This window comes from Homo sapiens, chromosome 17, assembly GCF_000001405.40.
Source record: "Homo sapiens chromosome 17, GRCh38.p14 Primary Assembly".
NCBI lineage: Eukaryota > Metazoa > Chordata > Mammalia > Primates > Hominidae > Homo > Homo sapiens.
The window spans coordinates 54,842,832-55,390,983 of record NC_000017.11 but is presented as its reverse complement, the minus strand read 5'-3'; the positions used below and the strand labels follow the sequence as shown (position 1 = coordinate 55,390,983).

At 39.6% G+C, this 548,152-nt stretch overlaps 4 protein-coding genes and 3 long non-coding RNA genes across 46 annotated transcripts, besides 24 other annotated features; 3 read left to right on the top strand and 4 right to left on the bottom strand.

Annotated features, from left to right (window-relative positions):
* Positions 49,265-49,484: a silencer, noted in NCBI's record as "silent region_8732". NCBI's record gives its function as "represses an Ori minimal core promoter by ATAC-STARR-seq in GM12878 lymphoblastoid cells {active_cell/tissue: GM12878}" and the evidence as "EXISTENCE:reporter gene assay evidence [ECO:0000049][PMID:35858748]".
* Positions 62,962-63,256: an enhancer, noted in NCBI's record as "tiled region #10605; HepG2 Activating DNase matched - State 5:Enh". NCBI's record gives its function as "activates a minimal TATA promoter and a strong SV40 promoter by Sharpr-MPRA in HepG2 cells {active_cell/tissue: HepG2}" and the evidence as "EXISTENCE:reporter gene assay evidence [ECO:0000049][PMID:27701403]".
* On the bottom strand, positions 65,797-126,024 carry HLF (HLF transcription factor, PAR bZIP family member). Of its 5 annotated transcripts, XM_047435895.1 has the most exons (5): positions 125,098-125,140; positions 124,129-124,208; positions 122,898-123,233; positions 75,537-75,757; positions 65,919-70,323 (listed from the first exon to the last, which is right to left on the bottom strand). In XM_047435895.1, exons 3-5 carry the CDS (start codon positions 123,091-123,093, stop codon positions 70,105-70,107), a joined length of 636 nt encoding a protein of 211 aa, XP_047291851.1. In that variant the 5' UTR covers positions 123,094-123,233; positions 124,129-124,208; positions 125,098-125,140; the 3' UTR covers positions 65,919-70,104. The 5 variants fall into 5 exon arrangements, 4 of the variants coding, with proteins under 4 accessions (NP_002117.1, NP_001317304.1, XP_047291851.1 ...); NM_002126.5 differs by lacking the exons at positions 124,129-124,208; positions 125,098-125,140 and adding an exon at positions 125,385-126,024 and having other exon boundaries at positions 65,797-70,320; NM_001330375.2 differs by lacking the exons at positions 124,129-124,208; positions 125,098-125,140 and adding an exon at positions 124,669-124,762 and having other exon boundaries at positions 65,797-70,320.
* Positions 69,806-70,306: an enhancer, noted in NCBI's record as "H3K4me1 hESC enhancer chr17:53398039-53398539 (GRCh37/hg19 assembly coordinates)". NCBI's record gives its function as "activates a minimal SCP1, AML or CMV promoter by ChIP-STARR-seq in naive H9 embryonic stem cells {active_cell/tissue: H9 hESC(naive)}" and the evidence as "EXISTENCE:reporter gene assay evidence [ECO:0000049][PMID:30033119]".
* Positions 94,702-94,996: a silencer, noted in NCBI's record as "tiled region #1497; HepG2 Repressive DNase unmatched - State 5:Enh". NCBI's record gives its function as "represses a minimal TATA promoter and a strong SV40 promoter by Sharpr-MPRA in HepG2 cells {active_cell/tissue: HepG2}" and the evidence as "EXISTENCE:reporter gene assay evidence [ECO:0000049][PMID:27701403]".
* Positions 94,702-95,016: a biological region, named in NCBI's record as "Sharpr-MPRA regulatory regions 2486 and 1497".
* Positions 94,722-95,016: a silencer, noted in NCBI's record as "tiled region #2486; HepG2 Repressive DNase matched - State 5:Enh". NCBI's record gives its function as "represses a minimal TATA promoter and a strong SV40 promoter by Sharpr-MPRA in HepG2 cells {active_cell/tissue: HepG2}" and the evidence as "EXISTENCE:reporter gene assay evidence [ECO:0000049][PMID:27701403]".
* Positions 104,446-106,882: an enhancer, noted in NCBI's record as "VISTA enhancer hs2291". NCBI's record gives its function as "enhancer in: other[10/12]" and the evidence as "EXISTENCE:transgenic organism evidence [ECO:0001131][PMID:17130149]".
* Positions 125,901-126,220: a silencer, noted in NCBI's record as "silent region_8731". NCBI's record gives its function as "represses an Ori minimal core promoter by ATAC-STARR-seq in GM12878 lymphoblastoid cells {active_cell/tissue: GM12878}" and the evidence as "EXISTENCE:reporter gene assay evidence [ECO:0000049][PMID:35858748]".
* Positions 152,312-152,781: a silencer, noted in NCBI's record as "silent region_8730". NCBI's record gives its function as "represses an Ori minimal core promoter by ATAC-STARR-seq in GM12878 lymphoblastoid cells {active_cell/tissue: GM12878}" and the evidence as "EXISTENCE:reporter gene assay evidence [ECO:0000049][PMID:35858748]".
* STXBP4 (syntaxin binding protein 4) lies at positions 177,711-422,219 on the bottom strand. Of its 15 annotated transcripts, XR_007065289.1 has the most exons (23): positions 422,169-422,219; positions 405,293-405,370; positions 404,718-404,842; positions 400,027-400,159; positions 391,533-391,639; positions 391,142-391,352; positions 390,101-390,176; positions 383,387-383,478; positions 359,720-359,816; positions 356,725-356,816; positions 347,659-347,748; positions 343,830-343,895; positions 317,908-318,084; positions 312,790-312,906; positions 312,249-312,298; positions 309,801-309,934; positions 249,617-249,674; positions 214,915-215,125; positions 191,359-191,593; positions 190,367-190,462; positions 189,272-189,396; positions 179,565-179,723; positions 177,711-178,364 (listed from the first exon to the last, which is right to left on the bottom strand). XR_007065289.1 is itself a non-coding variant. In XM_017024410.2 (19 exons), the coding sequence occupies exons 3-19, from the start codon at positions 404,762-404,764 to the stop codon at positions 231,073-231,075; spliced, it is 1,716 nt and encodes a 571-aa protein (XP_016879899.1). In that variant the 5' UTR covers positions 404,765-404,842; positions 405,293-405,370; positions 422,169-422,219; the 3' UTR covers positions 217,352-231,072. The 15 variants fall into 15 exon arrangements, 14 of the variants coding, with proteins under 14 accessions (XP_047291670.1, XP_016879899.1, XP_016879900.1 ...); XM_017024410.2 differs by lacking the exons at positions 177,711-178,364; positions 179,565-179,723; positions 189,272-189,396; ... (1 more) ...; positions 191,359-191,593; positions 214,915-215,125 and adding exons at positions 217,352-231,187; positions 390,721-390,768 and having other exon boundaries at positions 391,142-391,358; XM_017024411.3 differs by lacking the exons at positions 177,711-178,364; positions 179,565-179,723; positions 189,272-189,396; ... (1 more) ...; positions 191,359-191,593; positions 214,915-215,125 and adding exons at positions 217,352-231,187; positions 390,721-390,768.
* Positions 218,465-218,514: an enhancer, noted in NCBI's record as "active region_12414". NCBI's record gives its function as "activates an Ori minimal core promoter by ATAC-STARR-seq in GM12878 lymphoblastoid cells {active_cell/tissue: GM12878}" and the evidence as "EXISTENCE:reporter gene assay evidence [ECO:0000049][PMID:35858748]".
* LOC107985002 (uncharacterized) lies at positions 296,791-309,794 on the bottom strand. The gene is made up of 2 exons (XR_001752943.2): positions 298,310-309,794; positions 296,791-297,178 (listed from the first exon to the last, which is right to left on the bottom strand). It is a non-coding gene; the product is annotated as an uncharacterized LOC107985002 (long non-coding RNA).
* Positions 300,741-300,840: an enhancer, noted in NCBI's record as "active region_12413". NCBI's record gives its function as "activates an Ori minimal core promoter by ATAC-STARR-seq in GM12878 lymphoblastoid cells {active_cell/tissue: GM12878}" and the evidence as "EXISTENCE:reporter gene assay evidence [ECO:0000049][PMID:35858748]".
* Positions 318,429-318,629: a silencer, noted in NCBI's record as "peak2901 fragment used in MPRA reporter construct". NCBI's record gives its function as "represses an SCP1 promoter by STARR-seq MPRAs in K562 erythroleukemia cells {active_cell/tissue: K562}" and the evidence as "EXISTENCE:reporter gene assay evidence [ECO:0000049][PMID:32103011]".
* Positions 352,843-352,922: an enhancer, noted in NCBI's record as "active region_12412". NCBI's record gives its function as "activates an Ori minimal core promoter by ATAC-STARR-seq in GM12878 lymphoblastoid cells {active_cell/tissue: GM12878}" and the evidence as "EXISTENCE:reporter gene assay evidence [ECO:0000049][PMID:35858748]".
* Positions 421,362-422,310: an enhancer, noted in NCBI's record as "H3K27ac hESC enhancer chr17:53046035-53046983 (GRCh37/hg19 assembly coordinates)". NCBI's record gives its function as "activates a minimal SCP1, AML or CMV promoter by ChIP-STARR-seq in primed H9 embryonic stem cells {active_cell/tissue: H9 hESC(primed)}" and the evidence as "EXISTENCE:reporter gene assay evidence [ECO:0000049][PMID:30033119]".
* Positions 421,902-421,951: an enhancer, noted in NCBI's record as "active region_12411". NCBI's record gives its function as "activates an Ori minimal core promoter by ATAC-STARR-seq in GM12878 lymphoblastoid cells {active_cell/tissue: GM12878}" and the evidence as "EXISTENCE:reporter gene assay evidence [ECO:0000049][PMID:35858748]".
* Positions 422,032-422,131: an enhancer, noted in NCBI's record as "active region_12410". NCBI's record gives its function as "activates an Ori minimal core promoter by ATAC-STARR-seq in GM12878 lymphoblastoid cells {active_cell/tissue: GM12878}" and the evidence as "EXISTENCE:reporter gene assay evidence [ECO:0000049][PMID:35858748]".
* COX11 (cytochrome c oxidase copper chaperone COX11) lies at positions 422,199-439,082 on the top strand. 14 transcript variants are annotated; one of them, XM_017024196.3, is made up of 6 exons: positions 422,199-422,703; positions 426,132-426,287; positions 427,553-427,678; positions 429,672-429,865; positions 437,225-437,323; positions 438,872-439,082. In XM_017024196.3, exons 1-4 carry the CDS (start codon positions 422,338-422,340, stop codon positions 429,717-429,719), a joined length of 696 nt encoding a protein of 231 aa, XP_016879685.1. In that variant the 5' UTR covers positions 422,199-422,337; the 3' UTR covers positions 429,720-429,865; positions 437,225-437,323; positions 438,872-439,082. The 14 variants fall into 14 exon arrangements, 11 of the variants coding, with proteins under 11 accessions (XP_016879685.1, XP_047291326.1, XP_024306351.1 ...); XM_047435370.1 differs by having other exon boundaries at positions 428,069-429,865; XM_024450583.2 differs by having other exon boundaries at positions 431,518-439,082.
* Positions 422,311-423,260: an enhancer, noted in NCBI's record as "H3K27ac hESC enhancer chr17:53045085-53046034 (GRCh37/hg19 assembly coordinates)". NCBI's record gives its function as "activates a minimal SCP1, AML or CMV promoter by ChIP-STARR-seq in naive and primed H9 embryonic stem cells {active_cell/tissue: H9 hESC(naive and primed)}" and the evidence as "EXISTENCE:reporter gene assay evidence [ECO:0000049][PMID:30033119]".
* Positions 422,312-422,391: an enhancer, noted in NCBI's record as "active region_12409". NCBI's record gives its function as "activates an Ori minimal core promoter by ATAC-STARR-seq in GM12878 lymphoblastoid cells {active_cell/tissue: GM12878}" and the evidence as "EXISTENCE:reporter gene assay evidence [ECO:0000049][PMID:35858748]".
* Positions 422,402-422,461: an enhancer, noted in NCBI's record as "active region_12408". NCBI's record gives its function as "activates an Ori minimal core promoter by ATAC-STARR-seq in GM12878 lymphoblastoid cells {active_cell/tissue: GM12878}" and the evidence as "EXISTENCE:reporter gene assay evidence [ECO:0000049][PMID:35858748]".
* Positions 429,028-490,132, bottom strand: TOM1L1 (target of myb1 like 1 membrane trafficking protein). Of its 9 annotated transcripts, none has more exons than NM_001321175.2 (17): positions 490,061-490,132; positions 487,192-487,276; positions 485,417-485,495; positions 484,198-484,205; positions 478,169-478,318; positions 477,111-477,236; positions 476,241-476,345; positions 475,122-475,238; positions 460,778-460,911; positions 454,275-454,335; positions 453,758-453,875; positions 451,964-452,060; positions 443,672-443,723; positions 441,361-441,466; positions 440,858-440,939; positions 430,357-430,418; positions 429,028-429,749 (listed from the first exon to the last, which is right to left on the bottom strand). In NM_001321175.2, the coding sequence occupies exons 5-16, from the start codon at positions 478,307-478,309 to the stop codon at positions 430,358-430,360; spliced, it is 1,200 nt and encodes a 399-aa protein (NP_001308104.1). In that variant the 5' UTR covers positions 478,310-478,318; positions 484,198-484,205; positions 485,417-485,495; positions 487,192-487,276; positions 490,061-490,132; the 3' UTR covers positions 429,028-429,749; position 430,357. The 9 variants fall into 9 exon arrangements, 8 of the variants coding, with proteins under 8 accessions (NP_001308104.1, NP_001308105.1, NP_005477.2 ...); NM_001321176.2 differs by having other exon boundaries at positions 487,192-487,271; NM_005486.3 differs by lacking the exon at positions 484,198-484,205.
* LOC124904032 (uncharacterized) lies at positions 469,828-471,032 on the top strand. The gene is made up of 2 exons (XR_007065853.1): positions 469,828-470,322; positions 470,704-471,032. It is a non-coding gene; the product is annotated as an uncharacterized LOC124904032 (long non-coding RNA).
* Positions 469,910-469,969: an enhancer, noted in NCBI's record as "active region_12407". NCBI's record gives its function as "activates an Ori minimal core promoter by ATAC-STARR-seq in GM12878 lymphoblastoid cells {active_cell/tissue: GM12878}" and the evidence as "EXISTENCE:reporter gene assay evidence [ECO:0000049][PMID:35858748]".
* Positions 489,818-489,907: an enhancer, noted in NCBI's record as "active region_12406". NCBI's record gives its function as "activates an Ori minimal core promoter by ATAC-STARR-seq in GM12878 lymphoblastoid cells {active_cell/tissue: GM12878}" and the evidence as "EXISTENCE:reporter gene assay evidence [ECO:0000049][PMID:35858748]".
* Positions 489,928-490,037: an enhancer, noted in NCBI's record as "active region_12405". NCBI's record gives its function as "activates an Ori minimal core promoter by ATAC-STARR-seq in GM12878 lymphoblastoid cells {active_cell/tissue: GM12878}" and the evidence as "EXISTENCE:reporter gene assay evidence [ECO:0000049][PMID:35858748]".
* Positions 490,118-490,457: a silencer, noted in NCBI's record as "silent region_8729". NCBI's record gives its function as "represses an Ori minimal core promoter by ATAC-STARR-seq in GM12878 lymphoblastoid cells {active_cell/tissue: GM12878}" and the evidence as "EXISTENCE:reporter gene assay evidence [ECO:0000049][PMID:35858748]".
* Positions 490,247-496,482, top strand: LOC124904033 (uncharacterized). The gene is made up of 2 exons (XR_007065854.1): positions 490,247-492,376; positions 495,651-496,482. It is a non-coding gene; the product is annotated as an uncharacterized LOC124904033 (long non-coding RNA).
* Positions 539,969-540,169: a silencer, noted in NCBI's record as "peak2899 fragment used in MPRA reporter construct". NCBI's record gives its function as "represses an SCP1 promoter by STARR-seq MPRAs in K562 erythroleukemia cells {active_cell/tissue: K562}" and the evidence as "EXISTENCE:reporter gene assay evidence [ECO:0000049][PMID:32103011]".

Sequence of the window (548,152 nt, the reverse complement as noted above, 5' to 3'; positions counted from 1 at the left end):
CTGGCTTATGACAAGAGTGAAGAAGTTTTGTTGAATGAAAGGGGCAGGGTCGGGGGAAGGTTGGAGAATGTTGCTGTGGAAGGGAAAGACTGAGAATAAAGCATTTTTTAGGACAGACTTTGGTTTTAGCAGGTTTATCCTGTCCATCACAAGCACTCTTACTAGCTGGAAACTGACTTTTAGCTTCTTAGGCCTTAGAGGCTTTTTTGACCACAAGGGTCAGCTAGAACATTCGTGGCAACCACAGGAAAGTTGATGAGAAAATAGAGTGTAAATATTAGAAAATATGTCCTAAAGAAGAAAATGTCCAGCATTTTTATTGGTGCTTTCCTAGAAATAACAATTTACAAAATTATTTTGAGAGAAAAAAGTATTTGGCCTAACGTATTTCCCTCTGGTCCTCTTTTCTGAATATAGTAATAAAATAAAACAATTGTGCAATCATTGGGTCTTAGTGCAGATTATACTCCAGAAGCAACAACTTAAATTTTTAAAAATATTTTGAATATTTTTACTTTAAAAATCATACAGCTATATAAAATCCTTTGGAAAATAGAGAAAGCTAAAAATTATCCAGCATTCATTTATCATAATATATTTTAATATACTTGCAATTTTTTATTTCCCTATTTTTATTATACAGCTGTAAATATGCCACATATGTAATTTTATATACTTTTTCCTACTTATTATAAGCATTTAAAAATACTATTATATTGGCCGGGCGCAGTGGCTCACGCCTGTAATCCCAACACTTTGGGAGGCCAAGGCGGGCGGATCACGAGGTCAGGAGTTCAAGACAAGCCTGACCAACATGGTGAAACCCCGTCTCTACTAAAAATACAAAAAAAAATTAGCTGGACTTGGCGGTGCATGCCTGTAATCCCAGCTACTCAGGAGGCTGAAGCAGGAGAATTGCTTGAACCTGGGAGGTGGAGGTTGCTGTGAGCCAAGATCACACCACTGCACTCCAGCCTGGGCAATGGAGCAAGACTCCATCTCAAAAAAAAAAAAAACAAAAAACTATTATTACTATTATATCATTTCATAGCAAGAATTTTCAATGATTTCATCATCTTTCAGAACTGGATATGCAGCCTATTTTGCTTAATCATTTGCCTAATTTTGGATATTTAGATTGCTTTAGATTTTTTAATATAAACAATGCTGCAGTGAACATACAGCTTCGTCCATATTTATGACTGGGTTTTAAAGGTAATAATAATAAACAACTGACTGCTTCTTATGTATCAGGTACTCTGCTAGTTTACATGGATTATCTCATTTTATGTTTACAAAAAACTTATAGATAAATCATTTTCTTATTCCCATTTTACAGATGAGGAAACAAATACAGATGAATAAGTTTCCTTGCCCAAGGTAAGTGGCAGAACCCGAGTGAACCCAGGAACCCTAGAGGCTTTTTTCATTTTCAAGAGAGCCATTCCTGGGGCAAAGGTTTATTGATGGGTTTACCCAAAGGAAGACCTTTTAAAAATAGAGCTCATTTCCAAATCTCTACATTTATACTTGGTGTCTTCAGTTTATGTCTACTCTTCTCACGTGCCAGTGAGATGGAGAGTGGAATAGGAAAATCTCCAAAGGAAACTGACCTCGAAGAAGCTGGTTCACCTCCCTCCTTGTGCAGCAAAATAAAAGTTTCTCAAGGGGCCCCGAGGAATGTTTTTAGTTTAACAAGGTTAGAATTACTGCATTTATGTCTTTCTACTGCTTTTGCTATTTTAAATAGACAGTGCCAATATGTTCTTACATTCTGTGCCATTCCCACCTACATCCCTGCAATGGATTGGTGGTGTTATTTTTCCAAGAAACAGTGCCACTGTGCACTCTCGCCACTCTGCAAGGGGAGTTAAGCTATTCTCATCAGGGGCCTGTTCAACACAACAGAACGCTTTCTCATTCTGCCACACAGCTCATTATCACTCAGACTTTCACTGCAGTCAGACTTGTGAAGTCAAAATAGACTAGCAAGGCTTAAGGGGGGCTTGGGAAAGTAGGCTTTGGAGGCTTGCCCTATCTCCTGGGAGAGGTCACAGGTCCTTTGCTGTTCTGTGCCAGGCCACACTTAACACACCCGATCTACTGTGTCAGTCACTGAAAAGGTCAGGAAAACTTTTTGATCATTAGGATTTGGTTCTCTTGAAGTCTCTTAAAGTGTTTTTTGAATCCCATCTATGAGCTGCGTGTTGAGTCAGGGTGGAAGCAGACAGCCTGTGACAAATTGGCTGGGTGAGCTTCGGTAAGTTTGGTATTACTTTTTGAGCTTCAGTTCCTGTCTGCAAAAGGGGTATATCACTTCTCTTGCAGTGCGGTCATAAGGATTAAATAATATGTTGAAAGTGTCAAGTTTATACAGTCTGACATATGATTGACACTGGGTAAATAATCCTAGTGCTTCTTTCCCATATGGCTGAGCTTTTAAAATTATGATTACAGCCCACCTGGGGATATTTTTCATGCACAAACAACCTGAAGAACAGTTCAGTACCACTCTTAAAATTGTTCTGTGCATTTTCTAGCTCTTATAAATGGTTCTGGATCAAATGATGGCCGAGGCTAAACTGAGGCATGTGGTTACCCCAGCCTTTCTAATAATTTTGTGTCATTTTAAACAATGTTCTTTAAACATTCAAGTTTTTTTTGTTTGTTTGTGTTTTGTTTTTGTTTTTGTTTTTGTTTTGCGGAGTCTTGCCCTGTCACCCAGGCTGGAGTGCAGTGGTGCAATCTCGGCTCACTGCCACCTCTGCCTCCCAGGTTCAAGCGATTCTCTTGCCTCAGTCTCCTGAGTAGCTGGGACTACAGGTGTGTGCTACCATGCCTGGCTAATTTTTGTATTTTTAGTAGAAACTGGGTTTCACTATGTTGTCCAGGCTGGTCTTGAGCTCCTGACCTCAGGTGATCTGCCAGTCTCTGGCTCCCAAAGTGCTGAGATTACAGGCGTGAGCCACCATGCCTGGCCAAATATTCAACATTTCTTTAGACAAGAACATGAGTATTCATAGAGAAAGGGTAGAAAAGGAGGAGGCTGGGGCAGTTCTTTATGTCCAGATAGGAGCTGCATGCTTTGCTTAGCAAAACAAAAGGCCTTCAATACATTGAGCCCACACTCTGTCAATTTGGACAGCAATTTGGTCACCATCTGTGCACTCTCGCCAACCTGAGCATGCCTCCTGGGGGACTCACACCAACGGGCTCCTAGTGGCTTATTAAAGAATTCCTTCCAACTACAGTCGTTTAATGCCTTCTCCACCTTGTTTCTTTCCCAGTGATGTTGTAGGGTCCTTTATTCACACATTCATTCAACAGATGTTTATTGGGTGTTGCCTATGTGCCAGGGACCAGTCTAGGGACTGAGGATGTTATAACAGAAAAAAAAAATAGGAACAAAAAGGCCAAATTCCTGCTTGTTGCTCAGTCTAGATGATTCTCTGCCCCCCAACTTCCTTAATCTGGATTTGACGTTTTGGGGAGCTTTTGTCAATCTGTTTGTTGGCATCACACAGATAGATGACTGTGGCCAGTGAATGTGACAGTGTGCATGACCAAGTAGAAAGTGATGCTGATTTACCTGTCTTTTCAACAAGGGTCCCGTACTTTGTGTTATTCATTTGTGCATCTGCTAGGGTGAGGTCGAATTGCCTGTTTGAAAGATGGCTCTTACTTATGAGAGCACCAAAGCAGCTCATTATTTAAAGAAACTTGTGAACTCTGCCCTCAAATGAATAACCCTCATGTGTGAATGAATCACCCTTTGCTTTAGCTGAACATTTAAGCATGCCGGGTTCATTCGAAGCAGGGCTTACCTATCCTCCCAGGCAAAGGATGATGAATGGGCAACACCTGTGTGGGCTGAGATATTTTTTTCCTTCCTTGTTTACTGTGTTTGGGATGCCTGAGGTCCATCCATCATTCCCCCAGTCCTGCCATGTGTCATACTTGTATTAGAGGCTGGGGACACAGTGTCCAATAAGGTAAGTCTCTGCCCTCAGGGGAGAAGGATGTGGAGACAAATGAACAATTATAACACAACATAATCTCCACCTGTGTATTGGATGCTATTATTGGAGGAGGGAGTGATTAGCCCTGTCCAGGGCAGTCAGAAACCCTCTGTACAGAAGCAGTAGTATGGCTGACACTCAAAGGGTGAATGAGGAATTGCCAGGGAGTCAAGTGAGGGGGCAGTGGGTAGAGACAGGGTCAAAGAAAGACATATTCCAGGGAGAGGAAAGAGCAGGCTTCAGGAAAGGGTGAGGTGTGTGGAAGGGGACATAATAATAATAGCTAATATTGACTGATTCCCTACTAAGGGCCCAGTTCATTCTTTATGTTTTACATACCTATTGACTCATCTATTATTTTGAGGAGTGAGAAAGACAATCTTGTATACATATGAATTCTTCTGCAGCAGACTAAATCTTAGATGGCGTATTGTTCAGTTCTTGCACTGCTATAAAGAAATACCTGAGACTGGGTAATTTATAAGGAAAAGAGGTTTAATTGGCTCACCATTCTGCAGGCTGTACAGGAAGCCTAAGAGCTTCTGCTTCTGGGGAGCCCTCAGGAAACTTACAATCATGGGGGAAGGTGAAGGGTGAGCCAGCACTTCACATGGCTGGAGAGGGAGGAAGAGGCGGGGGAAGGTACTACACACTTTTAAACAACCAGGTCTCACAATAACTCACTCACTATCACAAGAACAGCACTGAGGGGATGGTGCTAACCCATTCATGAGAAATCTGTCCCCATGATCCAATCACCTTCCACCAGGCCCCACCTCCAACACTGAGGACTACAATTCCACATGAGATTTGGTGGGCACACAGATCCAAACCATATCAGATGGATTTCTTTGTCTTAATATTTGGAACTTCTTTTCCTTTTTTGCCCCCTTGCAAACATGTACCAACATAGACTTCTTACGGAAGGCGAATATTTTGTCATTCACCTGAGCTAATTTCTGTGATACTGTATTAAATGGAAAGAAAGCATGACGAAGTATATTATGAATTGGTTGGACTACTGGGGATTTCTTTACTACAGGGGATTTCTTTGCTTGTTTTTTTTTTTGAGACGGAGTCTTGCTCTGTCACCCAGGCTAGAGTACAGTGGCACAATCTCAGCTCACTGCAACCTCTGCCTCCGGGGTTCAAGTGATTCTCCCGCCTCAGCCTCCTGAGTAACTGGGAATACAGGTGCCTGCCACTGTGCCCAGCTAATTTTTGTATTTTTAGTAGAGACGGGGTTTCACCATCTTGGCCAGGCTAGTCTCAAACTCCTGACCTCGTGATCCACCCACCTCGGCCTCCTAGAGTGCTGGGATTAGAGGCGTGAGCCACTGCGCTCGGCCTACTATTGGGGATTCTTATCCTTTGGTACTGACATAGATCATCTGGATCCGAGGGTATTTATAGAGACCCTCATCCAGGTGTCCAATTCATTTAAAGAGTGAGCCCCTTGTAGGTGCCAGATGCTGCTCCTGGTGTTGAGGATAAAGCTGTGAACAGAACAGACACAAGTTCCTCCTTCATAGAACAGACATTCTAGTTGTGGGGAAAATAGCCAATAAACAAATATATAAAGAAAATATGTAGTGTATGAGATGGTGATATGTGCTAGGGTGAAAAATCAATCAGGGAAGAGGTGTGGAAAATGCTGAGGGTGTGCGGACGTGTGCTCATAAACATGGAAGCTAGGGACAGTCTCATTGAGAAGGGGATATTTGGGTAAGACCTGAAAGGCCAAGGGCCCTGGCCGCCAGACACCCGCTAAGAAAGGCATCCAGGCCTAGCAGGTGCAAAGGCCTGAGGTGGGCATAGCCTGGTGCAGAAAAAGGCCCGTGATGTAGGGTTTTGAGCGAGGGGAGAGCAGGATCGGCAATGAGGTCAGGGTTGTGACAAAGACTGTCTTTTTTGACCAGACTTGACTCAGGCTTCTCTGAGTCCTCTTTCTGACTAATACCTGACCTTGGGCGTTGTCATCCTATTTGGTCCAGTTTTAGCAAGAATCCTACTGGGTCATTTCAGCGAAAATTCTCCACTCTTGATATCTGATCAACCTCCTTATTATTCCGCTGGACTTCCTTCAGCAAGAATCCTTCAAGTTGTGACATTTCTTCTTAGTAATTTTCCATCCACTGACCCCTACCCTGCTCCTTGTCTATACATCTCCACTTGTCCTTGTTGTTTTTGGAATTGATCCTGATCTCTCTCTCCTACTACAAAATCCCATTCTAGTAGTCCCGCTGAATAAAATCTGCCTTAGCATCTTGAACAAGTGTCATGAATTATTTTTTTCTTTAGGAGGGGTACTGAATGCCGGGGTACACAGCGTCCTGTAAGCCATGGTAAGGCCCACAGGCACAAGTGCAAGGTGATTATTAGTGGAAGAATCATTCATGCTTGGGTATTAGAACATCCCAGCCTCTGGATTCATAGCACTGAGTTAAGTCCTAGCTCCTAAAGCCAAAGGAACATGGGCAAGCACCCAAGCCTCTGCTTATCTTTCAAATACAGATTATACTAATAAGACCATCAGCCTCACAGGGTAGAAAAACACTGTGAACATTTGAGTTTAAACATGACACTGTCAACCCAAATGAGAGAATGAGGCAGGAGTCTCAATCACCCAAGGTTTATTGAGCCAGAGCCTGAGGGAACACCCGGGAAAAATACAAGTCACAGAAGCCCCTGTGGCCTGTGCTGTCCAAAGAGGTTTTCAGGAGGCTCAGCATTTATATGTTTCTTTAAAGGTGAAAAGCATGCAGGAAGTGGGGACTAGGCGGTGAGGCAAACGATTACATTCTTGTGAGGCTCTACTTAGTGCCCAGTAAATCTACATTTTACACAAGATTCAGTGAACATTTAAAGAAGAGGGAGTAAAAACGAAGAGTCAATTATGTAGACATGGCAGGGTGGAGGAAGGAATGATTGATCTCGTCTAGTCCTTGTTCTGTACCTGGGGAGATAAGCTCGATATTTGTCCATGTGAGACTTAACAGACCTTAGTTTTAGGAGCTAAATTCAGCTTACAGACCTAAAGTTACAACTGACATGTACTTGTTTTATAGGAGGATATACATCTTGAAAGGTTAAGGGGTCATCCCTTGTGAGGGCAGTCATCCAGAGGGGTGCAGGAGGCCTTTTGCCTTTGTGGGGGTCTGGTTAATGTATAATGCTTTGACACAAGGTTGGGAAGTAATCGCTGTCTGTTTGGGAAAAGGATGGTAACGTTACCTGACTCAGGCTTAACTCTTCCTTTGGCATAATGAGTTTGGGAATCCTGAGACTTTTATTTTGCTTTACATCACCAACTTTCAAGATAAAATGAACCAGGTATTCCCAAGCAGCCCTGAAGTCATCCTGGCTGACCTCCCTCCCCAACATCACCCACTCCCCTCGTGCCCCCCTCCCCCCAGCTGTCCTCTGCCCCTTTGAAAGAAAGCATTTTTGTGGCCGAGCACGGTGGCTCACGCCTGTAATCCTAGCACTTTGGGAGGCCGAGGAGGGCGGATCACGAGGTCAGGAGATCGAGACCATCCTGGCTAACACGATGAAACCCCATCTCTACTAAAAATACACAAAAATTAGCCAGGCGTGGTGGTAGGTGCCTGTAGTCCCAGCTACCCGGGAGGCTGAGGCAGGAGAATGGTGTGAACCTGGGAGGTGGAGCTTGCAGTGAGCCGAGATCGCGCCACTGCACTCCAGCCTGGGCGACAGAGCGAGACTCAGTCTCAAAAAAAAAAAAAAAAGAAAAAGAAAGAAAGCATCTTTGTGCAGTGTCTTATCTCTCTTCTACCCATTGATTTAAGTATGTTCCTGTGAATGTGTTCGTGGTAGAAATAGCAGCCTACATCTGGCCCAAGTCTATCTTTATTTTCACTTATCGGCATTAGGAGCTCGAGCCAGTGAGAAATAAAAGGCTCTTCACAGATCCGTTTTGGGGAATGTGACCTGGCAATCAGTGGAGAGGAAAGAGACAAGCAGTTGACTTGGCCATGCTGAGCCTTGATTTCCTCATCTTGAAAGGGAGGATTATGCTGTCAGCCTCAAAGGGCTGCAGTGAGATGATTTACATAAAGTATCTAGCACAGGACCTGACCATCAATATGTGCTGAATTCCATTCCCAGCTATGCACCTTCATCAGAGGTGCTCTGATGAATGTTGAATAGCCCTTGGTTATGAAGGGAAAGAGGTACAGGTAGATTGCTCTCATATTTATCTCCTTTCATTTCATATTAGGGAAAAATGGCCCTCCTTCTATCAAAGGCTCTTCTTCAAGCCCATCAGCTATTTGGACCTTATTCTACCAATCCTCTCTTCCTTTCCCTATTTCTGGCCTTCATCATACTTATCGTCCCTAAGGAACTTGATAGAATTGTGCACTTTCCCTTCTTAAATCTCCCCCAGGCCTGGCTTCCTTCACATTACTGCCTGGTTTCTCCCATGCATTTCTGGCCTTTCTCTTAGTCTTCTTACCTTGTTCCTCCTGCTCTGTTTACCTTTAAACCTTGGTGTATCCATGGTCCCTTGGCTCTCCACCCACTTTCCCATGGCGATCTCACTTGCATCTATGGTAAGAGTCTCTAGCACTAAACTCTCTCCCGATTTCCAAATCGTTTTTTAAATATTTATGTATTTATTTTTCAGAGATGGGGTCTCACTCTACTGCCCAGGCTGGAGTGTAGTGGCATGATCATAACTCACTGCAGCCTCAAATTCCTGGGCTCAAGTGATGCTCCCATCTCAGTCTCCCAAGTAGCTGGGATTACAGGGTTGAACCACTGCACCCAGCTATGACTTGTAAAGCCTGAAACCCATTTGTCCACTGGCAATCTCCCCATAGATGCCCAACCATACCCACCTTAAAGTCAGTAGTTTCAGAGCTAAACAAATCATCTTTTCTCCCAATCCTGAATCTCCTCTTATATTTTCTATATAAGCCAACAGTATAACTATCTCCACAATCAGCTAAGCCCCAAACCTGGGAGTAATTCTAGACTCCCTTTTTCATATCTATCCTCCACACTCCATGGTCGCCAAGTCCTTTACACTTCTGCTCAGATCTCTCTAGCCCTCTCACCTTCTCCACAGGCACTGCCTTAGTAAAGGTCCTTATCCATTCTCAGGTGCTTTACTGTGATGGCTCCCAGCAGGTCCCTCTGCCACCCACCCTGCACCTTCAATCTCACATGCCTCTAATCTATTCACATTTCTACCAGTGCACTTTTTAAAATGAGAATCTGATTCAATTAAGTCTGGGGAAAATCTCTGAACTAGTTCCCCTTCTCCTTCACAATAGACCCAGCACTGGATCTGGCACCAATTTACCTGTCTAGCCTCATCTCTTGCTCCTCCACAGCTGATCAAACTGCTTGCTCAACTCCTTGAATATGCCACTGCTTTATCACGCCTCCACACCTGCGCATGTGCCGCACCCTCTTCCTAGAACACCTTCCCTTAATCTATCCACATTGAAAATTTCTCCCTATTAGCTGGACATGGTGGTGCACACCTGTAATCCCAGCTACTCGGGAGACTGAGGTGACAATCGGTTGAACTTCCGGGAGGCAGAAGTTGCAGTGATCCGAGATTGCACCACTGCACTCCAGCCTTGGGGACAGAGCGAGACTCTGTCACAAAAAAAAAAGAAGGAAAGAAAGGAAGAAAGAAAGAAAGAAAGAGAGAGAGAGAGAGAGAAAAAGAAAGAAAGAAAGAAAGAAAGGAAGGAAGGAAGGAAGGAAGAAAGGAAAGAAAGAGAGAGAGAAAGAAAGAAAGAAGGAAAGAAAGAAAGAGAAAGAAAGAAAGAAAGAAAGAGAAAGAAAGAAAAGCAAGAAAAGCAAAGAAAAATTTTCCCTATCCTTCCAGTCCAAGTGTCACCTTCTCCTAAAAGTCTTTTCTGACTCACCTGGGCTTAGAGAGGTCTCCTTCTTCACATTCCCCTAGGGCATTCCATTATGATAGTCATTAATGACACTGTAGTTTCTTCATCTGTTTCTCACAATGGAGCTCAAGGTCGAGGAAATTTTCTAATTTTTATACTCCGAATCCTTAAGAAGTTCTTGACATGTAGGAGTCACTTGGAACTTGCCTATTGAATGAATGAATGAATGATTTTGAATGAAGACTTGATAGTCAGTGTCATCAAAAGGATCATTTGTTGAGAGAATATCAGTGGTGTTAAGACAAGAAGACCTGGGAGACCAAGCTGTCAGATGCACTGCCGGCATGTGTACTGAAGTCTTCAAAAGTGATGGCAAAGAGAAGAAAACCTTGAGCCAGGATTAACCCCAATCTTCCTCCCAGCACCCAACATCTATCTGGGCTGCCGCTCCCTTGCCTCTTGCAAAGCTCAGCCTGAACAAAACAAAATAAAATTATGAAGATAAAACTTTTAAAATTATTACTGCAATGCTGAATTTAAATGACCATGCTCTTTGAGATTATCTGCTCTTTGAGCTTATGCTCTGCCTTTAGCAAGGATAATCAAGGACTATTTCTCTTTCTCAGATTCTCTTTCCTGATGCACCAGAGCAACTTGTTAACACTTCATGAGATGAAAACTGTCAAACCAACCAAATCAACCAGGAGACAACCTGGAGGACCAGAAAGAGCAAAGGATTCAGACCTGAGGTCCCTTCCCAGCCCACATAGATTATGAAGGCCCTGTCAACTTTAATGCCAGGGCAGCAGAGGGCCCTGTCTGTAGTAACTCACAGACTAGGTGGTTCTGAGAAATGCTCTAATGGTAATGTCTCCAAACCTAAGACATCTCTCTATGGAAAACGTCCAAGTGCCTTTGTGGCTATCACCTACCTTCTTTTCCTTTTTCTTGAGGCCATTTAGTGGCACATATTCTCAATCCGATGTTACAGTTGGAGAGACTGAACCTTCCAGGAGGTAAATAACAACCCAGGATCACACAGCGAATTGGAGATCAAGCCAGGACCTGCACCCAAGCAGAAATAACTTATGAAAGGCTATTTTACCAAGTCTTCTATGAAGCATCATCTGTTCTTTATTTAAGTCTGGGGGAAAATTAAATTTGAGAAAAAAGAATAGAAGCATAATTAAAGGATCTGGCAAGAGAATATAAAACCCGGAGGGAACAAATCATTCCTTTGTGTCTTTTTTTTTTTTTTTTTTAGCTGCTTGAGCACGCATATGATTTTCCTTGTTCCTTATTCCCAAATGTTCCTCCTTCTTTTTTAAAGTTAAATCTTAAAGGCTGAAGCCTAAACCCTTCAGCACCTGACTTCCTTGGGGCCTGACCTCCCCTGGATTTACTCTTCCAGGGGCTGACCGAGCAACTCAACTCTATTCTTTAAAATTTCTTAAAAGTTTTATTATGGAAAATTTTATATGTGTACGAAAGTACAAAGCAACTCAACCCTAAACAGAAAAAATAAATACAAAACAAAAAACCTAGCCCTAAGCAGTTTTCAATGTATTTTCATCTCAGGACATCATTACCCTGTTTTCCAATGGTGTAAGATGAACTCAGGACTCGAAGGAGAATGAATATCTGGATCCAGCTTTCCTTTGTCTTAACTGTGTGGTGTTTGGAAAATTGCTCTGAGGCTTGTTTTTTTCACTTTCAGAATCAGAATAATCAAACTAGCCCCACAGAATGGCTGTGACGATGAAATGACATAATGTCTGGGAACATGTCCTGTAAGTTATAAAATGCTCTTAAAATGTGAAGAACTATTATTCATATTCCACAGGGCCCTTGGAGCATTGCCATGAAAAAGTGTGGGTAACGTGCTCAGGAATGTGGGCAGAAGGTGTGTGTGCCAGGAGCCCATGTGCCCACCCTGCTGAGACTCCGTCCTGGGCCCTTCACCTCACGCCATCGTATTTTTCACCCGCTTGACTACTGACCTCGCTGTCACTACCCCCTTTCCTCCTTCCTTCAAGGGTGATACTTTTTATCAATTCTTTCTCCCCAAATTTACTCCAGCTCCTCTGATCACCTGTCCTGTTTTTCCACCCAGGCTATGCCAACTTAGGCTGTCTTCATTTAGAAAGATCCCCTTCCAGGGGCACCTGTGATCTTCTTCTTTTTTTTAGGCAGGGTCTCACTCTGTTGCCCAGGCCGGAGGGCAGTGCAGTGATCACAGCTCACTGCAGCCATGACTTCCAGGGCTCAAGAAATCCTCCTGCCTTAGCCTCCCGAGTAGCTGAGACTACAGGCATTCACCACCACACCTGGCTCATTTTTTTTCTATTTTTTTTTTTTTTAGAGACAGAGTCTCACTATGTTGCCCAGGCTGGTTTGAAACTCCTGGGCTCAAGCGATCCTCCCATCTCAGCCTCCCAAAGTGCTGGGATTACAGACATGAGCCACCTGTGATCTTTCATTCCAGCAAAATCCTGATTGGTAGCACCCTAATCAGTGTCAGGACCCAGGCAGGAAGCACCATGGGCATAGGAAGGAGGGCAGAGAGGGAAGACTCCTCGTAGCAGGCTCAGCCTCTATCTCATGGACTAAAGAGGGAACCACTCTCCTTAGAAGGTGGTTTCAGGAACAGTGGTGAACAAAATGAAATCCACGCCCTCATGGAACTTATATTTCAGAGGGAGAGTTGAGTATAAATGAGTAGATATGCAAATAAATAATAAGTAATATTTAAAAAACATAATATTTCAAATTGTGTAAAGAAATGATACAGAGTTAGGGACTAGCAAGAGACTGGAGGTGGGGTGGCTAATTCAGATAGTGTGGTTAAGTTCATGGACTGTGGCTTTATTTTATAAGTGCTACCCCCCACCACATCCCATTGTGAATAAGGAAGCTAAGAGCCCTACATGCTGCTGGCAGCCATCCTAATAACCATGGGGGAGGCCATTTTAGGATGAAGCCATTGCTGTAGATAACAGAACAGAAAAAGATAAAACTGAGTCTTTGATGCTGTGGTTAAGCCACCATATGTCATTGATTCCTGAAGCCCACGCAGGTCTGGGCCTTTCAGTTAGGTGAGCCAGTGACTTTTTCAGGCCATTTTGATTTGGGTTTTCAATTCTAATAACCAAATACATCATAATTGATGCATGCTTCTAGTGGGCTATCATTCCCCGCCCAGGCAGCTTATCCATCTAGCCACACACAGCTCTTCTCATGCGAATTCTGAGAAGCCCGTGTTTCTCCATCTTCCAACGTTTCCATGCTGAGGCACTTCTTAATGTACCTGACATGTTAATGATACTTGACAAATATCTGTTGAACTGGATTGAGAGAATAATCCAGAGAACTGCTTAAGGAGAAAAGATGCACGAAGTCCTAGCCTCCCCAAAGACAAGGACATTCCAAAATAAAATTTTGCAGCCCTTTCTAGGTCACAGAAAGCTTTCACATACGTTACACCATTTAATCTTTTGCTACCCCAGGGACCATCATTATCTTTACTTTATGGTTGAAGAAATAGAGAATGAGAAAGGTTAAGTCAGGGGCATCACAATTAGGTGATGCTCACAGGTTTTCCGACTCCCAATTTCCCACTCATTTCCCACTCTTGTCTGGGCTCTGAAAATAAACCCGATGATGCAGTAGATGATCCAAATTCCAGGTAAGCCAGAAGAATGACCACAGTGATGTGCATAGGCTTATTGATTCAGGAGAACAAAGCTTTTAGAGATGACAGCAGGGAAAACGTTTATCCAGGATCAGCCAGTCACTGGAAGGGCTGAAGATTTGTGTCAGGAACACAGGAGTCCTTTTCCTGTGCTGCTGCAACCAAAGCTGACTGTCAATCCCAAAGAATGAAGAGAAAGCAGAATAAAGGCTTGTATAGCACTTTCCTCCCACCAACCCTCCCGCCACTTTATTACACCGGCAATACATTGGTTGTACATTTTCCATTGCACAATTCATCTTTTTAAATTTTATTTTATTATTCTTATTTTTTTTAGGGATGGGGTCTTACTATGTTGCCCAGGCTGGAGTGCAGTGGCTATTTACAGAGGCAATCATAACACACTGCAGCCTCAAACTCCTGGACCCACGTGATCCTCCTGCCTCAGCCTCTCAAGTAGTTGGGGCTACAAGTGCACACTACCATGCCTGGCTCTTTTTATTTATTTATTTATTTTTCCAAACAGGGTCTTACTCTGTCACCCAGGCTGGGGTGCAGTGGCATGATCACAGCTCACTGCAGCCTTGAACTCCCAGCTCAAGTGATCCTCCCACCTCAGTGCCCTGAATAGCTGGGACCACAGGTGCATACCACCACTCGGCTAATTTTAAAAATTTTGTAGAGATAGGGTCTCCCTATGTTGTCCAGACTGGTCTCAAACTCCAGGGCTCAAGTCATCCTCCTGCCTCAGCCTCCTGAGTGCTGAGATTACAGGTGTGAGCCACTGTACCCAGCCTTTCATAAACTATTTTTATTTTTACTTTACAGCAAAGTTATGACATTAGTGCAGAGTTTCCCATATACCCTCATGCCCAGTTTCTCCTGTTATTAACATCTTACATTAGGATGGTATATGAGTCACAATGAGTGAAACAAAATCAATCAATTATTATGCACTAAAGTTCATACTTTGTTCAGATTTCTTTGTTTTTTACCTAATGTTCTTTGTTTCAAGATCTCATCCAGGAGACCACATTGTATTTAGCCATCCTGTCTCCTTAGGCTCCTCTTGGCTAGGATAGTTTCTCAGACTCTCCTTGTTTTTTCTAATGACCTTGACAGTTTCCAGGAGTACTGGTTACGTATTTTGTAGAATGTCCCTGATATGGTTTGGCTGTGTTCCCACCCAAATTTCATCTTGAACGGTAGCTCCCATAATTCCCACGTGTTGTGGGAGGGACCTAGTGGGAGATAATTGAATCATGGGGGTGGTTTCCCCCATACTGTTCTCATGGTAGTGAATAAGTCTCATGAGATCTGATGCTTTTATAAGGGGAAACCCCTTTCACATGGCTCTCATGTCCTCTCTTGCCTGTCGCCATGTAAGACATGGCTTTTGCCTTCCGCCATAATTGTGAGGCCTCCCAGCCACGTGGAACTGTGAGTCCATTAAACCTCTTTTTCTTTATAAATTACCCAATCTCAGATATGTTTTTATCAGCAGCGTGAAAATGGACTAATTCAGTCCCTTAATTGGGATTCACCTGATTTTTTTTTTATATGATTAGACTGGTAGCATGAGTTTTTGAGAGCGAGACCACAAAGACGCAATGTTATTCTCATCACATGTTACTAAGGGACATGACTTATCACGGTTGATGTTGACCTTGATCAGCTGGCTGAGGTGGTGTTTGTCAGGTTGCTCCACTATAAATGTACCTTTTTCTCCCTCTCTCCCCACTGGACTCTTAGGAAGGAAATCACTATGTGCGGCCTGCACTTGAGTAGTGGGGAATTATGCTCTACCTCCTGGAGCATGGAATGTCTACATAAATTATATGGAATTCTGCTGCAGGGATATTTGGCTATTCTCCCCCATTACTTATTTATTTTGTCATTTATTTGTATCAGCATAGACTCTTGGATATGTATTTTATACTTCGGGGTATAATCCAATACTACTTTATTTATGTTGCTCAAATTGCTCTAACTTTGGCCATGAGAAGCTCTTTCCATTGGCTGATTGCACTTTTAACCCAAACAAATGTTCTGATGTCTTTTTACCTAACTGCATGAACTAGAGTCAGGAAAACTGCGAGTTGTTTGTCACGCCATCTCTACCACAAATTTTTGTGTCACTTTGGTAAAAGCTCAACTTGTCTTTCCTTTTCTTCACCTGTACAGTGAACTTAACACCATCTGCTTCCCTTTGCCTCTGCTGTGGCTGTGAAACTATAGTGAGATGACAAGTAGGACAGGACTCTGGAAAATTAAAAACAAAAACCAAAAAACATGCCAACCCAAAGCCTCACTTAAAATCTCCACTTCTTTTTCTCACTTGCATCTATAGAGCTTCACAATTCAAGCACACAATAAATATTTTCATATTTTCTGAGTAAATGAATAAGTGAATGAGCGAAAATGCATACAGGCTTCTGAGCTGCAACAACAGATAAGCAAGGGGGAAGAAAGGCCACAGGCCAGGTATGCTGGAGCATACTGGCTCGAACTCAGCTCATTTCAGAGTGATTTTGCAAACTTTGCAGGTAGGCCTAGGATGGGTGTGTTAGTCCATTTTCTTTTCTTTTCTTTCTTTTTTTTTTTGTTTTTTTGAGACAGAGTCTCACTCTGTCTCCCAGGCTGGGGTGCAGTGGTGCAATCTCTGCTCACTGCAACCTCTGTCTCCCAAGTTCAAGCAATTCTCCACCCCAGCCTCCCAAGTAACTGGGATTACAGGCGCTCGCTGCCTGGCTAATTTTTTTGTATTTTAAGTAGAGATGGGGGTTTCACCATCTTGGCCAGGCTGGTCTTGAACTCCTGACCTCGTTATCCACCCACCTCAGCCTCCCAAAGTGCTGGGATTACAGGTGTGAGCCACCGCACCCAGCTGTATTAGTCCATTTTCATACTGCTATAAAGAAATGCCTGAGACTGGGTCATTTATACAGAAAAAGAGGTTTAATGGAGTCACGATTCCACATGTCTGTGGAGGCCTCACAATCATGGTGCAAGGCGAAGGAGAATGTATTAGTTCGTTTTCACACTGCTGATAAAGACATACCTGAGACTAGGCAATTTATAAGAGAGAGGTTTAATGGACTTACAGTTCCACGTGGCTGGGGAGGCTTCACGATCATGGCAGAAGGCAAGGAGGAGCAAATCACTTCTTACATAGATGACAGCAGGCCAAAAGAGCTTGTGCAGGGAAACTCTCATTTTTAAAACCATCAGATCTCCTGAGACTTATTCACTACCATGAGAACAGCATGGGAAAGCCCCACCCCCTTGATTCAATTATCTTCTACTGGGTCTCTCCCACAACACACGGGAATTATGGGAGCTACAAGATGAGATTTAGGTGGGGACACAGCCAAACCATATCATTCCACCCCTGGCCCCTCCCAAATCTAATGTCTCACATTTCAAAATCAATTATGCCTTCCCAACAGTCCCCCAAAGTATTAACTCATTTCAGCATTAACTCAAAAGTCCACAGTCCAAAGTCCCATCTGAGACAAAGCAAGTCCCTTCTGCCTATGAGCCTGTAAAATCAAAAGCAAATTAGTTACTTCCTAGATACAATGGGGGTACAGGCATTGGGTAAATACAGCCATTCCAAATGGGAGAAATTGGCCAAAACGAAGGGGATACAGGCCTCATGCAAGTCTGAAATCCAGCATGGCAGTCAAATCTCAAAGCTCTGAAATGATCTCCTTTGACTCCATGTCTCAGATCTAGGTCATGCTGATGCAAGAGGTGGGCTCCCACAGTCTTGGGCAGCTCCGCCCCTGTTGCTTTACAGGGTACGGCCTCCCTCCTGGCTGCTTTCACAGACTGGCATTGAGTGTCTGCGGCTTTTCCAGGTGCAAGGTGTAAGCTGTCAGTGGATCTACCATTCCGGGATCTGAAGGACATGGCTCTCTTCTCACAGCTCCACTAGGGGGTGCCCCAGTAGGTACTCTGTGTGGGGGCTCTGACCCCACATTTTCATTTTGCACTGTCCTAGCAGAGGTTCTCCATGACAGCCTGCCACTGCAGCAAACTACTACTTGGACATCCAGGCATTTCCATACATCCTCTGAAATCTAGGTTGAGGATCCCAAGCCCCAATTCTTGACTTCTGTGCACTCACAGGCTCAACACCATGTGGAAGCTGCCAATGCTTGACGCTTGCACCCTCTGAAGCCATGGCCTGAGCTCTATGTTGGCCTTTTTCAGCCATGGCTGGAGCAGCTGGGATGCAGGGCACCAAGTCCCTAGACTGCGCACAGCACTGGGACCCTGGGCCTGGCCCAAGAAACCTGTGTTTCCCCCTGGGCCTCCAGATCTATAATGAAAGGGGCTGCTGTGAAGACCTCTGACATGCCCTGGAGACATTTTCCCCAATGTCTTGGGGACTAATATTTGGCTTCTCATTCATTAGCCAATTTTCTGCAGCTGGCTTGAATTTCTCCTCAAAAAATGGGATTTTCTTTTCTGCTGCATTGTCAGGCTGTGAATTTTCCCAATTTTTATGCTCTGTTTCTTTTTTAAAACTGAATGCCTTTAACAGCACCCAAGTCACATCTTGAATGCTTCGCTACTTAGTACTTTCTTCAACCAGATACCCTAAATCATCTTTCTCAAGTTCAAAGTTCCACAAGTCTCTGGGGCAGGGGCAAAATGCTGCCAGTCTCTTTACTAAAACCTAACAAGAGTCACCTTTGCTCCAGTTTCAATCAAGTTCCTCATCTCCATCTGAGACCACCTCAGCCTGGATTTCATTGTCCATATTCATTATCAGTATTTTGGTCAAAGCCGTTCAACAAGTCTCTAGGAAGTTCCAAACTTTCCCACATTTTCCTCTCTTCTTATGAGCCCACCAAACCATTCCAACCTCTGCCTGTGACCCAGTTCCAAAGTTGCTTCCACAATTTTGGGTATCTTTTCAGCAGCGCCCCACTGGTACCAATTTACTGTATTAGTATGTTTTCACACTGCTGATAAAGACATATCTGAGACTGGGCAATTTACAAAAGAAAGAGGCTTATTAGACTTACAGTTCCACATGGCTGGGGAGGCCTCACAATCATGGAGGAAGGCAAGGAGGAGCAAGTCACATCTTACACAGATGGCAGCAGGCAAAAAGAGCATGTGCAGGGAAACTCTCATTTTTTTTTTTTTTTGAGACGGAGTCTCGCTCTGTCGCCCAGGCTGGAGTGCAGTGGTGCGATCTCGGCTCACTGCAAGTTCCACCTCCCAGGTTCACACCATTCTCCTGCCTCAGCCTCCCGAGTAGCTGGGACTACAGGCACACACCACCACGCCTGGCTAATTTTTTGTGTTTTTAGTAGAGACGGGGTTTCACTGTGTTAGCCAGAATGGTCTTGATCTCCTGACCTCGTGATCTGCCCACCTCGGCCTCCCAAAGTGCTGGGATTACAGGCGTGAGCCACTGCGCCTGGCCAACTCTCATTTTTAAAACCTTTGGATCTCGTGAGACTTATTCGCTATCATGAGAACAGCATGGGAAAGATCTGCCCCCATGATTCAATTATCTCCCACTGGGCCCCTCCCATAACATGTGGGAATTATGGGAACTACAAGATGAGATTTGGGTGGAGACACAGAGCCAAACCATATCAGAGGCGCAAAGGCACATCTTACATGGCAACAAGTGAGAGAGCGTGTGCAGAAGAACTGCCCTTTATAAAACCATCAGATCTTGTGACACTTATTAACTATCATGAGAACAGGAGTGCGGAAGCTGCCTCCATGATTCAATTATCTCCACCTGGTTCCTCCCATGACACGTGGGGATTATGGGAACTACAATTCAAGATGAGATTTGGGTGGAGACATAGACAGACCATACCGATGGGCAAACCCTGGGCTTGTGGACAGCAGTGATGCATAAGCTACACAATTTACAATCTAGCAGGGATCCAGACACACAAACAACTGTTCATAGAGAGTGATATTTCTTATGGGTACCAGAAATGCATGTCTACTTTGTTATTTTCCATAACTTAAATCTCTATAAATGTCTCCATCCCCACTCCTGACCAATCACTTAGTCAAGCCAATTCCAGGCTGCCTCAGTCAAGCCTTCCCCTTTGATTCAGGTCTTTCTCCCTCCCAAAACACTCCTCCTTAGGACTGCATCTGAATTCTAAATGTCATGCACTGAATAGGCATTAGAGGTGGGGAAGCATCTGATACCTGGGTGTCACCTGGTACCATTGTGCTGGCCTCTACCTGATGCTCAGGTATGGTTACCTGGGGTGCAGCTTACCTGTCTCTCTCCTTTGCCATGGTGCTGATGCCATCAATATCTGCCTGCTGGCTGTCTTTGTCTTTAATGGAGATACAGGGAAAATTGGAATTCTTTCACACTGCTTTGGAGCCTCAGGAAAGTGAGGGTGGCCACTTCAGATCCTTTCTGCTGTCAGCTTGTCACATAACAGTCTTTGCCTTCTGCTCTTAGGCCACAGGGTTATAAGGAACACCTGCAAGATGCCTGCATCCCAGTCAAGAATTAGGGCACAGTTCCCGAACTCTTCAATACCCACACTTATCAGGGGACACTATCATCCGGCCCACTTTGAAGCTGACTCTGGGGAAGAGGGCCCCTTCTCAGGTGCATTCACCATCTGCTTTCCTGCTTTCATTCTAACCCTCTCATGTTCTTCCTCTTGGGAGATGGACATGGGTGGAGGGGAGCCTAGCTCAGCAAATTTTCTGTTAAATCAATACTGCTTAGACCTCAGCTAGGATGTTTATCTTAAGATGCAATAATTTGACAAAGCTCTTCCTGCTTTTTAGTCTCATCTTGGACTCCAGAGACTTTTTATTGAGCCGCCTGTATGCAGAAAGATCTCAAGAGGATGAAAGAGCCAGATGCAGTAATTGGGTGACACATCATAACCAATGAGCATAAAAACAGCATCTTTTCCTTTCAGGAACAAAATGCAATGTGGAAAATAGGACAGAGGGGCAGTCGATGTCTTCATCAGGGACCACATTCATGCAATGGAGTTAAGTGCATGATTCTTCAAAAAGAGCTGATCCTTCTCTTCTAGTCTGTGCTGGTTACCTTCTGAGATTAAATAATAATAGGAGCTTAGCTTTGCCTAACTCTTCACAATTTACCAAGCAGGACTCTATAAGGCAAGCACTTTATCTCCCTTACAGCATTTGATTACTAAGCAGGGAGTTCTAATGATCCTCATTTCACAGATGAGGAGACCATGGTTTAGAGAAGTTAAGGGACTTGGCCCAGGCAAACCAGAGAATGACAACAGTTGCTAGAACTGAACATCTCCTGTTTCTGTATTCTTTGTGGTGGGTGTACTCAAAAGTGTGGCTCATGACCTTTGGAGAAGGAAGAAAATGGCAAGGCAGAAAGCCCATCTCACTTCTAGGGCTTCAGGGAAATAGCAATGATGTGACAATCAAGACAAGAGCATTAATTCTTCAGCGCTGGTAAATTGCTGCCCTTCAGGTCCATGGAGGGGAGTGTGTATGTCATAGTAAAAACGGTTTATGTTTAGGTATTATTTATTCATTCAACAAACATTAATTAAATGTCTACTAGTGCTGGGTGCTGTTCTGGGTGCTAGGGGTACAAAGGATGAGTACCACAAGATTTGAGCAGCTTATCTCTAGTAAGTGGAGATACGTGAACAAGTAAGTGAAATACGATCTGGTGAGAATCTTAGAGGTTGATACAGAGCTTGGTTTGGCTCAAAGGAGGGATTTTTTTTCTTTCTTTCTTTCTTTCTTTTTTTTTTTTTTTTTGAGATGGAGTCTGGCTCTGTCGTCCAGGCTGGAATGCAGTGGTGAAATCTCGGCTCACTGCAAGCTCCGCCTCCCGGGTTCACACCATTCTCCTCCCTCAGCCTCCTGAGTAGCTGGGACTACAGGCGCCCGCCACCACGCCTGGCGAAATTTTTTTTGTATTTTTTGTAGAGACGGAGTTTCACCATGTTAGCCAGGATGGTCTCAATATCCTGACCTCGTGATCCGCCCGCCTCGGCCTCCCAAGGTGCTGGGATTACAGGCGTGGGCCACCATGCCTGGCGGCTCAAAGGAGGGATTGAACAGTCCTGGGTATCTGCACCACGACAGAGGTGGGAGGTATCATAGAGGAGGTGCCTCTTGAGCCAAGACTAAAAATGAGTGTTTTTTTTTAGGAGTGCAAAAGGCTAAAAAATATACAAATAAATAAATAAAAATGAGTGGGTTTTCGCTAAGTGAATAGGGAGATGAGGGGAAGGGCAATTGAGGGACAGGCTATGCTATGGGGAAAGTCCTGAGGCATGAAGTGACATGAAATATCTTGAGAAATGCACTTCCATGAAACTGACTCCTTATGTGCAGCAGGGAATTAAATAGAGACAAGACTGAAGAACTTGGAAAGAAGCTAGGTCCTTGATAGCCTTGTAAGCCATGCTGAGGGGTTAGAATTTTCTCTTGAAGTCCATGCTGACCAAAACAGCAGCCACAAGCCACATGGGTCGGTAGAGCATTTGAAATGTGGTTAGTGTCAATTGAACACAGGAAGGGGAACATCACACACCAGGGCCTGCCGTGGGGTTGGGGGAGGGGGGAGGGATAGCATTAGGAGATATGCCTAATGTAAATGACGAGCTAATGGGTGCAGCACACCAACATGGCACATGGATACATATGTAACAAACCTGCACGATGTGCACATGTACCCTAGAACTTAAAGTATAATAAAAAGAAAGAAATGTGGTTAGTGTGAGTGAGGAATTTAATTTTTAACTTTAATTAATTTAAATGTAAAAACTGATACTCAATTCAGTTCTTGGAAAGCTTTTTGTTTTATTTTATTTTTGAGATAGGGTCTCACTCTGTCACCAAGGCTGGAGTGCAGTGGTGTGTCACCACGCTTGGGATAGGGTCCCGCTATGTTGCCCAGACTGGTCTCAAACTCCTGGGCTCAAGTGATCCACCCACCTTGGCCTCCCAAAATGCTGGGAGTATAGGCGTAAGCCACCGTGGCTGGCCAGAAAACTTTTAAGTATGTTTGGAGCAACCTGGATAAGTACATCAACTCTGTCAGTTATGAAATCTAAAGACAAATCATTTCAGTGAAAGTATAACATCTGAATTGAGGTGGGCTGTAAGTGAAGAAATATACCCCAGATTTCAAACATCTGGCATGAAATATTAATGATTTTTGTATTCGTTACAGGTTGAAATAATATTTTTGATACATTGGGTTCAATAATATACATTTTAATGTTAATTTGACATTTCTTTTTACTTTTTAAGTTTTCTAGTAGCCACATAATATTACATATTTGGTCCACATTATATTTCTATTAAATATTACATATGTGGTCCACATTATATTTCTCCCTTATTTGGGAGAACAGTGAAGGAGTTTATGTAGGACAGAGACATGATCCAATTTTCATTTCAGAGAGAACGTTCTGGTAGGAAAGAGGATAGATTGGTGCGATCTAAGGCTAGAGAAAGGAACGCTAGTTGGGAAATGATTGTAATAGTTTAGGCATAAGATAATGAGGGCCTGCCTTAAAACAGGAGCTTTAGGAATGGGATAATTAGAGAAAGATAAGGACAATTAGAGCATGCATCAGATTCCCTGGAGGGCTTAAGATGCAGATTCCCTGGCCTCACCCCCAGAGAGTCTGATTTAGGAGAAATCGGGTGGGGTCCTAAACATTTTCATTACTAACTAGTTTCCAGACACTGCCGCTGCTGGTGGTAGTTTGGATACCTCACCCTGAAAACCTTTCCTTATAATACTTGGTGACAAATCGGATATATCAAGAGAGGGAGAAGTCTATGAAGACTTCCAGGTTCCTGCTCTGACTATCTGAGTAGACAGGGACTAAAAAGAGGAGAAGCTTATTTGGGAAAGAGTAGGATAGGTTTAGTTTGGGATATATTGAGTTTGAGGTCCCTTTGGAACTCCTAGGAGGCGATCTCTCAAGAGTAATTGTATATCTATGGATCTGGAACTCAGGAAACAGATCACACTATAATTAAAGATTTGAAAGTCATCAGAATTTAGTTGGCCCTAAGCATGAGAGAGATTGCCCAGAGAATCAGTGCAGTATGAGAAGGAAACAAACCCCAGGACAGATTCCTGTAGTGAAGCTCTGTTTTGATCAAAATCATTAGTGTTCAAGAAAAAGAAGATAGGCATGAATTTCCACTTGTCGTTTTTACCCATCTGCCTCTTGTGTTTGATCACAGTGACCAAGGTTTAGGTAACAGTTTCATAGGGCTTCAAGATCCTTCAGAAGATTTGAATCAATGGTTAGCTGTTTCATCAATGATACAGAAGAAGTTCAACAAAGCCTTTATTTCTAAATTTGATTATGAATAAAATAGGCTTGACCAAATAGCAGAAACCCCAGAGCTTCAATTTCTTCATCTATAAAATTGGAACACTGATACCTTTCTCACAGACTTGCTGGAAAATGGTGATAATGTATGTGGAGCATGGTGCCTGATCTACCCAGAATAGCATCTCAATAAAGGTAATTATCATTATTGCTATGAGACCAGCTTCCAGGTGAGTCTACTTCCCTAATTAAACCTTATGGGATAGGGGCCAAAGAAAGACTCCATTCACATGAAATTCCACCCCATGCAAAAGAGTGATTTAAAGCACTGAAAATAGCAATAATAATTTCAGTACTATTGTAATAGTAATTTTATAATTCAGAGGGGGAGAAACCCAATTACTGAGGACAATGTGTATTGTCCATTGTTTCACTGTGTTTTTGTAGCAATGGAAGGAGAAGGAAAATAGCCTTCCTATATGCTAGACAGGCTGGATATATTATTTCATTAAATTTACAATATAATATCTTTAAAATAAGGTCACAGTGAATGGCTCCAAGTGTTTCCTGGGATGAGCTGGGTCTCTTTGATCTCAAGAAATGCCATTGCTAAAGCAGTCAAAAGCTGGGTCATTGCAAGTGGCTTGTTGTCATGTATTCAGAGCAGCAGATGGCCAGCCACAGTTCTGATTCAATTGATGAGCACAGCCAGACCTGGGTAGACAAGCACAATCTTTCTTTTGTTCATTTAAGCCATTTTCTCTCTCACCCTCTTCTGTTCTCATTTTCTTTGGGAGCCTCAGTACTTTCTTTGATTTGCCTGCTGTTTTTTCCCGAACAAAACCCTTCTCCACCTGAGACAGAAAGTCTTCCTCACATTACCTTTAATCTGAATATCACTTTCAGCATCTTAACCAGAGAGGCTTATCAAGTACAGCTGCTTTGATTTAGATGTGGTCTGGAAAGAAGAATAAATTGAATTTGTGGGACATGCCTGACATCTCTCCTAGTCCTCCTGTACTTTTCTTTCCAGAGAATTCACCCTTCCCCAGATCCTGGTGTGCTAATGAAATAGACATTTTGTTTGTTTGTTTCTGCGAGGCACAAAAGGAGGCCCAAATGTATTTATTAATGGTTTGTTTTCAAGGTGGGCTGAACAGAATCGAAGCCACAAATTCCACCAACGAGGGCCCAAGACGTATAAAAGAACAAAGGAAACCATTAAAAATGCCAAAAATAAAATCAGAGGCCCATGAGAGTCTCTGTAGCTATTTTATTAAGGAGTTGAAGGAGATTATTTTATATACATATAAATGTATCTCGTTAACAAATGTTATATTATTTACCAAATGACCAGGTATGCTGTGCTGTTTTTGAAAAAAGCTTATCTAACTAAGCCTGTTCCATACCTCCTTCCTAACCTCTACCACTCGGCCACGGAGAACCTACCAAGTGATCAGCAAACTCACCTTTATCTGTAAACACTTCTCTAAATATTACCTATACCTCCAGGCCTTAGTTGAAATCCAAGCTAATTGTGTGCCCTCTGTTATGGTCTGAATGTTTGTTTTCCCCCCGAATTCATATGTTGATATCCTAACCCCCAAGGAAAGATAGTTGTTTTTGTTTTTGCTTTTGTTCTTTTGAGATGTAGTCTCGCTCTATCACCCAGGCTGGAGTGCACTGATGCAGTCTTGCTCACTGCAACCTCCCCTTCCCAGGTTCAAGTGATTCTCCTGCCTCAGCCTCCCGAGTAGGTGGGAATACAGGTGCACACCACTGTGTCCAGCCAATTTTTGTATTTTTAGTAGAGACCAGGTTTCACCATATTGGCCAGGCTGGTCTCAAACTCCTGACTTCATGATCTACCCTCGTAGGCCTCCCAAAGTGTTGGGATTACAGGAGTGAGCCGCCACACCTGGCTGGAAAGATAGTATTAAGAGCTGGAGCCTTTGGAAGGTGATTAGATCATGAGAGCAGAGCCTTCATGCATGGGATGAGGATACTTACAACAGAGGCCTGAGGAGCTTGTCTGTCCTTTCTACCACCTGAGGACCCAGCAAGACAGTGCCATCTATGAGGAATGGGCCTCTACAGACACTGAATCTGTTGGCATCTTGATCTTGGATTTCCCAGCCTCTAGAATTATGAGAAATAAATGTCTGCTGTTTATAAGCCACTCAGTTCATGGTGTTGTGTTACAGCAGCCTGAATGGACTAAGGCATCCTCTTACTCTCCTACAGCTTAGGGTCAGATGGTAGGACAGGGGTTCTCCTTGTTTGTCATTGTTACATCCAGACAATTATTTCTCCATCCTCTTATTAAAGCAAAACGAAAACGAAAACACACAACAACAGTAAACGTAGCTCCTTTGAAGCTCGTGATGTTATACCTTATCTTCCTCTCCCCTTCCTCATCTGATTTCTTTTCCTCATTCGCTGAAGTATTAAGGACCTGGTTCAGGGTCTTTATCTCTTGCAACCCATGCCATTAATCTTCAAAACTTTTGCAAGCAGGCATGCAGCTTGTTCCAAACCTTCTGCATCCACTCATCGGCCATCTCAATTCCACATCAGCCCACAAACTCATGACCCCGCCCTGAATATTGTTGTATCAACATATCTTCACCCCTTCCAAAATCATGATTTTACAGATCCATATTTTAGAGCACATTTTCCTACATTGCCAGTACTTCTTCAGCCTCATGGAGGCCTCCAATCAATTAATCTACTTATTTTTTTCCTTTGTCCTTCTGCCCTCTCTTGACATCACTTATGTCTTTATGACTTGTATGTCATGATTTGTCTGTATCATCACCCTTTGCCACCACCTTTATTTTTATTTATTTATTTATTTTGAGATGGAGTCTTGCTCTGTCACCCAGGCTGGAGTGCAGTGGTGTGATCTCGGCTCACTGCAACCTCCGCCTCCCAGGTTCAAGCGATTTTCCTTCCTCAGCCTCCCAAGTAGCTGGAACTAGAGGCATGTGCCACAACCTCTGGCTAATTTTTGTATTTTTAGTAGGGACGAGATTTCACCGTGTTGGCCAGGCTGGTCTCAAACTCCTGACCTTAAGTGATCTGCTTGCCTTGGCCTCCCAAAGTACTGGAATTTCAGGTGTGAGCCACTGCACCCTGCCACCACCTTTAACTATTTTGCCTTTCTCTCCTTTCATCACATTTACCTTACACACAGAACAGTTTCTGTACCAGTACCTCTGGGAATGGCTATAGAAAAACCACACAATGGAGCAAATTACCATCACTTTAAATGAAAGATAACTCACTTCAAACGTATATAGCACGATGCCTAGGATTTCTACTGTAACTCTCTAGTAAACTTGATCTCTATGATGGTTAATTTTATGTATCAACTTGACTGGGTTAAGAGCCACCCAGATACCTGGTAAAACATTACTTCTGGGTATATCTGTGAGGGTGTTTCTGGAAGAGAATAGCATTGGATCAGTAGTCTGAGTAAAGAAGATCTGCCCTCACTAATGTGGTCAGGGACCATTCAATCCCTTGATGGCCCAAACAGAACAAAAAGGCACAGGAAGGCCAAATTCTCTCTCCTTGAGCTGGGACATTCATCTTCTCCTGCTCTTGGACATCAGAACTCCTGGTTCCTGGGCCATTGCACTCTGGGACTTACACTAGCACTATCTTTCTCTCCAGGTTTTACCCCTGGCTCTCTGGAGTCTTATTCTTAGAGCCTGTGTTGATAGTCGTGTGTGTGTGTGTGTGTGTGTGTGTGTATGCATATGTGCATGTACACAAATCTACTCTCTGGCCTTCTCCACCCTGCTCTGTGCCTCTGTGCCCTGGCAGGGCTGACCCATATGCATCTGTGAGCTCATTTGCCTTTTGTGTTCCTGTTGGGCCCAGCCAATGGGATGCTCCTGCAGGAAATCAAAGGGCAAGAGGAGAATGAGGATGTCATATGTATGTCCCAGCTTTAGCCCAGCTGGATTGCTGTGGGTTGACTATGTCCCTCTATCAAAAGGCTGCCACTCCCACTGGGAGCCTTCTATGTTCAGCTCTCCTCTCAGGGTTCTGGAACTGCTCCTTCCTCTGTCTTCTTCAGCTCTGGGGAAAGTAAAGCTCCAACTGTTGTTAACCCTGGCAGAACTGCACTGTCTTTTTCTGTTTCCCTAAGCCTTGCCCACACCTTTGTAAATAGTCTCTTTATAAAATTCTGTTCAAACAACTTAGTTTGAATGTGCCATCAGATTCCTGCTGGGATCCTATAGCTTCTCCTGTACCTGAACTATAAATATTTAAATTCCTTGGGCTTTGGTCTTAGACCCTTTTCTTTCTATATTCTTCCTAGTTTGCTTCATTCACTTCTATTGTTGTATTCTGACACTCTAATAAACTATATCCCTGGCTGAGAACTCTCCTTTGATTTTGAGACTTGTATAGCCAGCTGCCTATTTGGAAGTCCTGTGGACAGCAGCCATACTAAAAGAGCATGCTCCATTACCTAGTGTAAGTATTACTGTCTGCCTAGCATCTGCCTATTACTATTGCCATTTCTGAGAGTCCATTGTTACAGCAGGACTCCAGCTATTCCACTCCAGGTCCTTCCCCTTACCCCCAATCTTTTGTATTGTCTCTTCTAAATTGGCCTCTACCCAAACGCAGTAGGGATAGTTTATTCAAAGTACAAGGTATTTTCAATTAAAAGAGGACTTTGTTCTGAAAGCTTATCAGGAGTTTAGAATTCTTCATGCTTTCCCCCACAGAACTTATGCTATAGCTTATGCCTTGATTTTTTGTTTACCTCACAAAGATTGCTGAAGGCGTATTGTACTTGTAAGCTTCTCAAGGGTGATGATTGTATCTAATTTATCTTTAAAAATAGCTTTATTGAGATAAGATTCAAATATCATGCAATTTGTCCACTAAAAGTAAATAACTCAATGTTTTTTAGTATATTCACAGTATACCATCATCACAATCTAATTTTAGAATATTTTCATTCCCTCCTGCAAAACAAATCCCATACCCATTAGCAGTCATTTTCTCATCCTACCACACCCCATTTCTAGGCAACCACGAATCTACTCTCTGTCTCTATAGGTTTGCCTATTTTGGACATTTCATATAAGTAGATTCATACAATATATGGTCTTTTGTGACTGGTGTCTCCCACTTAGCATAATATTTTTAAGGTTTATCATGTTGTAGTATATATTAGTACTTTATTGCTTTTTATTGCCAAATACTATTCTGTTGTATGGATATATGACTTTTGTTTATTCATTCACTCATTGATGGATGTTTAGCTTGTTTCCACTTTTTGGCTATAAGGAATAATGCTGCTATGAACATTATGTATTTTGTATAGAAATAAGTTTTCATTTCTCTTGGGTATATAGTTAGGAGTGGAATTTTCAGGTCATGTAGTAACACTATGCTTAACTTTTTGAATAACTGTCAAATAATTTTCCAAAACAGTTGTACCATTTTACATCCTTGATTAATAGATTTTTATTTCAGCACACTATATCTTCTTCCTGCTTTCTGGGCTCCACTGTTTCTGATGAGAAGCTCGTTTACATCTTACTGGATTTCTTTTGTATGTGATGAGGTGTTCTTCTTACTGTTTTCAAGATTATTTGTCTCTCAGCATTTAACTAGGAAGTGTTTGAGTGTGGGTCTTTTTGTGTTTATCTTATTTGGCATTTGTTGAGCTTCTTGAATGGATAGATCAATATTTTTCATCAATGTTGGGAAATTTTTAGCCATAATTTCTGTAATATTTTTGTCCCTTTCTCTCTCTCCTCTCCTTTTGGTGCTCTCATTACATGTATGTTGGTGTATTTCATGGCATTCCACATGTCTCTGAGGCTCTGTTTGTTTTTCTTAATTCTTTTTCCTCTCTCTTTATCAGATTGCATAATCTCTATCACTCTATCTTCAAGTTTGCCAATTCTTTCTTCTGACAGTTCAAGTCTGCTATTGAACCCTCTAGTGAATTATTCATTTTCACTACTGTACTTTTTAACTCCAGAATTTCCTTTCAGCTGTGTGTATGTGTGTGTGTGTGTGTGTGTGTGTAATTTCTCTTTACTGATCTTCTGTATTTGATGAGATATTTTTACCACATGAGAGCTCTTCAAAAAATTCATAGAAAATGCATACTATAAAAAACTATGCATGAATTTCAAACTTTTTTGCACCAAAATAAACTCACACTAACTTGTTATAACATGTCTGAACACGATCTAGTTTGAGACAATAGGAAGGATAAGACATCAGTTGGAAAAGAGTCCCATCAGAGAAATACAAATTCTGCTAAACTGAAGCTAGAACAAACATCAAATTTATGGTGAATCTTGGGTGGAAGAATGGTGAAATCACTGATGCTTTACAAAAAGTTTATGGAGACAATGCCCCAAAGAAATCAGTGGTTTACAAATAAATAAATACAGAAATCAGCAGTTTACAAATGGATAATTCTTTTTAAGAAGGGATAAGACTATGTTGAAGATGAAGCCTGCAGCAGCAGCCCATGAACATCAATTTGTAAAGAAAAAAATTAATATTGTTCATGCCCTAATTAAAGAGGACTGATAATTAACAGCAGGAACAATAGCCAACACCAACACCATAAATACCTCAATTAGTTTATCTTAAAAACTTCTGACTGCAAATTTTAAATTAAGCAAATTTTCTACTTTATGGGTGCCAGAACCATTTCACCCAGGTTAGCTGCAGACAAGAGCAGAGCTTTCAATGGAAATTTTAAATAAGTGGGATCAAGATCCTAAAGCATTTCTTCGAAGAACTGTAAAAGGAGATAAAACATGGCTTTACCAGTATGATCTTGAAGTCAAAGCAGAATTAAAGCAATGGCTACCAAGAGGTGGAAGTGGCAGTCAAAGAAAACATGGGGGTTGGGCGCAGAGCCTCAATCCTGCAATCCCAGCACTTTGGGAGCCCGAGGTGGGCAGATCACCTGAGGTCAGGAGTTCGAGGCCAGCCTGGCCAATGTGGCAAAATCCTGTTTCTACTAAAAATGTAAAAATTAGCCAGGTATGGTGTTGAGCACCTGTAACCCCAGCTACTTGGGAGGTTGAGGCAGGAGAACTGCTTGAATCCGGGAGGCGGAGGTTGCAGTGAGCCAAGATTGCACCACTGCACTCCAGCCTGAGCATCAGAGCAAGACTCCAGCTCAAAAAAAAAAAAAAAAAAGAAAAAAAAGAGAAGAGAAAAGAAAAAGAAAATGTGGGCTAGTTAAGAGCAAAGATAATGGCAAAAGTGTTTTGGGATGCTCAAAGCATTTTGCTTCTTGGCTTTCTGTAAGATCAAAGAACAATAACATCTACCTATTATGAGAGTGTTTTGAGAAAGTTAGCCAAAGCTTTGGCAGAAAAATGCCTAGGAAAGCTTCATCATAGAGTCCTCCTCTGCCACAAAGCTCCTGCTTATTCCTCTCAACAAACAAGTGAAATTTTGTAAGTTTAAATGGGAAATCTTTAAGCATACGCCCTCCAGTTCTGATTTGGCTACTTCTGACTTCTTTTCCCCACCTAATTTTAAACAATCTTTAAAGGACACCCATTTTTATTCAGTTAATAATATAAAAAAGACTGCACTGACATGGTTAAATTCCCAGGACCCTCAGTTCTTTAGGGATGGACTAAACTGCTGGTATCATCACTTACAAAATTGTTTTGACCTTGATGGAATTTATGTTGGGAAATAAAATTTATATTTCTTATTTTTACTGTTTGTTGCTTCCACTTTCCATGAACTTTTTGAAGTCTTCTCATACCTTTATTTTTATGCATGTTTTCTTAGAACTTATTTATAATAACTACTTTGAAGTCTTTGTCTGCTAAGTTCAACATCTGGGCCTTCTCTAAGGCTGTTTCTGTTGCCTGCTTTTATGGGTCATATTTCCCTGTTTCTTTTAATGTCTCACAACTTTTTACTGAAAACTGGACATTTTAGATCACATATCATAGCAATTCTGAATGCTGATTCTCTGGGGCTTGTTGTTTCCTTCGTCATTTGTTTAATAGCTAAGCTTAAGTAGTTCTTCAAAGTCTATTGCAGTGTGCAGCTTCTAATGTCCCTGCTTAGATTTTTTTCCCTTATTCTTATCTTTTTTTTTTTTTTTTTCCTGACAGAGTCTCACTCTTTCTCGCCCAGGCTGGAGTGCAATGGCACGATCTTGGCTCATTGCAACTTCTGCTTCCCATGTTCAAGTGATTCTTCCAGCTCAGCCTCCCGAGTAGCTGGGATTACAGCCACTCGCCATCATGCCCAGCTAATTTTTGTGCTTTTGTAGAGATGGTGTTTCACCATGTTGGCCAGGCTGGTCTCGAACTCCTGACTTCAGGGGATCTGCCGCCCCCGCCCTGCCACTTCGCCTCCCAAAGTGCTGGGATTACAGGCATGAGCCACCAAACCTGGCCCCCTTATTTTTATCTTTTAGCCTGGCTAGATAGGGGTTTTCTCTAGGTCAGCATAAGCCATTTACTAGTCAAAGGTTATGCCTCAGTGTCCTTAGTCTGTTAGGTTTTTTTACCCTTTACTGTCGGAAATGATATGTGTGATGTGGAGGCTCTTATCACAGTTCAGGGAGCTTACTACTTTTCTCCCGTGTTCACCTAGGAACTAGCAGCCTGGTGGTTCTCTCTCTGATTGCTTCTTGGAGGATGCAGCCTTGGGTATGCACATAGTCTTCCAGACTTTCAGGGATGACTATGATTTTATTTTTAAGCTTGGCTGTCTTGGAGTCACTCCTGCGCCAGAATAACATATTGTTCAGTCAGTTGTTAATCAGAAGTTGTGCTTATGCCCTTTTTACCAATAAAATTTCCACCCTATGTTGATGGGCCTGTGGGTGACTTGAGAAATGCTATGAAATCTGCCCCACATCCTGCTCTGATTTTTCCCAAGTGAGTGCAGCCTAGCACAGCCTTTCTGATTGGACTTGACTGTATGCATAGAAGGGCTCTTCTTGGCTGTCTCTTTCCGTGGTCTCCCTATTAAACTTCTGAATACTCTGCTATTTTGTTTGTATACGCACATACCAGCTGCCTCTTCATTGCTCTCCCAACAAGATTACCATTATTTTTAAGAATGCTCTTACGTATGGAGTTCACCCTTTGTTCCAAATAAAGTCAGTCTCCTCAGGCAGAGCTATGGTGTTTTGCTCTTTGTGGCCTGCCTTTCCCACTAGGTAGAGCACCTGTGCCACTGCACTGAAGCTGGAACAGAGATCCTCTTTCCCCAGAGTGACATCCCTGCTCCATGACTAGGTACTGGGGTTGGGGAGTGTGGAGACCCCTTATCTTCTCATCTTACCTCTCCCAGCATGTAACCTCTCACTTGCAAGTGAACTGAGGTGTAGGAAATCAGTCCTCCAGTATTCTTGACTTGCTGTGCCTACAGCAGAGCTTCCACCTTATAACTGGGGGTTGGATGACACTTCTTGGCATACTCATGTGGAACAGAACTTCTGCAGACTGGGGCTTAGTGGAGTGAGAAATACTAGCATCCTGTCTTTTTTAGGGTGAAACCATAGCCTCAAACTAGGATGTAGAGAGAGATGGAGCCCTGTCTTGGCTGCTCATATACTGGGTAGAGTTTCCATAATAAGGAAGAAGATTAATGGGCAAATCGCAGCTCAAATGCCACAGACTCTTGCTATTATGATTGAAATTTTAAAGATTTTCTTGAATTAATGTTTCTTATTTGCTGTATGGCCCTTACAACACTTTCCAGACACTTTAAATGATGGATATTTTAAATAATTTTCTCTAATTCGATTGTTGTTTTGCTGGGGAAAGAGTCCACCAAACTTGTTATTCCATTCTCCCAGAAGTCCCACCTCTTAATTCCTCTTTATATATTCACCATAATATCTCTTTGCACCTAATATAGAAGTGAAAAGCACAAGCTCCAGTGTAACCAGCCTGAATTCAAGTCTCTAGTCTGCCACTTGTTAGCTGTGTTACTTAGCACATGTTATTAAACTAATAGTAGCTACCTCAGGGGATTGTGGTGAGAGTAAATGAGCTAATCCATTGAAAATGCCTAGCATGGTATTTGTCTCAGAGTTAGGCATCCCCTAAAGGATGGCTGTCATGTTCATCTTGGTAACCCTGCATGATGACAGATTGCCACAAGGGGGCACCAAGAACCATGTATAATGATGAAGGACTAGAGGGATTCAGTTAGGTCGCTCTAGCAGTTACATTTGTAGGCTCACGTTTACATTTGTAAGCCAGCCAGAGGTAGGTATTTTCCCAGAAAACAAAAGAAAGAGGTTGAAGGCATGTTATAAACATTGCCATACCATTTCCTACAGAAGATGGAAATTCAGGATCCTTCCTAAACATCACCAAGCCATTTCCCCAACTTGGAAGCTTAGCTAAGCAAAAGGAACTATGCTGTGAAAGGGGGAGTGTCTCTTGATTTGCAAGGTACTTTCCTGTGTACAAGGCACTGTTCCATGAGTTGAGGGGATTCAAAGGCTCCCTTAAGGAGCAATCAACTGTAGTAAGTTGGCATTTACTTATTGAGTGTCTGCCATGTGCTAAGGATTCTCAATAGCTTAAGGCATCATTATGCCATTCCTTTTGTTTTTATTGAAGAGTTCCCCAGAGGCTTGGCTGAGGATTTAGCCCATGTCCAGAGGATGATAAAAAGTCAACAGACAATCTGGAGCAGGGAGAGGACAACTTAATGAAGAATGAATTTAGCATGATTGATTGATTGATTTTTATTTTATTTTATTTTTTTTTGAGACAAGGTCTCACTCTGTCACCCAGGCTGGAGTGCAGTCCTGCGATCTCAGCTCACAGCAACCTGTCTCCCAGGTTCGATAAATTCTTCTGCCTCAGCCACCTGAATAGCTGGCATTACAGGAACACACCACCACACCTGGCTAATTTTTACATTTTTAGTAGAGACGGGGTTTTGCCACGTTGACTAAGCTGGTCTCGAACTCCTGACCTCAAGTGATCCACCTGCCTCGGCCTCCCAAAGTGCTAGGATTACAGGTATGAGCCACTGCGGCCAGCCAGAATGAATTTAGCTCGATTTATTTAGAGTGGAGTGCAGGAAAGAAGAGCGTCAAAGGCCAGGGATGCCCATGGCAATGTTGAAACAGATTGATGTGAAGTCAAACACTATTAAAGCAGAAATTCCTAATATAATTAAATTTTAAGAGAAATCACAATAGTTAACAGAAATAAAAATGAAGCTGTTGTTCTGGCTGAAACAAGAGTAGCAAGCCTGGGTCTCCATCTACTAAGCTGCTTTCTCACCTTCTAACAGTCCAGAAAATGGTAGTTTTTGAAAACGGAATAGAATGTTGGAAGAATCTTGGGTGCATCTCTGTGTAATACAGTTTGAAACCCACTCTAATGGTTCAAACAGTAAGGTGAATGGATGAAGACCCAGGATAAAGGATGGTTGTGAGGATGGAGAAAATGAGGCAGAAGGATGATCCAACGCCTTCACCCCAGCTGCCTCAGGGCACGCTCGGCTCAGTCACAGCTGCATCCTTTTCACTTTGCATCCTTCTTTGCAGTATTTCTCCTGTTTTTCTTCTCATTCTGTCCATTGCTTCATGCTAGTCTAGGATCAGGGTCTGAGCCCAATTTGTGGCATTAATCGTGTTTCTTGTCTTTAGTTATAATTCATATTTGCCTCTCCCCTCCTGGAAATAACCCAGTCTTCTCATGGACCTGGGAAGCCACTGTGTTGTTAGGATTTTTTAGCTTTTGTGAAAATGAGAAAAAGAAAGAATGAAGAGCATCTAGCAACTGATTATATATATCAGTTTGAAATACATATATGTATGTTTATACACACCTGCACGCGTGTGCACACACACACACACACACACACACACATTACTTGCCTGGGATTAAATAGCTAACTAGGAAGTGGCAGAGCCAGGGCTTAAACTGACATCTGTCTGACTCCAAAGCTCTTATGCTTGGTATTTATGGATTCTAAGCTTCTTTGCCTGTTTTCCAGACCATCCATATTTGAGGCCCCTCTAACAATCCTATCCTATTTCACATTTCTAGTCAATAGACATCTACCAACTTGAATGCAGTTAGGAAGCCTTTTGTACACAGCATTATTGTACATTCTCAGGTCAATATCTTAGTTTGAGGATTACACTTTATTCCATTAAATTCAGCAAATATTTATTGGGTGATTACTGTCTATCAGGTACTGAATAATAGAAAAAAATACAGAGAGAGATTAACTGATTTCAAAGCACTTTCATACTTTATCTCATTGAATCTGCATAGAAACTTCATAAAGTAGTTATGGCAGGTAAAATTATCCCAATATTCCAGATAAGCAAACTAAGGTTCAGACAGTTTGACTGTCTAATGTCACACAAATCTTACCAATTCACCAAGGTCCAGCTAAGAATCTCCTGCACTAAGTCTTCTTTCAAGAAGTTATGGCAGTGATGTGGCTCTATAGTTAGCAGCTTCCTGATTTGGTTTCTGGCAGTAACATCAGCAGCTCTCCTAAGCAGAGTGATCTTAGGGGCTGGGAGCTGTTCTTAGAAACTTAACTAGGAACCTGATCCTTGGACCTTCCCAACCATTAGTAATTCATTTAATACCTGGGAATAATTTCTTAGTTTTTAAAACCGTCTGCAGTGGTTTCTAAGGTCTATAATTGGACCCTAAATGGTAAAATTACTAGCTAAAAATAATGAAGAAAAAAAGAAATAAAAATAACCATTATCAAGGTCATTCTTCCCTCATTCAGAAAAAAAAGAACTGCAGGAGAGGAAAGATAGCTGTGTAGTTAAATACCATTTCTGCTCAGTGACTTGCAGAAAAGTGTTGACTTTGTATCCTGTAATCTACCCTCCTCATCCAGTTTCTATCTAGGGTATCTCTGATAGAGAACCTTTTGCACAATCCCAAGAGCAGGCACCTCTTTCATTTATAGGCAATCACATATTAAGCCAAAATGTGTCTCCCTGTCACTTGTACCCACGGGTACTACCTATCTCCATCTTTGAGAGCTAGATAAAATTGCACTTCTTTTTATAGAAGCCCTTTCAAAAATATTTTTGACCCCTATCAGACCAGCTAAAGTTTTTCTTTCCAACCGGGTATGGTGGCTCACATCTGTAACCTGAGCACTTTGGGTGTGCATGATATATCTTTTTCTATCTTTTTACTTTCAATTTGTTTATGTCTTTGAATCTGCAGTTTGCCTCTTGCAGACAGCATGTAGTTGGATCCTGTGATTTTTAGTTTTTTTAAATTCATTCTGCCAATCTCTGCCTTTTGATTGGAGTGTTTAATCTACTTATATTTAATATAATTACTGATAAGGTAGAATTTACTTAGGCCATTTTGCTATTTGTTTTCTATACAGCCTATCTTTTTTATTTTTCTGTTCTTCAATTGTTGCCTTGTTTTGTGTTACACAGATATTTTCTAGTGTACCATTTATATTTCCCATGTCATGTCTTATACTATATATATTTTTAGTTATTTTCTTAGTGGCTGCTCTGGAGATTACATTCAACACTTTAATTTTTAACAATCTAATTTGGATTAATCCCAATTTAATTTCAATAGTATACAAAAAACTGTGTCTACAGATCTCCATTTTCTCCCCCCTCCTTTGTGCTATTACTGTTATAATTATACATTATAAATCCATCAACACAGTTTTATAGTCATTGTTTTATAGAGATGTCTTATAAATCACATAGAAAAAGAAAAGAATTACAAACAAAAGTACATTCATACTACATTTTATATTTATCTATGTAGTTACTTTTACTCATGTTCCTTATTTTTTCTTCATGAGTATTTGAGCAAGTCTTCTTTCCTGTCAGCCTGAAGGACTCTTGGTAGTATTTCTTACAGGGCAGGTCTGCTGGTAATACATTCTTTTTTTTTTTTTTTTTTTGAAAAACCTGTCAATGTGTGGTTTTCTCGTTTATTTTTGAAGGATAGTGTTTTTGGTGAATACAGAATTCATTTTTTTTTTTTTTTTTTAAGAGACAGGATTTCACGTCATTGCCAAGGCTGGAGTGCAGCATCATGATCATAGCTCCTTGTAAACTTGAATCACTTCCTGGGCTGAAGTGATTCTCCTGCCCCAGTTTCCCAAGTAGCTTAGGACTATGGGCATGCATCACCACCCCTGGCTAATTAAAAAAAGAAGAATAGACATAGGGCCTCACTATGTTTTCCAGGCTAGTCTTGAGCTCCTGGCCTCAAACAATCCTCTTGAGGCCTCTTTTTCTTTCTGTACTCTGAATAAGGCCTCCATGGTTCCTGATGAGAAATCAGTTGTTAATATTATTGAAGATCACTTGTACATAATGAGTTGCTTCTCTTTTGCTGCTTTCAAGATTCTCCGTCTTTGGCATTTGACAGTTTGATTTTAATGTGTCTAGGTGTAGCTCTCTTACATTTATCCTACTTAGAGTTTATTGAGCTTCCTAGATGTGCAGATAAATGTTTTTCATCAAATCTGGGAAGTTTTTGGCCATTATTTCCTCAGATATTCTTTCTTCCCCCTTTTTCTCTTGTTTCTTCTGGAACTATCATTATGTGTATGTTGGTGAGCTTGATGGTGTCTCACAGGTCTCTGAAGCTTTGTTTTTCTCAATTCTTTTACTTTCTGTTCTCAGACTGGATAATTGCAAGCAGCCCATCTTCAAATTCATTGATTCGTTCTTTCCGCTCACTCAAGTCTGCCATTGAATTTCTCATTTCAGCTATTGTACTTTTCAACTCTAGAGCCTCTATTTTATTACCTTCTTATAAATTCTATAGCTTTATTAATATTCTACATTTGGTGAAGCATGTTCTCATTTAAAATAATACTTTGATTTTATTTATATTTATTTATTTATTTGAGACAGGATCTCACTCTGTTACCCAGGCTGGTGTGCAGTGGTGAGATCATAACTCATTGCAGTGTTGACCTCCTAGGCTCAAATGACCCTTCCATCTCAGCCTCAACCAGTAGCTGGGACCACAGGTGTGCACCATCACGCCTGGCTAATTTTTGTTTTTGTTTTTTTAGAGACACGGTCTTGCTATGTTGCCCAGGCTGGTCTCAAACTGCTGAGCTCAAGTGATCCTCCTGCCTTGGCCTCCCAAAGTGCTGGGATTACAGGCACTAGCCACCATGACTGGCCTTTATTTTATTCTTTACACCTGGTTTTCTTTAGGTCTGTAAGCATATTGATAGTAGTTGATTTAAATCCTTTGTCTAGTAAATCTAACATCTGGGTTTCCTCAGAGAAAGTTTCCATTAAGTACCTTTTTCTCTGTATATGGGCCATGCTGTCCTTTCCTTCCATGTCTCATAATTTTTTATTGAAGACTGGATATTTTAAATGATATAATGTGGCAACCCTGGAAATCAGATTCCTTTCTTCTCCAGAGCTTGTTATTGTTGCTGTTTGTTTTTGTTGTTGTATTGTTTGCTTATATCGTGACTTTTATAAATTAACTCTGTGAAGTCTCCACTTAGTTAGTTTAGTGGCTAGTAATGATTGGACACAAATTTCCCTAAGTGCCTGGCATTAATAAGTTTCTTAGCTTTTGCCAAAGGGCTCTCTCTATGTGTTGCAATGTGTATTCAGTGCTCTGGCAGGCAGTCTATAATGCTGTCTTAGCCTTCACTTCCTATTTCTGCAAAGCCTCAAGGTCCACCAAAGGCAAGAGATTAGGGCCTTCTCAGATCTTTCCTGGGCATAAACCTGAACATGTGTATGGCCTTCTAGATTCCCAGAAATACCCTGGAACTTTTAAAAGTCCTTTGTGGGCAGTTTATGTGTCAGGTTTTCCTTTAAAGACTTCTGTCAGCCTCTTGTTTTTCCCAAATGTTTTCTCTGCTTCAGGCAGATGTAATGTTTAACAATTACCGGTGATTGTTGATTTCAACAAACGTTCCAGGCCATTTACATTGAGCCAGCTCTGAGTCTGGTTACATAAAGACAAGCTCTGAGAGTAGAGGTTTCCAGGGAGTTACCAGACAGGTCAAATAGTGACAATTCTCTAAAGATGAGGCTTTTAGGGTGCTCCAAACATGTTCTGCTTTCTCTAGTGGCTGCTAGGATGCTGATTTTCACCACTACCATGGTTGTGAGGCTGCTGGTTTTCAAGGCTCTTGTGATGCTGAGGAGAGGGGGATGGGAGTAGGACAAGTTAAAATGCCACAGGGCTCTTTGTTCTTATTGAGATTCAATCATTTTCCCTGAATAATTACTCCTTGTATTGTTGCAAATCTTTGGTTAATTTCCAGAGTTCTGAGAAGTTGATTATAACAATTTTTGGCCAATGTCTCATTGCTTTTATGGAGAAACAGATTTTGCAGAGGTTCTTACTCTGCCACTGTGAATGTCAGAACCCTCAGTTGCAGTATTTTCTAAGTAACCACATCACCTTGCTCACTCATACTTCACTTGTAGTCACCAGAATCCCTGAGTTTTTTGTTATCAACCACTGGTTACTCCTTCTTGTGGTTGATTGTTTTAAGTAGGTTTAAGACATTTCATTTTTGCTAACTAAATTTCATTTTCTTAATTTTTGTTATAGTTCCAGGATAAATTATTTTGAATCCTGACATCAATAAGATTTTTTTTTAAGTTTCTTTTAAGTCATAGATAACATTACTGGTCAAATCAGTGCATAGATCAGCTTTTTGGGTTTATTTATTTATTTATTTATTTATTTATTTATTTTAAGTCAGAATCTTGCTCTTTCACTCAGGTGGGATTGCAGTGGTGTGATCTTGGCTCACTGCAGTCTCTGCCTCCCAGGCTCAAGTGATTCTTGTGCCTCAGCCTCCGAAGTAGCTAAGACTACGGGCTCACACTACCGTTCCCAGCTAATTTTTGTATTTTTAGTAGAGACAGGGTTTTACCATGTTGGCCAGGCTGATCTCGAATTCCTCCTCTACTGGATATCCCCTCCAGGGGCACATTTGTTCCATTAACTTGTTTTGAAATATGTGTCTATTTTCAAATTGTATCTCTAACATGACAAAATCTTACCAGTAAGACAACTTTTTCTAAAAAGGAAAGTTGGTTTCTAATGATTTATTCATAGTGAATTTTCCCAACTCTTACTGTTTACTATTTCTTTACTCTTCACACATCATTTGCTTCTACAAAATATTATACTAACTGAAGTATCAGGGATCCATCATTGTTTTTGAAAAGTGGGGCAGACATCTTTCTATCCTCAATTTTCTAGGCTCTCTTTCATTTCCCCACACATTTCTCAAAGGGCAATAGTAATTGTGTGAGAATTCAATTTGCAACCTTAGCAATCTTGTCCCTGGTGAAGGAACGGCCAGGAAGAACATAGTCTGGGAGAAAACCAGCTACACTGGTGGGTTCCAATATGGGCACCCTGGGCAGCTAACAGATAGCTGTTGGTGAGATGTGGAAAATCAACCACATTGGAGTTCCAAACCACACTCACAGGGATATGGGGTGGTTCAGGGCTGGCTATTTTTGTAATCATGACAGCACCCAGTCAGTAACTAGTGGATGGAGTAGGGAGGATCTAGCGCTCCCCACCCCCCAGGAGAGGGAATTGGGTGAGCATGCTGTAGGATAATAAAGCCCAGCCAAGGTGACTGAAATTCAGAGCTGGAGCTTCAGATCCAGTGCCTAAGACAGGAGTCCTGCCCAGTGAACTAGGCCAACTATGCTGGAACAGAGGGCACTAACCCTATTGAGACCCACTGCTGACATGTTTCCTGTCTGTCTCAGGACGGTTCCAATGAAGCGTGGAGCATCTGTGATTCCAATCCTGAGGGGTAAAAGAAGGCAGGAGCTACCCAGAAATACGACTTTTGAGAGTTTGCACAGTATAATGGAAATAAAGATTTGGGGAGGCTAAGTAGACTGTAGTCAAATCCCTTGGCAAGTTACTTGATATCTTTGAGTTTTAAGTTCCTCATTGATAAAATAAGGATAATAATATCTCTCTTGCAGGATTTGTATGAAGGAAAAAGTTATACCTCAAGGACTCAACATGCAAGAGGCCCAGGAGGGGAATTTCATTTCGCACGTCCATTTTTTTCTCAGAGCAATTTCCCATCTTTACTACCAGATGGCGCCCGTGAGCAGTGCCGCCCTTCCCTATGGCTTTTATTTCCACTCTTCGGGCGCTAGGTAATCTTCCTCTCTCTTAGTACTCAGGCTGGCATTTAAAATCCAGTGTTGCACACAGACTTTGTGTTTCTAATCCATCTGCTCCATGAAGAACTGTGAAACCCAGAAATACCTATTTCTAGCCAGACACCCATTTCTCCAATAGGATTTTTCAGATGATAAGGCTTTGTGATATAACTATGCAGCTGGGCATTCAAAAGAAGTCAAACAACCCTTAATTAAGAATCTGGTTTTTTGTACATTTACCCCCACTATAAGAGTGTAGAGACTTAAAGGTCAGGCCCTGTAGGTTTGAATCTCAATGTTAGCATTAGGTGGGTGACCTTGGACAAATTATTTGGCCTCTCTAAATCTCACTTTCTTCATCTATGAAATGGTTGTAATAACAGTAGCTGCTTCATAGGATTGCTGTGAGGTTAAATGAGATAACATACATAGGATACTCAACACAAAACCTGGCACACAGTAAGTGCTTACTAAGTGTAAGCAATTATACTAACAAGAGCCTGAGCTTTGAAGTCAGATGAAAACAGATTTGACTCCTAGCTCTTCGACTTAAAAATTGCATGATCTTAAATAAGTTATGTAACCTTTCTGAGCCCCACTTGCCTCAACAGTGCAAGATTAGTATGAATATGCAGAGACACATATGCGATACCTTTTACTTTTTATTTGTATTATGACCCATTTCAAACAGGATTTGTGCTTACCTACCACAAACAAACAAACAGAAACAGCCCAATGGCTTTCATTAAAGCAAATAATAGAATTAGCGTGTAGAAAAAGCAAAGGCAGGAAAAATAAGAAAAAGTCAGAGATAACACTAGGCTCTTAGATAACATCATAAGATTAGGTCACAAATTTGGCTTTGAGCTTCTTAGCATCCAAGGCAATAAAGAAGGGAAATATGGTTCGTTAGATGATTCATAGTGCCAAGATAAATGCAGAGGAGTTCTGAAGAAGAAACCCAGCTATTCCTAGTTCTGAGACTTAAGAGACTATAGCACATGGTGGATACACAATAGATATATAAATGTTAGCTGTTCTCATCTACAGCACAGAGGAAAGAGTGAGTCTAAGAATAAGAGCAACATGGGAGAGGTAACTTTCTAGCTGAACAAGACTGAAGAAAGATTTTCCAAGTGCCTGGGGGGCTGGAGAGGAGTGGGAGCCTGTACATAAGGGAAGCAGGTGACAGTATCTGGACTGTCCCCACACATTGACAGCAAGGCAGCTTTAAATGGGGTTTCACACTGGGGTGAAGATGTTTCCCTCTGGCTGAAAGGCACAGGAACTTTGTCGTATGAGGAGGCTGGAGGGAAAGGATGCCTCGCAAGCATTGTCCAAGCAGCTGTTTTGGTTTAAAGGCTCTCCCTACTGGACATCTGGTGTTTAATGGCAATCCTTTTTTTTTAGTGTGTTTTCTTTTGTTCTGTTTTCCTGAGGACCCAGACTTAGGGTTCTCAAGGAAAGAAAATGGTCAAGACAGTTGTGGGGAATGCTGCCCTTTTCCTTCAATGTAATGGCCTTCTCAGCCATTAGAACCAGTGGAGAAATTGTCACATGGTGAAAGGGATGGAGCTTGGAGGTACAAGTGAAGAAGGAAAGGTTCTGGTATCATTTAAACAGTAGGGAAAACAAAAACATAGGAATATTGCTTTAACAGGACACCCACATTCCTTTTCTCTGTGGCGTCCCAGAGAGGAGACTCTCAGAGCTAGAATTTTAGCTTCTAGCTCCTCAGTTTGCGGATGAAGACTCTGAGGCCCAGAGGGCTCAAATAAACATGTTTACATCATTTAGATCACACAGATAGTTCACATCAGAGCCAGGTCTAGGACCTATGCCTATGGATTCCTAGGCCATAGGGCATGTAGAAGAAAGTAGTCTTCTATAACATATGTTATGATCTAGAGAAGAGACCTGAGGAAGAAGTTTGGGTGTCAGTCTGCAAGGCAGTAAAGCACATGTGAAATAGCTGTGAAGATATGGTCAGGGGCCTTTCTGCATTGTAATGACTATGCGTTTGCCTCCTGGTGCTGCAGTGGCCACAACCCAACAGCTGCAATCTCCATGGAGCTCTCCCTGCTGGCCTGCCATGGGAGAGCTCATTGCCCTCAACCCACCTGGTACCTATGATGCTTCTTTGCTCAGTAAATAAGCATCTGTTCAATCATACATTGTGCTTCACAGTGGAGGTTAAATAGACAAGGGTAAATGTGATAATCATTATATTAAAGGGTTCTGTGGGAACACAGAAGAGAGAGCATTTAGCCCTGCCTGGGAGTGGGAAGTGGTCAGGGAAGGTCTCTGAAAGAAAGGCTACCTGAACTTAGACTGAAGTGGGAGTAGGAATGGACAGGAGGGGAGGGAAGAGGGCATTGTAAGCAGAGAGTGTCACCAGGGAAGGACACCATAGCATAAGAAGGCATAAAATGTTCGGAAAATGGAAAGTGGTTTGATTTCCCAGAGTTGGGTATGGAGAGGAGATATTTATTATGGCAAAAACTGCAATTACTTTTGCACCAACCTAATAGTACCATACACATCTCTTTTCTTTCTTTTCTTCTTTTTTTTTTTTTTTTTTGAGATGGAGTCTCTCTCTGTTGCCCAGGCTGGAGTGCAGCGGTGCCATCTTGGCTCACTGCAACCTCTGCCTCCCAGGTTCAAGTGATCCTCCTGCCTCAGCCTCCCGAGTAGCTGGGACTACAGGCGTCTGCCACCACACCCAGCTAATTTTTGTATTTTTAGTAGAGACAGGGTTTCACCATGTTGGTCAGGCTGGTCTCGATCTCCGGACCTTAGGCGATCCGCCAGTCTCGGCCTCCCAAAGTGCAGGAATTACAGGTGTGAGCCACCACTCCCGGCCTACACTTGTTTCTTAGAGCCGCTGTAACAATACACCGTAAACTCGGTGGCTTAAAACAACAAAAAATGTAGTCTCTCATAATTCTGGAGGCCAGAAGTCTGAAATCAATATGTCAACAGGGCCACCATCCCTCTGAAGGTTTAGGAGGGAATCTTTCCTTGGCTCTTCCTAGATTCTGGTGACTTCCAGCACTCCTTGGCATTCTTGGGTTGTAGCTGCCTTACTCCAATCTGTCTCTATCTTCACACGGCTTTCTTCTCTCTCTGTGTATCTATCTCTTCTGTGTCTGTATGTCTTCTCCTCTTCTTATAGGGACATCAGTCATTGGATTCAGGGCCCATCCTAATCCAGTATGACCTCATCTTAACACATTACATCTCCAAAGAGTTTATTTTCAAGTAAGGTCACATTCTGAGGTTCTGGATGGACATGGATTGTGGGAGGACATGATTCAACCCACTGTAAGTACTTTACTGAAGAGAGAGTAGCCATCACTGTTTAGATTCTCAAAAAAAGACCCCTAATCCAAATAGCTTGAATCACTATCTAGGTGAATTTTGAATTGGGAAAGTAGAAGAGAGACAAGAAGCAGGTTACTCAGACTTATCATGACCCTGTCACCCAGTTCCTAACCCCACAACCCAATCACCTGAATGAGCTGTTGACAGCCCTTCATAATGACTTCTTTGTGTACCTCCTAGTACTCTTCACCTACAGGATGCCCAACCAACCAACGGGAATGAGAAACAGGATGTTACTGGGAACAAGTGTCTCTTTGCTCATCTCAAGTTCCTTCAGCCATAAAATGGGGGTAGAAATCATTGCCCAGCCCACCTTAGAGGGTTGCTGGAGGATTCTAAAAGATAACTGATTGAAGAAGTATATTGCAAGCTGTAAAGCCCACAGACTTGTTAGAGAATGGTGTTCTGATACCCTCTCTTCTCATATCACATTCCCCTCGACACCCCTCTCCCCAACCCTCTGTCAGAAAATAAGCAGGGGTAGTGGGATAAACCTAGCAGAAATCTGTGTTTTCTTCTGCTTTAGACATGTGAGGATGGCAGGCTCTGTGAAGAGCATCCAAGTCCTCCTCTTCTTGGGACTTTGCCCTAAATAACCTTTGCATGGACAGAGTGTTGTTGCTTCAAGGTGTTCATGCCCAGGGCGTTAAAAATGAGCTAATTAGGGATTACGATTAGGTTTGAATTCCTGAACGCAACACTTGGTATTATTGCTGCCCTCTCAGAGACAATTGAGTAGTCACTAATTTCTAAGACTTCAATACCTTTAGGGCTTCCTGGACTGCCTAGGATAGGCATAGCATGATCTCATAAGCCCAGGCTAGTAGCTTATTATCTCAGCAATCATCTGTTTTCTAAGAATTCTCCCCAGGGCCAGTTCCTGGTATAGTTCTGATTGTTATCTTTGTACCCTCTATGTGACATTCTAGCTCACTCTGCCCAGGCATAGTAGAAGGGGACAGGATTGGAGATCAGAACATCTGGGTTCCAGGAATGACTGTCACAGACAAAGTTGGTGGCTTTGGTTAAGTCACTCCTATCTTCTGGTCTTCAATTTTCTTTTCTATAAAAAAAAGTATTAAAATATTTTCATATGTGAATTTTTCCCGTGGAAAGTGTCTCTGACTGTCATCATTTTCTCAAAAGCGTCTATGACTAATAAAGATTAAGAATCCTTGGACTGGTTGATTTATAATCTAATTTATCTTTTTTTGTTTCTTTTTGAGACAGAGTCTCACTCTGTTGCTCAGTCTGGAGTGCAGTGGGGTGATCTTGGCTCACCTCCACCTCCCAGACTCAAGCAATTCTCCTGCCTCAGCCTCCCAAGTAGCTGAGATTACAGGTGTGTGCCACTACACCCGGCTAATTTTTGTATTTTTAGTAGAGACCAGTTTTGGCCTTGTTGGCCAGGCTGGTGTCAAACTCCTGGCCTCAAGTGATTCACCAGCCTTGGCCTCCCAAAATGCTGGGATTACAGGCGAGAGCCACTGCACTCAGCCTTATAATCTAATTTAGGATGATTCTTTGGTTCTGTACATTTAGGGATATCATACATCTAACTGTTGAGCAAGTTTTTGACTGCCAACTGTATGCTAGGTCCTTTGATGTGGCCCAAGGATGCAAAAGTAATGAAGACACCTTCCAAGGAAGCCACTCTCCCATGGAGGAGACAGATCCACAAAAACAAAACAAAAAAAGCCTTAAAATAAGATGTCCAAAATACAATGATGGAGAAACACAGGGCATTTGAGGAACAGAATACCTGGAAATGTTTGTAACTTCTCCTCCTCACATGAAAGTCACAAACTGCTGAAAAGAGAGGAGTTTTTAAGAGTTTCCTTGCAAGTTTAAAAAGTAGAGGGCGCTTTCCCTCTCAGTCAATCTGAAGGCCCAGGCTCCCACCGAACTCCTTTCTCCACGACCCTCCAGCCATGGCCTCTCTCCTTGTGCTGCTAGCAAGCTTGTTGAACTTAAGTGGGAATGGGCCTCTTCCTTTCTGGATATAACCCCGAGTATGTATTCCTCAGACCTCCTCCTTCTGGGATGAGAAGCCCCACACCTTCTATTAGCCCTGGAGTCCTACCAACATTCCTTTTCCTGCCCTTGTTGGGGGGACTCTCTTGGGCCCCTTTCGCATCCAGCACTCCTGGAGTGGACTCAGGAATGCTGATGAATGCATTATTATCACACAGGCATGCTATTCTTGCTTGAGTGTCAATTTGAGCAGTTTCCAGTGAACTTATGGCTCTGCAGAAAGCATTGTTAAATGGGAAATTTATTTAAAAAAAGAAAAGCAAGAATATTTATATGGCACATGGCAGGCCAGAGAGGCAGATGCTATAGAGGTCTGGGTTCTAGTCCTGGTTTCCTTACATGTGCCCTGGGTCCAAGCCTTTCCATGTGTTGCTACCCCGTAGTCCTGGCTACCATCACCTCTGCCTTCACTTAACTTCCATGTATACCTCATCATAATTTATTCTCCATATGGCAGCCAGAGGGATCTTTTTAAAATGTAAATCAGAGCATGCCACTCCCCTGCTAAAAATTTTCAAATAGTTTTGCTGCACTTAGGATGAAATCCAAACTCCTCGACTAATCCTGTAATACCTTCCATATTCCGACGTCTGCCTACCTCTCTAGCCCTATCCTGAACCCCTCTCCTCACTGTCTAAGCTCTCTGACCTTCTGTCTGTCCCTTCATCACAGGAATGTCATTTCTGCCTCAGGACTTTTGCATCTGCAGTTTTTGTTGACTGAACTATATTCCCCCAAGACCTAGGCATGGCTCCTTCCTCTTACAAGTCAGGGCTTAGTTTCAAAGATAACTGTTTTTTCTTCTTTTTAAAGAGGTCTTTTCTGATCATTTCATCTAGAGCTTCCCCACTTACTCCATCACAGCTTTTTTATTCTGCTTTCTTTTACTCTTTTCATGGTATTTATTTATTGTAATTTGAAATTATTTTGTTAGTTTGTTACATGCCTTCCCTGTTCCCCTCATCGACTGTCCCAATCACTAGAGCATCTAGAATAGGGTGTAAGCATAACAGATCATCAATAAGTTGTTGAATGATCAAGTGAGTAAGTATGCTAAAGGTCATTTAATATACCTGAGCCCCAAATTCTTTAGCAATAAAATGGGGAAGAAGGTCTGCTTAGCTACATATTGGATCTTTTTTTTTTGGAGACGGAGTCTCGCTCTGTCGCCTAGGCTGGAGTGCAGTGGTGCAATCTCGGCTCACTGCAAGCTCTGCCTCCCGGTTTCACGCCATTCTCCTGCCTCAGCCTCCCGAGTAGCTGGGACTACAGGCGCCCACCATCACGCCCAGCTAATTTTTTGTATTTTTAGTAGAGATGGGGTTTCACCATGTTAGCCAGGATGGTCTTGATCTCCTGACCTCGTGATCCACCCACCTCGGCCTCCCAAAATGCTGGGATTACAGGCGTGAGCCACCACGCCCGGCCTACATATTGGATCTTTAATCATTGTTAGAAAACTCTCTGTGGTAGATATTGGTGTTATAGCCGCAGAAGAAATGGAAAGCCAGATGGGCTAAATAATTGCCTAAAATCATAGTTGTGGCCTGAAAGTTTATCCTCATTAAGATGCCTATAAAGATTTGGGAGAGAGAAGCAGGGGAGAGAAATTTTCTATGTTCTTCCAAGTTTTAAATCTCCCCAAAAAGCCACTCATTGGAGAATGGAGTCATATACTATCTATCTAGTACTCCCGGCAGCAAGGTCTGTGGCTAGAACTCTATTCCCACACAGAATTCTTCTGCATCTGATTCATTCTGAGCACACCCACCACATTCAGTCATTCATTTGCTTGTATAGGTTGGTGCAAAAGTAATCGCGGTTTTTGCTATTACTTTCAAAGGCAAAAACCACAATTACTTTCGCACCAACCTAATACATCAATTCATTGCATACATGCTGTTAGCAGCCAGTCACTATTGTAGCTTCAGGGAGGAACCCCCTGATTCATAATAAGGGTATGTCCCTGGAATCCCCTAGAAAGGGATAGTCCCCAATGGGGTCTATTGGTCAAACTCGAATTCTTGAGGCTAATTAAGGTAAGGCATTTAAAAAGCTTGTTAGGCCAGGTGAGGTGGCTCACGCTTGTAATCTCAGCACTTTGGGAGGCCACGGTGGGCAGATTACTTGAGGCCAGGAGTTCGAGACCAGTCTGGCCGACATTGCAAAACCCTGTCTCTACTAAAAATACAAAAATTAGCCAGAGGAGGTGGCACAGGCTTGTAATCCCAGCTACTCAGGAGGCTGAGGCAGGAGAATTACCTGAACTCGGGAGGTGGGGCTTGCAGTGAGCTGAGATCGTGCCACTGCACTCCAGCCTGGGTGACAGAGCGAGACTCTGTCTCAAAAAAAAAAAAAAAAATGAACAAATAAATAAAATGCTTGTTACCCAGGGTTCTGGCATGGAGTAGGCACTCAGAGATGTTAGTGATAATGATGTTAGAACATGGACCTTTTTCCTCAGCCAGGCTGTCTAGAAGAGGAGAAAGATTTAAAATGCCCTTGGCAATTTTTCCCTCTCAGAGTCATCCTGTTAGAGAAATCCAGCTCACATGATTCCCATTGCCTTTTCCGAAATCCACAGCCTGTACAAGCAACTGAAAGTAATAAGCATAATTTAAATGCTGTGTCTTTCCTAATTAAAATCCATCCAGAAAGGGATGCCAGGGTTATTTTTGTCTATGTGGCAGAGGAAGTTTTATTATATAAACCCAGCCTTTTCAACAGTCCAAGAGGAGGTGTGTCCGTGTGTGCATGTGTGTGTCCCTGTGTGTGCACGCATGCACCCATATGCATGTAGCAAGAGTTTGGGGGTGCAACCAGGAATGCATAGTTGGCACTGAACAGGTTGAAGGGTCTGAATTTTCAAAGGAAGCTGTTGATGGAACCACTGGCAATTGCTTCCCAAGGCATCTTAGGCTGGTGAAGAACCCTGGAGTCTGCCTTGGCCCTCCTTGCTAGTTCTAAAGAAACATGCTGGGATGGCTTTTCCATGAGGGGATGTTGACCTAGCTCTCTCAGCAGAGGCTCCGCATGCTTGGTGGCTCTTCTTGGAAACACTGGTTGCCAGAGCAGCTGTGTCAGCCTGGTTCTCCAGAAAAGACGGGAAAGCAGGCAAGGAGCCCTCTGCTAACCCAAGGGCCTCTTTCCAGGGCACAACTCCCAAGAGCAATCCACACAGGAAACTCAGTCCAGATAGAAAAGAGATGACAATGGAAAAACAAGGAGGAAAAGAAGAGAAGGAAGGAAAACGAAGAAGGGCAAGGAGATTTAAAAGGCTTAATTAAGAGACATTCTGAGGATGGGTTTTGCTTTTCAAGGGCAGGAGTTCATTTCTGTGTGGGAGGCCAGTTGGCTGAAGTTTGAAGATAGTTTGGGGCACACGTTTCATTTTCAAGGGACTCTTCCTTCCCTTCACCTGGCCCTGAACCGTTGCTGTAACTCTGCTAATACTTGTGAGATGCATCTCAATGTATTTTCTCATGCTGGTAAATTTGTTTCTTCTCTGGCAGCCCCTCTGCCACATTGCTACTGGGGAGGAGAATGTCCTAGAGTAGGCAAGAAGGAACATATGATGCTAAGGGGACTTCCTACTCAACAGGAAAGAGGTGGGGAAACGCACCTGCAGGTCTGACGAAGGGGGCTCAGAAGAGAGAGATGACAGGGCAAGAGATAAGAGATGGGGTGTTTCCACCCCCTAACTCAAACACAGGGTCATTGTGGGTAGGAGGAGAGGAAAGAAATTGGGCAGGAGTCTCAAAACTTCCAGATAAGGAAATAGGATCACTTACACCTGGGAAATAGAAAGGTCTTGGAAACAGCCCATGGTTAGCCAGCACAGCATCTGGCACAGCACAATGGCAGCAGGCTACCAGGGCTGAGGAAGGTCCACGTGAGTGGGCTGGAGGTCCAACTGGCCGAGATTTGCTGATTTCAGCTTGGTGCAGGGAACACATCTGAGGCCCCCAGGGAGATGCAGAGGCTGAAAGAAATGAAGAACCAAAACAGCCCCCAGGCTGTAGATAAGGGGGCTGCAGGGGGCAGGGACCTCACCTCTGGAGTCCAGGTCAGGGATCACACACAAGGCTCTGAAGGACAAGGTGGGATTTGCCTTCCCAGGCAAATATGCGGGAACCAGACCAGAACAGCCCACAGATCAGCACAGACCAGCACAGACCTGAGGCCAGCATGGGAATCTGAGACTCCCCACCTCATTGCCATAGAATCTGTGAGTTCTACCTGTACCCAGCCACAATCTTGAGAAAGAGAAGGTGAAAAGATCTTGAGAGAAACTGTCCTGGATATTTGTACTTTGAGTGAATTGAATTCTTAACCCAAAGATATCAAATTGAGTGAAAGATCCTGCTTTAAGCTGGAAAAGAAGAAATTATATGTAACTGGCTGATTAAGTTTTTAATGAACTCAAATAAGGATGAAATCAAGATTAGATCATTTTAAGAGCTGCATTTTTTTCACAACTCAGTTGTAGTATAAAGTTTTTGACCACTTGGTAATGACCTTGCATATTTGCAAATAAATTTAGAGTGTACAAGTCATTTTCACATGTTATTTTTCTGAATTTCACATTGAATCAAGATAGATGTTAGTCTAACTTTACAGATGCAGAAAATGGGGGCTCAGCAATAGTAGGAGACTTGCCCAAGCTCAATATAGACGAAGGTCTGCTCTAGGGCCATTTCAACTACAAACTGCAGTCTCAGTCTAATACAGTGATGCTCAGCTGGGGCAATTTTTTGTGGCAATTTCAGTTGTCACAACAGAGGAGAAGGGGTGCTACTGGCATTTAGTTGCTATTTAGTAATCATATTTAGGGGTGTTGCTAAATATCCCACAATGCACAGGACAGCCCCAACAATGAAGACTTATCTGGCCCAAAATATCAACATTGCTGAGGTGGAGAAACCCACTATGATATTACAGAGGATTCCCAGGGTGGAAAATATCTGCCTCCTTTCACACTTGCAGAAATGGACAAGAACTCAGAGCTGAGACAATTGCAACTTAACAAGAAAGCCCCCACTAACAAACTTACTTGCCAGAAACATAGACTTATTGGAGCTTCATTTCCAAAATGCTGTTGGCGATGGGTGAGTGAGAGATCTTGCCAGAGGATTAAGAAGAAATTGTGTTCACGATGGGCGGGGGAGTACCCAGGGGTATACTGAAAGCAGATAGTCTTTAATCTCCCCTTCTTTGACAACACAATTATCTTCAGTAACAATCATAAAATGAAACAAATAATAGTGACTGCCAGAAAACCATGATTTTTAAAAACTTTATTGAATGTCATATTAATAATCATGTCATAAAGATGGCAACAATAGACACTGGGGACTACTAGAGGTGGGGAGGGAGGGAGCGGGGAGCAAGGGTTGAAAAACTATTGGGTGCTTGCTCATTATCTGGGTGACAAGATCATTTGTATCTCAAACCTTAGCATCACACAATATATCTAGTATGGTTTGTCTGTGTCCCCACCCAAATCTCATCTTGAATTGTAGCTCCCATAATTCCCACATGTTGTGGGAGAGACGCGATGGGAGATAATTGAATCACTGGGGGCGGTTTACCCCATACTGTTCTTGTGGTAGTGAATAAGTCTCAGGAGATCTGATGGTTTTATAAGGGGAAACCCCTTTTAGGTTGGCCCTCATTCTCTCTTGTCTGCCACCATGTAAGACGTGCCTTCTGCCATGATTGTGAGGCCTCCCCAGCCACGTGAAACTGTGAGTCCATCAAACCTCTTTTTCTTTATAAATTACCTAGTCTTGGTATGTCTTTATCAGCAGTGTGAAAGCAGACTAATACAATATCCATGCATATATGTCCCCTGAATCTAAAAAAAATTGAAATTATTAAATAGCAATGATATCAGTAAAATAAATAAGTAAATATAGCAAAACAGGAAAAGAGCAGTAGACAACTCATACTTTTTAATTACATTAGTGTATCTTCTTTTAAAAGAAAAAACTTATACCAACATATCAGGCTGTGGCAATAATGTATAATCATATTACAGATTTTGTGTTTGTGCCCGAACTTCTGTAAATTTGTTAATAATTTTGTCAAAATTGGTCTTCTAGGCATATTTGACTGGGCAACCAGATTTATCAAGCTATTTTCACTCACAGTTGATCAGAGAACTTTTAATTAATTTTAATTTTGAAATGTTCTTTCACACTGAGGAACAGATTTGCATATAGTAATTTTAATACTGACTTGAGGGCAAGTTTAGAAGAGATTCATAAAAATCCTATTCCCAATAGGTTTCAGAAATTGCAATACTGCCCATGTCTTTGTTTCATTTCAGGATTTCTCCTAGCAGCTTTCCAGAGTCTTTGCAGTTGAAAATTCCACTAAAATACCTTCAGCAGAAATTTCATAATTTCTATTGTAGTTGATAAAAACTTGAAAAACTTTTCTTCTGCAAAAGAGAAAAATGCTGAATAATATAGAACATTGATATCATCCCTTTTAAAATCGCTCCAGACGAGGTACCCTGAACTGCCTACACTATGGGCTAACCCACCCTGCTGCTCAGCCCTTGGATGCTTCCTGGAGGAGGAATGCTTCATGGTTTAGGGGAAGGATCTATGTGGTAAGGCAGGCTTTATTGTATCACGATATTCCAAGATTAGATTTTTTTCTTTTTTATGTTTTTTCAACTTTGCAAAAAGAATATGAAAATACAGAAACACATTAAGGAATAAATATCACACATTGAATTAGTTAGGATTAGGTTTGTTTGCAATCCATAACATCATCTCTGTCCTCAAAAATGCTGGCATCTTTGCAGAAGTGACTCAGCTGTGGACAAATGTATTGAAATTGCGCTGCAGAAAGTTAGCCATGGCAAGAGAGGGACATGTGGAGCGCTTGGGTTGGAAGTGGGGTGGGTTCAGAGGAAGGAGTGACTGCTTCCAACTGGGAAACTAAGGAGCATTTCATAGGAAAAGTGATGAAATTCAACATGAAAATGGGTAGGATTTAGATACTTAAAGACTGCTTAGGCCTAGAAGACAGCAGACTGAAGCAATGAGGCTTTTTGTGCCTCCATATTTCCACCTGCAAAACAAGAATCAGATCATCTTTGCCCTTAGGATCCTCCACAGAAAATAGCCAAAGAGGAGACAGGGTGCTATATTGAACAGCCTGGCCTGGGGAGCAGGGGGTGGCTGGGATTGTATTTAGCTGTGTGTAACACTTGGCAGGTCACTTTCCTTCTCTAGACCCCAAGGCTCTCATCTAGAAAATGAAGAGATTCACCAGATGGAATATATCAAAAGCATCCTCTGACCCAAACATTATCCTGTGATCCTTACAGTGCCTTGGGGAAGGTTTCTGAGAATGGGTAATGGGCTTCCTGCTCGCATAGACACTTTAATGAACGGGTGTCAAAACTGTGGCGTGGTTACAGGGTCATGGTCAGGGGGCCAGGATGTCTGGGGTCCTGTCTGGGCTTTTTCTATTTTCATCTATCTGCCTGGGCCCTCAAATCTTCATCCTCACTTCACCTATAGTCATTTCCACCTCCCATCCAAATGCACCCACTCCTACCCCCTCCTCCACCACTGCTGCACACAGGGGAGAAAAGTAAGAAGGGAGGGAGCAGAGGGAAGAGGGAGAAACAGAGAAGGAGGGAGATAGAGAGGGGTGAGGGGAGAGGGAGGGGGAGAGAGAAAAAAAGAGGGAGGGAGTGGAGGAGTAAGGTAGAGAGAGAGTGAGAGAAACAATGACAGAGATGGAGACAGAATGAGAGATGAGAGGAAGGGAGAGAGAGTGGGAGAATGAGAGAGAGTGGGGAGGGAGAGAAGGAGAGGGGGAGGGGAAAAAGAGGGAGAGAGCGAGCGAGAGAGAAAAAGAATGAAAGATTGAGAGAGAGAGAATGACCAGCTTGGTACACAAATAGCTCAAATCCAAGGTTCCCACTGAGAACCCTGAGGCTGGGGGACGTCTCCCCTGTGTCTCCTCTTTTAAATGACGTTTCCTCTATTTCTGAGATTCATCTTCATTCAAAAGAAAGAAAGGCACTTTGGTCTTTTAAGGGCTCCTTTTCATGAAGCCTTTCTTGTGTCAGCTTCCCTCTGTAGTTCTGGGGAGGCTGCAGGGGGGATGGGGCCTGAGAGAAGGGTGAAGGAGTTTCTGCAATGCTGCCCAGGGAAGAGGCGGATGGGCTGGAGACAGGGAGGGGCATCGCAGGACAGGCACAGAAAGCTCGTCAAAGCACACTCATTTTTTGGCTTCAAAGCTATGAACAGAAAAGTTAGCAAGAGGAGAATAAGGTTACAGGTGGGGGAGGCTCATTTTAGGAAAGGCAGCCCTATCTCAGATGGAATCAACTGAGCCCTGGCTTCTCCCTCCCAAATCACAGGGAGTGGGTGGAGGAGCACCAGGAGGCAGGCTGGGGAGTCAGCGAACTGTCAGAGGCATTTACTTCTTTCAATGTATTCAAAATTAATTAATTATAGCTGAGGACATTGGGGTATATTTGCAGGGGGTTGAGATGGCACACATGAGGTCTTCCCAGCCCATACTCCCTTGGGGATTTGGGATGTCAAAACACTCAGCAGCACAGACCTCCCAGCTCCCCTCTGACCCTGGGTAAGGTTTGCCATCACCAAATCTGTCTCCTTGTTTATTGTACCCTGAGTCCCTCACAGGGTTGCTGAAAGGGCCAAAATGAAAAACAGATGAGGGACTGTTAAGCTGTACAACGGTGTTCAGACGTGGCGGGATCCTGATCCCATGGGCAGGAATCATGTTTCCTTCCCTGAGTGCATCGTCTTCACAGGCAAAGTTCATGAGGGACCCTCCTTTTTCTTTCCTTCCTCTCACCCCCTTCCCAGGCCACAGGATGCTGCACAGAGGAGGGACAGAAATGACGACTGGGGAAGAAACCTGGATTAGAGCTGGGCCTTGTGACTCATGCTGGAGTCCATTGTATCTACTTCCAAGGAAAATCACACAGTGCTCAATTGGCTGTGGATGTGGGGTCAACTAACGGGCACTGCCTTCCAGTCTTTTATACCCTGGGACTCATTTTCAGTAGTGGCTTCAGAATTTCTACATAGAAGTGACTCAAGAGCTGCAGTCTATTTAAGGGATAGAAGGTGCCGCCACAGGAATTGGAAGCCATGTTAGCAAAGCAAGGATCCTGGTTTTACTTGAGTATGTGCAAATTTGGGATGGCTTTTGGAAACGAGTGGTGATCATGCAGTACAAAAGTTCATGATGCTTGCACTATCAATTTACCTTGGGGACGGAAGATAAAGATGTGATGAGGATTGTTTGGGGGCAAGATTGATGTCACGGCACGAGATCAGATGGGAAGTTTGCAAACCTAGGATAGAATCCAGTCTCCAACAGCAACTATTTGACTTCTCATCTTGAAATAAGGATAGTAGATGAGAGATTATCTAAGACTCCTTTCTTAATCCATCTTCTGCCTCTAGTAGGTCAGGATAGAAACCTTACAAGTAAATCTAGCCTAAGGGACAAAAGCCCCAAATGGTGTCATTGTGTTTTGTCATGTCCCTTGTGTTATTCATTTAATTTTCAAAGGTCAGAGAGAGAACACTAATCCTGAGCCACTTCCTTCAAGAGGCTCCTTATCCATCTCCTGCAAGGTCCAGGGAGAAGAGAGGGGATTGGGCAGTACAAAGGAAGAAACTCATCCTTGCTGAATGTCTACTATTCCAGGCCTCCAGATGCTTCATATTTCTTATCTTGCCAAGTACAAACAATATTAAGATGGCACTAATGACTCTGAGTTCAGAAAGATTAAGTATAATGTTACCAGCTAAAAAGGCCTTCTCCATAGTGGACGCTCCATAAATATCTGTTTCTGAAATAAATGGATGCCAGAGACAGGGTTCGAACCCAGTTTTAATTCAACTCCAAAGCCTGTGCTATTCACACTGCATCCTCAAGCCCAACTTGGAAAGGAAGATGGTGATTGAACTTCTTCAAAGGCTGCCCGTCTTTGGCAAGCTTTGTCCAAAATGTCATTCAGGAGAAACGCTTTTGAGACCTTGCACCAAATAATCAGTGATGACTTCAGTTCCCCACTCCACTGACGAAGCATTCTGCAAGGCACATTGGTTGATTCAAACAAAAGGAAATTTAAAAAGCAAGTATGTTGTGGCACCTGTGGTTGTGTTACAGTAGGTAATTAGTGAGACATGAGCAGGGCAGAAGAGGACCCGCCTCCCCCACCCCCACCACCGGGACTGTCAGGCAACCATCAGGTGTTGGTCAGGCAGTTGTTAAACTGTCTCTCTAAAATAATAATTGGCCTCAGCCAGCACAAGGAAAAGGCCAGCCTCCCAACAGATAAAAACACCTGAAACTGGTGATCAGCAGCTTCCCTATGCGGTCTCAGGAGTTGGGCGAGTGGGCTCAAGCATGTGCGCTAAGAGGCAAAATGGTGGCATTTAACTGGCATATGACCTTCTTCTAGGAACACTTGACTGATAAGGGAAGAAGGCCTCGAGTGAGCATGCATACAACTTCAGAAAACACTGATCGTGCGGCTCCTCCCAAGTGCTGGCAGGCCACTGTGCATGTGGACAGCCCACCCCAAGGGAAGAATCAGGGGAGAAAGGTGCACTCCACCCGCCTGGGAAGCATGCTGATGTATAAAACCCCAAGGTAAAGGTCAAACCACACACTTGAATCTCTCAAGTGGCCTGCTTGGCCCTCTTCCAAGTGTATCTTACTTCCTTTTGTCCCTACTCTAAACCCCCCCCTTTTTTTTTTTTTTTTGAGACAAAGTCTTGCTCTTGTCCCCCAGGGCTGGAGTGCAATGGTGCAATCTCGGCTCACCGCAACCTCTGCCTCCTGGGTTCAAGCGATTCTCCTGCCTCAGCCTCCCGTCTGATCTAAACTTTTTAATAACCTTTCACTCCTGCTGTAAAACTTGCTTCCGTCTCTCCCTCTGCCTTATGACCCTTGGTCGAATTCTTTCTTTTGAGGAGGCAAGAATTGAGGTTGCTGCAGACCCATAAGGATTCGCTGCTGCTAACATACTTTGGTGCTGCGTGACTCGGATATGTTTCCTAGTGCTAACAGTTGCAAGAGATAGAAGCCTACTCAAAGTAGCCTAAAAAAAGGTGGGGCGGGAAAGGGTAATTATAATGCTAGATATTGTTCAGAATTCAAGGGAAGCGCAACAGTTAGACATCAGGAAGGGCAAGAATCAAGGAAATCCAAGGACTTTGAAGGATTGCAAGGACATGTACTAATCTGCCATTCATTCCTCCACTGACTCATTTTGCTCCTCTGCGGTTTGTTGTTGTTGTTGTTGTTTTATGTTTTTTGTTTTTTGAGACAAAATTTTGCTCTTGTTGCCCAGGCTGGAGTGCAATGGAGCAGTCTCAGCTCACTGCAACCTCCGCCTCCCAAGTTCAAGGGATTCTCCTGCCTCAGCCTCCCAAATAGCTGGGATTACAGGTGCCCACCACCACGCCCAGCTAATTTTTTGTATTATTATTATTATTTTTTGAGATGAGGTTTCACTCTTGTTTCCCAGGCTGGAGTGCAATGATGCAATCTCGGCTCACTGCAACCTCTGCCTCCTACATTCAAGCGATTCTCCTGCCTCAGCCTCCCAAGTAACTCGGATTACAGGTACCCAACATCACGCCCAGTTAATTTTTGTATATTTAGTAGAGACGGGCTTTCACCGTGTTGACCAGGCTGGTCTTGAACTTCTGACCTCAGGTGGTCCGCCTGCCTTGGCCTCCCGAAGTGCTGGGATTACAGGAGTGAGCCACTGCACTCTGTGTTGTTTAGGGGAGAACTTTGCAATCTGCAATGTGCATAGGAATCATCTGGAGATCTTGTTAAAATAGAGATTGTGATTCAGGAGTCTAAGATAGGACCAAAGAGTCTACGCTCCTGCAAAGCTTCCAGCTGATATTGATGCTGCTAATTTGTGGACAACATTTGGAGAACTTTGATCATAGTTCATAAGCTCCAATTGTAATCACCTGGAGAAAAAATTGTAAACTATGCCTGGGTTCCACCCCCTTCCCCATTTCCACCCCTCCCATTTTGATTCAGTTGAATGGAAATATGACCTGGTATCAGGATTTTTTTAAAGTTTACCAGGTGATTCTAATGAGCAGCAAAGTTTGAGAGCCACTATCTTAGATATCAGCTGATTCAATGGAGTGGCTCCTCTGGGGCCAGGTGTCCCTCCTAGTCAGGCAGCTGTGGATGGAGGCAGGGCTGAAATTATGAACACATCAGCCACACTCAGGAATATATAGGACAGGTGGTCAAACAGGAAGCAGAAGTGGGCAGGTAGGCAAGGATCAGCACGTCTGGAACAGGAAGGGGCTTGAAGTCCAAGTAACTTGGGTTCAAATCCTGGCATTACCATTTCCCTAGTTATATGCTTTGCTCCAGGAATTCTGATTTCAGAACTCTTTGAGCTTTGATTTCTTTAACGGAAAGATGAAGCCTACAATTCCTGGCCCATATTCCTCTCACCCAGAGAGTGCAGAGTAGAATAAACCAAGAGAGCTTTCTAAGGAAAATGGGCTGGCGTTCCACACCAGAGGCTGCAAATTCAACGAGTCACAGGGTGGTGCCAGGCATGGGTGTTTTTGCAGACTCCTGAGAGGATTCTTATGTGCATCCCTGACCGTGAACCATAGATCGACCGAGATCATGGAACTTAGAGCTGTCCTTGACCCCTTCTACTAAACCCTGCAGGCTAAACCTTCCTAGATAGCTCTGAATCTATGCACCCACCTCATCCCTAGAGACTTACTCAGAGACTAAAGTAGAAATCTCCCTCACTCTTCCTAATTCTTTGCAATCCATCTTCCTCTTAACTGCCAGTATAATATTTTTAACATAGAAACCTGCTCATGTCATTCTCCTGGTCAGGCTAAAGTCCAAAGGCCTTAGAGCAGCATGCAAGGAATTTCATGGTCTGGTCATACCTCATTTTTTACCGCTCACCGTATACCCTTTGCACCTACCATGCTGTCGCCTGTGGGAGTGTTCTGTTCTCTTCTCTTACCTCTGTGTTGCCACCTGGGATATCCCTCTCCATCTCTTCCTGACAAGCTCCTGCTTATCTTCACTCACTTCAACCATCACCTTCTTTCTGGGGACTCCCCAGACCCATCCTGTGCCCCATCAGAGCTTATGGGAGGCATGAGGCCAATTCTATTTTAGGGGCTATAAGGGACATTTCAAAAGATATAGAAATGCCAGAAGAAAGTTACAAAAAAAGTTGTCATTCTATCTTTAGGAATATGTATATTCACTTGGAAACAAATCAAACATTCTAATTTGAGCCCCTTCAAAAATGTTAGAACTGGCCAAATAACCCTTCTGCTCTTTTACCTCCATCAGCCCCACTCTAATGCCCTGCTTTTTAAGTCAGCAGGACACACATCTAGTGCTGCATAAAGTATATCCAAGGGATATATTTGCATAGGTAAGTCTTAAGGGAATTTCTAGGCCCTCAAATTCTATACGTATTTTTTCTTAAAATTGACCTGCCTGAGAAAGTGGTTGTTGATGAGGCCTCACGCTGGTTGGTTTTTTTTTTTTTTTTTCCTTTCCTCTCCTTTTACAATCACATTTCTCTCGTTTTACAAAACATAGGTATACTTCCTACCCAGGCTAAATCTTACTCTAGCTCTGGGCTCCAGTTCCAGGCATAAAAATGTTTGTGGCACCAGACAAAGGGACAACAAGGAAGTTTGTTGTCTGTGAAGTCTTTTTCTTTATCAGTTATCCACAACCACTCCTATCCATCTTCCTAGATTTGTAGTCCTGTTAAAATTTTATTTTTCATGGATAATAATTATTTAAAATTTTACTATAGACATGGTTTTGATCATGCATGTGCTAGTAATGAAGGTAACCATAACTCATACCTAAAGATAAAAAATTTATGAGCCTTGTTTTATTTTTTTTGAAAATAAAAATAAGAATCTCAGTCTATAGCTGTTGTTTTATGACTGAGAAATACGATGGAGGGACAATATAAGACTTTGAGGCATAAAAATATATTACATAAGAGACAAACTCAGTGAGGAAACACAATGTAAATAATTATTTTGATTAAAAAAAAGTGGTGTACAAATTCCAACTCTATTTTTCAAATGGATGTTGGTTGGTAGTAAATCACTAGGGTTTTAATAGTTCATCAGATATATTAAAAAGAGTCATGTAGTAGCTTATTTTTAAATGCCAGTACTTAGAGCAGCTATTACATCCTTTGCAACTATTTAAACTTGTGATTAAAAAAATTTTAGTTGTCAACTTTATAATGTGCAATGTGGATTCATGGTTTAAAAAGAATTTTTGGGAGCATGTGAGCAAAAAAACTGAAAGACCAGTGCTCTAAGAAATGGTAGGCCTCATCTTGAAGTGAGTACCTGAATAACTGGGGCTGGGGATGAAGGGGGCACTGAGTGGCCAGGGAGAGAATTTGGATTCGGGAGAGGATAATGAGTAGAAAAGCTGATCTGGAAGTAGAGGCTGCTTCCCCTGTGATATGGTTTGGCTGTGTCCCCACCCAAATCTTGTCTTGAATTGTAGCTCCCACAATCCTGTGTCATGGGAGGGACCTGGTGGGAGGTAATTGAATTATGGGGGCAGGTTTTTCCCGTGCTGTTCTTGTGATAGTGAATAAGTATCACAAGATCTGATGGTTTTATAAGGGGCAGTTCCCCTGCACATACTCTCTCACCTGCTGCCATGTAAGATGTGCCTTTGCTCCTCCTTCACCTTCTGCTAGGATTGTGAGGCCTCCTCAGCCATGTGGAACTGTAAGTCCATCAAACCTCTTTTTCTTTATGCATTACCCAGTCTCAGGTATTTCTTCACAGCAGCACAAAAATGGACTAATACACCCTGAGAGCAATTGAACAATTCTGGACAGTGTTCAAACGCAGGATAAATGGAGGGAAGAGGTAGGCAGTGATGTTCTGAAGGTCCAACCCAGTAGGCTTAGCCTAACCAGGGTGGGAGGTCTGTCCAGAAGGTGGACAAACCTCAAAGTCAGGTATGTGAGGGGTGATGAGCCTAGATTACAGTTGGGAACCTGGCAAAGATGTCAAGACCTCAAATTAAGGACACTGGGCTTCAGAAGAAGGTCCTCATATTAGGGTTAGGCTAATCAGCAGTTAGGCCATGCAACAAGAAACCCCAGTATCTCAATGGTTTAATACAGCGAGGCTTTTTCCTTCCTCGTGTAACAGTTTGATGACTTAGTGTCATGCCAGACCCCTATTAATCTCAACAGGGAAGGAACCATGTTTGAGAGGCTGAAGAAGAAACCCAGAGCTAGCAAATGAGATATAAATTATTATTAGAGGAAATTTACATGTAGGGATGGTCCAGTGGCAGTGGGCCAGACAGAACTACAACCACTTGCAAATAGTATGTAGTTTATAAAATAGCATTTCCACTTCGCACCCTCCCCTTAACAACCTCCACCTGACAACCTTCATTTAACCCAAAACAGAGGACTATGATCCCCTGTATGGCTCGTGGTCCTTGGGACAGGCTGAGGGTTCAGATGTTCGTCACAGATAAAGAATGAACCTCCAGGCTGGCCACTCCCAGATTCCTGAGCTTGGAACTCTGAACACACATTCAGCTGTGTCTGCCATACAGGGTCATTCTCAGAGTATGCTGAAGTTATTGCTGTCAGGTGCGTTTGCCATATACTCAGGGACCTGGGTCCCTTCCTTCTTAGTCTCCATCTTCTCCAGGAGCCAGAAAAAAAGGAGAGAGAGAGCATCAGGTGGCACTGTTTATGGGCCTTTCATGGAAGTGACACCTGGGGTTACTTCTGCTTATGTTCCTTTGGACAGAATTCAGTTGAATGGTCATACTAGAGGTAAGGGAGTCTGGAAAAAGTGGTCTACTTGAATGTCCAGAAGGTAAATAAATAGGTTTGGTAAACTCCTGATGTTTCCCACCCCTGTCAAACTCTGGGGTCAGGCTTTGGTCTGGGTTAAAAATGCTGATTACCTAATTTCCATAAGCCTGTTTCTTTATCTGCAAAACAGGGATAATAATAGTACCTGTTTTGTAGTGTGAGGATTAAATGAGATGTGGAAGGCACAGGTTTAGGACTCAGTAACTGTTATCTCTCTATACCATTTCCAGGCATTGTGCCAGGCTTTGCAGGATAAAAAGAAGTTAGAGACAGGGACTTTGGATCCAAGTCCTCCCTGACTCAAAACCCAGAGAGGCAGAGGATGCTTGCCACCTTTGACTAGTCCTATCTCCTCCAAAGGGTCCTTTTGATTTATTAGCAAGAAGCCATCTTCTGACCACAAAGACAAGATTTCAAAGTTCTCACCCAGTTCCTAGCTAAAGATGTCCAAAGAGACTTCTAAGCCAATGATTTTCAACAAGGAAATTGAAGTTGTATGCTTTGAAGAGAGGGGCTTGATTGGGTGGCATCTTATGCTTAAGTGTGCATGGAAGAGCCATCCTACATGCAGCATGTGATGGGCCCCCAGGGACTGAGGACTTGTGTATGACTGGGAGTCTACGCAGCTTGGCTTCATATCAGTTCTTGCCATCTCGGATCCAAATGCTCTCCAGGCATGAAGTCATTTCCTCCAAGAGATTTGAAGATGCCCCAGAAGAATCTTAGGCTAAGGTCACTATTCTTAAGCTAAGGTCACTATTCTTATTCCTCTGAGAAAGGTGAAAGGTGGGTTGGGTGCAGTGGCTCACGCCTGTAATCCCAGCACTTTAGGAGGTCGAGGTGGGTGGATCACGAGGTCAAGAGATCGAGACCATCCTGGCCAACACGGTGAAACCCTGCCTCTACTAAAAATACAAAACTTAGCTGGGCATGGTGGCACGTGCCTGTAGTCCCAGCTACTTGGGAGGCTGAGGCAGGAGTCGCTTGAACCCAGGAGGCTGAGGTTGCAGTGAGCTGAGATCGCACCACTGCGCTCCAGCCTGGTAACAGAGTGAGACTCCACCTCAACAACAACAACAACAAAAAGGTGAAAGGTGTTTGATGGATGAAAATAGAGCTGAACCCTAACTTGTAACCACTCAATTTTAACTAGAGGTTGTCACCAAGTAAGAGATGCCCATCGACCTTGTGCACAAAGCTGGCGCTAGTCTATGAACTGTTGGTGAAGTCACACTATGAAACAACGTCTCTACCACCCATTCCCATACCATCAGCCATCCTGCTCTGGCATATGAGCAGGGGAATTCTTTTCCGTCCTCTCTGAAGGAACGAATAGTCTGAAATATTGAATTGGAAAAATGCTCAAGGCATCCATTCTACTCTCGTGGGCCCCATGTAGTTATCTGTTGAAGGCCTCGGATGTGCCAGAGACAATTCATTTGTTGTCATTAGTTCCCCCCACAACCCTCAGAAGTGAGTATACCTTCATGTCACAGATGAGATTATGTTCAAAACGGTTTAGAAGCTGCTCAAGGTCACATACCCACTAGGTGACAGATTTGAATCCAGAATTGTACTCCTCAACACAGAGCCCCCTTCTCACTATGCCGGAGATGCTGAGTTTCTTGGCCTGGGCTGCAGCCCCACACAGCCGGTTTTGAGCTCCCCAGGTGAATCTACTGGGCTCCCTGGGCTGAGAACCACTGCTCTACATCAGCCTTCTTACATGAATCAGGGGTTTTATTCCGCCTTGCATCACAGGTTCCTTTAGGGAAGTAAAAAAAAAAAAAAAAAAAAAAAAAGCTACAAGTCTTCTCTACAGCAAAATAAATGTTTATACATAAAAAGTTGCATACAATTTCAGATAATTATGGCATCTCTGAAGCCTCTGCGTGGATCCCCCAAGGGTCATGAACTTGAATTAAGAGCCAAGTCTATAAATCCTTGACACCAATTACTTGGCTGCAGATGGAAGTTGGCTGGGATCAGTTTAAAAATTCAGATTTCTGGGCCCCATCCAAGAACTACTGATTCAGAATCTCTGGATTTATACTCCTAGATGTTGCTGAATTATTCTTTATATATTAGAGAACAAGACAGTCTGTGGACTGGCTTTTGGGAACCACCCCTCTAAATAATGCCCACTCCAGGGATCAGAATTCATCTCAGCCACTTTTACCTCTGTAACATTAGGTAAGCTACGTGACTCTCCTAACTTTCCATTTTGTCTTCTGTAAATGGGGATAATAATTGTCCCTACCTCATAGAGCTAATATGGAATAAAATATTCCATCTAAGTGTTTAGCACAGTGTCTGGCACATAACTACCCAATAAATGTTAATTTATTACTAATTATATAGTATTATCATTTTATTATCTAGGTAATAATCTCTACAAATGGTCTCTTTGCTACCGAGGTGGGAACAGAATACCATTGCTAGCCAACTGTTAATAAAAATACATGAAAGAAAGGAAAAAATTCAAAGTTTATTCAACATTAAGAATAACAGACAGATAAAGGTTTGGACTTAACAGCATAAATACCACCAATATCATGGTGTACAATTAAACTAACCTCATGTCAACTTGTACCTGTTTAACAGATGCGATCTTTGTGGTGTTGCCAAAAGGATAATGGATTATTGTTATGTTTGGTAAGGTGCTCAAAATTAAAGACTTTATGTCGACTTATTCACACACATACACACACACACACATGCACGCACACACACACACACACACTCTTACACTTAGCCTCCTGCAAAATGTATTGACTTTAGTTGCTATATCCGATTCGGATAAGGCTTTGCTCATTTTTTAAATGACATTATTAATTGCAGAAAAAACGTGGAGGAGACCTTGGCCTTGCCAGTGGGGGTACCTAGGAGCAGAAGGTGATCGCCACCTGGAGGGCAGATCACTTAGTCTCAGACACCTGCAGGGTGCTGAGACCCCAGTGCTAAATCCAGATCTCCAATTGCCATCACACATAGGCAAGCAGGCCTGGTCCCATGCCTTGGGATCGCTCTAATTGACTGTGATAAAGATTGAGTTTTCCTTAAAGGAAGAATAGGGTAAAATGAGATAAACTACTAGAAAAACCAAAGAATAGCTTTGCATTTCACAGAATGTCTATTGTTTTACACTGGGGGCAGTGGGGAGGGTGCCACTGATAATTCTTGCTTCTTCCGAAAACAGACCCTAGACATCTGATTGTACATTTGGAATTACTGTGAGTTCCCCACCAAACCAGTGGGTTAGAAGGAACCTCTGGGTGGTCTAGTACAGGTTTCCATTCCACCCACCCCACTGTGGAATCCCATCTGTACTCTCCTCAAAGGGTCCTTCTGCTTTGAGGGATGGGTCAGTGGAGGCCTGTTGTATTTGAAGACAAAAGGCCTATCACAGTCTTGCCTAATGTGGTATTTGAATGGTTCAAAGTGGCCACTTCCTGAAGAGAAAGAAGTAATGATCTACAGCCCTCCCCTCAACAAACTACCTCCTTAAGGCAGCACCAGCAGAAAGATAGGCTGGTCAATTTTTGCCTTTCTTTGCCAAGTCTAGTTAAAAGAAACAACAATGTGACCTCATCAGGAGGTCCTAAGCTGTTCCTTCCAAATCATGTCTAGATGATGTCAGTATGATATGATTTGGATTCATTGTTAATGGCCAAATAATTAATCTCTGAAAGATGCTTAGGATGAAAAGGTGAAAAATGACAAAGGGACTCTCATAATAGCTGCAGCGTGCAGACATGCGTCTGACTCCGGTTGACCCAAATCACTCAGAGTCAAGCCATGGCCTCCCGCTCCATGAAGCAGATCTGCCTTGTTTGCTAGTTAACTGCCCTGGATGGAGAGGCAGCCAGTCCAGAGGGAGTGTTCGTGTGTGTGTATCGTGACAATGACCTACATATAAGGCACCTGTACAGACTCCAAAGTGTTTAAATTTGTAAGACGAGGTAGGTTTCTGAAACCTCTCCTGGCACACAAGAGAATACATTTTATTAGAATCTTTTTATTTTTTTCTGCAGAAAACATTTGAGATGCTCATTTGATATAAACATCTAATTCCAAGAGAGACCAGTGCTCAAATATAGTTTTTTCAGCTACCATTTGATACGGCCATAAATTTGGATGGTCCATGTTACAATCCTTCCACAATTCTCCACTTAAAGACATCATTTTTCTATGTTTTTAATGACTATTGCCATCTAACAATTCTACAATTCGCCTCTTTGCCTGTAAAAAGGCCAACTCTACGTCCACCTGTGTCTCATATTGCTATCTTTTATTTATCTCTGCTTAAGATTGCAAAAGTTTTTGATTTTATTATTCACCTGAACAATGTATTGCAATTCCAATACACCCCCATCTCTTGCTGTTATCTACAGCTTGTGACAAAATGAACACCTTGTAGAAATATCCTACTGGTTGGGTTTCCCAAGTCTATGACACTATGAGAGAAGCATTGCTGATGGATTGACGAGGAGACCACCAGATCATTAAAGGATTAGATACTCTGAAGGCAGGAAACTAGAAAATCCCATTGATGAAAGGATATTTTAATCTAGCGTAAAATGTTTCTTTGTCGTAACAGCAGAATTTCTTGACATTTTACAACTTAATGAAACAAAAGAACAATCATCTTTAAAGTCAAACATCTATCAAATTATAAACCAAACACATAGCACCGATATCAACCTCATAAAACGTGCGGGCCCGCAGGGTAGAAAAGAACTGTCTGGGGCACTGGCAGCAACGTGCCATTCCAGGAACTCAGAATTTCGAAGTGAACATTTTTGTGGCAGATGCTTTTCCTAAAAAACACTGTATCATCCAATAAATATTTGACTAAAATCCATTTTGTGCTTTTGGGTGACGTTAACTGACTTCTTTCTGAGGCCTAATAAGAAACAAGAAAGCTCCTTGTGTATTTTAGAGCAGGATTCGTCATCACAAGCCTCGATACTGTCATAAAATTTTAATTTAAAGCAGAAAACATGCTGATGTGTCAGTGATAGGGCTTAAAATATTAAAGACTTCAAAAACCCCCAAGCACTTCTTCTCTGTACAACATTGGTGAATATATATCTTTGCTATATAATTTTAAAACATGGAATAGTTTTCCTCTCCTCTTTTCTATATATAATATATGTCTTCCAAAATACATTGTCAGTATTTATATCTGAAAAATACTGTACAAAAAAGAACTTCCTATAATTACTCTGTATAAACATTAAACGATTTAATAATCTCTCCTTTTGGTCTATAGTAAACATTTAAATTGATTGGATTAACCACAGTTTGTGACAACACCATCCCCTTCTGAGATACACCAGTGTCTTTTACATTCATTTTTCAGAAGTCCACTTTATAAGAGCACATACGTTCAAAAGCAAACAGAGAATAAGAAACATAAGCTTCAGAATCATTAATTTATGAGGCATTCAAAAATGACACCACTAGGAAAAAGGGCCTTAGAAAACATCAACTTATTAACTTAATCAACTGATTTTCTTTTTAAAAACAACAAAGTATAATTCACAAAAATATATATATTACCAAAAAGTGGGAAAACTGAATCTTAAGTAACTGTTTTGAATGTCAAGAGGGATATGGAAAAAGTTAACTAGAAAAGTGGGGGCGAGGCAGGGTGTGAGGGAAGGGGAACAACAAAACCGAACACATCAATGTCAAAGGCTAATCCAAGACGCAGTTTTTGGCTCATGTACTGATAAATTAACCCCTCATCCTTAGACCTCCCATTTCCCTCTGCTTCCTTGTCCTAGGGAATAGTCTGGCCATGCTCAAATGCATTACTTTACTTTTTGTTTTTTAAAAGACAGTGAAATTCTTAGGTAGGGAAAATATCCTACGTCCACTAGTAATACTCAGGCAGCATGCTCTAGCGTACAATAGGATTATTGCTTTAGGTACAGACAGTGCAAAAACACACTCTGTGTTCTATTAATAGTACTCTTACTTATCTGGGGTTGGTAGAATTAAAAGGAAACTTAGTAGATAGCAGTAAGTAAATATGGGATCTAATAAATCTAAACAGCACTTTAATTTGAAGACGATTATCACCAAAACTGAAAGTAAGAGGAAAGCAACTTATAAAGGACTAGAGCTGCGGAGTAGTGCTAAGTTATTGTGTGCACCTCATTAGCATGGTAACTTACGGACTAAACAGAAACAAGAGCTTGTACTCTTAAAAACTGAGATCCACTATTTTACCAGGGCCCTTTTTAGTGAATCCAAGCAGAGAGTCCTGGAAGAGTAGGTAAGCTCGAACATGAAGCAAAGCTGAGGAGGCAGGAGTGAAGGAGGGAGGGGATGGGAGACCCGCGAGAGGGCTCCTCAGTCTAGTAAAGACATGGCACCTTTCTTTGTTGGAACTAAAAGACGATGAGAGGGCTACCTTAAAATGGCAAGAGCAAAGGAACACGCACACGCACATACCGCTGACCACACACATGAGCACAAGCACATATACACGCACACACACACAGATGCACACCAAAATGGGAGTCAGTTGTGTTTATGCCTCTGGTAAAGTGCTGATGTCAGAAAGGTTGGTTTGCGTGTGGTGCTATCAGACAGGAAACAAACTGTCCATCTATTCCAAAGCCAGCCTGCAAAAATGCCATCCTACAGGGGCCCGTGCCTGGCCTCATACTTGGCAAGTATGTTCTTGCATTTGCCCAGCTCCTTCCTCAAGTCAGCCACCTCCTGGCGGAGGGCCGAGTTCTCCTTCTCCAGGAACGAGGCCCGGATGGCGATCTGGTTCTCTTTCAGCCTCCGGGCGTCGCGGGAGCGCTTGGCTGCCATGTTGTTCTTTCTGCGCCTTGCCCAGTACTTGTCATCCTGCTCATTAGTTACAGAAGGGAAAAAGAAACAAGATATTAGATTTCAGCAAAGCCCAGTGCCAGCCAGGGCACGGGCAGGCTCCAGGATTGTGCAGAGGTGCCAGCCCGGGTTTCTTAGCTTGTGTCTCCTTCCTTTACAGTTTCTGCATGTCTGAGAGTGTGGCCCATGAGCCACACTTCCTTCTTGGAGCAAGGACCCACCGATCTGTCCCAACAGGCTCCTACTCTTTGCCCAGCAGAGGCGTGCTCAGTGAAGCAGAGATCAGAGGCTGGATGAAAGCAGGTGGCTCACCTCACCCTTAAATTACATTTCAACTTTCTTTACTCTCCCTGCTCAACATTTTAAGAACCCTTTTCCTTCAAGGGCACTCATATGCTTTTTTGGGTATGAGTTGGTACAAAAATTTTAGAAGGCAATTTGGCAATATCTATCAACTATTTAAATGGATATACTATTCATCTAGCACTCCACTTCCAGGATTTTGTCCTGTAGCAATCTCCATACATGTGCATGTACACACAAGCATAAACTGTTCACTGCAGCATTATGTGCAGTAGAAAAAATGAGGAAAAACTATGCATAGGAGATTTAACAACCACGTTATGATACAGTCATACAAAGGGATACTTGGCAGCTGTTAAAAATAATGACCCACCTGCACCAGAAAGATGTTCATATGATATGCCACTATGTGGGTGGAAACAATGACAGTTTACACACAAATATGTATGGTCTCATCCCAGTTTGATTAAAAATCATATATTCATAGAAAGAGGCGCAAAAAGATTTATACTAATCTATAAAGGTGGAGCCTCTAGAAGGGGGATTGGCAGAGGCAAAGATGTAAGACTTTCTACCTTTTATATTATTCTGAACTATTACAATATCATATAATAGATACATACACTTTGGTAATTAAAAATAGAAATTAAAAAAAAAAATCTTCAACCTGCCGCTAATCAATGTACTCATATTGGTGGCCAGAATTTACATAATTTACTCTAATTTCTTGTTTAACCATTCTCTAGGCCTTAATTAGCCTGAGTAATATTTTACTGTGGTCAGTGTAAAAACAATCCCTCCTTCCCTGCCCTCCACCCCCACTGCTGCCTCCCTGACAGAAAGGAAAAACTTCTTAAGAAGACTAAGAAACAGGGATCTTCTTTTAGATCTTCCCAATTCACTGATGGTGGCACCTGGTGAATTTTGCAACTCCCCTTTTTCAACAATTTGCAACAGCAAATCCCTCAGTCCTAGCAATGCTACTACCTGCAGTTACATGCCACCCAGAATAAATGGGTCAGGCCAGTGCTTGCACCCCTCAGAATTCCAAGGGGCAGTTGGCATTGAAGGAGGTCACATGGGTTGGGGCCAAAGCTGCAAGGAAAGTCTAAGGTCAGCGGTCCACCCCCAAAACTGCCCATTACCCTCAACAGGCATTTGCCCTGCACAAATACAGAAAGTGTGGGATAGAAACTGTGTAGATACCTCCTATCTGCCATCCACAAACTAGTACTATCATCTTAAATAAAGCACCCCCAGCTTTTTATACATTTCATAACAATATGCAACAGGGTAAAAAAACGATTTTCAAAATAGATGTTACCAGAATTCTTCTGGGTAGGAGGGAGGAGGCTGCTCTTTGAAGAATACCTGGGTGAGCAAGCTAGGGCAGGTGTGCAATGGTTGTTGGCCGAATTTGTTGTCTGTGCTTCTGAAAGCGAGCAGGGGAGCTGGAGGCAGGGGAGAGGCTGGGAGGAGTCAGGCGAGTCAATGACGTCATGGTGGTGAGGGGGCCCAAAGTGGTGAAGCCTCCAGTTAACAACAGTGGTGAAGCCTCCAGTTCTGATGGAAGTTATTTGTGTTTTGATAGAAGCCTGGGTTCCAATCCCTTCACAGTATCAGTAAATCTATACCCAACAATGTGCCTGGGAGTGCGGTTTCCAAGAGCACTCAAAAGAGGACTTGATTTAGGATGTATCAGAGTCTGCACACGGGGGAACAGGAGCCCAGGAGGCGAAGGGGTACATAAGAACAAGCCCCTGGAACACTGTAGAAACTGCATGTATGTGATGGGGGAGGAATGGGGGGTCCCACCATAGGCCACAGGCTTGATGTGGTGTAAGACAATTCTGACCAGGTCTTAATGACCAGGGAGTCACCAGCTGACTTCAGGGTAACAACCAACTTCTCTCTAACTTATTAGAGCTCTTCTCACTTCTAAAGTGCTCTCATTTCCCAGCCTCACCTGTCCACACATGCAGATGAGCCAGCCAAGGTGTGGAATGCAAAACAAACCTTTCAGGTGGGAGGGAGGGGAGCTGGGAACCGGGTCCAGAAGAGGATACAGAAGGCAGGAATGACGAAAGGAGTGTCCTGGACTAGAAAAGCCTGCTCGCCTCCCTTTGTTATCGCAGAAGGGTTGCGGGCAGGGGGGAAGCGGGATTTTGAGCGGGGCTGATAAACTTGGCACTCCATCCTCTGCCCCCTTTCCCTCTCCCAGTTGCTGATGCCATCTGGCTACCCAGTTACCTCCATGCAACAAGGGACCCACTTAGCCCCGCCCCACCCAACAGATCAACACTCCCTGTTTCTCACCAGACTACAAGTTCCATGAAGGCAGGAACAGTATCAGTATTGGCTCACCTCGGTATTCCCAGCCCCTGATACAGGGTTAGAGGGTTGGCACACACTAGCATTTGAAAAAATTCATCAAGTGAATGAATGGACCATTAAAAGCATTTAAAAAATCAAGGTAATTAAATGGATTTTCAGCTAGGTACCCCAGCATGTCAACCTCAATTCTCCCTTCTTTCTCCAGCGCATGCATGCTAACCCTAATGATTGGCTCAAGAGAGGAAGTTCAGGCAGCTACAGGGAAGATCATTTTTAGTGGGGCCATTTCATTGAACTGGTTTACTTGTCCAATGCTGGGGGCCAGAAACACCTTCTCCTCCATCTACCCTTAGCTCAGACCTTTCTGCCAGAAGGAGAAACATGTTACAGCTCTGCTTCCTGCTTTATATTAGCTCATGGTCTTTAGTTTGAGACTTCGTCCACAACTAAAAAATATCCAAGGACACCTGGCAGGACAATGTTCCTGCCCATTCCCCACCTGCTATGTGGAAAGGTCAGGCCTGACCATGACAGCAGCAATATGTGTAATTCCAGCACAGACGGTTTTTGTCTGGCCTCTTTGTTGCCAAGGTTACCTGGGTTATTAACTAATCTTGCTCTTTGATAAATCTGGAGACTTTGTGAAAGTCTGGCTGGAAGTTCTGTCTATCACTCATAGCAGCATCCTTTCAAACTACCCTCCATTCAAGAGAAAATCCAGGTTGAACAGGATCCCTGGCTTTAGTTTAAGATACGAGGCTTTAAAATACACAAAAAAGGCCGGGCGCGGTGGCTTACACCTGTAATCCCAGCACTTTGGAAGACCGAGGTGGGCAGATCACAAGGTCAGGAGATCGAGACCATCCTGGCGAACACGGTGAAATCCCGTCTCTACTAAAAATACAAAAAATTAGCCGGGCGTGGTGGCGTGCGCCTGTAGTCTCAGTTACTCAGGAGGCTAAGGCATGAGGATGGCTTGAACCGGGGAGGCGGAGCTTGCAGTGAGCTGAGATCGTGCCACTGCACTCCAGCCTGGGCAACAGAGTGCGACTCCATCTCAAAAAAAAAAAAAAAAAAAACACCATAAAAAATTGGATCACTAAGAAGACAAGACTAGGAAAGGCATCTCATTGAAATAAGGTACCTAATTGCCCAAGACCTGAGCCCATGGTGCCCCTTTTTTACCCCATCTCAGTCTAACCATCAATGTCCTGACTAGTTTAGATTTTCTGGTGTTTTTACCATGTGATTTCCTTTTTTGATTCTCAGGGTGACAGCCATTGATTTGTCACCCATGGGCCCCCGTTATAGCCCTTGTCAGGGCCAACATGCTGCTGTGACCTTTTGGGAAGCAAGACAACCTGGGAGCCAGGCTAAGCCTTTCTCTAACAGGTAGTGATCCGCTGACTTCAGCTTTCCATTTTCTGCATTTCCTCAACTGCAAGTGGTAATTTTGGACAAATGAATCTCTAAGGTCCCCTTCAGCCCTGATGTTTTCCTATTCTGCATCAATTAAGGTAATCTCAGGAATGTGGATGACAGCAGTGATTTAAATTTGCCAGGTACTTCTGCTTCCAGCATTTTTTCTAGCTATGTAAAGCAGGAACAACTGGTCTAAGCCAGTTCAGACGTTGTCTCAAATTCCTATTTCCCAGCCTAGGAGTGTCTCTACATAGGAACAATAGTTAGGTTTGAGAGATGGGGGGCAGACAGTAGAAAAGGGCTAATTATGCCTGGTTCCAAGGCCTTGACTACATAATAATCATATCTCTAGTACCCACATGATTGGAAAGAAGCATGAAAGTTCTAAGCAATGGTTAATAAGAAATGGTTCTATTTTGGCATTAGCAGACATGGCATAATTTTGGAAAGAATTTTCATCCTAAGATGTCATTATTGTGTCTGGTTAATTTTGTTTTAAGCTGTATTTGACTTCCAAGGTAAATCTATTTCCCTTTATAAATAAGGTGTCCCTTCAACACTGCAGAGAAAACCTACTTAGAATTAATCTAGCGGTGAGATATTCAAGTGATCGTTACTTAAGATACATATAAATGGTGTCAGGGAACTACCAGTTTCCTTCACAAAATCCCACCCTGGTCATCCAAGGTTGGCAATATGGAGGAAGGTCCTATCTCTGGCTGTTATTCCTCGCAGCCTACAGGGAAATGGCAGCAGCAAATTATCAAAAATTTTCTAAAAGGAAGGTAACCCTTCGAGGGCAATGAGGTTCAGATGCCCTTCTCAAATGATTTTCTTTCTCTTCTCAACCTTGAAAGATGTGGGGTTTAATTTTATTAGACTTTTGTGGGTTTCCATGCAGATAGGAGCAGGTTTGTTTCCTTCATGGGTTTAAAATCACTCCAACATTTTACTGCTTCTCCTTGTTTCTGTTCAGCATCAAGACATAAAAGTGCATTTCAAAAAATACCCAGAGAGGAAACAACTGGCCTAGAAGTCACATGCCAAGAAACAGGATCAGAAATCAGAAATCCTTCATGCACTAGCTTCTGGGATCATCCTGGGGTCACCCTTTTAATCTGTCTGTGGATCCCACTCTCCATTTGCCCAAAGACTGATTACCAGTTCCAATTTACCTTCAGGTCATCAGGGATGAAGACTTTGCGAGCTTTCTTGATCATGGGCTGTGGCTTCAGTTCTTCCTCAGAGAACTTGCGTTTGCGAGGGTCAAACATTTCCTGGCCAGGGATGCTGGAAAGGGCAAGATCTGCTGGGTCTGGCTCATAACCCACTGGGACCTGGATGGTGTCAGGATCAATGGGACTTGGTGTATTGCGGTTTGCTGGCAACAGCTGACCTGGAACAACACAGGAGTTTTAATTCATGAACACCCTAGAGAGACCCAGTAGGCAGCTACTTAATGGTGCTCTGAGATGAGTGGTAAGAGTCTTCAGCTCACTTATATATGATGCTAACATGATTTATCTTACTCATCCGCACTGCATTTCTGAGAACACAGCAGGTTGAGTATGACTTGACTCACGTCACATCAGGCAAAACAGAAACCCACATACACATGTTCAAAAACTAGAGAAGGAGAAGCCCAATTTAAAAATACACATTCATTCTTTCCTATCACACAGCGATGTGCCAGGCACTCTGCAAGATGCAATGAACAGAACTACGTAATTTTCACCTTGAGGGTGGTTTCCAGGTGAGTCAGGGAGACAGACCAATAACTAGCCAGTTAGGGGAGAGTACAGATGTTGGGATGGAAGTAATTCTCATGTGCTTCCACAGTGTGAGGAAATGGTACGTAACACAAAGGAGGTTAGGGAGCATTTCCTAGAGATGACTCTTGGTACAGCCGCATCTTGAGACAAAGAGTAATTAGCAAAAAAAGGGTATTCTAGGTGCCAAGACAAGACAGAGGTTTGCATTTTTGCAGAACCACGTATAGTCTTGGGTAGCTGTCACATTGAATCAGAAGAAAACAGAGTGGGGAGAGGTGCAAGCACAAGAGATGTGGCCAAGAAGGTGGGCAGTGGGGATATGATTTTGAACAATCCAAATGTCAGTGAGAGATGCTGAGCAGTGAAGTGACAAAGAGCTGATGTTTGGAAAGAAGAATCAGGCAGCATGATGAACGGATTGCATGAGCCACGGCTGCAGACTGATGAGATGCAAGGCTGTTGTGATAAACAGTGTACACATTAACGGTAGCAATGGAGATAGTGAGAAGGAGATTAGTTCAAGAAATATTTAACAAATTAGAAAGAACATAATAGAGACAATCTAACTTCCACTTGAGGGTCCTACAGGCAAAACCACTGAAATGCACAAACATCCAGAGAACAATGGGTTTCTTGTGTTTCTCAATGTGTCTTACTGGTGAAAGTGAACTTCATACCAGACCCAAATGTTTATACTGGGAGCTCTGAATTTTAACTTCTAGTTTTCATCTGAATTTTACAATCACTCCTCTCACGCCCCATGAATAAATGAGAGGATGTCGTTCAGCTGTGTTTGGCCCATCTCCCCCTCTTCCTCACTGCCAATGGTAGGTCAATGTGTGAAGTATTCTTTAGGTTTCATTAAAACCTACCCCAGGTCGAAGCATGAAGCCACTGGCTCGGATTCTAGCAAAACTGTGAAACCGTGATCATCTGTCTTCTGGAAAGGCCTGGTGGGGAGTTTGCAAAATGAATGCTCTGGGTGACCTTCTAGGTCCCACTCTGCTTTGCGCTCTCTTTGTATCCTGCTTGCCAAAGAGGAAGAGATGGGCCCTGAGGTGCTGGCAGAGGATGGAGAGTTCTCATTAGCCAAGCTGTAGCTCAGCTCCAGCTTCTAGAGACTGCTGAGTTCTGTACTGGATGGTGTCAAGCTAGATTTGATCTTGTGCCTCTTGAGATTGCCTCAGAAAATGAACCACCTGTGATTCAAATGGGGATTTTATTTTCCCTTTAGAAACTCTTTGAACTTAATAACAAAGCTACCCAATGCCAATGCCCCATCACTACAATGTCCCCACCTCCCCATTCTTACACAGGCATGTGCACCCATCTCCTATCATCATGTAACACCTCTTAATACTTCCCAAATCGAATTGCTCCAAGCTCCTCCTTAGTACTCCAATATTGTTTATTATGCTGTATCAAAATGTTCTCCTTTATTGCTTTATGTTCTTAAGCTGTACACACACACACACACACACACACACACACGCACACACCTCCTCCTCTACCATACCACATGGTCTTTTATGTTTTATTCATTTATCCCCACCTGACTCCTCACCATGATGCATACTTCAGAGTTCAGCTTCTACAAAGACTGCTCCTCATTTAATGATGGCCTCTGAGATGCTGGACTCTGACATTCATTCATGGACATTCTAACAATAACACTTCCCATTCAGGTGGAACCTTTCTTGACATTCTTTCTCTCTAGGTTTTTCCTCCAATGGAAGTAGGTCAGCCCTACCTGCAGAGTGGAGAAACCTAACTGGACCACAGACAAGGTACGTGGCTTCCCCAGTATCAAACAGCAAATGGCAAAGGACCTGCGAAACAAAACCAGGTCCCGTTTCTCCCCAAAGATACCTTAGTGCCATCTTATATATTTATATTTTCTGCTGAATTAACTCTACTAAACTCATTTTTTCCTTTCATTTCAAAATGTCAATAGTATCAAAAGTAAGGGGTATTTTTTCCTATCTCCTGTGGATTTTCAAAATTTTAGTATAAGAATTGTCAATATAAGAATGCATCATTAATTTTTTAAATGATCAAAGATGTTCGCTGCGAAATGTTAACAAATACAGGAATGTGTAAAGAGAGTGAAAGTCCTGGTTCTTGCTATTCTCCTCTTCCCCCAGTCTCACTCACTGTCTTTCCAGAGGTGATCACCCTTAACATCTTGACGTGAACCTCTTATATCTTGGTTTTTACACATAAGTGATTTAACCCAAATGGTATTATACTACCCACATATCTCAAGTTACTTTTTTAATCTATCAATATACCATATGCAATTTCCAATGTTAGTACAAATAAAACTACTTTTTCTTTTTAAAGGGTCAAGAGGATCCCATAGTTTGGATATATAACGATGTATAATTCCTCAACTGATGGATTTTTAGGTATATGTTTTTATAGAAGTGATTTCTAGAAGTGAGACTGCTCACGCAAGAGGCATGTACATTTTATATTTTTAAACATACTGCCAGAATGGCTATTAAAAAGTCAAGAAATAACAGATGTTGGTGAGGTTGCAGAGAAAAGGGAACATTCATATACTGTTGGTGGGAATATAAATTAGTTCAGCCCCTGTGGAAAGCAGTTTGGAGAGTTCTCAAAGAACTAAAAATAGAATTACCACTTGGCCTAGCAACGCATTACTGGATTTATACCCAAAGGAACATAAATCCTTCAATCAAAAAGACACCTGCACTCGCATGTTCATCGCAGCGCTATTCACAATAGCAAAGACACGGAATCAACCTAGGTGCCATCTCTAGTGGGTTGGATAAAGAAAATGTGATACATCTACACCACGGAATACTATGTATCCATTAAAAAGAATCAAATAATGCCCCTTGCAGCAACACAGATGCAGCTGGCGGCCATCATCCTAAATGAATTAACACAGAAAACCAAATACTGCATGTTTTCACTTCTAAGTAGGAACTAAACATTGGGTACACACAGACATAATGCTGGGAACAGTAGACACTGAGGGCTCTAAAAAGGTGGAGGAAGTGAGTGGGGCAAGGTGTGAAAAGGATCTATTAGGTACTATGTTCACTCTCTGCATGAAGGGTTCAATCAAAGGCCAAATCTCAGCATCACGTAGTATATTCATGTAACAAACCTGCACATGTACCCACTGAATCTAAAATTAAAAATAATAATAAATTTTAAAAACCTACTGCCAAACTGTGCTCCAAAAAATGTCATAGCTATTTACACTTGCACCACCATTTGTAAGAGTGCACGTGTCACACAATATGATTTTTTAAATGTTGGCAATCTGATATGCACAACTATTACTATTGTTTTGTTTTTGTTTTTTTTTCTTTGAGACAGACTCTCGCTCTGTCACCCAGGCTGGAGTGCAGTGGCGTGATCTTGGCTCACTGCAACCTCCACCCCCTGGATTCAAGCCATTCTCCTGCCTCAGCCTCCCGAGTAGCTGGGTCTACAGGCGCCCGCCACCACGCCCGGCTAATTTTTTTTTGTATTTTAAGTAGAGACTAAAATTGTTTTGTATTTTTTAGTAGAGACTACTCTTAGTAGAGGGTTTCACCATGTTGGCCAGGCTGGTCTTACTATTGTTATAATTTCCATTTCCCTTGTTACTGGTGACACTGAACATCTTGCATGTTTATTGGTTATTTGTTCTTTTTAGAAAATTTTCTAAGGTACTTTTATACATATACTCTTCTAGGTAAACTTCAGAATACATTAGTTAAGTTATATTTAAAGTTACCGTTTTAAATATAATAATATTTGGCATTTTTGAATTACAATTTCACAGGTAAATTTGAGGACAACTATCTTTAAAATATTGAATACACCCACAGTATGCTCTCCATTTTTATTTTTTGTGGGCTTTTTTAAAAACATGTATCAGTTTAGTTTTATAGTTTTCTTTATTTTAGCCTTTCACATTTCAGTTTATTCCTTAAATGTATTATAAGAGTTGTTACTAGGGTATATTACCCTATTATATTTCCTAAGCGGTTACTGCTGCTATATAGGAAGCTACTGGTTTTAAAAGTTACTGGTTTATATCCAGCCACTTTACTTTCTTATTAGTTCTAATAGTTCTAACAGTTCTAACATCTCTTAGTTTTTAGGTGAACAATCTCATCTTCTGCCTCTATAGACAGAGGTGGCATCCTTTCTATGTTTATAATTCCTACTTTCTTTTTAATAATTTTCAGTCTCACTGCATTAGCCGGTTTCTGCAAGACAATGAGAAGAAAGAGAGACTGAGACTAATGATCACTGCTTGTCCCAGACTTTAAAGGAATATGCTTTTAATTCTTCAGATCCTTCAATATAAAGGCTTGTTCTAGTATCTTAGTAGATACAACTTGACAAAGTAAGGCAGTTCCAATTCTTCCAACCTTGTTTTACTAATAATTTTTAAAACCAGAAATAATGTATTAAGTTCTCTTAAATGCCTTTTGATATTTATTTATTGAGATAATCATGCCATTTTTTCTCCTGTATTTGTTAAGTCTGAGCTTGGTATTTCCAAAGCTTTATTTAAAAGATCCATAGTGGACAAGATCAACCCCATCATGTAGCCTCTGCAGTTACTGGAACATTGTTTTTCGTTTTTTTTGTTTTTCTTTCTAAAAGCTTCTTGCTGAAAGTCACTTCCAGAAGAACCAAGGAGGGTTTCTGGAGGAAAGGGTGGAACAAAGGGCTTAAAGAAATCTGGAAAAAGAATAGAAGTTACCTTCAAACCCAAAGTTGGCCTCTACTTTTGTCACAGATTAGGCAAGGCTAAACCTCCAAATAGTATAACTGGAAACAGGATATTTCATATTCTTTCGTATTTTAGCAAGAATTTAGCAGCTTGTGTTCAATTAGCTCATTAGCAAGCAGCCATCAATGAAGGGGAACAGCAGCACTCTGTCTTTATCTCTTCTCTAGTCAGTGGTTTATGTTTTAAATTGATGTCTGCATCAAAGTCACAAATTATAGTGTTACTTATTATTTCATCCTAAAGGCTAATTGCAACACCTCCAATCTTTCTGATGTGCTCCTCATTCAGGCAGTTAATAAAGCAGGAGATTTGCAGCAGTAACGTCAAAACACAGTAGTCTAATGTTGATCACTGATGAGCATTAGCCAGCTGATAACATTATCCTCTATCAATTAAGGCTGAGGAAAGAGAAGACAATTTTTATTTTGGCCAAAGGGTTTCCTTTAGAGCTGATGAGTGAAACTCCTAGTGATTCAAAGTTTGGTGCCGAATCTTTCCCTCCTGCTCACCTCTGCCCTCCTCCTCATCACCAGTTTAGGGTCTGTTCACTTGTCATGACTTCCTGGATCCCACGTAGCCATAATCTGAAATAGTGCTTTTACCCTCTTGGCATCCCTCGATGATGATACCATCATCAGGGATTACAGCTGACTTTGCTACAAACCATGCCTGCCTCTGAAAATCCTTTTACATTCAGGGAGCCAATCAACTTAGGAGATGATAGCAACACTATAAGGTCAACGAAGAGTGCTCACGATATATACAAAGATTAAATTAAAACCTCACAAATACAGCCTAAGGATATGGGCTTTCGGGACTCAGGCCATATTAGCTGGTCTCCATTCCCGCAGCAGGAATCTGTTATTTGTCCAACAAGTCCTTTCTGCAAAAGCTTAACACTAACGTCCTGATGGCCAAAGGCTCATTCCTAACCCATTCATGTCCTATTCCATGGGACCTGCACTTCCAGGCAGAGCCTATTTCCCTACCTCTTGCATCTGGGCTGGTCTCTGACTTGCACTGGCCAACAGAATGTGGCAGAAATGATAGTGTTAGTTCTGAGGCTGGGCCTAAAGAGGCTTTGCATGTTTCTGCCCCTTTTCTGTAGCACTTCTGTCATTACCATAAACATGCCCAGTCTAGCCTGCTGGAAAATGAAAGAAGAGGCCAGCCTAGGTCAGCTTAAATCACCTGAACTCTAGATATGTGAGTCCGGCCAAGATCAGCAGAGCCACCTGAGCAACCCATAGCAATTACAGATGAGTGAACAATAAGCCTTTATTTGTGTACGGTGAGTTTCTGTGATTGTCTGGTAAACATTCTCATTGCAATGGAGACTGACCTATAAGCTGAGTTATTGCATAGGGGGAGAGTGTTTACACCCACAATAACATTATAGCAGGATTTAAATTTGTACAGGACAGTCGTTTTACGCTGTGAAGTGAGTCAGACCTGGGTCTGAATGCTGATTCTGTCACCTGTATGTTATAAACTTGGGCCTTTGTAAATAAATGACCCCCAAAAAATGCCCCTCTAAATCCTAATAAGGTCTGTATTGGGGAAAGGGACTATCGTTGACTTTTTCCCCCTTCTTTTCTTAACCTACCTGAGTTTCAATTCCCTTATGTGTAAAAGGAGATTACTATGCCTGATTCTATGTGAAAAATGAACTAGATAATACATACAAAGTGCTTAGCACAATCTGTAGTACCCGGAAAGTGTGCAATAAATGGTCTCTATATAAACACATATACAAAATACAGATAATAGTTCAGAGATACTTGAAAGTAAATCAAATAAACAGACTATTCCCCTTGTCTAAGCCAGCACTGTCTGTCCTCTGAACTACTGCAACTTTTAACCATTATCCCTTTTCTATCTCCCACGTCTCCACAGCGGTACACTGTGATAATTCTAAACATGCAGACCCGTGTGGGTCACATCTCCATATCAAACCCTCCCAAGGCTTCCCATTGCCACATATGATCAGATCCACGGCTCTACCTCACTCACACACTTGGCCACACTGGCCTTCCTTCTGCTCCTTGCGTCCCCTGAATGTGATCCCACCCAGGCCTTTGTATTTAGTTTCCTCTCTACCTAAAGCATTCTTCCTCTGCTCTCTGCCTACCTAGTCCTCCTACGTTATGTAGACATTAGCATAAATGCCAATTCCTCGAACCCTCTGACTTTCCTCTACCCCTGCTCAATACCCATCAAACAACTCTGTTTGATGTTTTTTTTTTTTTTTTACAATATTTATCTCCATCCCAAACGATCTTTTTTATTTGTTTGATATTGCTGATCTCTTCCCTCCACTCCCATGTAAGCCCCACAGAACAGTGACCTGGCCTTACCTGCTGCTGCCCCAGATTCTAGATGGAACCTGCATGGAGGGGACAGCACGAGCTACTGAGCAGCTGGACATAACACCCCCCAGATCCTAACAGGGACTTTTGGGAGGAACAGGGGCAAATTTTAATTCTTATTTTCAATATTTTGCAAATTGTCTATAATGAGGATCTTCACTTTCAAAATCAGAAATTAAAAATGTTATTTTTTTCACTTTGTGCATGTATGTTCCAGGAGTCTGTGTTAAATGCTACTGAGAGAAGGCTGGGCATGGTGGCTCATGCTTGTAATGCCAGCACTTTGGGAGGCCAAGGCAGGCAGATCACTTGAGGCCAGGAGTTCGAGACCACCCTGGGTAACACGGTGAATCCCTGTCTCTATTAAAAAATAATAATAATAATAATAAATAATTAGCTGGGCATGGTGGCGCACGCTTGTAATTCCAGCTACTTGGGAGGCTGAGGCAGGAGAATCACCTGAACCTGTGAGGTGGAGGCTACAGTGAGCCAAGATTGCGCCACTGCACTCCAGCCTGGGTGACAGAACCAGACTCCGTCTCAAAAAAAAAAAAAAAAAAAAAAAAGGCCGCTGAGAGGAGACCATTCAACCCCCTTGAAAGGAAGAAGAAACCAAAGAGAGGGAGGAAATGGGATGAGGAAAAAAAAAAAGAGGAGGTAAAAGCATGTTGCTCTGCTGCTGGCTGTTTTACCAAATCAAGGAATACATTATAGCTGATAAACCAACCTAGCTGAGATCTACAGGGTTCCCATCCAAAAGGCCACAGCAGCAGATGCCCTTCAATGCATCTATGCCCTGAGGTCAGAAGTGTATTGGGCAGCAGGGAGGAAAGGAAGAGAAAGAAAGAGGAATTAAGAAACCAAGAAGAAATACAAGAATGAATCAAAGAAGAAATAAAGAAAGAATAAAGAAAGGTATTATGGAAGGAAAGAAAGGCATCAAAAGGGAGGGGGAGAAAGAAAGAAGAAGAAAAAAGAGATAGAAAGTCTTAGCCAAAGATGAAATTGGAAGGTGTCCTGGATCCCAGTAGCTGGGAACCTGTCATAGCTCTGACATATTTTAAATGTCCTGCACATTACACGGTTGATGTACTAATTTTAAGGCAAAAACAAATCATGCATACACATACACATGCATACACACACACACACACACACACACACACACACACACACTTCCTTTTTGCCTCATTCAGATGGCAAGTGCTCAGTAAGTTTTCAGTCCATGATTACAGAACAAATATACTGAAAGGCCCATTGTAAAGATCCCTTTGATCTCAGTGGCTCTTATCCAGCAATTCTCTCCACACAGTAACAGGCTGTCAACAGAAATATGGGTAAAGCATGATGCTAAGCCAGTTCAATCCATTACGTGTAAACATTAGGAAAAGAGTCTGTTGCCATTTACTGAGAAGGTGAATGCAATGACGTCCTGTAGGCTGGTAGACGGGCTTCCCTGGCCTACTGAATAATCAATATCAGCAATTTTTTTTTTAAACAGGATCTTGCTCTGTCTCCAGGCTGCAGTGTAGTGGCGTGATCATAGTTCACTGAAACCTTGAACTCCTGGGCTCAAACAATGCTCCCACCTTGGCCTCCCAAAATGCTGGGATTACAAACATGAGCCACCTCTCTGGTAATATCAGTAATACTGATAGTAAGGTTCTTCAGAGATTACTTCATTTAATTGTCACAATAGCTATATGAAGGCAGAATAGTTCATATACCCATTTTCCATATGTGGAAATAAAGGAATAGAAAACAGAAAGCTTAAGACAAGCTCAGATATGCTAAATAATTTGCCCACGCAGATGGAAAAACAGAGACTCATCTCCCCATCCTTCTCACTCTAAAGCCCATGTTCTTTTTCATGCGAATGCCCCAGGAATGCAGCCAGGAAGCCTAATTGTGCCCCAAGGAGAGCCAGGCACCCAGCCTTCCAGAATGAGAGTCCTGCATCAGGACCTGGGCTGGAGCCTTGTGCACAACACTCCACAGAACCATCAGCCTCTGCGAGGCGGGCACTGTATCCCACATTTTAAAGAGGAAAAAGTGGAGAGGGAGAGGGGGTGAAACCACCTGCTTAAAGTCATACAGCTAGAAAGCCAGGGGGAGGCTGGGTGGAGTGCAGACTCCAGTGGGCTCAACCATAGCCCACGCTCTTTCTGCTCCACTTCACTTCCTCCTCATGGGGGCAGAAGAGAAAGGAAGGGGAGACTCTGCAGTTCCCCTCCACTCTAGCCCAATAGGTTCCTGGACAAGAGTTGGCAAACCCCAGAGAGGTAGGTATGGCTTCCTCTCATGGACAAGAGCCCAAGGAAGCTCCAGGCAGCCAGGCATCCTGCTTCCTTTCCCTCCCTTCTTTTACCTCCCTCTCTCTCGTCCACTTCCTCCATCCTCCTGAATGGCGAGCTGTGCCAAGGGCAAGATTGCATTTGACAAAGCAACTGTTGACCCACAGGCCAGGGCTCCTGTCAATGCTACATCTCATGCACTAGTATTTTTAAGGAGCTTCTGGATAGGCCAGAGACCACGGCTCACTAGGAGAAGGGTAAGGATTCCCGGCAGACAGGGTGTCTGATGTATTCCGTCACATGAAGAAGAAGTTGGCTTCAAAGGTCACTTCTTGGGGGAGGTCTGTATTATATCTATGCCCTTAAACTATTAGTATGCAAATTAACGTTTGGTTTGGGCAGACAGACATTTTGAACCCTGTTTCAATGCTCCCACTCTGGCCTGAGCCCCTTTCCTTGGGCCTGTCCTGCACGAGGTAGCTCAGTTCATCAGAAGGTGTAGACAAACAGGATTCATCATGACTCTGACACTACGTAGTTGTGTGTGGCCTGGGGCCAGTTACTCTGCCTCATGGTCTGATTCCCTTATCTGTCAAGTGGGAGAAATGACGCCCACCTCAGGGCGCTGAATGGGATGGACAGTATGTGGGAAGGCCCCTTGGTAGGTGGAGAGTCCACACTTCCCTCCTGTCACACTCCCCAGCTCCCATTTCCCTCTAGCTACAGCCCAAGCAAAGCCTGTTAGATGTCACCCAGTGTGACCCTGTGCCCAGAACAGCACATCGCCCTGGGATCATGCATCAGTACTCAAAGTGGCCCAGACTAGACTCCTCAGCTTCTAACTTGGCAGGAGCTTGGGCTGGATTAACAAGGCCTCTCATTCCAGTGGTGTTTACCATCATGCTTCCTTGCCTATGGTGTCAGCAAAATCTGCCCCCTTGAACCCACTGAAAGGTGAGACCAGCGGAACTCATAACCACAGCCGGTTAGAAGTCAGTTAAGTTGGGGTACAACAGACATGACAACTAATGGCCGAGGCACGTGGCCCATGAGCCTTCTCGCCATTGCCCCCTGTGATGGTTATGACAGTGCACCTTCCACCTCCTCCTCCCTGGGCCGGGAGCCTCTCCCCAGACATGTGGGGTCACCGTGTGGCAGAAGGTGAGGCAAGAATGGCTCTGTGCCTTCTACCTTGGCCTCCTCCTACCCGATAGCTGTGCCAGTACCTTAGGGCAAGGAAATATCATAGGGTGACCAGAAATGAACCCAGAGTACCAGAGACAAACACCCACATGAGGTATATTTCAGGTCTGGCAACACTGGGCCCACTGAAGTGGGTAGGGATGGTCACGAATGGGAAACAAGAGGCAATGGCTTCCCCTTTCCCACACTCATATTGAAACCATGCCCCAAAGACTTAAACCAGTGACTAACAGAAATTCTTGAGCTTACAGGATGGCAGATAAGAAAAAAAAAATTAAATAAAAGCTTGTGGAAACACTAAAACTCCCTCTACTGGAAAGATAAGGCTGGCTAAAATTGTTTGGGACCAATATGGCCAACTGGAGTCTGTGCAGAACGAGCTTACTGACGTCACAGCCAGAACTTCCGCCACACGTTTCACATTCACCCCCCTCGCTGAATTTGCACAAACCATCCATGAGGATGCAGAGAGAGATAACCGTGCATGCCCAAGGACTTTCCAGACCTCACCCTTCCTGCCACCAATCACCTGCTAATCCCAAAATCCACCCCTTAAACCTTTTCTAATACAAATGCTGCCTGAAAGCCAGCAAGCACAGGGAGACAGATTTGAGCTGGATCCTGTCTCCTTGTTGGCTGACATGAAATAAAAGCTTTTCTTTTCTTAAAGACCCAGTGCCATAATACTGGCTTCTAGTGCACTGGACAATGAGCCCTATCACCTGGTAACAATGCCATGCTTCTCACTCCATCCCAAAGTTACAGAACTATGGTGGGAGAAGGGTAGCTTTCTAGTTTCCTCTGTACTTGCAGGGAATGGATGGTAGGTTAAGACCTGGAAAACGGGAGGTTAGGTCAGCTGGTCAACTGCTGGCCAGCTCAAAGTCTGCAGTGTTTTGTGCAACAGTTATCCCTTCTTGAGAGAGTAGCAGCCAGTCCCTCCTCCCAGGGCTGCCATGGTGATGGTGGGTGTGATGACCATTTCAAGCCACACTGCAACTCTACACACTAGAGGACAGGCAACAAGAGACAGCTGGAGGAGCCTCCAGTCCAATGCTCACCTCAGCCCCTTCTCATATCCCTGCTATGGTGTGCAGAGCGGTGATGGTGGTCAAGGCTGCCAGCTTTCCCCAGAGGAGTCTGAGGGGAGGGGACTTCTGCTTTTGTCAACATTCTGCATCTGGCGGACCTAGTCCAATGACATGCTGCCTATCTATAGCCTCATTCTGCCCTCCTAACAACTCTGCGAAGTAGGTAGGGCCAAATGGGCCCATTTTAACTATGTAGATGTTGAGCCACTAAGCAATTTACCTCGGTCCCCCTAGGATGGGCTACCTTCTCCAGCAGAGAAACAAGTTCTCCCATACCTGGAGTCTATTTTCAGAAATAGACTTTCCATTTTAAATGACAATATGCGCCACTTGAATCAGCACCACCTAGGTCCCTGGAGTCTTTTTAATTGTCTGAGTTGGTGAAAATGTGCAGGCCTAGTTATTTGAAACCTGCAGTTTTCAAAGAGCTGCCATGGCTAGTTATTAAACTGACTATTCTCCTTTGGGCTACATTAAATATTTTGTTTTTAGAAAAGAGAGTGAAGCAGGAGACGAAATCAGCGACAATATTCGCTGATGTTCACTAAGAACCCCTGTGAACTGCAAACAAATGACCCATATGCTCCCCCGGTGACACCCTTCCCTCCCCTCCAACCCCCTAAAACCAAACGAAACAAAACAAAGGAAGAATAACAAGGTTGTTTTAAAGTCTGCGTTTCTGGATGAACATGAATAGGATTCAGGTGTATCTGCTGTTCTGCAGCTTCTCAAAGAGATCCACAGATTCTTTCCCGCATGAGTCTCTAAGTTAAGCACTCAAAGGCAAACATGCCTTTCCAAAGCCTTCTTGCCTTGGCTCCTAGCCAGTGTTCTCTGTAATCTCTTCCACTAACGTTCACAGAGTCCTAAACTGATCTGTGGACTGCTGGTCATTGCCTCCAATCCCTCTGTCATTTCTAAATCAACATGTTTAAGCCAAACTCATCCTCCAATCTCCTATAGACCATCAGCCTCTCCTGCAGGTCACCTCATGCCTGTGAACTATTTCCCCCATTCTTCCAGGCTTTAAACTTTAACCACCCACTTCCCAGGCAGGTTGGGAAAATGAGACAAGGATTGGAATCCAAAGACCCCATCAGTTATGGGAACCTTGAGATTAGTCCTCAGTTTGCCCACCACTGTTAAATAATAGGATGAGATGTTTGGGATGATAGCAAAGGCTCCTTCCAGATCTAGCAATAAATTATTCTTGGAGTGCAGTGGAGGCTTTCCTTTGTGTTTCAGATCCCTGTCACAAGACAGGTGCAGTCATGAGGAACTTGGACAACTGCAAGATCTTCCTAACTGGTCTCTGCCACCTGCAATCCCATCTGCCAACACAGCCACCAGATTACTCTTCCTAGAGTATCGCCACCATGATCAAAGGAAGCCAATGGCTTCCCATTGCCTCCTGGTCTGAAATCTTTGTCTACTGGGGAGAGACCTCCACAGGGAGGCATATTGTTCCTATCTCATGCTCTCTGCTTAAGCCAATGGTCTGCTTTGTTTCTAGACAATCTTGCTTTGCGTCTTCGCCACTTCTATTTGTCCTAACATCCATATCAAGGTCTAATTCAAGCCCTCCGACTCCTGACTATACCAATGTTGGCGACAATTCCTCCTAACTTCTCTCACAATGTCTATACTGATAATTTTTTTATCAGATTAAGTAACTCTATAATTTTTAATCAACGAGATTGCAAATCTTTCCAGGCAAAGGCCATGCCACTGCCTTACACAGAAAATGATAAACTATGTCTTTGTTGATTAAGACATTCATTTGCTTAAACACTTTTATTGAGCCCCTACTATGAGCCAGGCTCTGAGAATATATAAATAAAACCCAAACTTTAAAAGCATGCAGTCTGGAGGTGCAGACAGGTAAGTAAAAAGGTTATTAGATTGCAGAATAATATGTGCTATAAAAGGGCTTTGCCCAGGGAGTCACAGGTTGGAGTTGAAAGGTTGATCACAAATCCCTATCTTTGGAGGGAGTGCAGGGACAACAGGAAATGTCCCTCAGAGGGAGTTGCCATCCTGGCCAAGTCTTGAAATTGGCCAGAAAAGTAAATGGGATAAAGGGTAACCAAGGCAGAGGGAACAAAATATGTGAAGGCATGAAGATATGAGAGAATTCATGGGCCAGTCGGGGAACTGAGAGTAGCTGGTGTAACTGGAGCTCACGGCGGGTAAGAAGAGTGGTAAGCATTGAGACAGACACAGAAGGGTCTTAGATGTTCAGGTTCTATCCTCAAGAGAACGGGGAACTATCGATGCAATTAGAGCAAAGGACTCACTTGATCAGATGACTCGTTTCAGAAAGATTGTTGTGGCAACCAGGCAGAGCTTGGCTTACAGGGGAACCAGGAATGGTAAGAGCTCACCTACATCAACAGCAGAGGACTAGGTGGATTCAAGAGTTATTAATGAGATGGGGGCAACATGAATTGTTGCCAACTGAACATGGGGAAAGAGGAGGAGAGAGCAAGATTCACTTTTAGGTTTCTGGCCTGGACACCTGCAAAGGAGGTGTTGACATTCACTGAAATAGGGAATATTGTGGAGTGAGCACATTTAAGGGAAAATAAAATGTCTCATTGTGGATCCATTGAGTTTCAGATGCCCAGATGAAGAAGCCTAGAGCATGTGGATCTCAGCTTCATATACCAATGTAGGCTATAGAAGGGCAATGTAAACTGGAGATGCAGATGTTATAATCTGATTATCTCCCCAGGAGAGCACACAGAACAAGAAAACCAAAGAAAAAGTCCTGGGGAACACTGACAGTTTAGGCACAGCTGAAGAGGAGGACTCTGTAAAAGGTACTTAGGAAAAGCCAGAAAGGTAGGAGGTAAACCAGTTCTTGAACAGGCTAGTGAAACGGGACTGACCAAAGAGATGTTTCCCTGGTTACACTGTTGATCCCTCAAGAGCGGTCACTGTGCCTCCTAATCAAGTGGCTGCATTACTATATCTGTTAAACAAATGAGGAAGGCCAAGCACTCACACCTGTAGTTCCAGCACTTTGGGAGGCTGAGGAGGGAGGATAACCTGAGGCTTGGACTTCAAGACCAGTCTGGGCAATGTAGCAAGATCTTATCTCTAAAACATATTTTTCAAAAATTAGCTGGGCCTGGTGGTGGCATGTGTCCGTAGTCCTAGCTACTTGGGAGACTGAGGTGGGAGGATCGCTTGAGCCCAGGAGTTCAAGGCTGCAGTCAGCTAGATGGTGGCACTGCACTCCAGCCTAGGCAACAGGACAAGACCCTGTCTCTTAACAAAGAAGAAGGAAAAAAAGCAAATGAGGAACAATATGACTGGGAGTTCAAAACCAGCCTGGGCAACGTAGCAAGAACTCATCTCTAAAAAATATTTTTCAAAAAATTAGCGAGGCATGGTGGCACGTGCTTGTAGTCCTAGCTACTTGGGAGGCTAAGGTGGGAAGATCGCTTGAGACCAGGAGTTGAAGGCTGCAGTGCGCTAGACGTGTGGCAGGCATGCTGAGGTGATGACATGCTTCTTGGATGTTAGGTGCCTGCTTTGTGTTCTCCTTGGGAACATTTTGTTAGAAGTGTTCATAAGAGCATCTTGGTATGTTGAGAACCAAGGCTAACATAGGTGCTTCCTTTTGCTGTCTATTGCATCTAGTGTCTGAAGTTCCTGCATCATCTTTCATTATTTTTAAATTTCATGTCTGGAGAGTGTATGTTTTGTGGGGCATAGGTTACGGAAGTAGGCAGGATAGGTGAAAATGCCCGTAGAGATAGCCTCAACAGCCTACGATCGGCACCACAGGCTGTCTCCCTATTAGTTAATGATCATTCTGAAAGGTTACTAAGTAAGTGTTGCTAAGCAATAAGTGTTGCCTGGAAGTGTATGCTAAAGAATATGGATTACTGGGGACAAATCAAGTTAATTCCACAGAGTCATCTGGTACCTAAACAAAATGGACTTTATGCCTCTGGCATCTCATTTGGGGTACGGTGAGCAATCTCCTAATACTGCCAGCCTTTGCAGTTCTTGCTGGGCACTTCAGTGTCTGCTTCATGTAAGTATTCACTGCACAAGTCCTGTTATTGACCAACTGATATATACCTTTGTGATGAGGTATCATGGGAAGAACTAGATTATAAGGAAGTGACAGTTTGGTCTTCAGTCATGCAGGCAGAGGGAAAGGAAAGACCACAGAGCAGCCTATATAGTTTATAGCTATCTATAATCTGAATTAACATTCATTGAGCATGCATCTGATTTTTACATTCAGATGCAAGCCAAGACTTGGGAAAAGGCATACACTCAAGTTTTCTCATATAAATTCAAGTCCTACATAGGAGAAAAATGGCCAAACAGCCACTGATTTACACACGTAATAAAAATGGGGTTTATTAAACCTACTTCTTTCCACCTCCATGTTGGTAGGGAGAAGTAGGTAAATTTTCACACATATTTATAGGCCTGCAGTAATTCAGCCTTGCTTTACAGTCATACAGATCCCTAACATACACTAGAATAACATTCTAGACCAGACAATTTCTTAGAAATATGTTGTTTCAGAAAAACTGAAATTTTCCAGCTTGCACTAAGATTAGCCAAGCTAAACCCATCTGTCTCCTGCTTAATGTAGTCTATGGAGAAACCTTCATGGGACAAAAATCTGCCTTTATATTTCACAGGCATAAGGTAAGGTTTGTGTGCCTCGTGGGTAAACAGACCATATATATGAAGTCATCATCAAAAGATCAGATTCTGAGTTCCATGCGTCTTCTTTCAGCTTCTCAAGCCCATGCCCACCAGGACCTATATAAGAAGGAAATGCCACCGTGGTCTGCAACCTTTGGGTAGACCAAGAATATTCCAACATCTCTGAAGTCCTTTGTCATTTGAGTACATTGACAAAATCCTGTCCCAATCAGTGTGTAGTTCCCCACATAAATCCCCTGAACAGGGGATCTAATCTGACCTAATCATGGGAGTCAGTTGGTTGATAAGGAGACCAACTGTGAAGATATGCCAGGCAAATGCTGGGTGGGAGTAGACAGGACTCAGTTTCTTCAAACAGGAAAAGAAAGAAATGCTGGCTGGGCGCGGTGGCTCATACCTGTAATCCCAGCACTCTGGGAGGCCGAGGCAGGCACATAACCTGAGGTCAGGAGTTCGAGACCAGCCCAACCAACATGGCGAAACTCCGTCTCTACTAAAAATACAAAGATTAGCTGGGCATGGTGGTGGGCACCTGTAATCTTAACTACTTGGGAGGTTGAGACAGGAGAACTGCTTGAACCCGGGAGGCAGAGGTTGCAGTGAGCTGAGGTCGCGCCATTGCACTCCAGCTTGGTTGGGTGACAGAGCGAGACTCCATCTCAAAAAAAAAAAAAAAAAAAAAAAAAGAAATGCTGTTAGATGAAGACACGTGGTCCTCAGGTTGGTGGGAGTGTAAGGGGTGAGGGTAGGTGACTCTCACCCCTTACAGCTGCTCAGGGGACAGAGGAACACAGCAGAGGGTGACAAGTCATGGCCTCAAAGGAAAGGATGAAAGAAATGAGGGCTGGGAAATTTTTTTCAGGCAGGCAGTAAAGAAGAGCAATAACCACCCTAATTTCCTAAGATGGATAATTCTTAGAACAGGTTTTCTGAAGAAGAGATGTCCATTTTCTTTCAATCTATTGAGGCTACCTAAGCAAGGGAAAAGAGACACTTCCAGTTCCCAAAGCTATGTGCCAACCTGGGAACATTTCAAACTGAAATAAGAGAAAGACTTTCAATAACTACAAACTCTACCTACTGCTAATGAAATCTGAGGCCACACCAAAAGGAATTAGATAATTCTTCCTTGAAAGCCTATAAGAAGAAAAAATGGTTTATGAACAAATAACTACAGAATAACAAGAAAAGTATCAAACAGAACCTAGATGGTACCTTGTTGCTTTAATCATACATTATCTTAATAAAGATGGATTAATGTTTACATTTGTCTAAATAAAGACCTCCAGTTTAACAGAAATTTCAGAAGAAATGGGTCATTCAATTTCTCCCAATTAACCACATTAAAGGAGATCTTGCAATTTGGATCTGAAAGGACATGACCCAGGCATCATCAGTGGGAGCTGCGTCTCCTAATTTTACACCCTCTATCTAAGGCCATAGATAAGAACATATGTAAGTTCTCAACCCTGGTTACAGATCAGCCTCACCTGTGGAGCTCTGTAAAAGTACAGATACTTAGCTCCCCTCCAACCTCACCCAGAAGATCTGAAAATGGGGCCTGGGCTCTGTAAAAAAAAAAAAAAATTTTTTTGAATGGAAGAGGAAACAGCTTTCTCACACACTTTTAGTGGGAGTGTGAACTAGTTCAATTCTTTTGGAGCCTACACACTTTGATCCAGCAATTCCACATCTAGGAATGAAAACTTTAGATATACCACACAAGTGTACAAAGAATGGAATCCAACGATGAAAACAATCTAAATCCCTAGAGGCATTGTTAAGTAAATTATAGCATATCCAGATCATAGGTTCTATGCAGCCGGCAGATCTATATGTATTAATATGGAAAAATCTCCAAAAAATATTGAATGAAAAAGGCAAGATGCATAACACTATGTATTGTATGCATATACATATATTTCCATATTTCCATACACACAATATATACACACCCACCCCCATATATATGTATATAAATGCTTATAAACACAAAGGGAACGTCTGGAAGAGTACGCAGAAACTGTGGACAGTTAAATCTGGAAATGGAATATGGGAACTCAAGTTACTCTTTATACAGTCCTATTTTACAACAATCGTATATTAATTTTGTAATAAAATGTTTAAATTTCTTTTAAAAAAATCACTGGTAATTCTCATGTGAGGCCAAGATTGAGAACGACTGGTCCAGAGGAAACAGCCCCTGTGGATGTAAGGAGCTTGCAAACCCTACCTTGTAAGGAAACCAACCACCCACACCTCAGGAATATTCACACCATGTCATACCCATGACTCCCCAGAAGGTGGTGCTCCGGAGGCAATCACTCAGGCCTCCAACCAAAACCTGTCCAACCAATTTTGCATTAACCTGTCTTTTTGCTACTCTAAGGACTATTTATGCCCCAAAGCATTCTACACTACTGCTTCTATCAAGGGCATTTTAGACACACAGATGCCATATGCATTTTTTCCCCATAAAAATCTACCAGTTAGTCAATACATTCTAATATAACCCTGGGAAATGTTGACCTGAAAGGAGTTAACACTGCTTGCTCTGGCCTCCCCCTCCTCCTCCACGCTATTTCCCTGTTGTCTTTTCTCTGATTTACTCATCTTCTTATCTTATTCCAGGGTCAGTTCTACAAAGGCAGGCAGCCATCAGCCATGTGAGGCATTTGTCCTTTTGAATTTGTTCATACCTTTGGCATAGAACAGGTGGTACGGGACATAGGGCAGCCCAGGGCAAGTACCACGAGTTTGCCTGCCCTCCCACTAACACTAATGTTCTGGAAGTGGGTGTGTTGCCACAGCAACTGTCAAATCCCATCCATTACACCGCCTCTAACCTTCCAACATCTTCTTTAAACACCACGTTTGAGACGTGTGGTTCTGTTGCCCTGGCAGTGCAGAGCCGCAGGTCCCTTGCCAGGCGGCAAAGTTCTCCTTATCTGGGCAGGAGGGAGTTAGCCCCTCTGAATATTAGCCATCATAAATAAACGTTTTAAATTTTCTGTTTTTTTCCCCTCTCATTATATTTCAGACCAATGTCCCATAACATTCTGACCTGATCATTTCCTGTGAATTACTGGTGCATATTTAATGAAAATTCATTCTTAGTATCAGCCAAGAAAAACTCAACAAGTCACTTATATTGTATCCTTTCTTTCCATGAATATAATTTTTGCTCATTCTTCAAGACACAACTCAAGGATCATCTCCCATCTTCCCTCCTCACTCTATTCAGAGCTGGCCATTCTTGCTTTCCTGATTCTACCTCATATACAACCTGATGCTATCTACCACACTCCATTCACAATTAATTATATCTCTTCGCCATTCATAAGCTTCTCAAGTTTAAAGGATGACATCTTCCTTATCTCTGAATTACCAGCACCTTGCTAGGCCCTCAGTAAATGATTAAAAATACCCATACTAATGATGAATAAATGCACTCCAAAACAAACATCCATGAGCTTGTGGTTCTCTATAAATTTTTATTATGTTATTAAATCACCGATATAACAGATGACAGCTGTGTATCCGACTTGACAGCAAGACCTAAAAAACCTACATACAAATGCTTTTTAAAAGGGAGGATATAGAAAGGTCCATTTCCTGAGACTTTAGAGCCATCCTCTTTCTTGTTCTTGTTTTTCAGATCCAGGAAGTGCATGGAAAGGGAGCCTTCTCCATATGGAGAGAAGCAGTGAAGTCCTGAAGAAGGAAGCCGTAACATTCCTTGAGTACTCACAAGGCGGCCTGACATCTGGTCCACACTTGGGGAAAAGAGGCCACATCCCCACATGGAGATCTATTTTTGCATTCTGAGCTGCGGATGCTTTGCTCGTACAACTTGCCTTACACACAGAAAGGGGAAGGAAACTAATATTTACCAAGTGCTAGCTACATGCCCTGTGCTGCTTTCACGTGCGTATCTCTCCCACTACGCTGTGTATCTGCAGACAGCTCACCAGGTATGTCTCTGAAAAGCACATGGAGGTGAACACTGAATGCCTCCAACTTCCTCCACTCACCTGGCTGAGGGCCACACGCACAGCTGATGCCCAACACATCCATATATTCATGTATGCTTCTTTACAAGGACTTCTCACCATGGTCGAAGGAGAAAATCTATTCGTGAAAGACACATTCTCTTGACCATATGCGTCTCCCTGTTGCACTGGGGCAGATCAGCATAGTGTGGGCACAAGGAGAATGAAGCTTTGACTGATATGGACTGTGCCGTGGGTTTAGCACCAGCACCCTCAGGGACACAGCCACACTGTTTCCAATCCTCCTCTACTAGGCTGTCTCTAAATCTTCCTGGACTGATGTGTTTATCACTTCATGGTGCTTCTCTTTTAAGACCGTTATCAGAAGGAACTGTGGCTTAGAAAGTCATCCCTCATGACTTAAAAGTAAAACCTGTGTTAAAAACTACCCTCTCTGTGTCCTTTAAAATTAAATTCCCTAGGAATTGGCTGAGGAGACCTTAGGGCCTCCCCAGAGGTGCATATGTTGCTCCTTTCCTCCTCACTCCCTCCACATCTAGGTCCCTGGTACATATCTGTCACCGTGTTGTACCATCCACACAGGTGTTCTGATGATTTTAGACATTCTACTACCTTCCACAAGGCAAAGCCTTCTACTGAGAAGCAGCCCATTGAGTTGGGGCTCCATGAATGGGCTTTGGTGCCAGACTGTGGCTTCATGTTCCAGCCCTGCCACCTATTAATCGCCCCCAGCACCATTTTGCTCACTTTCTCTGGGCCTCAGTTTTCTCATCTGTAAAACGACAATAATAATAGTATACCTACCAAGTACTAACAGTCGTTCCCAGAGATTGAGTTTTAATGATATAACACATATAAACCTCAGTCCAGTGCCCAGACTATAAGAAGCACTAAAGAAGGGTTAGCTATTATGACAACATTCCTTTTCTACCCATCCGTTTGATAGGAGCTCTGTAGTCAGAGAAAACTTGGTGCTTAGCTGACTGCCCGGTTCTCAGGACTTCACCAGCCAGCAGATAAAGGGGGAAGCTCTGCCTTCTCTCCTCAGAGCACAGTGGCGATCGGCCGTTGCCCAGTCCAGCTGCCACATGTAATGGTCGTTCCACCGGCATCCCCTATAACTCCTCAGGCACATATAGCACCTCAAATCTTAATTAAAAAAATGTATATATTAATATAGTACATGGGATATTTTGATACATGCATATAATGTGTAATGATCAAATCAGAGTAACTGGGATCATTGATCATTTCTTTGTGAAGGGACCATTTCAAATCTTCTATGTATTCTGAAATATACAATAAATCCTTGTTAACTATAGTCACCCTACTGTAGCTATTGAACACTTGAACTTATTTCGTCTGTGTTTTTGTACCTCTTAACTAACCTCTCTAAATCCCACATCCCAGCCCCCGCTAACCTTCCCAGCCTCTGGTAACCATCATTCTACTGTCTACCTCCATGAGATCAACCTTTTTAGCTCCCAATTTGAATAAGAACATACAATATTTGTCTTCCTGTGAATGGCTTATTTCACTTAACATAAATGACCTCCAATTCCATCTATGTTGCTGCAAGTGATAGAATTTCATTCTTTTTTATGGTGGAATAGTATTCCATTGTGTATGTATGCCATATTTTCTTTGTCCATTCACCCACTGATGGACACTTAGGTTGATTCCATTCCTTGGCTACTGTGAATAGTGCTGCAATAAACATGGAATGCCGGTATCTCTTTGAAAGACTGATTTCTATTCCTTTGGATATAAAGGCATACCTCACAGATATTGCAGGACCGGTTCTAGACCACTGCAATAAAGCTAAGAATCCAATAAAGCAAGTCACATCATTTTTTTTTTGGTTTCCCAGTGCATATAAAATTTATGTTTATGCTATACTGTAATCTATTAAGTGTGTAATACCATTATGACTAAAAACAATGTACATGCCTTAAGAATACTATATTGCTAAACAATGGTAAAGATCACCTGAGCCTTTAGTGGGCCATTTTTACTTATGATGGGTCTTGCCTTAATGTTGGTGGCTACTAATCGATCAGGGTGGTGTTTGCTGAAGGTTGGGGTGGTTGTGGCAGTTTCTTAAAATAACACGACAATGAAGTTTGCTGCATCAATTGACTCTTCCTTTCAGGAAACATTTTTCTGTAGCACGCGGTGTTATTTGATAGCATTTTACTCACAGTAGAACCTCTTTCAAAATTGGAGTCGATCCTCTCAAACCCTGCCACTGCTATACCAACTAAGTTTATGTAATATTCTAAATCCTTTGCTGGCATTTCAACAATGTTCACAGCATCATCACTAGGAGTAGATTCCATCTCAGGAAAGCACTTCCTTTGTTCATCTGCAAGAAACAATTCCTCATCCATTCAAGTTTTATCATGAGATTGCAGCAATTCAGTCACATCTTCAAGTTCTACTTCTAATTCTAGATCTCTTGCTATTTCCGCCACATCTAAAGTTATTTCCTCCACTGAAACCTTGAAGTCCTCAAAGTCATCCACTATAAGGGTTGCAATCAACTCCTACTAACTTCAGTTTATGTTGGAGTTAATTAATGTCCCTTCCCATGAATCATGAATGTTTTTAACGGCTTCTAGAGTGGTGAATCCTTTCAGAAGGCTTTTGATTTACTTTGCCTAGATCTATCAAAGGAATCACTATCAATGGCAGCTATTGTCTTAAAAAGTAAATTTCTTAAGTAATGAGATTTGACAGTCAAAATTATTCCTTGATCCATAGGCTGAAGAATAAATGTGTTAGCAGGCATGAAAATAACATTAATCTTCTTGTACATCTCCATCAGAGTTTTTGGATAACAGGTACACTGCCAATAAGCAGTAATATTTTGAAAGGATTTTTTTTCCTGAGCAGTAGGTCTTAACAGTGGGCTCAAAATATTCAGCAAACCATGCTGTAAACAGATGTGCTGTTATCCAGGCTTTGCTGTTCCATTTACAGAGCACAGGAAGAGTAGATTTAGTATAATTCTCAAAGACCCTAGGATTTTTGGAACAGTGAATGAGCACTGGCTTCAACTTAAAGTCACCCACTACATTGCCCACTAACAAAAGTCAGCCTGTCCTTCGATGCCAGGCATGGATTTATCTCCAGCTATAACTTTTACATGGTGTCTTCTTCCAATATAAGGCTGTGTAGTCTATATTGAAACTCTGTTGTTTAGTATAGCCACCTTCATCAATGATCTTAGCTAGATCTTTTGGAAAATTTGCTGCAGTGTCTACATCATTTCTTGGTGCTTCACCTTGCACCTTTTTGTTATAGAGATGGCTTCTTTCCTTAAACCTCATGAACCAACCTCTGCTAGCTCAAACCTTTCTTCTGTAGCTTCCTTACCTCTCTCAGCCTTCACAGAATTGAAGAGAGTTAGGCCCTGGCTCTGGATTAGGCTTTGGCTTAAGGGAATGTTGTGGATGGTTTAATCTTCTATCCAGGACACTCAAACTTTCTTCATATCAGCAATACGGCTGTTTCACTTTCTAATCATTTGTGTGTTCACTGGAGTAGTGCTTTGAATTTCCTTCAAGAACTTTTCCTTTGCATTCACAATGCAGCTAACTGTTTGGCTCAAGAAGCCTAGCTTTTGGCCTGTCTTGGCTTTCGACCTACCTTCAAAATTAAGCTTACTCATTTCTAGCTTTTGACTTAAAGTGAGAGACCTGCGACTCTTCTGTTCACTTGAGTGCTTAGAGGCCATTATAGGGTTATTAATTGGCCTACTTTCAATATTGTTGTGTCTCAGGGAACAGGAATCCCAAGGAGAGGGAGAGAAATGGGAGAACGGCCAGTTGGTGAAGCAGTCAGAAGAACATACGTAACATTTATGAAGTTCACCATCTTATATGGGTGTGGCTCATGGTGCCCCCAAACAATAACAATAGTAACATCAAAGATCACTGATCATAGATCAACATAGCACATATAATAATAATGAAAAACTTGAAATATTGCTAGAACCACCACAATATGACAGAGACACCAAGTGAACACATACTGTTGGAAAAATAGTGCCAAAAGGCTTGTGCAATGCAGGGTTACCACAAACCTTCAATTTTTAATAAACACACTATCGGCAAAGTGTAATATGGTGAAGTCCGATAAAACGAAGTACAGCTGTACACCCAGCAGTGGCACTGCTGGGTCATATGGTAGATCTATTTCTAGTTTTCTGAGGAACCTCCACACTGTTTTCCATAGAGTACAGCACTTTAATTCTTGAGGCTGTACCAAGGCCTTCTGTTAATGTTGGTTGTGCTTATTTGTCTGGTTTTCATTTTCCAGCACTGAGGAAGAAAGATCATTCTGAGGCAGGTTCTCCTTGGGTTGTCAAGAGAGACTCCTTTCACATTCCAAAGCGAAATATCTTGGAATTCTGTACCAGTGAGCCCCCTTCTCTCCAACAAAGAATAACCAAAGGGAACGCAGAATTCTAATGAATGAGGCTGGCCTTTTTTTTTCTAACTAGGCTGAAAACAGGCTTATTTATTAATACAATGAATGCAAAGTGCTAGGAAGGATTAAGAGCTGAGAAAACAGACTTGGAATTATCTCAATCAGGCCTTACGAACTAAATGCATTTCTTTTTATAAAAAGTTCCCTGAGACCCCCAAGTGAATCTGCAATGTCTAGATTCACATATGAATATATAGGTAAATTTATATATGAATATATGGCAACTGTACTGAATTGTTAATTCTGGGTGATAAGAATAAGGATGTTTGCCACATTTAAAAAAATTGTTCTGTATTTTAAGTCATTCTCAAAGTAATTTTTCAAATGCCTTGTCATAGGAATAATTTTATGCACTATTTTATGCAGAGAACTCTGCTATCTCACCTTGGCAAGAGGGGTGTTATTTTCCCCAGCATATTAGTAAACTGAGGCACACTAAACTGAATAGGAGAAGCAAATGTGAGGAGGCTCAAGCAACTCTGGATATTGCCAGAGGCTCACACTATATTTCCTGCTGTGGGCACATAGGGCCTGGGGTACATAGAATGAATTCTGTGCAGCGATATTGAGGGCACTGCAAATCCAGGGATCAATCTGCTCCAACTCTTGAGTCAGTGAACCAGAAGGGCAGCTTCCTGCCAGCTGTACATACCTCTGTGGTGGGGTCAACTGCTCATGGCCTGGTGCTTGGAAGCCTTTAGCAAGGCCAAGTCTGTTTTAGTGCCCCTTATCACTGGCTGGCATGGGGAGACATGCCATTCTGTAAACCAAATCCTGTGCTCAAAGAAGCTATACCCTGACATGCCACATGGAGAGAAGAGGCATTCTCCTGCATCTATTAACCAAAGAAACATAAGTTGATGTTTTTTTAAAAAAATTTATATCCATCTGCATCCTCCCTTCCCCACACCCAACATGGAGCTTCTCTACTTACCCAGTTAAAAATCCCAATTAAGAACCTGTGGGATGAGTTTTAAGAACTCTTACAGGTGATCTGGGAACATGCAGGCTGGAGCTGCTGACTTCCAATCATGTCTCTGTGATTAAAGGGTGGAAAATTGGGGGGTCAATATCCACTTTTATTTGTAAGCATCTAAATCCTCTTCTCTGAAAACACTCTTCATTCTTGAATATTTTTTTTAATTTAACTTTTTTTTTTTTTGAGACAGGGTGTGGTTCTGTTGCCCAGGCTGGAGTACAGTGGCGCAATCTCAGCTCACTGCAACCTCTGCCTCCTGGGCTCAAGCGATCCTCCCACTTCAGCCTCCCTAGTAGTTGGGACACCACACCACACCTGGCTAATTTTTTTCTGTTTTTGGTAGAGATGGGGTTTCATTACATTGCCCAGGCTGGTCTCAAACTCCTGAGCTCAAGTGATCCACCTGCCTTGGCCTCCCAAAGTGCCGGGATTATAGGCGTGAGCCATGGCATCCAGCCTTGAATGTTTACCAATCAGAAAACAGTGAAACTGGCCGGGCGTGGTGGCTCACACCTGCAATCCCAGCACTTTGGGAAGCCAAGGAGGGCGGATCACTTGAGGTCAGGAGTTAGAGACCACCCTGGCCACCATGGTGAAACTCCCTCTCTACTAAAAATACAAAAATTAGCTGGGCATGGTGGTGCATGCCTGTAATCCCAGCTACTCGGGAGGCTGAGGCAGGAGAATCACTTGGGCCCAGGAGGCAGAGGTTACCATGAGCTGAGATTGCGCCACTGCACTCCAGCCTGGGTGAAAGAGTAAGACTCCATCTCAAAAGAAAAAGAAAAAAGAAAAAAAGAAAATAGTGAAACAGTCACGAGAAAAACAGCTCACTGAAGTATTATGAGGAGCCTATCAGCAGGGGTATATCTGCACTTCGCCTCCTCCAAGACCATCCTGACTCACATCTGGCCCAAAGGCGTGCATCATACTATCATAACCCTTTGCAAAGACCAACCATGTTGGACAAAATTCTGCCAACACAAGCACTCATTTCAAACCATTTCTAATGAAATTAGTATCTTTGTTACTTCATTCACTCAACAAATGTTTCCTGTATATCAACTCTGGTACAAAGCAGCTGCCTAGGTGCTGGAGATAAAAGCCAGTCCCCACCTCTGGGAAACTTGCAAGTCAACAACAGGGAGTCCACAAGGACCTACCAAGGTATCCAGAGTACTTTGGGAGTTTGGAAGATGGACTTCAACAAACCTTCACCTGTTTTATGCAAAATGAGAAAATCTTGCAGGATTGAAGTATTTACACTGGTATGAGGATAGGCCAAACACAGGTGCAACAACTTAAACTACTGATTCTCAAAGTAGTCCAGACACAGTCCTTTCTGAATAATAACTGTCCTGCTGTTAGAATCCACCAAGGAAATGCACTGTGCATTGTTTCACTTAATTATAAAATGAAATTACATTCCCTGAACACTTCCCAAGTGCAGGCAGGGGGTAGATGCCTTATGGTGTTGTTATGCTGGGTGGCAACTGGCCAGGGCTTACACAGTGACCATGGCTAGTATACCAAAGAGATAATCTACACATGAGTAATGCAGAACTGACCCTTGATACTGGCTGTAGATGACTCTCAATCATCAACTATGAGAGTGTTCATCGATCAAACAAAGAAAATGTGGCTTTTAAAAAATACTGGTCTTATTTACAAGGGGAAGGGGGAGCAAAGCTCCAAATAAAACTTCTGAACTTCAACTATTTCTCAACACTTTCAGAAGACCTCTTTCAATGTACAGGGTGACTTCACCTTTTCAATAACCTTATCTAACCTCCCCTGGAATGACTAATGTGATTGCAACAGTATTACTCTTTGAAGCAGCATGCTTCTCCCCTGCCTCCCCCCTGATTGAGCTAATGCATCTACCAGCCACGTGAGAACTTGGCATTATTTTTAAAGTTAATTACCAGCAGGTTTCTGAGACAGGTGGAATGGGTTTCTGTCACCTCCCTTCTGCAGAGTAAGCAAAGACTGTACCCACAGACTGGCAGGAGGCTGTATCCCAGTCCCTGAGATTTTGGGCATCCTCTATGACAAGGGAGGCCTTCCATCATGGAAGGAAGAAGCAGCCTGGCACATGCATCTAGCTGGAAAAGTTTCTGTAAGTCTTGATTGGTTGTTGCTTGGCTGGATGATACTGATGGCAAAAGTAACATTCCAAAGCAGTAAATATAAGACTCTGAATAAGGCTTGGCGCTGGGAAATCCTTATGGAATTTATGGCTTGGTGTGATGGGGAAAAAGAGTTTATTTTCAACCGTTTGTTATGAGAGGGGTCTATTTCATTGAGAAAAGAAACGTCATTATTATTCCAATAAATCTTTGTTTTCTAACCATTCAAGTCTTTCCTAAGGAAGGTTTAAAATTCCAAAACCAACTTTATTTTCAAAAGCAAGTCAAGCTTCAGGTGGCCACCTACAAGAACAGACAATAGAGGAGCTGAGGGAAGCGAGATTACCCCAAGAAATGAATTATACCACCTCTTTCTCCTAATTCCTCTTTTTGAAATTAGATATTTGTTTTACTGAAGGCAAAACAGCCAGCTTGGCCCCTGAGAAAAGTGAGATGAGAATGGGAGTAGGGGTGGAGAAAGGGGGGTACTATCGAGAGGTAAAGTACAAGGGTGGGGGGAGAAAAGAAATAAAAATAGACAAGTCAGGGAAAACCAAATGGCAAAGGTCCATTTGTTTATTTTAACAGTGTTTGCCATTCCAGGCGGCTTGCTGAAGTTCCTTCCTTCCATGGCTGGCCTTGGACCAACATTAGAAAGGTCTTAGATCTTTGGAAAGAAGATTTGGACAACAAAGTTGTTTTATCTGGGAGGGTAACTAGCTTACTCAAGAGTTCCAGGACTTTGGTTTTGATGTTATTACCTTGGCCTAAGTTTCCCTGTCCCAGGCAGTCCTGGCTCTGTTTACTGATTTTGCAAGAGAAAAGGGTGGCCCGAGGAAGGAAGGGGCTTCTCTCAGGCATCACTGCCACATTTAGCTGGATCACCTCAGTACCTGGGCACCGCGAAGAAGATGAAGACAGGCGCAAAAGTAAAACATTTTCTAAAGGTCCTATCTCTCGACACTCATAAGAGGCAAACAACACTTCTCTAACTTACTCCCCAAATAGACACCACCGTGGATGTTCTGCCAAGGAGTGATGCGAAAGTGTGTTCCGAAGTGAAATGTAAGCTTGGCCCAGTGCCCAGCTCTCTGCTGTATTTTGCACAGAGTGCTGCAGGCTGAAGGACCAAAGGAACACATTTCTCTCCACGTGACTGCAAGAGCCAGGCAGCCCAAGCAGATTTCTTTGTGTTAATAAAATGTGATCTCTAGACTGTACACACCAACAGCCCTGGAAAACGTGAGCCAGAGAGAAGGACCCAAGGAAACCCATGGCCCTGGCTGAAAAGGGACTGCAGCTGCTGGCACACTGTGTTGTATCAAGGCAGAGGCATTGCAGGCCTGGCAAATGCAAGTGAGAACACAGCCAGAGATGGAAAGACATGTCAAAGGCTCAGGGGAATGCTGCTTAAGAAATGAAAACAATCCATGGAATCCCATCAAACATGATCCTGCACAAATGTTTACTCTTTCTTGGTGGCTACAGACCAAAGTCCTCAATGGACACTCTCAAGACTTTGGATATACCTGGGATCCAAGGTACCACGTCTCAAAACTGAGACCATTCCAAATATAGCAGGAGCTTGACTCCTAGGTTAAACTGTATATCTTCTGGTCTGGTGTAAGGTGTGACTAATACACATACTTCCATACTCTCACCCCACAGGGACCCAGGCAAATGCAGTCAACTCTCTATGAACGAGGGCAGCCATGGGAGGCAATCACAGGGAACCCAAACAATCACCATGGGGTGGCCTGGACTCTGGGGAGCTTTGCTGTTGTGGGCAGTCCCTGACTCCTTGCTTCAGTGGTCTTGGTCTCCACTGGCCTCAAAAGAGATCCATTGCTCAGGGTCTCAATCTATATATATCTATATCTTGGGAAGGGAGGAGGTTCCTAGGTTGAGGAAGAAAGGGGATTAGTGGCCCCTGCTCACTGGGCCCTCTTTCAACATATGACTTAATCTCCGGACTTTCAAATTCACTGTGCCCTGTGGTCAACTTGTTCCCAATTTGAACAGGGTGTTGGGGGCAGGAGCTGAAAGGTAGCAGGAGCAGAGCACCAGGACCCAGGTAACTTCTGAACCTCTCAGGAACTGTGCTGGAGAATGCAGAAGTTTACAGGGCTAGAGGGCACCTCTGGTTGGAGAGAGTAGAAGGTCCTGGAAGAAGTCATCCCTTGGTCCCCCTCCCCTGCAGTCGCCCAGTGCCCAGGCTTCCCAACCATGGGGCAGGCAATCAGCCATCACCAGCTAATTATGGAGCAGCTGAGTTGATGAGCGACTCCCAGGCCCAGGTGAGCCTTCACCTTGGTTAATCTGCAAACCAGTTAATCAGCCTCAGGATAATTGAAAGTTAACCGTATGCAGAGCTCAAGTGCAGTTACTGGAAACAACAGGAAACAGCAGTAGCAGAGGAAGTCAGGCCCACTCTCAGTGAACTCTTTTGTAAATCCCTATAGCCAATGTTTAACCTGGAGCCCACTTCACCCTATTGCCCAACACACTCTTGGATCAAGTCCTTGTCACACAGTTACCTGGATCCCAGGGAGCACACAGTAAGTGCTCAACAAATTGCAACTGGTTGATTATTTCCCTGGTGCAGTTCATGGATTTAAAGTTAGGAGGCTGGAAGGGCTCAGAGACATTTGGCTGGCTATGTTAGAAACATACTGGGGGAGCTGCAAAAAGCACTACACTCCCCCTCAACCGTTCTTTATAGAAAGAAAAATCTGAAGAGTTCAAACCTTACCAGGAAAGCAGATCAACAGCACAAAAACGCAAAGCACGTTCCACAGCTGAGGAGAAATAAACTTCAGATTATCTGTTCCTTTAGCATGGATAACTGAGAATCACCTTCAATCCTAAACAGACTGGCAAGTTCTCCAAAGCTTCCTTAAAGAAAGTGGCTGCACTTTGATTTTGATTTCAAATATCAAGAATCGCAAGTATGGAGTGTACGGCTGACTGCCTACCGAGGACGCAGTTTCCCTGGAATCTGCAGCCATGACCTCTGGCCACAGGCAGCTTACCAGGGCCTGTGGTTTGTGGCTGCCTCTGCTGGATCAGTGGCACCTATGCCTGTGCTTTACTGGAGTATCCATGGACTTACGTGTTGGAATTACAGCTTCCCTCCACCTTGCAATTCCTGTCTCGTGACCAAGGAGCTGAATCAATAGACTTCCTTTCTTCCATACCCTCTGTTAAGCTAATCAGAATAAGCCTCCTTCAGAGAGTAAAACATTATGTGCTGGAGGCTCAGAAAACACTTTTCCAGGACATCGGAAGCAACACCGGCCTGAGTCCTTGATCTGCTGCCCAGTAGAAGGACAACTACTAAAGGATCTTCCAAACCTGCTCTGGCAGGACAGCAAACACCAGGCACCAGTACTGCCCCACCCAAGCCAAGGGCAGACATCACTAATTAATCACAGAACTCTTCACTGAGCCCAGACCGAGCCTCAGACCCTTTCAAAATGACTTCTCAGGCACCTACTAATCCATCAGAGCCAGTTGCAAGATGAAACCTACTATCACAGGCAGGTCCTACAAACCTGACTCCAGCCACCTAGAGGAGCAGCCAAAGGCCCCCTCTGGCCACTGTCCTCCTAGAAAAGTTGCCATCAAAAGAGCCAGCAGTGGGCCCTGGGGTGTTTCCTTCTGTGGGCTTTCCTTTTTTTTTTCTTTTCTTTATAAAAAAATTATTTTGTCTGGCTAGTAAACGACCACTAAGAAATCCAACCGTTGGAGCAATGATTCCAGCCAGATAATTTATTTTCAGGGTTGTTCTGGAATGCTGAACACCAGAGAGAATCTGGTGGTTTCCATTCGGCATGAAGACCATTTTTTAAGGAAGTAACTAGCTTGATTATTGTTGATTTTTTTATTCCAAAAGGTGTCAAATGTTTTTTGCTTTTCAGCGTTAGTTTTTAAACTCTGTCATCCTTTATGAGTGGAAGAATGTCAGATTCTTAATCCATCTACTACTTGGCTTGGGAGCAGCTCCATTACCCCCAAGAGGCTTTAAATTTTTTTAGACATTCACCAAAATGTGAATGTTAGTCGTCTTCCAGCACATAGTAGTCTTTGAACACAGAGTCGTAGAGCTAGAAACAGCACCTACATTTTATAGACAAGAAAAATTAGGCTTTGAGAGATTTGGTGACCTGTCCTGTCCAGAGACATCTAATGCTGACAAACTGGCTTTAGAACCTAGATTGGCTGACTCCAAGTTCAGTGCTCTTTGGAACTGGCCTACCTTTGAAATTGTTGCTACGTGTTTTCCATCTCTTGCCGCCTAAAAGCCAATGGAAATAATAATGGACATTGATGTAAACTGTTTGGTCAGTTTTCTATTATGACATACTTGTAAGTTAGAAGGACGTAGATTATTCCCATTTTACAGATGAAGAAGTAAAAGCCAGAGAAGCTGAACACCTAAGGTTATACTTGCAATTAATAGCATAGCCAGGACTACAGATTAGATCTCTTGTGTTCCCAAAGCAGCATCACGGAGCTTACAAAGACCCAGTCCAGCAACTCAAAAACCTGGAAGCAAGACTCCAAAGATATTAACTACAAGTGCATTTTAGAACGTGGCCTTTAAATACCAGATTCGGACTCCGAATTAAAACTCACTGGGTGACAATCCGAGTAGGCACAGTCCCACATCCTTTTTACTGATAGCTTGTTTAATGTAATTTAACTTGCATGACAATCCTGCAAAATAGGCCATCATGTTCTGGATGAGGAAATGGGGGCTCAGAATTCAAGTGACTTGCTCAAAAGTTTCCTGGCTTTTCAGTAGACCCCTGATTCCAAATTCAATTTAGCTTGGTGACTAAAGGGCCCCACAATCACGTGCCGATGCTATTAGGACTGTGTTTCTCTGAATATCTTTATCAACGCCTGTTATTTCTGCCTTGAAAATGATTTCATCCTGATCTCCATGGTTTTTGGCCACTGAGATATGCCCAAATTTATTTTTAAGCTGCCTGTAGTCAGAATGGAAGGGCTGATGGAGAAAAAAAGAAAACATACTTTGGCAATGTATTCACAACATTCAGTCCTCTTGGGAACAGACTAAATTCCAGGGACCAATATCATTTCTAATATGAGTTGATTTGCTACAACTACTTACAGTCAGTGTTTAGGACAATGCTGGTTTTAACACATAATGGCTATTGCTATGATTTCATACTGAATTTATCTGATTTAAACTTAGGAGCATTGTGTTCACTCTTTTATAAAAGGGGAGACAGACTCAGAGATATTTTTTGTTTTGTTTGTTTTGTTTGAGATGGAGTTTTGCTCTTGTTGCCCAGGCTGGAGCGCAATGGCACGATCTTGGCTCACTGCAATCTCCGCCTCCCGGGTTTAAGCGATTCTCCTGCCTCAGCCTCCTGAGTATCTGGGATTACAGGGACCTGCTACCACGCCTGGCTAATTTTGTATTTTTCGTAGAGACGGGGTTTCACCATGTTGGTCAGGCTGGTCTCGAGCTCCTGACCTCAAGTGATCCACCCTCCTCAGCCTCCCAAAATGCTGGGATTACAGGCATGAGCCACTGCGCCTGGCCGCGACTCAGAGATATTTGATGGGATACAAAAATATGCTGAGGGAGCTTTAGCTGAAATTCAACATCCCTCACAAGAGGCTAAAATCTTGCCTAGTTTCATGCTGATGTACTTTGTAATCCCTCAAGACTGCTGTACCTTTAAAAGCCTTACCCTGCCACATCCACATGTACAGTGCACAACATACTGTATCAAGCGTGACCCATGCCAAGGGCCAAGAACCCCACAGCTGTAATCTAGCTGGAAACCAAAGTCATACCAGGTTAATCTCAATTCTTAAATCGATCAACTTCTAGTTGTCCCCTTTGTGTAAAAACCGTTTTTAGACATTTCTTCCAAATAATCTATTTTTGTTTTTACAATTTCCTTGTATTTCCATTTCACTTCAGCAGAAGAGTCCATTCTTTCCTATCTGGACCCCTCTCTGCCACGTTTCCCTCTGGTACAGAGAAAGGAGAGTTAAGAATTATGTATTTGAGAGACTCACACTAAGGAGAGCAGAAGGCCAGGGAGTTTTGTGACCATTGAAAACCCATTATCCTGCCTCCACATCACTCAAGAGCCCATCAACAACAACTAGAGGACAGCCAGTTCACTACTTTATGGCCCAGAAGTGTCACCAAGGGTAAAAAGAAGAAACCTAAAACACAAATCTGGCAGTATGTTGGAAAGGCTCTAGAGCACCAAAGGAAATGTATTCTAAATTCCCTTTCACCCTTACCCACTCAAGATCTTCCAGGCATAGCACCAGAAGACATATGCAGGCACAGCAGGGCATATGGAGATGGAAGACACAGCCAGGGCTCACAGAGCATACATCTATTCAAAGAGCTATCCAAGAAAGCAGGCAATTACACTGTGACATGCTAGGGTGATAGGACCACAAATGGTGTTTGAGGTGGGATGTATCTTCTCACAGGTGTAAAAACACAGGGTGCTCACCTGCTGTATCTCTTCCTGATCCTTTCTTCCCTGCAATAACTCAAAAGCAGTTTCCAGGCCATCACTGCTATAGCATTGCTGTAACACAAGATGTGTTCCTACTTAAGTGTCCATAAAATAGCCATGGAGGTGGAAGAAGAGAAGGAATAGTAATTGTAGAATAAAAATAAAACTGCTGAAAGCTGCCATTTATATACTGAGCACTGTTCTAAGTGCTGTACATGTATCATCTCATTTACTTCTCCAGGAATCCTCTGAAGCAGGTATCAGCACCCTCACTTACAATGGAGGGAACAAATGCAGAAGAGTTATATGGCTGGTAGATCCCACCACCTTTGCGGGTTGGCCGATGACATCCTCTCTGGTGGCAGGTAAATGAATGAAAATAATATTTTGGTTCCATATACTTATATGAAAATTTAATTTTAAAGATATGAAAATTGAGTGGTGGGGGGGAATGGAGAAGGGGACAGATGGAGATAACTGGCAACAATTTGGTGGGAATGCTAATCTGAATTACTGAAATGTCAGAATGAAAAAAATTCTTTTGCTATTCACTAATACGCACTTGTGGTTCAGGATATTAATTTATATATACACAGTTAAAATCTTTAAAAACTATTTTGTCCTCAAGTTAACTCTGTGTCCCAAAATTATGTTTGCATAATTAATCTGTTTGGTAATATTTTTTCTTTTTAAATTAAAAATATATATATATAATGTAGAGATGGGGTCTCACTCGGTTACCCAGGTTGGTCTTGAACTCTTGGCCTCAAGTGATCTTCCCACCTTGGCCACCCAAAGCACTGGGATTACAGGTGTGAGCCACTGTGCCCAGCTAGTAATATCTTTCTTTATAAAGAAGACAAAGATATAAATTTTAGTTTAACCAATTCAAGATAAAATGATCATAAAATCTCAATCAATGCAATGCTACTGTCAGGCAAGTGAGAGGTTCAAAGGAGAAATAAAATAAGTAGACCTAAATTGCTTCTTTATACCTAGTTTGTGTAATACTGAATCTTCCTGTCATCAGTCTTCCAGGAAGCCAATAACTAAATATCATTATCTGGCCTACTATGTTTGGGTAAATTTCACTTATAATGTTAAAAATAACTTTTTTGACATGAATATAAATATTATTTTTAAATCATTTAGTTGTCACTGCCCATTTGAAATAAACATGCTTTAGATTTTATGAGGAAAAAAGATACTCACTTCCCCAGGAAGGTGTACTAATACAAAGAAATCAATCATAATGAAATGAATTTTATGAAATTCTTACAAGGTCAGTTCTGCAAATTTCTCTCTTCTTGTCTTCAGGAACTCTTTCAAGGCTTTATTTCCATCTTTACATTTTATATTACTTACTCTTTCCTCTATAAATCTTTCAATGGCCTTTGGCCTTTTAAAAACAATACTATTTTGATCCAGTACTAATTGGATCTGAGATCTCTGTCCTGTTTTCATAGTTCTCTAGTAAAAGCCTGCATGGTCTCCTTCAGTGTTACTAACTCAGCCCACATCATAATGACTAAGGTGAATTCAGTCTTCTGCTCAATCCTCAGGGCAGGCTGAGTTTAACTGTTTGCCACTATCCTTAAAATAACCCCTCATATCTTGGGGTATTGAGATTTCTGTTCTGGGTAATCTGATTACTGCATATCTAGATGATCTTGTTCATCTGGTTTGCTGCATTGATTCCCATTGGTCAGGGCCTGGTGGCATCCTTCCCCCAAACAAACCTTCGCCACTCAAATCAATTCAAGAGGCATTTATTGGGTACAAATGGACAGGCGTGCTTAACTCTTTCCATTAAGTGCAGAAGCACTTAGAGAGCAGTGATGAGACTTTCCTGCTCTACTGTCCATGCCTGGGTTCCACAGCAAAGACACCACAGCAGACTGTTACCCAGAGCTAATTAGAAAAGAAAGCATTGCTCTTCCCCACTCAAGGAATTTCTGCCAAAGCATTTATTTCTGCTGATCCATTTATGCAATTCCACTTTCTAAGAGAACATTTTGTCACAGATGATTTAGTGTTGTAGCTCCCTGAAGCATCTTTCTGTAGCATGCACTCATTGTTTTTAGGAATCTAGGGTCTCCCAGGCAAAATTTGAGAGGCAACAGGGTTTAATAGCCACAAGCCATGTCTCATTATAAGACCTCAAATTCCAAAGCATTCTTCCAAAGATCATTAAGGAAACAAATCCCAGATTAAACTTCTAAAAACGAAACTTTTACGAACCCTGTGTGACAGGGGAGCTGTGTAGTTTTTCAGGAAAGAAAATGAGATTGGATGGGTAGTGAGTTAAGAGAGTAACATTAGTTTGTAAAAGTCAGAAAAGAAGGAAAACCAACATTTTAGGAATTTCCACATTCGGTCATGGAGTCTGTACCCACCACAAGCCAATTTAACAGAAACAAATACTATAGTTTCTCCCCCAGCAGACACTCGATTCTGCCAACACTCCTGTAATTGTCTACTCTATGTAGCTGGAGGTGAAATTGCCCACCTTGACAGCTATTTTCTATTTAAGTGAACTAGATTGGGTTATGGCAACTCTTTCAGCCTTCTGAAATCTTGGCTTGATATCAGAGCACACTTCAGGGGGTGCTTGAGCAAGTCATTTCATGCACTTGACATTCAGCAGTCCAACCCCCCCCAATCCGATCCCCTCCCACAATGTCCCTTTCCTTTACTAGTACTCCCAATATGAAACACACACACACACATCCCATATCTAAGCATGATGTACAGTTCTGTTTTCAGGGAAGAAGGGAGCCACAAATACAAGGTCAGGACTCAAGAATGCAAAACTGTAATAATGACTCCTTTGTTTCCCAGGAGTAAAACTGATTTAAGCTAGCCAGAAACTTGGCTAAGTATTTTTAGCTTGATATTACTGCCCCAGGTAATCCTTACAATCAGGTACTATTTGTATCACTGAGACATTAACCTTCCCACCCCCACCCACAAACCCAAATGCACGCATGCCCACGTACACATGCGCGCGCACACACACACACACACACACACACACACACACATACACATAACATCTGGTTCAATATACTTATTTGCAAACCTAGTAAGCTGTATAAAATAGAGGCATTTAAAAGTGATGAACGTTAATGAGTTGGGTTTATTAAAATCTATTTTTCTACTCCTATGAGACCAGGCCTGCTTTTGGACTTTTAAATTCTGAACCAGTCAAATCCCTCAAACTATTTCCTTGCCAAAGAGTGTTTCCCCCAATCACCAAAATTATGGGTTTTATAAATGAAACCTAAACCCTGTGTTTTTGAATTACTTTCTCTAGATCATTAGAACATCGTGTTTTGAAAAGCTGTTTGATGTTCAAGGGAGAGTATTTATTTTCAAAATAATAAAAATAAGGAAATCCTGGCTTGCCAGAGGAAACTATTGTCAAGTTTCTAAAAATGTTTCAAATCCAACCTTGAACTCAAGTGGAAATGTTCACATGCACTTTCCTGCTGAAAAACCTTCAATGGCTCCCTATTGCCTACTGGATAAAGTTCAAGCTCTGCAGCCTGGTACTCATGAAGTTGTCAGCCTGACTGGCACCAACCTCTCTGACTCATCTCCCTGACTCCTTCATATGAATTTTCTGCACCAGCCAAATTGGATCTACACCCTGTTGCCTAAAACACCCTGTGGGCATTCCTGCCTCTATAACTTTGTGGGGCATTAACCTCTCCAATCTGGCTCTCTCACCCCTCCTTCCGGGCCCATCACAGGCTACAACTCTTCCAAGAAGCCTCGCCCCAGGCACCTTTGCCTTGAGCAAAGGCTTCTTCCTGTGAGGTCTGGCAGCTCTTATTGGCTATACTGCTCCCTTATTTATATTCATTTTCTTGATTAATCTTTCAACCTCCTCTTTTCAGCAGATATTGGAGGCCTCTATATACCCGTCATTTGACACTGAGAACATGCTAGTTTGTCCTGTCACTCATCACTTTGCCTAAAAGTCTTATCTTCCCTACTAAATCACTGTCTCTTGAAACTAGCAGCCAAATTGTACTCTTGTCTCTCTTCCTCAGGGTGCACAAATCAAAACACCAAAGCACAGAGCAAAAACAGATGCTATTTCTGGGACCATACACCTTGCTCTTCGCCTCCTAAAACCTCCTCTGTTGCTTTCTCTTTAATTTTTAATTTTAGATACAGGGTTGCACTCTGTTACCCAGGCTGGAGTGTAATGATGCAATCAAGGCTCACTGCAGCCTCGAACTCCTGGGCTCAGGCGATCCTCTTGCCTCAGCCTCCCAAGTAGCCAAGACTACAGGCACGTGCCACCATATCCAGCTAATATTTTTAAAAAAATATTTTGTAGAGATGGGTCTTGCTATGTTGCCCAGGCTGCTCTCAAACTCCTGGTTTCAAGTAATCCTCCCACATCAGCCTCCCAAAGTCCTCTGTTGTTTTCTAATCATGGTATCATTTCTTAGAGAAAAGTAACTGAACTGACTTATGGTAAAGGCTTGGCTACTATGTACAGGGCACCAAGCTGGATCTTTCTTGCACAGTAGCTTTAGAAAGCTCACAAAAACCCAACAAGGATGTTGCTTTGCAGAAGAGACAATCAAGGTTCAGAAAGATTAAGGATTTACTCATTAAAGAACCCCTTGGGGAGAGGAGGAATTATTATTCTGGAATGCTTATGTAAAGTCTTGCTTGCAAGCCGGAGGATAAACTGAACCTTCTCCTTCTGAAACACCATAACATACCTTTATGGTTTCCTTACCCCCAAGGTCACTATATTGCCTTTAAATATAATTATTAATGTCTATTGTTAAAAATTCAATGGTAGCAGTAACTGACTGATCTATTAGCAAATATGACATGGAAGAAATCTAATCAAGAACTTCTTTGGGCAGGGCACAGTGGTTTCCACCTGTAATCCCAGCACTTTGGGAGGCCAAGGTCGGTGGATTGCTTGAGCTCAGGAGCTCAAGACCAGCCTGGGAAACATAACAAAACCCTGTATCTATAGAAAATACAAAAATTAGCCAGGTGTGGTGGTGCATGCCTGTAGTCCCAGCTACTTGGGAGGCTGAGGTGGGAGGATCTATTGAGCCTGGGAGGTTGAGGTTGTGGTGAACCATGATCGCGCCACTGCTCTCTAGCCTGGGCCACAGAGCATGACCCTGTCTCAAAAAACAAACAAACAAAAAAACTTCTTCAAAATGCATTTTGTTTATTTAATCCCATGAGCCAGGAAGAATGAGTAAAGGGTACAGTTAGCTACTCAAGGTCACCTAAAATTCAAAGGCTAAGAGAAGGGCAAGCAAGACTTGGCAGAGAAGCAGGAGAGAAATCCAAATTTCTTGACCAGTGTTCTTAATTAGCTAGGAAGGGAAAAGTATCAAGACTCTTTCTGAGCCCCACGCTTGGTCCTCCCATGGGAAATGAGATTAGATGGTGGTGAAGGTGCTGCTTGCAGCAGCTGTTATTAAGCACTTGCTGTGTGCGAGGCACTGTGACAATTACTCTGCATGCATTGGCTCATATGACCTTCAACAGTCCTATGAGGCAGGTCCAATGATTATTCCAAAGTTCCGGATGAGAAACTGAAAGCTCAGAGCATTTAAATGACTTGCCTGAGATCGTGAGCAGCTAATGAGTGGCAAAGTCAGGATTCACACTCAGGCTGTTTTGTTTATTCAATTCTGTGCTCTAAAAAACATTACTGCTATATTGCCCGTATAGACTGGTGTCTCAAACACAGGACATTCTGACAGACATTGTGCATGGTGAGACAGAGGCACCTAAGTCTGAGGGAAATTTAAATTTATAGAAAAACAGTGGTTTAGTAGCTTTAGGACAAGACATTTGCTGGGGGAGGGCCAAATACTATAATCAATATTAGCTGTGACCAATATTCTCACCCACACCCATTACAGAATCAAACACAGGCCCTGTACCTCTCTAATATGTTATTTTCTACTTTTTTTCATCTTATTACTTTCTCTACTACCTTCCCTCTTACCTCCATTTTCATTGCTGAGACATAAAAAATGATTCCTGGGTAAAAGTGATTAGTGCTAATTGGAAGAGAGGTTTCTGAGAAACCTAATAAATCACGGCTGTCTTCCCCTCCTCTGGCTTTCTACATTAGGATGTTATCAAGGGTTTTTTTCTTCCCACCTCCCCCACCCCCTTTCCTTCTCCTCCACCTAATTCTGTCTTTATATTGCTATTTTTCTAGTCTGGTAGGCACAGTGCTGAACTGGAAAGACTCTGCCAAGACCCTTGGCAGGAGCTGGCCTCCAGGAATCCTGCCCACCGCAGCAGTGCAGAGAAGACAGGGCCTCTGGGCAGACAGGCAGGAGAGAGGGCCAGGTTTGGGGTCTGGCTAGAATGTTGGACAGAACAGGTTTCCCTGGCATCTGAACTGCCCTCCAGAGCTCAGCTTTCTCATGCCAGGGTCAGGATTACAATTGCTTGCTGGCACTTGCTGTCATTCTCCTGGGAAGGGAAGCGAGGGGGAGGAGGGAAAAAAAAAAAAAAAAGCAAGCCAGCACACCACACAGCGTTGGGCAAGCTCCACAGGGCACAGCCACGTGCCTGGAGCACACGGTCATGCAGGCAGGCAGCCAGGGTTGCCAGGGCTCACACGAGAGCTGGGGGACTGGGCACCCAGACAGTGGCTGTTTCCACATTGGCAAAACAGGAGTTGGTAACCCAGAAGCCATGCTGCGGGGTTAACATCAGGGAACCGATTCGTCCCAACCCAGAAGGAAGAGAAAGGTCAGGCTGTAAGTGTTGGACATGATGGGAAAGAAAAAAAATGCATGAAAGCATGTCCTATTTTTGCAGAGGGAAGGGGACTGGATAAATAAATCCCTAAATAGAAAACAGGGATTGGGAATCCAGTCATTCCTTTCTGTACCTCATGCCACTGACACCATAACAGCTGAATGCACCCAGTACTCGTGCAATACACACTGGCCAGACTTGTCACATGCGATCTTATTTAACCCTGCCAAAACCCCAAGGGAGAGGGACCATTTATAATTTCCATTGTATTGACGAGTAAACTGAGGCTTAAAGGGTTAAGAAATTGACACAAAGTTACACGGCAAGCCAGGGGTGGGTCCAGGATGTAAACCCAAGCCCCTGAGCCCAGAGCCTACAATCCTAACCACCAAGTTGCCTTGCTTTCCAGACATACCCAAAAATACCTTTTGCCACAGGCTTGGGACTACTATCCTGTGAATGTCAGCAAGCCTGTCCTCTACAGGGATCCGTGGAGAAGATAAACTCTACAAGAAACAGAAAAATGTCTACCTGTCTCCAGAACCATGCAGACTCCCTCCCCTTCAGGATCTCCTAGCCCCTGATGAATGAACAGCACTTCCAAGATGCTTGAGACACCGGGCACAGCTACTATCAGTCATGGCGCTCCCAACCTGCAGACATTATCAGTCTGCTGGACTGGAAAGATACACGAACTGCACGCCCTTAAGCGGAGCTTCACCTCATAATATTGGGAAAAGTAAGAGAATCCTCTGACCTTCCATAAACCCAGAATCACCTGCACAGAACTTCCCTCCATCATTACTCAGATTCCCAGGCCAGCGTTTTCCTTCCATACCCAAACCTTCTCACAAGGAAGGTCGGCAGAAACAGAATACAAACTCCATATTGCAAAGGTACAATGGGTTCTCCCCCACCCCCGCTCCTTTTGTGCCACCCACTTATGCCATCCTTTTCCCACACACAACCACATGGAAGGGTTTTCACTTTACTCTGTAACCAGCCTTCATCATAACCCAGTCTCCGTGCTCAGAACTAGAAAGACAGCCTTCTTAATTCTCAGCGGAATATGGGCCTAACAGTGGTAGGACACCCCCCAGCTATTCAAAGAAAAACCACCAGAGGAAATAATTTCAAATCTGGCTTTACAAGCATGTAATATAAAAATAACTCTGCCTTTGTCTGCTATAGATGACTTTCCCTAAAGGGATGGCTGTCCTTAAAGCAATCGCTCAATTCTCATGGCAAACAGATTCTTCTTTTTCCAGTACCCAGCACATATTCGTCCCTCCAGGAGAGCACCCCCACATCCCACCTCTGACAGTATCTAAAATGCAAACATTGAAGTCATCAGAATGACTCCTGTCATCTCTGCTGGCCTAGGAACATTCAGGACACTGCACCTTGGATGACCGAGGAGCCCCTGCAGTTAGCTCTGGCCTCCAAGAACCACTACTCTTCCCTTCATTAAGATGTCAGCCCAGAAAGCTTGGTGATCCCACAATAGCCACAACAGGTTTTAATGAATCCCTGGATTGTTTCTTGAAAGAAAACTGGATTTCTTCAGATATTTGATTCATTCTTTGATCAGACAGTTAGAGGAATAGGGATGGGGTGCTCAAGATAAGAAAGGGGTTGGGGCAGTCATGGTAAATAGTATGAGAATTCACAAAAATGGGCCAGGTTGTGGTGGCTCACGCCTGTAATCCCAGCACTTTGGGAGGCCGAGGGGGTGCGGATCACTTGAGGTCAAGAGTTTGAGACCAGCCTGGCCAACATGGTGAAACCCCGTCTCTACTAAAAATACAAAAATTAGCCGGGCATGGTGGTGAATGCCTGTAATCCCAGCTACTAGAGAGGCTGAAGCAGGAAAATAGCTTGGACCCCGGAGGTGGAGGTTGCAGCGAGCCAAGATTGTGTCACTGCACTCCAGCCTGGGTGATGGAGCTAGACTCCATCTCAAAAATAAATAAACAAATAAGTAAATAAATAAATAAATATTCACAAGAATGCTCACCTTGTCATTCCAAGACATCCTTGGGGTAGACCTAGAAATGCATACTTTATCAGCTCATGGTTTCATTGCCCTTCAACCAAACAAGAAGCACTAACACCACAACGGAGCATAGCTCAAAAGATGCATGCTGAGTGAATAGCCAAAAACAATTGTTTGGTAAACTACTCTGCAATTATCTCCTGATTAGCCTGATGGCTTAGTTTTATTAACTAAAGTGTATAATTATGCTCTTATTAATATTCTATTTCTTCTTGGCAACCCAATGTCCCCTGACCTTCTTAAAAGTTTTGCCATAAAGCATTGCAGGTAGTTTATCCATGCGTGTGACAGGGTCCTAAAGTAAGTCCAGATTTTGCTGTCCAAATTGAAGTTCTAGACCAGTGGTTCTCCACCGGGAGTGACTGTATTATGCCCAGGGGACATTTGGTAGTGACTGAAGACATTTTTACTTGTCACATCTGGGGCACTGGGGGTCCTACTTGCAACTAGGAGGTAGGGGCCGCGATGCTGCTAAGCATCCTATAAAGCGTAAGACACAAGATTTACCCAAGGCCGGGCGCGGTGGCTCACGCCTGTAATTCCAGCACTTTGGGAGGCCGAGGCGGGCGGATCACGAGGTCAGGCGATCGAGACCATCCCGGCTAAAACGGTGAAACCCCGTCTCTACTAAAAATACAAAAATTAGCCGGGCGTGGTGGCGCTACACGGGAGGCTGAGACAGGAGAATGGCGTGAACCCGGGAGGCGGAGCTTGCAGTGAGCTGAGATCGCGCCACTGCACTCCAGCCTGGGCGACAGAGCGAGACTCCGTCTCAAAAAAAAAAAAAAAAAAAAAAGATTTACCCAAAACATTAACAGTGCCAAGGTTGAGAAACACCAATCAAGACTGAAATTATACAGCTCCCAGAATGACCAAGGCTACATCTGTGCTCTTCCCTTCTGAGGACTTATTTTCCTCAAGATTAACTTGGTACTTCTATTCTGGTCACTCCTGTGAGCCACACAGAATAATCAAGAACTTTCTCCTTTTTCAGGTTTGCTTGCAATATCCATCCATCAGGCCAACATCTCTTAGAATTTTATTTTGCATCTTTATAATGATCAACAATCTATGAACAGCAGAGTGTTATTTTACCTGAGTTTGGTATTTGAAGACGAGGTTTAACTTTTTTCCTTTTCTATGAGGACTATCGAGTTTTCAACTCCAAGAAGGAAACTATGTTGAAGTGTGTTTCCATTATTTAAAATAAGACATTTAAATGGAGAACTTATTTCTAGACCCTCAGTGTTCCCTTTGATCCCAGTGTCTTTCCACCAGAACCTTACAAAATGACATCCCCTGAAACTCAGGAGTTCTTTGCTATGCATTGCAACTCTGATTGGGCATTCCAAGCCTTCTGAGAGTCACTGATCAATACTGACTCTAATGAGCTCTGACAAATGAGTTTTCAAGCTGCTTCAAATCCCAAAACCCCAATTTTTGACTCTCAGTAGGAACCAAGGTGTGAACACCCAATATGTGCAGGTCTCCTGGGAAAAAATATAGTATTCCTAACATGGTACACATCCTAAATTTGGTAGGGGACTAAGAAATACTTGTCAGTTGATTACAAGTGTTGGTCAAAATACCCCAATCCAGTAACTACTGGGCAAAATCTCCTGACATTTCTCTCCAGAGGAAGGGTTATATACAGTACCTAGTTACCTTACGAAGATATTTCAGAAGACAGGGATTGAAATAAGTAATAAAAGTTGACACATACAACAATGATCACAATTGCTTCCACAAATAGAAGACTCATTGCTAATCAGTTGACCCTTTATACGTATTATCTCTAATTTTCACAATAACTCAATCAAATAGAAATTGTATCCTTCTACAAAAAAGGAAACTGAGGCTCCAAGAAATGATGTTGCTTTCTAAGGTCACACAGCTACAAAGTGGTGATTCTCAGTCTACAGAGCACAATGACCGAGGCATAACTGTGTCTCTCACTGGGGCTCTGTTCCCTTCTCTCCTGGCTGTTTTCCCACTTTGAAGGGTTATTCATTTTGTTGCTTGTTCCTACAAAAAAATTGAAGATAGTGGTACCGCACATTCTAAGTAGCAGGGGATCAGGATCACATAAAGGCATGTTTTCCCAAGCTCCCACAGCCTCCAGGGGTGGCTGGAGGCTAAGAATTAATTCCATTCCAGCCAGTGGCCTTGAGTTATAATTCAAAGTGAATTTTGGAGAAGGGGCCAGCACACAGAGGTCTGAAAGGAGGAACTTCAATATGAATATATCGAGGCAGGGGTATTCTCTTCCTCCTTTACATCATTTCCTTCCATTTAAATCTTGCTCCATGTGCCACAGAAATTTCTACAAGAGTCGAGGACACGGAGTTCAGTAACAATCTCTAGCACAAGTTTCGCATTGTCCTGCTTTCTGTCTTCCCCCACAGCTAAGGCCCTCAGCTCTGTGACCTTCCGGATGATTTATCTGGCTGAATCTTTGTTCCTGGTTACCTGTGCACATGAAATCGTCTTTCTTCCTGTTCATTTGGTACTACAGGGTGCTAAAGGCATGAATTCAAAGCTCCTTCAATCTGTGTTTATATCTGAGCATTAGCAGTGGGTTTTGAAGTACTGGTCATTTCAGGTGATATTTTTGTGTACTATTTCAAGATCATTTACAGCTGACCTTGCAGCCTTGTGGGCTTTGATACAGGTGGACTGAGTGTGATAGACAGATGAAAATGAAAAAAAAAAAAAGATAAGAACAGTTGGGTTTATGGGAATAGCAACGAGAGAGATGGAGTCTGGTCCTGAAGAAGGCTCAGAAACACAATATGAGAGCCTGCTTTTAGATTCTACTTCTCAGCTAATGACAAAACAAGATGAAAAGGATGGAAAAAAAAATACCTGCCCCATATCCCTACTCACATTTTTTTTCCTTCAGGACAGACAAGAGTGAATATAGGTAAACCAAACCCTATTGAGAGTCTACCTGTTATCTACGTGTTTAGGGAATGAGGAAAAGAGATACAAGATGCGATGGAGGCTTAAATTATCCAAATCATTAACTGTAAGTTATTTCTTAAACTGCAGCCCTTGGATCAGCTGCATTAGAATCCCATGGGGGAGCTGGTTAAAATGCATATTCCTGGGCCCTCATTCCAGACTTGCAAAATCAGAATTTCTAGGGGTAGATACAAAGAGTCTGTATTTACCGGACTCTCCAGATGAGTGATATGGATGCTCATTAAAGTGGGAGAGCCTCTGCCAGGAGTGGAGCAGAAGAAGGTACCTCTCTTAGGATCTTTGCTAAAACCTGAGTGTTAAGATGTTTATGCTAACTCTACCTTGCCTGTCCCATTCACCCTCCTCCTCCCTTTCTGAAGGGAGAATCTTCAGGGCACTTACCTGGTCTGATGGGGCTCTGCATACAGTTCGGAGATGGGATGCCAGGGTGAAGGGGTGCAGAGGCCCGGCTGCTGAGGTCCATGACCGAGGGGGCAGCCGAGGAAGCTGGCTGCAGCCCAGGAGGGTGAGGGCTGTGGTCATGCTGAGATGGGCTGGGGGGAATGCCATTTTCTGACAAAAACTCCTCCAGGTCCATGTATTCCAACTGGAAAGTATCTCCGTCATAGGGAAGGGTTTTGTCCCATAAGGTAGGCCCCAGGAATGCCGACTGGGGGACCGTCGGGCTGTTACTCTCATCATCCAGCTTCTTTTCCTTGTCTTTATCTTTACTAAATGCTGCAGAAGAAGGGAAAGCTGGACTTAAAAAAAAAGAAAGAAAAGAAAAACAATACCGCTCTTTTATCACTTTTCCTGGCCTGTTATAAGACTATTTCTCACGAATGGCAGGGTCCTTCTCTGGCTGCTGTCTTTTGTAGATCTAGAGTTAAAAGTTCAGGCAGGACGTGGATCTCTGCCTGTTTTTCAACATCTTCCTATTTACTTTGGAAAGAAGGCACTAGTCCTTGGGGCAGGGCTACAGGCTGATCTAGGATAAAAACCAGAGAACAGTCTCAGCACATTATTTGAGAAGAGTAATAACTTAAACCTAAAATAGGAATATAACATCTGTGATTATATACAACTGCTGTCATTTTTAAGAAAACAACAGCCAATAACCAGGCTTGAATTATCTTCCAGGAATTCATCACAGCAGCAATAGGAGGTCATTCAGACTTACAAAGCCAGTGAGTTAGTGGTCTTAATTTTGGTAAAGCAGGGACCTTCCACCCTTCTTTAACATCATGTTTAGAGTACCTACTGGATACCTGGTTCTTTCCATATATTATCTCAAAAATCTCACAATAAACTTGCAAAATAACAATTACCTCCATTTACAACAAAGACTCGGAGGCTCTGAGACTTGAGGGAACTTGACCAATGCCTCATGTTGGCAGAGAATGAGAACTTTCTGAGCTCACATGTGTTTGCTTCTAAAGCCACTGGGGCACACTGATTTTTACAAAAGGAGTTTAAAAAAATACAAAGTGTTTTCTTCCTTCTCTTCTCCAAACATTTGAGTATGATCCAATTTACAAAGAGTATGCATTTACAAAACCTTTCAAAAGCAGAGCTATTGGAAAAGGTGAGTTATTCTATACATTTATGTTGGAAGTATGCAGCTATTTGCTACCTGGAAGTACTGCTCGCCCATTAGGTCTTTAACAAGCATTCCGGATCTTGCCAATTCTAGTATTCAGTCGTGGGTGGAATCTGGGATTAAGGAATTTGCTTCTGAGTTTCATCTTCAGAGAAACACAGCCTCCACTGCCATCCATTCTAACCCTCTACCATCTCATCTGAAAATCTGACTTAAAACACCCACAGATGCAAAAGCCTGCAGGCAGCCCCTTCCTCCCAAATGCTCTTCCTTAAAGGATAGTTAGGGAGGGGTCCCTGGCTATCATCTGCAGATTGCAAACTCTTGCAATGCAACAGGTTGTCCTCTCCTAGAAAAGAAGGTGCAAGTACTCCCAAGCTATTTGTAGCCAAATAACCTTTCAGAACTTTACACTGTGAGCCGCACGGTTCGCATTTGCTACTGTGATACCGAAGGCATGAAATCGCATCAACCCAAATCCGTGGCATCACTTAGCCGGGTTTGGGGCCTCATCACACGTACCCCTCCTCTACTGCTAAGGCCAAGGTTGTCTTGGGAAGGTTTGGGACTTACCAAGAAAGGGCTCAAGCCAGAGGAGGCTCCTGCGCGGTTACACGTGAGCCTGCTCCGCTCTCCCCTCCCACCAGAAAAAGTGCACCGGGAAAGTGTCAACGCTGGAGGCGTGCACGGCTTCCCGCCGAGAGACCACTCCCCCCACCGGCCCCAGCCCCCACCCCGCTTTCTCAGCTACCCTTCACCAGAAGAAAACGAGTCTTCTCTCACACCTCGTGAGTTCCAAATACTAACCAGTAACAGAAGCTGTAACACAACCCCAAAACCCAGGCTACGCAGTGAAACCCCCTCCCTCAAGCCGACCCCCGCCCCCTGCCCCGCACAGAACCAGGCCCCAGGGTTTCTCCTCCCCAGCCCGGGAGGCTCTGCCCTCCGCAGGCGGGCTCGCTCTGCGTGCGGGTGTGCCTCGTTCTAGGGAACGATCCTGACCTGTCAAGTTACACCTCCCACCCGCGCCGCAGGAGCGGGACCCAGGGAGGCCGGGTGCCCGAAGCTCTTTTAAATGTAGCTCAGGAGGGGTCCCTCCCCTTTCATGGAGGAGGAGGAAGGGGAGGAAGGGTGCTGGGTGAGCTCCTCAATTTCATCAGCGCGGGGCCGGGGCGCCGCGGGACAGGGCGGGAGCGGGGTTGGGGGATGCTCCAGCGGGCGTGCCCGGCCGCGGAGGGGGACCCCCGGAGCGTCGTCCCTTCCCGGAGCGGGGCCGCGGCAGCGCTCACCGTCTTCGTGGTGAAGGGGGAGCTTCAGCGGGTTCTCCAGCAGGGACCTGAGCACGCCGTAGGGAGGCGGGATAAAGGTGGGATTCAGGGGGAGCGGTCGGGACATTTTCTCCATCGCGATGCACTCAAATTTTTTCCCCTTAAAAAAAGAAATAAGAAAGAAACAACCGCCCCCTAAAATGTTGCTGAGCTTTTCCTCCGTCCTTTGCCAAAAGTACTCGCTCTCAAGGCGGTGGAGAAAAGGGAAGAAAAAAATTACTTATATCTTTATAAATACATCTGCATAAAAATATATATTAAAAAAAAACTTTCGGGTTTCCAGTGCAGACGGTCCCAGGAGAGCGCGCCAAGTGCCCGCGGGCTCCCCGGCGACGTGCAGGATGCTCTCACCTGCCTCGAACCCCTCGTTTTGCAAAATGTTCAAAATTGAAAAAAAGAAAGAAAAAAAAATGTCGACGGCTGCAGAAGGGCAGAAGACACCGCGCCGACCCCAGCCCCTAGTGCCAGCACCGGAGGCGGTGCGCCGTCCCACCCCACCCCCCTCCCCGCGCCGGCGGCCGCTGCTCCCCAGCGCTCCGCGGCCCCGCAGCGCCGGGCTCAGCGCATCCGGCCGCCCATGTGCCGCGGCCCTGACAAGAGTGACGTCAGGGCCCGCACCTCGCGCCCATAGGCGTGCGGGGGCGGGGCCACGCGCGGCACCGCCCGCCTGGCCCGCTCGCCCCGCCGCCGCGTGTTTAGCGTCGCCGCTCGCGCCGATTTTCGGGGACCTTGCAGCACTGGCTGGTTGCAGGGGAGCAGGTGCCAGATTCCCTGGGCCATCAACTTAGGCTTAGATTTTTTTTTTTTTTTTTGGTCTGGGTGGGAAGAGGAATGAGAAATTTATATCCATAGTTTTCAAGCTGGGAATAACCTGAGGAGTTTTAAAAAAATCGCGATACCCAGGCCGCATCCCAGATCAATTAGATCAGAACCTCTGCGGTGCTATCAGGGCGTCCATAATTTTTAAAGCTCCCCAGGTGGTTCCAAAGAGTAGCCAAGTTTGAGATGATTGGTTTAGATCGGATGGAAGGTAACGACCCTTCTCAATATTTCTCCTGGCCCCGGCCAAGCTTAGCGTCTTCTTTCTTGCCCAGTTTCCACCACCACCAAAAAATAACTACTTCCTATAAGTCCGAATGGGATGCAAAAAGCAGAGCGGGAAGCGGAGGACTGAGCTGCTGGGCACTGTTTCCCACGCTGCAGAGAGGTGTTAACGGTGGGGGGAGAGGGGGGGTAGACATTTGCCTGAAACGGAAAGAGGCGGGAGAGACACAGACACACTGAACGGGATTTTAGGAATATTTACTCTGGGTGAATACAGGTGATTGCGCTTGGGTCAAGTTATTAGGTTTGCACGGTGATTAAAATAATTTTGTAAAGTATCCCCTAAGGGGGCTTCGGCTTTCCTTGCTGTTACAGCAGCTGCAGCGTCTCCCTCTGCCAGTTTGACCTCGTGGCACCCACGGTCCCCGAGATCTGCGTGCGACCCCCTGTGTGATAACTCCCTTCCCGCCTGGGGTGGTGCGGGCGCTGGCGTGCAGCCGCGACGCCCCCTGCAGAGCTCCGCGGGGGGCCAGGCAGGTTCTTCCCCTCCCTCCTTACCTCTCCTTACTAAGACCCTAGTCTTCGATCTGGGGAAGGGGCTGCAAGAACGAATGGGCACAAATGAAAGAAAACCGTTTTTCAGTGGGACGTAAAGGCCTTTGTGACCCCAGGCTGAGTCGCTGGGGAAGGATGTGGTGGTGTCTTGATGGGGTTTACTTCCCCAGGAGAGGGTTGTAAGAGAGGAGGCGCCTGAAACCCCAGAGATCAGGAGCGGCGGCGCAGCGGGGTTCAGAGTTCCCTGGCAGGGTGATTCCGGCAAGTGCCTTTCTGCCCTGAGCTGTAGGTTCTTCATAAAAGGACACGTAATCTAGTGACCTCTACTTCCTCACTCTAAAATTATGGCAAAAGGGTAAGGCAACATTCTAAGTGAGATGTTGTTGCAGTGTTTCAGGTTTCAGACGAATTCCAGAAACAGCAAACTTTTAGTTAATGCCACATGCATTTATTGAGCACCACGGTATGTATGCCAGCGACTATGCGGGGGCTAGTGAAAAAAGATGAATAAAACATAATTTTAACCTTCAAGAACTCATCGTTTAGGGTTTGGCATATAAGCAAATAATATAAAATAGGCTTAAAAGAACAAAAATGGATAGATGGAGGTGACAGGGGCACTTACATTATTAGGAAAGGGATTCTAGAGAAGGTGCCTGAGCTGGGCGTGGAGGTAATAGTCTCTCGTGAACGGTCTGAATCCATCAATTATATTATATTGTTTTTTTAAAAAATAAAAAAGGGACCTCATCTCCGCTATCCTTTTGGAGACAGAGGCTATTTCCCTGTCTTGAGTTCCTTACATCCCTGTAAGTCCATAAACTGGCAGGACTGAGAGCATCCTCTCAGCCTGGTTAGAAATCTGTTAGATTGCAGATTCCAGGTGCATGAAAGATGCGTTACCTAAGCTTTGTGTAACAGTCCACTGACATTACTCAGCACGCCCAAAGTGCTCCACCTGCTCATGATTCTCCGCATGTCCTCACTTCCCCATGTTTCCAGACATGAAACTCTTACCAGGTCAAGTAATCTGGTTTCCCAGGGTAATCTTCTCCTTACCACCTGACAGAACCAAATACTGTGGCTTGGAAATTGCATTTCTCATTGCAAGTGGATAAACTGGCGTTCTGGTTGATCAAGCAGTTTCTTGGGAATTTGGTTCATTTAATTTAATTTCCCTGAGCCTGATCAACATGTCACGGACCAGATTGAGGACCAGCCCCTTAGACCATGGTGACTCCCTCTCACTTCTCTCCATCCTTCTCTAACTTCAAAGGTATTTCTTAGAGCCTCAAAAATTATAAGCATTGGCTAATCTTCAATCTAGCCCCATTCCTTAACAAGATAAATGAAATTGGTACATCTTTTCTACTCTGGCCATTTGTAAATGTTATTTTCTTTTATTTTTTTAACAAACCATGAACATCTTTCTTTCTCTTTCTCTCTCTCTCTTCCCCAGAAGCAGTTGTGGATGGCTGCTCAAGAGGAAGGAGAGGGATAGAAGAAACCAAAGGTTATATTGGTTGGGTAGTAAGACCCTCTGAATTCCACAGGTTAATTCTCAAATGGACATATCCCTAATGAGCACTAACCCCAATCTGCACATATGCCCAGAGATAACTGCCGCTCACAAGTGCTTAGCACTTGTCCACTTACAGAGCCCTTCCATATGTGTCATATCACATACTTCTGACAATTCCATGAGGAAAGCAATGATGCTGATTATTGATTGCTGTGTAACAGATCACTCCAAAACCTAGTGGCTTAAAACAACAATCATTTTATTATTTCTCATTATTCTGCAATCTAGGTTAGGCTCAGCTGGGATACTGGGCTGGCTGGCCTTCTCTTTCTCTTTACATGGCCTCCTTACACCATAGATTCATTTTGCTTGTTTTATAATTTCATACAAGTGAAATCATACTGTATATACTCTCTTGTGTGTAGCTTCTTTCACTCTGCACAGTATTTTAGACATTCACCAATGTTGCATATAGTTCATTTCTTTATATTAGTGAGTAGTATTCCGCTCTATGAATATACAAAAGTTTATCTGTTGTATTGGTGGACATTTGGGTTGTTTCCAGTTTTTAGGCATGAATAAAATGTTTATGAGAATTCTTGTCTGAGTTCTTTTGTGAACACATGCTTTCCTTTCTCTTGGATAAACAAATAGGAGTAGGATTACTGGATCATAGAAAAGATGTGTGTTTTACTTTAGAAGAAGCTCTTCTATAGTCTTCTGAAGCAGGTAAATTGTCCTGCATTTCCAGCAGCAGTATATGAGAGTTCTGGTTGTTCTAGCGCCTCACCAATATTTAGTGGTGTCAGTTTCTCTTAAAACTTGTAGCCATTCTAGTGGGTGGATAGTCAGTTCTCAATGGACCTTTCATCTGAATTTTCCTGATGAAAAATGATGGCATGTGCTACTTCATGTGCTTCTTAGTAGCTTGTACATCTTCCTGTTCAAGTCTCTTGCCCATTTTTGAATTTGGTTATCTTTTGATTACTGAATTTTAGGAGTTCTTTTATATACTTTGGATAGTCTCTTTGTCAGATGTTTGTGTGTTGTGAATATTTTCTTCCAATCTGTGGCTTGCTGATTAGTTTTTATAATAACGTCTTTCCATGAGCAGTTTTTAATTTTGACAAAGTTCAATTTATCAATTTGTTTTTCATGATTATTGCTTGCTATGAACTAGGAAACTTTTGACTACTCCTGAGTTCTGGAGATATTCTCCTATACTTTCCTTTATAACTTTCATAGTTTAAGCTTTTTCATTTAGCCTTATGACCCATTTCAAATTAATTTTTGTGTATACTATGAGGTAAGGATTAAGGTTGGTTTTACTCATGGGGATATCCAATTGTTTTAGACTTTCATTTCCCCCTTGAATTGTTTGTTGTTGTTGTTTGTTTTGTTTTGTTTTGAGATGGAGTCTCGCTCTTGTTGCCCAGACTGGAGTGCAATGGCGTGATCTCAGCTCACCGCAACCTCCGCCTCCTAGGTTCAAGCAATTCTCCTGCCTCAGCCTCCTGAGTAGCTGGGATTACAGGCACCAGCCGCCACATCCGGCAATTTTTATTAGTATTTTTAGTAGCGATGGGGTATTAGTATTTAGTATTAATATTTTTAGTAGCGACGGGGTTCTCCATGTTGGCCAGGCTGGTCTCGAACTCCCGACCTCAGGTGATCCGTGGACCTTGGCTTCCCAGAGTGCTGGGATTACAGGCGTGAGCCACCGCGCCCGGCCCCCCCTTGAATTCTTTTGATGTTATTGCTGACAATTATTTGACTGTGTATTTGTGGGTGACCCAAACTTTTGATCCCGAGGAAAAATGGGTATTTTATCACTAAGGACAGAATAATGCTATTTCTATGTTCTTTCTAAGTTTCCTGGGATCTGATTCATATCCAGCAACAGAAAAAAGTTCACCAAAGTTTACGGCTAAAATGAATGCCTCACTTTCAGTGGCTCATTCAGTTTGTTGACAAGACCTCTACAAAGTTGTCCACATTAAGTTAGATAAGAGCCAAAAGCAGAGGCATTATCCAATTTGCTTTTTTGTGTATGAGCAAATAATTAAGCCTATTGGATGTCTTTGGTTACAACTAGTAATGCCTCAGTGCTCCTGTCTTAACCTGCATGTGCTTAAACAGTAAGTCAAAACTAAACCTCTTTGTTAGAGAAATTCGAACAAACAAATACTAGATAAAGAACATTTGACAAGCCACTGAAAAACCCTTCAGTTGGCCCTTCAAGGAGAAAGGAATAGCAGAAGCTCTGGAGGTTTAAAACTGTCCTAAAAATAGGAATGACCATAGAAGAAACGTTCCCCAGAATCAACTTCTTAAAGGATGCCAGCACAGCTCTCCTCTGAAGTTCTGGAAATCAGCCTTTTGCCCAGCCAGTGGTTGCCACCTGTCCTGTCATTTCAGAGGTTTTGATAGTGAGATTGGGTGGGGAGTCCTTTGTGCAGCCCGGTGGGGGCAGACGTGAGGCAGCCATTTTGGCACCAGCCTTGCAGGTCTGCAGAGAGAACTTTGCAGTGTAAGCAGTGTTTATGTTTCAGATTCCCAGTGGGTGTGAAGCCTTGTTGAGCACACAATGCCTGCCACTGTAGCCTACTTGGGGCTAGGAGCCTGGGGTGGATGGAGACGAGCACTGTGGTTATGAAGGGCTTTATAGTCTAGTGAGCCAAACCTCTGGATGAACCTGTTTATCTCGTTGTCAGAAAGGGTACTTTATCCAGGGAATTAATTCAGAAGTGAAAGGCATCACGTGGGAGTTAGGCTAGATATGCCTAACCCAGGCTTCTTCCTTCTCTCCTTCCTGAAACCTCTAACTCAGCTAAAGCACCAAAAAGGAAAATTATATCTAATTAGCTTAACTACTGGAGACCCTCAAATCTCTTCACTTGGTGTAGGATCATGGAAACCAAAACAATAAAACATTTGTTGGGAATGCCAAGCCCTCCTCTGAGACTGACTTATGTAAAGGAGCATGAGTCCTTCCCTGTGCTTTCCTTGAGGCTTCCCCGTCCTTTCCCTGAGCCCTGTATTGTTTGGGTAAATGAGTGGGAAAGACTAAGACAGGTAGATCGGTAGAAGAGGTACTAAATCAGGCATGTGTCTGTATGTGTGTTTCAAATCAGAGGATGGTAGGATTTCTATACATGTGATAGGAAGGAGGATGAAAGAAAACTGTATAAAAGAGAAAGAAAAAATACGCGTGGCAAAAGGAGAAGAAAAAAAAATCAGTGCAGTGTGTTGCATAGAATGAACGCAGGATTTGGGGCCAGATATACATTGACACCTGCCACTATTACTACTTCTACTACTACAACAAATGCCAACAACAGCATGAAGAAGGCATAAATTATTGTGTGTTTAACTGTGTTCTGGAGCAACATTAGACCTGTTAAATATATTATCTTATGTATTACTTGGGACAATGATATAGGGTATATTTCATTATTCCCATTTTTCAGATGAGGACAGTGAGGCCCAGAGAAATTAGTGACTTGTCATGATCCTATGGCTAGCTAATACATGGAGAAGCTATGAGTTGAAAACAGGTCTGCTTGACTCCAGTGCTTGCACTCTTAACCTTGCTCCAGTAAATGAAGGACAAACATTCATTCAATAAGCTTACACCGTTTGTAACTGGTTCAAATCCTGCTTCTGTCCCGTGACCTTGGATAACCTCTCTGATCTCAAGTTTCTTTGTGTGAAATATAAACTAATGCCTGTGCTTCCCAGCTTGCAGAGTTGCTAGGAGGATTAAATGAGATAACTCATGTGGAGGTGCTTGGTACATTGTGAAGCGCTAAACAAATGTGAGGGCTTGCTATTTGGGGCTTTTTTGCATTTTCTGGTTTCTCTGCTCCTTTGCAGAGATGCTCCCACTTATGAATCTGCAAAACTGTTGATGTAGTCCATGATATTAGAAGCTACTTTTCATCCAAACACACATCCTTTTTTCTTCTCACCATTTTCTCTCACCAGGGGCAGCTACATTCTATTGCTCCCAGTCTCCAAAAGGGGAATTGAACAATGAGAACACATGGACACAGGAAGGGGAACATCACACACCGGGGCCTGTTGCGGGGTGGGGGGAGGGGGGAGGGATAGCATTTGGAGATATACCTAATGTTAAATGACGAGTTACTGGGTGCAGCACACCAACATGGCACATGTATACATATGTAACTAACCTGCACGTTGTGCACATGTACCCTAAAACTTAAAGTATAATTTAAAAAAAACCAAAAAACACAAGTTTGAAGTTCAATAAAAAAAATCAAATATAGCAGATTCCAAATAGCCACTCAGCCAGAGTCAGGAAAGAATAGATATTTCCTATATCTTCATAAAGGGTGAAGGAATAGAAGTTTGTGGATTAACTAACACTTTAAAATTATTTCAAGTCTAGTAAATGCAACTGAAGGTAGAGACAGTTGAGCTGTAGAGGCAGAAAATCACCATGACTCAGAATCTAGTCTTTAATTTGCTTAGGATCCAATGTCAATTAGGCTGAGTGAAACTGACTGACATCAACCACATTCTAAAATATAACTTGAAAATCAAAATTAAAAATTATATATAATTTCTAAGCTGCACTTCAGGCTCTTTTATGTGCATGGGAAATATAAGACCAGGTATCCTCAGGTGATCAGAGTTTATTTTTAAGCTAAGCAAGTGGAGAGCAAGACCACAAAACCATGCTGAGGGTATATGCATGCTCTGGTGGACCAAGTATTTTCATGACCAATGCATCCTGAAAACCTGGGGAGAACTTGAACAATGGCCTGTCATCATGTAGGGCATCAGGACCAACTTCCCTCCCTTTATTGTGTCTTAATCCCAAAACAAAGGTTCTGATTCATAGACATTGTCACCATTTTCTTTGAAGTTTCTGCATTGGGTGGAGTCTCACAGGAGCCATCTCATAAGTGATTGGCTAACCTTATACCTGTAAATGAGTATCTTTGTTGGAACATTGGTAATTGATCCAATTATAGAGCCCAAGGCAACTGGTTTGACTCAGACACTGGCATGTACCATGTGCAACCAGATTAGCCCGGCATAGCTTTCCTTTAAAAAGGAGGTCTTTCTAAGGAGCATGCCAGGCGTGTTGAACTTCAAGCAATACTTAAAAATTTGTGTCAGCTGGACAATGTGTTCCCTGCCCTGTAGGGATACTCTCCATGGGAGCTTTCTTGCTGAGCGTGGAATCAGAGCAAGGGGAGTGAATCGCATGACTTTAATGACATCAGGCAGTGCCAGCCGGGTGCGCATAGCCTTGCCGAGTACTTCTTTCCAATTGAGCATGTGGATGTGAATGTTTCCATCCCAGGGACTTGCAGCCAGGGTGAGAGAAGCAGGAGGAAGCATCCTGAAGGGTCTTGCTTGGCCCGCTGTGGTTTTAGATCTTACACATCAATAGACACATTCTAGGGTTACTTTCTTCCTACTTATTATTGCCTCAAAGGCATTGCATCTGCTGGTCTTTGTACAGCACTGGAGGCAGCATTCCTGACTCTTTCGACTTCACTTTTACTAGGTTCCAAGCACACCATTCCCCATCTGTTAATGCATTTTTGGTGTCAGGCAGGGAACATTAAGATTGATGAGCTTTCAGCAGGTCTGCTTTCCTGAGACGACAACTTAGTCCTCTGCTCCTCAATGCACACAACACTGATGGGAGGGCTTTCTTAGGCCAGGCACTGTGCTGGGCACTGAGGACTAAAGCAAGGAGGAGAAATATGGTCACAAAGGCCTTACAGTCAGGTGGGGATATAGCAACTTAACCAAATACCTATCTCAGTGTGATAGGTATCATTGATAAATAAGGAAAAAGGGAGTATGAGTGGGAAAGTGATTAACTCTGTCCGAAGGGCTCAAAGAAGTCTTTATAGATGAGCTTCAAGTAAGGTTCTGTAGACAGAATAAGAGTACATCAGGGAGGCAGGGAGTGGGCGAGGAATGCCAGTACGGTCTACACAGGCAGGAATACCACAGTCTGAATACAAGCTGTCCAGTTTTCTGGAATGCAAAGCTTACTAGAGGAAGAATGCCACTGATTATTGTAACAGTAAGAACTATTATTTGCTGACTACTGACTGGGCTAGGCACTGTGCTAAATTCTTTGCATGCATCATGGTAACCCATCTTTAAAACAACCCTAGGAAACAGGTACTACTATTTCTTACTGATGAAAATTCTTTCCTATGTCATAAACCCAAGTCGAACTGGCTTAGGCAAATGCAGGAGTTTTGAAAGCCTTTTCAGTCTCTTCCTTCTCTTTTTGTGTTGTTTTTATTCTCTGCAAACTTAACCTCTACCACACACTGGAGCATGTGACTTCCAGTAGCTCAGGAGTTTTACATATTTGCCTTTCCTCCACCAGAGAGGGACTAATTTTCTTTCTCAGTTTTAGTTTAAAAAATCCCAGAGAGGCCAGGCACGGTGACTGACACCTGTAATCCCAGCACTTTGGGAGGCCGAAGTGGGCAGATCACTTGAGGCCCAGTTTGAGACCAGTCTGGCCAACATGGCAAACTCCTGTCTCTACTGAAAATACCAAAATTATCCAACTGTAATGGTTCGCACCTGTAATCCCAGCTACTCAGGAGGCTAAGGCACGAGAATCGCTTGAACCTGGGAGGCGGAGGTTGCAGTGAGCCAAGATTGCACCACTGCACTTCAGCCTAGGAGAAAAAAAATTCTCAGAGAAGAGTTTAGATAGGCCCAGCTTAGATCAGCTGTCTATTCTTGGATTAATTAGTAATGGGGCTGTTAAGAACATGACCATTCCAACTGGCACTGATGGTTAGAGGGAAAGGAGGAGCAATTTCCAAGAGGAACGAACCCCAGGCAGACAGAAGTACATATGCCCACTGAATTCTTCATTTTGTAGATGAGGATATTGAAGCTTTGAGAGGTTGAGTAACATGTTGAGGTCACACAGCTAGTAAGGAGCAGAAACTAAAATTCAGTCTAAGTCTATCTCAGTGGTTCTCAAAAAGGAGCTCTGGAACAAGACCACTGGAGCTCAATGCTGGTTCCACCATGAATTAGCTGGGTGGGTGACTTTGGGTAAGTCACTGAGCTTCTGGGTGCTTCAGTTTTCCCAACTGTGAAGTGAGCAGAATAATTGTACCAAGCTCACAGATGAGGATTAGATGCATTAATACCTAGGGAAAACTTAGACTAGTGCCTGGCACAAAGGACAAGCTCAATAAATATGAGTTGGCGTGCTCTCATGCTTCATGCTAGCTTTCCTGTCCTGGTCAGATGAATGGCTGTTTCAATCTTCAGGGCTCCGCTCAGCTGCCTTCCTTGGTGAAATCTTCCTGATGCCCCCAGAAAAAGTTAGTCCTCCTTTGTGCTCTCAGGAGCACAAAGCAAAACACTTTTGCTTTCATGTCCATCTCCCTGACTGCTCCTCAAGGGTGTGGTTCTTTCTTCTTGACATGTGTCCTTCCACCAAACAGTATACCCACTACATAGAAGACATTCAGTAACTGTTTGAAGGCTTAAATATACAGATTTCACTGGGGCAACACCAACATGGTGGGTCATTGAAAGGTGGGTCATCTAAACTGATCAGTTTGCCAAGCATTGTTTTTTCCAACTCTCACATTTCAACTCTTCTTATTTGCCTGCCCCTGAAGGAGTGAAAAATATCGTTTACAGAGTTCAGTAATGTGGTCCTTCCTCCTTTGCTGTCAGCTTTTATCCAAATCTGAATGTTGGTCGTGTTTGTTATCAGCGCTTCCCATAGTCTCCATTACCTCCCCAGCTTGGGTTTCTGTTTACCTACTGTGACTTAACCCTGACCATTCAGCTCTCCTTCCTTATTAGTTTCTGCACACCCTGAGTCAGAATAACTTCCTGTCCAAGTGGGACCTACTGTCGTGTTTGTAGGCTTGTGGGTCCAGTTGCTACTCAGTCAGTGCTTAAGTAGTTACAAGCCGCCGAAAACTAGTAATCTGGGTATCTCATACCATTGCCTAACCATTCTGGTTCTTTGTTAAGAAGATGGCAGGCAGCCCATGGGATTTTCTTTCTTTCTTTTGCTTTTTTTTTTTTTTTTGGAGATGGAGTTTCATTCTTATTGCCCAGCCTGGAGTCCAGTGGCGCGATCTTGGCTCACGGCAACCTCCGCCTCCTGGGTTCAATTGATTATCCTGCCTCAGTCTCCCGAGTAGCTGGGATTACAGGCATGTGCCATCACGCCCAGCCAATTTTGGTATTTTTAGTAGAGACGGGGTTTCTTCATGTTGGTGAGGCTGGTCTCGAACTCCCAACCTCAGGTGATCCTCCTGCCTTGGCCTCCCAAAGTGCTGGGATTACAGGCATGAGCCACCGTGCCTGGCCTGGATTTTCTTTTTTTTATTAAAAAAAACATAAACCTTACAATTCAGGATCATTTCAGCACTGAAAGACAAAAGCCACACTCAGTTGTTCTTCATCAGTAGCTGTCAAACTTTATAATACCACAGTTTAGAGGAGCTGGTTAGAATGCAGATTCTTGGTCCTGCGGCTAAAGATTCCTGTTGAATAGTCTGGAATGGAGTTGAAGTATCTGCCTTTTTAACAAGGTGGGTAGTTTTCTATGGCTGCCCTAACAAATTACCATAAACTCAGTGTCTGAAAACAACAGAAACTTTTCTGTCACAGTTCTGGAGGCCAGAAGTCTGAAGTTGAAGTGTAAGCAAGGCCACGCTCCCTCCAAAGGCACCAGGGCAGAATCCTCCCTTGCCTCTTCCAGCTTCTGTTGGCCCCAGGCATTCTTTGGCTTGTGGCTGCATCACTGCAGTCTCTGCACATGGCCCTTTTCTCTGTGTCTGTGTGTCTGAAATATCCCTCTCCTTTCTCTTATGGAAGAACACCAGTCACTGGATTTATGGTACACCCTAAATACAAGATGATTTCATCTTGACATCCTTAACTTAATTACAGCTACAAAGATCCTATTTCCAAATAAGGTCACATTCATAGGTACTAGGGGTTAGGATTTGGACATATCTTTTTGAAGGGACAGAACCCACTACAAAAGGTTATTCCGACATATTATGCGGTTCTGTTATCATACTGCAAAAACACTGTCCTAGTTTCTAGATGAGTATTAGAGCTTATCCTGACTAGTTATCATGCAATCTAGACAGTTCTACAGTTGAGTACTAGTCAGTTGAAAAAATTAGAAATGGACCAGGCCTGGTGCCTCATGCCTGTAATCCTAGCACTTCGGGAGGCCGAGGCGGATGGATCACTGGAGCTCAAGAGTTTGAGACCAGCCTGGGCAATATGGTGAAACCCCGTCTCTACAAAAAAAAATTAGCCAAGCGTGGTGGCTTGCACCTGTACACCCAGTTAGTTGGGGGGCTGAGGCAAGAGGATTGCTTGAGCCCAGGAGGTGGAGGTTGCAGTGAGCCGAGATCACACCACTGCACTCCAGCCTGAGTGACAGAGTGAAACCCTGTCTCAAAAAAAAAAAAAGAAAGAAAGAAAAGAGAGAATGCTTTCCCCTGGCGCATCTTCCTGCCACTGCTTGCTGAGTTGGTTGGTAGGGAGGGCAGGGGAGGAAAACCAGAGGGGCTAGCTTCTTTCCTCTGCTCCATGTTTCTCCCTCTCTCCCTGGCTCTCTCTCTCTCTGTCTCTCAACTCCCCCACCTGCCTCTGCTCTGAAGTGCATGGTCTTTTCCTCTCCAGCTACCACTTTTAGAGACTTTGGCTGTAAAAGCAAAATTCTAGACTCAGACATTGCCTCTTAGTCAATTGCACTGAGTTTGAATGAGTCTGAAACATAAATATCAAATATATGAATGGATAAACACACACACAAGAATGGAAATATTTTCTCTTCTTTTAATTCATTCAGGATTTTGTATATTGCACCTTGAAAAAAATCAACCCCTTTATCTCCTATAATCCTCATCCTGGTTTTCCCCACCCAATATTTTATCAGTATAATTTTACCATCGAGATAAGCTTCCTCCTCTTTCTCTTCCTGTGTGTTTAGTCACCTTTCCCATCCTCTTTCAAACCAAAGAAGGCTTTGAAACCAAGGACCTACAATAATACTGTTCTTTCTGCAAAAGGCATCTTAATATCATGGCTGCAATCTGCCTTGTCTACAAGAGCCTCATCTCCTTTACCATATGTTCATTTCCTGAACACCTAATCCTCCAACGATCAGTTACAAATCCTGTAGCCAGTGCCCCCTCCTAAGACCAGATATAGTTCACCTTTCATGCAGTCCTCAGTCTTTTCTCCTCCAAAGTGATACCAGGTCCTATAACCCTTCCCAGAAGCTATGACTCCTCTTTGACATCAGAAATCTGGTCCATTTGCCTTGGGTTCCAGCCCAAATCTGTCCCTCCCCCTGCTAACTGCATTATCAGGTATTTTCCTGTAGCGGAATCTAGCTAAATGTACCTCTTGACTGGGGTCCACCTCTTTCATTTTTGTAGCCCTGCTATTCGTTTTACCCTCAGTGAATCCACTTCACACAACACGGCTGATGAATCCCACAAATGTAATGTGGAGAGGGTCAAAGAAATCAGATGTAAAAGGGTATGTGCTTGCATATAAATATCCTATGATTATGAGTATGATTAGCAGCCATCATACTCTTGAGGGTGGGTGGGGGCCTGATAAATGTTTAACGACTGGCTCTCCTCTGAGCAAGAAAGCCATGCTGGCTAATGTCCATGGTGTAAATACTCCTAACCATTGCCAATTTCAACCTACTAACATGACATCACTTAACATGGAGTAGGAGAAGTGTGTGCTATAGCATAGCATTATGTGATATTTCTACTAGACAGATACAATAGATAAATAACCTCAAGAGCATAAATAAGTGTATAACATAGTGAAATAAATAGGAAGTAATGAATTTTGAATATTTATTACCTATTACTGTGTGCCAAATGATCTTTCTAGCATCTCACTCTCCTACAAATGTAAAGCCCCAACAGGTAATGTCACCTGAGAACACAGGACTAAAATGACTGCAAATATCCAATGATACTCTCGATTTCCACCATCTTTGAAGACTCCTAATCTAGTCCATATTTATTTATCTTTTCAACAAATGCTTACTGAGCATGTTTCAGGCACTTTTTTCTCTTTGGTAGTTTTATTGAGGTATAATTGACATACAATAAACTATACATGATAAAGTATACAATTTGATAAATTTTGACATCTGTGTACACCCATGAAGCCATTACTATAACCAAGATAATGACCATATCTATGATAACTGGCACTCAAAAGCCATAGGAGCTAGCTTCAGCACAGGACTGGGTTGGGTAAGTGAACGGAATGGAATATGATCAGAGATGCTGGAGTTGGGATAATGTTCTATTTCTTGATCTCCGTGATGGTTAAATAGGGATTTCTGCATGGTTAAAATGTATTGAGCTGAACACTTACAATGTGTGGACTCTTCCCAGTGTGTGTTAAACATCAATAAAATTCACCCCAAAAAGGGAGTAGGATTAAAGAGGGAAAGGGGTCAATTACTTCTTCTGAACTTAAAATTCTCTGGCTTTCTGTTGCATTTCAGTTAAAATGTCAGCTACTTCCCACAGCTTTCAAGCCTTGCTTTGCAGCTTCTAACCCCTGACTGTATTTCCGGCTTCACTAGCTCAGGCCTCAGTTTCTCAAAGCTGTCAAGTTCCTTCCAGTCTCAGGGCCTTTACATATGCTGTTCCCTCTGCCTCAAGCTCTTTCTGCCACTGTGTTAGTCCACTTTTGTACTGCTATAAAGGAATACCTGAGACTGTGTAATTTATAAAGAAAAGAGGTTTGTTTTAGCTTGCAGCTCTGCAGGCTGTGCAGGAAGTGTGGTGCCAGGATCTATTTCTAGTGAAGGCCTCAGGGAGCTTACAATTATGGTGAAAGGCAAAGGGGGAGCCAGTATATCTCATGGAAAGAAAGGAAGCAAGAGAGAGGCGGGTAGGGGGGTGGGGTTGCCAGGCTCTTTTAAACAACCAGATCTCCTGTGAACTCATAGAGTAAGAACTTACTGATTATAGCAAAAACAGTTCCAAGCCATTCATGAGGGATCCGCCCCCATGATTCTAACACCTCCCACCAGGCCCCACCTCCAGCACTGGGGATCACATTTCAACATGAGATTTGGAGGGGACAAATAAATATCCAACCATATCGGCCACTTTTCCCAAAGCAGCTACTTCCTTCTCATCCTTTAGAGCTCAGCCTAATCATCACCTTCTGAAGTAGCTGCCTTCTCTAAAGTAGTGTTACTCTTTTTCTCAAAGCCTTATTCGTTTATTTCTGCATGCTTTTTAAAGTAACTGTTTCTTCATCTGTTTGCTTTTGACCTTTGGCCTCCTACTTAACTGTAAACTCCATGAGGTCAGGGATCACAGGTTTTGTCTTATCAGTGTAACCCAGACACAATATAAGGAACCTAGGAGGTCTTTAATAAAAATGTAATGAATGGGCCCAGGCGCGGTGGCTTACGCCTGTAATCCCAGCACTTTGGGAGGCCAAGGTGGGCGGATCATGAAATCAGGAGATCGAGACCATCCTGGCTAACATGATGAAATCCCGTCTCTACTAAAAATACAAAAAAATTAGCCAGGCGTGGTGGCAGGCGCCTTTAGTCCCAGCTACTTGGGAAGCTGAGGCAAGAGAATCGCTTGAACCCAGGAGGCAGAGGTTGCAGTGAGCCGAGATCGTGCCACTGCACTCCAGCCTGGGTGACAGAGTGAGACTCTGTCTCAAAAAAAAAAAAAAAAGTAATGAACGAAGCAGTTAATTCTTGGTTTTCTTGGGGAATGCAAGGAAGCTGTGCCCCAGAGGATGTGTGTAGATTTAAGGAGTGGGAGCAGAGGAGTCAGTCTAATATGCTGATTACGAAGCCGTTTAGGTGACGCCTTACCAGCTGCAGATTCCACGTCCTGCTTCCTGCAAGAGTCTGAAGGTTCACATCAGATGAGGAGACTGAAGCCCTGAGTGCCTAACGCCATGAGCAGAGGTGGAATTGGAATTGCCATCTCCTGATTCCCAAACTAGAGCTCACCTCTCTTTGTTATATTTTCAGAGGCTGGAATTGGGGAGTGGGGAAGGAATGAGGAAGGGGGAGAGAAGGAGCATGAGCTTTAACACATGCAGACATGGAAAAGAATCTGGCTTTATAACTGCCTGGTTCAGCATTCTTAGGCAAATAGCCAAGTCTCCCAAGCCTCAATTGTCTCATCACTAAAATGGGGAACGTAATGACCATTTTATAGGAACCTTGCAGGAAATGGAGGAAACAATATATATAAAGTGCATATCTCATCCTTGGTGTTTAATGAAAGCCCAGTTGGTTCCTTTTGTTCCCTGTTGTGGCAGCAGCCGCTGGGGGCTGGGCGAGATGAGGCGTCCCCTCGCTATTCCACGAATGTCCTAATCATGACTCTGATCGTTGCCCAATTTAATTAATGCCCTAGCAGTGGGTTGACATTCTCAGGCTTTAACTGTCTAAGAAAAGCGCTGGTATCACGATGCTGTGCTAACACATCAAGCTTCTCCTCTTGAATGTCTAATGAATTCATTCCTGTAGGCACTCTGAGAAGAGTGAGAAGATTAAGGCATAGATTGGATGTAAAACGATGACAGTTGTAAGGCATAAAATCAATAATGCCCCACTTTCCCAAAAACCTGGAACCTTTGTCATGTCAAAAATATAGTGAGGTATCTTCTGACATACTTATGTAGTGATGCTATTCTCCTAAGAACAATTTTTTCTAATTACAGGTATTTAGCTTCTCATTAAAACTTGGTTACACTGATTTTAGGGTTCCAGGCATTAAAATGATGTACGGAGTGAAGTGCAGGGAGATGAAGGAAAGTGATATACTTTTAGTATTTACTTTCTTGCAGATACTGTGATAGCTGTTCACCTCCCATGAGATAGGCATACCCTTCTTCATGTTAAGAACTTCAGATTTCACTTAATTTTAAGTAAAAGACGCCAGTTGGGTAGAATCTAAGATGCTGTAACAGAGACTTGGAAAGTAGAGGGGTTCCAACAGGTTAGAAGTTTGTTTCTTTCTCATATAACTGTCCAGAGATAGGCAGCCTGGGATTGCAGGGTTGCTCTGCTCTCCTCAAGATGGTGCTTCCATTTCTGAAACTAAGATGGCTGCCCCCTGCTGCCATTGTGTTTGCATCCCACACAGCAGAGACAGGGAAAGGCAAGGCAATCTTTTCTTTTAAGGGCATGATTCAGAAGTGGCAGACATCATCTTTGTTCATGTCCCTAAAGAGCTTAGATGATTTAAATAATACAGAAGTTCATTCCTCTGACATGTAACAATCTAAGGGTAAGCAGCCCGAGGGTTTCCACAGTATCAGGAGCCACATTTCTTGTTTTTCCACCATCCCCCAGGGTTTGTCATCTACACAGCAGAGGGCAGCTTGCCACCACGTGGGTCCATATTCCAGCCAAAAGAACTGAGAGAAAGGAAGAGAGGACAATCCTTTTCCTCTTGAGGGCACAACCTGGAAATTGTTCACCTCATTTCTACTCATATTCCATTGGCCAGAATATGGTCACATGGTCAAAATTAGCTGCAAGGGAAGCTGGGAAATGTGCCTAGCTAAAACGGGGTAATTTGGTTACTAAAGGAAGAAGGAATAAATGGTTTCTGCTAGAAAATAACTCCTCTGCCATAGGAAACCATTATAAGGATTTGTGCACGTGATACAATTTATTTGTCAGAAATTTTGTGACTGTTGGATATAAAGTGCACTGTGGAGGGTAGGCACAAGCATGGAAGCAGGAAGAGAAGCTGATGAATAAAGCGGCCTGGTCTAGGGTGTAGCAGCTGAGATGATAAGTGGTCTGATTCAAGATATATTTTGAAATGTACTTTCAGATGCCCTCAGCACACACACAACAATAATAGTATTAACACAAATTTAAAACGCAAACACCTAAGCAGGATTTTCTGTGGGGTGGATATGGAGTGTGACAGAGAAAGAGGGGTTGAGGATCTTTGGATGAAAGGCTTTTTCAAGTCACTCAGGGTTCAGCTCAGTGAAGTTTCCTTGATCCACTGGTTCATGGCAGTCATGCTATCATATCAACCTGGTTTTTCTTCCTAAAACATATCTCTATCTGAAATTATCTTGCTTAGTTTTCTGTTTGCTTATTTTCTCTTCCCACTAAAAGATATGCTCCACGGAGTAGAAATGCTTTCTATCCTATTCATTATTCTAGTGTTGGCACCTAGAACAATGCCTGGCACACAGTAATATTAAGAGCCAACATTTGTAAGCCGACATTTACTTAACACTTGTTGAAGGGATGAATCAGTTAGATAACAGTTGGTGTTTCTGAAGATGATAAATGAATAGAAAGAAAAATTAAATGATATAATAAGGAAATAGAATGACAGGAGCCAGAAATCTACATATTGAAGAGGCTACAATGTTTTTTAAAAATGATTAAATATTGACCAATGCTGTCACATTTGTGATGTTATTTATCTAGAGTTTACAGTCCACAGGTACCCTAGTAGAAAAATCAAGTTACTTTAAAAGAAGAAATGATCAGTCTGCTCTCAAATATCTCAACTCTCTCTTTAGCCCAGTAGATTTTTTTTAAAGGAGTCCCTAGAGATTTAGAGGGAAAAGAGTACGACTCAAGAATTCTAAAAGCAATCAAATTGTCATTCAAGCATGTAAGAACTGTGGAAACATATCACTTGTACATTTTTCCTGGAATGGAAAGATATCATTAGGGGCCCTGGGCATGATTGTGATGTTGAGGCATATAAGCATTATTGGTGAGCATTAAAATATATTCAACATAAAATAAAGTCTGAATATTTTTAATAATTATGGTTGTAAAACATAAGGGAAATGTTACATTTCTTGTAAGAAAAGCTACACAATGTAAAATAATAATAGAAGATTAATTTGGCTGCTTTAACAGATACCAAATTAACACAGTTTAAACAAGATGAAGTTTATTTCTCCCTCCACAACAGTCTGATTATACACAGTCCACAGCTGCTCTGGGGCTCCATGGTACTAGGCACACAGGTTTCCTCTCTCTTGTTAGTCTGCATCCCCTAAAGGGTGGCTGTCTTCAGCTTTGTTGAATAGGGTTCTCGACCACGTTCACTGGGTTCATGTTCTAGCAGCAAGAAAGGTTAGAAGGTGGAGAGGGAGCAGAAATTGAACACATCTGTTTTACTCACATCCAATTAATCATCCTATGACCACACTTAGCAGCAAGGAAGGCTGGGAAATGTGGTCTTCAGCTGGGTGGCACATGTCGACCTAAATCCTCTATGATTATAGAAGTAGTAGAGAAAAGACATGTGTGGGGAGGGAAACTATCAATCTTTGACATTCTACTTCAGGTGTTGTTGTGAGAATGAAATGAAATATATCAGGACACATGCTTAGTATTTGCCCCTAAATATGGTTAGTGTTCAGGAATAGTAGGTATTCTTTTTAAATGAAAATAACCTTATTTTTCATTATAGAAATGATACATGTTGGTTATAAAATATTCAAACAATATAAAGGAACATAAAAAAGTTAAGATCACTCTGAACCTCATCTTCAGAGTCAACCACTGCTAACACTATGCCCACATCTGATAATTTATCAAATGTGTATTTGAGTCCCAATATGTGATATTAGGGACATAATAAGACAAAGAGGCAAATATGAGCCTTCCAAAATTAGTCGATTTCCTTTTGAATTTATCTCATTGATATAAAACTATGAAAAAAAGAGTAACTCTTATAAACGTTTCAGCACTTAAACAAAATGTATTCTCTATAGAGTAAATAGCTGGTATATATACCTGTTATTTCAACTATATTAATTGTGTTATGTTTTTATGTTATGTTATTTGGTGCAAAAAATTTATGATAGTTTTATCTTCTTTGGGGACTGGACCATTAATAAGTATAAAGTCTCCCCTTGAGTTTGAATGTCTGATCTCAATATCACAACCCTTCCTTCCTTTCTTCTTCCACTTGTCTGGATTCTTAGGTTGATATATGAGTTTGTCCCCAAGCAGGTTCAGAACCTGAATAGGTTAATCTTTTTAAGGGCTCAATTTTCTTCTCTCATTCCCTTACAACAACCAGGGTACAGTTTACAGCCACCTGCTTTGTACTTACTAATCTTAGGTTCTATAAGAACCTGAGATATTTTAAACACTACATATCCTATTTGGATACATTTCCCCCACATTGAAAAAGATCGTGCCAAGTTGTAGCAGCAACTCAAATCTAGAGAGTTTGAGTTTTCATTAGATTTCAAGTGAAGCCATCAATTCACAGCTAATGTGTAGTTCAGAGGCATTGTACAGGGTTCCTTTGATGCCTTTGAAAATGTCACGTATACCTTAACATTTTGTGCTTCATCTATAGAGAAGCAGCCACTACAGAGTTGGCATCTCTATTTACAAAGAGGCAAATATGAACCTTCCAAATTTTGTCAAATTCCTTTTGAATTTATCTCATTAATATAAAACTCTGAAAGAAAAAAACCAGTAAATCCTGGCTTGTTCACCTATTTTTTTTCCTAAGAAAATAATAAAAATGATGCCTGTGACTATTTGAGGGTGCCCATTACGTGCCAAGCATTTCACATGTATCATCTCTACTCTGATCCTCATAGCCACCTGCCATATGAGTGTGATGACCACCTTTGGGCAGGTAAGAGTACTGAAGGGAATGTCACAAGTACAGCTGCACATGTAGACTACCAGTGGCAAGAAGGAGCTGGGGGTCAAGACTGTTCTGTTTCACTGCGCAACGTCTGTTTGTTCCACTGCTCTAAGAGCTGGACTTCTGAAAGAAATGGGCAATTCTTTGTTTTACTATGTTTTGTGTTTTGAGTAATGTTTCCTCTTTTTCTATCCCTGGACGCTCTTTACTGGAGTCTAATAAGAACAAATTCCATATGCAGCTACAGAAATGCAAGTCTGAAGGAATGGAAGGCTAGAACCTGTTTTATTTACAGTTCGGCAAACAAATACAATTTGCTTAAATAAGCCCACCAGGAGGGTTGGTGGAATCAAGTCTTTTGTTATTTTAGTGCTGTAATTCCAGAATGTACCTCGGTGATTAAAAAAGAACACTGATATCAAATATTACTCTCTATTTATCGCAAATACCATACTAAGTTTTTGTTGCTGTTTACAATATGTAAGCTCCATAGCAAAACATTATATCTAGTTTCAGAAATGCTAACTGCATTTGGATCACAAAACAGGTAAAATTTTCTGGGGCACTTAATTGTGTTTCTCACAACCAACTAAAACACTTAATATGTAACTTTGGGAAAGAAAGAGTTGTTTTTGTTTGTTTATTTCGTTTTGTTTTCTTTTTTGAGACGGTGTCTCACTCTGTCGCCCAGGCTGGAATGCAGTGGCATGATCTTGGCTCACTGCAACCTCTGCCTCCTGGGTTCAAGCAATTCTGGTGCCTCAGCCTCCCAGGTAGCTGGGATTACAGGCGCCTGCCACCACGCCCGACTAATTTTTGTATTTTTAGTAGAGATTAGGTTTCACCATGTTGGCCAGGCTGGTCTTGAACTCCTGACCTCAGGTGATCCACCCGCCTCGGCCTCCCAAAGTGCTGGGATTACAGGCGTGAGCCACCACGCCCAGCCGAATTGTTCCTTTCAAATGCAGGTATATTTCCAATAATGTGCAATACAAGGTGATTTGGTATAACTGACTAAAAGGACCTGGGAGTGATTTAATGGAAATGAAGAAATGGTTAGACCAAACCCATAGCATTATATCTGTAGGACTTTTCCACAGATTCAGGCCCTCCTTCAGACTTACTGATTCAAAATTTTGAGAAGTAGAGTTACAGACATGTGCTTTTAGAAATTTCAGGGGTAATTTTGATGCGCATCCCTGGTTACAAACCTCTGAGCTGGAGCCAGGTGTGTATCTTTAGTACACTGACTAGCAACAAAAAGATATTTTCTTTCCAATGCTGGCTGCTACTACAAACAGTTGTTCTTCCCTGTCTCTTTCCTCACTCCAAGAAAAAGGAATTTAGGCAATGAAATAAAGATGGGCAGATGTTCTCAACAATGGGCGATATGGATCATCTGATTCTCAAAGAAATGTACCTTTCTTGTCTGCCATGAATACCTGACGCAGATGGAGCTTAATAGACACTTGCATGCTAGGAAAGGGTTTCGGGAATGATAAATGAAGTTTTTTTGGGGGGATGGGGTCTGGGTCGCTTCGTCACCCAGTCTGGAGTGCAGTGGTGTGGTCTCGGCTCAATGCAACCTCTGCCTCCCAGATTCAATCAGTTCTCGTGCCTCAGCCTCCCAGGTAGCTGGGATTACAGGCATGTGCCACCACGCCCAGCTAAGTTTTGTATTTTTAGTAGAGACAGGGTTTCACTACGTTGACCAGGCTGGTCTCGAACTCCTGACCTCAGGTGATCCGCCCACCTTTGCCTGCCAAATTGCTGAGATTACAGGCGTGAGCCACCATGCCTGGCCTCAGTTTTTACTAGCAAAGAAATCAAAATACTTTTTTTTCCAATCAATCATATGGTGAATAGATGGACACAACATTGGAAATCATGGAGTCCAACTGTCTTATTTTACATTAAGAGAAACTGAGCCCAAAGTGGGGAAGTGACTTCTATGTCACACAGCTTTTTCCTGCAGTACAAACCATTCAATTCAATGGCCAACCTCAGAATGCAAACCAAGCTTTCTATTTGTTTTTGGAGCCTTGCCTCACTGAAATTAGAAAGAACACAGAAACAGCTGTTCAACCATGTCCAGAAATGAGATTCCATTCTTCAGTAAAGCACCAAAACTTTAGCTAAGAATTGTTAACGGAGAAAAAAAAGATCAGCCTGAAACAGATTCTTCAGCAAAGTTGCCCATCCTCACGGAGGCTCACAAAGAGTTAAATAACCAAAGTTATCTTTATATTAGCTTTCCTGTCATCAATGTGAATTGTCCTTCCAGGACAGATATTTGAGAGTGGGCTTAGCCAAATCTTTATTACATGCTGTTTTTCTGGATCTGTTCTCAGAGAGGAGCTTTCGTATTCTCAATCTCTCTTCCTTTCCTAGCCCCTAAACAAAAACTTGGAGAACAGCATTTGTATCAAGGTAAAGATCTGGTATCAAATAATCCATATGATATTATTAATGCCTTTTTGGATGTTATCGACCAAATTGTGTCCCCTCCCCTGCCCCATTCATATGTTGAAGTCCTAGCTCCCAGTACTCAGAATGTGGCTATATTTGGAAATAAGGTCATTGAAGAGATACTTTAGTTAAAATGAGGTCATTGGGGTAGGCCCTAATCCAACATGACTGGTATCCTCACAAGAAAAGGAAATTAGGACAAAGACACATGAAGAGGGAAGACCATGTGAAGAAACAGGAAGAAGATGGCTGTCTACAAGGCCAGGAGAGACTAAGAAGAAACCTACCCTGCTGACACATTGATCTTGGACTTCTAGCCTCCAGAACTGTAAGACTATAAATTTCTGTTTAAACCACCCAGTCAGTGGTATTTTGTTATGTCAGCTCTAGCAAACTAATACATTGGATGTTTTATTCATTTGTTACGGATGTGAAATTTAATTCCATTCTTTAACAAGTGCATGCTCAAAATGGAGTGTCTGTGTCATCATTTTGACCCTTTAGTTAAAATGAAAACCTGGGCTAGGTGTGCTGGCACATGCCTGTAATCCCAGCATTTTGGGAGGCCAAGGTGGGTGAACTGTTTGAGCCCAGGAGTTCAAGACCCACTTGGGCAACATGGCAAAACTCCATCTCTACAAAAAAACTTAGCTGTGTGTGGTGGTACATGCCTGTAGTCCCAGCTACTTGGGAGGCTGGGGTGGGAGGATTGCTTTAGCCTGGGAGGTCAAGGCTGCAGTGAGCCGAGATCATGCCATTTCACTCTATCCTGGGTGACAGAGTGACACCCTGTCTAAAAATAAATAAATAAAATAAAATGAAGACCTAGACATTGGTATCAGGATGTCTGCATTGACAAACACCTGAAAACCCAATTCTAATAATTAAGGTAACAAATGGGATGCATTTAGCTCAAACAGCTCAAAGGTCAAGAGGGAGTACAGGCTTCAAGTGTAGTTTGATCAGGGTGTAGCTTCCTCTGCTTCTCCCTGTTTATCAGGTGTGTGGTTGGGTTGGATCCTCTCGAGGTGGAAAGAGGGCATCAGTAGTTATACCTGCTCTTCCATTCCTGTCCAAGGAGAAAGGATGGCATCGAGTAACTATAACAAGTCCAGGCTTTCCTCTGATTGAACCAGTCATTGTTACACTAATAATAACAACAGTAACAACAACTAATACTTCATGTACTCTTAATATATGTCAGGCACTCTTCTAAGTGCATCTGCTGCAGGAACTCTTTCAATCCTCATAAAAAGAGGAATGGTGGAAACAAACTAAATGTCTATCAACAGATGAATGCATAAAGCAAATATGGTATAGACATACAATGGAATTCTATTCAACCATAATAAGAAGGCAATTCTGCAATATAAAATGAGATAGATGAACCTTGCATACGTTATGCTAAGTGAAATAAGCCAGTCACAGAAAGACAAACACTGCATGATTCCACTTATCTGAGGAACTCAAAATAGTCAAATTCAAAGACTCAAAAAGTGGAAAGGTGGTTTCCAGGGGCTGGGGAGGGGACAAAATGGGGAGTTACCAATTAGTGGGCATAAAGTTTCAGTCAAGCAAGATGAATAAGTTCTAGAGATCTGCCGTACAACATTGCACCTATAATCAACAATAATGTTTCACACTTAAAAAATTTTAGAAGGGTAGATCTCATGTTAAATGTTATTATAATAAAATTTTAAAGGCAAATAAATAAACAGAAAACCCAAACGAAACGAAACAAAAAACAATGGGACCACCCTGATTTGTTAATTTGGTCAAGCCCAACCCCTGAACTGAGAGAGGAGGTAAGGCCCCCCACCAGCTGAAATTATAAGACTGATACACAAGGTGAAGGATAGATATTAGGAAAATAACCGCAGTATGAACTACAACCATGTGTTTGAAAAGTTATAACTCTGTTCCATGCTTCAGATTTCCTTAGTGATCTAGCTTAATACAGGCAAAACCAAGATACGTTCTCCTTTCATTGTCCACATTACTTACATTACCTTTCGTCACAAATGTTCTAATGTCACAGTATTGTTTTCTTCTTGCAGATACAGATGCCAACAGAAATTGAGTTAGGAAGCTTGCAGGCTTCCAGAAATTCATCAACACCTGATCAGCTTTTCTGCTGCAAGTTAAAGTGACCTCTGAAGAGGTCAAACCCTAGGTCCCTTTGATTCTGCTACTGTTCTGACATTTGCAGAGGGGTGTGAAAACCTCTTTGCTTGTTCTGGCTTGTGTGAGCTGCTTTATCTCTTACCCTAGACGTACAGTAAGAAAAGAGCAATCAGAGACAGGCATTTGGTGAGGCTTTAGTTTGTCCCACTTTCACTCCTGCCCCCACCTCCCACCTTGTCCATGTTAGGTGTTCCCTGTAAGAATGAAATGTACTGATCCGATATTTTCCCATTTTTAAACTTGAATTCAATTAGACTTTTGTCATGGGTCATATAAAGCAGAAATGCATGTGTATTATGATTTCTGGCATATTCTAATGAATCAAGTGTTAATGTCATAAGGCTTCATTGATTTGAAATAACGGGCAATTTACTGACTGAAGGCTAAATATTGGTACAAATGAGTACAACATATTTTTGAAAATAATTTGGCAATACTTTATCAAAAGTTACAAAATATTTGTGTCTTTTATATAGCAATCCCACTCCTAGGGGTTATTAAAAGTGGAGGGGGGAAGCCTCATGCACAACAATGTTCATTCAAGACTGTCTTAGAATAATATAAATGTAAACAATACATATTCTAACCATATGCATGACTAAGACAATTATAGTAAAAACTTCTTAGAGGAAAATATTATGTAACTATTAGTTATTCCCTTTGTTTGGAACACTTTCCACCCCCTCTGCCTTATTTCTCTGCCAGCTAACTCCCACTTAGTCTTCAAGACTCAGGGTACCCACCACTGTGCTTATATAACACCTGGGCACACCTCTATTAAAACATGTATAGCCCACTGCATTGTAACCCATGATTTTGCCTGTTAGTGCCCTCCACTGGATTGCAACTCACTGAGGCAGAGTCTGTCATTTGTGCAACAAGTTAAAAATCAGAAAGCAATGGGGCAATAAATAAAATTATTTCTGATATATAGAATTTAGCTTCAGCTAATTCAGACCTGCCTTCGTTCCCTGCTCCCAACCCCCTCCAGCCTCCAGCAGCAGCAGCAGCAGCAGCAGCAGCAGCAGCGCCCCTGAAGTCTCTTGTGGAAGGTGAGAAATCTACCGATAAGCTTTCTAGTAGGAGTGTCTTTGGGGAGGGAGTGAGTGGGAGATTAGAAATGGGGCCGGTGGAATATTCCTGCAAAACTCCAGGAACCATTAGCATTCCACTTCTTCTTACAAAGATTGTTTTCATGTCTGAGTTGCCCTATATAGTGCAGAAATTGAGAATGCAAACGTGCAAACGATCGGTGTGATCTACTGAAAGGCGATGCGCGTTCCCTTCTTGCAGGCAGAACTGCCTTAGGAAGCATGAAAGTGGACGCAGCCCGGTGCCAGGTGTCAGCGATTTGAGCTCGCTTCCGGGCCCCATTCATTTCCAGCCCGGCTCCCAGATACTTCCCGAGGCGCTCCCTTTTGCCCGCCCGACTTCTGAGCGGAGCGCTCGGGTGTGAGGAGAACCGGCAAATCCTCGCGGGCGCTGGGCGCTCGCGGAGCCGCCCGCGCCCAGCCCCGTCACGTTGGCTGCCGAGCGCATCCCGGCTGCGCCCCGGCGGGGAGGCGCCGAGGGTAGCTAAGGGGAGCAGGTCACGTGAGAGGAGGAGTCTGACCTACTTTCCAGGCGGTAGGCGCATGCGCACTTCCCATCTGCGCTCCGGCCGGGAGGCTCACGTGGAATCGCACGTGCCTGGTCCTGCAGCTAGGGGCTCCTGGCCCGGGGCGCGCAGGGGCGGGTCCGCGGTGGGACCCGCGGAGAGGGGCGCGGCGGGGCGGAGCGCTTGGAGACTCAGTCTGCGGGTCCCGCAATCATCATCCGTGACAACCACAGCCTCTGGAGAGCTGCTTAGGCTCCCTGCGGGGCTTCCCACGAATTCATCACATTCAACATTCGTGAATTCAGAAATTAAGACAAAGACTGCACCTCTGCCCTGTAAATCACTAGTTCCGCAACTCAGAATTTATCCTGCAAATGGGCTTCTGCTCCTGCGAAGTGAAGTCCCTGCAAGGATAATCATTACATCATTGTTGGACATCACAAACGGCCAGAAACAGTCAAAATGTCCAACGATAACACCGGTTAAATTCATAGAAACGTAAATTATGGTTGGGCCACACTTGAAGTTGTCTGCAGCTCTTAAAAACAAATAGACTCTGCTCTCTAGACACTGATATGGAAAGACCTTCAAGATACATTATGTGATTTGTAAAAAAAAATGATGCAGAACAGTGTCTGGGATGCTGACATTTGTGAGGAAAAAAATTATATATGTATATATGTTATGATCAGACTAGTTCTGGAAAAATATATTGGATGACTGGGGGTGGGGGTCAGGGAAGACGCGAGACTCCATACTTATGTAACTTTTAAATTTTGTACCATGGATGATTAATCTTTTTTTTTTTTTTTCCAAATAACATTTAAAAACAGTTATTTAGCACTTACCCTGTGCTGGGCACCAGCTTTTATGTAAATCATTTCCTCCTAGAAAGTTTGTCATGTACAGTATCTGCCGCATTTCCTGTTCTGTTCAGCTTGAATCTTAATGTCTTAAGCTTTCTGATACACAGTTGAGACGTTTTTTAAAATCCCGATATGAACAACCGAAGCCCTCCACATCTTTAAGATTCTTTTCAAGTTCTGTCTCTTGAGGGAAAGTATCTTAACCAAGAGGCTCTCAGCAACAAATACTTGCATAATAAAGCTGACACAGCAGTTTCACATATGTGATTAGCTTTTACTCTCCCGATTGTGAGTTTGTAGTGCAGATATTATTATCACTGTGGTTAGTACATATGTGCCGGTTATATTCGGTTGCAAGTTAACTAAAAGTCCAACTCTAAGTGGCTTGAACGGTAAAGCTCATTTAACTTCAGATTGGATGTTGGATTTCAGGGATACATCGATTTGCCTGCTAAACAATGCCATCAGGAACTTGTTTCTTTCTAATCTTCTGCCAAGGTTTCCATAGTGTCAGCTTCATCTAAAGCTTTGGGAGGCCGGGAGCGGTTGCTCACGCCTGTAATCCTAGCACTTAGGGAGCCTGAGGCGGGCAGACTGCCTGAGCTCAGGAGTTCGAGACCAGCCTGGGCAACATGGTGTAACTCCGTCTCTACTAAAAAATACAAAAATTAGCCAGGCGTGGTGGCTCACGCCTGCAGTCCCGGCTACTCAGGAGGCTGAGGCACGAAAATCACTTGAGCCTGGGAGGCGGAGGTTGCAGTGAGCTGAGATCCCAACTGCACTCCAGCCTTGGGGATAGTGTGAGAACCTGCCTCAAAAAGAAAAAAAAAAAAAAAAAAAAAGTAAAGCTTTGGGAAAGTCTCATTTAGTAAAAGTGCTTCTTCCCAGAAGCAGCAAGTAAACATCCTCCCTATACTCTTGGCCTCAAGTTGGGGCAAGTGCCCACACTTGAACTAGTAACAATAGCAGGAGAAGGAATTATGCCAATTCGTTTGTGTTACTCTATTAGTCCATGTGCTTTGAGGGGAGCTAAAGAAAAAAAAAAAAAAGACAGCCTATGGATGGTGTGAAGTGACCACAATGCCTCTTAATCATTACTGTCACTCCCACCGCTATTATTTCCCTCTTTCTGGTGTGGCAAACTGGATGAAGTGATAGCTCTTGACTTCCTGAAGATTATGTAGGCAGTATACTTGCATTTTCCCTCTACTGTATACCTTCCCAGTGATGGAGTAAGAGCATGAACACATCAGAAAAGTCTATCTCCAATCTAGCAAAACTACTTGAGTTATAATGAGAAATCAGTGATACCATTATGGCAGAATTATATACAAGGAAGTGTGCAAACACCACATTTACGTTCTATCTCTTCATCTACCCATCGAATAAGTATCAAAAACTTCTACTGTCTGTGGAAGCATAAAGGCTCATACAGAAAAAACAGCAGATATTCATGACCAAGCCCCTGAACTCAGAGGGAAGACAATCAAGTTAGGCAGGCAAGATAAATACTTGGGAAACGCTGAAATAATGATATGAGACAGCATGCAATTAAATGTCTACGTGGATGATAATACAGTGTGGCAGATGTTGAGAGCAGAGGCAGGGATTGGTTGAAAAAAAATATAGCAAATAGGAGTGGGCCTTGAAGGATTGCTAAGGTAAGATACAATAAGCACCGGAGAAGGGAAAGGCTGTATAGATAGTTGGACAGTATGAGCCAAATAGTACAGGTGGAGGCTAGGCGTGGTGGCTCATGCCTGTAATCCCAGCACTTTGGGAGGCCAAGGTGGGTGGAATCAGGAGGTCAGGAGTTGGAGACCAGCCTGGCCAACATGGTGAAACCCCATCTCTACTAAAAATACAAAAATTAGCTGGGCATGGTGGCGTGCACCTGTAATCTCAGCTCCTCGAGGAGGCTGAGGCAGGAGAATTGCTTGAACCAGGGAGGCGGAGGTTGCAGTGAGCCAAGACCGCACCACTTCACTCCAGCCTGGGTGACAGAGCAAGACTCCATCTCGGGGGGTGGGGAGTGGGGGAAGAGTACAGGTGGAAATGAATTGGGTGTTCTCAAGATTAGAGAAAAGACCTATTGGCATGGTGGTGGGGGGGGACGGGTGTTTGTGTTGGAGGAGCGAGAAGTGATGCTGAAAATGTAAGAAACCAGGTGCCCCAGGCCCCACCACCCTGTGGATATAGATGCGTTGTAAGTATTTAAATTGCTCTGACTCTATTTCCACCTGCTCGTTGTTTCCAAGTCTCAACCAGTTAGAGAATACCCGAGGGTCTTTCACATGTGTTCACAGATCAGTCAGCCAGTTACTGTCACCCCACAGCATCTGCCGTGCTCTCCCTCTCCTGTTCTGCTCCCCCTAACTTCACCCTTTCCTAGAAAAGCAGGATGGAGGATGTCTCACCACCACTCGGCTAGTTATATGAGAGGAGGGGGGAAGAGTCAAGAATGATTCCAAGCATATCCACATTGCTGCCTGGTATGTCAAAATGAGACACATTATACACAGAACATGCCTGTAATTGGCATGGTCATACCGGAAGGAGAAGGGACCTCATCGAACACATTAGGTTTTAAAATATTTAAGTATTTAACAACCATCAATTCAAGGTTGAGGCATTCTCTCAAGGGCAGCCTAAGGCCAGTGCAGCTGCCAGGGTGGAAAATTTAAGGAGGCGCTCACTCTTGGGGTGATGCAAGGGTGAACTCACAGGAATAATGTGCCATCGTATTTGTCTTGTGGTCTGGACAGGCCAAAACTAGAAACTTTAAAGTGTCCATCTGAAACTGTAAGGCCCACAGCTTAACAGTCTTAACAGTAGACAGAGATGGATTCATACCCCTGTATTTATTTGTCTGTGCTTCCTTTTTTTCCTTGTAAAAGTCTTTCTTACTTATCCTTCTTACTACAGCTCAAATCATACTTTAAACTTTGAGTTTTTAACTAGATGTGTGAATTTTTGTGAACATATATGCTGTATATTCATTTGACAGTTGAACAAACATACATTAAGGATCTGAAAGGATAGATCAGGAGATTCATTAGTTGTTGGGTCTATGAAGAAAATAAACAAAAATCAACAAAAGTCCTATTTTCCAGGAGAACCCAACCTAGTAGGGGAGGTAGTCTATAAGGAGAAGACAGCCAGTTGTGAATGTTTGTCAGGATGGGTGGGGGTCGAGGACCTGAAAGAGTGAATGGCTGTCTCTACCATAGTTGGTGGTAGATGGGAGGTAGCATCTTACTTTCATTAGCATGTGATACCTGAGCTGGGTCTTCAGAGGTGAGACCCCATAAGTCAGACATTGTACAGGCATTTGGGGTAGAGAAAGGAGGAGTATTTAAATCCCAGATATTAAAAAACCTCTCACAGTTGGAGACAGGCCTGAAGACAGAAAATGGTGAAGGTCCTGAGAAATGGTCAACAAAAGATTCTACTCACTGTTATGAAGGGACAGGAGAATGGTCAAGGTGCCTGATGTGTGGAAATTGGGAGGAAGTTTTGGGCATGACGAAGCCATCCATTCCATAATTCTTGCTATAGAAAATGTAAACATTACGGGGCAGGGTGGAGCATATTTGCATAAGGAGACAAGTTTTTACAGGCCTGGAAACTCCCTTTCTCTTTCCCTTTTGATGCTAAACATTATTTGAAAATCTCTGATGGAGATAGTATGCCCTGAGACCAGTAGGTAGAAAAAGATACCGAAATGTCATGGTGATAGAGAAAGGGTGTGATTGGTATCAGGCTCTCAATTGTCACTTGAGGATGAAGCATGTGTCTGATGGTGGGGCCATCTTATCATCAAGGGAGTATTGGCCAGAAATGACCATAACATTGGGAGCTCATAGGTGAGCATAAGGGACCCTTCCTTGTTTTCCCTTCCCCCACATTTTCTGGAAAACAAAACTTTGTGAAATGCTGTGGCAGGAACATCCACTGGTGAAGAATCTTTTGGAATATCAGGCCGGGCCTCCTGCTTTGGCAGTGCACTTGTAATGCAGTAGCTTGTTCTTAGATAACCAAGTTACTGGTATGTGTCAGTCAGCATAGGCTGGAGTGGGTCAGTTACAAAAAATCCAAATACCAGTGACTTGAAAGGGTAAAGATTTATTTCTTTTTAAAATTAAATTATTTATTTTGAAACAGAGTCTTGCTCTGTGGCCCAGGCTGGAATGCAGTGGCATAATCATGGCTCACTGCAGCCTCAAAGTCCTGGGCTCAAGTGATCCTCCTATCTCAACCTCCCAAGTAGCTGGGACTACAGGCATGCACCACCACACCTGGCTACTTTTTAAGATTTTTTGTAGAGATGGAGGTTGTATTAGTCTGTTTTCATACTGCTATGAAGAATACCTGAGACTGGGTAATTTATAAAGGAAAGAGGTTTAATTGACTCACAGTTCCACATGGCTTGGGAGGCCTCAGGAAACTTACAATCATGGTGGAAGGCAAAGGGGAAACAAGGCACATCTTACATGGCAGCAGGCAAGAGAGAGAGCATGTGTAGGAGGAACTGTCAAGCATAAAACCATCAGATCTTGTGAGAACTCACTATCACAAGAACTGCACAGGGGAAACTGCCCCCATGATGATCCAATTACCTCCCACCAGGTCCCTCCCTCGACACCTGGAGATTATGGGGATTACAATTCGAGATGAGATTTGGGTGGGGACACAGAGCCAAACCATATCAGGGGTCTTGCCTTGTTGCCCAGGTTGGTCTTGAACTCCTGACCTCAAGCAGTCCTCCTGCCTCAGCCTCCCAAGGTGCTAGGGTTACAGGCATGAGCCACCTTACCTGGCCAAAGATTTGTTTCTTGTTCATACTACATACCCATTGCAGGTTGGTGCTCCATCTCATCATTGTTCTCACTTGAGGACTGAGATACAAGCTACAACCATTATTTGAGACATTGCGTGGCAGAGTGAAAATAGAGCACTGGAGGGTCCTGCATTAGTGCCTGGAGGTAACACTCATTGCTTCCACTCACAACCCATTGGCTAGAACTTGTCATGTAGTTCTTCCACACAACCACGGTGGTTGCATAAGTCAGTTCTACTGATGCCAGGAAGGAAAAGGAGCTGGAATATTTGTGAGCAGCTTCAACAGCTACTATGCACGTGACATCCTTGGCCTCAGGTTGGCTCACCAAATTCTGAGTCCAACAGGCAAGGAATGATATTGATGGTAGGAATAATAATAATAAATACTTTTTATTGAGGGCTTTCTATTCTATTAGAATAAAGCTAGACATTAGTCTAAGCATTTTCCCTACAGAAGCTTATTTAATTTTCCCAACCATTTTGGATACAGAGGTGATCACAGAAAAGATCATTCTAGCATAGGGAGGAATGTAGTCTCTCAATAGGGAGTGTAGCCTTAGAGTCAGATTTCATTAACAGAAAAATAAACTTATTTTATAAACCAGGAGTAGGAAGTGGGAGCTATGAGTTTCATATGTATTTCCACTTTCACTGCATAAAGAATTGATTCAGTGTGTAACAAAATCAGGAAAATATAAATTCAAGGTCACGAATAAATTAACTAGGACATTGTTTCTTGTACTTCACTTCCACAGTAATAATAGTTACTTTATTAATTTTTGCACATTTTATTACAGGCTTTCTTCATTCCAAGCAACCACAGGCTTTTCAAGGAAAATACTGAGTACAATATCTTCCTCCATATTGGCTCAGAGATCATCCCTGGAGGAACTACGTTAGGAGTGTGCTTACCATGACATATTGTTTGCAAAGCTCTAGCTGAGGGATATCTGGAAAAGGGGTGTGTGTGTGTGTGTGTGTGTGTGTGTGTGTGTGTCAGAGAGAGAGAGACATGAAAGGGAGTCCGGGGATGGAGGAGAGAACACGCATGTCTGTGTATCCCTAAGTGTGTTTTTCTTTTTACATCTGTATACCTTGCCCGACTATTCATTAGCAGCTTATTGAGTCCTTCTTTCATAGCTATTTCACAGCCTAGGGGGAATCACCTACCAAATATTTCTGAGCAATTGGTGCTGATTTGGAAAAATGTTTTCTGAATTGCACACAAAAATAGTGAGTAATATTAGCTAACATTTGAGACTTCATAACCAAGCACCTTGTTAATACGTGCGTTATGTTATTCATCCTCGAAATAACCAGTGATGAGGTGAATACTATCATCTGCTCAAGTTGACACAAGACAAAACTGAGGCACTGAGGAGTGACACTGCTGTTCAACAGAGCAAAGAGCTTACTGACTCTGGAACCCACACTTGGGACCTCTGCAGTATCTTGCCCTCTGGAGCTTTCCTATGGCCCAACTGAGTCTGGCATTCTGTGTTCTAACTCCAACCCACCTTTACAAGCTTATTGTCCTCCACTCACTTAAACTTTCTGTTGCTGGCTGTTTGGCTGTTCCCTGAACTCCTCTAAGCTTATTAACTCAACTTTTCACCCACAGCTCATTCTGCCCTCTTCTGGAATGTCCTTTTTGTCTGCCTGCCAGAGTCCCACCATACCTTCAGGCTCATATCAAGAAATGCCTTCTTCATAAGTGCCATCTCATCTTAACCATGTCTAACTACTGCCCTCTTTTTTCATCTTTCCTGTGGGTTTCGCCTCTGTCCACCCTATGCTGGAGGAGCATGGTATGTCATATGCCTAAGTTTATTCTTCAAGAACCTAGCTGACCAAGTGGTACACATGATAAGTGCTTGATGAATGAACAAAGGGGATATTTCTATAGGCCTGAGAAAATGTTAAATGGTTACACTGTAAAATGAGAGCATTATCTTCCCTCCTCTAGTATTTAAGGAAAGACACATTGTAAAACAGAAACTAATGAAAATAAAGCTTGTTATAGTTGACTTGAATATTCTTTGATCAAACCATGTTCTTCAGAACTTACTGATGTTCTAAAGGAAGTTTGATATAATCTGGTCATTCATCCATGTATTATTTATTAAGTGACTACTATGAAAACAAGTGCTGTTCTAGAGACTAGGGATCCAGCAATAACCCAACAGATAATAAACAAATAAGTAAGGAAATATATAGTATGTCAGATGGTAATAAGTGCTCTTGGGGTAGAAGAAAATAAAACAGTATGAACAGGAAAACCTGTGGCTGGAGGGAGCGATGTAATTGTGTTTACAGTCGTCAGATAAGCTCTAAGCAAGGAGATGACATTTGAGAAAAGAGCTGAAGTAAGTGAGGGAGTGAACTATGTAGAAATCTGGGAAGAGGGCATTCTAGGAAAGGGAACAGCAAGGGCAAAGGTCCCGAGGCAGGAGTGTGCTTTGTATTCAGGAACAACAAGAAGACCTGGGTGGGGGTGGGGGAGGTTGCAGTTCAAGGCACAAGGAGGAGAGAGAGAGAAAAGGGGGTCATCGAGGTCATATGTAGTGGGGCTGGTGCAGATTAAATAGGGCTTTTTAAGCTATTGAAGGACTTTGGCTTCTAGTGAGTGAGATAGAAGTCATGGAGAATGGTGAGCAGAAGAGTGGCATGATCCAACCTCCATATCAGAAGAGCCCCTCTGGCTGCTACACTGAGAACAGACTGTAATGGGGCAAGGAGATGGGAAGACCAAGTAGTTGGCTATTGCAATAAACCAAAGGAAAGCTGGACAATGACTTAGTCTAGAGCAGTGGTTCTCAACAAAGGGCAGTGTTGCACCCCAGGGGACATTTGCCAATGTCTGGAGAGGTTTGGTTTGCCACAACTCGGGCTGGTAGGAAGCGGGTGCTGCTGGCGTCTAGTGGGTAGAGGCCAGGGGTGCTGCGAAACATCCTCCAGTGCACAGAGTCACCTCCTCCAACGAAGACTTATCCAGCTCTAATGTCAGTAGAGCTGAGGGAGAGAAACTGGATTAGAGTGGTAGCAAATGGTGATGGTGAGAAACGATCAGCTTCTGGATGTATTCTGAAGGCAGTGCCAGTGCGATTTGCTGATGAACTGCAGATGGAGTGTAAGAGGAAGAAAGGAGCCAAGGGTGACTTAAAGTTTGTTGCTGGAGCAATGGAGAAAGTGGAGTTTCCATTAACCCAGAAGGGGAAGAGGCTGGGAGGAGCAGATCTTGGAAGCACAGCCAGGAATTTGGTTTTGGACATGTCAAATTCCATCAGGGCGTTGCTCCCATCCCCAGTGTTAAACAGGGGTCTCATTATATATTGCCAGTGAAAAATGCACAGATAATCCAAAGCAGATAGCTCCTCAATTATTTATATTTTGCTGGACTGCATTATATGATATTCTCCCAGCAAGTACATTATCCTATTTATATTTTGCTTATGTGAGTATTCACCTGGGTTTACAATTTTGGAATGTGGTCTGCCTGAGAAGAGCAGATGAGAGATCTTAGGAAGCAGGAAACTAGGAGAGAGCTAATAATAGCTTAGCATTAGGGTCTAGGCTGATGCCAAAGACTATCTTGTCTTTACCAGTGGCTGGTGATCAGTCTCTCTGCTCATGGTCATGGGTGGAAAGACTGGGATGTGATCACTTATCCTTTTTTCAGTGTGACACCTGGTACAGATGCCACAATATCTACAGTGAAGTATCACGTTAAGAGTGTCCATGTCCTGAAGTGGGTAGGTGCTCACTGGAGCCGGGCGGGGCCACATTCCAGCTTTGCCACTGACTGCATCCTTGTTATGTGTGAGTTTTATGAATTCTTTGAGCTTCAGTCTTATCATCTGTCGAACTGGCACTACAGTAGTTCACTCAAAAGGTGATGCAAGGATTAAACGAGTGAATCATGTAAAGTGCTCAGACTACTGTTAGACACGTAGTAAGTGCTCAGTAAACATTTGCTTACTGTTGTTGTGAAGATGCAGTTTAGGGGTGGGAAAGATCCAAATTCAAGTTCCAATTTTGTGGTCATAAACTTTCTGTGACCCTCAGTTGCCTCATCTTCAAAATGGCTATGATAAAAAATATCTATATCCAAGAGATATGAGCACTGCATGAAACAGTCTACATAAAGCAGGCAGCAGATGGCCTGACTTGCAGCAAGCACTCAGAGAACAGATCTAGATCATGAGCAAATGAAACCAAAATCTCGTAGGGTGACTTGAACAGACCCAGATCTTGAAACACCATGGAGACCCTTTATATACTTCCAGAGGCTGCTGAGGAGCCAGAGCCCCAGAGAACCTGATGCCACCAGCTAGAATTCTTATTTCTAGACAAGCAGTCCTAGGATGGAAGGGACAAGCCCAGGACTGGATGCAACATGTCTATGCTATGCTATGCTATGCTATGCTATGCTATGCTATGCTATGCTATGCTATGTTATGCTATGCTATGCTATGTTATTGTTTCAAAGGAAGAAGACAAAGGAAGAAATGATAGTAGTTTGAAACACATGAAGAAAAAATAAACCCCAAATTAAACCCTCAGGACTCCATTGTGCCTGAGAAAGGACAGCAGGCTCCACAGAGAGTAGATACTCGGATGGGCTTGCGTTGGGAATGGAACTCTTGACACCCTTCCAACTAAGTCCAGAATGTGGTATGGGGCAAAGCAGGGGATTTATATGTAAGTCATGGGAGAAGGTGCATGTTTTATATTTTTCAGGCCAGGACAGCAGCATTCTGAATCTGTATGTTCCCATCATTCAGTTCACCCACATTTACTGACTGCTCGCCATTAGGCCAGGAGCTGTGGCAGCCATTGGTATACAGAGGTGGATAAGATACCATCTTTACCTTCAACTGTCTTACAGGACGGTAACAAGATAGGCATATACACAGCTAGCTCAGATGCAACGCTGGGTAGAATTTAATGCTTTATCAGAGGAGGTGTGGGAAGCAGCTCAAACTTAGCAAGAGTCATCAAAGATGATAGAGAAAGGACAGCTTTGATCCAGCCACAGTGCAGAGGTGAGAATGCAGGAATTAATAGAATGCAGTCCCTGTCCTAAAGCAGCCCCACAGCCAGTAAGGCCCAGGATTGGCAGTGTGTGGCTCATCTGCCATGTGTAGGCAGCTGATCTTATCCCGCCGTAGAGCTCAGCTTCTCCGCAGTAACCACCTTTTGCCTCCTTCGACCTCCTTCCACATCGAGCTATCACCAGCTTTGACATTATGGGATCAGAAACTCACACTAGAAGGACTCCTCAGTGATTATTCAATGTTTTTCTTTATTTTATTTTATTATTATTACACTTTAAGTATTAGGGTACATGTGCACAACGTGCAGGTTTGTTACGTATGTATAAAGAGCTTCTGCACAGCAAAAGAAACTACCATCAGAGTGAACAGGCAACCTACAAAATGGGAGAAAATTTTCGCAACCTACTCATCTGACAAAGGGCTAATATCCAGAATCTACAATGAACTCCAACAAATTTACAAGAAAAAAACAAACAACCCCATCAAAAAGTGGGCGAAGGATATGAACAGACGCTTCTCAAAAGAAGACATTTATGCAGCCAGAAAACACATGAAAAAATGCTCACCATTACTGGCCATCAGAGAAATGCAAAGCAAAACCACAATGAGATACCATCTCACACCAGTTAGAATGGCAATCATTAAAAAGTCAGGAAACAACAGGTGCTGGAGAGGATGTGGAGAAATAGGAACACTTTTACACTGTTGGTGGGACTGTAAACTAGTTCAACCATTGTGGAAGTCAGTGTGGCGATTCCTCAGGGATCTAGAACTAGAAATACCATTTGACCCAGCCATCCCATTACTGGGTATATACCCAAAGGTTTATAAATCATGCTGCTATAAAGACACATGCACACGTATGTTTATAGCAGCACTATTCACAATAGCAAAGACTTGGAACCAACCTAAATGTCCAACAATGATAGACTGGATTAAGAAAATGTGGCACATATACACCATGGAATACTATGCAGCCATAAAAAATGATGAGTTCATGTCCTTTGTAGGGACGTGGATGAATCTGGAAACCATCATTCTCAGCAAACTATCACAAGGACAAAAAACCAAACACCGCATGTTCTCACTCATAGATGGGAATTGAAAAATGAGAACACATGGACACAGGAAGGGGAACATCACACACCAGGGACTGTTTTGGGGTGGGGGGAGGGGGGAGGGATAGCATTGGGAGATATACCTAATGCTAGATGATGAGTTAATGGGTGCAGCACATCAATGTTTTTCAAATGTCCTGTAGGGATGAAGTTTTTTGGACTTTATCCCAAAAGTTCCAAGGGGCTCTCATCAGGGCAGCTGGAGGTAAGGAAATAAAGGAAAGAGAAATGAAGCCACATCCTCTTTAATTTCAACCAGAGCAGTTCTGTTTTTATTTATTTTAATGGTCTTCGTTTTCATGTAAGATTTCACTTAAACAAAGGGTTATGCAGCTGGAAAAGGTTTGGGAGGCACTAATTTTATTTTTATAGAGACAAGATCTGGAAGAGAAATGGCTTTTCAAGATATCAGAGTCAGAGAAAGCTGAGAGCCTGGGTTTCCAACTTGTGGGCCACTGAGCTTTCCACTGTGCCCACTGCCTCCCTGTGAAGTGGGAGCACATCTGCAGGGGAGCCTCAAACTTCTCCCTAAAGTGAGTGGAGCAAGGTCGTGTGATGGGTTTACACTGGGGAGGGAACGGAGGAGCGTGGAAGAGCTGTTGTTTGTGGGCACTGCTTGGCACCTCCCCCTGCCTGCAGGTTAATGTGGTATTGGGTGGGGATGTAGAACACAGGCGTGTGCTGGGAAAGAACCCAGGCGCCTCTCCCTGATTCTGGAAAATAGAGCTCTGTCGGGAGCTTCCTGGGAGTGAGAATTGGAAGATGGCAGGAAGTAAGTGTGTTTTGAAAGAGGGACAGCTTAGGAAGTGCCCCAGAAGAAACAGAAATAAGCAGCTTTTCCCTGGGCACCAGAAACTTGGGCAGCTTTTAGGTTAAGGGTTCATTTGCTGAATGCCTATAGGGGAAACAAAAGTGAATGGTAGGTTTGTGTTCTGTAACATAAAGAAACCTATAGCCCAGTGGGGGAAGTTAGAACAAGTACATTTATAACACAGGGGTGAAAGAAAGAAGGTCAGAAGAAATAAGGAGACACAGACCATAGGAGCTAGACCATTGTGAAGGGGAGATCGCTGGCAATGCCTGGTGCAGGACGCTTTGAGGTGGAGCTTGAAGCCATGTAAGCCAGCAGGAGATGGGAAAGGACACCGCACACAGAGGGCACAGGAGGAGCAGGGACAGAGACAGGTCCTCACTGGCTCTGAATGGGAAGAGGGATACTTTGGTCTGGCTTGAGTATACAGTCTCTGAAAGGCTACTGTGGACTGAATCACATTCTTCCAAGAATCTGAGGTGAAGTCCTCAGGGGTCCCTCTTCTCTGAAATATCAAGCAGGCCATCGCTGACGTAGGTAGGTTTGGGAATTTGGTTTTGCTGCCTAGGGAGAGGGAGCCAGGTTCAGATAGAGATGGTAGGAGGCTTCCAAATGAAGTAACATTTCACCTCTTCTTCCATTCCTTTCCAGAGGGAGAAAGTAAGAGCTGATGACCTATGGGGGCCTGTGAGCTATGGGGTCTGGGAAGGTGGTATGTGGATGGCATTCACTTGGAACTCTGTCTTCCTCTCCTAACTTGGAAACTCTGTCTTCCTCTCCTAAAACAGCTTGGAAACCAGCTGGAGGTCAAGGGAAATTAGCAGCCTCCCCAAACCAGGATGAAAACGTAGTTATTGTTTCTTTGGCACTCCCCCAGGTTAGCCACCTGACACAAGTCAGGGAGAGGAAAAGGCATGGATCACAATGAACCAAGAGCAGCTCCTCTCTCCAGGTGAAAGCGTAGAAAGATGCCAGAGGTGGGGAGTGGGAAGGAGACATTAGAGCCAGCCTTGAATGACATGGCTGGATCTGATGAATTTCAGTGCTTACAAAACGAAGTCATTATCAAAGAAAACTTGGGGATAATGAAATGCTTTCCAAGCTATCTGGTTGCCCTTGATAAAATAATTACATGTCCCACTATGGATGTGTGACCAGGTGAACCAGGGTTACCGCTCAGAGTCTCAGGCTAGGGAGCCAACAGGTGAACATCCTTTTGAACTAATTTTGAATATTTATGTTTTCCTTTTTTTAAAAAAAAAAAAACATCAGAATTAGAATAGAAGTATGCCTGCTGTGTTCTCAAGGTTAAAAGACAAAAATCCATCTCTAAACTTTTGTAAATTTTTAACGTGCATTCTCTAATAAACCTGCAGTAGAAAAATATGAAAGAAAAATCATGAAGATACGTTTTTTTCTTTTTTTTTTTTTTTGAGACAGAGGCTGGCTCTGTTGCCCAGGCTGGAGTGCAGTGGTGCGATCTCGGCTTACCGCAATCTCCACCTCCCAGGTTCAAGCAATTCTCCTGCCTCAGCGTCCCCAGCTGGGACTACAGGCATGTGCCATCACGTCCGGCTAATTTTTGTATTTTTAGTAGAGACAGGGTTTTGCCATGTTGGCCAGGCTGGTCTCAAACTCCTGACCTCAGGTGGTCGGCCCGCCTGAGCCTGTCAAAGTGCTGGGATTACAGGGGTGAACCACCGCACCCGGTCTTACATACATATACTTCTGTGCTTATTTGTCCTCTCCAAATTTCTTCATTGAGCCTACCTTTGTAATTTGCTAATTTTTTTTTTAAAGAAGCAAGGGGATTCCTTGTTTCCTTCTTCTCTGGGAATAAAGGGGAGACATTCGATTGTAGAATCTGGTTTCAAATCCCCTCACCTTTAATTCTTGGCATACACAGCATATGTGGTATGCAGAAGTGGTCCTAGCTCAAGATGTGGTCTGACTCTGCTGGAGTGGACAGGGAGAGGCAACAGCCTCTCTGTCCTTAGTGACCCAAATACAGCAACGTGGCTCAAGCCTACACTGGTGTTTTTATTAGGCTGTCTCATGGTTAGACCATTTGCATTGCACTTCTAGCAGGCTAAGGACTTGCATTTTCTTCTTGTGTGCCAAGATTGGTCAATGCTTCAAGCGTTCTGTCCTTGAGCTATCTGTGGCCAGAGAAGGTGCCAGTATGGGTCCCAATGAATGGGCTCACAGGGCAGGGAGTGTAAGCCAGAAGTCAAGGCAAGAACAAGAGGATCGCAGTGGCAGAGGAGACCCCATGGTCAGAGCCAAAGGGTAAGTGTTTAGTCAGAGTCAAAGAATGGAACAAAAAATCAGGAACTGAGGTACCCAATGGGTCAAGAAATGAGTTAGGCTGGGCACGGTGGCTCATGCCTGTAATCCCAGTGTTTTGGGAGGCCAATGCAGGAGGATCACATGAGGCCAGGAGTTTGAAACCAGCCTGGGCAACATAGTGAGGCCCCATTGAAAAAAATTAGCTGGTGCATGCGCCTGTAGTCCTAGCTACTCAGGAGGCTGAAGTGGAAGGGTAGCTTGAGCCCAGGAAGTTGAGGCTGCATTGAGCTATGACTGTACCACTGCACTCCAGCCTGAGCAACAGAGTGAAATCCTGTCTCTAAAATAAAAAGAAAGAAATTAGCTGATTACCCCGGTGACCTTGGGCAGTAGGGCTCTAGTGCTCTAGACCTGGGCTGTGTAAGGTGTCTGAGACTGAGTTTTTCAGGGTATTGGCCGTGTACTTGGGAATGGCATGGTCGATTTTCAAGAATTTAATTTAGCTAGCCAGATACGTGATTGATTTGTTGAACCCAAGTGCATGCTTTGATATGTATCTCTATTAAATTCAGTCTTGCTAAATTCAGCCCATTGTTACAGCTCAATAAGATATTTCTGGGACATGATTCTGCCACCCATGTGTTTGCTCTCATTCCTAGCTCTATGATCTGGATTTGATCAGAATGTATTCCAGGTATTTATACCAATCTGTTGACGTTCATAACCAAAGACCCCGGCTGCATCCTCCAGAGATGGTTATTCAATCATACATCAATTCACTCACCTTTTACCTTCTTGTTTATGAAAATAACCTGAGAGACTCCACAAAATCCTTTGTTGTAGAGCGTTCCTCACATACATCAGTTTAATGACCTTAACCAAAAAGACTTAAGGTGAATTTAACAAGACTTGTACTTGGCAGATTATATCTCTTCTCAGCTTCTCAGCGTTTTCTCCTCTAAGCTAAGTATCTCAAGGGCTGTAATTTTTTTGACACCAGAAATGGGAATAATGAATTGCAATGTAATAGAGTGACAATAAGCTAGATGCATTTACATAGAGAGAATGTCCAAATTTGCATTCATTCCTAAAACATTTTTATGGCTGTGCAGTCACATTGACTGAAGATTCCAGCTGTCTGGATACCCAGATACTCACAAGGTAACCTGATCTCGGTACTAGATATGGCCTGGGTCCAAGCAATTAGCTCTGTTTGTCTAGAAATGTTTTGATCAGTTCCCCAGAACTGAACAAATTCAGGAAAATCCACCCATGACAAACATCTGCACATTCAATAAATTCATTTGGAAAAAATGTTTCTTGAGTGTCTACTTTGTGACTGGCACTGTTCTGGATACTGGGATACAGTAGCAAATAAGATAAAGTTTCTTCCCTCATAGAGCTTACATCAGAGCAAAAAGGCACATAATAAAAAAGTAAGCAAATAAATAAATAAATAATAGGATTTTAGATAGTTGTAAGTGTCATGAAAAAAATAATGCAAGGTAGGGGCTAGAGAGTGACTGGTGCATGGCTGCATGGTAACTGATTATGTCTATACAATCAAAATATATATACTGATTATGTTTGTATAATCAAAATAGAATTTGTAATATGAATTCCTCTCCTATGGCAGATGTTTGTGTCCTTACTGCAGGACATAATTTTTTCAGATACAGAGGGCAGGAAAGCTAAATTGAAATACATATCAGTTTGGAAAGTGAACAATTTGTATGAAGGGAGAAAGATGGTAGGATGTGGTAGGTTGTGGACTGTGCTGTTGCACTGAAACCTACAGTGGACACAGTGAAATGGTAAGAAATGAAATATGAAAGTAAGAACATTACACAACTGTGGTTCAACAAGAAAATATATACCCAAACCTAGGTGACGTCTTATAGACTAGATACGATATAGCCCCTTTCTCCCCTCACCTCCCAAGCCAAGGTTAAAAGGCATAAAGACAATGAGTGTGCAGTTCTGGGCTCTTCTGACTTGACAACCTGCTCACCCTGTTTGAGCTGCTAGGCCAACTCCATCTCAGGTTCATCACTCGAGAGAGGCATTGGACATTACTCGAGAGAGGCTTACTCATGCCAGTATGTATTTTACTGGTTTATATTCTGTGTGGTGCCTAGTAGCCAAAAGGGCCATTTTAAAAAGTCAACAAAACCACAGCTGAGTCTGACTTATCAATTTTGCCATCCTCAGACCTGCATCAGCCTCAAAGAAGGGTGGTCTAGTTCAGAATAAGAATAATCACTTCACATTTTAAGCACTTTCTGTGTGCCAGGCACTATCTCATATGTTTTACATGGACTCATCTCTTTCACCTCTTACAACAAAACAGGCAGTGTATCGCATGTTTATAGCAGCACAATTTGCAGTTGCAAAAAATATGGAACCATCCCAAATGCCCATAATCAATGGATAAAGAAAATGTGTGTGTGTATATATATATGCACCATAGAATACTACTCAGTCATAAAAAGGAATGAAATAATGGCATTTGCAGCAACCTGGATGGAATTGGAAACCATTATTCTAAGTGAAGTAACTCAGGAATGGAAAACCAAACATTGTATGTTCTCACTCATAAGTGGGAACTAAGCTACGAGGATGCAGAAGCATAAGAATGATACAATGGACTTTGGGGACTCAGGGGAAAGGGTGGGAGAGGGGTGAGGGATAAAAGACTACACATTGGGTACAGTGTACACTGCTTTAGTGATGGGTGCACCAAAATTTCAGAAATTACCACTAAAGAACTTATTCATGTGACCAAACACCACCACCTGTTTCCCAAAAACCTATAGAAATAAATAAATAACTTAATTAAAATAATTAGGTAGTGTATGAATTAAGATGGCTAACTGCTAATATCAAATAAGTCCCCAAATGAAAGGTGATTCCAGGTTGACAAAGGGGCTCTGCTCCACACAGTCATTCAGCTACCAGGGATGTTGGAGGTTCTGCAACATCTAGCCAGTGGAAAAGTAAAGAGGAAGGAAGATTGCATATGGGAAGTTTTTATGGGTCGGGCCTGGAAAGGTTGAACAACACTTCTGCTCGTATTCCACTGGCTAGAAATAAGTCACATAGCCACCCTTAAAACTGCAGGAGAAGCTGGGAAACGTGCTCTCACTGTGTGCCCAGGAAGAAGAAGCAACAAGGAACTGTTATAATTATCTTGAATTTTTAGATGAAGAAACTAAGGCTCAGATAATTTAAATATCTTGTCTAAGATAGTAATTAATTAATTAATTCAGTCAGGACGCTGGTGTTGAAACCAGGTTAGTCTGACTATCCTAGAGACATTCTTAACCAATACGTTATATGGCCTCTTGAAGGGAAATGCACACAGGCTTTGGCGACTCTCCCAGATTTCCCCTGGAAAGAACTGAGCACACAATGCCAAATTTTGCCTCTGCAATCCCCATTTTTCTACACATTTTTGGCTAAACAACCCTCTTCTATTGCCATAGACTTTCTTTGGTTAGGTTAATTTTTATTAAGCTGGTACAAAATTGCCTTTTCCTTCATCCAGGAAAATTTTTCATATCATATTTATGCATTAATTTTGCTGTCAAACTCTCAGAAATCTTGGGTGCATTTCATCGTTTCTCCCACTTAGATGATTCTGCTATTAGTCAATAAAATCACTATACTTTCTAGGCATCACTTTTACACCTGTGCATTCAAAACAGTTAAGCCAACACTCTCTTTTGTTGTTGTTACCAGGATGTCCTCTTCTCAGCTGTTACCACTCTGAACTCCCTGGATAACACAGTTCTGCTATCTTTAGTCAATTTTACTGACCTCATGAACACACTGTCATCATGGGAGTAGGCAAATAATGACAGCACAGAGGTTTAAACTTTCATGAAGGCTTATAATTATTCAGGTCCTGCCCTGTCCATCTTGCAACAGCAACGTCTTTCTCAATTCCTTCTCAGTTCTGCAAACATGCTTCCCTCACCATAAAATCTACACCTCATAATATGCAAAAGGAAGGAATATTTTCAAGATCAACAGGAGAAATGAGCTTGTCTTTTGACCCCAGTTCAGTAGTGTTTGTCATCAGGGGCTTCATTTGGTGATGGAGTGGTCCATGATATGCACTGATAGATCAGCAATCAAAAACCTGCCCCTCTTCCCAATTCGACATTCCAGCCTCCTTATCCCAGAGAATGATGTTCAGAACCACAAATGTCCTTTTAAGTATGAACAGAATAGGCAACTATGGGCAAGGTGAAATTATGATTTTGACTATCTAACTAGATTTTGACCAGGAAAACCATATCTTTCCCTAAGAAGAAAGGGAATGCTGGTTGTCCCTGCAGTGTAGGATTTGGGGGAAGAATAAAAGAACTATCCTGAATTAAAAGGATAAAGAAATTAATTGTTTATCATAATGTTTTATTAATTGTTTTCATAATGACCCTATGGGCCCCTTGGGAAAAATAATGAGAAATGTAATGGAGAGCTGGTGATATTGGATGTTTGCCTTATCCAGATATCATGTTGAAATGTAAACCCCAATGTTGGAGGTGGGACCTGTTGGGGGGTGCTTGGATCATGAGGGTGGATCTCTCATGAATGGCTTGGTGCCTTCCCTATTGTGGTAAGTGAGATCTCACTGTCTTAGTTCACATGACAACTGGTTGTTTAAAGGAGCCTGCCTTCTCCTTCTCTTCTCTTGCTACCCCTCTCTTGGTCCCACCCTTGCATGTGACCCAAGGGCTTTCCCTTCACCTTCCGCCATGATTGTAAGCTTCCTGAAACCCTCACCAGAAGCAGATACCAGCACTCTGCTTTGTGTATCGCCTGCAGAACCATGAGCCAATTAAACCTCTTTTCTTTATAAATTACCCAGCCTCAGGTACTCCTTTATAGTAATGCAAAAATAGACTAAAAGCTGGTTTCTGTGACATGGTGATAAAAATCTTTGAGAAAGGTAGTAGAAAAAGGCATGTGAGGGAAAGTGCCTGAGTGAGCAGGAAATTCATTCTAAGGGGGAGAGATGAGAAAGTCATAAGATGCTGGATGGGAATGAATACTTTCGGCCCAGGAGGTGCTACCACTTGTTTCTCTGCACCTGAGGAACTTATCTGAGGTGTAGTGGGAAAGGGCGGCAATAACAATACTAGACTGTGTGCTCCACGAGGTCAGTGACCATCATTGCCTTCTTCTCCACTGTGCCCCCAGTTCCAAGCCCAGTGCTTGGCATGTCATAGCTGCTAATTTAGTATTTGTTGAACACATGCTTCATGAGTGAATGAAAATGACAAGAGCCAGTCTGCTTTTTGGGATTGCTTGTAAAGAAGTTATCATATTAGCAGGGGTAAAAACTTCCCCCCATCAGGCTAGAGTAATATAGCCCGAAGGCCGGGGATGCAGCAGAGGGGTACAAAAGAAGCCCTGATGGTAGAAGCCACCAAGTGGCAACTGAGGTCACAACATGACAGAATGGCAAGAAATGAATGCATGAACTCCCACCCGACAGGGTCTGCCAAGGGAAGGGCATGGACAGGAGAATGTTGGAGTCAACATGTTTACTGAAGATATGATGTCAAGCCACTGCCATTGTTCTCTGTGCCTTAGCAGTGCCTTGATCTCTCTCCTTTTATTTTTTCTTGCTTCTCATCCTGCTTGAAACATGCTAATTGTGATTTGGAGCAATGAGGCTATATATTTTTTTTAATGTTCCTCCCTGAAACTTAAACCTAATTCTGCCTTGTGGAGGAAGACACCCAAATGAGTCTAATTTCTTTTCTGCAGGTTAGTCCTTCAAATAGAGAAAGATAGGCTAGAAAAGATTGCCATTTTCCTTTCATCTGAGAAAGAACGAGAGATTGTTTCCTTCTGCTTACATTCCAATTGTGGTTGTTGGAGAATTTTGCTCAAGCCTACCTTCTAGGCCCTCCTCACCTTCTTGAGGCTCAAGGGAGAATTTAATTAATATATCTCCTCAGTTCACTTTTTGGACAATTCCAAAGTCATTTCATGTTGGAGGTATATTAATCTCCCTTTGTTACAAAGTTAAAAATATGTTCACTGTCCAATATGTAGGACCCATTGGGATAGAATTTCTTTATCATTTATCTCACATTGTCAAATTTATAAAATTAAAATTGCATGTAAGCAGATAATTTTCTGAGTACTCAGAGCTGGTACTGATCAATAATTCCCTTCAGGTAAGAATGTCTTTATTTCTGCCTTTTGTTTCCAGGGATACTTCTGGTGTAGGAGAGCAAAGATTTGGAAGAAATCTGTCATGGCTGATCTCCATCACTTCAGTTTGCTTTGAAGTGTACTTTTTGGCAATTAATGAACATGTACATGTCTCTCTCCCTACCCTTAGGCTCAGGAAACTAGAATAGAAAGGAAGTGGATGTGCATGTGGTGAGTATTGTTAGATGGTTGGAGATTTGCAACGTAAGTATTACAGAAATATTAAATAAAGTTTGGTTCCTTCTTTCACACCGTGACCTGTTTCCTTTGACTCAGCGGCATTAATTGCCTCAGAGAGCATTCATGAAAGGGAGGCATAAGGAAATAAGAAAAGAGGTGAATTCTTTTTCCTTCTTGTATTTGAATTCCAAATGGACTCTTGAAACTCAGAGCAGAGGCATTAGTTTTTAAATCTAAAGCATTTATTTTTTTGGAAAAGGCAAAAGATGAGTTGGTTCCTTTTTTCTTTTTTTTTTTTTTAAGTTTCAAAGGCTAAAACTCTGCAGAAAGCCAGGTATACAGTTAATTCCCTCTATATATTGGGAATGGAAAGTGACAGCCTGGGTAAAGAGAAGCTTCAGAGAAGGATAAGGGAGCTTAGCTGCCAGTCAGACCCAGAGGCAGGCCTGGCCCTGTCTGCCTGCCTGGGAATAAGCCTGGAAGGGATAGATGATAGCAGACCGGAGCCCAGACAGGGAGGGCAACCCAAGAATAGAGGAGCTGTGTAGCTTCCTCCCCAGATAAAGCCTGAGGGGGTGGCAATGCTTTAGAGAAGTCCCCTAGCCCTGCTTTGGAGAGTAGCTGTACAGCATAAGTGGGAATAAGGCAGGTCTAGGCAGGGAGGGCTTGAGATAGCATCCCCCCACCCAATAGGCTCTTATGACATCTGAGAGGCAAGGGGCAACGTCCAAAAGTTCTACATGCCCCTTAGAGGGACCTAGAGTGGCTGACAGTATGCTAGCAGTGGCGGATCTGGGGGGGTCTGCAGCAAACTTGATTCTTGCCTCCTCGGAGGAAGGAATTTGGCTGAGGGGCATATGCCAGAGTGAGAGACCGAGGAAAGTTTAAGAGCGGGAGTGGGAGTTTATTTAAAAGTTTTAGAGCAGGAATGAAAGGAAGTAAAGTACTCATGGAAGAGGGCCAAGTGGTTGACTTGAGAGATCCAAGTGTGCTATTTGGCCCTTAACTTTGGGTTTTATACATTGGCATGGTTCTGGGGTTTCTGTTTCTCCTCTCTTCATTTTTCCCCTGGATCAGACTGTCCGCATGCACAGTGGCCTGCCAGCACTTATGAGAGGCTGCAGTGTGTTTACTGACATTGTATGCATAATCACTTGAGGTGTTTTTCCCTTACCAGTCGAGTGTTCCTAGCGGAAAGGTCATATACTGGTTAAAATCTGCTATTTTGCCTCTTAGTGCACATGCTTGAACCCACTTGCCAAACTCCTGGGATCTTACAGGAAGCTGCTGATCACCAGCTTCAGGTGTTTTCTATCTACTGGGAGAATGCCTTTCCCTGGTGCCAGCTGTAGCCAATCATTATTTCAGCTAGACAGGATTTTTTTTTTTTTTTTTTTTTGAGATAGGTCCTCACTCTGTCACCCAGGCTGGAGTGCAGTGGCTCAATCTTGGCTCACTGCAACCTCCACCTCCCAGGCTCAGGTGATCCTCCGGCCTCAGCCTCCCAAGTAACTGGGACTACAGGCACATGCCACCATACCTACCTAATTTTTGTATTTTTAGTAGAGACAGTGTTTCATCATGTTGGCCAGGCTGGTCTCAAACTCCTGACCTCGAGTGATCTGCCCACCTTGGCCTCCCAAAATGCTGGGATTACAGGCATGAGCCAACATGCCCGGCCTCGCCATCACCTGACGGTTGCCTAATGTTCTTAGGAGTGGGTGGCAGTAGCAATGGGGGGGTGGGCTGGGGGGGCTCTCCTGCCCTGCTCATATCTGCCTAATTACCTACTCTAATAAGATTTGCTTACCCAAGAACTTGGCCATCAGAACAAGAAGGATGGCTTCTGTGCTCCTACCAATGGAAGGTAAGGCAGGACAGAATATGCCAGTGTAAGGGTTCCCACCCTCCAGGCTGTGGACCAGTACTGGTCCGTGGTCTGTTAGGAACCAGGCTGCACAGCAGGAGGTGAGCGGTGGGTGAGCAAGCAAGCATTACGGCCTGAGCTCCGCCTCCTGTTAGATAAGTGGCGGCATTAGACTCTCGTAAGAGCGCGAACCCTATTGTGAACTGTGCATGCAAGAGATCTAGGTTGTGTGCTCCTTATGAGAATCTAATGCCTGATGATCTAAGGTGGAACAGTTTCATCCCAAAAGCATCTTCCCCTGCCCATCCCTGTCCATGGAAAAATTGTCTTCCACGAAACCAGTCCCTGATGCCAAAAAGGTTGGGGACCACTGTGCTAGTAGATACAGAAGGGACCCAAGGCAATGACCAGAGTTTATATAAGGGGAATTATATCCCAGCAGATTCCATCAGATATAGGTGGAAAGCTGCAGACCAGATACCCTATCCCACCAAAACTCTCCCCATAGTTAGATGCTACTTTGGGGGTGGGTGGGCAAAACACCCACCCCCAAAAGCTAAGTCTTAGCTTGTACTTCCTGGAAAGACACTAAGTCACTAAGTCTTAGCTTGTACTTCCTGGAAAGAAAATCAGCTAATTGACTGAATTTATCTGCATGGAATAGATGGTTTGCTACAATCTATTCAGATAGAATGAAGGCCCTGACTAGTTATGAAGCTGAGTTAGAGAACAATTTTGCAAAGTTATGTTCTTTGCGTTCATGAGTTTTATGGCCTGGTAATTAATGTCCACTCTTTCCGTTAGGGGTTCTCCCTGGCAAAGGCCCTGCTCAGAAACCATCAGATTTTACTTGATTTGAGCTCCTTTACAGGTTTCTTAAACAGGGGAGTTTCATCTGACATGGATGCTTTAGTTGTAACTCGGTCCATAGATGGAACAATGGAGCAGATAACCTTAATGGTCCATCCTTTGATTTACTGGTTTGATTGGGCACTTTTACAAATATCTTCTGCTATGTAAACTTTCTATGATTAATTAATTGGATTTCAGTTTCCTAAACTGCTCGACCATCTTCATGATTTCTTTTCTTATTTATTATTATAAAAATATTAAAATGTAAACAAATGCAACTGTTATGTTGAACATAGGAACTGGAAGGATATAGCAGACAACAACCTGATTCCGTTCTTCCCCCTGCACTGCACAGTCATTTGGAAGGGCACATTCTTTCCTACCCTTTTGGATACATTCCAGGAAGGGCCCTGTAATATTTCAGGCCTCTTTGAGATAATTAAAAACTCTTTGGGTCACTTTAATCCTGTAAATATTCTCAGTCCAGTTCAAAGTCCAAACTGCAAATTTAAACAAAAAGCTCCCATTTTCTAGCTTTGGGTGAGCGTTTCTATTCCTTCACCCACTTGCTAATACCATTGCTAATACTTCCAGAGTCAAAATGGGTAGGGACGAGGGTGGGAGAAAGGAGGTGGCAAGTGGGCAGGGAATGTCTTCTTTGATTGATATTGTGCATTGCCACTCTCTGGGCTCTGAGATGTTTTAAGGGCACTTTCTCTTGAAATGCTTTGTGGGTACTTTGCAGAACCCCTAACACTAAGGAGATTCTCTGGTTTTCTCACTTCCAGTTTCCTTACCTGGAGGATGTACACCTGGACTTCTCACACTTTTTTTTTTTTTTTTTGAGACAGAGTCTCACTCTGTCACCCAGGCTGGAGTGCAGTGGTCTGATCACGGCTCACTGCAGTCTCCAACTCCCTGGGCTCAAGTGATCCTCCTGCCTCAGCCTCCCAAGTAGCTGGAACTACAAACATGTGACACCACGCCCAGCTAATTTTTAAAATTATTAGTTTGTAGAGACGGGGTTTTGCTGTGTTGCCCAGGCTGGTCTTGACCTGCTGGCCTCAAGCAATTCTCCTGTCTGGGCTTCCCAAGGTGCTGGGATTACAGGCATGAGCCACACACCTGACCTGTTCAAGTCTTCTTGTGCTGCCAGATAGCCCTACTGGTTCTTACCTGGTCCCAGGAAAAACAGATTTCTTAGATCTGCTGTCGATGGGGGGCAGTTTCTTCCCAACCACCGCATCTACTCTCTGCTGGAGGCTGCTGTGGCTTCTGTCCTGTAGATGCCTCAGGCATGAATCAGATTCTACACCACGGTGTCCCCAGCTCAGGACACACACAACCAGTTTTCTGAGTGGCCCCAGTGGAGCTACTTTCACTTGACTTGAGAAGCAAGCATCCTACACTCTTCCTTAGGGTTCATGCGTGTCCTCCGTGTGTTGGTGGGGTGGTGGTAGAGGGGATAGATGAGATGAAGCACGCACACTGCTCTCTCTTCTAAAAAGTCTCTAATTTGCAAACTCTCCCCACCTCTCCAGTTTTAATCCTGATAGATGCTCAAGAGGATAACAGGATAAGCATCATAAAAATGATTCTCAGCTGTCTCCTTTGATAATCCTAGAAGGTGAAGTATCTCTCACTTTGGAATAAAGCATGGACACCTATGGACTTAGGTTTTCAGCCATTTTAACAAACAGTGAGAAGATGTAATAAAATATATTTTTAACAGCTAGCAAATACCTAGGAATAAGTAAACATGTATGGTATTAATGATAGAAGTGTACTGAGATACACAAAAGAGAATGCGAATAAATTGAGACATTCCATATTTCCAGATAAGATGACTAAATATTATAAATACAATAATTACGATAATAACCATATATTGAACACTAAACATGTATCTGCCACTATGCTAGGCATTTTTAATTTTTAGCGCTTATAATCTATAACCTAAGAATTATTATCCTCATATTTCTGGAAGGAATATAGATGGATTCATTCAATAATTTATTCATTCTTAACAGATAAGTATTTATTGAGTGCCCATTTGTGTCACGCTGGAAAGAGACTATGAATGATGACACCATGACCCTATAGTCCAGGGAAGAAAACTGAAGCTAGGGAGGATCAAGTAATTTGCCCAGGGTCACATAACATGAAAATAGCAGACAGTAGATTTGAACTCTTACTTTAGAAACTTATGTTCCCAAGTGCTAAGTATAGAAACAGCATTCCCCGGCAGGGCGCGGTGGCTCATGCCGGTAATCCCAGCACTTTGGGAGGCTGAGGCGGGTGGATCATTTGAGGTCAGGAGTTCGAGACCAGCCTGACAGACATGATGAATCCCGGTCTCTACTAAAAAAAAAAAAAATACAAAAATTAGCTGGGCATGGTGGCATGTGCCCGTAATCCCAGCTACTCAGAAAGCAGAGGCAGGAGAATGGCTTGAACCCAGGAGGCGGAGGTTGCAGCGAGCCAAGATCGCACCACTGCACCACTCCAGCCTGGCAACAGAGCAAGACTCCGTCAAAAAAAAAAAAAAAAAAAAAAAAAAAAACAACAAAAAACAGGAAACAGCATTCCCCAAACTAATTTGTAGGTTCAGCATGATTTCAGTAGGACATTAAATCAGTGGGGAAGCTTGTCAAATGGATTCTGAATTTCATCTGAAAGGACAAACATGAGGATATAGTTAAGAAAATATAGAAAAAAATTAAAACAAATGTGAAGCATCGGATATCAAAATAAATTACCCAACTACCTTAACTTTTAGGTAAGCTGCAAAAAACAATAGGGAAATAAGTGGAACAGAATGGAAAGCTGTAGAATCATAAATAATGTGTGATGAAAGAAAATTTACAAATAACAGGAAAGAGAATATTCAAAAACTAGTACTGAAGTAATTGCATATTTGAAAAATTCAAGTGAGAGTCTTACTTTACACTTCCCAGGAGATAAATTTCATGCAGTTAAGCTGTAATCCTAGCTCCTCGGGAAGCTGAGGCAGGAGTATCACTTGAACCCGGGAGGTGGAGGTTGCAGTGAGCCCATATCTCGCCACTGCACTCCAGCCTGGGCGACAGAGCGAGACTCCATCTAAAAATAAACAAATAAATAAATAATAATAAAAAAATTTGCAGTGGACACACATAAATCAGCATGATTGAAATGAATGATGCTCAAGGCTGGTGCGGGTGGAGTGAGATCTCAGCCTACCTCCCCTCTAGTGGGAGCCATACAGTGACAAATTTCATGGGGGGGGGCATTTCACGATAAAAGTCCTAAAAGTTTTAAAATGAGCACCTCTTTGAACATGAAAACTCCATTTCTAAGAGTTTAAAGACATAGCTGGTCTCAAGTTTATATTTAAACAACGGCTACTTCTCAGACGTACTTAAAATGGTGATTAATTAGACATAATCTTTACAAACAACGAAAGGGAACTCTTAATGATGATTTATGCCTGACTATGGTGGGATATTATATAGCCATTTAAAGAAATATTGTTTTCAAATAATAGTCAGTGGCAGAAGCAATGATAACAATATAAGATCATATGAAAAAGAGCAGGGCCCATATTTATGCATAAGGCAAGATACCAGTTTTACAACACATGTGTGTTCTTGGGTTTGTGTGTATATATCTTTATTTAAAAATATTAGAAGGAAATACACATAGTATACACAATATCTGTGTATATTTTAAGTGGGGAAAGATCTACCTGTCAAGAATCAGTTTCATCTTTCTAATTTTATGATTTTATACTCTAATGAAAACATTTTAAATTGGCACACTGAGTAAAACCATCCTCTTATTTGTGGCATTTGTTATTTCTCTTTTGAACTTTATCAAGAGAAGTAATACAGGCCTCTCAGATGGCAACCTGCCAACATCACAGAGCAGGATTTTAATGAATTCCCTCCTTCTGAGGCCTAATTTAAGCCCAATTTAAAGTAAACAAAACAAACATATTACTCCATAAAGGGGAATGAGCGCTCCTTTGTTGTGCAGACTTTGAATTTGAATCTCTTTAGAAAAAGAAAAATAGAGCAAAAAATGAGCTTAATAAGCTAGACTTCTCTTCTGCTCAGGCTTTTCTCATTAGGGTTTAATAACATAAAATGCCATTAAAAATTTAGATTTATAATATGGTGTATCTGTGAATTAGTTTTCTTCTCCCTGCATGTTGGGAACAAGTGAATATTCCAGATGCAGGGGGTCCTGCTTGGGAGATAATCTGTGGTACATCAGTGGGCTCGGTCCTTTCCATTCTCCTTCTTTCTCTCCCACTAAAGATATATGCACACGCAGACATGAACATGCCTGCATGCACACATGCACATGTGTGTGCACACGCATGAACATGCTCACATAGACGCATCCTTACCCTAACTTGTGTTGTAAACACAAGTTGCAATGTTAGTATAACCAGGGATGCCCAACCTTGCACACTCAGCCTGCCTCTTGGTGAAGCTCCAGATTCCACAGAATGAAGAGCCTGATTCCAAGAGGAAAATCCCCTCGGAAGAGGGAAGTAAATGGTGGGATGCAGAGCCATGTTCTCAGAAAGCCGAAGCTATCTTTCAGCCCATGATGTGACCTGGGAGACAACAATGACATGAAGTCCCCTGTTGTCCACAGCATCAGCATCAGATATGAAACAGCATTGACTAGTTGAGCACGTGTCCTCAGCTGCTCGCCCTTATCCAGAACAGGTGGACTGTACTTTAAAGACAATGGCCATGGTAAGGGAGGCATGTGTCTGCTACATTTTGTTTCTTTGAATTTCCACCTTATTCTGTAAAGTGGCTATTTTCATCTCAGATGGACAGATGAGGAAAGTGAGGCACAACTTGCCCAAGTAGTGTGTCTAGGGCTTGACTCTGACTCCCCAGCTCTGGCCCTTCCTTCATGCCCAGCTCCTCCCAGCTGAGGGGACAGGTTTGGATGCGCCTCAGCTGGGCCTGCGTATGAACTGGCATCTCTGCTGCCTCTGACCTGGTTCTAGCACAATCCTCAACAGAGAAGACCTACTCTTCTCCCAGCTCGTTTCCTTCCCCAGATGAATTGTTAGAAAGAACTTTGTTCATAGGGCATTTTCTCTTGGATGCCTCACTGGGTCTCCTAACACAGTCACTATCTGTCCGTCAAAAGTGGAAAATAAACAGTTATTTTTTTTTAATCTTCAGACTCCTCTTTCAGCCTTCTCTTCCAGATTACTTTCCATCCCACCTCTTTTATAATGTAAGACTTAAATTTTTAAAAAAAATTTTTTGAGATGGAGTCTTGCTCTGTTGCACAGGCTGGAGAGCAGTGGCATGATCTTGGCTCACTGTGGCCTCCACCTCCCAGGTTCAGGTGATTCTCCTGCCTCAGCCTCCTGAGTAACTGGGATTACAGGTGCCCACCACTATGCCCGGCTATTTTTTTTTTTTTCTGTAGAGACAGAGTTTTACCATGTTGGCCAGGCTGGTCTTGAACTCCTGACTTCAAGTGACTCACTCGCCTTGGCATCCCAAAGTGCTGGAATTACAGGCGTAAGTCACCGTGCCTAGCCTTAAAATGTCTAACTTATAACTGAAACTTGTTTACACAAATATACCATCTCCCTGCAGGTCTGTTTTATTTTCAAGATTCTTGCCTTTAATTGTGGAAGAATAAGCTTTATTCACTACTCAAAGATTTGCAGGATCATAAAACAACATGGTTGTATTCTTACTCCTCTCCTTTCCCTCCCTCCCTCTCTCTTTCCTTCCTTCCTTCCTTCCTTCCTTCCTTCTTCCCTCCCTCCCTTCCTTCCTTGCTTCCTTCCTTCCTTCCTTCCACCAACAGGGTGACCTTTGTGCAACTCCTTTGTGCATAACAGTACTGATTTTTCACGTTGTACCTATGTAACTATGAATAGCACCCACTTTCACTATCAGAAGTGTCCTGATTTGAATGATAAATTATATGATCTCCCAACCCATCCAACAAGCATTTATGGAACATCTTATAAACACCTACACAGCACACCGTACTGGGTGCAACAGGTGCACAAAAGCAGTTCACAGTCTGTAGTCAAGTCAACAACACTGTTTCTCTGCCTGTCACTTGGGCACTGCTATGAAGTGCTATGAAAGATTAAATTGCCATGGATTTCTGGAGGCAGACTTCCTTGTTTTTTAAGCCAAGCCCAGATTAGAACTTGGACTAAATTGACCAAAGAATTTCAGTTTCCTCATCTGTGAAAAGGCTGTAATTATGAAGCTGTGGAGAGGATTAAAACACATTATGTTAATAAGGCATCTAGTATAGCCTGGTACTTTGAGACTTAAGACTGCCAGCATTTATCAATATTTTATTATTATTACTACCATTACTATTTTATTCTTTTCTTAATTACAAAAGAATTGCATGGTTATTATAAGCAAATTCAATAATACAGAAATAGAGTGAAAAGTAAAAGTTACCATTCACACTGGCCTGCAATTCTACTGCAGAGATCACCGGCGTTAACACTTTGTGGGTATCCTAGATCTTGTTCCGCTCAACAAACTACATGTGTTTGCACACGTGCGCACGTGCGTGCATGAGAGTGTGTGTGGCATAAACGGGACAGAGTGCTAAATGGGATATTTCCTATTGTTTCAGATTTGCAGTCAACGCATTAAATTTGAAAACAATTGGTGATAAGGGTCCCCGTATTCTAAAGAGAAGCACAAAATACACCCCATAGGATTTTCTAAAACAAAGCAAATGGAGACCAGTGACATAAATACTAACAGCCTAGTAAAAGTAGACTAGAAATCAATTTGAAATAAGAGTATTTGAAGGGAATTTGTAGGAGTAGAGAGGTCGTTAGCTTTTCTCTCCTCCTCTGTTTCAGGCCCAGTTAGGGGGCTCCCTATGTGAATAGCTCATTCCTGTGTGGGAGGAAATGGGCACTCTATTCCTTGGCCGAATACCTGCTGAGCTGGGGTATTGGAAGCTCATCCTGGTCAGGGCACTGAGGTGGACTGAGACTGGAGGGTTATATGGGGGAGCCTCGAGTGTGTCTGTGGGAGTTGGGGTGTACATGCCTGTAGTGACAGGTGACTATTTTCCTGTAGGTGAAGACTGAAGGCAGGAGTCTGGCTAGGGCTGCCCGGGATGGCACATCCTGGGGAGAGTCAGCAGTTTGACAAGTTGTATATGGTGGAAAAAGAATGTGTGAGCGTCATGCGTAGAGATCCACTGGACTTTAGACATCTTGACAGAAATCTGCTCCAAAGAGTGGCCTGTTAGGGTGGAGGGACCCCAGAAGTATGAGCTTGTAGGGTGAACCACTGTGAGAAGTTGCAGGAGGGTAAGTGGAGAGTGGCTCCCTCAGTAATGTTGAAGGTTCCCATAAAGGTTTCCATGAAGGAGCCAGAATTTAGATGCCTGTCATGACAGATGGGATTATCACAGCCAGCACTGGCTGAGTAAGACATTTTGTCCTTTTCCTTTGACACCTCCTTTTTTTTTTTTTTTTTTTTCTGAGACGGAGTTTCCTCTGTTGCCTAGGCTGGAGTGCAGTGGCATGATCTTGGCTCACTGCAACCTCCCCCTTCCGGGTTCAAGAACTTCTCCTGCCTCAGCCTCTTGAGTAGCTGGGACTACAGTCACCCACCACCACACCTGGCTAAATTTTGTATTTTTAGTAGAGATGGGGTTTCACCATATTGGCCAGGCTGGTCTTGAACTCCTGACCTCAGGTGATCCACCCGCCTCAGTCTCTCAAAGTGCTGGGATTACAGGCATGAGCCACCGTACTCAGCTGACACCTCCTTTTTCAGGACTTGACCCTGTTGGAGTCATCAACAACGGTAGGAGGAAAGAAAGGAAGAGTGTAAGAGAAGACATTCTCTCTACCCCGCTAGGATTAGGATTAATCCTAGAAACTAGGATTAGGCCTGTGCTGGCAAGAGAGGAGAAGTTTTCAATTGGATGTGAAGTTGAAGTTTTCATTTTACTGGCTGGATTTCTTAATAGCTGCAAGTGATCAGAAAAGAAGCTTTGGGATTTGCCTGATATAGCAGCATATGAATGGGGTTGGGGGGCATGTAAACAATCACCCCACAGCCATTTTCTGTTGGTTACTGGGTTCAGCTCTCTCAACAAGCCCCTTGCACACACATACACAGACACATACACAATATATATATGTAATAATTCACAATAGTACATAGACACCTACACACATAATGTATATGGAATAATTCACAGAGGTTTTTCAAAGACATCATACTATAAAATTTTTATAATTTGCTTTTCTCACTAATCAATATAGAGTTTATGATAATAAGTATAGACCTGCCTTATGCATTTTAATAAGTATATAATATACTATTTAATATATTCACGAATATTTAATTAACCATTCTTTTACTTAGGGACATTTAGGTAATTTCCAATTTTATACTGCTAGAAATAATGCTTCAGTATATGTCTTTTACCCAAGTGCCAATATTTTTGTAGGAGGAAACTCCTAGAAGTGAAATGATATGAATGTTTTAAAGTTTGATAAATATTGTAAAGTAGCTTTCCATAAGATTTGTACCAGTTTGTCTTCCCACCAAGAGTATATGAGATCCTATATTTTCACAGCCTTGCCAAAAATATATATAAATATTTGTCAATCTAAAATATTAGAAAACTCTTATTTTGTTTCTCAGATTTTTTTAATACAATGAGGTTGAACATTTTTCAATGGGTTTATTGGCTATTTCTAGTACCTTTTATGTAAATTGTCTCTTCACCTGTCCCACTTTGTGTATATGTGTGTGTGTGTTTGTGTGTGTGTGTGTGTGCATTTGTCTGCTGTTTATGTCTTTCCCAGTTTGTTGTTTATATGTTTACCTTTTAACACTGCTTATGGTATCTTTTGCCCTATACAAGTTTTATATAATGTAGACAAATCTGTCATTTGTTTTTACTTTGTGTGCTAACCTACGAAAGGCTTTTCTACTTCAACATTATGATTGTTTGAATCTTTAGATCTTTAATTCATCTGACATTCATTTTATATGATGGCAAATGCTTCCTTTTATATAATATTTAAAAAGTACTATAATAAATATATAATATAACCAACATCTCTTGATACCTTTCTCTGTTATATAGATCTATTTCTCTATTCTTGTCTCACTGTCATGTGGTTTTATTACTAAAACTTTATAATATAAAGACAAATTCTCCTGAATTAAACAAAAATTTCCTTGGCTATTCTCTTGCATTTACTCTTCCAGATAAAGTTTAAGATTTATCCAGTCAAACTCCAACATAGTGGAATTTCACTTCTGGCCATGGCAAGCTAATTTGTTTAGACAAACTTACCTGCTAAGAACTACTAAAAAGGGTGGACAACATATATATAATATAAAATAGTATGTTTGGTAGTTATTCAATAGTTCTTGAAGGTATTGGAGAACTGCCAAGACAGTAAGAAATATAGATGTATATGTGTATGTAGCTCTAGATTGATACCTTTTTGAAGGGGTATGTGTGTTTGTGTGTGTGTGTGTGTGTGTGTGTGTGTGTTTAATCTTGAAGGCATTGAAGAGATACCAATGCAGCCAGTACTTGAGCAAGCAGAAACCCAGAGAAAAGTAGGTTCATATAGTTGAGCCCAACTGGTGTCATTTGGTGCCTGAAAAACTAATTAGAGTTTTCTTTTTTATTCATATAGGAGAGACATTGCTAAAAATTGAGATCAGGGCCCACCAAGGGGGACTAAGGAGGGATTAAGGTGAGTAAGTGATCTACTTTTATTGTGACTGTTGTCTCAAGCAAAAGTAAATTCTTCCTGAGAAAGATAATATCTTTTATAGCTCTGATTATCTGTGTAATTTTTTACACACAATATTTAGAGTTCAATTTTTAAAACCTGGCAGGCAAAAAAGGTAAGAATTAATCAAAAAGCACATAAAAAAGCAGATCACAGAAATAGCCTCACAAGTAATCTATATGTTAGAGTTTATCAGGAATAAACTTTAAACTGAGTATAATTAATACATTCAAGAAATTGGATGACAAAATGGAGAATTTAAGCAGAGAACTGGAGACTATGAAAAAGAATAAAAAAAACTGTAGAACTAAACAATATAGTAACTGAAATTAAGAACTAAATAGTTTAACACCAAATTAACCACAGCTAAAGAGACAATTAGTGAACTGGAAGATAGGTCAGAAAAAAATACCAAGAATAATACAGCAAGAGAATAGCATTAAAAATAGAAGGACAGGGGAACATGATGAAAAGGTCATATATACAGCTGAAGTCCAAAAAAAAGAAATAAAAAATAAAATAGAACAGAAGAATGTCTAAAGAGATATTGGATGAGATTTTCCAAAAATGACCCCAAAAATCAAATCACATTTTCAAGAAGTGCTATAAACTCCAATAATGAGTAACAAAGAAGAATATCTCTGTACAGAACACACTAAAACTAATAATTACCAAAGATAAAGAGAAAAATCTTAAAACCAGTGAAATGAAGTAAGAAAAAAAAGATCACCTTCAAAGGCACAAGAAAGACTGATGGCCAACTTCTTAACAGAAATAATGGAAGCCAGAAGATAATGAAATAATGACACTAAAATCTTGAAACATATAGCATTCCTTTCTTGAACACCTTTGGTCAGTTTGTGAAATAATCAGTTCTATTAGAGGATGTGTATGATTGGTAGAAATTTTCCTCTTATATTGTGCTAAAATGTATCTGCTTATAATTTTCACTGGGTCTAGTTTTACTCATGTTAATTTCAGAGAATTTAGAATTTCAGGACTTTTGGAGCTAAATTTTCCTCCACTTGTTTGTGTAGGATAATTTTCAATAACTTCTGAAGTTTGAGAAACAATTTTCAAACTCACCTTAGATCCCCTACCATCCACCCATTCTACAAACAATGAGCATCTATTATGTAGCTGTCGTTTTTTTAAAATGACATCAATGCAATGATAACTATGACTTGCTTACTCTCCATGAGGAGCTCTTCATAAAGAGGGTGGAAAAGACAATAGACAGTTATTGCAATGCGCTGTGATAACTTCAATTATAGGTGTAAACATAAGATTCTATTCGAGTATAGGGCAGGAACATCTACCTCAGCACAGGGGAAGAGGACCTAGTTCCTAAAGGAACAAAAACCTGATAGGATTAGGAGTTAGCTATATTTTCCTTTTTGGAGGGAAAAGCAAAACAGGTGTTCTAGAAATAGAGACCCATATGTGCAAAAGCATAAAGAAGTGAAAGAGCATGCCATCTGGTCTTTCTGCCTTTTTCTCAACTACAGCAGATGAGCTCCTTCCTGCAGCCAGGAAATACAACTTCCAGCAGCTCTAGAAAAATATTGCTCCAGTTTAGCAAACTTAGTGGAAAAATGAAGCTTTTTCCTATAGTCCAATGATCGTTTTCTGGAGACATGAATGCTGAATGACCTTTCTTGGCTCTTATGCCCATCCTCCAGACTACTTAAAGTGTTAAAGGAATGTAGTAAAAAGATTGAACAACCTTGAAGCATGTACCCAGCTTTTGGGGAAGAACAAGAAATGATTAGAGAAAGATCAATAATTTCCATCACCAATGGAATCACATAAAGTCAGGGAAGGTAGGATCTCAAGGGATAAGATGCTGGTCAGAAATAAACCACGCCTATTAAACAATGCCTATTAAATCCTTTCAAGACTATCTTCAAACCCATTCTCAAGAGCTTTTCTGTGTTCACATAGAAAGAGCATAGAATTGGCAGTCCGAATTCCTGGCCAGTTTTATTCCTCTTACTACCTGTGTTGCCCTGAGCAAGACACCCTTTAAACCAAAACTTCTGTGTTTATAATAATATGTGCAGTGTCATACTGGTTAGGTTTTCACAAAATTAAATGACATCATTTAATTAAATGTCATTTAATTAAATGTCATTTAATTTTGTGAAATTAATACCTGTGGTATTAATAATAAACTAATACCTGTGGTAACAGGTCCTACCTGTTTAGTCCTACTCAATACCTGTTTATATTTCCTTTGATTTTATCTTGGACTCTCAAGCATGTAAGGGATCAGACCTGGGGGTGAGAAACATATATATATGAATCAGGTGTTCAAGATTGAGAGACCATAAGAGCAGACTGTGGAAAGGCTGAGTTGGTAGAGGAGGAGTAGAAATTTGAGTAATGGTGAACAAGAGGATATGAGTGTGGGGCATAAGGTGCCCTAGCTTGTGAATTGACTCTGGCACTATGTGTGTGTGTGTGTGTGTCCCATATCTACATGTCTTGACTATATTGAACAAATTAAAGGTAAATTATTGTACTGATATAAATGATACTAAAGAATAAAGGACAAGAGAAAAGGAGAAACATTCAATTCCACCATGTAAATGTAATTTCATCTTTGTGAATTGTTTACTGTTTATGCTAATCACCCTGCAACATAATAAGCACTCTTAACATTATGAAGTATGTTTCAGATTAAATTTGCTGCAAGCTGCATTTGGTGACAAAAGTTAACTGTGTTCATGCATGCTCAGCCTTGCTGGGTTCTTGCTCGTGGAGCATAGTTCTCTGCTCAAACATTTAAATGTGAAAGAAAAACTGCTGATGAAGCAAATACAGAGAGAGCAGATCTCCTAGTGAGACTTACCTTGGTCGTCCCTGTCTTTGCTGTGAACATTTCCTTTGCTACGACCTTAGCAGTAACGTCTTGATTGGACTTCTTTCCTGGAATGTATTCAAATTTCCTAGGCATGCTGAGAAGAGAATTGGAAGCTGATGGGAATGAGAAATGCTGTAATTACTAGGTATCTTAATATTGAAAAAGAAATTTGATCTTTAAATTTATTTTTATTAATAACACAAGACACTGGCATCTTGGAACGTAGCTCTTCTCTTTTTGCTTCCCATCCCTCCCTTTCCCTCCTTTCCTCTCCTTCCCTCCCCTCCTCTCCCCTGCTTTCCTCTCCTCTCCTTCCTTCCTTTTCCTTTCTTAATTTTAATCTTCATTGTTTGAATAAAACATAATACTCACAATAACAAAATAATTTTGAAATGGATATTTATTATTTAAATAAAAACAGTACAATCATTATATAAAAATACCAAAGCTTAGCTGACTTTAACATTGCACTTGCGATTATCATTTTAAATACCAGTGTGACTGTGGAGGGGAAGGCTGTTTCTGCAGCCACAGCTTACCCGCTGCCATGGAAACATCTGGGCTGCAGAGTTAACAGTGGAGCTTGTCAAAAAAATCAACTTTGGCATGGGGAAATGACAGTGAATGGAACATAATTTTGACCATGGGGAAATGTCCATTAAGCAAAGCATGTGTAAAACTGTCTCCAGACAGAGAGAGAGACAAAAAAATATGGATGAGTCTCCTCTCTGTAACCATCCTTAATAAGATGGATAGCAATGGACTCCCAATTGGGTTAGAGAGAGAGAAAGGCCTGTTTACTTCACCTCTTCCATTGTCTTTGTTTATGGTTTATTTTTTGTTTCTAACATATGCACTATGTTTGTTAATTGTTAAAAATATACACTGAAAATAGATTTTCTCCAGCAAGTTAATTTAGCTGTACATTCAATCAAATTGGAAATCAAAGTATATTTCTCCTTCAGGGTAGATTCCTCTGAAAATCATCTCCAGACTTTGGCAAAGAGTAGCGTGACTGCAAGACAGGGAGAAGAATGAGGCAGGGAGGAGGGTAGGGTGAGGAAAGACCAGTGAATTAGATACCTGTGGGCCTGGGTTTGAGTCCTACTTCTGCCCCTTATTAATTTGTGATCTTGAGCAACAAAGAAGATACAGAAACTCTGAATTTACTTTTTTCTCCTATAACACAGGAAACAAAAAGGGGTAAAAGTGCTATGAAGTACTTGCTTTGTGAGTGAGAATGTGCTACAGATTATGGCAGTTATTATTCTGGGATTTAATTCCCCTTGAAAGTTTCCACTTCCTTTTTATAGACAAAAAGTCTTATCTAGGGAGGACCTCCTAAGATAGTTTCATTAGCTGTGACTGAGAAGAGAATGATGTCTGTTCCATTACAAAGCATGGTATGGCCACATTGTGAATTAATATAGCTTTCATTAAGTCACTCTTAGAGATATCTGATATTTATTGAGATGCGATTAAGTAAAAAGCACTGTGCTAAGCAGTGGAAATACTCTGATGAACAAAGGTAACTTAAGCTCTACCTTTCTTCAGATTTCCTCTTACTAGAAGACAAAGACCAAAAAAATCCATGCAAATAAAAATATAAATAACAAACTGTGGTCAGTGCAACAAAGGAACTTTAAAGAAGGGAATTTAAAAAGGCTTTACAACAGGAGGGAAGGTGGGGCTAGATAGATATGACCGAGGAAGGACTATCAAAAGAAATGAAGCTCTAAGGAATGGGGATAGGGGAAGTATTCAGGGCATGCGCCAAGGCCCTGGGGTGGAGAAGAAGTTGGCTGGGAGAACTGAAATGGGGCCAGTCTGTATGAGCTAAAGGAGAGAAGCACAAGGTAAGAATGGGGGACAGCTAGAGCTTAGATCATGCCGGGCCTTGGTAATTTATTCTATGTGAAATGGAAAACCATTGAGTAGGCTTTAAGCACTCGAGGAACAAAAATTTCATCTTGGGTTATTCTACTGTGAGTCTTCTTGCATTAGAATTCTAGTTATTTTGCTGAGTACCTTAACATACTTGAACATATAAGTATAAAATAAATTCTGATTATTACCACTCAGGGAAATCTGAAGATTAGGATGAATTCACTTTCCTGTCACGTTAGAAGTTTAAATTGAAAACAGGAGATGGTTTTATTAGCAGAAGGTCACTCCATCTTCCATTTGTAGTGGATGGCAAATACGATGGCGATGGTCTTTCAGAATCGAGAAACAGGAAAGAACAGACCAAGGCTTCTCATCAGGAAAGCATGCATATAATGAACCAAAATTCTTTGAACTTAACTGCATCTAGGGGAAAAACACATTGTTGGAGGACTTTGATCACTTCCTATAATTTTTTTTCTAAAACATTCAAGAATTCACAGAGTACTGTTTTCAGCAAGAATATGAATAAAACTCTGTTCTGTTGTGCTTTCTGTTTTAAAATTTTTGTTCTGGGCAGAATCCTGTCACTGAGCAAAAAATGCTAATTGGACATTTGATTCATCTGGACAGCTGTGAATGTAATTTTTGCTAACCAGCAGCAGATGTAGACCTAAAACAGCATGGCAAATAGCCATTGGCATGGATGTGATGTTAGCTGCATATGCCATGCTCTGATCTATCAGCATCTCAAAGTCTTTTTTTTCTTGAAAGATTTTTTATTAAATATTTCTGTAAATTAATCTTAGTAATTGTAAATGGCCAACCCAATCCATTGGCATAGAAAGACTGTGTCAGAGCCTTTATAGTACTCCAAAGAGTGAATTGGTGGAGTTGGATGGGAAATACTTGCTTTCCAGTTGAAAACACAGAGCAGATGCTGGCATTATTAACAGAACATTGCCTACTTGCAGTTCATGTCTTGGATGGAGTCGTATGCCACAATGGTTTCTGAGTAATACTCTTTAGTTTGTTTAGGAGTAAATGTCTTTGGAAGTGAACCATTTCAAAGCAAGAATTCTGTACGTTGAGAAAAGGGTGCTGATATTTCTCAGATAAGTTTGGTGAATTGGTGAATCGATTTTATATCAGATCTGCTTCATTTAAAGTCGTTATATTTAATGAGGAGTGAATCCCAAAAATTACTCATGGGGAATTTACGATAAACAAAAAATCATGGGTTCTATCTCCAGAGAAATCTTGATTTCAGACTTCTATCTTGATGATTTTTATGTGCACCCCTAGTTGAGAATCTCTCATCAAAATAAAACTTTTTTTTTAAAGTTTAAGATCTCTATCATTAGTTCAATGTGGCATACAGAAGCAGCCACAGCCCACTCATGCATCCTGTATTTCCCACTGAAGCAGGAGGATAGGGTCTGGAGGCAGAGAACCTGAGGCCAATTTACGCTGACTTCTTAGAAGTAAATCAAAAGGAAAACCCCAACTTTCCACACCTAAGTAACAAAAGGACCAGAGGCTACTCCCCTTGCAAACCTGTCCCCCATTTCTGTGTGGCAGATGGAAAATTAAGAGTATCTCTGACTGGTTGCATAAAGCAACCAATCAGATGTTTGCATAGGAGTGTAACTTTGTAACTTCACTTCAGCCTCTGATTGTGGGCCACCACTTCATTTGCATGGGGTGTATGCCAAGTGGCCAATGAGAAACCTCTAGAGGGTATTTGGACCCCAGAAGATTCTGTAAACCAGGCCCTTGAGCCGCTACTCGGGCTGCTCCCACCCTGTGGAATGTACTTTCATTTTCAATAAATCTCTGCTTTCCTTCCTTGCTTTGCTGTGCGTTTTGTCCAATTCTTTGTTTAAAACTCCAAGAACCCAGAAAACTTGCAGTCAAGACCCTCCCTGCCCCGGTAACACCATGCTGAGGGAAGAGTTGGGAAGAAATCCAACATTTGGTGTTTCCAAATTCAGCTAGCCTGTGCTCTTCCCAACAATGCTTTGTTCTGTCTCAGCCTGAATTTCTTTTTTCTTTTTTCTTCTTTTTTTTTTTTGAGACTGAGTCTCACTCTGTCACCCAGGCTAGAGTGCAGTGGTGCAATCTCGGCTCACTGCAACCTCCGCCTCCCCAGTTCACGGCATTCTCCTGCCTCAGCCTCCCGAGTAGCTGGGACTACAGGTGCATGCCACCACGCCTGGCTGATTTTTTTGATTTTTAGTAGAAACAGGATTTCACCGTGTTGGCCAGGATGGCCTTGTTCTACTGACCTCGTTATCTGCCCGCCTTGGCCTCCCAAAGTGCTGGGATTACAGGCGTGAGCCACAGCGCCTGGCCACTCAGCCTGAATTTCTAAAAGAAATCAGGAATTTCCACTGTACGTTGTCTAGTGAAAGCCATAGGCTTGGTGGCTTGGTTCCCAATGTGGGGAAATGTCCTGCCTTCCCTCCCATTCCAGGTAAAGTAGTAAATTTCCCATTGGTCACTTTCATGTTGAGGGGAATTGCATTTTCCTATGTCCACTTAAGTCTTTGGAGTGTTCCCTCTAAGCAGAGCTAAGAAGATCCACACAACAGTTCTCCATCTTGTCTGCACATTAGAATCACCTGGGAGTTTGTTTTTAAATCATGCCTGCCTTCCCATCCCCCAGAGATTCTAATTTAATTGTTTAGCGTTGAGGTGCCTAATTGTTTTAATGTGTCAGTAGTTTTCTAGGTGATTTTAATGTGCAGCCAGATGTAAGAACGACTGAGTGGCAGCATCCCAGATTGCCTTCCATAGATCTAAGGATCTGGCTTATTATATTAAAGACCATCAATAAAGAGAACGTGGCTTTCATTCAAATGTTGGCTGGATCTATTAGAAACATGTTGGAATGAATGCATGCTCTTCATCATGACATTGTTATGACTTGGCTATTTATATGTCATTCTGCAGATCCAACTGGTTTGTCCAATACCTGTGGGTTTAGACCTCAAACTTCAGAGAATTGTCATCAAGTCTATTCTAGGGTGAGGTGGGCTATTCTTAGAACATTCATCCATTCATTCATTATTTAAATATTCATTCATAAAACAGTTACTGAGTACTTCCTATGTGCTAGGAATGGTGATGGATGCTGGAGAGATGTATATCTTAAAGGAGCCCACAGTCTAGTTGTGGGGAACAGACATGCAAGTAGTTGCAATATAATGTCATACAAATTATTTACCAGAGCAGTGGACACAAGAGAAGATCACAGAAGAATACGTGATCAATTCTCTATGGTGAGTAAGGGAATACATAAAAATAAAACAGACAAGTTCAACTGGGTGAATGAAAGCTCAACAAGTTGATACAGTGTAGGGTTGAATAGAAAATTTTACACAAAGGGAAGATGTTTTGCAAAGCTATGAGGATTCTGAATAATGCTGTACGTGGAAGTGGAATATAATTTGGTGGAGCTGGCTGGAGTATGGGGTGTGTGGCAGGGAATGGTACGTGCTAGGCAGATAGTGATCACGGAGGCACTTGTCTGCTATCCTTAGGAGTATGAATTTTGATCTCTAGGCAATGGAGAGCCATTGCAGGGGAGAAAGAAGCAGATGAATCATGTAACATCTGAAAAACATGCAGGTCATCCTGACTGACCAGCTCTCCTGAGACTACCAATCAAGTCATTGCTGAGCCAACCCATATTGAGGGGGTTCAGAGAAGAGGTAAACTACTTAAGAAAATACAAACCATTCCTTCATCCACTTAGTCACTGAACAAACATTTATCAAACACCTACTATGTGCCAAGCAGTAGGGATATGGCAGGATTTCTGAAGCTGGACACTGTTGGCATTTTGGACATACAGGATATTGGGGAGAGTGGGTTGTCCTGTGAGCTATAGAATGTTCAGCAGCATCTGTGGGCTTTACCCACTAGACGCCAGTAGCACCTCCTTCCTCTCTCGCTGACACTGTGACAACCAAAAATCTCTGCTGGTTGAGAACCACTGGGATACAGGGATGAATAAGACATACCCCCTGCCCTCAAGAAGTTTACAGCCTAATGCAGAAAAGAAGAGATATGCATTTAAAAAGCCCAGTGGCTCACACCTGTAATCCCAACACTTTGAAAGGCCAGGATGGGAGGATCACTGGAGCTCAGGAGTTCAAGACCAGCCTGGGCAAAATTCCTACAAATAAAAATAAAAAATTTAGCTCGGTGTGTGGTACACATCTGTGGTTCCTGCTACTCAGTAAGCTGAGTTGGGAGAACCACTTGAGTCCGAGTTGTTGAGGCTGCAGTGAGCTCTGATCACACCACTGCACTCTAGTCTAGGTAACAGAGTGAGACCTGTCTCAAAATAAATAAAAAATTTAAAAAATTAAAAGGCACAGTTCAGGGCTAAAGAGGGGAAATACATCAAAGAAATACAAACTGTTACGAAGGCTTATATAAAAGGGAAACAATGTTCCCATTTGGGGTAAGCAGGGACATCTTCATGGAGGTAGAGGGTTTTGAACTGTGCTTTAAAGTAGCTCTGGATGAAGGTGAACTGGAAGGACTGAACTTCATAAGATCTCTGGACTCCCCAGTCCCATCTAGGCGTTCCTTCTGCATAATTTGCCCGGTGGATGGTAGCTATCTGCCATCTGGGCTCTGCTGATTGGCCCAGGGGTGCTCACCTAACCAATGTACACGCTGACTGTTGACCCATAAGGTGACCTAGATGTTAACATTTCTCACTCATTGCTTTAATAGGACTGTTTGTTTCAACCAAATCACCATCCCTCCCTTGCTTGGTCCAGATTGATATTTAGGTGGTATGCACAGGTATTGATATTTAGGTGGTATGCACAGGTATGAGTACTTGATGTCTAGGTTTCATTTTGATTGCTTGTTACTTGGGCTGTGTCAGCTCATTACCCTGGCTCTTCCACTCAAAGAGTACTGTTCAAATGATCTTCTATGTAAATGGTGCCCCTAGAAACATGCAACTCACACTGCTCTACCTGTCTCTACCTTTCTCCACCAGTGATATATAAAGTGAACTAGAATATAAAAGGCCTGACATTTCTCCACTGGACAGGGTTCAGGTATGGCCTTGCCTCTTAGCTTTTGTTCTCTTGGCCTCTGACCTTCTGGAACCTATGATTGATGCTTGTGCCTTCTGTCTGTCTGCATCAGTAAAGTAAATTTAGTTGAGGCAGAAGGTGAAAGATCCCACAACATTTTCTTAATCTAGTCATTAACAGACAGTAGGAGGGGCGAGTATTAGCTGCTTTGCATGTAATCATATTTAGACCGGTTCCATGCAACCACATAGGTGGTTCCATTGCTTTAGAGGCAGCAATGCGGGATGGGGGACAGGCCAAATAGGAGGAGCTCTAGATTCCTCACTGCTACTTTGTTCCCTTGTTCCGGAATAGTGTATGTGTTGTGTATATGTATATTCATATTTATATATATATACACAACACATACACACACAAATAAGAATGCCTACTATTTTAAAAATGTTTTAAAGTGCTGATGCAATATTTTTCATATTGCCCCAACTTCTCAGTCTGAGATCAGGAACTAATCTAAGAGCCAGCCTGCCTGGGTTCACTCTATCACTTCTTGACTATGTGATTCAGGGCAAGTTGTATGACCTTTTTCTGTCCATTCTGTACCTCTAGAATGAGGATTATCATTTCTGCCTCATGGGGTTGTTATTAGGATTGAATGCAGGCATATGTGTAAGGTGCTCTGAAATGTCTGGAGCATCAGAAGCACCATGCAATAGGAGGCTTCACATGGCATCACTTCCCAATTGCAGAAAGCCTTCTTTTCCCTGAAATTCTTCCTCTGTTGGTTGCTCATGCCTAGATTTCTCTAACTGAGATGATTACAAAATGCCTGCTTTTAAATGTTAATGCTTCTTCTTCCTGAGATTGGTGATGCTAGTCCTTGCCTGTCATGGACACCTTGCTGTAGGAATTAATTACGTTTTTTTTTTTTTTTTTTTCTGAAATCAGGTCTTGGTTAAGGCAAAGACAAGCAGAGGAGGAGGCCCAGGAAGTAAATGATGGAGGGTTCCAAAACCAAATTTCTAATTCTCCAAATTTTTGAAGTGATATTTAGAAGCCCCTTAGTTTAGAAACTGGTAGGGGTTTTTGTTTTGTTTTGTTTTGTTTTTCCTTTTTTTGTCCTCTTCCTCCCTGAAACTATTCATCTCACCAAACTGTAGATAACTTCTCAATTCACCATTTCCTTTCTCCTTGTATTTTACTGCCTAGCTCAAGCCATCATCACCTTCCTTTTGGGTGGCGGTCTTCTCCAAGCTTCTCCTTTGTTTTCATACATCCTGGTGAGATCTTCTCCAAACCATGATGAGAATTGATGTCAGGTTCTGTAGTAGGTTGTTCTCTCTCAAACTGTGCTCAAGAATCCTACCACCCAAACTTTTTTGCCTGCTTTCAAATCCCCATAATCAGGTTCATTTCATGTATTCACCTTTAATTTGATTCCCTTGCATGTGGTCCTTTCATCTAACGTGGTTGTCTCAGCTCTCCTTTACTCGCTCTACCTCTCAGGTCTCTGTTTCCTCATCTTCCTCATGAACTCAATCTTTTCTAAGCTCACTTCCTGCTCAGCAATCTAGAATTCATCCTAGTCCCTCAGACTGGAAAGTCTTCCTCAAAATATATGCCACCTATCTGCAAATATCAGCTCAGAACACCAGTCCTTTATGTAGCTTTCATGAGTGCTCCAACCCAAAGTCATGTTTCTCTTTTCTGAGTCTGTTGGCACTCAAATTTTTATTAAATCTTTTGTGCACTTGTGCAGTGGTTAAGTGCATGGTATTTGCAGTCAGAGAGATCGCTGCAGGTTTGAAATCTGGCTCTACTAACTATTGGCTGTGTGAATTAATTTCTCAGACTGTCAGTTTCCTCATCAGAGAGGCTCCTCTGGGTCAGCAATATAAGACAAAGATTTGAGTGTCTGTGTCTGTTCAGGTTTGAATCCAGCCTTCACTACATACTGGCTGGATCCCCTGAAAGTTAGTTAATCTCTCTAAGCCTGAGAATTTTCATCAGTAAAATGGGCATACTAAGAGTAGAGACTTCAGAGGCTGACTGTGAGCACTAAATGAGTAATCCATGTACAAAGTGTTTAGCAAATTCCTGGCACATAGTGATTATGAATGTGGGGGCTAATCATACATCTTGGAAAGAGTGATTTCTCCCCTCTTCAGGTATTTCCTTTCATCCAGAAGGAACTCAATTGATGTAGGAGTCCTGGTCTCTTTCCTCCATTTTACTCATTACACTTTGAAGGTGGCGTGTGTGTGTTTAGGGTGAAGTAACTAACTTGATAGGTTAATTTAGGAAGAACAACTTTCAAATTGAGCACATTCAATTGTCCCTCCCTTTCTTCCTCTTGACACCACGTTGCTCACATGAAGTAAGTCCACTTCTGTCATGCCATACATTTTACAGTGGATTGCCTTTCCATTGAGAGGTCTGCTGTGGTTCCAGGATACCTGTGAGTTTATTTACTTCTGGGATGTAGTATTGGAAAAGCCATTCATCTGAAAATATACACTCTATCCTCCAACCTATAGTTTATCAATAATAGAGATGATACATTTAGTCCCTTTGTCTTTTTATCAATTCACTCAGAACTCAGACAGACAGAATTTTTTATTGGATTCAATAGCACGTATTTCTTTTGGTTTTGGTTATGATTAAATTACATAATTCACAAACTTATATAGCACAATCCCTAGCCCTATTTGTCACTTCCATTTAGCTGTTCTTGAGTTATATCCTTTATAATAAACTGCTAATAGTAAGTAAAGCACTTTCCTGAGTTGGGTGAACTGTTCTAGCAAATTATCAAGCATAAGAAAGATGTTGTGGAAACGTACAATTTGTAACCAATCAGTCAGAAATACAGGGGGCCTGGGATTTTTGACTGGTGCCTGAAATTGGGGGAAGCCTTGTTTGACTGAGCTCTTAAGCTGTGGGATCTGCACTATCTCTGAGCAGTGTGAGAATTGAATTGAATTGCTGGATATCTTGAGTTAGTGCCTGGAGAATCAGAGAATTGATTGTTGGTATCGGAGAACACCTCAACTTGACACTGTACATTCAAGGACATAGTTTGGTGGTCAAGTATGAGAAAGAGTAATAGAAAAAGAGTCAGAGACTGAGGTAGATGCAGAAAGAGACTAAGAGAGATGGGGATGAGAACAGAGACAGATGAACTATAACAGAAGACGTCTATGTCCCCTGAAGTGTCAGGGAAATAAGTATTGCTTAGGTTGAAGTTGTTGAGGGACCACTATTTGGTATTTTGAAAAAATAAGAAGGATCCTCCATTGTCATAACCATTTGAAGAAATTTCATCTGGGAAACACAGACTATGATTATCTTTCATCAGGAAGAATGCGTTTTCTCCAGCTGGTGTCACAGAGCTGGAAATGCAGAATCTCAGGTCCCACCCCGGACTTATGAATCAGATTCTGCATATTGGCTCCCAGGTGGCACATATGCACATTGTAGTTTGAGAAGCCCTGTCCTGGGGTATTAGATCAGTAAAGCGAAAATCAGACTTGGGTTCTAATAGTCCCTTCAGCACTCTCCAGCCACATGACTCTAGAAAGAACCTATCTACCCTGAGTTTCAGCTTCCTCATCTGTATAATGGGAATAAAAGATCTGCACTCCTTGTTTTAGGATTTGTTGGGAAGAACCAATAAAATTGGAATATGAAGATACTTTGAAGACTGGAAAGGGCTCTGAAAATGGAAGCTCTCCAGTTGCTCAGTAAATGAGGCTAGGGTGGGGATTGGCCTTTCCCCTGACTATCACTTGTGAGTTTCACTTTACTGCTACGGTCATTCTCTCTGGCTCTGAGTAAACCCCACCATGTGTGAAGGAAATGTGAGCAAGTCAGCAGATGAAGTGTGTATTTTTGAACACGTTAATTTCTTTATCAGCTCTATTTTTTTTCTGAGGGCATCACTGTATTACATTAATGCCTTGAGTTGTTAACAATACCAGCTGGCACTGCAGGTCTCACTTATATACACAGTGTAAAAGCTCAGGGAGTAGCGTGGAAATTGCCACCCAAACCACAATGCTGGATCTCCTCCTTGGCATGCTTATTATCTCCCTCGGGAGCAGATCCACCATTCCTTCCTTTGTTTTCAAAACCCTTTATTTATGATATTATTTGGCATCTATGCAATTACTTTTGTTCTTCTGTGGGGTTTGAGGCCTTGGGAGATCACAGACTTTATAGTTTCTCTTTTATCTCTGTCTCTTCAGGGCTTGGCATGTAGCAGGAATGTCAGACATATCTGTGGCATATGAATAGTGGTGGTGGGGAATGTGAAATTGACCATTGTATCCCTACTTATTCATTCATTATTAGCATCAACGAATCTTTCTCAGATAAGGCCATCCTTGACAGTATACATGAGGTCTTGTGCACCCCTATGCTTCCCTGGAACCCTTTCAAAATGCTCATCACACATGCAGACATTTAATGAATATCTTTCCTGAGAGCTTGTGAGCTCTCTGAGGGCAGGGATTGTTCTGTTCCTTGCTGTATCCTTGGGTTCAGGACAATACCTGTCACATTATGGTGTTCAATAAGTATTTGTAGAATTAAAGTGATTCACTAGAGATTCCAATTCTTGAGGATTCCTACCTTCAGTATTCCTTTCTAAAACCAAATTATCCCAACAGTAAAATTTCCCCACTTGGAAATCTAGCCAATTTTTTCCCCGTTTAGAAAGTTTCCCTATCAATTCTTTTCTCCAGTGGCCTACTGCCTAGAGGAAAGGAAAGTAACACTTACTGAACTGCCTACTTTCAACAATATATAATAAGTGTTATTTTCTCTACTCTTCTAGAGAGGAGAATGATGTTCAGAAGGTAAGTGGCATGACTAAGAGGTACTGTGGGGCAAGGCTAGGATTCTAACCCAGGTTTAATCCAATTTACAGTCACTCTTCCCACTGAATCACACCACCTGGGTAGCACATAGATGACTCTTATACTTTCTCATATTTTTCGTCTAGCATCTGTTTTTCAGAGCGTAATCTTGTTTGAATAGGGCCACAGAACTGGCCAATGTCAGAGAGGACTGATATTCCAAATTTAATTACTTGTATAGGTTTATTTTCAACAAGAATTACTTCATAACTCAGCCTTCACTCTTTCAGACTAAACTGTCTCCTTCCATCTGGGGCACGTAACTTGACCGTGGCCTCACTTCGTCTCTGAGATCTAGGGCAGTGATGGGCAGCCTGTTTCTTGTAGATGCTTGTTGATGGAAAGGTTGATCCTTTCATCCATTTGTTGGAACTGGGTTAAGGCTCAAAGTAAGCTCTGATGCAAATGCATTTGGATTTTCAGAAAATCCATCTTTCTCTCTCTTAGATAAACTATCTGTCCTTAGCTTCAACTTACACAGGGCTTGTTCAAGTCACACATTTTATAAAGTCTAAAGAGGAAAAGTGGTCATCAGTGTAATTATTGTCTGGATGTAGACTCTTTGATAACCATTACTAAAAAATATATATTCTCATAATTTACTTTTCATTTAATCTATTAATGTTTTACTTGGTTTTTTGAAGCATCCTTTCAGCATTTTTTTTGCCAAATATATATTCTATGTCCCCCTTGCATCAGGCCTTCTGCTGGGTACTGAGCACGCAAAGGGGAGAAATCATGGATTCTAGCCTCAAGTATAATTCATTCCTACAAAAAGTGCCCACATCTGCTTGAGGGACTCAGAAAAGTCTTCCCAGAGGTGGCAGGCTTTGATGGAGACTGGGTAGATGAGGAGAATGAACAGGTCTGGAAGCAGACAGTGACTAAAAAAAGAATGAAATACGGATAATGTCTGGGTACAGTAAGAATTGATACAAAAGCAACCAATTCTGCAGTTCAGCAAGTTCTGCCCAAGCTCTTACTTAATGCCTTTTAATGACAAAAAGAAATTTTAACGGAAAGAAGAGGAAACTCGGAAAGCATTTAAGAACATAGTTTTGCTCTGAGACCATTCTAATAGATGGTTGCTGTCATTATGGAATCACTTTGGTAGAAAGGATCTCTGCACTTCAATTGCCAGGAACCAGGGTAAGAAAATTCTTTGTGGGATCCTTTAAAATCAGGAGTGGCCACAGTGCTTTTTGAGTGAGACAAAGAGGAGAATGCAGTCACTGAGAATGGAATGGCAGCTCTAATAAAGGGCCCTTCTGTTAGTGGCAGTGCCCTCTGCTACTATTCCATAAGGTGCTCTGGAGAGAAAGAGGTGCGTGTCTGTCCAGTTCCCAGGTATCACTGTTCTAGGGAGAGAGAAGCAATTTCAGATAGCTGGAACATGGGTCAGAATTACAATGGGGACTCTGGTTTAGACTTGATGCATGGGTTCTTTTAAATGCTGGCTCTCCATATGACTTATTCATCATGCCATATTTCCCAGGGAGCATATAGTCTAAATTCTTCTTTTCAGATGAGGACAATGTGACCCAGACACATCCAGCAACTTACCGTGAGTTACACAGCCAGTTAGTGCAGGTCTTCATTAATCCAGTGCTGACCTTATTCTGCCATATTCAACATTAGTTGATTATTTATTTCATTAATAATTATTTACCGAATGCTTACAGTGTGCTAAACACCTTGTTAGGCAATAGATTATCTTCAATGGAGAGGCAGTATCTAGTGATGGTTTCAAAACTCACTGCTGTTGGTCTTAGATTAGTTGCATAACCTCTCTAAGGTGCAGTTTCCTCATCTGTAAAATGGATATGATAACAGTGCCAATCACAGGGACATCATGAAGATTAAATGAGATAATGCATGTAGAGTTCGGCATAGCATCTGGTACACTTATTACCAAGGTTGCTATGGTTTAAGCTTTCTGGGCTCTTCTGTCAGAGCAAAGATCTTTGTTACTCTTTAATTCTTATGTCTGCCTGCCCTAAAGATGGTTATGAAAGGTTTATTTCTCTGAGTGCTTTCATTCTCTCTAAGTCCCTCTAAATCCCTGATCGACAACTCTAGAGGGCTGGAGCTTATCTCCCTCACAGCCATCCCGTGGTCCAGACACTCCTTCCCCACTCCTCTGAGTTCTTGGCAGCCTCCCTGGGGGGAAATTCGGATGTGTTCTCATTACAGCCTCACAACCTTGGGAGGAAGCTTTGTCAGCGCTCAGTGCATTTCCTGAATCCATTTGGAGAGGAACACTGGGCCAGCTCCAGGATGCTATATCATCCATCTCTGAGACCAGCCAGGTTTGGGTTGGCTCAGAAGATCTGGGACTTGTCATGATCTTTGGCATTCTAAGAATGGGCTCCATAGAACACTGTTGTTGTTGTTTTTTTTTTTTTAAATCATAAGCAGCACAGCACATCAGCCTGTTTGGCAAGAAACAAGGGAGGGGTGCAGTTTATCACATACTTGGCTGTGAATATTCCTAACAGCATAATAGAGTTTTCATGGTTCCTTCCCAAGCTTGATCACCTTTAATGTAATAAGTCATCTTCTGGGCAAGGTTTCTGCATATACATGGACATCCTGCCTCTCTGCTCTCCTTTTGCATCTTGCCTATGAGGGTGCATGCTGCCTACTTCTCTGCAAAACCAGTTGGAGGGAAAGCATACCAGTCAGTGTGCATTAATGACGGCAATACATTCCCTGAAGGAGGCAGAAACCTCAGCAGACGCCTGGAACAGATTTGCAAAATACTCTGTCTGCATAAGGCAGCTCTGGACATCCGTGTATTTCTTCGCCCCACAGCCTCTAAGCCTCACTTGAATGAATACCTTTCATGGTTTCTTTGTCCCTTTTGATTTGAAGAGTGAGCTCTTTTTATTTTGGGTCTTTTAAGGTAATTTTGGAGGATCTTTGTTTTGCTTGCTGTCTCTTTTGTTGGTCATGTGTGAAAATAAGGATATAGCTGTGAAATGGAGGAAAGAGGAATGAATGGAGAAAATGAGAAAGGGAGTGATATTTATTGGGGACTAATGATAGTATATCTATTTGTCATTTAGCCTTCATGACAACTGGATAATCAACTGGCAAAAGATCACAGAGACCTTGTGTATTCCTCTCCACATTTGTCTGTCTCCAAAGACCATGCACCACATCACAGATAAAATGATTTTGTCATTTTATTACCTCTTCTCTAAGCCAAGAATTCATTTTTGATCTTCAACTCAGCTGCCTTGTAACTTCCATGTTCCTTTGATTGAACCATCATACATCCTTTAGAATTTGGTGCATTGCATATTTTCCCCATTTGGATTTTAGTAAAGATATATTTTCTTTAAATGCCTATTCTTTTACAACACTACATACTTTGATTTACTAAACAAAGCCAACCAAGTTTTTTCAAATTTGCTTAGTTTTAGAAGTATTAATATATAATGAGGCTATTAATTCTTAAGATCGCTTTTTCCGTATTTGTTAACTTGAAATATAGCTAGAGCTTTTCTTTCCATGCATTGTTTTCCTCCTGAAAATTTCTTTTTATGGCATTCACTATTTAAATGCATTTATGCACTGCAGGATGGGTGAGAGAGCGAGATCCTGTCTCAAAAAAAATTGCATTTATCCCAAGCTAATTTTTTCATTTATATTTGTGGTCATAAATTAATGTATGGTTCAGTGTCAGCAATCACGTGGAGGGTTTGTAGACAAGTAATTGCATAGTGGTGGTAAAAGCTCTGTTTCACAGAGGATATATGGAAGGGGTTGGCGTAGTAATTGTTATGTCCACTCTAGATCTAACACCCTGTTATGCACCATCATCTTCAGGATAAAGTCCAGGCTGCTTCATGCTCTGGTGCCTCCACACATGGATCCTGGGTCCCAGCCATGGACAGCCATTTACAGCTTCCCAAACTCACCAGATTCTCTCCTTTCTCCGTGCCTTTAAACATGACGTTCCTCTGCTCAGTTCACCCTTTTCGTCTTTCTCCAGATTATGACCTCCTGTAAGGCTTGGGTCAACCATTAATTCTGTGAGGAAGCCTCCATGCCCTGAGTGGATGCGTTGAGTCTGTCTCCTCTGTGGTCCTGGCACACACAGTAAGTGCTTTGCCCTATCAGAGTAGTTGTCCTCAGATGTCACTGCCCAGTACTCATCTGCTCTCTCCACTCCGGTCTTTGACTATGAACACCTTGAAGGCAGGTGAATTTTTAATACCATTGGAAGTTGCTCATGTTATAATGCTTTATTTTCATTTTCATTTTGAAATAATATAAAGACCTCATATATTCTCCACAGAGATTCCTTATTAACATTTTACTTCATGTACCTTATAATTTCTATTCTCTTTTCCTCTCTATGTGCACACACACACACGTACACACACCCCACTTGAGAGCAAGTTGCACACATAATGCCCCATGGCTTTGTAATACTTCAGTATGAGAAGAAGAAGAAGAAGGAGAAGGAGGAGGAGAAGGAGGAGGAGGAGGAGGAGGAGAAGGAGAAGGAGAAGGAGAAGGAGAAGGAGAAGGAGAAGGAGAAGGAGAAGGAGAAGGAGAAGGAGAAGGAGAAGGAGAAGAAGAAGAAGAAGAAGAAGAAGAAGAAGAAGAAGAAGAAGAAGAAGAAGAAGAAGAAAAAGAAGAAGAAGAAAATAGTGGCCAGGTGGTGGTTCATGCCTGTAATTCCAGCACCTTGGGAGGCCGAGATGGGCAGATTATTTGAGCCCAGGAGTTCTAGACCAGCCTCAGCAATGAAGCAAGACCTCATCTCTACAAAAAATACAAAAATTATCCTGGCCTGGTGGCATGCGCCTGTATCCCAGCTACTCAGGAGGCTGAGGTGGCAGGATGGCTCGGGCCCAGGAGGTCAAGGCTGCAGTGAGCTGTGATGGTACCACGGCACTCAGCCTGGGTGACAGAGCGAGACCCCATCTCAACAAACAAACAAACAATCTTTCATACAACCAAAGTATCACCAAAATCTAGAAATTAACATTAGTACAATAATACCATCTAATCCACAGACCCCCTTCAATTTTTGCCTATTGTTCCAATAATATCTGCATAGGTCCAGGAGCTAATCCAAGAAAACATTTATTAGTTAGGTCTCTTTAGCTTCCTTTGCTCTGGAATAATTCCTCAGTTTTCCCCTGACGTTTATGATGTTAACACACTTGAAGACTAGAGATTACTTTAAAGAATACTCCTCAGCTTATATTTTTCTGATGTTGCAATGAGTTTTTTAAAGCCAGGTAAAAGAATACATATGTATGATTCCATCTACATAAAGTTTAAAAGCACACGAAAGGAATACATACTTTCAGAAGTTAGGATACTGGTTACCTTGGAGAAAAGGAAGAGCTCAAGGGGACTTCAAGGGTGCTAGAAAGTTCTATTTCTCCTGTGTGATGCTTATACAAGTGTTTTCTTTGTGATGATTCACTGAATGGCATATTTATATTTGGTACACTTGTGCATGTGTTATACATTATGATAATAACTTTTTAAAAAATAGTAAAAATTAAATTTCTCTTCTGGTTATAAATAATATGTCACATTTTCTCTTTGAGATTGGGAATGTAACAAACTTGCCCTCTACAACCTCTTTTCAATAATTCACTAAGCAACTTAATAAGGCTAGAAAAAGTAATAAAAGTTATACAATTATAAAGGAAGAAATAAAATCATCATTTGTCAGATGAGGTGATTTCAGTTCTTTGACATTGGTTGAGAATTGTGTTATGACCCAGAATATGGTCAAGTTTTATAACTACTTCATGTGTATTTGAAAAAAAAAGTGTATTTTACAGTTGTTAAGTAGGATAACAATTAAGTCACATTTATAAATGTGTTGTTCAGATTGTCCATAACTTTTTCTGATTATTTTTGTCTGCTTATACTGCAAGGTATGATGAAAAACTCTTAGTGAGATATTGAAATAATAACATAAGCTTGTATATTATTTGGTTCACATAAATGTATAATTGCCACAGCTACCTGGCAAATTAAACCATTTTTTATTATGAAGTTTCTCTTTTATTCATTTGTGACAATTTTGGCCTTCAAGTATACTTTTCTCTGTTAATTTAGTGATACTACCTTTCTTTCAGTTTTTCTTTGCACTGTATATCTCTTAAAATTCATTTGCTTTTTATATCCTTTTACAATATCTCCATGTTGAAATGACTCTTGTGAACAAGAGTCACAGTTATAGTTGACCTTTGTTGAATTATAAAGTCTGACAATCTTTGCCTACAATTGAGGCATTTAGTCCAGTTACATTTAATCAATTGCTGATATATTTGGCTTGAATCTGTCATTTTAACATGAGCTTTCTACTTATGCCAACCAATGTATGTACATATTTCTTGTTTCTTGTCTTCTTATTTATTATTTATTTTTTATAGAGACTGGGTCTTGCTGTCTTGCCCGGGCTGGTCTTGAACTCCTGGGCTCAAGCAATCCTCCCACCTCAGCCTCCTAAAGTGCTGGGTTTACAGGCATGAGCCACTGTGCCTAGCCTCTTGTCTTATTTTATGTTAGTTGAATTTTCCATTTTTTTACTTTTACTAACTTTATGGTGGTTGATTGAGAGATTACAACATTCATCCATTACCCATTAAAGGCTAATGCTGCTTGGTAGTTTTTACCCTCTTTATGTAAAGTGCAAGGACATTAGAATATTTGAAGTCTACCCTCCTTTTGACTTATATGCTATTGTTGCTGCCTATCAATAGGTTTAGAGATATTTAAAACTCTATGAGATGTAATCATTATTGCTTTTTACAGTCAATATTCATTGAACTCTAATCACATATTTATTCTTTTATTTGATTTTTATTCTTTCTTTCATCTTTAAGCTTCATTTGGAGTAACTTGTTTCTTAAAAACTTCCTTTAACATGGGTCTCTTCAATTCTCTTGACTTTTGTTGTCTAAAAAAGTTTTCATTTTATCTTTGTTCTTAAAAGCCATTATTGCCAGACATAGAATTCTAAGTTGGCAATGTTTTTTGTTGTTGTTGTTGTTTTCCTTAGCACTTTGTAGGAGTAATTCTATTGTTTTTTGTCTCTTATTATTTCTGTTGACATGGTAAGTGGTCTTTTTTTTTCTGTCTGCTTTCAATATTTTCTTTTTGTCTTTGTTTATTAGAAGTTTTACTATGATGTGTCTAGATGTGGCTTTCTTTGTATTTATCCTACTTGGGGTTTGTAAGCACTCTTGAATTTATGGCTTAATATATTACATCAGTTTTGGTAAGAATTCAGTCAATGTATATTCAAATATTTTTTCTAACCCATTATTTCCCTCTGTATATTCTGAGACTCAAATTATACGTTATCCCTTCTCATTGTACTTCATATTCTCACTGTACTTCATATGCCCTTTAGTCTCTTCTGTATTTTTATTCTTTTGTTCCTTCTTGCATAATTCTGGATGTTTTCTTCCATTTCCCTGTTTTAAGTTGTGCCTAACTGCTGTTAAACACATCATGGAGTTCTTAATTTTGGTTATATCTTTTAGCTCTAAAGTATCCCCTTTTCTGTGGTTTCCAATTATCTGCCAAAATCTCGAATTTCGTCTTTTATCTCCTTTATAAGAATTGCTAAAGTTTGTGACTAATAATTCCATTATCTAGAACTCTCTTTTTGCTGTTTTCTCTTGATTCTTGCCTTGTCTTCTCATGTGCTTGGTTTCTTTTTACCACCTGCTGGATATGGTAGTATGAAAATTAAGAAAAAAGAAAAAGATAATTTGTGTTTATTTATGGAAGATAAGTAGGGGCACTAGAATCTTTGAGTTATATTGATCCAGTTTCAGGGACTGAAATGATTTTAATCTTGTCTTCAGTTTCTGCAAGGGTTAATCTTCCACTTTACCCTTACTCATAGGATGTTGAGCCTTTAAAGTTCCAAAGATTTATCAGTACCCCTTTGGTGGGCTCTGGACTCCTCCTACTTTTGTCTCTTTAACGCTAATGAATCTGTTAAAATTTCTGTTCAGTAACTCATACCCTTACTCACCCCTTCTAGAATCAGCAGATACCCTAAGGGTAAATAGGCTCAAATGTTTAACTTATCTCTATTGGTTTCCATCTTCTTTCAGATATCAGTCTTAGCATTTCTCATTGCCTTTTCAGCTTTCCAATGACTTTAGCGATTATTTTTAAGTCCGGATTTTCTAATTGTCTTCAGTGGGAGTGTTGGTTTGAACTACTTAGTCCACCATTTCAGATGCTATTTAATTATCTTAAAAATTAAATTTCCCTTTCTCTGTGCTTCTTATGGGAACCAAGGAGAGGGATGCAGTTCAGGCTTGGGCTGTGAATTTTAAGGTGAAAATAACATTTTCCAGGGCCTGAATGAGATATCAGCAAAAGAATTGTGACAGCACTCCAAAGGGAAGGTGAAATTTGAGTAGGAAAAATTCAGCATTACTGCTTTATCCTCTCATTGTATCATAGGTGACTCTGTTTTTCCTATAATAGAATACAATTTAATTTAAGATTTATTTAAAAAATTTGTACCTATAATTACAACTACATTCTAAGAAGGCTGATTATTGATAGCATGAGGACTTTTTCAAATTGCTAAGCACCTTGGTAGTTCTGAATATTCAAGAATGGTAGAAAAACTAGATAAGTCTGCAAAGTAGCAGAAGAATTTAGAGTCTTATGTGACAATCAGATGAAGGAGCTGAGAAGAAACAAAGGTGAAAGGTTAAGAAGCATAGGTTGCTAGTGTGATAGAGTAATGTTATGAGTTTAGCAAAGTGAACCTGCATCTGTCTCCACCTCCATTCCCCCAAATGTTAGTGAATTGAAGTATACTCAGCTCTTGTAGCAGAAAGTAAAAAATGGATTGTTTTGTGTCAGTTGACATGATGTAGGATGAAGTCTTGGAATAGGAATCTAAAAGGAATTTTGACTTCTATAGGCCATACAGAGCAGGTGCTATCCACCTTGACCTCTGAGATATGCCTAAAATGGTCTTTCCTCTTGTCTTAAGTCTCTTCATGGGAAACTCCCCTCAGTAAACCTGAGCCAAACCTAAGTTTCTCTGTGATGAGGGAGGCTTTCTGTCATATCACATTATTGTTCCCACACTGGTAATAGTGAGGTGTTACAGCTTAATGACAGAAAGCATGGTGGTCTCAGAGTTCAGAAACCAGCCTTTCAATTCTGATTCTGTTTCAAATGATTGTAGAGTTGGTTGCCTTACCTGTAAAGTCTCCATTTCCTCATCTCTAAATTGTAATTCTTTAGACTGGTGGTTTGCAATTATTTTCTGGGGATTCCTTTGTTAAAGCAAGGTCTTAAATACATACATAAAGCAAGTAAAAAGAACTCAGGTTGAAGTGTAGGGGTGAACAGGGACAGAAATCTCACCCAACCTCAAACTCCCCAACAAGGCTTCACAGAGTATCGTTTGATGACCAGTGGACTTGAAAGTTCCTATAGTTCTTTTAGTTCTAGGTTTCTCCTTATGCAAAGAAGAACAAATGGCATCTTTCAGTTGTCCCCAAACAGTAGCTATTTAAGAAAATATTACTACTTTTTCCTTATGGAGGTGAGAGGAAGAGAGTGGAAGAAAGCTCACATTTACGACGGTCTTATCATGTGCCAGACATAGAGCCAGGCACCTCCTTAACCTTCATAATGACTCTGTTGAGTTGGTTTTGTGCCCAATGGAGGAGGCACCTGCAGCTCAGAGATGAGTATTTAGCTCAAGGTAACAAAGCTAGTATGTGGCAGGGCTTCATGTCAAGCTCAGCTCTTTCTCACTCCACCACCAGACATGGAGGTGGTGGGTAGAAAGTGGGCACCTTAGTAAATGAGATATCGGTTTGAGTCAAGGAAAATTCCATGGAATATTTTGTGGTATAGATATATACAGTTGACCCTTGAATGATGCTAGTGTTAGGGGTGCCAATCTCGCCACACTGCTGCAGTCAGAAATCCACATATAACTTTTGAGTCTGATAATAACACACTGATAACATAAAGTTGATTAACACATATTTTGTATGTAACATATAGTTTATACTATATTCTTACAACAAAATAAGCTAGAGAAAAGAAAACATTAAGAAAATCATAAGATAAAATACATTTACTACTCATTAAGTGGAAGTGGATCATAATAAAGATCTTCATCTTCATCATCTTCATATTGAATAGGGAGAGGAAGAGGAAGAGGAGGAAAAGGAGGGGTTGGTCTTGCTATCTCATGGGTAGCAGAAGTAGGAGAAAATCCATGTATATGTGGACCCATGCAGTTCAAATTCATGTTGTTCAAGGATCAACTGTATATAGCTTTTTGCCTTCAGATTTGAACTCATTTTTGTTCAGTTTTATATAGGAGAGTCTAATGAGATGCCTGCAGCCCAAGGATGTGCTTTCTTTTAGTTCATGGTCTAAGCTCTTCTTTGCTTGGTTACCTATACTCACAGGTCTAGTCTGAAGGGTTGGCAAGAAGCTGTTAATTAGGCCCCCTCCTTTATTTTTTTTTCCATGCTCTAGGAATCAATATGAGACATTCCTTTATTTCTGAATTGCTATCATATATTTCCACTTTTCCCCAAGAGTATTAAATAGTCCCAGTGGTAGTAACTCTTGCCATGAATTAAATGTGCAAGATGTTGAAAAATTTCCTAAGGGAAGAAAAAAATTATATGTAGCTTTGATTTCATTATGATTATACTGATGATTGGTTTTGGTTTCGGGCAATGTGGAAAGGGCTAGACAGATGTAAAATACCAGATCTACAATAATAACAATCACAATAATATTGCTAATAAGGCACTATTTAGTGTGATTTTATATGTCAACTTGACTGGGGCACAGAGTGCCCAGATATCCTATTAAACATTTCTGGGTGTGTCTGTGAGGGTATTTCTGGGTGAGATTAATATTTGAATGGATAGAATGAGTAAAACAGATTTTCCTCCCCAGTATGGGTTAGGCCTCTTCCTCCATTGAAGGTCTGGATGAATAAAAGCTGAGTAAGAAAGATTTCTTTCTCTCTGTTTTTGAGCTGGAACATTGATCTTCTCCTGCACTTGAACTGGACCTCAGCTGTCCTGGTTCTTAGGCCTTCAGACTCATACTGACACTATACCACTAGCTCTTTGGAGTCTACTGTAGCTTGCAGATAGCAGGTCATGGGAATTCACAGCCTCTTTAATCATGTGAACCAATTCCTTACAATAAATCTCCTTATATGTATAAAACAAATCTATATATCTCCTATTGGTTCTCTGGAGAATTCTGACTAATACAGTAAGTGATTGCAGTATAGCAGGCACTGTACTTAAGTGCTACACATAACTTATTTAATGTAATCCTTCACAATCTTATGAGTGAGAGGTCTTTGATATTTGCATTCTGCAGATGAGGCTGACAGCAGGTAAGTAACTTTATTAAGGCCATATAGCTTGAATGGGGGACATTCACAAAACCACATGCCATGTGGCTTTAAATAGTTCAATGAATTTATCTGAATTTATGTGTTAAATGGGGACAATAATGCCCACGCTGAAGAACCGTCAGGATTAAATGAGATGATAGGTGTAAAGTACTTGGAACAGGGTGGGGTGCATGGTAGGGACTCAGAAATAGTAGCTTTTGCTACTTTATTTCTTATTTGTGTTAACAAAATTTAGAGGCTTTGCAGCTTGTGGAATAGATCTCATTCCTCTAACATGATATATCACCAACATCTGAATTTGATCATTTGTTCATCTCCATTAAGCTCCAATGATATTTCATGTTATCCTCGGGAAAAATGTGATTACTGTGACATTTAAAATTCTGCACAACCCAGGGAGAGGGAGGACGCACACATTTGAAAACAAGAGGAAATCCTGGTTAGACTGTCATTAGACAACTCCAGGTTGCCATAATTTAGGGAGTGGAACAGCTGCAAAGGTCACCAGGAGGTGCTTTGTTTCCCAAAAGGTGTTTGGTATTTACTTTCACTCAGGCATGTTCCTTCTGCTCTGATAACCATTGTCATCTTCCATTACAATAAAAGATGTCAGAGGGATTTTTACAGGCATATGGCATTGATTTAGTTTTCCCCTCTGCAGTCATAAGAGTTTGAAAAATGAAAACAAAACAAAGCCTCACTCAGCCATTCATCAATTCCTGTTTATTGGACAGCAATCATGTGCCACACAGCCAGGAGGACAGAATCTCCATTTCGAAAGTGATGGAATGAACAACCTCCTTTCAAAGTGTTGGCTCTGGTGTGCTTCCTTCTCCATTTCCTCTCCAGTCTTTGCAAAATGAGTCAGAGGACTACACAGATTTCCTTGGGAAATTAACAATATCAGCCACATTTTCTTTTCATCATGTTATTTGGAATTATGACTGTGCTTTCTGGTTGCCAGAGCCTGTTCACGTCCCTTCACTGCTTGCAATAATCTAGTGAGGTAGGCAAGACAGGCCTGATTATTGCTGTTGAACAGGTGAGGGCGCTAGGCTTAGGGAGGTTGAGACACTTGGCCAGGGTGTTACAGCCAGAGAAGGGACCAGTCTGAAAATTTCCTCCACTCTTGTTCCTTGCCCAGCTGTCCTCTACACCTGGGAGTTTTTAAAAACAAATCTTATTATGCCATTGCCCTGTGTTTCAGTCAGGGTTCTCCAGAGAAACAGAACCAGTATCTTCATATGTATCATTATAGGTACAGAGATAAGAGGGAATTTATTATGGGAATTGGTTTGTGTGATGACAGAGGCTAAGAAGTTCCAGGAGATGCCTCTGTAAGCTGGAGAACCAGGAAAGCAGGGGTGTAATTTGGTCCCAGTCTGATGTCCTGAGAACTGGTGGGGGCCAATGATGAGACTCTCTTCTGAGGCCTGAGAACTAAGTGGGGAGGTGGGGATAGGGTGAGGGTGGGGCTGGTGGAAGGCCCAATCTGAGTCTCAAGGCCCCAAAACCAGGAAATATTATGTCTGAGGGAAGAAGAATGATGTCCCATCTCAAGAAGAGGGAGAGAGGATTCTCCCTTCCTCTGCCTTTGCTCTGTTCAAGCCCTCAGTGGATTGGATGATATTCACCCACATTGCTGAGGGCAGATCTTCATTGGGTCTACTGATTCAAATGCTAATCTTTTTCAGAAACACCCTCACAGACACACCTAGAAATAATGTTTTACTAGCTATCTGGGTATCCCTCAACACAGTAAAACTGACACATAAAATTAATGATCACACCGTACTTAAGATCTTTTGTGCCTCACCCTTACTCTTAGGGGAATGTCCAGATTTTTTAACATAGCTTATGAGGCCTTTTGGCATCTGAGCCCTGCTTACTTCTCCAGAGTTATTTCAGGTTATTCCTACTGTCCCCACCTGGTTGCCCACCTGAAGATGTGCTCTGTTTACATGGTTACACTGAACCCCACAGCATCACTCTGTCTCATCACCCTGACATTACTCAGGAGGCTCTCTCACCTTTCCTCTTCTCCACATGCCTCGTCAATATCTACGAATCATTTACATTTCTGTTGAGGCATAACTTCCTCCAAAAAGCCCTCGCAGACCACTCTTTCCTGAGTTACATGCTTCCACTATGTGCGTCTGTCACACTTACTTCCTCCCCTGTGCTGAGTTTGCCTTCTTCTCTGCTTCACTTGACTGGCTGTAAGCTCTGTGAGAATAAGAACTGTGTATCTCATCCATGGGCAGCATCTGTGCCCCTAGAAGGTGGGCGATAATTACCCATCAAAAAATGAATGGTTTGTTTACTCACCCATACTCATCTTTCTCAGATAGCAGACCTCCTCTTGCACATGCGTCAGGAATCACTGGATTACTCCTGTGCCAATTATTCCCCACCTGCCTCTCAGTTCCATCTGTGATCTTGTCTGTGCCTCAGGAGGAAGTAGAGACCTATAGATTGTCTCCCCTGGGCTCTCCTGCTGAATGCTTTTGGGTTGGCTTCCTTCTAGCAATGGGAAGCTCTAAAGCAGAAGGGAGGATGGGAGAGACAAAGGAGGGAGTGAGATTGGGATGGCCTCATCTCTTTCTATCCTTCTTGCTTTGACACTATATTCCAATACTAGCTGCATCCCTCTGCAACTACAGCTCTGGCAGGGTGCCTGATCCTCCACGGTCTCATTTTCAGTGGTTTCCAGTGACATTATGTTCCCCTTTGTCCCCCGACTCTAAAAGCAGAGAGATAGCTTCCAGCCTCCTGCTAGTTTTTGGGTGCTTCACCATCACTTGCTTGTTCTTTGACCCCTCACCACATATCTATGAGCAGCGCCTTCATTTGGACCATCTGTGATGGATCCTATTTCCTGCAGGGTTTCTGACTGATAAACTCCTCTGCTTGGTGCAGTAAGAGAATGATTTTCAAATAGCCTGGGCTGGTTTCTGTCAACTTTAGATTCTTGAAGTTAATTCTCAAGACAGCTCCAGATTGCTGCCTTATTATACAGACATAGACAAAAATTTCCAGAAGGCTTGCAATAAAATTTCCACTCTCTGCTTAATTTTCAGCATTTCTGCTATGAGCATCAGCAGGTGTCTTTAGATTTCAAAAATCACACTGTTCCAAGCAGATTTGGTATCTATACATCTATATAATTCAGTGGTATAGAGGTCTCTCCCCATGCTTAGGAACTACTCTGCAGTGTTCTCAAATTTCCTCCCAGTTCATTTTGACTTCCTGTCATTTGACTCCCCTAATGGTTCTCTTATGAAGGCCACATCCACACTCAAAAAATGTTTGTTGGAATGTAGGGTCATTAGTGTGAAAGGAGTTGCAGATGCCATGTTTTGTTTGTTTTTTTTTTGAGATGGAGTCTCGCTCTGTCGCAGGCTGAAGTGCAGTGGCGCTATCTTGGCTCACTGCAAGCTCCGCCTCCCAGGTTCACGCCGTTCTCCTGCCTCAGCCTCCCGAGTAGCTGTTTCCCTTTAAAATCCTGTGATCTTATAAATGACATTTTTTAATAGATTAAAAGTTGCATTATCTAAGAGGAATATAGGAATGGAGTGAATTGTGATAGGTAGATATCTGGGATCTACTATAACTTGGAGAAGGCAGAGCCATTCTTAGATCTGAAAACCCTGGCTTAGAAACCCAAATCAGATCACTCTGTGGTCTAGGCCAACCTAAACAGAACCTGAGGTGCAGGGAAGTTGTATGTGTGTAAACTGGTATATAGGTGAAATATGGAAAAGTTGAATTTAGACAAGAAAATATTTGAAAATCACATATCTGACAAAGGACTTGTATCCAGAATAAAGAACTCTTAAAACCCAGCAGCAAGAAAACAACCCAGTTTAAAAAAATGGGCAAAATATTTGAACAGAAATTTCATCAAAGAGGATAAACAGATGACAAATAAGCAGATGAAATGTTGTTCAACATCTTTAGCCATGAGAAGAATGCAAATTTAAACCATGATGAAATACCACTACATACCCATGAGAAAGGTTAAAATAAAAAATACTGACAGTACCAAGTGTTGACAAGGGCATGGAGCAACTGGAACTCTCATACACAGCCGATGGGAATATTAAATGCTACAGCCATTCTAGAAAACAGCTTGGAAGTTTCTTGAAAAGATAAGCAGGCAGAATAACATTCTCCCCTACAAATGCTCATACCCTAATTTCCAGATCACATGAAGATGTTACCTTGAAAAGCAAAAGGGATTTTGCAGATGTGATTAAGAGATGAACTTTGAAATGGTGAAATTATCCTGAATTTTATCATGGTGAACCCAATCTAAGCAAGAATTCTTAGAAGCAGATAACCTTTCATGGTTGGGTCAGAGAGAGAGATATGACAATGGAAGAAAGTTCAGAGAGGATGAGAGAAGGGTTAGAAAGAGATGTACATGAAGGGACTGGACTTGACTGGCCATTGCTGGCTTTGCAGGTGGATAAAGGGGGTCAAAAGGCAAGTTCTATGACCTCAAGGAACTGAACCTAAATGGATTCTCTCTGACGGCCACCAGAAAGAAATACAACCCTGCTGATAATTTGAATTTAGCCCATTAAGACCTTTCTGACCTACAAAACTGTAAGATAATAAATTTGTAATGCTTAAGTCACTAAATTCATGTAATTTTAAAGGGCAACAATAGAAAACATATATATCACAAAATCAAGAAATCCTACTTGTGGGTATTTCATCTAGAGAAATGAATACTTATGTTCACACAAAAACCAATACGTGGATGTTGATAGCAGCTTTATTCATAATCACCAAAGCCTAGAAACAACCCAAATGACTTTCAGTGGGTGAATGGCTAAAGAAACTGTGGTATATCCATACAATGAACTATAACCCAGTAATAAAAACAAACTACTGATACACACAACGATCTGGATGAATCTCAAAGGCATTATGCTGGGTGAAAGAAGCCTGTCTCAGAATGTTACATAATACATGATTATTTATATGATATTCTCGAAAAGGCAAAACTACAGTTACGGAGAATAGAGCAGTAATTGCCAGGAGTTGGGGTGGGGAAGGGTGTGTTATAAAAGCATAGCAGGAGAGCACTTGAAATGATAAAACTGTTCTGTATCTTGATTACGGTTGTGGTCAAATAACTAGACATGTGTTAAAAATTCATAGAACTCTGCACTCCCCCAAAAGTCACTTTTTTCTGCATTAAAAAATAATAAACTTTAACTATAACAACTCAATGACAAAACAAGGCAAAACAATGAAACAAATCTCATTGCTGACACAGCTTTCTGGGAATTTCCAATCCTAGAGAATGAATGTATCACATACATGGTTGGGGAAGGAGACACAGTTACTTCTCTTTCCTTTGTGCCCTGGAAGCCCCTCAACATCTTTCTAGAAGTAGAAGGTGCTCCAGCAGGGGTTTTGGAAACTTATCTCAGTCTTTTCCTTTTCCAGTAAAAGGAGGAGCTGGCTTAGATAACCTCTACAGTCCTTCACAGCAGGTAACTAGAACTCAGCTCAGTCCTTGTGTAGGTGCAGGGTGACCTACCTGTCCTGGCTTGCCCAGAGCTGAGGGAGTTCCCAGGATTTGGGACCTTCAGTTTACAAATCAGGAGTTAGTTACTCTAACATGACTCAGGGAAGTCACATAACTCATCCGAGCCTTAGTTTTTTCTCATATGCAAATTAGAAATAATGCTTGCCCTATCTCACCAAGTTATTACGAGATGCAAACTTTAAACTGTAACTTCTATGTAAATGTGAGTTGGTGGGATTATTACTAACTTTTAGAAGAAATGACTTAGGGACAGTCTTCAAATTTGGAAAAATAAAAGTATTATTAAAGGAAGTTATGCAGTTGAAATATGTGTGTGTATCTGACTGCAGCATTGTTCAGTTTGCAGTTTCAGTTTTGAGGCTATAAGAATATATGCATCCAAGAAAGTAACTTTTGTTTTTCATAATCTGCTGAAGTTTTAGTTACCTGCATTCCAGGACAGGCTATGGCAGTGAACCTTGGCTACACATTGAAATCACCTAGAATCCTTAAAACACAGGTGCCAGGGTCCTATTCTCAGAGAGTCAGGGTTAATGGGTCTGGGGTTTGGCTAGGCTTTGTAAATTTTAAAATCTCTCCAGGTGTTTCTAATGTGCTACCAAGAGCCTCTTAATATACCAGACCTGGTCATCGCCCACATGGGCTTGCACCTTTAAGATGGTGCCACTTGGAAGTTTGTTCTTACTACTAACCCAGATGAGTCAAACCTTACCTACAGTTGAGTGAGCTCCCTCCACAAGAAAAAAGTCTTAGATATGCCTCTAAGTGAGAGGACTTCTGATCTCAATAGGGCAATAACTCACATCTACAAAGAATGACCAACAGTGGGACCAGTCACTCAGGGTAATGACACTATAATTATTGCTGTTTTTATTATCCAAAGGAGGACAGTTCTGGATTGGGGGATGTATTAGTTTGCTAAGACTGCCAAAATAAAGCACACTAACTGAGTGGCTTAAGCAACAGAAATGTATTGTCTCACAGTTTGGAGGCTAGAAGTCCAAGGTCAAGGTGTCAGCTGGGCACCGCTCCCTCTGAAGGCCCCAGGGGCGGGGGAGGGAGGGTTCCATTCTAGGCCTCTCTCCTAGCATCTCCTAGGTAGTTCCCTGGCTTATGGCAACAGTGCCAATTTTAGGACTTCAACATACAAATTTTGGGGGGACACAGTTCAACCCGTAACATGAGAGCAGTCAGTTTCCATGTACATGGCACCATGTATCTTATTCAGGTGTACTCTAAAATACCATGATGGGGTATGGTCAAAACGGACTGGAATCTGGCCTAGGCTTCAATGGGGAGGTATTCCCTGGTCAGCAAGGAAAAGCTACAGAAGGTTAATTCACAGATTATTCCTTATAGATAAATCAATAATCTTGGCTGATGTTAGATGTTTTAAAAACTCAGCCTTAAGCAAAATAAGAATTAAAGGAGTTAGTAAGTTCCCCCTCAATAAGAATATCTAAGCAAAATCTTGATGAGCTATTGGCCAGGGGTGCTTTGGAAGGATTCTTTCATTTGAAAGGTGGTTGGACTAGAGGAACTTACAAATTCACCTCAATTCTAGGATTTTGTGCTTCTTGCAAAGACTATTCAGAGGCACACCTGATGTTTTGTGGTAGAGTTCTGCACCAGGCACTATATCCAAAAGAAGGACACTTTAGACATGGCTCTAAGTCCAAAGAGTTAATGTGAAAATCCTAATGATGCATCAACTCTGCTAAAATCCATTGCTGGTTTTACTGCACAAAAGTTTTCAAGGCAGAAAAAAATAGGTCCAGGATCTTTGACAATGGCAAGATAAAGACGGTAAACTTAGATGTCCTGCAGGACTGCTCAACCAATGATACTGCTCTGAGATAAGTTGACATCCATAATCACAGAATTGGCCCCAGTCTTTCTCTGTCATGAAACTTGGCCCTCCCCAGACAATGAAAACATAAATATCACATCTGTGACAACTCTAGCATTTCTAGCAGGAAAAACAAATCCTGAAAAAGCATCAAATGCAGTGAATCTGACCACACAATGGTAAAATAGTTATTTCAATAAAGATTTTCATTTCAAAAAATGAATTTTTTTGTTGTTTCCACAATAATCAATTTAGTTATTGACAATGCAGGTCAGGCCTCATTCATGGCCATAACATAATCTCTGATCTTTCCAGTCCCTACAACACTACAAATTTTCACAGGATTATACATAGAATTCTAAAGCAAAATAATCCTAGAAAATATAAGTGGAAATAAAAATATATAATCAAATCAGATACACTTTTTTCATACACAATAAATCATTAGCATTTTTTCTTATAAAGGACAGGCTCACTGTAGAGTAGTATGCAGAAAAATATAATAAATAAAATAGATATCACAAATAATGTCATCTAATTTTTTTTCAGATCTTCTATGGTGTTTATATATACAATACTGTTGGTTTTATATTGTATACAGATCTGTTTCCTGTTATTACCACTTGATGTTATTATTGTGATACTTTCTTGGTATCATTAAACATTAGTAAACATTTTCTATCATGTTAGATACCATATTTTATTTAGACATTCCCCTGTTTTCAGGAATTTAGGCAATCATTTCTATTTTAAATCATGCTTTAATAAGCCTTTTAAGCATTTTTTTATTTTGGTCTAAACTTGGGGTCATTTGTGAGGATAAATTCACAGAAGAAGAAATTTTTAAGGCCTTTGATAGATGTTCCAAGACTGCTTTCCAGAATGTTTGTGGTGATTTATAGATGTCCTAAGAATATTTGAGGATATCTATGTCATGTACCTGCACTAACATAATTACTGTGTTTTAAAAATACTTTGGTTTTATTGTATCTTAAATAATTAATCAATAATTCTAAGGAAGCCTTATATCATAGGTGAGAAGGTTTGTTTGAAATTGGCAAGGAGCAAGGTACATGAGGGAGTTTGCATTGTCCACAGCCTTAAAGGTTCACTTCACACAGTAAATACTACAAAATTATCTGTCTTGGATTGTTTAGACATTCAATTGCTTGAATGTCCAGGGACAAACCACTTGATCTCTTCTAAGTATTTCATGTTAGGGTTTTTAGAAATAGCTTTTAACACAATTTTGATTGAAATAATTTTTCAGAAAGCCCATTTCACTTGTTAAGGCATTTCATCTTTAGCTGAATTTTAAGTATGCTATGAGATAAACCAGGAACAAGGAGACTTGATTCTCTATACCATATTTTATCGATTCTAAGACACACATTTTTCACATCTAAGCGTCTTTAGTATTTGGATGTATAATAGGCACTGCTAGCACTTTCAGATCCCTCTACCACTCTCATGCATGACAGCTCCCTGTGCTTTCACTCTCAACATTCAGCACCTGCACCTCTTTGTTGGACGGCTGTCCTCAGGCTACAGGAACATGCTTTGACTGCATTGCAGGCTGGAAGCACCTGGAAATTTACACCCACCCCCACCCCCACCCCCATTCAATAACTGATGGTGCAGAGGTATAAATACTCTGGGTTCTCTGGCCTCTGACTTGAACCTACTGTAGAACCTTTTTGTCTCTAGGGCTCTCCCGTGGGAGTGAACCAAAGTCATCTCCAGAATAGGCTTTGCTTGACATCACACTTTTTGTGGGTTTTTTTCCCCCTTTCCTTTGGATCGGTTCTATTTCTCTATTTCCCTATTACTTTTCACCCTTGGGCCACTTCCTAATTCACATAAATCCTTATGTCAGAGGAATTAAACATATTACAGGAAGTGTCTTACAATAATTGATGTCCTGCAGTTACTGTCAGCCAGGTGGTCATAGTGATATGGTTGTCTTTGCCTGTGCATGCATGAATTTGGTTGTTCTTTCCATGATATGACTGGACTGTTACTTCTTTACTTTTTGGTCAATAAACCATTTAAGGACTATTGAGAAGAGTATGAATCCTGATTGTTATCTAAAATTTTTCTATTAAGTCCTTTTGCCAAGATAAAAAATGTGCCAGCATCAGAGTTGTAGAATGGATGTCTAAGACAGGGAAAAAAATCTCAGAGACTGCAGTAGAATATTCCTTTAAGAAATGTTATTTATCCTGATGGCAGAGAGGGTGTTACCGTGAAAAATTGTGGTTTATGACAACTCTGATTCAAAAAAGAGATGCAGAAAGAGTTCAATTCTGAATGTACAGAGCTTTGTAAATATCATAATTAATATTTCATTCTCTTTTACACACATGATTTTTAAAAATCTATGCTGAAACAGTTCTCTTGTATTTACTTAAAGGCGTATAAGATAAAAATTCTAACTACTAAGTCATATTTTAAATCTTTTTTTCATTTTCAGTTACACACAAAATAATGATGGGTCTTATAACTGATGAAATACTAATTGGGAATATGGTACTTATAGAGACAGAAGAAATACAATCAATGAACAGTCTTAATTGGAAAAACTAAGGTAACTTCATAGACTTCTCACTTTCCATTTGTAGAGAGAGTTCTACTGGTAAATGAGGAACCACCAGTATTTGGTCATATTTTTGAAATTGTGTAGATTTTATTAAATATTTCTTATTCCTCCAATACGTGTGTGTGTGTGTGTGTGTGGTGTGTATATACACACAGATATATATATATACACACACACACACACACATATACTAAGTGTATGTGTGTGTATGTATGCATTCTATTTCCTTCAAATTTCCCTTATATCGAGTACTTTTATCAGAGAAGTAATCCATGCATTTAATTTGGTGCCAACTTCTTATTTTTGTGTGGTAATCACCAAAGAAAAATAAAAGCTGGCATTAGATTAAATGCATAGATTACTTCTCTGAATGATAAAACTGCCTAAAGAAATAGAATCTGCTCATAAACATCTTTTCATATTCCATTCCACAGAAATTTCTGACCTTACCTGTCTATATTACCTATTCCTATAAGGTAACTTTATTATCTACTCAATTTGTTTTGTCTTCCTGTTGTCTCTTCTCGTGTGTGCTGATGAAAGATGAATTTCTCCACTGTGAAACAGAACAGTCAAGCAATTCCAGTGGGGTTACTTATAGATGAGATAATTTCTGCAATTTCAGAGTTCTGTGGCAATACATAGCTCCCTTGTGCCAAATCAATTCTTCAGTAACATGATTAATTAACCCATAAGAACAGAAGTTTGCTGCTGCTCTGAAATGCACTAACCTTGTATTTTGGTTTCAGGCTTTATCTACCCTTCTATACCAAAATCATTCTGTGGTATTTCTTCAGAACCTTGGGCAAATCAACAATGTGTGAGTATGTGCTTTACAATCCTTTTACTGCGATCATACTGTGAGTTTTATGGCCCAACTTAAGTAGCATACACTTCCTTCTTCAGCAAAATCCATTATATTGTTCCCACATTAGTGGAACTAGTTAGTACAGACATGCTTACTTAAACCCCCACCTCATTTCCTTCTTAATTCAATCTTTGTTTCCCTGCCAGAAGCAGGAAACAGCTAAAAGAGTTTTTTATGTTAATGTTACATTTTAAATTTATTTTGTAAACTTTTATTAGATTTTACTGTGTCATGTCTTGCATGAGAAATAAAAAATAATATATGGACTCTGAGTCAGTAATAAAGGACTCACAGTCTACTAGGAGAGATGACACATGCCCTACTTTCCTATCCAAATTAATTACATATATAGTGTGATTGATACTTTATTAAAAGGTATGCAGCAATAGGGGACTGCGGTAGGATTTCAGAGTTGGAAGCCTTCCAGTTAACCTTCTCAGCCTCTAGGGTTTTAGAATAAAATACCCCAAAGCCAACAACAGATAAGAAACAACAGACCATCCTGGCCAGTATTCTGTTTTCCCATTTCCTTCCCACCTCCACCTGATTTACTCACCTAGCTACTGATGTTGAGTGGAACAGCCACAGTGAGAGAGACCACTTAGCTTTAACCAGAGTTCCGGTTTTCATTACCACATGGAGAAAGAGAAGGTAGAACCAGATTTCAAGCCTCTAAGACTCAGTAACCCAGCTCAGTAGATAAAAGTAAATTAGTAAATATAGTAACCAAATGAGTGTCCGGACAAACAGGCCAGCAACTCTCTTGAGGTGGAAGTTCTTGCTCTACCACTCCTGAGTGGGAAGTGGGGTTGGGCAGGTGTGTAAAAATGCAGGCATGGCATCCATAGAGTGCCAGCTCTGGGCATGGGGAAGGCAGCATGTGTCAAGGAGCTCTTCAAAGAAGAGGTAAAATGAGAGCAGAATCTTGATGTATGAGAAGAAATCTGATGCAGGAATGGGGCAAGAGAAGTTTCCTAGACAGAAAACAGTATATCTGAGCAACTGTTGGTGATAAGACATGAGGCTAGGGAGAAAGCCAGGGACTCAGATAGTAGAAGGTGCTAGGGAACTACTGAAGACTAGCAAGGGAGGAATAGAAGCAATTTTGTGTTATAGAAAGATAATTCTGACAGAAATGTGATGGGTAGATTGATGGGGACAGGTGTGGTGGAGAAGGAAGAAGCTATATCACCTGTGTTGAAAGCATCCAGGTAAGAAATGAGAAAGACTTGAAAAATAAATAAGCCATGTTTGCATGAAACAGAGAAAAGGGAATATATTTAAGAAATGTTCTAGGATGTATTCCTTTTTTTAATCCTAAACTCACCAATTAGGTAAATCGCTGCCTAAGGAAGAAGCAGAGACAGGACAAAAGTGTTACTTTAATGGAGCACTCTCTACAAAGAAACACCAGGAATAGGGAATAAATGGATCCTGAGCAACATTAATCTCAGGCAACTTGCAGTTCTTTCCTTTCCTTGGGGTCACTGCTAAACTCTGTGGGCTGTCTTAGTCCATTCAGGAGCTGCTATAACAAAATATCTCAGACTGGGTAATTTATAAACAATATAAATGTATTGTTCACAGCTCTGGAGGCTGGGAAGTGTACGATCAAGATGCCAGCAGATTTAGCTTCTGGTGAGGGCTTGCTCTCTGCTTCAAAGATGGCAACTTCTTGCTGCATCCTCACAAGGCAGAAGGGGCAAACAGGTTCCCTGAAGCCTCTTTCATAAGGGTCCTAATCCCATTCACCAGGATGGAGCCTCATGACCTAATCACCTCCTCAGAGCCGTACCTCTTAATACTGGTACCTTGGGGGTTAGGTTTCAATATATGAAATTAGGGGCTGGGCACAAACATCCAGACCACAGCAGAGGCTTATCTAGTGCTAAGGCACTCTGGGTTAAGATGGTCTAATGTTATTGTCCGAATTGATTTCCATTGAGAGAACATGTGGATTGAATGGAAAAGATCCTCATTCAGGTCCAGCAGGTGTTATTGCTACTCCTGTGATCCTTTTGGGTTCACAGAAATCAATCTAATCCTCCAATGTTGACCACATTGGGCTGGAGGAAGCTCACTGGCGTTGTCCAAGGTCCCACTGCCTAAACATACCACATAATCATTTCCATTCTAGGGGACAAATGTAATTGAGGTTTTGCTGCTCCCTGGAACTTGGTCCAGAAGGTTAAGCCCAGGTCCTTCTCTGTGCCCTACCAACATTTTTGTTCTTTTTTCTCCTTCTCACAGCCAGGAGAATTATTTCCTAGACAGTGAGTAAGAAAGCCTCATCTTCCTCATCATATGTGCTCTCAAATCTTTGACCTAAATCATAAATCCTTTCTAGTTCCCCAAGGAGCTAAATTTTTGAAATGCAAAAGAACATGCTTTTTTCTGCTTTCTGATATCACACTCTTTGTTAACGTAATGAACATTAAATGGTCCAGTAGTTCAAATATCTGATAAAGAATGCGGAGAAAGAAAATAAATGGAAAAAGTTTTGGTTAATTTCAATCGTATATCCTTTGCATAGAATACGAATTACACAAGGGCTAGAAACACATATATCTCACATTGTATCCCTACTACTCAGTGAAGTGTCTGGCCTCTAGTAGCTCTCGGTAAGTGTGTAAGTGAGTAAATGAATACAAGAAGACAAAATCCCTGCCCTCACGAAGCTGACTCCCATTATTACTCCCACTATTGAGGAAGATAACAAACAAAACAAGGTTAGGGCAAACTGATAAATAATGTAAAAGAAATAGGCCGGGCGCGGTGGCTCACGCCTGTAATCCCAGCACTTTGGGAGGCCGAGGCGGGTGGATCATGAGGTCAGGAGATCGAGACCATCCTGGCTAACAAGGTGAAACCCCGTCTCTACTAAAAATACAAAAAAAATTAGCCGGGCGCGGTGGCGGGCGCCTGTAGTCCCAGCTACTCGGGAGGCTGAGGCAGGAGAATGGCGTGAACCCGGGAAGCGGAGCTTGCAGTGAGCCGAGATTGCGCCGCTGCAGTCCGCAGTCCCGCCTGGGCGACAGAGCGAGACTCCGTCTCAAAAAAAAAAAAAAAAAAAAAAAGAAATAAACAGGGTAGAGTGATATAGAGAATAATTGGGTGATGGGGGAATGGAATGGGGGACAGAACTATTGATCTGATCGCCCTTTCCCTCAGAACAGTCCAACCCCCAAAAGTAAAAATTGAACTTTTGAAAAAAGTAGACAGAAACAGTATAAGTTTAAATGTTAAAAGTCATATCAAGAAAGCAAATACAGAATTGCAGTTAATATTTACAAAGTCATTATGCAGACACACTATTACATGTAGACAGTTGTAGTTAAAACACCTTGGGTATTTCATTTCTAAAGCGAAGCTCCACAGGCACATTCTGTTTAAGGTTCTTTTCATTCTCTCAAAAGTTATAAGCAATGGAGTGTGTAAGTTGTTTTAATAATAGTTCAGTTCTTTATGTACATTGTAAAAATGTCAAGCGTGTTGATTCTTCAAAAAGTTGCATTTCACTTAGCAGAGAAAATAAAAATGTCCCATTTCTCCCGAGAAAAAGGATAACATTTTCTAATTGTGCAAACACTTTATGAAAGTATCACTTGACTCTATATTTTGACAGCTGCTTTGCATTTATTATTGGAGAGGCTCTTCATACGGCATGTTCCTTTTTTTTCCTTTTCTAGTCAAGAGGTGTTAATATTATTTTGGAATTTTTCAAATTTAAGAGAGTGGTAAAGGGTTGCTCTTCAGGGGTTCTTAATAAACAACCCCCTAACTTCTTACCCCTTTAAGAGGTTGTTTAGGGGGAAAAAAAAGAAAGAAAAATGGTTTTAGACTATGAGCTCCTTGTTTTGAGAATCAGTACCATTTAGCCTCATAGCATGCAAATTTCACATTTTGCCTGGCATGTAGCAGGTGCTCAGGAAGTGTTTGCTGAGTTGAACTGGTTTGAGAAAAGGCAAGGGATTACTATCCTTATTATTCAGATAGGGAAAGTGAGGCCCAAAGAACTCGAAGATGCATTTGTATTGTGCTTGGTACTTTAGTGAACGTCTCACCCAAGTTAGCTCATTTGAAAGTTGGTCCTCGCAACCATTACATGTAAAGTAGGAAAAGAGAAGAGTAATGATGTGTTTGACATATAGTGAGTTAGTCACTACTTGACTTCCCTCTATACAGCAAGTCAGTCTCTGCTGCTAAAGGAAATCTAAAACCTAATGATTAAAAATCTCAGGTTCTTGGACTTGGTGGAAGGAAGGTTATTCTTCCAAGGACAAAAAAAAAAAAAAAACCCAGAAAATCTATAGGAACATTTGGACTAAAAAAAGTCCTATCATACATAAAAATAAGGCTCACATACACTATTGGTGGTAATGTAAGTTGGTCCTACTTTTATGGAGAATTTATGGATATGTACCAAAATTAAAATGAATGTAACTTTGACCTAGCTTTGATCAAGAAATTTATGAATGTATTCACACTATAGACATACTAGCACAAGAGTGCAAAGATACATGAGGAAAAGGATTTAATGAATATATAAATGTTCACTGTGACATTGTTAGCAATAAGAAAACTTAAAACATTTTAGTGTTCAATAAATTGCTGGCCACACAAATTATAGGTTATGTGGGTAGTGATATTTTATGTAGACATTTGAAATAAAAGATTAATCTATGTATTGACATGAAAAGATGACCACAACATAACATGTCAAAACCAAGCTGCTTAATAGTGTGATTTCCTTTGAGTAAAATCACTCACCACAGTATTAGTGACTGCTACCTCTGGAAAGTGAGACAGGCTATCTCTTACTTTATTCACTTCCAAAGTACTTGATTTTTTTTAAATAAAATAGATTAGTTTTAAAATTCAAAAATTAAGAAGCAGCTGTTTAGTCCTGGCCACACACAAACTCTTTTGTTGTTTTTTTTTTTTTAAATCAAGAGTAAGTGGAACCCAGGAAATGATTAGCAATTGTTCTACTTCACCACAGTGTTTAGCACAGTGCTTGTGACATTGTTGGTGCTCAATAAATATTTTGAGGGAATGAGTGAGTAAGGATGAGTCAACTTGGGCACTCTAGTAAAGTGAGACGGAAGGACATAAGAACATTCAGATTTTCTAACCCTAAAATCCAAGCCAGTGAGTCAATGAAGACTTCGTGATGACCACATTGCTACGGTTGATTGATGTTAAAGAAAGACTGGCTACTCGCCAAAACATAATATGAGGGTCGTATTTGCACTGGAAAAGGATTCTTGCTAAGCCCTGACCATGCTTTTTTGAGCATCTCTTATGGCACCGACCTGATGGTTTAGAAGTCACGGAAGCTTTATGAAGAGGGAATCTGAGAGAGTGGCCAACTGGTTCAGTCCATTCACACACTGAACCTCCTCAGCAACATTCCCCAAGTAAGGAATTCAGATTGCTGGGATAGTGTTTCCATTTTCTCCTGGGGAATTCTTTTCTTATCAGCTCTAATTACTAGAAAGTTCCTTATGACACTGAACTAGAATCTGCCTTTTTATAAAATGTACCCATAGACAATGAATCTAAGCAGTTCTCCATAGTGGTTTAGAGAACAGCTTCTGGAATCACAGATCTGCCTTGAACCCTAGCTTCTACACATAGGTGCTTTGTGACCCTTAGGCAAAGATTACTAACTCTCTAAAACTAAGTTTTTTCTTTTAGAATTGGGGATAATTACAGTTCCTATTTCATGGAATGGTTTTAAGAAGATCATAAATAAATATATGCAAACTGCTCATCACCATGTATGGCACAAAATGCCCAATAAATAATATCATTACAATTGTTTAGGCCTTTTTCACTAGGTATTTGACAGAAACAGGGCGGCAAGTGGTACAAAACAGCAGTTAATGGATGAGGTGTCTCTTGTCAGTGGGCTGTGTGCCTGAGTACTTTGATTTCAGTGACTCAAGCACCTTCTTTGTTTTGCTCACTAGAAACGAATTAGAAAACTCTTCAAGCAGGGGGAGAGAAATTTCATACCATTAATTTGACAAAAACAAGAAGTTTGTACTTTCACAATTATAGACACTAACTTATAGAATACCTCATTCACCTCTGGGGGGTGCAAGGAAATAGCTCCCTCTGGGGCTTCTCTCAAAACTTGTCTCCCCGAAGCTTCCTAACATTCAAATGGCTGTCAGGCAAAACACAAGTCTTCCCTAGCCATCCTGAAACATTTCTCATGGCTAATGACTACCTATCAGTCTGGAGTTGACTTTATATTATTACTCAAGACATAAATCACAAATCCTAAATGGATTCAGGAATGTATAGTTGAGCACAATGTATATGTATATCTTTACCATATAAATCTGTATTATACACCATATGAAATTCAGTAGACTAGGAGACTTAAGATCTCAGTTTACTCAACTATAAAATGGCTACAATGAATGGTTCTTAGACTATGTTCTAAGGACCTCTAGGTCTGCACAGCAGTGCTGGGAGCTGCTCGACTTGGGCTTTAGGCTTCCATCTTGTTTCGAGTAGAGCAGTAATGTTTTAACAGATACCTCTCTTCTCATCAGCTCCCCTCAAACCATCCCTCTGGGAAGGGCAACCTAAGCAGGACAAACCATGCCTTTCACTTTAGAAAAACACGAGCTGCTGAAAGAAGTCTGCTGAAACAATATCACAAAGAGTGCGCCTACTTGGCGAAGGCTTGGGTGCAGAGAAGGGGGAAGGGTTTATAGGAGAAGAATAGTGGGGTTATAGAGGGGCCATGTTTGACCGAAGAGGTGCCTTCTGAATCTCTGTGGAATGCACAGCTGTGGAGCCAGCTGCATCAACACAATCACAGTGTCCTGCGTGATGGGCTGTGACCTCCCTCCGTGGAGACAGCAGGGTATGGGGGAAGGGGGACTGCTCATGGAATCAGAAGACTTAGGAGTGAGTCTCGGTGCTGGGACAGAGAGCTTCCTCTCTCTGAACTGCTATTTCCCTACTGAAAACCAAGAATAAACATACCCACCAGATCAGCTTCACGGGCATGTTGTATGGTTTAAAGACAATGGGGTCTACAAAGCATTTTGTAAATTAGAAAGCTCCACAAAGATACCAGCTGTATTCATCAGCCCATGAGATGTCTAAATGTGATCCTTAAATTCCAAAAAGCTTGCTAAGTTCACTTTCCTAATATATGAATATAAAACATTAGTGAATTATCAAATAAATGAGGTGTTTCATTATGTTCATATACTTTTTCAATATGTCAATTATAAAAACCATTGTATCTGAGACCCTATGAAGAACTACATATGAAATTACAAAGAAAGATCTAATTATATATGAAAAAGTATATATATTATAAAGTCTAATTATATGTGATTTCAAAAAATATAACTAGATTATTCTTAAGGAACTACTGTAGTGGCAATTGATTTTTTAAATGTATACAGAAATATCAAAAGTTTTACAAAAATACCCAAAGTCCAGAGTCTCCATTTCACACTTCAACAAGTAGTGCATGCTTTACTCCTATTTTAGACTGTTTCATCTCAGAATTGGATGTTATGCGTCTCTGCTCACATCATCCATGTAGCTCCACTTCCTAAGGAAAACCATCAACTTTTCTGGTTGGGGAGTTCTCTAGAGCAATCCTCTTCATTCTCCTCTGAGCGAGATAGATTCAGGACACTCATCACGGGATGGATCCAGGATGTAGTCTGTGTTACATGACTTGAGAAGAACAAGAATGCAATTAGAATCTGAAAGACTGTCCTTCTACTCATCCATGCAAGTACTGATCCTGGTGACATTGCTTCTACCCTAGTAAAGTCCCTGTGATAGGAAGCAGTTAGAACTAGATCCAATAGCTTTAATAAGTCTTAGACACATTTTAAGCTTCAATGAAAACCATTTCTTTCTTTCTTCTTTGGTTAAAAAGGAATGCAGGTGAATGCAGCATCTCTAACTCCTTTCGTTTCAGTATCTGACATTCAGTAAGTCAGCAAGTCCAATGACTGCCTTGCTGTAACATCTCTGGAATCTGTTTCTTGCTCTCCTTTTTCAATGAAATAGTCTGGGTCACTGAAATGGTTTGCCTCCCTGCCTCTGCTCTAGTTCTTTTCTAATTCATTCTCTACTGCAGCCAAAGAACTTTCTAAATGACAAATCATACGCTGTTACTCACTTGCTAAACATTCAATGAAATACTTTGTTTTTTTAGCTGCCTCAACAATACCTGCTTTTTAAAATTTTTATTTATTTATTTATTTATTTATGTATTTGAGACAGAGTCCTGCTCTGTCACCTAGGCTGCAGTGCAGCTGCACAATCTCAGATCACTGTAACCTCTGTCCCCTGGGGTTCAAGGAATTCTCGTGCCTCAGCCTCCCAAGTAGCTAGGGCTAAAGGTGCGCACCACCACATCTGGCTAATTTTTGTATTATTAGTAGAGATAGGGTTTCACCATGTTGGCCAGGCTGGTCTGGAACTCTTGGGCTTAAGTGATCCACCCACCTTGGCCTCCCAAAGTGTTGGGATTACAGGCGTGTGCCACTGCACCCCACCAACAATATCTTCTTCTTTCCCATAATCCTTTCCCATGAGAAGTTAACTCTTATTAATTCTAAAAAACCAAATATCCCTTAAGAATCCTCCAATCTGTGCCCATGGTCTTATCTCTTATTAAATCAAATTATAAATGCTTGTTTATTTTTAGGCCTTCCTATTTCATATAAAGCTCCTTAATGGCAGGAACTATATTTCTTATCTCTGAATTTGTGGGGCCTAACATGATCTCAGAACAAATGACCAGCATCCTGAAAAGTGTTTCAGGGAAATAACACAAGCAGAGATGAGAAAGGAAGTACAAAAGATATTGGGTATGTCTAGGAAATGGTGACACATCACGAAATCATGCTCTTAACCTGGTGGATGGTATTTCTTACACTTAGTGTCCTACTCCCAGCCTTTGGCTGGATGAATCTCCTAAATCCACCACCATCTTCCCAACTCTGGAGTGCACGAATTAGGACAAGGATTTGTTTCTTCTCCTTGGACACTCTTTCTAGCCCTGGTTTACCCCACTGCCTTTATCCACCCTAGATCAGTTTCCCTAGCCTTCGTCCTCCCCAAACTCAACCTCAGAAGCAGCATCATGTCTTAGATCAAGTGCATCTGAAGGCCAGTACTTACAACGATTACTTAAGATTGTGGATCTGAAAGTGCCTCCTACATTATAAAGTAACATTTTCCAAAGTATGTTCCCGAGAGTTTTAAATAAATGTTATGTGAAGAATAGCCTGGCACAGTGGCTCATGCCTGTAATCCCAGTTACTGACTTGGGAGGCTAATATGGGAGGACTGCTTGAACTCAGAAGTTTGAGGCTGCAGTGAGGTATGATCCACTACATTCCAGCCTGGGTGACAGAACAAGACCCTGTCTCAATCAATCATCAATCAATTAATCAATGTTATGTGAAGAATATAATTCTACAGTCAAATAAGTTTGACATAATTGAATAGGTTTCTTTACTATAAGATTTCCCAGAGATTTTAATATGCTAATGTGCTCTATGAGTCTCCAAGACTATGTAATATTACTCAAAGTAACATATCTCCGTTAACAAACACAGGGCCAGTGTTCCATAGAACACAATTTGGGAACTATCACAAAAATGCATTCACTTTATTGGCTACTGATTACAATACTGAAAATGTTAGGTAGTACAAATGGTAAGTTCCACTGTTATTATTAGTTTGGTTTGTTTTCAATCCTATAGTATACATTTTGTTCATGTTCCCCCTACACAAATTGTTCAGCTCCTCTGTTTAAATATTAAAAATGTATCTTTTCATGGAAGAAGATTACTAGCGGTTTTATTATGGCATAAAAAGGGTTCAAGTTCTTTAAGAATCAAGGTGAAAGTGACAAGGCCCAGGCATCTTCACAGCTTCAAAAGCTCAGAGTGTGGTTTAGTGTACAAAGAATCATTATTCTCTTGACGATAATCCACATTACTAATATCTCTTTAAAATGGTTTAATGGAATTTCTTATTATGGAGGCTAAATTTACTAAAGTATTTGATTCGGCACAGGTTAACTTCATTTCAAGGCCTTTATAAAGCTGGAGAGCTGCCTAACTTGAAAGTGGTTTTAAAGAAATACTAATGAGTGTAACATGAGAGGGCTGGAATGCCACTGCAAGGTGAAATGAGGACACATCACCCTGTACAAAGTACATGTCTAAAACTAAAATGGAAAAGCTTGATGAGACAGCTTTGCTTATTTTAAAATATTGGTATATATTTTAATACTTTAATGTTTATCAGCACATATTAGTCCAAAGAAGAAACCATAATTTAAATCATTTAAATTCCTCCCTCTCCTTTGAAGTTCCATAATTGGAGGAGATGGGAAGGAAGAAAAACAGGAGCAATTACCTGAGGGTAAGTTCAGGTAGTATGCTTTGCTATGTGACTTTTTATAAATAGTATTCTCATGCTTGACATATTACAACTGTCCATATATGAACATTCCATTAAATTGCTAATTTAAAATAATCAAAAGGAAAATGTCTAAGAAAAAAACGTAGTTATAGACTCTGAACGGTGAATATCAGAAAGTTCTACCAGATGGTCATCTTTGCCAGTAACCTTCATTAAGCACTTTTTAATCAACAAATCACATCTGATCTTACTCCAAATACAAAAGTAATATAAAATTTGATTAACCTTATAACTTGATTAATCTTATATTCACAATATGATTTTTTGTATATGCCTAAAAACACACACGCACACACCTAAGCATCAAATATGCAATTACAACAGCTACTCACTAGAAGAAATAAAACTAAAGCAACAGAGAGACGTGTTCTGTGCTTCAAGCACACATTTCAGACCTGGGTCTTTGTTTAAAACGTCCAGAACCAATGGGACACAGTGCTTCTGAAACTCAGGTAATGCATGTGAAGTGCCTGGCAGAGAGGAGACATTCAATAAATAATCATAGCTAGTTTTATTGATAATTAGGGATTTCTGATTATTGTAAGAAAAATTTGGAATTCTTCCTATGATGCTGGAAGGGGGCCATTTGTGTGTATACCATTCAATTTTATGTCCTAGTGAGCACTGTGGCTAAAGAGCTTTGACATAATCGGTATGATGAGATAATCCCAGATTTACTGGCTTGGAGAACATTCTAGTATTAAAAACATTTCCTCTGTGATTTGTGTGCTTGGTAATTCAGCTGATAAGAGAATAAATCAGCCCTGTTGATTGTTTAATTAATAAAGACCCCATGGTTCATAAAGGGAGATGTTGCTATAAAAAATTTAGTATAAAAAATTTAGAGGTTTGGAAAATAAATGAAGCTTACTATGGAACATGAAAATTTTCCATTTGAACAAACAGTACCTCTGGCAAATTCTCCTAAAGAGACAGTGCATCTGACCTGATTTGGAGAGCAGTCAACAGCACTTCAGATATATTTGAAAATCTCAAAAGCATAATACTATTTGCCTCTGAATGGTTGCCAAATCTGTTGTTGGAAAACAATAATATTCGATTTGGGAAGATAACAGTATTGTGTGTTTTAAAAAATAATATTAGTAAACTGAAAGACACATTTTAGAGCTTATTAAAAAACCTAAGAGAACATGCTTTATATTATTGGCATAGAAATGTAAGTGAATTATTTAAATCCCATTATAATTACCCTCCTTATGTTTCTTACCTCCTAGCTAAAGGAGCAAAATGTTTTCTTTCAAAATAAAAATTAGGACAACCTGTTAAACAAAAAGGATTTAATGACAAAAAGGGCACTTGTTCTGTAGAAATTCATTCTTATAACCGTCTGTGATGATGAAAGACATTCTTTTGTTAATCTTCCATCATAGATGGCACTATTTATACATCATTGTGAATTTGCATATACTATTTTATCATGTTTAAGATAAAGCTGTGGAATAAAGAGCCAAAAGTAATTAACTTCCAGTGTCATTTTATTGGGGGGGGGGTGATAATTGTATGCATATAGTATTTATATAAAACAGAAAACAAAGACAAATAAGTAACTATATGTTAATATAATTTGTTTCAGGCACCAGTAACTTTGAATCACTGGAAAATTTTACAACTGGGCATAAACTGCAAGTAGTAATGACAATAAAAGATTTATACTTAAAAACTAATCCCAATTGAAAACAAATGAGAAGGTAGGAACACAAGGTGAACCTTGTCAATGAGATTATTAAAAAGTAACCAAACCATGATAAAGCAGCATATAATCTTATATAAACACTGGTTATGAGAATAATTACAGATTAGTAATAGGAAGTATCTATTCTAAAATATGTTTAAGAGAAAATTGCAGGCATTTTGTTCCCACTGGTATATAAGGAGTATCCTCTTACATAATTTTGGAAATATGCCGCTAAAATCAAAATAAATATTTCTCATTAGTGAACTTTGTAAATATCACAGAACACTTTGAGCATTTTGTAATTAGGCATTTGGAAATCCAGTGAGGCTCTGATCAAATATTAGCAGGATCTCATCCAAATCTTTACAGTCTAGAGGACAAATTTTATTTTTATTATATATTTATGGTAATTTCTGTTAAAAATCATTTATCTTTTAAAATCTTAAATTCCAATTAATTAAAAATATTTAGGTCTGAGCTATCAAATCATATTATAAGAATCTAAAGCTATTGTAATATATTACTTATGTATAAAAAAATTGTTGTCACTAGACTTCTAAAAGATAAACACTGAAAAGAAAATTCCTGAGGAACAAGTATGGAAAATATTAATTACATTTTTTCAAATAATATCCACAGGCTGGATTGCTATATAGAGCTAAAACATGTCAGGTACAAAGCCAATATAATTAATTTTTCAAAGAAGGAAACAACTCTGTAGTGACAGAGTACAGCCCTGGGTAACTCTTAAAAATTGATGCTGTTTTTCATCATAATAGGACAAACAAAACAGAAAAAAACAAAGAACATGTCCTACTGACACTGATACCTATACACTGAATTATCAGATACTAATAAACAATTATATAGGATTGTATAGTTGGTATATTTGTACTTTTTCATATACCTGTTGGCAGTGTCCACCAAAAATTTATGTTCTCCATTCCATACCATAGAGTTGCTGCCAGGTGGCAGCTGCCTAGGCAGAGACTACATTTCCCAGCTCTCCTCATATCTTTATGTGAGCATGTGATTAGTTCCTGTCAATAGAAGGTAACAGAATTGATGTTTATCTTTTGTGGGTCAGGGTTTTTAAGAAGCTGGAGTGCCTTCTCTACTCTCACTCATTATCCGCCAACCGAATGTAGAGGACTCTGAGGCCATTAGGGAGGGCAGAGACATGAGATGGGAGGAGCCTGGGTCTCAACATCACTACCTGAAGAAAAGCTACACCCATCAACCAGGAATCCCTGCATTGATTTGTGAGCATGAAGTCACTGAAAGCAGATGATTTGTTATTTCAGATAGCGTCACTCTAGATCACTGTCAAGCAAGACGAGAATATTTCAAGAGGAAGCCATGACTACTACTTTCTCAATAAATATATGAACAACTTCTATAAACTAAAAGCCTATCTTTCTAAAATACAGAAAATAAGTAATAGCTATATATTTTTATGCTACTTTAAATATCAATAATCAAGACTGTCAGAATACAGATTAACGAATACTAAATTTAACTGGAAACAAGTTCATAAGACCACTGTCAACGTTTCCACGTTAAATTCCCCCTGCGAGTAGAAGTGCATAAAATGTAGAAGCTACTTTAATTTTTAGTGTTCTTATTAAAATAGAATTGTATTACAAGCCATACAGGTGTTCACTTAATTTAATCAACAAAAGAAGTTTAATAAACATCTGACTAAACATTCTTCTTAATTAACAAATTTAAAACCTTAAAAAACTAAAATTTAAAACATATTTTTCAACTAATTTATATGATTCTAATGTTATGTTTATCTATCAGAGTTAAAATGACTACACTACAAATTTTAAATATAAGCATATATATTATACTACAGAATGATTTGTAAAAATCACAAAGTTGGAAGGGACTTTGAGAGGCTCCTTATGAGACCATCTCTAATGTCTTGAAGTATTTTGTCAGTATTATTGATTCCGTCATGTATAAATGCTAAAGCCACTTGACAGTGAGTGTTACAAAGAAAAGCCTTCAATTATGGTGAAAATTATGGGATAAAAACATGCCATCAACCTCTACAGTTTTCTCATGAACTTTTAAATACTGATTGTTTCTAATAGTGCCAACTTAGACTTGTGACTAAATGGAATTAACTGTCTTTTAGGACCTTAGTATAAATTAAAGGCAAGAAAGAATTATATTCTTATTTTCTGTATGAGGAACCTGATACTAAGAAAGGTGAAATAACTTATTCCAGGTCATGAAACTAGTGCATGTTAGAGCCGGGATCTAGACCCAAATCTGACTTCTGAGAATTTAACCATTATATTAAACTCCTCGCTGAGGCTCTGTTATCTGGGTTGGTGTCAGTAACAATATATAGGGAGGCTCTGGAATGGATTAAGTGACCATCTGAAAGGGGTTCTTCAGCTTTACAAGATAAAATTAATTAAAGATGTATTGACTAGTTCATTGATTATAAATGATATGTCTAAAGCTATTATATATATATTTTAAAGTATTTGCCATATGATATGGTTTGGCTCTGTGTACCCACCCAAATCTCATCTTGAATTGTAATCTCCATGTGTCAAGGGAGGGACCTGTAATCCCCAGTATCAAGGGAGGGAGGTGATTGGATGATGGGGACAGTTTCTTTCATGCTGTTCTTGTGATACTGAGTTCTTACAAGATCAGATGGTTTAATAAGCGTCTGGCATTTCCTCTGGTTGCACTTCTCACTCCTGCTGCCTTGTGAAGAAGGTGCCTGCTTCCCCTTCTGCCATGATTGTAAGTTGCGGGAGGCCTCCCCAGCCACGTGGAACTGTGAGTCAGTTAAAGCTCCTTTGTTTATAAATTACCCAGTCTCAGGTGATATCTTTATAGCAGTGTGAAAACAAACTAACATACCACGAAATGCATAAGAATTGTTATCTGGATGACCATGAATAAAAAGTACTTGTATGAAGCCTGAGTCAGAGGCTTTGTGCCAGCAGTCATATTTTTTACATCATGTAGCAACAAATTCTTCATATATCTATTTTTGTCTAATAGGCTGTTAGTTTCTGGAGGGTAGGGAAGTGTCCTACTCATCTTTATAGCCCCAGTGTCAGGCTCACAGAAAGGGGGGTCCATAAATATTTGATGCATGGATACATTTCACTGATACATTACTATTGTCATATCACTGGGTAAAAATACTCAAAAGTGGTAGACAAGCTTACTTATAATGGAGGATCAGACAAAACAATCTTCCGACTTGGTAATCCAGTGTACTGTCCTAAATTATTGAAAATATGCATAAATAAATTGATCATTATTAAAATAAGATTTAAATAGCTCCAAAGTCACCAAATAACTAACACTACTAGTCCTTCTCACCAATATTCTCATATCCAAGTAACTTCCAAAGGTCTACTCATACATTTGGTTGTATGTAACAGTTGAATCACTGTGATAATTCAGACCATTTTGACTAGTTTATTTTCTATACAGCTGGAGTTATATGTCAACCTACTCAAATCCCAGGTTTTGTTAAAATTATTTACATCAAGCAAATACTATTTTTAGCTAAGCAAATCTTGTTTTAACTATTAGAGTATAAAACTTTACTAAAGACAAATAAATATGATGGTAAGTGGCCTGGCTAACAGCTCACGCTTCCCTTCGGTCCCTAAACCGTAGAAGTGATTTTACCACACTGGAATTTTTAGTCTTTGAAATGATGAGAATGCAGCCAAAGCCATGTTTCTAGGCACCAGATACCCAACAGAGGGATGGAGATTTTCACAGAGGTACCTGCTTAATACCAGTGCTAAGTAACAAAGTGCAGGCATGATCAAAGAAGACCTCTGGCCCTGTTAATATTGAGATCATTCATTTGATACAGATGTTCAGGTATGTGGCAGCTGGGTAAGACTTTACATCAGGAAAGCATTTTGTACTTTACAACATTCTTTGATACCAATTTCCCAATTTGCTTTTCATATAAATCTCACAGACCTTATTTTTCTCTACAGTTTTTACAATTGATGAAACTGAGGCTCAGAGTATCAAAGCCCCATCCAAGGTCACACAGTAGTGGGACCACTACCCTCCCCACTCTACTTCTAACTCCCTGTAATCATTTGCTACTGCAGTAACAAATTTCCACAAATTTAATGGCCTAAAACAACACAAATTTACTATCTTATAGTTGTGTAATTCAGAAGTCCCACACAGGTCTTATTGTTCTGGAGGCTCTAGAGGAGAATTTGTTTCTTTGCTTTTCCAGGCCACTCACATTCCTTGGCTTATGGCTCCCAAATTCAAAGCCAGCAACATAACATATCCTAAATTCTGCTTCCACTGTCATATCTCTTTCTGACTCTCTTTTTCTGCCTCCCTCTTCTACTGTTAAGGAGTCACGTGATTGGACCCATTTGGATAATCCAGAATTAGCTCCCTATTTTAAGGTTAGTTGATTAGCAACCTTAATTCTACCTGCAACTTTAATGCTCCTTTACCATGTGACCTAGTATATTCACACTTACAGGTGCTGGGGAATAAGATGTGAACATTTTTGAGGGCCATTATTCTGCCTACCCTTCTCTTCTTCCCTTAAGCTGCTTCTTCCCCTAAGACTAGGGCCTAATGGAAAATGCACCGATTGGGATCAACTCTTGCAATTTGCCTAAAACTTGCTAAACGTTTAGCATGAAAAATAATACATATATGTATGACACTATAATGAATATAATCTACAGAATGAAGAAAAAAGTTGCTAGGGACCTTATGAAATGTAATTTTTGGGAGAAGCTACTATATGGACTGAACTATGTCCCTCCTAAATTCATATGTTGAATCTCCAAACCCCAGCGTGGCTGTATTTGGAGACTGGATCTCCATGGAGATAATTAGGGTTAGATGAGGTTGTAGGGTTGGCAGGACACTGGTCTGATGGAACTGGTGTCTTTGTAAGAAGAGACACCAGAGATATCTCTCTCTCTGTGTACAAAGAGAAGAGGCCAGATGAGGACACAGCCAGAGGTAGGCATCTAGAAGCCAGGAAGAGAGTCTCACCAGAAACCAACCCTGATGGCGCCCTGATCTTGGGACTTCTGTGAGAAAATAAATTTCTGTTGTTTAAGCCATGTCTGTGGTGGTTTGTTACGGCAGCCCTAGCAGACTAATACAGCAACCAAATTTGGAAGGGAAAGAGTTTGACAAAAAGTATTTGTTAGTAAATCTAAATAAAGGGTCCTGGCAGCAAAGACAATTATACACCTTTCAAATAGAAGTATTAACCCTCAGAAAGGTTACGAGTTTTCAAAGTACTTTATGAAACCCCAAATAATTTATTTTAATATCTCAATGAAATGTGAAAAAACATGCCTCATGCCTGTGTTATACCTGTCATTGGTTAAATGAGGGGGAAAAGGGGCTTTGATGCTGAATATTTAGGTCTGGATGTTCTTTTTATTTTAGTGGGCTTTGCCATTCTGAATAACCCAAGCCAGCTGCCTGGTCTTTCATTTCATGACAATTTCTCACACAGTACTTCATATTCCTACATATCTTTGTAGGTATTTACAGAAAATCCTGAGCAAGCTGTCTCAGGCTCATGATCAATGCAATGTCTCTGCTCCTATCACAGGGCTTTTGACTGGCCAGAGAGTGGCACAGGTGTAGGTTTTGGCTACTGGTTTCCATCTGCAGTTGTGTAAATACTGTCATTTTAAACTCCTCCATTGGCAAATAGCAATAGTATAAAATAAGGAAGGGGAGGGGTAACTAACAGCTGTTAAGCACTCATTATGTGCAAGGTATTTTGCTAGGTGCTTTTTACCCCAAATTTCATTCAATTCTCAAAACAATCTGGGGAGATAGATAGAAATTATTATCCTTGTTTTTGTACAAGAATAGAGGGTAGAGAGTATTGAAATAACTTACCACTACCAAGGTCACACTTAAAAGTGGTTGCATAAACATTAGAAGCTAGCTCTGTCTGATACTAAAGCCCTTATTTTTTTCCCCATCAATTGCTTCCGCAGACTGCCAACAACAATATTCATTCGATAAATATTTATCATCCCTACAAATACCAGGCCCTGTGCTAGGTAATGAATATTCCAAACCAGTTGTCACATGGATGGTTACAGCTTTAAAGTGCAATCTAGTAATTTCAATACCTTACAACTCATTCATAGCTAAGAAGTATTTGGGGGCAAAATATTTAAAAAGGTCCATATTTCATCTTTTAAGTCCTCTGTTGGTTTCTTCATTGTAGCCTCATTAAGAATAAAATGCCCAGAATTCTTATACATGTAAAAGAGAGTGAGGAGCCTACACATATTCTCCTTATCTAGTCTGAAGTTGCATAGAAATTGCCCTGACACCTCATCCAGTGAGCCTTAGATCTTACTAATTTGTCAGTAGACATTTCCTCATTCACAGAAAATGAATCAAAGCCCCCAAATTAATGAGATCTTTAGAAGGAGGGTGTTAGACAGTGTCCACTAAAAGCCAAAATAAGCTAGGTGCTTGCTCACGCCTGTAATCCCAGCACTTTGGGAGGCTGAGGCGGGCAGATCACCTGAGGTCAGGATTTCAAGACCAGTCTAGCCAACATGGCCCCGCCTCTACTAAAAATACAAAAATTAGCCAGGTGTGATGGCTGGTGCCTGTAATCCCAGCTACTCGGGAAGCTGAGGTGGCAGAATCACTTGAACCTGGGAGGTGGAGGTTGCACTGAGCCGAGACTGTGTCACTGCACTCCAGCCTGGGTGACAGAGCGAGACTTCGTCTCAAAAAAAAGAAAAAAAAAAAAAGCTAAAATAATTGTAAAGGATTTAGAAAAAGCTAAAAGTAGTACCCTTTAAATTTCTAATTCAGAAACCATTCCTTCCTTTCCATCTTCCCCTTTCCAATCTCCCTAATTTCTAATTGCATTAGATTTACCTAAGCTAGGCTCTACTTAGCAAATAAAGTTAGGGCCTAAGAAACGATAATTTAAAATTCTTGTCTTTTGTGTTTTCCTTTGTTTATAAATGAGATGACACAATGTAACTGAAGCTTTTAACTAATACAATAGGCAAACAATAAAATTTATTCACTTATAGATTATGAGCCATTCTTCCCTACTTGCAAACAAACTAACTGGCTGTCTTAACCCAAGTATAGACAATCATTTTAGGGCATTAATGAATTCTGACTGGAGAGAAATGAGAGAAACCATGCGTATTAGAACTTAGTTATGCTGTAGAGTCATAAAAACAAAGCTCTCACATACTGAACATCTTGTAAGAAATTTGGGGTAGGGGTGTTCTCATTGTTTATTTTGTTATTCCAACCTAATAGTTGCATCATTACTGTTCATCATGGCAGAGTTCCTGTCATGTGCTAGCAATACACTCTAGAAGAAAAAGATTGCAAAGATGTGGCATGTGTCCTACACACCACTTCTCCCTCTAAACCCATGGCAGACATCTCCAGTTGATCAAGGCATACATCAGTGAAGTTGAATATGTCCTCAGAATTCTTCTCAAAATAATACTTGAGACAGCTATTATCAACAGACAGAGATGGCATGAGTTAAAATCTATTTCCCTTCCCTGTTCTACACAGAAACTTTTGTTTTATTCAAATACATAGACTTTCTAGGTTCTACTGATACGCATTTGTAATGTTCTAAGAATAATACTGCCTATGTGATAAAGAATAGAATTTGTAATACGAGGAACAATATATCAGATTTTAGGATCTGATATAAAGGCATATCAATCCAAATGAATGCATGGAGAATTACAAGCCAAATTTAAGTAACTTAAAAGCAAGTGATTACATGTATTTGAAAAATCACCAACAGTATAATTCAGGGGTCCTCAACCCCCGGGCCATGGACTCGTAGTGGTACATGACCTGTTAGGAGCTCAGCTGCACAGCAGGAGGTGAGTTCCGGGCAAGCGAGTACTACTGCCTGAGCTCTGCCTCTTGTCAGATCAGTGGTGGCATTAGGATTGCAAACCCCATTGTGAACTGCACATGCAAAGGATTGAGGTTGCGTGCTCCTTATGAGAATCTAATGCCTGATGACTGAGGTAGAACAGTTTCATCCTGAAACCGTCCCCCTACCCCCTGGTCCATGAAAAAATTATCTTCTACAAAATGGGTTCCTCGTGCCAAAAAGGTTGGGAACTGCTGGTATAATTGAATATTCAAAGCAAGTAATGGACAGAGACAATTTTGTATTATTTATATAAGTCATATGAAACATATATTTTACATACACTGTGAAGTGGCATCTGCTAGGCATGCTCTAAGATGGTTCCCAATGATCCCTACCTTCTGGAATTCATACTTTTAGGTAGGCGCCTCTTACACTGAACCAGGGTTGGTCACATAGCAGAAGTGATGGTAGATCAGTCATCTGACATTGGTTATAAAAGACACTGTAGCTTTTGTCTTTCTCCCTCTCTGTCCTTTTTGTCCCTTACTTCAAGGAAGACAGCTGCCATATTGTGAGTAGCTCTATGTGTTCATGATATGGTGAGGAAGTGAAGCCTCCTGCCAATAACCTCATGAGTGAGCTTGGACCAAATACTCCAGCCAGCTCACTAAGCCACTCTTTTTTTTTTTTCTTTTTTTTTGAGACGGAGTCTCGCTCTGTGGCCCAGGCTGGAGTGCAATGGTGTGATCTTGGCTCACTGCAAACTCCGCCTCCCGGGTACACAACATTCTCCTGCCTCAGCCTCCAGAGTAGCTGGGACTACAGGCACCAGCCACCATGCCTGGCTAATGTTTTTTTGTATTTTTTTTAGTAGAGACAGGGTTTCACCGTGTTAGCCAGGATGGTCTCAATCTCCTGACCTCGTGATCCGCCTGCCTTGGCCTCCCAAAGTGCTGGGATTACAGGCGTCAGCCACCACGCCCGGCCTCACTAAGCCACTCTTGAAGTCCCAGCCCTAGCTAACAGAGTGACTACAACTTCATGAGAGACCCAGAGAGAAAGTGAGAGAGTAATCCAGTGAAGCCACTCCTGGATTCAGGATGCTCTAAAATTGAGTAAGAAAATACATATTGGTTTAAGCTAAAATTTTGGAGAAATTTATTATGCAGATATAGAGTTAATATAAGTATGATAATCACAGTAAATCTGAATCAACAGAAAGATAAAAGGATACAAAAAAGCAATTAGCAGCTATGTCTAATTTGTCATAAATTCAGTTTTACTACAAACTTGATAACTCTCATAATAATTTTGTTATATTATATAACATATGTATAAAGCATGTGAACTTTTAAGTGGAATCATACCAAAGACTACTATAAATCTGTAACAGTATACAACTTCAAAGGGAAAAAGATAAGAAGTTGGGTAGAAAAATGGATCAAGTTAATCAGTTAATTTCATTATAGCACTCTCAAGATCATGGATGGTTTGTTATTAAATTTAAGAATGTTGCAACTCTCTCTCTAAGGAGAAAATAAGAAAAAATTTCCTAGAATGCACAAATACTTTTTAAAACTAATAAATAATGTATTTTCTTTTTTACACATATATGAGGCAAGTGAGCAAGCTCTGCTCACCTGCATATATGCATATATACATTGGTACACACACACACACAGAAACATACACACACACAGAGATATATGTTTATTAATTCTATGAAACACTGGCTGTAGCGATGCCAACACTGATCAAATTTGTTCATCCTAGGTAAAATGCTTTCTTCTCTTGCATCAGAATTTAAGTAGATGACAAAGTATTAATATATGTGTGATGGACATGTGGATGGGCAGGGATAGTCAATGAGGATTATGTTCATCTGGACATTCTTAGGACACCACTGACAGTTATTCCCTTGCCAGAGGCTTGGCTTCCATCAGATGTAACAATTCAATTTCTGGGAAGGCAGTGACAGATGCCAATTTCAGGAAGAGATTATGTGTATATAGACCATCATCTCTTCTGGTGTTCTGGGAGGGTGATTTCAGTCACTATTCTTAAGTAGAGGTGAGAGAGCAATGATCTGAGTCCATTACTTATTATTTCTTGCCTTCAAAGCATCATCTATATGGTAAATGAATCACTCTTACCTCAAAAGCTAACACAGGCTACACAGACTCAAAATTTTTTGTTGGGGTAGTAAGAGAATGAAGATTAAAACAAAACAAAAACAAATGACAAACCAAAACGAAATAGTTCCAAAAAAGACATATAGTAGATGTCTGCTTATGCAAACTTTACTTATCTGACAACATCACCTAGTTGAATGCAGCTAAGAACCATAAAGAAACTCCCACCAAAATGTGAAAGCAAGGGGAGGGAGTGAAGAGGGCTAACCTTTGCTGAAAGTGTCTATTTTGGGCCAGGTGCTATGATAGGCTCTTTAAATACACAAGCTCATTCATTCTGGACAGGAACCCTATGAAGTGCTAATATACTTTCCTTTTTATAAATGGAGAAATTAATCCCAGAGAGGTTAAGTAAATGTGCCTAAGGTTTAGCTATTTTATTTAGCTATTTTGTGTAGACAGTGTCATTTTAATTAAAGTTTCTCCAAGTCCAAAGCCCATGCTCTTCTTTCCCTGATACCAGATGGCCTTCCTGTAATCAAATCCACCTGCAACAGAACTTATGTATCATACTTGACTTACATAAGCACTCCTGCAGAACCACATTCAAAGGCTATTTACAAGCAGTTCAAATTAGCCTCATTATCTGGCATCCTGTCCTCAAGTACAAAACTGGGGAAGAAGGTGGCTTGTGGAGAGTGGGCAAAGAGAATGGTCATGAGGAGAGGAACAGGGACACTGAGAGAAGCAAGAGATGACAGCTGTGTCTCTACTGTGTCTTATACAGCGTAATATCCCCTGTAGAACTCACTGTATTGTGTATAATGATGGATGTTCATAAGGATTTTGTTCACTGGCCTCTGTATAAGAAGTCAGGGAAGTGTGTAACATATATTAAAGTAAGACTTTCATCAAGAACAGTTAACTAAAATAAGTCTTGGTGCTTGAATAGGGTTAAGTTCCAACAAAAAAAAACTAACTTATGCCAAACACCCCATTCCTTCATGAGGCTGGGTAAAAGAAGTAATGGCATATTGTTAGATTTTCCTATTTCTACTCTTTGACTTTTTTAATCTCTGGAAGACAACTTCTTATTCTTACAACCAAGTTTCTATTCTGCTGTTTTAAAATGGATAAAGTATAGAGCTCTTCCTAAATTAAGATCTGTTTGAAGTGTCTTTCTTGTCACATGTCAACATACTATATTAACATGAGGATACAGAGGTGGTGAGGCGTGTGTGTGTGTGTGTGTGTGTGTGTGTGTGTGTGTGTGTGTGTGCAGGTGGCTTTGGGGCCAGACAACCCTGGATCTGAATCTTGGCTCTGCAATTTTATTACTGTGTGACCTTGATGACTACAGCCTCTTTTAACAGTTTCTCCTAATGAAATGGTAAGACAATAAGATCTACTATGGCCCTTTGGGGAATACATTTATTTTATCATCTCTTTTTCTGTTTTCCTTATGTGTCAAGACTAAGGTCAAGGAAACAAAAAATTGATGGACTTCCAAAACACACCCTTTGGGGGTATATTTTCCGAGCAAAGCAATGGGGTTAGGATAAATGTAGCATCTCTCTGTTCTTTCCACAGACACTGAGTTGGTTCCCAGGGCAGCCAAAGGGCTTATTGACTCCCTTTTATCTCCTCTTCTGGGACTCTATTCTCCCTTATAGTGGGAGACCAGCCCAAGGCTATTGTTCCAGGCTGCAAAGAACAGTGGCTTAAGCTAGCTGGGTAACAGGTAAGGAGACAAACCAACTCTCTGGCTGACCATCACTTGTTCCTGCTTTCTCTGTTTTGGGTAACTGTGCCCCTAGTATTTTTTTCTCTTAAGGCACTAGTTAGATTCTGACATTCAACTCTGGGTTAGGATATACTGACAGACAGCTAGGTTTAGGTAAAGGAGTTCCCCACAGGATCCAGACTCATTTACTGACATTTCAAAGGATCCTGAATGCAGAACCCCAGTTAATAATGAATGCTAATTTTCTTTCTTTTAATCATGCATTTCTTTGGGGAACCTTCTAGGAGAAAGCATGGCTAAGGGCAAGATGCAGCTCACTACCATCATAATGCCATTCCAATAAGAGCCCAGCAACACCTACTTTCCACATTGTTAAGAGCATTAAATGATATAATGCATAGAGAAATACACCTAGCATATTCCTGGCTATTAAGCACAAGCTAGTGCTCAGTAAATGCTCATGCCCTCATCTTTTCCTTTATAAAGTTAATATCAAAAAGAGAGAAAGAAAGAAATGCAACACAGATTTGAATGCATTTTTTCATTTTCCTGCCATTCCTACAGTACAGTGATTCAAATCTTCCAGAAACTAAACATGATTAATCCTGCATGCTAGAGAGCCCCTTCCAGAAGAGGTCTGATTCTGGAAGTAAAGAGTGTGGCACTAAATGTAATCTGCACATGGAATTCCTGGGTCCTCTATGCCAAAAGTTCATTTTCTTTCAAATGTTATAAACAACACCTTTGCCTGATTAATCACTTCATGCTAGAGATTGCAAGAAAAAAATTCAGCATGAAAACACTTTGCCAGGTTTATCTCTAGTTTTTCCTTAAATTTTTTCAAATACAAAGCTTTTGAATTCTCAATGTTTTTAATGGTCATATGATTGTTCAGGTTTTTTTTCCCCTCCACGATGGTTTCTCCATATTGTAAATTCATGATGGCTATTTATTGGGCATCTACTGTGTTCCAAGTTCTATGCTAGGTACTTAAGATTAAACAACTTTATAAAGTAGGTAATATTCCCCTCAGTATATGATGTGAAAGCTGAGGTTAACAGAGATGTAGGAACTGTGTAAAGTTGCGGGGCATGAGAATCCAAAATCTGGATATTGCTTTGTAAAATATTTGCACATTTGAAAGGGGATAGCAAGGACATGTCTCCCTTTTCCTCCCAAAATGCATACCAAGTATACTTTGCTAAAAGGATACACAAAGGAGTCCCCTGGGCTCTTAGGAGTCTGTTGGGATTCCCCTTTGTGCTCTCGAAATGTCAATTCTGACATAAAAGGAATTTTCAGGAAACGGTAGAAGTATATCACAGTGCTCTGTCCAGGGCAAAACTAACCAGTTCAGCATCTAGGAAATGTATTCCTGTTCAGGCTTTAAGGATGGGTCTTTATCAGTGACAGTCTAGTGCAGATAGTAGAATCTTGCGGTCAGAAGACTTTGACTCTAGTTCTGACTTGGTAATTAAGTAGTGATAGATTTTTTGGTAACTACTCAAGACTCTTATTTTCTTCATCTATAAAACAGAAAAAATGACAAGGTATACATACCTCAAGAGGTTGTTCTGAGAATCCACTGAGGTAAGGTTTGTTCATATACTGTCCTATTTATCTCAAGTTATTTATCTACTGTCTGTTTTTCCTCTCTATTATGTAAATTCTATGCTATCAAGAAACCAGTCTATATATTTCACCACTATATCTGCAGGGCGTGGAACACTGCCTGGCAAACAGCAAATGCTCAAAAAATAGTTGCAGAATGAACTGTGTGCATTTTAAAGCATTAAAAAATGTTGATATTAGCATTATTGTTAAGAACTTTCAAAGATATACAAAACGGATTTTTTTGCTAGGTATTAACTTTTCATAAACACTAATACTATTAGCCAGCAAGTGAATTTAGGCAGCCAGCCTAAGTTCAAATGATGATCCTGTTCCAATTTTTTGATGTTTCCCTAGAAATTATTACCAGGTTTTTTCCCCCAAATGATATCTGATATTAGCATTTAAATCACATGAAACGAAAATGGTGAGGCTTCATTTCTTGTTACTAATTTTTGTAACCTCCAAGAAGGTTTCTTAGTTTTGCTGATTATTCTGCAACTTCCAGGTTCTCTCCAGATGTGAAGAAAATTGCTTACTTGGTTGAGATGCTTGTACTTACTTGATGAAGTACTTGATTCCATCTGCTGTGTAAGCTTCCTCCCACCCATAAGGTAAACCTACAGTGAAAGGAAACCAAAAATATATTTAATAAGATGATAAAGATAACTTTATTTCCTGGACACAAACCTCCCTCATCTTTACAATTATTTGAGCACATTTCTTATACAAAATAATTTTCTAGAAAGGGGGAATTAAGACAATTCAGATGAGCTTTCATACTCAGCATCTTTAGAACACAATAAATAAGTCTTGAGCAGTTAACAATCTGCTTTAGTTGCAATAACTGGATTATGACTTGTCATTTACATGTGGTGAGCATTTTTGTCAGCAGGATTCAAGCAAAAATTTGTGTTGCAGTGGATGGTTTTTGCCTGAAGGCAGAAGGATGGACAAGATGGCCTCTGCTTGTCTATTCTGGCTCAAAGTTTCTTTAATTGGCTCCCTTTACATTCTTTCACTCAGCTCCACAGGGAATCAGACATGAGTGCCAGATCAGCAGGGGTTTGAAAGTAGCTTTTGGACAAGACAAAATTCCTTATTAAGTTTGAAAGTTTAGCAAAGTGATTTACAATGGATTGTGGCATTTTACTTTGTTAATTAAGAATTTTGTGCACTAAACATAAACGGCCAAACAATTTGCTAAACTTAGCTTCCATTTCTGTAATGGGATTGAGAATAGTTAGCTATAAAGAGATGTGGATTGACGTAAGCAAGCAATATTTGGCCATATTTCTGTAAATGAGTACATTTTGGCCCTCATCATACCAAGAGAACAGCCCCAAGTTGAGGCAGCCACATTCTCCTACATTCTGATTTTGGGTGTTACGTTTCTAGAACACAGTGGTTTCCACCCCTCTGTTCCATCCAAGTACTGCTAAGGATTTTAATCCAATTTTTGGATGAGTTCTTTGACACTGGCTTATCACGACTCAGGTAGCCTACCTCTCTGGAAAGTAACCGACCTTTAACAACAAATCATTGACTTCCTTTCCCCAAGTCTCAGCAAGGGGCAGAGCAAAAGTGCAGGAATGGTAACTATTTTTGTTTGCTTGCTTTTAGAGGCAGGGTTTCTCTCTGTTGCCCAGGCAAGAGTGCAGTAGCACAATTATAGCTTATTGCAACTCTGAACTCCTGCGCTCAAGTGATTCTCCCTCCTCAGCCTCCCAAGTAGCTGGAACTATAGGTACGTGCCACCATTCCTGACTAATCTTTTTTAAATTTTTTTGTAGAGACCAGATCTCACTATGTTGCCCAAGCTAGACTCAAACTCCTGGGCTCAAGTGACCCTCCCACTTTGGCCTCCCAAAGTGATAGAATTATTGTTGTGAGCCACCGTGCTTGGCCTAACAGTAACTATTTGAATGAAATAAAACCTTACTCTATCGCCATTTGCTTCTTGTGAAGTCTTTGAGAAGCAACTCTAAGGATGATGTTTTTGTAATTATGAAAACCAAGAAATACAATTTGCATTGTGTTTATTTCCAGTCTTTTACCACAAGTCATACACACCTTGAGCAAAAATTCTGTAACTATTTCCTTTGTATATTAACACAGGCCACCTTGAAGTTTCTATTCTCTCTTAATGAACAAATGTTCCTCTTATAAGTAGAAAATAAGCACTTCCTAGAGCCTGGCTTAAGCAAATGACTGGCTTCCCTAAAAGCCCCTTAGTGACTGTCACTATATGTCTCCTCTAGTGTTCACTGCAAGCACATGCTCAGCCAGATGCGCCATGATAAACTGCTCTGCTGCACCAGTTCAAGTAGATTTATTTTCTGTCTTCACACTTTCTGCATCTTCTTTTATAGATTACTTCATTCATCACTGACAAGCCCCTCACCTGGAGGGAAGAAAATGATGACTGTACCTAAGAACCTTGCTTTCATGACAAAAATGCTCAGAAATAACAGGATTTCCAATCAATAAGACAAAGGCAGCTAAAAGTTAAGTAGGAAGTTATTCTAATGTGACTACAATTTTTGCCCGCTAAATAATTTGTCTGATCAGTACAACTGTGTCTGTCCTTCTAATTTCTTAAGTCACAGATACGTTCTAATAAAAATAAAGTGGACACTTTCAAGACAGTATCTTTTAATCTACAGGATCATGTGAAAATTGACACTAACATTGGATTACCACATCCCCTGTGCCATCAGAATAGAATTTCTGCCTTGATTATTTCCTTACAATTATTAAAAAAGAATTATAACTTTATAACAGACTTATAAAGGTACTAATTCACAGGCATTTAAGTCACAATGGTTATTCAGTGACTGCAGCCATAAAGATATCCCTGCATATTAAATAACATGTATAACTTATTTTAGAAGATGTTCTCTGTTCTGAGAAAATAAGTGTTTCTTTTTAGGAGACTGAATAGTTTCTTACAGTTCATGCAGATTTCATATAATCTATTATATAAAAGACAGACCTAGAGACTAAAATGATAGTAATTAATCTCTCAGTGATAGTTCACTAATAGAAAACAATCACTGTCCAATTACAAACTAAAAACACAAATAGCCTACCTTATACAAAAATAGGACTTCTGATTTCCACCAGCTTATTGATGAACTCAGTTTTCCCTTAGTAAAGGTTTCATTTCTTCATAATAAGTGATTTGGATATGACTAACATTATCTAAATACTTTTCAATAATCATTATTGTTTTAAAATTTTCCTACATTTACCATATCTTTATACTTGGAAATATACAATGCTTCTATTTTTTCTTTTCATATTTGTTTTAAAAACGTTATGACAACTATAACTACCTGAAATTGCTTTTGATTAGAAGTATTGTCTATGAACCCTCCCATAACATTCTTTCCATCAGTGATCATCTGTTTTGAATCAATAACTTCACAGTGATGACTCCAAAATCTTCATGAGTATCTTGCCAAAGTAAGAGTCTTAAACACATTCAACTTAGAATAGTGGCTGTTACCTAAAACTCAACATATCCAAAACCAAAGTCATTACATTTCCAGACAAAATAGTTCCTTTCTAATTTCCCAGTCTATTTATGTATCAAATATTTTCTTTGTCATATCTGGCCCATGTATCATTCATTAAATATTTATTGATCCTTTATTATGTGTTCAGCATTTTGCTAGATGTTCAATATACAGTGATAAACAAATAGACATGACCCTTGATCATATGAAGCTTGAAATCGACATAAAGACATTATTAAAAATAGGAATAAGTTCTACAAAAAAAATATGGAACACGATGAAGGTAAGTCATAGCACAGAAAAAGGTTGAACTCCCTAATGCAGAAAGAATTCCTACAAATCGATAATAAGATTAATAACAAATAACAAAATAGGCAAAACGTGAAACATGTAGGGCATGAAACACAAATGAACACATGTGAAAATGTTTAACTTCATGCTTAATTAGAGAAATAAAAAGTTATTATGAGATACCATGTTCATCTATCAGATTAGCAAACATTAAAAAGTAGTTTAATTAGACACAGCATTGATGGTGTGAAGAGACAGTCATTCTCATATTGATGGAAGTATTAAGTATAACACACTTATGAGGAGAAACTTGTAAATACCTATCTAAAATTTTCAATGCTAATAATAATGAGTTAACATTTATTGAGTGGTTAGATTCTAGACACTGTTGTAAGCACCATACATGTACCAATACACTTAATACTCACAAAGAATCTATGAGAAGTACTGCTATTATCCCTATTTTAGCAATAGAGAACTGAGGCACAGGAAATTTCAATAACTTTCCCAAGGTCACACAGCTAGCAGGGGAAAGAGCCCAGATCTTCATCACTATGTTGAACGATCTCCATATAGCTTAATCCAGCAATTTTTCTTGTAGAAACTTATCCTATAGATATGTTTTATTGACAAGACTGTTCATTGTAAAAACAAAAAATTGGAAATAATCTAAATAACCATCAATGGGGGCTGATTAAATATACTATAATAACAGAGTCAGATGTATTTGAAAAACATTTGTTAGTGTTACAAAATTGTTACAAACTCAAATAGGTTTAACTTTTAGCATCCAACATGCTGAGCAGAGCAGAAGGACAGAGGGAGGGAGGGAGGGAGGGAGGGAACATGGAGGTGTGGGGGGAGATATCTCTAACTCACAATTAATAAGGCTTTGTTAAAGAATATAACATTCATCACATAAATGGAATTTTCACTTGATTTGCAGTCAGAAAATCTGAATCCATATGTAATGTTCTTCAATTGCAAGTTGAATAACCGTGGGAAAGTAATAATCTTGTGGAATCTGAACTTTCTATATAAATAGATTTGTCATTTATATAGTAGTGATGATAACAGCTACCATTCTAGCTTAGGGGGTTAGCATGATACCCTTATTAGATAACATGTAACTACACAATGATATACGAAAGGAGACCATTGTTATTAATAGTAATGAAATTAACAGCCCTTTCTTCATTGCTTATGGTTCTGGTGATTTTAGAGTATTTTGGATGCCTAACATAGGAAAGTGTTTATAGGGGAAACCTCCGTTAAGGCGTAAGCACATTTTTTTTTTACAATCCTTTCCTCAATACAGTCTCTGTTTTACTCATGATAACATTCAGCAAAAGAATAACAGAAACTAATGGGACACTCTGACCCTGATCCAGTAGTGTGATGGTAAATATTTTAACAACCAGCTATTGGGGGTGGGGGCAAGCCTTGATTTGCAACATTTGCTCAGTTTCATAGTGTAAATACTATACTATGCCTATTTCGAGCTACCAATGTGATGTCACTGAATACGGAGATGGGAAGAAATGCATAGTAATACACCATGACATACAATTCTTAGATACAACAGATGTAAATAACCTCAAGAACAAAGACAATTGTAAAATGCAGGAAAATAATTAGGAAGTGGTTAGGTTTTAAAATATTTATTACCATTTCTTTTAATATAATTTTCAGTTTAAATATTTTAATTATTAATAATGATTATGTTTGACAATTGGCTCACAAAGTTCTTGCAAGCCAGTAGAAGCCAGCTCAAACATACTACTGTGGCTATCCATCTCTTAGCTCCCTGGTCCCGTTATACAGAAAGTTCCAAAAATCAAAGGACAGCAATGCTGTTTTATCCAATAGATGATTACATGAAACTGATAGCAGCTTCCAAAGGCATAAAGAATTGTTGCCCTAACAATCAACTATGTTTATCAGATGTTTACATAGTGCTTTCTACTATTTCTGACATTCTTCTAGGTAGTTTATAAATATTATTAATTCATTGTACATCACAACAATTTGAGATAGATATTGTTATTAACCTCATTTTGCAGAGACGAAACTGAGGGATAAAGAAGTTTAAATAACTTGTCCATTGTCACACTGCTGATAGTGCAGTCATGATTTGAATGTAAGCATTTGGATGCCAGAGCCTATGCTTTTAAGCACTGTGGTGTTGCTTCTTTTCCCTAACTCCTGTTTGCACTGCCAATAGTCAAAATTAAAACAATCAAATAATACTTTTGCCTAACTCTTTGAAGAACACAAAAAGTAAACTAGATTCCCAACGTCTCAATTTGTGCATTATTATCCATTATTTGTGCATTATTATTTAAAAGAGCAATGTTCTTTTAAAAGGAACTGAAATAATTTCTAGGCTTCACCACACAGCAGTGTATTTTAGAGACATTACATGTTTACAATTGTACAAGTTAATTTGTAGGTCTGAACTGCAGTGCCAATTTAAAAAGAACTACTAGCTAATTTTCCTATGAAAAAGGAATCTAGTATAGTGAGAGATGGTTGCCACCTATAAATAACCAAATAATGCAGCATTTCAACTATTAAAATAATTTCTAAGAAAATAATTGAAAAAATGTATATATTTTCTGAATTGTGATTTAAACACTCCTTAATATTGGTCTTGCAAAAATGCTGTGTATTAACAAACATGATTTTGGATCTGTGACTTGATTGTTTTACCACCTGGTTATATACATCATTGTTGTTTGAGGAAAAAAAAGCAAATGACATATATACATATATAATTTTACATATTTTGTGCATCCCAAATTTAAAAGTTAAAATGTTAACGTAATTAGATATGAGCTATTTCTAGTTAGAAGTCACTTATCCGGCAATTGAAAAGCTATAATATATTAAAGGAACATCATTGTTAAAAATTTCTAGAGGTTATTTGGTGGTTCACAGTCTACTTTATCTGTCAGTCACTATTTCTTTTTGCCAACATATACTACACCAGTTACCAATAAAAGAGAAGGGGAAATGCCAACATTCATTTTCTGCATTTATCTTCCCAATAGATGCAAAATTCAGTATTTTTTTACAGTTGGAGTTCTCTCACTCTCAGCTACATTGTGGAGTCACTTCCTTGAACTCTGATGTACAGACATTTAAGGGGCCAGTTTAAATGTTTTCTCTTACATTCTAACTCTGATCCCATGACCTAGACTGAAGATGAGAATGTGGGATTTCCCCAGCAGTTGTTTCTGGGCATTTATATTATATAATGCTGGGGGAATGATCTGGGCTAAGGCACTTTGATTTGTTTTGCTTAAAAGCAGTAATATACAACGGACTTTATTCTGTGCACTAATGAAACTCAGCATAAAACTTGCTGAAGCTTTCCTCAGGAGAGTGTGAGATCAGCCTAAAGACAGAGCTGAATAATAGGATGAAATGATCTTCTCATACTCTCTCCTGCCAACAATCTTTGGTTATGATTAGTCATCTAATAAATTTAATCAATGTAGAGAGTAATGATGAATAACACATCTGACTCTCCTCAGCCCAACTTCTTACTTTTAAAGGGCTCCCCACCCCATACATCAATTTCTCCAGAAATTCTGAAGTTATATATAATTGTTTTGGATGAAATAATGGATCTTCATGTCACAAATCAAATGAAAATTTGATCCCAATTTTGTTTTACAGTAAAGCATTTTTTTTACATCTACTGTACATCAAGTGCTAAGCTAAACACTTTAAATTTGTTATGGTAAGAGATAGTTTTCATGGTTATCTCATAATACATTTCATATAAAATAACTGTGTACTTCATTAAAAAAAAAGCCTTTCAGTACATTCACCCTATCCTCTTGTAGCTGATGACCTTGCTTCTTACCTCACTAAGAACACAGAAGCAGCAGAAAGAGAACTTCTAGATTCCCACCATAACATCCACCAACTATTCACACACTCCGCTTTTCTCTGTGGTCATACCTCATGCAATCCTCCCATCTTACTTACTCAAAACTTCAATCCAACAATTGTCCGCTTTCTTCCCTAACATCTATGTTCCCTCCCTGTACTGGGTCATTACCATGGGCATAAAAATGAGCTGTAATTATCTTCTATCTTAAAAAAAATTAAAGACAAAACTTTGTCTTGCCCTCACATTTCCTTGCAGCTACTACTCCATTTCTCTGCTCTACTTTATAACTAAACCTTACAAAAACCTTACAAAAATGGATTTGTCTACATTCAATTCCCATCTTTTCATTTATTCTCTTTTAAATCAACTCTAGTGAGGCTACCATTTGCCCTATGCCGCTAAAACAGCTCTTGTCACTTTATGTCCAAAGGTCAATTTTCAGTCCTCAGCTTCCTTCACTTATGACTGTATGTGATGCTGTTGATCACTACCTCCTTGGAACAGTTTATTCGACTGCAAAGACACAGCTTTCTCTAGGTTCTCCTCTGTCACTGGCTGTTTCTTCTCTGCTCATTTGCTAGTATCTTCTCATCTCCCCAGTCTCTAAAAGTTGGACTGCTCCAAGGCTTGGTTCTTCAACTCCTCTGTGTCCTTCCTTTCTGTTCTTTTCCTGCGTACACTCATTTGTTAGGTGATCTCATCCAGTTTCTATTTAAATACTATTCATACGTGACCCAGAATTCTCTATCCCCAGTCTGGACCTCTCTCCTGATTTCCAAACTGGCAAATTCAGGTGCATGCCCTCTCTTCCTCTATCATTGTATCACTTTTAAACTGAAGGTGCCCATTACTGATCTCCTGACTCTTCACCCAAACCTCGCCTCTCAGCTCTCCCCATCAATTTCTATCCTTCCAGTTGCTCAGGCCTAGGACACATCCTTGACCCTTTTCATTCTTTTACATCCCATATGTAATCAACCAGCATATCTTGGTGGCTTTGTCTTCAAATTAGTTACAGAATTTGACCACTTCCCACAACTTTTAGCTTTATTAAATTGGTCCATCCCTTACCTAGATTATTCTGATAGCACTCTAACTGGTATCCCTGCCACAGTCTACTCTCAAACTAGTAGGCAGCATCATTAAAAAAACAAAAAGTCAGATTATGTTCCTTCTACATGACCTGGCTCCCCCATCTCCAACTTCTCTGACTTCATTTCTTAATTATTTATGTTCAATGTGCTGCAGCTGCATTGGTCTCATACTGTTCCTTGAACATAACAAGTATGTTCCTGCTTCAGGGCCTTTGCACTTGCTAGCCCTTCTGCCTAGAGAGCTGTTCCCTTTGAATGCATGGTTCACTCTGTCATTTCCTTTCAGGGTCTGCTCAGTGTCGTTCAATCAGTGATCCCTTCCCTAGTCACTCATAAAAGAGCCAGCTCCCTTCTTCTCCAGCCTCTGACACTCATTATCCCCCTCAACCTGGTTTCTTTCCTCTCTCTTTCCTTACTAGGATGCAAATTCCATGAGAGGAGGTACTGTTCATTCATTGCTTCACTGCCAGTATTCTTGTGGCACATGATAGGTTCTTAGTTGCTGAATTAAGGAATCAATGTTTACCAAGTATCTATATTTATACAAATACCTACTATTCAATAGGATGTAAAATTTGGGAGGAGAGTTCTTTAGAAAAAGATGTTGAAAGGGTGTTTAATAAGATAATTGGGCCGGGCACAGTGGCTCATGCCTGTAATCCCAGCATTTTGGGAGGCTGAGGAGGGCAGATCATGAGGTCAGGAGTTTGAGACCAGCCTGACCAACATGGTGAAACCCCGTCTCTACTAAAAATACAAAAATTAGCCAGGCGTGGTGGCACACACCTGTAATCCCAGCTACTCAGGAGGCTGAGGCAGAAGAACTGCTTGAACCCCGAGGCAGAGGTTGCAGTGAGCTGAGGTCACACCACTATACTCCATCCTGGGGGACACAGCGAGACTCCGTCTCAAATAATAATAATAACAATAAGATAATTGAAAGTGAGGCTGTAAAAGAATATGCTTAAATATTTGCATTATTTTCCCCAAGAGTTGATATTCTTCTTTTCCTTATGGGTTACAGAGATGAAGAGGGGAGGAGCTCTAATTTATTTCAGTACACAAAGATAACATGATGTTTTTAAAGAACTGCTGTTGCCCAGGTGCAGTGGCTCACATTTGTAACCTCAGCACTTTGGGAAGTTGAGGCAGGTAGATCACTTGAGTCCAGGAAAAAAATATGCAAAAAATTAGCCAGGCATAGTGGCATGCACTTATAGTCCCAGACACTCAGGTGGCTGAGGTGGGAGGATCGCTTGAGCCTGGAAGACAGAGAGTTGTAGTGAGCCTAGATGGCACCACAGCACTCCAGCCTGGGTGACAGAGCCAGACCCTGTCTTAAGGCAGGGGTGGGTGGGGGGAGCACTGCTGTTATTACAATAATAAAAATATTAAGGGGCCAGTGGCTGTCGAACATGAATTAATGGAACTATTGGGAAAAAAATGCACCTTCTCTTTTCTGTTCTATTCAGGAAAACTGATTTAGTGGTTAGAGGTGGTAAAGTTGCTATCCAGCAAGCTTGATTTACACTGGTTAAGAGTAATAGCAGCATGTCTGATAGTTCAAAATGGACACTACCATTTGCTTGTAACAGGTTGCCTGAGAGCAATAGGTAGACACACTTGATCTAAGAAAATAGGAACAGCAGCTTGCTAATTAAGTCAAAATGCTAGATTCAAAACTGACAGAGAAATTAGTGTGTCTCAAGGTGATTTCATAAATATCCCTATGGGATGTCATTCACTTTATACTACCATACCATGTTTCTAAGAGTACCCCATACCAGCATACCAGAATTCTAAAAAGAGGACATACAAATGGCCAACAGATGTATAAAAGTGATTCACCATGAATAATCATCAGGGAAATGCAAAATAAAATCACAATGAGATATCACTTCACACCTGTTAGAATGGCTATTATCAAAAAGATGAAAGATAAGCATTGGTGAGAATGCAGAGAAAAAAGAATCCTTGTACACTGTTGGTGGGAATGTAAATTAGTACATCCATTTTGGAAAATAGTACGTAGGTTCCTCAAAAACTAAAACTAAAATTACTATATGATCCAGTAATCCCACTTCTGGGTATATACCCAAAGAAATTGAAATCTGTATGTTGAAGAGATGTCTGAATGCCCATGTTAGTTACGGCATTACTCCCAATAGCCAAGACATGGAAACATCATGATATGGCCAAGATATCACCCATCAACAGATGAATGGATGTGATATTATGACAATGGAATCTTGTCAGCCTCAGGAAAGGATTCTGTCATTTGGGACAACATGGGTGAATCTAGAGGAGATTATGCAAAGTGGAATAAGCCAGGCACAGAAAGACAACTGTGACATGACCTCTACTTATACGTGAAACCTAAAAAGTCAAACTCATAGAAATGAAAAGTAGAATAGTTGTTACCAGAGGCAGGTGGGGAGGGACAGGGAAAGGGGAAATGTTGGTCAAAGGTACAAAGTTTCAGTTACATAGGAGGGATAAATTCTGGTTATCTATTGCACAGCATGGTGACCGTCATTAATAAGAATGTGTTGTATATTTCAAAATTGCTAAAAGTGTAGATTTTAAATGTTCTACCACAAAGAAATAAGTATATGAGGTGATGAAAATGTTAATTGGCCTGATTTGATCATTCCATAATGTATGTATATACTGAAACATCACATTGTACTCTATAAAGATATACAATTATCATTTGTCAATTAAAAAAGATAAAAGCTTTCAAGAAAACATACCTACTGTTTATACTTTTATAGCAACAGTTTTCTACTGTTGCATAACATATTACCACAAATTTAGCAGCTTAAAACAACACCCACCCATTAGATCCAAGTTCTTGAAAGTTCTGTAGGTTGAAAGTCTGGCATGGCATGACGGAAATCAAGGTGTCAGCTGGGGTAAGTTTTTATCTGGAGTATCTGGGGAACAATTTATTTTCAAATTAATTTTTTGATGTTGTTGGCAGAATTCAGTTTGCAGCTGTAGAGGTCCCTGTTTTTTTGCTGGCCATCAGCTGGGGGCCACTCTCAGCTCCTAGAAGTAGCTGGCATTCCTTGCCATGTGACCCCTCCATTTTCAGTCCATCTTAAGTGGCGACACATAGAGTCCTTTACATATTTCTAATATGACTTCTCTGTCTCTGATTTCGAGATTCAGATTTAAAGGCTCATGTAGGTCAGGCCCACCAGGATAATCTCTTTGTCTTAAGGTTAACTAATTACATATGCAAAATCTCTTCACAGCAGCACCTAGATTAGTATTTGGTTAAATAACTGACAGAAGGTGTGTGTACACCAGGAACCAGGAATATGGGTGCCACCTGAGAATTCTGCCTACCACAATGCTCCTATTATTTATTTTATACAATGTCTAAATTAGAGATGGGACACTTTTTTGTTGTTTCTAGGAAGGAAAATGTAACTAAGAAAAATATTTCAAAGGTTACATAAAAATAAAAAGAACTTAACTAATTTTAGGATTCCTTCCTTCCTCCCTCCCTCCCTCCTTCTTTTCTTTTCTTTCTTTCTTTCTTTCTTTTGAGAAATAAAATATCCCTGTGTTGCCCAGGCTGGACTCAAACTCCTGGGCTCAAGGGATCTTCCTGCCTCAAGCCTCATGAATAGCTGGGACAACAGACATGTGCCATGGCACCTACCTTAATTTTAGTTTTCTTTATTTTTTTTTGTCATGGGATTATAAACATTTTCTCCCAATAAACCTGGAACATTAAAAAAATAGTTTTCTATTTCATCTTGTGGTCAGTTAATGAGGGAGAGAAAATGATCAAAGAAAAAGAGGGGAAAAGGGAAGAAAGAAGGCAGGAGAATGAGAAGCCAGAGGTAAGAAGAGAGAGCAGAGAGAAAAAAAAGAATCCAGCCAGGAGCGGTGGCTCACGCCTATAATCCCAGCCCTTTGGGAGGCCGAGGCGGGCGGATCACAAGGTGAAGAGATCGAGACCATCCTGGCCAACACGGTGAAACCCTGTCTCTACTAAAAATGCAAAAATTAGCCGGGTGTGGTGGCGAGTGTCTGTAGTCCCAGCTACTCAGGAGGCTGAGGCAGGAGAATCACTTGAACCCAGGAGATGGAGGTTGCAGTGAGCCAAGATTGTGCCCCTGCACTCCAGCCTGGTAAGGAAGCGAGGCTCTGTCTCAAAAAAAAAAAAAAAAAAAAAAAGAATCCTTACAGGCTGGACGCAGTGGCTCACACCTGTAATTCCAGCACTTTGGGAGGCCAAGGAGGGCGAATCACCTGAGGTCAGGAGTTCAAGACCAGCCTGGCCAACATGGTGCAACCCCGTCTCTACAAAAATAGTAAAAGTAGCCGGGCATGATGGCAGGTGCCTGTAATCCCAGCTACTTGGGAGGCTGAGGTGGGAGAATCGCTTGACAGCAGGTGGTGGACGTTGCAGTGAGCCAAGATCGTGCCATTGCACTCCAGCCTGGGCGACAGAGCGAGACTCCTCAAAACAAACAGACAAACAAACAAACAAACAAACAAACAAAAGGACTATGAAATCTTATAGTTGTGTCCAGTTATCGACTATATTTTAAAAAGAAGGAAGAGAGAGATACATAAAAGGGATTATAGGAGGCCAAAGTTAGGCACAGTAAAGTTGTGCAGGTAAAGTGGGTTTGGGGGTGGTAGACTCAAATTTCCAGACCCCACCTCTCAATCTGATTTGGAATCTCATCCAAGCAATCTCTGGTACAACGGGTTAAAATCTCCCTCACATTCACCCAGCGTGGTAACTTCCTGAACACTCTCAGCAGTGCCTCTCCCTCCTTACCTGCCCAGACTCTGGATCTGCCAGAAACTTCAACACTTTTTTGACTTTCATTTGTTGAATGTCTACTGTCAGAGATCTGGTATAATGGGACCCAGATTCAGGACAGTATCTCACACATAGTGGGCACTCAAGAACTATCTGTTGACTGACTGTAGAAATTTGCCTCCCATGAAGACTGATGATTTAGTGAATCTTGCACATATTTGAAATTTTACTGTTGTTATGAGGTCTTTGTACTCACCAGGGGAACTTATAAATATTTGTACAACTGTTATTTGTGGATTTTGACAACAGGGTAAGGAGGATCAATAGACATACAATTTTAGAAATGCTGTCACAGACTAGATGAAATGAAGTCAAGATCATTGCTGTTTCCGACCTTGAATATAAATGAACATACATAATGAAACTCTAAACACCACTGATCCCTAATCATGTAGCATTTGTTGTTATTATCTTTGTCCTTTAAATTAAAAAAAGTTTATCTGAAAATCTGTTAACAATCTCACATTACTTTCAGGTAAAATGTGGAAAAAAATCATAAAAAATCCCTGAAGACATTTGCCTTTAAGAGGATGCTTGAAAATTTTAAATGTGTTTTTAAAAAGATTTAAAGAAAAACAATAAAAACACCTTCATAGAGGGTTATTTTTTCAAATAATAGCTCTCATGAAGTTAGATAACTCAATAATCATTACATTAAAGAGTTATAAACTTAAATAAAAGTGACCCCAATTTTGCTTTTTCTCTTCTGCAAAGAATATAGGTTCTGACTGTATAGTTTATCACTCAAAAAATTTAATCATTTAAATCCATCCATGGATGGATTAACATATGTCAATCCATGTTTTCAATAATCTTGAAAGACCATTGAAAACATGCATCCCCAGAAAGTCACATCCTTGAATGTTCACAACAGTTTTATTCATACTAGCTCCAAATTGAAAACAATTGGAAGATCCATCAATTGGTGACTGGATAAACTGTGGCATAACAATATAATGGAATACCACTCAACATTACGCATACAAGGATGAATCTCAAAAGCCCTACACTGAGTGGAAGAAGCTAGAAACTTAATAGTCTATTTATTCCACATTTCAGAAAAGGCAAAACTACAGTGATAGAAAGCAAATCAAGGGCTGCCTGGGACAAGGGATGGCAGGGAATAGATTACAAAGGAGCACATGGAAAGGTTGTGAGGTGATGGAAATATTCTAGGGCATGATGGTGGTAGTATAATGCAGCTGTCTACATTTGTCAAAACTCAGTGAATTGTACACTTACATTTTATTGTATGTAAATTATATCTCAATTTTAAAAAGCAGGGGAAATATCCTGAACCAGTAGTATGTGCAATCCCATTAAAAAAGCTGCAGTATGAGAAATCCCATTACAAAATGGCTGCAATCTTCCTTTCATCTTTATGCTGTGTCAGTCCCACTTAATGTCATCCACTGAGTTATTTCCTGGAGCATGCTATAGACTTCTTTTCGTCTCTGCTTTTCCAGATACTGTTCCTTCTACCTGCAATGCTCATCACTATGGAATATAGAAACCCAGTAAGCACTTTGGAATGATTTCAGAGACAACAGTCACGCACCAGAATCTCCTTGTCTAGCTGTTAGCAGGTCTTTGATTTAGGGATTTCTTCAGTTGGGAGATCTATCCAGAAATTCTTTCTTTTGATGTAAAATTTGCTTACAATGAAATGTACAAATCTTAAGTGTATATTTACTGAATTTTCACAAATGCTTACACCTGTGCAACCCAAACCCCAATCATGGTATAGAATATTACCACCACCCCAGAAATATCCCATTCCTGTTTATTTCTACTTCTGTGCCCCAAGAGGCAGCCAACTGTTCTGATTTTTTAAAAGGTATTATACTTTTAGCATTTCCATTTAGTTTTACACAATTATTTCTATTTCTCTGCTTAGAGATCTTCTCTTTCCATTCATTATGAGCATGTTTTCCTTCGCTTCATTGCATGTAGGTATAACAAGCACTTTAAAGTCCTTATTTTAACATCTGGTCTTTTGGAGGTTGGCATCTGTTGACTGTCTTTTCTCTTGAGAATGAGTTACATTTTCCTGTTTTTTGTTTTCACACTGAGTAATTTGGGATTGTTTTCTGGAAATTATAAACATTATACTGTAAAAACTCTGGATTCTGTTACACTACTCTGAAGCATGTTAATCTTTTTGTTTTGGCAGGTCATTTAGTTGGTTGGACTCAAGCAGTAAGTTCTATTTCTTAGGCAGCAGCTAAAACCTCAGTTCAGTTTCCCTCCCCATTCCCCTTTGCTGGGTGGTTTGCAATGCGCCCTATATTTGTGTAGTTTGGGGTCAGACCCAGAAGCTTGGACAGAGTTTATATGCAGAATTTGGGGGTCTCTGTCTCCAGTGCTCTTCTTTCCGGGATTTCCCCTCTGCCTTTCCAGTTGTCCCAAACTTCATATGCTAGTTCTATAGGCCAGAAAGACTGCAAGTTATCAGTTTTACCACTCTAAGTGTCCTGCTAGGGTTTGGAGTAGAGTGAGGCAAGTAGTGTCTACATACAAAATTTAAGGAAACACCCTCCCTCAGGCTCATGCAAGTTCAGGGTCACTACTTGAGACTGAGCCTCCTTAAGAGGGAGGTGCACCCAGGGTACCTTGTTGCCTTATCCTAGTCCCAGCCCTGGGTCCTGCCAACAATCTAAAAGTAGGACAAACAGGAAACTTATCCTATGTTGGGTCCTTCTTCCAAGTTTTGACAGATCTCCAGAATTTGCCTGGTCATATTCACTTTCCAGAAGCTTCAATTGTATTTTTTTTTTTTTTTTTTTTTGTATTTTGTCCAGGGTTTACAATAGGTTTCTGCAGGATGGTTAGTCTGTCAGGAACTTACTTAGCCTTACTGGAAGTGGAACTCTCAGATGCATAGAATTTTTGAGTGAAAAGAGATTTTAGAAATCCTCTAATTGTCTCATGTTACAAATTGGATACTGACACCAAAAATGGTTTCAGAGCTTTGCCATAGAGTCAATTAGAGGAAAACATAGTAATCTAACTTCTACTTTAGTCATCATCCACTATGTCATTCTGCAATAATGCTGAATGAAAAGAGCAGCTTCTGTGCAGAGTATAAAATGCTGCACTCAGACCTTTCTTTCACACATGAATAAATTGTACGTTAACTTTCAATGATTAATTACCACCTGCTTAACAGTTTAGTATTGGTATAAACTGAATGTTTCTGTCCTCTAAAAATTCTTATGGTAAAGCTCTCACCCCTGCTATATGGCTGCATTTGTAGGTGTGGCCTTTAAGGAAGTAATAAGGTTGAATGAGGTCATAAAGAGTAGGACCTTGATTCCACAAAGTTAGTGTCCTCAGAAGAACAGGGACAAGAGCCACCCCACCCCTCCTCTGTGTGCATGTACAAAGAAGGGTCATGTGAAGACACAGCAAGATGGCAGTCACCTACAAGCCAAGAGAAGAGATCTCGAATGAAGCTTACGCTTACTTTTCCACCACCTTGATCTTGGACTTCTAGTCTCCAGAATTGTGAGAAATAAAATTTTGTTGTTTAAGCCTCTCAGGCTGTGATATTTTGTTATGGCAGCCTGAGCAAATACAGCAATAAAAATGGATCCAAATTTTGCACACTGTTAAATCAACTTACTTGACAGAATTACTTCAGTCTGACTACACTGTAAAGGTAAACTCATATTCTTCTCTAAAAGAGGTTGAACTCAGAAAAACAAAATCTACCAATCAATGCAGTAAAAAATAAATTTGAAGGATAAATGTAGCACTTGAAGCAGATCCATTGTGAGGCTGGAAGGCAAACAGTGTTTCTAAAACCATTTAATCTCATTGTATTCCCTACCTTATTTTTAAAATGTTTATATATAACTATTAATAAATATCACAGTCTATTCTGCAAATGCCTTTAAAGGGTCATGCCTTCCAAAACAGCATGTAAACAGGTACCATGCAAAAGTAAGGCCTGAACACATATCTTTTATTTGCAGACTAAGCTTTCTGATCCATCATGAACCTCTGCTCATCTTTTCTCAATTTGCACATCTTCCAACCTCACAGCCTGTCTTATCATTTGGACCTCCATCTCATTCTCCCAAGTCCCCATATAATGCTGTTTTCCTATTTCTTCTCATGGTGTCATGGGGCCTCACTGTCCCTTTTACCTAAACACCCTTGATAAGATCTTTCCATGGTGACTGGCTTGGGACCTTCTTGTCATATCTTAGGCTGACACAATCCAGCATAGCCTAGATTTATAGCAACCAATCATTATCAAATAAAAGGTATTAATAGAAATTAGGAGGTGTTAAGTACAGTTAGAAGTGTATTATGCATTAGAGTTTCAAGTCATATTTCTCGTTTTATCTTCTTTTTTTTTTTTGAGACTGAGTCTTGCTTTGTCGCCAGGTTGGAGTGCCGTGGTGCAATCTCGGCTCACTGCAACCTCTGCCTCCTGGGTTCAAGCGATTCTCCTGCCTCAGCCTACCAAGTAGCTGGGACTATAGGCGCGGGCCACCATGCTTGGCTAATTTTTTGTATTTTTAGTAGAGACGGGGTTTCACTGTCTTAGCCAGGATGGTCTCGATCTCCTGACCTTATGATCTGCCCGCCTCAGCCTCCCAAAGTGCTGGGATTACAGGCATGAGCCACCGCACCTGGCCCATCCTATTCTATTTGTCGTTGTTGTTGCTCATTGCTGCTTGCTGTTGCAGTCAGATATAGTCCATTATTGTAACGTTAGAACACAATATTTAATTTCTACATTGCAACTCTTTTATCTCTTCTCTTCGTCTGGCAGCACTTAGTAAAGAAACCTATATAACAAGAAGCTAGGAAATATGAGAATTATCTCTCATTTGACCAGTGATAGTAATTTCTGATTAATTCAGGAAAAAAACCTGCATGCAATTATAAATAGTCCATTTTTATTTCGACATATTGATTTGGTTTAATTGATGCAGTCCATCATACCAAGTAAGCCAGACACCAATTCTGCTACCTCTTCCCTTAAATTTTCCCCTTTATTGAATTATCTTAACAAGTTACTGGACACACACACACAAAAGCTGCTATGTTTAGGGATCCTGATATGAAAAGTACTTTGGCAAGAACTTATCTAACTACTAGGTTAGATCTTGGGGTTCTCTGGGCAAATCAAGTTTTGAGATTAAAATTTGAGCATACTTTTCTTCTTAAAATTGTGTGTCTGCTTTAACTGATGACAAAAAAGGAGAGGGATAACACATTTACAAGGAATATAAACTCCCATAAATGTGAATAAAACAAAGGAGGAATTAGCAAAATCTCTAAAAGATTTTCTAATTAAAAAATTTGGTTTTCTACTTTTAAGTACACTTTGATTTGAGATAATGTTCTTTAAGGATATATTTTAATGACTGGATAAAATACTTGTAACTCAAAACTTTATTTATAAAAGAGTGCTTCAAAAGCACTTAAAAGTTTCTTCTTTTACTTTAATCCCCTTATAATTTTAATATTTTAATCTGCTTTGGAAGTCATCCATTAGCACACATAGACACATATCTCAATATGTAAGTTGACAATCTAAACTTTTGAGTGCTTCTTGTTATAATTTTTATAAATTCAAACTAGATGGAATTTAAATGGACTGCTTTCTATTAATTATAAAATTAACTGCATGGAGTAAAATCTGAATTCATTTTTAAATATAGCCATATCTGATATAAAGTAAACATAAAATGTTCCAACTCAACTTTTTGCTTTTGCCAGTGTAGACCACATTCCTTCATTTATCTCTGCATTTGTACAATATAGACTCCATTCCTTCATTTATCTCTTCCTAGAGTTACTCTTTCTTTTCATCTGCCTTGTGAGCTTCTGCTCATCAATCTAGAATCAGCTTAGATGATACTTCCTCTGTGCATACTCTCCTAATTTCTTTGGCTGACTTCATCTTCCCCTCCTCTATGGTACTTCTGTGGTTTGTACCAGTTTCTATCACAGCACTTAACATTCTCCTGTGGAAAACATGATTGTGGACAATGACTATGTTTTATCCATCTTTGTGTCATTTTCTGGTACACAGCTCAGGCTTTGGTGCATAATAAACGTTTAACAACGGTTTGTTGAGGATTTATGTCCCAAGAAGTAAGACATCTTCAACATTTTTTAAAAAGCAATATTGTCTGGAGGGATTTAGAAAAAAATGTGGCATATTAGTTAGGAATGATTTCTGGTAAAAATGACAGATAACCCAAGTAGCTGGGAAAACAAATAGGTATTTATTTTTAAGGAGCCTAAAGGTTGCTAGACACAGCATGAAGGTCTCAGGTTTTTTCATCTTTCTACTCTAGTATCCTTTAGGTGTTAAGTGGCTGATCCCTACACATTTCGTCTTGGGGGCGTAAAAAGCCCCCAGTGCTATAGGCAACATATTCGTATTGAAGGCAGGAAAGAACAAGAGGTGGTCCCAGCTCCATCTGTCCTTATCCATTAATTAAAAGTTTCCCCAAGCAGAAGTTTCTAAGCAGACTTTACTTTATAACTCATTGACCAGAACTGGGGTGGGTGGCCACTCTGTGAGGCAGGCTACCCCTGAGAGGGCAACTGTCTGACTTTACAGTTTCTAATACAACAGGCTGGCTAGGGCAAAACACCAAGTCTGCCATAGATTACAAAAACAAAAACAAAAAGACAACAGAAGAGTGGATTAAGGTTAATTAAGATATTAAGGTTACCAGGTTTGTTGAAATAAGTATGTCAGAGACCCTGGGGATTCTAGGGTATCAGCACAATTGGGTACATAGTTAATAATTCACAGAGATATTTTCTCAAGATTGTGGTTGCTCATAATGACATAATGAGATGTTTCAATCTTGCATCTCATCTCTCTCTCAGTGTGTTTTTCAATTATGACAGTTTTCCTTTATCTCCCATTCACCCCAACCTCACTTTGGTTCCATCACTGCCATTCAAAATTTCTCAGAGTCAAACATTAAATGTTTCATTCTCTATAAATGCTTTCTTGATTTTAAAATATTTTTTCTCATTTATCTGAGCTATTAGCTCTTTGTACCATTCATAAAATACTTAATATCTTAAACTTTGCATTACAATAGTTTTCACAACTCTTTTACTCCTCTCTTCCCACAGACTGCTAGCTCTTTGAGGGTACTGAATCTTCCTCAGTCATACTAGGTTCTGAAAAATTATTTTCCGAATTGAATATTTAATTCATTTCATTTGCTTAGTGTTAGAAGGAAGGAAATGGGAGGAAAAACCAGCATGTATAAACACAGGGCCACTGCTAGCCTATGTTTATGTTGCAAAAACTAAAGAAAAAAATTCCATCATGTGTTGAAAATGGCACCACTTCTGTGTGCAAGGGCTAGAACATAGTGCCTCCTTTGAGCTGATGCAACTCTGAGGGCATGGAACTTGTAGGGCTAATGTTCCTTCTGTGCAAATTACTTAAAAAAAAAACACTCTTTCTTCTAGGAAACACAGTCCTGTACCAGAGCATCCAGTTGAGTGAACACAGCAAGGGCTGGATTTCAGTCTCCAATGCACTCCCTTGACCTCTGCTTATTGCACAAAATACTCAATGCTCTGCAGCAGCCATTTAGAAAAGATTTCAGAAGTTCCATTTTTACCCAGTATGTCTACAAGTATTTTGTGATTTCTCCAGGCTCTGTTTGTAATGATGGTAAACTTGGAGCTTCATATTTTTGAATGGGTCTAATTGTCCAAGATACTTGCTCACAATTGAGCCAAAATTTGTCTTCCTATTTTTCCTATCTGATGACCTCAGACTTCTGATGCTAGATATAATAATCATGTCTCAAAGCAGTGTACATATCTCTGGCAGGAAGCTGCCTCCTAAGCAACACATAATAGAATGGAATGTAATTATTTATAGGTAGGTACTACCAACACTGTATTTGGTTATCCAACATTTGTGTGAACGTGATGTGGGCTCACTTGCCATCCCATACGGCTCACTGACAATTTGACTATTAAATATGGAATTTTAATTTGAAAACATTATTGATAAAAAACAAATGCTTGCAGCTAAATGTATAGAACAATAAAGACTGACATTTAAAAGGTAGCAGTATTAAAAATCACTCTTTCTCATGTCCTCTAAGCATCTTGGGAAAGGCTTGAAATTAAGTTTAAAGAGGATTTCAGAAAATAAGGGAAGAACACCTTTAACTTATAATATTTTCTACTTGAGAAGTACACTTTAGTAACCTTAACTGTGGCTATATGTTAACAATAAAGGTGGGATTATAATGATTTTATGTGATGTGTCATCAAATACATTTTAAAACGTTTTCTGTATAATTAAAGCAAAGAAATACAAAGGCTAGCTATAGAAACACAATATGCATATGGTTAGAAAATTCAAAATATCCAAAGACTCATTTTTTTGTTTGAGGTATTTAAATATCAGAAGCATGAAAGGAAAGGAATTAACTAATATTGTAAGATTTCATTTATTCAATGATAACTTATTAATACATTTTGGTAAAGAACATAAACTGAGTTAAAGTTTATCTGTATTAGATACAGTAGAAGATTTACTGTCAGTGTCATATGCTTATGGATATATTTTTATTTTATATACTTATATATTTTTAAATCAAAACACATAAATATATATTCATTTTCCAATCTTTTTTAGGTCAAAGTCTTGTCTTTGTTGACTGACTTCTGATTAGTGTTCTGTATTGTTCTTCTAGTTCTAGGGTTCTTGTATTGTTCAGAAATCATACTAAAAATATATCAGCTCTCATTTCCAGATGGGGTTTCTTTAAAGTGGATTGAGAATTAAGAATGGTTATAAAATAATCCAAGGGCAGAATCCTTCTAGACTTCTATAATTTTCTCCCAATCTTTCACAGATGACTCCTTTACAATCCATCAGTAGTATTAACTCACCATTATCAGATCTCTCTAAAGCATTCTACTTAGTTTTTGTAGAAACAACTTTTTCTTTGCATATTCATATAACTAATTTATAATAAGCACAAATGGCACCAATCCTTTTGAAAATAAAAATGATATTTTTTAACTGGTAGCAGTTTAAGTCCATGGTAGTACCAGGGAGAGGCTTCTTAGGCACAAGCCCATGGGCATCAATGTGCTTTATAGCGAGAATGGATGAGTTGGCTAATCTGGCAAGTGGGTTAAAAATAGAGATCAGTTAGGAGATATACCTAATGTAAATGACGAGTTAATGGGTGCAGCACACCAACATGGCACATGTATACGTATGTAACAAACCTATACATTGTGCACATGTAACCTAGAACTTAAAGTATAATAAAATATTTATATATATATATATATAAATCAGTTAATACAGCTTCCACTTTTTGGAGAAAGTGGTTCTAAAAAATACTAATGGTGATGGAGTCTTTTATAATTTATTGAGAAAATTTTAAAAAATTACTATCAGGACAGTTACTTAACTACTGAAAAGCACATGTATTTAAAGCCATTTTTCTTGGTTTCTATAATAGTACATTTGCCTAATTTTCCTTCTATCTTTCTGAACACTCCTTTTTAGTCCAGTTTCTTCTTTCAATAGACCTCTAAAGGTTCCTAGTGTTAAGTCTTGGATCCTCTTTATTTCCCTACATGTACTTTCCTCCTAGGTGATCTCACCACTTTCATAGCTTTAAAAACCATATATATGCTAAAGATTCTTACATTTATTTCTCCATCCCAGCCCTTTCTTTTGACTCCAGACTGGTATAGACAACTTGCCAATAACATCTTGACTTAAATGTTTCACAGGCAACTTATACTTAATTTTTTCCAAAGTTAAGTTTTAATTTATTTCTCAAAAGCTGATCCTGTCTGCAATCCTCCTCGTTATAATAAGTAAATCTGTTCTGGCCTCCTTTCATTTCTTTGAGTAGGCAGCTCTTTGCTTCAGTCTGGAATGCTTTCTCCTTAACTCATTAGATGGTTGGCTCCTACTCATCTTTCAAATCTTAACTTAAATCTTACTATGAAGACAGACTTTTCTTGTCCTTCCTCCATTTCTATCAGAGCAACATGTTCACTACAGTCACAGCACTTCCTCAGTTTGAAATTATATATATATTGATTTTCCTGTTTATTGTTTGCTTTTCCAACTTAAATCATAAGCTCTATAAAGGTAGGGATCATGTCTGTTTCATCCATCCTTGCATACTATGGGCCTAGCAAAATGCGTGACATATCATAGGCCCTCAAAAATGTTTGCTGAATAAATAAGTAGTGTTTTAGTTTTGCTCTTTAGAACACTTACCACTATATGTAATTACATCAGTAAGCTTTCAAAAAAATGTCCAGTTATTCCCTAAAAAGCATATGTTCCAGGAAGACTGTGTCTGTTTTATTCCTCATTCAATACAGTGTCTGACACACAGGTACTCAATCAATATCTGTTGGTGAAAGGAAGGGAGTAGAAGTGATGATACGACTGATGGAGAGAACAGAACCTAAAGGAGACTGTTTTACACTAATGCTCTGAGACTATGGCAACAATTCAAATAAATGCTAAAAACATTCTGTCCATCATTCAGTTGTTTTGCCCACATAATGTAAACATCTGTACCTTTAGAAATAGCTAGATCAGTTTTTCACTTGTAAAGCAGATGTTCAGTTATTTTAGATACAGCTGAAATTATTGTTTTTTTTTTTCGATTAGTGCAGCAAATTTGGGTAGACTTATGTTTCTTAAAGACATGTAACTTTAAATGAGAGCTGTGCTATTTAGTCAAAGTCAGGGTGTTGGGAAGCCTTGATCATGTGATGTGTATTCAGTCAAATGACCTGGAATTGATCCAGTTTCCTAACAGTAACATTATGGTACAATGGTTGCCTAAGACCTTCGGTCATCATCGAAACCTGAATGGGCTACAGAAAAAAAAATTTTACAACTAATCTTTTACACTATTGGCTGAGAGAAGAGGAAAGGCTGAAATCTGTCACATCACTTAACATGTAATAGAAATGGACAGCTGTTCTCTTTCCATAGCTTCAATACCCGTTACAAAATGAGATCATATGGTAGACTGTAATAGCAGGAAAGACTCTTCTAAGAGACAATAGATTAAAAAAATTGCTTAGTAAAATGTCAGAGTCACAGTTTTTGCCTACCAAGAATTTCAAGATTACATCAGACACAAATAAGAAATTCACGTACACACAAAAGCATATTATTATTTTTAAAAAAACTTAAGAGTAAATCTTTAAATATTTACCTCCTGAGAAATTTCCTTCTAGAAAGATTCTTAATTATGCTTATCTTATTAACTCATCTGCAGTATTATAGCACTATGTACTTGTTTTTCATTAATAAAAGGTTCATTAAAAACTTTACACAGATAGTGCCTCTATGTAGCTGACTCATTTTATTATTAGTGGTAGGTGTGCAGAGAAGGAATACATTGTTTTTCTACAGGAAATACTACAGAGATTTGAAATCTAGGTCACATAACAGAGCCCTGCTATAACAGGAGAGCACAAAGGCCCAAAGTTTTTTTGGCTTCCACTCAAATAAGATAATCGTGTTTTAACAAAACTTAACAATTGCCTCCTTTGCAATTGCATTTGTTTAACTTATATGACAGTTATAACTGCATATAATTATCCTTTTTGATCTCTTCACAGTCTTAACACGTTACAGTTATATATAAGGAAGTTTACATTCAGTGTGTGCTAAGGGTAACCACTAGACAGAAAGCCAGATACTAAAATTTGTGCTTCTGTGAAATCTTTAATCTGGAAATCCCAAACTGTTTTAAATACCAATTAAGTGTCTGTAGCATCATTGGGCAGTAGTAGAGTTACAATGGGGAAATTTGGCATGTCACATGGCAAGTCAGCAACTAAATAGAAGAGATGCCTGGTACATTCTAAAACATTTGCTTGCCTTTGTAGTTTTCTGAATGTGATATTATGGTAAATATATATCTATGTGTTGTGATTTAGGCACTAATGGTATACAGAAATAACACAAACACCAAAAACATATTTCGATGATAAAACATTTAAGTTACATTCCCAAATGCAAACATGCTCCATAGCAATGATTTGAGTACATCTATCAGGTCTTTGGGAAGTGGCGATATTTCCTTTGAGTATTAAAAATATATGTTTATAAATGTGTATGTTTCATTAAGCTTTTCAGTTCTTGAGACATAAGTAGCTCAGATATTTCAGTTAAAATGGAAGCAATCAAATAAGGCACCGCTCCCTAGAGTTTGTCTTTACACCTATACTGGGTTACCAAGTCTTAAACCAAACTACAACCTCCTCAACAATTCAGAAAAGAATTGGAAGGTAAAGTCTTACTCTGTCATTTCCAACCATGGTTAAACCTAGAACATAAATCATGTCTGATTAGTCAAATTTAGTTCAGCTTTGAATCCTGAATTGTACATTTGAAAAATAACCCTAGATGCTGGAGGATGACATTGCTGTATCATAACAAATGTTCCTATTATTCAGGTCTGCATTCCTTTGCATTTGCCTTAAAATTTAAGTTTCAGATTCATTACTGGAAGAGTTTCGCTGAGGAATTATTACTTTAAACTGTGATTGGGTTACAGATTAAAATATGCAAGTAAACTTTTTGCAGTAATTGTATCACTGCATTTTATTAAAGAGAAAACAAACAAAGGTTTACTCCAAAGAATAAAAAAGAGGGTATAGTTAAAAATTCAGAAAATATATGAACAAAATCTGCACTTCTATTTGGGAAGCATTAAATAATTACACACTCTTTAGAAGAAAACTTAAGATGAGCTAAGGCAAGTTGTTACACAAATGCAACCATACTCTTAGTCAACCCTGAACAAATGAAAACATACAAAGAACTATAAGACTGATTAGATTAGAAACAGGTGAGCTTTTTCTCTAAATCTACAGAAAGCCATATTCTATACTGATATATTTTTCCTATCTTTGGATTAAAAAAAGAGCTAGGTGGTTTTAGAACTATGATCATGTGTTGCACTTATATTTTTTAAAGTCAACGTGCTTCCTAAGGAAGTCTTTGGAGGTTGATTTACTGCAAGATACTTAGAAAAACCTACAGTGGTCTGTTTCCTTCAGTTAATGTCAATTCGCCATTTACTCAAGCAATAAAACAATAGCATTTTACGTTTTAATAACTCTCCAAGCCAAAGTACGTCAATACACTTCACAGAACCTTATCGGCACCTTATCAATAAAGAGAGATCCATTTTTGAATAACAACTTACATTACAATATTAGGACAGGGCAAAAACATTTTCAATAAAGGATATGGTTAACAAAAAACTTGCTCACAAAGAAAGGATACTATATGTACTTCAATTATTTTTTTCTGAGCTCCAATTCAGGAGAGTAATTGCAAGAGTACCAAAACATCTGAAATCAAGGTTGGCTCTGGGAGATATGAGAACTGTGATTGTCATACCCAAAGGGCCCATTGTGTTCAATGGGAAGAACTTAGGGCTTCTTTTTGTTTTCAATCATGAAGCTAAGAGGGAAGGTATTCTATCTTTTATGACCATGTTCAGCCTTGATGCTACTTGACAATGACTTTAACCAAAAGGCTAACAAGATGATCTTCCTTCCCACCCCTTTATTAAAGATACTTAAATGTTAAGCCTTTTCTGAAATAAACAAAAGAAGAAACTGTTTTCCATAGGAATTTTGATTACTTAAACAGTTAACAGTTAGGCTAGATTTAGAAACTTCTGTCATCATAGTCTGCACATAGCACACACAGTTGTAATGTTGTGCCCTAAGGGACATATTACTGTTAACAGCCCATCCAGTCATTTGATTATCACTGTATGGTAAATGGCTTTCTGGGATAATAACTGTGATACAGCCAATCACATGCTTTACTTAGTTTATTATCCTGTTTTCTTTTAGAACAGATCCAGGCCATATTTGACTTAAATATGAGGGCATACTGCAATGCAACTTTAAGGCCATTATAGACAAGTATAATTCTCAATTGGGTTCCTCAGTTTCTCATATTAGTTCAGTTTCCAGGAGTAAGGTTGGCTTCCAACCCAGATTATATTTGTAAACAATATTTGCAAATAAATAAAAATGACAGAACTACAGGACATCAAGAGAATGACAGATAAAATGATAAAAGAGGTAGGAAGCCTTCCAAATGAGTGCCAATTAAGGGAAAAAACAGAATAAATAAGATTGGAAAGGTGGAAAGAGTATAGGATCAATTCTGTTTTGGATACTGGATACTAGAATGAATAAGCTTATAAAAAATCAGTTGTTCTTCTATTTCATAGGTGAGGAAAATGAGGTACAGAGAAGTTAAGAAAGTCGCAAAGATTATGTTGATTGTAGGAGGCAGAGGTAGGATTTGAACACGGGTAATATCGTTCTTGAGCCCATGCTGTTAGCCACTATATGCTGCTTCTTTCATTATGCAAAAAACAAAAAACACCAAAAAAACCCAAACCCAAACAAACAAACAACACACAAAAGTGTTAGCAAGTTAGAAAAGGACTAAAAGTAATTAGGCCAAAATGTAAATGACGATTGCCTCTCCATGGTGGGTTATGAGCAGTTTTTCCGGCTTATTCATTCTTTCCAGGTCTTTTCAAAATAACAAAAATAAAGTTTAACACTTTTTTTTTATATCAGCAGAAAATAAAATAAAAATATTGCTGGCCTAACTAACATTTTCCCTCTTATGATAGCACTTCTCAATTTAGCAAAACTATGCATACAGTTAAACCACACTTCGATGACAGCTATCAGAGCACATCTCACTAGAAAGTCACAGAAATCTGGGCATAAGCAGGAATTTGTCCAAATCAAGTAACTTTTAACATATGTTACAGGATCAGTATAGATTCAGTGGAATTTCCCATACCTTTTTTCTTTTAATTCATTTTTATTGTATGTATTTAAAGTGTACAACATGATGTTTTGGTATACAAATACATGGTGAAATGATTACTACAAGTAAGCAAATTAATATAGCCATCACCTTCTATAGCTACCTCGTGTGTGTGTGTGTGTGTGTGTGTGTGTGTGTGTGTGTGTGTGTGGTAAGAGCACCTAAAATCTACTCTCCTAGCAAATTTTCAATATACAATATCCTATACCATTTTTCTTAATCCTGTATCTTTTAAACTGCAGTGTTACATAACCAATATTTATGAAATGACCAAGAGGTCCTAAGAGGTACTGAAATGCCATATGAATCATAAAAGAAAGATTAAATTGACATTCAAAATGGTGTTCGAGTAAATTGTATTTGTGCCCTCACCAATCTACTGAAATTTCTCTTCTAAAAGTCACAAATGTTTACGATTTCAGCCAATCCTTTTTTCACATGTTGTCCCCTTGTTATCAGCATTTATCACTCCTTCTTTGAAATTCCCTTCTCCATGAGTTTCCTCTCTTCCCAGTCATCTACTCTTCATTTGCTCCCATCGTCCTGACTGCTCCTCATCTGGCCCCTCTTCCTCCTCTGAACTGTCCCAAATGAGTTCTCCTCCCACTCCTGTTATATACTTTCTCTACAATATTAGGGTTTCAACCATCAAGACTACATGAAGAATCCCCTAAACAACATCTTCAAATACTGACCTTTCTCCCAATCTCTTTCTAGATGTCAACTGGCATCTCTTGATGTCTAATATGGAACTTCCCCCACCCTAACCTCCCAGATCTGTCCTTCCTGCTGACTCCTTGATTTTTAATGGTTCTACCAACCTCCAATAATCCAGGATCAAAAATCCAGTGTCATTTTTACTCTTCATCATTGTTTCTCTTGTCAATTATTGTCTAGTTTTATATAACCTACCTCTGCAATATTATTCATTTAGTTGTTAAATACTTATTGAATAACTACTGTAGTAAATTCTGAGGCTATAGCAGTAAGACAAGTGAGGACCTTGCCTTCCTGAAGCTTATATTCTAGTGAGAAGACATAATTTCAGGTGGCCAATAAGTCCTATTAGAAAAATAAGATCAAGAATGAGTGGTAGTGATGATGGAGTTGATCAGAGAAAGCCTCTGCAACATTAAAGCAGAGACCTGTGGCTGGGCATGGTGGCTCATGCCTATAATACCAGCACTTTGTGAGACAGAGGTGGGAGGATCACTTAAGGCCAGGAGTTTGAGACCAGCCTGGGCAACACAGCAAGACCCCATCGCTTTAAAAAAAAAAGAGTAAAATTAGCTGGGTGTGGTGTTGTGCACCTATAGTCCTAGTTATCTGGGAGGCTATAGTGGGACAATAGCCTGAGCCCAGGAGTTCGAAACTGCAGTGAGCTATGACTGTGCTATTGCACTGCAGCCTGGGTGACAGAGTTAGATCATCTCTAAGAAACAAACAAACAAACAAACAAACAAACAAACAAACCCTGAATAAAATGAAAGCGTGAGTCTTGTGAAGGTCTGAAGGAATACCATTCCAGGCAGGTGGAACAGTGTATTAGGCTATTCTTGTGTTGCTATAAAGGAATACCTGAGGCTGGGAAATTTATAATAAAGAAAAAAGTTTAATTGGCTCATGATTCTGTAGGCTATACAAACATGGCACCAGCATCTGCTTGGCTTCTGGGGAGGCCTCAGGGAGCTTTTACTTATGGCAGAAGGCAAAGCAGGAGCAGGTATGTCACACAGCCAGCCCATGAATAAGGTTGGGGGAGGTGCTGCACACTTTTAAACAACCAGATCTCTTGTGAACTCAGGTACTCTCATGAGGACAGCACCAACGGGATGGCGTTAACCCATTCAGGAGGAATCCACTCTCATGATCCAATCACCTCCCACCAGGCCCCACCTCCAACATTGGGGATTACATTTCAACATGAGATCTGGGGGGACAAATATCCAAACTATATCAAATATCAAATGCAAAGGTCTTGAGGTAGTTTGACATGTTTAAAGAACTACAAAAACACTAATATGACTGGTATATAGTCAGCAGGGGAAGAGTGGTAGAAAATGAGGTTAGACAGCTAGTTAGGGCCAAAAAGGAAGGTCTTCATAAGGAATGGTAAAGAGTTTGGATCTTACTCTAAGTGTAATTGGAAATGATTGGAGAGTTTTGACCAGGGGAGTGACATGGTCTAATTTATGTATTGAAGGCTACTAGAGAATAGACTGTAGGGAAATCTGGAAGTAGGGTGACAAGTTAGGAAGTTACTGTGCCATTTTCCTTCCTCTTCACTATTCTAGTTTAAGCTCCCATTACCTGCATCTATACCAGTGTTAAAGCTTCCCTATTCACACTGCTGCTCCCCCTTCTTTACCTTACACCCTAGTGCTAGCCAGGCAACGTTTCCTGAAGTACAGTTATGAGTCTACTCATTTCTTGCTGAAAGTCCATCACTGGCTCTTTACTGTCTACTAAAAACAATCTCCAGAACATTTTGCTATGTATTTAAGACAGTCTATAACCAAGTCCTGACTTATTTACCATTACTTTTAAAAATATTATTTATGTGCTAGGCTAGGACTTGAAAAAACTATAGCCATGGGCCAAATCTGGACTGCCGCCTATTCTTAGAATCAAAGTTTTATTGGAACACTACACCTTTGTTTACTTATTATCTATGGCTGCTTTCATGCTACAATGGCAGAGTTGAATAGTTACAACAGAGAAAATACGGCTACAAGGCCTAAAATAGTTACTACTTGGTTCTTTACAGAAAAAAAGTTTACAGAATTCAGCTGTCAGCAAACTAACTTTCCTTATTGTTCATATATCCCCCACCTCAGTTGTTAGCCTCTGTCATTTACATTATCCCTTCCATCTGGAATGTAATTCCCTGAATTCCTCCTCCCACTTCCACAAGCACACATTCTATCTATCCTCCAAGGCCCATCCCCTCCCCAAGACGTCTTCCTCCTAACTCTCTGTGATAGGCAGAATAATAGCCCTCCACGATGATGTCCACATCCTAAGCCATGGAAACTATGACTATTTTATGTAACATGGCAAAGGAAAATTAAGGTTGTAGATAGTTGCTAGTCAGTTGACTTAAGAATAGATTATCCATGTTGGTGCAACATAATCATAAGGGTCCTTCAAAGTGGCAGCTAGTGGTAGAAGAAGAGTCAGTGTCAGAGTGATGTGATATGAGAAGGGCTTGACTGACCACTGCTAGCTTTTAAGATGGAAAAGCCATGAGTCAAGTAATGTGGGCAGCCTCTGGAAGCTAGAAAAGGCAAGAAAATGGAGTATTTCCTAGAGCCTTCAGAAGAGAATGCAGCTTTGCTGACACCTTGGTTTTAGTCCAATGAAACATATTTTGAACTTCTGACTTCTAGAACTATAAGATAATACATTTGTATTGTTTTAAGACATTGACAGCTGGGTGCAGTGGCTCACACCTGTAATCCCAGCACTTTGAGAGGCCAAGACTGGTGGATTGCTTGAGGCCAGGAGTTCAAAACCAGCCTGGCCAACATGGTGAAACCTCTTCTCTACTAAAAATACACAAAATTAGCCAGCCATGGTGGTGACGGCCTGTAATCCTGTAATCCCAGCTACTCAGGAGGCTAAGGCAGGAGAATTGCTTGAACCCAGGAGGTGGAGGTTGCAGTGAGCTGAGATTGTGCCACTGCACTCCAGCCTGGGCAACAAGAGTGAAACTCCATATAAAAAAAAAAAAAAAAAAAAAAAGACATTGAGTTTGTGGCCATTTGGTACAGCAGCAATAGGAAACTAATGGACTATCCTTTAGGTTCCATAACCACTTTGAACTCTTCTGGGGCCTTACCATGTTCAGTTTATATTATACTTATATAGAAGTTTTAATTCTCATTGTAAATGGATAGATCCTTGAAGTCAGGGTGTGTATCTGATTCATCTTTGTATCTACTATCATACCAATCATAGTGCCTTGTACACAGCAATAAATCAATAAATATTAATAATTAATATTAATGAATACTTGACATTTTTTGAAAATTTGTAATGTATATATGGCATATATGATAGACAACCAGAATAGTCAAATAACCTGAATAGTCCTTTGCTCAACTATTCTGAAAAAGTGAGTTTATTTTAAAAATCAATATCTCAAAAGTGTTAATAAAATTTAAAAGACGAATAATAGTCTTAGGCAATACACATGGTAATTAAGCATTTTTCAATTCACTTTTAAAAAATGAAGGTTTCAAATCAACAAGCATGTAATTTCCTAATTCATAAATAATTACATTATGAATTGAAATACCTTTATTTGCATTAGTTTAGATTAAAATAATACTATCAATCTGAAATCGACAGTAAAAGCAATGGGGGATGTATTTTTGTCAACTTTCTACTGATAGGTTATGTAAATAAAGCCAAATTTTGGGGGCATTTTATTATCAGTAATGTCCAACAGGGCAATTAGGAATGAATTAAAACATGTATAAAGAATTCACAACTGATGGCTGGCAAGATGGCCGAATAGGAACAGCTCTGGTCTGCAGCTCCCAGCGAGATCAATGCAGAAGGCAGGTGATTTCTGCATTTCCAACTGAGGTACCCAGCTTATCTCATTGGGACTGGCTAGACAGTGGGTGCAGCCCATGGAGGGTGAGCAGAAGCAGGGTGGGTGGTCGCCTTACCCAGGAAGTGCAAGGGGTCAGGGAACTCCCTCCCCTATCCAAGGAAAGCCACGAGGGACTGTGCCGTGAGGAACGGTGCATTCCAGCCCAGATACTATGCTTTTCCCACAGTCTTCGCAACCCACAGACCAGGAGATTACCTCAGGTGCCTACATCACGAGGGTCCAGGGTTTCAAGCACAAAACTGGGCAGCCATTTGGGCAGACACTGAGCTAGTTGCAGGAGTTTTTTTTCACACCCCAATGGCAGCTGGAACACCAGTGAGACAGAACTGTTCACTCCCCTGGAAAGGGAGCTGAAGCCAGGGAGCCAAGGGGTCTAGCTCAGTGGATCCCACTCCCACGGAGCCCAGCAAGCTAAGATCCATTGGCTTGAAATTCTTGCTGCCAGCCCAGCAGTCTGAAGTTGACCTGGGATGCTGGAGCTTGCTGGGGGAGGGGCGTCCACCATTACTGAGGCTTGAGTAGGTGGTTTTCCCCTCAGAGTGTAAACAAAGCTGCCAGGAAGTTCGAACTGGCACAGGTGGGCAAAGCCACTGTAGCCAGACTGCCTCTCTGGATTCCTCCTCTCTGGGCAGGGCATCTCTGAAAGAAAGGCAGCAGCCCCAGTCAGGGGCTTATAGATAAAACTCCCATCTCCCTGGGACACAGCACCTGGGGGAAGGGACTGCTGTGGCCACAGCTTCAGCAGACTTAAATGTTCCTGCCTGCTGGCTCTGAAGAGCGCAGCGGATCTCCCAGCACAGCGCTTGAGCTCTACTAAGGGACATACTGCATCCTCAAGCGGATCCCTGACCTCTGTGCTTCCTGACAGGGAGACACCTCCTGGAAGGGGTCAACAGACACCTCATACAGGAGAGCTCCTGCTGGCATCTGGCAGGTACCCCTCTGGGACAAAGCTTCCAGGGAAGGAACAGGCAGCAATCTTTGTTGTTCTGCAGCCTCCGCTGGTGATACCCAGGCAAATAGGGTCTGGAGTGGACCTCCAGCAAATCCTAGCAGACCTGCAGCACAGGGGCCTGACTGTTAGAAGGAAAACTAACGAACAGAAAGGAATAGCATCAACACCAACAAAAAGGATATCCATACAGAAACCCCAACCAAAGGTCACCAACATCAAACGAAGACGTGGAAAAACCAGTGCAAAAAGGCTGAAAATTCCAAAAACCAGAATGCTTCTTATCCTCCAAAGGATCACAACTCCTCACCAGCAAGGGAACAAAACTGGATGGAGAATGAGTTTGATGAATTGACAGAAGTAGGCTTCAGAAGGTGGGTAATAACAAACTCCTTTGAGCTAAAGGAGCATGTTGTAACCTAATACAAGGAAGCTAAGAACCTTGAAAAAAGGTTAGAGGAATTGCTAACTAGAATAACCAGTTGAGAGAAGAACATAAATGACCTGATGGAGCTGAAAAACACAGCACGAGAACTTCATGAAGCATACATGAGTATCGATAGCCAAATCGATAAAGCGGAAGAAAGGATATCAGAGATTGAAGATCAACTTAATGAAATAAAGCATGATGACAAGATTAGAGAAGAAAGAATGAAAAGGAATGAAGAAAGCCTCCAAGAAATATGGGACTATGTAAAAAGACCAAACCTATGTTTGATTGGTGTACCTGAAAGTGACAGGGAGAATGGAACCAAGTTGGAAAATACTCTTCAGGATATTATCCAGGAGAACTTCCCCAACCTAGCAAGACAGGACAACATTCAAATTCAGGAAATACAGAGAACACCACAAAGATACTCCTCAAGAAGAGCAACCCCAAGACACATAATTGTCAGATTCACCAAGGTTGAAATGAAGGAAACAATGTTAAGGGCAGCCAGAGAGAAAAGGTCAGGTAACCCACAAAGCGAAGCCCATCAGACTACAAGCCAGAAGAGAGTGGGGACCAATATTCAACATGCTTAAAGAAAAGAATTTTCAACCCAGAATTTCATATCCAGCCAAACTAAGCATCATAAGTGAAGAAGAAATAAAATCCTTTACAGACAAGCAAATGCTGAGAGGTTTTGTCACTACCAGGCCTGCCTTACAAGAGCTCTTGAAGGAAGCACTAAATATGGAAAAGAAAAATCGGTACCAGCCACTGCAAAAACATACCAAATTGTAAAGACCATTGACACTATGAAGAAACTGCATCAACTAACAGGCTAAATAACCAGCTAGCATCATAATGACAAGATCAAATTCAAACATAACAATATTAACCTTAAATGTAAACAGGCTAAATGCCCAATTAAAAGACAAAGGTGGGCAAATTGGATAAAGAGTCAAGATCCATTAGTGTGCTGCATTCAGGAGACCCATATCAAGTGCAAAGACACACATAGGCTCAAAATAAAGGGATGGAGGAATATTTACCAAGCAAATGGAAAGTAAAAAAAAAAAAAGCAGGGGTTGCAATCCTAGTCTCTGATAAAACAGACTTTAAACTAACAAATATCAAAAAAGACAAAGAAGGGCATTATATAATGGTAAAGGGATCAATGCAACAAGAAGAGCTAACTATCCTAAATATATATGCACCCAATACAGGAGCACCCAGACTCATAAAGCAAGTTCTTAGAGACCTACAAAGAGACTTAGACTCCCACACAATAACAGTGGGAGACTTTAACATCCCACTCTCAATATCAGAAGATCAATAAGACAGAAAATTCAGAAGGATATTCAGGACTTGAACTCAGCTCTGGACTAAGCAGACCTAACAGACATCTACAGAACTCTCCACCCCAAATCAACAGAATATACATTATTCTCGGCAACACATTGCACTTATTCTAAAATGGACCACATAAACAGAAGTAAAACACTCCTCAGCAAATGCAAAAGAATGTAAATCATAACAAACAGTCTCTCAGACCACAGTGCAATCAAATTAGAACTCAGGATTAAGAGGCCAGGTGCGGTGGCTCATGCCTGTAATCCCAGCACTTTGGGAGGCCAAGGCTGGTGGGTAACGGGGTCCGGAGATCGAGATCATCCGGGCTAACACAGTGAAACCCCGTCTCTACTAAAAATACAAAAAAAAAAAAATATTAGCTGGGTGTGGTGGCGGGTGCCTGTCGTCCCAGCTACTTGGGAGGCTGAGGCAGGAGAATGGTGTATGAACCCGGAAGGCAGAGCTTGCAGTGAGCTGAGATTGCGCCACTGCACTCCAGCCTGGGCGACAGAGTGAGACTCCATCTCAAAAAAAAAAAAAAAAAGAAAAGAAAGAACTCAGGATTAAGAAATTCACTTGAAATTGCACAACTACATGGAAGCTGAACAACCTGCCCCTGGATGACTACTGGGTAAATAATGAAATTAAGGCAGAAATAAATACGTTATTTGAAACCAATGACAACAAAGACAAAACGTACCAGAATCTCTAGGACATAGCTAAAGCAGTGTTTAGAGGAAAATTTATAGCACTAAATGCCCACAGGAGAAAGCAGGAAAGATCTAAAATTGACACTCTAACATCACAATTAAAAGAACTAGAGAAGCAAGAGCAAACAAATTCAAAATCTAGCAGAAGACAAGAAATAACTAAGATCAGAGCAGAACTGAAGGAGATAGAGACACGAAAAACCCTTCAAAAAATCAACGAATCCAGGAGCTGTTTTTTTGAGAAGATTAACAAAATAGATAGACCACTAGCCAGACTAATAAAGAAGAGAGAAGAATCAAATAGACACAACAAAAAATGATAAAGGGGATACCATCACTGATCCCACATAAATACAAACTACCATGAGAGAATACTATAAACACCTCTACGCATATAAACTAGAAAATCTAGAAGAAATGGATAAATTCCTGGACATGTACACCCTTCCAAGTCTAAACCAGGAAGAAGTTGAATCCCTGAGTAAACCAATAACAAGTTCTGAAATTGAGGCAGTAATTAACAGCCTACCAACCAAAAAAAGCCCAGAACCAGACAGATTCACAGCCAAATTCTACCAGAGGTACAAAGAGGAGCTGGTACCATTCCTTCTGAAACTTTCCCAAACAAAAGAAAAAGAGGGACTCCTCCCTAACTCATTTTATGAGGCCAGCATCATCCTGATACCAAAACCTGGCAAAGACACAACAACAACAAAAAAATTTAAGGCCAATATCCCTGATGAACGACAATGCAAAAATCCTCAATAAAATATTAGCAAACCGGATCCAGCAGCACATCAAAAAGCTTATCCACCACGATAAAGTCAGCTTCATCCCTGGGATGCAAGGCTGGTTCAACATACACAAATCAATAAATGTAATCCATCACATAAACAGAATCAATGACAAAAACCACATGATTATCTCCATAGATAGAGAAAAGGCCTTCCATAAAATTCAACACCCATTCATGCTAAAAACTCCCAATAAACTAGGTATTGATGGATCATATCTCAAAATCATAAAAGCTATTTATGACAGACCCACAGCCAATATCATACTGAATGGGCAAAAGCTGGAAGCATTTCCTTTGAAAACTGGCACAAGACAAGGATGCCGTCTCTCACCACCCCATTCAACATAATATTGGAAATTCTGGCTAGGAAAATCAGGCAAGAGAAAGAAATAAAGGGTATTCGAATAGGAATAGAGGAAGTCAAATTGTCTCTGTTTGCAAATGACATGATTGTATATTTAGAAAACCCCACTGTCTCAGCCAAAAAATCTCCTCAAGCTGATAAGCAACTTCAGCAGTCTCAGGATACAAAATCAATGTGCAAAAATCACAAGCATTCCTATACACCAATAATAGACAAACAGAGAGCTGCAACGTAAGTGAAGTCCCATTCACAATTGCTACAAAGAGAATAAAATACCTAAGACTACAACTTACAATGGAGGTGAAGGGCCTGTTCAAGGAAAACTACAAACTGCTCAAGGAAATTAGAGGACACAAACAAATGGAAAAACATTCCATGCTCATGGATAGGAGAATCAATACTGTGAAAATGGCCATACTGCACAAAGTAACTTATAGATTCAATGCTATCCCCATCAAGCTACCATTGACTTTCTTCACAGAATTAGAAAAAAACTACTTTAAATTTCATATGGAACCAAAAAAGAGCCCATACAGCCAAGACAATCCTAAGCAAAAAAAAAACAAAACTGGAGGCATCATGCTACCTGACTTCAAACTATACTACAAGGCCACAGTAACCAAAACAGCATAATACTGGTACCAAAAGAGATATATAGACCAATGGAACAGAACAGAGGTCTCAAAAATAATGCTATACACTACAACCATCTGATTTTTGACAAACCTGACAAAAACAAGCAATGGAGAAAGGATTCCCTATTTAATAAACGGTGTTGGGAAAACTGGCTAGCCATATGTAGAAAACTGAAACTGGATCCCTTCCTTACACCTTATACAAAAATTAATTCAAGATGGATTAAAGACTTAAATATAAGACATAAAATCATAAAAATCCTAGAAGAAAACCTAGACAATACCATTCAGGACAAGGGAATGGGCAAAGACTTCATGACTAAAACACCAAAAACAATGGCAACAAAAGCCAAAATTGACAAATGGAATCTAATTAAACTAAAGAGCTTCTGCACAGCAAAAGAAACTATCATCAGAGTGAACAGACAACCTGCAGAATGGGAGAACATTTTTCCAATCTATCCATCTGATGAAGGGCATTTAATACCCAGAATCTACAAAGAACTTAAACAAATTTACAAGAAAAAAACAAACAACCCCATCAAAAAGTGGGCAAAGGATATGAACAGGCACTTCTCAAAGGAAGACATTTATGCGGTCAAAAAACATATGAAAAAAAGCTCATCACCACTGGTCATTAGAGAAATGCAAATCAAAACCACAATGAGATACCATCTCACGCCAGTTAGAATGGCAATCATTAAAAAGTCAGGAAACAACAGATGCTGGAGAGGATATGAAGAAATAGGAACACTTTTACACTGTTGGTGGGAGTGTAAATTGGGTCAACTATTGTGGAAGACAGTGTGCCTATTCCTGAAGGATCTAGAACCAGAAATATCATTTGACCCAGCAATCCCATTACTGCGTATATACCCAAAGGATTATAAATCATTCTACTATAAAGACACATATACACATATGTTTACTGCAGCACTGTTCACAATAGCAAAGACTTGGAACCAATCGAAATGCCCATCAATGATAGACTGGATAAAGAAAATATCGCACATATACACCATGGAATACTATGCAGCCATAAAAAAAGATGAGTTCATGCCCTTTGCTGAGACATGGATGAAGCTGGAAACCATCATTCTCAGCAAACTAACACAGGAACAGAAAACCAAACACTGCATGTTCTCACTTATAAGTGGGAGTTAAACAACGAGAACACATGGACACAGGGAGGGAAACATCACACACTAGGGCCTGTCTTGGGGTGGAGGGCTGGGGGAGGGATAGCATTAGGAGAAATACCTAATGTAGATAACGGGTTGATGGCTGCAGCAAACCACCATGGCATGTGTATACCCATGTAACAACACTGCAAATTCTGTACATGTATCCCAGAGCTTAAAGTATAAAAAAAAAAAAATGAGAGTTCACAAATTGCTAGTAACGAGATACAATGTACCAGGCATTCAACAGGAATAAATAATGCTAAAACTGTTTTCATCATGGGTGTACAAAGAAGGAAGCTAAAAATAAATGAAGAAAAAGATAAAGGCATTTCATTTTCAATTATTGTCGTTATAAAAACATTTGTACTTTTATGTGATGCAAAGATAGAGAACACAGACATAACAAATGAGTCCATTATGTCAGTATCATTTGGAATCAGACAAGCTTTTGGCATTTACTAACTCTGAACATGTCTCAAACAAAACTATATACAACTCTGTAGATCGAGAAAAAATAAAGAGAACTATGAAGTAATCAGAATTCACATTAGGTTTTTAAAGCTCCTTTTATTTACAAAAGCAGTTCACTCATGTCTGTATTCTCATGGTTCATTCATGCTTCCTTGTACATAAATAAATATCATGTATGCTTTTTCATTCCCAAAAGTCTAAGAAGGAAATGTGCTACAGCAAAGGGTGAATTTCCCTCTTTCTTATTGAATGCATGGATGAGATAACTTAATGAGGAATTCATTCATTAATCATTGAGTATCAACTATGTGTCAAGCACCATGATAGGTACTAGAAGTGTTAAGCTGAATGAGACAACATCAGATGGTAAGGAGGGAGAGCTATTTCTCTCAGGAAGATTCATAGTGGTATTTCTAATACAACAGCTGCTGTTTGGTTCTGGAGGCTGGTGTCTTAATTAAGATGGTAAAAAATCACCCTTCTAATTCCCCCAAATTTCTTTTGATTAGATAGAAAAGTGTCAAAGGGGTAGGGAGGGTGTTTATCTCTCATAAGGAGTCTGAAGAGTGCCTAAAAGCCCTAAGAATGTAATTTGTATCCCTTATTCCAACAGAAGAATATTTTTTATTCCAGGAAAAATTCTAGCCTTGCCACTGTGAAGGTCATTTTCCCACTGGGAAGACAGAGGCAAATGGCAATAGTTTATGGTGTTAATTTATATTGTGGTGTAACAAACTACCACACATATAGCAGCATAAACAATACATGTATATTATCTCATGGTTTCTGTAGGACAGGAGTCTGGACATGGCTTAGCTGAGTCCTCTGCTTAGGATCTCATAAGGCTTCAATCTACAGGTTGAGCATGGCTGTGGTCTCATCTGAGGCTTGACTGGGGAGCACTGAAGGATTCATCCGGAGACTGTCCTCAGCTCCTTGTCATGAGTCTCCTAACATAGCAGCTCATGTCTTTGAAGCCAGTAAAGAGTGCAAGATTCCAGCAAAATTGGCACTAAAATCTCATGCAATATAGTCATGTACAACCTGTGACTTTGCTGTATTGTATAGTTACAAGCAAATCACAGGTCTCAAACATACTCCAAGGGAGAGGATCACACAAAGGCATGAACATCAGGAAACAGGAATCATGGAAACCACCCAAAGAGTCTGTCCAACACAACACTTAGACTCTTCCCCTTTATATTACCTTTAAAAACCAAGTCTTCTACTTTGTCATTACTGCTTTAAATGTAGTTCTTCTCACCTTTATTTTTCAAAGTTTAAGTTAATCCTGGCCTTAACTTCCCTAACACTATGTGTAAAAGTTTTTGTTAGTTCTAGGTTGTTTCTTTGTCCATCTTTTGTATATTTGTTTAAACATGTAAGTTCATCAAAGAATTCTGTGAAGCTTCCCTTGATTTACTTGAGTACTTTCACGCTTTTTCCTTATTGAGGCTATAAGTAATTGTACACGGTAGTGTTAACCTTTTAGGATTTCTTACCCTACAAGCTACGTTCCCATCCACAGTCTCTAAACATGATAATAAATTCATTTTAGCCAAGTTTAAAACAAAACAAGACAAAACAAAACTGTGCCCATGGAGTCTGTAATATATATCCAGATATGTACATAATTAAACAATCACACCCTCTTTAGTATCTTTTGGTAGAAATACAATTCCAGCAGATAATAAAATAGTTGCAGTGCTTCAGTATTGCAACAGGTTGGCAGGCACTAATGATCCACTTTCAGAAGGCATCATTCATGCTCCTTTTATGCCTGGGCTGGTTGAGGTTCACTCTAATGGTTTTACTTTAGTTTCTCCCTTTTTTCATCTCTCATGCTCATTATGGTGTATCATCCTCACTCATAGTCATGACTTTCTGTACAGGAAACTTTGTCTGTAGTCTTATTCCCCTTCTATAAGGTGTGTTGCTCTGAAAAAAAGGTATAATCTTCGACAGAAATATTTTAATCAGAAAGTCTCAGCAGATGGTACGTGGTACCTACTTAGGATCTATATACACAAGAGTTGATTCTGTTCTTCCTCCAAGTTTTACCTACTTCAATACCGAGCTTCAGCTGCTTGCTTTGTACTAAAGGACATTAGCAAAGCTGGCCTATGTTCTTAGTGCCTGATAAATTGTATTCAACAAATATTTGTGGAAAGAATAGACTATTTGAGATCTATTTGTACATGCAAGTAGGTAGAGTCATGCACTGTATAACCATGTTTCAGTCAATGACAGACCACATTTGTAGCAGTGATCCCATAGGATAATAATACTGTATTTTTGCTGTACCTTTCCCATGTTTAGATACACAAATACTTAGCATTATGTTATAATTGCATACAGTATTCAGTACAGTTTCTGCTATACATACTTGAAGCCTAGGATCAATAGGCTATATGCCATATAGCCTAAGTAGATAGTAGGCTATACCACCTAGGTTTGTTTGAATACAATATGATATTTGCACAATGATGACATTGCCTAATGATGTATTCTCAGAATATATCCTTGTCATTAACCAATACATCATTATAATCTTTATATTTATGCATATAAATGGGTATTTCTGTATAGACTTCGGAAGTGAAACTGAAGCGTCAAAAAATGTACATTTAGATTCCTAGAGACACAGTTAGACTGCGCTCCAAAAAAGCTGAATCGAGTAAACAACTATTAACAGTGTATGAGTATGCTGGTTTCCTCACATATTTACTAACACTATAGATGACCAATCATTGTTAATATATGGCACTCTGGTGAATAAAAATGGTGCCTCATTGTTTTAAGTTCATTCCTAAGTAAATGAAATTAAAATATATATATTCAACATTCATCTGTTAAATATTAAATGTGCTTACTAAACAGATATTAAGCACAATAAAAAATATGAGTGTCTCTTGAATATGTGCCAGGTACCAGGCACTGTTCTAGGTGTTAGCTAATTGTGGTAAAGAAGACGTTCAAGATCACTGTTCTCAAGAAGCTTACATTTTACTAAAGGAGGTAGAAAATAAACAAGTAAACAAACAAAAAATAAAGTGCTGTGAAGAGAATAAAACAGGGGAGTGAAATAGAGTACTGGAGGTGGAGAGAAGGTCAACATTAGACAGGTGATTAGGTAAGGCCTTTCTGATAGTAGGCAATTAAACTGAGGGCTTAACGACAGAATGAACTGGACCTCTCAATCCAAACTATCCTCTTTGCTTTTCTCAAACACATCAGGCACACTCCTGCCTCAGGGCCTTTCCACTTGCTGTTCCCTCTGTCTGGAACACTTTTCCTTCAGAGAGCTATATGGCTTACTCCTGCCTCACATGGATGAAATGCCTGTGAATATCTAGTTTATGGGTTTGCAGAGAGCTACTGGGTATTTAGACCTCATTCCTATGCAATTTTAGTATTTCCATTTTCTAAACAAGTTCAGCAAGGCCTCCTTCATTCCATATATAAGACTGTATGAAATGTTTCCAGAGGGCCTTTGAGGCTGCTAGTTAGACATAAACTTCTTTATTATTTCAATCTTTATATCCATTAAGTAAATTTGAGTTGAAGACTGGTTTCCTACCCAAAATTACTGCCACTTGAAAGCATGAAATGTTACTTTGCAATTGCTTTCCAGGGTTTTAGCACACGGTTTCTCACGTGTTCTCAGAGAAGTAATGTAACGATAGATCATATAAATCGACATTAGTAGAAATTGTTCATTATCTTCCAGGGTTTCCAGTTCTCAAAAAAAAGGAGGTGCGGAAGAGAATGGTTTAAGGCTGTAAGGACAAAATAATCCTTTTACACAATGACAATGAACAAAGAAGATTATAATGATGATGATGATAATGGTGATATTAAGTACCTACCAGATGTGAGCCATAATATTTTCAATGAGCTGGCCACTTCAGATACATTAGCTTTAATCCTCAGGACAACCCTATGGATTGGTGATATCTCCATCTTCATAGATGAAAAAAAATGAGACTCAGCCAGCTTATAGAATTCTCAAAGCCAAATCTATTATGCCATAGAGTTGGCATTGGAACCTTATAGCGTATGATCTTTTCACTACTCTGCTTCTCTACAAGTAAAAATGAATCTACTTTTTTGATAAAAATAGAATTAGGGTGTGAACTAATTTATTTCATTTATCTGTAGTAAAAACTACAGGCAATTTTTTTTTTTTTGAGATGGAGTCTTGCTCTGTTGCCCAGGCTGGAGTGCAGTGGCACAACCTCAGCTCATTGCAAGCTCCGCCTCCCGGGTTCATGCCATTCTCCTGCCTCAGCCTCCTGAGTAGCTGATACTACAGGCACCCGCCACCACGCCCAGCTAATTTTTTATATTTTTAGTAGAGACGGGGTTTCACCGTGTTAGCCAGGATGGTCTCGATCTCCTGACCTCGTGATCCGCCCGCCTTGGCCCCCCAAAGTGCTGGGATTACAGGCATGAGCCACCGCGCCCGGTCAACTACAGGCAATTTTTTACAAATGTTACTTTATTTTTATCCTATAATGCTTAGAGACAAATACATCATTTTTACCATTTTATAAATGGGGCAAAAGTGAGGTTGAATAATTTACTTAAGGTTGTAAAATAACTTGTCTAAGAAGCAAGTTTTCTCACTCTGAATATTTTCCCTATTCTACTTTTGACTTTAACTTTCATTAGATTCTGCAGTTATTATAAAAGAAATGAGAAACACAAATAGCACTGTGTAGTCCCAAGAACTAATTGCTTTATAATTTTTATCAATAATGCTGGTTGGATAAGGTCTCACATTTTCAGAAAAAAAATATTAAAGATTCAGTTGTTGACTTTACATCTTCATTTTTTTTCATTCAACAAAGATTTATTATTTATTTATTATGAGGTCAGCACAGTGTTTGTCACTAAAGATGCAAAGCAGTTTAGGACAAAATTCAGTGAGAAGAAAAACATACAAATAGATAATTACAAGGCAATATGAAAAGAGCAATAATACAGGTTTGAGCAAAGAGCTATTAACTCTGTCTGGAGGTTTAAGCTCACTTTATGGAGGAGTGCATCCCCAGTTTTAAGGTCTTTACCTAGGAACATTTATTATTACCTTTTTATGTATTGTTACGCAAATAGTCCCAAAGAGAGCTTTTGTTTCTTACTGTGAGATCTCCATGATGCTTAAAAATTCTTTTACTTAAAAAAATAAGCTTTAAAGTTCAGCAGTAACAAATGCTTATTCTTAAAAAAAAAAAAAAGCAATATGAAAGTTTCCAATAAAAAAACAGATAATCTCCCAATCCTATCTCCTGAGAAAATCAATGTTATCAATGAGGGAGATATCTTATAGCAGATTGAAAACTACTAAAGCTTCTTGAGGCAATGCAATCTATTGCTTTATCCTGAATATTTGTAAGTCATGAAAATTAGGTAAGATGAGGTATATTTTATTGAATGATTCGAATTAAAATAAAAAGTGAACTCTAAAACATAAACTCCAGCCTGGACAACATGGCAAAATCCCATCTCTACAAAAAATACCAAAAAATTAGCTAGGCGTGGTGGTGTGTGCCTGCAGTTCCAGCTACTTAGGAGGCTGAGGTGGGAGGATCACCTGAGCCAGGGAGATTGAGGCTGCAGTGAGCTGTGATCACACCACTGCACTCCAGCATGGGCAACAGCATGAACCTTGTCTAAAAACACAAAACAAAACAAAACCCAAACACACAAAACCCCCATAAACCTATAGTTACAGAGCAAAACACTTTCATAGTAGGTCACTTAATCCTTGAGAAAATCATATGAAGACTGTACCCTGACTTCAGAGACAGGAAGCGAATACTCAGAGAGGTCATCATATTTCACCAAATCTAAGGTGCCATCAATTATAACACACCATGCTATTTCATATACTTTAAAAGAGAAAAAAATAATTACCAGTTCAATTGTGACATCATGTCTTAACTATATTTCTATGAGACTCACAGGATTTATTAGGAACCCTGGACAGAGAATTAGAAGACCTGAATTATGATTCTGACATTGTCCTTTCCAAACTTGTGACTTAAGTAAATCATTAAGTTCTATGAGCTTTGATCTTTCCATATAGTTTAAATTAAAAAGAATAATGTCTCTCTCACAGGGTTGCTGTGAGGACATATTAATATAAAACAGAACTTTAGAACTGCAAAACTGATAAAAATTTAAAACCTTCTATGTCAATGTTATTTTTAAAAATATTACCTGCAACAGTAATATTAATACTCTGTTGTTGAAGGCAGGAACTGAACTTCTGGATCTGAATTGAACTATTTTATCATGATAAATAATTATGAAGACTGTTACTGCACACATTTTAGTACTGCTGCCTTTTCTGAGATGAGCTGTTAATACTTTGTCCTCATGTGAACTCTGGAAAATACCTATTCCACTAACCCAAAATAAGGCATTCAGTTTGGAAGAGGAGATTTTCAGGCCTTGCGGGAGGATGTTTCTTTCTGGCATCATTTACATTTTGTTTGTCCAGTTATAGGACTGAAACACACACTATACTTTAGGCATTCTATCATTATAGTCAGTTCTAATTGTGAAAGGAATCAGAGTTTCATCTTTTGAAAAAGTGATAATTGACTATATTTTACCACTCATGCCTTCTACAATCTTAGAAGCAGTCCTTGCATTTTTTCTGCCTTTGTGCTTGAAACCATTTAATGTGATAGACTGTTCACCATGTTAGTAGTAAGGTATATAGATTTTACTTGATTAAGTACTAGATAGTACACATCCTGCAATCCCCTTGACAACTACTATATTCCTGCCTGTAGTGAGAATTAAGTCTTGCTTGTCTAGCTGTGCCTTCATATCTTAATGCTATCGGTATGTGATTAAAGTATCACAGAAACCTGAAATAGTTTCTTGGAAATGATCTTCTGTGAAAACTCACAATATGTGGGAGCTTTGGGATTGATTCACACTAGATATTTGTTTTTGTATGTTAAACACTAGGAACATCATGGCTTCCTGATTTTTATGACTGAAGAACTGTCTATGTTTGCTTCCTGTGTACCAATACAGATTAGTAGATTGCTGCTATGTATCTGGTGGTATTAAAGAATTTCAGCGCTTTTTAAGGAATTTGTTTGATGAAAAAAGCAAATATCCAATAGTTGATTAGTGCAGAGAAGGCACAATAGAAAAACATGGGGTAGTCTAAGATCCAAGATGACAGCAGATCTGTCTGTGCTACCGGACTTTTTTTTACTCATTGAAACAATATGCACATGAATAGGAAAGTTTAAAAATTAACACCGAATTTCAGGCGTTCCAAAAAGTTATACATGCTGACACACTACTAATCCTTTTTAAAAAATAAATATTTGTTAGCTGTTACTTCAAACTGAGCCCAAGTTACCACCATCTCCCACCTCAATCACTGCAATAGCCACCTAGTCTTCCTGCTTTCTTCACTCTTGCTACTCTTAGAGCCCAGTTTTAAACAAACACCCAAAGGATCTTTTAAAATGTAGACCATATCATGTTACTCCTTGTGCCTTCCTACGACACTTAAAATAAAATCCAAACTCCTTAGTATGGTGTTCAAAGCCTTGTATTATCTGGCTTCTTGCTACATATCCACCCTTATCGCATGCTGTTCTCCTGCTTGCTCATACGTATTAGATACACTGGCTTTTTTTTTTTTTTTTTTCCTGTCCCTCAAGTATGTCAAGTTTGTTCCTATCTCACAGCATTTGTACTGGGCCTGAAAGGTCCTTCCCATAGTTTTTGTTCCTGGCTGAGTCTGGGATGCAATGTTACCTCTTCAAAGAAGACTTATTTGTCAATTAATCTAATGTAGCATCTCCACTTACTCATCTTTCCTAATACATAATCTGGTTTTATTATGTGCATAACACTCATCACTGTCTACAATTACGTTTTCTATTTATTTGTGAACTTGCTTGTCCATCTCTGCCCACTACAATTTACCTAAGCAGCTTGATAGCAAGGGCCTTGTTTGTGTTGTTATCCTAGGGTCTGGCCCATTGTAGACACTCAACAAATAGTTCTGGAAGGAAGGAAATAATGAATGTAAATCATTACCTTTTCTTAAGCGATATGTTTTTCTCTTTAACTCATTTTTTCTGGAAATAAAATTGTACTAGGAAAAGAATTATTTCTCTTGTTGCTGGCAATAATTTGCCAACTTAAAACTCCCAAGATTAAATTTGATATATTTTCTTAATGGAACCTTACAACAGTGACCTACTTTCAGTTTGAAACAACACAGGAGAATATGTGAGTTCGCCATTTCCTTGAATGGCAAAATGCCACAAATATTTGTTGTGGTTATTATCTGGCTTTGAATAATCAAGTCACCAGAGAACAGGGCTGTTTTACAAAAACAGGTAAAATTTCTCTCAAGTGACACAGAATCATATAATAAGCTATTATCTAATGCTTGGAACATCACCCCAATTCTAGGAGAAGAAATAGCATAATTACTTTGTGTAGAGGAAAATACCATAATGTCCATTCTAAATATTAATAGTATAGCTGACTTTCATTAAAGAAACACAGTTTTGGCTGGGTGCGGTGACTCATGCCTATTATCCCAGCACTTTGGGAGGCCGAGGGGGGCAGATCACTTGTGTGTGTTCAAGACCAGCCGGGCCAATGTGGCAAAACCCATCTCTACTAAGAATACAAAACTTAGCTGGGCATGGTGGAGTACACCTGTAATCCCAGCTACTTGGGAAGCTGAGGCACGAGAATCGCTTGAACCCAGGAGGCAGAGGTTGCAGTGAGCCGAGATTGCGCCACTGCACTCCAGCTTGGGCAATAGAGAGAGACCCTGTCTCCAAAAAACAAAAAACAAAAAACAAACAAAAAACAAAAAACAAAAAAAATGTTTTTTTGTTTAATAAATTCATGCTTCTTAATAAATATATGCTCTGGGGGAAATGAGGAAAAGAATGATGAATGTCTGAGGTCCAGAATAAGTAGAATGAGAAGACGCCATATCAAGTCTAAGCTTTAGCTCCTAAAGAAGGGAAGAATTTAAAAGATAAATCCCATCAAGGCCTTTAAAATGTTACAGTACTGCCTTTCCCCTTTTTCTCATAAAACCTTTTCTAATCTGCTTAAGTAACTTCTAATTAGCTTCAGATGTAACAGAAAAAAGGCAGCTACTACTCACATTCTTCTTAAAAGGTAATATATTGCTGATTTCAGATAGGAACATCTGAAGTGATGCAGGAGACTTGCACAGACAAATACATGCAATCAGATGGTCACTGCTTGACAGTCTTATTTTTCAATTGGTTGAGTAAAAATAACATAGTTATTGAATCAACCTGTAAAAGTTGAACATCCATTTCTTTTGTTGCCTAAAATAATATGCCAAAGATTTTTCAGAGTAATGAGACCTACTAAATTACATGGTTGTTAATAAAATACAAAATCATAATCTTTCTTTACTGAGAGAAATTAGGACTTTTTTTACTGTTAATAGAAATATTTTCAAAATGTTATGTATTTCATTTCATTTATTTATTTATTGTTATTTCAATAGTTTTGGGGGAACAGGTGGTGTTTGGTTACATGGATAAGTTCTTTAGGTGTGATTTCTGAGGTTTTGGTGCAGCCATCACTTGAGCAGTGTACACTGCACCCAATGTGTAGTCTTTTATCCCTTAACCCCCTCCCAGCCTTCCTACTAAGTCCCCAGAGTCCATTGTGTCATTCTTAGTCTTTGCGTCCTCATATCTTAGCTCCCACTTATAAGTGAAAAGATAATGATGTTTGGCTTTCCATTCCTGAGTTACTTCCGTTAGAATAATGGTAACATCCATATTTTTGATATTACAGGTTGAGTACCCTTATCTGAGATGCTTGGACCAGAAGTATTTTGGATTTTGGAATACTTGCATATACATAATGAGGTACCTTAGGAATGGGACCCAAGACTACAACATACAATTCATTTGTTTCATAAGCACCTTTTACACAGCTTTTATAGAATATTTGTAACAATTCTGTGCGTGAACCAAATTTGTGATCATTGAACCATCAGAAAGTAAAGGTGTCACTATTCTGGTCACAATTCTGTGCGTGAACCAAACTTGTGATCATTGAACCATCAGAAAGTAAAGGTGTCACTATTCTGGTCACCCATGTGGACAATCTGTGGTTGTTTGGCATCACCATCATGCTTGCTCAGAAAAAAATATATCAAAGCTGAAGTGGGCTGGGAGGGTGTTTTGTTTTGTTTTGTTAGTTTTTTTTCTCTTGGGGACGCTGAATAAACTGTGTTATGCTCCTGTGTTTTGACTACCACCCATCACATGAGGTCAGGTGTGAAATTTTCCACTTCTGGGGCCATATCTGCACTCAAAAGTTTTGGATTTTGGGGCATTTCAAATTTGGGATTTCAGATTTGGGATGTTCAATCTGTATAAGAAATGCAGTAATAAAAATACATGTATATACTTATACACATCTTTTTTGCAAAAAAAATAGTAACAGGTGGGATTATTGAGTGAGAATATATGACCATTAAAAACATTTTAACTTTCAAAAAAACCTTCCAAATGGATATTTAAAAAGCTCTTGATATATACTGCAAAACGGATTCCCAAGGATGTCATGCCAATTTATATTCCCCACCTGTAGTGGATGAAATGTTTACTTTCAACTTTAATTAGTGGCAGGCCCAGATGGCTCATAAACTGGAGGGATTTTTTAAAATGCCTAATACATGAGCAATTTAAGAAAATAAAGTATATTCTCTACAGAAGGATTCCCGCTCCTTGCTTCCTTTGCTTAGGCATCATTTAGGGCCTCTTGGGTGTAGAAACCTTAGCTCCAATTGCTGATCTCAATTCTGTGAAATCTCTGAAGCTTAAAATCCTACTTATCATGATAGTTTCATATTGTTTCTGATGCAGGGTGATATTCCTTTCTTGTTTTTTATCTAAACACACACACACACACACACACACACACACACACACACAGACACACACACACACACACAATTTAAAATGTCATTTCTATGTGTAAGAGCAGAATGGGAAGGTTTTAGCATGAGATCCCTCTTCTATCTTGATCCTGAAGTCCACTATGAATCTTGAGAGCTGTATTTCCTGGCTTTATTTGTGGACCTTTTCACAATCATATATTTATATGTATATGTATGCATTTGTTTATAAGAGCTAGAATAGCCTGAATGAGATGTGTGTGTATATATACACATTATATATGTTATACATTTTTATTCATAAAAGCTTGAATTTAGAGAGCTCTCTACTCAGAACTGGTTTTTGACCTTTTAAAGAATGTGTAGACCCTTTGATTGCCCTAAAATTTGACCAAATTGTTGTTGGAATTACCCTCTCAAACCTCTGGGTGAAATGTACCTTTGCATTGTGAGTTTAAGGATGACTCAGCAGTCTGAGTGGGGTGAAAAGTGACTTAGAACAAGAGGTGGCTGCGCAGAGTGATGTGGCTTTTGGTGCTGAAGCTGTCGTGCCAACTCCTCTTACATTTAAAGCTTCCTGTATGCCCCAGTGTCTGTCAGATCTAAAGTGTGTCTCCACTTTCTAAAGGATCAAGCCCCAGTTGTCCTTCTGCTTGACAAATAATCTGTGTGAACCTGAGGATTTCAACAAATGCCACTGACTCACTAAGATAAAAAAGAGTGAAAAGAGATCGTCTGCCCCCTACCCCCAGCCTGTCTTTGACTTTATTCATTACTCCTTCAAATCAGAACATATTAAGAGTGTCCTCCTGCCAGGGTTCCTGCCAGTCAGTTATTCCCACAATCGTTACTGTTGTTTAGCAGTGGGAGTAACAGGTTGGCCCTTCCTGCTTTCCATCCATGTGGTCCTATCTCTCCTATATTAAAAAGATTTTAGGATTCACCTGTAACAGCTAGTGCTTTTGAAGATTTTTGCCCTATTTTGTATTCTAGTTATCATTTCCATGAGGCCTGAAGGAAGGTAGTTAAAGGCCTGTGCTTATGCTGTCAATTTAACAAGAAGTCAATATATTCTCTTTTTATTAAAGACCTCATATGGGTTACCTGGCCAGATTTTTTCTTATTATGCATTTCTAAAGATAGAACTGCCTCTTTATGCTTTTGTTACATAATCATTTTGTCAATCTATATGTCAGTTAAACAGAAATTGCAGTTCTGAACATGTAGTTCAAAACTATTTTATTTCAAATAGAAACTACACAAAGGCATTATAATGATATAGAACATGTAAATATAAGGAGATCAATAGAAGCATCTCCAGGGGTTCCAATACTGATTAAAAATGCCTATTCTGTTTTCAGACTGTTTTCACTGTGAATAATGACAGAACAGACAAAAGTTTCCTCACAGTTAGCAATAAACAACTGAAAGATAAGATGCTGATTAAGACATTTAGCCACAGTTTCCGGTGACAATTACATTCTAACACAACATCAATAATAACATTAAATGATACATATTATGAAAAGCTCTCATCTACCATATTTTCAAATGTATCCAAGTTGAAAGAAGCTTTAGACAATAATAATTTAATACCTACCACAGCGAGAAAGTAAAATTAAATTAATTACTTTAAATAACAATAATGTGGCACCAGCAGTAGTCATGGCAGTGGCAGCAGCAGCAACAACAACAACAACATCCATACAGGGAACATCTTACCCTACCAGAGGCTCTTTTGGGAATTTCATATGTACTACATTTAATCTTTCAATCCTGCCACTTTGATATTATGAGATCCACTTTTTATATGCAAAAACAGACCTAGAAATTAAGCAATTTGGCCAATGAAATTGGATGAACAATTGGGGTGCTCTGTGGAGCATCTCTAAGGAACATCAGAGATTCTGTGGAGCATTGTTTACATGTATTCAAACTGCTGCTTCCTTCCAGGCTGCCTCTATGATTTACACACTTCTCTACTGTTAGAGGTATTCTGGTGAGGCTGGGATGGCCATGTATGCAATGATGTGGAAAGCATTCATGTTCCTTATACATGGGAGAGTCCTAGGTCGGGGTTCATAAATACTCTGAAAATGGATCCAAAATGTGTATAATCTCACATTTCTGGGAAGAAGATTTTCATCAGATTTCAATGGAGTCCACAATCCAGGAAAGCTTTAGAATTGTCTTCTAGGCCTGGCACGGTGGCTCACGCCTGTAATCCCAGCACTTTGGGAGGCTGAGGCAGGTGGATTACCTGAGGTCAGGAGTTTGAGACCAGCCTGACCAACATGGTGAAAACCTGTCTCTACTAAAAATACAAAAATTAGCCAGGTGTGGTGGCAGGCACCTGTAATCCCAGCTACTCAGGAGGCTGAGGCAAGGAGAATTGCTTGAACCTGGGAGGCGGAGTTTGTGGTGAGCCAGGATCACATCATTGTACTCCAGCCCGGGCAACAGAATTGTCTTCTAGATATTCCTTAGAGCCTGGTTTTAAGCTGTAAGAGCCAATAAATCTTATCCTTCAGCTTTCTGAGAAAATCCCATAGTATAACATCCTAGAGAACACTTATATTAAGAAGAAAGTAGAGGCAATTACCCAAGTAAAAATTTCAAATTGTAACTTGAAATAACCAGATAGCCAAGGCAAAGAAAGAAAATGAGGGAGGGGTTGTGGCTGAATTATCTACCTCATGGTAGTAATTTTGTTTTCCATGCAGAAAAAGCTGCTGCTTAAAGAGAAAGAAAATCAGCTGAATTTAATCTGAATTATTAAACTTGAAAAGCTATGTCATACAAATTTATAAAAAGTACTGGCAAAATGTGCCAACATTAGCAATTATATTTCTAAATAAAAGGACAACATAGATTTGCTAGTTTTAAACATCAAAGCATAACCCTTGCAAGAGGTAATACCTCTATAAGGAAAACTATAAAATGCTCATGGGAAAACTACAAAATGCTCATGGAAGAAACTGAAGAGGCTATAAACAAATGGAAGGATATCCCATGCTCACAGATCAGAATAATTATTAATAGTACTGTTAAAATAACAATACTACCCAAAGCAATCTACACATTCAATATAATACCCATCAAAATACCAATGACATTCTTCACGGAAACAGAAAAAAATTCTAAAATTTTAATGGAACCACAAGAGACCCTGAAGAGCCAAAGCAAACCTGAGCAAAAACAACAAAGCTGGAAACATCACACTACCAGACTTCAAAATATACTACAAAGCTGCAGTAACCAAAACAGCATGGGACCGGCCTAAAATCACACAGACCAATGAAACAGAATAGACAACCCAGAAATTAATCCACATATTTACAGCCAACTGATTTTTGACAAAGGTGCCAAAAGCATTGGGAAAGGATAGTCTCTTCAACAAACGGTACTGGAAAAACTGGATATCCATATGCAGATGAATGACCCTATACAAAAATCAACTCAAAATGAAGCAAAGACCTAAATGTAAGATCTGAATATAAAACTACTAGGAGAAAAAAATAGGGGAAACACTTCAAGACAATGGTCTGGGAAAAGATTTTATGAATGAGACCTCAAAAGCACAGGCAACAAAAGCAAAATAAACAAATGAGATTATATCAAACTAAAGACCTTCTGCACAGCAAAGGTAACAATCAAGAGTGAAAAGACAACCTATAGAATTGGAGACAATATTTGCAAACTACTCTTCTGACAGGGAATTAATATTCAGAATACACAAGGAACTCAAACTACTAGCAGAAAACCAACAGCAAAAAACCAATCAATCTGATTTAAAAAGTGAGCAAATGATCTGAACAGACATTTCCCAAAAGAAGACATACAAATGGCCAGCAAATAGATGAAAAATGCTCAACATCACTAATCGTCAGGGAAATGCAAATCAAATCCACAATGAGTTACCATCTCACCCTAGTTAAGATGACTATTATCAAAAACACAGAAAGTAAATGCTGGAGAAGATGCAGAGAAAAGGGAACCCTTGTACACCACTGGTGGGAATGTAAACTAGTAAAGCCACTATGGAGATCAGTATAAAGGTTCCTCAAAAAACAAAAATAGAACTACAATATGAGTCAGCAATCCTACTACTGGGCATTTATCCAAAGAAAAGAAAGTCAGCATATTGAAGAGACATCCTGCCATGTGTATTGCAGCACTATTCACAATAGCCAAGATATGGAATCAACCTTAGTGTGCAACAACAGACGAATGGATAAGGAAAATGTGGTATGTGTGCGTGTCTCCATATACGAATAAAAAAGTTGATCTCACGGAAGTAAAAAGTAGAACAGAGGGTACTAGAGACTGGAAGGACACGGAGAACAGGGGGATAGGGAGAGATTTGTTAAAGGATAAAAAATTACAGCTAGATAGAAGGAATAAGTTCTAGTGTTCTATACTAGTGCAGGATGAGTATAGTTAACAATAATGTACTATATAGTTTGAAATAGCTAGAAGGAGGATATTGAATGTTCCCAACCAAAGGAAATGATCAATGTTTGAGATGATAGATATGCTAGTTACTCTTATCTGACTATTGTATATTATGTGTATCAAAATATCACTATGTACCCCATGCATACATACAATTATTACTTGTCAATTGAAAATAAAATTTAAATAAAATATAAAAAACCTGATTGCATAATTAATTTATAACCAGCCTGGAAATTACTGAGTATCATTGGGGAAAAAAAAGTGCTGATGAAATTTTTTACTTTTCTTCCAAATAAGTTCTGCAGAATTTCGAATATATTCTTTGAATAATCATGTTTGACAGATACTGAAGTTAATGTTAGCAAGATAATGAAAATTAATGATGGCAGTGTTCACTGGGCTATGTCTGTGCAGGTGTTTCCCTCCACTGTTGCCACCCCAACATAAAAATGTCTGATATATAAAATTCTGAACTTACACATAACACATTACGAGTGATTATTTTCATTCCTCCTAAAACCCACAGAATTTCTTCACATAATTAGCTCTTAGGAGTTTTTGATATATAATTTGATTTTTACAAATGTATTAGGTTATACAAATTTTTAAGTATATATTTATTGGGAAAACTGAGTAGACACTATGAGTGGCATAGTTTCCAATCCTCCATAACACAGTTGTGAAATCAGAACTTACCCCAGAGGGTCTTTGAATGTTACCCCATACCAAGCCAAGCCATCTATTACCCAGAACTGTACTGAAAACATCATTTTGATAGTTAATTAACATGGAACTTTACATCTTTCTTTCTCTCTTTCTCATTCTTTTTTCATCTATTCCCCAGCATAGGGAAGATTAAAAGTGGCAAACTAGAGGGATGGTGGAATGTTAGAAGCAAGCAGAAAGACAACTAGCAGGTAGGGTGACATTAGGGAAGAGACAGAAAAACAACCAAAATCTAACACACTAATCTACTAATATGCCATATATTAATGGGTACTTGTAATAATGATTATTGAGCCATCCCAACTAAATTAACTTGTATTTAACTTATACTAATGTATCACTTTTTTTTTATTATACTTTAAGTTTTAGGGTACATGTGCACAATATGCAGGTTAGTTACATATGTATACATGTGCCTTGCTGGTGCGCTGCACCCACTAACTCGTCATCTAGCATTAGGTATATCTCCCACTGCCATCCCTCCCCCCTCCACCCACCCCACAACAGTCCCCAGAGTGTGATGTTCCCCTTCCTGTGTCCATGTGTTCTCATTGTTCAATTCCCACCTATGAGTGAGAATATGCGGTGTTTGGTTTTTTGTTCTTGTGATAGTTTACTGAGAATGATGATTTCCAATTTCATCCATGTCCCTACAAAGGACACGAACTCATCATTTTTATGGCTGCATAGTATTCCATGGTGTGTATGTGCCACATTTTCTTAATCCAGTCTATCATTGTTGGACATTTGGGTTGGTTCCAAGTCTTTGCTATTGTGAATAATGCCGCAATAAACATACATGTGCATGTGTCTTTATAGCAGCATGATTTATAGTCCTTTGGTTATATACTGGTACCAAAACAGAGATATAGATCAATGGAACAGAACAGAGCCCTCAGAAATAACGCCGCATATCTACAACTATCTGATCTTTGACAAACCTGACAAAAACAAGAAATGGGGAAAGGATTCTCTATTTAATAAATGGTGCTGGGAAAACTGGCTAGCCATATGTAGAAAGCTGAAACTGGATCCCTTCCTTACACCTTATACAAAAATCAATTCAAGATGGATTAAAGACTTAAACGTTAGACCTAAAACCATAAAAACCCTAGAAGAAAACCTAGGCATTACCATTCAGGACATAGGCATGGGCAAGGACTTCATGTCTAAAACACCAAAAGCAATGGCAACAAAAGCCAAAATTGACAAATGGGATCTAATTAAACTAAAGAGCTTCTGCACAGCAAAAGAAACTACCATCAGAAAGAACAGGCAACCTACAAAATGGGAGAAAATTTTCGCAACCTACTCATCTGACAAAGGGCTAATATCCAGAATCTACAATGAATTCAAACAAATTTACAAGAAAAAAGCAAACAACCCCATCAAAAAGTGGGCAAAGGACATGAACAGACACTTCTCTAAAGAAGACATTTATGCAGCCAAAAAACACATGAAAAAATGCTCACCATCACTGGCCATCAGAGAAATGCAAAGCAAAACCACAATGAGATACCATCTCACACCAGTTAGAATGGCAATCATTAAAAAGTCAGGAAACAACAGGTGCTGGAGAGGATGTGGAGAAATAGGAACACTTTTACACTGTTGGTGGGACTGTAAACTAGTTCAACCATTGTGGAAGTCAGTGTGGCGATTCCTCAGGGATCTAGAACTAGAAATACCATTTGACCCAGTAATGTATCACATATTATTCTCCAAAGATGGCCACAATAATAACTTCTGACTATATGCTCTTCTATAAAGAGACCTTGTCACTTTCCCATACACGGGTGGAGTCTAAGTCCCATCCCCTCAAATTTGCATTGATGAATAGAATATGGTGAAAGCGAGGCTGTGTGACTTCTGAGGCTGGGTCATAAAAGGTGATACAGCTTTTGTCTTGTTCACTGAAACACCTATGCTGGAGCCTTGAGCCACCACATAAGAAATTCAACTACCTTGAGGTCACCATGCTAGGGAGGCCAAATATAGGTAGGTGTTCCAGTTGATAGCCACAGATGAGCTCCCATCTTAGATGTCCAGCCCAGTAGAGTCATCAGATATTGCATCCCCAACAGACATCTGACTGCAACCACGTGAGAGTGCTCTAACATGAGCTGCCTAGCTGAGCGCAATTAACCAAAAGGACCATGAGAGACAATACTAAATTGTTGGTTTAAGCCATTAACTTTTGGGTTGATTTGTTCTGCAGCAATGGTAAATGGAACAGCTTATTTTTAAAAAAGTGCTATGTACATAGTTCAACCACAATTCAAAACTTATTCCCGAGTATGTTTTTTGTGCTAGGAATGTGATAGGTAGGTGCTTCAAATAAATTATATTATTTAATAATCAAACAACTTTTTTGAGTAATATCTTCATTTAGTGAAAAAGGAGATGTAAAATACTTTTTAAAAGCTCTTTTCTGGCCGGGTGTGGTGGCTCATGGCTTTAATCCCAACACTTTGTGAGGCTGAGGTGGGTGGATTGCTTCAGTCCAGGAGTTCAAGACCAGGCCTGGGCAACATGGAGAGACCCTGTCTCTACTAAAAATAAAAAAATGCCAGGCATGGTGATGTACACCTGTGGTCTCAGCTACCTGAGAGGCTGAGACACCTGAACCTAGGGGTGGGAGTGATGGGGGATCGGGGAGGAGGAGGTTGCAATGAGCTGAGATCGAGCCACTGCACTCCAGCCTGGGTAATAAAGCAAGACCATGTCTTAAAAAAAAAAATGCTTTCTTGCATGCAACTACTTCTTGTGTTATGAATGCAATGTGTCATTGATTCTCTTTAAGGATAATAACTTCATTTTATTTCAAGAATATAATATAGCTATCTTCAGAATATTACATTATCTTTATTTAATTAAAGACTTTTTTTCTCTCTCTTCAGAATCTCCCTGTTATGCAGTTCTTCTCCCCCTGGACCATTATTAGGTGATTCTTGGTTGTTGGTTCATATTTTAAATAAGGATCAACAATAGAGGTTCCCACTAAGAATGGTATTGCACCTAGGGGGCATTTTTGGAAATTTGTGAGGCATTATCTATTGTCACAGTGTTTGGGGATATTTTTGGCATTTAGTGAAAGGGTACTAGGAATGCTAAACATCCTATCATTATTGGATACACTGAACGGTCCTGTGCAACAAAGAATTGTTCTGTGTCCTGTATAATGTTTAAATGTCCTACTAGATATTTATGGTGGTAAAAAATCTGTTTGTAATTACTAAAATCTGGAACAAAATTCCATTTTTAGATAAACTCCAAATATTTTTGCATAGTTTTAATATACATTAAATTTCCCAGGCTTGTACCTACTATATAAATTAATGGAAGATTTTACTTTCTTCTCTTCAGAACTTTACCATTGGTCACCATTTTGGACAATCATTTGGACATTACTGATGACAATCTGCTCATGCTATTTAAAATGACAACACAATGTTCCTGTATCAGTCTACATTCATGGTTGCCACATTTGTGGTGATTCTCTGTTTAGGTGCAGGCATCTGATGACTACATTATATATCCTAGTATAGCTGTACTAAAGCATTTATGTTTTGAAATATATATAATTTTATTATAAATCACCTCCCTCTTATTTCTCCTCTACAGTACATTAGCACATTGTTGATTTTTATAAATTATAGGTATAGTTAGGTAAATTATAATTTTCATTGCAGGAAAATAAAGAGTACGTAAGAAGTAGTTAGAAAAAGGGAGTTGAAATTCATAAAGAGACAAAAGTGTCTGGAGAGACACAAAAAGAAAAAGAGGAAAATGTCCAATCATTTAAGTTTTCCCCAAGGATTTCTCTGTCTGTTGGGATGATGGAAGTTACTTAGAGCATTGCCTTACTTCTCTTTCTAGCCCAATGATGACTCTAGGGGTATCTAGTGACAGTTCATGTAGTTCCTTTAGAGAGGTATTTTCCTGGCTCCAGCATAGGAGGATATGCCTGAGCCAGCAGCTCTGAAGACTAGGGAACTGGTTCAGCTATTCCAAGCCATTTAATTAATTACCCTGCTGACTGCCCCAGAGTCTGTTCCCAGTCTTCACTGTCTGTGATCCTGGGGTTTTTTCCATGGTTCTGCTTAACTCATCGTTTCAGCAGTTTTGTCTGTTATATTTGTGTTTTGGGGTCTTTTGCTCAGTTGGACTGTACATTTAATCTTATTCCACCTGTGGGATATTATTATTTAACAACAAGTTCCTCAATGCTGATTCCACTCCTCCAGTTTCCAGTGCTGCTGCGGATTGATTTTTACATTTATTCTGCCATTTCAAAGAAACTTTGGGTGGAAGTGGATGTAAAGGCATATCTTAATTAGAGCTTCATTCTGAGCCTTTACATAAAGGAAATATTCTCCTCCTATGATTGGTACATTAATATTTTTATTGATTAGGTATCAACTTTGCTGTAGGCAAGCCACTATAACGAAATTCAACTGTCTGACTTCAATTTGTTTTGTTAAATAAATTACTTTTAAAAAGTGAAAAAATGCAGAAAACTTACAATCCATATCAAGTAAGGCACGAACAGATTTAACAAGTTCCTTAGATTCAAGCGCCAGCGTTGCTGGGATGCTACGTCCATTCCTTCCCAGTGGTGTGAGGGAAGTCTGAGAAGCTAACACAGCTCTTCTTTCACTATGAAGGCAATAAAATAAAGTTGAACTTACTACACAATAAACAACATCTATCTTTACTAAATCTGAAGTTGTATCAGTTATAGATTTGTACAAAAATATTTATATTTCTGAGGAAATTATTTCATATAACCAAAATTGAAGTAATTCACATAAAACAATATTTCTGTTTTCAATTATTTACGACATAATAAGTAGAAATATTTTAAAATTAGGTTGACTTCATGTATGATAAAGAAGTAATAGAAGGATGACCTGTCTCCTAAATCATTTGTTGGGCTTATTTTGTGAGTGCTTCTCTTTTGCTAACATGATATAATTTTATTTAGTTCTGTATAAATTCAAATTAAGCATATAAACATGAATTTGTTAAAATACATTTATTATTACTTCTAGTAATATTAAATATAAATTCAATATATGTATTTGGCTCCTGAAATTATCTCTTAAATTATTCCATTTTTTGCCTCGAATCAAAAACAGCCTAGAGCATTTGTATCACTTTCAAAAAATGCAAATGTCACCTAAAATGAATGCATTCTGATCTAATTAAAAATTAAATGTTTTCTTCAAAAAATTACACTAAAACTTACTTGAAAAAAAAATTTAAACTGATGACAAAATCATCATTATTTATACTCCATCTTCCTAAGCATAATGATATTAATTCACAAAGGGTAACAAAAGCATCAGTTCTCAAATTCAAATACATAGCCTTTATTCTGTGTTGAATGACCAGGGCCAATATCCATGTAGAGGATATGCTATATTGAAATGACTGCACCAGTTTTTACTAGTGTTTAATTTACTAAGACACCATGAAATGTTGCGTGATGTAGCTATTTAAAGTTGTCTTTTTTTCCATGAAGCAGTTTAAGGCAAGGGCAGGCTCTGGCTTTTAAATAGTCATTTTAACCTTAATTTTTAAAACAAAACTTTTGAATTATTAGTCAAGGTAAAACTAAGACCTTGGAAAGCTGAGGGTGGGTGACACACTTAGCCCATAAAGAAATAAATGTGATTACTGATTATTTTAAGATCCTTACTGAGAGTAATAATCATGAAATTCACAGAGTTTTCTTGTATCATAAGCAGCAAGGAGAGTAAGAAGTTATGTCAGGTTCCTTCATCATAAGAAGTAAAACATTACTTGAGTTTAGAAGTGAATTATAAATATTCTTCTAAATTAAAAAATGCTATGTGGACACCAAAAATATCTTCACTTATTAAGCTGCTGTTTTCACAGTAAAGGGTAGAGTATTTATTTACTTTTTGAGACAGGGCATCACTATGTTATCCAGGCTGGAGGGCAGTGGTATGATCACAGCTCATTGCAGCCTCAATCTCCTAGAGCTCCTGGGCTCCAGCAATCCTCCTGCCTCAACCTCCCAAGTAGCTGGGAATATAGGAATGCACCATCCCATCTGGCTATTTCTTTTTTTTTTTTTTTTTGTAGAGATAGGGTCCCACTGTGTGCCACTATGTTCCTTGTCTCAAACTCCTGGGCTCAAGTGATCCCCCTGCCTCAGCCTCCCAAAATACTGGGATTACAGGTATGCACCATCACACCCAACCTCATTGAGTCTTCCTGTTTCTGCAAGCGTATATTGCTAGAAGTAGAAGATGTATCTAGGACTAGTGGCAGCTATTATGAGAGCAGAAAAAAATTACTTTGGAAATGCATAAACAAGAATCTTTCTTTTGTAAATGTCTTTCATCATGTATCAAAATGACCATAAACTTGTGGTTTGAAATAAATAAATTTGATTAGTATGTTTCCAGCTTCTAGTAAGAAACTTTAAATCCAAAACATATTATGAATAATGAGACAATCGAGGTATATTCTCCAAATATATTTCTTTTATTTATAGCTACTGAAAGATGAAAACGAAAGAAAATGATTGCATGAATATGTTTTCCAAAATTCTGTTTGCCAGAACAACTAACCTGCTGGGTTGAGACACTTTTAGTAGTGAACCTGTGACCAGTAACTTTGATTCATACGCAAGACAATTACAGAATTTTAAGTTAATCTCATCTTTATAGAATTTTTGATAAAGACAGGATAGGTGGTTTCTACCATAATTTTAGATTACAAGGTTACAATGATTGACTAAATACCTCCAGGAATTTCTTTAACAGAGATGGGACACAAAACAATATGTCCTTGCATCTATTTCCATATGATGGCATCCAATGGGAGTTATGTAGCACCTTAGGACTATTTAAGAGATTTTTAGTATTTGAGTCACAATGACCAGATGAAGAATTTAATCACTACCCATATTCTGCAAAAAGCACTTAAATTTTCTTACCTTAAATTTGATAAAGGAGTAGAATTATCAGAAAATACTTCTTGAATAGCCTAGCAACAAACAAGATGGTGAAGGAGATATATCAGTTTGACAGTTTTTAAAAAATATCTTTTCTTCATTAATATTTATAACCTCCTCTGTCCACGGATTAAACTGATGCTTCTATTATGTAGCGGGGGTGCAAACAATTGAACTAACATGCAGTTTTACTCAGAAATATAACAGCTATGAAAACATTTCTTTATAAGGTAAGTAGTTATCAAATAATGTTTATGCATTATCAGGATTTTTGGTAAAGTATTCATTAAAATAGTATATACTTGGAATCCCATCACCTTGTCTCAATTATTTCTCTAAACAATCTATAAAATGTTAGCCAGTCTTTTCATCATGTATGCAGTTCTAAATCTGACCATAAGCCAGCATTGCTGCTTTGAGACTAGAGAATGTTTCACTAGGTACCAAATACAGTAACATTTATCTATATGCCAGTTGCCTATATATTTTTTAAAGATGAATGTAATAGAACAGAAAAACTTACCTCTACAAAATGAAGAAGCTTTTCAGTGGATGCCTCAAAAGTTTTTCGAGCCATTTCTGATTTTCGTAATTGGCAGTCGAGTACCATGATTCTCTTTTTTAAATCCTGAACACTTTCCTGCACAGAGATATCAAAAGGAGCATTTACACATTTCTTCAGTTTTACATTACTGGTCCCTATTTTCAGTTTTTATGAACTAATATTCAATATTACCAAATTATCTTTTTCTCTTACTGTACATATGTTTTGATTTTGGGGGGCATGTAACTAACTGCATATTTAAAAGTTAATTTGCACAGAGATACTGCAAGTTTTATGAGATAAGTTGTATATGAGTTTATTGATTCTTATAGTAAAATACATTTAAATTAGTTTATGGTTTTGTTTTGTTTTGTTTTTGCAATGTGTCTTACCAGATGCTGACAGAAACCTCTACTAATTTAACATAACTAAAAATGCTGGATACACACACACACACACACACACACACACACACACACACACACACGATGTAAGACAAAGCTAGCAAGGAAGTAAAGGAATTCCATGGAGACATGCAACAGCGATGCCAAGTGAGCCCACTGGGGTAAGAGAGCACTGAAGCATTATTTGTTCGGAGGGTATATGCTGATCCCTGGTGGCCTACAGTTTGGGGTTTCAACAGTCACAAATGGAAAACAGAAGAAACTCAATGGGTGAACTGGGAAGAAGTAAACTTCACAGAGGTAAACAGTGTTTTGATGTTGGCTCAGGTGACTTGAGTAAAAAAGTTTCTCCTGAATAATTCCTAACCAAAAGTCCCCATTCACACAGGTTTGGGGCCAGAATTTACATTATCTGTGTGGCCTAAAAAGCCATATGCTGAAATTTTACTTTAAATTGGTCCCAGGCTAGCAGAAGCAAACTCAAAACTCTGGAGAGATATTTCTAAAACTCAGAGCTCAAAGAATTCCCACTTATAATGCATTGATAGAACATGATCTCACAGACACAAACAAAAATCACTAAACATATGAGAAAATAAGCTCTATGAATGAAAGCTAACTGAAGGAAATAAAGTACAGTATCAGATCTATAAAGACAGCAGATATTTAAGTGAGCAGATACAAAATATAAGGCAATTATGTTTAATATGTTTTTAAAAATAAGAGGGAATTGAAAGTATAATACACAAGAAACTATTGAAATAGATCCAGATAACATAAAAAATACATCTCAAAAATAAAAATGTAACATAACTAAATTAGAAACTTTATTTATAGATTTGACATCCAGTTAGATACAATTATAAAGAGAATGGGTGAACTTGACAACAGAGGTAAAGAAACTTCTCATAATGGAACAGAAAGACAAAAATTGAAATACAAATGGGGAGAAAAGGTAAAGAGAAAACAGCCAGAAGAAGCTATAGCACACATCCAATCTGAATTACACAAGAACAAATACAAAGAATGAAAGAGAAATCGCTCAGGATAATAGCTTAGTGATTTCCAGAAATGGCAGAAGACATTGCTCTTCGAATCGGGAAGCTCAATGAATCCCAAATAGTACACACTAAAGTAAGTTCACACATGATTCATCATAGTCAAACTGCTGAACATTGAAGCCAAAGATATCTTAAAATCATATAGAAGGAAACAGATTGCAAACAAATGACAGATTGACAGCTGACATCACAAACACGAAATAAAAACAGTGAAAGATATTAAATGCCAACTTAACATTTTAAATGTAGCAAAAATATATTTCAAGAACAAGAGTTGAATAAAGATGTTCTTCAGACAAATAAAATGGGGAGAGCTTATTATCATCAGATCCTCACTACATGAATTTCTAAAATATGTACTCATGAAGAAAGAAACCAAGTGAGAAGGTCTGAGATGTAAGAATGCTTAACAGAAAATGGTAAAAATGGAGTCTATTAAGCAAATGCTGACCACACAAAACAAATAATCAATGTCTAATTTGTGGTCTTAAAAGTAAAGAAAGAACTAAAATACTGACAAAAATGGAAATTAAGTCAGGAGGGATGACTGGATTTGTGTCCATTTTACCATAGAGTGAAAAGGCAAGCCAGAAATTTGGAAGAAGATTTTTATAACATGTAATTTAACAAAGGATTAGTAACCAGAAGAATCACTATACATCTACATGAAAAAGACAACTAATCCACTGAAAAAGGGTCAAAAGATATGAAGAAGCATTTCACAGAGAAACACAAATGCCTAATAAAGAGATAAATATATGCTCAACTGGCTACCAGGGAGGAGGAAACCTTGGTTTATAACATTTATGGGTAGAAATAACCCCATTATAGCTGATTTCAAGCTACCAACCTGATATCACTGTACATTGAGTTGAGAAGAGATGCATGCAATCAGCTCTCATGAGCTAGTGTCAGTTGGTCCCAGCACATCACTGTCTCAAAGCCATTAGTAACCAGGGAAATTCAAATTAAACTGTAATGATGTAACACTTATTACAACTACCAGATTAATAAAATTAAAATAAAACAAAGGGTCAGCAAGTATGCGGGGTAAACAATAATTCTTATTCATTACTGGTGGGAGTACAAATTAGTTCAAACACTTTCAAGCACAAGTAGGCATTACCTAGTAAAGCCAAACTTACAATTATTCAACTTAGCAATTCTACTCCTAGCAGGTAACTATTACACATGTGGAGCAGGATACATGCACTAAAATGTTTTTAGCACCATTTATAACAGAAGAGAACAGAAACAATTGGACTGTCCATCAAATGCAGAATGGATAATTACACGTAGTATATCCACACAATAGAGTACAAGAAACAATAAGAAGACACGAACTAGCTAAAAACTTCAAATAGATGAAATGCAAAAACAAAATGTCGAGTGAAGAAAAGCAGGTCAGAATGATACATAGAGTATATTTCTATTTATATAAAGTTGATAAACAGGTAAAACTAAACAACATATTGTTAAGGAATATATACACAAGTAGTAAAGTTTTCAAGAAAATGGTTAAGAATAAATCCAAGAAAGTGATTATCTCTGAGGGAAAGGGTGGGAGATGCAATTGGAGAGAAACACTGTGGGTCTTCAAAGGTACTAGTAATGTTTTATTTCTTATGTTGAAGGTGAATAAAAACTCCAAAAGGTAAATAAATAAATAAATAACATAAAGAAAAAATTATAATGAAAAATAAATGTACTGTTACAAAAAGAATCTGTTATCTTACAAATAGACACTTGAATTTTAATTCTGTAACATCTTGGTCAATGTCTCTTTAAGCAATCTCATGATTAAAAAAAAAAGGTTTCCTTCTTTTTTTCCACTGATATTGGGTTTAGAAAATGTTGAATGTTGAGATGCTCATATTAATAGCTCTTTAAAGAGACTCTTTAAAGACTGTTTTCAGAGACAGGTTACTGGCTTAGAGTCTTGTTAAGAGAAATGGCATGAGAACCCGATTATGATAAAAGAGAGAAAAACTGAATTAATTATATTACCAGGCAACTTAGGACAAAAATGTTTCTCAGTTAAGAGCTGGAAGAGAGATTACAAATAACCCAAGCTTAAAAAAGAAACAAAAAACAAGGAATAATTTCATGTGAACTTTCTTGAAAGTTATATCATTTAAAAATAAAATATTAAACACTCTTGATTTTTCACTTCAAAAGTAACCATAATAAATAGTACTTTTGATATTGTGATAAATCTCAAAATATTTTCATACTCAGGCTAAAGTTACATAACATTATCACATATCTACTTTCAGAATGTAAAAACCAGGTCACAAATAACAAATATGTAATATTCCTAAATATTGCTGATTTGTAAACTATATGTTTTCCTCTTCGCCTTGTGGTATTATCAAAGGGTGATGGGAACTTCAGCCTTCTTGTGGAATTGGTTTAAGTGAATAATGTGAGAAATAGTTTAGTGACTTTTAACAGATTTCAAATTTTCTTTGGTATTTTGCATTTGTAACACTAGTTTCATTTTCACATGCTATATTTAAAGTATTTAACTTTTTAATGTTTAAATAGTCATAAATTATTCAGATTTTCTTTATGTTCTCTTAGAAACTGATTGGATTAGAGATATACATAACCAGTTATGTTTGTAAGTGAACAAATGTATGAATATTTATTTCAATTTACTCGATTTTCTACCTTAATTCAGTGAAGTAAAAATATATGACTATTATAGATTTTTGAAGCCTCTTCACTGAATATAGTATGTATTATGTAAAAAAAAATTGCATAAAAAAGTTTGCACTGTCCAGGCGTGGTGGCTCATGCCTGTAATCCCAGCACTTTGGAAGGCCGAGACTGGTGGATCACCTGAGGTCAGGAGGTCAAGACCAGCCTGGCCAAGATGGTGAAACCCTGTCTCTACAAAAATACAAAAAATTAGCTGGGTGTGGTGGCAGGTGTCTGTAACCGCAGCTACTTGGGAGGCTGAGGCAGGAGAATCACTTGAACCTGGGAGGCGGAGGTTGCAGTGAGCTGAGATCATGCCATTGCACTCCAGCCTGGGCGACAAGAGTGAAACTCTGTGTCAACAACAACAAAAAGTTCGCACTGCCTTCTGAAAAGCATTCAGTATTTTGCTATTGAAACTGGAAAATCATCTATTGGAAACTACTTTAGTACACCTCACATTAAAAAAAATTCAAACTCAGTTTCTTCCCATTAATTATCTAGGCCTTAGGCAAACATTCCTTCACTTTAATACTTCCTTGAATGCTCTAATCAAAGAGCAAACCCATTCCTAGACTCCCCTGCTCCCATTCCCATAAAACAAATTAGCAGGTTTAGAAACAAAAGAAAAAAACCAATGTAATCAATTAAATGTTAAAGAGTTCCAGGACTTAATACCTGAACTGAACAATTTTGACCAATGACCTAAATAAATTTGGGGCACATGCTTTTCCATCCCAAAGCCATCTGGATAAAGGAAGGCTCAAGACCTTTACATTATCCCCATCAGGACACAGCATCCTATCATTGAATAATAGAAGACAAACACTGACCTAGTTTAGAAGTGCAGATGAAAAGAAAATGAAAACAGGATACATGACAACGGCAAGGAAACCATGGTAACTGGAAGAGATGACTGCTTTGCTTACTTTATTTTGGTCAGAATAATCAGCAAGCTGAGCCTTTAGCTCTGTAATCTTGGCCTCTAACAGACGGATCACTTCTTCATAGTCCATTTCCATTCCATGTGCCTGTCTCTGAGCAGCTTCAGCAAGATGAATCCGACTACGCAGGGCTCTTGTTTCTTCAACTACAGCTTTGGCTTCCTAAAGATTTCAAAATTAATGTCATTTAAAAAATACATAAGAAATAGTTCCGAGGTTTATACAAAATATTTTCCTTGCTCTGGAAGTTATAATTCCAAAAAGTCAATATACATATATTATTTATTTATCAATTTGAAAATTAATAGTTATGTTATTTTATTATGTGAGGTAGTTGCCTGATCTTACTTTTTCCTTTGTTGATTTCAGCATGGAATCTCTTGACTTCATATACCTAGCATAACATTTTGAAAATAAAGGAAGTAGAAGATAGTTGAAAATGGAAAACAGAAGAATAAGAAAGGGCTCAAAAGATAAAAAGAGTAGGCTACAACAAAACTCAAGTAGGTAGTAGGACTCATGTTCTAAAAAGGCTCTTGTAGGGTCATCAGATGCTGCTGAGAGATTTGTAGTAGTGTTATGGGGCTTCTCCATGGACCAAGCTCCAGGGGCTAAAGTTATCTCATGGACGTCAATCTATCTACTACTTCTCCCTTTTGGTTTAAGCCAAAAGGTAGCATTTAGTAGCAAAGTACATAATCGTGTTGTTGAATGCAAGGCTCACAAGACATTTATTAAACACATGTTATGTCTCAGGTGCATCACGTGTCTTTTCTCACTTAATCTTTAAAACAATATTGAGAGAAAGACATTACTAAAAAACATTTCATACATAAGCAAACAGACTCAGAGAAGTTATATGACCTGTTCAAGAACACACAGCAGTGCCAGAATCTGAAACTAGGTCTGCCTGACTGCAACATTAATGCTGTCTTTCTACTGTTTTACTCTGCCTCTAAATGAAAAAACAAAAAAACCCCATACAGGTATACCTTCCACCTTAGGAAGAGGAAAGGGTAGCCAAAACCACTTGCTCTATCAAAATGTACTTGGAGGGAAAAAAATGTACCTTGGTACTGGGTCAAAGACAGTCCCCCAGGACACCAATATAATTTAATATGGCACTTCTTATACTGTAAACCATTCCTTTTTCTTTACTTGATGCAGAAATCTCTTTTCTCTGCGATAGAACTTTCTGCTCCAATTGCCATGGCTAATATTAAACTATGGCTATTTTAATTTTTTCAGAGCTGTTAAGGGACATTTGCTTTTGTTTGAGCCTAAATACATTTGAAGTGCTGGGAGGGTTAGGAATGCTGGCATATTCTTAAGGGTCAGTTTTTCATTCATACATTCAATAATGATTTATTAAGTATTTATTATGTGTCAGGTTCTGTTTCAGGTACTGGGGGTAGACACTAAACAATATAGACAAAAAGCCTTCCCTCTTGCTCCTTGGAATTTACATTCTAAGTTTGGGGAGATAGACAGTAAATCAGGGATGAGAGGTAAATGTCTCATTGAAAAGATAACTGACCAGAGACCTGCAGGAGGAATGGAGTTAGGATTTCCCAAGGAGGAGCTTTCTAGGAAGAGCGAACAGTTTGCATGAAGGCCCTGAGATGGAGCTGTGATTTGTGTCTTTCAGAGAACAGCAAGGAAGCCAGTGTAGTAGAGGTAGGAGTAGTAGGGTCCAGGAAGACGGGAGTAGTAAGACATGAGGGCAGAATGGTAACAAGAGTGAATATAGGGATGGAGGTAGAGTGAAGTGGCAGAGGCTAAGAGAATTTGTAGGCCGTTGCAAGGACTTTGGTTTTACTCAGGGTAAGATGGGAAATGATTGGAGGGTTTTGGGCAGAGAATCGATGTGATCTGACTTAAATTTTAAAAGTGTTACTTTTGCTGCTGTGTTGAGAATAGACTGTAGATGGTGGGCAAGGGTGGAAGCAGGGAGAAGAAAAAGGAGATGGGCAAAAATTAACTGTAGCTTCAATAAGGGTGATAGTGGTGGAGTTGGTGTGAAGCAGTTAGATTCTAAATACAGTTTGAAGGTAAAGCCAACAGAGTAGTTCATCAATAGCATTTATTTAGCAGCCACTGCATCTAGCAACCATGTTTATGACAAAAATACAAAGGGGTAAAAGATAACCTCTCCTTTTCTGTCTCAACTTAGAACATCAGGTATGACTTAGATAAATGGATGAAGAAAAGAGGATGTTACAAAAAGAGAACCATGTGAATAAAGGAAGAGAGACAAGAAGAAATGTGGCACACTGTGAAACAATACTAGATCAATTATGATTGGAGTAGAGACTTGCTATAGGGGAGTAATGGATAAAAAAAGGTCGTGGAAAGGGAGGGAGTCAGGCTCTGGTAGAAATGGCAGGCATGAAGGGGAAGGAGCTTGAGTCTGAAGAAGACTTGAAGGCTTCTGAGCAGAAAATGATATGAGAAAACAGTGCTTTAGAAAGCTAAATCTGGCAGCAGGGTGCCAGATGGAGAGATGTGGCCAACCAATTGCCTTCTATGCCCTTGACTCAAAGGACTTTATTTCCTTGTATCTAAAAGTAATTGTTTTATAATAAAAGAATACTTTTAGAAAGAAATATCTGGAAAAGGTAGGTACATTAACCTAGCCTACCACACCAGTCAATTTCATTCAGATGATCAAGAGAGTCTCTAGTGACACAGCTAGATCAACTTCACACTAGACTGCTGCTGTGCATACAGGAGATAATGGCTAACTATGTGCCAGCACTATTCTCAATGTTTTACATCCATCAACTCAGTTAATCCACACACTGCCATGGATATGTCTATTATTATCTGCATTTTATAGACAGGACATTGATGCACAGGAAAGTTAAGTAACTAACTCAGAATCACAAACCTAGTAAGTGACAGAGCTAAGATTTGGCAGTCTAGTTATAAAGTTCATGTTCTTGGCTACTATGCTGTACTACCTTGCCAACTACAGAAAATGTTTTTAAAAAATCACTTTTAGATGACAATATTATCAGTGCCCAGTCCTGGATGAGCTTATGATGTGGTCATTACAATAGGTATATTTGAGGCTGCTTCACTCTCCATTTTTCATTCAATCAATCTAAAAAAAAAAAGACTCTAAAGAGAAAGGGCAGGAAATTCTCCATAGCTGCAATGAAGAATAACTAATTTGATGATTTGTCTTCTTCACACTCACTTCATGCAGCTTTTATTCCTCTATAAAAACAGCACTTTTATTTTTGTTCAAAGAATGCTAGTTAATTAAATGAAGACTCTGGATGGAATTTATATAGCCATTATTGTGCACTGATGGTAATACAGTGTGAAATGTAGTTGGGTGGTAAAAGATGCAGAGGTTTTGATGCTGAATAAATTCATGCTATTTCTTTTGTAAATGTGTAACTGTCAGGTTGGTGAATGTGACCCCTTAGCAAAGTTCTAGCCCAGTTACCACTGAATGGCTGTTTAAAAGATTAGTGCATTGAAATGATGACTTTTAGAGGAAGCAGTAAAGAAAAGATAACAGCAGTGTGCCGTATTTAGCAATACAAGATCACATAAATCCATTTTCTCTTTTCCTCCCAGGCTGTCTTCTAATAAATAACTGTACAGCCTCCTATGTCAGTAACAACTGAGCCAGAATTTTCCCAGTGCCTCACCATGAGACTGAAATCCCATCAGGGAAAATGCTGTCGTCCATTTACTGATTTACTATGTACTAGATAGAGTTTAATTCAGTTTAGAAGGTTAGATAATAAAAGAAAAATGAAGATATAGTAGTAAGTCAGAAAATCCACATAAGCATTATGCTTTTTAATACTAAGCAGTGTGAGCAAACATACTAGAAGGGAATCCTGAATTAAGAAGTAAAATCTCTAGCTTATTTTTTTTTTTTTTTTTTTGGCAACACTGAGGAAATGTCTTCAACTCACACTGGCCCTTTATAAAATGAGGTTTTTCTGCCTCACGATTACATAATGAAACTTCAAAGAGCAGACCAAAGTCTTCTTTGAAAATGTAATCTGAACTAATGAAAATCTTTGTAGGCTACCAATACTTTGGACTTTTGTTGGGACAAAGCACGGTAACAGCTCACACACAGGACAATAAATATACTATGTGTTTTTCCACATACAGTACTTTTCCCCCACAAGGTAACATGATCTAGAATGAAAAAACATGGGCTTTGAATGGGACATAACTAGGTTAGAATCTCAGATCAGAATTTTACACTTTTAAAAATTTTCTGGCTCTGTAATTCTCTAAGACTCAGTTTGCTCATTTTTATAATGGAAAATCACACCTATTTTATTAGATCAAAACTATTCTCACAAGAGAATTAAAGAAACTATAATAGTTCTTGGCACAATTTTTTCCTTTTCCTCTTTCTTACCTTGAAAAAATATACATAATCACCTGTGTGATCAAAGAGCTAGACAAAATAATTTATTAAGGGTTTTCCTGAGGCACTCAATTAGTAACACCAGCTCTTGAACTTTGGAGAGTTGTTTGGAAACAAAATTTGCACATGTATTTTTTAATGTTAGCAACAATCATGTAAAGCCCTTTCCTCTAGTTATGAGTTGTAATGAATGGCTCCCTATAGTAGAAGGAAAAAGCATTAATTGCAGTAGCACATCTGTAATTAGGCTAACACATTCACATCACTAAATTTAAAAGTTCTGCAATTTTTAAGTTCATCAGTAAATCTTTCAAAATGTCAATAGGTGACAGGAGAAAAATGAGACTGCAAAGAGATATAATGTTTTTGTGCAATGTAACCTATGCTACCAAGCCCTAAAGAATACTTCTCTTATCAGCTTCCTACATCCACTCTTTGGAAAGCCCTTCTTGGTCTTGGTACTATTACAGCTTGTGAAAAAAATTAAGGGTTACTGCAGGAAAAGAGCTATTGAATTAAAATGTTTAAAAGCAAGTTATATCTAGTTTCCTTGACTTATGAGTCTGATTTGTTAAAATATATATAATATACCTTTCAATGGATAATCCCAAAATGCTTTGCAGATATTGACAAATGAAGGTATAACTCACCCCTCAGGCATGAATGTGTATGGGGGAGAATATGATTCGTAGAACTTTTTAACAGACCTCTGACATATGCTTTCTTTTCTCTTTCCTCACTCCCCCTCCATGACTCATCTAGCCAACTCCTCCTCCTCCTTACCTAACCAGTAATTAAGCACTGTGAAGTCTTCATTTATAATGTAATTTGCAGCTGTTGCTTAATTTCCATTCTAACCACTGTATTACTGATTTATGTCTTTATCCTCTCATGCTTGGGTACTATGAAAATCACATATGTGATCACCCTGCCTACTGTGTTCTTTATTGTATTCTGCATACTTCTGAAAGATTGATTTCCTCAAAATATTGATGAAGTACCACCTTAGGTAACAAACCTAACAACATGGTACATGATAAAATATATCCTCATTCTTCATTCTTCAAAGTTCTCTACTACCTATTCCAAATCAACCTACTTACTAGCTTTAGTCCACTTAACTCTCACATGATTCCCATATCCAAGTACATTAACTTACCACATTTACCAGGTGAAATTCTTCTACTTCCAAGACACTTTGGGTCACATTAATCCTCTAGGTATATATATTTTTCACCTTTTTCCATCATTTAGTTGTTACTTGTCCTTCAAAATCTATCTCAGATTTCACCTTATCTGTTTTTCCATTCTACTTTTGTATAAATGATCTTTCTCTCCTTTTTTATCTTTTAGATTTGTCGTCTGTAATTAATCACATATTTAGTACTCTTAACTGCTATCTTGAACTGTCATTAAAATGCTTTATTACCCAACTTTCTAAAATCAAAGGGTCTTGACTGCCCAAATTAGAACACAATCTGTCTGAGAGTAAAAACCCTATCTAATATGAGCAGGTACTCTACTTAACATAAAATGAGATATAACTGAGTTGACAAACCATGAAAATGACTATTTCATTTTTCATATACAAAAACTGCCTTAAGGAACTTATTTAGGCAAGAAGCTTTCATAGGAAATTTCTTCAAAAAAGGGTTCAGATTTATGGGAATATTAGAACTACATTTTATTTAACAATTAAAATAACAATCATAAACTATGCTTTGAGAAACACCATATAATAATAGGCAAATTATTTCATTATATTACTTTTTTAGAGTCTCACTGTGTTGCCTAGGCTGGAGTGGAGTGGCATGATCTTGATTCACCGCAACCTCCGCCTCCCAGGTTCAAGGTGATCTAAAGACATCCACCCACCTCGGCCTCCGAAAGTGATGGGATTACAGGTGTGAGCCACCATGCCAGGCTGCATTATATTCTTTTTATATAAATTTTAAAAAATCTTTTTTACAGTATTTATCAAGCAAATAAGACTAAGTGGAATGAAGAAAATACCAATGCTAAAAATGACAATTATACTTGTTTGTCAATTTTATTTCTTGTTTTCATTAAAAATATAAGATTTTAAAATTATGAACATTAATTTATATTTCCTTAAAAATTACAATTTTTGGCCAGGCACAGTGGCTTACATCTGTAATCCTAGCACTTTGAAAGGCCAAGGCAGGTGGATCACCTGAGGTCAGGAATTTGAGATCAGCATAGCTAATATGGTGAAACCTCATGTCTACTAAAAATACAAAAATCAGATGGGTATGGTGGCAGGACCCTGTAACCCCGGCTACTTGGGAGGCTGAGGCAGAAGAATCTCTTGAATTTGAGAGGTGGAGGTTGCACTGAGTTGAGATCACACCACTGCACTCTAGCCTGGGTGACACAGCGAGACTCTGTCTCAAACAAAACAAAACAAAACAAAACAAAACAAAACAAAACAAAACAACAAAACCCACAATTTTCCATCATGAGAAATACAGTGCATGTTCTCTAAGACTAAATAATCTTGAAGGTCTTTTTCAACCTTACCTAATCCTTGATTCCACAGTTTAGGTAGCAACACTCATTTATAAAGTGTGTAATAATGATGGATATCTAGAACTTCAAGAAACAAAGATTTTCTTTAGTTTGTATGATAAAGTAAAATCCATGCTCATTTTGCAAAGAAAGATTGGTTAAGCTTTTGGAAGAAAAACAGGTCAATCAGATTATAATTAGCTCTAATTAACCCTCCCAAGAGCTTTCAACTTTTTTTACCTGCAGCTGCCTTACTCTCCAAAAGGTGCAAAATTGATTTCTGCTTCTAAGCATCAAAGAAAATCAAAGAAACAATTTTCAATCTCCTTTATAAACAGAAGTCCCTAATCAAGGACAGATATAAAAATACATCTAATTGATAAATTTTATCATATGAAACTTGTTCACAATATAAATATTAGTTACAATCCTCTTTGAAAAATATATTTAACCTTGAACATGTATTTTCTGGTTTAATGAAGACTGACATAGAAAAAAAAAAAGCTACTTTCCTAATTCTCCAATTCTGGTTACACAAAAGGGAAAATTTATAGTATTGGAAACTTCCTTTCATAATTGCAGATTAAACTCTTTTCATTGAAAAATGGTACAATTCAAAAGCAACTTCCGGGGTGTTAAACATTAGAATTCATCTGAAATTTGGGACTTAAGGGAGATCTGTCTTTAAAACAGAAATATATTCCTTCCACATTAACCTTTAGAGATTTAATTAAATTGGAATCAAAATTTCATCAAATTTTGTTTTGGAGGAATTTGACCAAGAATTCTAAATTCAAAGCGAGACATAACAAGAGCTAAATAAAAAGATTCTTAAGTTGATGTCGATGAATAAATCAGTGAAAACTGGTAAGCAAATTTTGAAACAACAAGAAATAAAGAAACAAGAGGAAACATGGCCCAAGAATTTAAGGCTTTCATAAAGCAGCAATAGTTGGTACTGGCCAAAGAGGAGTTAGATAAAACAGTCATTTACCTAATAAATATTGATTGAAAAAGCAACTAGAAAGACCAGATAGCCCCATACAGACCCTATATTATGTAAGAATTTAATCTATGATAATGATGATAACACAAAATAAAAGTGGTTGCGACAACTATTTGGAAAAACAGTGTAAAGTGTAGACCCTCATCTCATACCATATATCTAACAAAATAATTTCTTAGATGAATTAAAGAAAGATATTACAGGGATCTAGGTAAATATATATCTGAAATATGACTAGGAATGAACTTAAATAAAGTTATAAAAAACGAAAAATCATAAAGACAAAGGTTTGACAACACAAAAACATTTATGTTTAAAAACTTCAAAAAAAATTAGACTGTAATCCCGGCACTTTGGGAGGCGGAGGTGGGTGGATCGCAAGGTCACGAGTTCGAGACCAGCCTGACCAACATGGTGAAACCCTGTCTCTACTAAAAGTACAAAAATTAGCCGGGCATGGTGGCGGGTGGCGGGTGGCGTGCCTGCAATCCCAGCTACTCAGGAGGCGGAGGCAGTAGAATCGCTTGAACCCGGGAGCTGGAGGTTGCAGTAGCCGAGATTGTGCCACTGCACTCCAGTCTGGGCGACAGAGCAAGACTCCATCTCAAACAAACATTAGAAAGGCAATTTGTAGACAGAGGGAAATATGCCCCAGAATTGGTAGAAATAGGGTTAATAACTACAGTGTAAAGAGATCTTATAATTACAGTAGTGAAAGGGGAAAAACAGTGATTAAGAATATGAGAGGAGGAAAGAGGAAAAAGCAGTGGTGGGAAGGGGACACAGACAAGATAAAGGGCATGTGGCAGGGGTAGCAGAATACCACTAGCAACCACATCAGGAAATCAGCTGCCTTCAATACTGAAGAACTGTGATGAAGTTCACAGTTTAATTTCAAATCCATGGTTACAGACAATCTTTGATATCTAACATGGATGACGGTTAATCAAAGCAATATTTTCAAATAGTGATTTATTTATGTGGGATTAGGCATGACTAGAGAAGTCTTGTTTTTAACCCTAAAATAGCTTGTGAATAAATCATTTAACACAATGTCATGAGTCCCATACTGAAGTAAGGGACAGAAAGTGTTTCTCACATAGTAAACTGTCAAGATAAGAGTTTTATAGTATTAACTGCCTTATCACTACTTCCTCCTTGGGTAAAATTTACTAGTTTGTCAGCCAAATTAATTTATATTGCTCTAACATTAAGAAATGCAAAATGTTCAGCTTCTAAGTAGATGTTTAAAATATACCCTTAAAGATGTTCTCTTAGCAACTGAATAATGGAATTTTAGTGATGTGTATTTGTTTTTAGTAAAGCAAAGAAAATTATGGGGAGTAATGCCTACTTTCCTATATAGATATGCCTCTAACAACTCACCAGCCACAGGGCACCTATTATGAAATGCTTTCTAGAAAGTGACGATTTTGCTCTATTTTTATTTTTGCTTACTAGATTGAGAGCTCCTTGTAGAACTGTATGTTTAGCATTCACAATGACTCCATATAAAGCACGCATTTAGAAATGTTTCTTAAATTCTCTTACCAGGTCTCCCTTATAAGTTACTATAGAGCTTATAGTACAACTGATGCCAAAGTATGACATGTGGTCCCTAAATAGCCAGAAAATAAGTGGCTCATAGTATGGAACCTAGAACTTTAACAGCATCAGTTCTAACTAGGCCAACCTACTATAGGTAATAATCAAATGAACTGGAAGGTTCCTATGAAGAATTGCAGATTCTTCCAACATTGAAAATTCTGTGATTCTAAATTGAGTTCTATATTATAAATAGGATAATAAAATTTCTCTTAGAATCATTAACATGGTAAGATCTTTTCTACAATTAAAAAGACAAACAACTATTTGGAAATGATAATTTTGAAATAGACACCTTTGTTTGCCAATGCTTGCTTAGAAGGCTACATTCACCTCTAATGAATCACTAGGTATGGTTGGTGTCTGCGCAAACAGGAATGCCAGCTGGGCTGTCCAAAAGCTATGTGCTGGTGTTCCTTCTCCAAGCTCACTGCTGTTTCTTGGTCATAGTTTAATGGTGGAGAATACAGGAGTCACTTTCTGAATCACAAAAAAGGAATTAATGTAAAAAAAATCCAACTAAGTTTGTTTAATAAGTTTCTTCAACCAGATTGCTGTCTATCACTATAAGAGCTTTATAACTTCTTTTCTCAAAGAGATTTTTAAAAATCTTTTAAAAAAGCCTTTTCCAACTTCCAGGTACACCAATCAAAGCTCATCATCATTGGTCATTAGAGAAATGCAAATCAAAACCACAATGAGATAGCATCTCACGCCAGTTAGAATGGCGATCATTAAAAAGTCAGGAAACAACAGATGCTGGAGAGGATGTGGAGAAACAGGAACACTTTTACACTGTTGGTGGGAGTGTAAATTAGTTCAACCACTGTGGAAGACAGTGTGGAGATTTCTCAAGGATCTAGAACCAGAAATACCATTTGACCCAGCAATCTCATTACTGGTTATATACCTAAAGGATTATAAATCATTCTACTATAAAGACACACACACACATGCACACATATGTTTATTGTAGCACTATTCACAATAGCAAAGACTTGGAATCAACCCAAATGCCCATCAATGATAGACTGGATAAAGAAAATGCGGCAAATATACACCAGGTAATACTATGCAGCCATAAAAAAAGGATGAGTGCATGTCCTTTGAAGGGACATGGATGAAGCTGGAAATTATCATTCTCAGCAAACTAACACAGGAACAGAAAACCAAACACTGCATGTTCTTACTCAAAAGTGGGAGTTGAACAATGAGAACACATGGACACAGAAAGGGGATCATCACACACTGGGGCCTGTCAGGGGGTCAGGGGTGAGAGGAGGGATAGCATTAGGAGAAATACCTAATGTAGATGATGGATTGATGGGTGCAGCAAACCACCATGGCACGTGTATACCTATGTAACGAACCTGCACGTTCTGCACATGTATCCCAGAACTTAAAATATATATTTAAAAAAAAAAAAGCCTTTTAAGATAATTGTAGAGATGGAGTCATGATTGGTTGCCCAGGCTGATTTTGACCTCTTGGTCTGAAGCAATCCTCCCACTTTGGCCTCCTAAAGTGCTGGGATTACAGGCATGTATAGGAGAATGCACTCTTTATCCAACCTCCCCCAGTAGTTTCATCTTGCATGACTGTAATAGACTATCACAACTAGGAAACTGACATGGATACAACCCACAACTTTATTTAGATTTAACCAGTTTTAAATGCACTCATCAATAAGAAGGAACAACCTACAGATACACACAAGAATCTAGACGAATCCCAAGGGAATTATTGCTGAGTAAAAAGAACCAATCCCAAAAGATGACATACTGTATGATTCCATTTATACAATATTCTTGAAATGACAACATTATGGAGATATAGAACAGATTAGTGTTTGCCAGGTGTTAGGGGAGCAGGTAGGATGTGGCTGTGGCAATAAAAGAATAGCATGAGGGATCTGAGTAAAGAGGGTTTTTGGTAGAAAATAAAAGCTGGCATTCTGAGGCCACAGTGACTATCTGAAATGGAAACAGGAACATTTTACTACAGCATGCTTTTAGAACAGAAAAGACTGACAAATATATGTATTTTTCTTCTTTTTCCCTCTGAAGATGAGATAGCATCTTAAAACACCTACTAGTGCTATACTGAAAAACTAGTAAAAATTTAATCACTAAAGAAAAATAAGAGAAATCACATCAATTCTGAAAATTAGAGGCTTTGCTGCTTTTTAAATGAATACACAAGAAACACAATCTTTAAAAGTGTGAAAATGTGAAAAGTACTTTAGGAATCACTTATTATTGTTGTTCCTTTTAAAGACACATTTAATTTGTTCTTGGTTTCCTTTGTTGCTTCATCTGAAAACTAAGATAGCTCACATGTCAGCTGCACTAGCTGTTACTTGATTCATGTTCAACCTCAATTGTCCACAGAGAATCCTGTGTTGATTTGACCTTATATTTCTGCCTCAGGACTTCATGCTCTTCTCAAGAACTGAACTCAACCTTTACACAGGTGAGGCCAACTACAAGTGGGCTTATCTGAACCCAGAGAATTTGCCAAATGCTTAATATCCCATGTTTCTTTAGGGCAAAGACTGGTTCAGACAAGCTAAATATTTTGGCTTTGGACTGTTCACCAATTCATTGCTGCCTTAGGTCATAATACTATGCTGAAAGAAACTTTAAAAACAACTTAAGTGTGAGAGTAGGCTTTAGAAAGCTGTTGATCAAAGGAAGTCGCTAAGAGTGGCCCATGCCTGTGAAAAGTTGTTAGAACTTGAAGAAAAAATAACAACAATTTCATGGGAAATTGTGCTCATGATTTTAAACTTAAGCTCGGTTATTCTGTAAGACACAAAAACTCATAAAAATACTTGAGTTTTAGAGAACAGTACAGCCAATTCTTTTCAAAACAGTGAGTAGGTATTCTGGTAGCTATCCTTGATTGAATAAAACAATGAAGGTGATCCTTCCAGTGAAAAATGAGCCCTTCACAGCTTGTTTTAATAATTAGGTTATCTATGTGCTTAAGGAATTTACATGGGATGATCATTAGTACTGTAGTAACTTGGTGTCAAGATCTTCAAAAGGATATCAAAGGAAAGAAACTGCCAAATTTCACACCATTTAAATTTCTAGTTTTTAAAAATTTTTAAGAGAAGAGTTATACATACTCTGTATTTATAATTTTTAAAGACTCATTTATTGTGAAAAAAGAAATCAATCTTTGGAAAAATGGAAAGGTATTTTCACTAAAGCATAGGAACTCTTTCATTAACAATAGGTCTGTATCATCAAAATCCTCTTAACAAAATAATATCATTCTATGTACATAAGAAAAGCTGAATAGTATCCATGGTCAACATATTTTAAAATTGGACACTTTCAGGGTTGATTTTGGGTAGTCTATGTTTTTTTACGGTGTTAATGAAATGAATGGTGTTTCAGTATGTATGCATGTGGGTTTGTATACACAGATGTATACATGTATTTTTAATTATTTTTGTTTAAACTGGAAACTATATACTAAGTACTACTCTGAATCCACACATCTTTACCCTCAATCTCATTTATCTTATTTTGTTGATTGCATCATTACAGCCTCTCAGTCACTAAACTACAAAGACTTGACTGTTGTTTCTCCTTATTACTGCACATTTTATGACTGTTAAATCTGGTGGACTTTATCCTCATGGTGTCTTCTGCATAGACCTTTTTGGTATATTACTATTATGATTACCCAGTTAAATCCTCCATTGCCTATTTTCTGGACAAGAGCTTCTCAAATTTTAAGGTGTAAACAAATCACCTGAAGACTTGTTAAGTGTAGATTCTGATTCTATAGATCTGGGATGAGACCTAAGACTGCATTTCTAAGTTCCTGATTGCTGATATTTCTCCTGTTGCTGACCACTCTGAGTAGAAAGGATGTAGAGTTCTAGATCAGCATTGTCCAATCACAGTAGCCACTACTTATATGTGGCTACTGAGCACCTGAAATATAGCTAGTTGACTGAGGAACCAAATTTTTAATTTAATTATAATTATTTTGTATTTAAGTTTAAAAACTCAAGAAATGTAAACTATTTTTTCACAAAACAAGACTTTACTGTTTTGGTAGAACTCTAACTCACTGTAATCACTGCATCATTTAAGATATTATTGTTGAACTGTAATGTCTGTGTCAGGCACATGAGTCAGTTGAGTAGTATACATAAACACGTAACTGATGTGGCCAGTGTCAAAAAATTAATTAATTATAAATCCTTTTTTACACACCAATATGTACACACAGTAGGCTTATCTGAATATTTTATGCAATCAGCCTGAGTTACAATGATACCTAGGTAAATCATATTAGTAATTAAATTAAAATACTTATTTTTATTAGGCTATATTTATTTTTTGTATTTAGTAAAAATTTGTCCATAAAATAAGTATGGACAAAATTAAATTTAAATTAAATGTAAAGTGAAGACATACTACTGATGCAGAATAAAATGGAGATAAATTAGCTAGTAATATTACTGGAACAATGCAATTGCAATTTGCAAAAAGTGTGTTTACTGTAGAAGAAAATTTTGAAATATATATAAAGTGAGCAATATTAATAGCCATTTTTGCAAATTAATGGTGAATTTGATAAGAAGTTTCGTATTAGCAGTTAAAAAAATAAATAAATAAAATTAGTCACCAGAAGTAAATGTCCAACATTTGTAACTATAAAATGGCTAGAATTTTTGCACAAAAAAGAAAACCATTTTTAGATTGAGATAGTAATTTCAGTTATGATAAAAATACTGGGAAACGTATTTCATAAAAAATGGAGGATATTCAATTAAGTAATAAAACAAATGCCCATCGACTATAAGAACTTTCTAAGAATATCAACGATCAATTGATTAAAATAGCTTTCAGTGGGCCATATCATGCAAGAGACACTACCAAATTCATCCTTCAGGCATGTACTGCCTCAAAGGGTGTCCAAACTTATGATAAAATGTTGATTTGCAGCCTAAAAAAATCAAACTTGCAGTGTAGATATTTTTAACCCTTTTACATCTGTCAAAAAAGTTTCAGGTAGATAATAAAAAACAAGTTTTCATCATGATAAATGGTGCTCCAGCTATGTTGCATCGAAAATTTAAATGTATTAACCCCATCAAAAAGTGGGTGAAGGATATGAACAGACACTTCTCAAAAGAAGGCATTTATGCGGCCAAGAAACATATGAAAAAAGCTCATCATCACTGGTCATCAGAGAAACGCAAATCAAAACCACAATGAGATACCATCTCATGCCAGTTAGAATGGCGATCATGAAAAAGTCAGGAAACACAGATGCTGGAGAGGATGTAGAGAAATAGGAATGCTTTTACGCTGTTGGTGGGAGTGTAAATTAGTTCAACCATTGTGGAAGACAGTGTGGCGATTCCTCAAGGATCTAGAACCAGAAATACCATTTGACCCAGCAATCCTCTTACTGGGTATATACCCAAAGGATTATAAATCATTCTACTATAAAGACACATGCACAAGTACGTTTATTGTGGCACTGTTCACAATGGCAAAGACTTGGAACCAACCCAAATGCCCATCAATGATAGACTGGATGAAGAAAATGTGGCATATATACATCATGGAATTCTATGCAGCCATAAAAAAGAAAAGACTTCATGTCCTTTGCAGATACATGGATGAAGCTGGAAACCATCATTCTCAGCAAACTAACACAGGAACAGAAAACCAAATACTGCATATTCTCACTCTTAAGTGAGAGTTGAACAATGAGAACACATGTACACAGGGAGGGGAACATCACACACTGGGGCCTGTCGGGCGGTGGAGCAAGGGGAGGGAGAGCATAAAGATAATACCTACTGCATGCAAGGCTTAAAACCTAGATGTCGGGTTGATAGGTGCAGCAAACCACCATGGGATATGTATACCTATGTAATAAACCTGCACGTTCTGCACATGTATCCCAGAACTCAAAGTAAAATTAGAAACAACAACAACAACCAAATTTGAATGTATTGACATTTTCAAAGAAGAAAGAGGCTGCTTTATTGTTTTATTCCACTGTATGATACATATTGAAAATATTTGTGCTTAGTTTTCTCAAGCTGATTTTATGAAAAGCATCATAGATACAGTTGCTAACACTGTTTAGTATACGCACGTAAATTGAGTCATCAGTAGTTTATAAAACTGTTAAAAGAAAAAAGGAGGACAATACATTTTCTGATGCTATGTTATTTGCCAATACTTCTTGGCTGAGTTATGAAAGAGATTTACGAAGATTTTCTGTACTTTTAACTCCAATTAAAGGTTTTCTTAAACAAAAGGAAGGTGCATCTATTATTCAGTAACCAGACAAAAGAAAATGGCAGTGTGATTTACATTTTCTCACTAATATCAGTGCATGTAAATGAGTTAAACTACAAACTACAAGGAAAAGGAAAGTTTATGAAGCTAGATAAGTATAAGAGTTTATAGTGAAATTGAACTTTTTCATAATATAAATAAAAAATAATGACTTTACCTATTTTTCTACTATAAGCTAATATGCAGATCTTAATTATTGATAGTGTTACATAAATTGGCTATGAAAACTGAAAAAATTTTGAAGTATGCTTTCTTCATACTGCTAAATTTAGAGTTGCTTTTGTTATTTGTAATACTCCTTGAATTTGATGCTAATATTTTTTGTAGAGTCGGGGGTTCTCCATGCTGCCCAGGCTGGAATGGAACTGCTGGGCTCAAGCGATCTGCCTGCCTTGGCAGATCTCCCAAAGTTTTGAGATTACAGGCATTAGCCACTGGGCTTGGCCAGTTTTTTTGTTTGTTTTTGAGACAGGTTCTTCCTCTGTTGCCCAGGCTGGAGTGCAGCGGCATGATCATAATTCACTGCAGCCTCCATCTCACAGGCTTGAATTTTATGCTAATAATACTGAGCTGACAAGAATTAGTGACGGTACTTAACAGATGTAGCTTTGAAAAGATCTTGCTTAAAAACAAATTCTTCTTAGAAAATAAAATAGTTTTGTTAGTGTGGATGTAAACATTAAAAGAAAAAGATTTTTGGTATTCAATTCAGTCATTAGAAACTTTTAAAATAAGTTTGGAACAATTTGAGTATGTGAATTTACTTTTTCAACTGTAAATTTTATTAAATCTAAGCACAGATCCAGTATTTCCAATGAAAATTCAGTGTAAAAATTGAGATGTGCTCTAAATTTTAAAAACACTAGATTTCAAAGATACAGTATAAAAAAGTAAAAATATCTCATAATGAATTTTAAAAATATTACTGCATGCTAAAGTAATATTTTAGATAAATCCAACTAAATAAAATATATTAAAATTAACGTTACCTGTTTCTTTTTCCTTTTTTAAAAATGTAGCTCTTAGAAAATATAGCAATATATTGTGGCTTTCATTATATTTCTAAGGGACATTGCTGTTCTAGACTATTACAACAGCCTTTTATCTGATCTTCGGTTACTTCCCAACTTGCTGTCAGTTTAACCTTAAAGTATATCCTCCATTTATCCCTTTATCCATTCACCAAATGTTTGAGTACCTAATAACAGCTATTGTTGTAAGATAAATCAGAGAACAAATCCAAGATAGCTGTCTTCATGAAGCTTACCCTCCAGTTGGGGGACACAGATAAAGAGCAAAACATAAGTAAATTATTTAAGATGTAAGATAGTAATAGTTATACTAAAAGAAACTCCTCCACACACAGTAAGGGTCAGAGGAAAGATGGTGCAAAGAGACCAGATGAGCTGGAGAATGAGTAAAGGGGTGGAGGGGAGAAGTGTGGAAAGAGCTGAGGTACTTTAAAAGGAGTGTTAGGATGGGGAAAGGACAGCAGGTCATGTAGGCCCTCATAGGCTTTAACAGTTACTTGGAGGTTTCTACTTGCAGCATTTCTGCCTTACTTTGACTGAGATGGAAAGTCCTGGAGAGTTCTAAGTGCAGTTTTAAAACAATATTTCTGGCTGCTTTGTTCAGATTAGACAGTATGGGAGTGAGGCAGGGTAAAAGTAGCGTGATCTGGTAGGAAGCTATAATAGCAACACAGGTGGGACCTGATGGCGGCTTAGACCACTGATGGAAGTGGTGAAAAGTGGCAAAATTCTGTGATTTCTAAAAAGTAGGCCCAACAAGTTGGTTATGGAGTATGAAAGAAAGAGTGGGGTCAGATTATACGTGGAGACAGTTGTTCATTTTTCTCTCCTTGTCAAATATTTTAAATGGCAGTCCTCTAAGATCTTAGGCTGGTATTCAACTGCTTATATGTGTAGGCCCCAACACACCCACCCAAATGTCATTTCCTAACAGCTTCATCTTTCCGTGTTTCCCTTATGTTCCTGGGCCTTTGATAGTGATGTTGATAAAAGAATACATGTCAAAACTAGTATTCAAAATTAGATTCCTGACAGGTTTAGGCTCTTAAATTCTCAAGTCCTATGAAAAAATTGTAAGGTAGGTACTATTAACACTTTTTCAGACATGAAGACAGAAATATATTAACAAATAACTTAAAGTTAGCATAGAAAAGGTTTATTTTGACCACAAACACAAGCAAATTTCCCCTTTTATGCCATGATTTTCATGCTGTTTTCTCAGCCTGAAATGCTCTGCCTTTCTGTGTCTGGGTCAGCTCACGTGCCACCTTATCTATGAAAAGTCCCCTTATGCCCTCAGTTAAAATTACATTTTCCTCCTCTTTATTAAATAGTTAATACAAATCATTTCCACCTCTTAATATTTTTTCTTCTATTATTTGTAATATTTGTTGAGTGGTATGTGCTATACACATTATCATCTATGTGTATTATCTTAATACCTCTAATGTTATTGTGAAGGATCCCATTATCAAACCCATTTTGCAGATGAGGAAGCTGAGACCCATAAAGGTGAAGTAGTTTGACAAAGGTCAAAAGCTAGCAAGGAGCAGGGTCAGGGTATAAACCAAAGGTATAACTCCAAACCCCATTATCTACTGCACTTATCCTTAGGCCAATTCACTGTGTTTTTGTTTTTGTTTTGTTTTTGAGATGAAATATCACTCTATTACCCAGGCTGGAGTGCAGTGTAGTCTCAGCTCACTGCAGCCTCCACCTCCCAAGTTAAAGTGATTCTTGTGCCTCAGCCTTCCGAGTAGCTGGGATGACAGGCATGTGCTACCATGCCCAGCGAATTTTTTTGTATTTTTAGTAGAGATGGGGTTTCACCATGTTGGCCAGGCTGGTTTTGAACTTCTGGCCTCAAGTGATCCACCCACCTTGGCCTTCCAAAGTGCTGGGATTATAGGCGTGAGCCACTGTGTTTGGCCAATTCACTGTGAACCATATAAGATTCTCTCTTTTGTTTATATATTTTTTCATATATTCATTTTTTTGTCTTATTAAATTCTAATACAAATTAGCCTTAGATTACTTATTCATGCAGACATGACCTTTCTTAATAACAGAAACTAATCCTTTCACAGAAATAAATACAGGAGGGCCTCATGTGGAAAAAGTAGGTACTGCTAGAAAAAGAAAAAAACTGCTATTTTTCCTTAGATTCACATCTTACATCAGCCTTTAATACAATTATTATTTTATCAATCATGGCTGATATTCTAAAGTTTATATATTCCAAGCCTTTAGGAGAAAAGAAAAATGTAAAGTTAGGAGAAAAATCCCCTAATTTATCCTACATATAAAAACTAACAAGAAAGATTTGTAAATGTCCATTTTCAGGATGCAAACGCTAAAATGTAAAAAGATCTGGCCATATAAACTCATGGAGGTATAAAAGATACAGAATGAAAAGCACTAAAAAGTCATATCAATTAAAGTACAAAAATATTTAATAAAATGAGGGTCCGAAAATTGGCCCGAAAATAGAGGACTTTAAAAAAACTTGACTTTGGAAATAATTTCAAATATTCAGTTGAGCTGCAAGAATAGTATAAAGAATATCCTCATATCCTTTACCCAGATTTACCTAATTCCCCAGGTTCATCCTTTTGCCAACATGTTCATGAGTGAGAAACAATATATTCTTGTAAGCCACTGATAGTAAGTGGTTGTGGCTGAGATTTTGCATGTTCTCAATCTCGCTCACATATTTATTCATATATGTAATATTTATACACAATGCAATTACATATATGTGTATAAATAACACACATGTATATATAAATATACATGCACTTTTTTAACCATCTGAGGGTAAGTTATATATATCATGGTCCTTTATCCCTAAAAACTCCAATATTTCCTATGAATAAGGATATTTTCTTATATAACCACATATTTCCTAAGAATAAGGATATTCTTTTATATAACCACAGTACAGTTAACAAATTTAGGAATTTTAACATCAATTCAATGCTTTAATCTACCATCTGTATTCCAATTTTGTCAACTGACCCAATAATATCCTTTATAGCATTTTTCCCATTCCGGTAGAGGATCCAGTCTGGAGTCAGATGCTGTATTTAGTTTTCACGTCTCTTTAGCATCTTTTAACCTGTAAACTTTTATTACCTTTTTTTTTTTTAAGAAAATAGCATTGACATTTCTAAAGAATACAACCCACACACACACACACACACACACACACACACACACGTCATACACGTCTTTTTTTTTTTTTTTTTTTAAACAAAACTTTCTCTCATTTTGAGCTTGCCTGACATCTCTTCATGGTTAGATTCAGGTTACACATTCTCGCCCAGAAAATTACACAGGTGATGTTGTAGTCATTTTTTGGGCATCATATTTGGAGTCACACAATGCCCAAATGTTCTTCATTGGTGATATCAACATTTAGCACATTTAGCAACATTTAGTCAAGGTGTTTTCTGATTTCTCCACTGTATAACTGCTATTTTACCCCCTTGCAATTAATAAGCAGTTTGTAGAGAGATACTTTAAAACCATGTAAATATTCTGCTCTTCATCAAAATTTTTCCCTAAATTTAGCATTGAATGATTTGTGCCTGATCAAGTCTTTATTAAAATAGATATAAAATACTGATTTCCAAATCTAGCAGCTTCTCTGCAATTACCAGTCAGTATTCAACATCCTACTATAGGCAAAAGTACTCCTTTCTCCCTATTAATTAATTAATCAATTTACGAATGATACCGTGAATTACGATTTCTTCTATAGTCTGCAATACATTACTGTACTAAATTATTTTGGTACTCAAGTTCTTCCATATTTGGCCAGTGGAAGCCCCTTCAAGCTAGTTCCTGTGATATGCCCCTGTCATTTTGAGCACGTCCTTATTTTCTGGCATATTAAGATATTCCAGGCTTATATTTTACTTACCCTTCCTCATTTCTGAAATTTGTCATTTCTCTGAGTAGCCTGGCTTTCTTCTAGTGGGGAGTGGTATCTGGACACTTAGATATAGTAATGTGCTCACTGTTATTAGGGTGTCTGTTTCTTAGCCCTTTAAGTTGACAGAGCTAGGGAAAATATACATATACAGATAGTCCCTGACTTATGATGGTTTGACTTAATGTTTTTTTTGACTTTATAATAGGCTTACTGGGGTATTAAACACATTTTCTACTTGATATTTTAAACTTGGATTGGGTGTATCAGGACATAGCCCCATTGTGTTGAGGAACATCTGTATATATACACACGCATATATATAATACACATGTGTACATACATGTTCATATGCACATATATATAAAAGAAATGATGTATTCACAATGATACATCCAATTCAAGCCCATCCCGCAGGGTTCTTTCCTTCTTTCTTTTTCCTTTTAAGAGACAAGGTGTCACTATGTTGCCCAGGCTGGAATACAGTGGCTAGTCACAGGCACCATAATAGCACACTGTGGCCTCAAGCCATCCTCCCACTTCAGCCTCCCAAGTGGCTGGAACTATAGATGCATACCATCACACCCAACTCAGGGTCCTTTCTTGACTTCATTCATTCTATTTTATCTTTTCTTTTTCATTGAGATTCTGCTTCTCAACAACAATGAACACATTTGCTCAGACCTATAAAGCATCTAAAATTGTTTCAGAACTGCTTTGCCCCACCACTAAAACAATAAAACAAAACAAAACAAAACAAAAAAAGGTTTAGGACTTGTATGAAATTCCTTCCCAACTCAATTCCATCCTGACAAAACACTGAACACAAATACTGCATTCACTAGTTGCTTGAATTGGTTCTATCTTTGTTTTTTTTCCTTACCATAATTATGGTATTCATTTGAAATACAATTAGATTCATTTTCTTCAGTACACTTGCAGTTTTAGGTTTATTTTTCCCTTTCCATCTTAATTTTTAATATATTTTTCGAATGAGTAGAATATTAACATGTACACAAAAGTAAATATTACATGAAAAGGTATTCTTAGAGAAGTGTCACTCTTTCCTGTATCTTAACATGCATATCTACCCATGTTGTAGGTAATCAATTTCATTGCTGTGTAGTTTATCCCTCCTTTGATTTCTTTTACAAAAATAGGCAGGTGTATTTTCAATTTTCCTTGTTCATAAAAGATACAGAAAGGAGTGACACCTCTCTAAGAATACCATTTCAGGCCCGGTGCAGTGGCTCACACCTGTAATCCAGCACTTTGGGAGGCTGAGGCAGGCAGATCACCTGAGGTCAGGAGTTCAAAACCAGCCTGGCCAACATGGCAAAACTGCATCTCTACTAAAAATACTAAAATTAGCTGGGCATGGTGGTGCACACCTGTAATCCCAGCTACTTGGGAGGCTGAGGCAGGAGAATCGCTTGTACCCGGGAGGTGGAGGTTGCAGTGAGCTGAGATCGTGTCCCTGCACTACAGCCTGGATGGAACAAGACTTTGTCTAAAACAAAAACAAACAAACAAAAAGAATACCATTTCATGTAATTTTTACTTCTTACTTCTAGGTACATGTTAATATTCTGCTTCTCTTCCAGGAGGAGCAATTTGTCTGATGATGTTCATTCTCCAGTTCCTTTGGTAGTTGCTTATTATTAAATGTTTAGGTTCTGGAGTTATTTTTTATTGGGGGATGTCCTCCGTCATCCCCCAATGAATGTCATCATTCTTTAGACGGTTTGACTTAATGATTTTAGAAGCTAGAAGTTCTATGGTAGTATAGATTTAACTGGCATTTCTTTTATTATGAGAGAAAGAGATTGAGTATCTTTTCATTTGTTTAATGGACATTTTTATAGCTTTTTTGATGAATTATCTGTTCAGGTCTTTTGCCTATTTTTCTATATAATTTTGGTTTCTCTTTAACTATTAAAACTTCTAACTGGTTATTATTTGTGTATATGGATGCAATTTAGTTTTGCATCTTAATTTTATATCTTGCTAGCTTATCAACTTACTGAGTTACTTTTATCACTCTCTAGGGTATTCCAGATTACTACCATATCATCTGCAAAAAAAGACAGTTTTATTTTTTCTTTTCCAAGTCATATGCCTCTAATTGCTTTTCTAGTCTAACTGTATCTTCTTTTTTGTGCCATTTTTATTAAGTTTATACATCAACGCTATACTTGCTTCATGAAAAGAATTTGGAAAATTTCTTTCATTTTTTATACCCTGAAACAATTTATATAGTTTTGAGACTGTCAAAGGTTTGGTTAAATTTCTCTGTGAAACCATCTTGCCTGGTCCTTTTATCTAGAATAGTTTCTTGATAACTTACTTTATCTCTTCTACAGAAAATGGCCTTTTAGGCTTTCTATCTTTACTCCGGTCAGTTTTGGCAAACTATATTTTTTGAAAAACTTTTTAAAAAATAGGTGAGTTGATCTTATTCATGTTAATTAAGATAACCATTATGTTTGGTTGCAGTTCTATAAAATTTTCTTATGTTGAAATTATTGTGTATATTTACTCATTTCTTTGTGTGTCCTTTTTACTTAAAAAATTCTTTTTGGTGTTTATGAAGGTTTGTATTTTCATTCTATAGGTTACCTTTCCATTATTACTTTTTAAGTGCTTGCTATCTCCTCTATTTTTACCTAATTTTTATCTGATATCAGTTTTAAATATTTATTGACTGCTACGCTTTGCTTATATAACAAAATGATGTATTCTGTTTTCCTCTTTTTTCTTTCTTATCCTCCCATTAAAAAATTTGCATCTTTTGACTTTTGTTAACACATGTAATGTTCATGCTATTTTTTTCATCCATGCACTGACTCATTTTAGTCTCACCTGTACAATAAAATATATGAAGTTCTCACCATTTGGGAACATTTTCCAAAGTTATTTTAGGCATTTTTTAGTTGGATAAAACTCATCCTATCTGAAGGTCTTCAGGAATATCATGTGTGAAATATTCCCTTAGTACTGGTATATCACAAACTGTTTTCTATGGCCTTGATATTTTAAAGTCAGGTTGGCTATATAAAACATTTTTGTATACTTTCTTTCTTTCCTTTCATGTCCTGAAAATGTTGTTCCACTATTGCCTTACTTTGCATGTTGTTTTGAGAAACCCAATGCTGGTCTAATTCTATTGCCTTCATAAGTTGCTTAATCTTTTTACTTGGAGGCAGTGTGCATTTATTTTCCTCTAAAGTCTAATAATTTTACTAGAATATATTGTACAGTAATCTTTCCAGGTCAGATTTCCCCAGTACCTATATTAGATTCAGGTCTTGTTTTAATTATAGAAAGTTTTCTTGGATTATAGTTCTAAGTATTAGGCTGTTCAGTTATTTTGATTGATTTCTTTAAGAAACTCTTTTACTTCTTGATTATATTTTCACTTTCCTAGTTGCTTTTCTTGTTTTCTTCATTGCCTTTTCACTTGATTATATTCTTCCTGGAGCAACTTGTAATTTAGTTTTCATTTCTGATAGGATTTTGTCTCTTCCTTCTTTCCTAAGTTTTATCAACTCTCATTTCACTTTTTCCTGATTTTTTTGGGGGTGATCAATATCTATTATTACTATTTTTTAAGTTTCTCATTTGAGATGTGTTTTTCATAGCCCAAATGCTTATTTGAGGAAATTCCCTTGAGTATGGAGTGTGACGTTACATTTTTCTTAAGTTTTGTGGTTAAATTGTTTTGGAAAGTTTTCATCAGGAGGAAAGCTTTCATTGATATCATCTGACTTTTTCAGTCGTTTTATAATGATGGAGATAGAATTTTTGTTCTATACTTTTTTATTTCACAGAAAAAGTTCTTAGTTCAAGAGCACTCTCTTCTGTGCAGTTTCTTCTATGGATCTTGTTTTGATGGTCATAGGGTAGGGTGGGTGGATTAATAAGTTGTGTTCTGCTTTCATTTCTATAAGCTCCTTAATTTTCCCTTCTTATTTCCTTCTTTCCTATCATTGCGAAGTCTCCAAGGAATTCTATCCATTCTCTATTGATCTGGTTCTTCCTCAGAAACAATGATTCTTCAAGGCTGCCATTTTTGATTGCATTCATACCTTGAAGTCTCTTTTTTTGTAGCTAGTGCTAAGAACCACCAAGTCTTGACATACGGCCAGTATTTTGGCATTTATGTTTACCTTTTCTCTTTCTGGGGGTGATTTTGTTTGTTCTTCATCTAATTCATAGTTTCTCTCTACTCTTTATTTCAGAATTTTTCAAGCCTTGCCTCCTCTGTTCTCTGTATTCCAGGTTTCAGTAAAGGCAAGCTTCAGAAGTTTTGTTGGAATTATTATTTTTCTTGTTGTATTTATATGTACTTTAAAGGCTGTGGTGTTTTTTTGTCACATAGTCATATTCAAAATATGGGTCCTGTATGGTTCTATCTGCTTTCTTTGTTGATTTTATGTTTTCTAGGGGGACTGTGTGAGGGAGATTCAAAATCAGGTGATCACTGTTGATCTCTAACAATGTTCTCTTATTTATATTTTGTCATTTGGGTTTTCATTTTATGATATTGTCATATATTTGTTTTATAGTGAGCTACCTCAAATTCTTTGAAGAATAATGCAAAGTGAAAATAAATATTTGCTTTTTATTATTAACAAATAAATGTAAAAAATGCTCTGCCTTGATGACTTTTTTGTTCTTTAGTAAAATGAAGTATGAGTAACAAAATAAAAAAGAAAAAGAAAAAAGGGGAAATGAAAGAAAAGAAAAAACAATGGAGAAGTAATGAGATTGGTTATTTTGGTCTATGGATATGTTTTTTTCAAAGAAATTTCAAAGAGGTTTTAACATTGTTTTGAGCAATAGTAGCAAGACTTTAGCATAGGTACAGCCTCCAAAAGTGATTGCTTTTAAGCTCTGTGCTATTTTGTATTATGTAATATGTATCAGGAAGCTCTGGGATATTGTAAAGAACCACTGCTTTATAATTATACCTCATATGTTCACACACACACACACACACACACACACACACACGAGCACATATATACACAATACATATACTTACTTGTTTCACATTCTGGAGCTCTTCTGTCAATTGTTTCCTTTGCTTATCTGATTCCAATAATTTTTCCTATATTTAAAAACCACCAAATTAACAACTTGTTATGAAAGTATTAACAAGTGTGACTTCTTAGTCCCTTGTTTCAAGGCCTATATTCCCAAATATCAAATTGCTACAATCTGAAAATATTGCTCCTAGTCATTTTTCTGGCTTTACATGAGGCACTTAAAAGTAATTAGTTATTTACAGTAAATTGTGATGTAAATATACTTTTTATTACCTTAATTTTGCAAAATCTCAAAATATAAGCTCTAACAGAAGCCAGTTAAGAATACAAATGTGTAAATATTAACACAATTTTGGTTAAGCTATCATTGCCAAAGAGATACCAAATTGAAGAGCATTATTATTACAAATTAGAATTAAAGGTCTTCGACCATACAAAAGAGGGCATATGAGACTGGCTCACCTCTTAATTTCCTAATTTAATTTTAGCTTATTCTTGGAAGATTATCCATGAAAAGGCATATATGACTAATGTAAACAAAACATAAAATAATAGTTATTAAGATTAATATTATACATACACATAAAATATCTTTGGATTTGAAATTAAGTCAAGCATATACCCTACGATGTCCATTTTTATTAATTATATCTTAAATAAATTCACATTTTATTGGTCAAATCAGAAATACTAAGAGTAATTTAAGAGCCATTAAATACAAACCTGAACAGAGGAATTGCTCGAACATTAAATTGAGTGGTAAAGATTCATGGCAATATTACAATGTTTAAAAAAGGCAATATCCTTTCTGGTATATTTCAGCTTATTCTTGTCTAAGAGGTGAAATGAAGGTATATGAAAATGAATATAATATGGCAATCTAATGACTATGCCACAGGAGCCAAGAGACTGCTGGCTCCTGTGATTTTATGTTCTGGGAAGTCACCTTCACTCTTTGTGCCCTAGTTTTTTTGTATCTGTAAATGGAAAATATATCTATTTTCCATTCACCTTTGCAAAGCAGTAGCAATGTGAATTCTGCAGAAAGCCTTCCTTAAATAAAGCCCACAGCACTTTTAAAAATTATTCTTGCAAGATAAAAATTAGCTATTGACATAAAATTATCTTGGTTTCATTTTTATTTGTACCTCATATTAGACATGAAGAATAGAGATGTCACAGGATAATGAAAAGTGATGAGACACCACCTAAATGCTTTATGAACTTCATTTAACAACCTCTGCTTTTTATGAGTGTATAATACAAGTAGAAAAACTGAAAACAAAAACATTACCTTTAACGAAATATTTATTGCTTTGTACACTACTTTATATGGCTTCTTTAACTGGCCAGCCAATAGGTAGGTTTTGAGGTAAAGGTAATTATAACATGTAAAATTTGTTTTATCTGGAATTTTTGTACCATATTCTAACCAACTGAGCTAGCTGGTTGCCGGCTTATCTGGGAGTTTAGGTTTTGTCATATCAGGGTATATTCAGTTACATTTCATGAACTTTAAAGGTAAATCCTGATTTATTGAATGACTCCTCAGGGAAGTCTTATTGAAATGTTAAATTAACATGACATATACACTTTCAAATTAACATTCTAATAATTACTGTTGATATTAAAATAAAATCAAATATATCACTAAAGTTAACAATGATAAACTATAAGGAAATGAAAAAGATCTGAGAGCCTCTGAAAATTCTGATAAACCACAAGTCTAATGGTTTAGGTAGCGATAAAAGAATACATAAAAAGTTATCTTATTAAGGTAACCAACACTGGGGAAGTTTTCTAAGAGAATATAAGGAAATCATTGTCAATGTATTTTTAAAACTAAATTTTTATTTTCCATCAAAACAATTGTTGCACTAAAAAATGTGGAAAGATAGCGGTTTCAAAGGTAAGAAAAGAAATATATAAAATACTCTTATAGTAGTGAAATGCTCATATACTTTAGGAAGGAATGTGAATTGGCAAAACCTTTTCAAAGGGAATATGGTAACATATGCAAAATTTTAAGTGTCTATATCTTTTAATAAAGCAATTATATTTTCAGACATTCATTCTGTGTATATACTGTACAAATGCCCAAAGATACATCTACAAAGCTGCTGAAGATGAAATTATTTTTAAAAACTGGAAATAGTCTAATGTCCATCAATAGGGAACTGGCCAAATAACTATTTAATGTATAGGACAGTTATTGAAAAGAATTTGGTAGATCTGTGTATATTAACCTGAAAAGCTGCCTGAGATATAATTCTTATAAAGAGAGAGAGAGAGAAAAAAAAAGAAGGCAAGTTGTAAAAAAAAAAGTGTGGATGAAGTGACTTACATAGAAGTGAAAATACACACATACTGGAAAAAAATTTTTTAAGGCTTTATTATTTTTTGAAGCAGTTTTGGATTCATAGCAAAATTGAAGGGAAAGTACAGAAATTTCTCACATACTCCCTGTCCCCACATATACATATATTTATTTATTTTTGTTTTTATGTTTTAAATAGTAGAGATGGGGTCCTGCTATGTTGCCCAGGCTGATGTTAAACTCCTGAGCTCAAGTAATCCTCTTGCCTCAGCCTCCCAAAGTACTGCGATTAAAGGTGTCAGCCATCATGCCCTGCCTATTTTTAAAAAATATAATTTTCTGTGTAGAGAAAAATCTATGAAAAGATAAATAATATATTTGCAACAATGGCTTCCTCTAGAGGTTGAGATTATAAAAACTAAGGTAGCAAAACAAATTTTCTTTCCTTTTGGTGTAAATATTTTCTATTTAATAAAAATTAAATAATTATCAATATACTATACCTTATTTAATAAAATAATTTTAAAAATATGTGCCTATGACGAATTAGTGGTAAATCAAGTAGTTATGTTGCTTTTCCTAAAGATTTGGAAAATATAGCTTTCTATAAAAATTAGGATATAATTTAAATGTAATATTCTTCTAAAAACAGAATGAAACCACATAAAGAGAATCAAGGCCAGACATGGTGGCTCACACCTGTAATCCCAGCACTTTGAGAGGCTGAGGTAGGTGGGTCATTTGAGCCCAGGTGTTTGAGACCAGTCTGAACAAAATAGTGAGACACCATCTCTACAAAATAAAAATTTAAAAAAAAATTAGTTGAGCATGGTGGCATGGACATGTTGTCCCAGTTACTTGGGAGGTTGAGGTGGGAGAATCACTTGAACCCAGGAGGTTGAGGCTGCAGTGAGACGTGATTGCAGTATTGCACTCCAGCCTGGGCGACAGAGTGCGACCCTGTCTCAAAAACACAAAACAAAAACAAGAATCAAAAAACCAAACAAACAAAAAAAGAGAAGAAAAATGTTACAGTATATTTGGGATATGTGTGTTTTTTTCCTCTCTAAAATAATATTAATTCCAAATTACGTTAGCAAAACATGATGTCCCTTAAGAATAGCCCTGCACATGAAAAAAAATGTATTTCCCAAAGAACTCACAGGATCCAAAATTGCCACGACTTGCTTTATTGGCTCTTCATCTAATTCTGCCCTGGCCACTAATGAGAGAGAATAAAAAGGATAAGAAGAAACCTCAACAGAAGACATGAGCAAAAACCATTGTTCACACTAAATGTTGCACAGATATTGTGAAATATAAATATGTAGACCAAAAATTAATTCTCTAAAGGCCAACTGAATAAAGAATCTGATTTTTACTATTTGATATTAATATTTTTCCATTAAAAATAAAATTAAGCCCCAATGCTTCAGAATCCAATATAGGATTTTTTTCTTTTTCTTTTTTTTCTGAAGAAAACATAAGGAAACTAAATTAGAGGTTACCTTAAGTGTATTTACTTCTTTCAAGGCATCATCTCTTTCACACTTGAGCCTTTCCATTTCATCTGCTTCTGAAGAATCACAAGGAAGAAGCTATCAACATTAAAATATAAGAGAAAAGTTGTGCATTAGATGCTAATTATGAGAGGTAACATAAAAATCATTTTTGACTAATCTTAGGCTTCTGTATTCTAATAACAAAATTCAGTTTCTTATGTTGGAGTCATTTGATTAGATAAAGGGGATATTAAAGTATTAAAGCAATTTCATTCATTTTAACCTTACATTGTTGTCACTTATAATAGAATTTTGATTTTGTTGTCACCTTTATCATTATTTTAACAATATAATTTTCCTTAAAATTCCAAATTCGAAGACTGTGTTTATAATGTCAAAAAGACTTCAGGAATTACCAACATAAACTATTCCCTAAAGACATTCATTCTAATAGCATGGTATCTAAGGCTAACAAAATGCTGTACATTATAAATCAGATGGTTTACATGAGCCTAGTAAAGTATATTTATCGATTATGTATCTGGTTTTAACTAAATGAAATGTAATGCAACAGACAAGCAGCTTAAAAAGATTCCTGCACAGAAATTGTAGATTGAAGATAATATTAATAATTTATGCACAAGTGAATAACAATAACAAAAAATGCAGAGATGACCATATCTCGTACATCTAGCATGATGTCTCTGACCGTCAATTACAATGTAAAAACAATGATAGTCTAATCAGACATAAAAATCCAAGTTTAACTACAGCCATCTCCTATGTGGAAGCTATAACAACTAAAGAAAATATAATTTAAAGGACTAAGTGGAGAAAGTGGTTGTTATGTAAGCATGGGCTTAAAGCAGGGCCCTTTAGATAGGTAAGGCAAATGTGGAGTAGAAAAAAAATAATAAAAACAATTAATAATATCAACCACTTATTGGAAACTTATATGTGCAGATGCATTGCTAAAGACTGTATATATTCAATATCAATCACCTTGTCTCCATTTTACAGATGAAGAAACAAGCTCAGAAATGTTAATAACTTGCCTAAGGTTTCACAGCTAACAAATGGCCATTCCAAGAGTCCCACAAATCATAGTCTCTGATTTTTATTAAAGATTCAACAAAAAACGTGGTGGAATGGATATAATAAACTCATATTTGCTTTCCAAACTCCAGAATAACAGAAGTAGGAATTATTCTTCATATTTGGGGAGAACTTATTTCCCTGAAGATCACTGGTTCTTTTTGGTCTGTCACATTAGCTTTTGGGTATCTATGGACATTGCCCATAATTTACATGATCTACATTCTTTATGTCTCTGTTACTCTGCTCTCTCAGAAGTACTCAACACAAACACTCATAAGAATTCATTTCTGTATTGTTAATTTTGAACACATTTTAAAATGTAATAATATTTCCCAGAGTGTGTTCCAAAGGATATTAACAGGCTTTGTGTAAAAGCAAAATTGAGTGGTAGTGATGGTGGTAGTGGTATATGATTTAGAAAAAATTAACCTTATTTCCTGTATGGCTTCCAACAGCCTTAATATGCTAAAGAACATTTGAACTGCCAAAAAAAAAGTATAATAACTTGTGATGTTTCCTCAGTAATTTCACCATACTACAAACCCCCAACCTCCTTACCCTGCTGCCTTCATTTATTGATTTTTGAACTAGCTCATGGAACTAAAGTAAACAAAACACAATCTGGGAAACTCAATGTTGCTACTCAACATTCATATGGCCTACTCTATCTTCTCATCCTAAGAAGTGAAATAAGCAGGATTCAGAAGTTTAAATAAGGCCAGGTGCAGTGACCCAGGTCTGTAATGCCAGCACATTGGGAGGCCGAGGCTGGAGGATTGCTTGAGTCCAGGAGGTTGAGATCAGCCTGGGCAACATAATGAGACCATGTCTCTACAAAAAATAAACAAAATTAGCCAGACATGGCGGGGTACTCCTGTAGTTCCAGCTATTCAGGAAACTGAGATGGGTGGGGAGGTCAAGGCTGCAGTGAGCCGAGATTGCACCACTGCACTCCAGCCTGATGGCAGGGTGAGACCATGTCTCAAAAAAAAAAAAAAAAAAAAAGTTTAAATAAAATTTTAGATACCAGAGCTAAAATAATTTATTAAGAGAAACTAGGATTGGGATTTTAGGGATGTGACAATAAACTTTTGAACTTAACACCATGTAGGTAAAGCATGCGTAAAAGAATCTATGGTACTATTTTGAGAGGCAAAATAGTCACAGAACCATGACTTAAAAAAACGTTTTATAATCCCACTGCTATTTTGGATTGTGCAGCAAAAACTTGCAGCCAGAGAATTGGCTGTGGATGTTCCTTGTGAATTCTTTGAAAAGCCCCTTTGTGCTCAATGACTTTTTTGTATAGTTCCATTCAAATATACTTCAGCTAAGGAAGCGGCAAATGAATTGTTGTTATTTAACAGCAACAATTCCAGACAGATGCGTGTTTTCAAAATCTATCAGTAACTACTGAAATTTATATTCCTTAACCTTCCACATCTGTTTCCTGTCTGGTTCTCGCAATATCATTTGTGATCCTTGGATCTCCCGAACTTTGCAACAGCTGGTAAATAACATTGTAAATCATTTCTACTCTGCTTTCTAGAGTCTCCTTCTGGAGATGTCAAGAAATACATACTATAGGTCATTGGACTGTGCTGATTAGGTCTGACTTCACCTCTCCCTTCACTGTTGCTGCTCCAACATATTTTAAGTTACTTGACTTGTATCAATTCTGGATAACTACTATTCCATTGGCCATATTCCCTAATCTCAATTCATTTTAAACAGAAACAGTTACAAAACAGTTAACTTCAGTGTCAGTCTAATTTTATTGATAAGGCCTTCCATTAGAGACCTATTCAATTACCTTCTTTCCTTATAAAATTGTGTGTGACTTTACCATCCTATTCACCTAAAAATTTCTGGGTATCTTCTTTTCTCTTTCCATTTCCCTGCTCATTCCTTTCACTTCTTATTATCTGGCTTATACATCTTTCCTCTCACTCCCATATTTCTAAAATGATTACTTTCAATTTCACCAATAAAACTGCTACTTGACAAAGAAAATGGCCCCCACCAACTTTCTTCTTTGTTATATATAACATTGTTGAAGGCTTTTTTTCCTTGAAATTTTATCTTCTTTAGATTGTGATATTCTAATATCTCACCTACCCTTCTGCACATTTAGGCTATTCCCAATGAGTTACTTTCATGTCTACTCCTTAAATGGAGAAAGGGGGTTTGGGAGGTTCCCCAAAGTTTGTCCCTTTTCTCTTTTTTCCCTACAAGTTTGAGTGAGCACATTCACTATTATGCCTCAACTATCACTCTCCAAAATATTCCCAAATTCCTTCCCAGTGTCTAGTTCCTAATTTCCAGTGGCCTTTGGTTATTTGTACTTGCCAGCTTCTTAAATCTCTCTAAAACACAATCTGTCATGGTCTCTACTTTGAAAAAGGCTTTCTCCTTATTTCCCTATTTCTATAAATGCTACCTGTACCATCATATTCTTAGTTATCCTAGACAAAACTTTTGAGTTTTTTTTTTTATTCATTCTTCTTCCTTAGTTCTCATGTCCAAAGGGTCAGCAAGTCCTACTGATGACATACTTGTTGTAGTTGTTGTTTTTGGTAAGTAATCTAGATCTATAACTTCTTTCCTTTCTATTTTCCCCACCTTCACTATACTTTAGTTCTTTACTATCTTTATCTGGATTATTTCTATAGTCCTCTATCTAGACTACCTACCACCACTTTCACTCCCTTCCTAGATAACCAACACATATGATTCCTCTTTCTAAAATATCACTTTTGTCATTTAACTGTTTTCCTTAATGGCTCCTCACTGACTACTGAGTAAAGTACAGACTTCTAAACTTAACATTTACCCTTTGAGGCATAACTCTGTCATCTGAATGAACCCAATTATCTTTTTTTTTTTAAGTAGACTACTCTCTGTGTGCATTACGTTCTAATTTTTTTGTTTATGCTAATACTTTTATCACTCCCTACTCACCTCTTGAGCACATAAAATCCTATTTATCCCTCAAAATTTACTCAAATGCCAACTGTTATGAATCTTTTCTGAATGTTCTAAGCTTTATTACTCTTATGGCCTTGCCACACTATGTAGCTTTTCTTACTATAATTATTTGGGCACATGACTTTTCCTTAAAATATGTAGGCCAAGTTTTACCTATCTTAATAACATGTGCACATAACAAAACATGCACACTGCAGTTGTTCAATATATATTTCGTGTTTTCGTTAGGGAAGTGGCTATAAAGTATTTACTGCTATACGTGGTGAGAAATATGATACATACTATGATCCTGTATAAGTGAAACATTACTCAGTTTTATCATATACAGTTCCCTTTGGTATTTTCCATTTTGTTCTATTTCACTTGTTTAAAATGGTAGTCGCAGCCCACTAAATTGACTTAACAAGAGCCCAAACTGTGAAAAATCTATTTTAGGGAATTTAGTGTTCTCTCTATAATTTTAAGATAATCCATTAATGATACAGTACTTGATTAGTCTGGTAAAATCATACTATGATGGACTATATTCTGCTATTGCTAGGTTTAGAGTAGTGCTAAATGTGGGCTCCAGCCTTGCCCTTTCTGCATATAACCTTGTGCCAGCAGCAGGTGTAGCACTGTGTGAATTTTCTAATGTAGCAATGATGATTAGACTCACAGTAAGATAATTATATTTTTGGTTCTAAATGTCATATTCTTCCAAACCCAAAAGTTGTCAAACAAACAAAAGTAGGACTGACTTTATACTGACTCAGCAATTCCTACTTAAAAGATAGCATCTCAAGAGATCTTATGAGTCAGACAAAATAATGAGGAAAAGCAGCAAGTTACAAAAGAGTACATATTCTATAATTCTATTTATTATGAAATTCAATAAGGGGCAAAAATAATCTATGTTGTTATAAGTCAAAATACTGGTTCCAATGTAAAGGTGGGAGTGGCGGCTGACTGGGAAGGTGGCCTGAGGGAGCCTTTTGAGTGGTGATTCCATGTGAGACACATAATAAAAATTCATCAAATTGTACACTTTTTGTACTTTATTCTGTATATATTAGATTTCAGTAATAATATTTAAAAAAATAAATTAAGAAAGACAAGCCATCATTATCAGCCAAAAAAAGAAAACATGAATAAAAGACATACATGCCTAACAGAATGACCCAGGCCTGTTGTTTGTGAAACTGAGACGGTTGACAGGGTAACCATAGTGGAATTCCCCACCCTCACAGACAGTCAGCATCTGTAACTACAGACTGATTGGCATACTTCAGATGGGGGACTAAACTGCTTTTGAACTCAAAAAAGTAGGGAATTACACTGCAAAACAATCAGTTATTTTTTATTTGCTTTTGGTGAGCCACATGACTAAAATTGTGATTTTTATAATGTTTCTTCAGACTGTTACATCACCCATTAGCGAATCGTGAAACCAAAGTTTTAATGAAATACAAGTGAATATTAAATAAGAATGCAATGTACATAGAAAAGGTAACTAATGCTTTGACAGGCTTTTGTTTCAGTTATATACGTGAGTATGGTGTAAAATATGTTTTCTTATTCTGTACTCAAGTGAAAAAATATAATAAAAAATTAATATAATTCTATTGCACGACATTTTGATCTGAAGCCACAAATTGGAAATCATTGACATGTCAGAATTATTGACATGTCTGGAATTAGTGACTCTTGCACAATTGCCATTAGCGCTTTGCTTTTGCTGTCAAAGTCTCACAGGTTGAACATATTTTTTTTTTAATCCCAACAACTTCCAAACTATAAACACATTCTTATCTGCCCTAAAATTATATTGGTAAGGAGGAAATAAATTGCTAACCTGGAGCATGACCATCCATCTGCAGCTGCTAAAAAAGATTTGCTTGCTCATACAAAATACTCTGAATTGCCTATTTCATTGGCTTGTTGTAAACTACCCAACCATCTTTGCCTTCCTCATCAAAAATGAGCATGGCAGCTCTGAGAACTGTTTGGCAGTAAAAAACAATGCTCCCTGACATCAACATTAGGTAGATTAATACACAACACCTGAATCAGCAGAATGAAAACTGTGCGCCTTGAATACAGCTTTAGTTCTCTTTGAATAAATGCGACAAAATTAGTTCTGATAAATCAGTGCTTCATTCTGGGAGAACTGGGCACTCTCCTGAGGGTTACAGAACAACCAGATCTGTGGGTGATTGCAATGGGCAACATGCTTAGCAGTAAAAGAGATTGCTTACAAAAGAGAACAAAGTGATTTGAAACATTAAAAAAAGTGACATGCATCATTTTTTAAATGAGTGGTCAGACTTATTTGTTCAATAAATTAATTATATATTTATATACTCTGTGTTTCTGGAATTTGAAATCATGTAATTAATAATAAACACTATTCAAACTTCCTGTCAGTAAAGCATATCACTTGAAAACAGTAGAGCTCTAAATATAACCATGAAATAAAAGTGCAATTTTTGTTTTTAAACTTGAACTAAAAGAAAAAGTTATTAAAAATATGTAACATATCTATTCTCCTGCTTGAATTTAGGGTTTCTAGCAGCATTCAAAGAACCTGACTGACCATATCATTTATTTAAAAGTATATCTGAAAACAGAAACAAAAATAAAGAAATATATAAGTTAATAAGACTATTAGCAACTCAGAAAGGGTGTCATTAGAACAAAAAATGTTGAAGACTTTCTGGAAAATAAAAAGCAAATGGGTATAACAAGGTTGTAAGATATAAGGTAAATATAAAAATTAATTTTATGTAAAACCAAATAAATTTAAAATGAAACAAATTTTTAAAAGATACCATTAATTTTAATGGCAACAAAAAGCGTAAGGTGACTAGATTATTAAAATATAATTAATTAAAAATATATAAGATATATTGACATCAAAGAAGATATAAATACATGAGAAGCCATAACATGTTCACAGAAACTTAAATTTATAAAGACGTTGATTCTTCCCAAGATAATCTATAAATTCAACAGAGCAAAATTTTTCATGGAACTCATATGGACAAGATAAGACTGAAGATTAGCCAAAGCAATATTTTAAAAGAATGGCAGGAGGTCTGGGGGGCAGTTTGAAGTGATGTCAAAGGACATAACATTTCCATAAGACAGCAGAAAAAAGTTCAAGAGATATATTGTACAACATGGCGACTACAGTTAATAACGATGTATTGCATTTTGAAAATTGCTAAGAGAGCAGATTTTAAGTGTTCTCACTATAAAAAAAGATAAATTATTTGAGGTAAAGCATATGTTAATTAGCTCAATTGAGCCATTCCACAATGTATACACATTCTAAGTCATATTGTACACAATAAATATATAAAATTATTATTTGTCAATTAAAAGTAAATAAGATAAACACAAATAAGATACGAGAACATCTTATTAGATATCAAGACTTATGAAGCCAAGAAGCCACCAGAATAAAGAGTCCAGAAATTCCCAGGTAAATATGGTAATTTCATAAGGGACAGAGCTGGCATGAAAAGAATTCTTTCATCCCATTAAAATACAGATTTATATTTTTAATATGTTCATAAAAATGATTGATCAAAAGTTATGTCAGATTTCTAATTTTATTAATTATGTACCAATAATAAGTATAATTATAATTCAATATGGAAGAAAATTTTAATTTGTAAAGCCTTATAAACATAGGAAAATAAAACAAATCATTTTAATTCATTTAAAGTTTTTTTGCAGCAAAATGATAGGGTGATCATTTCGCAAGCATACAATTATGTGTTATCAGGATAAGATTCCAGGTCTATATGGAACAGAAATAAGAGCTAACAGAGAAAAAGAAAAGATAAAATTTTGAGCATAAAAGGATAATGCATGAATTTTCTTTGAAATAGATGGTTATGGGTATAAAATACTGTAGTATTTATATTCTACTGGTAACATTTAAAAGAATTGTATAATAACAGGTTTCTTTTAAAAATATATGTATTTATATATCCAATTATTTTAATCACTGGAAACCAAAAAAAAATCAACCAATGAAAAGTTGTTATAACTATATCATGAGACTAAGTCGATTTTAAGGTAAGAAACATTCAAATGGTAGATAGAAAAACAGATCTGTGTATCTAGATAGAAATTTAGTATATGATAAAGTTTGCATTTCAAATCAATGGCAAAAATGAAGATGGGTTTTTAAATAAATGATGGTGGAACAAAAACAGGTGGTTTGCCATGCATAATGAATGAATTTTTTAATTAAATATACAAATTATATAGAACATAAATTAAGAAGGAGGTCCTTAAGAGGATAAAACTACCAAAAATCCACAATGAAAAGGACTAAAATATTCAATAATATAAATGTCAAACTTCTATAGAACACATGATTGAAGCTAATAGACTTCACAATCCCATTTTACATAAAGCACAAAAAGAGGCAAAACCAATCTACATTGTTAGAAGGTGAAAGAGTAGTTACCCAATTTTTTGTGGGGGTACAGGGGTGTTACTAGCAATCAAAAAGGAACCTGGGGGCAGGAGAGCATCTGGTAATGTATTTATTTAATATTATGTTTCTTGATCTGGATGCTAATTAAATAAGGATGGTTTAGGCTATAAAATTTCATAGTATATATACATTATATAGGTGCTTTTCTATGTGTATATTATAGAGAGATAAAACAGATTAGAATGGACACATGCACACATGGTATCTGTCAGTTTGTCTAGCTAGCTAGTTATAGCACGTATCCTCCACATATCAAATTGTCAATACTGGTAAACTTAGGTGTGATAGTAGCACAAGAGGCTAGCGAGAGAGGAGAATGAATATCAGGATGAACTTTTACTTTTGATTTTAAATTGATTTGTATTTATATATTTATCCAAGAAACATGTATTATTTCTATTTTTAAGTGAAAAAAGCCTACACATATGACATATAACATTCAAGACTTGTGACTTATACATGTCAAAGCAATTCTATAGGGCATACTCTACCTGTGAATCTAATATATTGGAAATTTCATGTGCACCAACATTTACTTCATCCAACTGCAAGCAAAACAAGTTTCTGGCAACCTGGACAAAATCTAAAATGGAACACATTTAAGTAAGAACATGGCATTTAACCCCTTCTAAATCTTACTTTATTCTATATGAAGTTGCTAAGGTTTCAAATTTAACCCACATAAATTATCTTAAAATAGTATTGACTGAAGTGATAGGTAAATGTAATTTCAAATAAGAAGAGACAAATTGGTCTGAACTTACTTCAGTTAACTTTGCTAAAATTAATAATTCAGCTAAGATAATAATAAAGCAAATATATATCATGGACCTATAGTTTTTCAACCCTTGTATTATGAGTAGAACTTTTTCTGAAACATTTGACAATATTATGATTTATGGCTTTTCTAGCTGGAAGAACCTGAGGTTTGATAGCAATTATTAATAGCAGCAGATAATGTTTATGTAACCGCTGCTGTATGGCAGGCACAGTGCTTAGCAATTTCATCCTCCCAACAGTCTTCTGAGGTAGGTCCTCTTATCCTGTCCATTTTACAGATGAAAAAAATTGAGGCTGAGACAGGTTAAATGCCTTCAACTGTCCAAGGCCACGTGGCAAAGAGGAAAAAGAACAGTTCATAGGCTTCTTCTGACAAGGAGAGTAACTTACTCATCTATGTATCCTCAAATATTTTCCACTTTGGCTACTGTATTTTTAATTTCCAAGGATTCTTTTAAATATTCTCTGATTGTTCCTGTTTTACAATATCCTACTTTATTTCATGGTTGCATTACCTTCACTTTTCTCTTTAAAGATGTTATGAGAGTTTACCTGAATTTATTTATTTATTTTATTTTATTTATTTATTTATTTTTTGAGATGGAGTCTCACTCTGTCACCCAGGCTGGAGTGCAGTGGCACGATCTTGGCTCACTGCAACCTCCACTGCCCAGGTTCAAGCGATTCTCTTGCCTCAGCCTCCTGAGTAGCTGGGATTACAGGCGTGCACCACCATGCCCAGCTGATTTTTGTATTTTTAATAGAGACGGGGTTTCACCATATTGGCCAGGCTGGTCTTGAACTCCTCACCTCAGGTGACGCACCCACCTTGGCCTCCTAAAGTGCTGGGATTACAGGTGTGAGTCACTGCACCTGACCTCCTACCTGAAATTCTCTTCTGTGCTTCTTTATTTCTTTTTTTCTGAGTTCCTTTTTTCTGTTTGTCTGATAGTTTTGGGTTCTATATTTTATGTTGGAGGATTTCTCCAAATCTCTGGTGACTCTTGACTATGAGTTCATATTTAAGAATCGGGCACTAAAAAAGTTGGTTGGAAATTTTGTGTGTGTAACTTGCTTTGTCAACTGGCAGCTTTCACTACAGGGCAATCTGGTGGCCAGCTGACATTTCTGTTCAGCTTCTTCAGAGAGAATACCATAGTCTTCTGCCTATAGTAATAAACATGGCAGCAAAGTTCCCTGAGCAATCTGGGTGCATATTACGAGTGATGACTCACTATATACTCCACAAACTCCCTTGCAGCTGGCAACTATAGGTCCACGATCTCTGGTTTAATTTCTCAAAGGAATATACTTCTTTTCTCCTGGAGGTGTACGGTGGGAGATGCCGGACTACTTGAGAAAGAGCAGAGAAGAGCATGCATAATTCTCCTTATAAAGATTTCCAACAATCCTGTTTTAATATCCTGCCTAAAAACTCAGTCTCCAGAAGTACTTGATGTCTTCAATTCTTAAATCATTTTAGGGTCAAATCAACTTGTTCCTCATTGTGATTTTCCTCTATCTTCACACACTTGGGCTTTACCTGCCTCTGCTCACAAATTTACTTTCCTCACCCATTTTTCTGTCCTTAGATATTGTGATTTTACTTGTATGTGTTTTTCTGTTTCTTGTTTTCATTATTATTTTGGGATGATTTTCAAGTGGAGATGGGATGAAAAATATCTTTTTTTCATCACTTAAAAACCAAAAGGTCAATTTTTTTTCAGCAATACAGATGCTTTATAAATAATACAATGTTACATCTATTATACAAGAAAAAAATTACTTAATAGTGACAAGAAGACAAAAAGTGTTATATTCAAACATTACTGGTGGTGGAACGAATATATGTGCAAAATATCTCTGAAAAACAATTTACCAATATGTATCAAAAGTCCAAATCATTTGTGAGGATTTGGCTTAAGAAAGAAAAACAGCTACATTCATAATGTTGATAAATACAGATTTGTAATATCAGCTACTGAGAAACTATCAAAATTCACAATAGTAGAAAGGCTTAATATTATAGTACAATAACTAAGTGGTACATTATGGTATCTTTAATAAGAATAGAGTTGACCCCTGAACAACATAGGCTTGAACTACACAGGTTCACTTATACATCAAGTTTTTTCAACCAAATGCATAAAAAATACAGTATTTGCAGGTTGGAAAAGCCACATATGTGGAGGGTAAACTTTTACTATATGTGGGTTCTGCAAGGCTGTCTATGAGATTGAGTATGGCTGGATTTGGGTATATGCAGGGGTCCGGGAAACAATTCCCCTCCCATACCAAGGGATGACTCTAATTAGGTAGCATCATAAAAATATTTACTATATTATATTAGCTGAAAAAGGATTCGAATTAATCTCACAGTAGTGAAATTAGAACTTCCATATTTTGTACTGTTTCTTTTGTTATTACTAAAGCAATGTTTATGCAATAAATAAAAAATAAAAAGAATATGACAGAATGATGATATTTTAGAGCTGAAAGGTCCTAATGAAATTCTTCTTTCTGCTGACCCTGCCAGGTCAGTAATTCTAGCTGAGTTCTTTGGGTACTGATTAAGGACCTTGAAATGGATGTAGTTTTACTTTTCATTCTCTCCTTCTAAAGAACAAACACTCTTAATGAAAATGTGTCACCATAACTCTTGAATGATGATTCAGTGATAATACAACACAATAAACCTAATATTACCTCCAAAAGACACTGTCCCTTTTGAGTCTGCTTGTACTTGCTGTCTCAGGGCTTGGTGTTGTTCCTTTGTGGGCTGAATACCAAGATAATTTAGAGCCTGGAAGATAAAGGACTCATGAAAAGCAATTTTTCAAATCTCCAAAGAATAAAACTTTTCATTACAAACTTTACAACCCAGGGAAAATAATCAATACCAGAAACAGTCGACCAGGATTAAACACCCAAGGGAAGTCAGCTCTTTATGGATTAAGTGCCTATTGAAGATTAGCTTCCTGATTTTACTACTACCTCATTTTTTCCCCAAGACTAGCACTTTAGCTAATACCAAATTTATGACATTGTCCTAGAACCAAAAATCAAACTATTTCTTAGTTTATATGATTTGGCACATGTAAAATGGCAAAAGAATCCTACTACATCAGATTTACAAGTGACACTCTAAAACATGAATTATATTTGGTTAACATCTTGCCTTTGAGAGCAGAACTGAAGTTGATAGGAATTAGGTTCAACATAAAATCTTCTAATTTTTGGCTTGTTAGGGGCAGGCTTACACAAATAGTAAACTAAAAAGCTTTCTCTGCCACTTACTTCTCTCTTTCATCAGGCTCTTCCCCTTAAGGGAAAAGTTCTTTCTCGTTTTGGTATCCATTAGTGATTAAAAATTCAGAGACTGTTAATTGTATTCCAATGTCCATTCTCTCCTTGCTCCTTAGTAACCGAACCAACCACAATTTTCGGCTGAAAACACTGCCATGCAGCTAAAAGACATTTCCCAGCCCCTTGTACATCTCCATGCGGCCATGTAACTAACTAGGTACTAGCCAATGAGATACAAGGGGAAGTGCCATAGAGTACTATTAGGAAGTCTCCTTTCAAAAGTCGGGGTAAGCACTTCTTGTCCATGCGGATTAGTAAGGGGAAAGAAAGAGGAAGAAAAAAGATGAAAGGAAGGAAGGAAAGAAAGAGGAACTGATGGAATTTGAGCAGTTCTTTTGGTTCATGTGGTACCGCAGTAAAGATGGTGGAACAGAAAGATAATTGGAACATGGTCCCTGATACTCTGAAACCTCCACGGCAGCCCTGGATTACCTTCTTTCAGGCTTCTTTTTGGTGTGAAAGAAATTTCTAAAGGAAACTACTGTTATTTTGAGTTCGCCAGTTATATATAGCAAAATCTAATCTTAACTAACACAAAGGGACTAATTGGATGTCCTATTATTGGATATGGCAAGAGCATATATAGTGTCGATCACATCAAAACTAAAATGTAGGCAAAGTTTAGTATTGGTAATTATCTCTTACATATTTCTTCCTCCTTTAGAATCTCGTTCAATCATTTAGTAATTCATTCATCAAATAATTTATTTGGTGCCTACTATTTGTCAGCCACTAAACTATGCATAGGTGATAGATAAATGAAATATAGTCTCTCACCCCAAAGAGTTTACGGTCTCAAGGGTGAGAACAACTGTAAAGAAATAAGTAAAACACATAATTTAATAGAAGTATGTATAGGGTATATTAATACACAAAGCAACTGGTTAATCTGTAAGTGAGCAATTTGGGAACAATGAAAGAAGAATGGAGAAAGAATATCAGGAAAGATTCTTTCAAAAATGATTCTTAAGCTTAGTCTAGCATCATCTGCTTATCTCGTATAGTAGTCAAGTATTTGCATTGTATAACATGGCATAATGATTTTTAGCTTCTGTATTTTTTTCTCTTCAGTTATAAAAATGTTTCAAATATAAACACAAAAAATAATAATACAAAGAACACCTATATACTCACTATCATCAATTACTCATTGATATGTACTTAAAATTTATGTATATATTTTCAATAAATAAAACTATATATTCGGTTAAAAGTTTTTATAAATTATTCCTCAGCAGGAACTACTATCCTAAGTATTCTTCCTGGTCTTAATTTAATGACATTTACTACATAAGCAAGTATCCCCTAATAATATGTACTCTTATTTTGTGCATTTAAGCTTTTACCTCAAAAGCATAATCTTAAAGAGTAACTCTACAAATTATTTTTATTTTTACCTCAATTTTATGATTTCATAATTGCTCAATATTGTCTGCAAAACTAGTTCACTTATTTTAACTGTGAACAGTAATCCGTTGTATGAATTTATTGTAATTTATTATCCATTCCCTGATTAACAGGCTTTTATAACTACTCCAATCTGCTTTTTTTTTTAAATTACAGAACATTATACATGTCTCTTTGTAAAAATGTGTGAAAATTTCTCTACATTATATCCCTAGAAAAGGAAGTGCTAAGCCATAGGGGACATATGGTCAATTTTATTAGATATTGTTGAATTGTTCTCCAAACTGGCTTCATTAATTTATGCACACCAGTAGTGAATAAGCATTTCTATTTTTCTACATTCTTTTTTTTCCTTTTTGAGATTTAACAGCATCTGCTGTTTCCACTCTTATTTTGTCAATGTTGTATTTGAAATAGTATGCTGTTTGTTAATTTGAATTCCCCTAATTACAAGTGCAATTAAACATCATTTACATGTTTATTAGCAATGTTTTTGACTCACAAATTATTTAAAATATGTTTTAAATTTTCATACATGAGGTTTTAAGAAGTATCTTTACTGATTTTGAATTTGGTCTCTATCTTCCAGCTGTGACAACCAAAAATGTCTCCAGACACTGCCAAATGTCCCAAGAAGAAAAACTGCAGCCCTGCCCTTGAGAACCACTGCTCTGAAGACAATTGCCATATTAACAATTGGTGTCTAATTTTTCAGGTTTTTTTCTATGAATATAGTACCTATAAATTTATATAAATTGTGGATTTTTTGCAAAAATTGTCACACTATAGTGTTAATAATTATCAATATATTACTCCTTTCTATTCTGTACATTTTACAAATATTGCATGCTTTTTAAAATTGTTATGTTTGTACACTGTCTGAAGTGAACTTTTTTTAAAGCATTCTCCTTCTGATAATCATTTAGATTATACACAATTTTTCACTATGGAACACAATGCTACAAAGTGCTAGTGCTCTTTGCTTTATGCCAATGACTTCAGCAGCTGTAAGAATTATCTGGATTTTTTAAAAAATTATAAAATATTAATACAGAAGTTATAGGACATACTATAATAAAGTAATAGATATCTACTATCTTGCTTCATTAAAGCTTAGCAGTCAACTATATTTACTTCAGTTTTTGAATGTAACCAAAACATATAAAAACCCCTTTTGAACTTATTCCCAGAGGTAAGACTTATCATATATTTGATTTACTATTCCCATGAATTTTTTATTATATAATATTTGGTATATACTAAAAGCATATATGTAAAAAAACATGAGTTTTAAAGTAGGACAATAAAACACCTATGAATCCACTTAAGCAGCATAAAACTGTGAATACTGTTGGATTCATATCACAATATGGATATGGTATTTCACCAGAGGTAACCATACTAATGAATTCTGAACTATTGATTTCTTCTTTATCATTCTTGATCTGTTTATTTTAAAATGGTTTTATCACATACATATGTATTCCTAACATGTTACTTTGTTTTACTGGTTTTTTAGCTTCATAAAAATGCTACAGATAGTTTTCTAAAACTTGCTTTTTTCACTCTACAGTAAGGCTTACTACATATTTCAAATCAGAAAGTGTGAGTTCAACTTTTTTCTTTTTTTATTTCAATAGCTTTTGGGATACAAGTAGTTTTTGATTACATAGATGAATTGTATTAATGGTGAAGTCTGAGATTTTAGTTTACCTGTTTACCCGAGTAGTGTTCACTGTACTCAATATGTAGTTTTTTATCCCTTGCCCCACACACCATCCCCCTTCTGAGTCTCCAAAGTCCATTATTTCACTTCCTTTGTGCTTGCCTTATGATACTCAAGGGACGTACTCTAGTATCTTGGGCGATAGGAAGGGCCATAGGGTTCCCACAAGTTTCTGTCCCTTGTGTTAAGCTACCAGAGTGGGTGGAGGGGCAAAGTCAGGGGGAGCTAGGTCAGGCAAGTCCGTGCTCTGACTCCACCTGAAGGACAAGCAGTGGCCCCTGTGGGGTTTGGAGAGTGGTTCTCTGGCCACGGGCAGTACTGTTCTAGGTAGAAGCATAGGTGCCTCTGCTGCACAGAAGAGTTCACACAGGGAGTAGGGAGTAGCAGGTGGCAGTAAGCCTCATCTAGCTCCCATGCACTTGGCAATGCAGGTCTCTCACTTGCGGTATTGGCTAGCAGCAGCTAGCTAAATTTCAGCTAGCTAAAATCAAAACTGCCCCAGGTCATAAGACTTTCACATAGAGATGGGAACCCTAGGCTTTCAGGCCACACCCTTTCCAGTCTACTTGCAAAGCCAGGGTGCCCAAGCTCCTCTGCCTGAGGCCGCAGCATACTTCCCATTTGCCCCCTGGTTCTCGACAAGAGAGTTCATCTGCATTTGAGATTATATTGTGAATTTCAGTTGGGAGCTTCTCTCAACCTGCAACCACTGCCTGGGTTAGTTGGCCAACTTCCACAAAGTCCCCTGTAATATAGAATCAGTAATAGCTTCCTTCGGTCCATAGACTGCAAATGCATGCTATGCTCTTCCCACTGCCCCCTATATGAGTTCCAGTGCTGGGTAGGGTTAATGCCTTCCCCTGTGAGCTACACTGCCAGGTTCCCCAGTTGGGGTGTGTATCTCTACCCATCTTACACTCTTGGGACTTAGTTTTTTGGCTGGCTCATAGTGTAGGCTGCAGCCTCCTGCTTCTTTCAAAGGGTTTCGGGGTTTTATTCCATTTTCCTGTTAAGTTCCTATGTTGCTTCTTGGGAAAAGGTTCACAGTGTGAATATCTATACACTATTTTGTCTTTCCAAGGAGGACAGGCATGCTAATACCGCTCTAATCTACCATCTTGGGGGGAAAAAAAAACTTTTTTCTTTTTCATGACTGTTTCAGCTATTTTGGGTCTTTTGCATTTCCATACAAATGGATCCTTCTTTTAGGGTCACCTTATCCATTTCTGAAAAATAGCCAACTGATATTTTGATAAAGATTGCATTAAATCTGTATACCGACGTGGGGAGTATTGCTATCTTAATAATTAAGCTCATAGATTCATCAGCACAACACGTCTTTCCATTTATTTAGGTCTTCTTCAATTTCTTTCAATGATGGTTTGTAGTTTTAAGTATATATGTCTTGCACTTCTTTTTTTAAATTTATTCCTAAATATTTTATTCTTTTAGATGCTATTGTAAAAGATTGTCCACTGTGCATTGTTAGTGTATAGAAATACAATTGCTTCTTATATATGATCTTGTATACTGTAAACTTGCTGAACTCATTTTTAGGTCTAATAATATTGTGGTGGATTCCTTAGGATTTCTTATATACAAGATCACATCATCTGGGAATAGAGATAGTTTTAATTCTTCCTGCAATCTGGATGCCTTTTATTTCTTTTTCTTGTCTAATTATCCTGGCTAGAACCTCCAACGCAACATAAAATAGAAGTGGTAAAGCAGACATCCTTGTCTTATTCCTGATGTTAGGAAGGAACCATCCAATTTTCTCCCATTAAGCATGATGTTAGCAGTAGGCTTACATAAATGTTCTTTTTGAGGTTTAGGAGATTCCTTTCTATTGTTAGTTTATTGGGTATTTTTTATCATGCAAGGGTGTTAGGTTTTCTCAGATATTTTTCTTGTGTCTATTGAGACCATCACGTAAAAGAATTAAAAAATCAAGTATCTGCTTTTAATAAAAAAAGACTATTATGTGGTTTTGTCCTTTATTTTATTAACATGGTATTATATTGATTTTCTTATATTAAACCAATTTTGCATTCCTGAAATAAATAGATGGGCCGGAACTATTTGTACAAAGTTTTTTTGATTACTAATTCAATGTTTTTACTTGTTATAGTCTGTTTAGTTTTTCTATGTCTTCTTGAGTTAGTCTTGGTAGTTTGCATCTTTCTAGGAATTTCTCCATTTAATCTAGTTTACCTAATTGATGGCATATAATTATTCATAGTATTCTCCTATAATTTTGTTTTATTTCATAAGGACAACAGTAATATCTATAACTTACTTTTTTTTAAATTAAATTAAATTTTTTTTTTTGAGACGGAGTCTCGCTCTGTCACCCAGGCTGGAGTACAGTGGTGAGATCTCGGCTCACTGCAAGCTCCGCCTCCTGGGTTCATGCCATTCTCCTGCCTCAGCCTCCTGAGTAGCTGGGACTACAGGCACCCGCCACCATGCCCGGCTAATTTTTTGTATTTTTTTTTAGTAGAGATGGGGTTTCACTGTGTTAGCCAGGATGGTTTCGATCTCCTGACCTCGTGATCCACCTGCCTCGGCCTCCCAAAGTGCTGGGATTACAGGTGTGAGCCACCGTGCCCGGCCATCTATAACTTACTAAAACATGACATTGTGAAATTTGGGCTGATGCAGGAGGCTCTTGTTCCTTCATTTTCCTTACCATATAGTATTCCTCATATAATGATGATAATAATCATGCTACCATGGATTTATCAGTTCTTTTATTGATGAACATTTAGGCTGTCTCCTATCATTTATTCTTTGAAATAATGCTGATATATTCTTGTATCTATTGGTCAGGATGGTCTAGTTACACCATTGTTTCTCTAACCCCAAAGTCTTAGTAACCTAGAAATGACAAAGGTTCATTTTCTCCTTGCTAATGTTACATATCCAATGTGAGTCAGCTGGTTTCTCTTTCTCTGTATTTTTCACTTAGGAACCCCAGCTGTCAAAGCCTCCACCATCAGAAGTTTTGCTGCCTGCTATAGCAGAGAGGAAAGAAATATGATGAATTGCACGCTGGCTCTTTATTAAAGAACATGGGAAAGTACAATTCTATCACCGGCTGACAAGGAAGAGAACCTGATATAGCTGAAAAGCTCTGACTACTACTGCATTGTACATATCTCCTTATGTGGTGGCACTAGAATTTCTCTAGTGTATATGTCCAGAAGTAGAATTGTGAGGTTAAACGATGTGAGCAGGTTCAGTTTTGCCAAATTGTTCTCTAAAGTTACAATCCCGTGAGTATCACATGAGAGTTCCCAGCTATTTCTCTATATCTTTGTGAAGAATTACTCCATGTTTGTCCACTTAATGAGTAGGCAATTGTACCTCACTGCTGCTTTATTTTCATTTTCGCAGAGGGCATCTTTTCATATATTTAACTGCCATCAGTTTTTTTACTTTTGTAAATAGTCCATTCATTTGTACCAATCATCTTTCTTTGGGGTTATCTGTATTTTCCTTGGGTTGGAGCATTTCTCTAGTGTTTTCTTTTTTTTTTTTTTTTTTTTTTTTGGAAAAGGGCCACCAGCCCTTGCAGAATCTTGTGTTTCTCTAAGTAAAGATACCAGTTCTAGAATTCCAACTGAAAACGGCTTGAGGCCATGTTAAAACTGAGCCCCAATATCTAAGTCTGAGTCATTCCTTGAGCCATATGATGTCAGTACTCACACAAGTGCTCACACACTTCTGTTGTGAGATTTCCATCCCTCCTCTCCTCTCACCCATTCTTCTTTTTTTTCTTCCTTCCTAGCTTGACTATAAATTTTAAAAACTTCTTTATTTTATTCATTGTTTCTATATACAGGTTTAGCATCTCTAATCCAAAAATCCGAAATCGAAAATGCTCCCAAATCCAAAACTTTTTGAGTGCCAAAACAACACCACAAATTGTCCACACGGGTGGCTGAGTCCACACCTTTGCTTTCTGATGGTGCAGTGTATAATGAACTTTGTTTTATAGATAAAACTATTTTAAAACATTATATAAAATTACTTTCAGGCTATGTTTCTCAGGCGTAAATTTTCCTGTTTAGACTTAGGTCCCATTCCCATGATATCTCATTACATATACATGCAAATATTCCAAAATCTGAAAATATCAAAAGTTTCAAACACTTCTGGTTCCCACCATTTTGGATAAGGGAGACTCAACCCTATATTCATGGCAGGAGTGGCTTCTGGATTTCCTGGATTATACAATGTTGCCAGAATTAGAAGTTCTGTTCCTAACTGTTCAAGGATTACATAGATACTTTTGAAAGTCCATTAAGAACTACGGACCCGCTCCCAGAATATAGCCATGTATGCAAATTTTAATCTAGAATTTCTGGGGCTCATAAACTCCAAGTTAAACATTTATGGCTGTAAGTTATGCCATTTAGTTGTTACTAGGCAAAAATCATTTTCCAGATATACATTTGAAATTTTCCACAATGAAGAGTCAAAAAATGTACACTCACCAACATATATACACACACATTGGTCACTTTCCTATTAAAAATGGCTCAATGGCTTTTTACTGAACTCAGAATAAAATCCAGAGACCTCACCTTGGCCTATAAAGAAATAATCTGATTATCTCCCTGACTTACGTCGTTAGTACCACTCCTTCCCTTGATCACATGATGCCAGGAACACATTTCTTTTTTCTTAAAATAGTCCAGGCTCCATCCTGTCTTAGTACTTTTGCATTAATTGTTCCCTTATATCTCAGAAGTTTTTCCCTAGCACCATAATTCTCACGCTTCATGTCTCAGTTTAAATTTCACCTTCTCAGACAGCTCTTCCGTGACTATCAATCTGAAATAATCTACCATGTCTTATTGTCTGACATGTACTCTTGTTATTCACTTGTTTTTTGAATTTTCTACTTCCCCCACTACAATGAATTATAAATACCAGGAAACAACTTTTTGTCTTGTATACCACCAATTTTACAGTGCCAAAACACTAAAATGCCTCAACCAGAGGAAGTAAACAATAAATATTTGTTGAGTAAAAATAAATAACTTTGTAATCTTTGGTAATCTAAGATGGCTGAATTGGATTCACTTACAACCTCTTCTGACAACCTCCTTCATTGCCATGAGAATGAAGGAAAGGAGTAGGGTAGAATAAAAAAAAAAAATAACAGAAAGTATATATGCCTTGATACTGCATATTTTATGTTTTCATGATTAGAGAAATTCAAATAATCTAGAAAGAAGTGAATAACATCTAAAAGTTCACTAGCAAGCAACAACCACTATTAATATTTTGGTATATAAAGCTTTCAGGATTTTATTGATGAACAAAACTATTTTAAAAAGGCACTCCTACAGAAGGGACAGAACTGAAAAAAAAAAAAGGCATTCCATGTCAATGAACACAGCTCTTAAATATATCATGTGTTATTAAATCAAGCTCCTATTGATTGCCATGAATTTTTCACTAATATAAACAATGCCACTGTGAACAGCCTTCCACATACATCTTTGTGCCCCTGTCCAATTATTTACTTAGGAAAATTTCTTAAATGAGGAATTATTGCCTGAAAATCATAGGCAAAATTCAAATTTTGATACATATTGTGAAACTATTCTTGAGTCATTTTCGTTTGATAAATTTTTAAGAAATCCTCATTTTTTTCTAAAAAATAACATAGTAACATTTTATAATTTATGTGAAAGTTAAAATGTAACTATTTCTGATAGTACAGAAAAGATCCTGGAGGAATCCTGCCAGTAAAGTTTTTAAAAACTACTAGATAATAATAAACAATAACATCCACAAACACCTTAAATGCTTGGGTCGGCTTAGGAGAGGGAGTGATACCAAAATTTATGAAGAAACAACAATACGCAGAGGTAAGTGAGCATAAAGACAATGGGTGCTAATTCCTTTTATAAAAAAATTATGATTATGATTATTTTTAGAGATAGGATCTCACTCTTGCTGGAGTACAGTGGCATGATCATGGCTCACTGCAGCCTGGAACTCCTGGGCTCAAGGGATCCTCCTCCCTCAGCCTCCCAAGAAGCTGGGACTACAGGTGTCCACCACCACAACTGGCTAATTTTTAAAAAAATTTTTGAGATATGGGATCTCATTTTGCTGCCCAGGCTGGTCTCAAACTCCTGGCTTCAAGCGATCTGCTTGCCTTGGCCTCCCAAAGTGCTGAATTTACAGGCATAAGCCACCATGCCCACCCCAAGAATCTGCTAATTCTTGATGGCTTAAAACCTGCAAGCAAGAGGAAAGCACCTAGGGCCTAATGCAGGGAGGAGGATTAAATCACCCAAACAATGCTGGAACCTCATAGTGAACACTTTCAGTAAAATGGTAAACTAAGAAGAAAGTCCTACAGACATTACAGAATATGTCTTCCTTAGGTCTGGGTGGAAGAAAAAATATTTTTCCTCAGAGTGTATAACTATAGCGATAAGTACAATAGTTTTATAGCCGGAAAAATCACAACTTGGGAATTTAGTTCCAGTAGTTCCTGATGTCTAAGAAACATACATATGTAAATCTTTTCCAGAGGTTTCATATATTAGCTTCAAAATTCGCAAAGATAAAATTCCATTTTTCATGAAAGTATAATTTTATTTTTAAATTTAATTTTTATTTTCTGAGATGGAGTTTCACTCTTGTTGCCCAAGCTGGAGTGCAATGGCATGATCTCAGCTCACTGCAACTCTGCCTCCTGGGTTCAAGAGATTCTCCTGCCTCAGCCTCCCAAGTAGCTGGGATTACAGGTGCATGCCACCATGCCTGGCTAATTTTTGTATTTTTAGTAGAGACAGTGCTTCACCATGTTGGCCAGCCTAGTCTCGAACTCCTTTCCTCAAGTGATCCGCCTGCCTTGGCCTCCCAAAGTGCTGAGATTACAGGTGTGAGCCATCACGCCCGGCCGAAAGTATAATTAAAAAAAATTTACAACATATGAGGGAATATGACATCATAAGCAAAAGTAAAATACAAACAAACAAACAAACAAACAGATTTGACAGCCAAAGACTGCAGCTACTGTATAGTTAGACATAGAACATGTTTAACATATTTAAGTTAAAAAGGTGAATCAAGAATAAAAGTTAGGAAAAATATATTATAACAATACTAGGTAGACAATAACAAATTAGAAACTCAATGAATATGTGAAATAGCAGATGGTTGAAGAGAGTGAAGCAGAGAAATAATGTGTAGAAGAAAGAGTTGAAAATGCAGCACAGATAGATAAGAAGATGCAAAATATGAAGGAGAGGCCTGAAAGACATAGAAGATGAGCGAGTCTGTCTAATAAATATGTAATTGAACGGGTAACAGATAATAAAGAGAATTAAAGAGAGGCAATATTCAAAGTGATGCTAGCTGAGAATTTTGTAGAACCTAAAAAAGATATAAATCTTCAGATTTACGAAGCCTGAAAAATCCTAAATAGGCTAACATAAGAGAAATCAACACCTGGATACACCAAGGTGAAAATACAGAACACCAATAACAGGTAATATTTTCAAAAGCAGTCATAGTGAAAAGACAGATCATTACAAAATAAAGACAGAGCGACAGCTGAGTTCTCAAAACAGCAACAACAGAAACCAGAAAAAATGAGAATAAGAGCTACAAAAATCTTAGAGACGATAACTGTGACCCTAGAATTATATGCCCAATAAAATTCTCTTTCAAAAATGAGGGCAAAATATTTTCAGAAAAATAAAAAAAATGAGAGTTTTCTATCAACCTATACCAAAAGAACATTTAAAGGGGTTACTTAGAGAAAAGGGAAAATGACCACCCAAAACGTCAGAAATGCAAAACAGAACAATGAATAAAGAATATGGTAAACACAGGTAATTCTAAATTATCATTGGCTACAAGATTATAATAATAATTCATAATTTATAAAGCTAAACAAATATATTAATAATTCATAATTTGTAAGACTAAACAAAGATACGCCAAAACTAAAATATTGGACAATTACAGGTATACAAATTGAGAAGCAGGGGATCAGAATTAATGTATTGTAGAGCTTTGTATATACAAAGGAATTCTGATTAACCTTAGACTTTTAAGTTAAATGTGCATGTTAAAATCTTAAGGAAATCACTAAAAGAATAGCAAGAGAAGACATAATTTTCAAACAAGTTGGAGGTAAAAAGTAAAATGCAAAAGCAATTAATTAAATAATCAAACATAATCAAACCAAAAGAATACAATAAAAAGGCGGAATAAAATAAGTGATAAAAAAAGGAGAACAAAAATAAAAAATAAGATGGTAGAAATACTTCAAACTATATTATAATGTAGAATAAATGTAAAGTATATGAAGCAAGAAGAACTCTTACATAAGACTAGTAGGAATGACAATTGAGAAAACTACTTCAGAAAACAATTAACTAATCCAACAATTATTTTTTTCAGCATATACTATGAGCCAAGTATTTTTGTAGGAGCTGAAAACACAGAAGCAAAAATTTTAGCAACACCTTGTCAGGGCTCTGAGCCTAAGCTAAGCCATCATATCCCCAGTGACCTGCACGTATACATCCAGATGGCCTGAAGCAACTGAAGATCCACAAAAGTGAAAATAGCTTAACTGATGACATTCCACCATTGTGATTTGTTTCTGCCCCACCCTAACTGATCAATGTTCTTTATAATCTCCCCCACCCTTAAGAAGTTTCTTTGTAATTCTCCCCATCCTTGAGAATGTATTTTGTGAGATCCACCCCCTGCCCCCAAAACATTGCTCTTAACTCCACCGCCTATCCCAAAACCTGTAAGAACCAATGATAATCCCACCACCCTTTGCTGACTCCTTTTTTGGACTCAGCCTGTTTGCACCCAGGTGAAATAAACAGCCTTGTTGCTTAAACAAAGCCTCTTTGGTGGTCTCTTCACACGGATGCATGAAACACACCTCATGTAAATTGAAAATAAACAAACTCGGACTACCCTCTTTGGGTCCCCTCCCTTTCTATGGGAGCTCTGTTTTCACTCTATTAAATCTTGCAACTGTACTCTTCTGGTCTGTGTTTGTTATGGCTGGAGCTGAGTTTTCGCTCGCTGTCCACCACTGCTGTTTGCTGCCATCGCAGACCCGCTGCTGACTTCCATCCCTCTCAATCCGGCAGAGTGTCCGCTGTGCTCCTGATCCAGCAAGTTGCCCATTGCCGTTCCTGATCGGGCTAAAGGCTTGCCATTGTTCCTGCACGGCTAAGCGCCCGGGTGCGTCCTAATCGAGCTCAATACTAGTCACTGGGTTCTGTGGGTTCTCTTCCGTGACCCACGGCTTCTAATAGAGCTCTAACACTCACCACATGGCTCAAGATTCCATTCCTTGGAATCCATGAGGCCAAGAACCCAAGGTCAGAGAACACGAGGCTTGCCACCATCTTGGAAGCGGCCCACCACCATCCTGGGAGCCCTGGGAGCAAGGACCCCCAGTAACATTTTGGCGACCACGAAGGGACCTCCAAAGCAGTGAGTAATATTGGACCACTTTTGCTTGCTATTCTGTCCTATCTTTCCTTAGAATTGGAGGAAAATACTGGGCACCTGTCGGCCAGTTAAAAATGATTAGCATGGCTGCCAGACTTAAGACTCAGGTGTGAGGCTGTCTGGGAAAGGGCTTTCTAACAACTCCCAACCCTTCTGGGTTGGGAGCATTCGTCTGCCTAGAACCAGCTTCCGCTTTCAATTTTCTTGGGGAAGCCAAGGGCCGACTAGAGTAAGAAAGCTGTCGTCCCGAACTCCCGGCTTTAGCCAGTTGAGATCATGGCACAGCCAGAAGTCTCTATTCAACAGTCGCCCATGCGTGCACCCCTACCTTTCCTTCTAACCCATACCTCCTGGGTCCCGACCACGACTTTCTTGAAAGTGTAGCCCCCAAATTCTTCTTACCTCTGAATCTACTTCCTCTGATCCCTGCCTCCTAGGTACTAATGATTCAGACTTTCATTTCCTCTAGCAAGTTGTATCTCCAAAGGGATCTAAGGAAGCTCTACGCTGCTGCGTCCTTAGGCATCTAGGCTATAAACCCAGGGAGTCTTGTCCCTGGTGTCTTGTCCCTCCCAATTTAGGCATACAGCTCTCGACATGGGCAGTTATGTAGGATCCGTTCCCCATCACCCTTGCCAGGGCCCCAAGTTTGTAAATGGCTAAGAGAAAAGAGACAGAGAGGAGAGAGACAGAGGCAGAGAGGAGAGAAACAGGCAGAGAGGCGAAAGAGACAGAGGAGAAAAAGAGAGTCGAAGAGAGAAAGAGAAAGATAGAAATAGTAAAAAACCAGTGTGCCCTATTCCTTTAAAAGCCAGGGTAAATTTAAAACCTATAATTGATAATTGAAGGTCTTCTCCGTGACCCTATAACACTCCAATACTACCTTGTTGTCAGTGCAAACAAGGGTGTAGCCTAAAAATACTGAGACCACTGACAACCCTTAGCCTTCCTATCAAAAATCCTTAACCCAGTAACCCACGGACGGCCCAGAGGCATTCAGCCTGTAGTGGCAACTGCTTTGCTAACAGAAGTAGGAAAGTAACTTTTAGAGGAAACCTCATTGTGAGCACACCTCACCAGTTCAGAATTATTCTAAGTCAAAAAAGCAAAAAGGTAGCTTACTAACTCAAAAATCTTAAAGTATGGGGCTATTCTGTTAGAAAAAGGTAATTTAACACCACTGATAGTTCACTTAACCCAGCAGATTTCCTTACAGGGGATTTAAATCTTAATTACCATACAAAGGACCAACCAGACCTAGGAGGAACTCCCTTCAGGACAATAGAAGGTTCCTTCCAGGTGATTGAGGAAAAAGCCACAATGGGTATTCAGTAATTGATAGCGAGGATCTTGTGGAAGCAGAGTTAGAAAAATTGCCTAATAATTGGTCTCCTCAAACGTGAGAGCTGTTTGCACTCAGCCAAGCCTTAAAGTACTTACAGAATCAAAAAGACTATCTCAATCCTGACTCTAAAGGTTACCTACACCCTCTCTGAAACGAATTTGCATAAGAACTATTTATGGGAATGCATCTTGATGGGGCAGCTGGGTTGTTATGAAATACTCAGGAACCCAGCCCAGCTCTAGGACTCACCCCTGAGCACAAAGGCAACGTTGGGCACACTGGTAAAGGACTAGAATCCAGCACTCTGGACCCCTTTCTTTGTGGTCAAGAAAGGTGAGAAAACAGGTGCAGGACTGCTACATCGGTGAGTGTAACTAAACCGATAAACAGAGGTCCATGGGTGGTGACGCACCCTGGAAAGGAATAAGCATTAGGACCATAAAGGACGCTCTAGGACTAATGCTCATTGGAAAATGAGTAGGGGTGCTGGCATCCCTGTTCTTTTTCCAGAAGAGAAATGTTCTCTCCAAGGCAAAAATGCCCTTAAGATGTATTCTGGAGAACTGGGACCAATTTGACCCTCAGACGCTATGACTTATATTCTTCTGCAGTACTGCCTGGCCATGATATCCTCTTCAAGGGGGAGAAACCTGGCCTCCTGAGGGAAGTATAAATTATAACACCATCTTACAGCTAGATCTCTTTTGTAGAAAAGAAGGCAAATTGAGTGAAGTGCCATATGTACAAACTTTCTTTTCATTAAGAGACAACTCGCAATTATGTAAAAAGTGTGATTTATGCCCTACAGGAAGCCCTCAGAGTCTACCTCCCTACCCCAGCGTCCCCCCGACTCCTTCCCCAACTAATAAGGACCCCCTTTCAACCCAAACGGTACAAAAGGAGATAGACAAAGGGGTAAACAACAAACCAAAGAGTGCCAATATTCCCCGATTATGCCCACTCCAAGCAGTGGGAGGAGGAGAATTTGGTCCAGCCAGAGTGCATGTACCTTTTTCTCTCTCAGACTTAATAGACCTAGGTAAATTCTCATATAACCCTGATGGCTATACTGATGCTTTACAAGGGTTAGGACAATCCTTTGATCTGATATGGAGAGATATAATGTTACTGCTAAATCAGACACTAACCCCAAATGAGAGAAGTGCTGCCATAACTGCAGCCCAAGAGTTTGGCAATCTCTGGTATTTCAGTTAGGTCAATGATAGGATGACAACAGAGGAAAGAGAACAATTCCCCACAGGCCAGCAGGCAGTTCCCAGTGTAGACCCTCATTGGGACACAGAATCAGAACATGGAGATTGGTGCCACAGACATTTGCTAACTTGCGTGCTAGAAGGACTAAGGAAAACTAGGAAGAAGCCTATGAATTATTCACTGATGTCCACTATAACACAGGGAAAGGAAGAAAATCCTACCGCCTTTCTGGAGAGACTAAGGGAGGCATTGAGAAAGCATACCTCTCTGTCACCTGACTCTATTGAAGGCCAACTAATCTTAAAGGATAAGTTTATCACTCAGTCAGCTGCAGACATTAGAAAAAACTTCAAAGTCTGCCTTACGCCCAGAGCAAAACTTAGAAACCCTATTGAACTTGGCAACTTCGGTTTTTTTATAATAGAAATCAGGAGGAGCAGGCAGAACGGGACAAACGGGACAAAAAAAAAAGGCCACCACTTTAGTCATGGCCCTCAGGCAAGCGGACTTTGGAGACTCTGGAAAAGGGAAAAGCTGGGCAAATTGAATGCCTAATAGGGCTTGCTTCCAGTGTGGCCTACGAGGACACTTTAAAAAAGATTGTCCAAGTAGAAATAAGCTGCCCCCTTGTCCATACCCCTTATGTCAAGGGAATCACTGGAAGGCCAATTGCCCCAGGGGATGAAGGTCCTCTGAGTCAGAAGCCACTAACCAGATGGATCCAGCAGCAGGACTGAAGGTGCCCAGGGAAGTGCCAGCCCATGCCATCACCTTCACAGAGCCCCGGGTATGCTTGACCATTAAGGGCCAGGAGGTTAACTGTCTCCTGGACACTGGTGTGGCCTTCTCAGTCTTACTCTCCTGTCCCGGACAACTGTCCTCCAGATCTGTCACTATCCGAGGGGTCCTAGGACAGCCAGTCACTAGATACTTCTCCCAGCCACTAAGTTGTAACTAGGGAATTTTACTCTTTTCACATGCTTTTCTAATTATGCCTGAAAGCCCCACTCCCTTGTTAGGGAGAGACATTCTAGCAAAAGCAGGGGCCATTACACACCTGAACATAGGAGAAGGAACACCCGTTTGTTGTCCCGTGCTTGAGGAAGGAATTAATCCTGAAGTCTGGGCAACAGGAGGACAATATGGACAAGGAAAGAATGCCCATCCTGTTCAAATTAAACTAAAGGATTCTGCCTCCCTCCCCCTAAAGGCAGTACCCACTTAGAACCAAGGCCCAACAAGGACTCAAAAAAATTGTTAAGGACCTAAAAGCCCAAGGTCTAGTAAAACCATGCAACAGCCCTGCAATACTCCAATTTTAGGAGCACAGAAACCCAGTGGACAGTGGAGGTTAGTGCAAGATCTCAGGATTATCAATGAGGCCGTTGTCCCTCTATACCCAGCTGTACCTAACCCTTATACTCTGCTTTCCCAAATACCAGAGGAAGCAGAGTGGTTTACAGTCCTGGACCTTAAGGATGTCTTTTTCTGCATCCCTGTACATCCTGACTCTCAATTCTTGTTTGCCTTTGAAGATCCTTTGAACCCAATGTCTCAACTCACCTGCACTGTTTTACCCCAAGGGTTCAGGGATAGCCCCCATCTATTTGGCCAGGCATTAGCCCAAGACTTGAGTCAGTTATCATACCTGGACACTCTTGTCCTTCAGTATGTGGATGATTTACTTTTAGCTGCCTGTTCAGAAACCTTGTGCCATCAAGCCACCCAAGCACTCTTAAATTTCCTCGCCACCTGTGGCTACAAGGTTTCCAAAGAGAAGGCTCAGCTCTGCTCACAGCAGGTTAAATACTTAGGACTAAAATTATCCAAAGGCACCAAGGCCCTCAGTGAGGAATGTATCCAGCCTATACTGGCTTATCCTCATCTCAAAACCCTAAAGCAACTAAGAGAGTTCCTTGGCATAACAGGCTTCTGCCGAATATGGATTCCCAGGTATGGCAAAATAGCCAGGCCATTATATACAGTAATTAAGGAAACTCAGAAAGCCAATACCCATTTAGTAAGATGGATACCTGAAGCAAAAGTGGCTTTCCAGGCCCTAAAGAAGGCCTTAACCCAAGTCCCAGTGTTAAGCTTGCCAACGGGGCAAGACTTTTCTTTATACATCACAGAAAAAAACAGAAACAGCTCTGGGAGTCCTTACACAGGTCCAAGGGACAAGCTTGCAACCCATGGCATACCTGAGTAAGGAAACTGATGTAGTGGCAAAGGGTTGGCCTCATTGTTTATGGGTAGTGGTGGCAGTAGCAGTTTTAGTATCTGAAGCAGTTAAAATAATACAGGGAGAGATCTTACTGTGTGGACATCTCATGAGGTGAACAGCATACTCACTGCTAAAGGAGACTTGTGGCTGTCAGACAACCGTTTACTTAAATATCAGGCTCTATTACTTGAAAGGCCAGTGCTGCAACTGTGCACTTGTGCAACTCTTAACCCAGTCACATTTCTTCCAGACAATGAAGATAGAATATAACTGTCAACAAATAATTTCTCAAACCTATGCCACTCGAGGGGACCTTCTAGAGGTTCCCTTGACTGATCCTGACCTCAACTTGTATACTGATGGAAGTTCCTTTGTAGAAAAAGGACCTCAAAAAGCGGGGTATGCAGTGGTCAGTGATAATGGAATATTTGAAAGTAATCCCCTCACTCCAGGAACTAGTGCTTAGCTGGCAGAACTAATAGCCCTCATTGGGGCACTAGAATTAGGAGAAGGAAAAGGGTAAATATATATACAGACTCTGAGTATGCTCACCTAGTCCTCCATGCCCATGAGGCAATATGCAGAGAAAGGGAATTCCTAACTTCCGAGGGAACACCTATCACACATCAGGAAGCCATTAGGAGATTATTACTGGCAGTACAGAAACCTAAAGAGGTGGAAGTCTTACACTGCTGGGGTCATCAGAAAGGAAAGAAAAGGGAAATAGAAGGGAACTGCCAAGCAGATATTGAAGCAAAAAGAGCTGCAAGGCAGGACCCTCCATTAGAAATGCTTATAGAAGGAACCCTACTATGGGGTAATGCCCTCCGGGAAACAAAGCCCCAGTACTCAGAAGAAGAAATAGAATGGGGAACCTCATGAGGACACAGTTTCCTCCCCTCAGGATGGCTAGCCACCGAAGAAGGAAAAATACTTTTGCCTGCAGCTAACCAATGGAAAGGTAACCAATGGTGCACTGTGAAGTGTGCCAAAGAAATAATCCCCTGCACTGCAGGCTATACATTTCAATCCCTGTATCTTTAACCTCCTTGTTAAGCTTGTCTCTTCCAGAATCGAAGCTGTAAAACCATAAATAGTTCTTCAAATGGAGCACCTGATGCAGTCCATGACTAAGATCTACCGCGGACCCCTGGACCGGCCTGCTAGCCCATGCTCTGATGTTAATGACATCGAAGGCACCCCTCCTGAGGAAATCTCAACTGCACAAACCCTACTACACCCCAGTTCAGCAGGAAGCAGTTAGAGCGGTCGTCGGCCAACCTCCTCAATGGCACTTGGGTTTTCCTGTTGAGAGGGGGGACTGAGAGACAGGACTAGCTGGATTTCCTAGGCCGACTAAGAATCCCTAAGCCTAGCTGGGAAGCTGACCACATTCACTTTTAAACACAGGGCTTGCAACTTATCTCACACCCGACGAATCAGGTAGTAAAGAGGGCTCACTAAAATGCTAATTAGGCAAAAACAGGAGGTAAAGAAATAGCCAATAATTTATTGCCTGAGAGTACAGCGGGAAGGACAATGATCGGGATATAAACTCATGCATTCGAGCCACCAATGGCTACCCTCTTTGGGTCCCCTCCCTTTGTTATGGGAGCTCTATTAAATCTTGCAACTGCAAAAAAAAAAAAAAAAAGAAAAAGAAAATAAACTCTTTGATCCCACAATACTTAAATTAACTGAAAATTTTTGAAAAATACAGAAATGACGAACTCAAAATTTCCCCTCTTTTGGGGAGAGGTACATATGATCAAGAAGAAATACATTAGCAATGTCAAAGGTTCTGATTCTTAAGTTGGGTGATGGGTAAATGTGTGTTTTATTATTCTTTAAACTGTATGTGTATAATACATACATTCTTGTACATGATTAATATTTTAATATAAAGAAATTTAAAAAAAATTAAAAAAAATAATGCAAATAAAGTGTCTATCACAGAAGGTGCTCAATATATGGTAATTCTTACATTAAGTAATAAAATTACACAATGCAATTAACTCAGTGTACTTTGATATAGAGCTAAGCTTAGTAATAAATGACAGTTTTGTTGAAAGTAAAATTCACACTAGAAGAATACCACATGTCATGTTAGGTAAGCTCTTAAATTTAAGTTGGAAGTAACATGTTTTATCAAAAAGTAGGTCTCATATGTAAGCAGAATATGTATGGGGAAAAAAGTAAAACAAAAAGTTGGTTCCAATAATTTATTAAATGACTAAGGTCATCTTTTAATCTGAAGCAAAAATAAAAGTTTGTTAATTAGACAAATAAATGTGCTGAAGTTTTTCTGATGTCTGAATGATGAATTTTAAAAATTACTTTGTTACAATATTAGTCACACACCTTTCAGCCTAATACAAAGAATATTTCATTAACTATAATGAGACATTGGGTATGCCATTGCTCTCTACAGTTTTCTTGAAACGTTACAGAAATGGCAAGAGGTAAAAGTAAATATCAGCGAAATGGCATCCATATCCCAAAGCATCTTCCATAGGTATAAATATACAGATAATGCAGAGGTACGATATTTTGATTTCAAGCCAAGCAATAAATTGTATCCCTATTTGCTAAGTTTATAATGCATATTTATAAGTTTAATATTAGGATCAAATGAGACATATACTATTCATACTTTGAAGAAATATATCACTACAAATAACTATGCTGAAATAACATTAAAATATCTGTATATTAAATCATTCTCAGAGTATTCACAGAAAGAGGCAAATGTAAATCCATTTTACAGACAAGGAATTAAGAAATAACTAGTTCAGTGTTATAAATTTCTCTACTTAAACCAATAAAATATAAAAGAATTCATGACAATGCCACATGTATATATACATATGTCTGAACATATATATGTTTGTATGTGTGTATATATATATATATGACATTGTCTTGACAGGTAATTTCCTTAATCAAATTCTAACCTCTCTGCTTTCCTTAAAAATTGTACTGGGTAGGCTAATTACTTAATAAATTCATAATTAGTAAACATCCTTTCCTTGTGAAATTTTATTAAAACACCAATTTTCGAGCTGCCACGTGTAATGTTTATAGAAGATTAAAAAATATACTATTTTATTTTATTTTATTTTAAATACCTGATCACATTGGCCTTATTTATTACTGAATAGGAATGTGTTAAAACGTAATGGACAACAAAGTTGAATCTGTCTACAAAGTAGCAACCAAAAGAGAAGGACCTATTTCAAGCTGAGATGATACTGATATTATGACATTAATATCAGTATGTGCAAAACAAGTAATAGCTTTTACTTGTGTTGTATTGCATCAGTAATGCAAAACAAGAAGAGTAGCTCAAGAAATAATTTGGGTGGATAGATGCTAATGTAGATTTCACGAAAAAAGTTATTAAGAGAAATATAGTTTCAAACTGAAAAAAAAGAATGCTCTACTAAATAAAATTAACAAGTCTATCTTGATTAAGAGCAGAGGCTGAATTTATATCAAATGTGGGTTTCTTTGATGTAAAACTGGCATTTTACTTTTCCACAAAAATAATTTGTTAAGGCTTAAAGGGGAACCAAAACTGGAATTCAGATTTAATGGCCAAGCAACTCATATTTCTCAGAATCAATACAAATTTCGATTTTCATACCTCAAAGAATATTAATCAGATTAAAAATAATATCATGTGCTAGAAAAATTTAAACTAAGTAAAATAACAAAGTCTGTCAGGTAAAGCAGTTAGCTGGATAAATTTCTCCTTATCCAGAAGAATGGTATTAAATCTTGGATGTTCAGAAATGTATACTAAATCAATATCATTGAATAATTATTCATTTTTAGATATGTAATTGTCATGCTTTTAAACTTCAAACACTCTATTTTTGAAAATATTACTATTAACTGATTGCAGACCAAGCGTTAGCCAGAACTTACATTTTAGCCACAAACATAAACACACGTTACAAAAGATACTCAGGATTTTGAAAGTATAAAGGAGACATCTCAAGTATCTAATTAATTGGAAAATTTTATGGAGCACGAAGCAGCTATTTAAACACTAATAGGTGCTACAGGGTCTGCGGTGAAGACACTTATAATTTCATTGATAAAACAAGATATAGAAAAGATTATAGGGCACCAAAAAGTGAAGGTAAGTGCTACTAACGTGCAAAAGAAGGCAATGTTGGTCCGAACTATAATAGTTAGCAAAGTCTGAATGAAGGAGATGGAACTGAATGACAAAATCCAGGACATGCTGCCTCAAAGTATGGCACTTTGGTGTGCAAGAAAACAGCAGAAGCCGGAAGGTCTTTCTTACCTTCTCTCACCTTTTCTCCCCTGAGGTGGGCCATAAAACCCAGCTGATCCTCCCCTAAAAGTAGATTAAAAGACCCTCATTCCAGAGAGGACCTCCCTATACCTAGAGGAAAGGAAATATCTTCAACTCTGAAGACACAGAGATGTTAAGAATCTGAACAAACAGGCCTTGCTATGCTCCCCCCAGTTTATTACCATCAGATTACACCCTTTTGTGCTCCAATTACACTTCTGTATGACTGTTCATAAAAATACAGTTTTCCCTGTTTCTTTGGGTTTTCATTTCTGAAGGTTCTCATGTCAGGTAAAACATACATTAAATAAATCTGCATGCTATTTTCTCGTTAATCTGTCTTTTGTTATAGGTGTCTTAGCCATGAATCTACCGATGGGTGAGAAAACTTTTCTCCCCTATGTGAGTTAGAATTTAGATAAGATTCAAATTGGCAATGAGAAAGGACTATCATAGGACCAAGCAAAGGTGTGGATATGGGAATAAACAGATTGTGTGCTTTATTTTAGCTATGCATTTTTATACTCTTCCTAAAATGTAAGAATGCTTTATCCTCAAAAACTGACTGGAAGGTAGAGTTTGTGGTCTTTCAGCAGTATATCCATTTTACATCAAAAAAAAAAAAGGGGCTTATTTTTCCCTTCAGATCCCTGGTAACCTGATAAATGCTTTCGAGTGCTTTTCTGCCTTTAATTTTTCTTTTTTAATCATCTTAAGTTTCTTTTACATGAGAGTCTCAATGTTCCACTTTCCCCAGGACTACTTTTCAGTGCTTTAGTATACTGCCACCATCTTTCTATATTTAGTGGACATCTGACTATTTTGTTCTTTAAAATTTTGTTTCCCTTTACTTAAAAAAAATTGAATAATGGACTATTACTTGATTGTGTTTATTGCCATTATGAAGCCTCGTCTACTTTGCCATAATTTGTTACATCTTTCCATTTATTCTAGACTGTAAAAATCACATTTGTCTTATTCTCCGAGGAGAAAACTATTTGATCCAAATGCCAATTTAGTTATGAAAGATTTTATTTCTATTTTGTACTAGTGAACCACCATGAACTACCAAATTCAAATGTGAATTAAATAATTTAAATCCAAACTGCCATTCATTTAATTGTAAATAAGTAACTTCAAGAAACTAATGACTCCAGTACTTTATCCTCTCAAAGAAGGAGAATACTTCTTTCCTGTTTTTGTCTTATGGAAGAAAAATGAAAATTTAAAGGTTTTACCATTTCCAGTTTCTCTGCCTTAAAGCGAACAGAGGGATTTAGGGAGATCTTTTCTTGTAGCCCATAATTTTCAGTCCAGGCAGAAGCAACATCTAAGAGACAACAGGGTGCACATTAATTGGGAACTTAATTGGAATCGAAATTTTTATTTGACAGGATATGTTCTGAGTTCCTGCTGTTCAAAAATAATTCTAGCTAATCAGTTAGCAGCTTTTAGTTTTGTTTGCATAATTTTTTTTTCTTTTCTTTTTTTTTTTTGGAGGGGGGACAGAGTCTCACTCTGTTGCCCAGGCTGGAGTGCAGTAGCACGATCTTGGCTCAATGTCTGCCTCCCGGGTTCAAGTGATTCTCCTGCCTCAGCCTCCCAAGTAGCTGGGACTACAGGTGCATGCCACCATGCCTGGCTAATTTTTGTATATTTAGTTAGAGACAGGGTTTCACTATGTTGGCCAGGCTGGTCTTGAACTCCTGACCTCAGGTGATCTGCCTGCCTCAGCCTCCCAAACTGCCAGGATTACAGGAGTGAGCCACCACACCCGGCAAGTTTTCATAATTTTTTTAAGTCTAAATTTTTTATATAAGTTGGCTTTACTTAAGTCCTAAGATATAAGAGTAGGCAATTATGCATTGTGAAGTCCCACAGATATATTAACTTAAAAGACAAACATACATCCCACCACTACTACATCACCACAATGCCTTAAAAAGATAAAAAGTCTTTTTGTTCAAAGATGTTGGTATTTTTTCGACTGGCAAAAGTGTTTTGTGATGTGTATTCTGGAAGTACTCTGGAAAAAACCATAAATGCAAGTCATTTCAAGTTTGCACATAAAGTATAATACAGATTCTGTACTTTGAGCTAAAAATCTTATCTCTTATTTTAAAGACAGGTTACATTTCAAGTAGCATAAATGAATTTGCAAGAGCTAAAAGTCATACACTTCTTACCCATTTTTCTACATCTTCTCAATATACCCTGATTATTTAAATGAGCCTTTGTCCTTAGTGCATGAATAAAAAAGATGCTACAAAAGACCAGAACTTGAAATACTGTACGTTTTAATATGCCAAAGTTTGTAAAACAAATTCCTGTAATTCATATTGATCTTACTATCTAAATTGCCACTATTCTAAATACACTTTTAAATGATATTTTACTAGTTCTACATAGAAACAAGAGGAAGAAGAAAAATCTTTGGAAAATGTCACATCTTTATGCAGTGTTTTAATTTTTTAAAATTTCTCAGAGCATCTGTCTCTAAGTACAAAATGATTTGCATTCTCTTAAGAACATAAGAAGTGCATATGAAAATAAATAGTCTTCCTCTAAACCTTTAACACATCCTTAACATTCTATGTAAAATCTTTAATATAGCTTATAGGTGTCAAGATCATAAAAAAATGGATGCTGACTTTTAGCTTCAAATGGAATTAAACTTTGAAAAAGACTGATTTTAGTATTAAATAGAATTTTTACAATTCTGATAAAAGTAAGTGAATCTCCTTTGTAATCATGATACCTAATTGTTGGCTATGAAATTAAAAATAATATATACATAGTGTATATATATACACACACATATACATATATACATATATACACATATACATATATGGGTATGCATATATATACACACATACACATATAATTTTTTTATATACATACATATAATTTTTTTCCTCTCTTAAGAGAAATCCTGTGCCAAACCTAAAGTGTAGTATAAAGATAGCATGGAGTGGAATGATATGGAAGACCAACCAGCAGATAACTTTATTTTTCATCCTTTAAGGTTTGGATATGTGAAGCTTGTCAATGACTTCCAGCTTGGTGTTTGGTCTGCAATTAAGGCACATTAACACTAGGTGGACCCAAGTGAACCTGATTATGGTCTCAAAGACTAAACCTGGGCTTGAATTATTCATTTCAAGTGTTAAGTGATTGGAAGAGTTGCAGAGGGGAGAGCAAGGGGGAGAGAGGAGAATGAGAGAAGGTGAGACAGGAACACCTACAACACTGACACACTGAGGAATGTGTTCTCACTTACGTTTTCCTACATCTAAGCATAAAAATTTGCTATCTCTAACAGTGAAAAGAACAGAAGCTCCTATTTATGCTTACTTCTATCTAAACAGTAAACTATGTACCTATATAAGCTCATTAATCTTCAAAATGACCACAGTGACCATAGGTGTTATTATTCCCATCCCAAAGATGAAAGACCAAGGCAGGAAAAGGTAAAGAAATTAGCCTAGGTTACACAGCTAGTACATTATAATGTCACGAGTCTAATCTCTTGTGACTCCAGACCAATGTTCTTAAGTGTGTTCAACATCTTTCATAATCAGTTTGCTCATCTATAAAGTAGAGGGAATAAACCAGACTGCCTCATAGGAGTTAGAAGATCAACAATATCATAGAAAACTACTGTGAAAACTTATGCAGTATTGTTAATATCAACACAGAGACACTGTATTATAAGGAGATTTAATGTAAAATTACACTAACCTTCATTTAACAATATGCAATCAGGGCTTAACAAAATCTTGTTTTTTCCAGACAACTTAGACCTTTACTTTTGAGTTAAAACCTTAAGAGGGTCTGTGTATAACTCCAGCACACTTTGTCAATTCAGAGTAACTTTACCTGAAAGCCCCTCATAGAAGTTTTCCTCATCTGCCAATGACATCTCTCTATCCCAGCTCCAAGCTCTTTATTTGCTCCTTTCTGGGGGAGTGAGTTTTTCTAAGTATGGCTTATTATTCTCTTGGCTCTCTCTCCTTCTTGTCCTTCTCCTTCTCCCCACTTCTTTTCCTTCTCCTTCTCCCTCCGTCTCCTTCTCCTCCTCCTCCCCGCCTCCTCCTCCTTCCCCCTCCTCCTCCTTCTCCTTTCTTTAGAGGCGTCTTGGTCTTGCTCTGTCTCCCAGGCTGGAGTGCAGTGGCCTAAACACAGCTCACTGCAACCTCGACCTCCTGGGCTCAAGCGATCCTCCCACCTCAGATTCCCAAGTAGCTGGAACCACAGGTGTATGCCACCATGCCCAGCTAATTTTTTAATTTTTGTAGAGACAGGGTCTCACAATGTTGCCCAAGCTGGTCTTGAATCCCTGGGCTCAAATGATCCTCCCATCTCGACCTTCCAAAGTGCTGAGATTATAGGTGTGAGCCACCATGCCTGGCCTCTCTCGGATTTTCTGTTCCTATCCTCTTTGTAGCAGCAGAAGAAAAGGAATGTTTTGTAAGGAAAGGATCAATACAATTTGCTTAATACCATGAACTCTGAATGGATATTTTTCCCCATAACTATTTTGCTTCAGTTTCAAAAGACTTGGTCTAAAGGAATTAAGGCTTTACGCGCTATTAGTAAAGTTAAAATAATGACTGTATTTCTTCATGCAACAATTCTTTTTTTTTTTTTGAGATGGCATCTTGCTATGTCACCCAGGCTGGAGTGCAGTGGCATAATCTCAGCTCACTGCAACCTCTGCCTCCTGGGTTCAAGGAAGCAATTCTCCTGCCTTAGCCTCCCGAGTAGCTGGGACTTCAGGCGTGCACCACTGTGCCTGGCTAATTTTTTTTTTTTCTATTTTTAGTAGAGACAGGGTTTCACTATGTTGGCCAGGCTGGTCTCGAACTCCTGACCTCAAGTGATCTGCCCGTCTCAGCCTCCCAAAGTTCTGGGATTACAGATGTGAGCCACCGCACCTGGCTGCAACAATTGTTTATTGCTATCCTTAGAAATGTCTTTAGTATATTGTTAGCTCACTTACAAACTCATGTGTTATTCAACTTATATATAGCACTAGTAAACAACTCTGGATTTTGAAATAAATTTCTGTATAATAGCATCATTTTTAAAACATTTAAATATTATGTGGATTTTAAAAATTCTAACCTATTTTACACTTTGGGATGATTTTTAGATAAGAACAGAAATAGAACTATCTAATTACATTTACTTTTGTTGAGGTTAACATTAAAATTTGTTTATATTTTTTGTATTAGCATCAGGTAACTGAAGAAATCTAGAAGTGATGGTTAATTTCTGATTTGTAACAATCTATAATTAGGTACTTATAATATGCAAATCACAATGTATATAAGTTATCTAGAGATAATTTAGAGGTGATTTTGCCTTTTTTCCACTCCCCAGAAATATCTTGCCTACTACATTTATGTAGAAGAAAATGAGACTGAGTTGATGCACTTTCTACTCTAGAAAAATGTTCCGTCTTAATTGTATTTTAATATTTACCTATAACTTACTTAAATATATTTTTCACTAACCTATTTTTCTATTACAAAATCTACCACTATTCTTATAGCGACTGGTATAAATTTACCTGAGTTTATTCATTGTTAACAAGATCTCTGCTCTAATCACACCTGACTCTTAGAATCATCTGACATCTAGCTCATCCTTAGTTCTATGCTTTTATTTGTGGTGCTTCCTTAACTTGAAACGATCTCCTGTGTTCAGTTATCAATTGATGTTTACCACTTTTTTCAAGATTTGGATAATGTCTGACTTTTGCCAAGAAATTTTTCTTAATTTCTGCATATTGTGACAGATTCCTTATTATATACTAGTTTTTGGGGTCAAGGGGAGGACATAAAATTGAATCAAGAATTGGAAGCTTTCCTTCTGCTCTATAAACATGACCTAGAATATTATCTGAGCTACACTCTAAGCTATAGGTTCCATATTATTAGTAACAGGAAAATTTAGTAAGCATATACTATGCACTAATTACAATATAAGTGCTTGACATGCAAGATCTTGTTTAATCCTCATAACAACTCCTTGTAACTTGTAACTATTTCAAGGTTACAGAGCTAATAAGATGAAAGCAAGAACCTGAACACTGAGTCTGTATTCAGAGCCTGGTGGTAACCACTGTGCCTTCCTTATACCATACTCATAGCACTCACTACTTCCTTCCTTAGGCCTCTTTGTTCATGTCTTTACATAATTTGTGTAAATGTGTTATTCATCCACAAGACAGAATGCTTTTTAGAGTAACAAAACCACCCATATCCTGCTCTGATTAACACAAAAAACTGCAAATAGTAGCTGCTTGATAAAATAAACATACACACACATCTATAAACAAATACATGCATATAAATTAGAATGTTTCCTAATTTCAATAATTATAATTTTTAGCCCCATGTTTTATTTCACAATATACTATTAAGTATCTCACAGAAAATATCCTAATTTCTTCATAATTCCCGTTGTACTGTATTCTACACATATAACATAGTAAAACCTTACTGAATAAAAGGTTAAAATAGGCATTGAATAGTTCAATTACTTTAAAAGTTAAAAACATGTTATATAATTATTAATATTTTATAATATCAAGGAATAAAGGGTTCTGACTTCCATCATCTAGCAATTTTGATGCTCATCTCATGACTGTTTCATTTGTCTTTTTCTTCTCATAAGGGTTCCCAGTTTAAAATAAATACAGTACATGCAGAGACTGGAAATTAATTATGTAAGAGGAATAATGCTATAAAGTTGGTCAATAAATCTAAGTAAAAGGTAATATAACTCATGGCTTAAGATTGCTATTAACCCACTGGTAAATACCACCCCAAATCGGAGGAAACTACTGTGGAATATAGTATAAACTCCTGTAAAGATTGGTAGCTATTGAGCCAGGCACGAGCGGTGGCTCACGCCTGTCATCCCAGCACTTTGGGAGGCCAAGGCAGGCAGATCACGAGGTCAGGAGATCGAGACCATCCTGGCTAACATGGTGAAACGCCATCTCTACTAAAAGTACAAAAAATTAGCCGGGCATGGTGGCAGGCGCCTGTAATCCCAGCTACTTGGGAGGCTGAGGCAGGAGAATGGCGTGAACCCAGGAGGCGGAACTTCGACAGAGCAAGAATCCATCTCAAAAAAAAGATTGGTAGCTATTTAATTTAAATTAATGCTTCCTTATTTTTCAGTTCTTATATAAATAATGCTATTAAAACAAAATTAAAATATACAGGTAAAAATTTACCTTATAATTAGGCATATATAATTAGTTTTTCAGTTATGTTTAGTCTTTTTATCATTGTTGTGTTTAACTTTTGGAGATAATTTCAGGGGGCTTTTTTTCTTCGTATTGATCCTGTAAGCACCTTATAGCCACATAAAAATCTTTATTTTACATTTGGCTTAGATAATTAACGCTTTATTGTTTTAAAAAGTCAGTAAATCATTTTATGGTAATTAAGAATCAATAATAATGAATTAACAATACTGACACCCTTTATAATTGATATCCATATGATTTCTTCCAAAAAAACAAGATACATTTCTTTTCTTAAGGTATGCTCCCTTCTATAATGTGTTTTCCGAAAGGTGTATTTAATATGCCTCATCAGTATTGCACTAAAAGGACATGGCAACCTAATCTTGATCTTTATAGAAGACTTTCCATTATTTGATTTAAACAATTCATTAATTATTACAGCTTCATAAACACTGTTATGACAATGCATCTTTTGAAACTTCAACTCTTTGTTCAGGGAAATATCTAATAAAAGTCATACTTTAACAGGGCCCAACGGAAAGACATTATTTTTACTTTTTCGTTCACTGAAGGAACAAAGACATAATTCACCCTTCTTCAAAGTCTTAAGTCACATTACACACTCCTCATTGAGAGAGAATTGAAATAAAAAACAGGAAATAGAAATTAAATGTGTATTTACCTGTATTAGACAAACCCACAGTACTGTTTTCTGAAGTAATTGGAATCTGTACTGTTTTGTTGTATCCAGTTTTTATCTGTGAAAGAAAATGAGGAACATGCAATGTCATTTACTAAAGTAGGTCACTTGAAGCCCATGTTAACATAAAAAGAATGGTTAAAGAGATTAAAGTAATTATCCCTCAAATATGAAACCTCTAAAATTTTGGTATATGCATCTTCAAACAAAGCAATTCAGAATTAAAGGTAACAATTGCTTTCAGCTCTACCACATCCAAGGATAACAAAATATAAGGCCACTCATCTTGTCTTTTAAAAGTATTATAGCTCCAAGTGACAAAGTATAAGGGGCTGACAGAAAATCTTATACTCTGTCTCTGTTCAGCATGTACCAGAGACTGAAGTTACCTTTGATGAATTTTATTCTACTGACTAAAAGCTTAAGTTTCCTATTTTACAGCTAACACAGATATAAATAATACACACTTTATTCTGTAACTGTAATTTGTTCAGATAATATAGCAGTTAGTAATTGAGTATGTTAATTCTGATATAGAAATTCCCCATTTTGTGTGATTCTACTTGGGTGAACTATAGCATGCACACATGAAGGAGCAATACCTTCTTAGATTGGATGCCTGGGATTAGCCTCACTGTGTGGGAAAGAAGCTAAGGAACAAAAAGGAAGATGGCCTCACTTCAGTCAAGCAGAGAACAGAAATGGCAAATAACTAAACCAACTGAAACCAAATATGACATTCTTAACATAGTTTTGAGTGATATCTAGGCATATCTTTGTGGAACCATTTTGTCATGCTGGTATTTTCTAACCAATCATGCTCCTGGACACAGGACATGCTGACTTAAAATATGTTTATTGAAAACACAGCATAAAAATTTTAAATAGAAAAAAATCTTTCAAAGAAATATTAATTTGTTAACAATTTTACTGAAATAATTCTATATGTACATAACCAATGTAAAAATGTATAGGGAATTTATGGAGTGCATATATAGAGAAATTTAAGATTACCTGACTTACCTCACAAGAAGATAAAATGTCATTATTTGTTTTGGGAGTGGATGAGGTCTTTGGGATTAGTATTTCAGGAGGAGAAGAAAAAAGACTTAATGTTGAGGCTTGAGGTCCATATTCTCCTGAAGCTTCTATAAGTGATGTACATGACAGATTTTCTGGCTGAATGTTGTCGGATTTTTGTCTTATGAATGCTATCTCCCAAGCAGATTCTAACCTAGTACTAAAAAGAAATCACTTTATGGATATGCTATGAATATAGTACAACTGAAATCCAAGATAATGTTTCAGATGTTATTAAAAAATACTTATTATAAAGTACTTAATACATCTTAAATTACTGCTTTCAAGGAGACATTCTAAATGACTCATTCTATCTCATGGATAGTATAGTTACCTCAACTTGGCTCCGGTAATTATGCTTTTTGCTTCTTCAAATGATACACCAATCATAGATTCCTTGTTGACTGAGACAAGTTGATCTCCTGGCTTCAAACGACCATCCTAACAAAAACAGTAACATTTATAAAGGAACTAATGAGGTATTTAAAAAAAAATTAATTGATGTAATTAAAGCAATGAAAAGTTTTCGTGAAGAATGCCTTCAAAAAGAGTAAAAAGTAAAATCTTAGACAACCTCAGTAGCAAAATCTCTTGATTAAAGTCTGGTTTGGTAACATATATTATGAGTAAAATGGAATGGTTCATGTATTGCATGAATAAATTTACGTGGTAAAGAATTCTTAATATGGTAGGTAGGACATAGGCCAGTATACCAGGAAAAGGGACCTGTTTTAAAAACTGAGCACTATGGGGCTGATAAAGCTCTGACTCTGTGATAAAGTGGGCCAAATAACTGTGGGATATTTCACAATACAAAACTCATTTATTTTATTTTCTCTGCATTCCTACATATGTCCTCCCACCAAACTGTTCAATGTGTGTGTGGATTTATCCCACATTGAGATTTTTAAAACTTTAGTCAAGGGTTTTTAAAAAAAAAAAATTAAATTTTCAAAATTTTTTGTAGAGATGAGGTCTCATTACATTGCCCAGGCTGGTCTCAAACTCCTGGGCTCAAGCAATCTTCCCACCTTGGCCTCCCAAAGTGCTCGGATTACAGGTGTGAGCCACTGCGCCTGGCCAAGGATTTTAATTATATTGATCCTACCCATATTTCAGCATAATCTTTTTTACTATACCTGCTATCCCCCTATGATTAAGGCCTAGTTGGCTGTGCATATATTGTTAGCCATATCCTGCTAATAATGACAATTCTAACTGGCTGCCTGGTGTTGCCTTTGCTAAGGCCTGGCTTGCTCACAGCTAGCCTAACTGAGTAAGACAGAGCATATCAGGAACAAGAGTTAATGTGGTTGTTAGATATGTTAGATAAGTTTCCCAGTTTTTGTCTTTTCTTTTCATTCAAACTAGAAAATAAAAATAAGCTTTCTTCTTTTACAGTTCCTAAGGTATTTCCCTATTTATCATTAATTAGTACAGTGGTAGAAACCATTATTTTTATAACTACAGAAAAAGCTTATATGGTTAAAAAGGGAGATTTTCACCTTGATGGTACTTAAGTAACTTCCACAAATTCAAGAAAACATCTTTCTTTAAAGTCTTATCTACTAAAATATATCCCTTGGATACTGATCTTTGATCTAAGCTGTATTATTTGTAATAATGGTGATTCACAGTTATTTTACTCCTAAATAACAACAGGTATTATTATTTTTTAAAAAGACATGAAGTACTATCTCTTTCACTGACTAAAGAATATATAGGAAAACAACAAAATTGACATAAAACATTCATGAAAGGATTTTATAGAAACATATCTCAAATAGTGTGTAAAAGATTATATAATCTAGATGCATAATGACCCTATCCTACTGAAATGTAAACATTATTTAAAATACTTAAGCCAAAAGAGTCAACTTAATTTTTAAAAATATATAAGCCAGGCACGGTGGCTCACATCTGTACACCCAACACTTTGAGAGGCTGAGGCAGAAAGATTGCTTGAGCCCAGGAGTTCAAGACCAGCCTGGGCAACATAGTTAGACCCCATCTTTCAAAAAAAAAAAAAAAAAATAGCTGGCACATGTCTGTAGTCTCAGTTACTCAGGAGGCTAAAGTGGGAGGATCACTTGAGCCCAGGAGGTCAAGGTCATGACTACGCCACTGCTCTCCAGCCTGGGCAATGAAGCAAAAATCTGTCTCAAAAAAAATATATATATATATAAAATATATAAAATATATATATATTTATATTATATAATATATATATTTATATTATATATATTTATGTTATATATATAATTTAAAAAAAATTTTTGATTTTATGTAAATATGTGATTAAACATAGTTAGCAAAGTCAGACAACATAACATGCAGTGTTAGTACAGAAAAAAAGTTCACATGAAGGCAATTTAGCCCATCTTGTATTAAAGTACACTGATGTATAGAAGCTGCATTTTCTGGCAGGAAGGGAGTCAGAAAAGAGAAGAAGAAGAATGCCTTCTGACTATGACTTCTGGTGTTTACATATTTTTTCTTTCTAAAAAGTATTCATAGCAGTTAGTTTTTTTCTTTGCCTCCTAGAATAAGATCTTAGCTGATCATGTGAATTTCTGAACCTGTTTAAAAGTCAGAACCTGCAAATGAAAACAAAGCTATTTTTGTAAGTCTGGCATTCGAGTGCATTCTGCCCCAGATGGATTAATGTATATGTGAAGATACTAACTTCAGAGATATGTTGAGACCTCTTCCACACAGTCTAGATTCCAATTCAGCAGTTACAGAGCAACTACCTGACATGGGAGGCAATGTGCCAAGCACTTTCATATGCTGAACTTCAGATCTGAATTCTTTCACATTGACATTCATGTAGATGTTGAAATAATAATATATTCCTGACCACATAAACACTTCTGTTAAAAACGACCAGTACTATTCATTTCTATATTGACTTTGGTATATAGTTTTCTAAATAATACATTTCAATATTATGAGAAACCATCTATACAGCCTAATTCTGACTTAACTAACTCATTATACCTAATACTAAGGAATAGTCCTTCTGTAAGCCTTAAGATTCCTTTCCTGTACTTTTACAAGATGTAGACTGATGGTGACCTTCTTTTAACTCCAGTTATTACTGTGAACTGAGGCAAGTTGTTCAGCTTTTATGAACCTCTATTTTCTTAGCTGTAGAATGGGGATAAATATATGTAACACAAGGTTGCTATAAGAATTAAGTAACATATGTAAATTATAGCACATTATACGTGTTAAATAAGATGAAGTGAATGAGACTTCCATATCTGTTGTGGACAATTTTCATACTGATAGCAAATTTAATTATATTACTCATTAGATTGAGAACCTTTGATGGCTGCCAACTGGTAGGAAAAGTTGAAACTCCTCAACATCCCAAACCCAGCACAACAAATTTACTGCAACTTACTTTTTCTAGCTTCATCATCCACCTTCCACACCAGCATATTCTTCATTCTACTCTCAGAGAATGTGCCTCAAACCAGCCATGGTCTTTTGAACCTCAATGTTTTCACACATATGAATTCCCATCTAGAATGCCACCATCCACCCTGCCACTTCTCTGCAATAAACTCTGACTTAAACTTCACAGCCCAATTCAAACACTATCTCTGCTGGAAGTTTTCTCTAGTTGCCCAGGATTTACTTAATCGTTGTGTCTTTTTGCTCAAAAAGCACTTTTACTTACCTAAAGGATTGCACTTACTCTGTATGGTCCTTATGTTTACATATCTGCTTTTCCCTGCCCTCACATTAGAATATACTAAATCAGCAACTCCCAGTCTAGGGGCAATGATTCTTTTAGTGGGCCAGAATCACCAATTCTTTCATTAGGCATAACTAGAACTCTGTCCTTTTCATGGTTATTTCCCTGGTACAGTGCTAGGTACACAGTAAGTCCACAATAGGTTAAAGGGGGCCAAGAAACAGTCTGAGGAAATTAAGGTAGCTATGACAAAAATAATAATGGCAAAGGAATAAAGAGAGTGACACTGCAAAGCGAACCATCTTGGCTGCTACTTCTTCAGCTCCCACCAGTGGGACTGGTTTCTTCATAGTTTGCCATCCAGAGGCCTGATCCTGATATTTATCTAAAAGCCTTAGCCCTGGTTCCAGTGCTATGCTCCGCATGAAAACAGATTTCCTCTGAAAGTTAAATATGTCCTACTTCAATGCCACAAATTACATGATGACACTGACTGTGAGACCTATAATTTCAGAGATAGAAGAGGAAAAAATACGTACATACACACACTCATAAGTATATTACATACCGATATATGCATGTTATATATATGTGTGTGTGCATGCATAGCTTATATGTATATGTTTTAATGTATATCTTAGAACCAACTGAAGAAAATATGAAATATACTATCAGATTTGAAGAGAGGATTTTGATTTCTGTCTGCTTTCCCTATGTTACCAGCAACAAAAGAAAGAAATAAAAATGAACATTTGAGAACTTTAAAGTGTTGTCGGAAATCTGACACAAAGGCCCAAGGAGGAAGTACCTTGGTGTGGAGCCCAAATGGTGCCAGTGGAAGGGTAAATAAGCAGATCAGTAATCCTCAGAAATGTGAGAAAATGACTACGGGACCGTTCATTCATAAATTTAAATTGAGCAAGTATGTATGTGTCAGGCACCACAGTGGGGACTAACAATATTACTGTGAATAAAATCAGATAGCATCCTTGCCCTTAAGAAACATACTGTCTTGTGGTTCAGGCAGAGATGATTAAACAATCATAAATATAAATATATCATTGCAAACTGAGGTAGGTGACACAAAGGAAAGGAATGGGATTTAGGAGCATATGTAGAAAAAAATAAAACCTAGCCTAGACTGGGGGAAAGCAGGCAACACAACCCTTAGGCAGCAGTCTTTGAATTGATAACTGGAAATAATGGGGGAAAGGAAATGGAGTGCTGTTTCCTAAGGGAACAGCATATGAGATGGAAAAGAAAAAAAAAAAAGAGAAATTCGCCCCTTCCAGGAACTGAGAAAATGCTACTCTGGAAGCATAGTGATGGAGAGGCAGAGAAGGACAGGGCAGAAGCCACACTATATGGAACCTTGCAGGCAACCAAATATTAGTAAGATATGTAGGTTGGGAGGGAAATAGGTATGGTGCATAAGAACAAACGATGCTACTGAAAGGGCTGATTCAAAACTGATGACAGTTTAAGCTCCAGTGATAAGAATAAAGATCAAGAAGACTGATGGGTTCAAGAGATATTTCGAGAGTAAAAAAGTCAATGGTATGTGTTAATGAATTGAACAGTGTTATGGGAGTTGAAATAGGAAGCTGTTAAATTTTCTGACTTTGTGTAGCTAGAAGCTGTCATTCACCAAGACTAGGTAAACTGGAAGAGACTCTGTTTGGGAAGAGTTGAGCAGAATATGGTGTGATGTAAATGTCATGAGTTCTGCTTCAGAAATGCTGAGTTTGAGATACCTTTAAGAGGTCCAAGTAAAAATGTTGATCAGGGAACTGAATATGGGTATGAAGCTTAAAGGAGTGTCTTGGCCAGAAAAAGGGTCTAGGATTGACCCCAGATAGATATGGGACTAGCTGACACAGTGAAAGGGCCTTGGAGCTCTCTTATTTCCTTAACTTTAGCAATTAATACAGTAGTTCTCAATTTATAGGGTGCCTCTAGCTCTTAGAGCTGAGGGAATCTTGGTTCTGCTTGAACTGAAAAGATGTATTCATAATATCCCATATTTGAACTCTGGATATGTTTTTCAAAGAAACATACTATTTTGCTTCTACTAAACCAGTATTTTATTCTCATATTTTCCAGGAGGAAAACTTTTGGGGTGGGTGGTGGCAAACCATGAATAATTAAAGAAAATTTCTTCTGCGTTCCAATAACTCCCTTACAGTTTGGAAGATTTGAAAATATAAATGAAATATAATCTAGCTATAAGCTTGAGATAGCCTATACTGTTAATTATGAAACATTATAATGTTAAAACAAAATTACAGAAAGTTAAAGCATTCATATGCATTTAAAAAATATTAACAGTTACTCAGTTCAGCAACTTCATTAAGATAACCTTATGAGTTTGTGTTTCCTATTCCACAGATTCTACTATGTAGAAATTTTGTGCAGACTAGAAATTTATTAACATGTTAAAACAGTATTTAGAATATAGTAAATGTATTAATACATTGTTGTAAAATAAAGTTATATCAATTTTGTATTTGAAGAATATGCATATGCATAGAGCTCTCCATCTTGAGAAAATATTTAAAAATAATGTAAGCACTAGAAAATTACTTCTATAAATTTTTTTATTTTTTAGAAATGCTCTGTTGCCCAGGCTGGAGTGTAGTGATGCAATCATAGCTCACTGCAACCTGGAACTCCTGGGCCCAAGGGATCCTCCTGCCTGGGCCTCCAAAAGTGCTGGAATTAGAGGCATGAGCCATCACCCCTGGTCCTCTTCTCCTACACCTTTTTCTATCTTGCCTGTTTTCCTTGGTCAGATATGACCAGGTAGGAAGAACATTAATAGCTCTGTGCTGCCCTCTAGTGCTAAGTAGAGAATATAGTCAATGAGAAAATTTTGCCTTTTAATACTTCAGTAAAATTCTAACAAGAAAAAGTAGATATCATAAGAATAATTTCTTAATCTGCTATCACTGACAGAAGATAAAGAGTCATTCAGCACCACCGCTATCAACTTATTACTCTAACTCCAAATAGTTTTCATCGTAACAAACAAGCACAAATTGATGCTTGTCTTAAAAGCAAATTCTTAGGTCAGGCGTGGTGGCTCATGCCTGTACCCCCAGCACTTTGGGAGGCTGAGGCGGATGGATCGCCTGAGGTTGGGAGTTCGAGACTAGCCTGGCCAACATGGTGAAACTCTGTCTCTACTAAAAATACAAAAATTAGTTAGGTGTGTTGGCACGCACCTGTAATCCCAGCTACTAGGGAAGCTGAGAGGTGGGAGAATCGCTTGAACCTGGGAGGTGGAGGTTGCAGTGAGCCGAGATTGTGCCACTGCACTCCAGCCTGGGCAACAGAGTGAGACTCTGTCTCAAAAAAAAAAAAAAAAAAAAAAAGGAAGCAAATTCTTATCACTTGTTGGGTACCCTGATCTACTATTGCATTATATCAAGTGTAGTTTAAGAAATGCCTTACTATATTGAACACACACACACAGACACACACTCACACACACCTCTCAGCTTTAACACTAAAGTAACACCTCAATTCTTGGAAGAAAAAATTCATTTTTTTGTTTTTTTGAATTTGTTTAAATTTAGCTTTTAAATATTTATTTAATAATTTAAATTTAATAGCCAAAAATTTATGCCATTAAACTTATTAAATAATACTTTTTTTTTTTTTTTGAGACAGGGTCTTGTTCTGTCATCCAGGCTGGAGTGCAGTGGCACGATCATGCCTCACTGCTCTTGATCTTCGGGGCTCAAGCAATACTCCCACCTCAGCCTCCAAGTACCTGGGACTACTGGCATGCAACACCATGCCGGGCTGATTTTTTTTTTAATTTTTAATAGAATTCAAGTCTCTCTACGTTGCCCAGGCTGGTCTCAAACTCCTGAGCTCAAGCAATCTTCCTGCTTCTGCCTCCCCAAAGCTAGGATTACAGGCATTAGCCACCATGCCTGGCCTCTATAACACTTAGAACTCGGAAAGTATATTTAAAAGATGCCTTATTATCTGAACAAGCATAAAACAATTGAAAGTACTACAACTATTTTGGAAGTTATTGGTAAAACGGAATTTTTCCCTAACAAGACAAAAAAATCCAGCTGAAAAGATAAACTGCTTAGTAAACAAGTGTTTGCAGTGGTGGGGGAGGGATATGGGCGGTGGGTAAAAGTAGTAGGACTGTTTATTTAACCAAACAACAAGAACAAAATAAGAAGATCCTTTCTCATGCTATATAGCTTGATATTAATAGAATATTTTATTAATTCTTAATTATTAATATAATTTTATTAAATTATTTACATTTGATATCTCTCCAAAATCAAATGGAGTCAATCAAATGGAGAATATTTTATTAATTTTATTAATTCTTAATTATTAATATAATTTTATTAAATTCTTTATATCTGATATCTCTCCAAAATCAAATGGAGGCAATTTTCAAAAAATGACACATAATCACTTTAGTAAAACAGAAACAGCAAATGAAATCCAAGAAGAATGAGAATTTAAATATAGTAACTAGTTTGTTAAACTGCTGGGGTTGTCCTTCAAATTTGGGTCTGAGCTTCCTACCAACCAAAGTGAAAGGGAGCTCATTATATATTTCTTACACTGAAGAGGAGAGTAAGACTTTCTAATTCCTAAAAAAAGACATTTTCTGGTTTTAATGAGTGATAAAACTCATTAGCTCAAGCTACAAGAACTGCGAATTCAGAAATTAGATTTTGTTTGCTGTTTCTGTTTTGTTTTGCATTTAGTAGAGGCTAAATGAATGTAATTAAAGTTCTACTGATCCAACTTAATAAAAACTCAAAGTAGTAGAAAGATAACAAGTCATCAAATATAATTTCTCTCAATCAGATACAGGATAAAAGTTGAACAGCATGTAATTTAAAAATAATAACCTTATCTTACAGTCAGAAATATCTATTATTTTCATAGAAGAAGAACCTATTTATTTCTTAGTTTAAAGCTCCTTGAGGGCAATAGTCTTATCTTCTAATTCCTTTGTATTTTTCACTGAGGTATGGTCACAGTGGATATAAATTCACTAATAAAGAAGAAAAAATAAACTTTACCACTGGTGGGTCTTTTTGTTTGTATTTTTGGTGGGCATGGGACATATTTTTACCTTATAACAGTCTCCTCCAGGAATAATTTCCTGAATATATACCAATGGGCCTTCATTCCGGTTAATTCCTCCTAGTACCTTCAGGCCAAGGCCTGTTTCCTTGGCAATTGTAATCATCTGAAAGGCAGGATCCCTAAGATAAAGTAAATTAGCACACACAGGTTAGTCTAGAGATCTGCACCTATTTTTTTCTTTAAACTACTTATTAAATCAAAATCTGAGATCTAGAGCAGCAACCCCTCACCTTTTTTGGTACCAGGGACTTGTTTCATGGAAGACAATTTTTCCAAGGTGGGGGGAGAGGGAATGGGGTTGCAGAGGGGTGATGGTTTCGGGATGATTCAAATGCACTACATTTCTTGTGCACTTTATTATTACATTGTAATATATAATAAAATAATTATACAATTCACAATAATGTAGAATCAGGGGGAGCCCTGAGCTTGTTTTCCTGCAACTAGACAGTCCCATCTGGGGGTGAGGGGAGACAGTGACAGATCACCAGCCACTAGATTCTCAAAAGGAGCACGCAAGCTAGATCCCTCACATGCACAGTTCACAATAGGGTTCATGCTCCTATGAGCATTGAATGCCGCCATTGATCTGACAGGAGGCAGAGCTCAGGCAGTAATGCTTACTTGCCCTAGACTCACCTCCTGCTGTGTCGCCTGATTCCTAACAGACTACGGACCACTACCAGTCTGTGGCCCAGGGATTAGGGACCTCTGATCTAGACAACCCAAAATACTTAGTACTTACTAGCAGTGACATTTTTAAAAAGTATGGTGACATAACAACAATTAAATGAGTTTGCTTGCATATACTTTTAATTTTCCCTACAAAACATCCAAAACACAAAAGAATTTACAATGATAATGCTTATTTCTTTGGAGTAGGACAAAAATGTATTAAAGGCGACGGAAAAGATTTGCTTTTACCTGGTTATTAGACTACTTGAAGAATTCCAAAACTAAATATTTTAAGTAGCTTTAAAAGACATGTCTGTGGCCATTTAAAGCAAAGTAAATATGACTTCCATTTGAATCTCAAATTTTATCTTTTTAATTTAGAAAGAATATTTTCTTGGTAAAAAGTACTTGTTTCAACTGTAATTTCTGTCAGACATAAAAGCAATGCCATTTGAAAAGAAGGGACTGTACAAAACATCCTGCAAAAGGGATATCCAAGTTGCATTTCTGAATACCTGGGTCAGACCAGAGACTTTTACTGGTCAAACAAAACTTGAATTAAGTTTGAAATAAGATTTAGGGCTGCCTGTTTACTAATACTGGGTACTGTGCTAAACAACACCTAAATAATGACATTTAATTTAATATTTATAAAATCCTTAAGATTCTTACCCTTATTTTTTTAAAAGACCCAAAATTCAGATAGGTTAACTTGATGGCCCAAGTGTGAGCCCAGTCAGTCTTACTTCAGAGGCAAAATGTGATATGTAATCTACTTTGTTGTTGTGTTAGAGCCATTGTTGAATATAGGACTTCCAGCTATCTTCAAATACATTGAATAACTGAAACTACTATTAAAAAAAGAAATACTTCTGGCTGGGCATGGTGGCTCATGCCTATAATCCCAGCACTTTGGGAGGCCGAGGCGGGCGGATCACGAGGTCAGGAGATCGAGACCACAGTGAAACCCCGTCTATACTAAAAATACAAAAAATTAGCCAGGCGCGGTGGTGGACGCCTATAGTACCAGCTGCTCAGGAGGCTGAGGCAGGAGAATGGCGTGAACCCGGGAGGCAGAGCTTGCTGTGAGCCAAGATCGTGCCACTGCACTCCAGCCTGGGCAACAGAGCGAGACTCTGTCTCAAAAAGAAAAAGAGTTACTTCATATCTTACATGATTATAGTTTTTAGAAAAAGCTTTCTTAGCTTCTGCCGTAGAAATTCTAAGAATATCTTTAAGAAAACTGTTGCATTCAAAAAAATAATTTCTAAAAAGAAGAAATTTTTTTAAAAAGCACATAGAACTCCGTTTTTGACTATTTTGCTCTCCATATATAACATCATTTAGAGCTGTATCACAGGTATACTGAATTCAGCTCTAATTTGGGAAGGCCTATCTGGTTTCTAGGGCAATAGTCAATCAGCTAGAAAAAAGGCAGAGAGGACAGGGTCCAAGGGTCCAAAATGCACCCTAAATTCATTCTTTTTTTTCTTTTTTTGAGACGGGGTCTTGCTCTGTCCTGGCTGGAGTGCAGTGGCGTGATCTCAGCTTACTGCAACCTCTGCCTCCCAGGTTAAGCGACTTTCCCACCTCAGCCTCCTGAATAGCTGGGATTACAGGTGCGTGCTACCACACCCAGCTAATTTTGAGTATTTTTGGTAGAGACAGGGTTTCACCATGTTGGCCAGGCTGGTCTCGAACTCCTGACCTCAAGTGATCCACCCGCCTCGGCCTCCCAAAGTGCTGAGATTACAGGCATGAGGCACCGCCCCTGGCCAATAAATCCCTTCTTTACAGGATGGTAGATTGCAAAAACATAAACGAGTAAAGCCTAGAAATGAAAGATAAGGTAAGAAAGGGAAGTAAGCTACCTTATTAGATCTCTCCACTAACTCTTAAACCCTCCAAATGTGAATGTCCTTCACTGGGGGCACAAACAATCTCCAGCATATATTATTGTTTCAGTATAGGATCTTACTTTTCTAATCCCAACAAAGTATTATTAACACAGCAGTTTATTGCTGCTAATACGTTTTCTCTATAAATCTATCCATATATTTTCTGAATTAATATCCATATATTTTCTGAATTGCTATCATACTACTTAAACCATTTTAGATCTTGTTTTTCTTCTTACCCAGAATTATTATAAGCAATGTCTATGTTGTTGAAAGTTCTTCTTAAACATAAATTTATATGTTCATAGCAGCATAAAATTTACATACATGACTAGGACCTTATTTTAAAACTCTTATTAAAATTTTAGATTATATACTCTTTTTTCCTATTAAGTATTAAAAATAGTTCTGCTCAACTTTACTCATAATAAGAGAATTACAAGTTAAAACTGCAGAGATACTACTACTCACCTACCAGACCAATAAAAATTTAGAACTTCAACAACATACTCTGATGAAAAAGCTATGGGAAAAGAGGCATTTTTGCACACTGCTGGTGGGAATGCAAAATGGTACAACTTCTAAAGAGATAAATTGGTAACCTCTAACAAAAAAAGACCCTCTGATCCAGCAATTCCATTTCTAGGAATCTATCCCAAAGATACTCTGGCAAAAAATAGAAAATGACTTATATGCTAGGTTATTCATTTTGGCATAATTTGTATTCACCAGAAATTGCAAATGTATTGTTTGCCCATCCATAATATAGTGGCTGAATAAACCATGGTACATCCACACAATAGAATATTATGCAGTTATAACAAAAACAAGGAATATAACAAAAACAAGTTATAACAAAAAACAAGGAAGATTTTTATAAACTGATATGAAGGGATCACCAGGATATACATTAAAACAAAAAGCCAAGGTCAAAACAGTATACATGACACCTTTTACTTAAGAATATTCTGGGGAGTGGAATCCAAATATATATAATTATCATGTGTACATACATATGTGTATATTTATTTTTATATATATGCATTGGCTTAACCAAAAAGAAGCACTACAAAAGGACCAAGAATAAAAACAACTTTTTATAGAGGGAATGAGGGCACACAGTGAAGACTAGAATAACAGCAAGATTTTTTTTAATATGCCTTGTTAAAGGTATGTTTTACGTTTGCAAAATGGCCACCAATTCCTCCCATTCCTGTCTGCATGCATCTTGGTAATGTGACTTTACTGCTTCCTTTCACTAAAAGCAAAGTCTGTATCTCCACTCCTTGAATTTTCATTTGGCTATTTAAATTGCTTTGGCCCATGGGATACCAGCAAATGTGAGGAAACTGGGTATTTGGAAAACACCTGTGCTTCTGCTACCATGTGAAAAGCTTGAGCCAGCCTCCTGAAGAATGACAGACCAGTTCTACAGAGACCTCTGCCATTCAACCTTCCTAGCTGAGGCCTCACAAGATGTAAATGAGGCCATCCTACATTATCTGGTATAGAGCAGAACTGCTCAACCAACCCACTGAATCATGAGAAAAAATAAATGCTTATTGTTTTAAGGGATTTTAGGGTGGTTTGTTAGTCAGCAAGAGTTAATCTATATATTATCAAATTTTTTTAATGGAATTATAAAATATTCTAGATATTAAAAATCAAAATTTAAAAAAGAAATCTCACAAAAGAGTTTTTAAAAATGTATTTGACAATTGTCTATTTTTTATTATTTTTAGAGACAGAGTTTTGCTATGTTGCCCAAGCTGGAGTGCTGTGGCTATTAACAGGTACAATCATAGCATACTACAGCCTCAAACTCCCAACTTCAGGCTATCCTCCTGTCCTAGTCTCCCGAGCAGCTGGGACTACAGGCATGCCCTACCGTGCCTGCACAGATGACTTAAAAGAGAATGCAGATTTTGTTCTATACACTGATTTACATTGAAAGGTAATTCAACGTATTACTTTACTCACTACTCATTGCTGCTATCCTAGACCACATTAGAGAGCTAGATGTAAAAAAACTTTTAATCAAATGTTCATTAATAGTTTACATATTTCAAACTATATTTCAAAACATATTAAACTTAAAAATTACTTTTCAAGTAGACTGGGTGATACTACAGTAGATGTATTTTTATTCATGCTTTCACCAAAGTAGCCTTGGATTTAACAGCTGTATAAATGAAGATCTTGATGAAGAGTCTAGAAATTCTTCTTTTCCTAGGATTGAAGAAGTAGAAAATAAATTGTCAGGTCTTAGAACTGTCAAATTTGATTCCAACTGTTCATAAAAACATTATATACACTTGGAACATAAATAATATAAGCCTGTATATAGATGTTAGATGTATTGTATGTATTTTGTGTTATGGCATTTTATCATTGACAATAACATCCGAGAAGTGTAAAGACAGCTCATTAGATAGATAAGTCTATGTCTATATCATTATGAATATCCATATCTATATAACATCTTCATTTTCTGGCAAAAGTGAACATACAGCTAAGCTTTAGGTAACTATTACAACTTCCACCCTTGGTAAGCTTAAAAATCACATAATAGTTAAAGATTAAGGAAAATGTCTCCTGTGAGTACAAGGCTACGAAGCTTATAGTCAGAAAAATAATTATGCAATGCATTTGAAAAAAACTAAATTCTTATTATCTTACCAACTATCTTGAGACACTTCCTGCAGATCCTATATTACTCTGACTAATATTATTCCAGGAACTTCTTAAATGGCTTTCCTATGAAGAGAAAAAAATATGCTTTTAATGTCTTATATTGTTCCACTGTGAAAATTACAGAGAATAGTGGTGTCATTTAATTAAAACAAACTGTATTTGAACAGAGATTTACCACCTTTTCATAAGAACAATGAATGAAGCAAAGGAACTTAAAGTTGAAAAAGACACTAGGATCATTTAGTACAACTCTCTTCCTGAAGAAATGAGGAGCTAGATTCAGAGACTGTGTGGTTTTCCCTCACAAATGAAAAATAGTGTTTTTGTTGTTGTTGTTGTTGTTGTTTTTCTTCTCCTAACTAGAACTCAGGTTATAGTCTACAGGATGGACCTTGAGATCTGATAGGCCTGGGTTCTCATTTGAAATTTTGGGCTTCTCCAAGCCTCAGTTTCTACAGAGGTACAGTAGGTGCCTTGATTGTGGCGATGATTTCACAAATGGATACATGTCAAATGTAACAAACTGTCTCACTTTAAATATCTGCTGTTTGTTGTAAATCAATTATAGCTTAATAAAGTTAAACTTTTAAAAAACCCGATTTTCAGTTAAAAATGGCATCTTGACCTTGGCACATATATTCTTTCCCTCCCAAGAGCCAACTAATATGAAAGTCTTAGGGTAAAGAGTTACAAACAGTACAAACTCAGAATGTTGAAGAGTAAATGGGAAAAGAGCCATTGGATGAAAATTTTGAACAAGTTTTTGGAAGATAAAAAAAAGATGGTTGGGTGATAATTGGTAAAAGAGGGGTGAAGAAGCTGAAATTTAGGGCAGTGCTTCTTAAACATTTTTTAAGTCTGAGCACACACATAATGGTAATATTTGTATGGCATACTAAGGTAAAGAAAGCTGATATCCTCTGAAAAGCTGAGGAGAATCAATATATCAGCACATCAGCAACTGATTCACAACAAAATTCTGGCCTAGGAAACAGGTGCAGGAGGAACATATCTTAAAGAATCCCAGAGAAACTGGCCGGGTGCGGTGGTTCACGCCTGTAATCCTAGTACTTTGGGTGGCCGAGGCGGGTGGATCACGAGGTCAGGAGATCGAGACCATCCTGGCTAACACGGTGAAATCTCGTCTCTACTAAAAATACAAAAAAAATTAGCCGGGCGTGGTGGCAGCGCCTGTAGTCCCAGCTACTCGGGAGGCTGAGGCAGGAGAATGGCGTGAACCTGGGAGGCGGAGCTTGCAGTGAGCCAAGACCGTGCCACTGCACTCCAGCCTGGGCGACAGAGCCAGACTCCGTCTCAAAAAAAAAAAAAAAAAAAAAGAAAAAAGAAAAAGAGAGTCCCAGAGAAATTGAAGACTCAGAAACAAAAAGTTCTAGGGAGAACAAAACTGAGAGATTAAAGACTAAAATCAAGAGGATCATCCTATCTTTTCTTCAACCACTGTATGCAGAAGAAATCATAGATTCTTCCGTAAATTAACTGAATGGGCCCCAAACACAGAGCCAACTACTTTTGAGACCCTAACATAGCAATGTATTCACTGGTCTGGGTGGTAAAAACACATTTCGACTTTCACGCCCTCTGTAGTAGCAAGCAACAGGAACAGTGGAAGCATGCAGATCAACAGCAGCCAGAAAAATGAAGCCACCAAGCCACAATGTCAGTAGCAAAAGTCCAATGACCATGAAGTAAGAAAGTTATTCAGTACCCATGAGGAAAAGAAGGGCCACCTGAGGGAGGAGCTTAAAATCCTTGGGCTTTGACTAGTAGTCTCTCAGAGTCAAGAGCCACTGCAGCTGTCCACAAGACTGATATAGTCATGGAAGAGAGTTCAATTCTAAAACTAAGTTTGCATAAGTTCATTATAGACTGCTTTAATGATACACGCATGGAGCAGATTCTCAAACCTCAAGAGAGGTCATTCTCAAATAATAACAATAATAGCAACTACCATTAATTGGCACTATGTTTCACACACTATGTATTCCAAATGTATTTATTTAATATTGTGGAAAATGTACTAGACATAAGTAAAAAAAAAAGAAAAGAAATGCAGAGTTCAAATGGCAATACTGCCATGGGCTAGTAATATGGCATTAGAAAAATTGCCTAACCTCTTAGCATCTCCTCCTATTAAGTAAGGTAAGAATAGTAACACCTTGCTCAAAAGCAGATGTGAAAAACTGAGCAGTCTTTCTACTGGTACCAAAGTGAGTAAGATCCTCATCTTTGGTGAGTTGTTCTAACTGGACACAGGTCCCCAGGTCCCCTGGGAACATATTCAAGCCTAATGATGTATAAATGCTACTCTACAATAGATTCCATATAATATACTTAACAAGACATTTTAAAACATTTCTATTTTAAGGTTTAAAATAAAATTTAGGTGTTTATTCCATTCACTTAACATGCTGGCAGTGTCCTAAGTGCCAAAGATGAGATGAGATCAGGAGGGGTGAAGTGCTCTGACAGCAGTATACACAGGGAGTATGGAGAAAGGCTGCGTAACCTGGGATCTAAGTCATCATTAAACACGAATACAGCCAGGCACCATGTTACAGGATTTTCTTCCCACAGGAGCCCCACAAGGGAGGTATTATTAACCCAATTTTATACAAAAGAAAAATAAGTCATACAGAAAGTATGTGGCTTGTCCATTGTCACAGGCTAGTTGTAAAGTAGAGTTTGAACCCTGCTCTTTCTTGCTCCAAACCCAAGCTGTTTGTTTCTACTACAGTATGCTGGAAAATTAATTCAGGTAAAAAGTTTGATTCACCAAAAAAGTGGAATGAGAGAGTAAGGAGTGGTAATGTGTTATCTCTTTTATATAAAGATGACACTATTGATTAAACAGAAGTGGGTTTAATCTTATCCATCCCAACAGTGGTATTCATTGTCATGTCCTTAAATATCATAAAATGCCTGTCCTTTCCCTCTCCTTTGCCTGCTTCCTACTCTCTCTTTATACAAACTTGCAAGGCCCTCAGCCAACAGGGATTCCAGTAATGTTACATACACATACTCACCACACTCACACACACACACACACACACACACACACACAAACCACCCTCAAGTTCCCATAATTAATAAATAACACAGAAGGAAAACATTCTGTTCTTTTACTAAAAATATGAACATTGAAGACAAATATATTGTTATTCTAGTTTGGTGAATCATAAGAGGCAAACAGGTCAGCAAAAACAGAGAAAGTGGAACATTGGAGAAAAAAAATCTTGTTGTTAAAGATGAATCTATTCCAGAAAACTTAAATTAGAGCTTTTCTTTGATAAGTCTGTTTACTTATGATCTCATTAAAACAATCTTCATCCCATGTAATTAGAAATCTCATCAGATTAAAAAAATCTGTCCATAACGCATATGGTGTTTGAGTAAGACTTAGTAATTTATATTCTCAGACATGGTATTCAATAAAACCAGTTCTTTTCACTGGACAAAAAATAGAGAAAATAAAAGGGATAAAAATATCTTCTGCCAGAAATTATAGTAAATATTAATTTAATGAAATTACAAAAATGCCATAATGAAATTGATACAAATTGCCAAATGTCCCTCAGTCAGGGTTGTACTAATTTACTATCTCACCAACTATAGTGCCTGTTACTCTAAATTTTCTCCACTATGGTATACTAAATAACGTTTGGATTTTTGCCAGTTTTATTGATGAAAATGGTATCTCAAGGTAGTTGGAGTGAGGCAGAAGAGTTTTTTTATGCTTTAAGAACCATTCAGTATCTTCTTTTATGTGAACTGTGTTTTTTTTACATCTTTTGCCAATTCTTCTATTTATCGTTAGGTCTTTCTCTGTTCAGTTTCTAGGAGTTCTTAAATATTACAGAAATTATCTCTCTATCAGCATTAAGAATTGCAAATATATTTTCCCCCCTTTTCTTCTGGGTTATGGGCTTTTTGTTACACAAAAGTTTGTGGCTAACTTATGAATCTTTTATGATTTCCAGGTTTTAGGTCAAATTAGAAACTCCTTGCCCACTCCAAAGTTATAAAGAATTCTCTCATATTTTCTTCCAGTACTCTTATGGTTTCATTTTTAAATATTTGATCCATTTGGAATCCATCATAATATAAAGCACAGATCCAACTCATATTTTTCCCAAGAAGACCACCCCATTGTCTCAACTACATTTATTAAATCTTTTCCCCACCATTTTGAGATACAACTTTCATCATATACAAAATCTCTTAAGTGTTTGGGTCTACTTCTGTAATTTTTATTCTGGCCCTTTGGTTAGGTTGTTTATTTGTACACCAATGCCATTCTATTTTAATTACAGAGGCACTATCATATCTAGTAAGGCCGATCATCTCTCATTTGTTCTTTTGTTAACCAAGTTTCCCTGGTTGTTTTTGGTTGTTTATTTTTACACATTAAATTCAAAGTATTCTTATCTTGTTTAAAAAACAAAACAATGCTATTTGTAAGGGAATCACACTAAATTTACAAATAATTGAAGAAGTATTGTTATCTATGATGTTATTTTGAGTCTTCCTATCCAGGAATTTGGTATCACTTTCTATTTGTTCAAATCTTCTTTTGTGAACTTCTATAGCAGGGGTGGCCAATCTTTTGGCTTCCCCAGGTCACATTGGAGGAAGAATTGTCTTAGGCCACACATGAAATACACTAACACTAATATTGACTAATGAGCTTAAAAACAAATCATCAACAACAACAAAAAAAAAACGCAAAAAAATCTCATGTTTTAAGAAAGTTTACGAAATTGTGTTGGAACACATTTAAAGTTGTCCTGGGCCACATGCAGCCCATGGGCCACAGATGGGACAAGCCTGTTTCTACTGTGTTTTAAAGTTGCCTTCACAGTGACCTTGTGAGGCAGGAGAATAGGGTCTGGAGGCAGGGAGCCTAAGGCTGATTGGTGCTGACTTCCTAGAACTGAATCAAAAGGAAAACCCTACCTCTCCACAAAAGGATGAGAGGCTACTCCCTTTGCACTGCATGGCAGATGAAAAATGGAAAGTACTTCTGATTAGCTGCAGGCCACTCCTTCATTTACATAGGGTGTAACCAAGGAAACGATGGAAAACCTCTAGAGGAAATTTAAACCCCAGAATATTCTGTAACCAGCGCTCTTGAGCCACTTGCTGCAGCCTGCTTCCACTCTGTGGAGAGTACTTTCATTTCAGTAAATCTGTGCTTTCATTGTTTCATTCTTTCCTTGCTTTGTTTGTGCATTTTGTCCAAATCTTTGTTCAAATTGCCAAGAACCTGGACGACTTGTAGTCAAGACCCTGCACTGGTAACAGCTGCACATTTCTTATTTAGTTAATTCCTAGGTATTATTTTTTTTTATTGTTAATTTAATGCCTTTTAAAAATCCACTATTTTGTAAATAACAAAAAATATTTTGGGAAAGCTTTAAGTGTTTCATCTTCTAGAAAATAATTTCCCTCCCACCCCAAATTCTGCTTGATTATATGATTATATGTCTTCATTTAAAAATGTTACTAATAAAGCAGTGGAAGAAAAAACCAGGCACAATTCATACGTGTTATATTTTTGTTAAAAATTATGTAATTGTAATATATTGGTTTACATACAATTGCATTTTACTTAACAACACACACACAGACACCTGTCACAAACAAATAAGTAGATGATTTATTAAGCTGTCATTGCAAAGTCTAAAATAATACATCTAGAATAGACCTATAAAGGCTTTGTAAGCAAAAGCCTAATTCCCATCCTTCCTTGCCAGAGTACTTTTATATTTACTTTGAAGTATTTAATGAGCTGTGAGGTCAAGAGCTCTAATGTCTTTTTAGTTGTTTGTCTAAAGTGAAATGATCACCAGAAGGAAAGGGAAGGACAGTATGATACCAGTGAAGGCAAGATTTGTTGCTTTAATACTAAGTCCAAATAGTCTCTTCATAATAATGTTAAAAAGCTCATAAGAAAAGTGCTTTGTCAGAAGCTATTGGCCATCTAGAGGTCTCTAAAGATACACTAAATTATCTTGATAAAATGGGGATTTTCAGACAAGATCTGGCATGTTCAGGGTGGTATGGCTGTAGACTGATTGGAGAATTTCAGTTCATATTGAGTATGAGGGCTTATGCGTATATTGTTAGTGAGGGAATAAAAGAAAAGAAAGGGGCTAAAGGAGGCTTTTTCTTAGCAGAGAGCACTGTTAGCTTTTCCAGGGGCATAAAGGAGAGATTTAATTGCTTTCTTGGGTTCACACACTATATAAAGTAACCAGATTCCTGATAGAGCAATAAGGACACATAGGGCACTCCTTGATTTTATGTTCAAAAAGGAAGATGTGGCTGGGGTCAGAAGTATCTAAAAATGCTAGGTAGGTATGGTTTGTAAAATATCCCTTAAAAGTGAAAATTCAGCACATTTAATAAACAATTATGAACAATAAAGAAAAAGAGGGTTAGAAAAAGTGAGAGAACAAAAACATTTTGAGGGGCACCTGGGGAAATGGGATATCAGCAATGGGGGAAAATCCAAATCCAGGGTTTGTCTACCAAAGGCAGGATACCAGTTCATTTTAATACTTTGTGGTTGGCAAGGAGTGATTCAGCAAACACACAGAAGTATCTGTTAGTTCATAAGTATCATTACAGAATAGTTAGTAATTATAAAATATCAGAAACCTCAAAAATATGTAAAAATTGATAACTGGTTAAATAATTTACAGTATAATCATGTAAAACAATACTATGTAATCATCAAAAATGGTCTAGGTAAAAAACAACAGCAAGGTAAAAACAGAATGTGTAGAATAATTTCATCTTTTAAAATTACATTTATTAAAAATATAAAATGTAAACAATAACTGACACTTGGAACTACTATTTTTATTTACTGTTATTTTTATTTCCTTCTTTAAGTTATTCTTTATTTTTTGAATGGCTTACAACAAGGATATATACTTTGATATATTATTTGGATAAAGAAGGAAAAATATCAAAAAAGTTACCATGTTCCAGTGTACCTTCTTGGCATCTAAATATCAGCTCTTTCTAATTATGTCTCCTTTAATGTCATTTTACCCTTTATGTTATTTTCTTCTTTCATCTTCATTTGCTAAGGTATCAACAAATGTTGCAATTTAAAAGAGAAAATAACATAGATCTGGTGTTTCACAAAGAAATTCAGCTACATCCTTTAAATAACTTCTTATGACAACTCCTTTGTAAGCAAATTGACAGGCAGTAGAAATAAATACACTTATTTTCTGCTATAATTTAAAAAGAAAGATGACTCATAGCAAAGAAGCTCATAGTACATATTACATAGTACATATATTTCATGTTTTTTTTATTGCATTGGGAAGAGTACCAGTCCAGAGGGTAGATGCCCACTAGACATATGACTTTGAGCAGCCACTTACTCTGCTCCCTAGTCTTCATATGTACGATGTCAAAATCATTCATAAAATGATCTTTAAAGGTTCTTTCTTGGCTCTACAAATCAAAAATTTTATGGCAGGCTTATTAAACTACAAGTCTCCCAATGTTTTTTGAGGGAACGATTTTCTTTTTAAAATATACGTCCACCTCTAAGATCAGTATGACCCATGAATGGGATGGGGTAGGCTGCAGTTGGTCATTTGGGAGGGATTAGAGTGGAGGGAAAAGTGTACTAGTGTAGTGACATTTCACATTAAGGTCATTTCAAAAGAGGAAGAGGGCACAATGATGTTGGCTGCTCAGTAAATAATCTGTCTGGTTTCTGTGGACTGACAAGTTAGAAATGCCTACTATTTATTTATTCACTAAAGCTAATATTAAAAATGTAAATATTTCTTCCTATAAAGTTGGATGTATTATACTTGAGGAGACACAAAAATGACAGCATTTAGAAACTGGTAACTTGTTTTATACCTTATCACAGCAGAGATTCCTCAAGATAACATCAGCTATTTATATAATCCTAAGGTTGTTTAAGAAAATTGGCAAAATCAGGAATGACTATTTTCCCTGGGCTAAACTTAACTGATCATTTTTAAATGACATGAAAGTTTCAGGAAACCAATATATAAAAGATCAAAGAGTTATAGTCATCCCTCAGTATTTTCAGGGAACTTGTTCCAGGACACTGCAGATACCAAAATTAGAAGATATTCAAGTCCCTGATATAAAATGGTGTAGTATTTGCACATAACCTATGCATATCCTCTCCTATATTTTAAATCATCCCTAGATTACTTATAATACAAAACACAATGTAAATATGTTATGCTATATTATTTAGGGCATGATGACAAGAAAAAGTGTGTACATGTTCAGTAAAGACACAGCCATTGTAGGCCTAATGTTCATTTTCAATCTGTGATTGGTTGAACCTGTGTATGTGGAACCTGCGGATACTGATGGCCAACTGTATTTTATTATCTTTTATTCTGTACCCAAAGGCAATATTCTGTTTACTAGTGCATGTTTTTTTCTTTCAAGAATCTAACGAGTTCAGAAATGCTACTCATTTGTCTTGGGGGTGTTACCAAAATGCCAGGGGTTCGGTTTAGGTCCTGTTGCTCACTACACAGAAAACCAATCACTGAAAGGAGTATTGCCAGGGAAGAAGGCTTTAACTGGGTGCCGCAGCCAAGGAGATGGGAAATTTGTATCCCTCTCCCTGACGAGCTAAAATTAGGGGCTTATATGGCAGGGAAAAAATGTAAGTATGTGTGGGAAAACAGGAATTAGGGAGGGGTAAGGAAGAGGAGTTGGTCAACAGGTAGCAAGTGATTGGTTAGGCCAGCAGTCCCCAACCTTTTTGGTACCAGGGACCAGTTTTGTGGAAGACAATTTTTCCACGCATGGGGGTGTGGGGGATGGTTTCCAGATGAAACTGTTCCACCTTAGATCATCAGGCATTAGATTCTCATAAGGAGCATGCAACCTAGACCACTCATATGCCTAATTCATAATAGGGTTCTCACTCCTGGGAGAATCTAATGCTGCCACTGATCTGACAGGAGGTAGAGCTCAGGTGGTAATGCCCACTTGCCCTCCACTCACCTCCTGCCGTCTGGCCGGGTTCCTAACAGGCCATGGACGGCTACTAGTCTGCAGCCTAAGGACTGGGTACCCCTGGGTAAGGCAGTCATGATGGCTGAAGGGTCTGGTATCATATTGTCCAGATGCAATGATCTGGTAAGTTTCAGTTTCTTGATAGTATCTGGGAGGCCTGATGGTTGGTTTCCTGAGAAAGTAACTCAGATAAGACAAATTTAACTTTCTCAAGTTTTAACAATGGGAGAATCAATTTCTGTGCTTATTCAAAGAAATGATTAATATCAGTTCTATGGGACAATTGGTCCTATTTCAGGATGCATAAGCATCTGCCTGTAACACACAGCCCAACTCAGTGGGAAACATCAGAAAACTACTTCAAAGAAAGTCTTAGTCTTCTTGAAAGGAGTCTTCATCAGCACAACAGCTCACTGCTCTCAGAAGTTTCCTTAGGCTACCGGACTGCCTTCTGTTTGCTTTCATTCATGCATTCATCCACCAAATTTTTAACTCAGTACAATTATGTGCAGGTACAACACTAAGGGCATGTGATATTATGGTGAACAAGTCAAGATCATTGCTCTTTTGGTATTTACATTCTAGTGGTGGGAGAAAAACAATAAAAAAAAGATACAATTAAATGAACTAGATTTCAGATATTGAAAGGTGATAGCAAATGTGACTAAGGAGAGAAGGGCTAATTTAGACTGGGGAGGGTGTCCCAGCTAAGATCCAAATAATAAGTCATCTGTGAAAAAAGCTGAGGGACAAAGCATTCCAGGCAGAGAAAAGGTCTGAGGGCAGTAAAACAAACTTGAGGTGTTTAAAGAAAAGAAAGAAGTGCAACTGGAGTGTGGTGAACAGGGAGAGAGTGGTAGGAGATAAGGTTAGAGAAGTAGGCAGGGTCTGGATTTCCTAGGGTCTTATGGGCTATGGTAGCAAGTTTGGAGTTTTGATCATATTTCACTTAACCTGACTATTCTCAGGAGACCTGAATTTGCCTTTCCCTTTATCTCTTACCTTTAACCTTCTAAAGGTTAAAAGTAAAGGCTCTAAAGGCTCTCCACTTTTGTACTTTCCCTAGTTTTCTGCCTTTGCCTTTAATCACATAATTAAATCACGTAATTAGACTGTGCTTTGGCCTGAATCATGTGAGACTGTCTGTCAGTGCATTTGAGATATAATATTGTGCCTATATCTGTATCTGCATCTCTATCTATATTTATATCTATTTACATCTTGACCAGGACTGGCTGCATAAATTGCAGGGCCCAATACAAAATGAAAATGCAAGGCCCCATGTTAAATAATTATTAAGAATTTTTAGCAGGGCATGGTGGTATGCGCCTGTAATCCCAGCTACTACTCAGGAGGCTGAGGCAGGAAGATCACTTGAACCTGGGAGGCAGAGGTTGCAGTGAGCCGAGATCATGCCATTGCACTCCAGCCTGGGTGACAGAGTGAGACTCCGTCTCAAAAACAAAAAATAATTTCAAGATGCTGACAGTAGAGCATTAAACAAACACAGGGCTTATCTAAGTGGGGTAGGAATCAGGACTTGGAACGAACCTGAGGATCAGCTAAAAAGTTCCTGGATAGAAGCCTTTCCAGAAGACATGGCCACCAGTGTGCCACATCAGTTTACTATCGCCATGGCAACATACAGATCTTACCACCCCTTTCCATGGCAATGACCCTATGAACTGGAAATTACCACACTCATCCTAGAAATTTCTGCATAAACTGTCCCTTAATTTGCATATAATTAAAAGCGGGTATAACTATGAGTTTGCAAAACTGCCTCTAAGCTGCTATTCTGGGCAGAGTGCCTATGGGGTAGCCCCTTTCTGCAAGAAGCAGTCTCTCTGCTGCTTACTGTACAATGCCACTTCAATAAAAGTTGCTGTTTAACACCACCAGCTTGCCCTGGAATTCTTTTCTAGGCCAAGCCAAGAACCCTCCTGGGCTAAGCCCCAATTTGGGGGCTTGCATGTCCTACATCATAAGTGAGGGGCCCTTTTAAGAGTAGGGCCTTGTGTGACTGCACAGGTCATATTTTCATGAAGCTGGCCCTGATCTTGATAAACATTACTTGAATTAATAAATGCCTTCTATTGATAAATGATTTCTGTTTTCCTTTCACATTATCTGTCAATCATATAAACTTAATCAAGAGCTTTTAAACGGAGTAGTTCCTCAAAAAGATGGCACAGAGGCCACTGCCAGAAAATAAGAAACTAGGGTATCAAAACTGACTGAGACGACTTCAGGGCATTATTGTGCACTAATTGGAAAACAATGATTACCCTGCCTTTTCTTAAGCAAACACCATATATTTGTACTTACTATTTATTCAAATACATTATTCTTATTCTTTTAGATACAAGTATTGTGATAAAAATAGCTACCAAATAAACAGTTGTGAGTATTGTCAGAATTATTGTTAGGTATTTCACATCGTTAAATGGATTCAGGAGCTTTATCAGGAAAACCACTAGAAAATACAGTTCAGTGACGACCACCATATTAAGACTGAAGTCCCAATTTCCTTAACTTATGTTATGGATTAAAAATACCAAAATTTAAAATAATACATCTTTATAATCCATAGAAAGCCTAAAAATCAATAATCAGATAAGAAAACATTATGTGAATATCAAAATGGCTTATATGAAAAATAACTTATATAACTTACTTTACCTAATATATAAAATTGGACATGATTATAGCTAACCAGAAAGAGTTTACAAGGTTTAACGTTTATTGCTGAAGAATAATGTTGCAAATTAAAGGTGTCAAATCTGAAATGTCAGTCCAGCTCTTGATATTTAAAATGTGTAATTAACACCTCTACCTACAAAACAGGGTTGGATTAGCCCTGCCCTGAGGAGCTCTCATTCCATTCATGGTATAATCCATTATTTGGCATTAGTTATCGTAACAATTTATGTATTATTACAAGCACACTCAGACTCACAAAAATTGCAGCCCAGGCTTATGCATTCATTTAAAGCTTTAGAGAAAAAAATATTCATTTCAGCATCTCCCAATGTTGTATTGTTATTGTATCTATGCATATTGACAGACCTTTCATCATCATAAGAACTCCTTGTATCCAGGTTATAACCTCGGTCTCTGACCCCAATCCTACTATGCTCAACTCTGTCTAAGCTGTTTGTTCTAGCTTAGAAATAACTTCAAATATGCCATCTTACAAATAGGCATCTAACCACGTTAATGATGATTTTTACCTGAGACAAAAGTAAAGAAATATTTCCTAATATAGAAAAGAAAGGCTTCAGTGTTTTTGTTGTTGTTTTGTTGTCATCCGTTGCAAAGCTGCTTTCTACAAGACGCAGTAAAAATAGCAAGTTGTAAGGAGTCAGAAAAAATCCAGGCTTAAACTCCAGCTCTGCCACTACCCAACCGATTAGGCTTGGACAAGTTAACTCATCATTCTAAGCCTGCTTCCCCTATCCATGCGCTGAGCTTGGGAAAAGGGTAGGTGAAAGGGCCTATGTGTCTAGAACCAAACTTCCTAACTGGCCTTTCCTCCTTCCTCCTACCCTTTCTAAAATGTCTGGAGCTGAACTTCCTAAATACACTTTTCTCTTTCTTTCTTCCTCGTCACTTTTGTCTTGCTGAGTGTTTGGATGGTGTCCAGTGGGCAGCATATTTAATACTCAGCTTTGGGCTGACATACCAGGCAGAGATGAATTCACTTTTCTAGGGCCAAGCTTTCAGCCACAGTAATTTGCTTACATATGGGGGGAATTGAGCAAGTAAGTACATACACTGAAGATAAAGGTAGCCAGATTTCCTGCTGTTGAACACACATATGCACACTTGTTTATACACAAAAATTTTCTAGGGTCTCTGCTGAGAGAGGCTAGTAATGAACACTTCTAGTGCTCAGAGTTTTTTCTAAATGCCACTTTCCACTAAAGAAACCAAAATTCGTGGCAGAGAAGGCTGATTCCAAGGCAGGTCAGGAAAATACAAGATAAGCATGGCACATTGTAGTGCCAGAAAATAAGGAAGTGATGAAAGAATGATGGAAACATGTCATAAAGGGGCTTCTATTGGCTAAGTCTAAGAAAATTTGAAATCAGAATTAAAAAATAATAGTAATAAATTGATTAAAATTTGAAGTCATGAGTCTATATTGATGTAAACGAATAAACAAGAAATATATGGTATAGCAAGGAAAACCCTACCTTACAGTAAAATGCCAACTAATAAATCTAGAAGGACTGATAACATTAGAAAATTGTCATTTGGCATCCATCACAGTGATAACAGATTCAAACAAGAAGCATCAATGGAGAAATCTGGCAGGAGAAAATATGATGAGAAACAGAATATTTACAGTCTCAAAGCTTCTCCCTACAAAACACAAAGATTCTCCCCACAAAACACACATTGCCTATTAATTTATGAATGTGACATATTTGCTAATTCACCTTGTAACAGAGAAACCTGGCAGACCCAATCTTAAAGAAACAGAAGTTAACATCATGAAACCACGGAATAAATTGAGATCATGTGATGCCTAAGAGGACTCACTGATTGAAGCACAGCATCTCCTCTAAGATATTCCTGTCAAGGGGTCACAAACATGAGGAAACATCAGACAGACCTATATTGAGGCACATTTAATCACGTAACCAGCCTGTATTCCTCAAAAATGTCAAAGTCATGAAAGATAAGGCTGGGTGCGGTGGCTCATGCCTGTAATCCCAGCACTATGGGAGACCAAGACCACCTAAGGCCAGGAGTTTGAAACCAGCCTGAGCAACCCAGCAAGATCTTGTCTCTCAAAAATAAAAATAAAAATAAAAATAAAAAAGGAAAGAAAAAGACAAGAAAAGACTGGCAACTATTCCAGATTGAAGAAGACTGAAGAGGCATGACAACTAAAATCAACGAGTAATCCTGGATTAAATCCTAGATCTAAAATGGAAATGATTGGGACAAATGGGGTAATTTATGTAGAGTCCATGAATAACATGATGTAAAGAATTTAATATATATCCCCCAAAATCCATATGTTGAAGCCCTAACCCCTCAATGTAGCTGTATTTGGATTAGGAAGTAATTATGGTTGAATGAGGTCATAAGGGTGGGAACCTGATCTCATGGGATTGGTGTCCTTATAAGAGACATAAGAGCTCATTTACTCCAATCTATGTAAGGCCACAGCAAGATGGTAGATGTCACAAGCCAGGGAGACCCCTCACCAGGAAGTGAATCAGTTGATACATTGATCTTTGACTTTCCAGCCTTCAGCACTTTGAGAAACAAGTATTTCTGTTGTTTAAGCAACCAGTCTGTGGTATTTTGCTATTGGTAGTCCAAGCTGACTACATATGGTAATACTGGATAAATATTAACTTACTGATTTTGATGCCTGCTCTGTGGTTTGGAAGGAGAAAGTGTTCTTGTAATAGGAAATAAACAAGTAAGTATGCAGATAAAGACTGAAGAATCTTTATCATTCTCTAATCTTGGTGAAGGGTATACAAGAAATTTGAGTACTATTATGTTGCAGAAATATTTTAAATTGTTTAATATGTTTGTTAATTGGACATTGAACTAAATTATGTTCTACACATTTCATTCAAAATATAAGTAAAAAACCAAAATATTTAGTTGTCATTCAGAAGTATTTCATAAACATGAACTGTCATTTCACATTATCATACTAAGATCAGATACAATGCATATTTTCTTTTATTAAAGTAGAAAGCTACAAAGACCAACACCACTTCATTGCTATCAATATCACTGTACATAAGAGTTTCATTTTGCAATTATTATACAAAAAATGAAATACTGGAGTCCAAGACAAAGACTGTATACTGACATATATTTATACTGCTACCTGGAGCTACAAAGAAGGGGTGCCTGGAGAAACAGAATGGTGAGTGGAAATGTACTGTTGGTATCAAGGATTTCAGTCTATGCTGTAAGAAAATTAAACTTTGAGAAATCTCATCCTAGAAGAGCTGAGAATCTGGTACAAGAACCAAGGTGCATGCAGATGAAAAAGATTTTCAAACACTGTCATCACACAATATGAATAAATTTGTAGAATCATGGAGACCTGAAATTTTTGAGACAGTATGCCAGAGTATAGAAAGAAGTCAGAAGGTATTTATATTTTATTGGTTCTGCAATTTTCTGGCCCTGTGACCACAAGTTAATCAATTACTCACTCAAGGTGACCATCATCACTCATGTGGACTACTGCAATTGCTTCCTAATTGTTCTACTTCCATTCCTCCCCCTACCTTTAATCCATTCTCCACAAAGTAATCAATATCTTTTCAAAAATGTGAGTCAGATCACATCACTTGTATGTGTCAAACATTCCAATAGCTTCCTATTACTTTTAGAATAAAATCCAAACCCTTGGACATGGCTTAAAAGGCTGGTATTACCAGGCCTTTGTTACCTGTTCTGACCCCATTTCCTACCACTTTCCACTCTGCTATGTTGGGAACACAGTGGCCTTCTTTCTGTTCTTCAATCATTCTATCTCTTTCCTTCCCCTGGGCCTTTGCTTGGCCTGGAATTGTTATTGAGTAGGTAGCTCCTTATCATCGTTCAGATCTAAACTCAAATGTCACCTCTTCAAAACGTCCTTACTTTACTACCGCTTCTCATGACTGTCAATCATACTATGTTATTACATTGTCTTCACTGCACTGATTGTTATCTGAAATTCCCTTATTTCGGTAACTGTTACTTGATTATTTTCTGAGTCCCTCAGCAGAAAGGACACTCCATCACTGAAGTGATCTCCCGACTTGTTCTGTGCTATAGTGCCAGCAGGTCGATTGGTGTCAGGCCCACAGTTGAGAGGGCAATAAATAAATAAAATGTCGAATGACTAGTTAAAATTTCTCAGGCCTCCAAGTTCCTCATCCACATAGTGGGGATAATTATACCTGCTCTGGCCATTAGAAATGGCCACGTAGCAAGTAGAAATACAGCCTAACTTTTAACTACATTCTTACTATGCCTCAGTCATCATGAAAGACGTTATATGAATATTATTCATTTACTGTTCTGATTTCCATTTTACAAGTAAGGACACCAGGTCTTAGAGGACAAGTAACTGACCTAAGGGCACAGGGCCATGGTGAGGACCCGGGTAAAAATCCAGAACCCCCTAACCTCAGAACCTGAGCTCTTAACTGCTATTTTATAGTTTCTAGAAAGATGCTTCCTTCTAACACAGTAAAATCCGCTATGCTGTCTGCCCCCCTCGAGTTCGTCCTGTGGGACAACTGAAGAAAGCTATTACATCCTCCCACGGGGTTCGTTTCTTTCAGTCTCTCCTTAAATGGCCCTCCTATCCTGGTCACTCTCTCCAGAACAAACTTCAGCGTGACAGCCTCCCTCCTGCTCCAGCTGTGGTGCTTTCCACTGGGCAAGTTGTAAGGGGCATCAGAGCAGGGGAAGCCGACTGCCCACGGGCTGAGAAAATGCAGGTGTCGTGGGTGCCCATGAGGGCTGCGGTTAACACAGCAAGGCTTCCTGAGAGAGGTGATACTTGAACTAAGTCCAGGGCAGTGAGCACAGGAGCCAGCGGCCAAGGGACCCCAGGAGAAAAGACCGCGGGAGAGCGTCGCCGGGGCTGCCGGGTCGAGACAAAGGCTGGTGGAGTTTAAATAAAGATCACAGGCGCAACCCCAAGTGATGGCAAGCTTGCACGCGGACGGGCGAAACGCATTTTCCTAAATGTTAAGAGACGTTCTGGCGAGAAGCGAAGTGGGAGTAACAGTCACAAAGCAAAACGCAAACTTACCCGTAATCTGGCAACCCGGCCTCCGTAGCCCGACTGCAAGCGCTGCCACCTGAGGAGCCTGGTAGCCAAGGCAGCGGCAGGCTCAACCCAGATCTCGCGAGACGGAGCACGCCTCGCGAGATTTGACCTCTCGTCCCTGAGAGGCGGGTGGGTGTTAGTTCAGAGGGTTATGGGAGGGCTCTGGCGTCCTGGATGGAGGTGCGTTCCTTTCTGTGGCTGGCGCTGGATCCACCCTGGGTCTCCAACCAGGGCTGCAGAGAGGGTAGAGCCGTTTCTTAGGCCAGAGTGGAGTGGGACAGGAGGTGCCGAGAGAGGACTGAGGTGGCTTGGGACATGGAAGCGCTGCAGCCTTCGAGCCCGGCATCCAGCATTGCAGCCGCCGCGGCGGCCTAAGAGCTCGAACCCTTTCACACGCGCGCAGGAGGAGGAGCGGCGGCGGCAGAACAAGACGACCCTCACTTACGTGGCCGCTGTCGCCGTGGGCATGCTGGGGGCGTCCTACGCTGCCGTACCCCTTTATCGGCTCTATTGCCAGGTAGGGGCCGGCGCCGCCCGCAGGGTGGCGCAGACGCGAGAGGTGGGGGTGCAAGACAAATCCCGGGACAAGCCCTCGCTCTGCGGGTCGTAGGTGGAAGAGGTTTCCGATATTATCTACCTAAGAGGAGAGAGGTTCAAAACAGTCACTTAACACCCAAAGTCACCAAAGAAATTGGTGACAAAACTGCAAGTAGCATCCAGTTCTTAGTGATTGTGCTTATACCATGCTGCAGAGTGAAACCCCTGATCTATGAACTGCACCTCGCCAAAAAAAAAAAAAAAGGTCCGCAGCCTCTAACCGGGTATCTAGCAGTCTGCCTTACCCTCCTGCGCACACACGCTTTTAAAATGTATTATTCATACATTCACTCTGCAAACCACATGTGGTTTATGTGCCAAGGGTAACTCTGGAAATTGGACTACTCGTGTTTCTTGGGCTTAAACTGGGATTAGCAGTTCCTCCGTACAAAGAGGCATGAATTAGGCCTTTGAGGCTCTCTCGCCCCACCCCTGTTAATATATAACTGTAATGTACTTAACCTGGAAACTGTTAAGTACATTGCAACGGTTCTGGGAGTGTGGCGCCCAGGACCGGCAGCATCAGCATCACCCGGGAACCTGTTAAAAGTGCAAATTCTAGGGCCCGACTCCAGGACTGAGTCAGAAACACGGGGTGGGGGGGTGGGGCGGGGAGAAGAAGGGGAGTGGGACCAGCACTCTATATTTTAGTTAAGTCCTGTAGTTGATTTTGAGGGCAAGTTTTGAGAACCACAGGCAAAGACAAGTTTCACGTATTTTAGAGATTTCTCCTTTGTTCTTAGCTAATAATTTGCAGCTTTGGCTGGCCATTAGGATCACCTATGGAGCTTAACGTTAAATACACGTTCCAGGGATCCCCTACCCCAGAGATTCTGGTTAGGAAGTCTAGGGTAGGGACAGGAATTTCGGTTTAAAAATCATGCCACAAGTGATTCAGTAAGTGTTTAAGATAGTGGCTCCCAAAATTCATTGTACAGCAACATTGGGAATCACCTGGACAGCTTCTAAAAATCCACACACATTACCCATTTTATCACAAGGCCACAGTGGGAACCAGGCATCAGTAATTGTCAAGTATGTTTTAGGTGATTCCAGCGTGCAGGAAAGTTTGGGAATTGTTTTTTTAACACCATGACTGGTATTCTTAGCTGGAGTTCACTCTTTCCGTGTGTGTGTGTGTGTGTGTGTGTGTGTGTGCGCGCGCGCGCACGTTTATTTATTTAAATTTGTAGAGACGAGGTCTCCCTATGTTGCTCAGGCTGGTCTCAACTCCTGGGCTCAAGTGACCCTCCTGCCTTGGCCTCCCAAAGTGCTGGGATTACAGGCGTGAGCCACCATGCCCGTGGAAATCAATTTACCTTTCTTTTAGATGATGAAGCAGAAGACAAAAGGACTTTTCTTTTCTGGCATAGTCTCCTAATGCCAGCATTTATGTGGGAATGTGCAATAGTTGATTTTGAGGATGAGTATAGAATGTGAATTACTTTTCATCAGAGACCAAGCCCAAGCATGAATTCTAAAACTACCAGTTGGTTAAATCATAAGCAGAACTGAATCCAAATCAGCAAATCTAGATCCTTCTCAGACCGCCAGGAGATTTTTGCCCCTCAGGGAACATTTAGCGATGTGTGAAGACATTTTTGGTTGTCACAACATGGAGGTGGGGGTATAGGGTGCTACTGGCATCTAATAGGTAGAGGCTAGGAATGCTACTAAATAACCAACAAAGCACTGCCTCACCCCCAAACAACAAAAAATTATTCAGCCCAAAATGTCCATAGTTCTAAGATTGAGAAACCCTGCCCCAAACTGAAATAACTGATAATATTGCGTGTGAAATGTGCCCACATGCAATCATAGATCAGGAAGCCAAATGTAATTTGTAATCTATCAGGTTCTTAGAGCTAGTAGCACAACTAGAATAGAGACCAGGACATCTTTTTAGTGCTGTTTTCTAGTCTTTTTGTCTATTTTACTTTAGGCATTGAACTTAGAAATTTGAACCCATATTCAAAGACTATATTGGAATCTTTATTGAGGGAGGACACTTAAAAGTATTTTTATTTAAGTGACTTAAATTTTTTAGTAAAAGAAGTTACATCTTAAACACAGCACTCAGGCAGAAGGATAAACAAGGATAAAGGCTTGCCCTCTGATGCATCTTTTAGGGATATAATGTAATTCAGTAATGTTGCATGGCAGTCAAATGAAGTTAGTTGACTTGCGTAACAAACAGAGAATGCTAAAACACTGTATCTTGCTGGGAGTCTTCCCCTAGCCTCAAATTTGTTTTTTGTTTTTTCTTCCTAGCATAGTAACAGGCAAATTATCCAGAAATCAGAATTCTGGCAACCTCAAGTATCAGAAGAAAGATGACCTTGGAAGTAAGGGCGTTTTTTTTTTTCTTTTGAGATGGAGTCTTGCTCTGTTGCCCAGGCTGGAGTGCAGTGGTGTGATCTCGGCTCACTGCAACCTCCGCCTCCCGGGTTCAAGCAATTCTTCTGCCTCAGCCTCCCGAGTAGACCTGGGACTACAGGCGCGTGTCACCACACCCGGCTAATTTTTTTCTATTTTTAATAGAGACGGGGGTTCACTGTGTTAGCCAGGATGGTCTCCATCTCCTGACCTCATGATCCGCCCCCCGTGGCTTCCCAAAGTGCTGGGTAAGGGCTTTTTTTAAAAGTGATGTCAAGGAAATAACTGTCATGAATAAAAGAAATGTCAGACATAAATACTCTTGATGCCCTATGATTATTTCTGTGGCCATAGGGATTAGGTGCTCTGATTAGTGATTTATATAAAAGCTCTACTATACAGAGAAGTACAGAAAAGATTCAAAACCATTAACCAACGTGGGAAAATACCTGTGATACCTTAGAAAAGCAGAATGTTAATAAAAGTGAAGCTACAATCTTATTTGGATTATAAAAGCTGTGATATGGAAAAGGACCAGACAGGAATATGGAAAAATTGAGTTAAGTATTTTCAGTGGAATTACAAGGTCATGGGTAAATTTTATTTCTATTAATGAAATACTAGCAATAAAGGGAAATGTGTTTTTTATAAATGGCTAAGCTGGAAATTGTGAGTTCGACTATCAGTGATAATAGTTGACTTATCTAGTGAACCTGCTTTTCCCAGACTCATTTTTGACCATGCCAGGTAACCAAGGGATTGCTGAAAAATAGGAATGACTTTAACAAATACAGGCTCATGACATCCCAAAAGTAGTCAGATTCTTGACACAGTTACAGCAATGGTCAGTTACCATATGTAAACTTGGCTCCAAATGGATTATAAATACTACATTGTTTTTAAACTTTTATCAAATAAATAGATCATCAACACCTAAAAGTATTGTTTAACATATTTGGTATCTTTTTCTAGACTACTGGACTTGGAGGATCAGCAGTTGCAGGTCATGCCTCAGACAAGATTGAAAACATGGTGCCTGTTAAAGATCGAATCATTAAAATTAGCTTTAATGCAGATGTGCATGCAAGTCTCCAGTGGAACTTTAGACCTCAGCAAACAGAAATATATGTAAGTGACTAACCAGTCATTAAAAGATTACTTTATTAATGTAAATTCCTTTCTTTCATCACTTAAACTGTCAGAGGACTAATTTTAACACTATGATTCTAATAAAACATGGCATTTTCCATTGTTCCAAATTGACTTTTACTATCATGTAACTTAAAAGTTAAAGTATAAATTCTGTTACATTAGGTGTAAAGCACTATTAAAAAGTAGTCTATGGGAATAAAAAAATTTATAGTAATGGAACCCGTCAGTATTTTGAAATTAAGTTTAGATGAGTGAAACAGTTGGGAGTAGCAGTAACCGTCAGGCTATATAGCTTCCTGACTTTTCCTCAGGCATAGAAGACATGGGAAAAATGTGGAAAAGCATTGGTTACAATGAGTAGTTTACTGGTTTATATCAAAAGTATCCCTGTCCTTCTAAAAGAAAACAAATTGAGGGCCTTTGAAATAATCAATAAGTAGTAAATAGTTATGTTATACTCCAGTGAGACTGAGACTATACCTAAACGCTTTCCTAAAATTTTAACCAACTGTAAGAAAGATTTTAACTGAAATCTCATTAATTGAGGATTAGCCAGAGTGAGTTAATTTCAACCCATATTGGAAAAGCCTTATAAATATTAGTGCTTGCCCAGTTTAGTAAACATGACTGAATCTCTTAATAAAGATTTTATAGGTTATGATTATGAATCTTCTCCAATTACGTGGTAGTATACAAAGGTATTAGTGGCTGAATTGGTACAAGTGACAGAATATCCTTTGGAAAATTTTTTTAAGCCTCGCTATTCCCTTATTTTCTCCAAAGTATTAACACTTTGTGGCATAATAAAGGTTCTAGTCAGTCAGTTTTATTCTGATTTTAAGGTAAGTTTAATGTTGGTATCTTTTTAAAAAAAATAGTCAATCATGACATTCAGGTATAAGTGTTACAGAAAAGTTGGGCTAGGGCTGTGATATGATTGGCTTGGACACATTTTAAATAATGTAATTTGCCGATTATTCCTTGAAGACCTCAAATATACAAGAGGACAGTTCATAACTAATTATGGATATTAGAACATTGGTTCTTCATTGACATATGCAAGTAAGTTTTTAAACTCAGATATGTTTATGGGTAATATTCACAATTTATTTTGCTGAACCCTACATTAGATTAGGTATTATGGTCTGATGAATAGGCAAAATAATGAGACTAATTTAGCAGGGAAAAGAGGAACTTTGTGAGATTCAAAGTATTGATAATATATATATTCTTTAAAACAGGTGGTGCCAGGAGAGACTGCACTGGCGTTTTACAGAGCTAAGAATCCTACTGACAAACCAGTAATTGGAATTTCTACATACAATATTGTTCCATTTGAAGCTGGACAGTATTTCAATAAAATACAGGTACATCAAAGTGTAAACTTTACAGAATATGATAAAGATACATGAAACGGTTTAGTATGAAACTTAGTGTTTTAGTAGATCTTGTGATTTCTGAAAACGAATTTCTTCTAAACATCAAGCTATTTTTCTTCACTATCTATACCTGCTATGCAGAGATTGAGAACCAAACCAAATGGATATCTGCTTTTAAGATTAGAATTTGTTCTTCATCCTTAAAGCAGAACTCATTGAGATGAAAAGATGCTCTTAATTTATCACAGAACTGTGTATTTAATAGTATGCTTATTAAAATCACGAAGTGTACTGGAATGCTAAGATAAAAGAACTGTATAGTTTCTGTTATGTAATACGAGAATAGAAATGTTATTAAAATCTTTCTATAATTTCCAGTGCTTCTGTTTTGAAGAACAAAGGCTTAATCCCCAAGAGGAAGTAGATATGCCAGTGTTTTTCTACATTGATCCTGAATTTGCTGAAGATCCAAGAATGATTAAAGTTGATCTTATCACTCTTTCTTACACTTTTTTTGAAGCAAAGGAAGGGCACAAGTTGCCAGTTCCAGGATATAATTGAAGTCAGCAACTAAGTCTTCCTTCAAAGTTGTGATTTTTGGGAAAATCATATATCCTATCTTCTCAAAGGAGAAATATTGTACAATAATATGAAGGCTTATATTTTAAATAATTATTTTTTCTCAACTAATTTTTTTCACTTAAACTTGAGAGAACAAGTTCAGCTTTTATCATAAGAAACTCATATGCCTAGCTAGAATATATGACTGACTATTCAATACCATACTGAAGAGTTTGATACTATTAAAATAAGCCGCTTTGTTTTTTAAATATGCAGGCATGGGTTCAGCTTAATTCCATAATTCCCTTCCAGATTATTAACTCTTCATACTTACAGCAATGAATCTGACAATGTTTTTCAAAAATGTATGCTCAGGGTTATTTGTTTCAAGTCATAGGCCAGAACTTCTAACCATGTTTATTGTGTCTAAAAGAGTTGGTTGCTATTTTCCTTCATTATGAATAGTCAGTATTTTAAAAGCTCAAAGTAGAAGAGGAGTCACTAAGCCCTAACAGCTTGTCCAAAGATTTAAATTCTTATTTCAAATTTGATTTGTCCTTTAAGGTTTAGGGCTATTTTATATTCAGAGTTCTGAATAATTACTTTGAAACTGTAGTATCATAAAATTGAAATAAAATACATCTACTAGGCTGTTAGCCAAAGCATCACCATTACAAGTCCATGAATGTTAAAATGTACAGGTGGGATTGTGAAGATTTACTGACATCAAAAGTTCTTCTGGAAACAAACCTTTGTTAAAAAAAAAAAGTATTAAATTGTTTTAATAGTGATTTATTTGTCATCAAATGTACAACTTATTCTAAATATTTTCATTTTCTGTGTTCTAAATAGAAATATTAAGTTGCAGTAAAAAGAGAAAAAAAGGCTATTTAGCATTACAAAGAATCATATTTAAAGGCTGCCCAATGTAGAGTCTAGTGACCTGTTCAGGACACCTGAAATATAATTAAATGACAATTATCAAGGTTTTAACAATTTATAATTCTAAACCAGAGGATTATAAAGAAGTGCAAATTGACTTTTACATTCAACTTTAGTTAAATGAAGGCACTCAGTATTCTTCCTGAATAATACATTCAGTTTCTCACATTTTATGCTTTCATCTATTCAGAATTATTTCATAGTAAAATAATCTACTCTTATCACAGCTGTGTGACGATTTCTAAATGTAGGAAGGCCTGTGAAACATGACACTGCAGTTAAATTGGTTGGCCTAAGGACTAAGTAATTTTTCTTCTGCTGAAGTTTTAAGTGAGTATTTGTTCCAAACAAGTTCTGTTGAAATCTCACGCTGTTGTCAGGAATCAGTGTTATCCTGGAACTGTTATTCTATTTAATCTTCATTATAGCAGAAATGTGCCACCATGGCTTTGACATGTTGGTAGGTATTGTCTTCCAGGCTTCAAAGCTGCACAGAGTCTACGTTTTAGAGAGTTGGCACCTTTGATGTGGTAGTGAGCTGATCATCCACTTTCTTCTAAAATAAAGAGAAGAAAATGGCCAGTATTCATCCTGTCCTTCTCTTTCCCCATTCCTTGATAACTCTCTTGTCTTTACTGGGAAGCTGGAGAGTCACAGTCTAGTAGAAGAAAGGTAAGAATGTGCTTCTTCCATAGGGGAGGGTATAAGGGGAATAAATAAGTTTTGATAGTTCATTGGTGACCATTAAATAGTAAATACATGGGATTAGTAGTGCTGAAAATAGGAAAAATTCAGACCTATTTGGAGGACTAACGGTAAATGGGTCTACTGGTACCGGTTAACAAGTATTAACTGCATATGAAAAACAAATGCCTGATTTCAGTGCTACTCCTATTGCTCATCTATTTTGTTAGCATTAATATTTCTATACCATAAACTACTGTATTCCCAAGCCTTACTATTTACAGATGAGAAAATCACAAAGAATGACTCTCATTAGTGAACAATGGTTCAGCACAATTTGAATGATTCAGGGGAACTCATATTTCAAAGTGTCAGACTCAGATGGCCCTTAGAAAATTTAAATACTAAATATGTAAAGTGATAATTATACTGAAATTATATGGAATATGGAATTAAGTTGTATAAGTTGAAGTCTTTACCTCAGTCACCATCATTTTGAGCTCCTTTGTGCTGGTGAGCATCAATTTCTTCATAAATAGCTCTGAAACAAAGCCATCACAGCAAAAGGGTTATGTATCAATTTCAAAGTGCTATTTTGGTTTTTAACTGCCAGCACTGTAATTAAAAATTGAGCTGGTTTTGGAGTTCAGGCTACATATGAGTAAAAATAAGTCTCTGCCCTGAAGTGTGTATTCTAGTTTATTTAAATTCTAATGTTGCACTTCATTTTTTCTTTTTTTTTGAGACAGAGTCTCACTCTTTTGTCCAGGCTGGAGTGCAATGGTGCTTTCTTGGCTCACTGCAACCTCTGCCTCCCAGGTTCAAGTGATTCTCCTGCCTCAGCCCCACGAGTAGCTGGGATTACAGGGACACACAACCATGCCCAGCTAATTTTTTTGTATTTTAAGTAGAGACAGGGTTTCACCCTGTTGGCCAGGCTGGTTTCAAACTCCTGACCTCAGGTGATCCACCCGCCTCGGCCTCCCAAAGTGCTGGGATTACAGGTGTGAGCCACCACACCCGGCCTTATTGTTGCAATTCCTATGTCTCTTAAAAGTATGTATTTCATAGAACCAATTAATTTTTTCTTGTGATTGAAATGAGAAATATGACTCAAATTTGGACAGTTTATGTTTTGCTTAAAAAACTCCTCAGTTTCTTCTGGTTTCAAACTTTTTAAAAAAATATTAGGACAAGTGCAGTGGCTCACACCTATAATCCCAGCACTCTGGGAGGCTGAGGTGGGTGGATCGCTTGAGTCCAGGATTTCAAGACCAGTATGAACAACATGGCAAAATACCATCTCTACAAAAAACATAAAAATTATCATGTGTGGTGGTACACACCTGTAGTCCCAGGTACTCAGGAAGCTGAGGTCGGAGGATCACTGGAGCCTAGGAGGCGGAGATTGCAGTGAGCTGAGATCGTGCCACTGCACTCCAGCCTGGGCTACAGAGCAAGACTTTCGTCTCAAAAAAAAAAAAAAAAAATTAATCTTCCAGCTTATTTAAACTATGTGATTACAGTCCAGACTCCTCAGCCATCTATAGCTCATCACTGTCATTTCTGTACTTTTTTTATATTGTATTTTTTCAATGACATCCTTCATTCGTTTTTCTTTTTTCTTTTTTTTGAGACAGGGTCACTGTCACCCAGGCTGGAGTGCAGTGGTGCAATCATGGCTTATTGCAGCTTCGACCTCCCAGGTTCAAGTGATCCTTCCACTTCAGCCTCTCAAAATGTTGGGATTAGAGGCATAAGCCACCATGCCAGGCCCATTCAATTCTTTATATGCGTCTTACATATGTCTGTAGCTGGAAAATATACCTGAAAGCACAACATTCATATATACAGTATAGCAAAACATGGCTGAGGAAAAATCTCAAAAATCACAGCGCTATGAAACCATGATCACCAAGTTCATAAGGCCCCAGAATGGTGCTACAATTTTAATGTTTCCCTAAAAAGTTTGGTCTCATCTCCCTCAAAACGATTTCAGTCTTCTTCACTCTCCTCAAACCTCTAAACTCTCTGGTAGAAACTGCATTCTTAATACATTAAATGTCTTGATATGGAAACTTCCTCATTTTCCCATCACTAAATCTTCAAGTTTATCTTCATTTGTATTGTCCATTATTTCTGTGATCCTGTCTATTCCTGGCTTCTGAAGCACTTGACCCATTCAGTTATTCTTCCCTTCCTGAGTCTTCAACCTCTCCTTCTATGCCAGATCCTATTCTTCAACATTCACAGATTCTCCAGCATCTCCCATGTCTCCCATTTTATACAAAGTACAGCCTTTAATTCCATCTCTTCTTGTAGTAAATGCCTTAGTATCCTCTAGCTACCAACAACCCCTTTTTTTTTTTTTTTTTTGAGATGGAGTTTCACTCTTGTTGCCCACGCTAGAGTGCAATAGTGGGATCTCAGCTCACTGCAGCCTCTACCTCCTGGGTTCAAACGATTCTCCTATTCATCCTCCCGAATAGTTGGAATTACAGACACCCGCTACCACGCCTGGCTAATTTTTGTATTTTTAGTAGAGACAGGGTTTTGCCATGTTGGCCAGGCTGGTCTCAAACTCCTGACTTCAGGCGATCCGCCTGCCTTGGCCTCTCAAAGTGCTGGGATTATAGGCGTGAGCCACCGTGCCCGGCCCCAAACCTGTTTTCATCACTGCTTCATATTTAAGTTCTAAGAAGTTATCTGTACTTACTGTCTCTACTTAATCTCTCATGTGCTTTTCAAATGCACTGAAATTTGGGTTCTGTCTTCATCAGTCCATCAAAGTAGCTTTTACTAAAATCATCAATGATCTCCAATCCATTATCTAGTTTTCAGTTCTTATCTTACTTGTCTGCCCCTGGCACTGTTCTTCACAGTTGTACTCGCTCCTTTTTGCTTCCAAATTACATTTTCCTCATCTGGTACTGAGCTCCCTGTTAACTTTCTTTACTCTTGGTTTTAGCATTTCCATTTCCTTGAATGTGCCAGAGCTCTGTCCTCTGGGTCTTTGTACAGGTTGTTCCTTGGGCCTACAATACTCATTTCCAAACTTTTCACTTAACTAAGAATTGCAGGCCTCAGCATTAATGCTACCTGAAGCTTTCTCTAATCCTCATTTAAATTAGTTCTGTTACAAACTTTCAAGTTGCCATATTCTTTCATAACATTAACACAAATTTTGTAAACATGTATTTGGTGGTTTGTCTAATTTCTGTATCCATACTACGTTTAACCTCTGTGAGGACAAGGGAGCATGTTTCTTGTTCAGAATTATAAATTAGTCCAGTCATAGTCCCTGGCACATAATATTGAAATTAGTGAATCGTGTGTATCTTCATAAACATACTGTTTGTCCTGGTAGAGCAAAAATTGTCAACCTGGGATTCATGGACAACCAATGATGTGAAAAAAACCCAGTAATTTCCTGCAAGATTCTGTGCTTTTCCTTGGAGGGAAGTCCCTGAATTTCATGGGACTTTCAAAAGAACTGAGACATTCTGACCCCCAGAAAGAAAGACCCACCACAGTGATAAAAGAGTTCCAAAGCTTCACCTCCAGCTTTTTACTGTCTCTCCCACCGCCAGTATCTGTGACACTGCCGTATCAACATACAGCAATCTCCTAATTTGAATATAATCAAGAACTTTTCCACTACCTGTTTGGATGGAGAAACTGATTAAAAAAACGTTTCTAGAAAGCATACCTAGTTAAGTGCCAGTGTCTTAAACCACTAATATGATCAGTGATATATCTACTCTATCAGGCAGAATGACTTAGAGAAATTTCTCAAACCTGAGTTAGGAAAAAATACATAGTGGACTCCTAAGTCCCTTAACATCTGCTCATAAATTAAGTCAACCATTACATTGAGGGATTAAACCAGGGACCAGAATATCAAATGTCTACACATGTCAGCCAAAGAAGAGATGCAGAGGGTTGGGTGGGGCTGGAAGCAGATAGGAGGGGTCTCCAGGGACTATAGGAGTACAATCAACTTGAGTAATCACCTGCTTTTTTCCCCAAACCCTGTGTGGAATGCAGCCAGCTAGCTGGTTTAAACCAGTTCATGACAGACCTCAGCAATTTACAGATGGATCCCAGTGTACTTTCCTCATTACCATGCTAGTATCTTCACCCTGGGAGATGCTATAGCTTCATTACCATAACATGTGACCTGTGTGCTGAAATAACGACTCACTGCATCTGCACAACTGCAACCCCTTTCCATGCAACGACATACCCTCTTCCCTCTCTATCACCCCATAAAACCCTCCTGTCACTTTCCTGCTTTGGAGACTATGCCCGGTGCTTTATTTGTGACAAGTAATAAAACTATTGCTCAAAGCCTGCATTCTTGGTTGGTTATAGTGGCTCATGCCTATAATCCCAGCACTTTGGAAGGCTGAGGCAGGAGGATTGCTTGAGCCCAGGAGTTCAAAACTAGCCTGGGCAACACAGACCCCCTTCTCTATAAAAAAGAAAAAAATTAAAAGGCTAGGCACGGTGGCTTACACCTGTAATCCCAGCACTTTGGGAGGCTGAGGTGGGTAGATGAACTTGAGACCAAGAGTTCGAGACCAGCCTGGGCAACGTGGCAAAACCCTGTCTCTACTAAATATACAAAAAAATTAGCCAGGCGTGGTGGCACATGCTTGTAGTCCCCAGCTACTCAGGAGGCTGAGGCATGAGAATTGCCTGAGCCTGGGAGGCAGAAGTTGCAGTGAGCCGAGATCACCCCCACTATACTCCAGCCTAATGACAGAGTGACACTCTGTCTCAAAAAATTAAATTAGCCAGGCATGGTAGCACACCCCAATAGTCTCAGCTACTCATGAGGCTGAGTAGGGAGGACTGCTTCAACCTGGGAAGTCAAGGTTGCAGTAAGCCGTGATCATGCCACTTTATTCTAGTTTGAGTGACACAGTGAGACCCTGTCAAGAAAAAATAATAATAACCTGTGTTCTCATGGAGAGTTGTCTATTACCAGATGAATGAATCTCAGGTTTTTTTAGGGGTAACAAGTCTGGTACCCCAGATGAGACCCAGGGTTGAGCCCTGACTTGACCTCCCTTATAGGCTCCTGGCAGGCAAAGCAGTGGGATGTGGAAGCATGCGTGGGCCAACTCACCTCAGTTGCCAAGAAGGAGACTAGAGAAGGGCCTTGGGACCCCTGACCTGGTGTCTAGTGTAGTCCACTGACCAGCACCACAAGACCTCTCTGGGAGAGTAGAAGCGGCTGCCTAGAGCCCAGACCTTTTGCTCGGTGCTGCTTTGAAGCAGCAGCTCCATGAACTACTAAAAGAGTGGTCTGGGTTTTGATCATTAGGATTCTGGGTTGTCAGGATTAGGACCTAGGTCAAGGGATCCAGGATTGTTGAGAAAAAGAAGTTCCTTCTTTCAGGTCTGGGAGACTGAGAGACATCGCCATCGTTTTAACAAGGGGAATCCCCAACAAAAAGACAAGGATGCTTGTCTTCAGGCTTTGTTCCCTACGTGGTATAACTGTAGGGCTCAATATTCTTACTTGTCTGTGGCCTGAATGAATATGAAGTCTGGATTCTTCTACCCTTAGTCTGTGGCAACCCCTAAAATATCAGGCTTTGTTTTGCAGCAGTCACAGAAGGACTGCTGTTAGTTTGATGAGGAGACCCAAGTTTCAAAGGGGGCAGTTTTGGTGGGATCATGATCCCTGGAACCAGAATGCAGTGATACAAAGGTTACATGAACAGTGTGTGTGCTTTCTCTGAGGAAACACCTCACTCACTTGATTGATTTACCTACCTCCCCACCACCTGAGCTGGATCCAGAACTACTTCATTGTCTCCATGAGATCTCCTGGGAGGCTGCCCGGACCGAACATGATCCAGGGAAAGGAAATCCCTGTTATCCTCTCAGCTTCCCAGGACCTCTGGATGGCTTTGCATGGTGGCCAGCAAAGAGGACCAGAAGTATTCAAGCTGAGTTGTGGGATTTGTGTCATCATTAATCTCCAGAGTTTGGAAGCCCCTCAGACTGTGTGCAGAGACCGTAGAATGTCGTGAACTAGGTCTTGGAAGGAGAGCTTGTTAGGGTGCCTCCTCTGGCAATGGAAACTGCATATCCACCCATGACCAAAAAGCAAATGATATATTACTGTAATACAGCCTGGCTCCAGTATTCCCTAGATCAGAAGAGATGGTCTGAATATGGGTCACTTACTGCAACTCTCCAATTGGACTTTTTTTGCAAGAAACATGGTAAATGGGAAGAAATGCCCTATATGCAATGTTTTATGGCCCTCTATCAAAACCCTGCCTTGCAGATGAAATGCAGAATATGTAAATTGGCCAAAGGGAACTATATTGCCAATTCTAGAAGCCTCTGGAGAGGAAGCATCAGTCATGTGGGGGCCTATAGGGAAGGGAACAAGTAAGAAGAGTCCCTTTACTACCCCCTCCAAGAGAAGTGAGGCCCTCTAACTCTACTCGGGGACTGGAACCTTGGCCAATACAGGGGCATAGTCCACCTTCTTGGAAATGGTACCCTCTGCACCTCCAGGGAAAAGCAAGGGCCCGTTCTGTATTTGCCAGGCCCTCCAAACTCTGCAGAGCCAGCTGTGGCTCCTGCTATGGCAATAGCAGGCCCCTGTTGCACTCTTCTTTGCCAGGGAGCACCACTCATAGTGGGAACGCATATAACCCTGGAGGGTGACTGTTGCCACTCAGAGCATGCCTGTTGGAGAAAGAGGTTTTGCTCGGGTCTATGTGTTTTTTAAAACTGTTGACTTGTATAACTGGAAATCCCATAGTAAGGGCTTATGGGTGAGCCCACGAGAGTTCGTAACTCTCATATGGAGAATATTCTCCACACATAACCCTACCTGGCCAGGTGTGCAGACCGTAACAGCAACCCTGCTCACAGCAGAAGATAAATCTGCCACCATGGCCAAAACTAAGGAGGAGGCAGACAATATGTGTGCTGATAACCTGGTGACCTGGCCCGTTGAGGTGTCAGTCCCAATAGCCAACCCAAACTGGGACCCCAGTGATAACAAGAATCAAGAGTGGCTTCATCATTATAGGAATATGCTTCTCAGAGGTATGAGGGAAGCAAGCCAGTCCCTGGTCAATTGGGGAAATCTCAGAGAAATAGAACAAGGCCCTAATGAAAATCCATCAGCATTCCTAAATTGATAATAAGAATGCCTCCAGAATTACACCCCTTGGGACCCAGATGACCCAAAAGCTGAGTAGTACTTTAATCTCACTTCATCTCTCAGCCCCAGATATTCAGAGAAAACTCTAAAAAGTGGCAATAAATCCACATACTCCCCCTTTCCAACTGGTAGACATCTCCTTTAAGGTCTATAGTAAAGAGATGTGGCATCTGATGAAAAGGAAGACAAGAAGATGCGGCAGCCCTACAGACTACTTCAGGAAGCCCAGGAAGAAGATGGCATGGGTGAGTGACCAGGGCCCCCACCATGGAACTCAGGGCCTGCCTACACTGGGGCCCAAACAATATGCTTACTGGAAGCAGAAAGGATGCTAGGAAAGGGAATGTCCAAATCATCCCCAGAGAGGGAAGGAGGAGGACAAGCCCAAGGTACCTGTTCCCTGTAACTGGACAAGAAACTGATGGATGGGGACATGGGGCTCCCTGCCTGGCTCCTCAAAACAAGATCCACATCTCCCCCAAGGAGCCCCAGGTTACACAGAAGAAGGGGGGCAACCAGTTGGATTTTTTTTCGTTTGTTTGAGACAGGGTCTGTGTTACCCAGGCTGGAGTGCAGCACCGTGATCATGGCGCACTGCCGCCTCCAACTCCCAGGCTCAAGCAGTCCTCCCACCTTAGCCTCTCAAGTAGCTGGGACTAAGGCACACCTGGCTGATTTTTTTGTTTGTTTGTGGAGACAAGGTCTCGTTATGCTGTCAGGGCTGGTCTTGAACTCCTGGGCTCAAGTGATCCTCCAGCCTTGGCCTCCCAAAGTGTTGGCATTACAGGCATGAGCCACTGCTCCCGGCCACCAGCTGAGTTTTTGATCAACACTGTAGCCATGTTTTCTGTGTTGATCACTAAAAGTGGACCCTATCCAGGAAGAAATGTATATAAGGGGTGTGTCTCATAAAGGAAATAAAAGATTCTTGGAGCCTCTGGTCCATGAAATAGTATCTAAAACTTTCACTCATTCTTTCTTCTGTTCCCCAAACATCCCATTCTCCTTTTGGGAAGGGACCTTCTGACTAAGTTTGGAGCCACAATTTCTCTAAATCAGGACAGAATAGAGGTGTTCTGAGCCCATGGCACTGCCATGCTGGCCCTAGTTCCTGGGGAAGTTCCAGACTTGGGGCCTCATATGACTCCTTGGCTAATGCGGTACTAGATAATTGTATAGCATTAGACTGCCTCTTAGCAGAACAGGGAGGAGGAGAGTGTGCAGTTATTAATTCCTCTTGCTGTACCTGAATAAATACCTCAGGGGAAATAGGAAGTTAACATTAGGAAGGTCCATGCCCAAGCCTCTTGGTTCCACACTTTTAATCAGCAGCCATATTTTTTTTTTTTTTTTTTTTTTGAGACAGTCTCGCTCTGTTGCCCAGGTTGGAATGCAGTGGGGCACGATCTGGGCTCACTGCAACCTCTACCTCCTGGGTTCTAGCGATTTTTCTGCCTCACCTTCCTGAGTAGCTGGGACTACAGGTGCGCACCACCACACCTGCCTAATTTTTGTATTTTTAGTAGAGACGGGGTTTCACCATGTTGCCCAGGCTGATCTTGAATTCAGGGTGATCTGCGCGCCTTGGCCTCGCAAAGTGCTGGGATTACAGGGGTGAGCCACCACATCAGGCCTAATAGCCATACTTCTAATTCTGTTTGAGAAGTTCTCAAATTAGCAATACCAAGTGTTACTTGGTTTCTTCCCCTAATGAGGCCACTAATTTTATTGCTCTTACTACTGTTGTTTGGTCCCTGCATCTTTAACCTCTTCGTAAAATTTGTATCTTCCAGATTAGAAAAATTTCAACTGTAGGTGCCTTTGCAACCTATCCTGGGAGACCCTAAAACATATTTAGTTTTAGTGCCTAGAGATTTTCACTCCTCTAACATCTCTGGATACAGTGTCCCTGGTCAACATGAAGAAGTTACAGAAGAACGCTTTCTGATCCTGGCCCCTAAAGAATTTACTTGTGCTAAGTAATAAAATTCCTATTGATCAAAACCTGTGTCCTTGTGGAGAGTCAGATATCTGTTACTATCCAGGTGAATGAACCCTGGGTTTTTTGGGTGGTAACAGGACCTGAGGGGCTGCAGAGCCTACCTGTGTAAAGGAGATAGCTACTACTCAACCCCAGCCCATAGCTAGCACGTAAAAATTCAGGCTTCGTGTTGACAGAGTATCTAAATGATCTAGAAGTCCAGAATTTTTATTTTCAAATATCCGAGTTTTCAGCTGTTGGCAACTGTGGTCTTATGATACATACTGGTTTTTGTCTAAGGTTCCTGGCTCACAACTCCCATAGCCCTTGTTACAGTCTTTTGTTATAATGTTGGGTGTGTCAGGCCTTAGGAGCCAGCCTCTGGAAGCAGAATCTCTCGACCTTCTCTAGTCCTCCTTTCACCTGCCCCAAGGCACCACTCTAATCGCCCACCTTTGTCACTGTGGGTCATAAGAGCCTCCCTAGAGAGGGTCCTGCCCTATACCCTGGGGGAAGGAATGCTGACATCAAGAAGCTTCCATTAAAAACCCTAGAGGACTGGGTTGGGGTTGGGTCAGGTCAGTTTCTGGATAGCTGAACACGTGGAGGTACCTGGAGGGTGGGACTCCAGGGAGGGCACGGAAACTCCATGGCCTTTTCCGCATGCCTCGCCCTGTGCATCTCTTCATCTGCATCCTTTGCAATGTCCTTTATAATAAACCAGTAAATATAAGTATTTCCCTGAGTTCTGTGAGCTGCTCCAGCAAACTAATCAAACCCAAAGAAGCAGTCATGGGAACCCCAACTTGAAGCCAGTCAGTCCTAAGTTTAGAGGCCCAGGCTTGTGACTGGTGTCTGGGAAGGTAGGTGTCGGGGTGGTGGGGACTGAGCTCTCAACCTGTGGGGTCTGACACTATCTCCAGGTAGATGGTGTTGGAATTGAATCAGAGGACACCCAGCTGGTGTCCATTGTAGAATTCATTGCTTGCCTGCTGATGGGGAGAAATCCTCACATATTTGGGGGCCACAGAAGTCTCTGCATTCATTGTTATATTAGAGTGAGAGCTGAGGAAAAACATGGTTGAGAGTTTCCCAAACCAGCAATTAATTTTTTAAATGCACATTTTAAATTCTGCACAGGTCAAAAACAAACAACTGCAAGCAAGATAGAGCCTGTAGGCTGTCAGTTTCTGAACAATGATTTCCAATAAACGTGCTTTAATAATTTTTAACAATTTGGGGGTAACCTTCAGTCACTCAAAGTATATTAAAGTTCTTATGACCTTACCATTCCATTAATATTTATATATCTTGACCAATATGAAATCATAAAAGAATGTTGCTTTAAGGATTTTAAGTAAAAAGTAATTGTACTAATGCTTTAGAAGACTAAAAACAAGTTCTAATATAAGATTTTTTTGGATCAGTTCATAAAGAGCAGCTAAAATATTCCATCAATGTGGCATAAACTTATGTCACCAATCAGTGACTAGTACCCTTCTCAAGCTAAAGAGAACATGACTTTCTGCCAAGGGATCTATGAGGAGTCCATTAAGCAGGTTAGTTCCAGTTATTTCTTAACATGCAACCCCAGCATTTTTATTTTTTAGTCACAAGGCCGGAACGATAAGACCATTAAGAGTAACAGCTGCCATAAAACCTCATAAGGCATTTTTAATAAGGCCATCAATTTCTGCCAAGACCTAAACAAAGTTAAATGTATAACCAAGCCCTGTTAGCTCTGCTATCAAAGGGAACCAAGACAAAAAATAAATTAATCATTTTGTAAATGACTTACTCTGTAGTGACAGCAGGAGCTAAGGGATCAAACTCCATTACCTCGTAGTAATTAGGTGGCTGGAGATCACTTTTTGTCATCGCTTTGGGCAAAAAAAGAGACCAGTAAACATATTGTGCTTTTTGAGGAGTACACGCAATTGATATTCTTTTTATAATTTAGACTTCAAATATTAGATCCTAATAAACACAACCAAAACAGACTGGTGTCCCAATGCTACTCCCAAGTTCAACAAATCTGTATGTATCAAAAAGGTTTCCAAACCTCAACTAAAGATTCATTTACCTTAGCATTCAAAACACAATACTCAGTTTAACACAAGCATTTTTACAGTCTCTTATAAGTCAGTCATAATGGTATCTGCCCTGAATTTGTTTCATTAGCTTAAAAATACAAAAGAGCATCTCTAATTTCTCCTATTTTCAGTTACCAATGAATCTCTGGCAGACTCATATATTCTCATAAGTTTCCTTATTTGATGCGAATAATAAGGTCCCATGTACCTGGATGATTGCTGGGCAAAGGTGGCAGACTCTGGTTTGATGGTGCTGCTGCAATGGTTTGTAGACTAACTGGCTGTAGAAACACTGAATTTGAATGTTCCAGAAACTGAAGAAAGCATAACACATGTTCATATAAACGTTCTACATTAAGCTTTTCTTTTATTACTGAGACTCCTACACTTGCAAGTACATTGTTCCAAGAACTTTGAACTGGACAAGAATAAGTTGTTTTTAATTATTACTTTAGTTTTTTTAGGTAATAATCACTTACGAGATTTACTACTTTTCTGCTGGGCATGGTGGCTCATGCCTGTTATCTCAGCAATTTGGGAGGATAGGTGGGAGGATTACTTGAGCCCAGGAGTTCAAGATCAGCCTAGGCAACAGCAAGACCCCAACTCTACAAAAAAAAAAAAAAAATAGCTGGGCATGGTGGCTCACACCTGTAGTCCCAGCTACCCCAGAGACCAAGGCAGGAGGATCACGAGCCTAGGGGTTTGAAGCTGCAGTGAGTTATGATCATATGATCATGCTATATATTCTAGCCTAGGTGACTGAATGAGACCCTGTCTCAAAAACAAGAATTTACTATATTTTTGTCTGATTTTATGCCTAATGCACCCTATTTCCCATAGAAACTGTGAAAAAAAAACCATATATTGCTTTTAAAAATGAAGCAGATTCAATGGCTCAGGCCAGATTCTCTGTTGTTTCACTCTGAATATAAAATCTCAGCCTTGAGTAGGAAAAAAAAAATTTAAATCTACAGAGAGGCACTCAGTGACACAACAAAATCAGGATTGATAAAATATTAGAATCTTAATTAGAAATATCTCTTCTCATAATTTTCCTTATTCACTCCACAAATATATCCTGGCCACCTACCAGCTGCCAGGCACTATTAATAAAGCAATAAACAAAGCAGACCAAGTTCCTGCCCTCATGACTCAGACAATCAACAAATGTGAACAGATATCCAATGGCATGTGCTCTAATATAAAAGCAGAGTAGTGGGTGGGAGAGAGACTGGGGTGGAATACTGCTCTAATAGGTCGTGGTCAGGAAATGTCTCATCACTGGGGACGTTTAAGCAGAGCCTGACTAAAGTGAGTCTTGTGGTTACTGGAGAGGACACAAGTTCACAGTCTCTGAAGTGGGGGAGGCCAGTGTGGTTGGAATAGAGTGAGCCAAGGTAGAGAGGGGCAGGAGGTGAGCCTGGAGAGGTGACGGGTGCGGTCAGATCGGCATTTCAGGCATTTACTGAGTAAAATGGAGTGAGGAAGAAAATCACAGGTGGGTTTTGAGCAAATGAGTGACATAATATGACTTCACTTTTTAAAAAAGAATGCCCCTGTTTTTGTTTTGAGAACAGATTATGAGGTGGGTGGGAGGGATGCGAAGGGAGGCAAAGGTTGAAACAGGGCTTCCCTTAGAGGCCACTGCAATGTCCATCCGATGGTGACTTGGACTAAGATGCAGAAGTGGAGGTGGTGAGAAGTGGCTGAATAATTGACATATTTTAAAAGTAAAAGGCAAAAGTAAAAGTAAAAAGGTGGATGTCAAGCGCTATTACCCAAGGTTTTTGACCTATGCAGCAAAGAGCAGAGTGGCCATTGACTGAGGTGGCAAGTCTGCAGGAAGGGCAGGTTGAGAGTGGAGACTGGGAAGAAATCAAGAGGAGACATTAAGTGGAAAGTAGATATATGAGTTCTGAGTTTAGAGAAGGGGTCTGGGCTACAAGAGATACAAACTTGTAGGTTGTCAAAAATTGAATGGTTATTTCAAGATATGAGACCAAAAGACCACAGAGGAATGAATGTAGATAGAAAAGTCTGAAGCCTGATCCCTGGGGTCTCCAACAAGAAAAGGTCAGTAGAGGAGGAAGAGCCACCAAAAGAGATGGAGAAGAAATGAACGTGAGGCAGGAGAAGAACCAAAGTGACTGGTGTCTGAAAGCCATGTGTGCAAGAAGGAGGAAGTGATCAACTTTGTCATTTGTTGCTGATAAAATGAGGGACTATGGAACTGCAGTTCTAAATTTCACAATACAGAAGTCACCAGTGACCTTGACAAGAGTTATGTCCATAGAGTGGTAGAAGAGCATGTCTGAAGTCAAAGAGAATACAAGGAAAGGAAGTGGAGATAGCAAATACAAACTCCAAAAAAATTTTGATCCTTACCATCTTGCTAACAGGGGCTGCGCATCAACACAATACTGAGCAGAACATGGGAATTAATGACCATGAGTTCTTTTCTGGCTACAATAATCTGCTGACTAGATGCACTGCTAGAAAAGAGTTTTGTTACTTACATTATCATATGCGTGGCTTGAGGTGAGGTTTTGGCTGGTCCTTTGGGCAAACCTAGGATAGTGTGATAACACAGAATGATTACCCTACAGTGAGAACACAAATGCAAAAAGTAAGATAATTTTCCTAGTCTAAAAACAAAACCTAAAAGGTACCTTCAGACTGCATAAAGTGTCATTTTGTAATAACTGTTTATAAAACAATTGGTTTTAGTGCACATCAGGTTATGATGCCATGGGTGGTGGGAGCCCTGAGACTGTGGAGTGTGCACGGAACACTAAGACCAGAGCCTTTAGTCTTTCCATCAGTGTAGCTACCACCCCATCGTTTCTTAAAGGATGAGAAGTAGTATAGAACACAGGTTAAGAAGAAAGCTGTGAGGTCTCCGGTCCAGGATAAAGCGGAGCAAACGTACTGCACTCTGTCTCTCCACTGAATGTCACTTAAAGGTGGACGGAATGCATAGAGCAAGTATTTGAGGACTCTGAATAATAGGAGCAGCCTGATTGGGAAAGAAGACCAGAATTCAAGTATCACTGAACTGTTGGTGAATTTACCGTTTTTTGCCTCTTCATATTTCCTGACCAAATGCAATGCAGTCTGAACCCCAGGCATCAATGAGAACAGACAGAGCTCTAGGAGAAGGGTTCTCATTCTCACTCAAGAAGCAGGAAAGGGAAACAATCCTAACACTCAGAATGTAGAAATCTCTTGTCCCTTTTTTGTCCTCTTCTCTCTGTTTTCTCACAACCCAAACCACAGGCAACCCCAAAGTGGCTGTAGCGACAGCCGAGGCAATGGGACTTGTAGGAAATTGAAACACAGAAGAATCTTCCTCTTCAATAGGAGCTGTGATACCCACAGCTTTTTTCCTTTCTGTCCTGCCATTTAGTCAGACATAAGCATAGTCAAGGAAATGTGTGGTATCATAGGGTAACTAAAGCTCCAGCTTTATGACTGGAGAAGCAAAAAGGGGAGTCCCAGGAAACTAGAAAGTACCAGATAAATCACGATGATGGAGGACTCAGGAAAACAACCTCATGAAGTTGTTTATGAAATACTGAGCTCACCCCCTGACCTGGGCATGCATGGATCCCATCTCAGTCACAATGTCAAAAACGGTGAGAAGTGAACAAACAACCTGCCACCTTAGACTGACCACAGGATGGAACATACATGAGACATATTTGAATGGCACTGCAAAGGCTTTGAAAATGTAGCTGACATTGGAGCCACCGCCCATAGAAGAAGGCTAAAACTGTGGAATGAATCTAGCCAGGTTGTTTACATGCTAAAATCAAAATAACATTCTTGATGTGATTTAAATTAAGACCAAGAGTCTCCTAATAAAACATTAAAAATGTCCAAGATAGAATCCAAAATTATGAGGCATATGAAGAACCATGAAAACTTCAACTTGCATGAGAAGACAATAACAGATATCGATGCCAAGAGGACACAGATGTTGAAATTATCTCAGAGATATTTAAGGCAGCTATTGTACACATGCTCCAAAGAACTGCAAACAATCTTTAGAAAAAAAAACCTGAAAAATAGAAAGTCTCAGCAAAAACACAAGATATAAAGAACCAAAATGAAATTTCAGAACTAAAAACTACAATAACTGAATTAAAAAAAAAACTTAACAGAATGAGCTCAATAGCAAAATGGAAATGACAGAGGAAACAGTCGGTGAACTTGAACATAAATCACAGAAAGTGTCCAATCTAAACAGAGAGAAGCAAAGAGTAAAACAAAGAAACAAACAAACAGGACCCCAAACACCTATGAGACAATGGCACAGGTCAACATTTGTGTCATCAGGGTTCCAGCAGGAGAGCAGAAAGACTGTAGTTCTGAAGAAAAGAAAGACTAAAAACATCACAAGTTTGGTGAAAGACATAAAGCCACAAACCACATTCAAGAAGTTCCATTAGTGGGTTAAATGGTGGCCCCCCAAATGCTATGCTCATGTCCTAATTCTCAGAATATGTGAATGTTATAAATGTTATCTTAATTGGAAAAATGGTCTTTGCAAATGTAACTAAGGATCTTAAGATGAGGATACCATCCTGTATTATCTGGGTGGGCCATAAATCCAATGACAAATCACCTTAGAAAGGCAGAGGGAGATTTGGGACACATACAGGAAAAAGCCAGGTGAAGGTACAGGCAAGAATTGGAGTGACATGACCAAAAGCTAAGAAATCCAAGGAGTACCCACAAGTCATTGGAATCTGGAAGAGGCAGGGAACAGATGTCCCCGTAATAGTTGTGGAGGGAGTGTGACTCTGCTGAATTTCAGACCTCTTGCCTCCAGAACTGTGAGATAATAAATTTCTGTGGTTTTAAACCACCCAGTTTGCAGTCATTTGTTATGACAGCCCCAGGAAACTAATACATTCAGCCAACCCCCAAGAGAAAGAAACAAAAGAAATCCATACCCCACATATTGTAATCAAACTGTTCAAAATTGGATAAAAAGAAAAATTATTTAAAGCAGACAGAACCACAATACATTATCTATAGAAGAACTGCAACTCCGATGAATGTAGATTTTTCACTAGAAACCATTTAGGCTAGAAAGAGTGGCACAGCCTTTTAAAACTGCTGAAAGAATAGAAGCATGAGCCCCATATTCTGTAGTCACTGATAATATCCTTCAGGAACAGACAAAATAGAGGCATTCTCACATGAAGTAAAACTAAGAGACTTCACTGTCAATAGACCTGCTTTAAAAGAACTGATAAAGAAAATTCTTCAGAGAGAAGGGAAATTATACCAGAAGAGAATAGTAAGAGAAATGGTAAACATTGGGTAAATATAATAGACTATTTTTCTCTTCTTGAATTTTTTTTTTTTTTTGAGATAGAGTCTTGCTGTGTCGCCCAGGCTGGAGTGCAGTGGCACGATCTTGGCTCACTGCAACCTCCGCCTCCTGGGTTCAGTCAATTCTCATGCCTCAGCCTCCCGAGTAGCTGGGATTACAGATGCGCACCACCACGCCCGGCTAATTTTTTCTATTTTTTGGTAGAGATGGGGTTTCACCATTTTGGCCACGCTGGTCTCAAACTCCTGGCCTCAAGTGATCCACCCACCTCGTCCTCCCAAAGTGTTGGGATTACAGGCATGAGCCACCACGCCCGGCCACTTCTTGAATTCTTTGCAATATATCTCAGGGTTGTAAGCAAAAATTACAGCATCATCTGTTAGTGGTTTCTTTTCAATGTATAGAGGAGTAATATATAAGATAACTATTATAGAAAAGGGGAATCTATATGGTGATAAGGTTTTTACTTCCTTTTATTTATTTATGTATTTATTTATTTATTTATTTGAGACAGAGTCTCTTTCTGTCACTCAGGCTGGAGTGCAGTGGCTGTAATCTCGGCTCACTGCAACCTCCGCCTCCCGGGTTCAAGTGATTCCCCTGCCTTAGTCTCTGAGTAGCTGGGATTACAGGTGCCTGCCACCACGCCCAGCTAATTTTTTGTATTTGTAGTAGAGACAGGGTTTCACCGTATTAGCTAGGATGGTCTCGATCTCCTGATCTCATGATCTGCCCGCCTCAGCCTCCCAAAATGCTGGGATTACAGGTGTGAGCCACTGCGCCCGGCCCAGGTTTTTACTTTCAAGTAGTAAAGCATTGATTTTAGGTAGACTGAAAAATAAGTATACTGCAATCACTAAAGCAAACTCTCTTTATATATATGTGTGTGTGTACATGTATATATAAACATATATACATATATATATTTTGCTAACAAAATTAGCAAAATAACAGGAAAAGAATCAGCTACTTTAAACCACATTATTTACCAAGCAACTTTATTTCACACACACACACACACACACACACACACACACACACACCATTATACAAAGATACAGTCAAAATCACAATAAACTAAAATGGAGCACTAAAAATATTCTAATAATCCAAAAGAAAGCAGGAAAAAGGAAACAGAAAAAAAGGAACACATAGAATAACTATATAACAGTAGACCTAAACTCTACATACAATTAAATTAAATGTAAATTGCCTAACATATCAATTAAAAGAGATTATGAGAATATATAAAAATGCATGAACCAACTATAGGCTATTTCTAAGAAACTCCTAATCTTTTAGTACAGTTAAGTTACAAGTAAAATGCAGAAGAAAATATACCAGGCAACCACTAAACAAAAGAAAGCTAGAGTGGCTATATTACTATCAAAATCAACATCAGGACAAAGAAAATTATGAGGGACAAAGAAGGACATTACATAATGATAAAAGACTCAATCAACCAATAAGATCCAACATAGCCGAATGCATGAGCTTCAAAACACATAAAGCAAATACCAACTTAATACAATCTCTTCTAGAAAGATGATATATTGTATAATTCTACTTGAATGACATTCTCAAAGACAAACTATAGCAATAGAGAATAAACTCCTGGCTGCTGGGGATTGAGGGTCAGGGGTACAAGGGTGTGACTATAAAGGAATAGCACACGGCAGTTTTGCTGAGTGACGGAACTATTCTGTATCCTGACTGGGGGTAGTTATTTGAATCTATACGTATGTTAAAATAAATAAAACTGTACACCAAACCAAAACAAAAAAGGTCAATTTTAGTATATGAAAATTTTAGAAATAAAATTAAAGTACAAAACTAAAAACAAAAAGAGAGAAGTTACTGAAATCAGAATTTGATTTTGAATCCCATTTAAATTTGAATCCTGTCTCAGTACTAGCTGGACAACCACTGGCAAGTTAATCTTCCTCAGCCTTGGTTTCCTCTTGTTTAAAATGAAAATGATGGTGGCACATACCTCATAGGTTAAGTAATTAGTAAGCATTTCTATACTTCTTAGCTTGTTGCCTGTTAGTAAATGGGTCATAAATATGGCCTATGAGCCGGGCACAGTGGCTCATGCCTGTAATCCCAGCACTTCAGGAAGCCGAGGTGGGCAGATCACCGTAGGTCAGGAGTTTGAGACCACAGCCTGGCCAACATGGTAAAACCAGGTCTCTACTAAAAATACAAAAAAAAAAAAAAATTAGATGGGTGTGGTGGCGGGTGCCTGTAATCCCAGCTACTTGGGAGGCTGAGGCAGGAGACTCGCTTGAACCTGGAAGGTGGAGGTTGCAGTTGGCCAAAATCGAACTACGGCACTCCAGTCTGGGTGACAAAGTAAGACTCTGTCTCAAAAAAAAAATGACCTATGTTTTATCCTGTCTTCTTTGTTATTGTTTTTTAAGGATTCTTTCTGTTATGAAAAACTGCATCACCCACTTTTTCTGTGATGGTGAATAAATTAAACTGCAAACAAAGGGATGGAAAAAATCTCAACATTATAAGACATTTTAATGGCTGATTTTGCCTCTCACAAGTGATCTTAGGCATATGATTTAAACCAGGTATACGCCCTCGAATCTTGGTATAGATGTTCATCATAGGGTTTCTCAATGTATGATAGGAAAACCACTGCATTATGATCCTCCTGGAATGCATGTTAAAGATTCTTGCTGCTGAATCAGAGTTTCTGGGGACCAGCAATTTGACTTTTTGACAGTCACCCAAGTGATTTTTATGCATACTGAATTATTAGATCCAAGTAGGTTACAGATTAAAACAGGCAGCTATTAGCTGAAATTTGACTTTTAATGAATTTTATAGACACTTGTTGTAATGGGATTTTATCTGTATTATTCTTTCTCTCATTACCCAACAAGATTAGCAAGATAACACAAACAGAATCAGCTATTTTAAACCACACTATTTACCAAGCGACTTCAATCTGCCTACATTTCAACATTTACTTGCATTGCATGTAGCCAAAACAAGAGGTAGCCAACAGAAGATACTGACCTAACTCAGTGGTTCATGAAAGAGCCATTGACACTTAATCATTTCCCAACACATGAATCCTTTCTTCTCTTCTTCCCTTATATTTTGCTCTTTTTTCTTCCCAGTTTGATTCTTCTTTCTCATTTTCCTCCCTCTGCCCCTCCCCCTTTTAAATATAGAAAAGTAATTCAGTGATTGGGTACATAAGTATTTAAACAAAACACTAGGAAACTTTTTAAAAAATCTAAATCCACTGATACAAACACACTGCCAAAGTATGTTAAGTGAAAAACAAAAGGTTCAGAACACAGTGATAGTATGCTGCATTTTATTGAATAACGGAGAAAGAAATTCATATTCCTATTTGCCTAAAGACACTATGGAAGGATAAATCAGAACCTAACAAATAATTATCTGGGTGGGAGTAGAGCGTGACACTAGGGAAAAGGAGAGAGGGAGGATGAAGAGGGAATGAAAACAAGAATTGTCTTATACAACTTTTTATACTGTTTTGATATCTGAATAATGAAAATGTGTTGCCTATTATCTAAAATATATACACTTAAAAGGAAAAAAGCTATTGACATTGGCATAAGGCAAATTCAACTGCTATTTATTCTATCCTGCCTCTTCTGGAACTTACGTAACCACTCTTTCACTCTTTTTCAGTTTTTTCCTTCCTGTATCATTCTTGTTTCTTTATGTGAATAGAGGCAAATATTAATATATATTCTTATTTCCAACTTTCTTACACAAATGCAATATATTACACACACACTACTTAGCACCTTTTTTTCCTACTTAGCAATAAATATATTGGTGATTATTACTTTTATCCCCCAGCTAGACAGTAATATGTTGTACAGATGTTTATTTAACCAGTCCCCAACTGAGGGATATTTTGAGTTGTTTCCAATTACTTGCTATTGCCCAAAATGTTGTAAAGAATAATTTTGTAAACACCTAACTGTGTGTAAGTGTGGTATAAATTTCTACAGATAAGATTGCAGATTCAAAGAAATAAATGCATTTATAATTTTAATAGATATTGCCACCTGCCCCTATAAGAGTTACATAATTTTGTCATAGTAACTGTCTTTCCATAGCCAACAAAGTATGTTATGAAATATTGGGACTTTTGCCAACCTGAGAAGTAGAAAACAATTTCTTATTAGACTTTAATTGACATTTCTCTATAAGTAAAGTTGAACATCATTGCATATGTTTATAGGTCATTAATATTTCTTTTTAATATTGGACTATCAGAAAACCTGATGGCTGGGTGCAGTAGCTCACATCTTGTAATCCTAGCACTTTGGGAGGCCGAGGCACATGGATCGCTTGAGCCCAGGTGTTTGAGACCAGCCTGGGCAACACGGCAAAACCTCACCTCTACTAAAAACACAAAAATTAGTTGGGCATTGGGGCATATGCCTATAATTCCAGCTACTCAGGAGGTTCCAGCTACTCCATCAGGTTTTATTAGTCCAATTTTAATATTGGACTATCAGTCCATCAGACTTGCTACTTACTGGCTATACAAACTTGGGCAAGTTCTAGTTCCTTCAATAGAGAAATGACCAAGAAATCTCAGTCTCTTTTCCTGTATGATGGGAATAATGATAACAGGCTGGTGCAGTGGCTCACTTTAGGAGGCCAAGGCGGGAGGATCACCTGAGGCCTGGAGTTCAAGACCAGCTTGGGCAACAAAGCGAGACCCCATCTCTACAAAAAATTTTAAAAATTAGATTAGCCCAGTATGGTGGCGCACACCTGTAGTCCCAGCTATTAAGAGGTTGAGGTGGGAGTATCCCTTGGGCCCAGGAGTTTGAGGCTGCAGTGAGTTATAATGGTGCTACTGTACTCCAGCCTGAGTGACAGAGCAAGACCCTGACCTAACATCGCTGACCTAAGTACTTTAGTGAAGATTAGATGAAATAAACAAAAATAGCTTAACTGAGTGCCTGCCACACAGCAAGTACCCTGTAACTGATGGGGCCATTACTCTTAATTTTGAACCTCATTGCTCTTCTGCCTCCTTTGTCATTGTATTTCCCCTGTTCTTCCCCATCTCCTGTTACTACTAAAAATAAACAGAGACAATTTATTGAAGGCTTACTATGTACCAAGTGCTATATCGCCTGCACTGCACTGCACTGCAACCTCTACCTCCCAGGTTCAAGTGATTCTCATGCCTCAGCCTCCCAAGTAGTTGGAATTATAGGCATATGCCACAATGCCCAACTAATTTTTGTATTTTTACTAGAGATGAGGTTTTGCCATGTTGCCCAGGCTGGTCTCAAACTCCTGGGCTCAAGTGATCCATGTGCCTTGGCCTCCCAAAGTGCTAGGATTACAGATGTAAGTCACTGCGCCCAGCCATCAGGTTTTCTTAATTGTAAGGAATCTAAATGTCATGATATTAGTTCTGCAGTGTTACTGACATACTTACGGGGGTATCTCTGTATTCTCCAAGGCTAGCAAGTTCATCTGTGGATGAAGACTGGGTTTTAAGTTGTTTGTTACATCAGAACTTGGAAGGCTGAAATCTAAAACACAAAATGGACTTGTTTGGCTTTAAAACATTTTGTCAGTCAGTTATGCTGGATTTTCTACAGTAAAAACAAAAAAAAAGAAAAAAGAAAAAGAAAAAAAAAAGAAAAACCCACCAAATAAAAGAGATTAATTTAGATATTTCTGTCACCCTAAAATCATGAGATTTCCTAGCTCTAAGAGAAATTAAAAAGCATCATTTATGGTAGGTAGAGAGAGAAAGAATTTCCCTGCCATGAGAAGAAGTTGTTGTAAGGGTAACAAATATTATTGTATTGGATTTTCTAAAATCCCAAGCTGATCCAGAATGCAAAGGATTTTACATCTTGTTCTGCCTAGCACAAAAGTAAAAAATTACAGTACATACTGAGCTCTACCTTCACCTCAAGCTCCAGTCCATAATCTTTTTTTTTTTTTTTTTTTTTTGAGATGGAGTCTCACTTTGTCACCCAGACTGGAGTGCAGTGGCACGATCTCGGCTCACCACAACCTCCACCTCCTGAGTTCAAGTGATTCTTCTGCCTCAGCCTCCTGAGTAGCTGGGATTATAGGCGCCCACCACCACTCCCGGCTAATTTTTGTATTTTTAGTAGAGACAGGGCTTTGCCATGTTGGCCAGGCTGGTCTCGAACTCCTGACCTCAGGTGATCCACCTGACTCGGCCTCCCAAAGTGCTGGGATTATAGGTGTGAGCCACTATGCCTGGCCTCCAGGCCATAATCTTAAGTGAGATACCCCAAAGGGAATAATTCCCTCCCCCTCTGAAAATTCTCAATTAAAAACTCAGGAAAACTCTCCAATGTAACTGACTCTACACATCCCACTGGCCTACATAAACAAGTAGCCAACATTTTAGAACTGAGTAGAGTTCTAAGAAAACCACAAATTCAGTGATACTGAATATTTTTACTCCGGAAACAGCAGATGACATATGAGAAAAACAAACTGCTTTTAATTTGACAAAACTGGATTTCAGCATTTTTCATCATCCTTATTTTGTAATTTGCCAAACCCTTGCTGGGAATAAGGACAGCAGAAGATAACAGGTAAGATAGGTAACTCTTTTATAAATGTTTATAAAATGCATTGTAAGCTTTGCTACAATGCATTTTATAAACATTAGTTTGTTAACCTTGACAACCACCCTTTAAGGCAATCATTGTTCCCATTTTATAAAGTGAGACTCTCAAAAGTTAGGTGGCTGAGAGGTGGCAGAACTGGCATTTCAACTTGGACTTCTCTGACTTTAAAGCCTGTGTTTTTCCTTCTACATTTCACAACCACTCAGTTCATACCTTGTAATCCCTGAATTTCTCCGCTTGCATCAGAGATACTCCCTTACCTGATGCTGAGGTATAGCAGAAAAACCCAATGATAATAGTGTGTAGGTTCACAGTAGACTTTAAGTATTGGCCATTGGGCTGAACAACTTCTACAAAGCAGGCCAGGTGAATTCCATGAGATTCTAAGTGAGTAGGATGAGTTTCAAGGACCTCCTCGCCCAGACACATCCCATTGCTATACTGGGTTTGACTCAACCATTTGCCGGGAAGTAATCACATCTCCTAACATAGCGCTCTGACATTCAACCTGACTTCAGTCCTTCTTAGGTGGTATTTAATCACGTAATTAAGGAGAACTGTTTAACATCAAGCTCTTCTGCTGGTCTGAAAAGACCTGAGTGTTTATTTACTTAAGCCTGAAAGTTGATTATTCATGGTGTTGAGTTCTCCCAGAGTGGCCCTAGGCATCCGGGGACTGGGACTTAGGTCGAGGAGATCTTGAGATGGGGCAGAAGGCTCACTGGTAGTCTGAAAACAAAGCAAAAAAAAAAAAAAGTGTCATGTAGTTTATCACAGCTTTCTCCCCATACTTTCTCCTTTGTAGAGGGGAGGATCCTATTTGGATGCATTTTAAGGAAGAATTCTCCACTCAACGAGCAACATTAGTATGAATCCCATCTTACCACCTACATAGGTTCCTGCTTCTTATTAATAACTTCATAACATTAACTTTACATTACATTAACAGTTTAACATTAACGTTAATAACATTAAGTTATTAAGGCAAGTAATCTATACCATTAAAACCACTCCAAATTATGAATGCATATCTTCCTCTTTTTAAGACTTGTTTTAGGTAAGCCTTGCTTCTCACTGTAATTGGCAAAATGTTCAATTGTTTATTTTATAACATTTCTCATCACTTACATTGGTGGCTTCCTTCTGGTTCTTATTTTGCTCCAAAATCCTTTGTTGGTTTCTAGTAAACCTGTTTAAATGATCAAAATGCATGTGTTTTTAAAAAAATATATGAAAATGCTATAAAAATCTAACAATTATTAATACACAAATATTTAGGAATGAAGACAATCAGCCTCATCCTCACACAATTATCAGTAAAATACTTTTAATAACCTTTTTCCAGCTTACAGAGTATTCATACCCTCAGAGAAAACTGTGAGAAAATAGAAAAGTATTTAAAAAAAACTCATCACCCAGAAATTGTTAAATCTATTAACATTATTCCAGTATTTCATCTATAAGTGCATCTATTTTTAAGCTTAGTTGAAAGGATACTTTACATAATTCTGTATCCTAATTTGAGTATGCTGTGAGAATTTTTCTAGCTGAAATACAATTTTTAATGGCTATATTTTACCTTATGAATCTATCACACTTTTAACCACTCTATTAGTGATTATTTGTTTTCTACTTTGCCATTATAAGTAATTTTCCAAAATATTCAAATATATTTAAAGTATTTTCACTATTTCACTGTGGTTTTTTTTTTTTTGAGATGGAGTTTCGCTCTTGTTGCCCAGGCTGGAATACAAAGGTGCAATCTTGGCTCACCACAACCTCTGCCTCCCGGGTTCAAGCAATTCTCCTGCCACAGCTTCCCAAGTAGCTGGGATTACAGGCGTGTGCCACCATGCCCAGCTAATTTTTGTATTTTTAGTAGAGACGGGGTTTCTCCATGTTGGTCAGGCTGGTTTCGAACTCCCGACCTCAGGTGATCCGCCCACCTCGGCCTCCCAAAGTGCTAGGATTACAGGCATGAGCCACCGCGCCCGGCCTTCACTGTGTATTTTTATAAGACACTTAACACATACCAAAAAATTGACCTTCTACAACTCTGATTTAATTTTACATTGTCCACTGAGAGTAAAGGAGCATAAACGTAAAAGACCAGAGAAGTTGAAGGCAAAAGTCCAAAGTTTAAGTGTCAGTGTTAGTACCTTGTAGCTATATGACTAAGGGTATGACTTCCTGAACCTTGGTGCCCCAGCTGCTAAGAGGGAATAACATTTGAACTATTTGCTCAGAAAGTTATTTTCAGGGGCAAAACTAGATAGCACAGGTGGATGAACGTGGAAATGCTTTGTAAACTGAGATTTGCTTTAGAAACATATAGTATTACTGTTATGACAATTTGACTTCAGGATCCTAAACACTTTAAAGTGTAAGAGTTTATACTGAATCAGGCCTCTGAGCCCAAGCCTGCAGGTATACATCCAGATGGCCTGAACCAACTGAAGAATCACAAAAGAAGTGAAAATGGCCAATTCCTGCCTTAACTGATGACATTACCTTGTGAAATTCCTTCTCCTGGCTCAGAAGCTCCCCCACTGAACACTTTGTGACTCCTGCCCCTGCCCTCCAGAGAACAACCCCCTTTGACTATAATTTTTCGCTACCTACCCAAATCCTATAAAACTGCCCCACCCCTAACTCCCTTTGCTGACTCATTTTTTGGACTCAGCCCCCCTGCACCCAGGTGAAATAAACAGCTTTATTGCTCACACAAAGCCTCTTTGGTGGTCTCTTCACGCGTGACAGAATCTGCACACACAGTTGAATGATTTTTCAAAAATATGTGTTTTAAATTCCACCTAGTTCAGCCAGGCACTGTGGCTCATGCCTGTAATCCCAGCACTTTGGGAGGCTGAGACAGGTGGATTACTTGAGGTCAGGAGTTTGAGCCCAGCCTGGGCAACATGGTGAAACCCCATCTTGACTAAAAATACAAAAATTAGCTGGGCGTGGTGGCATGTGTCTCTAATTCCAGCTACCAGGGAGGCTGAGACAGAAGAATCGCTTGAACCTGGGAGGCGGAGGTTGCAGTGAGCTGAGATAATGCCACTGTACTCCAGCCTGGGCAGCAAAGCAAGAGTCCATCTCAAAAAAGAAAAAAAAAAAAAAATCCATCTAGTTATAGCACTAGCTTCTTATATTCTAGTCAGTTATGTGCTGGGTATGAACAACCTTCCTAGATCAAGCCCTGAGTGACAAATTTCAATTTCTTTATTTGCACAACTATTCCCTGGATGTAATGAGCAGAGACTTTGGGGGATGTTGGAATAGGGTGAATGTATTTTGCAAGTGGATGGATATGAATCTTTAGGGGCCAGAGAGTGGACTGTGATAGATACAGTAACGCCCACCCTCACAAAGGTACCCACATCCTAGTAAACACAACCAGTGAATATGTTAGGTTACATGGCAAGGGGAAATTAAAGGTTGAAAAAAGAATGAAGTTTGCTAGTGTTAAAGGAAAATAAATCTCAGGACCCCAAAATCACTAAGCCAAAGGGAAAAGTCAAGCTGGGAACTGCGTCAGGCAAATTTTATTCCTAAATAATATAGCTACAAAGATAAAAAGCTACCTACCTCTCCCACAATTTGCCTAAGAGAAAACTCCTTGTGGGCCTCAAGATCTTTACCCTAAAACAGCTCTGCTGAATCTCACCCTGGCAATATAAACTGATAGCTTATCTTCATAAGTACAGGACAAAGGACAGAACTCAATTGCTTCCTCTGCCCTACTGCTTATGTAGAAGTGCAGATTCACTGAGCCAGACTAAGGCATGAGTGACTATTCCTCTAGCCCCTTCTCACACGTAAATTGTGTATTCCGTGAAAGGCTGATCAAAGACTCAAAATAATGCAACCATTTGTCTCTTATCTATTTATAACCTGGAAGCCCCCTTCCCTGCTTTGAGTTGTCCCACCTTTCTAGATGGAACCAATGTACATCTTACACATATTGATTGATGTCTCATATCTCCCGAAAATGTATAAAACCGAGCTGTGGATGGCCAGGTGTGGTAGCTCACGCCTATAATTCCAGCACTTTGGGAGGCCGAGGTGGGTGGATCACGAGGTCAAGAGATCGAGACCATCCTGGCCAACATAGTGAAACCCCGTCTCTACTAAAAATACAAAAATTAGCTGGGCGTGGTGGTACACGCTTGTCGTCCCAGCTACTCAGGAGGCTGAGGCAGGAGAATCACTTGAACCCGGGAGGTGGAGGTTGCAGTGAGCCAAGATCGCACCACTGCACTGCAGCGTGGTGACAGAACAAGACTCTGTCTCAAAAACAAAACAAAACAAAAAACCAAGCTGTGCCCCCACCACCTTGGGCGCATGTTGTCAGGACCTCCTGTGGCTGTGCCACAGGTGCATCCTTAACCTTGGCAAAACTAACTTTCTAAATTCATTGAGACCTGTCTCAGATACTTTTGGTTCACATTAGTAAGCTGCCCTTAATTGGGAGATTATCTGGGACTGTACAGATGAACCCAATGTAGTCATAAAGGTCATTAAAGGTGGAAGAGAGAGGCAGAAGTGGAAGTAAGAGTGATATGATATAATCAGGCCTGAACTAGACATGGTTGGCTTTGAAGATGGAGAAAAGGGGCCATGAGCCAAGGAAAGTGAACAGCCTCTAGCTGTTGCAAAAGCTAGGAAGATGGATTCTCCTCTGGAGCGTCCAAAAGTGGATAAAACAGAGGATAAGCCACTAAGTTTGTGTGAATTTGTGACAGCAGCCAGAGAAAACTAGGAGACTAGTATCTTTCTAGAGGCAAGAGTTTCTCTCTGAATCTTAGGATGTAAGTGTTTCACAGTTGTTCTGGTACACAGGGTTCAAAGCCCAGTCAGAACAAGCTGTTCACAGAAGTAATCCAATCTCCTGAGAGCTAGACCAAATAAACACAAGTTCCCCCTTGAAGGAAGCCTTTAGGCAATGGTCTCATGGTTTGCAATAGAATTCTCCAAAATGAAAGCCAGAAGGCAGCACTCTACTGAAAACAATGTGGTTTTCCTTGGATATTTTTTTGCTTATAAAAATTTGTTCCACAGAAAACAAGAGTAACAATTGTGAGTTTCTTCAGTGCTAAGAAAGAAAGCATGGTGGCCAGGCGCGGTGGCTCACGCCTGTAATCCCAGCACTTTGGGAGGCCAAGGAGGGTGGATCACCTGAGGTCAAGAGTTCAAGACCAGCCTGGGCAACATGGTGAAACCCCGTTTCTACTAAAAATACAAAAACTAGCCAGGCATGATGGTGTGTGCCTGTAATCCCAGCTACTTGGGAGGCTTAAGGGAGGAGACTACTCCTCATATTGTCTTATGCCCAATTTCTGCCTCCAAAGAAAGAAAAAGTAAAAACTCAAAGGCAGAAATGAAATCCACAAGCAGACAGCCCGGCGCCACACCCTAGGCCTGGTAGTTAAAGATCGACCCCTGACCTAATCAGTTATGTTATCTATAGATTACAGACATTGTAGAGAAAAGCACTGTGAAAATCCCTATCCTGTTTTGTTCCGATCTAATTACCAGTGCATGCAGCCTCTAGTCACATACTCCCTGCTTGCTCAATCAATCACGACCCTCTCACACGCACCCCCTTAGAGTTGTGAGCCCTTAAAACGGACAGGAATTGCTCACTCGGGGAGCTCGGCTCTTGATACAGGAGTCTTGCCAATGCCCCTGGCCGAATAAACCCCTTCCTTCTTTAACTCAGTGTCTGAGGAGTTTTGTCTGCGGCTCGTCCTGCTACAGGCTGAGGCAGGAGAATCGCCTGAACCCAGAAGGTGGAGGTTGCAGTGAGCCAAGATCGTGCCACTGCACTCCAGCCTAAGCACTCCATCTCAAAAAAACAAACAAACAAACAAACAAAAAAAAAACGAAGAAAAAAGAAAAAGAAAGAAAGAAAGCAAGCATGGTTCCTAGGCTTACATCTTCAGTCGATGCCCTTCTCTGACAGTAAATATGAGACAGTGAAGGAAAGAAACTACCATTTAATAGCTACTGGTTTTATGTTTCTCTTTTTTGAGACAGGGTCTCACTCTGTCACCCAGGCTGGAGTGCAGTGGCACGATCTTGGATCACTGCAACTTCTGCCTCCTGGGCTCAAGAGATGCTCCCACCTCAGCCTCCTAAGTAGCTGGGACTAAAGGCGTGTGTCACCATGCCTGGCTAATTTTTGTAATTTTTTGATAGAGATGGGGTTTCACCATGTTGCCCAGGCTGGTCTCAAACTTCCTGAGCTCAAGTAATCCGCCCACCTCAGCCTCCCAAGGTGCTGGGATTACAGGTGTGCACCACCATTCTTGGCCCATAAATACTGGCTTTATTTCATGGTTTCTCTTAATTCACTCATGATAAGTGGGAAGAAAAACCTAGTCAATAAATGTAAAGGTTAAATGGGACACCGGTGCAGAGGAAGAGAAGAAATTACTATTTAATGGATGTCAATGTGCTAGCACTCTGCTAGGTGTTTTCATATGTATTATCTCATTTAATCCTCAAAAAAAGCCCAACCCTCTAAAAAGGTATTATTATCCTATTTAATACATCAAAAAAATAAGAAAGAAAAAAACTTAAATCTTAGAAAAGTTATGCAACTTATCCAAAATCATCAGCTAGATTTGAATCCAGGCCTGTTCACCTCTTTCCCTTATGTCATACTGGTCTCATTCTTTATCAGCTGATTAGAAATACGGTCACTGTGCAAGTAGAGATTCCCAGTAATTCTCAACAGAAACACTGCCCCTAAGGGTGTCTTAACATGTCATTTTATTATTATTTCTTTTAGAGGTGGGATTTCACTCCATCACCCAGGCTGGAGTGCAGTGATGCGATCATAGCTCACCACAGCCTCAAATTCCTGGTCTCAAGCTATCCTCCCACCTCAGCCTCTCTAGTAGCTAGGCTATAAGCACCTACTAGGACCACCACACCCAGCTAATTTTTTTTATTTTTTATTTATTTATTTTATTTATTTATATTCTTGAGACAGAGTCTCACTCTATTGCCAAGGCTGAAGTGCAGTGGCATGATCTTGGCTCACCACAACCTCCACCTCCCAGGTTCAAGCAATTATCCTGCCTCAGCCTCCTGAGTAGTTGGGTCTACAGGCATGCGCGACCATGCCCAGCTAATTATTTTGTATTTTTAGTAGAGATGGGGTTTCACTATGTTGGTTAGGCTGGTTTCGAACTCCTGACCTCAAATGATCTGCCCACCTTGGCCTCCCAAAGGGCTGGGGATACAGGTGTGAGCCACCGTGTCCGGCCTTATTTTTTATTTTTTGTAGAGACAGGGTCTTACTATGTTGTCAGGGCTGGTCTGGAATTCCTGGGCTCAAGTGATCCTCCTGCCTCGGCCTCCAAAAGTGCTGAGATTATAGCTGGGAGCCACCATGCTGGGCTGAAATGTCACTTTAACTAGGAGAAAGACCTCTAGCATTTACTGAGTAGGAGCTGTACAAGGGAAAACTGTCCCACCCCACATGCCAATACCTTTCCTATTGAGAATGGAGAATCTAGAAAGAGGGGTCACTTGTAGGCACTCTGATAAGAATGCTGAGTAATTGGTGGTGAAAGTAGAAATGGAAGAGGGGTAAAGAGGGTACATGATCTGCTCACCTCTCATATCCAAGGATAGCATTATTCAAATCCTCATTCACCTGAATTAGCTCAACAGTTACATCTTCGTTCTCCACCACCACAAGCAGGTCCATGATCCTCTCCTGCATCTCCCGACCTGTTTTATAGAGTTTCTGTCAAAGAAAGGAGAGAGATTTCTTCTTCCACACTTGGAACATTCTATAAAGACATCTGACTCACCAATCTGCGCATACCTACAGTCACCTCCACGTTAAGTAGCCTGTGGGGCACTACCAAAGTACTTAACTATAAACAGCTTATCCTTCCTATTGGAAGGCAGTGAGTCATAAACTGATTATATTTTCCTTTAAAAATCAAAATAGGTGTCATAAGAATAATATGGTACATTGAAAATAATACTGGACTAAAACCCAGAAGTGTTGTATGGGAATTCTAAATGTAGTGCTTATTAGCTGTGCCATGTTGGGGAAAAAAAAAAAAAAACACATGTTTTTTAAATCTCAGTTTTCTCATTGATAAATGAAAATTATACCCCTTGCCACATCTACCTCAAGGGTTGACATAAAAATCAAATGAGATGTGTGTAATGAGGAACTCTATAACTATAAAGCATAAACATAAAATGTTATTGCATTATTAGCAGTAGCAGAAGTAGTTAAAATACATTTACAGTGGCATTATTTTATTTCCTGTTACGTTGTACTTAAACATTTAAAGTTTATAGTTATATCACATTTTGAGGCAAACTAAAACAGGATTAACAAACAAATCATGAATACCCTTATTTGGACTACCTAGAAATACTGCATTAAACCATGACTCAACCTCCCAAACCCATTTTTTTTTTTTTCTCATAAGCATCAGAGCCATCTACATTAGACTTACTGATCCAGAATCTTCAGGCTGGGTGTCTGAAAATCTACATTTTTTTAAAACAAGCACTCCAAAGTGTTTCTTATGTACACTGATATTTAAGAACTTCTGCCTTACAACTGACTTTTTTTCCAGGCACACCTTCGATTAACCCAAGGTACATAAAACTGATATTAATATTTCCAATCCCACCTTGGCTAGAGTTTTGTCTGTGTAATAGTACATTAACATCAAGCAAAACACAGGGATGCTGCTTCTCTCAAAATGAAAGCAACAGAACTTCCTTAAACACTGCACAATCACATCGGCTGACTTTTTCCCCTCAAGAAAGAAAGACCTGCTGAAAAATGTATGTATGCTTCATGAAACCATTCAGAATCTCAAACAATCTATTACAAGACTGCTGACAGGAAATCTCTAAACAAATAAATCAAACTATTACTAACTGGCATTTAGACTCAGAGGTAAAAGCCACTACCCTCTAAAAAATCATAACAAAAAATATTGAAAAGACAACATGACATAAAGAGAAAAAAAAAGGTGAGTCAGACAGATGATAGACTTTCTGATTTTAGACTTGCAACATGCGGCCAGAAAAACCATCCTATTTGCCAACCACAGGGCCATCTTCAGCAACAGTATAGTGTAGGGGTCAACAGTGTTGTTCTTAAAGCTCCAGATAGTAAACATTTTCTGCTTTGTGGGCCATCTAGTCTTTGCTGCAACTGCTCAACTCTGCCACTGTAGTGTAAAAGCAACCCTGGAAAATATATAAATAACTGGGTGTGGCCATGTTCTAATAAAACAGATATAGGTGGCAGGCTAGATTTGGTTCCTTTATATACCCCTGGTGTAATGCAAAGAGAAAACTTTGGACTCAGGTGCCAAAGGCATCTCCCATATATATGCCTGCTATGGAAGTTGGGGAAATGTGGCTAAAATTTAGCCTGAGGTTTTTTTGTTGTTGTTGTTTTGTTTTTTTTTGGTTTTTTTCCATCTATAATACAAGGAGAACAGCTATCTTGTAAGGTTGTTGTAAGAATTGGCAATGGTGCCATTGAAACCCCACAGTGTCTGGCATACAGAGGTAGTCGGTAGTAAATAAACGAATTATGGGTGCTTGACAGGGTGTCACTAGAAGCTCAACTAGATAACGAATACAATCCTGTAATATGCTATTATCCAGGATCCAATCTTCTACAAAGAATTAAGAATGGCATTTAATATAACCCCCGTAATGAATGAGAACTTTTCCTTTGTTCTTGCTTTAAAGAGTGTACAGAAATTGGTCTTCTTGTTGCTCACTGGCAGCCTTGCTAGAACAATGTCAAGATCAAGGGAATGCAATGGCTGATACCTATGACAAAAATGTAGAAATTAATTTGAAATGAATTTGAAGCCAACATCAACAGCCCTCAGTCACATGAAGACACTCCCTTTGCCCTTTCAAGAGACAGATGGAATGGAAACATGAAAGGAGTAGCACATCTCAACAGGTCTGCAAACCAGAATGTGAAAAACGTCTTCAAAAGCCAGCCCACTCTCATCTTTGCAATTGATGTCTGTCTCAGAGGAGGGCCAAGCCACCTGGAAGCCAAGCCAAGATCAAGCACCATGGACAAAAGGGATAGGTCAGAGTTCCCCATAGCAGGCACTTGCAGGGCTGTGGATGTGGGGAGCCAGGGGAGCAAGTCAAAATACAGAACAACAGCTGCTGGTGCATATGTCCATCACGGAGACCCCGGAATTGCCTCCTTTTATACCATATAAAAGCAAAGGCAAGCTTCTAAGTTAAAGTGAATTTAACAATCAATTCAAAAGTCTTTGGAGCAAAACAAAAAGGAGCTCATTAAGAGCTTCCTCTTCTGATATCCAGATGGCTCTTACTCCTCCATAGAGCACTCAGGAATTAAGGAAGGAGATCCCTCTGCACTTTCAATTCCAACTACAGTCATCCCACATTGACCAAGAGAGGGCAACTCAATAAAAAGAAACACAAAAATGCTTGAATATCTCTCTTGAAAGAGCCAAAACACGAAGAAATGTGTTTGCTTTAAAATGTCTCTGGAAATACTATCTGTATGGCAATATCCCTATTATCAGCCCATAACATATTTTCTTCATCCCAGTATTCCCCAAAGCGCAAGAAACCCCAATTTCTCTATCTGCTCAAAGTAAATACTCTCCCCACCTACTCTAAAACTAAACATTTTTCAACTTAACTTGCTCATATAGTCTCTTTCCTTATACAGGCTTCAGTCAAATGACAAATTGTCAGCATAATCCTTAAGAAAAGCATTAACATATTAAAGTCCTTCCAACTCTTCTTTCCAACAAAACAGTGTCTGCAAATAGTACAGGACTTGGTTGCTGCCTTGAAATTGCCTCACGTACCCACATGAAAACACAATAGGTTAGCCAGGTATACTAGAAAATCAGTCCTGGGTTCAAAATGAGAAACTAGTTGGTCTAATGGATAGAACATAAGCTCATGAGAAAGAAGTTCTCCTTCCAGCTCCACCACTTGTCATGGTGTGGGCAATTATTCTTTCTGCATATGCAGCCTCAACTGCAAAGAAAGGGAGATGGACTCAAAGATGCTGACAGTCCTTTCTACTCTTAATATCTTACACATTTCTGAATGGTAAAGACAAGAATGGTCTGGGAGGATGGCTTTCTTTTTCCTATTCTCAGGATTTTTTTTTTTTTTCAACTGGTTACAATCCTCATAGGATCAAATTTCAGATTCCCTTGATTTTAAATTTCTCCAGTAAGTTAGAGTAAGGCTTTCTGTAGTTGTCATTTCAAAATCTGAGCTCCCTTTATTCTAAATACTAGAGCATTCTCTTCTTGTCTTACTGGTGCTAGGCAAAAACAAACAAACAAACAAACAAAAAGATTAAAGTGGGAGGTACCAGGACAAGTCAGCTATTCAAGATAAGAGGAAGGTGGCCCAAAGCTGAGTACATAACACCAAGAAAGCAAATACACAAAACACATGTTGCAACTCTTCATTCCTATGGCCAAGGTGGCTGCCTTTAACTCATCACAACACTTGTTAGACTGGATAGAGTCTCAGAATCATCACGTTCCACTTCAGAAAACTAAAGAAAATCCAGTCCTCATCCCTAATGAAAAGTTCAAAGTTTACAAGCAACACAGTGGTGGGGAAATGTGTCTACTGCACAAAATGGTTTTACTGCCTAAGAGTCTAACAAAGAGCAAGACCCTCTTAGTTAGTAGGGCTTCAGGATCTAATTGTTCAGTGTGGGTTGGTGGAACAGAAAGGGGATTCCAAGTAAATATACTGGATTTCAAATGAAAGAAAACAGACAAGGAATAGGTTCCAAAGAAACAGAACAGTTACTAGAAGGTAAGTATAAACAGCCAAAACAGGAAGAACTTCCAAGTATACAGGCTGCTTTTTTTTTTGTTGTTGTTTTTTGTTTGAGAGGGAGTCTCGATCTGTCACCCAGGCTGGAGTGCAGTGGTGCCATCTCAGCTCACTGCAACTTTGCCTCCCGGGTTCAAGCGATTCTCATGCCTCAACCTCCTGAGTGACTGCGACTATAGGAGCGTGCCACCACGCCCAGCTGATATTTGTATTTTTAGTAGAGACGGGGTTTCACCATGTTGGCCAGGCTGGTCTCGAACTCCTGACCTCAGGTGATCTGCCCACCTTGGCCTCCCAAAGTGCTGAGATTACAGGCGTGCTCCATCGCATCTGGCCTCAGGATGGTTTTATAATAAACTGATACTATAAGACTGTGGTCACTGGTGAAGTATATGTGCAAGAGCAGCCAAGAAATTTTTGAGTGGAGGCTCTTCCTTTCTGCTGGAGAACTTTCCTTGGCCCTCCAGATCCACTGTCCATACTTTCTGCCTTAACTCTGTGCCCTGGGGCCTGGCTTGTAGGGATCACATCGCCAGATCCCCTGTCTTCTTGCTTCTGTGTTCAGCCAACAGGCATGCTGGCTGGCAGGAAACAGGAGGAAGGAAGGAGAATGAGGTCTGGATATTTATTCTTTCCACTCCTTCCACCAAAGGCACCCCTGCTTTCAAGTCTGCCCTCCCCCACATTATTCTTTCCTCTAGGTTCTGGCAAAAGTGCCCTCTTCTTGTCTATGTAATTCTAGGGATATTAGTTAATAATCCAGGGTAGCGATCAAGCCCTTGTAGTTTCCCTGAACTTTATAACATCTTACTAAATAAACAGTATTTTGATTAAGCTTTCTTCAAATTACCCAAATGAAGTATGTCATCTCTTTGCTAATATACCCTAGAAAGCATAAAAACACATCTTTAGAGTAATGAAAATAGTATGATGCCAAGTTAGGCACAAATAGGTCAAGGGACGAGAATAGCCTCGAGAATAGCCTCTAGAAGACAACCCTGAATTAGAATATACCGTATGTGATAAAGGGGCATTTAAAACCATTGGAGAAGGCGTGAATTGTTAATGGATGTTATTTGGACAACCAGCCATCAAATTGAAAAAATAAATGAAGGTAAAGTCCCCATCTCATACCAAGAATACAGATTTGAATTTTAAGTCACATAAAATCCAGGGGAAGAAAGCTATTGATTCATTAAGCCTGTTTACTGAATGATTACATCATGTTAGGCACTAATCTGGGAGCCAGAACCTGGTAATGAACAAGACAAGCCTTTTGGCATTTCCATTCTAGTAGGCAAAGACAGCTGACGACCATGCAAGAAAAGCGTCAGACACTGTGAGTGCCAGGTGAATAAATGGTGATGTGATAGGACGGTGGCTAATTTTAGACTGGGGAGTCACAGAAGACTTCTCAGGAGAGTAACATGCTAAGATCAGAATGATAAGAAAGAGTTCGAGATCAGCCTGGACAACATAGTGAAACCCCATCTCTACCAAAAATACAAAAAATAGCTGGGCATGGTGGCGGGCACCTGTAGTCCCAGCTACTCGGGAGGCTGAGGCAGGAGAATCACTTGAACATGGGAGGCGGAGGTTGCAGTGAGCAGAGATCGTGCCACTGCACTCCAGCCTGAGTGACAGAGTCAGACTCTATCTCAAAAAAAAAAAAAAGAAAAAAGAAAAGAAAAGAAAAAGAAAAAGCTGGCCATTTGAAGACAGGGAAGCATAAGAGTCAGGGATGAAACAACTCCCCAGCAAGAATGAACTCAGTGCACTCAAGGAATAGGAAGGAGGTTAGCAAGCACGTGCCACGGAAACAGAAGTAGGCTAAAGACGACCGAGAAGGGCTCTGTGGCCAGACTAGAGAGGTCTAGTTTTACTCCAACTATAATGGGAAGCCAATGGAGGGTTTCCAGCAAGGAACAACACGATCTGGTTTACATTTTATTTTATTTATTTTATTTTATTTTTTGACAAGTAGTATCGCCAGGCTGGAGTACGGTGGTGCAATCTTAGCTCACTGCAACCTCCACCTCCCAGGTTCAAGCTCCCAGGCAGCTCACTGCCTCAACCTCCTGAGTAGCTGGGATTACAGGCACCTGCCACCATGCCTGGCTAATTACCTTTTAAAAAGCTATAATACAACTTTGGGAGGCCAAGGCAGGTAGATCACCTGAGGTCAGAAGTTTGAGACCAGCCTGGCCAACATGGTGAAACCCTGTATCTACTAAAAATACAAAAATTAGCCAGGCATGGTGGCAGGCACCTATAGTCTCAGCTACTCCGGAGGCTGAGACAGGAGAATTGCTCAAATCCAGGAGGCAGAGGTTGCAGTGAGCCGAGATCGCGCCACTGCACTCCAGCCTGGGTGACAGAGCAAGACTCCATCTCAAAAAAATAAATAAATAAAATAATTAATTTAAAAAATAAAAAACTATAATACAGACACTCAAATTCATTAGTCATTAGGAAAATGCAAATACAAATCAAAATCAAAACCATAATGAGATACCACTTCACACCTACCAGCGGGCCATTAAAAAAAACACAATGGAAAATAACAAGTATTCATTGTGGAGAATCTGGAATCCTAGTAGTACTGCATACCGCTAACAGAATATACAATGGTGCAGCCATTGTGCAAAACATTTTGACAATTCCTCAAAAAGTTAAAGTTACTATACGACCCAGCAATTCTACTCTTAGGTTGATACTCAAAAGAAGTGAACACAGGTATTCAAAGAAAAACCTGTATGTGAATGTTCATAGCAGCATTAGTCACAATAGCCAAAGGTGGAAACAACCTAAATGTCTATTAATGAACTGATATATAAAACGTGGGATATACAATGAAATATTAGGCCATTAAAGTAATAAAATTCTGATACATGCTACAACATGGATGAACCTCAAAAACACTAAGTGAAAGATGCTAAACACAAAAAGTCATATATTATGTGATTCCACCTATATGAAATGTCCAGAACAGGTAAATCCACAGACACAGAACCAGATTGGTGGTTATCTGGAACTGATGAAAGGCAGAAAGGAGAGGCTGCTTAATGAGCATGGGGTTTCCTTTTGGGGTAATGAAAATGTATTGGAATTAAATAGAGGAAATACTGTTGAACCTTGAACAACATGGGTTTGAACTGCATGGCTCCACTGAGAGGTGGATTGTTTTCTGACTCTGCCACCCAAGACAGAAAGATCAATTTCTCTTCTTCTTCCTTCTCAGCCCATTCAGCAAAAAGATAAAGATCAAGACCTTTATGACCCACGTCCACTTAATGAATAGTAAATATATGTTCTCTTCCTTATAATTTTCTTAAAGAAATTTTTCTTTTTTAATTTTTAAACTGAGACAGGGTCTCACTCTGTTGCCCAACAATGGTGCAATCACGGTTTACTGCAGCCTCGACCTCCCAGGTTCAAGCGATCCTCCCACCTCAGCCTCCCCAGTAGCTGGGACCACAGGCATGTACCACCATGCCTGGCTAATTTATTTTTTGTAGCAACAGAGTCTCACTATGTTGCCCAGGCTGGTCTCAAACTTCTGGATGCAAGCAATCCTCCTGCCTCAGCTTCCCAGAGTGCTAGGATTACAGGTGTAAGCCACTGTGCCTAGCCTTCCTTACAATTTTCTTTTTTTGTTTATTTTTTTGAGACAGCCTCGCTCTGTTGCCCAGGCTGGAGTGCAGTGGCTTGATCTCGGCTCACTGCAAGCTCCGCCTCCTGGGTTCACACCATTCTACTGCCTCAGCCTCCCAAGTAGTTGGGACTACAGGCGCCCACCACCATACCTGGCTAATTTTTTGTATTTTTTAGTAGAGATGGGGTTTCACTGTATTAGCCAGGATGGTCTCCACCTCCTGACCTCATGATCCGCCTGCCTCGGCCTCCCAAAGTGCTGGGATTACAGGCATAAGCCACTGTGCCCAGCCTACAATTTTCTTAATAACATTTTCTTTTCTCTAGCTTACTTTAAGAATACAGCACATAACATATATAACATACATAATATGTGTGAATCGACTGTTTATGTTATTGATAGGGTTTCTGGTCAACAGTAGGCTATTAGTAGCTAAGTTTTGGGAAAATCAAAAGTTATACATGAATTTTCAACTACACTGTGGGGTCAGTGCTCATAACTGCTATGTGTTGTTCAAGGGTTAACTGTAGTTACAATGAATGTATATTTATTTTATTTTATTTTTATTTTTTGAGATGGAGTCTCCCTCTGTTACCGAGGCTGGAGTGCAGTGGCACAATCTCTGCTCACTGCAACCTCCGGGTTCAAGCCATTCTCGTGCCTCAGTCTCCTGAGTAGCTGGGATTATAGGCGCCCACCACCATGTCCGGTTAATTTTGTATTTTTAGTAGAGACAAAGTTTCACATGTTGGCCAGGCTGGTCTCGAGCTCCTGACCTCAAGTGATCCACCCGCCTTGGCCTCTCAAAGTGCTGGGATTACAGATGTGAGCCACCACGCCGGGCCCTGAATGTATATAAATGCCACTTAATTGTACCCTTTAAAATGGTTAATTTTATGTGATAATTTAAAATAATGGTTAATTTTTTGCCTCAATTTAAAAAATGCTATATAGAATTTGTATTTTTTGCACAGCACTGTACTCAATATCCTGAAAACCTTTCTCATAACAAAATACCTAAAAATGCTAGATATTAAAAATATTTTAACATTTGTGCCTACACTTTCAAGAAAGCATGAGAAATCCTCAAAGGCTCAAAACCAAATAAGATCTAAAGACTCAAGCAGCAATAAAGAAACAATGGTTCACAAGGCACCCATCTGCCAATCTCCAGTAGAGTTCTCAGCAGACGCAAAGGACAAAGCCCGGGGTGCAAACAAGATGGGGAGCTGGAGCAAAAACCCCTTCTATACTCAGGTGGAACCCCTGCATGACTACGCCCTATGAAAGTCAGTGAATCAGAAAAACCTCAGCCCCACAAAGCGAGATGGCAAGCCAAATCATGTCAGCGTCGGTTCTTGGTGGAGAGAGTGAAAATACATAATTTTCCTGAGAAATCTAACAGCCTTACTACATCCTCCTCTCTAGGGATGAGGCTGCCTGCCTTCAAAGTTTAAAAAATCCTAATGAGTGCTGATTATTTTTCTTCTAACTGCAGAGATTCCTAGATTCTTTTGGAAACCAGCAGTTATTTGGAGGAGAGTCCTTTTTTCTGGCCTTGACAGCCACCCTGGAAGTTCCCTGCTCCTGACTTAGCGGCTCAGACAGCAGAGGACAGAGGACAGTTGTTTTCCTTACCATGTGAGTGCCCAAGGCCTATTCATTCTTGCTCTGATTTTGAGGTTAGTATGGGTTGCTTCTGGGAAAAGTCCTTTGGAGGGGTCTCTTTCACCTGGGTGGGGCTGTGAGCTCTGAGCTGGTCTGATCCCACCTGCTTTATCAGGCACTGAATAGTCTCACTGTTCTGGAGGCCTGATGGTCAGTTTAGCCTTTTCTGTAATCCTTGGGGTTTATTTTTATTTTCATATTTCTTCTGTCATTTCAATGGGATTTGGGGAAGAAAGAGGATGTAAATTTTGGCAAGCTAAAAAAAAATTGTGAATATTGGTTGGTTTGGGGAGAAAAATGCCTGTTTTACAATTCATATAGCTGATTTCAGATACTTTTATTCCTTCTTTACAGTTGTACTCCTTCCATCAGAGTATGCCCGTGGGCCCTCACTGACCCCCAAGGTGGGTGCCACCCTGCTGATGACTCCCTAGGCTTATGCTGAAGCCTCCAAAAGCCCCTGCAGTTATAAGGGGGCAGCCAACCAGGGAGCCAGTATTATCTGGGCGTTCTAACTGTATTGACGTGACTCCTTCAGATGGGTATGAGAAACCTTTGAAAAAATACACCCTAAAGAATTCTTTGTTTATGACATAGGGTTAGAGGGGGAAAAAATGAATAAATAAAATAAATAAATAAATAAATAAATCAATAAAAAACCAAAACCAAAAACACCAAAAAAAGAATTCTCTATTTCCCCACAGTCTATCTTTGCTGACTTCATTCTGAAATTCTTAAATCAGATATGCTTCTTGTCCTTTTTCTCCATAGAAGACTTAATTGATTTATTTCAGATCAACCATAGTGGAGTTATTTAGATGTAAAAAAAAAATTATTTGTCAAAAGAAATTAAGAATAGCACTCCCCACACCAGATCTTTATATGTCACTAACAAAAAGTATACAAAGAAAAATAACATTCCACATTCAACAGTCTCTATAAACAAGTTGATCCCCTGCCAGAACCTATTCAATTTGAATTTGGCCATGAGTAGTATTCTCATGTTGATTTATAACCTAAGACTCTTTACTATTCAAGGCAAAACACAGCCCTGAGCTCTGGCATTAAAACAGCAACCAACAAATTAGCATTATCCTTGAAAAATTCAACCAAACATCTGCACCCAAACACCCTGAGACAAAGCACTTCAGATTGGAATAAAATATAAAACTGGATTCACATATTTAAATGAAATGTTTCAGTGTGTTTTTACTGAAGGATTGTTTGCCACAGATGGATGAGAATATGAGAGAAAAAGTCATAAATCATTTCATTTTAGAGCTCTGAAAGGCCCAGGAAGACCAGGTGGAACTAGAAATATTGCTGTGGCTATTTAAAAAATATTATCTGCCACATATCCGTTTACTTTGATATTTAATTTTTCAATTTTAGTTTAACACACGTGTTAACATCATAAGTTAAAAAGTTTATATCTGGAAAAGCCGCCATTGTGGACTACTACCTTTGAAATCTATTTAATGATGAATTTTCCTTTTTACATCCCACATAAAGAGGATATATTTAATATTACTCTTGCTTACTGTCATCTAAGCTCTTCATTTTATACATAAACTAAGTCCAGTGATAGTAAATGACTTGCCTAAGGTCAAGAACCCCAAGGATCCTTAGCAAAATGTTACAATTCTAAGATATTCCAAAAATAATATACTTAAAGCCACGGATCCAAAATACTGATTCATTTCTCAAGGTATACTACCCTGATGTTCTGCAGAATATTAGCAGATATTTGGCAAATTGGGATTCTTTGGATAAATAAGTTTATAAATGTTGGGTTAAACAAAGACTCTTAGCTGTATCAGTGAACTTTATGCATCTCCAAGAGGAGAAATACAGTAGACAATTGGTTTTACAAACTTATTTGACCAAAGATGCCACTTTCTACCCACAGAACACAGCATACAACCAATGAGAAATACTCTCTTAAGTTGTTTTCTAGAGTCTTGTCTTGCTTCCTGAGAATCTGTCATCACAACACCACCAGAGGATTTTTCTAAAATCTGACCTGGTTATGTAGCCCCTCAGCTTATATCCTTTCAACAGCTCCCCTCTGCCAGTCTGGTTAAGCCCACTCTTTGGCATGGCATGATACTCCATTACTTGTACAGGTCAGCTCTTACCTCACCTGGAATTTTATACTCCCACGTTGTGGTTTAAATCCTCTTCTCATCCCTACACACCTGAGCGATACCACAAACTCATATCCATTAACAGTGGGGTGGGGCATGGCAATGAGTTCCTTAAGAGGAATATCTGAGTTCCCAGGGGTCTCTGGGTATAGGTTTGCATGGATATAGGAGAAATGACCTCTAGCTGTTTTGTTTGTTTTTATTATTTTTTAAACAACCCTTTAAAAAGCCTTCTGAGCCTGGAGACAGCATAAAAGAGAGCAAGGCCCAGATTTGGCCCATAGGCCACAGTTTGCTAACTCTTAAATTAGAGGACAGCACAATTCAGGACATTCAAGGTTGCCCACAGTGAGTACTGCCTAGAACATGGAAGGAATATGAAGGGTGCTCCATGCCTAAAAGCCAGAAGCCAAGAAGCACAAGGGGCTCTAACAGATTGGTTGAGGTACGGCAGTGAAATAACCAGGAAAGACAACCCCTGCTCATGCCCCTTCTCTCATTTGAGACCAGATAGCTGAGAAAGGAGTAATGTTTCCAGGTGGAAACAATGATTGGGACAGAGGGATAGGGTATTATTTCTAGGCACTAGTAGCATTCAGGAAAAAAATAGAGAATACATAATCCAGAAGACCATCCATAAATGGATCCCAAACAGCATCATCCCATGTTGCTATACCATACTCTGAAAATATTATCAAGCACAGCAGTAGCAATTACATCCTCCCTTCAGCATGGGTGAGCTGGGTCAGCAGAGAATGCAGACCAGCTGGCAGAGAGTCTCACACAAAAATGAGCTCACTATCAGCAATCCAGCTGAACACTGGAGAATGCAAATTAAAAAATGAACAAAAAATTTGCAAAGGAGAGTCCACAGAACAAACAAAAAAGCAGCGTTAAATATAATTATTATCCTTGGAAAGATAAAGAAAAGCAGAACCATGAAATGAAAGAACTGTTATAAAAATCCAACATATTTTAAAAATATTTTAAAATTATGTACATATTTGTATATAGTAAATATGTTTAAAGTACATATTTTTAATAGAAAGAAATTGTTGAAACATTTATTAGAAGGACTGAATAAGCAACTCAATTACAAGTTTTAGAGAAATACATTAAACAGAGAAATTATCCCAGAACTTAGAATGAAGAAATGAAAAGTATAAAAGAAATGTTAAGAGACAAATGAATCCAACTGGAAGTTTCATCGTCTTAAAGTTCCATAAGAAGAGAATAGAAAGAATGGTAGAAAGTCAATATTTAAAGTAGGAGCTGAGAATTCCTAGAATTAAAAATACACATAAGTTGATAAGGCAAAAAAGCCTATCATCTACTAAGGAAGATAAGTAAGTTAAACAAACATCTGCACACATGTACATATATCTCTTCAGAGGGAACAGTACAATTTCTGAAATATTAACGTAGAAAAATAACAAATGCAACTAGAAAAAAATATTATTAATCAAAGGATTAAGAAGCAGAATAATATAATACTTCTATCAGCATTAGTGGGTGTAAGAGAACAGTGAAGCAGTATCTTCAAAGGCCTAGAATTTTGTGCCTAGAATTTTATATCTAGCTAAACTAACCTGCATTTAACATGACAATCAGAGGACATTTTTGGATATGCAAGCACTCAAAGTTTGCACCAAAGTTTACCAACATGGGTGTACTGCAGCAAGGAAAAAACAAACTATTCACGACAGCAGTGATATCTAAGAAACATTGTTGGGAAAATTTTTACAATTTTTTTGTTTCCCAAATAAGAAATGAGCAAGGAAAAAGTTATTTACTAACAATCTAAGAAGTTAAAGGAAAAATAACATGAGAGGTGGCGAGTGGGAATCTGAGAAAAGTAAAAATATCTTAAGCTTCTTAACTTGGCAACAAAGGGACTTAGAAACTAGAAACTGATTTTTTTTTCTAACTGCTTCTAAAATTAATAAGTTTTAAAATTTAAAATAATTAGAAGAGCAAACTGGTAGAGGGAAAAATAAAGTATATGTATACACAGACATAGCAGAAGGCATAGGAGGGCTGTAGAACTACTCATGCAGGTCTAAATGCCCTGTCTACTTGTTCCTCTATAGCTCGAGCATTGCCTCCATCTAGACCATTCTTAAAAACCTCACATCTCTCCTTCTCCCCACCCATGATCCCACCATATACTGAACAAATTTATACTACAGTATCTATAATACTTCATTATGTTTGTTGTTTACAAACCAATCTTGCTCATTAGGCATAAACTCTTAAGGACTAGAATAGCCTCCTTCTCATTTCTACATCCCTTCCTATATCACAGTTACTCAATGTTTGTTGAGTGGATGAAAATAGAGGCAATTTTTACATACTTAAAACAACTAGAGAATTGATTGTACATGACCAAGGTTATAACTTATAATAAATTATTTGTTGCAAGAGGCTAAAAACCATGTCTAAGTTACTACTGCATTTCTGACAAAGTCATTCTTGGATATTTTTGTTAAGTTTAGAAATCAACTGAAATCAGGATGTAGGAGGATGTACTAGACAATATTAAGGTGTCTTCCATCTCCAAACTCAAAGTTTAGAGAATAACTTTAAGAGACACTTTGACTGATAGTCCCTGAAATCGTACAACACCTGCAGAAGCTCTATGTCTTCATGGTTTTCAGACCCAGGAGTATTCTCCATCAATATGGCGGACATCACTCGCACATTCATTTTCACCATATCCAATTCACTGTGCAGTTTTCCAATCTGTAGAGAGCAACACAATCACCAGTCAGTGCGACACACAAAGAATAACTACCTTGTTTCCTGCCCCCATGGGACATTTGCTGGATGAAAAAATGCTTTTGCAAAATTTAATATTTTCAAACTTAAATTTAATTTCATATAAATATACATATAGTTATTTTACAAATGTATACCTTGTCACCTTCTAAAAGGACTTGAGATCTCTTGTAATAAACCCCAAAATATGCTTTAGGAATTTTAAAAATGAAAGGAAAAAAAAAGATTAGAACCCAATATGGAGAGGGGAGAAGTACCAGGTACCTAGCAGAAGAAGGTACCAGAAACCTGGATAAAATGGCAAAAGTTATCCTGAGTTTCTTGGCAACCAATAGGGTAAAAGAAAAACAAATGAGGGTTATCCAGTTCTCATGGTATTAAAGAAGAAGGAATAAAGAAACACCTTTTCTTCCTGTATTAAATTCTAAGAGGAATTAGTCACATGCATTTTTATATAAGAAAAAAATAATACAACAAAATCTTCAATTATAGTTCCTTTACAGCAGAACGGAAATTAGCCTCATATAATAATTGTTTATCGGTACCTTGGATAAACTGATATACACAAAGAAGTAAATACAATTCAGTTGGCATAATAAATACAAGTAATAAGACTACCATTTACTAAACTCTCTGAAATATGTGACAGTCCTACCAGAAGTAACAGGAATTAGCTGATGGACCCTAGATCCAGTCCACAGTCAAGGCTCCAGAAAGCCATGAAAGCCGCTAGGCAAGCACAACTCTTACAAAGTTGGGCTTTGGAAGCAGACAGAACCCATGGGATTACTCCTTCTTGGAACTGAACTATGGTAAGTCACATAGTATTACTAAGCCTCAGTCTCTTCCTCTGTGAAATGAGTGTACCTACATCTCAATGTTGTTAACCAGAAAAGACAAACTGTATATAAGGTGCTTACAAATCAGGAAAAGACATCAATTAAATGCAATGATTGTTGTTGTTACCTGTTCTGGGACCAATGTAACAGTCGAGTTCTTTGGAGCAATTACAGAAGAAAGAGCTGGTGCAGTAGGGACAGATGTTGGAGGATTTGATGAGATTTGAGCAGTCTATGAGTATGAAACATGGTAATATTATTATGTGAATTAACATAGCCACCCAACGCCAAGTTTTTTCCATTCAGCTAACTCAAGCACTCTCAAAGTCCTGTGTACAGGGTATCTGCCCAGAGTAAATCATCAGCTACACAACCCGTCCAGCATTTTGTGAAGAATGCTAAGCAAATGACATGCCCATAATAAAGCAGGTATTCAACAAAAGGTGGCTATTAGGATTATCATTTACAATTTAATAAAATGCCCTTTTTTTTTTTTTTTTAACCAAGGGTCTAAGTGATAAACTGCCATGTGAGATTATTGATGCCTTCTCTTTGGGTTGTTAATAACAAATGGTAGCTCAATTCATGTCAAGTCCTTTTAAGCCACAGCTGACAAGGCATCTCCTTCTCCATCAATGACCCTCCTTGGGTCAATGCCACATCTCCAACCTTGGGTGGAGAGGTGAAAGCTCAAGGCTCTAGGCCAGTGCTTCTCAACATTAATGTGCAGAGAAAACACCTGGAAATCTTGTAAAAAGGGAGGTTCTGATTAGTCTAGGGTGGAACATGCCAAACAAACTTTCATACTTTTAGTAGCAAAACACACTTTAAGTAGCAAAATCCCAAGTCTCGGTTATTCTATGAGATATTGCAATATCCTTCTAATAACTTCATCTTTTTGCTTAAGCTGGGTGGATTTAGGGTTGTCTCCTGTAATGAGAAAAGACCCAAGTGATACACTACTATAGTCTCCATGGGTCAAAGAAAGGCCTCCTACCTCTTGTCTTGCTGTTTCAGCCTCTGCTTCTGAGGGAGGAAACTGAACGCCTTTCTTAACCAGGTCGAGGTATACTTCTTTGACTTCGCTTACATCCACACCTCCTGGGAAGCCCTGTGACCAAGTCTGAATTCAAGAGATGAAAAAAGTTCCAGAGTTAAAACAGCAACAAAACCAAAACACAATTCTTTTTTTTTTTTTTTTTTTTGAGACAGAGTCTCACACTATTGCCCGGGCTGGAGTGCAATGGCACAATCTCTGCTCATTGCAATCTCCGCCTCCTGGGTTCAAGCGATTCTCCTGCCTCAGCCTCCTGAGTAGCTGGGATTACAGGCGCCCGCCACCACGCCTGGCTTACTTTTTGTATTTTTTAGTAGAGACGGGGTTTCACTATGTTGGCCAGGCTGCTCTCGAACTCCTGACCTTGTGATCTGCCCACCTCGGCCTCCCAAAGTGCTGGGATTACAGGCGTGAGCCACCGCACCCAGCCGAAAACACAATTCTTAAGCTCCTGATAGAAAATAAGAGATCAATAATTATGTACCCCACTCAGAAAGAGAAAGCTACTTTTGAATGCCATGGGCAAAATGCTCATTTTCAAAGGCTAGGAAAATATAAAATCTTTTAAATCAGATTTCCATGCCTCAAAATCTTGAAGAAACCCTAGGATATATACTATCAATTGTTTTTTGCTGCTCTGAATCCAAAATTAATAGATTCTAAAATAACATCAGTAGCTCTTTTTCCAAGTAACCTTGAACTAGTCAGTTAGCTGGAAGTTTCCCTACCTGCAAAGTGAACACACAGATCACTGTCTTTCCTATTTGACACAGATAAAATAGAAACTGAGAGGAAAGCAGGGAAATGACTACAAATTCTTCAGAAAAAGGGCACCATCCAATGCCAAAAAATTATTATTACACAGAAACTAAAATAGCAAAAATGCTTTTCTAGCTCAATCCTAGATATATAAAAGATAAGTGAAACAATCAGGAGGTAAGCTATTAAATCCCTAATCTTAGAAATTTACCATCCCATGAGGTATACAACAGACTTACCTTAATGAAATTCAAGATTCTATTCTGAATGTCTAATGGCAAGTTGTATCTGGGATTCAGTAGCTTAACTAAATTCTCTTTAACAAATTCCTTCTTCACAATCAGAGACTGGAAACTTGGACCACAGTTCTGCACACACATGTCAATAAGCTAAATTAGAAAAAAAATTAAACATTATATTTATCTGGCAAAACCACCTCCTAAAAATGTAAGGGAAAAACTGCTAAATAATGGGTTCCATCAGCATCCTAATTAACAAACATAATTTAGTATCTACTAAAATATATGGCAAAATGTTAGGTTCTGGGGATATGTGGAAGTATGAGCATAATGTAACAGTCTGGAGGACAGACTTATTGAGGAGTCCCAGCACATCCAGAAGGGCATTAACACCAATGCAGAGTACTAAATGCTAAATGCTGAAGGGACGTGCAGGCCAAACATATGAGCTATGGATGGAATAATATCTGTCCCAGTTTACCCAGGGTAGCACAGGTATATTCCCAATGTCCTGTTTATTAATGATGACACACCCTTTCACTTTCAAAAATGTCCTGGTTTGGATGATAAATTACACAGTCACCCCAGCTATAGGCCCTTATAGGCAAGAGTGATTATTTAGGGCTAGGTGGTCTTACAAGACTTTTGGAAAAGGCTAACTGGAAGCTGGGCTTTGCAAAATGGCTAAGAACAGTAAAAATGAGTATAGAGCTATATTCTAGACAGATAAATTGTATGAAAAATATATAAATGTGGAAAAATGGGTAAGTTATGAAGGGGGAGATAAGTATTCTGGTCTGTCTCTAGTAGAGGCATCCTGATATAGGTAAATTGGGGACACTGGAAAGATAGGGTGGATAAAGTCCGTCCAGGTTGTAGAGAAGTTTGTGTGGCATGCAAAGGGTGTGGATATTATCTTGAAGGCACTATGAAGTTATGGAGGGTCTCTGTTAGTTTGTCACCATCACACCTGTACCCTGAAATTGAGGAAAAGGTTAATGTGTGCAAAGTAATATTCTGGATAGGTTGTCAGGCAGCACTCTGCAAAGGCAAGCGGAGGGAGAAGAAACCTGGAATGATAGAAAGATCCAGTAGCAATGCACTATTTCAGGCATGTTATAGAAAAGGCCTAAACTAAGATGATGTGGGTACAAGAAAAGGAGGAGTCATGACACCATTATGAAGGAAGAACTTTGAATGACAGTGCTGGTCAAAAAAGGAAGATGACTGAAAGTTAAGTGACTCTCATTCTGCATGAGGACCCCTGTGACGGAAATTTGGAAGAGGGGGTGGTATGGCTGGTCTAGGTGTAAAAATGATGGGCTGAAATTTAGATATTTTGAGTTCAAAAGATAAGGGGCATTTAAGTAGGTGTTTAGCAGTGAGCTGGACACACACAGCTATAGTTCAAGAGAGTGAAGGGCCAAAAGTGAGTCATCAAGGCTGCCTACAATGAGAAGAGAAGAGGAAGGGCTGAAACACTGGGGTTCACCTACTATACGGGCCAACGAAAATCCAAGGAAGGCAATCAAAGAGTAACTGACAGAAAATGAAGCACAAAATCAGGAATACATAAGGCACCCCTTTGGTAAAGTCAAAAGAAAAGTTTCCTGGAGGATGGGGTGTTATACAGTTAAGAAGATGGTCTGAGGAACATCAGTTCCCTTGAAAAACACATTTGCAATAAAGCAACATGAGCAGAAACTTGACTAAGAAAGAATGAACCAATACTGAAGAACTGCATGCAGGAAGTAGATTTCTAAAAGTAAACTAAAAACAAAATTAAATCTTTAGTTTCCATGCTACCACCTCAAATTAGAAAGGTCATAGAAACCATAGCATGACCAGGATAGGTATAATCATCTCTGCAGAATAGAAGCCCTGAAAATGGACTTCATGCCATGCTTTGTATTTTTAGTCTCTCTTTAATGGCAATACATAAAGCGGCAGCATATAGCGTTTAAGTTATACTTAAAACGCTATAGTTTTAAGGCACTGTGACCAAGAAATAATCAGAAAATATAGAAACATGCAGCTGTGTGAAACACAGGGAAAACCTTTAAGGCAAAGAAAAATAAAAACAAAATCCAAAACATATTAAGATGAATCTGTACAGTTTGGTGAGACAAAGTTGGAAAGTTGAATAACATGCCATTTAGCTTGATGGATTATTATAATGAATTTTTAACGGGCGAAATCCTAAAAGGAAAAGTGCTTCTAGCTCAATGTGAGTTTACAGAAATATTTCACCTAACTAGTTGTACCGTCTTACGCAAATACCTAGCCTCCAAGTCTCACTCTCCCTAGGTGTATTTCTTGCTAAATAATTCGCAAACCAATTTTTGTTTGTTTGTTTGTTTGAGACAGGGTCTCACTCTGTCACCTAGGCTGGAGTGCAGTGGCGCAATCTCGACTCACTGCAACCTCTGCCTCTCCGGTTCAGGTGATTCTCATGCCTCGGCTTCCCAAGTAGCTGAGATTACAGGCGTGCACCACCATGCCCAGCTAATTTTTGTATTTTTAGTAGACATGGGTTTTCGCCATACTGGCCAGGCTGGTCTCAAACTCCTAGCCTCAAGTGATCCATCCACCCCGGCCTCCCAAAGTGCTGGGATTACAGGCATGAACCACTGCACCTGGCCCTCACAAACTAATTTTTATCTTTGGTGCCACAAGATTTTATGATAATGGGTAAGACTCCCAGGAGGTACATGCACAAAATCAAAGAGTCAACATGAAATGCTAAAAATGTGAACATCTGGAGATTAGCAGTCATGCCTTTTGTGTTTTCCCATTAGAATCAAGAATGTCAGGACTAATTAATTCTACATCACCTCCTCTATTATGTCACCAGAACCTCTTTCACCCTCCAACTCACTCAGATAAGTAATAAAACCTACGTGGCAAATTGGAAAAATTAAATATGTTTTCACATATTCTGAAATTGAACTTTGATGCAAATGTGTTCAGATAACCCATCTTTCGAAATAAGACAAATAAGAATCCATAATCTGAGGTGGGATTGAAAACTCAGGAGCCAAGGAACAAAGACTGAAGTGGGTGACTCCAGGCTTCACTGATCTTTTGGGCTTGGCTGGGCAAATCACTTATCCTAAGCTTCAGTGTCCTTATCTGCAAAATGGACATAATATCTCCCTCTAGAGACTTGTTGTAAGGCCCAAATGAAACATAACAAAGAGCCTGCCACAAAGCAGGACCTCAATACATGGCAACTATTTAGATCATCTTCCATGGAGAACTTCCTAGCAGGAGTGAATGTGATGATTAGCTGATCTAAGTATTTTAAGAGAGGGCTGGAAGAAAAAGAGGTAGTTGACAGTTTTCTCACTGTAAATTTCCAAACCAGGCAGAGTGACAACAACCAGGTTTCAGGGCCATCAGAGCTACACCTGGGCCGTGAATAGTGCCTACACCAAGGTGACTACCCCACTCTATGATGACACCCCTAGGACAGGCCTCAGTCTTCTCACTCCCTCCAACTGCAACAAGCTCCTGGGGGGACAACCACATGGTTTTGTTTTGCTTTGTTTTGCTTGGATACAGAGTCTCGCTTTGTCACCCAGGCTGGAGTGCACTGGCACAATCTAGGCTCACTGCAACCTCCGCCTCCTGGGTTCAAGCAATTTTCCTGCCTCAGCCTCCCGAGTAGCTGGGATTACAGTCACATGCCACCATGACTGGCTAGTTTTTGTATTTTCAGTAGAGACAGGGTATTACCATGTTGCCCAGGCTGGTCTCTAACTCCTGACCTGAAGTGATCTACCCTCCTCGGCCTCCCAAAGTGCTGGGATTACAGGCATGAGCCACTGCACCCAGCCTGATATTTTGTTTCACTGGTAAATTTGCCAAAGGAGAATAAACCAAGCTTTTTCTTCATTATTATTTTCAACCACATTTTACACATTTTATGAAACCCCTGAAGCTCACTGCTTAGGGGGTGCTCCACAAAGGCCTATTAACTAATTGATTCTCAGGAACCTGTTCGACCACTTTCCATTTGACAATAATAGTAGCCTCTTGCTGAGATTTATCACAATTGACTCATTCAAGAACAGAATACTCTCTGGCTCAGAGTAATAAAGCCTGGTAACAAAATTCTGCTGAAACACAAAACAAAACTGCTCCACCGACTGATGGTAGGAAATCATAGTACAGTCAGGTTCCGTCAAAGCCCAATCAAGGCTAACACGTCCACGGAGAACTCAACATGACAGATAACATAAAGAATATTTATAATCGAATTTGACAGGCTCTCATCACTTTACATTAATAAAATGGAAATGTCATATATAGGGATTACATTTTAAAGAGTTTACTGGTAAACTTATAATTGCTTTTGACAGACATAGGTGACTCCTGTGACTAATTTCCCTCATAATTAAATTTGGCTTACGTGAATATTAAAGTCAGTTCTGAGGCCTTAAGCATACCTCTGCAAGGCAGTGAGTAGTCTGAGACGAGGTGACTAGACCATTAAATACACAACTCAGGGAAATCAGCATGAAGATATGAAGAGTCAAAGGCCTATTTAAAGAAAATCCAAGGAAAAGCCAGATGTTTTTCCTGACTTTAATGTACTGTGACCCCAAGGATGAAGGTGTATTCTGACCTATGACTTGTGACTCTTGCCTGTTTTTAGGCACAGGCTTTAGATTGGACAGAAACCACGAGGTAAGGGAGCTACAGATCTGAGGTGGAACAGATAATGGGAAAGGCAGCGAGCAGATTAGACTACCTGATGAGAAGGAAGAGTGGAAGCCCAAAGAGAAACAGAGGGCCAGAGGCACAACACTCTGGAATAGCCCAACTTCCTCAAGGAGGGTCCCTGGTCCGTCGTCACAGGGAGGGAACCATGATGGAAGAAGATATGGAGGTGGGATTAAGAAGCAACCACTGAAACATCAAGTAGGCTGGGCACAATGGAGAAAGCGGCAAATTGTTATGAATGGTGAACACCTGTAAAAAGCAAAATAATAATACCCCATGCTGAAATAGAGAAGGGGGCATAAATTCATCTTCTGCCCTTCTCTTCCTTACTCAATTCTCCTAACCTTTGGCACCCTTGAGATATCCCAGATATACTATATTTGAGGGTACATCTACACATCTTTCTACTCCGGTTCTACAGTACCTTCCATTAGCCCTTGAGTCTTCCCGGATACTAGGAGAGACGGGATTAGGTGTGTGTATGAGGGTGGGGTGCTTAATCATTAATCCAGTCAACATCTGATATACCTGGCCCTGTACTACACAGGAAGAAACTAAAGACATAAAGGAAACACAGTAGCCTACTCTTTTAAGAGGCTTGATTCGTTCTTAGAAACAAAGTGGCATGAGGCAAGGGCATGGAATTTAGAATCTGAGGACTGGGATCAAATCTTGCCTATGCTATGTAATAGCCATTTTCATCTCGGAAATAAATCTGTTTCTGTTAGTCTCAATTTCTTCATCTGTTAAATGGAGTTAATAATAGAACTACTTCACAGGGTTGTCAAGAGCATTGGTCAGGTGCCAGGCATTTCTATCAGTGACCCATCATTCTGGGATTTCTACAGAAGTGCCTCACTCCTCTCTCCCGTCTTCTCCATTCTGTGACCTTCAAGAGTTAAGGACAGGTAAGAGGTCAAAAAAAAAAAAAAAAGGTGAAGGGGGAAAATGCCTCTAAAACTATATTCAGATCCCAATGTGAAGGGTTTCTTTAATGATCAAATCATGAAGACCGTTCACAGCATTTCTGCTTATTCAGCGAGCCTATGCAAGATGTCCATTTTCTTCTTCATGTAACTAGAAACCAGGAGCTATGCTCACATATGCCCCAAAGTCCTCTTGATAAAGACTAATGCTCCTAACGCAGCGTGATGTTGGCTGATTAGTGCCGTGACCATGCACAGTCTTGGGCTGGGCTGAGATAAACAAAGGCGTGCAGAATAAATCAGAAAGCTACACAGCTCACTCTCAGGCAGCAGGCAGGGCTTGCAACACATACTAAAGTAAAAAGGACAACTCACCAACGTGACTGAAGAGGTCATATTGCCAAGGATGGTGGGAAAATGGGAACACATCAAATAAGAGTCCACACTTAAATCACAGACAATACAACACACAGGAGAATTGCTTAAACCAACATAGAACATTCTCCAAATCACGCCAGGCAGCAGAACTTGTTTGGAATTTAATGAGCTGAGAGCATCTCAGGATTCCACAAAGCTGTTCAAGTAAGGCAGAAAGCTTACAGGGAGGTATTTTTCAAAATTTCAATTCTCCTCATCTTAAATTATGGTTAATTAATACATGCACAAACTTTTTTTTTTTTTTTTTGAGAAGGAGTCTTGCTCTGTTGCTCAAGCTGGAGGACTGGAGGACAGTGGTGCGATCTCGACTCACCGCAATCTCCACCTCCCAGGTTCAGGCAATTCTCCTGTCTCAGACTCCCAAGTAGCTGGGACTACAGGCACACGCCACCACGCCCTGCTACTTTTTGTATTTTTAGTAGAGACGGGGTTTCACCATATTGGTCAGGCTGGTCTCGAACTTCTGACCTCAGGTGATCCACCTGCCTCGGCCTCCCGAAGTGCTGGGATTACAGGTGTGAGCCACCGTACCCAGCCACAAACTTTTTTTTTAAGAGTTGAGGTTTCTCTTTATCACTCAGGCTGAGTTGCAGTGGCATGATCATAGCTCGTTGCCATCTTGAATTCCTGGGCTCAAGTGATTGTCCTGCCTCAGCCTCCTAAGTGGCTGGGACTACAGATGCAGGCCACCACATCTGGCTAATTTTTAAACATTTTGTAGAGACGGGCTCTCACCATCTTGCCCAGGCTGTTCTCAAACTCCTGGGCTCAAGCGATCATCCCACCTCGGCCTCCCAAAGTGCTAGGATTATAGGCAGGAGCCACCACACCCAGCCACTACACAAACTTCTTGATCAGTTCACCATGTGTAATACATGTTAACCACTAATTCCTATCTCCTGACCAAGAAAAATTGATTTTTCAGGAACAAGCTCCTTCCATGAAATTAAATGCTATTAAATGCTATTATAAACAACTAAACTTTCTTTATTCTGCAATTCTCATAAATGAAGAGTTTTAAGTCATACTGTACACAACTCCTAGCTAACCTATTAGTTTTCTCAGAATACTTGCTTCTTATTTTTTACCCAGGATTAAAAATGTAACTATAGCTTGAGAAATCCTCGAGTCTTAATTATAAAATTAAAGTACTTACTGACAAGGTAAGTTGGATTTCTTTATGATTGTAGTTTTTGGAAATCCTTTTCTTCAAAGCTTTCACTGCATCTTTTGGCCTATAGCAATAAATACACTGAAATCACCAATTTAGGCATTGCTGAAAACAAGCAGTCTCTCTGAAAAGCAACATGCATTTGGAGAGAGGAATGGCTAAGGAGCAGAAAACTAAGGCCTTGGTTCTACTGTGGGACCCTATGCGAATGACTTAACTTCTTGAACCTAAATTTCTTCACGCATACAGGCAGACAATACCACCTAACCCCTTATGAGAATCAAATAAAATATTTTCGTACAAGACTATTACCTAGAAAGTACTACCCATGAAATGCACTCATTCCTGTATCCCTCTATCAATGCACAGAACCAACTTATAGGAAATGCAACTTCCGAAACAATGAATGTTACCATTTTTATTAAAACTATTAGTATTTCCTGAGCACCCTATAGACAAGGGGATGTAACAGGAATTACAACAAACTAGGTCAGCTGCCAATACGCCACAATTTTATGTTACAAAGAAAGGACTGTTTATAAGGGTCCAAATTTACTTTAAGATTCTCTTTTTGTATTATCAATGAATTGGTATTATCAATGAAAATGTTCCCAGAGGAACTAAACATGGTAAATAGGATTATAGGAAAAAAACCATACACACTTAAAAGTACTAACCATAAGCGCTTTCCATTTATTTATAATCAATAATTAAGTTTGATGTTTTCTTTATCAACATAAGCTAGACTAAATCTCTTTTACTGCCAGTTATCACTTTAATATGCCCAGGAAAATTACCAGAATTGTGTTCCTTAGAATAACTTGTAATTGACTACAAGCAAACCAGTTTGCTCTTCTTAATGACTTTTTTCTTATAACTTCGATTCTCGAAAGTTTAAGAAGTTTAAGAACAAACGATAGCACATGCTATAAGAATACAGCTTAAACATGGGTGAGTTGACATTCAGAAGGAAAAAAATTGTCCTGGGACAGGGAGGAAAAAAGACTGCTAGATTGTTTCCTGGTTACTAGAAATAATTGCTCAGAAATAGGTCACCACCGGGAGTCAACCAGCTTCTTGATAATATTTGATGGTTTCATCAAATACTGGCACTGGGAGCTGGAGATATTCCTAAAGAAGGACACAATCTCTCTTTTTCAATTTTTTTTTTTTTTTTTTTTTTGAGATAGAGTCTTGCTTTGTTACCCAGGCTGGAGTGCAGTGGCATGATCTCTGCTCACTGCAAGCTCCACCTCCCAGGCTCACGCCATTCTCCTGCCTCAGCCTCCCAAGTAGCTGGTACTACAGGCACCCGCCACCATGCCTGGCTAATTTTTTTTGTATTTTTTAGTAGAGATGGGGTTTCAACGTGTTAGCCAGGATGGTCTCCATCTCCCGACCTCATGATCCGCCCGCCTCGGCCTCCCAAAGTGCTGGGATTACAGGCGTGAGCCACTGCGCCCGGCCTTTTTCAATCTTTTAGAAGGAAGGAATTTGAGCTTCACAGTGACAAAATTTGAAACTATTAAAGAAACTGCCAAGAGGAGAAAAATTATAGTGGATTTATGGATACTCCACATGTTGAAGCAAGCAGCTGCCCCAATATTTCAACCTGACAAGTCTTCAAAAGATAGAGGGTGCCTAATGAATGATGAAAACACTCTTTCAACAACAAAACCGAAATATTTGCAAGAGAAAACGTGCTGTAGTTCTGATGCTTCTTGTCAGAGGCAAATACATGGAAACCATGCTGTACTCACCCATCCTGGGTAGTGTTAATTATGTCACAGATGTGCATGAACTGGCCCCAATCTTCAGTCTGAACTCCAGCAAATGTAGCCTTTTCTGCCAAGAAAAAGCTGTTGAGTCTGAGCTACAACAGAATAAAAAATGTCTGGTATTCCTGAAATAATCTGCCTAGGCTGCACCAGCAAGTGTCATTAAGTTTACATTGCCAAAGGGCAAAGTGATTTTTTTTGGAACAGTTCTCAGTAATTCAGGAATCAATCAGAACCCAAGTTCAGAGTGCTGCTGCAGCAACAGTAATGAGTGACCTATTAATAAAGACCTCAAGCACAACAGCTGGCCACAGGCCCAGGCCAGGCCAGCTAAATCTCCGCCTGCCTGGCTTTCAGAGAAGGGAACTAGGGCTTAGTGAGCAGCTACCTAGAAGGTGAACTGCATAGTGCTAAGTATTTTATCATACGCAATTTCATTTAACCCACTGTGAGAGATGATGAGATAGAAGTTCAGAGAGGTTAGGAAATTACCAAAGTTATACAGTCAGTATGAAGTAGAATTGGCATTCAAATCTAGGTTGTTTGGTCCCACTGTTTGTTTTTAAAAATAATTTATTCTCTGGGGGGACAGGAGGAAAGAACTTTTAAAGGAGAGAAGTAATCCGTTGTTCTTAGGAGCCAAAACATTGGCACAACTCCAAATAAAAGTAATACGTTTATTGTCCTATCATCTTAATCTCACGATTCCTTCTAATTTTACCAATTATTATAACTTCAACCAATACTTGCAAAGACACTGCTTACCTCAACTATGTAAAAACTTCCATTGCATACACTTTTACTTTCAGCCTTAATTATTTCAAACTGGCGCTGGATAACTATCCGAACTAATAATAATAAGCATCTAAACTAACCACAGCTGCACCAGGCTGACCAGAATGCTTCTGCACTTGGAACCCTATGATTAGATAATCAGGCATCTTTCCCTCTCCAGACAGCCGCTTTAAGAATACAAGATGTTATCTGGAAAGGGTAATGGAACACTCAGTATGAATGCGCTAACATCTTCCTAAGAGAAGGACAAGATCCCTAAGCATGAAAACACCGGGTTCTGGGGGAAATGGAGAAAAAAACAAAAAAGATAGAGAAGGGGAAGAATAAGGACTTGCTTGGGGGAACCCCAAAGTTTAGCTTGCTTTCAATCCAGGAAAAGAACCACTTGAGGCGGGGCCCGGTGGCTCCCGCCTGTAATCCCAATCACTTTGGGAGGCCGAGGTGGGTAGATCACCTGAGGTCAGGAGGTCGAGACCAGCCTGGCCAGCATGGTGAAACTCCATCTCTACTAAAAATACAAAAATTAGCCTGGCGTGGTGGCATGTGCCTGTAGTCCCAGCTACTCGGGAGGCTGAGGAAGGAGAAGTGCTTGAACCCGGTAGGCGGAGGTTGCAGTGTGCCGAGAGCTACTGCACTCCAGCCTGGGTGTCACTCCCCGTCTCAAAACAAAAACAAAAACAAAAACAAAACAACAACAACAAAAAACTTGAATCTGGCACCGAATGGACAAAGCTTACCTCCCTAGAAAAGAAAACTCCTATTCACCCTTCAAAAGCCACGCAGAATTCATTTCTCCCTTCTCCTAAGTTTTGTGTGTTTTGCATTTTCTTGCATTGCAAAGGTGCCACACAAAACTGTGCCCGTCTTCTCTACAAGAAAGTGAGTTCCCTCAGGTTTGAGACCACGTCTCACCTTGGCCTCACCAGTGCCTGATCCAGGTCCAGGCACATAGCTGACAGTTAGTCCATGTTTACAGAATTAAAAAATTAAGCAGAAGAACTGCTGAAGTTTCGTTTGCCTATGAAGACACAGTCTGAATCCATTTCTGCTTGGGGTTCATTCTAATATCCAAAAAAGCACAGCCATTAAGGGAAAGCATCTCCTCAATGGTAGCTACTCTGACCATCTTATAAGGATGTGTAAACTAAGGTTCTGTTTAAGTGGTGTGTTCGGTGTCACAGCAGTTAGTAGAGCTGTGATCTAAATTTTCCAAATCTGGGCCTCTTTACTACAACTACTAGGTTCTCACGATTTCATCACCCCACTAAGTTCCTGACATCATCACACTTTGCCTGGCATTAATATGCACTCGTGCCACACCCAATTCCCAAGGGAGGAATCAGGGAAAAGAAGGAGCAGTGAGCTGGTGCTGGTAGGAGTCCAATCACTGGCTTCTACATACATCATGCAAGGTACATCCGGAGGAGAGAGAAATCATTTAGGTGGATGCTGGTGTAGTCCCTAGTGGCCTGCGAGAGACCTCCGTGGCCCCAGATGGCTCCTATGTTCCCCTCCTCTTCACTCCAATGCCAAGCATTTTCATTCTCTTTGTTTACCCAGAAAAGTAATCCAGGTTGTATAAGCTTGGCACTAGAGAAAACTGGTTTGGGGAGACCTGCCCCTCACAGTAAGGCCACATCACTTAGTCTCCCAGAGCCTCCTCTTCTGATCTGTAAAACGGGCATAACAATACCGTGCCCTGGAGAATGTGCCTTTAGGAATAACTTCCCCTACCGAGAAGTTTCTGGTGTCTCCTCGTGGAGGCCCAAACACTCCATGCCTGACTCCCGCGGTTCACCTGTTTGGTTCCACTCCCCAGGCGGCATCGAAAGGAAGGTACATTTTTGAGGACTGAGGTTCTACAGTGAGTTGGCCAAGAAGGAAACGACGAAAGGGGGCCGGGTGGAATGCGGGTGCCTTGGGAAAGTTGCGGGGGGAGGGGAATAATTTTTTCAAGTTGGACTAACTCCGTCCTCTGCAGGCCGAGAATGGATCAAGCAGGAAAGGATCCCACGGTCCCCTGCCTGCCTGGGCGTCTCTCCCCGCGCCTCCTTACCTATGAGGTGGCCCACGGAGGTCGCGTAGGGATCCCGGTGACTCTTGCCAAACGCCATGGTAGCGCCAGAGGGCCGGGCCCAGGAAATCCGCCTCCACCGCTCTCCGGCTCCCGACTCCACCCGCTCGGTACCCTTGGCTCCTCCTCTTCGCCCGAGCGCTTCCCGGGCTCTGGCAGAGGCGGTGCGTTCTGCGCTGCCGCTGCGGGGCGCGGGCACCGAGCGTGAGGAGCTGGGCGCGGGGCAGGGACGCGAGGGCGGGGCTTCGGGACGCCCAGCGCACCTGCAGCGCGCCCTGCGGGACCCGCGAGGAGGCTGCGCTGCCGGCTGCAGGTGGTACAGGCGGGTAGTGGCGGGTGTATGGAGCCTGCGAGAGTGGCGCGGCCGCCCGCTCGGATCCCAGGTGGGCTTTTCGCCCCGTGCAGGAGGAGCAGGCAGCCCAGAATCTCCAGCCTGGGAATTAGAGACCCAGGCTTTGATCCTGCCGCTTGCTGGGCACCTTGTCATTCTTCTCTGCGCCTCTTTGGCTGCCCTGGGTAGACCAAAGATAATAGGGGGTTAATAACACAAACCTCAGAATTATGAGAATTAAGGGAAGGACGTAACCGATTATGTCGGTGTCTGGTACCCACAAAATAAATAGTTAGCCACTGAATATACTGAATAACTAGAAATATTTACCCTCGACCTGCCTTTGTCCTAGAGATCCGGGAGGGGAGGTGTGCGCCCTGCCCTTTAAAGTTGTGGTCATGTCTAGGAGGAAGGATTGGCTTCGAATTTAGGGCTTCCCAGGAGCAGGCCCTCTTTGTCTCTCTACTATTTCCTCGAGGGACCACAGGGCGCCGCCTCGCAAGCTCTTGTTTTCTAACCCCACCTTCTGGGAGCCGTGTTTTCCAGCCTGATTCTAAAAACGGGAGAGGGGCTTTCCGTTTCTTCTGGCAAGGAGTATGCTTGGCTTTAGGCCTGCTTTGTAATGTAGGTTGGAATCTGAGAAGCCCAACACCTTTCCAGCTGCCCCTTCAGAACCAGAATTTATTTCCTATTCCTTTGCATTCAATTAACATCTGATTGGCGATGTTAACAATCTCCAGCCAGCAGGAGCCTGCCAGAGAGTGAGGTGTCCCCAGGCGATGTCAGATAGCCATAGATGAGCTCCTGGTGCTTGTAGATCCTGTTTCCTGTAGTCTAACTGCCACCCATTTCAAGTCTGTTTTTTAGCCCTGGAGATGGTGACTAGGGAGACGAAGGGGACCTGTTTTGACTTATGTCCGTGGTCTTGTGAATTTTAATATAGAGGTCAAAACCAATTGCCATGCACTCCAGGAGGCTAACATTTAATTATCTGTAACTCAATTATTTATAATTTTTCTTGACCAAAGTGAGCCAAAACCTGGGATTCTAAAATCTAGAATGAAATATTCTTGTTGTGATGATATGTCTCATAATGGGATTTGTCCCACGTGTAACTAATATTCTCCACCTGCCTATTCAGGGCGAGTAGCTATTTCAGATGTTGCCGTTTATCAACTTCCTTACTCATCACTATAGCCTCTGCTGACACTGTTGAAAACCTCTTTTGTGACATCACCAACCTAATCTGTATTCCATGCCTCTAGCAAAATATTTTGCCTTTTCTGCAACCTAGAATCAACCTACAATCTCTGAAAAAGAAAACCAATTTTAGCTTAGGCCAATGTTGGTGTCAGTGGCCTTCTATCAGTTAATGAGAACGAGAAAGGAACCGAGCATCCAGAGAGATAGATTTTTAACATACTTCTATGTGGGAGGTTTTTCTTTTCGTCTTCTTCTTCTTCTTTTTTTTTTTTTGTTTTTTTCTCCTATGTCTGATTTCCTTACATGACAGGACTGAGGCACCGAGAAAGAGGAGAAACAGTAGCAAGGAGTGTCTTCTGGACTTGATGCTTGGGTGAACAGAACCAAGGTTGATGAGTGCTACCTGTGTTCTATCTCAGCAATGCCTGGCAGAAGTTTTTCTCTCTCCCTGTGCCCTCCAGGGTGTTGTGGTGGTTGTTGCAGCCTTCTCTTCCTGTACTCTGTTCCGTTCTGCATGATCCCTCTTCTCTCCAGGCATGAAAATCAACGTGGTTAATGTTAGTAAAGTCTAGCAGCGGGGACAATAGAATTCACAGCTAAGTTGAGGTCAGAGAAGGAGCAGAATCCCACAGGGGTAAAATGACACCAGGAGTAAAATCTTACCACAATTTCAATTCCAAGAACACTTAGTCAACATTTATTTATGTAAAATGTGCTAAGTGTCTGCAACTAGAAATCTATCTTAATCTTCACAATCCTGAGAGGTGGGTAGTATTAACCTCATTTTTACAAATATATAATCTGAGATTCAGAAAGATCAAGTTTATAAATGGCTTCACTAAAGTTTGACTCATGGCTGCCTGGTTCCAAAGCCTATATTATTGTCACTAGGTGAATCTGTTTATTGAGCCTGATGTCTTGCTTTTTTAAAGGATCTGCTTGATTCAGTGCAAGACCTCTTGAAGAATACAGGAATAGGGGAAGTCATATACTTTGCTGGCACAAGGTCCTGCTTTTTTTCTGTTCTTGTTCAATAGCGAATATTTTTTGTGCTAGAACTATATGCCAGATATGTTCTAAACATATTACATGCGTTATCTCATTTAATCACATAATAACGTTATGAGACCAGTACGGTTATTACTTTATTTTTCATGTTAGAAAAACCAAAGTAATGGCTGGGCGCGGTGGCTCACACCTGTAATCCTAGCACTTTGGGAGGCCGAGGCAGGCATATCACCTGACGTCAGGAGTTCAAGACCAGCCTGGCCAACATGGTGAAACCCTGTCTTTACTAAAAATACAAAAATTAGCTGGGCATGGTGGCAGGTGACTGTAATTCCAGCTACACGGGAGGCTGAGGCAGGAGAATCGCTTGAACCCGAGAGGCGGAGACTGCAGTGAGACGAGGTCACGCCACTGCTCTCCAGCCTGGGCAACAGAGTGACTCCATCTCAAGAAAAAAAGGGGGGGGAAATAAGTCAATAATTTTTCACATAGTCACATTGCTAGGGAAGGACTGTCTAATTCCAGAACCTGTGACTTGAATGGCTGTGCTATGTCATCCCTCTTGGATAGAGCTCTAGATGGTAGGTGGTGCCCTTCACTAGTTCACATTTTGAAAGAAGTGGGTTCTAGGGGGCAGTGTCTGTAGAAAGAAGTGACCGAACTTGGCAAGTACACCTGTATAGAAAACAAAGATAACCCACCATCATGATTCATGCAGCTAAGAGATTTTTGCCTTCTCATTTGATTGTTTTTTTGTGTGTTGTGTGTTTGTGTTTTTTTTTTTGTTTTTTTTGTTTTTTTTTTTTTGAGATGGGGTTTCACTCTTCTTGCCCAGGCTGGATGCAATGGCACAATCTCAGCTCACCACAACCTTTGCCTCCAGGTTCAAGCGATTCTCCTGCCTCAGCCTCCCTAGTAGCTGGGATTACAGGCATGTGCCACCACGTTTGGCTAATTTTGTATTTTTAGTAGAGACGGTGTTTCTCCATGTTGGTCAGTTTGGTCTCGAACTCCTGACCTCACGTGATCCACCCGCCTCAGCCTCCCAAAGTGCTGGGATTACAGGTGTGAGCCACCACGCCGGGCTTGTTCCTTGTTTTAATATTTAAATGTGCTCCCTATAACCCTCCCCATAGTGTATCCACTAGCCTTCTCATTATCCTTCTCTTTTTCCGTGGGTCTAGTTCCAAACACTACCTACTCTCTCCCCCAACTCTCCCACTATAAAAACTAACTTTCATAGCTATGTGATCTTCAGCTTTAATAGTCATCCTCATCCTCTTTGACCCTCTGCACCACCCATGTGATGGCCCTTCCTTGTTAGCCAGCCTTATCTTTCAGGACACTTCTCTATCCTACTTTTTTTTTTTTCTCTCTCTCTCTCTCTGACTGCTAATTCTCAATGATCTTCATTTGATTTTATTTTCTTTCCATTCTGCTAGACCTAAGTAAGTCTTCCCACACTTCCGAGGTTCGCCTTTTTCTCTTTCTGCATTTCTCTCATCCCACCTTCTCCTTGTCCCTTCTTTATGAAGTCTTTTCTGACAACTCCCAGAAGAATTTAACTCTTCTTTTCTGTCCCAGGTACAGATTTCTGTCTTATAGTCCACAACATATTATATCACTGATTTGTTTAGAAATCTGTTCCCTGCCTCCTAGATATAGGCCCCACAAAGAAAAAGGACCCATTTGTAGGACTTGGTGTCCTGACACTCAATAGACCTTAAGGGATTTTTTTTTTTTTTTCTGAGATGGCGTTTCACTTTATCACCCAGGCTGGAGTGCAGTAGTGCAATCTCAGCTCACTGCAACCTCTGCCTCCCAGGTTCAAGCGATTCTCCTGCCTCAGCCTCCCAAGTACCTGGGATTACAGGCACACGCCACCATGCCTGGCTAATTTTTGTCTTTTTATTAGAGACAGGGTTTCACCATGTTGGCCAGGCTGGTCTCAAACTCCTGACCTCAAGTGATCCACCCACCTTGGCCCCCCAAAGTGCTGGGATTACAGGCATGAGCCACCATGCCCAGCCTAAGGGATGTTTATTGAATATATTAATGAATGACTCCTCAAAATCTTAAGTTGCTGTGTCCTTCCTGAGGTCCAGCCCTTAATTCCCTCCTGGATGCCTTGTTGAAACTTGAACTCAGTATGTCTAGAATTATACTCATCCTCTTTCTCCATTATCTCAATATCCTACCTTACTTACTTGTTTTGACCATAGCAGTCATTCTCAACCATATGCATAGAAATTTCTGGGTTGCTGTAAAGACTAATGATATCTGGGTCCCACCTCAGAGATTCTGATTTAACTAGTCTTGGATGCCTCAAGGTCATCAAGAATTTTAAAGGTCCCTGGATGGGCTAAAGGTACCATAAATTCCCAAACAGAAAATCTTGAAGTTATCCTCAACTTTCATTTCAGTCAGTTCTGGATTTCTCTATGTTCTTCTTTACCTCTCTCCTTGCTTTTTCTTCTCTATGGACACTGTCCAGTCCAGAAATTGTCGATGTCAAAAGCCTTAATACTGTTTAGGGATGAAACTAGATTGAAGTTCACGCTTTCCTGAACACAATCAAATCCCTGTGCATTTAAAGACATATTATTTCTCCTTAAAATGGACCTTCTTTTGCACAATTTCTTGCCCATTGTTTTTGAAAACCACATGTACATAATATATGTTCACTGTATTTCCAGTTATATATATATATAGAGAGAGAGAGAGAGACAGACAGACAGACAGACAGAGATGAGTTCTTACTATGTTACCCAGTCTGGTCTTGAACTCCTGAGCTCAAGTGATCCTCCAACCTCACAGCCTCCCAAAATGTTGGGATTATAGGCCTGAGCCACATCCAGCCTATTTCCAGTTATTTCTTAATATACTATATCTTTGCAACTCCTGATTGTGGAAATTAAAGAACAGCCTTTCTTTTCCAGCTCTTAGGATAACCCTCCATCAGCTTCACACGAGAGGGTTTCTCCCCACCCCAACCCCAGGGCTGTTTTGTTCTGTCTTTATGGGTTTCAGGCTGAACTCAGAGACCCAAGATGAGAGAGGACAAGGCACAGGAAGAGTGAAGAGGGGAACAGTTGTTGACTTCTTACTGTGCCAAGCACTGTACAAAGTGCTTTGGTATCTCCAATAAACTTCAGAATTATTTTTTAAAAAATAATTACTCTCATTTCATTAACTAACTTACCTAAAGTCACTCTGAATATGGAGGTGAATTTGGGTTTTTCTCATTTCCAAGCTTAAGCCTTTTTCCATTGCATCACACTGCCAGCCCCTGCCATCCCCACCAGCAAGGATCTGTGGCTGATCTTGGAGAGTATCTGAAGCAACAAGCCCAGTGCTCCTTATGCATCAATGCCAACCAGAAGTTTGTTGATTGATTTTAAACCACAATTATTCTCCAGACATTAATCTTTAAATCACAAAAACAGGTTCATTGGTTTCTCTCATCTGTACAATTAAAAAGCTCCATTGAGAGAGGGAACTAAAGGGTATCTGTTGGTTAAATTTGTCATCTCAGTGGATTCCTGTGAGGCTTAAAACCAAAGTTTTATCTGGAAAATAAACCAAAGGAATCAATATTTTCAAAATCCAAGCCAACCAGCTTTCTGTGAGTTTTATAATATCATCGGTGCATACAACTCATTTGGGGTTTGTCATTTAATTCCTGTGTGTTCCTTTGGGATGCTAGCTTTAGTCTGCAAATCAGATTAACTGGGCTCAAATCAGCTGTCAGGTGGTAAAAAATAATTTCGAATTCATAGGGTTGCTTTGAAAAATAACAAGATATTATATTTATAGCACTTGGAATGATTCTGGGCATATAATAAAGCTCAATAAATATTAACTAGTTATTGTGATCATTTATCCTTCCAATCTACCAGGTGGCCTAAAATTTTCACTATTAGAAAATGGCCTTTTGAAGTTTGGCAGTGTCTCTCTAAAAGCCACTACTTAAAGATGCTGTTTGGGAAAAGAAGGTCCTATCGGTACCTACTAGCGTCAGTATAATTACACATTTGGCTTCTGCTAGCATGTTATGAATAATGTGCAACTTGGTGATCGGTTCAATTGAAAAAGGTCTCATAGGAGTGGGGCTCTAAAAAGAGACCATGAGCTGGGATTTTGCGGCAGGGGTTGTGAAAGGCTAGCTGCTTTGAGGTTTGTCTTGCAGGAAAGCCTTGAAGGAAGGGGTGTACAGCAAGGGAAACACATTTAATTTCAATGTCAAATTTGGTTCTAATCCCAGGGCTACCATTTACTAATTGATCTTTGACAGACAAATCACTATTTCAGAACCTTAGTTTCTTTATCTGCAACAATGGAACTAATTGAACATATCTCAAAAAGTAGGTCTCAAGATTAAATGAGTTGACATTTGAATGCTCTTAATAAATGCCTGGCATGTCCTTGGTGTTCAATAACTGTTGGAGCCCAAAGCTTAAAGTAGGCTTCTGTTTCCTGTTTTCCATCATATCATCTTGGTTATGTCCTTTATAACACTGTTTATAATCTGAAATTGTTTTGTGCAATTATTTGTTTACTTGCCTTGCAAGACTTAATATTGCTCCCTTGCTCCACAAAATATACCCTTGTGATTCTATATTGCGCTGCAGCCACAGCCCTCTAGGCCAACTGTTTCCCTCAGGCCCTAAAGCAGATCTCCCCAAAAAGAGCAGATTTGGTCATCCATTCGTCCTATAACCTGTTTTAGTTTTAGTCCAGCTATAATACCATTTTTAAAAGACATCATCTTGCTGATATTAAGAACAGTCCTCCCACCTCACCTTCTTTTCTCTTCTAATACCATTTGTCACTGTTGACCTCTGCCTGCTCCTTGAATGCATTTCTTCTCCTACCTACTATGGTGTGATGTGCAGCTCCCCTGTGCTTCTCCTGATTCTACCTACAGTGCTGATTTAAAGCCTCCTTGCCCTCCCCACCTCTCTTTATCCTCTTATTCTGGGTTATTGTCTTCATAGCATTTACTGCTATTTGAAATGCTCTCATTTCTTCATTTGTTTGCATGTTTATAGATGTCTTCTTATCTGGCTTGGGGAGGGCACAGAAAGTTCTGTTTTGCTCATCACTGCATTATTCAGTGACTGCAACACCGCCTTGTATGTTCCATAGTTCATTATATCTAAAACTCTTTCTGTGATAAGATGCACTATTTTTTGGCACAACAAAAAGGAAAAAAAAGCTTCCAGTTAAACTATGAGATACTACTTTTTTATTAGTTATAATTTTTATTTTGTGTTTATTTAAATAACATTTTGAGAATCATTGGACATGACGTTTTGCATATATGACTCTTTTACAAATGTGAAAAGGAAAATGTAAGCAAAATAAATTAACAAAGATGGCCGGGCCTGGTGGTTCACGTCTGTAATCCCATACTTTGGGGGGCCTAGGCAGGTGGATCACCTTAGGTCGCAAGTTCGAGATCAGCCTGGCCAACATGGTGAAACCATGTCTCTACCAAAAATATAAAAATTAGCCGGGCATGGTGGTGGGCGACTGTAATCCCATCTACTTGGGAGGCTGAGGCAGGAGAATCACTTGAACCTGGGAGAGAGGTTGCAATGAGCTGAGATTGTGCCAAGATACTCCAGCCTGGGCGACAAGAGCAAAACTCCATCTCATAATTAATTAATTAATTAACAAAGATACTATTTCTTCTTCCCATACAGAATCCAGCTCTCCAAACTCACTCCTTGACTCAGAGACATCAATGTGTTTTTCCACACCCTGTCATCTTTTATGCCACTATCAGCACTGGTGACACTGCATTTTTTTAGAGAGTGCTGCTATTGTCTCCCAATACTTTATTATAAGCTGTTGACACTCAGTTTAAATTTTGATAGTGGTGCTTTTTTGATCTTACTAGAAAGTATCAATGAAAGCTTTTCCAGACAACAAACAGGACTTGTTTTTCTTCCCCAAATTGTCCTTAAATAGATTTGGGACTGAAATATCAAGGGTGTCAGTGTCCCATAAGCCATCAGAAATGACAAGCAGATCGCACATACCCACGCAATGACAACTATGTATGCATTTCTGCTGTTGCCTGGCTGACAGAGATTATAACATACCACAGGTTGTGAGGTGCATTAGAGATGTTTTTATTTTTATTTTTATTTTGGAGACAGAGTTTTCCTTTGTCGCCCAGGCTGGAGTGCAGTGGCGCCATCTTGGCTCATTGCCACCTCCGCCTTCCAGGTTCAAGCAATTCTCCTGCCTCAGCCTCCCAAATAACGGGTATTACAGGTGCCCACCACAACGCCTGGCTAATTTTTTTTTTTTTTGCACTTTTAATAGAGACGGGGTTTCACTGTGTTGGCCAGGCTGGTCTCTAACTCCTGACCTCAGGTGATCTGCCCAACTCGGCCTCCCAAAGTGCTGGGATTACAGGCGTGAGCCACCACACCTGGCTGCATTAAAGATGTTAAAAATATGGAGGAAAAAATTACATCTTACAGTAGTTGAGATTCTCTAGTATATTCTTTGCAGATATTTACTAAATGAATTAATATATAAACAGAACCAGTGTTACTGCTGTGTAAGCCAACTAAAGTCTAAAATAAATTACCTAAGACAGAAATCCCATGCATTAAGCAATTCTTTGTTTCATTTTTTATTATTGGCTTATCAAGTTTGGGCAATTATTTCATCTACTTAAATTCTAGAATCAGTAATGAATTCTTGTTGATTATAATTCAATCTAGAGCAAGTTTTAAAATTTGGAATATACTTTTTCACTTCTATTTATCATTCATTGTTTCTTAGAAGCTGACTGCAGCATACTTTAAATTATCTGCTTTAAAAAGATAAGTATTACACAGGTTTTTCAATGGGGTGCCCTGGATTTCTTGTGTTTGAAAAATAGAAAACATTTTATACAGGTAGTTTTTTTAACCATGAGAGGGCAGCCTTGTTTAACTTATCGAATTCTCCCAAAGGCCTAGCTGGGCAGCCACATTCTACAGAATGATTCATTGGAGGGGGAGGAGGGCTCCAGGAACCCCAGCCAGCTGTTTTCAGGGTGTTTTATTTGCTGAAGGCTAGTTGCTCTGCTGGGAAGCACATTGATGCTGCTCACTGTTTTTACTCCCTGAGGGTCTTACATTGGCAGTGAAACCTGGTATTACTTATTTAGCAGGCAGATGGGGGGTCCAGGGAAATGAGTTGCTTGGGAAGGTTGACATGTATCAGAAATTAGGTGGCTGCAGGAGGGGATGCTTTCACAAAGGCCATGTCTGGGATTTGAATCTCTGATAACACATACATACCTATAGTTATGCAAACTTTGTGTGTGTGTGTGTGTGTGTTTGTGTGTGAGGTTTATTTATTTATTTATTTGAGACGGAGTCTTGTTCTGTCACCCAGGCTGAAGTGCAGTGGCATAGTCTTGGCTCACTACAACCTCTGCCTCTGGGTTCTAGAGATTCTCCTGCCTCAGCCTCCCAAGTAGCTGGGATTACAGGCATACACCACCACACCCAGCTAATTTTTTTTTTTTTGTACTTTTAGTAGAGACAGGGTTTCACCATGTTTGCCAGGCTGCTCTCAAACTCCTGACCTCCAGTGATCCGCCCACCTGGGCCTCCCAAAGTGTTGGGATTACAGGCATGAGCCACCACACCTGGCCCCAACTTTGAACTATTGTTGGAGACCGTTTGGAGAGGCAAAACCATTAAGAAAGGGGAGAGGTTGAAGGTGGGTCTAACGAGGATGGATGTCACGATCAATCAGCTTAAATCATCAAGGAGATGAAAGGGGATAGTGACTTATATTTTACATGCTTATTAGCTCATTTATTCCTTCCTTCCTTTATCACACATTATTGAATTTTATACAGAGGTACAACATGGACTTCTAAGCCAGTGAGGGAAACTTCCTAGTAAGCAGATCATTGCAGTTCAGTCTAAGTGTTAAACAAAAATATGGACACAGTATCATGGGAGTACAAACCAGGAACTAACTTTGCATGGAGGATTGAGTCCTGGATTAAAGATCTGGGCAGCATAGGGTTAGACCCAGGCCTGTTAGTGTAGGCCTGAGAACAAATAATGTGATGACCAAATAGTGTAATGACCAATGCAACGTAGGGGAAGAGAGCTCTGGTCAGTCTGAAACTCACGTATTCTGTGCCTCACTCTTTTATAGAGACAACTTTTACTTTTCAGTGCTAGCCCATCTCTGTAGTGGTGAGAGCAGTTACAAAGGTGTCCTAGTGTCTTTTACAGTTATAAGTCCTTCTATGTTAGCTTTACCAACTGAGCAATGAGAACATATGACAGCATGCACTCATTCATTCCACAAACACATAATGAAGTCCCCAAATGCGCCAGTCACGATGCTAGGAATTAGTGTATATGAACAAGCTAAAATCCAATCTCTGCATCCCAAGTGCTCAGTGCTCACAATCAAGTAAGGAAGAAATTATAAACCAGTGGACAAAGTTAATTCTTCATGCAGATGGGCAGAAAATTTACTTTTCCTCAAGTCCTTGAGCCTAGTAGTCACACAATGTTTCCTCATTAAGCTTCTTAATTATAAAAAGATCAGGATGAGCTTCAAAAGTAGTAGGGATGAAAGTGGTAGAAATCATAGTATTTTCTATTAGTCTTAGCCCCAAGTTATAAAGTGAATGTCCTACCAACCATGTTCCTTACAAAAACATAGGAACAACAATAGCATTGGTTGCATTCCAGGGCTAAATAGGAATGCAAAACAGGTCATGTACAGTTTTGATATTGCTAAATCAGGGGTTTGCATCGTGATTAGAGTTGCATTCTGATTCATGTTAAAAAAAAAGTTATTAAAGATAGTATAGAATCAGTTTCACTTTTAAATGAATTAATTTATATCTTCATTTAAAATCATATATAAGTATATACTTGTATATACTTTTCATGTAAAATCATACATATATAAGTATATACTTGTATGTGTACATGTTTATTTAGTGTATGGCGTGTATATGGACCAAAGAAGACCAACCTGCAGCTTCCCTGAGATCTTTGGCCTCAGAATATCTGCTATACTCCTGAGCCCTTCCTAAGAAAACCCATTTACAGTTCCTTTCCGGTGCACTTTCTTACACTGAACGCTTATCCGTATTCTCAATCAGGAATCAGCAAATATTGTCTGTAAGAGGCCAGGTAGTAAATATTTTAAGCTCTGCTGGCATCTAGTCAACTCTGTCTGCCATTGTAGCACAAAAGCAGTCATGGACGATATATAAACTAATGAATGTACAAACATAGATGGCAGGTCAGGTTTGCCCTGCAGGTCATACTTGGAAAATCCCTGTGCTGAATCATTCGACCCCAGCATTTTGGCTGATTCGATTAGGAGGGGGCATCCAAAGTAAGGGTGACAAATCTGTTAGCCAGTCCCAATATGTTGGCCTGGCAGGGACCTTGTATGAGATCTTTGTAATAACTGGTGTCTCTAGATAGGCAGACAGATGGACAGACAGAGCAATTGTTAGTGGGATCAGCTGCATCAGGAGCCAAGAGTAATCAGAAGCTATCAGTAAAGTAAAATGAAAATATTTTAAAAAGATAACCAACTAGAGGGTGGGGTAGTTAGTTAATAGGATCGAGACTAGAGAATTGGAGAAAATTCACATTGGTGGGGGTTGTGGGTCTTGGGAATTGTGTGTCCTAAAATAATCTTACCATGATTAATCTGCATTCCACCTTCAGTCTAGCCATCGCTGGGTTCCTGGAGGAGTTATGTTTTTCCTATTTCCACATGTAGCCTCACAGCTGATTTTCCATTGCTAGAGGTAACCTCGATGAATATCTATTTCTGACAACTCCGAAGAGCCTAGGTGACATTCTCTTCTTTCTGTAGGTTGGGAACCAGAGGTGTGTGTCAAATATTTATCAGCAAATATTGGCTACGTTGGGAGATTTCTCCATCATTTGTTTTATACTTTCTGCCTAGTCGCTGAATGGATTGAGTAAGCCTAAGTCATTTTTTTTCTTGAAAATGCACAGCCAGTTTCTCTGGGGGCATTTGACGAGGAGGAAGCATGGATGTGTACCCACCTCAGGCCTGACAGTCACTGCTCAGTGAGGCATCAGGGCCCCATATGGTGAAAACTGTTCCATGACAAGTCTGGTTTATTGCAGTTGTTGCTTCTATTGAAAATCTTGAGGAAAAACTTTTCATGTTTCTCACCTGAGTGCAGTGAAGGTTTCTGGACTGCCTGGGAAAAGGTTTAAAGGAAGGTTACATTATTAATCAATACGCTTTTATGCCCAGTTATCTCTGACCAGAGATGAGTCCTTCACATTGCTCTTAACAGTTCCTGGAACTTAATTCAACCCTTGTCATCTCTGACAGTGTTTTATGGCCTCCTGCTCTGGCTGCCAATCTTAAGACAACTTCGATTTTGGAAGAAATTTCCATTCTCTTCTTCCACCATACAAGAAAAAAGGTACAATTTTGTAGCTATTCAGGGTAGAAGGACGTTTTATCATTGAAGGAGTGAATTCTTGGATGTGTTAATATATCTCCTTTCATAGGTATGTTGAAGGACATTTTACTTCTGGCTCATTCTTATTTTTTTTATTTTTTATTTTTATTTTTTGAGATGGTGTCTCGCTCTGTCACCCAGGCTGGAGTGCAGTGGTACAATCTCGGCTCACTGCAACCTCTGCCTCCGAGGTTGAAGCGATTCTCCTGCCTCAGCCTCCTGAGTAGCTGGGATTGCAGGCTGTGTCAACATGCCCAGCTAAGTTTTAGTAGAGATGGGGTTTCACCATGTCTGCCAGGCTGGTCTTGAACTCCTGACCTCAGGTGATCCACCCGCCTCAGCCTCCCAAAGTGCTGGGATTACAGGTGGGAGCCACTGCACCTGGCCTCATTATTAAAAAAACAAACAAACAACAACAACAACAGAAAACAGTTAATTGCCAAACGTTGCATAAAACATGGCACCTTGCTTTCAGAAACCGTTTTTTATAAATCTGGATGTACATTAAAGTTCATATGGACCCCCTAGGTATAACCTCTTGAGAACAAGAGAAAATAGACATCACTACCATTATCTTTCTGTTAGAGGCCAATCAGCATTAATAACATACCTGGCATTTGCACACTTGCCATGTGCTAGTCACTGAGGCACAGAGTATTGATAACTTGCCCAAGGTCTCACAGTAAGAAGCAGATACATGTGCAGCACTATCCTGCTTTCATGACATTATGTCCATAAGCTTAGGCTCCAGAAAACTTAAAGGAAGTCTTCATCCACAGAGCATGGAGATCTGAAGGGAAAACCTAGGTGTGAGCAATGAGATATTTCATCTCTCTAAAATTTCCTTTTTTCTGTAAATAGAAGAAATAAGCTCCCCTGAGGATTATATTTCAAGTAAAGAGTCAAGCAGTCACTGCGATGTATTGCTACCCACTGTGTGGCTGCCCTCTATTAGGCACTTTCACAATGAGTTTACAGATCAGAAACAGGCAGTTCAGGGGCCAGCTGATGAGAGATGGACAGAGGCCTGCCTGGGGTATACACTTGTTTTACATGAAGCTTGTCTTTTCTTTATACAGAGCTGTGCTCCATGCTGCTTACATGGCTGTTTCATGTCCTAATTAATTTTGGGGCTCTCTGTTGGATTTTAATTACAGATCTATTAATCCATGGGAAGAGTTGACAGATGCTGTAGGTTGGTCATAGCAAATTACTAGGCAAGTGCTGGGTAGAAAGTCCTGAAGACTCTTAGTAATTGACTCACAAAAAAAACTTGCCACTTGAAAGTGGGGAGCACAACCAGAATATCTTTAGCTACCTAGAACAGCATTTTTAAAAGGAAAGACACCAAGGTGGAAAACACTGACTCAGTTTGGGCTTGCATTTTCTATTGAGGTGGGAAGGGAAAGTTAGGGATGTCATTAATAGAATGAATGAGGATGGGATTGGGCTAGGTCACCTGGAAAAACTTGAGCAAAGTCCCTTGGGATGATATAAACATAATGCAGTCAAAAAAGAATAAACAGTTTATTTCTAGCAGGGTTTGTCCTCAAACCTCAATACAGTCATGCAACACATAAGAACGCTAAGGTCAATAGCAGGTGGCATATCCGATGGTGGTCCCTTAAGATTATAATGGAGCTGAAAAATTCATATCACCTAGTGACATCATAGCTGTCCTAACATTGTAATGCAAAGCATAACTCATGTGTTTGTGGTGACACTGGTGTAAACAAACTTACTGCTCTGCTAGGTTTATAAAAGTATAGCAATATAATTATGCACAGCTCATAATACTGATAATACTAAACAACTATGTTACTGGTTTATATATTTACTATGTTTTTTGTTATTATTTTAGAGTATATTTCTTCTACCTATTAAAAAAATGTTAACTGTAAAACAGCCTCAGGCAGGTCCTTCAGGAGGTATCCAGAAGCATTGTTGTCACAGGAGATGACAGCTCCATGCATGCTATCGCCCCTGAAGACAGTGGGATAAGATGTAGAGGTGGAAGACAGTGACATTGATGATCCTGACCCTGTGTAGGCCTAGGATAATGTGTATGTTTGTGTCTTAGTTTTTAACAAAAAAAGCTTAAAAGTAAACTAATAATAATTTAAAAAATAAAAAAATATAAAGGATATATAGCCTGAATAAGGATATAAAGAAAGAAAATATTTTTGTATGGCTGTACAATGTGTTTGTGTTTTAAGCTAAATGTTATTATAAAAGAGTCAAAAAGTTTAAAAATTAAAATATATGTAAAGTGCATTAGGGTTCTCTAGAGGAACAGAACTAATAGCATATGTGTGTGTGTATGTGTGTGTGTGTGTGTGTGTGTGTGTGTGTGTATATATATAAAGGGGAGTTTATTAAGTATTAACTTACATGATCACAAGGTCCTACAAGGCTGTCTGCAAGCTCAAGGAGCAAGGAGAGCCAGTCCCAGTCTCAAACTGGAAGAACCTGGAGTCTGATGTTCGAGGCCAGGAAGCATCCAGCATGGGAGAAAGATGTAGGCTGGAAGGCGAGGCCAGTCTTGCCTTTTCACGTTTTTCTGCCTGCTTTATATTGGCTGGCAGCTGATTAGGTAGTGTCCACCAGATTAAGGGTGGGTCTGCCTTCCCCAGCCCACTGACTCAAATGTTAATCTCCTTTGGCAACACCCTCACAGACACACCCAGGATCAACACTTTGCATCCTGCAATCCACTAAAGTTGACACTCAGTATTAACCATCACATAAAGTAAAAAAGTTACAGTAAGCTAATGTTAATTTATTATTAAAGCAAATACTTAAAATAAATTTAGTGTAGCCTAAGTGTACAGTGTTTCCATAGTCTACAGTGGTGTACAGTAATGTCCTAGCTTTAACATTCAGTCACCACTCACACCCTAACTCACCCAGAGCAACTTCCAGTCCTGCAAGCTCCATTCGTGGTAGGTGCCCCATACACGTGTAGCATTTTTTAATCTCCTACCGCATTTTTACTGTACCTTTTCTATGTTTAAATATGTTTAGGTGTGCAAATACCTGCCATTGTGTTCCAGTTGCCTACAGTATTCAGTAGAATAACATGTTGTGTAGGTCTGTAGCCGAGGAGCAATAGGCTATACCATCTAGCCTAGGTATATAGTAGCCTAAACTGTTTAGGTTTGTGTAAGTACACTGTGTGGTGTTTGCACAATGATGAAATCACCTAATGATGCATTTCTCCGAACTTTTCCTTGTCATTAATGGATACATGCCTGTGTAAAACTTTAGAAAGAATTTGGATTATGGAGAATTCTTTTTAGCCTTAGTTAAGAGGCTAGAACCAAAGCTGGGGAAAATGACCACTTTTTCCTCCTAAGTTCACTTCCAATTTTGGAACTTTGTCCCATTGTTCTGAGAAGAAGCCATTCCAAGAGAGCTGGAGTGCAAAAAAGCCCCTTTACCCCAAAGCAAAGATATCCGCGCCCTGGCTGTGCCCTGGCCTAGCCCTGGTAAGGGGGACATCAGAAGTGACAGAGCTGGTCAGCCTCTTCTCATTTGGAAGCAGCCCTGGTTGTAGCTGGTGTTTGAGGGACCCCTACAGAAAGGGGAGAAAAATCCATGCGAATAAGGTGACATTTTATCATATGTTAAAACTTCTACCCTTCAAAGCACAGCCTGCCAACTAAGTCTGTCATCCAGCACTCCTGCCCCTTGAAGGCTGAAGTGTTTTCCTCCTCACCCTGACTCATCCCTGGGCGGGAGCAAAAGGAGGATGGGGAGAAGAAAGGAGCCTTGAGTTGCCCATAGAGGTCAATACCTGTCTCTGTTCAGAAATCAAACCACCCAAGTGTTGAGATTATAAGGCAGGATTTCTTTCTGTCAACAAAAGCATCCTCTTAGGAATGAATTGGAATTACAGAGAAAAGAATTTAGAGCCTTTGAGAACTTCCTAATTAGTAGAATGGTGAGACTGTAGAATAAACGAAGAGAATGGAAAATCTCTCTAACACCTAAAAGGGAAAGGTAAACAAATGTAATAAGTAGTGTTATTACAGTAAGTTATGACAAATGTAATAAGTAATAAGAAGAAGTTAAGTAGGCCTCCTACCTTTTCAACATAATTCTTACCAATCTTTTAAGACCCTCAAATTAGGTGCCCCTTGTGTTTGCTTCCAGCACACACTTGCATATTTACTGTGATATCTATTCATGGACAGAGAACGTAGTCTATTCTACTTCTAAATATTGCTTTTCATTACAGAAACATGGTGTTATTTTTAAGAAGAGTTACCAAAACAACTAAATTCTAAATTTTGCTTTTCCTTACAGAAACATGGTGTTATTTTTAAGAAGAGTTACCAAAACAATTACAGTCAAGCATCACTTGACAATGGAAATATGTTCTGAGAAATGTGTTGTCATTGGGCAATTATGTTCTTGGTTATCTGAACATCATAGAGTGTACTTAACACAAATCTACATGGTACAGCCGATTATACACCTAGGCCATTTGATAGCCTGTTACTTCTAGGCTGCAAATCAAATCTGCATGACATGTTATTGTACTGTAGGCTATTAGAACACGATGATAAGTATTTGCATATCTAAACATTTAAACATGGAAAAGGTACAGTAAAAATATGATACAAAAGATAAAAAATGCTACACCTGCATAGGGCACTAACTATGACTAGAGTTTGCAGGACTGAAAGTTGCGCTGAGTGAGACAGAGAGAGAGTAGTGAGTCAGTGTGAAAGTCTAGGGCATTATTGTGCACTACTGTAAACTATAAAAGCACTTAGTCTACACTAAATTTATTTTGATTTTTTTCTTCAGTAGTAAAACAACTTCAGCTTACGATAACTATTTTACTTCATAAACTTCTAAATTTTTTTAACTTTTTATCTCCTTTGTAATAACATTTAGCTTTAAACACAAGCATATGGAACATCTGTACAAAAATATTTCTTTATATTCTTATTCTATAAGCTTTTTTCTTTTTGAACAGCCCTTCCCTCACCTCCCCTCCCCTCCCCTTCCTTCTTTCCTTTCTCTCTCTCTCTGTCTCGAGACAGGGTCTTGCTTGGTTGCTTATGCTGGAGTGCAGTGGCACAATCTTGGCTCACTGTAGCCTCGACCTCTCAGGCTCAATTGTTCCTCCCACCTCAGCCTCCTGAGTAGCTGGGACGACAGGCACATACCACTATGGATAACTTTGTAATTTTTATAGAGACAGGGTTTCATCATGTTGAAACCTGTTTCAACATGTTGAGCAAGGCTAGTCTAGAACTCCTGGTCTCAAGCCATCTGCCCTCCTCAGCCTCCCAAAGTACTGGGATTATAGGCTTGAGTCATCACGCCCAGACTGTAAGGTCTTTTCTATTCTTACAAATTTTCCTTATTGATTTTACTTTTTAAACGTTTTTGTTAAAAACAAAGACACAAACACAAACTTCAGCCTAGGCCTACACAGGGTCAGGATCATCAATATCAGTGTTTCCAACTCTACATCTTGTCCCACAGGAAGGTTTTTGGGGAAAATAACATACGTGGAGCTGTCATCTCCTGTAACAGTGCCTTTTTCTGGAATAACTCATAAGGACCTGCCAGAGGCTGTTTAACAGTTAATTTTTTTTTCAATAAGTAGGAGTGCACTCTAAAGTAATGATGAAAAGTATAGTATAGCAAATACATAAACCAGTAACATAGTTCTGTATTATCAAGTGTTATGGGCTGTATATAATTGTCATTAGGTGACAGGAACTTTTCAGCTCTATTATAATCTTATGGGACCGCTGCTCTGTATGTGGTCATTCATTGACCAAAACATCATTATGTAGCATAAGACTGTATTCAGATGGTATCAAATCAGCTGAATGTGGTGGCTTACACCTGTAATCCCAGCACTTTGGGTGGCTGAGGCGAGTGGATCACTTGAGGTCAGGAGTTTGAGACCAGCCTGGCCAACATGGCAAAACCCCATATCTACTAAAATTACAAAAATTAGCTGGGCGTGGTGGCACATGCCTGTAGTCCCAGCTACTCAGGAGGCTGAGACACAAGGATCAATTCAACCTGGGAGGCAGAGGTTGCAGTGAGCTGAGATCACGTCAGTGCACTCCAGCCTGGGTGACACAGCAAGACTCTGACTCAAAAATAAATACATAAATGCAATGAATGTTATCTTTCCTAAAAATTTTTTTAATAATGAGAGTGTTTCCATAGGCTAAACATATAGTTATAATCCTCAAACATCACTGAGCTGATCCAGCATTTAATTGTCTAAAGCGAAGTGGCTTTTTTCTCCTTTAACCACCGGCACGCTCATTATTGGAACATCTTGTACACTCTTTTTTATTGACTTGTTATATCTCTTGTTATTGCAAAACGAAGCTCAGAGCCTCTCAAACAAAGTAGATGCAATCGGCCAGCAAGAGCGTTCTTAATACACTATGTGGACGACAGAATTTTTTCTCTTTACTCACATTGCTAGTTGTTGGCCATCCCTTTACAATCAATACTTGTCCTTGCAATGCAAATAGTGTTCCCTAATTTCTCAAATTTTAATAGTCATGTTATGAAAACATAAATTGCAAGAGAACTGCCTGTTTCAGAGTTGTGCTTTCCACAACTGGCTGCACACCAGAATCGCCTGAGGATCTATTAAACACCACAGCTTCTTCTTTTTTTTTTTTTTTTTTTTTTTTTGAGACAGAGTCTTGCTCTGTTGCCCAGGCTGGAGTTCAATGGCGCAATCTCGGCTCACTGCAACCTCCACCTTCCAGGCTCAAGAAATTCTCCTGTCTCAGCCTCCCAAGTAGCTGGGATTACAGGCACACACCACCACACCCAGCTAATTTTTGTATTTTTAGTGGAGATGGGTTTTCACCATGTTGGCCAGGCTGGTCTTGAACTCCTGACCTCAGGTGATCCACTCGCCTCGGCCTCCCAAGCACCGCAGCTTTCTACCTGCACATCAGATGAGCAGAATCAGAATCAGAATTTCTGGGAGTAAAGTCTGGGAATCTGTGTTTTCAAGAAGCTTTCCCCAGGATTTAGTTGTACAGCCAGATTTGGAAACCATGATACAAGATGACCTTCTGTAGTCTCTCTCTCATTGTTTGGAAATCCTTTGAATGAAAAAAACAAAAAACCTCTTTTTTTCTTCCAATTAAGATTCTTGCAACTAATAGTTGCCCAATTAATTAATATAGAGAGAAGGAAAATAATTTATTATTCATTTGTTTGGGGAGGAGATAAATTTATTGAGAGACATCCTTAGAAGAAACTAAATGTAATTTTCTCTACAATGACCATGCAAGGAATAAATGTTTCCCAATAAAATGAAAGTGTCCAGTCGAGGCTGACCAAGGGTTTGATGAGACAATGGGTATGAAAGTATCACAACAAACATTGACACGTAATAGATTAATAACTGCTTAATAAGTATATTATTCCTTGTAGACTTTAATCTCATATTTTCTCAGTCTCTGTCTCTCTATGTAGGTCTCCAAACCTTCTTCTATTTTCTATTTATGGAGAATAAAACATATAACATTATTTTAAAAGTCAGAAATTTATAATATTAGGTATTATTCTCTGGAATGTAATTGGAATGAAATGTGATATTTCCAGTTTTACTGATTCACTGTTCCCTTAATTAGTCTCTAGTATACTAGCCCCTCTACATTAGAAGCTAGTTTTTCTCTATCCGTTTTCTTGAAGACTGAAGTTCAAACAAGAGTAGATCCCTTTCTTCTTTTTGATTGCAAAGCACTTTGTACCTAAGCTGTAGAGTTAACACACACTGGCTTTTAATTACCTAAATGTGCATTCATTTTTTCCATTTTGATTACTCTTTGTAAATCTCCATAGTTGCCTACCCATTGTAGATGCTCATTGAATGCTACTCTGTCCTATATATTTATTACCATTGTGATTGGTTGGATTTGGGGATATTATTTGCTCCTTTCCTGCCTTCTCTCTTGTATGAGAAAGCTCTCTGAGTCTTTACCGTCTCTCTTATACAGTGACTGGAAAGTGCCTTAACCCCAAATGGGCTTCCAATTTCTTCCGATTTATCTGTCATCGTTTCCAAGTTGTTTATTTTTTGCTTTCTCTACTTCCTTACCTCACATTCTCTCCTGTACACGTTCTAAGTGGTTTCTTTCACTGCATGGAAACTTCTCTCATCATGATCAGCAATGATCCAGGAGGGCCCATTGCTTTGTCTTGTGTTGTTGATTCCTCTGCAGCATTCAACAAAGCTGATGCTTCCTTTTTGAAAGATTCTTTCCACTTGACTCCATGACCCCAAGCGCTTAGTTTCTTTAGTGTCCTCCTAATCTCACACATTGCACTTTCTTCAACGGTTCTGCCCCTCAGTCAGATCAGTAAATATTAGGTGCCCAAGGGCTCTGTTCTGGGTGCTCTTTTCTTCTTTATTCACATCCTTTTCTCAGGTGATCCCATTTCTTCCCATGGGTTTAGATAAGATACACAGTCTATGTACAGGTGAATCCAAAAACATACTTTTGTTGGTACATTTTCTTAGAACTCCTGACTTTTCCATCAAACTGCCTGACACAGCCGTATAAATCTATTAGCCATGTCAAACACAACATGACTGAAAGAGAACTCCTGATTTCACCCCCAAATATCCTCCTTTTCTAATCTTCTTCACTTCCCCTAATGACATCACAGTGTACCTTGTTTCCTGGGACCCAAACCTGGGCCTTATCCTTGATCCCTCACTTTCTTTTGCCTGCCACTCACTGAGTCTTGGGGATTCCCATGATGTATCCTAAATCTATCCATTTCTCTTTGTCTCCATCCCTGGCACCCTAATCTCAGATACCCTAATTTCTAGGCTGAAAAACCTTTTAACTCATTGCCCTGCTCCAAGTCTTGCTTCTCTACATTCCACTTTGTCCAAAGCAGAGTAAACTTTTGAAAACAAATCCAGTGATGTCATACATCCTCTCCCCATGACTTAAACCTATCAATGGCTTTGACTCTGCAGTTTAGACTAAAATTCAAATTATCTGTCTTGATCTATAAAATTGTATATTAGTGGTTCTTAAGCTTGCACACGCACCATAGTCACCAGAAGGTCTATTAAAACCCAGAGTGCTGGGCCCCACCCCAGAGTTTCTGATTTGGTAAACATGGAGTGTAGGTAGAGAATTTACATTTCTGACAAGTTCCCAGGTGATGTGGGAACAAACTTTATAAACCATTACTCCATATAATCTGGCCCTGCCTACCCTTGATCTGAGCTCCTATTAACTTTCTTCTCTTTTTCTATGCTCTATCCACTCTGGGCCCCCTTTTCTCAAAATTAGAGCTCTTCTTTTAATTTTAACTTTTTATTTTTTTAGAGACAGGATATCACTCTGTTGCTCAGGCTGGAGTGCAGTAATGTGACCATAGCTCACTGTAACTTCAAACTCCTGGGTTCAAGCAATCCTCCTGCCTCAGCCTCCTGTGTAGCTAGGAGTACAGATGCATGCCACTAGCAGGCTAAATTAGAACTTTTATATTAACATTCAGTCTTTCTGGAAAACTCTTTTTCCAATCTTGACTTTGGGACTGATGTTTCTTTCTTGCTATTGAAATCTTAATTTAAGTCACTGACACAGAGAGGCCCTCCCTCACCACCCAATCTAAAGAACTCCCCAAACTGTATTAGTCCATTTTTGGTGCTGATAAAGACATACCTGAGACTGGGCAACTTACAAAAGAAAGAGGTTTAATTGGACTTACAGTTCCACGTGGTGGGAAAAGCCTCACAATCATGGTGGAAGGCAAGGAGGAGCAAGTCACACCTTATGTGGATGGTGGCAGACAAAGAGAGAGCTTATGCAGGAAAACTCCCCCTCATAATAACCATCAGATCTTGTGAGACTTACTGTCACGAGAACAGCATCGGAAAGATCTGCCCCCATGATTCAGTTACCTCCCACTGGGTCCCTCCCACAACATATGGGAATTCAAGATGAGATTTGGGTGGGGACACAGCCAAACCATATCATTCTGCTCCTGGCCCTCCCAAATCTCATGTCCTCACACTTCAAAACCAATCATGCCTTCCCAGCATTCCCCTAAAGTCTTAACTCATTTCTGCATTAACTCAAAAGTCCACAGTCCGAAGTCTCATCAGAGACAAGACAAGTCCCACAAGTCCCTTCCACCTATGAGCCTATAAAATCAAAATCAAGTTAGTTACTTCCTAGACACAAGGAGGGTACAGGCATTGGGTAAATACAGCCATTCCAAATGGGAGACATTGGCCAAAAGGAAGGGACTACAGGCCCCATGCAAGTCTGAAATCCAGCGGGGCAGTCAAATCTTAAAGTTTCAAATGATCTTCTTTGACTACAGGTCTTGCATTCAGGTCCCACTGATGCAAGAGGTGGGTTCCCATGGTCTTGGGCAGCTCCACTCCTGTGGCTTTGCAGGATACAGCCTCTCTCCTGGCTGCTGTCATGAGCTGGCAGTGGGTGTCTGCGGCTTTTCCAGGTGCAGGGTGCAAGCTGTCAGTGGATCTACCATTCTGGGGTCTGGAGGATGGTGGCCCTCTTCTCACAGCTCCGCTAGGCAGTACCCCAGTAGGGACGCTGTGTGGGGGTTCCAACCCCACATTTCTCTTCCATACTGCCCTAGCAGAGGTTCTCCATGAGAGCCCTGCCCCTGCAGAAAACTTTTGCCTGGGCCTCCAGGCGTTGCCATACATCTTCTGAAATCTAGGTGGAAGTTCCCAAACCTGTTTGTGACTTCTGTTCACACTCAGGCTCAACACCACATGGAAGCTGCCAAGGCTTGGGGCTTCCACCCTCTGAAGCAACAGCCCGAGCTGTACCTTGGCCCCTTTTAGTCATGGCTCGAGTGGCTGGGATGTGGTGCACCAAGTCCATGGACTGCACACAGCAAGGAGACCCTGGCCCTGGCCCAGGAAACCATTTTCTTCTAGGCCTCGGAGCCTGTGATGGGAGGGGCTGCTGTGAAGCCCTCTGACATGCCCTAGAGACATTTTCCCCATTGTGTTGGAGATTAACATTCGGCTCCTTGTTACGTATGCAAATTTCTGCAGCTGGCTTCAATTTCTCCTCAGAAAATGGGTTTTCCTTTTCTATCACATTGTCAGGCTGTAAATTTCCCAAACTTTTATGTTCTGCTTCCTTTATAAAACTGAATGCCTTTAATAGCACCCAAGTCACCTCTTGAATGCTTTGCTGCTCAGAAATTTTTTTCGCTAGATACCCTAAACCATCTCTCTCCAGTTCAAAGTTCCACAAATCTCTAGGGCAGGAGCAAAATGCTGCCAGTCTCTTTGCTAAAACATAACAAGAGTCACCTTTGCTCCAGTACCCAACAAGTTTCTCATCTCCACCTGAAACCACCTCAGCGTGGACCTATTTGTCCATATCACTATCAGGCTTTTGATCAAAGCCATTTAACAAGTCTCTAGGAAGTTCCAAACTTTCTCACATTTTCCTTTCTTCTTCTGAGCCCTCTAAACTGTTTCAACCTCTGCATGTTACCCAGTTCCAAAGTCACTTCCACATTTTTGGGTAGCTTTTCAGCAGCACTCCACTCTACTGGTACCAATTTACTGTATTAGTCCATTTTCACACTGCTGATAAAGACATACTCAAGACTGGGCAATTTACAAAAGAAAGAGGTTTAATTGCACTTAACAGTTTTATGTGGCTGGGGAGGCCTCACAGGCATGGCGAAGGCAAGGAGGAGTAAGTCACATTTTATGTGGATGGTGACAGGCAAAGAGAGCTTGTGGAGGAAAACTCCCCCTTATAATAAGATCTCACCATCAGATCTCGTGAGACTTACTATCCCAAGAACAGCACAGGAAAAACCTGCCCCCATGATTTAATTACCTCCCACTGGGCCCCTCCTACCACACCATGGGAATTCAAGATGAGAATTGGGTGGGTACATAGCCAAACCATATCACTGTCTTTATCAGATCACTCTATTATAATATTCTGCACAGCACTTATCACCATCTTATTTTTCTTCTTTAGTTGTTCATTTTAAGTAAGCTCCATGAGACCATGGGTTTTATCTGTTTGACTCACCACTGTAGCCTCAGCAACTGAGAAAAATGCCTGACACAGAGCAAATGCTCAATAAATAAACACCAAATGATTGAGGAAGGGCTCCTAAATACTTAATACATGAATGAGGCAAAGACAACATTGAGCACACTTAAACTCAACTACTGGTGAGCTTTTGTGGAAGAAGAGATTTCCATAGAGAATAATGGGCCAAGAGTCCTCCCTTTACCTCTCTTGCATTCCTCAGCTCGGTTTCCTTCTTTTGAGAGTTAAGTTTGATTGGATCCAGTTCATTGCTTCTCTGGATTAATGGTTCTCATATTTGGGCATTAGAAACAAGTCCTTTAAAGAGATGAGAGACGTAATTGTGTAAAATTGACAGGGCAGCAGAAGAGCTGTGCTTTTACTTAAAAGAAGTAAAAATAATAATGAATAATTATAATAATAAAAGTAATTTATAGATGGATTTCAGGGTGGGCATAGTGGCTAATGCCTGTAATCCCAACACTTTGAGAGGCTGAGGCAAACAGATCACTTGAGCCCAAGGAGTTTGTTTGTGTGTGTGTTGTTTTTTTTTTTTTTTCATCAAGATGGAGTCTTGCTCTATTGCCCAGGCTGGAGTGCAGTGGTGCAGTCTTGGCTCGCTGCAGCCTTCACCTCCCAGATTCAAGCAATTCTCCTGTCTCAGCCTCCTGAGTAGCTAGTACTACAGGTGCATACCACCACACTGGTTAATTTTTGTGTTTTTAGTAGAGATGGCATTTCACCATATTCGTCAGACTGGGCTCAAACTCCTCACCTCAGGTGGTCCACCCACCTCAGCCTCCCAAAGTGCTGGTATTACAGGCATGAGCCACCATGCCCGGCTGAGCCCAGAGAGTTTGAGACCAGCTCTGGCAACATGGTGAAACCCCATCTCTACGAAAAATCCAAAAATTAGCTGGGTGTTATGGTGCATACCTGTAGTCACAGCTACTTGGGAGGCAGAGGTGGGAGGACCACCTGAGCCTAGGAAGTCAAGACTGCAGTGATTACATCACCACACTCCAGCCTGGGTGACAGAGTGAGATCCTGTCTCAAGAATAAAAATAAATAAATAATTAAAAATAAAAGGATTGTAAATTAAAATTTTGAAACAATTAAATTAATAACAAATCGGTAGCACATTTCAAGTTTGGGAAATATACTTACTTTAAATGGTCACCTCTCATTCTCTATTTGAGTCCTTTTTGTTTCTTTCACAGCATTTATCATAACTCAATTTTATTTTTGTTTTTTTTTGGTCTAGTTTTCTCACTTAAACTTAGTATGAGATCTAAAAACAATTGTGAAACAGTGAATTAGAGGATGGGAAAGTATCTTTTTATTGTCATATTGACAACCCCAACACTTGTCATTTAGTAGGCACTAAATAAATGCTTGCTGAATTGAATTGTTTCCCCTTTCCAGATGTGGAAAGGTACATCTGCCAGTGAACTGGTGGCTTCTATGAATTTATTGATCTGTTTAGGTCAGAGTATGGTTAATCAGTGCTACATGCCATGGTGTGCTGAGACTGATTCCTGCTGGTCCACAAGATCTAATTGCTATGTTTTTAGGAATCTTATGAGCTGATTGATGTCACGTTGGTACCTTGAAAGCAGCTATGGTGGGAGTACTAGTAAATGCAAATTTTATTTATTAGAAATCAGCAAACGCTGGGAGGCTGAGATGGGAGGATTACTTGAGCCCAGGAGTTCAAGGGGGCAGTGAGCCGAGATTGCACCCCAGCACTCTAAACTGGGGCACAGAATGAGACCCTGTATCATTTAAAAAAAAAAAAAAAAGAAAGAAAGAAAGAAAAGGAAAAACTAAAGAGAAAGAAATCAAGGCAGGGCACAGTGGCTCACACCTGTAATCCCAGCACTTTGGGAGGCCAAAGCGGGCGGATCACGAGGTCAGGAGATTGAGATCATCCTGGCTAACATGGTGAAACCCCGTCTCTACTAAAAATACAAAAAATTAGCCAGGCATGGTGGCGGGTACCTGTAGTCCCAGCTACTGGGGAGGCTGAGGCTGGAGAATGGTGTGAACCTGGGAGGCGGAGCTTGCAGCGAGCCGAGATGGTGCCACTGCACTCCAGCCTGGGTGACAGAGCGAGATTCTGTCTCAAAAAAAAAAAAAAAAGAAATCAGCAAATGCAACATACCAGATATTTTATTTCTTCAGTTTGTTTGTTTTATAGCCAGTTGTTCCATTGCTGTCTGAACATGAGAATAGTAAACAAGTATTGATTTCTTTACTGCCTAGTTTCCATCTCTCGATTTTCTGATACTAGACTCTGGTTGAAATGACTGGTCTAAGACTTTAAGAAATAACTGAAGCTTTGTACCCTTTGACCATCACCTGCCTGTTGGCAAGATAAATAAGTTTTAGAAATCTGTATAGCATAGTACCTATAGCTAATGATACTGTATTGTAGACTTAAAATTTGCTAAGGTAGAGCTTATGTAAGTGTTTTTACCACGTGCACACACACACATAAAATAATAATAAAGGGAATGGCAGGAAACTTTGGGAGGTGATGGATGTCTATGGCCTTGTTGGTGGTGATAATTTCACGGTGTATACTTATCCCCAAACTCACTGAGTTGTACACATTAAATATATACAGCTTTTTAATCTGTCAATCATACCTCCTTAAGGTGGTTTAACAAAGGTAAACATAGGATACAAGTTGACTCCTGATCTCTATCACAATTTTTCCTTATGATTTCCAAACAGAACTGGGAAGGAAAAGTCCTCTTTGTTGTGGTGATAAAGCTGCAAAGATTAGAATTAGGACCGTTCATCAGGCTGTTCTATCTTTGCCTTCCCTATGGTTTAGTGATCTTAAGCCAGTGAGTTCTGCGTTCTTCCAATCCTCCCTGGCCCTTGACTTTTTTTTTTTTTTTTTTTTTTAATTTAAACTTGTTTGAATTGGGTTTTAGTCATTTGTACACTAAAGAATCTGACCAATACAGTACAGATAATCAAAGTTAATAGTTTATTAAAAGTGTACCTATAAATGTGATGCAGCATAGAACCGTGGAAGTATATTGGATTATTAAACCAGAAAACCCGAGTTCGTCCGAATGCCAGTTCCATCAATTAGTAGCTGTGTGTAGCTGGGAAAATTATTTAGCCTCTCTAGACTTTCATTTCTTTAACTGTAAAATGGGAATAAGACTGCCCACTCTGATTTTTCCGCAAGGTTTCTAAACTAATCAAGTATGACAATAGATGTGAAAATGTTTTATAAAGCATAAAGATACCTGTATCTGTGATAATATTAATAACTTCATGAGGAGAGAATGGGATTTATCAAACAAATTGATCACTAGAAAATATTTCTGCTATTTCTGAATAGAACAATTTATAAATGTTGAAAGTTTTCAATGTCCTTGGTCATTAGGTTGCACAAATGTGTACTGAATTTTAGGAATAAACAACAATAGCAGCAAAAGTGGTTCTTGTCCTCAAATGCTTATTTTTAGAATAGTTTGGGGTGAGAATATGGGAGAAGAAAGCATTGAGTAGGAAGTCAAGAGAACTGGATCCTAATACTGACTCAGTCACTAACCAACATATGACTTGAGGCATGTCATTTCACTTCCCTGGACCTCAATATTCCCACTTGTACAATGAAGAGTTTGGCCTAGTTCTCTAAAATGCCTTCTGGCTCAATAAGTCAATAATCCTAATTGAGTAGACAGGGCATGCACACATGAACAGATACAAGAATGCTTACAAAGTAATTTACCAGTAAGTACACACAAGCGAAGGGAGTGTATGTTAACTATTTAAGTGGATCAACTGAAAGAGTGACCCCCGCTGAGTGGTCCTACTCAGGAAAAGTATTGACATCTTGACTGATGAGCTCTATCTCAATGAACTGCTTATGATAGTAAATGAAAAAATAAATGTTCATCACATGAAACTGAACTGCATGCATTGACATCTCCACAATAGATGCACAAATCAAGTGAAGTTCTACTTGGTGTTTGCTAGTGCCAGACACTCATATTCCTTGTTTTACTTCATTCCAGAGAAGTTCAGCAACTTGCCAAAGGTCACCCAGCTAGCAAGTGGTATAATAACAATCAAATGTAAATTTTTTTTGATTTATTTTTTGAGACAGAGTCTCACTCTGTCACCCAGGCTGGAGTGCAGTGGCGTGATCTCAGCTCACTGCAAGTTCCGCCTCCTGGGTTCACGCCATTCTCCTGCCTCAGCCTCCCAAGTAGCTGGGACTACAGGTGCCCGACACCACGCCTGGCTAAATTTTTTTTTTGTATTTTTAGTAGAGACGGGGTTTCACCGTGTTAGCCAGGATGGTCTCGATCTCCTGACCTTGTGGTCTGCCCACCTTGGCCTCCCAAAGTGCTGGGATTACAGGCGTGAGCCACCACGCCTGGCCCAAATGTAAATTTTTTGATGCTAAGTTCAGCATTCCCACTGCAGTACCGTTATTAACTACAACCCACTTGACCTTACCCCATTGCTTGCAAACAGATTTGACTCTAGACCTCAAAGAACCTGGTCAAGCAGCTGTATTTGTCTCCCCTCAAACTTTGACTTGCATAATACTTTTATGTTTTACAAAATTAAGTAAATTTTTTCTGTATTTGCAACTCCGTTATTTTTTCTGTTGCTGAAATTCCAGGAGCTGGCAGTTGCAGTTCCTACTGATTCCCTGTATATCAGTGGGGACTAGTAACCTCAATACACATGTGACTTGCTTGGGCAGCTTCCTGTCCTTCAATTCCCACCATACCCAGATGACTCTTGCAACAATAATTCCTTTACAGTAAAGCATTCTTCTCAATTTTGAAGATAGAGAATTCTTTGTGAGTAGGAGAGAAAACATTATTACTAAGTTTCTTTGTAATACTTCTTCCTCTTCCATCTTGTTAGTCTTTACCACAGCCTCACTCTGGTTTGGCCACTGGAGTATTTCCTTGAGTTCCTACTAATAGATTAATGCATGGTGCTTTATTAAGACTTATGGATGTGTCACTCTAGTGCCATGCTAAGCATCAGCTGCTCTAGGGGGCAGCTGCAGTTCTTCCCTTAACATGAATCCTTTCATGATTCCTTCCATAACTGCAAAAAATTAAATGATTAGGCCATTCTGCTAGTGCCTAAAGCAACTTCCTACAATCCCCCTTGTGAGTCCTCTATGGGAAATATTCCATACAATGAGATGAAAATAAACAGAGAGAAGTAAGTATATCTATCATGTGCCAGGCCAGATACTCTGTTTCAGAAAGCTCAGAAACAATAATGAGAAGTTATATTCTTTCTCAGTCAGATCCAATTGCTTAGTTTCAGATTGCACACAGTGAGCTGGAATCAGCTCGGGGGTGTCAGTCTTCATGAGTGTGCATTTGCTGCAGTTATTCAGCAGGTTTGCCCTTGAAAGCATGCCTCTTCTTTCAATACTGCACATTAGAGAGTGTTCTATAGACCAGAGGTAACATGTCATGCATGTAGGTTAAAATAATCCTTAAAATTAGAATTATATAAAGGGTGCTCCTACTAATTGCTGTATTTTGTTCACTCTGAAAAAGCAGAAATGTGACTGGTGGAATCCACTTGGTTCACATTGCTATGTTTTAGAGTTCCTAAGAGAGGTATTTAACTTGGGGCTTTCTAAAGGTGACAAAAGATTAGCTGAGAATGATCAACTCCAAAGTGTAAAATGGGAAAACCTCCGTTCAGCTTAGCATACATTCTTTTACAGGGGAGAAATTTTTGAGATTTAGCAGCTCATCATTAATTATTTTTAAAAATATAAAACCATTTACTCATAAGTTTAGGTAGCAATTTTGTTTTTACTATTGAATAAATGATAATATTTGATTTACTACATACGACAGTTCTATCTGGAATCCAGGTTGTATAAAATACTTTTCTATTATTAAACTTTAAAGATAAGTCACATAAATATAACATGTCTTTTGTTTTATTAAAGTAAAGCTGATTGATATTTAATTTGTATACAGTAAGAGGCTGGGCACAGTGGCTTATGCCTGTAATCCCAGCACTTTGGGAGGTCAAGGCAGGCGGATCACCTGAGCTCATGAGTTATAGGCCAGCCTGGCCATCATCGCAAAACCCCGTCTCTACTAAAAAAAAAAAAAAAAACAAAAACAAAAATTAGCATGATGGTGCACGCCTATAGTCCCAGCTACTCGGGGGGCTGAGGCACGAGACTCACTTGAACCCGGAGGCAGTTTGCATTGAGTCAAGATCGCGCCACTGTGCTCCAGACTGGGTGACAGAGCAAGACTCCATCTCAAAAAAAAAATGTAATAATAATAGTAATTTGTATACTGTAAGATTTATCCTTTTTTGGTAAACAGTTTTATGAATTTTGACAAAAATATACAGTTGCATAACTGCCTCCACAATCAAGATATACAATATTTCCATCACCCACAAAATTTCATTCATGTCCCTTGTAGTTAATCTTCTCCACCTCCTTCAACTCTTGAGCCTTTGGCAACTATTTGTTCATTTCTTTAACTGTAGTTTCGTCTTTTCTAAAATGTCACATAAATGAAATGAACAGCATATACTTTTAAAATCTGGCATCTTTCACTTAGCATACAGCTTTTGAGCTTCATCCTTGGTGCCTGCATCAATAATTTGTTCCTTTTTGCTTTTAAGTAATGTTCTATTGTATAGCTATACCACACTTTCTTTATTCATTTATAAGTTAATGAACATTTTCCCACCAGTTTTGGCTAATACCAATAAAGCTCCTATGAACATCCATGAAGAAGTTTTGGTATAGACATATGCTTTCATTTCCCTTAGGTAACTACCTAGAAGTGGAATAGTTGGGTTATGTACTGAGTACATATTTAACTTTTTAAGAAGTTGCCAGCTGTTTTCCAAAGTGGTTATATAATTTTACATTCTTATTAGCAGTGTGTGAGAGATACAGTTGCTTTACATCCTCACCAGCATGTAGCATAGTTAGTCTTTTTAACACAGCCCTTCTAACAGGTGTGTAGTAATGTCTCATTGTGGTTTTAATTTGCACTTTCCTAACAAGTAATGAAGTTATTAGGTATGAGTAGATGCTCAACAAATCACAAGATATAGAGCATGTTTCCATATACATATTTGCCATTCATTTATATTCTTTGATGAAGTGTCTAAATCTTTTCCATTTTTAATTGAGTCATTTCTAATTATTAAGTTGTGAGGGTTCTTTATATATTCTGGATAGTAGTCCATTTTCTGATATGTATATTACAAATATTTTCCCCTTGTTTATGGCTTTTATTTTTACTTTCTTAACAGTGTTGTTCAAAAGAAATTTTCAATTTTTATTAAACAAAAGTTTTCTTTTATCAATTTTTTTGATACTTTATGCTTTTTGTACCTATCCAATAATTCTTCGACTAGCCTTCATACATACTCTTTAATAAGGAAAATAATTCTTTATAAAATCTGGAGAAAAGTTCTCTATAGCTGCAAAACTTTGCTGAAATTTACATCTCTGCAGATGTCTTTAAGGTAAATCTCTCTTATAGATATAATAAATCCAACTGAATTATTTTAGTTCACAGTGCACTTTTCCTAATAAGAATTTCTCTGTGTTGGTAGAGCTACTTGTAGATATTTTTCTTTTTCTTTTGATGTGGGCTCTCACTTTGTAGCCCAGGCTGGAGTGCAGTGGTGCAGTCTCAGCTCACTGCAGCCTCAGCCTCCCAGGTTCAAGCCATCTGCCCAGCTCAGCCTCCCAAGTAGCTGGGACCACAGGGGTACGCCACCACATGCAGCTAATTTTTGTATATTGTAGAGACAGGGTTTCTTCATGTTGCCCAAGCTGGTCTTGAACTCCTGGACTCAAGCTATTCACCCACCTTGGACTCCCAAAGTGCTGGGATTACAGGTGTGACTCACCATGCCTGGCCGATATTTTTCTTTTTATGCATGTGAGTCACTATTAGGTACTAAGGTATACATAGAGTTCTTTTGCCTGGTCACTATCATGAACATATTTTCTGTTGCAATAAGTTATTCAGTGTTCTTTGACCTATTTTTGCTTTTTAATTACTTATCTGTAAATACATTAGTCTACAGTTTAATGACATATTGAAAATCACTTTCTTTTTTATGTAAAGACTGAGTCAACTCTATAATAAAGAATGCTGTGTTTATTTCCTGAAGTGTTGATTTAGTTAAGTAAAATAGTGGAATTTCATTGTTGGCAATAATTATCATTGTGTTGTTAAATGCATTCTTGCTTTTTTGCCTCAGTTTTTAAAGAAGTCTTTTCTTACTGTTTAATTTTTGATGTGACATAATATATTTCATATAACAGTTGATAATTGTATAAGATTCTTCACAGAAACAAATCATAACAACAGAATTAGAAATTTACCTCATTGGGCAAGTTTGTGTTTGCCTTAGTACTTAATATTGATTATGTCAGTTAAGAATATTCATGGTTCTTTAGTGAAAAAAATTCATTTGGATTTCTTCTCTACATAGGCAGTTACTTCCTCATTCAGTTGTATCACCAGGACAGCCACTGGGCCTCTGTGCTACATTTCATGGTGCCAATATCTATTTCTTGTTTTGGATTATGAGTTTCTTGAGGACAGGAACTATGCTTTATTTGCCTTCATATCCCCAGTATCCCTTACAGGACCTTCACACAGACACTGGAGATCTGAAGGTGTGTTACTAAAATGATGTCTGGATTAGTGCAAACTAACAAAACATTAACTTTCTGTATTCATGTGTTCTTCTAGAAACAAAGGGCAGTATTCATGGAGATCAAAAGCTGAGTTTGACATCAGACTTGGGTTCAAATCCCAACTCTGTCACACAATGGCTATGCTACCTTGGACAACTCGTTTACCTTTTGTGCATCAATTTTCTCATTTATAATACGGAGATGGTGACACTCAGCTTCAGGTTGTTTTGAGTGTTTAATGAGTCACACAAAGTGCATAGCACAGGGAATTCAATACATCGGAGCTGTTTGTAGTGGAAGCAAAAAAATGTATTTCCATGTTTGCATTCACATCATTGCAGTATTCTGTCTTACAAAAATTTAAGATGTTGAGCACTACAGGCCACCATCAAAATGCAGTATTTGTTTTAGAGCAAATATGTTTTTCTATATCCTTTGAACCATCTAGAATTTTCCCTACCTGTCCAAATTCCATTCTATGTATCACAGATCCTATTGCATCTGTTGATGTCTGCTTCACTTGCATTTTCTTAATGATGTGTTATAGTTGAGTCTCATATCAGCTGGAAGGGTTACGACTTCCCAAAAGAAAAGTTCACAAAGTCATTTCTGTATTCCACTCGCAAATATAGGGCTCTCATCTGGTTTCTGCTTTATTCAGAGACAGGTAAATTCACTACCAAATACTGGAAAATGGTCATAAACATTTAAAATATGTTTGTAAAAATGTTCTTATAATTTTAAAATATTTTAAAGTATTATCTGCCTACACTCACATGCATATAGAATGCTGTAGCTGAATGCATATTATACCTTTCATTCATTCACTCATCTATTTTTCCATTTAAACATTTCTTAAGTACCTACTGTATGCTAGCTCACCATATGAATTCAGTCCTAGGAATTCTTAATAATATGCAAACTTGCTTCTCACAAGTGTCTTAAATCAGAAAATTATGGATTAAGTTCACCTAGAAAGTCTGTATTTTCTGAAAAGTAACCCATCCAGTAACATTTTTATGTGCAAATAACTGCAAGGGCACAATATGTGTTTTTAAAGTTTTAAAAATCAATCTTTGGAGAGTGATGGATTTAAACTAGCTTTACACGCATGCAATTACCCTTCAGCCAGCTTTCAAGAGTACCCCCAACCCATTTCAATTTAACATCCTCTAACCCCCCATGGATATTAAGACATTGTGTCTGTGCCATCAATTTTCGAATTTCTTGTGAACTGAAGAATTCAAGCATGGCAGAGACAATCTTCCCTAGGACACCCTGTTACTCATCATTTCTCCAGTGTATGTTCATGCTGATCCTTAGTTTGGCTCAATAGAGCTAAATACATATCTTGTTGCATCTGATAATTTAACAGAAGAAAGCCAAGATTCCTGGAATCATCTGGGTGTTGTTTTACAATAATTTTTGTTGTTATGATCAGATGTCTTCCATACAAAACAGGCAGATCATTGTGGCCTCAGGTGATGTGATTTTGCCTCTCATTTCCCCTCTTTGTTTTCTGAACCCCTTTCCTTGCCTCCCTCCTCTTTGACGGCTCACTCCCCACAAACACATACACTTATAAAACACACACACCTAGGTATTCAATTCTGCAATTTTCCTGAAGTCTTAGGCTAATGTTTCCATTAGTTTGTCTTTGCTTCTTAGGAGCAGGATAATTGATTTGCCTATATCCGGATCTATACATTATGTATTAGTAGATGGGAAATCACACGCAAATGGTAGGACTTGGCAGGAGGCATCAACACAGATTAGCTCAAGCTGATCAAATAATAACCACAAGTCAGCTCTGCTCTCTGCTCAATGAGTCTCCAGAGGAACATCACGGGAATCTTTTCTATTTTTCAGAATGGCTTTCCCTCTCTTGTACTCTTAATAAAAACATTTATTCCCTGGGCATCCTAGGGTAAAATTTAGTCCTGATCAGCAATAGTCATCATCGCATTAAACATTAAAGGGGAGAAACGCAATGGGGCTGTCGGAGTTCAGGGAATAATGGAGAGAGAATTAAACTGGCATTAAAGCAGCAATTAAGCACTTGCTAGGCAAAGTGTGGAATCCAAGGAAAACCAGAGGGAGTTAGGTAACTGACAGGTTGGCCCTGCGAAGAGGAAAGGTATTGGTGCATCCGCTGAATCTACAAATAGAACCTGAGAAGGAGGAGTTGCCAGAATTTTCTGGCTGAGAGAAAACGTTTTATCAGCAATGGGCTGGAGGCCAGCAGTGTAAATTTCCACTTAAGTCTGAATATCTGAAAAGGGTCCTTGCTCTTTTTAGCTGTCACTTAACAGATAGAATCTGGATGGGTATTTGACCAGGCTGAGTCATGGCCTCTTTCAGAACCAAAGAAAAAGAGCTGAGGGGTTTGTGAGTTCCTTGTCATTAGAATGTCTCATTAGAATTAAAATTTTTGCCTAACCTACAGTTTTACAGTGTTTAGGAATGCTGTGACCTCCTGCATGTGTCTTAACCTTGTACCGGTGGCTGGAGGGATGAAGCTAAGGGGCAGCAGGTCAAAGGAAGTCAGAGAAATTGGAGGCTACTCTGTAGGCTAAAGTTTCCAACTAGGGTTGGTGGAGTGGATATGTCTTATATGAACTGCCAGATACACTGAGACCAAGAGAACTTGCAGGGTGGAGATTAACATTCCAGATGAGGGGATTTAGAAGGGTCACTGGACCAGCCAGGGGAGGCAAAAACATGTACTGTAAACCAGGGAATGTGGATCCAGGGAAAGGAGCATGAGGAAGCATGGAAAAATCAATGCAAATGGTCAGATTCCACCTTTTAACTTCCTGCTGTTGCATGAAAGGCCAAATGATAATTGGGTGGATTTCACTCTTGATTTTGACCTCCTTGACCCCTCCCAGTGTCTTTAACTCCACTGTCTCTGACCTCCTGTGGGTCAGGGCTATATGGTGATGCGTACTTGGGCTTAACCACTTTACAAAGGCATTTCAAATCTCAACCACCTTTGCCACTTAACAAGCATGTCACTTCAGGTCAGTTTATTTACCCTTCTGAGCCTCCATCTCTGTAAAATATAGGAAATAATTCCTACCTTGCAGAAGTGTTATGAGGGTTAAATGGTAAGAGGTATGTAAAGCTGCTATTTTAGAATCTGACATGGTGAATGTATGATACTATAGTTATTAACCTGGCTTATTACCAAGAGTCTGACAGCATCCAACCTCGGTTTGTGTCCTGTAGAAGCCCATTGGTTTGTTGGCTTCTAACTGGAAAGGATTATTCCTAGAATATACCAGTTCCCTGGATATTCCTAGCCCAGCAACCATAGCACTCCTGGAGATGAGGGTTATTTGTCATTTTAGGGGTTCCACCAAGGAGTGCTCTTTAGTTATCTCGGTCATCCCAACTTGTGGGTTGTCCCTTAGCCTTTTGTTACTTTATTAAAAGATCTAAACTCTTCAGAAAAACAACCTAAGCGGCATTTCTCCCCCACCATTCGGTGATTCCTCTACAACTCAGGGACAATTTTAGTCTTGATTCACATGCTGGATGACCAAGAGTTAACTCAAGAGCTAGTGAAAAAATTCTGACATTACCTATTTTTAAACCACTGCTGTTAAGGTCCAACACAGTTTTTCTAGGCATTAAGCATTTGGTTAAGTGTTTCAACATCAACTGGTATATGGGATAATGCACTTTGAATTCAGTCCAAACAGCATATTTAAATAGCCAAGTACCATTTAATATTCCCAGGCATGGAATAGAAAAATGATATTTCTGCTTATTTCTTTTTCTTTAGTAGTCTCCCTACATAAGACAGACTAGGATCTGTAAACACAAACAATACGAAACTCACTTTAAAACAAATAGTTGGTTGCAATAACTGTGATCTAGGAGGAATAACTGACCTTTACTGGCATACAGTTTGCTTTGCCTGAGGAAATTCGATTTTTCAATGTGATATTCTTGGGCAAATCTCCTTTGTTGAGAGCATTTTTTTAACATGTGGGGCTGTCAACTCCTGCCTTGCTCTGCCTGCCCTTATTTCTCTTTCACTGCAAATTGAAAATATCCCACTCTAAGCACTTCATTTCTAGTGTTATTCTAGATCAATCTAATGGAGGCCAGACCTGCTCTGTGAGTGAGATGGCCACAGGCCAAACTTGAGCCTGCCATTTGACCAGGAACTCAACTGGCCAGCCAGTAAGGGACTTCTATATTTTCTAGGCCATTGTGAAGGAATCAGTGGCAACACACTGTTTTCACCATTATGACTTTCAATTTCCCATTTGTAAAAAGGAAGAATCTGTGCTTATTCCCATATCACGATCTTGAAATGAGATGTTTAAAGCCATGAGAGAATTAAAGATGAGATCAGGAATATCAAAGACTTGGTAATGTAAAAACATAAGGACGTCACTTGAGGTGAATACCTTTTTAATTATTTCTTCCAAGAATTCCTTTTTACTTAGAAACCAAGAGAGTGTTGTCATGATTATGGCAAAGTCAGCCCATTGAAGGGAGATGGATTAGAGAGTAGGACCTTTTGCCAAAGCTGTTTTGTGGGCTTGGAATGTTAACACCAGATATTGGTCAATGATTCCATTAGGTTGGGTCCATATGCAGAAAGACACCTGTGATTATCAGATGGCAGATATTGAGTTGTTTGAAAATTCCTAATTCTACCAGATTCCTTCTTAGAATTCTTTCTACTCTATAACTTTCTGATTCTGTTTTTGTTTAACTTGAGCAGTTTGTTGTAGGAGCTTGGGCTAATCACTTTCCTCTTGAAAAAATAGACCAGATCTCTTATGGAAAATGCTTGGGTAGGAGCAAATATGGAGGTTGTGAAGATAAAGTCATCTTTACAGAATGGAGTGGGGTGAAGGAGGCAAATACTAACTGTCATTTTTTAAAAAAATCACCTGTGCCAGGTGCTTTTCACTCATTATCTCATTTGCTGCTCAAGCAAACTTGGAAACATTTAGGTATTTTATCTATTAGTAAACAGATCAAAGAGGTTAACTGACTTCACCAAGAACCCTTTGTGAGTAAGTGGCAGAGATAAGATTTGAACCAGGTCTGTCTAAATCTAGAGCACATACTCTCTCCGTTGAAACCCACTACATCCAGCAGATATTGCAGTGGAGGAGGAAACAAAGTCAAATGAATAGTAGGACCTGGAAATGTAAGTGCTTCCATGGGTATATACGAACTCTTCTTGGAGGAAAGAAAATGCTGGTAAAGCCTTGAGGATGAGTAGGACTCTGAGAGAAAGAGATGAAGGTTGGAGAGAAGAGGTCAGGAGAGGGGTAGGCAATAGGCTGAAAAATTAGCAAATGAATGAAATGAAGGAAAATGGGTTGTTCCAAAATGGCAGAAAATTCAGTGTAACTCAAATGTAGGCTGTGGGAGATGAAACAGTCTGTGCCAGGAATGATAAGACTGAGAAGATGGGCGGAGGGCTTTAATTCCACAGCTCAGTGTGTGATTCAGTTCCAAGCAGCTTACACTGTCCGTGATGTGAGTTCAGAGGAGGAAAAAAGTTGCATGAGCATTTGTTCCTTGAATCATTTTGTGGAGGAAATTCTATGCTGACAATGCCTTTCCCGGGCTCTGTTTCTCATGAGATCTTTGAAAACACAGACCCTGGATCTCTATGTAGAAGAGTGCTTAGTAAGTCAGCTAGTGGATCAAGAAACCTTCTGTCATTCCTCAAACCCAGGGTTATCTGTTCCCTCAGCCAGCATAGCTGCCAGAGATCCTGGAGAAGTCTGAAAGAGCTTACCCATTCATAGGCTTATCAGTTAAGGCAGCTCAGAAGCTGTTTGTGAGAAGATAGCAGGCTTCTAAAGGGAGCAGGGGAAATGACAGAGCAAAACAAAACAAAAAAAGTGTGTGTGTATGTGTACATATATGTGTATGTATTATGTATGTATATGCATATTATATATAGGGGTGTGTGTGTGTATGCGTGTGTGTGTGTGTGTGCATGTGTGTGTATTTTCTTCTTGGCTGGGCCTTAACATTTTGTTAAGGAAAAGAATTCTTCACGAAAAGAAAATTGACATTAGAATTGAGCTGGGGAATTTTACTCAATCAGGGCTGTTTTCAAAGAATAGGGCACATAATCTCAGGTGAGTTTGCAGGGTTCAGGTCTGAGTGCACAGCCAGATGTCTGCACTGGGGATTCAGAGCAAGGCCAAGTAAGCAGACACCCAGTTTTGCAGATAGCTATCTGTCTCCTGTTCCGGAAGCAGTGACGGACTCATGGCACACAGACGGGTTATTATTATATTAGCTGCTGAGAACTCATGTAGGCTCTACTTCGGCCTGTCTGTGGGCCTGTGTGGCAGTGGAATCGAGTGGAACATAGTGGACTGATTTAGCAGTCAGATCTACATTAAAATTAATTCATTTACTTAGCACGTATTTATTAAGGACTTATTATATGCTAAGACCTGTGTTAGAGAATTATCTAAACTAGAAAATAAGACAGAAAATATTTCTTCCTTAAGGAACTTGCATTCCCTTTTGATCTACAGATTTCGTTTTTTGTTTTTTGTTTTTTTGTTTGTTTTGAGACAGAGTTTCACTCTTGTTGCCCAGGCTGGAGTGCAATGGCGCGATCATGGCTCACCGCAACCTCCGCCTCCTGGGTTCAAGCGATTCTCCTGCTTCAGCCTCCCGAGTAGCTGGGATTATAGGTGCTCGCCGCCATGCCCGGCTAATTTTGTATTTTTAGTAGAGATGGGGTTTCTCCATGTTGGTCAGGCTGGTCTCGAACTCCTGACCTCAGGTGATCCACCTGCCTCGGCCTCCCAAAGTGCTGGATTACAGGCATGAGCCACCGCGCCCTGCCCTGATCTACAGATTTCATGCTGTCTATTCACTACCATGCACAGAAAACCTTTTCCAGAGAGGGTTCTATTGCAGGGGTTGGCATACTATGGCCCACAATCCGAACTTGGCTTACTACCTATTTTTGTACAACCCAAGGATTAAGAATGGTTTTTACATTTGCTGGGGAGAAATTTTAAAAAATATTTTGTTACGTGAAAATTATATGAAATTCAAATTTTATTGTCCATAAATAAAGTGTTATTGGAACGCAGATATCCCCTTTTTCTTATATTAAATATATACAGTTGGCCCTTGAACAACATGAGTTTGGACTAACTGAACGGGCCCACGTATATGTGGATTTTTTACAATAAATCTCTCCTGCTTCCCCTTTAACCTCCTCCACCTCTGCAATGCCTGAGAGAGACAGCAAGACTAACCCCCTCCTCCTCTTCAGCCTACTCAATGTGAAGACAGTGAGTATGATGACCTTTAGGATGATCCACTTACACTTTAATGAATTGAAAATATATTTTCCTTTCCTTATGATTTTCTTAATAAACATTTTCTTTTCTCTAGCTCACTTTATTGTAAGAATACAGTATATAATACATATAACATATGAAATGCATGTTAATTGACTATATTACTGGTAATGTTTCCAGTCAATAGTAGGCTTTTAGTAGTTAAGTTTTGGGGGAGTCACAAGTTATAGGCAGATTTTTGACTGCCCAGGGGATCAGTACTCCTAACCTCTCCATGGTTCAAAGGCCAGTTGTAGACGTTGGCTGCTTTCACACAGCAGAGCTGGGTAGTTGTGAGAGAGACTGCAAGGCTTGCAAAGTCTAAAATGTTTACTATCTGGCCCTTTACAGATCCCCGGTCTAAAGTCTCTGCATGTCCTCACAACATTCTCCTCCCAGTTCATTCCACTCAGGCTGTCTCCATCCTTCCACAGTGGCTGCTTTTGATTAGTAAAACAATGTTTTTCATGTTGCCAGATCCAGGGATTTCCTGTTACTTGACCTTTCAACAACATTAAAGACAGTTGGTGTTTCTTTTTTTTTTGAGACGGAGTTTTGCTCTTGTTGCCCAGAATGGTGTGCAATGGCCTGATCTTGGCTCACCACAACCTCTGCCCCCCAGGTTTAAGCGATTCTCCTGCCTCAGCCTCTCAAGTAGCTGGGATTACAGGCACGTGCCACCACGCCTGGCTAATTTTGTATTTTTAGTAGAGACAGGGTTTCTCCATGTTGGTCAGGCTGGTCTCGAACTCCCGACCTCAGGTGGTCTGCCCACCTTGGCCTCCCAAAGTGCTGGGATTACAGGCGTGAGCCACCGCGCCTGGGTAGTGTTGGTAGTGTTTCTTTTCACACTTTTTTCTCCAGGCTTCCATGACACTATATCCTTATCTTACCTTACGACCCACTGTGCCACCCTCATTCTCAGTAAAGCCAAAGGTGTAGAAAAGTTCACTGTACTTGGACAGCCTGTACTTGCTTTGCAGGAGACATTCTGAAGTTATAAAACCCCTCCGTGGAGCTACATCCACATCTGCCCACATCCACCTTCAGGCTGGTTCCCCAGAAGTTGGGCTATCACCCTGCTACTAGCTATTCGAAAAGGGAAATGTCAGTGCATTTTAGGATCACTGTTTGTGTCTTGTGGTTCAGTGATATACCCAGATCTCCACACTGTGCTCCACTCAGGGATGTAACTGGATTAGAGGAGAGATCAGGAACACAAAGTTGGGGAGTTCTTCTCTGCAACACAATTCTCTGTAACATGAATACCAGAATGGTGAAAGAACTATAACCTTCAGTAGGAAAGAAGAAAACCCTCCGCTGCCTGAAACACGAGCAGAAGGTTTTATCACCCTATATGAAGAAAATGAAACACAATTGGAGGCCGAGGGGGGCGGATCATGAGGTCAGGAGATTGAGACCGTCCTGGCTAACACGGTGAAACCCTGTCTCTACTAAAAATACAAAAAATTAGCCGGGTGTGTTGGCGGGCGCCTGTAATCCCAGCTACTCAGGAGGCTGAGGCAGGAGATTGGCTTGAACTCCGGAGGCGGAGGTTGCAGTGAGCCGAGATCACGCCATTGCACTCCAGCCTGGGTGACAGAGCAAGAGTCCTTCTCAAAAAGAAAGAAAAGAAAAGAAAAGGAGAAAAAACACAAGCATCTGTACCCAGGTGTTTCTCCCCAGCGTGGGACTTCCCTAGCCTTTGGCAGGTTGCACTTCCTCCTGTGTGCATGATTCTAGTTCTACCAGCATTGTCTCACACCTACTAGATGGATTTCTACTCATGGGATGGAGGGCAGTTTAGTATTACCTGGGGCATTCTCCAGCCCCTCTGAGCTGCCTATTTGGATTGTCCAAGTATCTCCCAAGATTCCAATTATTGTTATCAATAGTTCCCCAGTTACAAATTTCCATAGGCATTAAGTGGGTTGCCCTAACTCCATACTCCACATAAGCCTTGTTGTTGTTAAGTAACGTTTTGTAAAACTTGAGGTTATTCAGAAATGCATATGTCATGTTATCTCAGCAACACCTATACTGTGCACAGGGTGAGATTTGATGATGGTATCAAACTAGAATTTAGGTCTTGGAGTCTCAGTGAAGCCTCTACAAGACCTCTAGCACAAGAAGGTGTGTCGCTTAAATGACATATTGCTTTTTAAACCTAAGTCTTAAAATGGTTAAGCAGTGCTAGAAGCTCTGAACCTGATTACCTTGGGTTGATAAATATGAATGCTTTAATTCATGGAGCTGAGGTTAGCCTTGGATTCCTGTGGCCCACCAAGCACTACCTCCCTCTGAGGCCCAGGGTGACACCAGGCATGTCTTGGACTCTTTCAAGGGTAGCAGCAACCTTCTCTACTTGCCTACAGGCTTGTCCCTCATTATGTTCTCAAACCAGAGCCCTTGGGATTCACTGGAGGCTTTGTCCTTTATTTGCTTGCCTTTCCTGGGAACAACCAGGTCATTTTGAGTTTTATTGTTTTCCTGTTTGGTTTGGTTATTTCATTTAGAAGGCTTTCCTAGAGTAAATACCTCTCTCATCTCCTCCTGTCATTCTCAGGAGCATATTTCCCCTCATCCTGCACTGCAGCGGTGAAAGGCAGCTGCTGTCATGGGCATCATAAAACGTGATGAATAGTTGGTCTTTTTGAATCTGGCATAGGATGACTTTCTTTACTTTCTATTCTATTGTTCAGGGAATTAAACGTTCTCTGTGAAATGCATCCAGCAGCTTTCAGTCACTCATTGCACTTGTGGTGACCAAGTGATGCAATGTTGGGAGGACTAATAATTGATGGGGCTTGGAGGAGGGAGGGAAGAAGTAGAGGCATCATCTCAAGTCCCAGAGACTTATCTCAAGTTACAATATCAAGTGAATGGCTTAACTCTGAGGTTTGTTCTAAAAGAATACTTGAAGAATCACGTATAATTTTTAACATATTTAAAAGCATACATTGAGCTCTCCGCAAAGAACAATTTCATTAATTGCTGGTGTTGCAAGCTAGAATCATAATCCCTTTCTTATATTGCAGAGCATGCTTCCAAAGTATCTTCTTTATATACTCTCAAATTAAGGAATAATTTTTTTTTTTTTTTTTGAGACAGAGTCTCGCTCTGTCGCCCAGGCTGGAGTGCAGTGGCGGGATCTCGGCTCACTGCAAGCTCCGCCTCCCGGGTTCACGCCATTCTCCTGCCTCAGCCTCCCAAGTAGCTGGGACTACAGGCGCCCGCCACTACGCCCGGCTAATTTTTTGTATTTTTAGTAGAGACGGGGTTTCACCGTTTTTAGCCGGGATGGTCTATTAAGGAATAATTTTAAAAAACAATAAAACTGAAATATCTTCAAGGATGCTGCTGACATAATTCTCTTCTTCAGATATCATGGGGTTTCCAAATGAGATCTGTTTGTAATAATATTATCATTCACAAGTTTCCAAAGGCTTTCACTTAATCTTTTTTAAATAGTCAAAATATTAATGAACAATTTCTTATACCATAGGACACTATTATTCCAAAAGAGGATACCTAGAATGGGGAAATGACAATCATACTGATATTTTGTATAATCAAACTAAGATTATAGGAATTTGTCTCAATTAGGAAATCAGATTAGGAAGAAACACAGAGATCATGTTGAGCTATTGTCACCAGTGTCCTTGAATTGGCAATAGTGCAGGAAGCATGTAGTTCCTAGGTTCCACTTTTTCCTTTTTAATAATAACTTCTTTGACACTTTGAAAGACCGACCCCAAATCTGCCATTGGCTTCTCATCACCTCAAGAACAGTTAAAACTTTCTAACATGGTATTCCAAATACCAGGTGTTCTATCTCCCCATCTCCATTTCCCTTTGCAGCACCATATGCATTGTATGCACAAGGCACACAGAATTCTCATGATTCAGCCATGTTATTTTTATGTCTGTGGTTTTGGACTTCTTAGAATGTCCTTGTACCCTTTTGCCTGCCTGGACAATTCCTTCTCAATGCTCAAGCTTTAGTTCAATGGTTACTGCTATGATTTGAATGACGATGTCCCCACCAAAATTCATCTTGAAATCTAACCTCAATCCAACAGTATAAAGAGGTGTGGCCTTTGGGAGGTGATTAAGACATGAGAGCTCTACCTTCATGAATGGGATTAGCACCCTTACAAAAGGGTCTGAGGTTGAAGGGAGTACTCTTGCCTTTCCATCCCTTCTGCCATGTGAGGACACAGCATTCCTCCCTTCTGGAGGATGCCACAAGGTGCCATCTTAGAAGCAAAGAGTAGCCCTCACCAGACCCCAGTCATGCCAATGCCTTAATCTTGGACCCTCAGCTTCCAGAACCATCAGAAATAAGTGTCTATTTTTTTATAAATTACCCAGGCTATGATATCTTGTTTTAACAGCATAAAAACAGATTCAGATAGCCACCTTCTAAACGAAGGCTTCTCCAACCCTCCCTCTCCACTTTGTGCCCTGGCTATGAACATATTATATCCTTTTTTGTGTCACCCCAAGACCTTACTAACATGTATATATATATCCATATATACATACATATATGTATATCCATATATACAATATGTAAACATATTGTCAATGAACAATATTGCAATTATTTACATACTTACTCTTTATTGAACTGTGTGTTTCTTGAGGGAAAAGGCTATATTTAATTAATTTTGGTTTTCCTAGTACCTAGGGTAATATCTGAAACATAGCAGGCACTCCAAACATAGAAAATATTTGCTGATTAAGGAATTAAAATAATTTTAATAATTTTATCAATTGACACATATTTACTGAGCTGCTCTATTTTCACACTGTGCAGGTGCTATGGGAATATGAAAGAGGCGATTATTTCTCTACTCTTGGGGACTTTATCGTTTAACTTGGAAGGCAAGTCTAACACATTTGTAACAATTACAGCACTGTTTGCCAGAGTGTTCTGCATAACACTCCTTGTGGAAGTGCCACTTCAGAAGGGTTTGTAGTCAATTAAATGTGAAACTTTGCATATTATATCTTCCTTTCAGATATTTCAATGTACATATGCACATAAACACTCTGAGAAATCTCGTGATAAAGTAGCCTTTGTAAATCCCTAATCTCATGTGACAAGGACACCTTTATTTGCCTGGGTGACACCTATTAATATCCTGTAGTTCTAAGGAATACACTGATTTAAAGAATAGAAATACGTGTTAAACTGTGCAGATGCAATTATTTGCAAAGCAATGCAAAGAAAAGAATCATCATGGTGAGTCTGAAGAGGTAGAAAAATATCCTAGTATGAGTCTGGCTTTGGGAATTTAAGGACTATTTTATAATTTTGATTTTTTATGGTTTTTTTTTTTTTCTGTTCTACATAATGAAAATTTTGCCTTCACCATGACCTGGGCAAGGCTGGAGGACTTCTGCTATTACTGAACATTGTGTAGACCTTTCATGTGCCAGTGAGCCAAGAGCTCTACTTCTATTACTTTGTTGCAACCCTAGGGGTTGGAGATATTTCAGTCCTATTCTACAAATGAGGAACCTTTGGGTAGAGGGTGAATGTGACCTTCCTGAGGTTACAAAAATAGTAGCAGAGCTCAGACTCAAAAACCAGGTTGAAACCAAAACTCATGCATTTAATCATTAGTCTGTGTTGTACCGCATCCCAAAGAAGAGAGGGACATTCCCAGGGAAGAATCAACATGAAAAAGTTGAGAGGTTGAGAGGCCACAGATAGTTTCCTTCTTTTGCAAAAGTAAGTGTGATCATTAATTTTATATGTCAACCTGCTGACCCATGGTCCCCAGATATATGGCTGAACATTATTCTGGATGTTTTTATGAGGGTGTTTTTTGATGATATTTACGTGTAACTTGGTGGACTTTGAGTAAAACGGATTGCCTACCATCCTGTGGGTAGGTGTCATCCAATCAGTTGAAGGTATGAATAGAATAAAAGACTGGCCTCTCTCAAGTAAGAAGAGATTCTGCCCGTGGATGGTCTTTGGACTTTAACTGCAACACTGGTCCTTCCTGGGCCTCCAATCTGACAGCCTTTGGATTTGAACTGCGGCATCAGTTCTTCCCGGGTCTCTCTAGTTTGCTGGTCCACTCTGCAGATTTTGGACTTACTAGCCTCCATAATTGTGTGATCCAGTTTTTAAAAATAAATTTCTTTCTCCTTTTCTCTCTCTTTCTTTCTCTGTCTCTGTCTGTCTGTCTGTCTCTCTCTCTCTGTGTGTGTGTGTGTGTGTGTGTGTATGTACTTCAAGGTGAGTTTCTACAGAATTTCTTGATTCACCTGTGGTGAATGTCAAGAACGTCAGTGGTTTTGAGTCAAAGCTTGATGGTCAATGTGGCTTCTAATTCTGGCTCTGCCACTTGCTAGCCATGTGATTTTGGGCAATTTGTTTGACACCTTTTGTCTTAGTTTCCTCATCTGTAAAATGAGGGTAACAGGATCTACTCCATAGGTTTTTGTGAAGATTAAGTAAAACAATACATATAAGGTATCTTAAAACTGTCACAAGGTAATCACTAGTCATTGTAATGATATTATTAATAAACTTAAAACAAAGAATCTGCACTGTAATGATATTATTAATAAACTTAAAGACTCCTGCACTGAGAGAAGATGCTGTGGAAATTTTGCTTATACAGATGGTGTGCTATTCATGAATGGCTTTACTTTGATCTGATAAGCAATTGAAACTAAATAGAAATTTTGATTATCCAATTAATCAAGCCGAGGGTGGGTCCCAATAAAACTAAATATGACTATGTTTTTCTCCCTGTCCTTAGTGGTAGGCTTTCTCTTCTGAGAGTTTTTTTTTTCATCTCCTGTAAAGACAGTTTTACTGCCAAATTCTTTTTATCTGAATTTGCTTTTTAGCACTTGCATGGTAACCTTTGATCTCCCTTCTTGGAAAAAGTGGATGGAATCATGAAATGTTGAAGGTGATGTTGATTCCTAAAACTTACACATGCTTTTCTTTATGTTGCCAATGACACCATCGATGGATCTGCCCTCCACTTTTACTTCTTTTCTTTTTTCTCCCTAATAGATTCTCTCCAAAATTTTCTGAAGTGAGGAGAAAGTAGTTTACTCTCTCTTTCTTTCAGCATCCATTAGTTATAGAATAAAGAATTAACTGGCCGGGTGCAGTGGCTTACGCCTGTAATCCCAGCACTTTGGGAGGCTGAGGTGGGCAGAATGCTTGAGCCCAGGAGTTTGAGACCAACATAGTGAAATACTACCTCTACAAAAAAATGAAAAACAGAAAAATTAGCCAGGCATGGTGGCGTGCACTCCTATAGTCCCAGCTACTCCGGAGGCTGAGGTGGGAGAATCACCTGAGCCCCGGAGGTTGAGGCTGCAGTGAGCCACAGTGGCTCCACGGCACTCCAGCCTGGTTGCCAGAGTGAGACCCTGTCTCAATAAATAAATAAATAAATAAATAAAACGAAGAATTAACTAATTAACTATATTTTTTTGGATTCAAAACAGATGTGGTTAAGTTTTTGCCAAACACCCTAGTCTGTCTTCCCTTCCATTACTCACCTACCTGGGTTACACTGTTGCCAGCTAACCAGTGTCTCTGCCTCACTCTTTCTCTGCTGTCACCCAGTTTGATATAAAAACTTAGATGGCATGTTTTTTACTTGAAAACACTTCAAAGTCTTCCCACCAATTCCAATGGTCCTGGCCCAGTCTGTCCCTTGGACTTGGTCACTAGTCTCCAGCCACACAGGGCTCTAAAGTCGTGGACCATCCCCAAGATCTTTCATACCTTCAGGTTTTTACTGTTGAACGCACTTTGTTTTACATCTGTCTCCTTCTTATTGTTCATGTCTCATCTCAGACATCACCTCTTCAGAGAGTTCTTCCCTGCCCACCCTATTCAAAGTGAAACTACTCCACTGATTGCTCCTATCACCTCACCCTGTTTAGTTTCCATCATGCTACTTAAGTCAATCTGAAATCAGCTAGTTTCTTACAGTATTTGATTTTCTGGTATATTCTGTCTGTCTCCCCAGTAACATATAAACTCTCAAGCATGGTGACCTTGTCGTTTGGCTTGCAACTGTATCTCAAGCACTAGAATAGTCCCTGGAACATAAATAAATATTTGTTGAATAAATGATTAGTTTCTTAGGCACGCTTTCCACTTGTATTCCTGTCATAAACATATGTGCACCTCTTGATTGAGGAGTTTGACCCCAACGATTGGTTTACCTGAGTAATCCGAAACAAATGATGCCTATTATTGCTTAGGTGCTTATATTTTTGTGCCATGGATTGAATTTGAATTTATCTTAAGCCTGGACTGTCATAATGTATTAGGTGGTGAATAAGTTTGACAGCATCAAAGTATAAATTCTTTTGTAGGTATCATAGGAAATGCAGGAATGATGGCAGGACCCAGCAGGTATGCCATTGACTAAAGCCCATCAATGTGGAGCATCTAAAAATCAGGGAAGCGTCCTTCCTTGCCACCCCTCACCCTTTCCTCAGTCACGTCAAAAGTTTTCCTTAAACATTCTTCAATGCAATCCATCCTTCAGGTTATGGACCTTTCTAGCCTAAGAAAACAAAGGCAGCAAGTGACATATTCTGTCTAGTGGCTCTCCTCAGTGTGGCTGGAATTTCATTTCAATGAAGCAGATGACTTGTTAGGGAGGCTGAGTTGAGATATCAATTTATTTGAAGGAAAAGAGGAGGTTAAATTTGGGGCTGTCATTCTGAGCAATGCCCTTGCAAGACAGATGATACCATCTTCCCTTTTCAATAGCCTTCCTGGCATCTAATTTGCATGAGTTGTGAGATAACGCTCAGCCCTGTCTCATTTGCAAATCCAGAAACATAAGGGACAGACACTAAGGCCTCAATCAGTAAATCCAGAGAGTGTAGCAAGGTTAATTCTTCTCATTTTTAGTGACAGAAATAATGCATTGGTAACTTCATGGATGGGAAAAAAGAACTTGTGAAATTATAGCAATATTTACTTAAGTAAATACTTTTACAGCTCTCGAAATCAGTCAGATAAAGAAATTTATTTTCCCCAAATTGAAGACGTCTGCAGAAGCTCACTTCTTAACAAATGAATAAAATTCTCGATAAGCTAAGAGCAATCAGCAGGGTTGACAGTCATGGCTTCATGATATTTTGGAATAATTACTAAAAGTTGCTTTTTAAAAAAAATTTTTTTTTTTTTTGGTATTTCCTGTTCCTCATTGGAATCTAGCTCTGTGGCATTCACTGCCTTAAGTTAAGGGGAATGAAAAAGAAAGCCAAACAAACCAACAAACAAAAAACCAAGTTTGGAATTTTTTTCAAAAGAACAACCTAGCCTTCAAGAATACTTAGGGAATAAATGATAGAGCTGGAAGAATACAACATGAGCCAGAGCCAGGAATCAAGTCAGGAGACTACGTGGGATTCCACACATTGGGAGGTGGAAACAAGTCTAAGGAGAAACAATGTGATGTAGCTTAGATATTACAGGTTCCTAAAAAGCAGGAGCGAGGGGTGTGTCCACCTTGACCTAGCTCCTCAGGCTAATTTGGGATAAAGAGGGCAATAAAAAAGTAACAGGTGTTGTTAGCAGCCAAATGTATCTGAGCTACGTGGCACCAAATTATGTTAATGGCAACTAATCCGTAAGGATTTGAAGCAACCACAATTCTTGTCTCCACAGAAAAAAAGAATTCAACTGAGGGGCATAAGGCAGGAGAGACTGAGGCAAATTTTAGCGCAGGAGTGAAAGTTTATTAAAAAGTTTTAGGGCAGGGATGAAAGGAAGTATATTTGGAAGAGGACCAACTGGGCAACTGGTGAGATCAGGTGCACTGTTTGAACTTTGACTTGCGGTTTTATACGTTGGCATGCTTCATGGGGGGTTGCATCCCTTCCCCCTTGATTCTTCCCTTGGGGTGGGCTGTCTGCATGTGCAGTGGCCTGTGAGTGCCTGGGAGGGGTCGCATGTGCAGTGTGTTTACTGGAGTTGTGCACATGCTCACTTGAGGTGTTCTTCCCTTACCAGTCGAGTGTTCCTGCAAGGTTATATACCAGTTAAACTCTGCCACTTTCCCTCTTAATGCACATGCTTGAGCCCACTCACCCAGCTCCTGACATCTTATCGGGAAGCTGATCACTGGTTTCAGGTTTTTCTATCTATTGGGAGACTGCTGGCTGCAACCAATTATTACTTTGGAGAGACAGTTTACCAACCACCTGACCATCACCTGATAGTCAGCTGACATTCCCGGTAGTGGTGGTGGGGACTCTCCTGCCCTGCTCATGTCTGCCTAGCTACCTACTATAACAGCATGTCTAAAGATTCTGTATGCTCTTTTCAGAATAGAATGTCAAGAGAGGTGGCAAAACCTCAGAGAGGAAATGACAGTGAGCCTGGGTAGATGGGGCTTTAGAGAGCACACGGAGTTTCTACCACCCAGCCTGGTACTGGAGCAACAGAGCAATCCTATATTCCATGGGCACAGAGGTAGTTGAGGCTCCGTAAGTCTCATGGATTTCCTGCAGCTCTGCATGAGGTGGGGCTAGCTGGATGATTTCGTTGCATGGTGAAAAGTACCAAAGTAGATGAAGGAAAGCTGGATCCTAAGAGACTTGGTGGAGAATGAGAAGCCACTTAGAGTAAGCCAGTAGATGGATGACCAAGGACCAGAAGACAGTGAGGAACTCTTAGGGGAGGCAGCAAGGAAGAGATAGTGACATTGAGACTTAGTATAGCAGTTGTTAATACATTATCATTGCAGTGCAGGTCATCATTACAGCCTGACTTTCAACTGCTAGAGGGCTTTCCTTGGGAGCTACAGCCTGTTCTGCTTCTGTGCCAGGCAGGCCAGCAGTGCTGGAGAATTAGTGCCACTCACATCCCCAGCAGCCACCCATCAACCAGTAGATTAATGGGAGCTGATGACAAATACCCAAGCTGTCATGCATTCAGGAGGGGATAACTCAAAGGAGTGTGTTCTACATCAACTCTCAGAATTCCCCGGCAGGATGAAGCTCATTACCCCTAACAGTTGCCTGGTCTTCCCTTCCATAGATCACTTTCCATTCCCCTGCCAATATTTCCTGGGATCACCTCCAAACAAACTACGTGCACTTGAATCTTTGTCTTAGGATCTGATGCAATCAGATGCAACATATATACATCTTATCCTACTCCACCTTGCCAAGGTTCCATATACTATGAAATTTTCCTAGAACTTGCCACCACTTGAGTAAAGAAATAACTCTGAAATAACTGAAATTAAGTTTTATCACCTGGTTGAATTATGACTGAAAATAGAATTTTAATTCAGCCACAGAAAACCAAAGAAGGTTATATATGTCTGCCCAATTGAGTTTTGGCTAGAGATTCCTATATATCCATTTATGGATTGACTTGTTCAGAATATGTATCTGTCTATCAGAAAGAAAGACTTCCTTACTGCCAGCTTCTGCTCCATTACCTGGCTTCGTCTCCTGTGGTTTCCCACGTGTACATACAAGGAAGTGCCTCTGAAGACCCACACCTTCTGAAGTTGCTGAAAACTTTGTAAAAGCCAATCCTGGAGGAAATTAGAAGATTCAGTCATCTCGCCATCTGGAATGGGTAAACATATATAGCATACCCATATGCCTATATGACCTTTCAGTTGCTGTATAACCTCCTAGAACTTTTTATTCTTATAGAAGTGTTATCATCTTGGTGCTTACTCTGCAATCTGGAAACTTTCTGTACAAGAAAAAAAAGAATTATAATACTAAATTTTTTTTTCTGGCATTTTGTTATTCCATTCTGCTGATTTGGTCATGCCCAATGATTAAGTCCTTAAGGAAGCATCCAGAGGAATTTAGTAACAATTATTTACTTCCTACAACCTCACTGCTGGGTTTTCAAGAAAGCGAATCTTAGGGTCAGTTCTGATACACAGGTATGCCTTTCTTAGAAAATTTCCTAATGGAGGAGGCTCAAAACAACTTATACAACCTGCTCTGTAAACTCTATAGTCTCCGCTTACTGCACTTTTGTGTATTCTGACCATCATCCTGAAGGATGCAGGCATGACATTGTTTCAGAGGTAGGATTTTGTTCATCTTGCAGTTGGCATCAGTCAAATAGAAGTCCTCTCAATAAGGCTCCACTGAAGGGACCATTTAGGGATCAAGCCACAGAAGCCATCCGCAGTGGAAAAAGTCAGAAGTCTGTTCAGATTCGTATGTCTCTTGCAAGACATATCTCCAAAGTATTGTAGCAAATCCACGTATCTTAAACTCTTTAAATTTCCCAGAGTTCCATATGTATCATTCATCATGCTATTTAATATATCACACATTTCAGCAGCAAAAGCCCATTTTTGCTATTTTCTGTTTAAATTGGTTAACTTTCAAGTGTTGATTGAGATATGCCTGTAAACACTTTAGGAGGCTGAGGTGGGAAAGTCCTTGAGCCCTGGAATTTGAGACCAGCTTGAGCAATATAGGGAGATCCTGTCTCTACAAAAATGAAAAAATAAGCCAGACACGGTGGCACACACCTGTAGTACAGCTACTCAGGAGGCTGAGGCAGGAGGAACATCTGAGCCCAGAAGGTCAAGGTTGCAGTGAGTCGTGATTATGCCACTGCATTTCAGCCTGGGTGGCAGAGTGAGATCCTGTCTCAAAATACACACACACACACACACACACACACACACACACACACACACAGCTTATGAATTGTTTATTTCTGTAGTTTTCCATTTAATATTTTTGGACCATAGTGAACCATCAGGAAGACAAGAACTGAAGGGTAAAAGTTCCCTTGCAGGTTTTTGTTATCAGTGACATGTAAATGAGCAATTCACAGATGACCATAGGCAGAGCTTTGTGTGCTTTGTACATACAGACCATGCTATGATGTGTCTCACATTTGATGATATTCCATTTTCAGAGTTTTAGTATATTTGTTTATCTGTATTTAGTATATTTTAGTATAACGGTTTATCTATATTTGTATATAGAAAATGGGTTTGCTAACTCACCGTGGTTTTGATTTGTCTTATATTCATCATTTCTTAAAACTCTTGTATGTGTTTTTTATAATAAAAAATAAAAGTAAGCCATGGGAAAAAAAAACTGAACTTAACTGAAACCAAGGAATAAGGGGAGATTACTGCATACCATGTTCATAGAAGCATTATTCAAAATAGTCAAGAAGTAGAAACAACCCAAGTGTCCATCAATGGATGAGTGGATAAAAAGATGTGATTTATATATGTGTATATACAATGGAATATTATTATACCTTAAAAAGGAAGGTAATTCTGACATATGCTACAACTTGGATGGACAATATGCTAAGTGAAATAAGTCAGTTACCAAAAGATAAATACTATATGATTCCATTTATATGAGGTACTTAGAGTAGTCAAATTCATACAGACAGAAGGCAAAATGATGCATTCCGGGGGCTGAGGAGGGAGGGAATGGGGAGTTATTGTTTAATGAGCAAAGTTTTCATTTTGCAAGATTAAGAGGGTTGTAGAGATGAATGGTGGATATGGTTGCATAGCAATATGAATGCACTTACCACTACTAAACTCTACACTTAAAAATGGTTAAGATGGTAAATTCTATCTTACGTATATTTTACTACAGTTTTAAAAAGACCATGTAAGGAGGAGGTATTGAATTTTGTGTGTTTTCCAGTCCAGCTCACTGGGATAATGGATCAGAAAGGTATTTGGGCCTGCAAAGTCAAGTAAAGAGTGGGAAGTTTTACAAAGGTTTCCTTGAATCAAATAATCCCCAGGGACTTGTCAGTAGAGAAGTCGCTGTGTGTGGTAACAAAATTAACTCTGAAATCTCAGGGCTCATTACAGGATAAAGATTTATTTAACAATTATGCTGCCAATTCAGCGTGGATATGCAGAGGACCTCTACTTCACATAGTTGCTCAGGGACCCAGGCTGATGAAGGCTGCTCTACCTTTCTACCTTATGATGTTGCTCTTATTACAGCTTCTAGGGTTGCAGAAGCAGAGAAGATAATGCAAGAAGATAATGTGGAATGCTTTTAAGTGTCATGATTACAGTGACATACATTTGTTGCATCTAAATTTTATTGGCCAGAACCTACAGATATAGTGCCAATTTAATTGCAGGTTGGGCAGGAAGTGTACTCTTTTTGGATGTCCAAGGACAGGAAAATGAAATAGAGGATGATAAATGCATAGTGTTGTTTCTGCCACAGTGAACTTTCCTAAATACCATAAATTAATAGATGGATCGAACCATGGGTCATATACATTCATGAAAAAATCAAATCAGTTGTGAAGCTGTAATTATCATTCCACTTTATAATGATCCTTCCACATACTGGACATTTAATTGTAATATCTATTAATCTGCATACGTCCTCTTTCCACAAATGACTTCAAGGGGGCTTCCAATAAGACAAGAGTAGAAGAATACAAAATAAATAACAGAGAAGGTGAGAAAAATGTTAGTTTTGAGCTTTTGGGAGATCATGGTGGAAAACTTCAATGCTGTCATTTTTCTAATAAAGGTAACAGGGTGGTTACCTGTTACCACGGGACATAACACTTTTCTTGCACTGATTTTGTTTATGATATGTTTTATATAGAGGACATTGCATAACATACTAGATCATTTTTTCAATAGCAATTTTGCAAGAGATGACAAATTTTTGGTCTTCTCAATAAGAAGACATACTACTAAAGTGCCCCGTAAAAGCATTTCTACAGGGAACTAATATAATAGTCCTTGCACGTAGCTTTTCTGGCTATTTGACTTGATTCGGGGATAGAGCTTAGAGGATTGAGGGAAATGAATATTTATCAAGTCTCTTAGCCTATTTCTCTAAATATCAGTTGTCTCAGTGAGAATTTGGACATTAGATGAATAGAATATAATATTAAGTGAAAGTACAACTATCCTGTGCTATTCGTTCAGGGAGATTCATATACTTGTGATGGAGACAGATAAGTGGAAGAGTTAACATTTTGATAGGAAAATTAAGGAAACTGATTTGCATTGTTACCCTGAATATAAATTTTAAAGTAGAGGGTTTAGAACATAGCCTTTTAAATGTTTAAAATACTGGTTAGGTTCTAAATTAACCATGCCATGAGCCCATCCTGTGTGATCTATTTTTCACAGGGGTGATTTGACAAAGGCTTGGAAGAATCATTTAGAGTCCATGACCTATTTCGAGGTGATTGACCCCATACACTATTTCCATCTGTGTGATCAAAGGCTTCTGCGGCCTACTGCTGATGCCTTATGCCAGCTGGTTATGTTCTTCCTACTTGTCCAAGTGGAAAAGGACGCGCAGACATCTGAGTGTTCGTTCTCAGTTAGCTCTTTGGATCTTCTTTGCTGCTTCTTGATGTAGTCTTCATCTGATCTGACCTTCTGACTTCAAATTTTTGACCTCTTCTTTAAAATCTCCTCCTATTGCTGCCACTTTGGATTTTGCTTTTAAAAAATTGCTTCTGTAGTCTTTTACTTTCAGCTCTTTTCAATAGATTTTGGCTCATATGCATCCTTCTACTTCTTTTTATACTGCCTTGAATAGGTTGTCGCCTTTCAATTTAAGGTTTTAGGAATTCCTAGCTTATCAGATGGACCAGTCCTATTTCCCAAAGGAGGTATTACAGCCATGCTGGGTGTAGATCAGTTCTTACTTGTAAAAAAATCTTTAATTCTTATTAATATTCTCCATCAGATAAATTTGAAGATACAAATATACAAGGTTATACCAGTTGAACCTGGAAGTGGCCAATTCTTTATGAAGACAACGAGTAGAGGGCTGCTCTCATGAAAAGCATGGTTTATTGTACTTTGAACCCATTCCCAAGAGATGTATACCTGAGCCACTAATTAAATTAAATTGTTTTGCAAGGATTTAAAAATCCTTTTTTCAGGAATATTCTTTGATGAAGGTGCTTAATTAGGTAATCAATAATGAGCGGATGTAACATTTCCCAATTAGGTAGTGATTGAATTTTACATGGGGTGCAGTTATGAAGTTAGGGCATTTAGAGTTCAAAATATTTAAAACTTTATTGAATTAGGAAATCACTAAAGCTCTATGTATTTGTGTTTCTAAGCAGATTCAGTAATATCTAGTATTTTGATCTGTGTAAAGTACTGTATTAATGCATTTTTAACTTGGATCATTAAGTTGACCAGATAACTTCTAGGCATCTACATTGCTTTGATATCTCTTTGAGCAGCTTGACTATCTGGGACTGGCTGAATAGGGCTGGATGGCTGAGGGGAAGGAACCATTCTATCCACTGGATTGTACCTTCTGCTTTAATAGTCTGATCCTCTCCTTTTCCATTGGGCATCATGGCCAAAGCTCTGGGATTATTACTTACCTGGTGGGAAAAAATGTTGTGAAAAAATGGAGTGTCAGAACAAGGCCATATTTCCACAGAATGTTCTTGTATGGCCAGTTTCCAAATACTTCACATTATTTGAGTTCCAGTTTAACTTCCGGACTTAAACTTTTCAGAGGTTCCACTGCTGTAGTTCTTTACCTGAGGTGAGAAATGTGTCCCGAATTCTCTGTGGTTCCATAGAACCAAAGTAAAGCTGACATTAAACCCAGTCTCCAAAGGTTCACAAAGATTAATATGCTGCTAAATTATTTAAAAGGATTGACAATTCTTTATCTTATCCATATGCATTGCTTGGTTATCCAGCTAGCTTTGTGCAGTTATGAGGAGAGATTTTAAAGAGAAAGTTAATCAGAATCTCCTTCTTAGTTAAAAATCAGCTCAGGGGATAGATAAAAATGTGTACTCTGTGGGATGAGAATCAGCCTTACAAATATATTTCCACTCTTTTATGCTGATG

Excerpts from the sequence above, each read along its gene's own strand:
- HLF (XM_005257269.3), bottom strand. The coding sequence starts at position 125,499 with ATGGAGAAAATGTCCCGACCGCTCCCCCTGAATCCCACCTTTATCCCG. Across the intron at positions 123,234-125,384 it reads CCCCCTTCACCACGAAGACG|CATTTAGTAAAGATAAAGAC; the intron begins GTGAGCGCTGCC and ends CTTCTTCTGCAG. Across the intron at positions 70,324-75,536 it reads TCATCCCTGATGACCTGAAG|CAGGATGACAAGTACTGGGC; the intron begins GTAAATTGGAAC and ends GTAACTAATGAG.
- STXBP4 (XM_017024410.2), bottom strand. The coding sequence starts at position 404,764 with ATGAATAAAAATACATCTACTGTAGTATCACCCAGTCTACTTGAAAA. Across the intron at positions 359,817-383,386 it reads AGGCAGAGAAACTGGAAATG|GCTCTAAATTATCTTGGTAT; the intron begins GTAAAACCTTTA and ends TTTATCTTCCAG. Across the intron at positions 231,188-249,616 it reads GGAATCAAGTACTTCATCAA|TCATGTAACACAGACTACAT; the intron begins GTAAGTACAAGC and ends GTTCTTCTCAAG.
- COX11 (XM_047435370.1), top strand. The coding sequence starts at position 422,338 with ATGGGAGGGCTCTGGCGTCCTGGATGGAGGTGCGTTCCTTTCTGTGGC. Across the intron at positions 422,704-426,131 it reads TTTATCGGCTCTATTGCCAG|ACTACTGGACTTGGAGGATC; the intron begins GTAGGGGCCGGC and ends ATCTTTTTCTAG. Across the intron at positions 426,288-427,552 it reads CTCAGCAAACAGAAATATAT|GTGGTGCCAGGAGAGACTGC; the intron begins GTAAGTGACTAA and ends TCTTTAAAACAG.
- TOM1L1 (NM_005486.3), bottom strand. The coding sequence starts at position 490,118 with ATGGCGTTTGGCAAGAGTCACCGGGATCCCTACGCGACCTCCGTGGGC. Across the intron at positions 485,496-487,191 it reads ATTAACACTACCCAGGATGG|GCCAAAAGATGCAGTGAAAG; the intron begins GTGAGTACAGCA and ends TTATTGCTATAG. Across the intron at positions 440,940-441,360 it reads TTTGCCCAGCAATCATCCAG|CGATGACAAAAAGTGATCTC; the intron begins GTACATGGGACC and ends TTTTGCCCAAAG.